The 502,219-nt window shown below is 47.1% G+C and overlaps 2 protein-coding genes and 4 long non-coding RNA genes across 10 annotated transcripts; 3 read left to right on the plus strand and 3 right to left on the minus strand.

The window, feature by feature from the left end:
- The first annotated feature begins 20,262 nt into the window (after positions 1-20,262).
- LOC139061367 (uncharacterized) lies at positions 20,263-430,250 on the plus strand. 5 transcript variants are annotated; one of them, XM_070541328.1, is made up of 13 exons: positions 20,327-20,356; positions 54,380-54,451; positions 66,164-66,377; positions 133,300-133,362; positions 163,375-163,668; positions 172,594-172,654; positions 219,779-219,863; positions 223,618-223,771; positions 292,543-292,599; positions 317,915-317,984; positions 346,860-347,069; positions 397,013-397,290; positions 429,298-430,250. In XM_070541328.1, exons 3-13 carry the CDS (start codon positions 66,168-66,170, stop codon positions 429,682-429,684), a joined length of 1,869 nt encoding a protein of 622 aa, XP_070397429.1. In that variant the 5' UTR covers positions 20,327-20,356; positions 54,380-54,451; positions 66,164-66,167; the 3' UTR covers positions 429,685-430,250. The 5 variants fall into 5 exon arrangements, with proteins under 5 accessions (XP_070397430.1, XP_070397431.1, XP_070397429.1 ...); XM_070541329.1 differs by lacking the exon at positions 54,380-54,451 and having other exon boundaries at positions 20,263-20,356; XM_070541330.1 differs by lacking the exon at positions 54,380-54,451 and having other exon boundaries at positions 20,300-20,356; positions 66,167-66,377.
- LOC139061369 (uncharacterized) lies at positions 37,173-44,926 on the minus strand. The gene is made up of 3 exons (XR_011515400.1): positions 44,799-44,926; positions 44,392-44,477; positions 37,173-37,455 (listed from the first exon to the last, which is right to left on the minus strand). It is a non-coding gene; the product is annotated as an uncharacterized lncRNA (long non-coding RNA).
- LOC139061442 (uncharacterized) lies at positions 73,152-74,306 on the minus strand. The gene is made up of 2 exons (XM_070541427.1): positions 74,011-74,306; positions 73,152-73,869 (listed from the first exon to the last, which is right to left on the minus strand). Exons 1-2 carry the CDS (start codon positions 74,304-74,306, stop codon positions 73,152-73,154), a joined length of 1,014 nt encoding a protein of 337 aa, XP_070397528.1.
- Positions 227,492-228,891, plus strand: LOC139047119 (uncharacterized). The gene is made up of 3 exons (XR_011507047.1): positions 227,492-227,701; positions 227,779-227,904; positions 228,773-228,891. It is a non-coding gene; the product is annotated as an uncharacterized lncRNA (long non-coding RNA).
- On the minus strand, positions 261,067-262,367 carry LOC139047120 (uncharacterized). Its single transcript, XR_011507048.1, has 3 exons — positions 262,252-262,367; positions 261,296-261,407; positions 261,067-261,113 (listed from the first exon to the last, which is right to left on the minus strand). It is a non-coding gene; the product is annotated as an uncharacterized lncRNA (long non-coding RNA).
- A 2,232-nt stretch (positions 430,251-432,482) lies between the features above and the next one.
- On the plus strand, positions 432,483-448,717 carry LOC139061370 (uncharacterized). Its single transcript, XR_011515401.1, has 3 exons — positions 432,483-432,604; positions 447,750-447,882; positions 448,213-448,717. It is a non-coding gene; the product is annotated as an uncharacterized lncRNA (long non-coding RNA).
- The last annotated feature ends 53,502 nt before the right edge of the window (positions 448,718-502,219 follow it).

Below are 502,219 nucleotides of genomic sequence, written 5' to 3' on the forward strand. Positions count from 1 at the left end.
CTGCTAGTACAAGTCTACTAGTATATTCTTTTTATTAGTGTAATAGTGTATTCATATTAGTTTGCCAGATCTATAGTCTATCAGTATCTATGTGTGTTGTATAGGGGTAATGTTCTTCCTTATTCATTACTATGCCTTCATGGATTTTTGCCGGATAATTATGTCAGACATTTCAGTTTGCTTGTGGAGCGTGTCTTTGTACAGATTGGGTGCAATGACATGCAGTGTACACCAAATTCTGCATCTTCCTAAAGTCATTGAGGCATTACGGAATCAGTGTCTAGACCAGCCGTATGTAAAAATACTGAAAGATATTTATAGCGGTTCCACAGCCACCATAGTCCTCCATAAAGAAAGCAACAAAATCCCAATAATGAAGGCGTCCAAGCAGGGAGATACGATCTCTCCAATGCTATTCACAGCATGTTTACAGGAGGTATTCAGAGACCTGGATTGTGAAGAATTGGGGATAAAAGTTAATGGAGAATACCTCAGTAACTTGCGATTCGCTGATGATATTGCCGTGCTTAGTAACTCAGGGGACAAATTGCAATGCATGCTCACTGACCTGGAGAAGCAAACCAGAAGAGTGGGTCTAAAAATTAATCTGCAGAAAACTAAAGTAATGTTTAACAGTCTCGGAAGAGAACAGCAAATTACAATAGGTAGCGAGGCACTGGAAGTGGTAAGGGAATACATCTACTTAGGGCAGGTAGTGACGGCGGATCCAGATCATGAGACGGAAATAATAAGAAGAATAAGAATGGGCTGGGGTGCGTTTGGCAGGCATTCTCAGATCATGAACAGCAGGTTGCCATTATCCCTCAAGAGAAAAGTGCATAACAGCTGTGTCTTACCAGTACTCACGTACGGGGCAGAAACCTGGAGGCTTACGAAAAGGGTTCTACTTAAATTGAGGACGACGCAACGAGCTATGGAAAGAAGAATGATAGGTGTAACGTTAAGTAATAAGAAAAGAGGAGATTGGGTGAGGGAACAAACGCGAGTTAATGACATCTTAGTTGAAAGCAAGAAAAAGAAATGGGCATGGGCAGGACATGTAATGGGGAGGGAAGATAACCAATGGTCATTAAGGGTTACGGACTGGATTCCAAGGGAAGGGAAGCGTAGCAGGGGGCGGCAGAAAGTTAGGTGGGTGGATGAGATTAAGAAGTTTGCAGGGACGACATGGCCACAATTAGTACATGCCCAGGGTTGTTGGAGAAGTATGGGAGAGGCCTTTGCCCTGCAGTGGGTGTAACCAGGCTGATGATGATGATGAAGAAGATGAATGTGCTTCAAGGAGAAGCAAGCTTACTCGAATGCCCAAAAATGAGTCAGAAATAATGTATTTGTATTATCACAAAAGACAATACATGTAAATCAAATATGAAGCCCAAGATTTGCAAGGGAAAGATTATTGGAACAAACCTAAACAACGAATATACACCTTACAACAGCTTAAAAAGAATAAAAATATCACATTTATAAGAGAAAATATGTTTACATTGGTTCACGACAAAGTTTAGCCTCTTTAAACAGGAGGTTATTGGCAATCAGGCTACTGAATTGGTTCACACGTACACCACAAAGATTATCATACTTCACAATCTGGAAAGCTAGGGAATGGAAGTGCTGGATTCTTCATTATTCATTACCATGCCTTCATGGATTTTTGCCGGATGAGTACGTCACACATTTCAGTTTGCATGTGGAGGGTGTCTATATACTTCTACTGGACACCGTCACTTCAGATGACATAATGAGATCATCCGATCTTCTCTCAGAGTTTGTCGTGAGAACACAGTCTTTGTACAGATTGGGTGCAATGACATACAATGTACACCAAACCCTGCATCTTCCTAAAAGTGTGGCTAAACTAGGACCTCTTAGTTGCATTCATCATTTGCATTCATCATTCATCAGAGGCGGAAATGGACTTCTTGTGAAACTTGTCAGCGGAGCTAATGGTTATTGGAACGTTATGAACTTGCTCGAAATTTACAGGCAGCTAAAGCTACTTTATATCTTTCACCAGAAGCAGTCAGTTTTCTTGGTGTACAGGAGAGGAGAGCTGGTCAGCAGTTTTGTTAGGCACTGGAAAGCTGTGCCTGAAAGTGAAAAACAGGCTGTAGTCCACAACCGTGACTGTTACTCAACAAGTGTCACTGAATATTACCGAATGGTCATCAACCAACGAACATTCCACTCTCTCCAGTACACTCGGACTACAAAGACTAACAAGAGTGCATTGGTCAGCTTCGCATGTGCGTTTTTTTCTCATTTGTAGAATTCTTACTGGAGCAAATTATTGTATTCTGCAATGCCAGAAACTATTTCCTGTTGAAATTCTCCATGCAAAGCACCTTTCAGTCTGCGTCAAAAGAGAGGAGCCGCTAGTTTAAGTAACACCCAGCGAAGTTATGCGCCTTTGTGTGTTTATGGAAATAGACCACAGCATTTTTGTATCGAAAATACCAAACCTTTATGAAAGAGGCTAATTACCGTGCTCAAGACATGGTAACGATGAACAGTACATCTTCAGCCATGGCACATGAATGTCTGGTAATAACACGTTATAGTTTTAAAAAACAGGAGTTGGTAACAGTGCACCACGCTTTACGGCATTCTGTAAGAATCAGCTGTTTGAAGTTTATATATATTAAAGAAGCAAGAGCCATCAAAATTCTAGAGCTTTTATTTTTTCTTGCGATAGCTTCTTGTTTTCCTAATGAACCAGTTAGCCAATTTGCCACTCTTCATTATTATACTCTTGTTCAGCAAGTGCTTGGGGAATTGCGTGGTCTGCGTGTTGGCAGTAGTGATGCAGCTGCTGATGAACAATCGCGGTAGCCAAAACATGACAATATTTTACAAGACTTATGCATGGTTTTAGGTTGGTGTCGTTACATGTAGCGAAGGACCCTACTTATCCAAATGACTGCCTTGAGTGGGTGATCACAGTGAACAAACAGTACTTCACTAGCAGATGTTGAAGAGGTAACGCTTCTCAGTCTATGCAGAGGCATGTAAAGCAGCTGAATGGTGCCTGAAGTGAGCAGTTGTGCTACTTGATACAACAGCATCACTTTCACACTATGTATCTGTCTTTCTCACTTTATTTTCTCCTTCGACTCAATGTAGCTGGTGCAAGTTTATCCGTTAACTGTGGTGGCATGACCAAGACACTGTCTTTATATCTGAATGAAACAAGCAAACTCGAAAATTTTATTTCAACAGTGTATTACGGTTTGAATCAAAGACTCCAAACGCTATATATGAAGCCTGTTGCTGACAGTCTTCTTTGCTGTCGCGTGCTGAAGGCTACACAGGTTAAACTGCTCTTACACATTTCGACGTGCGGTGGTTGAACTAGCACCCAGTGAATAATTGTGTCTTCTGATTTTGAAATATGTGTGCTTTATGTTTTGCTGTTTTTGTTCGTGAATATGTGGTTTTAAGAATGGTAAATCCATATTTTTACTTGAATAAGTTCTCAGATTTGTACTCACTTTTGCTTAAATAATATTGCTGTATTGTCATGTTCTGATGTGTTGCTCTAGATCTTGTACCAATAGCGATGCTTGTTCCGTTTCCTTGCTTCCTGTCGGTGGGCCATTCCAGTCTGTTCTATTTGCACAAGCTCACTTGTGTTCTGTCACATATCACAACACTTTTGAAATGAATGCAAAAGTGCATAGTCTGGAGAAAATATCTTCATATGAAGTTGGACTATTATAAAAACATGCGCCAATTAGACATGGCGTTCTATGCAGCATCTGTGAGCACAAATGGGCATGGTGATGTGGGTACTACAGTCTGTGTCCTTCCTCTTATTTGTGTTTAAATGTGGCTAAAGTTGCTTGCTTATTGTTTAGATAATGGAGTGCAAAATAAACCCTAGTCATGTTGGTAGTCATGATGCTTGTGGCTCGTCCTTGTTCCTTTGTGGATGCATGTGTTAGCGCTGTTATAATTTTCAAATCAAGTATGCACCAACTAGCCCAGAAAGAAGTTTTAATGAAATCACGTTGGTAGTGTCCAATTTATGGCATTCGCAAACTCAGCCTGACATGTTAGAGCTGCAGTTAGTATCCACAGTCTTGAAACTACATTGTTTTCCCTTTGTAAATGAACGTTATTGCAACAGTAATCCTGTTTTGGATATGCATTAAATGTTGCACATCCGTCTCGCAGAATTCGTAAATGCAATTTTGTATTAAAAGAACTGGAGCAGACCTGCTACAAAAATGGACTGATACTTTTTTCATGCGAGTTCCCCAATGTAGTTTCATGGACTAAGTAACACTGTTGTGCTTTGAAAATGTGTGCTTTAATTTAAGTTGAAACATGTTTAGGATAATAGATCTGCATACAAGCTGTAAGAAGTTTTGATAGTTGCACAGTTTACGCAGTTCATTTTCATTTGATACTCTAATATCCCAACTGTGTTTGTTAATCTGTTCACGTGGTAGGCAATGCGTTCGGGGTTGTATATTCAATTCATTTTAAAAACATCTCTTTCGGCGTGTGGGCACCGGTGTGTGTGCTATTCCAAACACGCTTTATCAGTGCCTCAATTAGATTCCTGTATGTTGTATGATGATCTCTATCTTGGTTTAAAAGACTGATACATCATCCTATTTGGCCTTGTAGGCAGCACAGCGAGATCTATGTGCTGCCTACCAGTCTGGTAAAAAGTTATTTGGATCAGGTAGGAATCTATATCAGTCTCAAAGAAGGACCCGTACAACATATACATATTCCTAACAGACTTGTAGAAATTTCTATCAGTATTTTGCCAGGGAGGGGGGGGGGGCTACTGCCTCTTGATCTAGTCACTTTTGGCACCGCACCAGTCGAACTTGACCAAGACATCTTGTTGCGCAGCATAGATAACGCCCTCAATCAAGCTCAGCGCAGCCGAGTCGTTCAACTACTTGAACGTGTTCGTGCGTCTTTGGCCTCGACCAACCTTACTTGGGGCGCACGTCTGCGGTTGTTCACGGTATTGACACTGGTTACCATGCTGCACTGCGCCAGCGTCCCTACCGGGTATCACCGACGGAACGCCACGTTACTAGGGACCACGTCGACGATATGCTGAAACGCGTGATTCAAGAATCCTGCAATCCCTGGACTTCTCCGGTAGTTTTGGTGCGTAAAAGGATGGTTCGATCAGGTTTTGCGTCGATTAGAACCGACTAAAGATTAAACACAAGGATGTCTATCCGCTACCGTGTATTGACGACGTCCTGGATTGCCTTCAAGGCGCCGAATATTTCTCATTGCTGGATCTTCCCTCTGGCTACTGGCAAATGCCCATGGCTGAATCAGACTGCCCAAAACGGTTGTTGTCACCTCTGACGGTTTATGTGAATTTCATGTGATGGTTTTCGGCCTTTGCAACTTGCCTGCAACTTTCCAGAGCAATATTGACTCTATTTTTTGAGGATTCAAATGGCAGACCAGTCTGTGCTACATGGACGATATAGTAGTATTTTCTGCAGATTTTCCCCCTCACAACACTCGCCTTGAACAGGTTGTTGAGTGTCTCACTGCCGCACGATTACAGCTAAACTTAAAGAAAACTGTCATTTTGGCGCTTAAGCCACGTAGTCTCGAAAGAAGGCCTCTTACCGAATCCTGCGAAGCTTCGTGCGGTTGCTGATTTCCCCGAGCCCTGCACTCTAAAGGAGCTCTGTAGCTTCATCGACTTGTACTTCCAGCGTTTAATCCGCAATATCACCTCTCTTATCGTCCCCTTGATGCAGCTTCTTGCTGGCAGCACTGCCCTCTCGACTGGTATGAGTCATATACAACGCTTCGCCGACTCCTCAAATCCCCTCCAATATTGCGTCACTTCCCACGAAACACGGAAGCAGCTATCTGATGTCTAAAAGATGTCTTGAATGGCTAATTCAAAAGTCTAGTAGCTTTCTTGATCAAGACATTTTGTAGCCATGGACGTCTAGAAGTACTTCAGTAAGACCTGCTAACGTTGCGCTAAAAGTTGGCTAATGGACAGCTTGACAAGAACAACTGAAGACTTCCATTAGATATTCCCTCAAATTTTTGCGGCAGCTGTTACAGTAACACGAGGTTTGCCCACAGTTACAATTTATTTTAAAAGAGGCACGAACATCAGAAATGAAGTTTATATTGTCGAATATAGGGATGCACAGGTAGTTCTTCCAGATGTGAACCACAGGAATAGTGTAGTACTGCCTCATTGGTCGATTAGTGCTTTTTACTTAGACCAATCAATTGAATGCCGCCTGTCAGAATCATTTTGTAAATAAAACAAAATATTTTTTTATTCCGTTTTTATGTCCATCTTTAGAAAAAAGGAATATCTTTAATTCCTTATACATTATCAACGGTTACGAACTTGCTCGAGTTAAACAACATAAATACCTAGGTCTTATACTTAAGCCCGACTTGCATTGGAATCTTCACGTAAATAAACTTTCTGCAAAAGCTAACAAAGTATTGTGGGGGCTGAGACGTAACCTGCACTGTGCCTCTCCTAAAATTAAAACTTTTGCTCACAAAACCTTGCTAAGACCCATAATTGAGTACGCAAAAATAGTATGGGATCCCTACACCCAAAGTAGCTGTCTGAAACCAGAGAAGGCACAGCGCCTTACTTCTAGGTTTATATTTAATAAATACCGCCGTTTTCACTACAACTGAATTGTGTAAACTTGCAGAGCTTCCACCTCTGCAAAAACGAGCGGAGTATGAAATGCTTAAATTCGTGTTCTTAGTAATTCATAACCATGTCAAAACAAGATACAAGTACTTCCAAATCAAGGCACAGGAAGCATTACGGCACAGACACAGTATGTATATACCTCCTTCCACAGTGCACAATGACTGCTTCAGGTATAGATTTTCCCAGGGAAATTCAGCAGTGGAACTCTTTACCTGATTCGATTGTCCAAATAAAATAAGTTAATGCATTTTTGGAAGCAACACATTGCCTTATGTGCCCTGATGTTCTGTACTAAATATTGTGATATAGTAAGTCGAAATGTACTTTGTAATAATATTGTTTGTGCGTTTCCTATCAGCAGTGCTACTTCATTTTCTTTTTTCATCTATTTAGTGCATTGTTCAATCGCCCTAATGCAGTTCTCTATTTATGTATGTTACATCCACTCCTGTAATTGCCCATCATGGGCTGACAGTATCAATAAATAAATAATGAATAGATCTGTATTGTATACTGATATGCCAATGTTCGCCCATTGACTTAAACAAGAACACCTCTGCATGAAAAACGTCATTATTGATAAAACTTCGCCCTGCTAGGTCTCCACGGAATTGAAATAGTTTCTAGCAGGAATACATTTGTCAGTGATGCTACAGTTCAGGCAAAAATTATGCTGGTTTCAGCTACAGGAGGCAGGATAGCCCGACACCAGTATACGAAACAGAACGCTGTGCTGCTATGAATTGTTTTGTTAAGAAATAAAGAATAGTTCACATCTGGAAAAACATTCCGCGGACCACTTACTGGCGATATAAATATATTTTTATGCGAAGCATATTACGAGAGCTCAACCCAGCTCCTCAGGCGCGGCGGTGTAGCCTTCAATGACCTTTGACTCCATGCCATACCACGTGACACCGTGACGTCACGACAGAGGAGAAACGGGGCTCCAACTCGCGCCGTCGCTCGCGGCGTCGCGGCGGTATATAAGCAGTTGCGCTTGTTTCTAGGTGGCTTTGGCTCAACTCTTGCAAGATGGGCTGGGTGGGAATCAACCAGGGTCTCCGGAGTGTGAGACGGAGACGCTACCACTGAGCCACGAGTACGATGCTTCAAAGCGGTACAAAAGCGCCTCTAGTGAACGCGGCGTTGCCTTAGAAACGGGCTGTTTGGCTCAGGCGTGCGTCGCTTGCTCAGGCGCACATTTCGTTGCCGCGCCGAACGCTGCGTTGCTCGACGCTCACCGCGTCCAATGCGGGGCGCGTAGTCGCTGCGCCGTAGCCCATTGTCTTACACCCCTTGGCGGGTCGACGGGAACGCTGTCGCGTTCCACTCTTGAAGGCGAAGCAGAGTAACCCATGAGTTGTTTCCTCGTCTAGCCGAACCAAATATAGCCAAGCAACAGCAGTTCACCAGGCTAAACAGTGGCTCAACAACTAAAATAAAGGCTAGTATGCTTCGCATCCTGGGCTTAACCTTGGCTAAGCCACAGCCATTTTTTTTCTGATGTCCATGTCTCATTTAAAATAAATTGTAACTTACTTTGTGGGAGTCCCTTGTAAGGTAACACCACATGCTTGCACAGCATAATGCAGAAATAATGGCCAGTTCTTCGGCATACCACCCATTAATGAATTCCTTGCACGTTACCGGAACTGAAGGATAAATAGTAATGTGCTGTTATCTTTTAATACACTGTACAATTATTTTTTCATGCATAAAAGATGATTGCAAGCGAAAATGCAGCAAGACATCTACTTCACATCCTGTCACACAGTCATACTTTATTACCCAATAAATTAGCGAAGATGCAGAAAGTGTAATTAACAAGAGTGACAAATAGCAGCAAAGGTTATCATTATCATCATCATCAGCCTGGTTACGCCCACTGCAGGGCAAAGGCCTGTCCCATACTTCTCCAACTACCCCGGTCATGTACTAATTGTGGCCATGTCGTCCCTGCAAACTTCTTAATCTCATCCGCCCACCTTACTTTCTGCCGCCCTCTGTAACGCTTCCCTTCCCTTGGAATCCATTCTGTGACTCTTAATGACCATCGGTTATCTTCGCTCCTCATTACGTGTCCTGCCCATGCCCATTTCTTTTTCTTGATTTCAACTAAGATATCATTAACTCGCGTTTGTTCCCTCACCCAATCTGCTCTTTTCTTATCCCTTAACGTTACGCCTATCATTCTTCTTTCCATGGCTCGTTGCGTCGTCCTCAATTTAAGTAGAACCCTTTTCGTAAGCCTCCAGGTTTCTGCCCTGTACGTGAGTACTGGTAAGACACAGCTGTTATAAACTTTTCTCTTGAGGGATAATGGCAGCCTGCTGTTCATGATCTGAGAATGCCTGCCAAACGCACCCCAGCCCATTCTTATTCTTCTGATTATTTCAGTCTTATGATCCGGATCCGCAGTCACTACCTGTTCTAAGCAGATGTATTCCCTTACCACTTCCAGTGCCACACTACCTATCGTAAACTGCTGTTCTCTTCCGAGACTGGTAAACATTACTTTAGTTTTCTGCAGATTCATTTTTAGACCCACCCTTCGGCTTTGCCTCTCCAAGTCAGTGAGCATGCATTGCAGTTGGTCCAGTGAGTTACTAAGCAAGGCAATATCATCAGCGAATCGCAAGTTACTAAGGTATTCTCCATTAACCCTTATCCCCAGTTCTTTCCAATCTAGGACTCTGAATACCTCCTGTAAACACACTGTGAATAGCATTGGAGAGATCGTATCTCCCTGCCTGACGCCTTTCTTTATTGGGATTTTGTTGCTTTCTTTATGGAGGACTACGGCGGCTCTGGAGCCGCTATATATTCCTTTCAGTATATTTACATATGGCTCATCTACACCCTGATTCCGCAATGCCTCCATGACTGCTGAGGATTCGACTGAATCAAACGCTTTCTCGTAATCAATGAAAGCTATATATAAAGGTTGGTTATATTCCGCACATTTTTCTTTCACCTGATTGATAGTTTGAATACGGTCTATTGTAGAGCAGCCTTTACGGAATCCTGCCTGGTCCTTCGGCTGACGGAAGTCTAAGGTGTTCCTGATTCTATTTGCAATTACCTTAGTAAATACTTTGTAGGCATCGGACAGTAAGCTCATCGGTCTATAATTTTTCAAGTCTTTGGAGTCCCCTTTCTTATGGACTAGGATTATGTTAGCGTTTTTCCAAGATTCCGGTACGCTCGAAGTCATCAGGCATTGCGTATACAGGGTGGCCAGTTTCTCTAGAACAATCTGCCCACCATCCTTCAACAAATCTGCTGTTACCTGATCCTCCCCAGCTGCCTTCGCCCTTTGCATATCTACCAAGGCTTTCTTTACTTCTTCCGGCGTTACCTGTGGGATTTCGAATTCCTCTAGACTACTCTCTCTTCCATTATCATCGTGGTTGCCACTGGTACTGTATAAATCTCTATAGAACTCCTCAGCCACTTGAACTATCTCATCCATAGTAGTAATGATATTGCCGCCTTTGTCTCTCAACGCATACATCTTGTGGGGATGTCGCGGCTAGCGAAGGACGAATCCCAACATAAAAACGTAACGCTTCTTTATTCGGTGAACGATGCCAGCGGACGGGCATACCAACGCTACGTTCGTCACCGTAGCTGGTGGTAGAAGGCGGCTTTTATCAGCCAGGCAGCCTGTTCTTATAGCCACCGTCGGTGACGCATACCTCGGGTGACATGGCGGTGGCGCTATGCTTTATCGACCATGCAATCCAGCGTGCAGCTGTGGTATGCTTGGCCAGATGATAAGATGGCAGGTGCGCAGAAATATGCGCAGTGTGTGTCGCCACAATCTGATTCTTGCCAATTCCTAGTTTCTTCTTCACTGCTTTTAGACTTTCTCCGTTCTTGAGAGCGTGTTCAATTCTATCCATATTATACTTCCTTATGTCAGCTGTCTTACGCTTGTTGGTTAACTTCGAAAGTTCTGCCAGTTCTATTCTAGCTGTAGGGTTAGAGGCTTTCATACATTGGCGTTTCTTGATCAGATCTTTCGTCTCCTGCGATAGCTTACTGGTATCCTGTCTAACGGAGTTACCACCGACTTCTATTGCACACTCTTTAATGATGCCCACAAGATTGTCGTTCATTGCTTCGACACTACAGTCCTCTTCCTGAGGTAAAGCCGAATACCTGTTCTGTAGCTTGATCTGGAATTCCTCTATTTTTCCTCTTACCGCTAACTCACTGATCGGCTTCTTATGTACCAGCTTCTTCCGTTCCCTCCTCAGGTCTAGGCTAATTCGAGTTCTTACCATCCTATGGTCACTGCAGCGCACCTTGCTGAGCACGTCCACGTCCTGTGTGATGCCAGGGTTAGCGCAGAGTATGAAGTCTATTTCATTTCTAGTCTCTCCGTTCGGGCTCCTCCACGCCCACTTTCGGCTATCCCGCTTGCGGAAGAAGGTATTCATTATCCGCATATTATTCTGTTCCGCAAACTCTACTAATAACTCTCCCCTGCTATTCCTAGTGCCTATGCCATATTCCCCCACTGCTTGTCTCCAGCCTGCTTCTTGCCTACCTTGGCATTGAAGTCGCTCATCAGTATAGTGTATTTTGTTTTGACTTTACCCATCGCCAATCAGTTTAAAACAGTAATCCACTCTTCAGGTAAATGATGTACTTACTTAATTAAAAAGTTTTTTTTGTATTGTTAAGCCAAAAGCAAATTTGGCATTTCGCACTGTCTAGCTGTTGCCTTTTTTTTCAAACCTACACATGACACAGTACAGTGTAAGCAGTCCGTTAGGAATGCGTATATGTTGTACGGGTCCTTCTATAAGTCTGATATATATTACCTACCTGACCCAAATAACTCTTTACCAGACTAGTAGGCAGCAGAGAGATCTCGCTGCGTTGCCTACAAGAAAAATGAAAAGGAAGTAGCACTGCTGATATGAAATACATTAACAATATAATTACAATTATGACGTATCATCCAAGATGTCGCTGACACCTTGGCTGATACGTCATAAAAATTGGAAGTATCTCATGATGGTGATCAAACGATAACATTGCCCACTGTCTTGGAAGTGTTAACCTGCTTGTTGCACAAGAAAGTGCAAAGTGCTTTGTATAGGTAGCAAGTTCATAAGTGCATCTACAGCCTCGGGTAATTCTGAGCATTTGTGTTGACTCGCAATTGAGAAGCCACTACAAACAAAAAGATGTATTCAAGTAATGGTTCATGTTGATTAATTGTCCACCTAATGAAAGGTCAAATCTGGCAGCCTAATGTGCCAGGGCCAATGAATTACTAAATTCTGATAACACCTCCAATGATAATATTGAAATAGATGACAAAAAAAACAGCACAGGGAAAGAGAGAGTTATGACAAAATTTTAAAAGCAGCTCTGCAAACTGCTGGAACCCTCAGCATTATGCCTGTTCTACATGCACATATGTTGCAGTGCAATCTCTATCTCTGACGCAGGCGCCTCCGCACATCAATGTGCGATCTCCTCACAATAAGGTTAAAAAACAGTCTGCACAAACTACCTGATGTGATTCATTTGGCAAGCGCCAGCCAAGTGCTGATGGTGGTAGAGCCAAATTGATGTTTGGTCTTGTATGGAAGCCTCGGACCATGTTTTATTTGCTGTAATGGCAAAGCACACCTTTTGCAGCATACACATAAATCTTAAATTAGCCTGCTTGCTGATGCTGTAGAGTAAATTCCTGTAAAGGAAATAAATCACACAGAAAACATTTAGAATACAGAACTAATCACATACTGGCTTGAATACATTTGTGCATTTAGGAAGCAAAGTGTAATCTGTAATGGTATTTGGGGCTGGTCAAGCCGCTACAAGGAGCTTTCTTTCCCACTTTACCCTTGCAAGGCTGTATATAGTTTTTGTAGAAATAAAGCATACATACATATATACATACACACACACATACATACATACATACACGCATGCATACATGCATGCATGCATGCATGCATACATACATACATAAAAACATACACGCATGCATGCATACATACATACATACACACACTCTGTAGCAAATTTTTATGCGAAGCATATTACGAGGGCTCAACCCAGCTCCTCAGGCGCGGCGGTGACCATGAAATCACGTGACACCGTGACGTCACGACAGAGGAGAAGTGGCTTTGGCTCAACTCTTGCAAGACGGGCTGGGTGGGAATCGAACCAGGGTCTCCGGAGTGTGGGACGGAGACGCTACCACTGAGCCACGAGTACAACGCTTCAAAGCGGTACAAAAGCGCCTCTAGTGAATGCGGTGTTGCCTTAGAAACGCGCTGTTTCTAAGGCGTGCGTCTCTTGCTCAGGCGCACATTTCGTTGCCGCGCCGAACGCTGCTTTGCTCGACGCTCACCGCGTCCAATGCGGGACGCGTAGTCGCTGCCCTGTAGCCCATTGTCTTACACCCCTTGGCGGGTCGACGGGAACGCTGTCGCGTTCCACTCTTGAAGGCGAAGAAGTAATGCATGAGTTGTTTCTTCGTCTAGCCGAACCAAATATAGCCAAGCAACAGCAGTTCACCAGGCTAAACAGTGGTTCAACAACTAAAATAAAGGCTAGTATGCTTCGCATCCTGGGCTTAACCTTACCTAAGCCACAGCCATTTTACTCATGCATGGAATACTGGTAAATGATGACACAACAGAGTTAATTGGTGAGTTCTTACATAGCACTGACTACCTACAGGTAAATTTTGTGAGGCTTAGCGAAACTAATTAATAGTAGAACTGTGTACGTACACTGGCACTGAGAAATTGGTTACAATAGTGGCAGCTTATAATGGACCAGTGCAAAAAAATGCCCATTTTTGAGAAACCATCTAGATATTTTACCACGAAGCGCTCCCTGACCTTAGCCCATACACAAAACACTGGGAGGACCAGATAGGGTACAGTACATTGGCTTACACCGATCATGATGAGGTCCTGCCATCCAGCTAGTGCCAAGGTTCAAGAAGGATGCCCAGCCGTCTATGGAGTGAAAGGAACAAAATAAGAGAGCACCAAGTCAGTTGAGAGACAGATTTGCAATTACAAATGAGGTGACCCACAGTCATTCATTAATAAATGCCAAGCAGTCATGATCGCAATCCCAGATGAAGCACCTGGTAGGCTAAAAGTTTGGCTGCTTATTTAGAACAAGGCACCAGTGAAATTCTTACATCAGCAGCCCATTGCATTTGGAATTGTATAGACGAAGTAAACATTGCAGTTATATTTTTATTTTGCTATAAAGTGGAAAAGATACGCGCTTCATAGTCACTGACGTGCGCGCGCACGCAACGCTGTAAACCATGCAAGAACAAAAAGACACAAAATAGGGCGAGTTCAGTCTGGTTCAGGATTACAGCTAGCGCGTCCTTATCGAATGCACTCCCTTCGGTTGATTCGTGTTACGTTAACCACAAAGACTAACAAGCAGAATCCTCGTATAAACGTAAAGAGGACGAAAGCCGCAAGGCAGAAGAGCCCATCCATAAAGCATTGTCGCAGGCAACATCTAAAAATATTGACAGTCTTGACGAAAACTGAAGTGCAAGGTATTTCACTTACCGTAAAAAGTGTTATCCGAACGTGCGACATACAAAGACGCACCGAGAACGAAGAAGGCGGCAAACGCAGGTCCCGCCATTGTGGTGGAAGCCGTCGGCGAGAACACGCAATACAGCCGACGTCACGAAGCGCTGATGCAAAACACGGCAAACAGCATAAGAACAGTTTAAATGACTGCAGTTAATATCCAGTGTAAATGTACAGAACGGCTTAGAATGACACACAACTGGCATAACGAACCCACGACCGAGACATGGCGGGCGTCACTGGCCATTTTTTCAAACTTCCTGCCTCCCAGTGTTTCCAGCAAGGAATGAGATGCCTGACAAATTTGGAGCGTGTCTACTTGATTGCCGCCAAAGTGATCGCAGCGCGGTGGCTCTGTGACACCGCTGTGGTCAGTGCGACACCGGCCTTTCACTCCTGCTGCTGTCAGTACCTGCTGCGCGAGCATAGAAAAATGGTTTCCAGGTGTCGTGTGCGTGCTCCGATAGGAAACAATAACACGTCCTTGATCGTTGAAGTTCTGGTGTGAAATTATTTAACATTAAAGCCAGCTTGTTATTTTGCTTCTTACGAGTTCGAATTGTCTCTGGCGTCTTTTATTCCTTAACGCCGACCGACGACGGTAACCGCACTTTTAACACGCCGTTTGGCATTTTATGCAGTTTTAATCAAAAAGATCTAAAAAATTTCTTGAGTTGACGTTCAGAATGTGTTTACCAAAATAGACTCGGGTAACACCAGTATTGGGCTTTACCGCCGATAGAATATGTACTAGCGTATTGGAGGTGCTGATGTTATGTTTAGAATACATTCTATTTTCAGTCTTATCACAGACCAAGATGTCTATAGCCGTTTGTAGCCATTTCAAGAGGTTTTTAAGAGGTTCTGGTTTTGTGGGTTTGATCCTACCGCACCTACTGAAATACACACGGACGCTAGTGGTATAGGACTTGGTGCCGTACTCGCCCAACGCAAGCGTGGCTTTGACGAGTATGCTGTGGCATATGCCAGCCGTACACTAACAAAGGCAGAGTCAAATTACTCCGTAACGGAAAATGAATGCTTGGCCATTGCTTGAGCCATCGGCAAATTTCGTACTTACCTTTACGGTCATCAGTTTGACGTCACCGACCATTATGCCTTGTGTTGGTTATCGTCGTTGAAAGATCCCACTGGACGCCTCGCTCGATGGGCTTTACGCCTTCAAGGTTATGATACTTCTGTCATTTATCGTTCCGGAAGAAAGCACTCTGAGGTTGATGCCCTCTCCCGTTCACCCCTGCCTTCTGAACCTGTCTGCTCAACAACTTCCACCTGCTATTCGTCATTCCTCACTATCACCGACATGCCGGCGCAACAGTGCAAACCCCTGGATCGCTTCGCCTGACTCTCCCTCACGCACCCTTCGTTGTCAAGCTCCACACTTTACCGTTCGCGAAGGCTTGTTGTACCGTCGCGATTACTTAAACGACGGCCGCAGGTGGTTCCTTGTTATTCCTCGTCATTTGCGCTTGAACATTTGCAGCGTTTTCTACGATGGCCCCAAATGTGGCCACGCTGGCACATTCAGGACGTACTCCCGTCTTCACCTACGGTACTACTGGCGCGGCATGTATCGCTACGTTCGCCAGTATGTTCGATCATGCCTTGCGTGTCAGCACCGCAAGGCACAGCACCGCCGGTCCTCTACAGCCACTGCCCTGCCCGACCGTTCGACCGCGTTGGAGTCGATCTTTTCGGTCCCCTCCTGAATCCTGACGGCAACCGGCGGGTCATTGTCACCGTCGACCACCTAACAATGCATGCTGAAACATCTGCGCTGCCAACCGTCAGCGCAAAAGAGGTTGCTTGCTTCCTTAAGTTCATCACGTCATTCTGGGACATGGTCCAGCCACGTGAATTACTAAGCGACCGTGGGCGCGTGTTTCTCTCAAACGTCACCGAAACAGTCTTAAAGGAATGCCAAATTGCACATCGCACCGCCTCAGCCTACCACCGTCAAACTGTTGGCATGACGGAACGTTTCAATTGTACCCTTGCGGTGACATGCTGGCGATGCACGTGTCCGACGATCACGCGAATATGGACCGCGTACTTCCATTCATAACCTATGCTGATAACTCTGTCGCTCAAGCTACCACTGGTTTCTCGCCTTTCTCTCTTCTCTATGGACGTGAACTATCATACTCCATAGACACAATTCTGCCATACCGACCTGATGTTTCTGAAGTGAAACCTATTTCTGAAGCGGCTGCTTATGCAGAAGATTGCCGTCAAGTGGCGCGTTTGTTTACCACGCAAAACCAGTGTCGTCAAAAATGTCGCCATGACGCCGCTGCATCTACTGGCCACTATTCCCCTGTAAAGCTGGTTTGACTATCGGTTCCACCCACCACTCTAGGCCTTTCTAAAAAGCTGTTGTCCAAGTACCACGGTCCTTACAGAGTCCTAGAGCGAACGTCGCCCGCGAACTATGTCATCGAGCCGGTCGAGCCACCTCCAGACAATGGTTTCCGAGGGCGCGAAACAGTTCGAGTCACACGGCTTAAACCGCGCCACGACCTGCCTGTGCTGTATTCTGCCTAGGCCTCCACGTTGGCTCCTTTCTATGCGGTGAGTGTTGTACTGGAGCACTTCGGCGCCAGTTCTGTGTCAGCACGGAGGAAGAAGTTGACGTTTGTGTGTGTCTCGTTCTGCCGGTTTTTCGGGCTGTGGTTACCTTGTGTTAGTGGCCCTTTTCCTGACGCCGTGCCGACGTTGCTGGGAAAAACACGCCTGTTACAAAATTCAGACGTTTTTTTCCACTGCGCAATTATTAAATGGGAGTGCACCTTAACCTTATAGGTCCTTAACCTTGTTTATGCCGGTGTGAAAACTGGCTTATGACGAACTCGAATAAGTGCAAAACAATTTCCTTACTTCACTTTCTTTCACTTTACTCACTTTCTAACTTCACGTATTCTGTAAACAACGTTTCACTGTGTGGTGTCATATAAGTACTTAGTCTTGCGTCTTACATCCGACCTTTCATGGAAATTGCATATCATCGACATATGTGCTAAAGCGTCACAAACGCTGGGTTACTTACGTCGAAATTTGCGTGATCGCACAGCTCATACATGAAAACTAGCATATTTAACCTTCGTCCGCCCACAGCTTGAATTTGCTTCATCCATCTGGTCGCCTCATCAAGAGTATTCAATTTTTATGCTGGAAGCCGTGCAATATAGAGCCGCTCGTTTCATTTCATGTAACTATAACCGCTATTTCAGTATAACAAAAATTGAGCTAGACATTCCACTCCAGACGTTCAGTAATCGTCGTTCTGTTGCACATTTATGCTTAATACACGAATATATTCACAGCGCAACGCCATCCCCACTGCCACTTGAAAAATCATTACGCTCATCCAGGCGCCTTCGCAATCACCGTCCAAACACGAAGCAGCATGTTCCAACGGAGTAAAATCGTTATCGTCCTGTCCTGTAGCCGAACGAAGCAGCAGCAGCACCTGTGCAAGCAGCGAGACATTCTTGTCTCTCCGGTGCTGCCAAGCGCCTACTTACTGTCAGGAGGAAGGAAAAACGACTTAGCCTTTTCTATTTAATCATTAATTAGCTGCTACTTGTTGATGAGTCTCGCTACATAAATTAATCTAAGACCCGCATAGTGCGAAACAAACATAGCAGACACGTTAAGGAAAATCGATTTCACAAGCGTTGCTACAAATACTCATTCTTCCTTTCGACAGCACGTGACTGGAATTGTCTCCCTGCATGCAAACAGTGTAAACGCAGGGACCCGTGAGCAATTTTCCGAACTTTTGTCTGAATATTTTCAAAAATAGCGCATATATTGCTGTATCACTGTATTCTATTGTTCCGTTCACTGCTTGCTGTATGTTGATATATTGTTACCACTCCTGTCTTGGTCCTGATGAGCACCGACAGTATCTCTAAATAAATGAAATAAAACATCAAACGCGTATTTGGTAAGACTGAAGCTTTCAACACTACCTTCATTTGGGCGAGTTGGTTCATCGTGACGGTTTTCATAAAACGCGCTAAAGGCGAAGGAACACAGGAGCGCCAGTCCTGTCGAATGTGTTCCTTCGACTTCGTCTTTAGCGCTTTTTATGAAAACCGTAAACTTTCAATTCTTCGGCTTTGCCACAAGCCATCCCACTTTGGAACGATCTTCCAGATGCCATTGTTTCAATCACTAACCGCGAACTTTCCCGCGAGCGCTTGTATGCACATTTTAGGAACTGAGACTGTATAATGATGTATTATTTTGTTCTGCTTACTGTTACTTTTGTTCTTGTTCATGCTCGTCACGCATTTTGTTCTATAATCACTCATCACTCAGTGCTCCGACCGGAGCCTGTGATGTAAATTTAGATAAATAAATAAATAAATAAATAAATAAATAAATAAATAAATAAATAAATAAATGGTGACATGCTGTTTTTTTTTTTTCAGCAACAAAATGCTGCAGACCACTCTGCCTCTAGGCACGTCTTGCGCTTTTGAAAAATGTAACCAGCTGTACCGAAAGTCCTTTCATCATTGATTCTTCTTGTGGTTGCTAATGAAGGATAGTTTCTTGGATACCTGATCACAGTCTAGTGAATTTTTTTTTGCAGCAAGTCTAGCACCAATCGAATAGTTCCCACTGTCTTTATCGCGATTGCAATGCAAATACCTTTCTAACTATCCGCCATTTTGATTCGACTCAGTGAGGTCTGGCGACTCTTGAAGTTTGCCTTTCTCCGCCATTCCCAACCACCCCATTGCGCTTCCCCTTGTGAAACTCCCAGCGTTACGTCCATTGACCTTCGGGTCGTCCTTCCCACGCCTGAGCATGAATACCTCTAGGAATTCCAAGCCTTAAAAAAAAAACAAAGAAAACGGAAGACTTTGTCGAGACTAAAGTGTGAAACGGCGGAAGCCTGACAAGATTGCCAATGGAGATTTCTTGCGTCGGAAACACCACGGAGGCGTAGAACTCGTACACTGTTATGTGAATGTTTGTTTATTAAATGCCTGCAACGTCGTTTACGCCTATGTTTATCGTTTCGATGTCTTCTGAGTGCATCATTTCAAAGCTGTCATCTAGGAGGATGTCGGCTTGCAACTCATGGCCGGTGAACTCCTTGCGCGTTAGTGGGTCCACATCCAGGATGGCTGCTTTGCAGCGCCGTTTTTGGATCAGGAAGAGACGCGTCTTCCATGGCGGTGTCGGGGTGTAGTTGGCAGTCCTCATCATCCACTTTGCTCGGCTTGCCGCGCAAAGTGGATGTAAAGTGCGAAATGTAACAAGTGCGCATGCACTCCCATGTTTGAAAATATTAGAGAACTGAAAAAGTAAGATAGAAAGGGAAATAATAGAGGCATGTCATATTCTAGAGGAAGGAGATAAATGGGTAAGCGCTCCCTCGTGAGCTTTGTCGGAAATGGAAATAGCTTTCTTGCATGAAATAATAGGATTTTGCTGACTTTGTTGATGTGTACGTGTGCGCATGCTTATAGTGGGAAAGGTATAAAATGGCTGGTGAACTTGAAATATACTTCGAGCTGGCAGTCAACGCTTGTCTGTAATATTTGTTTCTTCGTGCCCTTGTTTTATTCGTGCTGTTCAATGTCAGTGCTAGAAAGCAGTGCTTATTCGTAAAGATAAATTAAAAACAGATAATACTTTCCTTCCTCGCCGCAGTTATCTAAGGTGTATTGGGAATTGCGTTTCCGCTGAGTGAAGTCAAACTGTATGCTGCTTTAATTAACTAATGGTTTTTCTTTCTCAATTTTTGTTCCCTCGTCACAAAGTGGCGCCTCAATCACTGCTCCCATAACAACATGTCTGGATCGACGCACCATGAATGCAGATGCCGATTAGATAAACGTTATCAGTCAAGCTGCTGCGCAATATGGGCCGTGTTTGCATTTCGCGCACGTACTTGATAAGACAACGTCGCTTCAGGCCGACGTCTGCTGTGCCGAGTGCCGCAGCACATCGGCATGTTTTGAGGCAAGCCGGCTGTCCATGCTTGGTGAGTTCCGAACAGAGACTTATCCGTTCGTGCGCAATTTTACTGCATTCTTCGTACGGCGCTTTGTTCTCTGATCAACTTTACGAGATAATTTTTTGGATCTTCTGTTTACTGTCATTTAAATGCACAGCTTTCTCGCGATGCTTGCTACACAATCCTTTGCAAATAAATGCGCGTGCTGACATTCTTTGTAAAGAAGCTTGATAAGTGGCTTTTGGAAATTATTGTTCGTACTTAACGGTTTGTATGCTCCGATGGTTGCTCTTGTCCATATTTAGGAGCGTGTTTTTTTTTAGTTTTCTCTTGGGAAGTTACTTCAAGTTTCTGTTTGTTACTCGCAGAATGTGTTTAGTCGCTTTACGCACTCCACTTGTTCCAGCTCTAGTGGGAGACGGGAAATCTTCGTGCCAATATGCTCACATGTTTTTCTGGTTATCCCTGTGGAAACGCTTCCACACAATTGCCGTAATTCCATAGTCCTTCCTGTTGTGCTGGCCAGTTTTTGAAGTCACATTTGAGATAATATGTGAAAAGCTGCCATGTGGACACTGAGCTTGGTTACGAGTGTTCTTTAGAGTGATGCAGTACTGCGCCATTGATTAAAAAAAAACTCTGCTTATGGAGTCGTGTGACACACACAAGTTCTATGCCAAGCGTTCATGCTGTCAATTGGCAAAATAGTGCGCTGAAGGAAAGGGGGCCTTGCGTTTTCGGCCAGGCAGTGAAGACCGCAAGAATGGTGCAAAATTCACGTCGCGCGACCACGTCATGCGAAGACCAGAAAGTTGATAGTGTGCGTTCTCTCGTGCTCAATGACCGCGGAAGGAGTGTTGGAATGATAATACAAGCATTTGGTGCAGGAAAGCCATTCGTTGACTGGACTTTGGCAGAAAATTTGGAGCTAAAGATGGTTTGCGTCAAGATGTACTATGATGGATTATGACTCCTGAGCAAAATTTGCTACAAAACACTTTAATTCTGGGCTTTTAGGTGCGGAGACCATGATCTAATGATCAAGAATGCCGCAGCGCTCGGATTAATGTCCACCACGTGGGGCTCTTGAACGTGCGTACACGAGGTCGAATGGGGGAGGCTGAATTCTGCACTACGATAATGCATGGCAATGTGCGGGCCTTAGACGTCGCCATGCAAGGACTGGCCGGATTGACGACGTTTGTAGTGCGATTATGATTCTCAAGATACTTTGCGTCCTTTCCGATGTCTACCTGTGCTGGTATCTAACCGTTTTCGCAACTCATGCGTAGTTCATAGTCTAATGTGTCATCGGGATGCTGTGTGGAGGAAACCAGCTATTATATTGAGGGAACTAGCTTGTATCAGTACGTATGCTATGTGCCCCTCTTCAATCACAAAAAATAAAAGTGTACTTTGAAATTTCTGCGGTGCTGGGCAGAATCGAACAAGCGTCACGTGCACAATCCTCCGAAACACTTTCCAGCCTCAATAATTCAGATTACATGCATCTCTTCATGTAAAACAGTAATCTACCACGCTATTACGTAATTTTTTTCTTTATAATTATTTATTTACATGTACCTTACAGGCCTTCGAGAAGGCATTGTGTAAGGGGGAAAGAAACATCAGTACAATGAATGAAATATTCACGCAACATGGAAAATTAATACGACATTAGCAAATACAATATGAAGAGCAATAACAAAAAAAAAACAGTAAACATAATAGCATAATAACATTATAAACGTCTTTGCATGTATATAGTAATAAGTGTAGTAAAAAATTAGGATCACTGAAATTCTTTTATCACCTGTAGAAAAATACAGGAAAGGCGACAAAAATTAAAAGAAGGGAAGACGTGTTAAACGGTTAAAACGGGGTATTGACCGATTAGAATATTGCGAAGTGCACTGTGTTTCGCTTGGCGAGCGATGTTATCTGGTAAAGCGTTCCATAAAATTAAAAGCGTGTTTATTGCCATATATTCGGGTGTAGCTGAACTGATTGTACAGTCTTTGTGACGCCGACGATGTTTTTTTCAGGTTTGATAACGATAGGCCAACTGTGTGAATGAATCTTTGCAATAATGATAGAAGGGAACTATTAGGGTTAGTGGTTGCAACGAAAGATCGTCTTTTATTTGGGTTACACTTGACAGGTCACTATAATTTTTTGAAATGAAACGGCTCGCTCTATTCTGGATGTTCTCCAGGAGTTCGATGACGTATTTTTGATGAGGAGACCATATACAAAAGGCGTAATCAATTTGTTGCCGTGCAATAGTTATGTAAACTAGTTTTTTTAGTGGTTTAGGCGCAGTTCTTAAGTTGTGGCGCAGATATCCTAATGACCTGGAGGCGTTAGCTGAAATGAAGGTGCTGTGATTAGTCCATGAAATATTCTGCGCAAGGAGCACCCCTAAGTACTTAAATTCTGCGGTGTGGTCAACTATGTTAGAATCCAAATGATAAGAAAAGTGAGAGTTAATAGTTATTAAGGAAAAGGAAACTACTTTGTAATTCGACAGGTTTAGGGACGTAGCCACGTAGCACGCCAATCAATATGTGCAAGATCATTTTAGAGTGCCACGTGGTCGGCAGAACAGTTAATCGAACGGTATACAATGCAGTCGTCAGCAAATAATCGTACAGAAGAGGATATATTATTCGGTAAGTCGTTAGTGTAAATTAAAAAGAGAAGAGGTCCGAGTACACTGCCTTGAGGTACACTGGAAGTGACGTCAGACAGGGCAGAGGAAATGTTACCAACAACACTGAATGCGATTAGATAGACAAAAACGAATCCATGGTAGGGTTAGTGAGTCAAGTTTAATTGCAGAGAGCTTTGATATCAGGCGAATATGCGCTACACGATTGAATGCTTTAGAGAAGTCCAAAAAGGTGCAGTCAATTTGTTTATTACTGCTCATGTCAAAGTACAAGTCTGACGTGAATCTGCAGATCTTTTGCTTTCTTACCACTCCTTTCTGTTGTGCCTTCGGGCCTTGAAAGTATGCAGCCTAAATAAATAAACGGGGTGTTTTTAACGTTAATTTTTTTTAAGAACCTCCTCTTACAGATAGCGTAAATCTACTAATTGAGCTCATTTACTCGTAGAGGTAGGCATTACTTGCACAAAAAACGCCGTCGCGAAAATGACTTATCAAGAAAATCTCATTTATCAGCTGCTTAACTAATTACTTTAGTGCACGTATTGCAATTTTAGAATTGATGCCAGTTATATCATAAAGCACATGCACTTGGAAAAAATTTTGAAACTAGCGCCAATTTTGAGATAAGCGCTGTAAAACTTGCGGTAAAACTGGACAGTGACTTTTTATCGCGATACAACTATATGGGCCCTGCGGGAGAATTTTTGCCGTCGCCGTCGGCGTCCCAGTGTAAAGTTTAAGTTCGTGTAAAGCTTCAGGGCGATAACATCGCCGACGCGCTGCGTACGCTGTGTATGTGCGAGTGTAAAAGTGCGAAGGTGAGCCGACCATGGCGGCTCAATCTCGCGCGCGCAAGGGTGGAAAGCGGGGACGAAGCGCGCCGTCTTCCGTTGGGCAACAGAGTGGGGGGGGCGTTCTGCGGTTGCTGCTTATGACGGGGCCGCGAGCGATCACGCGCGTCTTATCTTGAAAGCGTTCTGCTTTGCCGGCAGAGTCTAGGTGCGCCGACGGCTCGTATCTGCATGGCCGCTGTGACGAGACGTTCATTTGAGGGATCACGTTCATTTGTGCCGAGTCGATCACCAGAGCAGGCTTTTGGTCCTTGAATATATGACTCCGCCTAGGCACTACGGAGGAGGTTTCTTAGCACGTGTTGTATGCGTTGGTCCTCTAGACATGCCAGCATTGCGGAGTGCAGTCGAGTTTGTTTACGCTCCGCCGCTGGCTGCCAGCGCGATGAGGCAGTGGGCACAGACGCCCTATTTGGTGATCGCTGTATCTGAACGGGCACGGTTCTGACTGGTGTCGCATAAGCCGCGGGTCGCTTTTTTCGTCGCGACGATAGATTGCATTTTTTTACAAGTACTGCTCCAGGAGGGCGCCTGTAACCGCCAAACGGAGGTCTCAGGAGAGCACCTGAGATTATAATAAAGCAGGCGGCGCAGCATCTCCAGGGCACCCAAGGACGAGCGGGGGGATCAAAGCTGGAAGCAGGGCGGTCTGTGGGTTGTGCACGCGCAGGCCTCGGCGAGCGCCAGCCCACGGACCAGTCCGGGTTCTAGCTTTGGTGTCCGCGTTGTCGCTTGGGTGTCCTGGAGGCGCCGCCAATGATGCGAAATGATGACACGTTGTTTCAGTTAGTAAAAAAAAAAGAGCACGATTGAATAAATATAGTTACGTCCAGCCGCCCACTTGTGACGCTAAGTTCAACACTACCGCGCCCTACGACTTCTGCAGCACCAGTCAGGACTTTGCCTGTAGAAGGTACGTCGAATAGACTCTCGCGCCTGCGGCGCTGGTGCTGGGTCAGTCATCGTCACTGGCGGTCTTTCAGCAGCGCCCGAGCGTAAACAAACTCGACCCCACTCCACAATACCGGCACGCCTAAGGGACCTTAAGTACGCTGAGGGACAAACGCCTACAACACCCGCTAAGAAATCTCCTCCGTATTGCCTAGGCAGAGTCATATTGGCGGCGAGGAGTTACGGAGTCGCCATCTTTCGGAAGCGCCGCCCTTGCGTAGTATGAGGGATTACGCGGCGCGCTCCTCATAAGTTTCGCTTACGGCGCTCAATAAAAACACCACGTGGCAGCCTCCTTGGACATCTATGTAGGTGCTCTCAAAACGAGGGCAGTTTTTGGCTGTCGATATAATAATCTTGGGCAAACTGAAAGCACACAATCGTTTACAGACGCTATCTCTTTATCGAATACGTACAGCGAATGTCACGCGCGGTCGCCGCGATGGAGTCCCCCGAACCGGCTTCTTACGTGGAAGGTAGTCAAACGCTGAGAGTAAAGTATGTGAAATATGCTCTTATAGTGGGCTGTCTGTATAACAAAATGGGGCATAACAGAATAGAGCCTAAATCCAGCGATAGCATGGGTTCGCAGCTACCGACTGCGCGTCTGCGTGCATGCCCGCGCAAAATGTTTTGCTTTCGCTGTGAGCGCGTTTTCGAGCCATGCCGCGAGCTTTAGGCCGTAGTATATAAGCATTTGACAGTCCACCAGCAACCATTGTTCCGTGGACGCTATCAGAACTGTTCAAAAATAATTCCGTTATAGAGACTTCGACGCCTAGCTACGGCGACTGTGATGAGCCGTAGCGACGATTCAATCTTTCTTTTTTTTGTCTTCTAAATTCTTGGACATGTCAATATTATTTCTCAAGTTGCGTCGCACTGTAGGTTTATCGGCTTTTTCAGCATGCGATTTCCCTCTGCTTGTTTTTCCTAATCCAGTGCATTAATTCATTTCACAGACATGATCATATGCCATGCCCTTCTTTAAGGTGCGTCTCACCGCTCCCTTTCCGTTCCAGTGAGCTTGCCAGTATCTAGCATCAGAAAGTTCATAGACCAAACCGTCATGACATTAGCCGGGCAGCGGGCGCGGGCGAGCGTCTCAGTGCGCGTTTTCTGCTACTCACCGAACATCGCGTAGCACCGGCGCCGTAGTAGAAATGCTCCTCGCGTCTGTGCTTGCTGCTTACCCGAGTTGTAGCCGATGGCTGTCTGCGTGTTCTAAGTTTCGCCAGCCAAGCTTCACGCAGCCCCTTGCCCTGCGGCTACGTGGGAATAAGGCTGACACCGGGCTCCGTTGCGTACGTACGCCACTGCGGCACCGAGCAATAGCCTACCATGGTGCACGCCTCTAAAGACAGCCACTTCCTTTTATAGTACTTTCAAATGTTCTCAAGCAGACACCCAAGGCGTTAAAGCCTCACCACTTAATCAGAATTGCGGCGCAGGCCGGATTTTAAACTTCCGTTTTCAGCTGGCTTCGGCACTTCCGAAGCAGCCGACGCGGCCGCTGTGTCCACGTGATCCCCATGTCACGTCACGTCGACGGTGGCGCCAGCTTTTCCAGTGGTGGAGCTCGCCCCGAATATTCCATGAGCAAAAGCCCCCAGATTTTCTCTCTCGCGCCCGCTCTTACTCGCGCCTGAGCACAGATGGCTCGCGATCCCTCAGTCTCGTGGCGCTGTCTTCTCGCCGCTCAGATTGCGTGAAGCGATAGGCAGCAGGACGGTCATTTCGCTCGACGCTGCTGCTGCGCTTCCTCACACCAGCGTTTTGGCAGCGTGCGTCCGCGGTCATCGAGTGAGATGTGTTCATGTTTGCTTGTGCGCGAGTGACACTGCTTGTTAATTCAGTTAGTTATCGAATGTTTACACATTTATACGGCCGATAACACTGCTATGCTTACTTCGTATAACTCGGTACTAATGGGCTATCGCAAAGCATGCTTCGCCTTTTGGGTGTACCTGAGACATTTTTAACACAACGTACTTTAATGCATTGATGCTCAAATATTACTGTAACAAAAATGAAGAAAAAGCTTTGAAGATGCATGTCTTGAAACTGGTGCCATCCTCAGAAGTCGTTCCAAGTGGATACGATTACGAAGTCACCTGCAACAATTGGTAAATTGCAATATGTGCCTAAAGGGCTTAGTTTAAAAGCTTATTTTCGAAACTTTGTTGGTTACTTTAATATTCATTTTGATTCTTCCTGCAAACGATATCCGCCTCTGAGAGTAATGCAGTTCTAGAAGCAGAAATGTGTTGCATGCCCCAGATGATTGTTAAAAATACTCTTAAAAGGGTCCTGAACAACCCTTCGGGCTTGGTGAAAAAAAATGGAGGGCGCTTAAGCTTAGCCTTTAAGAATAGAACGCGATAGCGTTCAATTACCTCTTACGGCTTTTCATGGTCCCCGGCAACTGCATCTTATGTAACCATAATGCTTACCGGCAAACGCTGGCTCCGAACGCTATGCACAAAGGCGAGCTTTGTGGTATAAACGCGGCCTCTTGAGTGGGTCGATCTCCTGTTATTATTTCACAGTTTTATTATTTCAGTCTGAGAAGAGCTAACATAAATGACTGTCGGTGTTTTTTCCATTGCATTTGTTTGCGGGCTGCCGTTCTCAAAATTCCGAGGAACGACTTTGCAAAGAATGAAAAACAGGGCATGAGCAACTTTGGTGTCAGAGAAGTGGTTGGGTATGCGTGGTTCGGAATTTGGTCCGAATTTCCTTTTTTCACGAAACAACGTCCGACGTGGGACGCCGACGCGGGAAGTTCTGCTACACCAGCTCCTTAGCGCTCTCGCGTTAAAATACAGTCTGCGGATAACATACGCTGCTGTGAACACTTGAGCCAAATTTTGCAGTCATGCGTGGCGCGTAGAGTTCAATTGCATGCGGAGCCCGAATCAGCTTTCCCTCGAACGTTCTATTTTCATCAGAAGCCAGCTCCTCACTCTTCTGGATGATTATTTCGTAATATTGCAGATCATACACGGGGCTGCTTATTGGCGAATAGCTGACACCAATCAAGAAGGTGGTTTGGATCAATGCGCTTCCTACTACTGTTACTGCGTGTATGTATTGATTCCGTTTAATGAACAGGCTGAAGTAAGCCAAAATCTGGTTTCGAATTTCGATAATAATTACGCACTTCCAGAACAAGCAGACTGTCGTCTGCTTACGCTCGGCCGCGGCCTCCCGCGTAGGAATGAAGCCATGGCCGCCCTGTGGCGTATGGCCATCGGGTCTCGCTGACCAGTTTTGAAAACGAACCACGCACGCTTGCCAGCGCGATCTCACTCCTCGTTTCCGCTCCTGGCCGACTTGATTTCGTTTTCGGTTATTGACAGCGCTTCAAAATTCGCATGTTGGATGTGGCTACTATCCGTCGGTCAAGGTGATGCAGGAGGCTGGACGGCACCAACGTAGCGTGGCCAGACTGCACTACATGAGCGCGCATTCAAGCCTCAAGCCCTGTATTGCACAAATCCAAAGCTGCGCATAGGCACTACAGTTGAATGTAGCTGCTGTATCCGCGTAGCGTAGATACGTAGATCTAATAGCGCAGAATGTATCTGTGGAGCGTAGATACCACGGCCACCGCGACGAGTCCGCTGGCTGAGCGCACTTTAGCTGCAGACAAGAATCTACGTGAATTGCACTGGTAGGCGGAGCGTTGTAAGCACACCCTGCTCTGCCGTAACCTTCGCCACTTTGATTGCCAATAACTGCGCTTCTTATGAATGCATTGATGTACTTCTTGCGGCAAAGTATTTCTGAAATGGTCTATTCTAACTTCAAGTGCCTTTCTAAACTTGGATAAAGAGTGTTTCAGGGCTCCTAACCATAAAAAGAAAACACTACCTACATTCAGGCATTGTTAGATGACAAAGGCTGATCGATTACGCTGCAGCGTGCGGGAGGGAAAACGAAACAATAAGATAGCCGTGGCTTGCGTTTTACCAGCCGAGAGCAAGAGCGCAGCTGTTATTAGCTTTGTGCAGCATGCAAACGATACGCCGTACAGTAAGTCACGTCACAATGGGGGTTTGACATTGTGTCGATATCCATGACCCCGAGCGGGAAATTGCCATGACTGAGTGTCAAATCTGCTCATTGCTATCTCAGGTAGCACAAACCCATCTAGAAGACATATATATTTGGGCTTGTTAAAGACAAAAGCTGCAACAATCCGGTTGACTACAATCCGGCTTGTACAGGCTGAGCAGTAGCCCTCAAACTCCACAAGCACTCCTGAAGTCAAGCTAATGCTCCCTCCGTATTCGTCTAGGGGAAGGATTTGCAAGCTGTGCGTTAGACTATGTGTAGAACTCGCGCATAATGGCTTATTTAGCTTGCCCGGGAAAATACCGGATGTTTCAGCGAACACTTGCAAACTTTATTTTAATTTACTAGGGCAGATAGAACAATCCTATTCCATGAGCCGGTCTACTCGAAGAGGCTGGCGTTACGTGAAGAAAATATTGAAATGCATATTCAAATAATTAAAAAAGTAACTAAATAAATTTTAAGCTATTTGTTTTATGGCCCATATTGTAATCTAGAAATACCAACGGGCGAGACTGCAAGGCATATCTATTTGAAAAGAACTCTGTGGATGAGACCATTTACGAAATATGCGCCGTCAAACTTGCAGTAAAAATGTACTGTCGTGCCACTTAAATGCATTGAAGCTGAAAAGTAATTGGAACACCGATGCGTTTCTCTGCAAAGTTTGGGAATTATTATCTCGAAAATGTCATCCTGAGAATTCGTTACAAGTGGATCCGCCTTGCGAACTCTCCGGCTAGAATTGGTAAATTGCAATATGTACCATAAGGTAATTAGTTAAGATTGAATTAGTGAATTTTCTAATGAGTCGATCATAAATGAAATTTTTTTGTGCTAGCAATGTCTGTCTCTTCAAGTAGGCCAGCTCAAAGACTATAATCGTGCTATTTGCCACTGGTAATAAAAAATTTGTGAAATTGTTAGCTGAAACACCCTTTATGCAATCTGCACTGTAACAAAGAAGGGTTAACTATGTTAATCATGCGATAATGCAGATCACTCGTACTGATATGCTTTTATTGGAACTAGTGTCATTATTCAAGATTTCTAGTAAGTGTACGTGCATTCAATACGACTGGTTCTAACCTCAAAATTAAAACAGTAAAAAATCTACTAATCTGAAAAACATTCTGTATTAGGGGCTAAATTCGGGCTTTTGAAAAGGCATAAATAATTGGAATCACCTGCATAGATTCCACAGTTTGGAATAAAATCTGTGAAGGTGTAATACCCCTGTCAAGCGGGAAAGTTAAGTGCACTTACGGGAAGTGCACTTCGGGAACTTGAGTGACTTTAGGCTACGCTGTGCTAAACGGGAAAACAGAGCGCACCCGCACTAAATTAGGTGGCGACAGACTAAAATAATGTTTTTTGAATATGTAGATTAAAATAAGAAAACCATATAAAAAACGTTTGCTTTAGTTGTTTTATAAATAAAAAACAATGTCAATCTATATTTACCCAGCAAAGAACAAAAATATTTTTATATAGGAGTGTTACAAGTCAAGGCCGGCCAAGACGAATGTCTAGCCAATCCAGAACAAGACGGTGCCGTGCGGCGAGGAGGCATTTGATCCTGCTAGAACAGAACATCAGCGAGTTGTGATTATTTTGTTAAAAGCTGTTCAACAGTTGCAATGAGCTTCTGTGTCATTTTTCTATACATTACATTTTGCATCGTGTAAACCGCTGGCGGCGAGGCTACGCACTTGACCAGCAAAGTGCGTTCCGTGTACGAACTACGACCAGAGCGCACTCTTCTGCCAGTACACTCTGCTTGCGACGTTTAGAATTGGGAAAGTGCTCTTAAAATTGAGTGCACTCTCCGTAAGTGCACTTAACTTGCCCGCTTGACAGGGTATATAACATATAGAGCCTGTGTATGATACACAAACATGCACATATGGCAGCCATGTCACTTCTGCACCAAAATGAAATTCTTCATGTATGAATAGTCTCGCAAACAGCATAACATTTCGTTGGGGAACAGCACTTTAGGAATTTGGGTATGCTGTTAACACACAAAAAAAATACATGCAGCACACAAAGGTGCTGAATGAGGCACACTGAAAAGCCACGTTGTAAAAATATTGTAAGACGCCTTTTCTATAACCAGCCTTTCATAACAATGTTTAGGAGGCAAGGAAACCAGCAAAATACAAATTCTTATTCTTGCAAATTACGTACATCTGCTTGCCTTGCACTGGTTGTGAATAAATTTATATAAAGGTAATGAATCGCATGCCATCCTTTGCATTAACTGTCTAGAATATATGTATTGTAAGGAAGATAACGAACGTGCGCACAGAGTCACTATTATTATTCATAATGACCTTACTCAAGTTTAGGTATATCCCTTTTTTTCTTACTTTTTTCTTTTTAACATTCCTATCAACGCTAGGCTTACTATAGTATTGACCAATACTTTATCTCATGTATTCACAGGTTATTTTGCATCTTGGATTATTTGTTTTCCTTGCTTTCTTCCGTGTGTTATTAATTTATTAACCAATTCATTTTATTTATTGAATCATATTGTTGCGTGTGGAAAGACACATACAGAAGGGGCTATTTACACTTCATCGTCGTTCTCGCGGCGGCTCGTTTCTTGAGCATCACTCGATGACATCGTAACACTACCCCCCCCCCCCCCCCCCCGGCTGCATAAGCAGCGTCACGGTGCTGTTAAATATCCAAGGCGGGTGGAGAGTTGTAGGGCTTGAGTCGGGCGACGTGGACAATGTCACTGGTTGTCACAGCGGAGGACGTAGTGGGCGTGGCTAGAACGATTTCATAGGTGACATCGGTCACTTTGCGGAGCATGCGATATGGACCCGTGTAACAAGAAAGGAGTTTTTCACATAGGCCAACTTTACGCGAAGGTGACCAAAGCAACACGAGGCTGCCGGGCACAATATTACCACCCGATTCGTGGCCTATCCCCCACAGTGGGTTTGTGCCATTAACTGAGGCTTCATCATCATCATCATCATCATTGTCATCATCATCATCATCAAGCGCGCAGCAGAGGCTCGAGCTCGGGAACTGTTCGGTGCATCCTAGAACTGGCGATCGCTACGAACCCCAATAAATCTCTTTTATAAGTGGTGGAGCCGTGCGGGGTAATGTTCCACTCTGCCATCCTGGAACTGCGTTCTCGGACGCTACCCTCTGCCATGCCGGACGCCGACCAGCAGACTGTTCCATCGCCACCCGTCCCTTGCGCTGGCACCGTTCGCCAGCGGGAGCCTCCTATCTCCAGCGAAACTGTCGACAACGACTTTGAAGAGTGGCTGTCGTCCTACGAACGGGTGAGCATTCACAACAAATGGAATGACTCGGACAAACTGGCTTACGTATCATTCTACCTCGCGGGCGTGGCCAGTCTCTGGTTCAGAGATCATGAGCGGTACATCCGAACGTGGTCGGCGTTCAAGACGTCAAGTAGAGAAGTACTTGACCGACCCGCCGCCAGGAAACTGCGAGCCGAGCAGCGTTTGCGTACACGCGCACAGGACACGGGTGAGACATTCACCAGCTATATAGAAGACGTTCTAGATTTCTGCAGGCGCGTGAACGCTGCCATGATGGAAGCGGAAAAGATCAAGCACGTCATGAAGCGAATCAATGATGACGCTTTCCAGATGCTTCTGGCCAAGGATTTGCGCACTGTTGGCGACGTCACCAGCTTGTGCCAGAGCTATGAAGAATTACGTAAACAGCCAGCTCTGACAAGGCGACATCCCACAGCAAATGTGGCGTCATTCTGCAGCCTGACCACTGGCCCCGAACAAGCCTCCTTGATAACACAAATCAAGGATTTCGTCCGCGAAGAAATCGCACGACAGCTATCTCTGGTGTCCGTCACTCAGGAGTCTGCCACCACTTTGCCGTCTCATCTGCGTAACGTGATCCATGAAGAGGTCGCAGAAGCGCTGACGGCTGTTCACCAGCAGGATGTCGTGACTACACCAGTCACTTATGCTACGGTTGCTGCAATGGCCCCTCGCACTGTGCCCGCGTGTCGCTTCCAGCAGCCTGTGCACCGCCCTCCCCCTCCCGTCCCCTGGACCACCACTGCCATCGTTAACCCGTGGCATACGCCAGACAATCACCCTATATGCTTCGCATGTAGGTATCCCGGTCATGTTGCAAGGTTCTGCCGCCGCCAATCGCAGGCGTTCGATGACGATCGCCGAACGCCCTATGTGCCGCCTGATCCAAATGCGCCTTACGGATCCTTCGACCCATCACCAGCTCGCTCCCAGACTGATCGCCGTCCTCGCTTCGAACGCCTCCGGTCACCCTCGCCACGTTGCCGATCGCTTTCCCCTATGCGTCGACGACCCGTCTCTAACAAAGAGGGAAACTAGACGATGCAGTTCCTGAGGCAAGAACTGCGCAAGTGTCGACATGCCGAAGTCCTCCTCATTTACCTGTCATTATAATAATAATAATAATAATAATAATAATAATAATAATAATAATAATAATAATAATAATAATAATAATAATAATAATAATAATAATAATAACAATAATAATAATAATAATAATAATAATAATAATATAATAATAACTTTATTTGCATCCGAAATACACGATGCCGGAGGCCTGCAGAAAAAGCTGTCGCATTACAGCTTGACAAGGCCGCAGGCACCCGCACTGGCGACTTCACGTAGCAGTCAGGAAATTATAAAAAATATATGTGAGTTACAATCAGCACTCACTGAAATCCATACATATAACACATCGATACATTACATATACACATGTTACATATACATTCACATATAACACATCGGTAAACACATCATTGATGTGTTTATCGAAGATGTCGCTACAGTCGCCCTCGTCGATACTGGTGCCGCTATTTCAGTTATGGATGCCAGTATTTGTCGTTCGCTTCGTAAAGTGACGACGTCTCTGTCTGGATTGTCGCTCCGAACAGCGATTGCTCAACCCATTCGCCCTACCGCTGCTTGTACGGCCCGTGTGACCATACAGGACGCTTTGTACACGATTGAATTCATAGTTCTTTTATCGTGCTCCCACGCCGTTATTATAGAATGGGATTTTCTCTCAAGCCACAATGCCATCATCAATTGCGCTCGGGATGAGATTGAACTTTTCCACCTTGGTGACTTGGCCTCAGTCGATGCTCATCCTGCCGCTAAAATTGTCGTGAAAGAAGACACCTGTAATCGCCCGTGCTCTTCAGCATTCGTACCAGTCTTCTGTAGTACCATAGCCGACGGAATGGTCTTCTTCATGCCCTCTCCTCACTTTGTTACCCGAAAAGCGCTTCCTTTGCCCTTTGCAGCTCTTGACCTTGCCGCCAGTGTCAGCACGATGCCCATTTACAATCATCTTTCATTGCCGGTATCACTGCACTGCCGCGAATGCCTTGGTTACGTCGAGTCGGTCGATTCTACACGAATTGTATCCGTCCTTGACGAAGTGCCTTCTACTGCCGTCCATGAACTGAGTGCCCTCTCCATACCCGACTCAATATGGACGTGTGTGTTCAGTCCATTATCGCCGAAGATCTGACGCAATCGCAGCGATCTCCACTTCTCGCAATCCTTCAGCACTTCCGCCGTTCTTTCGACGTTGCGCAAACATCTCTTGGCCGTGCATCGACATTGCCTCTCACTCACCGCTGCGACAAAGACCATATCGCGTTTCCGCCACGGAACGTCGCGTCATTGTAGACCAGATCGATGACATGCTCCGCCGAGGCGTCATTCAACCTTCCCAAAGCCCATAGGCCTCTCCTGTGGTCCTCATCACAAGAAAAGACGCTCCTGTCCGCTTCTGTGTTGATTTTCGACGGTTGAACGAGATCACCCTGAAGGACGTCTGTCTACCCAGTACCATGCATTGATGTTGCTCTGGGCTGTTTGCAGGGAGCCGAGCCCTTTTCTTCGCTGGATTTGCGGTCAGGCTACTGGCAGGTTCCGATGTCAGAGGCCGATCACCCGAAAACTGCCTTTGTTACACCAGATGGCTTGTATGAATTCACCGTCATGCCTTTCGGAATTTGCAACGCACCTGCTACGTTCGAAAGAATGATGGATAAGGTTTTGCGTGGCCTCAAATGGAAAGTTTGTCTTTGCTATCTTGACGACATTGTGGTGTTCGCCCCTCATTTCGCAACGCAGCTGCTCCGCACCTAGCACGTACTCACTTGCTTGACGAACGCCCGGTTGCAATTTAACCTGAAGAAGTGTCGATTTGCGGTTCGTCAGCTCACAATTTTAGGCCATGTCGTGTCAAAGGAGGGCATTCGCCTGGATCCCGAGAAGCTACGTGCTGTTACTGCGTTGCCAAAACGTACCACTATGAAAGAGCTACGCAGCTTTATCGACCTCTGCTCTTACTTCCGCGATTCGTTCGAAACTTTGCGTCAATTATATCGCCTCTCACGCAGCTCCTTGGTTGCGCTAGAGATCTCTCATCATGGTCTACAGAGTGTGACGACGCCTTCACAACCTTGCGCCGTATTCTCACGGCGCCACCCATTCTTCGCCATTTTGACCCTCAAGCGCCAATTAAAATCCATACCGATGCAAGCCGCGTAGGCCTTGGCGCTGTATTGGCACAGCGTCAACCTGGCCACAGAATACGTCGTCGCATACGCGAGTCGCACGTTAACCAAGGCGGAAACCAATTACAGCGTTACAGAAAAGAAGTGTTTGGCCATTGTATTGGCGTTTGGCAAGTTTCGCCCATATTTATACGGCCGCTCGTTTGACGTAGTGGCCGACCACCGCGTACTATGTTGGCTGTCGACACTCAAAGATCCATCGGGCCGCCTTGCGCGTTGGGCATTGGGAATCGAAGAATACGACATCCGCGTGGTTTGCTGTTCCGAGTGAAAGCACTCCGACGCTGATGTGCTATCCCGATCACCGCTTCCCCCGAAGGCCAGTCACGACTCCTCCTGCGAATGCACATTATCCTCTCTGGACTTTGACACTATCGCTGCTGCACATCGTAATGATCCCTGGACTGCATCTCTGCTCGACCTTCTCTCGGATACGTCGAAAGTTCCAGCCTCACGTGCGCTTCGGCGCCAAGTTCCTCATTTTGCGGTTCGAGACCAGCTACTATATCGACGCAACTATGCCCCAGAGGTACGTAGCTGGTTACTGGCCATTCCGAGAATCTTGCGATCAGAGCTCTGCTCCTCGTTCCATATCGACCCTCAGTGTGGCCACGCGGGAGTCTTCAAGACCTACGAAAGACTCCGACACCGCTATTACTGGCGGGGAATGTACAGTTTCGTTCGAAAGTTCGTCTGCTCTTGTCATGAGTGCCAACGCCGCAAAGCGCCACCACACCACTCCGCTGGTGAACTCCAGCCTTTACAGTACCCATCCCGACCCTTTGATCGCGTCTGCATAGATCTCTACGGGCCACTTCCGTTGACTCCTACCCACAACAGGTGGATAATCGTTGCGGTAGACCACTTAACCCATTATGCGAAGACTGCTGCTCTACCAAATGCTACAGCGCAGGAGGTCGCCAATTTCATTCTTCGCCGTTTTCTCCTTCGTCATGGAGGTCCGCGTGAACTTTTAAGTGTCAGAGGCCGCGCCGTCTTATCTGAAGTCGTCGAACAACTGCTTGCTGAATGCGCTATTGTTCATCGCTGCACTGCTTATCACCCACAGACTAACGGTACCATGGAACGCTTTAATCGAACTCTTGGTGACATGCTCGCCATGTATGTCTCATCTGATCACTCTAATTGGGACCTAGTTCTTCCGTTTGTCACCTACGCCTACAACACCGCGACTGAGGCCACTACCGGGTTCTCACCCTTTTACCTTCTCTACGGCCGTCATCCTTCGCACACAATCGACACCATTCTGCCCTACCGGCCGGACCCATCCGAATGCCTGCTGATCTCGGAAGCCGCTGGACACGCCGAGGAATGTCGTCAGCTGGCCCGTCGATTCACCTCGGACGACCAGAACCGTCAAAAAGCCGTTCAAGATGCCCAGAAATCGGCTCCCACTTTCCACCCGGGCGCTCTCGTCTGGTTTTTAGGGCCACACCGCACGCCTGGGCTCACTTCAAAACTCCTTCCGAAGTACGACGGGCCATACCGCGTTCTCGAGAGAACATCACCCGTTAGTTACCTGGTTAAACCGCTAACACCGCCGACCGACATGCGGCGTCGTAACCGCGACGTCGTTCACGTTCAGCGTCTCAAGCCGTATCATCATTCTACCGTTCTTCCAGAAAACTAAGTCGCCAGGATGGCTCCTTTATTTCCGCGGGGCCATTGTAAGGAAGATAACGAACGTGCGCACTGGGTCAGCAGCATCGGCAGCATCAAGCGCGCAGCAGAGGCTCGAGCTCAGGAACTGCTCGGTGCATCCTAGAACCGGTGGTCGCTACGAACTCCAATAAATCTCCTTTATAATATTATGAATGATATGTCTAGAAAAACTGACCTGCATTCGCATCATAACAAGACTAAGGTACAGAACTAAGAAGGACAAAGAAAGGCATGTCAGCTGGTGGCAGGCCCAGTGGCTTTTGAAGAACCTGCGCTAGTAACAAAAAGAAAGGCAAAACGAAAACCCTCATTTAGAGTAAAATCAGCAAATAAGGGTTATATGCTTAACATAAACAATATTAAGAAATCATGTCTACATATAAAAAATAGCGGTGACACTATCCAAAAAGATGCTGTTTCCCACTGAGAGCAGTCAAGTGTATATTGACACGTGTATTTATATTTATCGGGCGACCAGGTTTCACCGCCTAAGAAATCGTATCGCACAGCGCGGGACGCGCTTGAATGTATCCGAAGTTTCTGGAAAGTTATCGATGCTTCTATCCGCAGTCTGTTGTTGCCGAACCTTGTGTTATCTGATTTATTCGCCTGACGCGAATGATGTAGAACTTCATGGAAGGCACGCGGGTGCCAACGATTAGTCTGGAACATTCGATGACTGCTCTATAAAAAGCCGACGCGCTTGACCCGCTGATCAGATTTTCGACGATCGCCGACCGTGTTCGCCGCTATCGTTGTGCTATAAGTGTAGCCTGTTTTGTGGGCACAGGTTCGCCCAATAAAAGTTAGTTTTGTCTATCACAGTATTGCTACTGTGTTCTTAACGTCACCACCACGTGACATCTGGTGGAGGTGCTTTTGGTCCATGTACCGGACGCCCCCGACAAGCCGTGATCCAAGCCCGGAACGCAAAGACAACACCAACGCAGTCCCGGACCATTGAGCAAGCCGCCGTCTTCAACAACTGCCCCCGGAGCACGGACTTTTGCCTGAGACGACCAGAAAGATTGCCACCAAGTCCACCCCAATGGCAGCCCCGGCATCGCCCATCGTGCTACAGCAGCCCAGGGAGCCTCCGACGTTCCGTGGTCCAACTTTCGAGGACCCGGAAGGCTGGCTTGAGACGTACGAGAGAGTCGCTACGTTTAACAACTGGAACAGCGACGACAAACTGCGATATGTCTTCTTCGCATTGGAAGACGCGGCCAGGACGTGGTTCGAGAACCGAGAAGCCACCCTAACGACCTGGGAACTTTTCCGAAGCAGCTTCCTGAAGACATTCGCAAGCGTCGTACGCCGAGAACGAGCCCAAGCGCTATTGGAAACCCGGGTGCAGCTACCTAATGAGACGACCGCGATCTACACTGAAGAAATGAGCCGTCTCTTCCGCCACGCCGACCCTGAAATGCCCGAGGAGAAGAAAGTGCGCCTGCTGATGCGTGGTGTGAAGGAGGAACTTTTTGCCGGAATGATACGAAGCCCACCGAAGACCGTCGACGAGTTTCTTCACGAGGCCACCAGCATCGAGAAGACACTCGAGATGCGAAACCGGCAATTCGACCGCCGCACGACCTCGACAAACATCGCCGGAGTTCAGTCACTGGCCGCCGACGACCTACGCGAGACTATCCGAGCTGTCGTGCGGGAGGAGCTACAAAAGCTGTTCCCATCATCACAGCCTCAAGTGGCTTCGATTGCCGACGCCGTGCGTGAGGAACTCCAACAACAACTTGGAGTAGCCCCTGAATCGCCGCAGCGTGAGCCGCAAGCGATGACCTACGCCGCCGTCGCACGCCGTCAAGGACCCCCTCCGCGACCACGCCAGGGCCCTGTCACGCCACAGTTTCGTCGTCCGCCGCCGCCGCCGCCAGCACGACCACCCGTCGCCCAGCGCACCTACGCGAGGAAGACGGACATCTGGCGTGCTCCTGACCACCGCCCGCTCTGCTACCACTGCGGAGAAGCGGGTCACGTCTACCGACGATGTCCGTACCGGGAGATGGGACTGCGAGGTTTCGCCGTCAACGCGCCGCGTCCACAGCTTGGCGAGCGCCCACGTGACATCGCCGATTACCTCGCCGCTACTCAGTGGAGCCCTCGACGGCCGTCCCGTTCGCCATCACCAGGCCGCTACCTGTCGCCGCAGCGCCGACCATACACTGGTCCAGCCCGGGGCCGGTCAGCGAGCCCATATCCGGAAAACTAAAAGCAGCAACCGATGGAGGTGCGGTTGCTGTTCGTCAAACTGACGAAGATCCTCCGCCGCCGACGAAGACGACGACGAAACGATCTCGACGACATAACAACGACGCGCCGCCGTCCCGACGAAGTCAGGAAGGCAAGACTACACCGACGAACGACGACTTGACGACGCGACGTTCCAACTTCAGTTCAACACGACGCAGCCGTGATCCGACGCCACGACCTAACTGCAACGCCAGACAAAGAACCACCGACCTCGACGTGCTTCTCGACGGACACGCAGTCACTGCCTTAGTCGACACAGGGGCTGATTACTCCGTCATGAGTGGACACATCGCCGCCCAGTTGAAGAAAGTTAAGACTACGTGGGAAGGCCCTCAAATTCGAACCGCTGGAGGACACCTCATCACGCCGTCTGGAGTCTGCACGGCAAGAATTACCGTTCGTGACCGGACTTACCCTGCCACCTTCGTTATCCTCCAACAGTGTTCACGAGACGTCATTCTCGGCATGGACTTCCTGAACCAATACGGCGCAATCATCGACCTGAAGTCGACGTCAATAACGCTGTCGGAAGATCAAGCGATACCGCCGGAGAGCCCTCGTAGTCACCACGCCTTGAGGGTGCTCGAAGATCAAGTGAGCATCCCACCTCGCTCCAGCATTGTCATTTCGGTCGGCCCCGAAACACCCGTTGACGTAGAAGGCGTCATCGAAGGCGACCAACGTCTACTGCTCGACCGTGAAATTTGCGTCGCAAGAGGGATCGCTCGACTGCACGGAGGAAACACGAAGGTGTTGCTGACAAACTTCAGCCAGGAATTCAAGCACATCAACAAGGGCACGACGATCGCATACATCGAGGAATTTCAGGAAACCAGCGATGCGTTTGTCCTCTCGGATTCTGTTGCATCTACCCCGACGACCGTAGTTCCCGAGCCAGACTTCGACATAAATCCAAGTCTCCCCGTGATTAAGAAGCAACAGCTCAGAAGTCTGCTTCGACGATACAAAGACTGCTTTTCGACGTCATCGAGGATTCGACAAACCCCAGTCGCAAAGCATCGCATAATAACCGAAGAGTGCGCTCGACCACTCCGCCAGAGCCCTTACCGAGTTTCGACGCGAGAACGCGAAGCTATAAGACACCAAGTCGACGAAATGCTGCGCGACGACATCATCCAGCCGTCGAAAAGCCCGTGGGCGTCTCCAGTTGTTTTAGTGAAGAAAAAGGACGGAACCCTACGTTTCTGCGTCGATTATCGTCGATTGAACAAAATCACGAAGAAAGACGTATACCCCCTCCCACGGATAGACGACGCATTGGATCGGCTCTGCAATGCTAAATACTTCTCATCGATGGACCTCAAGTCTGGCTACTGGCAAATAGAGGTCGACGAAAGGGATCGCGAAAAGACCGCCTTCATCACGCCAGACGGCCTCTACGAGTTCAAGGTTATGCCATTCGGACTGTGTTCGGCACCGGCAACGTTCCAGCGCGTCATGGACACAGTATTAGCAGGACTGAAGTGGCAGACCTGTCTCGTTTACTTGGATGACGTCGTCGTCTTCGCCGGGAATTTCGACGATCACCTCAAGCGGCTTGCGACAGTACTAGAAGCCATCAAGTCGTCAGGGCTTACTCTGAAGCCGGAAAAATGCCGCTTCGCTTACGATGAGCTTCTGTTCCTAGGCCACGTAATCAGCAAATCTGGTGTCCGTCCAGACCCGCAAAAGACAGCTGCAATCGCACAGTTCCCGCAACCCATCAACAAGAAGGCAGTGCGTAGGTTCCTTGGCATGTGTGCCTACTATAGGCGCTTTGTCAAGGACTTTTCACGCATCGCGGAGCCGCTAACACATCTAACGAAATGTGATGTCGAGTTCAAGTGGGAAACACCGCAGGCCGACGCATTTGAAGAACTCAAACGACGCATGCAGTCGCCGCCGGTACTTGCGCACTTCGACGAGTACGCCGATACAGAAATCCATACTGACGCCAGTAGCCTAGGCCTCGGTGCCGTTCTAGTCCAGAGGAGAAACGGAGTCGAACAGGTGATAGCTTACGCTAGCCGGTCGCTGTCAAAAGCGGAAGGCAACTATTCTACGACCGAAAAGGAATGCCTCGCCATCGTTTCGGCTACAGCTAAATTTCGCCCTTATCTTTATGGCAGGCCATTCAAAGTCGTCAGTGACCATCACGCGTTGTGTTGGCTAGCGAATATAAAGGATCCTTCAGGACGACTCGCGCGGTGGAGCCTCAGACTACAAGAATACGACATCACTGTCACCTACAAGTCCGGACGAAAACACTCCGATGCCGATTGCCTATCACGCGCCCCCATTGACCCGCCGCCGCAAGACGACGAGAATGACGACGCCTTCCTCGGAATGATAAGCGCGGAAGACTTCGCTGCACAACAACGGGCAGACGCGGAGCTAAAAGGCCTCGTCGAATATTTGGAAGGGCACACCGACGTTGTCCCCAGGGCATTTAAGCGCGGATTATCTTCCTTCACGCTTCAAAACAATCTACTCGTGAAGAAGAACTTCTCCCCAGTCCGCGCCAACTACCTTCTTGTTGTCCCGTCAGGACTTCGTCCAGAAGTATTGCACGCCCTACATGACGATCCGACCGCTGGACACCTAAAATTTTCCCGGACACTATCGAGGATACAAGAAAAGTATTATTGGCCGCACCTGACCGCCGACGTCGCCCGTTATGTCAGAACATGCCGAGACTGTCAGCGACGCAAGACACCGCCGACAAGGCCAGCCGGATTACTACAGCCAATCGAGCCTCCTTGCCGACCATTCCAGCAGATCGGCATGGACTTGCTGGGACCGTTTCCGACGTCAACAACCGGAAATAAATGGATCGTCGTGGCGACGGACTACCTCACCCGCTTCGCTGAAACTAAAGCACTGCCGAAAGGTAGCGCAGCCGAAGTGGCGAAATTCTTTGTCGAAAACATCCTGCTGCGACATGGTGCCCCAGAAGTCCTCATCACCGACAGAGGAACGGCCTTTACAGCGGAGCTCACCCAAGCCATTCTGAACTACAGTCAGACAAGGCACAGGAGGACAACGGCCTACCACCCGCAGACGAATGGTCTTATGGAGCGGCTGAATAAGACCCTTGCGGACATGCTAGCGATGTACGTGGACGTCGAACACAAGACGTGGGATGCCGTCCTGCCGTACGTAACATTCGCTTACAACACGGCGGTGCAAGAAACAACACAGATCACGCCGTTTAAGCTGGTTTACGGCAGGAATCCGACGACGACGCTCGACGCCATGCTGCCCCACGTCACTGACGAGGAAAATCTCGACGTCGCTAGCCATCTCCAGCGCGCCGAAGAAGCCCGACAGCTCGCCCGCCTGCTGATCAAGAACCAGCAGAGGACCGACAGCCGACACTACAACCTCCGACGACGCTTTGTTGAGTACCAGGCCGGTGACCGTGTTTGTGTTTGGACCCCTATACGCCGACGAGGACTGAGCGAGAAGCTTTTGCGTCGCTATTTTGGACCGTACAAGATCATTCGACGTATTGGTGCACTGGACTACGAGGTCGTGCCAGATGGCATTTCGCTGTCACAGCGGCGCCGCTCACGACCTGAAATTGTCCACGTTGTGCGGCTCAAGCCGTACCACCAGCGTTGACGAACTTTGGCACTTCGCGTAACTGACCTTTGGAGTTTATTTCTTTTCGTTGTTTTGTTACTTATGTTTAATAAGTGTCCCTTTGTGTTTCGCTCTCTCTGTAGCATCGGGACGATGCTTTTTAAGAGGGGGGTATTGACACGTGTATTTATATTTATCGGGCGACCAGGTTTCACCGCCTAAGAAATCGTATCGCACAGCGCGGGACGCGCTTGAATGTATCCGAAGTTTCTGGAAAGTTATCGATGCTTCTATCCGCAGTCTGTTGTTGCCGAACCTTGTGTTATCTGATTTATTCGCCTGACGCGAATGATGTAGAACTTTATGGAAGGCACGCGGGTGCCAACGATTAGTCTGGAACATTCGATGACTGCTCTATAAAAAGCCGACGCGCTTGACCCGCTGATCAGATTTTCGACGATCGCCGACCGTGTTCGCCGCTATCGTTGTGCTATAAGCGTAGCCTGTTTTGTGGGCACAGGTTCGCCCAATAAAAGTTAGTTTTGTCTATCACAGTATTGCTACTGTGTTCTTAACGTCACCACCACGTGACAATATTTATAACCCCATAATTTCTGTAATGCTGACACTTTCAAGGACTGATTCTATGCTAGTTATGAAATTACAATACTTTAGAACCTGAACATTCACGATGCATAGTTGCTTGTTTTGAGCCTCGCTTTTCAGTGGCTGTCCTCAAGGCTGAACAATGGCATAAAAACAAATACAACAATAACAAGCGCGATAATTAAGCGACGAGAATATAAAAGTGAAGGCATAGCATAATGCCAGAAGACTGGTTTAATTGACTCTATAAATTGGAATGCCTAATCATGTTCACCCAAAGCATCTCCATGTTCTTTTGCTGCTTGGAAGTTATTATCGCTTTCTTCTATATTGCAGCTTGTTGGCAAGCTGCCCTGAACGCCAATTACCACTGCAATAGCTGATGTCTTACACTACTTGGTGTTCGCAAAATTATATCATATATCATATATCACAATGTACACTAGTTTCCGAAGGACCACAGTAAGACATGTCAGAACAGCATGCACAGATGATCCTTGGACGTTATCTGGCCATTGGCCATAGGTATTTGAAGACCACATGTGACAGTTGACGTAGGTAGAGTTTAGAACCCCAAGACAAAATATTAATCATGTACCATGCACTAAATTCATGTAGAACCAACAGTCAATTTTATGGAAGTGTAAACATGCTACACAATGCTGACTTAGTCAATAACATTAGTGTAGCTTAAATTTCTGAATAAAAACTAACTGAACAATAAGCATAACACAACATGCCAACTTCTTACCCGCTTGTAAAGGGCAATTCTCCAACCAGGCGACTGCTGCTTGACAAACGGCATAGTTCGTCACGTTTTTCCTTGTAGAATAACTTCTGGAAAACCAAATCACCTAGTTAAACAATGCAAGTAACATAGAGTATCAGCAGTTCTGGCTGATATCCAAAGCATTGTCACATACAAACAGTTCTGCAATTAATAAATTAGATGTGTGGAAACTCAGTTCTATGGAACTGCACGGAGGAGGAAGTTTTATATAAAAATTTCCATCCACCAAACTGTAGCCAACACTAGGTGCATTACAATTTTCTCTTTAAAACATCCCCATCAATTTCGTTTCATTCCGAACACCATGAATTTTGGAAGTAAGAATCAGTGCACTTATACCTAGTCAAACAACAGCCCTCTAATGTTACCTTTAATGGCACTGTAGACATGCAGGTCCGAGGCTCATTTTCTGCCACTGACCTTGATGCAGAAGTCTCCACCCAAGCTGTCTGAAAACACTGGGTACGATGCCCAAAGTAAAGCATCGTGAGTCCCAGCCCTCCATAAGTGAGAGCTGTCATGTCTGAAAAAAATAAGAATAAATGCAAGCAAAAGGAACTTAAAGCTAAAAACACTAACATACACAATGTGGCTAGTACAATGGTTGCATTAAGGCAGGAATGAAAGCCCTAGCAAAGGTAAGGCAGAACAGCAAATAACAATCGATGATTGTGCATTCCAAAGAAATTATTATTGTGGAAACATTTACGCACAGAAACTGCAAGATGCACATAGCATAAAAAAGTTGTAACTGTACCAACTGTGTATACAACAACTCAAAAAAATAAAGCCACGATATGTCAATGCTTTCAGGTAGAATGTGTTAACGCAAATTGACGCGTTTTCGACGAGCTGGCAAGCCGATTCTCCCGGTTACCGGTCACGCTCTCCTTCTCCGGGACACTGTTTTCCAGCTGAAAGACGCAGCTCCACCGACGTGGCCCGAGGCGATCTCCCAGCCCACGCCGGGGAAACAGAAGGCCGCGATCTAGGGGGGGGGGGGGTAGTTGCCACACGTCGGAGTGTCGGAAATCCCCCATTGGCGTCGAACGAACAGCCAATATAGCCGGATGATTTGAAGACAAACGAGATTGTTAGCGCCGATGTTACTGTCTCAACTGACCGCCACGACGTGATGGCGCTGGTAGACAGTGGCGCGGACTTTTCGATTGTAAGTGAAAAATGGACAGGGAAGAAGAAGAGGCTGCGCACGGTTGCACCGCACATGGGTGCCGCCTTTACATCGCTAAACCCTGGGTAATTGACGTCAGCGCCGCCACAACCAGCCTCAACCGACTCCTTACGTCGAGCGGAACACGTGGACACCCAAGGCTATACTGTGAGTCGCTTGCTCCACGAATTACCGGACTCTGAACTTCGCAAGAGGCGCCCGCCCAGCTAAGCCTAACGACGGGTATGGTCTAGCCGAAGACCTTGATCTAGTTCTGCGCACCGATGGCCACCAGTGATGGCACCGAGATGAATCTCGAGCACGCACAAATCCCAGTTCCTGATGAACCTGCCGGCGGAGACTGGCTCACTGTTAAGTACGGTCGGAAGAAAACATCGACTCCCACCAATCCACCCCTCCAACCCCGACACCCATCGGTTCCCCGACAACCCCGACTCCGACCGCTGCCTCGAAACGACCTCAAGGTAATCATCCGTCCCTGAGAGGGACTCAACCTTGCCACCTGGGCCACGCCACACATTGCTGAAGGCATCAAGCTGGCATGTCAGCACCCCACTACTGAGCACGTACGGACCATTACTGTAAGAATTGACCCAGTACAAAACATCGCTATTGCTAGCACACCAAACGAAGAGCTAGCTATGAGCATCCGTCACATCACTACAATTCACCTGGGCGGTCGAGAATTTGCAGTCACGGCATACGTGGCGGCACCCGACAGCTCCGTCAAAGGGGTCATTCACGGCATTCCCGCAGGAACACCCACAGAAGTCCTCCTTAACGGGCTCTATGCACCTGGCCGAGAAATCTTACATGCCCGTATGCTCGGACAAACCGCTGCGGCAGTGATCACATTCACTGGCAAGGCTGTACCCTTCTACGTGCGATACTACAGCGGTGAAGTACGATGCAAACCATACCGACCAACCACGCATTTCTGCCGCATCTGCCACCAAGTCGGCCACCGGACCGATGTACGACCAACTCCAGAAGCAAACGTATGCCCCCAGTGTGGTACACGGAACCCCACTCAGAACCACCCCTGTCACCCCCGGTGCGCCTTATGCCAGGGGCCTCATCCTACGGCTTCCAATGAGTGCCCTGATCGACTGAAGAAGGCATCCTCAGCGGGACTACTCACGGTCGAAGTCTCGGTCACGTACAGACCAGCAACGGAAGCATTCCCGCTGCAGGTCTCGCTCCTACTCGCGGAACCGACAAGGAGCGACCCGGAACCTCAGCGGACCTGTTGTACAGAGATCACAAGCGGTGAGCTGGTCAGCACGGCTTTTCCCCTCTCACGCAGTCCACCAAGACAACACCCTCTCATCACGTCTACACACGTCAGCACCCACCCCACATAATTCTTCACCCATACACAATACTGATGTTCAACTGCAAATCCTAGCTGAACTAAAGGCCATCAGAGAAGAAAACAAACGCCTTCATGAAGAAAACAACAAACTTCGTACGCAGATTGCAGAACTATACGCGACTCGTGCTGCCACTCAGCATTCCACACCAATAACCCCACCCTCAATGCCATCATCTTCGGAACATTCTGAACCCATGATTCTCGCAGAATCAGCAAAACCGACAGAAATCGCTCAAGTCGAGGAGAAAGTTGATGTACTGCCACGGCAGCTTCTAGCAATGCAACGAAGCATCCAGCAACTGGCAAGTGTTATTGAAGAGACACGGCTCGCAAAAGATCAGCGACGCAAGAAAGTCAGAACACTAGTACAACAGGAAGTAGAGCAGGGACACCCTGCCGATCCGCCCGTCAGCCAGGACGAATAGCAAAACCAACTACAGGAACGAAAGCCCACTCATAATCTGGCAATGGAATTGCCGCAGCTACAAACGCAAGCAAGGATCACTGAGACAGTACATAAGTAACTCCAAAACGACACCAAGCGTAATCGCACTACAGGAAACAGGCACACACCCAACTCAATCTGGCTACAACACACATACCACCACGCCTGAAAGCCGCGCGGCCACGCAGCTAAAACGCTCACAACCGTACAACACACAATAGACGGCAGTGACGTCGATCATAACCTAATTGAGATCCTGCCGCTCCAACGAGGCCGAAAGAGCCTTTTAATACTGAATATATACAGCCCACCCAAGCAGAAGCAGGCCAAGTTCGCTAACTTGATCACTAAAGCGATTGGCATAGCCAAAAATAATAGTCTGCTGATTATAGGCGACTTCAACGCTGCTCACCAGGCATGGGGCTACACGACAGCCACATCAAAAGGCACTGCACTCCAGTGCACGATACAGCAGCACCGTCTCACTATCCTCACAGACCCCGCCTACCCCACACGTCTAGGAAACAGCGTCTCCCGAGATAGATGCCCTGACCTCACCCTCACTAAAGGGATACAGCAAGCTGCCTGGCACAACACGGAGGAAACTCTGGGCAGTGACCACTGCATACTTGCCACCACATTGAACGCTACGCATGCACGCCACCCGATAAAAAGACAACACAGATTGGACAGCTTTTCGCAAAAAGCGAGCGGATGGCTCCTCAACGGGTATTACGGATCTCGAGCAGTGGGTACGAGAGCTCTAACAAGACGTAGCCAGACATTCAAAACAGATCACACTCACCACAGACATACCGGCCGTAGACCCGCACCTTCTTCACCTCTGGGAAGCACGTCGAGGCCTGTTAGGAGATGGAAGCGCCAAAAACATAATCGTAAATTGAAACTACGTGTAGCGAAATTCACGGCAACCGCAGAATCGTATGCTGGGGAGCTCACCCATCTCAACTGGCGACAACTATGCAACAAGTTGCAGGGTAATCTTAGCACGGCCAAAACATGGTCGCTGCTACGCCATCTTCTTGACCCCACACAAAGCAAAGCAATTAGCCAGCAAACAATCCAACGTATCCTCCACAACCATCCGGGTTCTGATGATGAAATCCTGGAGGAGTTGCGGGCGCGGTACATAGGTGATTTCGAACCCGCACAAGGACAGCCTCCAACCTACAGCGGGAGCGACAATTACGACCTCGACAAACCGATCACTATCCGTGAGGTGCAACAAGCACTCTATGCACTCACACGAAACACCACCCTAGGCAAGGACAAAATAAATAATAAGCTCCTGCGCAATCTGGATGATGGCACCATTCAATCTCTTACTGACCTCTATAATCATCACTGGGAAGCGGGTACACTACCAGCAGATTGGAAGCACGCGGACATCATACTCATTCCGAAGCCAGGCAAACTCTCCAGCTTAGAAAATATGAGTCTAATCTCACTGACTTCATGCCTAGGCAAGCTCCTGTCATTCTGAACCGGCTTCAACCTTACCTATAATCTATCGACCTCTTTTTCGAAACAATGTTCGGATTCCGGCCCCACCATTCTACCCACGACATCCTTCTTCAGTTGAACGAATAAGTCCTTGAACACATCTCACCGCACAACATCGGAACGATTTTAGCACTCGATCTCAAAGGCGCTTTCGACAATGTGGCTCACCATACCATCCTTACAAACCTAAGCCTCACGAAGTGTGGTCGTAATGCTTACAATTATATACGCGCCTTTCTAAGCAACCGCATGGTCACAATAGGCATTGGCTCACTCAGAACCACGACGTTACTTACCCGCAACACAGGAACCCCACAAGGTGCTTTTCTATCACCCACCCTTTTCAATATTGCTATGAAGAAATTACCGGACAAACTCAACGCAATACTAGAAATCAGGCATGCAATATACGCCGATGACATCACTATCTGGACCACCGCTGGTTCCGAAGGAGAGAAACAAGACGCCCTTCAACAAGCGACCGACGTCGTCCAGCAATATGCAAAAACATATGCAAGTGATATGCAATATGCAAATGATTACGCCTCCCTATATCAAACCACATGGGCGTGCCCCAACGTGAAGGCGGCCCCGCAAATACCCAACCCCACACCCGAGCAGTGGGAGGCCGTGCTGACTAGTTCGGACCCTCGCAACCAGCAGCAACTGGTGCGGCGGGCCCGGTAGACAGCAAGAGCCGCAGGAGCCCTGGACTAAGGGCGCTTCCCGCACAAGCAGAAAGACACGTGCTTGTCCTTTCTTTTTTTTAAATAAATGTTTCTCCTCCTCCTCCTCTAAGTGAAAAACGGGCGGACAGACTTTGCAAAGTGAAAATTGAGTGATCAGGGCCACACATTAGACGTGCTGGAGGGCAGCTACTGACGACTGGCAAGTTTACTGCAAGGGTCAACAGAGAGGATTCGTCATTCGTCGCTAATTTTGTTATTCTCCCCAACTGCTGCCAAGACTTAATCTTAGGTATAGACGTCTTACCCGAGTACGGCGCCGTCATCAACACACCAGAAAGTATACTAACTTTTTCTGGGAACGAAAGTGCAGTACTGTAACGCAAGTCCTTGCGCATCATGGACGACGTAAGCGTAACACTGTTATCTTGCCGCCTTGTTTCCGTCAGGTGCGACACAGTGTACGATGGGGAAGGTCATGACGAGCAGATAATTACGCTTTTGCTTACTCAAGGTATTGTCATACCCAGAAGTCTCATCCTAGTAGGGCATGGGCAAACAGAGCTACTGCTGACAAAATTCAGCAAGAAAGGACGACACATTGCATAAGGCCCAGCAGTTGCTTACCTCGACGAGATTGCGGAATTCGGCGAATGCGAATGAACAGGGAGAGCAAAACGCTTGGGCACTGGCACCTGTTCTTGACGTGAGCGCGAGCTTATCGCAAGCGGAAAGGCAGCGTCTTGTGGACCTGTTGCACCAGTTTCGCGATTGCTTCTCGTCGACATTCAGAGTCGGGCAGACGCCACTGACGAAACACGGATTATCACGGAGGAGAGAGCGAGACCAATCCGACAAAAACCGTACCACGTAGCACCAAAAGAACGCGAAGCGATCCGAGAGCGCGTGAAAACGATGCTTGACGACTACATTATCCAACCATCAAATAGCCCGTAGGCATCGCGGGTAGTGATGGTCAAAAAGACGGCAGTCTACGTTTTTGTGTCGACTACCGTAAGCTGAACCGGGCGACAAAAAAAGACGTATAACCCATTACCACGTATCGAGGATTCCCTCGACAGGCTGAAGTATGCCCGCTACTTCTCGTCGGTGGATCTAAAAAGCGGCTATTGGCTAATCGAGGTTGACGAGAAAGACAGAGAAAAGACTGCTTTAGTAACGCCTGATGGGCTTTACGAATTTAAGGTCCTGCCGTTTGGTTTATGTTCAGCTCCAGCAATTTTTCAACGACTCAAGGATACGGTTCTGTCAGGCCTGAAGTGGCAGACATGCCTCGTATAACTTGACGACGTCATAGTTGTTTCGGAAACGTTTGAGGAACATCTGAGACGGCTGCTGGAAGTTCTACAAACGATACGGCCCACCAGCCTAACACTGAAAGCAGAAAAGTGTCACTTTGGTTTCGAGGAACTCCAGTTCCTAGGTCATGTTGTGAGTAATCAAGGCGGCGGCCCTGACCCCGACAGGATCACTGCCGTTGCAATGTTTCCAGCGCCAACGGACAAGAAGGCAGTGAGGGGTTTCCTTGGTCTCTGCGCGTATTGCAGAAGATTCTTGCCAATTTTTCGCATATAGCTTCACCTTTAGCGTGCCTTATAAGAGGAGACCTTGCCTTCGTATGGGGCGAAGAAGAACAAGCAGCGTTTATTATCTCCGACAATGCCTGCAAGCACATCCTGTACCGACTCACTTTGACGAGGATGCTCCTACCACGATTCATACGGATGCTAGCAACGTAGGCGCTCGTGCAGTGGCAAGACTCAGCCGAGATAGTTATTACATACGCAATCAGGATGCTCTCACGTGCGCAGTTTAATTACTTAACCACAGAAAAAGAATGCCTTGTGGTGGTATGGGCAGTTATGAAGTTTCGCCCATATCTCTATGGTCGTTCCTTCAGTGTCGTCAGCGATCATCACTCACTTTGCTGGCTGACGAACTTGAAGGATCCGTTCGGTCGACTAGCGCGTTGGAGCCTAAGGCTTCAAAAATTCGATATTACAGTGGTGTACAAGTCCGACCGACTGCCTTTCAAGGTCGCCGATTGAGCAGGAAGTTACAGAAGTTGGCGAAGACATGGCTTTTATAGGAGTTCTAGACACGGCCACCATTGCTCGTCAGTAGCGGGAAGGAAGCAAACTGATTCCGCTAGTTAATTTTTTGGAAGGCCAGATTACAAGCGCGCCCAAACTAATACAAGAAGCTTGCCATCATTCTGCTTCCATAATGATGTTCTCTACACGAAGAACCTCTCTGTAAGCGCGAACAGCTGCCTCCTTGTCATCCCAACCTGCTGTTTATTAATGTGCACCTAAAGCTAACCTAACGTGCACGACCATTTTTGTATTTCGCTCCCGTCGAAATCCAGCTCCCGCGGCCGGGATAGAAACCATGACGTCGAGCAATGCCATAGATGCATAGCTACCGCGGTGGGCAAAGAAGGGTTGATTTGAAGTGCGACCTCTTCCGTAGTGTTGCATAGACCCTGCAGTGATTTAATATGGCTTTGCATCTGCACGCCCTGTGTCAGTTTTCGCTTGACAAAGTCGCGTAGTGTTTATTTTTCAGAAATAGCAGAAACGTTCAGTACCATACGTTTAGATTGCCCACAACTGTTGTCCTGTCTATGGTAGTAGCCTTTCTTTATCCTCGTTTCCCTAACGTGACCTTTTCCATGTCCCGACTTTCCTTCCGAACTGCGCGTGAAGAGTGGCAAGGCTGATATTTGCTCGTTTCGCGATTGCGCCAGTTTTATGCATTTGCTGCCTCATCTCCTTGCTCCACATCTACCATTCTGTTTACCTCTCTTCAGGACTTGCACGTTAGTAGAACGGTTTGTAGAACGAAAGTTTGTACAATGCTTAGGCGGGGGTCACAGATAATTACAGCTGTAAAGAGGCTAATGTAACGACACCCATTGAGCTCCAGAGAGCACTGTGCACACGTAACGCGATGGAAAGGCCCAAACGAGTTTCTCGCGTCACCTTTCCAATCTTCCCCGTTACTTCCATGTATATGCACGCCCTCTCCCGTCGCGGCGTGCAGGACAGCAGCAGAAGCAGCACTGGAAAAGTCGAAGGAAGAGGTGAAGAAAGCGTCGTTTAACAAAAAATGCTTTCATTATTTGACGTAAGGTCACGTGTCGTCGTGGCGTCATCACGTCCTTCGCGGGGTTTCACCACTGCGAGAGCCCCACCAACAAGCCCCTATAGCTATCCAACTGTCTGATCCGCCCACTAGACTTTTTGCCTTCTGGAGTAACTTTATCCTGCTGCCAAGACGCCAATTGTATATCAAGGTTACTGCACTTTCAGCCTGTTCATTATTTGCGTCCTCCACAGCTATATCGGGGGGGGGGGGCACTTCCTTTTTACGGCACTGTGTTAATAAGTGAATTGTTTTCGAATTATATTCTCTAATAATGCTGTATTTTTGCTATCTTATTCTTACGTAACGCACAGAGAGTACTCAGGCACCCTTTAGTGAAATGGTTTCACTTTTTGCCTGATTATGCCCGCCATTGTAATGCAAATAAGCGCAACTTTAACTCATTTTCTTAGAAATAAATGCTGACGTCATCCTAAACAATTGATTAACAAACTCTGTAGTGCTCGGGCTTCGGATGCCCCTTTTCGCAAGCTTTTTTTTTCGGGATGTGGGACGCTATAACGTAAAACTATTCCAAACATTTCTATTCCAATTCCGCAATCAGCCCTCCGCGATTGGTGAGAAATCTTTTTGGACCACTCCCACTTCAGCTGTCTGTCACGCGACGTCACCAAAACCGCGATACCTCCTCACCTAATATGACGCGCGCACACTGATTACGCCTGATTTGACCAAACAAAAGAAAAAATAGTTATTTCTGATTCGACGCCTTTTCGCCCTTAGACGTCGACTATTGGTCGAAAGTTTTCGGGCTGCACCATTTCACCTGCCTGTCGCACGACGTCACAAAACCGCAAAAACTCACCGCGTCAAAGTGACGTGTACGCGTTAAAGATGCATCAATATGCCGAACAAAACTGAATTTTCTTCTAAATAGCTGCAGGCTGCCCCGTTCCGAAAGGAATAAAAGATGGCTGCCGCCGATCGCTCAGGCAATGGCTGCTCGCACCTGCCGGAGAGCATGGGTTTATTTGTGTGTAATAAAACTTTTTGCGTGGCCGCGTGTAACGTTTTCGAGCGCTTTCGGCACGCTTACAACCTCGTTCTGCCAACTCTTCTTTGCTGAGGATCCGTTTTAGCGTCATTCTTAAGCTTCCGTTGCATGCCACCGCGATTGTCGACGAGCCACCGTAAGCTAAGTAAGGGAAAGCGGACCAATCACAGACTTTTGCTGACCCTCTTCATACAGTTACCGATTCTCAGTGCAGTGGCTCAGCCCCATCGAATGCCTCTCCATTTGAGCGTGCTCCTCGCCTCTTGTGAGCCAATTAGATAAGAGAAGCCGCTCAGTGTACGCAATGTTATTCGTTTTTCAAGCAAACAAAAGTGACCTCCTACGAACGAGAAGAGCGTTTGATTGGTTTTTTGAGATAACCCTACGGGTGACCGCCCGATGCTTGTGTCGACGGTTACGCAAATTTGACGTCAGGATATTGCAATAAATACATATTGGAATAGTTTTACGTTAGAGGGCCTGTGATTTCGTACCGTAGAAACGTCCCTCGGACGTAGCTGATGTGCGCTTTTTTATTTTCTAGCACCCGATGTAAACTGCCATCGCCGCAACTTCATGATGTCCTGGTGGCAGGCAACCGTGGCGTGTCGCGCAAGTACGACCAGGCTGCTTCATTTGGGTTGGCGTACACTATTTTGGGCGTTATACTTCGCCTCATTCATTTTTCAAACTATGCCAGAGCTTGAAAAGGCCGTCCATCTAACCTGATTACCTTCTTCAATCTCTTGATATACCACACGAGTTCTTTCATTAATCCAATTTTCCACTCACTCGGCCTTATTCCTCTTTTCGCTTTCGCAAACTGCGTGTCTATCGCTGTGTTCACAAAATACGCCCAACGGTACGCTACCACTCAAGACTTTCTGGCGACCTGAGCAACTGAAGTCGCAGGCTTTCTTCATCATGGTGTTCACCTTCAATATGGCTATCCTCAAGTACTTTTAGTGTACTTCGCCCACCGCTTTCTCTCCAGTGTCATTGCATACACTACTCACTCGTGTTAGACACAACGCAGACACGCAACCACCCTAATGAAGTATCAATTACACGCTAGTTGACATGCTGTCGATGTAAATTTTCTCTTATTACCGGGATAGGAACGTGGCCCTGCCTTTGGTGATATTATCGGTCTGCAACCTCGTTCAACAACACCGCTCGTTATTCATCACTTTTTTTTCGATAGGAGCATACTGTATTTGCTCTGAATATACTTTCAGATTTAGATGCGACATTGCACACCCGCTTATTCTGTTACTCTGACGGCGCCCGTTGTCAAGCCGCCGACTCATTCTGAGCTTCGCCATCCCCAGAGAGCACAGAGAGGTGTCTTCACAAACAAGCCACATAATTCGAACCCATATATCTGCAGCATTCTACATTTGGGAACTGGGCACGCTAACCACTGCACTACCGCCTCCCTCCGCTACCTTCGATTTATCTGCCTTCTCGTTTTTTTTCGCTGACGCAGGCAGAACGGACGAAAAGTAGAGATTGCTTGAGCCGCTAGCGGACACATGGCTAACTTTGGCAGGCTACTCTCATCAAAGTGCTCGTGGGCTGCGTGCAGATCGTCGCCTTAGCTTTATTGTAAATTTGCTTTCACTTACTCTTATCGGTTAAAACTGAAACGCTCGACAAAAATGAGACATGCCCTTGTATGTTTTTCTTGCTTTGTTGGTTTAAACCAAGAACGCTCATTCATAACTTCAAACCAGCAACAGTTTCATCATGACTTCAATACTCATATACAGAAATAGTGATTTTTTTAAAGAAATGACATAAGGATGCTATATTTCAGGTCATGTCGCTGCCGATAGGGGCAGACACCATGTATCGACAAAATGGCATCGCACTTCCGATGCACGTAGCAGGTTACTGAATGACGAAAACCGAAAATGGCGAGTTTTTCAGTTCTCGCAGCTTGTTATACACAGAACACAAGGCACTCGCCACCATGACTTTCTGCACCAGCGACGTACTGATACATACTTCTTCAAGGGGTTTATTTTAGTTTTCATCGCGGAACCGCAAGTACGCTCCTGCTCAGCACGAGGCCCAAGACTGATTGCCTTGAGAGTGTCCTGTCTACGAACGCGTTCGAATGTTTGCGTTCGCGTCTCTGTCTTGAAGAGACACGCACCGTAACATACTGCAAAGGTGCTTGCGTTCAGCGTATGTAAGACGAGAAACGCTGTTCTAAATTGTATGTTCTCTAACTTGTTCAGTAAACCCATGTTTACAGTGTTCCCGCAAAAGCAAGAGTCATGAGTATGACAACCGTAGCCGCTAGAGCCACGGTATGGTCGTAAGTTGTCGTGAAAGCGCAGATGTGATTCAGAGCCTGCCACTAAGGAATACGCGGCGAAGTATGGCCGATGAATAATTGCCCCCTGCCCCCTGCCCCCTCCCCCCCCCCCGCCCCTAAGATTTGCATTCAGTAAACGTTAAATACCAAGAACGGTGGGTGCTTATACTACCGCAAAGGACGGATGCTGGGTGGTGACTCGATTTGCTCGCTACATCACACATCTGCACTGAAATTAAACTGGTTTCACTGATTCCCGCTTACATTCTCTCGGCCCTTAACTGCGATTTCGCCAGACACAGACTATTTCCAACACCTTGTGGTGTATATTGTGCAACGACTAACGGAGAAGCCGTGAATATGTGCAACTATACTTTGCGTCTCTGCATGGAACGCATAATTAGCCGCACGGCGAACCAGCCCAAGTGTGGTTAGACTATTTTCCCTCTTTTTGTCCCTCGTTTCCTTTCCCAATGTGCTGAGACGTGCTTCCACCGACGTTTGGTTCTCATTTTTTAAATGAAGCTATTCATTCATTCAGTTCTAAATTGCTGCAGATAATCGCGTCTCTACATCTCCATAATCACCCTCTTTCTCACCTGGAATCTGCCATTGCAAAATAATGTTGCTATGTTGCTTATGGCTGGGCGTCGCATACGCAGCTTTCTAGGAATGGCCCGGAGCGAATTTTCGGTGTGTGACGACACAGTGTAGAGCACCATCTCTGCCACTTCCACACTCAACATTCTGCTCCGTGAGCTACATTAGGCGCTTCGACGGCAGACCATTCTGGAGAAAGAATATCCTGGGAACTTGGCCTAAGCATTATTCGATGCACAAGGCCACAAAATACCAACTGTAGTTCTTGAAAGAGTCTCCACTTTGTGTACTGCAGTGTTCTCTCTGGATACCTCTTCATTCTTTTTCTTATCTTCCTTATTCCTTATCTCTCTGTTTATCTTTGAATGCTTAGTGTTAGGATTGTCAAAGGGAAAAAAAGTGTAAGCGTGTGAAGTTGGCAAACTGGTCATGTGGGAGAATATATATGAATGGACGGCGGTCTGCTCTTGACTCTACTTTCGGTTACACTTCGCTCCTCGAAGAGACAGGACATGTGTCGAGTTAGCTCCTCAAGAGCACTTTGCGATTTGGTAAACGTGGCATAAATCATGGATACAGAGGTTCGACGTAATGCTTAAGTTACCGCATTTCTCTCCCATTTGTCAATAAATTATCATTAAAATTTTCTCTCCCCCTGTGTATGGTAGCCAGTCGGGCACGTCCTAGGTTAGGTCCTTGCCCTTCGCTCTTCCATTATCTGTCCTTTTCTTTAGTATGTCGCACTTATCGGTGGCCTGCCTCATTCCTCACAAAACGAAGTACAACATGAAAGAAACCTGGCTGTGCTAGTCGCGGGCAGCTCTTTTTGGATTCGTGATGCGTCAATTTAAAATCTACATTTGTATCCAAGCCTGAATGACAGCGATACAGGCGAGGCGAGTTACGGTAGCTCTTGGGTTTGCACTAACGACGCTGCTCAAGCAGAACTTGACTCTTTTGCGTGGTTTTAAACGAAAGTGAAAGGCAGGAGGGTAACTCGCCTTCCCGAAATGAAACTCTCGGATTGTTTGACGGTTGGTCAAATACAAACCACCTTCAAGTCGGCATCAGCACGCAAAGGGGCAACTCAGATGGAACAGTTTCAAATGGATAGGCTTATAATTACACTAAGAATATATTTAATCAAGTTTCCTTCCATGCCATCAGGCGAAAGCTGACTAATAAGCATTTAAATTTTCTTTATTCTAAAGACCTTCTGTGAGGGTCCGGGTTGCTGTCATCTACAACTTCTTAGGTTAAAAAATTGAGTTGCGAATAATAAATTATTTATATCATTTTTTCCCTTAATTCATCATACCTAATTCAAGCGGTCACAATCGATCCGCTTGCAACCGGAATTTTCCGACAACCCCCTGGCAAACAGCATTGAGCTCCGGTCTATCATACGAGCCATAGTTCGCGAGGAATTGCAAGCGCATGGCTCACCCCCTTGCAGCAGCGTTCACGTCCAACCTGCTTCTGCTGACCTGCGCGGCATTATTAAAGAGGAACCGGCCTCCCCGTAGAACGCCCAGAATACCACCGCTTCTCCTTGCCCACAACCGGCTTCTTACGCCCAGGTTGCTGCAATGGCAGCCGCGCCGTCTCCAATCACACCACCTGCGCCTGTTCACGATCACTTGGCACCTTTAGTCGCCCGAGCTCCGAACCCGCCTTACTACTCTGCCTGGCGTTCGTCGAGGCCTCTTTGCTATTACTGCGGCTTTCGAGGACATATCTCCCGGGTTTGCTGACGCCGTCAGTAAGACGAACGTCGTGGTTACGCTGCCTTTGAACGCGATGAGCCACCTCCTCGCGTCTGCCGCACTTATGACGATAATCCTCCCGTTCGCCGATCTCCATCTCCGGCCGACTTCTCCAACACCGCACAGAACACACGTGCCTCGAGACGCCGCTCCCCATCGCCGCTCCGACGTTCTGTTTCGCCACTTCGACCTGTCTCCCAACTCCATGTCCAGCAACCGGAAAACTAACCAGTGCAGTTTTTCGAGGGAAAACTGCATCGCCGCGAAGTGCTCCAAGTCCTCCTGAACATCCTTCAAACATGTTATTGGTGTCTTTTGAGGGTGTGCGTCTGTTAGCTCTGATTGACACGGGAGCTACTATATATCTGTTATGCGGGTGGACCTGTGCTCTCGTCTGCGGAAAGTGAAGACGCCTTATATTGGATCATCCCTGATTGTGGCTAATGGAGCAATCAGTCGACCATCAGCCCAATGTACAGCACGCGTCTTCATTGATGGTATTTGTCATCACATTAAGTTCACGATGTTATTCCCGTGCGCTCGTGAACTAATTTTAGGTTGGGACTTTCTCTCGTCAGCGTCCGCTTTAATCTCTTGCCGTCAACGCGTAGTCCATATGACCGAGACAGTTCATTGAGCGGTAGTGCCGATGAGCCACGACTCCGTTTTCTCACTGTTGCCGATTCTGTACTGCTTCAAGGCCACGAGAAAATCATAAGTCTCTCTTCTACGGATATCACCAATGGTGACGCGTTCATCACTCCTTGCGGCCGCTGTCTTGCCCGTGGGATTGTCTTCGCTTCCTGCCTGGTGCTGTTCAAAGAAAGCTCTACGTTAGTCATCGCTTTAAACGCAACCACTGAGACAATCCTCCTACCTCAAGGCTCCGCAGTGACCTGTTGTGGGTATACCCAACCAGTCTCACAGCTTCCTCTTGCCGCGTTGCAAGTTCTTCCTCAACAGGGCGAATCTGCTTCATCTGCCCGTGCTTCCGTGATAAGTACTGACCTTACAGCTGCTCAGAGTGAAGTGTTGCAAAAATTGCTCACGAATCATCAGGCCTTCTTTGATATGGATACTTCGTCACTCGGACAGACTTCCGTTGCCTTCCATCGTATCGACACTGATGGCCATACTATTGTACGCCGTCGTCCTTTGGCCGAACGCAAAATCACCGAGGAGAACGTAGCCGATATGCTGAATAGAAACATCATACGTCCCTTCACGAGTTCTTGGTCATCCCCCGTCGTTTTAGTGCAGAATAAGGATGAATTGGTACGATTTTGTGCTGACTACCGCGCGCTAAGCAAGATCACCTGTAAGGATGTATATCCGGTGCCCGTATCGATGACGCCCTTGATTCTTTGCAAGGCGCGCAATGCTTTTCCAGCCTTGATCTTCGCTCCGGATATTGGCAAATTCCGATGCACGAAGCGGACAAAGAAAAGGCCGCCTTTTCTACTCCGAATGGTCCTTACGAGTTTAACAGAATCCCTTTGGGTCTATGCAATGCCCCCGCCACATTTGAAAGAATGATTGTCCCTGTTCTTCGCGGCCTCAAGTGAAAAACTTTTCTATGTTACCTCGACGACATCGTTGTGTTTTCCTCGACTTTCACTGACAATCTGCAACGCTTAGATGAAGTTCTCAGATGCCTTTCTAATGCCGGACTTAAAATAAACACGAGGAAGTGCCGTTTAGCTAGTACAAGGATTAAAGTCCTGGGTCATCTCTTTAGCAAAGACGGCATCCAGCGCGATCCGGACAAAATTTCCGCAGTGCTCAACTCTCCACGCCCACTACGTGCAAAAGAACTGCGCAGCTTCATTGTACTCGTCTCATACTGTCGACGTTTTATCCGGAACATTGCCAGCATTGCCTCACCCCTCTACAAGCTCCTTGCTAGTTCCAGTTTCTTTGATTGGAACGATCAATGTCAAGCCGCGTTCCAAGAACTCAAGCGCGCACTAACATCCCCACCTGTCCTTTGCCATTTTGATGACAAGGCGTCCACATTATTGCATACTGACGCTAGTGGTGAAGGAACTGGTGCCGTACTGCTGCAGTGCGACCACGAATTTTGCGAAAAGGTTGTTGCACATGCAAGCCGCGTTCTCACTTCCGCGGAAAAGAAGTACTCGAGAAACGAACAAGAGTGTTTGGCTGTTTTCTGGTCCATTCAGAAATTTTGCCCACATTTCCGCGGTCGACATTTCACGGTTGTGACCGACTACCATGCCCTATGTTGGTAGTCGACAATCAAAAACTTGTCTGGACGCCTTGGCCGCTGGATACTCCGATTACAAGCATATAATTTTGATGTCATATGCAAATGCGAAAGGAAGCACTGAGATGCCGATGCTCTTTCACGATGCCCATTACCACCATCATCGGAGCACATCACATCCCCTTGTCAAATCGGCTGCATGGAGGACACATCGTCTATTACACTCATTTCTTCCTTGACTCCATCAAACCACCCTTCAGTGCTTTCCACGTACCAGCGCGCCGATTCCTATTGCCATAGTATCATCAATCGCCTTAGCGGTGTTTCATCGCCACCCAATGCCAGGCTACGGAAACAGCTCAAACTGTTCAAGTTCGAAGACGACGTGCTCTACCGGTACATTTTTTCACGCGGAAGACCATCGATGGGTTCCCCTTCTACTGCGTTCTCTTCGAGTTGCAGTTCTGCAGGCCTCACATGATTACCCTACGTCAGGCCATTTGGGCTACCACAAGACGCACTAGCTAATACGCAGCCGATTCTTTTGGCCAGGTCTTTCCACGAACACAGCTAGATATGTTGCCTCGTGCACGCTTTTCCAACATCGTGAGTGACCTACTACTGCTCCGGTCGGGACGCTACAACCACTTTGCCCAGCAGAACCCTTCTCTGTCGTCGGCAGTGACCTTTTCGGGCCACTCCCACCTACTCCAGATGGCAACAGATGGATCGTCACTGCAGTCGACCCCTTGACCCGGTACGCTGAAACAGCCTCAATACGTTCAGGAGCTGCATCAGAAGTAGCGGCCTTCTTCTTGGAAGCTATCTACTTACGTCACGGGGTGCCTCACGTTCTTTTGAGCGACCGAGGCAAGGCATTTCTTTCAAGCGCTCTTAATCAAGTTCTGCAACCGTCCAGCACCGTGCACAAGACAACGTCTAGCTACCACCCTCAAACCAACGGCCTAACAGAGTGATTTCATCGCACGCTATGCGACATGCTATCCATGTATATTCAGCCTGACCATCGTAACTGGCATGCGATTCTCACACTAATAACATTTGCATACAACAGGTCTGTTCAACGGACCACCGGATACTCTCCGTTTTCCTTAGTATACGGCTACCACCCAACCTCATCACTCGACATTTCTTTCTTCTCTGGCCCCGTCAACGCTTCACCATTCAATTGCGACCAGTTTGCGTCTCGTCTTGCCCAATGTCGTCGTCGCGCCCGTATGAACACTCACCGCGTCTCACACTCACCCTCTCACCGCGTCGCTTCCTTCCGCCCTGGTGACGATGTGCTCCTATGGACACCTGCACGAACACCCGCTTTATGTGAGAAGCTTGAGCCTCGATATAATGGCTCCTACAAAGTGATAGAGCAGACCTCGCCGGTGAACTATCGCGTTACGCCCGTTGATGCCCCAACTGACGGACGCTGCCGCAAAAAAGAGATCGTGCACGCTTCCCCCCTGAAGCCCTTTCATCTCTGTTCCACTGTCTAATGTGCAGCCAGGCTGGCCACTTCCATCCACGAGGGAAATTAGTGGAAGCATTTATGCGGACTTCATCTGCATCATCAATCATCAGCTCGTGTTCGTTTTTACATCGGCTCCATTTTTCCTTCTTGGAATAAAGCGTCGTCGCGACCGTGGTATTTCAATATATATATATATATATATATATATATATATATATATATATATATATATATATATATATATATAAGAATCAAATCATCAGAAGCCAACAAACAAACACACCAACGACCGCACAGGGGAAGTTACTTGTACTTACTTATTGAACTAAAGAAATTATAAATGAATGAAAATGAAAGTGGACGAAAAAGCTTGCCGCAGTTGGGGAATCATTCCTCGTCATCGCAATACGCGTGCGATGCTCTACCAGTTGAGCTACCACGACGTCATTTTCCCGTCCATTTCCTGGGGTATTTTATGTGTTACCACTAGATCTAAGCCCGGAAGTGTTAGCCTGCGCCACCACTCACAAACCACGTCGGTGGATGTGGAACATCCTTTCTGCCGCAGGCGTCACGAGTACGCGAAATTTTATGGGGGAAGGCGACTGGTCAATGAACCCACAGATGCTACCACTTTCATTTCCATTAATTTAAGATTTCTTTATTTCATTTAGTAAGTATACAAGTTATTTCCCCAATGCTTTCCTTGGTGTCATTGTTTGTTGGCTTCTTATGATATGAGTCACAATCATAAATCTCGGTAGCCATACGTAGTCACATGCCATTCTCATGTTGCCCTTTTAACGAAAAACTGCGTGAGAAAGACGTAGACGATAAAGAGGGAAACGACGGGCACCACATGGCCCCATCCGTACCTTATGGAGCGCATCGTGTCACGCGTTATAGACAGATTGACGGGCATATTCCCGAAGAAGGTCGACCTAGAATGCTTACGCGTCAAAAGTACCTGGTACGGTACATGCTCAATCAAGCTTTAGTGTTTATGATGCTCAGATGAAAACATTTAGATTACACTTTTTCACGCAGCGCAACCAGTATAAACAGGCTGAAATTATCCCGCGCCATCCACTTTCACCTGTGTACAAAACTGGCGGCAACTACGTCTTTCGCGTTCCCGCAAGTTATGTCAAAATCTGATCACTCCGACTGGCCTGTCACACACTCCACATTTTGGCATAGCAAGACGAGCTGTTATCACTGCTGTTTAACGCGCAGTTTAATGAAGCCGTAGGTTTCCTAACGGTGAATTCCAATTGCAGATTAGGAGCACTTGCTGTAGTAGATATACTGGTTTTCGTGCAGCAAGTCTGTTCAATTGGGAGATTGAGATTGCCTCCCGTATCTTTCATTGGCGGATCGGGAGCAGCTCGGCCACTAGATCCACTCCACGGAGTGCCGCTGTCCACTCCGCAAAAATGGCGGAGTCGACCGGAAGTCGCTTGATATCCGTCCACCCACAGCCAACATTGGGCGCGGGCGCCTGTGAACGCGAATCTCTGGGAAGAAATGAGCGGTACTTCGCATAGTCAACTGCGCTTTTACTGCTTGCGGAGAGCTATGATTCATCTGGCTCAAGTTCCGAATTGACGAGCGTGGTCTAAAGCGACGAAGAAGCTGCGGTAGCTAGTGTATTCAAGCAAGCTATCGACATCATGTTTTAGCAGGCGGCCAAGACACTGAAAGTTACGCTTTTTGTCCACGACGTCATTCGCTAGGTAACAAGGCTCGGAGGTTTACACTTTAGCAGCCTTTACTTTTGTTCATGAAATGCAGTTCCGAAGGCACTTCAGGCTGTTCCGACAGGTTGCCACCGAACTGATCGCGGGCTTCGCCTCGTCTCCGATGTTTCCGACGCACAGTCAGGGCGGACGAGAGAAGCAGACCTACATGTGGTGTGATTTCCATTAGAGCGCACGTGGCTTAAAAAGAAATGATAAACTTCTAAACACAACGTGCCTGCGAGTCCGTGCCGGAAAGGCCGAAAACGACGAAAAATGCGAGAAATGCTGGGCGCTTTCGGAAAGGAATGTCCGCTAGCGCCCCTTCGGGAGTTGCTGGGCTCCGTCGCAGAGTTCGTCGGTAAATTGAATTCATCATTGATTCTGCCATTGGAATTCACTGTAAGCAACACGAGGCGGTATTCTAGCTGTTTTTCCTGGCCCAATGGGCCAGGTCAAGGCAAGCGTGCTGCACCGCAAAACAACATACAAAAGCCGATGTTGGCGCCGTTGGTCTCACGGAGGGTCCACCACAGACAGCAGCGTGGTCCACGTCCGCAATTGCAGAAAAAAACTCGGACGAACACTTCTAGCCGCGCATATTTCTGCAACTATATGCATACTATTATTACGCTATCGTACTAATATGACTTGCCACACGCGTGCGCAGCCCATATTGATGTGCTCAGTAGACAAATATGTTCACACACACACACACACACACACACACACACACACACACACACACACACACACACACACACACACACACACACACACACACACACACACACACACACACACACGCACTCTCTCTCTCTCTCTCCCACACACACACGCCCACGCACTCTCTCTCTCTCTCCCCCCCCCACACACACACACACACAAACACACACACACACACACACACACACACACACACACACACACACACACACACACACACACACACACACACACACACACACACACACACACACACACACACACACACACACACACACACACACACACACACACACACACACACACACACACACACACACACACACACACACACACACACACACACACACACACACACAACCACACACACATGCACACGCACTCTCTCACGCACACACACGCACGCAAGCACAAGAGAGAGAGAGAGAGAGAGTAAAGGAAACAGAATTGAGCAGCCTTGTGGCATTGCAACCCGATTTCCTCAAATATTTTGTTTTCGAGGAGCTGCAATGATAACTTGTGCCTCTAATCAAACCAAACATTCTGAAGCGTTTAATATAGACACAGTAATGACGCATGACGTAAACCTTATTTTGTGCGAATTTGAACTAGGTGTACTACTTCATTCAGTCAACATACGGGGAGAACTTGCGTATAACGCTGATATAATGTTTAACATTATATACCAATTAACCAAACGTGAAATCGGCATTAGTATCATTGCTTCGAGGAGAACGGACAAACGGCTCTATGCGCTTCGTATAACACATGAAAATATAACACCGTGTTCAGTGCCTATTTGCAAAGCTCCTAATTATGCCAGCAGTGGTATGACTTCGCCGCATGTTAGCGCTAACTCTTCCTGTCCTTGCCAAACGTGAACTCTGTGTCGTGTGCCCTATAGGACACTGAGAAACATTGGGAGGTAACAGCCGTACAATGCCTCCGAGCACTTCAATGAAAGATTTCTCGCAGAGCGCGCTTGGCTGGTAATTTTCAAACTCACTTTCCCATAACCCTGGTTTCTATTCCTCCGAAATGTCAGCTTTGCGCGTTATCTCAGCGTATTGGACAAACTTCGTACATGGTTCGCGAAATGCGCTTTTAACGCTAGGGAACGCTCGTGTAAATAATTTTCTAAGAAGGCTGTAATTAATGTACGCTTTTAAGATATTGATCGCGCCAACTGACAGACTGAGAGACTAGTTGGCAATGTACTAAGTGATGCGTAGCGCAAAGGAGCACACAAAGCGACAGGGTAGCCGTACCTTCGTCTTCCCTGTCATAACAAGCTAAACGTGGCTTTGACGGCAATGCCAACGGAAATGAAAAGCGATTTCCTTGAAAGAAATGGATACTTCCGTCCCCGTTTCTTCCCGAAAAAAGCGTCTTTTGCTTTTCTTGACTGTGTGACAGCGCAGGGAATGTCCGACTTACCGAGATGTCCTTGTTTCGCAGCAGCATGCTCCGCGCCGCCATCGTCTTGATCCTGAGTGCCCGTGCTGCTGTGGCCACGGTGTCCACGATAGCGTACCTTAATGGAACCTTGATGGTGACGATCCAGGGCGCCGAAGTTGGTTCCAAACTGCAACTAATGCGGCTCCGTCCTGAGGCCACCGGCTGTGCAGACAGCGCAGGAGCCACCTTCGTCCTGGAGGAGCAGCCCATTACGGTGAACTCTCTTCTCGTTTTGCGAGTGCACAGTGGCACTGTGACTTTTAAATTAGATGATCATTCTTTAATGAAATCTCCACGACCACGTGCTATTACACAAACAGAGATGCACACGCGGAGAGTTGCACATACGATGCAATCGTGACAAGTCCGCCAGCTATGACACAATGTGGGCTTATTATTATTACCCTTAGGTTTTTGAGAGCTTGAGCTCTTATCACGTTTCTCAATTTCTTGGGGTCTGCTACCACCTCCTTTCGGCATGAAATGGTGTGTACGTGAGCGTGTAGTAACGTGTAGTAACGTGAGCGCTGCACTCCCATTGGGCCCTCATCAGCTGCTGCGGATATAAATCGAGGAACCGACTGACCACCCATCACTTGGCAGCAGCGGCAGCGGCCAGATTGCAGCGCGCTAACAGGACGTATTCTTCGCACACGCAGGTGTGTGCGTTTTTTTTCATTCTTGGTATTTCTTTTCATTGTTGCCCCTGCTGCTGCTGCTGCTACCACAGTGCGCTATCTTTGCTTTTCACTGAACTGCTTTGACCATGTCTAAGGAACTGATTGCTCTTTTTGAAGAATTTAAGCGGGAACTGAGGGCGGAACTGAAGGAGTTCTAGGACGGCTTTGATCGTGATTTCCGAAAAGAAATGCGAGCAATTAATGCTAGCCTGGCAAGTATCAATAAGGCGCATGAGGAGGGGATTGCCGAAAATCGGCTCTTGAAAGAGACTAACACCAGGCATGAAACACGCTGCAGTGACCTGTCTCAACAGGTCAAAGAGCAGGCCCTTATGAAAATGGTTATGTCCTTTATGTTTACTGTATGTTTCCCGCAGTTCACATGAGGAAATGTCCTTTATGTTTCCTCCATGTTGAAATTTGGCCACTGCTTTTATGTTTCCTTCGTGTGTCCTCCCTTTATGTAACCCTTATGTTACCGTACTTTGTTTCCTCCATGTTGAAATTTGGCCACTGCTTTTATGTTTCCTTCGTGTGTCCTCCCTTTACGTATCCCTTATGTTACCGTACTTTGTTTCCTCCATGTTGAAATTTGGCCACTGCTTTTATGTTTCCTTCATGTGTCCTACCTTTATGCATCCTTTATGTGGCCGCAGTGACTAAATCCTGTATTTTACGTAGACATGCATAGATGAAGAGTTCCGTGTACACGTCTTATATTTATAAATTTTTCCTGAGTTAAAAAGTTTTGCATTGGTTTTCATTGTAAGGTTACTGTTCCGTACATGATGCAGCGCACGGATTGAAACTCTGCTATGGCACAGAAATTTATGCCAATTTGTTCTAAAATTACAAACTAATTAGACTTCATAGATTATTTTAGTATAACACTTGGAGTACCAATGTACATTCCTCACTGCAGTGCTGCTGTTCTAGTTATGTCTTTGTGATTAATATACAATGTAATGTTTGGATGGAAAGATCAGGTTGGATCAGTGCTTGCACTTTTAAAAGAAAGTTTTGACTACACTTTGCAAAGGTTTGTCTGAAACTACGAACAGTTTATTGGACTATCTGGATGTTACTTCAATTTACCACGTCTGCTCACAGCAGACCTCTGGAATGTGGTGCTTGGGTGAGAGCTCACAAGGCACCTGAAAAACAAAACAAAAGCCAATCTTTTTCACTTATTCAAAAATATTCATATAAGCAAGAACAGCCTGGCCTGTACGCACACAGCCAAGAAATGTGGAGCAGTCAAAAACAGATCATAATAACATCAGGGCAACACAGAAGCTTTTAACTAATTGTTGTTTGAAAGAGACTGAGCTGCCAGTCCACTCAGGTATTAAATTGCTCACAAATTCTTTTAAACATTTTTGCAGCAGCTGCTAAGTAGTACATGACCTATAGGAGTAGGCAAATGGCCAACAAATCTTTGTGTGCCTGCTTGTACAGATGTCTCGTAGTTATATCTCAAGTGGTTACACTGTTATATGGTAAAATTCAGGCGGGAATAAAACCAGCCGCAAACATCAGACTACCTGGGAAATTATCACCAAAACTTAAATATCTAGTAAATCAAATGAACAATCGATTACGAAGGGTCTAAAACCTAGACCGCGATTTTGCAGCGATCCCTTTTTCGATGCTACTCCTTTTGCTCATTGATCTGACCGACATTCCGCTATCGTTATTAACTACAACAGCCAGCCGTGGAAGGTGGGTTATAAGAGTGGCAAACATCGAGCGCAAAGCATCGCAAGAAAATCGCATCCCTTATAAGGCAGTGCTACAAGCAACTGTCTTTAACAATCGCAGGAACTCACATACTGTTCTTCGGTTGAAAATATTAATGAAAACGAGCGTCTGATTGACATGCCTCGATTAAAAAAAATTTCGCTGTTGTAATGTCGGTCTATATTTGCCCTACAATATAAAAGACAAATACACGAGCACGTCGAAGAACACAAACAATGCAGACAAGTTCTCGCGAAGCTGGACTTCAATCTGAACACTATGAATAAAGTAATCTTCACACAAGCTAATATCTGTTCAAGTGTCAAACATCGCAGTCGCGTGCCAACTCGCGATGCCCGTGACACATCGACATGTATTACACACGTAACTTGCGGGAATTCATATCTACGGAAGAATTTCTTGCCGGGAAACTACCGAGAAAACAGTAACTTTCAGCGCTTACGTAAATATTTGCCCATTAAGTCCCAACAATCAGCGGTGGTAGCACATCACTCCATAAAGCAAGTAAGTGGTAAGAAATAATACATTTCACGGAAACTCCCCTCGTGAAACGCTTTGCTAAATGTGCACAGCAACATGGTCAACGTGCGCTCAGAAAGTGTTCTGTTGTCGTTCCACAAAGCTTACTACATGAACCAAAAGCTGCGAGAATGCGCGCAAGCGTCAGACCTGCTTACCTTCAATGTGGTCAGCAAACGGCTTCTTCGTCTCGCAGGCGCCACGCGACGACGCTCTTTCCGGCGCGAACACTGTCGAATTGGCGATGAACACCAGCGCGCGAAAGCACAACTTTCAACACATTCTTGCACGCACCACAATTCGAAGCCACAGTATCAGGTATTCCACGGGCGAACGCGGACAGACGAGAACAAAGGAAGCTCGGACGGGCGCTGTAGTACACAAGACACTGGCGTATCACAGGAAACATAAGGCGAACTAATGGCGTTACACAAATCCGGAGGTTTCCTGATGGTTAATGCACACGATACTGATCACAGTTCGTTTAGGCACTTCGAAAATATGATTCAATTACCGTGTAACTGCAACGAGCGCTCTCACCGCTCATACGTACGCAACGTGGCCCAGCTCACCGTCAACCGGATGGATGGATGGATGATTGTGTCTCAACCCTTTGAATCGGGCGGCGGCGACGCGCGCCACCTAGCCTTTAATCGTTCTATATGCATGCATACCTATGTATTTACTCCTTACTTTTGCGTTGATATTGTCCACCAATCAGATAGCCTCCGTTTAGTTATTTCTACCTGTTCAAAGTCTATTCTACTTTCACTGTCTTTAAAACCCAAGGCTTTGAATAGTTCCCCGTTAGATTCAACTGCAGGGTGAAGTTGTTTACAAGCAAGTATCAGGTGTTCCGCCGTTTCTCCCTCCTCTCTACACGCCTCGCATACCAAATCTATCTCCTGGTATATGGCTCGGTACGGTTTAGTCCTCAGTACACCTGTCCTGGCTTCGAACAACAATGAGCTTCCCTTAGAGTTATCGTAAATATTTTCTTTGGCTATTTCTTGCTTAAACGTCCTGTATGTCTCCAATGCCGATTTGGTTTGCATCTCTGTACTCCACATACCCCTCTCTGCCTCCTTAACCTTTTTCTTGACAGATGATTCCTTACTTGTTCCCCCGCTACTGCCCAAGTATTTGCTTGTCAATTTTCTAGTTCGCTTCCTCCACCTCGTGTCAACATTCCTCGTGTATAAGTAACTGAAAACCTTCCTAGCCCACCGAATTTCCCCCATTTTTCTCAATCGCTCCTCAAAGGCTATCTTGCTACTAGCCTCTCTGCCCTCGAAAGAAGACCATCCCAGATCCCCCTGCACTCCAAGATTTGGTGTCTTGCCATGTGCTCCCAGAGCGAGCCTACCCACCCCACGTTGCCTAATTTCCAACTGTTGCCGGGTCTCTGTTCTAATACATAGAACCGCATTGGCAAAAGTCAGGCCTGGTACCATTACCCCCTTCCATATCCCTCGTACTACCTCGTACCTATTGTAGTTCCACAGTGCCCTACTCTTCATAATCGCTGCACTTCTGTTTCCTTTAGTCATTAGATATTTTTCGTACTCTGTCAGATACTCAATGCCATTATTTATCCACACCCCAAGGTACTTGTATTTGTCGACTATCTCCAGCGTGGCCTCCTGTATCTTACGCTCGCCGCAACTGTTATCATTAAAAATCATGACTGCCGATTTTTCTTCGCTAAACTTCAAGCCTAATCTGTCTCCTTCTGTACCACATATGTCCATAAATTCCTGCAGATCTTCTGCATTGTCAGCCATTAATACAATATCATCCGCGTACATCAGTCCTGGTAATGACTGTTCAATCAATTTTCCTTGCTTGAGAAATGATAGGTTGAAGCCGAGTCCGCTTTGCTGTATTTTGGCCTCTAGACCTTGTAGGTACAGCATAAACATCAGAGGCGACAATGGGCACCCCTGCCTAAGCCCCCGCCGAATCATTACAGGCTCCGAAACCTGCTTTTCCCATTGTATAATCACCCTGTTACCTTTATAGATATCTTTTAAGAAATTGGTTACTCCATCTTGCACTCCTAAAGTTTCCAGAATGCCCCACAAGCCCTCTTGAAGTACACTGTCATAGGCTCCCTTGATGTCCAAAAAAGCCAGCCATAGGGGTCTGTGTTCCTTTTCAGCTATTTCAATGCACTGTGTTAGCGAGAACAGATCGTCTTCTAGCCTCCTATGCTTCCGGAACCCATTTTGTAGCTCTCCAAGTACCCCTCGTTCTCTACCCATGCCTGCAGTCTGTCCTTTATAATCTGCATAACCACCCTGTAAACCACTGACGTCACTGTTATAGGCCGGTAGTTATTTATGTCAGCTTTGTCCCCCTTTCCCTTATATATCATTCTCATCCTACTTAGCCTCCATTCGTCAGGTACTTTACCATCCACTAGCATTTTGCTCACCACCTCCCTCAATGCTTTCTTAGATTTCGGGCCCAATTTCTTTATTAACATAATTGGAATACCATCGGGGCCTGCCGATGTGCTACTTGGTACCCTCTTCTCCGCCCTTTCCCACTCTTTTTGTCCAAGCGAAAGCAGTGGGTTGACCGGGCTATCCCTCTCCGACGTACTGCATGTACCATTTGTCTGTTTTGTAAATTTTTCCCTCATCATGGTTCCTATATGCTCCATTGCCCCCTCTCCTTCTAAACGAGTACCTTGAGCTGTTACTATATACCTCTGCTCTAGGCTTGTCCTATTACCCAAGGAGTTCAGATGTTGCCCGAATTTCCTAGCTGCCTGTTTATCTTTTTTATTGCTTATTTTTGACATCCATTGGGACCCTTTTGTCTTGATTTTCTCGTTGATCAAATAAGATGCTTCCCTTTGGCATTTTATGTAGTTTACCCATTTCCTCTCTACTTCTGCTTCAGGTTCTCCCTTACTTTTGGAATACCTGTGTTCCCTGGAGGCTTCCTGACGTTTTTTTATGGCCTTCTTAACCTCTTCATCCCACCAGCTCTTGAGTTTTCGTATCCCTTGCCTTGTTTTCCTGACTCGCGCCTTACCTAGCTCACGCTCAAATAGTCTCATTAACTTTGGGTGAGTCCAATCAGTTTCAGTACCCTCTGATATTTCCTCTTCAATTTGTTTGGCCGCTATTTCCACTTCGTCTTCTGAGTAAAAAATCACATCTGGCGTTTCCTCGCGCGTAGTTCGTGTTTTAGTTTCCCTCTTAAAATTCAACTTGATACGTTTGTGGTCGCTACCTATACTTCTGGAGCCCTGTTCATCTATAATCATGGCTCCTAATCTATCGTACATCCTATGTGACATTAACGCATAATCTATTGTCGAGTGTCGACCCCCTACCTCCCATGTTATCGTCCCGTCACACTTTTCAGTAGAGTTACAGACAACTAAGTTAAGCCTCTCACACATATTCAGCAGCATGTTACCTGTGGAGTCTGTGTGCCCATCCATATCTTCAACATGCGCATTCATGTCTCCTAATACAATTACTTCACATCCTTTTCCCAGCTCATTGATGTCCGCTGCTATACAGTCCAACATTTTTTTGTTTTCCTCTTTAGCATTTGATCCTGTCCAAAGGTATACAAAGCCTAGAAGTGTTTTCGCCCCTGCTACTTTTCCTTCTAGCCATAAATGCTCCTTGCATTCCTGTTTGACCCTTTGCCAATTTGTATTTTTATGAATGAATGCTCCAATTCCCCCATCCTTTCTGCTACCCTGCACTCTGTTGCAGTATTCCCATGCATAATCAGGGTTACAGGGCGGTTGTTCCATGTCCCTAAGATGTGTCTCTACAAACCCATAAACCATTAAGTTCTCCTGCCTTAGTTGTTCTTCGATTTCCTCCCATTTTAGCCTATTTCTGCCACCTTGCATGGTAATGAACCCTATGTCTGACTTAATTTGGCTCTTGCGCTTATTCCTGTCACCTCTCCTACAGTGCCGATGTTCGCGTGTTTGCTGCTCCTGCCTCGAATCGTCCACGCCTACACTGCTTCTTTCAGGGCTCTGAGTCCCCCTAAAAAGCTGTTGCCTGGCGACCCATCCTGCCCCCTATCCTTTTGCCAGTGGCACCACTGTAGTGAATACCATCCTGCACAAAAGGCCGGAAGCCGGTTCCGTACACGTCCCTGTTGACCTCCATCACGCTGTACCCGAGTCGTCCGCTCAGACTCCTAAAGACCCGATTGGCTTCAACCACCCTCCTTTCTAACTGGTAAGCCTGGCCCTGGACCTCTGGGATAGTGCATATGGTCACATGCACCCTCCCGGAGGCCTCTCTAAGCTTACTCAGCCCAGTCTCAATGTGCCTCTCAAGGTCCTGGCTTCTCCCCTTAAGCACGTCATTGAGCCCAGAATGCATAATGACCAAGCTGTCGCTCTCCGTGCTGACCCCAACTACTTCCCGCGCCTTGGTCATTGCTTCCGCCATACCCTTGCCCGCTTGCACCTCCACCTGTACTCGCCCGTCCGCCTTCACTCTCGCCATCACGCCCTGTTCGGCTCTCCCCACATTGGAGTCCCCTATCACCAGGACCCTTCTACGTGCAAACCGTTCGACTGCAGCCTGTGCCTGCTGCCCCTCCCTTTGCGCCCGCTGGCGCCCCTGCGACTGCAGCGTCGCCTCACTCGGGGCGCGTTGTGCAGCTTCACTATAACTACGCCGTTTCACCGGCGGCGAGCTGACGACGGTTTGCTTTGGCTCCCTGCCTCCCACTTCGCCTGTAGGGACTACCCTACTTTCCGAGTTTTTGCCAACACTTTGTTGACCTGACTCGACCTTCTCCGCTGCCCGCGTCTCCAGCGCGTCGAGCCGCCTTTCCAGTTCGGCGCTCCTTTCTTTTTCTGCCTCAAGCTCGGCCACGGTCCTTACTAACTGCGCGGCCTGGGCCGCCTCCACCTTGACAAAATTGTCAACTTTCGCCTGCAGTGCTACCTGCTTCTCCTGTTCCTCCCTCAGTTCTGCCTTAAGCTCGTCGAACTTAGCCGCCCAATTCCCTTCCAGTTTTTGGACGGCTTCCCTGACGCCCTCGCACGACCTGCACGTGAAGCTAGACCCCTCCGCGTCTGCTACATTCTGGAACTTAGTTTCGTCGAGGAAGCACCATCGCAGGCACTCGTCGCACTGCACTTGCTCCCCGTCCCCCGCGGCCTTCGCGTTCTTCGATTTCATCGCTAGGCCTTGTTCCCGAGGCCCAACGAGGAAGTTTGCCAAATCACTCAAGCAAAGCCGACCTCGACCGCTATCCCAAACTAAAATAAAGAATTATCACTCCCTACCCCATGCAAGAATCTGAGGAGCTAGCTGAAAGAATTAACGAAGCCTATAAGTCCCTCCTACCAACTAGGCCCAACGGGGGAGCCGCCAGACCTAGACAAAGCCGGTGCGTTTGCTACTCTTACCAAGAATTCAAAATTTGCGCCCCTACTCCATGCAACAGAAAATACTTCAAAACACTAGCTAATAAAGATAAAAAGGTACTTAGCTACGAACGAAGTCGCTGAAGCCTCGACCACAGGAGCGTCCGTACCGCCGTCCGCACCGTCCAAAATTGGCAAAAAACCGCCACACTACGGCAGCGCCGCGCTGCGGTTAAAAAGTGAATTTGGCCTCCGAGATCTACATTTCCTTTTAGGGCGTGCATTATGGAAAAGCACGGCCTTTGAGATTTAAAAAAGTCGTTGCTGGAAGGAAGGCTGGTATTTAAACACAAATTACTGAGTTTAAAGTGTCTTGGTGCGCTGCCTTGTTTTTTTAAAGTATATGGAGAGATTTTAGACGAACTATGCGCGAACTTTTGCCGGCGGACACGAGCCAATCAGCGCGTATCATGTGCAACTCCATCGCTTGGGGTGGCGATGGCTGGCTTGCAGCGGCAGCGGAACTTCGGCCAAAGTGAAACAGGCGTACTGCTTGCATGCTCGCGTAATCAAATACGGCCATACTCCGCACACAACTTTCATACTCAGCCAACTCACAATTATAAATTGTTCAGTTGTACGCCCAAGCAAGCATTTACGGTATCCGCGCTGCCCTACTCCTACGCGTGCTAATATCGTCACAGCAGTTACTCGCACTTGTGGTCAGCGCGAAAGCGACACGGACAAAAGGAAGAAACACAACAACACGGCGCTGTTTCTTCGGAGTGTTCGTTCTTTGTTTCTGCGTTGCTTTGCGCTGTTGCTAAAGGCACGATGAATCGTAACCAACTCGCCCACTTTGCTATCTCGTTACAGCAATCACACGCAGTTTTGAAAAGAAAGGCACTTTTAGCATCAACCGCCGGTTCTGCATTGGTTAGTGACCAAACTTTTGTGTATAATCTGTGTGAGTAGTAGAGAAAAGGCATCATCACAAGGCCGAGGGCTGAAAAAAAGATAGCGTAGAAAAAGCAACATGTCAAAAAGTGCTTCGGAGACCACGGTTTTGAGGTGGAGCAGTGGCAGCGTCTCCCAATGTTCGAGCTTTTTTTTTTTTCAGCTTAGAGCATCGGAAACGTTATAGATATTCAATTTCACTACGTTCTTTCGAACTAGGCGTTCTGAAAGTTAGCGGCAGCTCCAGTAGAGCTTTGGAGGTGGCAGCGCTTGCATTTCCCGCTGATGGCTGCAAACAAATCTTACGAGCGTAATATAGAGACAATCGCAATGTACGTATTAGATATTTATGTGTAATGAGGCTATCATGAAACCAATATAACACCGCGAACAGCTACTTAAATGGTTGTACAATCATATACGCTCACAGCAAAGCGGCGGATTGGCCGCGGAAGCATCCGCCTCTTTTGCGGTTCATGTAGCGCAAGCCATCGAACACAGCGCGTCGTGCCACCGCGTCTCTTGGCGCCGCGCAATTGTTATTTCTCGTGAGGGATTATTCGCTGCATGAGGCTTTGATGTACGTATGTACTGTTGATGGCACGTGGTGATCAATACGGCCAAGATATATAGGGAGTGGGAGGCAGGCGCACCCCCCCCCCCCATGTTTTTTTTTACTTCGATACGCCAGTAGTTAAAGTTAATACATCTTTCAGGCAGACGACCTATCTGTAGCATGTGTAAAAAGATAATCACTGGGCGCACTCTATGTTACCTGGATGTGCACTCGAGGGAGTACACAGCCAGGTAACATAGAGTGCTCACACAGGTAACATAGTGCTCATATATATATATATATATGTATATATATATATATATATATATATATATATATATATATATATATATATATATATATATATATATATATATATATATATATATATATATATATATATATACCAGAAAAAAAGCAGTTCTGGGTCCGGGTAAATATTCACAGTGAAGTAGACGCGCGTATGAAGCGGTTTATTGACGTTTCGGCCGGGGTCCGGCCTTCATCAGATGATGAAGGCCGGACCCGGCCGATTCTGATGAAGGCCGGACCCCGGCCGAAACGTCAATAAACCGCTTCATACGCGCGTCTACTTCACTGTGTATATATATATATATATATATATATATATATATATATATATATATATATATATATATATATATATATATATATATATATGGTACCTACATGTGCACTTGAGTGCACATGTAGGTAACATATAAAGAGTGCATGCACCATATATAGATTGATGCTCTATGTTACCTACGTGTGCACTGAAGTGCACACCTAGGTAACATCCCGCCGTAAACACAAAGGGCACATCCTACAATAATTATAATAAGGGTTGTTTTCTTGGGGCAAAGGAAAGGATAAGTCAAGATTTAGTACTAACAATGACTCTGCAGAGTGTATCAATGGCTGTCACACAGTACAGATATATCTGCCTGTATTATATGTACAGACAGTTGTTATGTGCACTCTATGTCACCTACATGTGCACTCAAGTGTACACTCAGGTAACACATAGTACACACCCAGTTAACATCCTGCCGTAAACATAAAGGACACATCCTAGAGGCATAATAAAGGTCACTTCCTCGAGGTATATGTTAGGATTAGTAAACATGTGGTACACACAAAGTTGGCGTCCCGGAGGTCACACAAAGGACAAGGAATCGTAAAGGTCACATAGGGCACAAGAAGGAAACATAAAGGAAACATAAAGGCAATGACCATTTTCATAGGGGGGAGTAGCTATTTATGTTAGGTCTTCTTTGAAGTCTACCATCATTCCACAATTTACCATTATAACCAATAACTATGAAGCTCTCGTGCTACAACACAACACTTACACTCTTTCTGTAATTTACAGGCCCCCTGGTGGAAACCGTAACACCTTTTCAAATTTTTGAATGCTCTTCTTAATTACTGTTCACAAAATAATTACGCCCTATTGCTCGGTGACGACTTTAATATTAATCTCAACGAAGTGAACACTGATTCAGTAGAATTTCTTACGGCCATTGAATCCAATGGGATCAATCAATCAATCAATCAATCAATCAATCAATCAATCAATCAATCAATCAATCAATCAATCAATCAATAAATAAATAAACAAATAAATAAATCAAACAAACAAATTTATTTACCAGGAAAAAGGAACTGGAGGGACACCTGGGCAAAAAGCTGTAGCAGCAGCTTGACGGAGGCCCAGGGTCCCTTACATGGCAGTAGCATTCACATGATATATACACTGAAGTCTTTATACACAAGAAACATTACACATCTTACGTATGCATAAAAATGACATTTTACACTTGAATGCACTATAAAGAAAGGAAGTAGTCACGCAAACCATTTTTATTTAGCGTAGCTGTGTGCTTTTATTTGTTTAGCAGAGTCGGTATATTAAGTGTTAAGGACTGTAAGCTGTAATTGTTTCGAAACCATGGTACCTTCCACACCTCAGGGTTTCGTGTAGTATGCTTCGTGTGAGTGCAGAGTTCTAGCTGAGCAAGGGATGTAAAATAATTCTTAACATATTCGGATGAGAAGTAAATCGTTTCTAGTAATCTGTGTTCGTATAATTTATCAACGCGGTTTAGTCTGTATTTGAGAAATATATTATCTGTTGGTGAAAGCCGATTAACGTTCTCTATATATCGAACGATTTTCTTTTGAAGTATTACCAGCTTTTGCAAGTTAAATTTAGATGTTGTAGCCCAGACAAGGTAAGAGTAATTTATATACGATAAGAAGAGACCAGTCTATTTGAAGTTTTGCTCTCGTAGGTAGAAATGTGCGGCAACGTGCCATAGCACCGGTAACTGCAGAGAGTTTGCCGCAGAGATGTTTGATATGGGCATCCCAACGTAAATTAGAAGAAAAGTATACTACAAGAATTTTAATTTCTTCAACCAGTTCAATGCGTTGGCTCTGAAAATAAACAGCATGATTATTGTTAAGTGGTTTATTTTTTGCGCGATATATTAGAACTTTTGTTTTCTTTAAATTTATTCAAAGAAAACAAATTTATTCAAGAAAACAAATTTATTCAAAGCTTATTTGTCTGTGTCCAATCGGACAAACTTGCCATAATTTTATTACATTTTTTCACAAGTTCATTCGCATCAGGACCCGAGACACACAGTGTGCAATCATTCGCATACATGATGAATTGAAGCTCACTGTTTATGGTCACGATATCGTTTATAAAAACGTTAAACAAAAGTGGCCCAAGAATACTTCCTTGAGGCACACAACATACAATACTTAAGAGGGACGAGTTATGTTTATTAATGGAAACGTACTGACGTCAATGTTTCAGATATGATTTGAGTAATTCTAGCGGTTTCCCACGAATTCCATACAAACGAAGCTTCCGAATAAGAATCTCGTGATGGAGGCTGTCAAAAGCTTTACTAAAGTCTATAAAAATGCCGACTGCGTAGTGGTTATTTTCAAAGCTCTGCAAAACGTATTCTTTCAGCGCAAGAAGAGTCATTTCTGTGGATCTGTTTTTCCGAAATCCATATTGTGAATCAGTAAGCACACTCTTTTTATTGAAAAATTCCGTCATTCTAGCAAAAATAAGCTTTTCCACTCATTTTGAAAAAATTGGGAGCACCGATATCGGTCGACAGTTAGACGCACTATTTCGATCACCACCTTTATAATTAACCGAAACTTTCGCGTGTTTCATTGCATCTGGAAAAACTGCTGTCTCTGAAATTAAGTTGTAAATGTGCACAAGCGGAGGTACAATAAATTGCAAAACATGTTTTATAGGTTTAATCTGCAAATTATTTACATCTAAAGCTTTACTGTGTTTCAGCCCCATGTACACACTGTATACTTCACACTCATCAGTAGGCGCAAAGAATGCGCTTTCGCGAACAACATCGCTATGACAAGCCACCCCTGTGCTATCATTGCCTTCAACAATAGCGCTTTGTGCAGTTACGAAGTGGTGGTTAAAGTAATCGGAAAGCGCTGTGCCTGTTATCTCACGTGAGCCCAGCTTCATCGATGTCAGGTGCGTATCGTCCTTGCGGCGACCTAGAACAAGTTTAATCGTTTGCCACGCAATCTCTGGGCGTTGTCTTGAAACATTCGCAAATAAGTCCTCATAGTGCGCGGCCTTTGCTTTTCTTAGTTCAGCATTTAGCCTGTTTCTAAATTTTTTGAATGTTTGTAATGTTAATTCACACCGCGTGCGCAAGAAGGAATGAAAGAGATTATTTTTTGTTTTGATAATTTTTGCAAGCTCATGAGTAACCCAAGGCTTTCGAACTTTTTTGGAATATTTAGCTGTCCTCATTGGAAAATTGCTGGCGTACATATGGCTAACAGTTAGAATAAATTCGTTATACGCCTCATTTGCATCTGTTTTGTTCAAAACATGTACCCAATCGTGGTTCATAACGTCATTCCTGAACTGCTCTAAACCTGCTTGTGTTATACGCTGATAAGTTAATTGTTGACAGGCGTCAGCTGGTTTCTTAGAGTCATCGGTGTAGATTAAAAATATCGGGCAGTGGGCGCTTATGTCAGACACCAATGTGCCTGTGTTGCATACAGTAGTAAAAATATCAACAATGAGTAAGTCAAGCAAAGACGATGCATGACTTGTAATGCGTGTTGGTGTAGTGATTGTATTTACAAAACCTGCAGACTGGAGGCACGTGTTCAGTACGAAGGATGAGCTACTCTGTTTAAGTAGATCTATATTAACATCGCCGCCACACACAAGCTTCAAATTGTTCATGCTTACATATTCTAGGAAAGGTTAAAAAAAATCTAGAAAAGTGACAACATTGCCGCTCGGTGGGCGATACAGCATACATATTATCCTGTTTTTAGTCTTTGCAGTGAGTATTTCGTAGTCATCTGTTACTTTCGTATAGTCTGATACTAATTCATGTTTTGCATAGCTTTCAACAAAAAGTGCAACACCCCCACCTTTCTTTCTGGGCCGATTAATACAAAAGCGTTGATAACCTTGTAAAGTCAGCATAGCACAGTTACTGTAGTACCATGTTTCCGATATCATGATCACATTAAACTTAAAAGTAAATTAGTAAATTCTCGTTGGAGATGTGGTGGGTTCACCACCACATCTCCAACCAGAATCACGGTCTCTTCGTCAAGCATTATTGACTTGTTTATTGTTAATATAGATATCATAGTAAAATTTTCGGGTACACTGTTTTGTGATCTAAGCGATCGTTGTCCTATTTTTATAACAACAGAAAAGCATCAACCTGCACCTGTTAGAAGCAGAGCGGTAACCTTTCGGGAAATTACTGATAACGCACTACAACCATTCAGGTGACTGATAAATGAGACACCATGGACACAATGTGTCAACTATCGTTCTGTGGATAAGGCTTATAATGCGTTCATTGATAAATTTACAGTGCTTTATGACTTAAGTTTCCCATTAAAAACGAGACAATCACAAAAAAATTAAGAAACCATGGTTTTCACCTAGCCTTTTCAAAAGGATTAAAAAAAAGATCGCCTGTACCACAGCTTTTTGTTAACCAGAAATCCTAATGATTACGCTGTGTTTAAGCAGTTTAGGAATAAATTAAATAATGACATGCGCAAAGCCAAGCCTGACTGTTACTCGGTAATTTTCGCTGGAAGCAAGAATAATTCAAAGCTAATTTGGCGTGCAATAAATGAGGTAATTACCCAATGAAATGTATCGAATGACATTGGCGAATTGATTATCGACGGGTCACCAAAATCAGGCGTACTATTAGCCGATTGCTTTAACAAGTTCTTCACCGAGCAAGCAACAGCAAAATATAAAGCAGATGCGTGTTGTGTTATTTCAAATAAAACAACCAGCTCAGCATTTCTTAGGCCAACAGATCCATCAGAAGTATTTACCATTCACATGTCCTTAAGAAACAATTCCAGCTCTGATGTAGAAGGCCTCACAATTAAACCAGTAAAGGTCGTTGCTGACTTTCTTGCACTACCTCTGTGTCATATTATTAACCGTTCACTAGAATCGTGTGTTTTCCCTGCAAGAATGAAACTAGCCAAGGTTACAGTCATTTTCAAGTCAGGCTTGAGAAACGTCATGAGTAATTATCGCCCCATCTCTATTCTACCTCTTTTTTCGAAAGTGCTAGAAAAAATTTTGCTCATACGTTTGCAGAACTTTTTTGATGCTAATCAGTTAATATCACACTCTCAATTCGGCTTCCGTAAAGGTTTTTCTACAGAATCAGCTTTATTGGTGCAAAAAGAAATTATTTTACAGAATATTGAAAACAAACTCTTAAAACTAGGAATCTTTGTGGATTTCAGCAAGGCCTTCGATTGATTGTCTAGACGAAAATATTCTCTTCGATAAGTTAAACAAGAACGGCGTTAGGGGAAGGACACTTCAAATTTTTAGTTCATATCTTAAAGACCGTGAATAAAAAGTGAACATAGACGGTTTTTGTTCATCCAAACGTTATCTGAAATGTGGCGTCCCTCAGGGCAGCATATTAGGACCTTTTCTTTTCAATGTCTATATAAACGATGTGATAACAATTTCGACAGAAGCTGATTTTGTAAGTTATGCCGACGTCGCTTCCCTATTTATTTCTGGTCTTTCGGCTACAGAAATAATTTTAAAAGCAAACAATGCCCTCAACAGCCTTTTAAATTGGTCTACATTAAACAATCTCAAAATAAATACAACTAAGTGAAAAGCTGTTATTTTCCGCGCTATAAATCATCACATAGGGACTAACTTAACCATTAATGTAGGCAATAATATTATTGAGGTCGTTAGCCACCATAAAACACTGGGTGTTGTATTTGATGAGCACCTTCGATGGACTAAGCACACTAATTACGTATATCGAAGTTTATCTAAAGCTGTTGGAGCACTTTTCCGGTGTCGTGGCATTCTTCCAGTGTACATTAAAACAGATATATGTTTCATTATTTCAATCACACATTGCTTATTGTCATCTTGTTTGGGGCACGGCATCACCGACTAACATGAATTGAATTGTGAGCTTGCAAAAGAAAGCGATTCGTGTCATTGCAGACGAGGAGTACTGCGCACATTCCAAACAGCTTTTTATTCGGTTAAAAATTGTACCCATCAGTGTTACCACACATTATTGTTTCTTTATTCACCACTAAAACCACGTTTCGTACTAACTTCCTTATCAGAATAACAGCGCTCAAGGAACGTGTACCGGCAGCCAACACTCGACAATTAGCAAAGTGGTGTCTTCCCAAAACTCGAACAAATTACGGTCACCAAGTGTTGAAGTATATAATACCTTACACCCTGAACAATAATACAACCTCAGTTGGTGGCCCCGCAATAAATAAACGTGCTTTAATTGAAAACTTTTTACACAGTATAGCTTAATCGGCAACAGATATATATATATATTGCCACCTGGTGTTTTGAGCCAGTGTTCCGTGCCCAGCAAAAACGGTGATTGAAGACGACGAAGTCAAGGATCTTGCGCCAGCTGGTGAACCGTACTCCTTGTGTGTGACATTTTCGTGTCTGGCTGCTGATACTACTGCTTATTCTTGCCTTAGCGCGTGACAAACTGGTGGAGGTGCTGGGTAATCAAATCTATGCACCAAACCCCTCCGGGCAGCAGGAGCTCCAGCCCCGTACCGGTAGTTACGCCTGTACACCGCGCCAGCAGAAGGATCTGTGCACAAGCCCCTGAGTTTGGACTCCTCCCAGAGAAAATGGCAGCTCCGACCACCCCAACCGGTATGGAAGGCACAACGCCGATTCATTGTACGCTATTCAATATGCGAACGCCGAATCCCTTATACGGCGCCATACATGAGGACGTTGAAGATTGGCTGGTGCACTATGAACGTGTTGCCGCGTTCAACAAGTGGGATGATGCAGACAAACTGAAAAACGTCTATTTCAGCCTTAACGATGGCGCACGTGTTTCGTACGAGAACCGTGCAGATGCCTTAACTTCATGGGCAGAATTCAAACGGCGGATTCTTGAGACGTGTGCGAGCCCTGATCGCCGAGAGCGAGCTGAGTGTGATCTCCAGTCTCGTATACAAATGCCGAACGAGGGTGTCGCAATGTATGTCGAGGACATGACGCGTCTCTTTCGACGAGCCGACCCCAGCATGTCGGGAGAAAAGAAGGTGCGGTACCTGATGCGCGGATTGAAAGAGCAGCTGTTCGGCGGTCTCGTGCGCAGTCCTCCCAAGACTGTGGCAGAATTTCTTTCCGAGGCCATCACCATGGAGCAGACTCTTCGCCAGCGGACACCATCATACGACCGTCAAGTGAACACTGCCTCACCTACGGACTTCTTCGGAGCTCTCGGGGGTCACTTCGATTTCTTTCGAGAGCTCATTCGTTCCGTGATCCGCGAAGAACTCCAGAAACTGTCGGTACCTTCACAGCCGACGCTCAGCTCCTTGTCCAGCGTTCTCCGTGACGAAGTCCAGCATGCGCTAAAAGAACCACCCTTCAATACAGAAGCTCGACCGCTAAGAAATGACAGCCCACATATGTCATATTCGCGAGCCTTGAGGCAGCCTGCCCCACCTTCCTCCCCGCTTCGCGTCACGCGCCCGGCCATGCTAGAGCCCGTCCAAGCTACCTCGTATTACCAGGACCACCGGCAGGCCCCGAGGAAATCAGACGTGTCGAGGGCACCTGATCGCCGTCCCCTTTGCTTTCACTGTGGCGAAGCTGGGCATGTCTACCGACAGTGCTCCTATCGAGAGCTCGGACTACGCGGATTCTCAGCGAACTCGCCGCGACCTAGGTTCGGCCAGCGTCCTCCTGAAATTGTAGAATACGTTGCCCAGCAGCGCGTATCTCCATCAGCTCGACACCAGTCACGCTCCCCTTCGCCGCGGCGGTTTTCTCCGACTCGCCGTAGGTATTTAAGCGTGGTGCAGGGTTGGTCGCCCAGCCCACAACGGGAAAACTAACCACAGCGACCTTTGGGGGTGAGGCCGCGCAGTCTGGACATGCTCAAGGACCCCCACTGACGCGTACGCGGACCGACGATACATCGACGATGACAGTACCTGCTGATTACAGAAAAAGAATTTCCTTGGACATTCCTGTACTGCTTGACGGTCGTGAATTGACTGCTTTAGTGGACACTGGAGCGGATTATTCTATAATGAGCGAAAAACGGGCCACCCTTCTGAAGAAAGTGACCACGCCTTGGAATCAAACGCCAGTTCGTACAGCTGGCGGGCACATCGTCACACCACTCGGCATGTGCATGGCACGAATACAGATTCGCGGCTGTACGTTTGTTGCCAGTTTGAGCATTCTCCCTCAGTGTTCTCGAGACCTAATCATCGGCATGGACTTTCTCAGGGAGCACGGCGCTATCATCAACATTCGACAACGCCTCGTCACTTTCTCGACAAAAAGCGCCACAGCGACGACCAACACCATCCACTCTCGAGCATCTCTTAGTGTCATCGATGACGCTGTCACGTTACCACCGCGTGCAAGTGTCGTGGTTTAAGTGGCATGCGACCAGCTCATACACGGTGAAGCAGTCGTAGAAAGCAATCGTTTTCTCCTGCTTTCTCATGGTGTATGCGTAGCAAGAAGCCTTGTCGATCTCCACGATGGCCACTGTGAGGTTCTTGTCACCAGCTTCAGCTACGAACACCGGCGCCTTTTCCCCGGTACTGTCATCGTCTACGCCGACCCGATCGCCGATGTCACTGAATGTTTTGTTTCCGAGGCAATCGGCACTGCTGAAACACCTCTACGCAACGTCGACATTAGTCTAACGCTTCCTGAAGAGAACAAACAACCCCTGCGCGAACTGTTGCTTGAGTTCCACTCTTGCTTTGCATGGTCGTCGAAGGTACGTCAAACATCGATTACGAAACACCGTATCATCACGTATGACGACGTGCCCCCCATACGGCAACAGCCTTATCGTGTTTCCCCGACCGAACCACATGCTATTCAAACGCAGGTGAAGGAAATGCTTCAAGATGGCGTAATCCAGCCTTCATGCAGTCCCTGGTCATCGCCAGTCGTTCTTGTTAAAAAGAAAGATGGCACGCTTCGATTTAGTGTAGACTACCGGAAGCTAAACAACGTCACAAAGAAAGACGTGTACCCGTTGCCTCGTGTCGACGATTCTCTGGACAGGCTGAGGCACGCGAAGTATTTCTCCTCTATCGATCAGAAAAGTGGCTACTGGCAAATTGAAGTAGATGAGCGTGACCGCGAGAAAACTGCTTTCGTAACTCCGGACGGCCTTTACGAATTTAGAGTACTCCCTTTCGGCCTCTGTTCCGCTCCAGCCACATTCCAGCGAATGATGGATACCGTTCTCGCTGACCTCAAATGGAAAAGCTGCCTCGTCTATCTCGATGATGTCGTTGTCTTTTCGGAAACTTTTGACGAGCACCTTCGACGCCTTAGGAATGTACTCGAAGCCATTCGATCGGCTGACCTTACACTCAAGCCAGAGAAATGCCGTTTCGGTTACGAGGAACTGAAGTTCCTTGGTCACGTCGTAAGCGCGGCAGGTTTTCGGCCTGATCCCGAGAAGACTGCTGCCGTAGCAGCTTTTCCCGCTCCAACCGATAAGAAAAGTGTGAGACGAGTTTTGGGCTTGTGTCCATATTATCGACGCTTCATTGAAAATTTTTCGAAGATTGCAGATCCGCTATTTCGCCTTACTCGTGACGACACGCCATTCCTCTGGGCTGATGCACAACAGACCGCCTTTGCGGAGCTACAACGTCGCTTGTCTCCTCCTCCCGTGCTCGGTCATTTTGATGAGGATGCCGACACAGAAGTACGCACTGACGCCAGCAATATCGGACTCGGAGCTATCCTGGCGCAACGACAAGACGGGACTGAACGAGTTATCGCCTACGCGAGCCGCACTCTGTCACGCGCAGAGTCCAATTATTGCACCACAGAGAAGGAGTGCCTCGCGGTTATTTGGGCAACCACAAAGATTAGGCCGTATCTCTACGGGCGCCCATTTAAAGTTGTGACCGACCATCACGCTTTGTGCTGGTTGACCAACCTCCGAGACCCTTCTGGACGATTGGCACGTTGGAGTCTGTGACTCCAGGAATTTAACACCACCATCGTGTACAAGTCAGGAAGGAAACATGAAGATGCCGACACGTTATCACGGGCACCTGTTAAACCTCAGAATCCTGACGAGGAAGACGACAGCGCCTTTCTGGGAGCCCTCAGCGGGCCGGATCTGCTCGATAAACAGCGATCGGACGCTGAGTTAAGACCCGTCATCGATCCCTTAGAAGGCGGCATCGCGTCCATTCCTCGCCCACTTTCGCGATGGTTGTCGTCATTTTGCTTACGAGGGGGCATCTTATACAAAAGAAACACAGGTGCCGGCGACAAACCACATCTGCTAGTGGTACCTCAAGCCTTTCGCGACGACATCCTATTAGCCTGCCACGACGAGTCGACATCTGGTCACTTGGGCTACTCTGGACAGGGTACGGCAACTGTACTACTGGCCTAGACTGACTGCTTGCGTCAAACGCTACGTGAAAGGATGCCGTGAATGCCAGCACCACAAGTCACCACCCTTCAAGCCTGCAGGCCTTCTACAACCCATCGACCCTCCGCGTACGCCGTTTGATCAAGTTGGAATGGACCTTCTTGGACCATTTCCCTTGTCTTCCTCCGGCAATAAGTGGATCATTGTCGCAACTGATTACTTGACGCGTTACGCTGAGACGAAGGCACTACCACGCGCGACAGCATCTGAAGTTGCCCAGTTTTTTATGCATCACATTGTGCTTCGGCATGGCGCACTGTCATTCATCATCACTGACCGAGGGACGGCATTTACGGAAAAGCTGCTGGATGACATCTTCAAATTGAGCTACACGAGTCATCGAAAGGCCACTGCATACCACCCTCAGACTAACGGCTTGACAGAAAGACTAAACAAAACACTGGCAGACATGCTCGCTATGTACGTGGATGTGCAGCACAAAATGTAGGACGAAATCCTACCATAGGTAACCTTTGCGTACAACACTGCCACACAGGAAACTACACGCTTCCCGCCATTGCGCCTCGTTTATGGTCGAGATGTCTAAACTATGCTAGATGCCATGATGCCATATGAAGATACCGACCAGCTCGACCAGTTAGCTCCTGACGTCGAGGAGTACATTCAGCGTGCCGAGGAAGCGCGTCAACTGGCCCGCGTGCACATAAGACAGCAGCAGTGTACCGATGCAATAAGGTACACTCTCCACCATCGACAAGTGACCTATGAGCCTGGCGACCAAGTTTGGGTTTGGACACCCATTAGACGGCGAGGCTTCAGCGAGAAACTCCTCAGCAAGTACTTCGGACCATACACAGTACTAAGGCGTGTAAGCGACGTGAACTATGAAGTGATTCCAGATGGAGACCTGCCATCGCCCAAGCGCTGTTTACCACGCGCAAAGACGGTACATGTGGTCCGCGTCAAGCCGTATTTTACACGGTGAAGTGTACTAGTTAAACAACCTTTTTTTTTGCTGTCGTCGCGTCTTCCTCCAAAGAACTTTGAAGCATTTTTTTTTGTTCCCGACCACAGAACACATTTTTCCGTGTGCATTTCCGTATGTGTGCTAGCGCGTTCCCCCCTCCCCCACACTTTTTTTGTTTACCTAATTTGTCTAGTCTCTATGTACGTTTTGTGTTTGAGCATCGAGTCGATGCTCCATTGGGAGGGGGAATTGTGCTACCTGGTGTTTTGAGCCAGCGTTGCGTGCCCAGCAAAAACGGTGATTGAAGACGATGAAGTCAAGGATCTTGCGCCAGCTGGTGAACCGTCCTCCTTGTGTCTGACATTTTCGTGTCTGGCTGCTGATACTGCTGCTTATTCTTGCCTTAGCGCGTGACAATATCATGCAGTTTACATTCGGCGTTGTGCGTTCTTTTGTGTGGATTAGTGTGGAATGATTTTGCAGGCATTGTCTAGTTTCATATTTTTTTCTCGCTTTCCGTTTTTGTAAGAGTTCATTCTTCATAAAATATTTAACTTGAAGGTATACATGTGTGCACTTGAATGGTGTGTGTGTGTATACGCCACGTACGCGTGTGTAAGTAAATGTATATGCAGGTGTAGATATATGTATATATAGGGGCGTATGCGCGCCACTTCTATATATATGGATGTTTGCGTGTGTACGTGTGAATATAACATGTCAGTGTACAATATTGGTTTGTTATTGGTGTATGTATATGTAAATATTTTTTTATCGTTCTTCACAGCTTGGTGCGAACAGTTTCTTTCTTCCTATTCTTTAGTTTATTGTTTCTCGAGTTGCTTTTTTTTTTCTTCTAGTATCGGTGTACGACATACACTGCTGTTTTGCCGCTGTTGCCACTGCCTGAAGGGCTTCAGGCCTCGTCAAGCTGCTCAATGAGCAGCTTTTTGTCTGGGGTCCATTTTTCCTTTCCTCGAGGAAAATAAAACTGATTCTGATTCTGAGTGTCGATTTCCCAAATCCAAGATGACGGCTTTCGGCATGACGTCATAGCCGAGATGGCGGTCATTTATATTAGTTGTGCTTTTACACCTCCCTAACATAGATCCTATAATAGAACAGTAAAACCTTCCCGTTATGGGACCGCTATACATATATGTACATTCGTTCCTCTATACGCTTCGTGCACCGCCTTTAGAGACGCCACTGATAGCTAACTAGCGGGCGCTTCCAACAGTACGCGCGGGAGCAGTAGAAGACAACCCTTTGCAGCAAGGATGACTGAAGTACGTGGCTGCGATTTCTCCTTTGTTAGGGCGCCAGACTGCTGCTTCTGCGGTGATAGCTGTAGGGAAGACGCTGACCTCTGTAGGAGCGGCTATGAACACGATGTTACCGGTGTTTGGGACAACATGGTCCACATACGTACGTGCCAGGTGCGTGCCGCAGCCAAACGCCATGAACCTCATTTACATTAAGGTGGAGCTCACGTTAACTATATAGCCGATAAATTTGGTTAAGTAATGCGATATTCCGATCGTTTTTCTTCTTAATTCTACCCTTGCCAAAATGCTGCTTCTCTACCTCAATAACTGGCACCCGTCGTTGGTACAGACTTATATCGAACAAATCCGCATGGTGCGATGTCTGCATATGCCGTTGTAATTTTTCAGCCGATGAATACATGTGACATCGCCGAATAAGTGCATTCAAAGTCTCCTCAAGAAGAGTAATTGCGAATTTATTGATGTAAACGGGTACACTAGTAAACGAAGTCACCAAACGGACGGGTTCATAAAAGCACTTGTTAGTGCTGTACCACCGATGCAATTCTGCTGCATATGACGATGAACTGCCGTTCCCGCTGCAGTTCTTGCAATTTTACATTCCCCAAGTGAGCTACTTGGAAACGTACAAAGCTAAAGTCTGACTAACTTTCAATGCTTTTTTTATATTACTAGAGAGAGGCAGCAAGTTAGAACTCAGGTTCTCAAGGCCGGGCGCACGCTCCCACTACCAACAAATGAGATCAAGTTCATTGTCAGACCCAAAGGAGCACTCAATATTTCCAAGGTCGGCAGCCCTACAGTGACTGCACCTATTCTTCAAGCAACGCAATTTAGCTCAGAAGACAGTCAAAACGACACAATTTGCTCGAACAACCAGCAAAACATCATAGTGATCAGCACGCCCAGCTCGCAAAATGCGGACCGGTACATAAGAATCAAGTCCATCCAAGTCAACGGGGTAACCCATGAGGTCAGCGCGTACGAAGCCTCCCTAGATACTACTACGACAGGAGCCATCAGAGGCATCCCCCTCACAGATTACGCTAGACAAGTCGACGCTAACGTCATAAATGATCGTAATCCTCTAGCCCTGTCCGCAAAGCGAATCGGTTCCACTACGACCATCGTCATTGCCTTCGCCGGACCTGACGTACCATACATGGTTCGCTATAGCGCTACACTAATCCCATGCTCCCTGTACCGCAAGCAGATCGATATCTGTTACCTCTGCGGCCGTCTCGGGCACCCCTTGGACGTTTGCCCTTTCCCTAATAAAAAGATCTGCCGGGGCTGTGGAGCTCGCAACCCAGATCAAGATCATCAGTGTACACCCAAGTGCACGTTGTGTGGTGGACACCACCCCACATCGAACAAAGCTTGTACTGCCAGATACAAAGCGCCGTATCTTATACGAAGACGCCTCGGAGAACGTCGAGTAGCACAGAATTCAAATTTCCCGTCTATGGAGACCAAGCACCGGTCCCGGTATCACTCCCTCTCCAGAGCAAGGTCGGACGGAGGTCGTTCCAGATCAAGATCCACGTCGACTCCAGGAGCCAGATATACTTCAGAAAAGGTGAGCTTCGCAGAGGCTCTGACGGGCGTCTCGCGAGAGGGTCACGTAAAATCCCCCCACTGCGTAAACCCAACACAGACAACACAGATATCGAACCCCTTAAGAGAGAAAACGCAGTTATACGTGATTAAATCCAAAAGCTCACCCAGGAGGTTCACAGCCTCCGACAACCCAAAACCCAACCCACACCCAACACCCCAAAGCCCGCTACCAACAGCCAACCCAAGAACTCTCAAGACCAGCCCCAAAAAAGCGAGCCCTCCAAGAAGGAGCTCAGGGCCAAGTGTGATGTTATTGGGCCGGATCACTCCAGAAAAAGGGAGAAGCAGCACGCGAAAGCAAAAACACACATCAGACTGGTATTGAAGTACACGACACAGATAACGGCACACACACGTGACAATGTCCCAAAATGCCTCATAGGCGACATGCACTATCTGTATCGGTAAATTACGATTGGCCTACAGTTCCGGCGGAAGCGTGTGTCGCCGTGTCTGAGACCTCGTTGAACCGATGCCGGCCAGCGGGGTCGGACAACAGTGTCGGCCGGCGGGTCGGACAGCCGTGTAGGACGGCCGGGTCGGTCGGCCGGGTCGGACCGCCTTGCGGGGCTCAGGTAGCCGGCCGCAGTCACCGGGTCGCGTCCACAGCTGGCGGGGTAGCCCTGTGGCCGCTCACCTGAACGCTCGAGCGCCCCGGTTCCGGACCGCCAGCCCTCCTGGACCAGTGCCCAGCGGAAGAGCGGGGCGAGGTAACCTCCCAGCGGGCGACAGCGGGCGACGGCTTCAGGTGTGGCGTATTGGCGCGGTCGGCGATAGCTCCTATGGGCCAGACGCCCAGCGAGGAAGCTGTTTTTCGTCGACCGCCGAACCTCGCGCACTGCTCACGCCACGGGCCACGGGCCACACTCTCGCGCCACGCTTTTTGAGGCGCCACTGCCGGCGCTCCCAAGTCGGCGTCGATGATGATGATGACCATCTTGCAGGTATTTGCCAAGATTCACTGTCCTCTTCGCCCCCGCACGGCGCACTGCCTTCCTATGCTTATGCTTTCCACTCCCGCGACCATATATTATGACAATACCCCCCTTTTCGAGAAAGTTGTTTACAACTATTCTAACACATGGACGCGGGATGAAAAAAAAAAGAAAAAGGAAAATTGTCATGCACGTTTGCCCGATTGTTCATATGAGCACACAACACACTGTTCACAGGGCATTGCACCCAGTCAAAGAACGAACGCACAAGTCTGTTCGCTTTCAACTAAATACTAAACACTTGAGATGTCGCAATGTCTAATCACATTTTGATATATAAACAGGTGATTACGCGCGACTCGACTCAAGTAGTCAGCTCTGACATTGTCACAATCTTTTATGTGGGTAACAGTAAAATAATACTCCTGCAAAAGGAGACTCCAACGCAACACTCTGTTGACGTGCCTGGCGCTCTCCTCTGTGGGCTTGTTTCCGCTGGCCTGGTCCCCGGCGCTTTCTCGACTTCGGAGGGTCTTGTGTCGGCGCTTCTAAGACTTCAGGACCGAACGAACTTGTATTCTTGCACGCACACACAAGCACACACTGACGAGGAAGTGGAGCGGCCTGTACTTTCCCTTTAGCTGTTGTCTTTTGGCACTTGTCGCACGACTTCACGAAGCGTTTTACGTCTCTGTGCACATCTGGCCAATAAAATTTTTGTAGGACACGATCGGTTGTTCTCCTGATACCTTTATGTCCTGCCATGATGTTTTCATGAGCCACTTCTAATACGCCATGTCTAAATGCTTTTGGTATGACCACCTGCTTAAAGGTTCTGCCAGTGGCCCGGTGGTAAAGGCGATACAACAATCCTTTTTCTTCCACGAACTCGTAGCTGTGGCCCTTTCCCGAGTTAAACGACTTGCTTACTTTCGCAAAAATATGTTTCAGCGTCGGGTCTTTCCGCTGTTCCTCAATGAGTTGTCCTTTTGTCACGTCACGTAAGACGATTCTCGGAACGCACAAGGGACGGATCTGGCCTTGTTCTTCAGTTCTGTCTTCAGCCACGCTCGATACATGCTGAGGCTTCCTAGGCGCCTTATTACGCTTCATCCGTATCGACGACGACTCAGCGTTGGGAGCAGCGGGGTGCTTCCAGTCACAGTCCGGATCGTATGGTCCTCTGACGCCTGGAAGATTTCCCAGAACAAGGTCATAGAGGGGCTTGTCCATACATGCCACAGTTAACTTGCCTGTAAAATACGGCGTGTTCACTGGCACGACAGCCTCAGGCAGGTAGCTTGTTGAGCCATCCAGAAGAACAACGTTCCTCTTTCTTCCCGTCATATATACCTCTGGAACGAGTTCTCGTCTGACAATTGCGGTATTACAACCGGTGTCTCGTAATACACGAACACTTCTTCCTAACAGCCGGCCTTCAACCACTGGCATCCGGTCGATGAGGAAAGTTACAGCAGTCCCAGGGTTCTTGTCATCGCTGTCGCTTGATCGGCGAGTCTTCTCTCCTCGACGCTTTGATCCATTCACTGGACGAGTTGGGACTGGTTGAGATTTGGCGAGTGCACACGCTGAACTTGGTTTGTTGTCCCCGTACCCAGTTCGGCAATTTTCAGCTGTATGTCCCGTTCTGTCACACAACTCACACTTCAGCATACGATTAGGTGGGACACGGCAGTCAGGAGCCAAATGTCCAAACCGATGACAAAGGGTGCACATAAGTTGCGGTTTCCTGGGAGCTTCAATGTTTTTTCCACCAGAATCCTTTGTGTTATCGGGACCCTTTCCTAGGTCTGTCCAGTTCTGCGCTTCAAGGAAGCGATCCGTCAAGCTAGCAAGTTCGTCAAGGGATTTGCACTCTCGCTCCTTCAAGAAAATGACTAGCTTTGGCTCACAACAACGCAGAAACTGTTCAGAAATCATGTGATCTCGTAGACCTTCATATGTTTTAGGCACATTAGCCATCTCAATCCAATGGTCAAAATAGGCTGAAATTCTTGCTGCTAACTGTCTTCCAGTTTCGCCCTCTACTGCTCGTGCTTTACGAAATTTGCCTTGGTAGCCTTGAGCCGTGAATTGAAACCTTTGTAGCAAAGCTTTCTTTACCTTCGGGTAATCTAATGAATCGGTGGCAGTCATCCGACCGATCACAGTGAACGCTTCTCCAGTCAGACACATGCTCAAAGCAAGAGCCCATTTTTCTTGCGGCCAGTCCTGCCCTGTTGCAACGCGCTCAAATCGCTGTATATACGCGTGTAAGTCATCGCGTTTCTCGTCGAACAAAGGAAGTAACTTCTGTGGATTGAGGGATGACGAGGAGGTGCTGGGCGCAGTAAAAATTTCAGAAGCCGCTGCCGGCACATTACGAGCTCCTTCCTGAAGCTGCAGCTTTAGCTGGAGGATCTCGCGCTGCCTCTCGTCAGCTTCCTTGATTGCCTCTCGCTCCGCAGCTCTCTCGTCCCTTTGTTTTGCCTGTTCGGCCTCAATCCATCTGCGAAGTTCTGCGCCTGACAATCCTATTTGGAGTCCAATCGCCGTGATTTTCTCCAAATCCATGGTGCCGTCTACTAATGTGTGTCTGCGCTCAAGCGAAACTGCCCCCTTTCACTGTATTTACGAGTGAATCCTGGCAGGCTCGCCAGTTTGTGGTGTTATTGGGCCGGATCACTCCAGAAAAAGGGAGAAGCAGCACGCGAAAGCAAAAACACACATCAGACTGGTATTGACGTACACGACACAGATAACGGCACACACACGTGACAATGTCCCAAAATGCCTCATAGGCGACATGCACTATCTGTATCGGTAAATTACGATTGGCCTACAGTTCCGGCGGAAGCGTGTGTCGCCGTGTCTGAGACCTCGTTGAACCGATGCCGGCCAGCGGGGTCGGACAACAGTGTCGGCCGGCGGGTCGGACAGCCGTGTAGGACGGCCGGGTCGGTCGGCCGGGTCGGACCGCCTTGCGGGGCTCAGGTAGCCGGCCGCAGTCACCGGGTCGCGTCCACAGCTGGCGGGGTAGCCCTGTGGCCGCTCACCTGAACGCTCGAGCGCCCCGGTTCCGGACCGCCAGCCCTCCTGGACCAGTGCCCAGCGGAAGAGCGGGGCGAGGTAATCTCGCAGCGGGCGACAGCGGGCGACGGCTTCAGGTGTGGCGTATTGGCGCGGTCGGCGATAGCTCCTATGGGCCAGACGCCCAGCGAGGAAGCTGTTTTTCGTCGACCGCCGAACCTCGCGCACTGCTCACGCCACGGGCCACGGGCCACACTCTCGCGCCACGCTTTTTGAGGCGCCACTGCCGGCGCTCCCAAGTCGGCGTCGATGATGATGATGACCATCTTGCGGGTATTTGCCAAGATTCACTGTCCTCTTCGCCCCCGCACGGCGCACTGCCTTCCTATGCTTATGCTTTCCACTCCCGCGACCATATATTATGACACCAAGTACGCTCCGAAGTCAAGGATATGCTCGTAACACTCCAAAGCGTGGTGGAAACTTTACAGAATTCTCTAATCGCCCTTATGCACAGAGTCACCGTCATGGAAGCTAATATTCAAACCCTTTTCACACAAACCGCTTCCACCGCTCAAGCCGTAGCCATGGACACCACAGGAATCGTCGCCGCCACCCTGCCATATGTGGCATCGCCTATCCATCATGGCTCATACTAACACTGACACAACGTTGTGGCAGTGGAACTGCCGAGGCTACCTTCATAAACAACCCGTTCTCCGTCAACACCTCCGTACTACTTCATGTCAACCCGACGTAATCTTCCTCCAGGAAACGCACGATACTCCGGTCAACCTTCCAGGATATCAACCTTTCACCGCGAACAATGCTCCTCACGGAGTCTGCTCACTCGTTTGACAAAGAATTACCGTAATCGAACACGATCTCAACGATCGGCGCATCGAACACCTCTTCATTGAGCTCATCCCGCACAGAAAACAAAAGGAAGGAACGTTTATCTTCAATATCTACAATACTGCATCTCGACGCCATAGCCGATTTCTAACCCTCTTCAAGAAGGCCCTTAACATCGCAGGCAGCAGCCCCCTTATCATCGGAGGTGACTTCAATCTCCCGCACACAGGATGGGGTTACAGACACAGCTCTGCTGCAGGTCGTAACTTGTGGCAAGACTCCCATGATCTCGGGCTTACACTCATTACTGACCCTGCTTTCCCCACTCGCCTCGGCACTTCTACTGAACGAGACACGACACTAGACCTCACTTTCACCAAAAACGCAGACAACGCCCGTTGGCGCAACACCCAACCCGACCTCGGGAGTGATCACTCTATCATTGAAATTACCCTCCCACGCCTAACAGCCGCTATGAAAAGAACAAGGGACTTTACTCGGACGGACTGGGATGCGTTCCGTAAACGCCGTGTAACAGCAACGACGGACACTCCCATTACCGACATAGAAGCATGGTCATGCGATCTACTGTCTGATACTAAATCGGGCACCCGCATTATCACAACAGGTGCCCCGACTGAGCACATGGACAGCAGACTCGCCCACCTTATCGAGGCCAAATCATCCATCCTCTCTAGATGGAAGGGACAATGGCTCAATCGAGGACTCAGACGGAAGGTCGCACTTCTCAACAAGGAAATTGAAGCACACTACCGCGTTCTATGTCAACAGCAATAGACAAAGCTCTGGCACTCTCTAGACGGGCAACTCCACCACCCCCGCTCGAGAAAAATCCTCAGACATTTGAGTGATAGCACCACCACCCACTCTTATCAACAAGATCGCCTCACCAAGCTTTTATTCACAGAAAGCAAGACGCATGGCCAGGACCACGTTAAGAATAGCTTATGTCAAAATTACATCCCATCTGGGCCCACTCATCCTCACGGGCCACAGGGGCATCCAACCCTGCCCTTGATGAAGCCTGGCCCAGATGGTGTTACGAATAAAACACTAAGAAATCTAGATGACCCCTCGGTGCACCAACTCTCCGAATACATCAACAACTGCTGGTGCCAGGGATCAATTCCTCCGACATGGAAAACGGCCAAAATAATTCTCATCCCCAAACCCGGTTAACCATCTAGCTTCGCCAATCTCCGGCCCTTATCACTAACTTCATGTGTAGGCAAGGTCATGGAGCACGCACTCCTAACCCATGTGAACACTCACCTCGATCACTCATCTGCTTACCCCTACTCGATAATTGGCTTTAGACAGCATCTTTCCGCAGAAGACGCTATGCTCCAACTTCAGCATCGAATCCTAGATGGCAAACCCCGTCACACGTAGGCGATCTTGGGCCTTGACCTCGAGCGCACCTTCGATAGCATAAGGCACTCCACCATCCTCGAACGCATCTCCTTGCTCAACCTTGGAGAATGCACTTACAACTACGTAAGAGACTTTCTATCCAATCGGACGGCCTTCCTGTCGGTCGGAGACATTCGATCGGAGGAAGACTCCCTCGGCAGCGCGGGCACACCGCAAGGCTCTGTCATTTTCCCAATAGTGTTTAATCTGGTTATGCTCGGATTAGCAGAACTCCAAAAACTCGGTGGCATTGAACACACCATATACGCCGATGACATTACAATCTGGGCTGCAAAGGGCAGTGACGGCCAAATCGAAACTGCCCTACAAGACGCCATTGACGGCTTAGAAAATTATCTTGAAGGCACGGAACTCCGCTGTTCCCCTGCAAAGGCGGAGCTTCTCCTATACCGCTCCCCACTCCGTGGACGCCCCCACGGGGCTCCGCGAATACACGCCAATACGAGGAAATAGAGCTCAACCTGAGCGATGGCAGACCCAAACCCGTGGTCCCTAGCACCCGCGTTCTTGGTATGACCATAGAAGCCAACGGAGCTAACTCTACGGCTATTTCCAAGATCCTTCGACAGACCGCTAATACATCCAGACGGTTGAAACGAGTGACCAACTCACGAGGGGGTATGAAGGAAGAAAGCCTCATCCGCCTTGTCCAATCTTTTATCATCTGTCACATTACTTACGCTGCGCCCTTTCTCAACTGGTACAAAGCTGAAAAGAATAAACTGGACATCATCATCAGAGGAGCCTATAAGCAGGCCTTAGGACTACCCAACCCCACCAGCACGGAACTTCTACTACAATTAGGTATCCACAACACGCTAGACGAGTTCATCGAAGCCCAACCTTGATCTCAACTAGAGCGGCTTACCCTCACGGAAACGGGCCGCAGCATTCTAACAAAGCTTGATTTCACGTACCACCTTCAACATGGGGACAAACACCCAATACCACGCGACATTCAGCAATGGATACACGCTGACCCTGTTCCGAAAAACATGCACCCAGACCACAACAAAGAACGCAGGAAGGCACGAGCTACCTCCCTCATCAAAGCTTATGCCAACACCGCGGGCGTCACCTTCGTCGACGCAGCTGAGTACCAAGATAGACGGCGCTTTGCGGTGGTTACCACAACAGGTGGTTTGCTCCGACATGCTGCCAGCATCGTTACCCAAAATACCGAGACGGCTGAGGAAGTGGCCATCGCCCTGGCCACTCTTGATCCAGCCTGTCACACTATACTGAGGGATTCTCGCGCAGCAATCAACAACTACATCAAGGGTCGTATTTCTAAGCAATCACTACGTATCTTACAACAAGCCCCGCATTCGTCTGAAAATCAAATCACCCTCGTCTGGATCCCATCCAGGCATGCAAGGTCTGTAAAACTGAATCAGCAACACTCCCCCACATGCTATGGGAGCACAAACATCAATATCCAGATCCTAATCCCGTGACCCTCTCGTCGAGATGGCACGCCCCCCTGCGTAGCTCCCATCTCGACGACCAACTATGGGTGACCCAGCGGCCTACGAAGCGGCGAAGAGGCAAGACCTCGATGTCCCATCGTGGGAGGCCTAGGCCCAGCCGACTGAACTGCTGGTGCTCATTAAAGTTCACTCTCTCTCTCTCTCCCTAGAGAGAGGTGCCACATGATATATTTAAAGGCAGAGCAGCGCCAGTTAAAGTAGATAAGCGCTGGTGGCAAGGCCGGGTCTAGTCCTCTGCAGCGTAAGCATAATAAGAAAGAATTCAGTTGAGTACAAAATTCACATGCAAGAAGGGACTACGTTGTGAAACAAAGAAATCGCTCGGCGTGCTAAGTAGGCTCAGGCAGCATCGAGGTGTGATGACTTCCCAAATGTGACGCGACCTTGTCAGTGAAAAATGGAACAAAAATACCATATGCAGGAACTATCAGCAATTCTCGCCCTGAATTACCTATGTTCTAAACACATCCCCCCCCCCAAAAAAAATAAGAAGCACAATATTTAAGATGCCTTCGGGCGAAACGAAAAAAACTGTTAAGGATGCACTTCCTTGGTATCATTCCGATAAGACACAGAAGAGAGGGGGTTGACCGAGGGGCCCGACTTTTATTAGTCATATCATAAGAAGCCAACAATCACTGACACCAAGGACGACATAGGGGAAATTATTTGTGCTTAATAAATGAAATGAAGAAAGGATAAATTCTTGGAAATCAAAGTGGATGCAAAAATAACTTGCCGCAGGTGGGAACCGAACCCACAACCTTCGCATTTCGCGTGCGAGGCCCTACCAATTGAGCTACCACGGTGCTGTTTCCCCGCCCACTTTCTTGGATATTTATGTGTCCTAGGAGAACCATGGGAGTGTTAGCCAGCGCTACCACACATAGACCTTGGCGGCGGACGTGGAACGTCCTTTTTTGCCACAGGCGTCACGAGAATGTGATCTTTTTGGTTGAAGGCATCTGGTCAATAAACCCACACATGCTACCTGAAGGCATCAATGTTGCCGGATTCGAGACCCTCGTTATGTAATAAACGAGGAGAGGGGGTTGACCAAGGGGCCCGATTTTATTGCCTAAATATGGCTTTTCTACTTGCATCCGTTTATTAAAACAGTAGTACTTGAAATTAGTTGGGATGTATTTATTTATTCGCTTATTTCTTTACAGTACAGCGCCCGACGGTGGACAATAGAATATGGGGACTGCTAATACCGAAGGCACGGGATGAAATGCCGACCACAGTGGCCGCAGCGACGGCCGCGACACGAAAAACATCCGTGAGCCGTGTATTGGGGGCACGTAAAAAAAGAGAACATATAGATTTTGGTAGCGATCATTACATACTTATGATTACTTTGGTAGTGACTAATAAAAAGGAGCGCACATTCAGGATGGTTGACTGGGATGCATTTAGGAAACGAAGAGCGCAGAGAATCGAAGATGAGGGAAATGAGTTGACCTTGGAACAGTGGACTAGTCAGCTTAAAAGTGACGTTGAGGCGTCCACTAAAGAGGTTCAGACTGATATTGACATGGAACACATGGATAGTCGCCTGGCACATTTGTTGGAAGCAAAGCAGTCGGTGTTAGCGAGATGGAAGGGTCAAAGATTGAATAGAAGGCTTAGGAAGCGTATAGCAGTGGTTAATCAGGAAATTGAAGACCATTGTCGGGTATTGTGCAAGCAGCAATGGGATGAAGTGTGCAATTCTATTGATGGTCGCATTAAGAGGGGAGGCGCCTGGAGTTTGCTCAGACATTTACTAGATGAGACAAACACGAAGTCTAATCAGAGGACTGTGATAGGTAAGCTGGTCCATCAGGCGTGTCGGGACTCCATGGAGCAGGAGTTGCTGAAGGATTTGGCTGAGAGATACCTTCCATTGGAGACCTGGCACGATACACCTGACGTGGTTTTGGAACATAGTGGAGACGAAAATGCAGCTATGGACGCGGAATTTACTGAAAGTGATATAAGAATGGCGCTGCAGAATCTTAATGGTCGATCGGCATCAGGGCCGGATGGCATTACGAATAAAATACTACGGAATTTAGACGATGGGTCAATTGAGTTCCTTACGCGGAAGATCAATTGCCTATGGAAGGAAGGCTCTTTCCCGGATGAGTGGAAACTTGCAACTACTGTTCTGATACTCAAATCGGGGAAGGCCATAGGGCTTGAAAATCTCAGACCCATTTCCCTGATGTCGTGTTTGGGGAAAGTCGCTGAGCATGCCATCTTAAATAGGCTAAGGCGTTACGTTGAGGGCAATGGGGTCTTTACGCACTCGATGATAGGATTTCGGCCCGGCCTCTCGACTCAGGATGCTATGATCAGCATTAAGCATCAGATCCTTGACCGGTGGACAAGGGATACTAAGGCACTAATTGGACTTGACGTGGAAAAAGCTTTCGATAAAATCCGACATTCTTTCATACTACGGGTGCTATTAGACTTGAATATGGGGCAGTGGCTTTTCCATTTTGTCAAGGCTTTCCTTATGGAAAGAAGGACATGTCTCAGGTTTGGGGAGATAAAGTCGGAAGTCTTTAAATTGGGTTGCTGTGGTACTCCGCAGGGGTTCGTACTCTCGCCTATGTTATTCAATCTGGCAATGTCGAAGTTGGCTAATAGACTGGACACTGTCCAGGATATTGGCTATTCTATCTACGAGGATGACATTACTATATGGAGTGTCGGTGGTAGTGATGGAAAGCTTGAGGCTAGGCTGCAGCAGGTGGTAACGCTTACGGAGGAGTATCTGGGTCTCATGGGGCTCAAGTGCTCCACTAAAAAGTCGGAGTTGTTGATCTTCAAATCTAAGAAGCTAGGTCGTAGGCCGAGGGGTTGGGTACCGGTAGTTGAGCCTTGCATTAGAATTCATACTAGGGAAGGGTCGGTGATACCCAAAGTTGAAGCAATCAGGGTCCTGGGTTTTGTACTTGAAGCAAACGGATCGAACATTAGAACCATTCAGCGTATTACCAAGAAAACGGAGGAGGCCATAAGACTTATAAGAAGGATCTCTAATAGGCATAGGGGTTTAGGAGAAGAAGGTGCGATGCGCTTAGTTCACACATTCATTATGTGTCATTTCTTGTATGTGGCAGCTATGCTAAATTGGAATAGGGGGGAGAAAAATAAATTGGAAGCATTAATCAGAAAAGCCATCAAGGCTGTGCTTGGTCTGCCTATGACTACGTCAAACGATATGTTATTACGACTGGGTTTGCCTAATACCTTAGATGAAATTGCTGAGGCTCAACGTACCGCACAGAGGGAGCAATTGCTAGGTACCCCAGCGGGTAGGCATATTTTAGAGTCAATTGAAGAATCGGTGGCTGTGTCGCACGATAGGGCGCCCCTACACGAGTTGAACGTGAACCTTAGGGCAAATATCATGGTTCGTCCGTTTCCGCGGAATGTGCACCCCGTGCACAATGTAGGGAGGCGGGTCGCGAGAACTAGGGCTTTGTTGCGAGAGGCAAAGGATCAGGAGAGACAGTCTGCGTTTGTTGACGCCGCATGGATAAATGGTAAAAATGCTTATTCGATGGTGGTGGTAGATGGCAAAGGGAGCGTTAGAAATGCTGCTTCCATTTATACCAAAGATCCGGGGCTTGCTGAACAGGTGGCTATTGCTCTAGCACTAATTGATTCAAGAAGACTTTTGGTGTTTAGTGACTCGCGATCTGCGATTACAGCCTTCTCGAGAGGACTTGTTGCGAAACCGGCTAACAGACTGCTACAGGGTAGGGATATCACTTCGCATACAGTTACTTGGTTTCCGGCTCACATGGGGACAGTGGAGGGAGCCCCGCGTAACCTCAACAAGTGGCGCACAGGGAGGCACGAGAATTAGTGTGCCGTGTACTTCCTGAAGGGGCTGGATCTCCCGCTCCTGAGTATAGCGACCAACTGTTAACCTACAACGAAATCACCAAGCACGATTACTTAGGGCGCAGGGCATTCCCGCTGCCACATTCTAAATTAAATAGGCCGCAGGCGGTTACATTAAGGCTTCTGCAGACACGAACGTACCCTAACCCGGTCATCATGAATAAAATTAATCCGGACTGCGGGGTTTCAGTCTATGTAGTAAGCGTGGCGGTTTCGTCGATATACAACACATGTTGTGGCGCTGCTTGGCGTTGGCCGGTGATGGTTCTCGAGGTGAACAGTGGTGGCAGCGGATGCTGCACAGTGAAGTGCTGGCGGACCAACTCAGGGCTGTCCAGAGGGCCCGTGTGATGGCAGAGGGGCTCGGCCTCTCTGTACCGACGTGGGAGTGCCCCGCATCAGTCCCAGACTGATACCTCAGGACCTAAATAAAGTTCTTCATACCATACCATACCATACAGGTGGCTAAAACTAGTCTGCAGCTACCCGACTACGGCGTCTCATAATCATACCGTGGTTTTGGCACGTAAAACCTCAAAATGACGTTTTGTATTTACTTTTTAGAGTATGGGTGACAGTAAAACGTTATACATATACTGATCGGTGATAATACCAAATGAAAAGTCGACATCATATCCCGACAATTATGTTTACAAGATACTTAGTAATAAAAAGAAACATAACAGTGCAATTAAAATTTGTGCAATATTATACAAAGATTTCGAGGACGCTTAAACTTCGCCTTTAAGAGTGGGACGCGACAGCATTCAAAGAGTTCATAGTCAAATATTTAGTGCGCACAATCGACAAGGACACAGTGAAGGGGGACACACGAGCGCGTGTCCTGTGTCCTGTGTCCTTGTCGATTGTGCGCGCTAAATATTTCGCTATGAATTCGTACCAACTCGCCCAACTATCAGTTCCGCTGCAGCATTCAATGATTCCTGACTGCATCTCACGCTTCCCGGCAACTGCAGTTTATGGGACCCTAATGTTTACCAAGAGACTCTGGCGGCGAACGCTATGCAACGAAAGCGAGCTTTCTGGTAGAAACGCGGCGTCTTGCGTAGGCCGCGATGGATGGATGGATGGATGTTATGAGAGTATCCTTTGGAACGGGGCGGTAAGTTGCGCCACTAACCTCTTGCTATTATACTGCGTAATGTCCTACCTAGGTTAAACAAGAAAAAAAAATCACTACGAACTCCCACAACCAAATTTTCTCATCCCCGATTGCCAACTTTGCTTTTGTACGTCTCCGTTTTTTGTCGTTTCCCTACTTTTCTTCCACCAACCCTCCTATCGCCTCTTACATATCCCTATAGCGACATGTTTACCTTTCCACTGCTCTCGGCGAACCCAAGTGCTTCAAGGATGCCATTAGTGCCTATATCGACCGCTGGGCAGACGTCTTCACATTCTAATAAAACATGCTCCATAGTTTCCTTAGCTTTACCGCAGCAAGCACATGCTTCTTCTTCCTTCTTATTTCTCGCTTTATAGGTGCGTGTTCTAAGGCGTCCCGATCTGGCTTCGAAAACTAATGAGCTTCCCTTTGAGTTATCATAAATTGTTTCTTTTCTGATTTCATTTTTTCATCTTAAGTAGTTAATCATGGTAGGTTCTTTTCCGTTGCCGCCTCCCATGAGATTATTTCAGCCTCTTTGACTTTCCGCTTGACGTTCTTTGTTGCTGTGCTACCCACCTTACAGGCCGCACACTTACTGGTAAGCTTCCTAGCCCTTTTCCTCCACTGTGAATCAATGTTTTTCCTGTACAGATACCTCAACACTGTCCCAGCCCATTTACTTTCTTCCATATTCCTCTGTCGTCCTTCATACTCGATTCTACTGCGAGCTTCCCTCACTTCAAAACTAGGCCAGCCCATATTAGCCTGCATAGCTTCATCGCACGAGGTCGCGGGATTGAATCCCGGCCACGGCGGCCCGAAATTCGTATACTTAGATTTAGGGACACGTTAAAGAACCCCAGGTGGTCGAAATTTCCGGAGCCCTCCATTACGGCGTACCTCAAAATCAGAAAGTGGTTTTGGCACGTAAAGCCCCATAATTTTATTTAATAGCTTCATTTGCAGTCAACAAAGACCGCAGGAGGCCCGCCGTTTCGCGGCACACTGATAGACGGCTGCCGTCGCGGCGCGTACCGTCGTACGCTCGAGCAGTTCCGCACACATGGTGTCTGCTGATCGCTGCTATGAATTAATTTATAGCAAGTGTTTCCTCGCGTTTGTGCGCCTGAATCTAGCAGCGTGCAAACCTTACCTGAAGTTACACTTCGTACGCGACTCGCTTAATTTGCGATTGACACCGCGCTAAAACTTCGCCGCTTATTTCTTGAATGACGTACCCGTATTCGGCGTTGCATAATTTTTTGCCTTAGACAGCATGCCACCCCTGAAAAAATCTTCGGCGCCCGATATTCGCTGCAAGCCGTCGTACAACACAACCGAAAGTGGCGAGTCCATATCGTAAACGTGCTTTGCGAAGCAGATGACCAAGCTTGGTACTGCCTAGTTCAGGACAGAGGCCCAAGTTAAAAAACTTGAGCCACTGGGTTGGCGTCAGGGGCCAGGCAGCTAGCTTGCTAAATAAATATATAGATAAATAGATTGACTGACTGGCTCAAAACATCTGAAGCAGGCAATGAATTCTAATCGCACTAAAAAAACCAGCAGAAAACCAACACAGCATATAAACCATGACACATGCACTGTAAGAAACACGTGTGGGAAGCAACCCAGAAAGGTCATGTCACCCAGAGTCACCGTGAACACTCCCGTCTCTCGACCACACCAGATATGACAGTTCCTTACAGAAAAGGTGCAAAAAAAAGCATGCTCACGCATGTGTGACCCGACCACACAATCTCCTGCGGCTGTAATACGTTTCTCTGATCCGCGCTTCGTACAAGGACCATGCTATTTTCAAAAGTAGGCCTACAAAAGGGATCCCGCACATTATTGCCAAGATGGCCGGACACAGTTGCCTGGCCGTATGGCCCGCGTACCTCCTGCCACAGGCCAACGAGATTGCGTATACTACGCTTTTGATACAGGGTGCAACCGTCTTCTTGTAGTCTATTTTGCAGCCTTTTCCATTGCTGTGAAACTTTATAGATCTGCACAGGCTCGAAAGCTTGTCCGAGGCTGAGCACACAACGCGTGCTCTAGCATTTCCTCTATCCTCTAATGTCTGTGACATACTTCCGTGCATGCAAGGTAAAAGAACTACCTGAACGGGTTAAAGTCGCGCATTTCACCATGCTTCTCCGCCCGGTGCCTCTATATGGTTGCGCGCAAGCGATGCACTACTGCACAACAGGAGGCGGAGGCCTGCCGCCGCGGTAATATGTGACGACAAAGGCGAATCACAAGAAGCCGCCGCCACCACCAGCACCCAGTGACCGGGTGGGAAGTGTCGAGCGGCACCCTGTTGCGGAAGGCCATGGAAGTGACTACAAGGCCAGCGATTAGAAATCAGTTTGTTCCCACGATCGGGGATGCCTTTCCCTTGCACGGAAAGGGCCCTACCTCGTGCGCAAAACTGGTGGTAACAATAAGTCTTTGAAAACATTGAGTCATCGTTTAGTTTTTATTGCCCCTGCAAAGAGAAGTAGCCGCGGCGCCATTGAAGACGCTAATTTCTCCTTCCATTACATATTGTTTATTGTTAGGGGGTTTATTTACACTTTGTACAAGGAAGCTGAAAGTGAGGCAGGTACAGCAAAGATGGCCGACGACAGACATCAGAGATAGACGATAAAAGTCACGAGGATTTACCTTTTCACGTCCTGACCATCTGTATAAAATCAAATACATTATCTGCCGGTCATCGCATTATGCATATTCGTTCTTGCCTCACGCTGAATGGAATGTCTTACCTTCAGACATTGCCGCAGAGGTTCACTTAGTTAGGTTTCAAGGTCTAATTCGCTCACGACTTGCAAGGTGATCTTGCTATTATTATAGCTTTTTTGACTTTATAGAGTTTCACAGTGTGAGCTGTTATGGACCTACTGCAATAGCCGTTCCGGTTGCGGATGTTCTCCGCCGCCGGTGTCCGTCACAGCTATCGCCAGGAATGAAAAATACCCAAATCACGTCGGGATCGAACCCGGGCCCGCTGCGCAGGTGTCAGTTACTCCACCATTGAGCCACGGCAGAGTGTGCCGGCTTACAGCGGAAACATGCCCTAGAGACGCGTCCTAGCTCGCGAGGAGACACGCGGTGTGAGTTGCGCGCAGCGTAGCGCGCCTAGCAAGCGCGTTTTGCATTGTAGTTGCATATTATTACACCAGGTGGTACGCCATGTAGCAGTTGCATAGGTTGCCGTACGAGGTAGATAGAGAAGGTTTCAGGAATAAAAAGAAAGTGAACAAAGACTCGACCGGCCCGAATCAATTCTCTCTTTGAGGCATGTGAACAAAGCGTGAACAAAGGCTACATAAAAAAACTAGCACACATGGTATTAAGTGGCATGCGGTATACGATATTGGTTGAGGCGGACAACGTGTACAGTGTGCATGCGGGCATGAGCAGATGGTGGCGAAGGCAGCAGCGGAGTGGTTGAACAATGGAAAGATGGGGTAGGGGCGTGCAGACACGGACACAAGAGAAGTGGACAACACGAACGCCGACTATCAACTGAAGGAAGCACTGAGGCGAAAGAAGAAAGAAGACACAAAACTTATGCAATAACTAACGCATTAACTAACGCATTAAGGACACAAACTGACGTATTATGAATCCTTACCAATTAGCTCAGCTTTCTGTCGTTCTCAGCGGTTTAATACGAGACATGAGTAACCTGGCGACATACACGGTATGGACCATTGAATGGAAGAACACTTCTTCGGAGAGTCCGACACGTCGCGCTGGGGACCACAGAGGACGAGTGATCAAGGGACAAAGTGGATGCTCCTGTGGTGGCGAGTCTGTTGGTTATCGGGGACTTAGAAAATCGAGTGCGAGCCGCTTGACGTTCATGAGTGGCATAGTCTGTCGAGCATATTTAGCGGGTGGGCACCCACACGTTGGTCACGCTTGCTCGCTAGGGCCTTGACGGACATAAGCGGGCGAAAGGGCCGCCTTTGTGTTGTGGATAATGTAGCATTGCGAATGTATGGGATAAAAACGGCGAATAATCAGTGGTATGATGCCTGGAATTGTTGTTCGCCAATGTCACCAAGGGCAAAGCAGCCTCCCAAACCTGGCGCTCGTCAGACACATACATGCTAACATGTCGGTAAATGTTCGGTTGAGGCATTCCGTCAAGCTATTCTTCTGTGGATGGTCGGCCATAGTCAATTTATGTTGTGTCGCGCAGGATTTTAGAATATCATCGATCACACTCGACAGGAGCTGTCCGACCCGGCCAGTTAGCAGTTGCCGAGGTGCCCTGTGCTTTAGTATGACGCTATGCAGCAAGAAGTCTGCAACGCTGATGGCACAGCTAGTGGGAAGTGCATGCGTAATGCAAACTGCGTCGCATGATTTGTGGTAACGGCGACTTACCTGTTTCCACAGGCGGACAGGGGAACCGAGCTAAGAAATCAAGGCCGACGCGGTGAAATGGCTTGTACGGAATGTCCAGAGGCTGAAGCGGGCCTGCAGGCGGCCGTGTCGACTTTTTCCGGCTCTGGCAACGGTCGCAGGAGCCCAAGTAACGTACTCGGCGGGTTATGCCAGGGCAACAGAAACGGCAGTGTGCGCGGAAGTATGGGTTACATGCCGAGATGCCCCGCCATTCATGCGTTGTGAAACTGCGCTAGCACAGGGCAACGGAGATTAGCCGGGAAGCAGCAATATCAGGAACGTCAGGGAGTAAGCTGCGACGATATGACGAGTATGAAAAGGCGGAGGGAAAGATCAGGAGCGTGGGAAAACAAATTTTCGATGATTTTATGCGGAAAAGCCTCAAGGCATTGTTCGGCAGCGATGTTAAACAGTTTAGAGGTGGATAGAACACAAGGGCTGGAGTCGCGCTGGGCAGGGTTCGGTGAGTGTACGGTTTATCTGGAGATGTAATCGGCGTCCTATTGGAAGCGGCCAGCGGCCAGACTTGTGAATGACGGTAAATAACTTGAAGTCGCGGTGCCCAACGACCAAGGCGACGAGTGCACATTTTGAGAGATGACAGCCAGCAGAAAGCTGGTGGTCAGTAATGACGGTGAAGGGTTGGTCATAGAGATGAGGGCGAAACTTGCCGATGGGCCAAACAAGAGCAGGGCACTTTTTTCCTGCGATCGAATAGGTTCACTTAGCAGAGAAAAGAAGGCAGCTGACAAGGAATAGCGCAGTACCGAACAAGCTAGCTTTGAGCTAGAATTGCGCCAGTTCCGTGGCCATTGGCCTCGGTACGGATTGTTTTGGCAGCAGATTCGCCAAAGTGAGCCAACACTAGGTGGTGATGTCAGTAGCCGAATCAACTGTGAGAAGGCTGACGCTCGTTCAGGACCCAAGGAAAAAGTCACGTCTTAAGAAGGCAGGTTAGGGGCCGTGCTATTTCTGCAAAATATTTCACGAACCGCTGAAAATAAGAAGGAAGCCAAAAAGGGGAACGGACGTCCTGCGGAGAACGCGTTATAACCGAGCTATAACAAGGTATAAGGAACGGCGATAATTTTGGCAGCGTCAGGCCGTATACGTGAATCACTGACAAGAAGGCCAAAGACACTGATTTCTTGGTGGCCGAAGCGGCATTTTGGTGCAGTTGAGTGCCACATGCCGCGCAGGACGCGCAAAATAGCCGAGAGCCCTTCGCTGGCTTGAGAATGTAGGCGAGAAAATGACGACGTCGTCGACATAACATAGACAAGTAGGCCACCTGAAACCTCGAGGAAGGCAGTGGATGATTCGTTCGAATGTTGCTGGTGCATTGCAGCACAAGTTGAACTGGCAGAGCACATCGGATGCTATAAAGGCGCTCCCTCTCTTTTTCGTCAAAGGCGATTTGCCGGACCAAAGCTCTATAAAGAAATGCACTGCGCGTCGTGCAAACAGCCGAGGGTGTCGTCTACAGGCGGCAAAGGGCACACGTCCTTCTTAGTAATCTCGTTTCGATGCGAGTAGTCGACACAAAACTACCGGGCGTTCTCGTTTTGACGGGAATGCGTCAAATGGTCCATTGAGCGAACTGGCGGATTCAGCAGCAGCAAAACTGGCTGCGACGCCACGTCGCGAGCGTGCCTCGCGCGCGCCTTGCATGCTCGCGCTTGCTGGCCCGGGCCTTGGCGGACACTATCGGGCGAAAGGGCTGCCGTGGTATTGCGTGAGCGAAGCGAGCGTCGCCGCGACGCTACGCCACCCCTGCTCTCGGAAGCATGTGTTATCCGCGCCTTCCTTGACGGCACAAGCTCTCGCCGGCATTATAACGGCCAAGTCAAAACGCCCCAAGCATCTCCAGGGCCTGTTTGCCCACGAGGAGTTCGCACCTCTAGAGACCGCTCAGTGGTGTTCAAGACGACATTAATGTTTTCGCATTCACAACTCTTAAGAAATGCTTAGGTGTCTTCGGCTTTTTTTTTCTGACAAGCACCACACAACGCCCAAGGGCTCATATATGGTTCAATGATGCCCTTAAGCAACTTTTCACAGCGTAAGCTATCATGGGCTCATTGCAATGGCCGTTTCGGTTGGCGATGGTATCCGCCGTTGCCGCCACCATTGTCGCCGGCGTACGGTCTCCGTGGTAGATATCACTGTGATTATAGAAAAAAAAATGGCCCATTTCCATCCAGGGTCGAGCCCGGGCCCGCGTGGCGGGTGTCAGTTACTCTAGCGCTGAGTCACGCCAGCGCTTGCTATCAGGCAGCGGAAGAATGGCCTATAAACTCGTCCTACCGCACGATAAGTCCTTATCATCCCATAATTAGTATCGTATCGTGCCTCTTGTCTTGCCATCTGAGATGAGTGCCACGTAGCGTCGATACGTGCAGCTTAGCATTGCATTTTGCATACTATTACACCAGGTAGAACACCATGTTGGAGATGAACAGGTAGCGGTACAAGGTTGTTGAACAAGATTTGAGGTTTAAAAGGAAGTCTAAAGAGATGTATACAAGAGCTCTAGAATAAATATATATTTTCTACGTAATTAAATCAAGCTGGATAGGGGGCTATGTCACGGCTGCGTTTCAATGGGGATGCCAATACACCATCATAATCATTATTACCATCGTATCGTCTCACTTCTTGTGGTGCGAGACGCACGCCGCGTAGCGTCTTTATTGACAAGCGTACTTGTTTCGCTGGTGACGATGTTTCACCGTCTAATTGTTGTCGCTCAGCCTTGGATGCACATTCATGTATCAGATTTTCTCGAGTGTTATTCATGGTTCGGTCCGCTGTCTGTTGTCACCCTACGGTGTGTTATCTGATTTCACGCATTCGCGAAGCGAATTGTGTAGTAATTTCTGGAAGACACGCGGGCACTAGCGATTACTCTGGAACCTTCGATAAATCATGTTTAAAAGCCAGCGCGCTTGATCGGCTGATGCGATTTCCGATGATGGCTGGCTGTGTTTGCCGCTATCGTCGTTTTTTCAGTGCAGCCTGTTTTTGAGGCCACAGGTTCGCCCAATAAAACGCCAGTTTTGTCATTCATAGTTTTGCTGTCTTATTCACCGTCGCTACTACGTAAGATATAGTGAAAAAATTATGGGGTTTACGTGCCAAAACCACTTTCTGATTATGAGGCACGCCGTAGTGGAGGACTCCGGAAATTTCGATCACCTGGGGTTCTTTAACGTGTACTTAAATCTAAGTACACGGGTGTTTTCGCATTTCGCCCCCATTGAAATGCAGCCGCCCTGGCCGGGATTCGATCCCGAAGATATAGTGAAGGTGCTGGGTACGTTCATGCACCGAACTTCTCCGAAAAGCCGCGATTCGATCCCGAACCCTTAAGACAGCACCAACGTCGCCTATAAATTCGTCTTAGCGCACGATAAATCATCATAATCTCATCTTTAGCATCGTATCATGCCACTTGTCTTGCGATGTGGGATGCGTGCTGCGTAGCGTCGAAATGTGCAGACTTTGCATTGCATTTTGTATTATTACACCAGGTAGAACTCCCTGTGAGAGATGAACAGGTAGCGGTACAAGGTCGTTAAACAAGGTTTGAAGTATAAAAGGAAGTTTAAGGAGATGTGTACAACAATTCTAGAAAAGATATATATTGTGTACCTAATTAAATCAGCCCGATAGGTGACTATGTCACCGTCGCATTTCAATAGGGATGCCAACAAATCATCATAATCATTATTCCGATCGTATCGTGCCACTCGTCTTGCTGTGTGAGACGCACGCCGTGTAGCTGTACTGCCACGCGTACTTGTTTATCAGGTCATTACGTTTTACCGTCTTTATGTCATCGCTCAGCATAGGACGCACCAAACGCCTTCGAAAAGCCGCGATCCAATCCCGAACCCGGAAGAACGCACCAACGTGGCCTATAAACTCGCCGTAGCACACGATAAATCATCATCACCCAGATGACGATTTATGCATGATGGACTATCGAGCAAGCGGCAAACTACAAAATATACCCCGGGAGCACGATGTTCTAGCAAAAGGATGAACAAGAAGTCAGTAACAACCATTACAACAGCGTCGCCATCAACAGTAGTGCTTCAACAACCAGAGGAGCCACCTACCTTCTGCGGAGCTTCATCGGAATACCCGGAGACCTGGCTCGAGACATTCGAGAGGGTGTCTCGCTACAACAAGTAGAACCTTGAAGATAAGTTACGTCACGTCTATTCCTAATTGGATTCCGCCAGGACTTGGCCTGAAAATCGGGAGTTCTCAATAATGGCATGGCACCTGCTCTGCAGCGAGTTCCTGAAGACTTTCACGTCAGCAGGGAAAAGGCTGAGCTTCAACTACAAACCCAAGTGCAGGTCCCTAACGAGAACGTCGCGGTGTTCACGGAAGAGATGACTCGTCCTTTGCGTCACGCTGGCCTGCAAATTTCTGAAGAGAAAGTACGTCCCCTCATGCGTGGTGTAAAACAAGAACTTTTCGCCGGACTGATGCGCAACCCGCTCACGACCCTAGCATAATTTCTGTCAGGAGCAAGGGCGACTGAGAAGACGTTAGCATTGTGCACTAAGGAACGTAACCGCCAAGTGCTCACGCCGCAGCACGCCATCCAAGCACTAGACTCCGATGACCTTCAAGAGACCGTCAGGGCCATTGTGCGCAACCTCAGGTGGCGTCAGTTCCTTACATTGTCAAGGAGGAACTACACTCATCATTTCGAGTTCCTCAGGTGTAGCCAAGATCGCCCCAACCAAAGCCAGAAGTGATGACGTACGCCTCCGTCACCCGCCGCCACGGTCTCCCTCCGCGCCCGCGCCAGGGCCCTGCAGCGCCTCAATTTCGTCGTTCACCGCCGCCGCGTCCAGCATGCCCGAGCGTCATCCAGCGCTGCGTTCGAAGGAAGATAGAAATTTGGCGCAAACGCGACCACCGACCGCTCTGTTGTCACCGCAGAAAAGCGTGCTACGTCTGCTTCCGGTGCGCATACTGCGAAAAGGAACTACGAGGTTTCGCCGTCAACGCTGCGTGCCCGCAGCATGGTGAACGCCCTCGCGATAACGTTGACTACATCACCACCCCTCAGAGAAGCCCTCACCAGGCCGCCACTTGTCGTCGCAGCACCGACCATACAATGGCCGAGCCCGGCGCAGGTCCATCAGGTCATATGCGGAAAACTAAACGCAACAACCGATGGAGGGGCGGTTGGTGTTCGTCCGTTGCCGGCGACGAAGACACCGAAAGAAACTGTCTGGATGGCCTATCAACGAGACACCGCCATCCCGACGATGCCTAAAAGCAAAGAATACGCCGAGAAAAGGCCTGACGACGCAACTTTCTAGCCACACGCCAGCACGATGCAGCCGTGATCGGACGCCAAGACATTAGTGCAATGCTAGACAACGAACGACCAACTTCGATGTGCTTTTAGACAGCCACGCAGACACCGCCTTAGTGGACACAGAAGCCAACTACTCCGTGATGAGTGAACTCCTTGCCGCACAGTTGAAAAAAAGTTACGACGGCATGGAAAGGCCCTGAAATCTAGACCGCTGGAGGACACCCAATAACGCTAACTGGAATCTATACGGGAAGAACTTTCGTTCATGATCAGGCCTACACTGCCATCTTCGTTATCCTCCAACAGTGCTCGTGAGCCGTAATTCTCGGCATGGACTTCGAGAACAAACATGGCGCAATGATTGACCTGAGGTCGAAGTCAATAACGCGATCCACAGACCAAGCGATACTGACACAGAGGCCTTCCAGTCAGCGTTTCTTGAGTCTACTTGAGAGCCAAGTCAGCATCCCACCTTGCTACAGCATTGTCATTCCCGTCAGCAGAAAAAAACCTGCAGACGTAGAAGGCGTCATCGAGGGCGACCAACGTCTACTGGTCGACCGGGAAATTTCTGTACAAGAGGGATCGCTCGACTGTACGGAGCGAAAGCGAAAGTGATGCTGACAAAATTCAGCCCGGAGTTCAAGCACATCAACAACGGCCCAACGATCGCATACATCGACGAAATTGTGGAAACCGGCTATACGTTTGTCCTCTAAAATCCTGCGGCATCTACCCAAAGACCATAGTTCCCGAACCAGACTTCAAGAATTTAGGTCTCCCTATAAATAGGCAGCAACAGCTCAGAATCCTTCTCCGACGATACAAAGATTGCTTTTCGACGTCATCAAAGATTCAATAAACAACATTTGCAAAGCATCACATAATAACCAAAGAGTTCGCTCGACCACAGCGCCAAAGGCTTTGCGGAGTTTCGGCGTGGGAACGTTAAGCTATAAGGCAACAAGTCGACGAAATGCAGCGCAACGACATCATTCAGCCAACGAAAAGCTCATGGGCATCTCCTGTAGTGCTGTGGGCACAACGAGAAGGTAGTTTTCGCGGGCTGGTGAAAATATCTTTTCCCCAGGACGTCGTTTCGCAAGAAAAACCATGAAGACCCGTGCAGAAAAAGGACTGAACCCTACATTACTGCGTCGATTATCGTCTACTCAACAAGATAGCGAAGGACGTATACCCTCTCCCGGAAAGACAACGCACTGGATCGGCTGTGCAAGTTAAATACTTTTCGTCCACGGATCTCAAGACTGCCTACTGGCGAATAGAGCTCGCCGAGAGGGATCGCGAAAAGGGCGCGTTTTTCACGCTAGACAGCCTCTATGTGCTCAAGGTCATGTCATACGGACTGTGCTCGGCATCTACAATGTTCCAGCGTGTGATAGACACCATGTTAGCAGGTCTGAAGTGGCAGATCTGTCTTCTTTACTTGGACGACACTGTCGTCTTCGCCAGAAGCTTCGACGACACCTTAGGCGGCTTGCTTGCCATCAAGTCATCAGGGCTCACTTTGACGCCGGAGATGTGCCGATTCATTTAAGTTGGGCTTCTATTTCTGGGTCACGTCATCAGCAAATCTAGACTACGCCCCGACACGAAGGAGACAGCTGCCTTTGCAAAGTTCCAGCATCCCATCGATAAGAAGGCAGTGACAGTGCGTAGATTCCTTGGCATCTGTGCCTACTACAGATGCTTTGTCAAGGACATTTCAAGCTTCGCTGAGCAACTGACACATCTAACTAAATAGGATGTCGAGTTCAAGTTATAAACGCGGCAGGCTGACTTCAAACGAGAATTCAAATGACGCATGCAGACGCCGATACCGAAATCCACACTGACGGCAGTAGCCTAGGCCTCGGTGCCGTCCTAGTCCAGAGGAAAGACAGACTTGACAGCAGTCGGCTAGCGTAAGCTAGTCGGCCGCTTTCAAAAGCAGAAGGCAATTATTCTACTATCGAAAAGGAATACCTCGCCATCATTTGGGCTACAGCAAAATTCCGCTCTTACCTACATGCCAGGGCGTTCAAAGTAGTTCACGACCATCCCGCATCATGTTGGCGAACGAAATTAATGGACCCTGCAGGACGCCTGGCGGGGTGGAGTCCCCAGAGTGCAACAATGGGACATCATGATAGTATACAAGTCCGTTCAAAAACACTGTGAGGCCGACTGCGTGTTTCGCGCTCCTGTTGATCCGCCGCCCCAAGATGACCAAGATGGGTACAGACGGCTTTGCCGAGCAGCAACTAGCGGGCGCGGAGCTCAGAAGCCTTGATGAGTACTTGCAAGGCCAGACTGACTTTGTCCCCAGTGTACTTAGGTGTGGATTGCCTTCGTTTTTCGTACCAAATGACATCCTGGTCAAAAATAACTTTTCGCCAACCCACGCAAACAACCTATTCGTTGTGCCGGCAGACTCCGGTAAGAAGCCCTGCACGCCCTGCACGATGATAAGACAGCCAGGCTCCTCGGCTTTTCTCGTACGCTCGTAAGCATACGACGTGGGTGGTCGCCGCAGCTTAACATCGACGTCGCCCGTTTGTTCACGATATGTCGAGGCTGCCAGTGACGCAAGACACCGCCTACAAGGACGGCGGGATTACTACAGCCGATCGAGCCTCCTTGCAAACCGTTTCAGCAGATCAGGATGAATTTGTTGGGGATCTTTCCGACGTCAACATCCGGAAACAAGTGGATCGTCGTGGCTACCGACTACCTTACCCGCTACGCCAAAACGGAAGCTTTGCCTAAAGGTAGTGCTGCTTAAGTCGCTAAATTCTTCGTCGAGAACACCCTCCTGCGAAACGGTGCGTCAGATGGCCTCATCACAGACAGAAGAACGGCCTTCACTGCAGAGCTCACCCAAACCGTTTTGCAACAACGCCAGACAAGCCAGAGGAGGACAACTGCCTACCACTCGCAGACGAATGGTCTTATGGAGCGGCGGAACCTCGTCACTCCACGACCCTCGCCGACATGCTTGGAAAGTACGTGTGCTGATGTGCCATACGTAAACTTCGCTCACAACATGGCGGTCCAAGCAACAACGCAGCTCACGCCGTTCAAGCTGGTTTGCGGCAAGAACCCTACGACAACTCTCGACGCCATGCTGCTGCACGTCACTGACGAAGAAAATGTCGACGTCGCCGCCTATCTCCAGCGCGCCGAAAAGCCCAACAGCTTGCCCGCTGGCGGATCAAGAACCAGCACAGGACCGGCAGCCGGAACTACAATCTTGGACGGCTACGTCGTGTTTGGGTTTGGACTCTGATACGCCAACGAGGACTTAGCGAAAAACTTTTGCTCCGCTGTTTTGCACCGTACAAGATCATCGGAGGCCTTGGCGCACTGTACTGTGGGACGAAGTTTCGCAATCACAGCGGCGCCGCGCACGACCTGAAGTGGTTCACGTGTTACGTGTTAAGCCCTTTTGCTTTTGCTGACGAACTTAGGGACTATGATTTTGTTATTTTGCTGTTGTTGCTTTTTTATTATATGTGGTTTTAGTGTTCGCTTTTGTGTTTGTAGCGTCGCGACGATGCTTATTAGGAGGGGAATATTGGCACGTGCACTTGTTTATCCTTATCGGGCGACCGCTTTTCACCATCTAACATAGTTTATCGCTCAACGCAGGACGCGCCTGCATGTATCGGAAGTTTCTCGAATGTTATCGATGATTCTATTCGCTTTGTGTTGTCGCCGAAGCTTGTGTAATTTGATTGCACGTATACGCGGCGCGAATTATATATGTTGGATCTATAAATATATCTTCAATGACTCACTTTTGTCGAGATGGTGCGAGCATCACCACGTGACTCTGCTCCACCAATATATCGCGTGCCCTCGCTGGAAGGTTCAGGCGGAAAGATACAAGAATGTCGTTGTCTTTAGTTTAAATCAGGTGGATTAGTGGCAGCAGTAGCCGCTTGAGAATTGGAGTTCAGCCACCGTTTTTTTTCCCAAGGTGTTGTTGCTATAGCAATATCTTGTATCTGAAGAAAAATGATGCATTGTTTCATATATGGGAAATACAGATACTGACACATATCAGGGCAGCCGTATCATGATACAGATAAATACACCGAAAGAGTATCTATGATACTACCGAAGATACACGAATGGGAAGAAAGAGAGCTAATCGAGGGGCCCGATTTTTAATAATCGTATTGTCGCAGCACTGCGCGACTGAGGCAGAGAAAGAAGTAGGGTGTGCGCGCCTGATCTCGGGGTACCCTGCGCCGGCTGGGCTTAGCCTGTAGCTTCCATCTCGGACCTCGTTTCACCCTGTAAATAAACATCATTCGTAACATCTTTGGTGGAGGTGCGGGGTAAATCTTGGATGATCCTGGACGACCCAGCTCTACCAACTGCCCGACGGAGTAAGCGCTTGGCCGGTTTACGACCACAAGCAGCGGACATGGTCGATTCTGGAGAAGGCAGTGACGACCCCATCTGTGGCGGACCAGACAGCAATCACGCAGGTCAGGCTGGCTACTGGACACCCCTGCGAGAGCCACTTACCTTTTCGGGGAAGACGAACGAAGACGCCGACGACTGGCTTAAACACTACAACAGAGTGAGTCGCCACAACCACTGGAGCACTACGAAGCAGCTCGATAACGTGTTTTTTTTTCTCGCCGGAACCGCGCTCCTCTCGTTTGAAAACCACGAGAGCGTTCTGACAAGCTGGGACAATTTTGTAGAAGAATTCACCAAGTGCTTTGGGGACCCGATCTCTAAGAAAAAGAAGGCTGAGCACACGCTTTCCAAACGAGCACAATTACCTGGCGAAACGTGTACAACGTACACAGAGGCTGTTCTGAAATTATGCGGAATCGTCAACGCTACCCTGACAGACGAAGCCAAAGTAGGACATCTGCTTAAACGAATCGCTGAAGATGTTTATAATTTTCTTATAACGAAGGAAGACCTTAGTACTCTGTATGATCTGAGGAAACACTGCCTGGCGTTTGAAGCGCTGAAAATGAGAAGGATTGGGCCAAAGTTTGGACGCTTGGACAACGTTACTACTATTGCAAGTGTGTCCGTCCCAACCCACGATGACATATCCTCGGTCATTCGGCAAGTGGTTAAAGAAGAGCTTGAACGCCTTAAAGTTGTTGACGACGCTCATGTGTGCCATCAGTGTGCATTTGATCATCGCTCTCGTGTGCCACCGGCCACCTGGGCACCTCAGAGTTACCGAGAACCTCGCAGGACCTATGCTGATCGTACGGAGAACTTGCCACCGCAACCGACAAGTCTGGGACGCCGAGAAGATGCACAACAACGATTTGTTCCGCGGGCTCTTCCCTCCTACAACCAGCCTGAGAGTACGTTTCCACCCATAACACCCATGTCACCGGTGTCACCCGCGACAAGCCGCGACTCCCGCATTTGCTACAGCTGCGGTGTGCCTGGACACATTGCTAGGTATTGCCACCGCCGCCAGCAGCGTGCTCCACGGTTTAATTCCTACACACCCCGCGTGCCCGCTGACGAGCCCTGGCCGTATCCAAGTTCCTTCCAGCGGCTGCAGCAGGGACGCGCGAATCACAGTGATTCCCCCGTTTACGATCGCAGCCTGACACCACCACCGACACGACAACGACGCTCTCCATCACCACGTCGTCGCTCGTTATCACCGCCGCCGCTGGGAAACTAGCTGGTGCGACCGACGGGGTGAGGCCGCAATATGTTCATCTTCATCCAGACCCCCTTGTGTAACATTGTTTAAAAACAAAGTGTGCGTTTTAGTTGACAATGTGAGTGCTTTTGCTTTAGTTGACACCGGGGCGCCAGTTTCTGTTATGAGCCTGTCCTTCAAAAATCGTCTTGGACAAAAAGTTACGTTTTCTTGGGATCAGAGCGCTACCTTTCGTGGAGTTGGCGCGGAAATGTTACGCCCACTTGGGGTCTGTTCTGTTTCAGTTACGATAGGGGACCAGACATTTCGAAGTGAATTTACTGTGCTTGAACGTAAAACGCGTGACATTACTTTGGGAATTGATTTCTTGCGTGAGTGGGGGGCAACTTTGGATTGTGGAAGTGACGCGAGTTCTCTTCGCCGCGACGCACGGACTTCAATGACAGATAGCACCAGTGATGCCGCCGACGTTCTCTCTGTGTCACAAGATGTGTGTTTGCCCCCTCAGACTGCAATGTTTGTACCTGTGAATACTTCCCGCCCTCGTACAGGTTCTTGTTGCGGTTTAGCCGAGCCCGACTATAACAATGCATTCAAGAAAAATGCGATTGTCCCTCGCTCCCTCGTTGTCACCACTGATGGCTGTACTCGTTTGCGGACAGTGAACGTTTCAACCCCATCCATAACATTGCCGCTAGGACTTAAACTGGCAAGTTTTGATGAGCAAGCCATTGTCAGCGTCGGAACGGTTGAAATGTCAACTGCCGAAAAGAAATTCGACCCTAATTCCAACCATGATAATTCTGCTGACTTTAAGCGCATGATTAATAAGTCGCTGTCGTCTAGTGAGCAGTGTCTGCTGGAAGCTGTGCTCGCTCGCTACGCCACAGTGTTTGATTTTGCTCAAGGCCAACGAGCGTCCCAGACACCACCGGCGTCTCGTATGCAACACCGCATCCATACAGGGCAAGCAACGCCAATTCGTCAGAAGCCCTACCGCGTTTCACCTTCAGAAAGAAAAGTCATCGCCGAGCAGGTCGAAGAAATGTTACAGAAGGGAGTGATCCAGCAATCATGTAGCCCTTGGGCTGCTCCTGTGAAAAAAGACAACTCATGGAGATTGTGTGGACTATCGCTGCCTAAATACCGTCACAAAGAAAGACGTGTACCCCTACAACGAATAGATGACGCCATTGACTGCTTCCACTCCGCGTCGTATTTCTCTTCTGTTGATTTACGGTCAGGATATTGGCAAATCCCCATGCACCGCTCAGACAAGGAGAAGACTGCCTTCGTGACACCTGGCGGTCTCTTTGAGTTCAACGTTATGCCCTTTGGCTTATGCAACGCTCCAGCGGCATTCGAGCGATTTATGGATACCGTGCTCCGCGGACTCAAATGGGAAATTTGCATGTGCTATTTAGACGACGTCATTATCTACGGCCGGACATTTCACGAGCACAATCAGCGCCTGTCGATGGTTCTTGACTGTATCCAGCAAGCTGGCTTTATTTTAAACTCGAAGAAATGTCATTTCGGTGAGCGTCAAGCCCTCGTACTAGGCTTTCTGGTCGACAAAGACGGCATACGACCAGACCCTGAAAAGATAGCAGCTGTTCGCGACTTCCAACAGCCACAAACGGTGAAAGATCTGCGAAGCTTTTTGGGCCTCTGCTCATATTTCCGGCGCTTTATCAAGAATTTCGCACAGCTTGCCTCTCCCCTCACGTATCTCCTTCACAAAGACAGCCCATACTTGTGGACTGCTGACTGCGAGTCGGCGTTTCAACAGCTGAAATTTTGGTTGACTTCTGGACCGGTACTGCGGCATTTTGATCCGGAGGCGTCAACTGAGCTGTACACTGACGCCAGCTGTGCGGGTGTTGGCGCTGTGCTTGTTCAACTCTGCGATGGCCGTGACCATGTAATTGCCTACGCAAGTCGGACACTTACAAAAGCGGAGACAAACTACATCGTTACTGAACTCGAGTGCCTAGCAGTCGTATTCGCCATTCAGAAGTTCCGTCCGTATCTACATGGCCGCGCATTCATGATAGTGACTGACCATCATTCACTCTGTTGGCTGGTTGGGCTGCGTGACCCGTATGTCACTGCTGACAAGAAGAATTGGGACGCCTTCTTACCTTTTGTAACGTACGCGTACAATAGTGCCAAGCACGAAGTTACTGGATATGCGCCGTTCCTTTTGCTGTACGCACGCGCTCCCCAGAGCTTTCTGGACACTATTCTACCTTTATCGTGCCAAGAAGATCCTTCCATCGCCCTGTGTTGTGCTGAGGAAGCACGTCGACTGGCACACCTTAGGACGTTGTCGTCACAAGGCAACAGCAAGATTCGCTATGATTCGCATATCCCCGTCAGCTTTACTCCCGGTGATTATGTTTGGTTGTGGACACCTGCTCGCAAAAAGGGATTGTACCGCAAGTTTCTCGCCACTTACACGGGACAATTCGTTATACTCAGCCGCTTGAGTGATGTGAACTATGTCGTCGCCAAAGTGACGGCAAGTAATCGGCGTTCACGTGCGATGCAAGTTGTTCACGTGGCCAGACTCAAGCAGTACAATCGCAGGTCCCTTTGACTCGCTCAGCGAGCTTCGTCTGCCCCCGGGGAAAATGTCGCAGCACTGCGCGACTGAGGCAGAGAAAGAAGTAGAGTGTGCGTGCGTGATCTCGGGGTACTCTGCGCCGGCTGGGCCTAGCCTGTAGCTTCCATCTCGGACCTCGTTTCACCCTGTAAATAAACATCATTCGTAACAATATCATCAGAAGCCAACAAACAAAGACACCAAGGACAACACAGGGGAAATTACTTGTACCTACTAATTGAATTAAGGAAATGATAAATCATAGGAAATGAAAGTGGATGAAAAAAACAACTTGCCGCAGGTGGGGAGCGATCCCACGTTTTCGCATTACGCATGTGATGCTCTACCAGTTGAGCTACCCGTTGAGCGTAAATACTCCATTTCTGGGATATTTATGTGCTACTACTAGAACTAAGCCTGGGAGTGTTATCCTGCGCCACCACTCACAAACCTTGGCGGCAGTTGTGGCACATCTTTTCTGCCTCAGGCCTCACGAGTACGCGATCTATTTGGATGAATGCAACTGTTCAGCAAACCCACATGTGCTACCTGTTGCTAGATTTGAGACCCTCATTATCTAATGAACGAGAAGAAAGGGGCTTAGCTAAAGGGCCCGATTTTTATTAATCATATTATGAGAAGAGAGAAAAAAATGGCACTAACGACACTATAGCGGCAATGAAAGGTACTCGGGCAATACCTATAGAGCAAACTCAACTTCCTCGACCCATATGACCCGTTCGAAACTCGCAGCTCGACGGTCTTAGTTGCGGTTCTTCAAGAAGGACTGCCGGGGGCAACCAGTGCTGTGTGGAGTGACATTGAAGACCTATGCTATTCGGTGCCCCACCAAGAGTTGTTCATTGCCATGCGAGAATTGATTGATGAAACAATTGTGGTCAATTTCAGAAAGAGTGTGGCGTGAACGATGAACCGCTTCCTTCGTTGCGACTATTTGTCGTCGACTGTAGTTTGATTTCGATATCGCCACTTTATCCGGAAACAAGTCATCTGTATAGGTTCCTTTGTGGCGCCTGTTTTGTGCAAGATATATTGGTGTCCACGTTTGACAAAAGGCTAATAATGGAGGTCGCAGCTGACGACGATAGAGTGCTTCGCGCGTTGCGATACGTAGACAATTTTTTGATAATTTTAAGGTTGATGCCCTCTGACTGTTTGAAAGCTGTGGCGGATGACATTTTAACGTACTTCACAGGGTGTTCTGACACGTTGAATTTTATCTTTGAACTTCTTAAGAAAAAAAGAATTAGGTTTTAGACATAACACTAACTTTTTTCAAGATAACAGTCACGTGTGCTCGATTTACTCACCTAGAACTGTGAATGATTTGCCTCCATTTAAATAAAGCCATTCTAAGTTGGTAAAAAGAAGCATATACACTTCTTGTTTCCAGTGTGCGCTACAGAAAAGCTATTGTGACGTCTTCCAGGGAAGCCTTGACTGTCAAGTTCAGAGGCTAATGGCGGTGGGCTTTCCTGCACAAGAATTTAAGGCGGTAGCTGAGAGGTTACGTGTAAAGCTTAACAGACAAAACAACGGGAACGAAAAATATGACAGCAACAAAGAAAAAGAGAAGTTCATGAGATGCCTTATATTCATAATGTGTCGCACAATATAAAGAAAGTCGCTAGGGACATGGTGCACAAGTGTTTTTCGCTCTGTGTAAGCTGTCAGGACTGCGCACACGCATTGAAGATCTTGGAAAAAAGAAAGAGGCCTGCAATACCAAGCAGGTGAACAAAAACGTCAAGTGCGTGGCGCATGCTACCTATAAAATACCGTTGAAATGGGGTAAGGTCTATATTGGTCAAGACGGGCGATGCGTTAATGACCGGATGCGCGAGCATTGCCCGTTGACCAACTATCAAGGAGCTGGTCACCTGGCTTTTCACTGTCGTCACTGTCGTCAGCGTGACTGTTCACCACTCTTATAAAATGTGACCATTCTTGGGAGGGGCCGGACGAAAAGCGAAAGAGAAATTCTTGAGGCGTTTTATATTAGCATTCAAGCGGAAAGAAAATGCATCAGTTTTGCTTATCTCTCTCTGAGCGATATAGAGATAGCTTTATAAAATGCTGAATTTAAAGATGAGGAAGTAGAAAGTAGAAATAGTTAAGGAAAATGGTGCGTTGATCAATTAAAAAAAATTGTACCTTGCTAAGAGCATTGTGCATTCGTCGGCAGTTTGATGTTCGAGGGCTGATCCTTTTTTTTTCAAATATATGCCAGTTGCTAGTTCAGGGTTGTGGTGTCTCTTCATTCTGTCGCGTTTGCGTCTTAATTTTTTCGCTGGTTTTCTCAAGTGCGTTGATAATACGCCATGGAGCCTTTGAATCACCAGAATAAGGAACGAATAAATTTGTGCAATACTCGTTTTTACGAATACGCGTATAGCGCTAGTTACTATATTTTGAGCGGTACGAAGCTTTTGTTGACATTTCTTACCCCTATATGACTTTACCTCAGTGTGCCAAAAGGCTTTATCTTTAACTAATTTTAGCAGTCCTTTTGTCATCCAAGGGGAGATAGGAGTGCTATAATATCTTTTTTCTAAAGAGTTAACGATTCCGTTAATGCAGCACACAACGCTTTGCTGAAACAGCCAAATTTATTGACATTTTGCTGCGGGTATGTAGTTAAAGAACAGAGGAACTCACCTAATACTGGATAGTTAACTCGATGAGAAATATGAGAATTGCCCTGACAATGACTAGATCAAAGGAAAAAAATGGTGGTAGTTGAATGATCCGTCATGGCAGAATCATAAACAATACACCAGTTTGAATCGTTGTTCTAATCGCACAAGATATGATCGATCAGTGTGGATATCAATGAAGTTATACGTGTTGGTGATTTAGGGACGTTATGGAATCCATATGATCTAACAAGATTCAAATCTTCACTGCCATGTTCCTTTAAGGATGTTTGTGAGAAGAGGAACAAGTACGCTTCCATACTTCTTAACCAGCGTGGGAGGAATACCATCAGCACCACCAGAAAGGGAAACATTGAAGTGCTTCATACACTGCAAAACAAGGTCGCCATTAACTGATAGTGTACACACCGTGTCAGACTAAAAAGGGAGGTTACTTTTATCACCTTTCACACCACATATAGAGCAACAATGTTGTGCAAAAGGATCAGCAGCGTTCGAGACAACACCGTTTTCATCCAGAAGCTAAACATCTGCGTTCTCTTTAGAAGTGTGAGAGCGCACGAAGGTCCAGAAATATTTTGAATTGCGCGTCATGCTGCCTGCAACACGTTGAGTGTGGTCGTAGTGATCATTCTAATAATAATAATAATAATAATAATAATAATAATAATAATAATAATAATAATAATAATAATAATAATAATAATAATAATAATAATAATAATAATAATAATAATAATCTTAGCCGTAACATGGCACTCTAGGCGGCTCGTGATGCTGTAAAAAGGCTGAGGCCCGTACGCTAGAGCGTCGGATTACGAGCCATTTAGAGCAGGCATTTGCATGGTGCAGTCGACACGTGCTCAGACACACGCACAGACACACAAACACGCACACACGCACGCACACTTGCTCAATCGCAGAGCACGTCCCATACGCACTTGGTAGGCCAGAACTGGGCAGTCGACGGGTGCACGACGCACAAGAGCGCCGATTCAGTGTGGTCGCAAGGAAGGGCGGTCAGAGTGGAGAGAAACTTCTGTATTGGTGAGACGGACTGAAGAAGAAAGATGAGTGCTGCTCAGAGAGCCGTCAAACATTCTGCAGAATATACGGACTAGTGCGATGTTGCGCTCGTATTGCAGGGTGGGCCCCTTGAGTGCTTTGAGGCAATCCTCATAGGCTGGCACGAGTTTGCGATAACAGAAAGGACGGGAGTAGAGGGTGCCTGTTGCCCGGCGCTGAACAACCTCGAGTTTGTCAGCAAGGTGAGTTTGGGACGTGGACTATACTGATGAACAGTACTCATCATCATGATTGGAGCGCAGCGGTGGCGTAGAGGAAGAACACCCGCCTCACGTGCAAGAGGTCCGCGGTTCGAATCCCGGTGCCGGCAATTTTCCACCGGATTAAAAAAAACCCGCGTCTTGATAAAATTGCATAAAAAGGCCTGCAGTGTGGCCTGATCCCGGTGACCAGAACCGGTAACGCACTCCCTCACCAGAGCAGGATTGGCCACCCTGGTGCTGTACTTGGCCACAACCTCCTATATGAACACACCAATCAAACCCAGGCCCTCAGTCTCCAGCAGCAGAGGGTGCTAAGAATCCCTGGCTCCGGACAGGCCGCCATTGGAATATGAACCTGGCAACGTTTAACGCTAGAACGTTATCTAGTGAGGCGAGTCTAGCAGTGCTAATGGAGGAATTAGAGGGCAGCAAATAGGATATAATAGGGCTCAGTGAAGTTAGGAGGCCAAAAGAAGCATATACAGTGCTAAAAAGCGGGCGCGTCCTGTGCTACCAGGGCTTAGCGGAGAAACGAGAACTAGGAGTCGGATTCCTGATTAATAAGAATATAGCTGGTAACATACAGGAATTCTATAGCATTAACGAGAGGGTGGCAGGTCTTGTTGTGAAACTTAATAAGAGCTACAAAATGAAGGTTATACAGGTCTGCGCCCCTACATCCAGTCATGATGACCAGGAAGTCGAAAGCTTCTATGAAGACGTAGAATCAGCGATGGGTAGAGTGAAAACAAATTTCACTATACTAATCGGCGACTTTAATGCCAAGGTAGGCAAGAAGCAGGCTGGATGCAAGGCAGTGGGGGAATATGGCATAGGCACTAGGAATAGCAGGAGAGAGTTATTGGAGTTTGCGGAACAGAATAATATGCGAATAATGAATACCTTCATCCGCAAGCGGGATAGCCGAAAGTAGACGTGGAGGATCCCGAACGGCGAGACTAGAAATGAGATAGACTTCATACTCTGCGCTAACCCTGGCATCATACAAGATGCGGACGTGCTCGGCAAGGTGCGCTGCGGTGACCACAGGATGATAAGAACTCGAATTAGCCTAGACCTGAGGAGGGAACGGAAGAAACTGGTACATAAGAAGCCGATCAATGAGTTAGCGGTAAGAGGGAAAATAGAGGAATTCCAGATCAAGCTACAGAACAGGTATTTGGCTTTAACTCAGGAAGAGGACCATAGTGTTGAAGCAATGAACGACAATCTTGTGTACATCATTAAGGAGTGTGCAATGGAAGTCGGTGGTAACTCCGTTAGGCAGGATACCAGTAAACTATTGCAGGAGACGAAAGATCTCATCAAGAAACGCCAATGTATGAAAGCCTCTACCCCTAGAGCTAGAATAGAACTGGCAGAACTTTCCAAGTTAATCAACAAGCGTAAGACAGCTGACATAAGGAAGTATAGTATGGATAGAATTGAACATGCTCGCAGGAACGGAGGAAGCCTAAAAGCAGTGAAGAAGAAACTAGGAATTGGCAAGAATCAAATGTATACGTTAAGAGACAAAGCCGGCAATATCATTACTAATATGGATGAGTTAGTTCAAGTGGCTGAGGAGTTCTATAGAGATTTATACAGTACCAGTGGCACCCACGACGATAATGGAAGAGAAAATAGTCTAGAGGAATTCGAAATCCCACAGGTAACGCCGGAAGAAGTAAAGAAAGCCTTGGGAGATATGCAAAGGGGGAAGGCAGCTGGGGAGGATCAGGTATCAGCAGATTCGTTAAAGTATGGTGGACAGATTGTTCTAGAGAAACTGGCCAGCCTATATACGCAATGCCTCATAACCTCGAGCGTACCGGAATCTTGGAAGAACGCTAACATAATCCTACTCCCTAAAAAAGGGGACGCCAAGGACTTGAAAAATTATAGACCGATCAGCTTACTGTCAGTTGCCTACAAACTATTTACTAAAGTAATCGCAAATAGAATCAGGAACACCTTAGACTTCTGTCAAGCAAAGGACCAAGCAGGATTCCGTAAAGGCTACTCAACAATAGACCATATTCACACTATCAATCAGGTGATAGAGAAATGTGCGGAATATAACCAACCCTTATATATAGCTTTCATTCATTACGAGAAAGCGTTTGATTCTGTCGAAACCTCAGCAGTCATGGAGGCATTACGGCACCAGGGTGTAGACGAGGCGTATGTAAAAATACTGAAAGATATCTATAGTGGCTCCACAGCCACCGTAGTCCTCCATAAGGAAAGCAGCAAAATCCCGATAAAGAAAGGCGTCAGGCAGGGAGATACGATCTCCCCAATGCAATTCACAGCGTGTTTACAGGACGATTCAGAGACCTGGATTGGGAAGAAATGGGAATAAATGGTAATGGAGAATACCTTAGTAACTTGCGATTCGCTGATGATATTGCCCTGCTTAGTAACTCGGGGACCAATTGCAATGCATGCTCGCTGACCTGGAGAGGCAAAGCAGAAGAGTGGGTCTAAAAATTAATTTGCAGAAAACTAAAGTAATGTTTTACAGTCTCGGAAGGGAACAGCAATTTACAATAGGTAGCGAGCCACTGGAAGTGGTAAGGGAATACAGATCTACTTAGGGCAGGTAGTGACGGCGGATCCGGATCATGAGACGGAAATAATCAGAAGAATAAGAATGTGCTGGGGTGCGTTTGGCAGGCCTTCTCAGATCATGAACAGCAGGTTGCCATTATCCCTCAAGAGAAAAGTGTATAATAGCTGTGTCTTACCAGTACTCACCTACGGGGCAGAAACCTGGAGGCTTACGAAAACGGTTCTACTCAAATTGAGGACGCCGCAACGATCTATGGAAAGAGGAATGTTAGGTGTAACGTTTTTAATATATGGGGTTTTACGTGCCAAAACGGCTTTCTGATTATGAGGCACGGCGTAGTGGGGGGCTCCGGAAATTTCGACCACCTGGGGTTCTTGAACGTGCACCTAAATCTAAGTACACGGGTGTTTTCGCATTTCGCCCCCATCGAAATGCTGCCGCCGTTGCCGGGATTCGATCCCGCGACCTCGTTCTCAGCAGCCTAACACCATAGCCACTGAGCAACCACTAGGTGTAACGTTAAGGGATAAGAAAAGAGCAGATTGGGTGAAGGAACAAACGCGAGTTAATGACATCTTAGTGTAAATCAAGAAAAAGAAATGGGCATGCGTAGGACATGTAATGAGGAGGGAAGATAACCGATGGTCATTAAGGGTTACGGACTGGATTCCAAGGGAAAAGAAGTGTAGCAGGGGGCGGCAGAAACTTCCGTGGGCGGATGAGAGTAAGAAGTTTGCAGGGACGACATGGCCACAATTAGTACATGAGCTGGGTTGGAGAAGTATGGGAGAGGCCTTTGCCCTGCAGTGGGCGTAACTAGGCTGATGATGATGATGATGAGCACTCACGCCGTGGCAAAATGAAAGAAGTCTAGAGTGCTTGGAAAAGCTCAGGTCCACAGGGAAGAGATACAGGGTACACAAACCCCAGAATGAGATGAGCCTTAAATATAGTGCCGTTGACATATACGGAAAAGTCGAGAGAAAGGCTGAATGTTACAACCAGAATGGCCTGAACGGTGTCCATAGGGGAAGTAGGTTGGGCACAGCAGTAGTTGTGGTGGCCGATCCGCGTGGCAGCACATTTTTTCAGTTCTAGCACAATGTTTGTTATTGCGGGCCCAGTCGTTCAGCTTTGAGGAACGTATTTATTTCAAGTGCTTAAGCTGCGTATCACCAAAACTGTGCAATGGAAGTGCCAACTTGTTAATTAAACACATTCCTGGGATATGCATCAGGAACTTCTGTTTTATTTAATATTTTTTCCTGACTACTGTTTGTAGTATCACAGCGAGAAACATTTTAATGGAAGCCGAAGAGATTTGGCCGTTTCATCATACCGACTGCACAAAGCTCTGGCGACACCTTTTACTCTTCCCCGCAATACACGCAGATCTTTCCATGAAAAAATAAAGATGTCAAAAGCAAATTACAGTTTCATCGACTAATTATGTTCTGCTTCTCAAGCAGGTGTCGAAGCAATCCTGGTATTCGCGGCTGCACGTATAGGTCTTGTATGATGCAGGCCCTCCTATGCATTGCTGCACGCTGCACATATTGCGAGCATATTTTTTTACAGCATTCAATACAAGGACACAGAGACTCATGTGAAAGCACTGTGTCATGTTCCTTTCAGTGCTTCAGCGTTCTTGGGTGCTTCACGATATATTTATCCCCAACTAGCCCAAAGACGCTGCGTGCACATGAAGTAAGTGAGCGTGGGAGATTACTGTGAACTCGTACTGAACTGTATTTCACATGCAGAATCGAATGGCGCACTGCCATCTGAAACGGGCCGCATGGCTGAAGATTTACGTCCAATTGTTCGGCTACTAGTGTCTTTCGCTTTCGAATGTTACGTTTGCAGCTGGAAACTGCGCAGAACTCGTCCGTTGAACTTGAATCACCATAATTCACCCACGAAGCACGCCGTGGTTCACCACCTGAAGTTCCCGCACGGTTCGTTCACCACATCATACATCACGCGAAGTCAGGAGTGCCATATTTCAAGTCCCTCCAATGCGAAACGGAAGTGAAAATAAATTTTCCTCGACACAGTTTCTCAGCTGTGCTCGTTCGCTCGGCAGATACGGACTTGATGGACGCGCTAGGCCTACGCCTATTGTAAACAACATCGGCGGCAACCGAGTGCTGTATATCCAGACTTGGGACTTGGAGTGCATGTTTCCAATCGTTTCGAGCACAACAAAATAAGCATACAACATGGACAGGCGTTGCCGCAATCATGAACCGGTGTGATGTTTTAGCAGACGATCGCGCGTTGAGACCGGCGTAATGACATTGGCGGATTGGATTTGTGGGCGTCGTTCGAACTCGGCACGAATTCCCGTCGCACAGCCACCGTCCACAGTCGCCTGCCGTGCCATTGTCGGCTTACTATCACAACAGTGTCTTTCAGGAACACTGTCGCGCACGTCGTGCGTCCAAGGAACTCGGACGATCACTGGTGCCGACTTCTTCGCGTCGGTAGCCATCATAGCCATAGCATCCAGAGGCGTCGCGGCTTCTGATTGGTGGACGCCGGCATTGCAGACTCTGGTTGGCGGACACTTCTAGCACCGGTAGTCGGCAAAGTCTCCGCGCGTCGGGACGCGTTACCTTGTTCGCCACCGACGCTTTCGACACGTGCCGACACATGCCAGTGATTTTGGCGCCCGTCTCTGCGGCAAGCGTAGGCAGTCGCCGTCCCTCGTAACCGAGCGAACTAGCACAGCAGAGGGAGCGAACGCGCAGCGCACGGGCGGGCGATGAAGAACGCAGAAAGCGTTAGGATGAAAGTGCAGCAGGAGGGCACAGCGGAACCATAAAGCGGAGGAGGAGTGAATGGCGAAAGCGTCAGAAGAAAAGCGTATGGCCGCGCAAGATGGGCTCTTCGACAGCGGTGGCTACAAGATAGCGCTCCTCTTCTTTGTCCCTGTTTGTTTGCGCACAAAACGTTTTTTAGAGCGCAGCTCTTTGGCGTCCGTTCCTGGGTTTCGCGTCGTCGTCGTCGTCGGCGTTGGCCTCGTAACCAGCTCGCCGACGAATCTGCTGCTCCGCCGCCGCGCATGCGCGCTGTCGGCTCTCCGGGCGAGGGAGGATGATGGAAGGGAGGAGGAGAGACTGTGGAGGAGGGCTGGCTACACAAATGGCTCTTTGGCGTCCGTTCCTGGGTTTCGCGTCGTCGTCGGCGTCGTAACCAGCTCGCCGACGAATCTGCTCCGCCGCCGCGCATGCGCGCTGTCGGCTCTACGGGCGAGGGAGGATGATGGAAGGGAGGAGGAGAGACTGTGGAGGAGGGCTGGCTACACAAATGGCTCTTTGGCGTCCGTTCCTGGGTTTCGCGTCGTCGTCGGCGTTATCGTCGGCCTCGTAACCAGCTCCGCCCCCCTTTCATCCCCCCAGCGCTAGCAGCGACCGACTGATACCGCTTTCGTGAGTCCGCTACCGCACTCACGAAAGACGTCGTGCACTTCCTGCAACTCGCATTAACCGTCCATCGATCCACACCGATGTTAGTAGTGGGGGACTTTAATGTTGACATAAAGACAAACAGCAATTTCCTAACACTTATGCGGGAGAACATCCCGTTCCTCTCGCTCGTAACGCGTCCCACGGCTGTGACAACCTCGCGAGGCACTTGTATAGATCTCGTCTTTGAGAATCAAGCATTGGTGTACCAAGTCGAACATATATCAGTCTATTTCTCCGACCACAAAGCTTCCTTCATGACTGTCAAGAACTGTTAGTGGAGTCTTTGTTAAAGGAATACGTGTGAAAAATAAAAAAAAATTCTGTGATAGCGCATACATGTGTTGCTCGATTTCTTTGCCTCAATCTATCGAAAAGGTGAAACAGCTTATTTGCTGCGCTCAAATTTCGCATTAGGAAGTAACGTAATCGTCGGTAATTTTTTTTTTAAAAAAAAGATAGTGCCAGGGTAGTGCGCGTCGTCTGTTCAACGATGACGCCACCAATACCATATATGGAAACAGAGCACTGCATGCGCGGGGATGCGTCAGCGGCGGCTGTTGTGTATCGTGCTCACGCGCTGCCTCCCGCGGTCTCCCGAATAGCGATGCAGTAGCGCCGTACTTCGCTCCGTTTGCGACGTGCCTCACGAGACACATTGTCAGCGCCAGTCAATATGTCGCGGAACGTAAACACGCATAGAGCCGCACTCAAATTTCACATTAATTATGGAGTATCGTAATCGTCGGTGAATTTTATTTTGTCATGAAACGTGTAATTCTATGTGAGTGATGTACAATCATAAGAGTTGTTGAAAATCTGTAGGTATATATTGCTACGTGGCACTCGAAGGGAGCGGCCACTGGATGGACAGGACGACTTGCCTTGTGTTTACGTGAACTGGCTTCCATTTTGCTCAGTGTTTTTGACGCTTGTGTATATACCGTGTAAAAAGTTTCTGCCTAGTTTTTTTTCCGCGTAGCACTTTGGCGGAGGTTTTGGGTACGTTACTCCACGTAGCAATATATTCTGCAAAACATGTTCTCTAGGGTAACTAATAACTGCCTGGATATGCTGAAAAATGCACTGGTTTAAATTATTTTTGTACGTTACTGACCTAAGGATTGGCAAGGCTTGATAAGCAAGGCTGTGACACTGGTCTTCTCTTGCTACCCTCAGTTCTTCTAGAAAGTGGAAAAAAAACTTCGCTAACTGGTGTTTCTAAGTGGTGTACTGTAGCGCAAGCATGCGGGAAAGAAGAATATTCGACAGAGAACTCTGTAGAGCTGTGCGAACTGTTCTTCCTTCTTCCAGTTATGCCTGTGCCACCTCTTAAAACTCACACACCAAGGAGCCATTGTCATGAGCGCTCCTTTTTATTTCAGGGTTTTAGGTATGTATTAAGCTTGAGTAAGGTGTCGCTCATATCGGGGTTACTATGGAAAATCTGTGCTATGAATGAGGTGGCAGAGACTGATCTATGCAGAAGGTATCGTCTCTATCTTACGCGAAAATTCTTGTTCTTGTTGCAGGATAACTACCAGAGCATGATGTTTCCCGCAGAAAAGTTGCAGGCCGGGATGTATTGTGCAATGGCGAGTCATTTTTCTTTTTTTTTTGTTCACAGCGACAACTTTGTCTGTAATGAGAATGCTTTCGGTATCTTCACCATTAGGAGGAGGAGGAGGCTGGACGGGCTTCGCAGATGTATGCTCATCCGAGCTATTGATGCATCAAAGATAGTGAATCTGCATAGTGAATTTCTAACGCCTTCTGGAAGTCCTAGCGGTCTGTTGCCTTCCGCTGCTCAAGATCTACAGGAAACTTTAAAGACGCTTTGCCATATCTAGCGCAATTTCTTTTCTATACCCGAGCCTTCTCATTTGCTTCGCCACATGCGAGCTTTCTTCAGAGACCTGCATTTTTTCTTTAAATTCATCAAAAATCCATCTCAGATGTATGTCCACCCGAGCCACACATACATCAAAAAGAGTGAAAGTGCAGAATGGAGTAAACACGTCCTTACGAAGTCCTAGGGATCGGTTTTGCAACTCTTCGGAATCTACCCAAGACTTTGCAAACGCCTTCACAATATATGGCACAATTCCTTCACTACACCCAATATCTCTCATATGCTTCGGTATATCTGAGCTTCACACGGACAGTTGCATATTTTACATGAAATCGGCGGGCGCTCCAGATAAGAGGCGTGTCTCACGCCGTTCCGCGCTCTTAGACGCTCGCAAGTGTTATAGCGATTGTTTCATTCCAAGCAACTGAGGAACATGCTTTGTTAGTGATCAAGAACATCAGTGTACCAAAATTGTGAGTTCTTGCAAGCCTGCTTTCGTGTTACGAGTACAAGCCGTCTTCCGACGGTCCGACCTGTTCAACTGAAGTAACTCGGCAGAGATACCTGGCGCTCCTTTCGGGAAGACATCGTAGTCGACACAAATACTGCCCGCATCTTCAGTGTCCCGCATACCGTCTAACCATCGCCTCCTCCTTTTTTTCAGTGCCAGTGCAATCGCCCGCTCCCCAATGGGAGCCATCGGTGCGATGGTACGACTGCTTACGTCTTGCTTGAGTCTGAGCTCGCGCCGCTGCCGTCCCGCTGGAGAAGAGCGCCTCTTTTGCTTTTTCACTGCCAGCCAGATGCGACCAATTCGACCGTTTACCACTGTCTCCCAACCCCCTTTCCTACTCTCCCCCGTCAGCTAGTGTTTGCGCCTGCTTTACGATCTTGGAGGAGAGTACCATCTGAGTGGCGCGTAACGACAGAAGTCGGAGGAAGACTGACAGACGTGTGATAACTTGAAAGACGCAGGGACATAGCGTCTATTGCTTCTCCAGCGGAACGGTAGAAGCGTGAGCTCAGATGCAGTCGTGACGCAAGCAGTCGTACATCTGGGTAGTATCGCATCGCGGTAACTCCCTGAACTAAGGCACACCAACGGCTCCCATTGGGATGCGAGCAATAGCACTGGAATTGAGCTGGAGAAACGGTAGATGCTCTATCCCAGCGTCTGTCAGGTTATCACGTGCCTGTCAGTCTTCCTCTGACTTGCAACGTGAGGCGTAAGTCGGAGGAAGTCACCCAGATGGTACTCTCCCGCACGACCGTAAAACAGGCGCTCACGCTAGGTGACGGGGGAGAGTAGCAAAGGACGATAGGAGAGGGTGGTGAAAGGTTCGAGCAGCTGCATCTGGCTGGCATTGAAAAAAAAGTGACTAATCCTTCCGCTACCGGAAAATGGGCAAAAACGAAGCTTGTCCTGCGTGTACTTGGCTTTCGTAACGGTTAAAGGTGTATCCGGAAAACGGACCACGGACCACCACGGACCGGGCCGCGGGCCGGTCACGTGGCGTCGACCACGCTTTGCCCTGCCCGTTACAGCATCCACACTGCGGGCCCGAGGAGCAGACGACAGCTGGGCCCGGGAGGGTCACCCTCGACCCCGCAGCTCTGCAAACTCGTTGCAGCGCACCGCTTCCGAGATTAACGTGACGCAGGCACGTACCCAGGGGGGGGGGGGGGGGTGGTATCCGGGCCCTTCGCAAAATTAAGTGGCATACCCCCCCCCCTTCCCCGCCCACGCCACCACTCCTCACACACATTGCTAGGCAGCCGCCAAACCAATGTTGGGACTTCACAGCTACTTGGCGGTCAACGTTTTGCTGCCTTTTTCAATTCTTTCAGTTGGCGGCAGTTATCGGCATCTCCTTGGGTGTGAAGGCAAATTTTCTCATAGATTCGGTGCCCGCGCGATTAACCCGAGATACGTTCCGTTGTCACCACCTATTCAACGGTCACTCGCATTGCTGTTGCTTCGTTAGTTCAACCTTCTTTGTTTAGACTGATCCAGGGACCACGAAAGGGATTCGGTTCGTAGTCAGCTAGTGTGCATGCACGAGAAACGAGTTGCAACCGCACAGAATGCCAATTGCGTTTAACTAGTCATTTTGCTTCATTATTTCCTCGAGCGACGGCTCGCCGCGACGGTGGCAGATCCTCGGAACCATATACCGGCGATATGAGTTAGATAAGGTGCAAAATAAAATAATGCGAAACAGTGTACATCATCGAACCCTGCAATAACCATTAAGAGGAAGCTTTAGCTCGGGCCCAACACCGACGCGGCCTTTTCAAATATATGTAAAACACAAAAACGCTTTTTTGTGATAACCCCTGGACTGAATTCAACGAAATTTGTTGCGTTTGAGAGAGAAAGTTTAATTGTATTGACTGTTGGAAGCGGAATAACGATTTCTGGCCTGAATTTCATGAAGATGACTTTCAAAAATTCGACAGTTCGAAAAAAAAAGACGCACGAAGATTATAAATGAATAGTTCTGCATGAAAAACGGATACCTCAGTTCCGTAAACGGCATCCATTAGATCATTCATAGAAGACAAATTCGATACGTCAATGTATATCTTACGGTAATTTGTTGCGTTGTGAACAAGGGTTCAGCAAAAGCTCTATTCCCATATTATTGATCTTTCTTTAGATTCATGTGTAACATAGAAATGTTGTCCCCTTTAGATGTAACATCAGATGCAATTCCCAGAATTGTGATATTAATTTTCCTTGCTGAGTTGGAGAGTTGTAAGCTTGATAGTTCCGTTTTCTGAAATTTTAGATTTTTTGCCAATTTTTTAATAAAAAATTGACGATCTAAATCAAAGTTAGTAACCAACAATCACTATACTTTACGTTTCTCTTTTCAGTGTAACAAACCTGGTCAAATTTCGGGCCATGGTTGCCGAGAAAAATGAATTCTCCTTCTGCATGTGTTTAGATAGAAGCATAAGCAATATGACTGTGACCCGTTACCTTGTCTGGTTTTTCGTTAACTGTACAGCTCTTTTCGTGCAAAATTGGCAACTGGAAGCGAGAGTCGCAAGGAGTTGAGAAATTAAGCGATCTACTAAGGGAGAGAGCCAAGGCAACAGCCAAACAGGAAGAAAAAGCTAATATTAACAAATTTAACCGTTGTTTATGAAAATCTTTATGCATCAACATCTTTTTATTTAAAAAAGAAGCAGCGAAAACACCGCCGGAAATGGATAACAATTCCGTGTGTTTAATGACGCTTCTACAGTTACCTGTTGATCCGCCTGACGTAGCCACTTCTCTGCTGTGCTTATGTATAGATGTTTTTCTAACCTTCCGCGGTGGGCTCACTACGTCTTGAACCGCAGCGTCCTGCGCTCTACATGGTTATAACGGACTGGCGGCCACCGCATCGTTGCAACTTCCCGAGTAACAATACGAGCCGATTGTGGCACTTGGTAGAGCAGTAAACGAGGGATTCAAAAGAACTGTGATTGTTCCGCAAATGTATATTCCTCTATGATTCTTCCAGAGCTAATTAAAAAAGTGCTGTTATAATTGGATACAACTCAAGTCTACAGTGAAGCCCCGCACACGCCCTCATAACCGCCAGCCACTGTTCCTCCGCGAGGCTGCAAATAATTCGTACTTCACAACTTCTCCTGGTACCTAATTCAGGTGGTAACCACAAATATAAAATTATTAGCGCGTAAATTTATACGTTTTCTCTCGCCTATTATGCGGAATGACGAATGCCCAATTCTTTATTGAACTAAAATAAAATGCTTGGTTCGCTGCAACTATGCAGTATATTGTCAAGTTGCACTTCAGTTGGCAGCGAAGTTTCATGGGGAAAACGGGCCCAGCAGTGAAATGAACCGCAGACTTTTGAAGATTTCATTAATTAATTATGGCGTTTTACGTGCCGAAACCATGAGGCATGCCTTAGTGAGACTGCGGAAATTCGGACCACCTGGGGTTCTTTAACGTGAACATGAATCTAAGTACATGGGTGTTTTCGCATTTCGCCCCAATCGAAAATGCGGCCGCCGTGGCCGGGATCGGGATTCAATCTCCCGACCTCGTGCGTGGCAGCCCAACATCATGGCCACTAATCAACCATGGCAGGTAGACTTTTGTAGAGTGTAATGCTCAGACTCCATACACTTTGTCCATGTCTGTTGCACACCTCATTCTTTCCGTCGATGAAAAGACTCTTCAAGAACAGCACACGCTCCGGAGGTATCAAGTACGACGCCATTTTGGAAAAAACCGCATGACGACGATTTTGTTTGCTTCTGTGATTTACTGGCGGAGTAACACAAGACCACGTGGGCCGTGTGCCTTGGTTGTCAACTGCTGTTCTTTTTAAGCTGTATGCTACCATAGAAATCTTTATTTTACACTTTCGCTTTTTTAAAGGTTCTCGGCAGCGTTCTTCCTGCGCTCCCTGCCTGCGCGAGTCCATTTGCTGTGGTTCCTTGTTTGCGTAGTAAAGGAGAGGTGTATCTCACAGGCATACCTGGGACATACACATTATTTCATCTCTCTTTTGCGGGTTTATACGTCTTTATGGCGAATGGCGGGACATTTGTATTAGTAAAGGTACCCCCCCCCCCCAATTTCCATAGGAAAGTTACCTTAGGTTGGGCAGCCCTCGCCTCCCCCCCAAAAAAATCCTGGGTACGTGCCTGACGTGACGGACGCTGTGATGACATCTCCTTGCAAATATTCATCCATAGGTATTTTTTTCGGGCACCTCAAGAAGTCATCCCGGCGGCTGTCCCACGAAGTAGGGAATTATTGCATTAAGGCCAAAAAGTAAAATGTAGCGTCATCTGACCACGATGCCATAGTCGCAGCAACATGTGAAAACCCAACTTCTCACCCCCGCTGCGGCTCATGCGCATGGTGGCGCTGCGGATTCAGCTGCCGAAAATGACCAGCGTTGCGCTGTTGGCACACCTGGTGAATACAAATCCTGGTCCTGGTCCTGGACCGGTTTCTGGTCTCGACGATCCAGGAACCGGTCCTGTCTGGTGCCCTCTTGGTCTGGAACTGGACCTGGTGCGGCTGTCGGGCCTAATGCGGCTTCCGGAATTGATGCGTATTCTCATCCCTCTAGACGCTGTCCGTCCTCTGGATCTGGAGCGCCCCCGGGATCTGGATCACCCTCTGGATTGGGAACGGCCTCGGGTGCCGGATGGGGCCGATGAGTCCGATTCTTGAGAGCGTGGGTGCCTTTCACCAGAGATAGCTGGAAAGTGTTGCTCATCCTTGAAGGGTGGTAATGGCTTGCTTCTTTCCTCCCGCTCAGCGTTGCGAGCGCGTTCTCCTCTTCTGCGTCGAACTACGTACGGGGTCTGGAAGCGTTTCTTGCATTCCTTAGCTGCGGTCAGGTGGGCCTCACCGCATAACTTGCATTTTGGATCGCAGCTGCGTTGTTCATCGGGATTGGTTGCTCCAGAAGCCCTGCATACCACTTCCTCTGGTGACGGGCAGACATCGGAGCGGTATCCAAGGCGTCCGCAGGTGTAACAAACATCCATCTGTTTGTGGAAAAGCGTGCACCTGATCAGAGTGCCCCCATACGCAACGTAATTTGGGACCTTATATCCCTCGAATAACACCACCACAGTTCCAGTATTCTTGATTCTTTTGGCACCGAGCGCGAGTGGATTTCTCCGGTTGACGATCTTCCTGTCAATGACCTCAGGTCCGTCCTCGATTGCGATGCGCCGAATTACCCCTTTGCAAGTGGCGTGCGGCGAAGCAACATACGCGCTCACCTCATGCTGCTTCCCGTCGACTGTAATGTTCTCCACAGCGGCGTAACGAACCGCGTGTTCGTGACTAGATGTGCTGATCACCATCACATTTTGCATCGGATTGGGGCACATAGTGTCCCACTCTCTTTCCGTCGTACTGATACCCGTTGCAGCCCATATGGCTTCTGCGACCACTGTTGGGCCTGCCTTGGTAATACTCAGTCCGCCTCTGGGTCTGGCCACAATCTTCATTTCGTCCTTTGGTAGTGGTGGCATCTTGCTGCCCCGGATAATCTTGCGTTTAGCTTCTCTATATCTATTTCGGTCCGGCAGCGTATCTTGGCCGTCAGGGTGGGCCGCGGACGAGTTTGCGCCAAGACGCCCGGAAGCGTTCTTGCAAACGCGCCGTTTGGCGACCGTTATCCAGCCAGAATCTTTCCCAAAACCTTCGGAGGCTAAATCGTCCCCGTCGTCTTCACTCTCCATCGCACAAAAAGCGGTGAACTAGCGCCTACAGGCTAACGCAGGCCAGTGGCAGCAGCCCAGCGTCTCGTCGAGACCGGCGCCGTTGCGTTTAGCGTTAGGGCTAGCACTCAGTCCGGCGTGGTCGGCACAAGATCGGCGATAAATGTTCAGAAACTCCACCCACCTCCAAAAAACTGCTATCCACGTGTTCGGTAGAACTTCACTGAAAAAATTCATGCAAAGTTTACGGGCCACCACTTCATAAACCTCGAAGAGATCGAGAAAAAGCAGGAGCCGATCGGAGCGCGTCCGACCTACTCGGCGTCATCTTCTTCTTCCTCATGCTTTATATGGCTAGCAGAAAAAAATCCCTCTGTCCGCGCCTGGGTACATAAAGCTATCATCATCAGCAATGACTCGAGCGTCGGCGTCGTCTTCCACAGCTCGCTCGTTGCCACGGGCAACCTCGCGAAGGCGCTCGTGCTCCCGCGTTCGCCGTCTTCAGAGCTGGCTCCGTTGCAGCTCACCATTCGAACGTAGAATTTCACTTTGGTCGTTGTAATGGGGAAGCCGCGTTTACAGGGGTATGAATCATTGCTTAAGAGGGTATGAGCCATTCATTGCCTTACGTGACGGACAGATTTGATTTTGAACCAATTTAATTTTTAAGAATCACGAGCTTCAATGGCGGGCGGATACAGCTAACCACGCCGCCGAGCAAACACAGTGCATTGAACACAGGCGACAACGGCGAACTGCGGGCATACCGTCACTGACGTCGTTCTCTCCGTCGCAGCCGAACGTGTGTGTAACCTCACCAAGAAACCCAAAGATGTGAGTAATGTTTGAGAAAGCCATTAATGAAACATCGGGATTAACCCTGTGATAAACACCGGGGCCGCGCTTTCAGCTTTGCTGGTTAACCAACTGTACGGAGTGCTTCGGGGCGATTTTTTTTTACAGTAATCGGGGTAGCTCGTTCCAGGGGAGATTTGATCAGGTGCAGGGTCGTATCGACAGCGTACTCTGGTGTTACATACTGCGCCACACGAACGCATACTTTCATTCAGCACGTCTCCTCTAGTTATTTGCACACTTTGTTGGCGGTACATGCCAGTTGCGGGCCTTAAAACACTTTGCATGGCAGTATTATACTCAAATGAATTTTGTGGAGCTGGGTGCGGTTTGGCGGTTTCAGAATACTCGGCCCGTTACATGTTTGCGTGTCAGTTTAGCGCTGCTCATGAAACCATGTCGAACGTGTTCTCGACAGCCCACACGCAGCGAGAAAGAAAGGTGTTCGAAGAAAAGCTTGAGCAACCGTTAGGCGCTGCTCACTGAAAACTTGGACTTCAAGTTTCTAGCTCCGCGTTTGGAGCCTTTGCAAAATTTTGTTCTCGCCATCTCTGAGGGTGGATCAAACACCTTATTTTGCCCATTTGACCCACCGCCATCATCAGACTGAAGAGGCAGATAGCACGAGAGACCCGGGGAGGGATGAATTGATGAAGAACTTTTAGTTTATTTGCCATACCTGTAACAAGCAATAGATGGAGCCAAAACAGGCAAGGGCAAGTGAGGAACAAAAAAGTGGTAGCTTGGAGGGCTGAATTCCCTAAAAGAAGACTCAGGGTTGTGGGGGGGGGGGGTTCCACCCCACCCCGTTCAGTAGTCCCTGCGTGACTGGTCATATCCCACGAGGCTACGCCGGCTACTTCGAACCTTCGATTACACACAAAGTCAAAGGACGACCACGGCTCCATTCAACCGTAACGCCGCTTCCTAATGCACAAGGGGGAAACTGCATGCTTATTAGTGGTGACGTGCCTCGCAGCTACGTTGACAAACAAAGCCACTGTACGGAAGGTCAAAAGGGGATCACCATGCGATGCTAACCGGAAGCTAACCATCACCACAGCAGCAAGGACAGCAGAGCCTACTATACCTTAGTATACGAGGCTACGCCGGCTACTTCGAACCTTCGATTGCACACAAAGCCAAAGGACGACCACGGCTCCATTCAACCGTAACGCCGCTTCCTAATGCACAAGGGGGAAACTGCATGCTTATTAGTGGTGACGTGCCTCGCAGCTACGTTGACAAACAAAGCCACTGTACGGAGGGTCAAAAGGGGATCACCATGCGATGCTAACCGGAAGCTAACCATCACCACAGCAGCAAGGACAGCAGAGCCTACTATACCTTAGTATACGAGGCTACGCCGGCTACTTCGAACCTTCGATTGCACACAAAGCCAAAGGACGACCACGGCTCCATTCAACCGTAACGCCGCTTCCTAATGCACAAGGGGGAAACTGCATGCTTATTAGTGGTGACGTGCCTCGCAGCTACGTTGACAAACAAAGCCACTGTACGGAAGGTCAAAAGGGGATCACCATGCGATGCTAACCGGAAGCTAACCATCACCACAGCAGCAAGGACAGCAGAGCCTACTATACCTTAGTATACGAGGCTACGCCGGCTACTTCGAACCTTCGATTGCACACAAAGCCAAAGGACGACCACGGCTCCATTCAACCGTAACGCCGCTTCCTAATGCACAAGGGGGAAACTGCATGCTTATTAGTGGTGACGTGCCTCGCAGCTACGTTGACAAACAAAGCCACTGTACGGAGGGTCAAAAGGGGATCACCATGCGATGCTAACCGGAAGCTAACCATCACCACAGCAGCAAGGACAGCAGAGCCTACTATACCTTAGTATACGAGGCTACGCCGGCTACTTCGAACCTTCGATTGCACACAAAGCCAAAGGACGACCACGGCTCCATTCAACCGTAACGCCGCTTCCTAATGCACAAGGGGGAAACTGCATGCTTATTAGTGGTGACGTGCCTCACAGCTACGTTGACAAACAAAGCCACTGTACGGAGGGTCAAAAGGGGATCACCATGCGATGCTAACCGGAAGCTAACCATCACCACAGCAGCAAGGACAGCAGAGCCTACTATACCTTAGTATACGAGGCTACGCCGGCTACTTCGAACCTTCGATTGCACACAAAGCCAAAGGACGACCACGGCTCCATTCAACCGTAACGCCGCTTCCTAATGCACAAGGGGGAAACTGCATGCTTATTAGTGGTGACGTGCCTCACAGCTACGTTGACAAACAAAGCCACTGTACGGAGGGTCAAAAGGGGATCACCATGCGATGCTAACCGGAAGCTAACCATCACCACAGCAGCAAGCACAGCAGAGCCTACTCTACCTTAGTATACGAGGCTACGCCGGCTACTTCGAACCTTCGATTGCACACAAAGCCAAAGAACGACCACGGCTCCATTCAACCGTAACGCCGCTTCCTAATGCACAAGGGGGAAACTGCATGCTTATTAGTAGTGACGTGCCTCGCAGCTACGTTGACAAACAAAGCCACTGTACGGAGGGTCAAAAGGGGATCAGCATGCGATGCTAACCGGAAGCTAACCATCACCACAGCAGCAAGGACAGCAGAGCCTACTATACCTTAGTGGTTTCAGTATACTATACATTCGAAGTTGGAAAAAACCACTCGGGGCTCATTCACATGGCCCGTGGAGCTGTGTCAGAAATAGGCAGACAAGATACTGGTGTGTCGGAATTTCAATGCAAGGCGCCCTACTTCGTTGCATGTGACCCGTTCGCCACAACAGTTGGCCTAAATGACAGGACAGGCTCATCTGTTCCTGGCCAACTACCTTGACTATCCCACGCGACATGTGCTCCATGCAGGCCAATGAAACATTATGCCTGCTCTTTCATGGTGCGCAGAAGACCCCGCACAGGACTGACGATGCTATTTAAACACATGAGGAAGCGATTACTACACCATTCGGTTGTCCTTAGACTTCAAAGCCTGTAGTAGAATACATAAGTGACGTGTTAATGTTGCAGATTGGGCCAAGTATCGAGTATTCATGACAATTGCGCACCCATCATCAGCACCTACGCTTCTCAGTGAGCAAGTCAGGGAAGACATGAAATGAGCGACAGGAGAAATGCATGTGGTAGCAAACCAATCAGCCGCTGTGTCACGTTTATTGTGGTTATGAGGTCGTCGCAAAAGAACGCTGGAAAACTACAGAAGTAACGAATGACGACACTACGACCTAATAACCGTTCAGCAACACACTGCAGAAGCTTGTCGACATACTAAGCAACCGACCAGCGATAGGTGGATAGCATACAGCACTACGTCCAATAGACGTGCGGGCCTCCGCAACCTTTGATTCAGGTCAAAAGCCATGACGGGGCAGACCAATGCGCTTACGCATGATACAATGGCTACCATTCCGTCCTTTAGTACAAGTCTACCTCCAGTACCAGGTCCCATCATTCCTCGGGAATGATTTATTGTTAAATCCTGATACAAAAAAAAATCTTTATGATCACATGACGCCATTCCGTGCATTGCTTCATCCACTTCAGATGCATTTATTCAAACGTGCCCATGCAAGTGTATGAGGGAGGTCAGTCCACGAAAGGCTCCACCGACGAATTTATTTTAAATCTCCAATTAGTGAATGGCAATGCTGCCTTTCCGGCCTTCAATGACCATTTCAGCAGTGTTTACACACGAGACAACGGCTACCATCCGTCCTTTAATGTAGGTCTACGTCCGGTACCAGGTCCCATCATTTATCAGGAAGGCACTTTTAATTTATTGTTAAATTCCCAACACAAAAACAAATCAGTATGACCAGACGACTCCATTGCATTTATTGTTTCATCGACTTCATTGCTTCAGATGTATTCATTTAAACATGCCCAAACAACTCTGAGAGGCAGGTCAGTCCACGAACGTGCTCCACCGAGGTATTTATTTTAGATGTAAAATTAGTGAGTGACAATGCTGCCTGTATGCGCTTTGATAACCGTTACAGCAGTGTTTACACAAGAGATAACGGCTACCATCCAGCCTTTATTGCCAGTCTGTCTCCAGTACTAGATGCCATAATTTCTCAGGTGGTGGTAACAACTCTATTGAAAATACGGCAAATTCGTGGCCTTGGCCCAGGCCGCCCCCGAAGAGGTCTGGAGATGTCGTCTGCTCACCGCCTCACGGGCTTGCTGGATGGCCCACAGTTGATGTTGGAAGATTGAGCTACGCAGCGGAGCCGTCTACAGCACCGCAGCTTCATCTGGGGACACTGCATTTTCTTTGCCTGTAACCTCAGATTCCCAGAGTATGTGTCCAAGAGATGCGTGAGCACTGCCGCATATTTTGCAGCTATTGGCCGAATAGATGTCTGGATATGTCCTCCTGAAACGTGGTCGCCCGTGGTGAAACGTGGTCACCCGATAATTATAAACAAGCAGACGTGCCAATATGTTCTACGTTGGCGTTGGAGCAGGAACGATTTGGGCAAGAAGGGTCCGACCGAATTGCCACGCAGGCGCTGTGCGGCAGGCAGAAAATTCGGCAAATTTCGGTTAGGTTCAGCTCGGTGTTCATCCTCCGCTGTAGCGCCGAGATCACCCGCGGCACACCGTCAACGGGAGCTACAAACATCGCATGCCTAAAACGTAGGATGCCAAAAGCTCACATGTGCAGACAGCAAAAGTCTATGTTCGCTGGCGCGCGCGTGGGTAGCGTTAGTTCGTGGATGGAGACGTGTTTCCTGAGGCCAGCTTTCTCAATGAAAGTTATCAAAAGGCCGCGATCCTTGACCTTTTGTCATGCATGTGTGTTCTCTCACATAGAACTTGCAAATTTTGATTTTGTGGCAGACGCGCTCAGTTTCTTTAACCTGCTGTCTGCATTTTGATTCCAGCGTGCTTTTCATTTATGCTTAACTATTTTTACATTTTTTTTACACAGGAAAAAGATGTAGCCCAAAAATAGCCACATAGCCAGAAGGAAAATTCTGACGCCAACTAGGACAAAAAGTAGTCCAATTTGGCTAATAATAGTCCTATCTGGCAACCCTGGGTTTGGGCCGCGTGTACTACACGAACTGACCAATTGTGTGTCGGTATTGAGGACTGCCACTGCGAAGGCACGTCGATCCTTGTATTCTGCCGCGCCCAAAAACAGCGCTTCCTTGTCCCTACCGAAGGCTTCTAGTAAAGCCTTGGCTCTACTCTCTCTTCCACCCTGATTGAGTTCGGGGTTTATGTTCTTGGGTAGATTAGAGACCTGGAGCTTTTCCCTGATCGCTCTTTGGAGGGATGTCTTGTCGCCGTCCGTGCTGCTTGTGATAGGCTATCCCGAGTTTGCCCAGGATATTCGTGCCCGTTGGTGTCCTCATTAGTCTCTCGAGTTGCGAGATTTGCTGTCCCTTTATTAACTCTTCGAGCGTATTGTGGACGCCCAGCAGTCGCAGAAGTTTTGTGGTAGTGGTATTTCAAAGGCACAGTGCCATCGTGTGTGTTCACTTATGAGGGTATTCCATTTGACCTTTTCGGCCGTGTACCACTTTGTGGTAGGTGGCCACGTAGGCGGTGTGACTAATGACGAAGGAGTGTATGAGTCTGACGACGCTGACCTCCCTCGTACCCGCCCAGCCACGGCGGCCGCGTTTCGATGGAGGCGAAATGCGAAAACACCCATGTACTTAGATTTAGGTGCACGTTAAAGAACTCCAGGTGGTCGAAATTTCCGGAGTCCTCCACTACGGTGTGGCTCATAATCAGAAAGTGGTTTTGGCACGTAAAAACCCCATAATTTTTTTTCCCTCGTACCCTGATGCTTGTTGGTGATTCGTGTGATGTGCCTCATCGTATTCGTGATCTTCTCCGTTGGTGTCGTCGGATTCTATGATGAGTTGGAGCACCTTAATCCGCTTGATCCTAAGTATTTCTTGTCCATCTTTCGTGCGTACGCAAATGTCTTCGTGCGCAGCATGCTGAATGTAATAATTGGGGGGGGGGGTCTTTCCCTAAGCGTCGAGTGGTAGAGGAGAAGTTGGCATTTTTCTTGCGAGCAGACGAGACCGGTTCCGACGAGGTGCTCTTCCACCACCTCGACCGCGGTCTGAAGCCGCTACTCCGTCACTTCGCTCGCGCATCTAAATGCCAATGTCGTCCGCGTATATGGTGTGATACACTCCCTCGAAGGCGTTGAGGCGCTCGGGGAGGCTCCTCTTTATGAGAATAAAGAACATCGGTGAGATGACGGAGCCTTGTCGAGTGCCGACGCTGCCCATATGCCTGTCTTCGGGTGCGAGTTTGCCCAGCGTTAAGGAGACTTTCCTGTTTGTGAGAAAATCCTCAACGTAGCTCTACGCTCGATTTCCTAGATTGAGTGCGGCACTCTTGCGTAGTTTGGTTGCATGAGCTGCGTTGTCTAAGGCTTTCTTGAGGTTTAATCCTACAATGGCCTTGGTGCATCTCGCCTTGTTGTCGAGTATCTGGTGTTTCATTTGCAACATTGCATTCTGCATGGAGAGATGTGCTCGAGTCCCATGCATGTTGTCCGGATAGGCTTCGACGTCATCCAAACGTACGTTAACCCGGCTGAGTAAGGCGTGCTCCATCACTTGCCGATGCACGACGTAAGAGATATTGGTCGATGGTTGGCGAGACGTGTTAGTTTTCCTGGCTTGGGGATGAGCACCGCTTTTCTTCTTTTCCACTGGGATTGATCATCGGGTCCAGCAGTCGTTATTGTACTTGGTAAGTTCGGGAATGGTCTCGTTGTCCAAGTTACAAAGGGTCTTATTAGTTACTGTTGAGATTTCGCAGACTTGCCCAGACTTCGGCCTCGTCAAAGTCTCGGTCCAGAGAGAAGTTTGGTTTTCCGGTGTATTCTCCCTGTGGAATAGCCGGGTCTTGTGCAGCGTATCTGTCGCAGTGTTAGAACGGCTTTATTCCTCGTCCTTCGCGTGTTTGTATTATGTTTAGCATGGTTTCCCTATTGATTGCCTTGGTCTTGCTTGGGTCTAGCATGTGTCGGAGCAGGCACCACGTTTGACCGGTGTCGATACGTCCGCCCATCGCGTTATAGATCTCATCCCATTGCTGGTAATAATAGTTCTGCAATATTCTTCTAATAGTTTGTTGAGTAACGCAATGCGTTTCCTCAACTTCCTATTGTGTGTTTGTTTCTACCACCTGGCCTGTAGCGATTCTTTGGCCTTCCACATGTGCACCAGGTGGCTGTCGATCTTCTCGACAAGGAGTTCTGGTGTCACGGTCGTTGTTACTTCACTGACGTCAGCCATTACTTTTTCGGCCGATTGTTGAATGTGCGCGGGCGCAATGGTCGCGTGCGGCATTCCGGCTTGATTCTTACGGAAGTGGTTCCAGATGTGCATTTGAACGTTTTGTCTGGCTAGATCTTTAACTTCTCCGACAATTTCACTTCGAGAATTCTGTGGTCACTAGCAAAGTCTGCGAACGTGTGTTTTCAACTGGCTCCTCTCGTGCTCTTGACTAAAGCTAGGTCGGACATGTTGTCTCTTGTCAGTCCGGTGGCCATTCTGGTGATGGAGCTGGGGCAGGTGATGAGTGTTGGGCTTGTCACCTGTATGTCCAGCCATAATGCCCTGCCATTGGCTGTCGTGTAGGCGCAGCCCCACGCTCGCTGCGGTGCGTTAAAATCTTCCCCGATTAGTAGAGGGTGGGAGCCCGCAATGTCGGTGGCCCTCCTAAAATGTGTTAGGAAGCACTGTCGTATGTGCGTGGGGTTGCTGTATTGATTGAGGATAAGCGTGCTCGATTGGCTGGCGTTTTTGAATATGATTTCTACTAATAGTTCGATCTGTGCTACCCTAATGTTGTGAGACTGATCACTAAGCCTTTCCTGGCCAAACTGGTTACCGCGCAGTTCTCCACGGATGGGTGACCGATGGCTTGGTAACTGGTTAGTTTTGCTAGTTCGTGTGACTTTTGTAAAATTATTACGTGAAGTTTCGATTTGCTTTTGAGGTGTTGTTGCAGGACCGCTTTTATTGCGGCGTAACTCTTGCGATTTCACTGCCATATCGTCAGCGCGCCTCTTTTACTGTGTTTTCCTATTTTGGTCTTGTCGTGGGGTGGCAGTGTCAACGACGCCAGATACTGCTACGGTGTTTGTAGCGGCGTTGTGGAATTGATTAGATGCGACCCGAGTTGTGGGGCCCCTGCGGTGGTGACTGCTCTAGTTAGGCTACCCTAAGACTTAGGTTGGCCTCGTTGTTTTCGAATTCGTGAATTGACGAAATTACGGTCGAGACCGCCAGCGTGAGGTTACCGACGGTGTGATATTAACGCTCCCAACTATCCCGTCTCATTTTTGATATTTCCCTCGAAGCTGCAGTCTTTTCAGATCCGCCGCGGCGCGACTATCCGGGTCTTGTCGGTCGCCTCTCCTTCTCCCCCCTCCCCACTTACCCGCCGTCGTCTCTTGACTATTGTGATGTTGTTAGGACCGCCACGTTGCAAAGCGTGTGACGCGAGGAAGATGGAGGAGACGGTGCATGATCAGCAAACACACGACAATTATATTAGACGGCACGTAAACACGAAAAAATATCTTAGCCTAGACCCACACATACAAGGTTGTTCGTAAGTAGAAAACAATATAGTCTCACGAGGTTGCGGTTAAGTCCGGAGTGAGGTGACACGTAGAGTCCTTGACGTGGACCGCTTATTCGTCGAGTGATGACCGGCGTGGAATAGCAGACGCAGCAGCACGGGGCAGGAACAGGTGGACGGCCCACAGCTCCGTAGACGAGCACAGGCCACTCGGTCGCCCGGTCACCCGAACCTCGCGCATAGAAGCGGGTTCCAAGATGCCGGCAGGCTGACCTGAGGCCTCGTGCAAGGCAACGACCCGAGGCGCTCCGCGTCTCGACGACGGACGCTCGCTCTCCCGAACCTCGCGCTTAGATGCGGGTTCGAGGCCGCAGCAGGCCGTTCCGGGGTCTCGTGCTGTGCAACGACCCGAGGCGTTCGCTGTCCCGAAGACGGAAGCTCGGTCAGGTGAACCTCACCAGGAGATGTGGGTTCAGAAGGCCCGGTGGCCCTAGTCGCGCCGGCGTTCCAACCAGCTCCGTTGCGCGAGACCCTTTTCGCGCGCTGCACGAGCCTCTCTCGTCTTTCTTTTCCTCTTGTTGAGGACGGCCGCAATGTCGTCTGCTCTCGCGCTCGGTAGTTTGTGCGCACTTCTTCACAATCACCCCCTACTTAAGAAAGTTCTTTCGTCCAAAGAACTTGAGGGAACTCGATATCTGCTAGTTCACTGTAGCACACACGTACCACAAGGCATTACTACTGCACCACAGATCCGAGCACCGCACACTCGGTACGTTTGAGTACACATAAAAAAATACCACAGTGCTACAGTTTCGAGCACCGCACACTCGGCATAATGACAACATTAAGAAGTCACAACACCACGATATAAGGTGAAAACAAAAATACACTAAACTAACATGCCAGCAAATGTTGTTCGACATTAAAGTTACACCCGTTTGAGGTTCGTGCTTTTGAAATACCATGTTTCCGCAGACAGACTCTTTATGTGCTTTGCAACCGGCTCATATAGTCTGCGCCCACATTCTCGCTGCCTTTAATATACACAACCGAGGAGTCATACTTCATAAGTATGAGGCTCCAACGTAACACACGGCTGTTGATGCGCTTGGCCGACTTGATGTAAACAAGGGGCTTATGGTCGCTCTGTAATATGAACGTCCGTCCAAACAAGTAGATGTGGAACTTTTGGACGGCCCACGTACGAGCTAGGGCTTCTCGCTCAACTGTTGAATATGCAATTTCTCGTGGTTGTAGTCGGCGGCTCGCATATGATACTGGGTGCAGAATTCCTTCATGGCGCTGCATAAGTATGGCACCTATACTTGTTGATGATGCGTCGGTGCGGAGTACGAAAGGTTTAGAAAAATCTGGTGCTCTCAATATAGGTGGTGTAGACAGGAGGATCTTGAGTTCATCAAAGGCTCTCTGTTCACGTTCTCCCCAAATTACTTTGTTAGGGCCTCTTTTCTTGGTCAGTTCAGTGAGTGGGTAAGTTACTTCGGAATAATTGGGGACGAAGTCTTTGTAATACCCCGTAAGTCCGAGAAACGAGCCTACTTCTTTTTTCGTCTGTGGACGCTTCGCAGCCTGTATTTTGTCTACTGTTTCGACCTGCGGTTGCATGACACCGTTTCCAACAAGGTGACCGAGGAATTTCACTGATCTTTGACCAATTTCACTTTTTGTTGGACGAATTGTCAACCCAGATTCTCTCACTCGTTGTAGAAATGACTCAAGTGTACCCACGTGTTCGTCCTTCGTTTCAGTGGCAATGAGCACGTCATCGAAGTTGTAGTAAATATGTGGTATGTCTGCTACTACTTTTCTCATGAGGCGGTTGAAAACAGCTGGTGCGGTTTTAATGCCAAACGGCATGAAGCGGAACTGATATAGGCCTGATGCCGTAGCAAAAGCTGTCATTGGTTTAGACTCTTCGTCCATGGGCACTTGCCAGTAACCCTTAGAAAAGTCAAACTTTGAAAAGTACTGCGCGTTTGCCAGTCTCCTAAAGATAATATCCACCCGAGGTATAGGCTCGTTGTCATTGACCAGTATCTTGTTGAGTTGCCTGAAATCAATGCATAAACGCATTGTCCCGTCTCTTTTTTTCACGATAACTATAGGTGATTGGTAGGCGGACTCAGATGGTTCTATGATGCCTTGTCGTAACATTTCTCCAATTTCTTTTTGTACCGCTTCTTGGGTAGCAAATGGTATTGGATAGGGCCGCATGTTTACGGGTGTATTCGTGGTAAGTTTCAGCTTACACTGGACGAGGTGTGTCTTGCCGGGAACCTCGGTGAATACATTCTCGTACATGCTCAGTAGTCTCGTGACTTGAGCGCGCTGGTCAGGAGAGAGCGATTCCTATAGACTCACGTCGGCCACCGATTCTTTTCCTTGAAACGGTACACATGGTAGATCGTCATTTTCGGTATTATCAGTCTGACAAGCAGCTGACGCTTCCGGTAGTGGCGGTGAGATGGGTGGCCGTTCCTCATACTTTTTCAGTAGATTTACATGGAACAGTGTCGTCCTGGTCGCGAGGTCAATAACGTAATCGACGTCATTTCTCCTCTCAAGTACAGTGAATGGCCCTTTCCACGTAAGAATCAATTTGTTGTTGTCCGAAGGCAGCAGTAGCAAAACCTTGTCTCCAGCAGCTAAATGACGTGGTCTGGCCTTCCGGTCGTAGTGTTTCTTCTGTAAATGTTTTGCTTTTTGAAGCTCCTCCTTGGCCAAACGACAAGTGTCTTCAAGACGCTTCCAAAGCTCAACTACATACCCGTATGAGGTTTTTGCGTCATCATCTATATGATGACCTGTCCATAATTCTTTCAATATCGCCATGGGTCCTCTGACATAACGGCCATACAACAAGTCGAAGGGTGAAAAACCCAGGCTTGACTGAGGGACTTCGCGATAAGCAAAAAGCAAGGGTGCCAAGTAACGGTCCCATTTTTTCGGGCTCTCTTGACACATTCGTCTTATCATTTGTTTAAGGGTGCCGTTGAACCTCTCCACAAGGCCATTTGCCATCGGATGATACGGAGTTGTTGGCAACTGCGTAAAAGAGAGAAGACGGCTCAGTTCCTTCATCAGGCGTGACGAGAATGATGTGCCTCTGTCACTGATTATCTCCTGTGGGACTCCCACACGAGAAAACATCTCTAGAAGTGCCTCAGCTATTTTTTCTGTTTCAATGCCTGGCAGGGTCACAGCGTCAGGATACCGCGTTGCCATATCGACCATTGTCAGAACGTACTTGTTCCCTTTCTCTGACATGGGAGGTAATGGTCCCACAATGTCAATGGCAACTCTCTTAAACGGGGTATCAATGACGGGAGTATTTCCCAATGGTACTCGACCTATTAGATGTTTGGGAAAAGTCCTCTGGCACGTATCGCACGATTTAACAAATCGCGCGATGTCTGATTGGAATCCAGGCCAGTAGAACTCTTCGCTTACACGGTCTGTGGTTCGCTTTATTCCTTGATGTCCGGCAAGGATCCCTTCGTGAGCCATTTTCATCACAAAATGACGAAGGCTTCTGGGTATGACAAGCTGTTCCATTTGTTTCTTTGACCGCAGGGTGTATCTTCGGTAAAGAATTCCCTCCTTTGTAAAGAATAAGACGTCGGCGAACCTAGTCTTCATCTCTTTGTCCACTGCTTCAAAGCATTTATGTAGACTGCTGTCCTCCCTTTGCCTGCTCTTCAAGTCGATTGGGCTGATGTCTAGGGGGTTTATAGCTGGTACTGGTAATGAAGGTGGACTTGATCTTGGCTGTCTGGTTGTCGCCGCCACTTCCGACTTGTCCCTGGTTTCACTAGCAGCCGATGATAAAATGTCAGCAGAGATGGATTCATTAGTAGAACCGTTCCCACCTTCTGCTCTAAAGCAATCATCCGCAGCGCTCGGTGTATAAAGATGTCTTTTCCATTCATTGTCAGGATTGGAGGCATTCCGAACGCCTTTCACATTTCCCAGGACAACATCATATAAGGGATTGTCCATGCATAAAACCCTAGTCTTGCCTGTGAAGAACGGTGACGCGATCTCCACGGTTGCTTCAGGTAGCTTCAACAATCTTCTATCCAGGAGACACACTGAGGAAATTTTTCCTGTCAGCTTACTGTCTGGTACAAGGGACCTCTTGACAATAAAAGAGTCATCCCGTATCTCGCAAGACAGTAGCGGGATGTCCTTCGAGCACACCTTCGGCAGTAGGCATAGACTTTTCGTCTTGTTTACGCGTCTGCGTTAACCCACATTCCAAACTTCCGGGAACTCGACGCAAGGTCTGTGTCTCTTCGGTTACTGCCTTGGACATGTCTACTTGTTGCATCGAGCACGAAGCCTTCTCAGTACTGTTGGGTTTTTTGGGGCAGTCACCTGTCTTATGCCCAGTACGGTGCCACTTTCCACAGAAAGATGTATTTGTATTTGGACCCTTCGTATTGGTCCAGCAATCAGCAGCTCTGTGACCGCGCTTACCACAAAGAAAGCAGCTTGGTCTTTCCTTCTCTTCTTGTCGCTCAGGAGTTCGAGCTTGACCTGGTGGCTTGCTAGGTTCTCTCTCGTTTTTACCTTTGCCAAGGTTGACTAACCCTTGCGCCTCCAGGTAATGATCAGTAACTTCCGCGAGCTTGTCAAGTCCCTGACAGTTCCTCTCTCTCAAAAAGACTGCCCGTTTCTCATGGCAAGTCATCAGAAACTGTTCTGAGACAATCTTGTGCCGCAGAGCATCGTATGTCCGGTCCGTATTGGCCATTTCTTGCCAGTGATCAAAGTATCCCAATAGACGACCGGCAAACTATCTACCAGTTTCGGAATTATCGGGTTTCGCCGACCGAAACTTCCTTCGGTAGCCTTCCTCCGTGAACCTGAAGCGTTGCAAAAGCGTCTGTTTTAGTGTCGCATAGTCCATGGCATGATCCGGTGCCATTCTGCCGACAACACTTAGAGCTACGCCTGTCAAACAGAGGCTCAGCGATAGGGCCCATTTGTCTTGTGGCCAGCCCTGGCTCGTTGCGACGCGCTCAAATCGTTGAATGTATGCATCCAACTCATCGCGTTCTTCGTTAAATGGTGGGATCAGCTTGTGCGGACTTTGGTAGCTCTCGGTAGCACCTGCGTGCACACTCTCTGTAAGCTGCCCAGTACTCGTGCTACCCGCTGTCGCGTCTAACTCCCTCAACTTTAACTTGAGCTCGAGCACTTCCCTTTCAGCCTTTAATCTAGCTAGCGCTTCGGCATCAACTTCTTTTGCTGCATTGCGTTCAGCCAGACGTGCTTCACGCGCTTCCCTTTCGCGTGCGCGCTCTTCGTCTACCCATTGTTTCAGTGCCGGGCCAGTCAACCCCAGTTCTTTTCCAATTGCCGTAAGCTTGTCTGTCTCCATCCTCACCCGTCAAACACGCATAAGCAATGTGCTGCTCTTCTCGATAGCGTAAGAGCGGTCCTGTCGCGGACGCCAGATATCTGATGTTGTTAGGACCGTCACGTTGCAAAGCGTGTGACGCGAGGAAGATGGAGGAGACGGTGCATGATGAGCAAACACACGACAATTCTATTAGACGGCACGTAAACACGAAAAAATATCTTAACCTAGACCCACACATACAAGGTTGTTCGTAAGTAGGAAACAATATAGTCTCACGAGGTTGCGGTTAAGTCCGGAGTGAGGTGACACGTAGAGTCCTTGACGTGGACCGCTTATTCGTCGAGTGATGACCGGCGTGGAATAGCAGACGCAGCAGCACGGGGCAGGAACAGGTGGACGGCCCACAGCTCCGTAGACGAGCACAGGCCACTCGGTCGCCCGGTCACCCGAACCTCACGCATAGAAGCGGGTTCCAAGATGCCGGCAGGCCGACCTGAGGCCTCGTGCAAGGCAACGACCCGAGGCGCTCCGCGTCTCGACGACGGACGCTCGCTCTCGCGAACCTCGCGCGTAGATGCGGGTTCGAGGCCGCAGCAGGCCGTTCTGGGGTCTCGTGCCTTGCAACGACCCGAGGCGTTACCTGTCCCAAAGACGGACGCTCGGTCAGGTGAACCTCACCAGGAGATGTGGGTTCTGAAGGCCCGGTGGCCCTAGTCGCGCCGGCGTTCCAACCAGCTTCGTTGCGCGAGACCCTTTCGCGCGCTGCACGAGCCTCTCTCGTCTTTCTTTTCCTCTTGTTGAGGACGGCCGCAATGTCGTCTGCTCTTGCATTCGGTAGTTTGTGCGCACTTCTTCACAACTATACATGACGTCTTGAAGCGAGCCTTGCAATTCTCGGCCGGTAAATGCCCACCCCCGCAAAATTGCCAACGGGCGCTGCACTGGTGGTTGGGACCTGGGTTGGCCGTACCTCTGAAGATGCGGTCCAGCGGGCTGGGGCACACGTTCATGCGGTGGTCCAGTCTGCCGCATTGGTGGCACAGGTCGACTAATTTTCTGTATAACGCGCACCTGATGAGTGCGCCTCCGTAGCGGCTGAAGCTGGGAACTTTCAGTCCAGAAAACAGCACGATGACCGTCGTGGCATTGCTTAGTTGTTTCGCTGCGATTGCCGTAGTATTCTTGCGGATAACGACCTGGGCGGTGATGTCCTGGGTTGAATCTTGGGGAGGTATACCACTGAGGACTCCTTCGAAAGTTAAACCGGGTGCCGATTCGTGAGCGTTGGTCTGAAATGACTGGCCGTTGACCACGAGGCGCTCGACTCTATGGCATCTGTCTGATATTCGTTTCACTGGGGGTACTCACTAGGATAATGTTCTGAAGTACGTTGAGGCACACGCTGTCATCTTCAGTGTGCTCCCCGGGTTTGCCAGCAGCCCGGTAGACGCACGAGGCTAACCGGGCCACTCCTAGTTCTCCAATATTGGGTGGATGATCTTGAAATCACCCTTTGGTAGATACACTCTTAGCACGGTAACATTTAAGTTTACCTTTAGTTGCAAGTAACCTACAACACAAAAACAATAGTTTAGTAAAACAACTCGATATTTGTGTTTTTGTGAATGTCCGAGACTGCTAGAGGTTACATGTGAAAAATCAGCTACTTGAAAGGTTACTGCAACGTCAAATATCTCTTAACATTTAGATTGAACGAGAGGAAAGGGGGTTAACCGAGGGGCCCGATTTTTATTAATCATATCGTGAGAAACCTACAAACAAAGACACCAAGGAAAATATAGGGGAAATTAGTTGTACTTACTAATTGAATTAAGGAAACGATAAATTAATGGCAATGAAAGTGTATGAAAAACAACTTGCCACAGTTGGGGAACAATCCCACGTCTTCGCATTACGCGAATACGTAAATTGTTACTTATAAAAAAGTACTTGGTGGCTCAGGGTTCCTATTGAATGGATTGGAAGTTTGCTGATTATTGTGTGGTTTTGCGATCCTAATACGTTTTCAGCCAGGGCAAACACGTAAAATACGGTGTGCAGCCGTGGGATGGAGGTAGGATAGACTAAATTCAAGTGTTATTGGTGCCAGTCGGAATGTTTGCTTCCACAGTGTAAAACAAAGTGTAAATCGTTGACGTGCGCATGCTTAACCCAACCAGCAGCAATTCAGCTAGTGGTCAATGATCAATATTGCATACTTCTTATTAAAATCTAAAAGCAAGCCACAGAAACCATGAACATATATCGGAGAATATTGTGGCGAGCGATATTGTAGCAGAAATTATAACTTCTGTTCAGTGTGGTGGAAAGCACCCCGCTACCATTGCAGGCATTTTAGGCTGTGGGACAAAACCTGCCTGCACAAAAACCGAACACGGATGCATTATGGTTATTGAATATACATTTGTACTCAATAAATTTATATTTGCTTGTGTATCAATGCTTCCTTTAGTGGCGTTTGTTATATCCTGTCTTGAAACACGACACCCTTTGACAGCAGGCCGCACACTGGAGTGCGCACGCGGGCGCACACTGGAATACTGTTAAAGATCGACAACCGATTGAATAAAAGCGTCGAGCAGTCCCAATAAATATTCTGCAGGGGAGGAATTTGTTCTGTAAGAGGACTTACTGTACACTGCTACGGATTGTAATATGCCACCATGTTTTCTTTTGTCGTCATATCCAACGCATCAGAGGCGGTGTTTCCTAAATTGCAGCAACTGTCTGGTTCCTTGGAGAATGCCAGACACGCACCTTGTTTTGCCCGCTCACTAGCATGCGAGATAGACGCCGCTATATTCAGATGACAGCAGGCGACAGCCGCTCCAGTAAGGTCTCGTAGAGAGCTGCACGGGCGCTCACGGTATGAGGCCACAATGGCGGCTGGCCAAATGAGCAAGGGGAGAATATACAAATAAAAACGAACAGCATTCACTTCAAACTATAGAATATTAGAATCTTGGTATATGCTTATGTGACACGCTGACAGAACTGCAGCTTGATTATTATTTTTAGTTGCGCTCTATAGATGGGTGCTATAATCAAGCGCGCTTCAGCTTCATCCAAACATGAGGGCAGTCATATCTCTTCTGCGTTGTGCAGCTCTCTAGAAGCATGCCGGGAAGGGAATCGCCGATGCAGCCTTTTTGTAACGGTCGTGCCGCACTTTGTTTCATCGCTTTAACCGAGTTTTAACGCTCTTAGATTTGGTGGCGTGCGCTTGCCAAGCGTGTTGTGTGTCTGAGTTGCTCGTGACGCATGGCACAGTTAGCAAAAACACACCTAAATGTTCGCGAGCCGCTGAAAAGAAGCCATTCCGCCGTGGAGCAGCGACATGTTTGCCGCGATGCGTGGCCGCTGCAAGGAGCCGCATTGCCGTTGGACAGTAGTAAATGTTCATAGCTTACGTGACAGTGGTGAGCATCGCTTATCTTGCGACTGCTGTAACGAATCCCGAAGAAAGCAACAAATGTGACCTAGGTAAGCAATGATTCCTGCTCAAGTGCACGAGAAGCCGACCAGATGAGTAGGCGGTGTTCCATGATTGGGCAAAATCGACTTAAAGCGACATTCTATACCTCAGCACTATCTTCCAGTAATTTGGCGAATTCGCTGGGTCTTGGAATCACGGAGTCGACGTTTATTTGTGCCAGAAGGACCTTCTTATTTCTCAGAAACCAAAAAAGTGCTTTTTTTGGTGGCCTTTTAATGAAACTCGAAGTGCTCACAAAGTTGTCTTTCACAATTGCAACTGCTCATTTAAATGTTGCTGCCATGAACTTATAGTCTCTTCAATATCTAGGACAGTAGTTGTGTAGTAGTTTTTTACACGCTGCTTTTCTTAACCTGTAATGGCACGAGCATTCTGCATTCTAGCAAGGGCTACAAGGCCCGCTTTTAGTGCAGTGCGCAGCGAATTTAGATTTTTTACAGACGCTTTTAAAACAAACAATAAATGTATGGCTTTTTCTTCTTCAATAACGAATTGCTGATTTGATAAAGTCATGTGTAAGGTCTTTTGAATGTGCTGAAAATAACAAAAGTATTTAAACGCGTAGTAATTTGAGTCCATGGGCATACGCGTCAAAAAGAATAGGAAGGTGTTCACTACTTGTGCCCGAGTTTATTGCAGACGAAGTGGAGATAGACAACTTAGTATTACCGAAGGTGAGATCCATTGCGGAAAGTGACATACTATACTAATGGATGTCAGTGTTCGTGCGTTAACGCATGATAACGCATTGTTAGCAGCCGAATCTCACAAACTTTTACGACTTGAATGGGTCTTGTACCCCCACGAAATATGGTGGGGGTTGAAGTCTCCGGCAAAAATGATTTCTTTTCTGCACGACATAATTGCTGTATCTAGGATTCAGAATTCAGAATATTTCCGGGAAAATAAACATTAACTAGAGTGAGTGCGATGAGACCCGGAAAAGAAATGTCTACAGCTAAAATTTCGCTTTCTCCAGTCATAAGCTGGTAAGCCATGTTAGCCCGGTGCGCAATTTTTGAAAAGATAAATTTTGCTAAGCCACTACCGCGAGAGGAACGGTCCAAGTGAGATCAGAATCAGAAGCGGTTTTTACTGAGATTATTAGAAAGATTACAAGATGTTAACATACAGAAGGAGGTCCCGAAGTCAAAGACTGCAATTTGACTTCCTTTACAAAGTAAAGGTAATAAAACTCAAATCACAGCAGTTTCAACAAATCGTTAACATGGAAGAATTACAGATTTTAGTATGAATAGCATGACTGAAGAAACACATGTGCATAAATGTCATGAGAAAACAAAAAGCATTGTAACACAATCTCGTCGACAACTAATAAAGTAACAGCGTAAGTGACGTGATGAACACAGTATAATTTGCTAACTCGAATGTATATGTAAGGCAATCAATCAATCTTTATGTCGGATTCAAGTAAAATGTTGTAGGTATACCCACGAGGCGTGGCAAAAGGGAACACGTATGCTCCTTGACGAGGCCTTCACCTCGGGAGTACACATCAGACAGCATTTTCACGAAATTAAATACCAGCGTACAATGATGATATATCATATCAAATAAGTAGAACAAAACAGAGGTATTATGGTACAAGCAAATGTACATTTGACGTATATATATATATATATATATATATATATATATATATATATATATATATATATATCAAAACGTTTATTTAAAAGAAAAAAATTCAGACAGCGAGTGGGTGGAGCCCCTAGTCCAGGGCCCCACTGGCTTGAGCGGTCCGCCGTGCTTGGTTGAGGAGTGCTAGTTGCATCTCCCGATCCTCGCTGGCGAGCCAAGTCTCCCACTGCTCCCTTCCGGAAAGTTTGCCGGCTATTTTTGGTGTAATAATTTTGGGTGGCCTGTTCTGGCAGTCCCACGTAATGTGGGCGTGAGTTGGCCGGCCTCCGCACCAAGGACAGCGAACGCTGTACAGCGTTGGGTGAATGGCATTTTTCAAATAAAGGTTTGGAAATTTGTGCGTCTGTATTCGGCGCCAGTCATAAGAGTCCTGCCTGGATAGGTCAGGGTGTGGTGGACTGTACATTCTTCGCTCGCGCCGCTGGTGCTCAAGGATGTCTCCTGGTAAAAAGGGGTTTTCGTCAGAGTGGCCGGCCGCTCGGTTGACAAAAGCACGAGCTGCGCCGTCCGCTCTCTCATTGCCCTCGAGTCCTGCGCGACCCGGGCACCAGACGATCATGTGTTTCTGCGTTAGGTTGGATTCTAATAGGTGAGTGGTGCTGTGTGGTAGCCTCCCGGTGAGGAATAGTCTACATGCGACTTGGGAATCTGTAAGAGTTATCGACGATTGTCCTAGAGCGTCCTTAGTTTTAATAGATAGCGCGATGGCTGAAGCTTCTGCGGTATTCGCAGATGCAACTCTAGCCGTGGCGCAAGTCACAAGCCCTTGATTTGTGGCCCCTCCTACCACTGCGAGGGCGTATTTGTAAGCACCACATCAAGCGACATCTGTGTAGGCTGTATCCGGGTTTCCACCGAATTGCTGCATTAACTTTCGAGCTCGAGCACTTCTACGTCCCCGGTGGTATTTCGGACTCATGTTCTTAGGGATTGGGGCTACTATGATCCTTTCACGATGGACTCTGGGCATGGATGGGCAAGGACATTTGACATGGATTATAATGAACTGAATAATACACATAGAGTAACAAGTCATACAAAATAGTGCAATACTTTGTGTCACAATACAGATATGAATATATGGGATGAGATTATAATAACAAGTGAAGATGTGCACTACATACAACAATGCATGTCAATACCTATTGCACAACAGTTCAAGCACCAAATAAAATGAGGTACGATAGGGTATTTTTAACAATAATAGCTTTATTTTCCTTCAAACAGAAACATTAAACAGAAACCTAATGGTATGACAAGGAAAATGAAATTAAGACACCCTGAAAGTATGGTTGTGAGTATGACCTAGCCATCAGTGTTCAAGAGAATGTAATATGTTAGTTGTTTCTTGAATTCTTGAATTTTAAATGTTTTTATATCTAATGGTAGTGTGTTCCAGAAAGCGATAGATGAAAAATCGACGCTCTCTTTGCCGTGATTAGTACGTATTTTGGGTAAAATGAAGTTTCTATTTATTGCAAATCTCGTAATATTAGTATTTATTAGAGACGATTGTGGTATCAAGCTATCGCATCGTTTGTAATTGATTTCACGGAACAAAAAAGCACCTAGGTTATATTTAACGAGTTGTGTGACGGAAAGAATGTGATTAGTTCGTAAAATATACGAGGTGTTGTGGTTATATGGGCTAAATGTAATTATCCTAATAGCCTGATTTCGTAGGATTTGCAATGAGTTTAAATGGGTTACGCAAGTGTTTCCTCAGCAAGTAACACAGTAGTTAATTTGGGAAGGAATAAATGAAAAGTATAATGTTAGTAATATTTGATGGTTGAAATGTTTCGTGCTTTTAGAAGTACCGTGATCCCGTAGGTAATCTTCTGTTTTGATTGATTGATTGATTGATTCTTTATTGGTTTATCACATATACATGACGTATATCATGACGTGTATCATGTATGACGTGTATGACGTGTATGACATGTATGACATGTATGACGTGTGTGACATGTATGACGTGTATCATGTATGACGTGATGGTCGAAATAAAACTTACTTACTAAACTTACTTACTTACTTACATGTGATGGCAGGCGAAAGGAAAAGCCATTCAAGGATGGCTTGAGGGAGTCCTTCGCCCCCATACTGGCAAAGACAACAGCAGAGGCACGCACGTTTTGTTCACATGGTCGTACACTTTAACAAAACCATCATATTAAACTTTTGAGTCAACTTTCACGAAACCATAAAATTAAACACATTAGTTGCTGTCCTGCGTAGGGTATCATGCGTTAACATACGTAACTTCACCTCAGCATCGAATGACAGCACATTTCATAACAACGTATGCTTAGTAATAGTGGCCTTGAAACAATATCATTAAATAAGAATTATAAACAGCTCTAGAGGTCAATGTTAGGCGAAAAAGAACGTGTACAAGTGAGATAATTTTATTTCGCGAATATTGATTTGTTTTTGATTAAACTCATTCAGTAGACCTGGAAGTTTGTTTTGGAGCATTCGCCGACCATAACCAGGGCGACAATACGGAACATTCCATATTTCTGTGTTTCTTGTGGCATACGATGCTTCCTTCGAATGGAGATTTACTAAACGCATGAAGAGAGAATTATGGCAGTCACAGTTAAGGCGATATTCACGCAACAATTTATACTCATATGTGTCTTGCACTCTAATTATTTTAATTTTTTTAAAGATCTCCACAGTAGAATGCTGGATTGGCACATTCTCAATTATTCTCAAAACTCTTTTTGCATTACTAATAGCCGGGAGAAATTCGATTGTGTAGTAGTCCCCCAGACCAAATGACAATAGTTTACTTCGGTTATTTGTTCAATAAATTTAAGATTGCTGTCTACTGCTATACCGAGATAATTACATGAAAAACTTGCAGGGATAGGACTGGCGCCAAGAAAAATAGGAGGAATGAAGTGAAGTGTTCGTTGGTAAGAGGCGAATATAACAAATTTTGTTTTCCACGGGTTTAGCTGTAGCTGGTTGGTATGGCACCACTCCAGCAGGCTGTGTAAATCGCCATAAAGGTTAAATGCTAAAGTTGTGAGACATTTGTCGGAGTTAATGATAGTATCATCATCTACATAAAGTATACGTTTCGAAGAAGAGAGCTGGTTTGGCAGGTCATTGACATATAATAAAAATAAAAGTGGACCCAATATGGAACCCTGGGGCACCCCAGTATTAGTGAACATAGTTTTAGAATGAAGCCCTGAAATAGTTACTACCTGCGTTCTCTCAAGTAACCTTGTAGTAACAAAAGTGCTGAGCCGGTAATTCCTAATGATTCAAGCTTGCGAAATAAACTGTGATGATTTATTTTCTCAAACGCTTTGGCTTAAGTCTACAAATACTGAAGCTGCACAATTGCCTTGATCGATAGTGAGTTTTAGTTGATCGGTTAGCGCAACAAGAGCAAGTTTGGTCAAGTATCCCGAGCGAAAGCCGTATTGGGCACGTGAGCAGTGTCGCAGCGACAATGACTAACAGACCACCTTTGTTTGCCATCCAGGTGCTGCTTCCACTTGTCGCGCACAGCATCTACAGTATCTGCCATCCTGCCAGTGACAGTTCTTTTTTGCGCCAAGTGACGCAGTTTGCCTCCTGTCAATTGCCTCCGTTCGTTCGTCAGGCGGCACCCTCAAGATTTGTGAACAGTCCTTTCCACTCCAGAGCTGCGGCATGGTCATCGACAGCAAGTTCAACGCCAGTATTTAAGCGCTGGTATCCGCGGGACCGTTTCAGTGGGCACGTGAGCAGCGTCGCAGTGACAATGACTAACATAGCGCCTTTGTTTGCGATCCAGGTGCGTAACCACATTCCTTTGTATGCTAAGAAAAGTGACAATCGATGCTTACTGCTGCTCCCGTGCCCACGGGGGTTTTTGAGGGTGTTGACTGAGTGCTTCAACAGCTGTCTTCTTTTGCTATTGTTGAGAGATGTGGAAGTAAATCCAAGTTCTTCTCACACGCGTACCAAAATAATCGGTGGTGCTTCGAGCACAGACACCGCCAGCGAGGAAAGCAGCAGTGCCGCTAATGTCATATTAACACAATAGGAGAAAAGCATGGAAATACTTCGTATCTTGAAGGAATTGCAGGCACAGTCACTCGCGCTTTCAGCAAGTAACGGAGATATAAATAAAACCATGGAGGAACTACGGAGCGGACAGCAGAGTATTAAATCAGCCCTCGCAAATATAAATTCCAGGCTTACGACAGTTGAACACTGACTTGAAGCAATTGACGGAGTAAAGCAGGACTTCGAATGCACTGCTCTTGATATTCGCAAACAAAATAAAGTGCTGCAGGCACGAATTCATGAATTAGAAGGCCAGAGTCGTAGAAATAATTTAGTTTTTCATGGTATCGCCGATAAGAATGACCATGAAACATGGGATGAAACGGAACAAAAACTTCTGAATGTCCTGTCAAAATACGTTGACCCCGAACTCTCACCGAATGACATAGATAGGGCTCATCGATTAGGCCGGTATTCTGATTCTGGATGCCGTCCGGTGATTGTGAAGTTCAACAACTTCAAAACCAGAGAAAAATTTCTGAAGTGTAAAAAATACATAAAAGAAGAAGACATTCAATTGACAGATGATTACTCGTTTGCCACACACCAAGCACGCAAAAAACGCATTGGCTTCGCCAAATCACTGCCCGGCTCCCCAAATTTTAAGCTACAATTCAATAAGTTGGTCGTAAACGACAGATCTTACATGTATGACCCTGTAAACGATAAAACATTTGAGATTACCGCAGAAAACGCACCAAGCCGGTAACCCAGCTCACGCCTTCGTCTCTCCCCGCTGCATCTAGCTCTTGTAAATCTGCCTAGCGGTTACCGAGGGGCAGTGACCGTTGTTCAAGTGCAGCTCAAACATCAGTTTTATTTACTAATATCCGAAGTGTCACCAAAAGACGTACTGAACTCTCCTCTGCCATAAGTGCGTGTTCCGCTGACATCGTCGTCCTAACTGAAACTTGGCTGCACGAATACATGCGTGATTCTGACATATTCGATTCATCAAATCAGTTCCTCTTCTATCGTTGTGACAGGAAAGATCGGCAAGGTGGTGGTGTACTAATAGCAGTCAGTAAAAAAATAGAGTGATCTTCTCTTCACATAACGTCAAGCATCGGAATTGTATGGGTATCTCTTCAACTAGGCTACCGCAGAATAATCCTAGGCGCATGCTACCGACCGCCTAATGCCTCTCCTGCATTTAAAAAAAATTATGGGGTTTTACGTGCCAAAACCACTTTCTGATTATGAGGCACGCCGTAGTGGAGGACTCCGGAAATTTTGACTACCTGGGGTTCTGTAACGTGCACCTAAATCTAAGTACACGGGTGTTTTCGCATTTCGCCCCCATCGAAATGCGGCCGCCGTGGCCGGGATTCGATCCCGCGACCTCTTGCTCAGCAGCCCAACACCATAGCCACTGAGCAACCACGGCGGGTCTCTCCTGCATTTGTTGCAGAGCTTCACGATACCATTAATGTCATAGTAACGCGTTACCCCTCGTCATCTATCTTTCTATTGGGTGATTTTAACTTTCCGGGCTTCAATTGGCCATCGGTGCAACCATCCTCCTCTTCGGCGCTATGCAAGGAATTCACTAATTTATGTTCACTGTTCAATCTTACCCAAATTGTTACTCAGCTTACAAGAATTACTGAAGTTACAACAAGTACATTAGGCCTCGTACTAACAACATGCCCGGAACTGGGTTCAGCAGTTGTTGTTCAGCAGTTGTTCAGCAGCGGAACATGCCCTAGTTAAGCGACCATTCTTTGCTGAATTTTTCTGTAAACATTCCCATACAAAATAATACGAATGTATCATTGCGCTGATTTCAACAAAGTTAATAATGAACTAGGCTCTTTCCTGGCCACCTTTTTCGACAAATTCGACTCGCGCTCGGTGAACGCAAACTGGCTCTTATTCAAGAACAGAATCTTAGATCTCACCAGCCGTTTCATAACCACTCGCGTAATATCTTATCACCTGCATGCGCCATGGTATAATGAGCATCTTAAGCGCTTGTCTAACCGTAAGAAACGCTTCTTCCGTTCAGCTAAAGAATGACGCACTGAACATCATTGGTCCCGTTATCGGTCTGCAGCTTACACTTACAATTTTGCAGTCATGAACGCTAAAGCAAATTACCAGAATAACACTCTACCGGGTATGTTGCTCAATAACCCAAGAAAATTTTGGAGCGTCATTAACCCCTCTGAAACGTCTAGAATAATACTAACGAATTCAAGTGACGAACCAATATCCGATACTGCCTGTGCAAATGTACTGAACGATGTTTTTTCGAGCTTTTTTTCACATGGTGAAACTACGGATTTGCCTCAACTGGATCATAGCAACTTCCTCCCAATGTACCCTGTAGTCATCCATCCTGATGGTATAGCTAAAATAATTGACAATCTTAAGATATCTTCCAGTGCTGGTGTCGATTGCATTACTACAAAGTTCCTGAAAAGTACTAAAATGTATTCATCACTTGCCTTAACTAAAATATTTCAGCAATCATTGGAAAACGGTGAACTACCGGCCGATTGGAAGATAGGTAAGGTGGTTCCTGTACATAAATCTGGTAATAAACACTCGCCTTTTAACTACCGGCCCATATCTATTACCAGCATCCCATGCAAAATCTTAGAGCACATACTCTTTTCACATATTGTCACTTTCCTTGGATCAAACTCGTTTTTTCATCCTTCTCAGCACGGTTTTAGGAAGTCCTATTCATGCGAAACACAGCTACTCTTAATCACGCACGAACTTCACGCAAGTTTAGGCTGCCGCTCGATCGCCGACTGCATCTTTCTAGATTTCGCGAAGGCATTTGATAAGGTTTCCCATCATCTTTTGTTACTAAAGCTGTGCATGGTAGGATTAGACACTAACATTCTAAAATGGCTTGAAGTGTTCCTTACCCATCGTCAGCAACTTGTTTCCGTGAACAATGTTAATTTCACCGTTCACCCTGTTCTTTCCGGTGTGCCTTAAGGCACCGTCTTGGGGCCCCTGCTTGTTCTCATAGTCATCAATGACTTACCCAGTAACCTTTCTTCTCCTGTACATCTTTTTGCGATGACTGCGTCTTTTTTCGGCAAATAACAAATGATAGTGATAAGCACATGATTCAGTCTGACCTTAACGCTATCTCAACATGGTTCAAAACTTGGAATATGACTTTAAATGCTGAAAAGTGCAAACTTATGTGCAACTGTCGTGTTAATAGTGAATTGCCAGTATATACTCCTAAAGGGAAGCTGAAGAGTCTGTCGAATTCAATAAGACGCTCATATACGGATGCGAGAACCTTATAAACCATGTAGGTGAAATTTGGTTTTTTTTTTCAATTAGGAGCGACGTAATCGTCGGTTGAAATTGCGCTGTAGCTCCACCCCCCGTTGAGTGAGCGAGCGGAGCGGAGACCGGCAACCGCGGTGTTCTGACGTCAACTCTGTTTCGTTCCTTCGCAGCGTCCGCAACCGTGCCTGACCGCGCTTGTTTCTGCGTGCGTGCCATCGTAATCTGCTTCGATCGACCCTGCATTCCTTTGTTGGTGCGTCTGCGTGTACGTAGAGTGGTAGTCAACGTGCGTGGCAGTCAACGTGAGTGGTAATCACCGTGAGTGGTAGTCAACGTGAGTGGTAGTCAACAGATGAAGGTCACTACACGTACTGCATGAACCGGGAAGCTTTTCACGCGTTTAAACCGTCTTTGTAGATTGCCGACAGCTTTGGACAGCGCACAAATGCCGACGATCGCATCCCCGCTTACGTTCCACGAGGAGGCATGCAGGAACACAACACTACAGTTGTTTGACCGGAAGTGAGCTCACTAGATCGGCGAAAGATCGGCGAGATCACTAGATCACTTTGCAAAAAACATACTCACCAAAGAGCATTTCCAACACGAGGAGATCCCAAGACTTTGCTTTCGTTCGCGTCGAAAGCACTGCTCGCACCAGCATCGTTTGCTTCTTCGAGAGGCCGGCTCTTCGCAATCAGCTCGTACATGTAGGGAGTAACGCCGAACTCCCCAGAAAAACGCAGTCTCTATAAATTTTCCATTACCGTCTCAGAAAAACAGCACCAAACTACCTGCCACCGCGCTTCATGTGTAGCGGCAGCGGTCGGTCACTAGAGTTGATGTCACGAGGAGCACCGGCCAGTCACAGGCGGAAACGGGACCCGCGAGCTGGGCGTGTCCGCTGCTGCAGTGTTCGTCGAAATAAAATATATTTGCGCTTTCTTTCGCTCAATTTCGATACGATATTCGAATTCGGAGGGTTGAAAACCATTATGTACAGATGTTCACTCATTTTTTCTGGAAAACCTTTCAGCTTCCCTTTAATGGTGTGTTACTTGATCCTGGTACAAGATACAAGTACCTCGGAATTCATATTACGTCTAACCTTAGCTGGCATGCGCACATTGAGCACATCACTAACAAAGCTAATCGCATGCTCGGATATCTAAAACGCAACTTTCACGCATCCCCAACTAGCATCAAACTTCTACTCTATACCACACTGGTACGTTCACAACTAGAATATGCTTCATCAATCTGGGACCCTGGTATTAAGAGTTTGATCGACCTACTGGAAATGGCATAACACAAATAAGCGCAGTTTATTCTCTCTGACTTTCGGCGTACATCAAGCGTAACCACTATGAAGACTATCCTGGGCCTAACTTCACTTGCATCACGACGCAAAATTGCACGCCTGTGCCTTTTTCACAAAATATTTCATCATTACTTCTTCGCCCTTCATATGTTTCACGCCGCACAGATCACATACATAAGGTAGGGATTTCTACATGCAAAACTAAAACATTCTCGGACTCTTTTATTCCTCGCACGTCATATGACTGGAACCACCTTCCTTCCTCAATTGCCACAATTCCTGACACTGTATTGTTTCGGACTGCTGTTACCGCTTCTATTGAATGATATATTGTGTTGATCACTTATTCTAACTTATCTATGTCTTGGTATTTGTTCTCTGCTGTTGCATGTATTTTCAGTGTTATTATGTATTACTCACTCCCCTCTGTAATGCTTTGTCCTGAGGGTAAAATAAATAAATAAACAAATAAATAAATAAATTGGAATAGTGAGAGAACTGAATTTGGAAGGTAATTAGTTAAGCGTTTTTCTATGAGTTTTTCAATTACCTTGCTAAGTGAAGCTAGTACACATATGGGGCGATAATTGAAAATTAAAGAGCGGTCACTTTCCTAAAAATTGGGGTGACCTTACCTTGTTGAAATTCCTGTGGGAAACTGCCTGATTTAAACTTGGTGTTGTCTATGTCTGCAAGGAGATCAGTTGTTAAGAGTGCAATTAATGTTATATGGGAAGGTTGTAATTTAGCGATACCGGCGCTTGTTATTTGCACGTTGTTTATAATGTTTAGAACTTCAAACGTACGGTAATTTTTTGGATGAAATGACTTTTCTGTTGATAACCAGGTTTCTTGCAATGTAATAATATCAGACGAGTGTTGGCTACCGAGGTAATATAAGTCAATTGCAGCGGAATAAATGGAACGGCAATTCCACTGTAATACTTTCAGTGCTTGTGTTGAGCTAAGACCGGCAGCAGAAACTGCCTTGTCGAGGATGCTATTCTTCGAGAACTCTGTTTAAGAAGCAATATCTTTCTGGTACTTTTTAATCTTCATGTTATGTGTAATTGCAGATCCTTGCGCAACAGGAGAGGCGCGGCGTTTAAGAGCATGGGAGTCAGTGTTCATGCACGTTTCTTGCGAGCCACAATTTGAACTCCAATCTGATTTCTGTTCTGCATGATACACCGAAGAGGTCTCGTTAGGTCGAAGTTTAGAGGGGCCTGTGTTGGATGTTTCTGCAACATTCGCATTTGAAGGAACTGAAAGTTTAGAGGCGATGGTTGGGCGGGCAATCACCTGAAGGAGTTGAGTCATTTGGGTGGTAACCATCCGTGCTAATGACTCCGATAGGCTCACAAATAGGTTTTCTACTGCCTTCTGCATTGCCCTCTCTACTGCCGAAGCCCACCAGGAAGCGATGACTTAACTGCATGAGATAGTTGATTTGTTGCACCATCATACCCGCAATATCGCTCCGCAATGTTAGAACGGGCTTCTCGTCTTGAGCATCTCTTTTGTTCAATTATTTCTTAAATTTATATTTCCTGTGCTCTCGCAGAGCCGTTAGTATGGTCAGCTGAGTAAGAACCACTGCAGAGACAACACCATTCTTCCTCTGATGAACAATCTTTTAATTGGTGAGTTTCTCCATATTTACGACACTGAAGAACTGATCGGCATGCCCTAATTCTATACCCGTAGCGCCAACACCTAATACACCAAGGGGCGAGGAGATAGCGATTCAACCCAGTATATGAATGGCCGCGCCTTGAACTCTGTCGGACGAGTTGCTCCGTTGAAGGTAACAATGGCTGTTTCTGCGGATATATTCTTGTTCTCAAATAAGCGAGAGCAACGAAATACGGCCACGGCTCCGACGACAGTACATGTCTAAAATTTCTGAAGGGGAAAGGCTCGAGTCGACCCCGCGAACTAATCCTCTAACACAGGCTAAGTGAGTAGGAATGAAGGAGTTTACCGGATGTAAAACAAACACTGTACATTTGAGAAGGTCAGTGATACATGTCTGGTCTGGCGAACAGCAGAGAATGCCACCGCGACCAAACTTCCGTACTTCGGTGATCAGTTGGTAGTGAGGTATCGCCTTCTGGAGTTCTTCCTGAATTAATTTGGGGTTAGTCATTCGAATTGATTCCCCATTGGACGGTACCAAGGCCACAGGAACGTTGGTCAGTCCGCTGCGCAAGAGATGTTCAATCATACAATGATGAGGTGCAAGAGAAGCCGACCAGGCAGTTCTTGGCTGGCCGGGAGAAGAAACAGACATAAGTCTGGTTTGCCCAAGTCAATGACTGCCCGATATCCGGCCGCTCGCTGAGTGGGTACACCAAGACACCGGGAAGGGGCCTCTCCAGTGAAATGGTTCACAGAGTCGCACGGCAAGGATCTGTCAAAGAACAAGGTAGGCCAAGAACGTTCACACCGGGTCCTGTGGAACGGACTCTCAGCACTACCAACAAATACAGTGTTACTTGCGATTGAGCTGCGATAGTTGTAGGAAGCAAACGATTTCTCGAGGTTTCTTTTAGGGGACTGCACTCGGGCGCTAGACCTAGCAGTCGACGATTGAACCGTTGGACGGGTGTTTCGATGCGCGACAGCGATTCCGAGCTCGATCGTTGGCACCACGAAGGGGTGCCAAGCGTGAAGAATACCCAGCACCTTCACCAGTGTATTGAAGTGGGAAAGACGAGGATGTGGGGCCGCACCACCAGTGCATACACCTTATCAGCCGTCAAAGAGAAAACCAACAACGCCTTCATCGTCTTCATGCTTAACCTAAAAACCCACGCGACTTCTTTATCGTCCCCACTGGCACATGCCCGCGGCAATATAGTTGTGCCAGATATAGTTCTGCCAGTATGCCGTCGAGGTAGTCTTTTCGGCGTCTTCGTCGGAGGAGGGTCTTCGTCAGTTTTATGAACTGCAACCGCGCCTCCATCGGTTGCTGCTTTTAGTTTTGCGATTGTGTAGCCTACCACCACGAAACGTAATCTTCGTGCACTTCTTCAAGTTACGAAACGAGAACTTCAACATTTAGCGACTTTACCTAATTTCCATTCTACTGCGCAACTTTTTGATAAACATAACCGAATACAAGTAATAAATCTTTATGGGTACCGGCTACTGTATTTTGTTTCCTTCGGCCCTAAAACTATATCACCTTTTTAAAACACATGCCATGACTTCAACGCGAAAAAAGTGACGCGCATACCCGCTGCCTGGACAGGTGAATAGTACCGTACAGGTGAACAAATTATGTCATGCAGTCGCTAAGACACCCTACCTTCACTGTTGAATAAATCTGAGAAGGAAAATGTTATCGTAAGTACTTTGACTCCAAAGCAAATTGGCGCGTATTTTTATAAACTGGACTGAATACACAATAAATGAAGGGAAACGTATTTTCTGTGTTGAATTCTTTATTGTATGTGATGTCCGTTCGCACTCACTGTTTCATAATACAATGTATCCTGATATTGTGTATTCTAGACATGTTGATTGCAGTGCTCACTTTTGAAATGTGATAGATATGTTTGAGGTTGTGTAATACAATACGCATCGTAGCTTTGTTGCTCACTAAGGGTAATTGATTTTTGATAAATACTATATAATTATCTGAAAACACGAATGCTTCTGTACATGTTTCCCAGCTTTTGCTACATTTTAATTCTATATACTAACAGAAAAGTGTTTAATAGGTTGCACCTAGGCCGATAAGAGGCACTGCTGCCATGTAAGTGCCTTCAGGCGCATTCAAGCTGTGTGATGCAGTTTCTCACATGGAGGATCCCCCAAAAGTTTTTTTGTTGGAAATAAATACTTTGTTAATTTCCTATTTTGAAATTTATTGAGACTGTATTTGGTTGGATTGCAGAGAAATGTCAGGGGCTGATGGAGTTTGCTGCGTGACCCTTAAGGTTTTGAATAGAGAACGCTATCTATGATTTAACAACATGACAACAGCCATTTTGCAACTGAAAACGATTCCAAGGAGTGAAAAAGGTGCATAGTTTGAGGAAGTCTTTCGCTTTGCAGGTCCTGTCGCCGAGCGCAAATTACACGACACTGTGGCCGCAAGAACTCAGGAGTGAACATGGTATGCGCAGCCTGAAGCGGGGACAATTATGTTGGCTTGTCTTAGATATAGTGGTAAGCTGAGCAGTTGGCAAGTGCGCAGCACGCAACCAGCGCATGGAAAACACAGACAAGGCGAAGACGGACACGAATGTTTACTCGATCTGCGTCGACCGTGCGCCGGTTCCCTGCGACACACTGTGCCTAAGCACGAATGCGGAAGCTATTCTTGGCCCATGCAGCTTAGCATTCACCAAGGGCGCTTCCTAGCGTACGTGGTGTACTGTCTTGTGTTGTTTATCTTTGCGTTATTTGCGCTACGATCAGTTTACCTTCTTTGTCGCCCAACTTGTCCAAGTATAATAAGCGAGAAGAAAGGTGGTCCACCGAGGGGTCTGATTTTATTAATCATGTCATCAGAAGCCAACAGACAAAGGAATGAGCCTTGTCTTTGGTGTCTTTGTTGGCTTCTTATGATTTGTCCAACAAAAAGGTATTTTGAAGCTATTAATATATCCGCATACAAAGAGGAACCTCTACTTGACATGTACCTAAAGGGCGACGGTAGAAATGTATAATCTCAGGATTTATCGATTGGTTACGGAGCCCAGAAATGCTCGTGGTTAGATGGTGGTTCACTAGTTGGTTTATTGGAGCTACACGACTCTGACGAGCGGTGACCTTCGCTGTCTTTCATGGGCAGCTGCAGACATAGCGAAATAGGTCGTGGTCATGCTGCAACCGGCCGCCCGATTTAATAGGGCTTGGACGTTTGCACTCTGCTCATACCACTGTACCATCGTACGTTTCACACCGCTGCTCAGTAACAGCGCTCGCGGGCACAACGCAAGCCACAACAGAAGGGCGCTGCTTTGTTTCCGCATTGGCTGCCCGTGCACTGTGGCGCGAAAGGTCCGTCGTAGTCTCGATCGTCACATCGGGCTTGTGCTGCTGCCAGTGCGCGCAAACGGAGACGCTTGAACATTGACTGCAGCGATCGCGTTGCACCGTGATCGCTCCAGTCCGTCGAACACTGTTTTGATGAGTATGCAGTCTTTCCGTCGACAGCGTGGAATGCCTCTTGTGGCCGTGTGGGTGAGCCAGCGTACGAGATAAGCCTTATTGTAGCCTGGCCAAGTTCATTGACAGCTTAGGATTGACGGTTTGCCTAATGCACGCGAAGTAACGGGATTGCAAGGTAGAGCGAGAGAATGATTGTGATGAGGACAACGCAGGTGCAGCGGGACTTGTCGCATTGGAGTGCTTCTAGCGATCGCTGAGCATGTAAGCGCGAGACACATGGTGGGATTTTCCGTGCAATCTGCCGTACGGCGCCTTGTGTGCGACTTAACGCATGCGGCGATTCGGGACACATGGTACGTATGAGCGACCGGCGGGTAGCTCCGCCCAGAACCGGCGCCGCTGCGTGGAAGTTCGGAATGCTGCGTAACTTCGAACAGAAAGTGAAAGCAAGCGTCTTTGCACAGCTATCTTGTTTGAAACAAACGATGACAATATAAACACGTCTATGTGAGCACTGTAGACGTGTTTCCGCAAGGCCGCGTTAGCAATATCGGATCCGTTGACAGCCACCGATGACCCGGAGCCGGCAGACACAGCTCGCTGGGCCATCGAATCCGACACCGGTGGCGCTTGTAACACGATCGCTTGCAGCTCGTATAACGAAGTGCCTATGTTAGTCGGCACAACGTGTACACAGTTATGTCACGCTTAAATTGCAGGATATTTGACTTCATTAGCGCCGACAGAAGCGAACGAGTATGCCAGGCGAGCTTGCGATCCCTGGTACACGATGTAGGCCTAGTTCGCCGGCCGTCTATTCGGGGCCGAGGGTCCTTGCGATGCGTCCGCAGCTCGTAATAAAGCGCCTAAATTCGCCAGCGCAATCAATGCCTGAACATTTATGTTTCTCTTAAGTTAAAAAACCGTTAGTTTTCCCGGTGCCGTTAGTAGCGATAAGTAAACACGCCAGTCAGGCGAGCCGCTTCATATACAGACGATTGCTGGCGCGTATGCGCTGAACGCGTCCGAGTAGAAATCACGCCAACGATTTACTATTTCGCACAACGTTTTATAACACTCACTCTTCCGAGGTCACTTTATTCTAGAAGTTATTTCTTGTCAGAAACAAACTGTAGCCGATTTATGTCAGCGGCGAAAGGGGCCCGCGTTTCGACCAGGGAGAGAAAAAATTGGAGGACGCTTAAGCTTCGCCTTCAAGAGTGGAACGCGATAGCGTTCCCGTCGACCCGCCAATGGGTGTAAGACAATGGGCTACAGGGCAGCCATCACTTACGAGGCGCCCCGCATCAGACGCGGTGAGCGTCGAGCCATATGGTCGAGCAACGCGGCGTTCGGCGCAGCAACGAAACGTGCGCCTGAGCAAGCGGAGCGAACCAAAGAACTCGGTATCCCGGAGGGGGAAATGATGCACGCCAGCCAAACGCCGTGATCGGCACGGGCAGAGAGATGGAGAGATAGTGATCTAAAGAAAGGAAGGACGCTTGATTCTACAGAGGGAGCAAGGCGAAGCGTTGTCAGGGGAGAGCTCCAATGCGCGCGTGGCGCGCCATCTGTCGGGGCAGCGCCGTACATGGAGAGGAGGGGGTCTTCTGTGTTTGCCGCAAGATAGCTCTCCGTGTGCGGAAAGCGCAGAAGAAATGCAGCGAAACGCACTTCGCTACTCGTGTAATTGCGACTTCTGTAAGTTACATGTTCATAATTACCGATATACACCACAGTATAACTTTCCACGGCTCGTTTCGAAGGCAACACCGCATTCACTAGAGGCGCGTTTGTACCTTTTGGAAGCATCGAAATCGTGGCTGAGTGGTAGCGTCTCCGTCTCACACTCCGGAGACCCTGGTTCGATTCCCACCCAGCCCATCGTGGAAGTTGCTTTTTATTTATGGAGTGCCTGCCGTGATTTATCGCTCACGGTCAACGCCGCAAAAGGCCGACACCGACGCTGACACCCGACGCCGACACCGACGCCGACGACACCGGCTTTTCTGCGACACGAGCTCCTTAACGCTATCGCGTTAAAAAAAAGAACAGACATGCCATCGGAGCGGCGAGGCGCCCGCTCGCCGGCCCCGCGCCGCCGGGTCTACCACGTGGCCATGACGTTCACGCTACCGGCGCTGTCATTGGCTCTGGTCGTCCGACCGATGCGGCAGTCGCGCGACAATATTGAGCAAGTTTGTCGCATGCGCGGCCTGCGATTCGGCGCCGTGTGCGGCGGATTTGGTTGAAAACCTGTTGAGTACGGCTGCCGATGAGAATGGTCGTACGACCGATCGCACCCAAAATCGCACCATGTGTCTCCCGCGGGAGACACACGGTCCGATTCCGTGTCCAATCCGGCGTTCGACGCGCCGGAACGGCAGCCGGAATCGAGGTGTTTTGCCGTGCAGAAGCGCCGGAGCGGACGTCCGGCGTGCGACAAACCGGGCAGGCTTTCATCGTCCGACGCGTCCGACAACCGCACCGTCGTCTCGCCACAGCCAATGGCAGCGCGGCTAGCATGTGACGTTCTCTGACGTTCCCTCCACGGAGGCGGTGCTGGCTGGCCGGTTTCTCGCAGTCTTTTTTTTTTCTTGCCTGCTGCAGTTTGTTTCCGACACGAAATAGTTACCAGTTCAGTAAAATTATCTCGAACGTGTGCCTGTTATGGAAAACAGCGCACACTACACTAGCACTAAGCTACTTGCGAGATCAGGAGCCGCGACGCGAGGGCATTTTGCGGACAGACAGCACACACCGACCGTCAGATCGACGCTGCTGGCTTCGCTTGCATGTTGGCCCTTCGCAACGATTGCGTCGACTAAACCAATTGTACTTAAGTAAGGGCGACCCAAGTGTGCAGTGTTAATTGTTTTGGCAAAAATAAGCGCTCTTCGACGTGCTCGGGTTTGATCGTAAGTGCCGTCGCGTCCGTCCAGCTAGGCCTACCGGCCCTACCGCTGGCTGTTAGCGGAGTCGTCAGTGGACAACGCGCCGTCGTGAAGTGTTCTGTCACACGCAGCGGCATAATTTCATTCGCAGTGTTCGCGTAAAGGGAAGCAGTGTTGTGCAGAGTTGTTTATATAGCGTTTCTCGACGTGGATGTGAAGTCAAGCTGGGGGACTTGATCTGGGCGGAGCTTACGCGCCACTCGATCGTTCGGATGCACGCACCCCCGAATCGTCCTATGCCGCATGCCGGGGCATGCTGCGCCGCACGTCTGATCGGACGCCGAATCGTACCGTGTGTCGCCTGCTTAATGCCAGCAGAGCTATCAGCTCTGAGATCCCTCTTCCTTCCCATCTCCGCTCGTCTTTCAGTCCATTCTCGCTTTTTTCCCACACTGTTGACCAATGCTTAGCCATATTTCGATGGGAGGGAAATGCAGAAACGCTCGTGCGTTGTGGGCACGGTACATATCCAGAGGTGGTGAAAGTTAATCCAGAGTCCTCCACTATGGCGTGACTCATAACGAGATCGTACTTTAGGCCCGTAGAACCGCAGAATTTAATTTTAGTTTACGTGTCAGCCGTGGGCTAGAATGTTAGTGTGTGGTCGGCAGGCTTACGTTTTCCCTGTCAACCAGTCTTTCTTTCGATGAGCGGTCCTAGCTCTGCTGCCGAACCCGTTGAGCCAAGCGTGATGTTACGTCCGCTTAGTTTCATCGTTTCCAAGCAAGCTCGCGCTTATGCGAGACGCAGTCATCAAAAATCTGAGATCAGTGCACCTCTCTTTACAGTACGTGAGCACCTGAAATGGGAGTGAACGTTGAGGTATAGCCATCCGTTAGCAAAACACTACCAAAAGTAATTTTGAACGTGCTTCCTTGAACTCCGACTCGCACGCTTTTTCCCCTAAGAGAACGTACTTTGTGAAAGAAAAAAATATTTCTAACATAAATCATTTTGAAGTGACTATCGACGTTGATTAGCATTGAAGCCATGCAGCTACATGCCATATTGCCACCACCGTTCGCATCCCAGCAGTAGTCGTTTACTTGCAGCCGGGGTCCTTTTTCGCACTTTCCTATGGATAAGCGTCGCCACCTAGCGGGGCCACATAAGAACACACGCGTAGCTGGTGTCTAAATACGTATTTTGACAAGATTGTGCAAGTCAGTATGACGCTGGTTCAATTGCGGCCAGTGCCGGTGGAATGTGAAAAACTTTGTTCGCCCGGCACGAACACAGTGGCGCATACCCAGTGACCGAAGTTGACGTGAAAGTGGCCAGAAAAATCGTGCATCAAGTTGTGTGTAGTTGCCAAATAATGCCAATCGCAATAGTGTAACGCTCCTTATTTATTAGCCTTGTTCCACGCAACTTACAGATGCGGCACATACAAGGCAGATGCGTGTCTGCGCAGTCAAGAGTGCTGTATTTATGCGAGGAAGAAATGTTTGTCAAATGAAAGCGTGCGCAAAGAGTGAAGAAGTAGGTATAACCGTGAAAACTGACGTAAAACCCGTCCACTAAATTTATATTACATTTAGGTCATCCATTCAGGAACCTAAACCTACATGTGCCGTTCTGGCAGCACTGCTCAATTGCGGCACCCCTATCAGGCTGGAAATACGATAAGAGTGCACAAGACAATGATATCGAGGCAAAACAATATTACTGTTGCATCACAACTCGGTAAGTGGATTGATTAGCCGTTTACCAAAAGGAAGCCCTACCCCATTCATCAGCGCCTATCCAGAAGTAAACGCAGCTCTTTGACACTGACTGCTGATGGCTCAACCTAAGTCCCCGCTACCGGAACCTGACAACCTGAACTAATGATGAAGAGGGCCAACGTCGAATTGTACTGTGGGAACGGCTTCGAACTCGGATTTGCAGGTTGCAAAATATCATGGGGCAAAGGTGCAACATAGGAGGCGGAGTTCTGTGGAACGGTGCTATATCATGCGCAGTATATCGTGCCCGATTCAACGTCTGTGTTTGGTCGCGATAGAACCATCAGATTCCCTTGTCTAGTCAACTAGGGAAGATGGCGATATTAAAAGCGGAGAGCTTTCGTGCAGTGAGATTGAAGTTCCGATTTTTCCTGATGTGAACTGAGACGGTTCCTCACTGCTCCTCCATGCAGTGGGCTTCCGTATCTGGAGCAAGTGTTAATAATGTAAAATAAACCCTTTTCCCTTTATTCCCACTGACGACGTACTCGTCGATGGGCTTGATAAATTCCCGACCCAAACGCTACCTCGAGCTGCAACACTGCGTCGTGTCGGCTGGTGACCTTCATGGTCTTGGTGGAGCGTTCTACGGCATGACAATCTTGGTGTTAGCGAACGGCCCACATGGTCTATGTGTACTTGAATATACAAGGGAACCAATATGGTGAATGGTGTGAATGGCCGTCGCAGCACTGCGACGTAGCCGCGTTATCGGGGTCGAACGAAACGCGAACGACGGAGTGCGTGGTCGAAGCATAACTGAAGGTACAGTTGCCTCCAGTCGTCACATAAGTCCGACGAGCTCGTTGCATGCGAGCAGGCCACTCGTAGCAGGGTGTGGCTTTCTTTCACCGAAGGTGAGGTTGGGTTATATTATGTTATCGCCAATGACAAGCGCACACATCCGGTTTAACTGCACTGCGCGATGATACTGCCCCTATAATGCGATATTCTCTTTTCTCTTCTGGTTTATTCTTATTTGAAAGCGAGAAAAGGTAAAGCTGTTGTAATGCTGATGGCGCAAACTGTACCACACGCGCTCCTGTTCGCTTTTCATTTGACGACGATAGCACACAAGGTTTCGTCACACTGCGCGATAATAGTCGCTTTATACGGTGACACTTCAGCTTCCGTTTTCTTTGATTATTGTTTTCTTGCTGGCAATTGAGAGACGACCAGAACTTAAGCGAAAATATCGCACTATAGAGGGAGCATCACTGCACAGTGCGGTCAAACCAGATGTGCGCGCCTGTCAATGGTGATGACTGGACGGCGCGCGCTATGCTTTCATTTATGCTTTGGCCGTACGCTCCACTCTTCGCGTTTCATTTTCCGCCGATTGTACGTGTCCGTCGGTGCATCGACACGTTCTCGAGGAGCCCAACAACTTAAGTGCAGCGGTCTGTCCTTAGCGCTGAGCGCACATTGAGCGGGACATGTAAAAGTTCGTAAGCCTGCGCTGGCCCAGACTATAAATAATGAGAGCTGGCTTAACCTTCCTGTGGAGGTGACCAACCACGCCACTCACTAATAGGTGGTTAGCAAAAGCATTAGTAAATAACGTGCCAAGTGAATATACTATAGCAGGAAAGAGGGTGCATTGCGACGGCAGCGGAACAATCTAAGCAGGAGATCCAGCTCTAGATGTCGATAAAAGTCACGGTGATGGCATGCATTGTTATGCATGAAAGTGTAGGTGGCTCCTGCTGTCGTGTGTGGTGGTCTACACTTTCTAACAGGTGCCGTAGAGAGAACAGAAGCTGGCTAACCAAGGACGCGATGGATGTTCAAGAACTAGGTGTCTGATGGACTGAACAGAGTGGTGTGTTAGCTTAGTGGTGATCCTAGCTACACACTTGTCCTAGCGACGGGCTTCCATGATCATTGCAGTTAGAATAACTGAGACCTAACCGGCTTCAAGAAGGCTCGTGTGCCAACGTAGGCTGTGGTTGCAGCTGCTTGCTCAGACAGCGGTAGTGAAACGAGGTCTGAGTTTACCACCGAAATCACATGTTCAATAAACGTCGAAAGCAATGGTCGGTACAGAGAGGAAAGGCTGGTTGCGCGATTGATCACTATGTGTTGCATCAACCAACTCAAAATCCGCAATCAGTTGATGCACAAAAAAAGCTACTGCACGAGAAAGCACGTCAACGGCAGCGTTGGTGGGTCAGTTGACATGGAGAAGGCCAGCACGAAAGGGTACCAGTGGTATCTGTGCACACCCGCAGTAAAGATTGTATGCTTGGGACCATAGGGAAACGTCTTGGGTTACGGTCGATGAAAGCATGAAATTCACTTACCTGGAGGAAACATCGCAAAGGATAAAGGTGAGGAACAGGGTGAGAATTTTGTGTCCCAACTTGCGTTCAGGCTGGCTTCTCCTCAAAGATGTCGAGGGGATTTTCGCCGACTTGGTCACCCCACATATAACTCCTGCGGTGCGTGTTCGTTTGTGCACGCCTGCCGTACTTACGTGCTGGGCTGTTCGGCAAGCAACCTGCACAGGAAGAGCACTAACCGCAAGCGCAGAAGCAGAGCTGCCTTCATGTTGCCCATTTTCTTGAATGGGCAACATATCCGTTGTACATGTTCAGGAGCAATGTTTCTTTTATCATAGAAGCAGGTTTGGCTAACTGTCCTGCAGGTTATCAAAATAACGATGACACGGAAGCCATGTCATGGCGCGTCATGACGGCATCCAGCCTCCTGCCCTCGTCAGGCCATACGAGAAGACACTTCGGGACTGCCTATGCTCTCCACAGGAAGTGAACGGTAGTCAAGGGTAAAATGGGCGCCGACGAAAAACATTAAAGGAAACCAAGATGTTTCGACTGCCACAGGGGGGCCTTGTTCAGAATGAAAGTAAACAAAAGTGGGAAATGATTATGCACGTGTGGATAGATGACACAAACAGCGGGCATAAACGGAAGGCAGGCTGCCCTCACTGCGGTTGAGCATGGATTAGTAATGACTCGAGATGCAAATGCGAGGTTAAATTATTTTCAGTGGCTAGTACATACACCCTACCCCAGTCAATATCATGTTCTTCTGTTACAGAATGCTCGGCAAGTGCTTTAGAAGAAACTGTTTCTTTTTTGACATAATTACAGTGCACCTCTATGCGCCTTTGAACGTCTACTTCAACTTTATTAATTCTTCCAGTACTCACTGAAAACGTAATCCTGGGCTTAAAGCTGGCATACCTAAGCAGCTTGACCGGACCCAAGAGACGTTGTACATGGCAGGGCGATAACAGAGAGTACTTTATAACATCAAACATATAACATCAGACATCAAAGAAAAACAATTGTAACGTTTTCAAATATAAGCCTATTGATAACGATAATTGTGTTTTGATACAGAAAGAAGTTTAAGACACAGAAACAAACGATTAAGAAGTTTGCAGGGACGACATGGCCACAATTAGTACATGACCGGGGTTGTTGGAGAAGTATGGGAAAGGACTTTGCCCTGCAGTGGGCGTAACCAGGCTGATGATGATGATGACAGAAACAAACAAATTCAAAGATATTTGGTGAGATTAAAAAAAACAATCATCAAAGGGCACTACACAATTAGAATCATTATACATGAACTATATATGTTTACATGTGAAGATAGACAGATAGAATAAACTTTAATGTCCAACTGAAAAGGTGATCTACCCACCCCCCGACACGCAGGTCAGGGGGCGAGTGCCACCACCTCAGATGCAGGCTGGGAGGTCTTGGGTCCCAGCAGCCTCTTCAGCCAGCTGGACGAGGCGGAGCTGGAGCTCAGAGTCAGCTGCGCAGCAGGGTCTCCCAGGTGTCTCTACTATTTATTTTGTGCGTTCCCCCGGGAGAGTACGGGCATTCCCATATTATGTGGTCGAGGGTCCCTCTCGCCCCACAAAGATTACATTTATCGCTACTGGCCTCGGGGAACATGTGGTTCGCCATAACCGGGTGCGGATATGTATAAGTTTGTAGTCGTCTCCACGTGAATGCTTGTTTGTTGTTTAATTTTGGGTCTGGCGGGGATACCAGTCTACGAGCCAATCTATAATGCTGCGTGATCTCCCCATATTGTAGCATGCGCTCTCCGCTCCCTCGGTCATCGAGGGGCCCCGTAGCGGCTCGGCGGTAGAAGTCTCGAGCCAGCTCGTGGGCCGCCTCGTTGCCGGGGATGGCTTCGTGCGCCGGAGTCCAAATTATTTGAATTTTTCTATCTAGCTTTCTCTGGCCTACGATTCTGGCCGCTAAGGGCGAGATCCTTCCCTTGCTAAAATTTTGTATGGCAGTTTTGCTGTCACTGATTACAAATTTCGCGTCCGTTCCAGCGCAAGCTAATGCGATCGCAATTTCCTCGGCAACTTCTATATTGCGCCCGCGCAGAGTGACAGTGGTCACAGGAATACCCCGGCCGCTGACGGCCGTTGCCACCGTAAAACTGCCGGGACCTCCCGCAGCGTCTACATAGGCCACCTCATGTTCCGAAATATTACCGAATCTAAATTTTAATGCTTCGGCTCGTGTATGCCTCCTGTCTTTGCTATGTTCCGGGTGCATGTTTTTTGCAGGGGGGGGGGGGGATAATCAGAGTTTTTCTAACTTCCCTATCTACTTCCACCTTTTGGGTGGAGCCTCTGTCCGGATTTATTCCAACTTTGGCCAATATGGCTCTTCCTGTCCTCGTGATGCTAAGTCTCTCAATTTGAGAGGTTCACACCGCTTCCGCCAGTTCCGCCCATGTGTTGTGCACTCCTAAAGCCATCAATCTCTCTGTTGATGTACACATGGGCACTCCCAGCGCTCGTTTTACGCATTTTCTCATTAGAGACTCAATCTTTTCTCTCTCCACCACTTTCAAATCGAGATATGGCGTTGCAAAGCTCACCCGGCTGAATATGTACGCCTGTATTAGTTTGAATTGAAGGTGTGCTTTGTTCACATGTAGCCCTATGAGGGCTACATGCGAACAAAGCACACCTTCAATTCCTTGCGAGAAAAATTAGCAGTGCAGCGGAATTATTAAGGATATTTGGTAAATTGCGTTTAATAGATTGTAATTTGTATTCAACGCGGAAACGTGGCACATACGAAACATAAGGGTTTCTTAGATGTACTGGTATTTTATGGCGCTGCGAGGCCGCTATGGATGTAAGCCTAATCCTTAACTCTTCTTTTACAAAATAAAACATAAGTGAAACGCAATATTCGTAATAGTGGTCTACCCATATAACCTGGTATTTCTCTGACAATGTTTTTGTCGTCGATAGGGGATTGATGCTGGCAATGTGCCGGAGGAGCGCCTCTTGTGATGCAATTATTTTTTCATGTTTGTTTGTGTTGCGGTCCCCCATACTAAACTACAATAAATAAATTGGGAGCTAAACAATGCATGATAAATATGCAACTTGGTTTTTACCGACATGAGAGCTCTACAGCGAGCCAGCACCCCGGGTAATGCGAAAAATTTAGTGCGAAGTTGATTAAAATGATTATCCCAACTTAGACGACAGGAAATGTTATACCAAGTATTTTATGTTTGTTAACTAGCTCAATATTGCTATCTCAATAAATTATTGAATGTTCCAGTTCAAAAAATTTATTTCTTGCTCTAAAAAGAACAGCTATCGCCTTAGCAGGATTATTTATTATTCCATTTAACTGTGACCACACAGACGGATTACGTAGCAGTGCATTCCACCTAATAATTAGTTCGTTCACATCCTTTCCAGTAAAGACTAAAGTGCTATCCTCTGCATATATAAAGAAAGGAACTGTAGCATCAATATTTACTAAGTGATTAACGTATAGGTTAACTAATAGTGGGCCCAAAACACTTCCTTGTGGCACCCCGTGTTTAATTGACAAGAAAGAAGATTGGACATTATGGATACATACACACTGAGTCCGATTTTTCAAGTATGGCTTCATCAAGGCGAGGGGACCGCCGCGAACTCCATACATAGGAAGTTTAGATATAAGAATTATATGATTGAGGCAATCAAACGCCTTGCTGAAGTCAATGAAAATCCCGAGGGCGAAATTCCCTTCGTCTATAGCTAACACAATATTTTTCTTTAAAGGATAAAAGAGCTGTCTCCGCAGATCTTCCTTTTCTATAGCCAAATTTTGAATTTGTTGTAACGTCATGTTTGTCTAGAAATTTTGTTAGGCGTGCAGAAATATTTTTTCTAGTGTTTTGGAAAAAATTGGTAGTACAGATATTGGCCGGTAATTGGAGACTATATTTACATCACCGTTTTTGAATAACACCGATGTTTTAGCTCGTTTCATACAATCTGGGAAAGTAGCCGACTCAATTGCTAAATTGAATATGTGAACCAACGCACGAGTGAAGCGCAAGTGTTTCATAACGTATTTTATTGGCTTGATTTGTAAATTATCGATATGTAATGCTTTGCCATTATTTAAATTCATTATTTTGTAAACACCTCATGTTCATTTGTTGGTTCCATAAGTATAATATTAGGAGTACTATTATTTATTGAATAAGCAACTGGAGGGTCATGGCTGTACGCTACGCCTGCGTTCACAAAATGAGCATTAAAGTGGTCAGCCGGCGCTTTACCGCTAAATTCGCCATTATTATGAGATATCGATTTGGGTATTTTGCTTTTAGTTTCACGACCTAAGACGCTATTTATTACTTTCCAAACCGCATCCGGACGCTTCTTGTTAACTTCAGAAAAAAATAAACACGTTGATAGTAATGTATTTTCGCTTGCCTCAGTATCTATTTCTTTCTCTCTTAAATTCCTTAAGTTTAGTTTCTGATCTCGAGTGCAGAAAGGTATGATAAAGGTGGTTTTTGCTTTTTATCAGCTTGACGTGCTCGTTGGTGATCCACGGTTTTCGTATCTTTTTTGAAAGTCTGACCTGTCTGAATGGAAAATGCGCAATGTAAATGCGTATAAAAGCTTCAGGAAACTCGTTCTATGCACCGTTTACGTTCTTTTTTCTTAACACGAAATTCCGATCGTGCGTGATTATAGGCTGAATAAATAAATCCAGTGCGTCATTGGAAATGTGTTGATAAGTAATTCGCCGTGTTGTTTGTTACTCATAGAATACTCTACAAAAACTGGAGAATGATCACTAATATCATAGGAAATGGCACCCGTAGCACAAACAGGTTTATCTATATTTGTAATGAGAAGGTTGAGGGCAGATGAAGTGCAATGAGTAACTCTTGTTGGTGTAGTAATCAGATTATCAGAGCCAGATGAAAGTAGTAAGCTGTTTATATCGTGTACATACTTAATATCCTCCAAAATGTTTATGTTGAAATCACCTCCACAGAAAAAATGAACACTTTCGACTAAGCAGAATTCCAATGTTTATTAAAACAACCTAAAAAATTCTTGATACTGTCGTTCGGGGAGCGGTATATTACTGACAACACCTTCTTGGTGTTTTTGACACTTAGCATGTCGTATTCATGACTTACGAATAAAATTTGCGGCACCACTTCATAATCACAATTATTTTTACATAAAGTGTGACACCGCCTCCTCGCTTATTCTGATGGTTCATCTAAAATTAGATATGGCCTTCCAGTCGAACAAAATCGTAGCTGCTTTGAAACCAAGTTTCAGATATGATTATGACGTCAAACTGAAACGAAAATTCATTGAGCAAAGAAGTAATGCAGTCGCCCTTGCCAACAGCTGAACGGGAATTGGAATGCAAAACATACGTATGTGTAGATGATCATGCGGTAATACAAAATCAAGGTATTTGCGGTAATACAAAATCAAGGTATTTCATTTCAACAGAAGGTGCAGGCATGTAACGCGACATTTAGCATATTTTAGAAAGATCTTCGAATTCCGCTATCAGTTTTTATATATATGTATATATATATATATATATATGTATATATATATATATATATATATATATATATATATATATATATATATATATATATATATATATATATATATATATATATATATATATATATATATATATATTTATATATATATATATATATATATATATATATATATATATATATATATATATATATATATATATATATATATATATATGGGTCATTCCATCTCAAGTGTACTCGGTGTTTTATCGACCATCTGCGATTCTGCTGAAAAAAATCATACTGTATTACCTCAAAGTGCGAAGTAATTGTTCAAGCGATTTTTTTTGAAAAAAAAATTTCTAATGCCCTGAGGACGCTTTGAAGATTGCGCACACAAGTGAAACTGTGCCAGGTAGAAAAATTTCTACAAACTTATTGCTTTGACCTGTTACTGCGAATATTTTTTGAAATAGTCGCCAGACGGTGCTCTTTCGTGACTATTGTCGTTTATTACTTTTTGTTTTAATTTACATAATTTTTAGCCGTAAGGAAAAGTCGACAATTGCCCCTTTTTAAATATTTTTTATAAAAGAAAGTAACGTTTTTACGAGGAATATATTGACAATAGGGGCTTGGTATGTGTGTATACTAGATGATAAAAATATTCGTATAAGAAATAAAGCCTAAGCTTTTGCTTAATGTCATGGTAAATATGAAAAAAAAATACGTTATGACTCAATTTGTGGCTTCATTTTCGCAATGTAGCGTTCCAAGTAAAAATATGGCATAGTCGGCATCGGATAGTATGCTTTGCTGTCTATCTATGTACAAAGATTCAAAATATGAAATTTTGTTTTAAGCGAGAAAAAAAAATTTTGAACTGCACAATCACAAGGTTGCGCGGAACATCTGTTTGCTTCGCCTTCACTGCATAGCACGTCGGCCGGTGTTTCAGTCTCGCTCATTTCACGCGCTTCTTCCTTTTCTTTTTGAAGACGAGGTCTTTTTTGGCGACTTCAGGTTGATTTGCGGTTCGTGGGGACTGAGTTTCTGGCCATTGTCATCTTGTAAGATTATATAATTGCAGGCCTTCTAGTGCACGTAGGACAACAAATAGGCGTCTGAGTTAAGCATGGAACGCAAAAGATGCAGAAAGTTAGTGTGCTAATATATACGGAGAAGTTATAACGCGTAATTCTTAAAAAATACGGTGAAATAAGTTCGATCAACAAGCCACCAGTCACTAAAAACGCGCCAGAACAGGAACCAGAACTGTGGCTTTATTCAACGAACAGGCGATTTGTGGCGTTCTGCTAAACCTAAAACAACGAAAAAGGCCACTGGCCGGCTTGATACCTAGAATGTCTGCGAAGCGGCCTTAAATGTCTGGTTGGAACACGTATTCGTATCGTAAACGCATCCCGCGATGCCACCCACCGAGGCTGGGAAAGCGACGTCAAGACGACGGGAGGAGCGTGCATTACGAGCAGACGATAGGTGTGTCGTCTGTTACTGCTCCGCTTTATCCCAGGCAAAGCTACAGCTGTCACAGAAGCAAACCGGCGTTCATGTTTACAGTTTCTTTCCGATGATCGACGTGTGAAGAAAATGTATCAAGTCGACAGACTGGACGACAGTTTTGGTGCGTCTTCAGCTTCTGGGAATTCAGGTACATGGATTTGCGTAATAATTCATGGCACGTTTAAGCTACACGATGTCTCTAGTTCATGTATTTCCTCTCCAGGACAAGGGGTGATTTTAACGCCATTGTGTTGCCGGATGCACATAAAAATTCTAGCCTTACATTCGTAGGAGGACGAAAAAACGGGGCCGTAAAGTTGAATTACGTTTCTTGCTCTTTTTGCGTGGCACAGGCGGCTTATAAAGCCACAGTTCTGGTTCCTGTTCTGGCGCGTTTTTAGTGACTGGTGGCATGTTGATCGAACTTACTTCACCGTATTTTTTTAGAATTACGCGTTATAACTTCTTCGTATATATTAGCACACTAACTTTCTGCATCTTTTGCGTTCCAAGCTTAACTCAGACGCCTATTTGTTGTCCTACGTGCACTAGAAGGCCTGCAATTATATAATCTTACAAGATGACAATGGCCAGAAACTCAGTCCCCACGAACCGCAAATCAACCTGAAGTCGCCAAAAAAGACCTCGTCTTCAAAAAGAAAAGGAAGAAGCGCGTAAAATGAGCGAGACTGAAACACCGGCCGACGTGCTATGCAGTGAAGGCGAAGCAAACAGATGCTCCGCGCAACCTTGTGATTGTGCAGTTCAAAAATTTTTTTCTCGCTTAACACAAAATTTAATCTTTTGAATCTTTGTACATAGATAGACAGCAAAGCATACTATCCGATGCCGACTATGCCATATTTTTACTTGGAACGCTACATTGCGAAAATGAAGCCACAAATTGAGTCAGAACGTAATTTTTTTCATATTTACCATGACATTAAGCAAAAGCTTAGGCTTTATTTCTTATACGAATATTTTTATCATCTACTATACACACATACCAAGCCCCTATTGTCAATATATTCCTCGTGGAAACGTTACTTTCTTTTATAAAAAATATTTAAAAAGGGGCAATTGTCGACTTTTCCTTACGGCTAAAAATTATGTAAATTAAAACAAAAAGTAATAAACGACAATAGTCACGAAAGAGCACCGTCTGGCGACTATTTAAAAAAATATTCGCAGTAACAGGTCAAAGCAATAACTTTGTAGAAATTTTTCTACCTGGCACAGTTTCACTTGTGTGCGCAATCTTCAAAGCGTCCTCAGGGCATTAGAAAATTTTTTTTTTCAAGAAAAATCGCTTGAATAATTACTTCGCACTTTGAGGTAATACAGTATGATTTTTTTCAGCAGAATCGCAGATGGTCGATAAAACACCGAGTACACTTGAGATGGAATGACCCATATATATATATATATATATATATATATATATATATATATATATATATATATATATATATATATATATATATATATATATATATATATATATATATATATATTAGTCATATCATAAGAAGCCAACAACTTCGCGAAATGCGAAGGTTGTGGGTTCGGTTCCCACCTGCGGCAAGTTGTTTTTTCATCCACTTTAATTTCCATTAGTTTCTCGTTTCTTTATTTCATTTATTAAGCACAAGTAATTTCCTCTATGTTGTCCTTGGTGTCTGTGTTTGTTGGCTTCTTATGACATGACTAATAAAAATCGGGCCCCTCGGTTAACCCCCTTTCTTCTCGTTATATATATATATATATATATATATATATATATATGATGGTGAGCTTGAAATTCAGCTCCTCCCGTGCACAACTTCTGCAGGCTTGGAGTGACACCTGTCACCGCCAAAGGTGTCGAGAGCGAGTGGGGCTATGCTAATCCAGGTACAACCAAATTAGGAAGGCCCACAAAGCTTCAACAAGACACTCCCTCACCACATCAGGTGATGGCCTCCCTGGTGCAGTATTCGGCCAACCCCTCCCAAATGGCTAACTCAATTACCTTATGGTCCTCAGACCCCAGCCGCTGCGGAGCACCTGACCAAGGCGGTGGTCAGACACGTAACGCAGCAGAGGACGCTAAGAATCTCTGGATTCGGACAAGCCACCAATGGAAACTGACCCTTGCAACGTTTAACACCTGAACACTCTCGAGTGAGGCTAGCTTAGCAGGACTCTTTGAGGAATTATGAGACATTGTTTGGCATATCATTGGCCTTAGTGAGATTAGAACTGGTGAGGCTTATACATGGCTGAATAACGGACATGTCGTCTGCTATAGAGGTCTCCTTGATAAGAAGCAATACGGGTGGGATTCCTAATCCATAAGGACATAGCGGGCAACGTTGACGAATTCTACAGCATCAATGAGAGGGTAGCTGTAGTCGTAATCAAAGTTAATACGAGGTATCGATTAAAGGTAGTACAAGCCTATGCTCCAACATGTAGTCACGACGACGATGAAGTAGATCAGTTTTATGAAGGTGTTGAATTAGTGATGAGAAAAGTGCAAACTCGGTATACAGTAGTAATAGGTGGCTTCAGTGCAAAAGTGGGGAAAAAGTTGGCTACTGAAGAAGTATTTGGCAACTACGGCGTCGATTCTACGAACGCTAGAGTAGAGATGCTGGTAAAACTCGCAGAAAGGAGTAAGCTTCGAATAATGAACAACTTGTTCAGGAAGCGCAGCAACAGAAAGTGGACCTGGAAAAGCCCTAATGGTGAAACAAGAAATGAAATTGACTTCATACTTTCTGCTGATCGCAGCATAGTGCAGAATGTAGAAGTGATACGTAGGGTAAAGTGCAGTGATCATAGGTAAGTGAAGGCCAGGATTCTCCTCAATTTTAAGAGAGAAAGGGTAAAATTGGTCAAGAAGAAATGGGTCAACCTAGAGGCAGAAGGGTAAAAGCAGACAAATTGAGGCTGGTACTTGCAAACAAGTATGCTGCCTTAGAACAGAGAGATGATGATGACATAGAGCTAATGAATGAAACCGTAATTAGGTTGGCTTCAGAGGCAGCAATTGAGGCGGAAGGCAAAACACCGAGGCAACCAATAGGCAAGCTCTCCCAAGTAACGATGGACTTAATAAATAAACGACAGAAAATGAAAGTATCCAACTCAAGAGATAAGGTAGAACTCGCGGAACATTCAAAACTGATCAATAAGGCGAAAATAACGGATATTCGAAACTATAAATGAGAAAGAATGAAGAAGCCGTAAAATATGGACGCAGCCTGAAATCGGTGAGAAAGAAACTTGGCATAGGACACACCAAGAAGTATGCACTGAAAGATAATCATGGTAATATATCATCAGCAATTTTGAAGATATAGTACAGGCAGCCGAAGAATTCTATACTGACCTGTACAGTACCGAGAGGAGTCAGGCTACCTTAATTAGAAAGAGTAATGAACAGGATACAGGAAATCCTCCTATAGCTAGCGACAAGGTCAGAAGGCCCTGGCAGACATGAAACGAGGAAGAGCGGCAGGAGGAGATGGAATAAGAGTCGATTTAATCAAAGAAGGAGGAGATATATTGCTAGAAAACTGGCGGCTCTTTACACGAAGTGTCTATCGACTTCAAGGGTCCCAGAAAACTGGAAGAATGCAAGCGTTATACTAATCCACAAATAGGGAGACATTAAAGAATTGAAAAATTATAGCCCCATTAGCTTACTCCCAGAACTATATAAGATATTTACGAAAATAATCTCCAATATGTAAAGGGTGCACTGAACAGTTCCGATGGTAACGTCTCTTCGTAACCGAGGAGGCAGGTGACGCAGAGCAGGAACAGCTGGTAGCTCGAACGCCTCACACTCGTGCCAAGCACTGGCGATCCAGATGGCCCACTGGTTGCACAGCCGACATGGAAGAGACGATCTGGCTGGCCTGGTTCCTCTGCTCTTCTTCTTCATTACAATTACCCCGGTGCAAAAGCGGAGCCATCCTGGCGACTAACGACGTGGAGACGAGCGGGTCATAGAATTGTTTCAGGCGGCGCACGTGAGCAACATCCCGTCCACGGCGGCGCTTGTCGGATGTCGATGTAAGCGGCTCTATGACATAGTTGATGGGAGAGGTCCGTTCGGCAAATGCGGTATTGTCCATCATACTGCAAGAGAAGTTTGGTAGAAAGTCCAGGCGTGGTAGAAGGCACGGACAACAAGACAAGGGTGCCGGGAGCGAAGTTTGGATTCGTAGCGTCGCCATCACGATTGGCTTTTTGTCGTTGTTGGTCAGCGGAGGTGAACGTTCGGGCTAATTGACGGCGTTCCTCGGCGTATCGGGTGACGGCTGAAACGGGAGCACATTCTGACGCGTCTGGTGTATAAGGCGAAACCGTATCGATGGTATGGGAAGGATCGCGACCGTAGAGAAGACAGTATGGAGAAAATCCTGTGGTACTTTGTGTAGCCGTATTATATGCGTGCATGACAAATGGGAGAACGATGTCCCAGTTTGTATGCTCCGATGAAACGTACATGGCGAGCATATCACCAAGGGTGCGATTGAAACGCTCTGTAAGTCCGTTAGTTTGATGATGGTACGCCGTGGTGGTCCGGTGAACTATGCGGCATTGAACAAGCAGAACTTCAACCACCTGCTACAGAAACACACGGCCTCTATCACTCAGCAGCTCCCGAGGTGGGCCATGACGAAGAATGAAACGATGGAGCAAAAATGATGCAATGTCACTGGCGGTCGCTGCAGGTAGAGCAGCGGTTTCGGCATGGCGTGTAAGGTGATCAACTGCGACAATAATCCATCGTTTTCCAGCGGGCGTTAGTGGTAGCGGCCCGTACAGGTCAATTCCCACATGGTGGAAGGCACGAGCAGGGCACGGAAGCGGCTGCAATAATCCGTGGGCTGGATGAGGCGGAGATTTGCGGCGTTGGCATTGCGGGCACAAGCGGACAAACTTTTGGACAAAAGTAAAAATTCCGCGCCAGTAGTAACGTTGCCGGAGGCGCTCAACCGTCTTCTAAACGCCTGCGTGTGCACATTGTGGGTCAGTATGGAAAGACGCGCACATGTCGGAACGCAAAGTCTTAGGGATAACCAGGAGCCACTTGCGACCATCGGGCTGGTAGTTCCGTCGATACAAGAGTTTATCCCGGACAGCAAAATGGACAGCCTGGCGACGCAGGGAGCGGGAGATGGGAGATGCAGGCGAGACAGAAAGGAGATCCAAAAGAGAGGCCACCCAAGGATCCTTGCGCTGTTCTGATGCGAACGTGTCGATGTCGACCGAGGATACCGCCTTAATGGTGGAGAGGGAGGCCGCGTCGGCTGGCAGCGGAGAGCGGAACAGAGCGTCAGCGTCAGTGTGCTTGCGACCTGAGCGGTATATGACGTGTATGTCGTATTCTTGAATGCGCAGAGCCCAGCGGGAAAGGCGTACAGACGGGTCTTTTAAAGAGGATAACCAACAAAGGGCGTGATGGTCAGTAACGACATGGAAAGGCCTGCCGTATAAATAAGGGCGAAACTTCCCGAGTGCCCAAACGATGGCCAGGCATTCTTTTTCTGTGACGCTGTAATTGCGTTCCGCTTTGGTCAGCGCACGACTGGCGTAAGCAACCACGTACTCGGAGTAGCCAAACTTGCACTGCGCAAGGACAGCGTCAAGGCTAATACCACTGGCATCGGTATGCACTTCAGTTGGGGCGGTGGGGTCGTAGTGTCTCAGTATAGGCGGAGACGTCAGGAGACGGCGTAAGGTCACGAACGCGGTGTCGCATGCAGGACACCAGGAGGATAGGTCGTTGGCGCCACTTAAAGGGACACTAAAGGTTACCAGAAAGTCAAGTTAAAGTGGTAGAGCAATGTTCTAGAACGTCTAAGGTGTCAATATAATCGCGAACAGAGCTTTAGTAACCGAGAAATTGAGGTAAATGCATGACACGATTTGAGACCCCCCAGCGACATTCCGGTACTAAACCGATGACGAAAGGACTCCCCGTAATTTATGTTACTAATACTCAACTACTCGTATTAAAAATATCATTTCATTCGATTATAAGACGGAAGAAAATGCTACTTGTCTACGTCTACTCGATTCTAACAAAAAATAAGATTTTGACGTTACCCTTCAGTAGTATGGGTGGTCGAAAGGTTTCGTTTTCGCTCGACTCTGCGCGCACGACTCTGCGCCGCGCACGCTTTGGAGTTTCAGTACTTTCGTTATCGCGTCGTGCTGTGAGGGTTCTGCTGGCTCGCGAAACTTTCATTTGGAACAAGCAGCGAGAATGCCACGTCCATGTGATGTCGTGGGAAGCCCTCGTTGCTTTCCCGCTCCGGAGAGCCGGTGTCGAGGCCGCCGTCGTAGTACGCAACGACGCCGGCAGTGCGAGCCCTCAGCAGCAGGTCGCGCTCGTCGGTGCTCAAATCGCTGAAGTTGAGCCCACCATCGCGAGCCAATCTGTCGGTGTCAGGGTCCATTGCGACGAGCGTCGAAGTTTGCGTCATAGAATGAAGTACCAGATTATGGGCGTCTTGCGCTGGAGCTTGAGGTATAGTAGCGGCGCCTGGTGGCGGTGCGGGAAACGACATCTGGGTCGGCTGTGGCGAAGCACGTTTCTAGGCCGAGTTTTGCGTCGATTCGCACTGTTTTATGCCCTGTTGCGAGTGCGGAAAGGCTCGTCACTTCTCACAGACCACGCCGACCACGCTGCGAGCTCGCCGCAGCCTATAGTTTAACGAAAACGGACATTCCGTGTGCCGTGGGACGTAATGTGGGACGTAATTAGTTTCTCCTTCCGCTAGCCACCATACTCCCGCTTTCGCTCTGCTGTCGGCTCTGTCTTGGCTCTGTTTCTGGCCGCGCGTTTGCGTTTTGCGCAGAAAAGCCGTAGCGCCGTCTGCGGACGCCGTTCTACTCACCGATGGCGCAACGTCACTATGAGACCATGATGTCAGTTCTCCTCGATCGGAGGGCGGGCGATTTGAACTGCGCTAGAGCTACGCGGACGCTTCAGGACGCATTTTCTCTTAAAATAAGTCTCTCCTTGCCACGAAACAAGCGTTTCGAGGTTTCTGTGATGGTATTTCAACAGTCCACGTTGACCTAATAGTAACCTTTAGTGTCCCTTTAAGAGTTGTGTCAGAGGTGATATGATCAACGCAAAATTGCGAACAAAGCGTCGGAAGTAAGAACAGAGGCCGATGAAGGCGCGGAGTTCTTTGAGTGTCTTAGGTTTCGGAAATTCTGCCACGGCGCGAAATTTGGATGGTTCGGGGCAAATGCCATCTTGTGATATGACGTGACCCAGAATCATGAGCTTGCGCGCGGCGAACTGGCACTTTTTCAGGTTCAGCTGCAGGCCTACGTTGGTAAAGGACGTCAACACCTGCCTAATGCGAAGAAAATGCGTGCTGAAATCAGGGGCGTACACAACGATGTCGTCGAGAGAGCACAAACACGTGCTCTAATTTAGGCCGTGCAAGATATTGTCCATCATTCGTTCAAAGGTAGCAGGCGCATTGCATAGACCAAATGGCATCACATTAAATTCGTATAAACCATCTGGCGTAACGAATGCAGTTTTAGGGCGATCAACTGCTGACATCGGGACCTGCCAGTAGCCCGAGCGTAAGTCCAACGAAGAGAAGAATTTAGCGCCTTGCAAGCTGTACAGAGCGTCGTCAATGCGCGGTAGCGGGTAGACGTCCTTGCGCGTTATCTTGTTGAGACGGCGATAATCGACGCAGAACCGAATGGAACCATCTTTTTTTGTGACGAGAACCACCGGTGACGCCCACCGGTGATGCCCACGGTGATGACCAAGGTCGAATGACGCCACGCTGAAGCATGTCGTCCACGTGCTCACTGATCACCTGACGCTCCTTGGCGGATACGCGGTACGGGCGCTGCCGCAATGGCGCGTTGGAGCCAGTGTCGATGCGGTGGCTGACGGTTGACGAGCGACCCAGAGTAGGCTGAGCGACATCAAAAGAAGAGCGGAACTGGGCAAGTAGGTGAAGAAGCTGGGAGCGCTGCTCGGAAGTAAGGTCATCGGCAATGAAAGGTGTGAATAAGTCAGGCGATGGCGGAGCAGAAGTGGAAAGTGCACAGAAGTCGGTGAGCTCTGCATACGAAGCATCCGGCACGTCGGTTATAAGCATGTCATCAATAGGCTGAACATGGCCAAGTGCTTCGCCGCGAAAAGCCATCAGGGCTGTAGGAAGCGGATTGCAGACAATGATGGCGCTGAAACCGGCTGAAATGTCAAGCGCGGCGAAAGGCAGGGGAACGTCTTTGCGGGTCATGAAGAGTTCTGAAGGAGTGAAGAGGACAGCGCCTTCATAGACAGCGCCGCAGAAGACGGGAACAACGGCAGACGAGTACGGCGGCATGGCGATGTCTTCCCGAAGGACTAGCTTAGCGGAAAGAGAAGTGGCGCCGACGAGGGGCACGTCACACAGAGGCGATAATTCGACTTCAGCAAGTGCACAATTGATGACGGCGTTATTTCGCGAAAGAAAGTCCCACCCAAGTATCACGTCGTGAGAACAGGACTGGAGAACCACAAACTCCACAATATAGAGAACGCCCTGAATAACAACTCTAGCTGTGCATGCTGCTGAAGGCTGAACTGGCTGCGCGTTTGCTGTGCGAAGACAAAACCCAGAAAGTGGCGTCGTAACGTTTCGTAAAGCGCGAGAGAGGCGTTCGTTCAGGACAGACACGGCTGCTCCAGTATCAATTCGCGCAACGGTAGGGACGCCGTCAACAGTAAGATCGACAACGTTCGAAGGCGACAATGGAGGAATTGTACAGATCGATGGTGACGCAGTTCTTGCCTCCTGAACTGCGGCGCTTAGGTTTCCTCTTGCGTGGGCGAAGGGCGCCGACGCATGGGGGACAACGAGCGGCGACGCGGGGAAGGCGAACGACGTGTAAAGACCGGGCGCTCGGCTGGTGGCCTGTTCAACTGCCGGCTAAAATAAGTGTCGTGGAAAGGCTGCACGTTGCCGTAGGCAGGCGACTGCACAAACTCATCAGAGTGCAGCATGCGGCGGCGGCAGAGTCGTGCAACGTGGCCGGGAATACCGCAGGCATAACATATGGGCCTGTTGTCTTGCGTGCGCCAAGGACTAGTAAAGGCGGGAGCAGGTCGATGAACGGGACTAGGAACGGGTGGTGGCGGCCGAGGATGTAGCGCAACGAGTGGTTGACGAGGGGCTGCGCGGCGACGGATGCGTAAGTAATTGGCGCGGCGGCAGGGTACTGCTGGTGCTGCATTGGTAGAGCCTCAGCAAATTGGTCTTCAGTAACCCGCCGGAGCGTAGGAGCGAGCCAGTGTAGGAGGCTGTTGCGGCAGCGGCTGCTGTAGCTCAGCGAAGGGTAGCAAAGAAAGCTGACGTGCAGCTTCCTCCCGCACGAAAGCTTGGATTTGTGTGAGCAAGGAGGAACGATCAGAGAAGGCTGTCATGGAAGAGAGGGCCTCATCAGCCACTGAGGGGCGCCTAGTCAACTCGCGCTGCCTCCTCAACTCGTCGTAGCTTTGGCACAAGTTTATGAGCTCTGCTACGGTGCGCGGGCTCTTGGCGATCAACATTTGGAAAATGTCATCGGCGATGCCCTTCAAAATGTGCTTTAATTTGTCATTTTCCGGCATAGACGCATCCACAGGTTTGCATAGGTCGAGAACATCTTCAATATAACAGGTGAATGTTTCACCGGGTTGTTGCGCTCGCTTTCGTAACCGCTGCTCGGCGCCCAACTTGCGGACGGCAGGGTGAACGAAAAGTGAAGCGAAACTGGCCTTGAACGTGGACCAGGACTGAACGTCGGCTTCGTGATTCTTAAACCACAGGTGAGCCACTCCCGCTAGGTAGAAGATGACGGCATTTAACTTGGCGGTATCATCCCATCGATTGTGCAAGCTCACCCGTTCGTACGTAGCCAACCAGTCATTGACGTCCTGTTCGTCCGTACGGCTGAAAACCGCTGGATGGCGTTGCGGGACAGCGCCAGAGCAGGCAACGTGGGGTGGCGGCGGCGTCGGCTGGGGAGAGTTAGGCATGACGGGAGGCAGAGTCCGAGACCGGAGTTCCAGGGTGTAGATGTTCTTGAGTACCCCGCACCTTCCACCAATTGCAATGGGTGCACTGAACAGTTCCGATGGTAACGTCTCTTCGTAACCGAGGAGGCAGGTGACACAGAGCAGGAACAGCTGATAGCTCGAATGGCTCACACTCGTGCCAAGCACTGGCGATCCGGCTGGCCCACTGGTTGCACAGCAGACATGGAAGAGACGATCTGGCTGGCCTTGTTCCTGTGCTCTTCTTCTTCATTACAAATAGAATAAGGGCAACGCTGGACTTTAGTCAACCAAGTTGACAGGCTGGTTCTAAGAAGGGTTACTAAACAATTGATCGCAGCCGCGTCATCAATCAGGTTATCGAGAAATGCGCAGAGTACAATAAGCGTTTCTATATGACTTTCATAGATTACGAAAAGGCAGTTGACTCAGTAGAGATACCAGCAGACATAGAGGCATTACGTAAGCAAGGAGTAGGGAACGCTTACGTAAATACCTTGGAAAATATCTGCAGCCGGTTCCACAGCTACCTTAATCTATACAACAAAAGCAGGAAGATACCTATAAAGAAAGGGGTGATACCGGGAGATACAATCTCTCCAATGCTATTCTGTGCGTGCTTAGGAGAAGTATTCAAGCTATTAAACTTGGAAGGCTTAAAGGTAATGATCGACGGCGAATATGTCAGCAACCTCCGGTTCGCGGATGACATTGTTCTATTCAGCAGCAATGCAGACGAGTTACAACAAGTGATTCAGGACTTTAACAAATAGAGTGTAAGAGTGGGGTTGAAGATTAATGTGCAGAAGACAAAAGTAATGATAAATAGCCGGGCAAAGGAACAAGAGTTCAGGATCGCCAGTCGGCCTCTAGAGTCTGTGAAGGAGTACGTTTACGTAGGTAAATTAATCACAGGAAACACTGACCATGAGAAGAAAATTCACAGAAGAATTAAAATGGGTTGGATCGCATACGGCAGACATTGTTCCTAACTGAAAGCTTACCATTATCATTGAAAAGGAAGGAGTGCAAAGGGTGCATCTTACCGGTACTGACATATGGGGCAGAGACTTAGAGACTGACAAAGAAGCTTGAGAACAAGTTAAGGACCGTGCAAAGAGCGATGGAACGAAGAATGTTAGGCATAACTTTAAGAGACAGAAAGAGAGCAGTTTGGATCAGAGAGCAAATTGGTGTAGGCGACATTCTGGTTGCCATCAAGAGGAAAAAATGGAGCTTGGCCGGTCATGTAATGTGCCGGTTAGCTAACAGTTGGACCATTAGGGTTAGAGATTGGGTACCAAGAGAAGGAAAACGCAATCGAGGACGACAAAAGACTGGGTGTAGCGATGAAATTAGGAAATTCGTGGGCGCTAGTTGGAATCGGTTGGCGCAGGACAAGGGTAATTGTAGATCGCAGGGAGAGGCCTTCGTCCTGCAGTGGACATGAAACAGGCTGATGATGGTGATGATGATGAGAAAGACCTTCGTCATGCTCTATCCTTATGATTCTTTATAAAACACTTCATCGCATTCACTTGTGGGCTACACATAATGAATTAGAGCTAAACATTAGTAAAACCAAAGCAGTTTTGTTTCATCCACGAAACAAATTCTGCGAAATCCCACGACTACTGCTAAACGATTTCGAAATAGAAGTTGTAGAAAGTTTTAAAACCCATGGCGTAATTTTCTCCAATAATTTGACCCGGGATGCTCACATCAATTACCCAACGAAAAAACTGTCCGAAGTGATCGGCCTCACGAATCGGCGTTGCTTTACGTTCCCTCTTTTTATTAACATTGCTTTGTACAATGCTCTATTTTCTTCTACGCTAAACTATGGTGCGCTAGTTTGGGGAAAAAGACTAAAGAAAATATAAAGAAACCTCTTTCACTTCAGAAGCGTACAATACACCTTGTTTTTAAAGCGCCTTACCTAAGTCACACACAAGACATGCTTAAAGAGCTTAAGCTTGTAAACGTACAATCTCTGTACAGTTTCAGACTACTTCGACAACATAAACTGGAAACAAACAAGAAAAGTAACCTTCTGAAATCAATGGCGAGGCTGCAAAAAATTTCCCTGCATACAACAGACGCTATGCCGAAACGTGTAAAGTTGATAGATGCCGCACGACCTACGGTAAGCAAATGTTAAAGTACACATTACCGAGTTTGTTTAATGAGTTTGCCAAAAATGGCACGGATATAGAACTGATCTCTTTCAATCAGCTACGCAACATATATGTATAACTCTCCATTGTTCTATTTTTTGCTCAAGCACTACTTGTATTTTCTGTACTTTGTTTTCCTCGTTTCTGATCCAGTGAATTTCCCATGACATTTCTGTATATTCATGGATTTTCTTTATGTACATATTTGCCTGTTGTTTCCATTGTTTTTGCATTTCCGGCAAGTTGATTTTTTCCTCTGCTTTTTGTATGGAATTGATGCCAACGTATGCCATGCTATGGGGCACGAACACAGTCAAGCCTTTTCAGGCTTTTTGTCCCTGCTCCAAACCTCTAACAGATGTGGAATAAAGCTGAAGTGAATTGAATTGAATTATGTAGTTACGTCGCCGATGTAGACGTAACTACAGTCTGCACGAGCAACGCTATATAGAACACCTGGGCCGGTATTTCGTAGCGATGCCTTTTCCGATTCTATGCTTTTTCGCGCTTTTCGCGCTTGGCCAGTGGTCAGAGCGATGGTCTGCCCACATTATCAACGGGATCGGACGGCCGTGTGTGGTGGATGATAAGAATAGCATAGAATAAGGCATAAGGCATCGCTACAAAATAGCGGCCCTGGGGCGCTATAACGTAAAACTATTCCAAACTTTTCTATTCCAATTCTGCTATCAGCCCTCCACGATTGGTCAAAAACTTTTTTTCGACCACGCCAACTTCGCCTGTCTGTCACGCGACGTCACCAAAACCGCGATACCTCCCCATCTGATATGATGTGTACCCACTGATTACGCATGATTTGACAGAAGAAAGAAAAACAGTTATTTCTGATTCGACCTCTTTTCGCCATTAGCCCTCGGCTATTGGTAAAAAGTTTTCGGACTACACCCACTTCACCTGCCTGTCAAGCGACGTCACAAAACCGCACAAGCTCACCGCGTCAAAGTGACGTGTACGCGATAAAGATGCATTAATATGCCGAACAAAACTGAATTTTCTTCGGAATAGCCGCAGGCTGCCCCGTTCTGAAAGGAATAAAAGATAGCTGTCGCCCATCGCTGAGACGCTGGCTACTCGCACCTGCCGGAGAGCATGGGTGTAATTGCGTATAATAAAGCTTCTTGCGTGGCCGTGTGACGTTTTCGAGCCCTTTAGGCACGTTTACCATCTCATTCTGCCAACTCTTCTTTGCTGAGGGTCAGTTTTAGCGTGATTCTTAAGCTTCCGTTGCATGCCGCCGTGATTTTCGACCAGCCACCACAAGCTAAGTAAGGGAAAGCTGACCACTCGCAGACGCCGGCACCACCCTCTTCATCCGGCTATCGATTTTCAGTGCACTGGCTCTGCCCCAGCGGATCCCTCTCCACTTGAGCGTTCTCCTCGCCTCTTGTCAGCCAATTAGATACGACAAGCCGCTCAGTGTAGGCAATGTTATTTGTTTTTCAAGCAAACAAAAGTGACCTCCTATGAACGAGGAGAGCGTTTCATTGGTCTGTTCAGACAACCCTGCGGGTGACCGCCCGGTGCTTGCGTCGGTGGTTACGCAAATTTGACGTCAGGAAATTGGAATAGAAATATATTGGAATAGTTTTACGTTATAGGGCCCCTGGGCACCTTTATTTCGGAAGACTGTGTTTGACATTTACAAGCGCGTTTTTCAGCTTTTTCGGTGGCAAATGTGCAACGTACACATAAAAAAAAAATATGCAGATACCACGCGCTGTGGGAATCGATGAAAGGGAAGCTTTCCGTGCTGGACACTTTGATTAACGATAATTAGCGGTGATGTTGACGACTAAAGCTTAATTTTTTCAACGTTTAGGCTAACGCGAGAGTTTTGAATATGATATACGTTACCTTGCGTGCACCACTGCTGTTTGTCTGCGTAGTACCCAGAACATGCGGGGAGAGGTGATTGCTTGAGGCGCCGTTGTGCGCCGTATTTTATAGCCTCTGAGAGGGATGAGTGTTGTCATTGCCTCACATGGTACAGCGCATTGTGGCACAAGTAATAGGCGAATTCGATTATGGGGCTGCACGTTCCAAAAGCACAATCGGATTATCAGGCATGCTGTAGTGGCGGACTCCAGATTAATTTTGACACCGTGATGCTCTTCAGCGAGTTCCAGATTCTAAGGGCCCGTGCGTTTTCTGTTTCGCCCCTGTCGAAGTGCGGCTGTCGCAATTTGGATCAAATTCACGATCTCTATCAATGCTATGGCCGCAAAGCTGATACGGCAGGCACAGAAGTGTTGACTCTCAACCACTTCCGTAGTGTTTATACCTGTCTTCCTATTGCGTAAGTTGTCCGCTTGACATTTTTGCATGGCGGTTATTTTTCATAAATAGTGGCAACGTACTGTGGCGTACCTTGAACTTAAGGTTATCCTGTTTCCCTGTGTCGAATTTATCTCAACACAGTCTCGGATCAAAGAAGAAGCGCCTCCTTCCTGGAGGGAGCCCGTGCTCACGAGCACGTGCAGCCGGGGGCTACCTGAACGGAAAAGAATAAAAAAATACATGAATTTTTGAACCTCGCTTCTAGTCAGTAAACCGTACGCCATCTTAAACATTAGGTGCCGACGGCCCGGGATTTACTACCGGAGACCACGGAAGGCTACGAGTGAACTGACCATCATGAAGAGGCTGCGATCGAAGCGGACGTCGAGACGATCTCTGAACACCAGGCTTATCAACGAGGCAAGAGCTCTTCCCAGCGATGAAACAGCCACCATATATCAGCTCAACACTATTTACGGAAGGTGAATAACGGTGAGCTGAACAAGATCAATGAGGAGCTAGAGAGCCACATAGTTGAAGAGTTTGGGCAAGAAAACAACACCCTTGTGGAATACGAGGACAACGCTACCAGCGTCATGAGTGAGCTGCTTAGCAAGTGAGACCGTGTTGTCACGTCATCAACACCGAAGCTTCGGACTTCATCGAAAGTCAGTACAGCGGGAGTCTCTAGAACCAAGCTACCAAGGTTTACCATCACCCCATTTGCTGATGACCTGTGTCGATGGAACGACTTCTGGGAACAATTTGACCATATGATTCACCGCAACGGAAGCCTCACAGCGACGGACAAGTTTAACTACCTGAGGGTCTTTTTAAGAGGCGACGCAACCTCAGTTATTGTGGGACCGCCTACAATAGAAGCTTGCTACAAGGACGCCGTCGATATACCACTATACTGAAGAAACGCTTCGGCGATAGAACAAGACACGAAGAGGAGTACTTCTCCAGGCTTCGTACTTTGCCTTCGGTCCGTTCAACTGACCCGACAGCTCTTCACAAGCTGTACGACCAGATCGTCATGAACATCCGTGGACTGGAGACCCTGGGGTTGAGCAAGGTGTCCTTGTCCACAATTTTTGCGACCTGTTGCTGCGGGCTTTACCAAACGACATAGTGGTACAGTGCCACAGGTCTTGTGCGTGAGCAGTAATGTAGTGTCTATTACGGAGCTGGAATGCCTATTAAATTTCATGTCCATCATGTTGGAGAGCTTAGAAAAAATCCAGTTTGCGAATCTAGGAAGAGAGAATGCGCCAAACAAGTCTCGCCATTTTCGTGACACAAAACCCACGTCTTTAGTTCTCCACAACAACACTATCAAAGTATCTGAGAACTGTGTGTTTTGTAAGTCGAGTCAACATTTCACGGAAGACTGCGCATTTGATCTCCCACTATCGCAACACAAGCAAATTTTATCAGGAGACATAAGGTGCTTTCGATGCACGCCTAAAGGTCACAGAGCGTGTGATTATAGACGCAAGGTTACCTGCTATACCTGCCAAGGACGTCCTGCGACGAGTGTGTGTGATCCGCAAAAAGTAAGCCAAAAGACACGGGAAAACGGCAGAACAACTGACAGAATATCAACAAGGAATCCAAGCACAAACAAGACTGTGCGCATCTTTAGGGCAAGATTGGGACACCCCTGCATTCGACAAAGGTTTATTACCTGTCGCACAGGGAGGTGATCCGAGAGCACGCACTAACCCCAAAGTCAGAATAGTTTTGGACGCTTCTTCGCACGCCATAGGGGACTCCTCATTAAATGAATGCCTCGAAAAGGCTGAAAACCTGTACCAAGACCTGGTGAAGGTACTATTACGCTTCAGAACGCACCGTATAGCTCAGCTACCCGACACTGAGAAAGCAATCCTTCAAATCGCAATCACAGAGAAGAATAGAGATGCCTTTCGATTTCTCTGGTTTGGAGAAAAAAAAAAGCACTGCGTTTCTCCGAAGCGGAGATTCAAGAGTGGAGGTTGACGCGAGTGCCATTCGGAGCAACATGTAGCCCCTTCCTACTGATGGCAAGTACACTCCCCCACCTAAAGAGTATGCCTTCAAGCATAGCCAGTACCACGAAACTTCTCAGCGAGTCATTCTACGTATGCTGGAGCAGAGCCAGATGGAGGAGCACTTCAAATCTGCCGCGAAGCCAAAGAGATTATGCAGAAGGCAGGAATGACGCAAAGAAATGGACGACCAACTCAGATGGCCTTATTAACGCATTGGAGCCTGAGGAACTTTTGGCAGGCAAAGAATTCGCTTTGCTCCACGAGACGAGCGTGAAAGTACTTGGAGTCACATAGAATCCGTACATGGAGACTTTCACTTTTTCTTTGAGGGGCCTTCTGGAATTTATGAAAGAAAAAGATGATACCAAGCGGTTCGTTCTTCAAGCTGCTTCACGGGTATTTGACCCCATAGGATTTATTGCGCCGTTCACAATTGCCATCAAGATCTTCTAGAAATTGAGACACGTGGAATAGGCTGGGATGAGCAGCTACCTCCGGATCTGCAAGATGAATGGCATGAATGGGTGAGCCAAGTACAAGTCTTGCAGAATATTTCCATACCACGTTATTTTGGCAGTGGAACCAAACGCCCCGAGTGCTACAGGCTCACGTATTTTGCGACGCAAGCCCTTCGGCGTACGACGCAGCGTTCTACATAGTACCGAGCTGCTCAGAGGCCCGAGTTGTTGATCGCAAAAACACGTGCGGCACCTATCAAGACGACGACACTGCTGCCACTGGAGCTTCTAGGAGCCTTGATCGCAGCAAGGCTACTTAATTACGTCTCAAGTGCACTCACTGACTTTGAGATTCACTGTACAATGTGGTCGGATTCCGCAATTACGTTGTTATGGATAAAAGATGACGCAACGAAGTGGAAGAAATTTGTGTGGGACAGAGTGGGCGACATCAGGAAAAAAAACGGGTCCTTCTATGTGGAAGTATTGTCCAGGAAAGGGGAATCCTGCTGATCTACTGACACGTGGAGTTTCAATGGATAAGTTATTGTGTGACCGTACGTGGCTGCATGGACCAGACTGGCTGGGCGAGGCAGAAGATAGATGGCCACTACAATCTCCAGAGCCTATCAGCACCGAACGATAGGATAAACTCTGAAATGACTGCTATTCACCTTGCGATCTGCAGTGCAATAAAGCCGACATCGACTCTGGACATTGACAGCTATAGCAGAATCGAAAAGCTGCTCAGGGTCACGGCATGAATATTCAAATTTAGCAAACACTAAAGATTCAAAAACAGAGCACACACTGGTTTTCTAGCAGCCGAAGAGATCACTGAAGCAGAAAAATATTGGATCAGACATGTACAGAAGCAAGCTTTCAGCGAAGGTATAAGTTCGATTTCAACAGGCACATCAGCAAAGACAACCTCTCGCATTAAAGGCCTCAACGCGTTCTTGGATGCCGACAGCATCCTCCGAGTGGCCAGGCGCCTGTTGCACATTGACGCATCTGAGGAGGTAAAACACCCTGTCATCATCCCGCACGACCATCACTGACAATGCGAGCACACTGTGAAATACTACAGGTAAGCGTGAGAGACACCCTGTCACAGTTGCGAGAGCACTATTGGATCTGCCTGGCAAGAACAATACTGAAGAATGTTATACATGGCTGCTATACGTGCAGACGTTTCAGAATTGGCCCTGGCGACGCTCCAACTGCTCCTATAGCACGACATTATGTAAGGCCGACGAACCCATTCAATGTTACTGGAGTTCACTTCGCACGACCACTATTTGTTGTGACTTCAAGCCGGAGAAACAAAATGTTACACAGCGCTCGTCGCATGTGCCACATCATGAGCAGCGCACCTGGAACTGATTTCCAGCATGACCTCAGAAGCATTCCTCATGTCTTTAGGACGCTTTGTAGCGCGAATGGGTATACCTCGCTTGATTTATTCAGACATCGCAAGAACATTTAATAAGACGTCAAAAGACAAAGAAGCTTTTAAAGTTGCTTTCCGCAGAGGACGTAACGGCATACTTGATCCAGAAGAGCATCATTTGGAAGTTTATTCTTCCCAGCGGACCATGGTGGGCGGCTGGTGGGAGCGTCTAGTCAGGACGATCAAGCTTCCAATGAGACAGGTTCTCGGCAAAGCTCGACTTAACTTTGAAGAGCTGATGACTGTGCTTACGGAATTCGAAGCGGTCGTGAACTCGAGGCCTCTCACCTACGTTGAGTCGGACAGCGAAGAAACTGGCGCATTAACACCAGCAAACCTCATCATAGGACGGAGACTAATGACGCTACCACAGGGCAGCAACGACGTGTCAGTGGACTTTACGCGCACCAGAGCTGTCCAACGACACGTCTAAAGCCTCTCCACCCCGTTTTCGCCGACCAGATTAAGTACCGCCAACCTACCTTCTCCTTTCGCGCTCTTCTCGCACTCACCCTCAGTTTCCGGCGTCATGCGGCACTTACGTAGCTTCCGTTTCCTGTTCCCAGCGGAAGTGACGCACCGGCCCATGGGTCTCTGTGCTTTCTCAGCAAAAAGCGACGACAGGCAAAGCGTGCGGGCGCAGCGGGCACTCAACAAACGCGCAGACGAAAACGGATGATGCCTGCACATAGGTGAAGGGGCTACAGCGAGCTACTTAGGTTAGCGCCCGCTGCTCCAGCTGATAAGCACCTGTGAGCGTCTAACAGCAGCCATAATTCTAGCAGCGCCACTGCAGAAAGCGGAAATGCCAGAACCGGAAATACCGGAGCGGAAATACCGAAAACGAAACTTGTGACACGGGAAAAGGTGGCGCACATCAATAGTTGGCGCTAGTTAACAAAAGCGGCGGCGGCGCGTGGATGGAGGAGCTTTAGACGCCCCTACAGAAAACGTCTTACTGATAACTTCTGGAAGAGGTGGACGAAAGAATATCTGGTGCCACTTCAGTCAGCGCACTTTTTCCATGGGAGACCCACCAATGAAACAAAGACAGGAGATGACATAGTCCATGCCGAGAAATTACCTCGACAAATGTGGAAACTCGCAAGGGTTCTTGAAGTCTACAAGGGTGTTGATGCCCACGTCCACTCTTGCAAGATTCAACAAAAGCGACGAGTTATTACCACCAGACCGATACAAAAACTTTATTCGCTCGAGCTGAACGAGTCATTTGGCGGCCGGGAGTGTGTTGAATTAATCTCAGCACAGTCTCGGATCAAAGAAGAAGCGCCTCCTTCCTGGAGGGAGCCCGTAATCACGAGCACGTGCAGCCGGGGGCTACCTGAACGGGAAAGAACAAAAAGAATGCCTGATGTTTTGAACCTCGCTTCTTGTCAGTAAACCGTACGCCATCTTAAACACCCGCAACCGCTGTCGCATAGTGGGGCAGTTTCCATGCCTCCTCATGTCATTTCCTTCGTCTCTTGTATGGGAACTGCCTCTTCTCCTCCCTCTCCTTCTTCTACTCTTCTCTCTACAGATCTGTCTGCGTCCCCTCTCGCCTCGCACGTTAGTAGAAAGAGAAGCGCTGCCGTTTCTACAATGCATGTGCTTGCTGCGGTAAAGCTAGGGAAGCAATGTAGCATGTTTTATTAGAATGTGAACACATGTGCCCAGTGGTCGATTTAGGCACCACTGGCCTCCTTGAAGCCCTTGGGTTCAGCGAGAGCAGGGGAAAAGTAAACATGTCCGCACAGAGATTAGTAAGGGACGATAGGAAGATTGGTGGAAGAAAAGTAGGGAAACGACAAAAAACGGAGACGTACAAAAGCAAAGTTCGCAATAGCGGGTCAGAAAATTTGGTTGCGGGAGTTCATAGTGTTTTTTTTTTCTTCTTTTCTTCTTTTACCTAGGTAGGACATTAGGCAGTATAATAGCAAAAGCTTGGTGGCGCAACCCATCGCCCTGTTCAAAAGTGAATGCTCATAACATCAATCCAACTATCCATCCATGCTTCTGAGGGGAGTCACGGATAATTACATCTGTCAAGCGGCTAAAGTGGCGACGGCCCGGGAGCTGCAGAGGGCATTGTGTACATTCGACACGGTGGGGAGAAAACCAGTTTCTGCCATCACCTTTCATCTCTTACTCGCACCTCTCATCTATAAAGTGGTTTTTCATGGGCGCCACCATGAATGGATGGATGGATGGAAGGCAGGAGCGTTCCCTTTGAAACGGGGTGATGGCAATAGCTACCATGTTCATCTTTTTATTTTTGTTTGACTGTGTTGTAAGTTATTAAAATTCGCCATTTTCTTTAAATACGTCTTCCTACACTTTTAACCTTATGTCACCTCGCCGTTTTTGAGCCACCAATCCTCCAATTGCTTTTTGCTAATTTCCATGGCATATATATTTACATGACTATTGTTATCTCTGAACCTTAGGGTCACAGTAAGCTTGACTGTGCCCGCATCGACATCGGGATGGATACCATCAAATTTTAGTATGCGGTGTTCTATTGTTTCTACATATTTACCACACACAGTACCCGTGTCTTCTTCTTCGTTAAATTTCTTTTTATATCTCCGCGTTCTAAGGCATCCTGACCTAGCTTCAAAGAGTAGGGCACTGCCTCTTGAGTTATCATAATACGCTTCCTTCCTGATCTGCTGTTTCCAGTATCGATAAAGTTCAACACTATGCTTCTTTTCCACTGAATTTATCAAATATTTACCTTCCACGTTTTTAACCTGTCGTTTAATGCTCGGTCTTTCTCCGTCCTCGTGCCTGGCATACTTAATGGTTAGCTTCCTAGTTCTTTCCCGCCATTGTGCGTTCACGCTCTTTCTGTATAGGTATTTAAATACCGTAGCTGCGAACCTGTTATCGTCGAATTTCCTCAAACGTTTTTCGTATAGGATTTTACTCTAAGCTTCCCGTGCTTCGAACAATGCCCAGCCCATATCCCCCTGTACTGCTTCGTTTGTGGTTTTCCCGTGGGCACCCAGTGTAATCTTCCAACAGCTCTCTGATTTACTTCTAGTCTCGACAGAACTTCTGCACTTAAGCACAGGACCGCCTTCCCGAAAGTAAGCCCCGGCACTATTACTCCCTTCCAAATACCTCACAGTACCTCATACCTGTTGTACCCCCACAATGCCCGATGTTTCATTGTCCCGGCATCTCTTCGCCCTTTTGCTATGATAGACTGTTGGTGCTTTTCCGTGTACCTCTGCCCTTTGTTTATCCATGCCCCGAGATATTTGAATTCGACAACTTGGGGTATTTCATGGCATTGTATTGTAAGCTACTGATCAGTTGTATCGTTGGAAAACATCCCACAGGACTTAGTTGCACTAAAACTGAAACCTAGACTGTCTTCTTCGTCTCCACAGTAATTAGCCAGAGTTTGCAAATCTTCCTCGCTATCTGCTAACAGTACAATATCGTCCGCATACATTAAACCCGGCAGTCGTTGCTCGACAACCTTTCCGCCTAATCTGTATAACAGATTATACCCTAGATAGCCTCCTTGTAGCCTTCTTTCCATACTTATCATATAAAGCATGAACAGCAGCGGTGATAGAGGACAACCTTGGCTTAATCCTTTGCGTACCTCGACAGTTGTCGTACTCTTAATGCCTCCCCATGTTATTTCAACATTACTTTCTCGATATATTTCCTATTGAAAATCAATTTACTCATGACCGATACCTTCATTTTTTAGTGTGTTTCACAGGAGTTCCCTATTCACGTTGTCGTATGTACCGCTTACGTTCAGGAAGGCTAAATACAGAGGTCGATTTTACGCCTTAGCTATTTCTATGCACTGGGTAAGCACGAACTGGCTATCATCTAAGCGCCGGCCACTTCTGAACCCGTTGAAGTTCTCCGAGTATTCTATTACTTTTTACCCATCACTGCATTTTTAATTTCACCGCCTGCATCGCCAGCCTATAGACCGTTTCATCGGGCGAGGAGGATAGGGCGCGTGGCGAGCCTTTCCTCTGATCTTGTTCAGTCAACAATAATCGACGCAGAAACGTAGGGTTTCATCCTTTTTCTTCATTGAAGCTGCAAGATGTGCCCAGGGGCTTTTCAATGACTTGATGACGTCATTGCGCTACATTTAGTCGACTTGTCCCCTTATAGCTTCCCGTTATCGCGCCGAAACTCAGTGAGGGCTCTGGCAGAGTGGTCGAGCGCAATCTTCGGCTATTATACCGTTGTTTGGAAACTGGTGTTTGTAGAATCCTCGATGACATCAAAAAGCCGTCTTTATATCGTCAGAGAATACTTCTGAGCTGTTGCTGCGTACTCATTCGGAGACTTCGATTTATATCGAATTGTGGTTCGGGAACTATGGTCGCCGGGGTAGATGCGGCAGAATAGGAGAGGGCAAGCGCATTGCTGGTTTCCAAAATTTGCTCGATGTACACCCGGCCAGAAAATATTACGGACCATGAAATTCCAGAAAAAGCGGAATATCTCCACAACCTCACAGCGCAACGTGGTATTTGCATTTCGGGCATCGGCTAGAATATGTTAAGAACATTTTCGGAGACAGTTCTACGGACTACGGCTACAGGATGCTTGGAAATTGAACGTTTTCTGCGATCCCGTGGTCCGTAAATTATTGTGGACGGGTGTACGTGATCGTCGTGCTCTTGTTGATGTGCTTGAACTGCTGGCTGAAGTTTTTTAGCATCACTTTCGCTTTCCCTCCATGCAGTCGAGCGATCCTTCTTGCGACGTAAATTTGATGGTTGAACAATAGACGTTGGTCGCCCTCGATTACACCTTGTACGTCTGCGGGTGCTTCTGTGTCGACATAAATGACAATGCCGGATTGAGGCGAGATGCTGACTTGGGCCTGAGGTAAACTCAAGGCACCCTGACTAGAAGTCCTCTCCGTCGGTATCGCTTGGCCTGAGGACATCGCTTTTGACTTTGACCTCAGGTCGGTGAATGCGCCGTGTTGGTTTGGGAAGTCCATGCCGAGAATCACGTGTCGCGAACATTGTTGGAGAGTAAAGAACGTCGCAGGGTAAATCCGATCATGGAGTGTAATTCTTGTTGTGCAGGTTCCAGTTATAATATGATACCTATCCCGTGCATTCTTGACATTTATCTTGGCAGCGAATAATTCACTGATGACGCAGTGATCGGCTGGAGTGTCTATAAGCGCGGTGACTTCCTGGCCGTCGAGATACATGTCGAGTTTTGTGGTTCGTTGTCTTACGTTACAGTTAGGTAATGGCGTCGTATCACGGCTGCGTCACTTTGACCAATGACTGGTACGTGGTGTCGTCAAGCCGTCTTTCGTCGGCGTGTTCTTGGCTGCCAGGCTTCTTCGGGATGGCGACGTGGCGTTGATGCGTCGTCGAAATTGATCTTGAAGCGTCATCATCAGTGGCGGAGGATCTTCGTCATTATGACGTAAACAGCAACCGCACCTCTATCAGTTACTGCCTTTAGTTTTCCGGGTAGGGACATACGGAGGGGCGTCGGGCTGGGCCAATGTTTGGTCGGGGTCTGCACCACGCTGTGGCAATGTAGTAGGCAATGTCACGTGGCCACCGATCAAGCTCCCGACGTGGCGCGTTGACGGCGAACCCTCATAGGCCCATCTCGTGATATGGACATTGGTGGTAGACGTGACCCGCTTTTCCGCAGTGACAGCATAGTGGGCGGTCGTCGGGGGCGCTCCAAACGTTAGTCAAACAAGCACACGTGTCAATGTGCTACTAAAAGACATGTTTTTTGCCGCAATTGAAGACTCACAAAAAAAAAATACGGGTGGCCCTTCCAACGGATTTATTTTGGGCTGTGACCCAAGAATATATATATACATACACGCATGCGCTGGCTGTTCACAAATATACGTAACCCAGCGGTTAAACAATCTAGTTTCCGATTTATAGAGCATGATAGATGTATCACTAATGCAATTTGTACCTTTCTTTTTTATATAGTAGGCTTCCATCAGCTCACGTGCTGTTTGAAATCTACTCCTGCCAAGAATTATAATCTTAGAAAACCGTGGTTCGCACAAGCAGGCGTTGCAGTGCGCAGGCAAATGTGCCACGCCATCTTTCATTAGATTTAGTTCGTGTTCCCTGGCTCGTTCATTTATGCAGCGTCCAGTCTGTCCTATATAGGACTTGCCGCACTCAAGGGAAATTTCATACACCACGCCTGTAGCGCATCTCCCGTAGGACGTGCTATGCAGTGGGGTAGCAACAGGGGGGGGGTGCGGGGTGCAAGGGGCCAGTTGTGGGGGGGGGGGGGTGTCATATACGCCTGAAGACACCCCTCTTTCCGTCAGCTTGTGTGGGCGCAAATTGCAAAGAATGCTCCGGTATCCAGTAGCCCGAGCTCATGCACCGGATGCATTGCGCCGCAGAATTGTCGGCTGCAGCTCTGTCAACACCCTACGAAATAATTGCATGAATGTGCGGGCTAAAAAAATTTAATTCGGGAAATGGTCGCTAAACTACTCGCCTTAGCGGAACGTTTCATGCGGGGTGCGCTCGTGCTGTGCGTTCATGCTGGGAGCAGGAGTCGCTAAACATACAGTGAGGCGTTGTAAGGCGTTGGGGCTCTTGGGTCCCTCTTCCGTTCAGAACGCGCAGCGAAGACGAACAAAGACAGCAGCAAGAGGGCTTTCAACCAACGCGCTCGGCGCTCGCGTTTACGGCGAAACGTTCGTTGAGAGCGACGTTGCGTAAGTGCGGCCATCAGAAGTCGCGAATGGGATTCTCTGGGTCGTCTTCAGACTCGGTTCGGCCAAAGAGTTTGGCGGCGTATGACTCGACAGGCTGTAGTCGCGGGCACGCCGCGATGTTCGGCTCGCTTTTATTTCCCCTCGCCCGCTCGCTCCGAGAAGGCGCTGCGAAACCTGCCGTTATGTATCACGCTTTCCTTCTTACCCACGAAAGGTTCAGAAAACTGTTGTTGTTGCGTGACTTCATGTCACAAGTACAGTGTCTGTATCAGCTGCACAGAACATTATAAAAAAAGGTGAATTTTGTAAGGATATTTCCCGATCGAGATTCTATGATGATTCTATGATCGAGATTCTATCGAGATTCTATTCTGCCTTCACGTGACCGTCCGCGACCCGTGATTATGGAACTTCTGGACTATCGGGAGAAAGTTTCGGTATTAAAAAGTGGTCACAAGCTAAAGGAAACCGATTACCGTATTTCGGAAGGTTTTTCACTACGTGTCCGGAATACCCGCAAGAAACTTTGGGAAGCGTCTGAGAGTTTTAGGAACAACGGGTGCACGGTCCGCATATGGTTTGACCATATATTTATTGATAAAGTTCGCTATAACTGGAACAGCGCTTCTAATACATTAGAGAAAGTACATCGTAACACAGCACTAAATAGCGTTGCACCTGCCTCTCCGCCTTGACTCCTTCGTCGCAAAACCAATGACCTCCGTGTATTAAATATTAACGCAAGAAGCCTTATCAATAAATTTTCCGACTTCATCTGTCTAGTAACTGCTCATTCCCCCCATATTATAGGCATTACGGAAACATGGCTACATGACGGCATATTCGACTCCGAAGTTGCGTTAAGTGAATACACATTGGTAAGAGTTGACAGACCAAATGGTAGAGGTGGCGGTGTCGCCCTCTATATACAGTCCCACCTGAAGTTTTCAGTCCTTGAAACCCCATGTGAAATTGAATTGCTTTTGTGCAAGATTCATTTGGAAAGGTCATCCGCGCTAATTGGAGTATTTTACCGACCTCCGGGCTCTTGTGGTGATCAGTTCACTTTTCTTAGCAACATTCTGCATAATTTGAAATCATCAAATATAATACTTATGGGAGATTTTAATGCACCAGGCATTCACTGGCCCTCTCTCACCATTACCAGCGGCGACGTGTCACTCTCAAGAAAATTACTGCGCCTTTCCCTATCACTCGGTCTTAGACAGATTGTCCACGAGAACACCAGGGAAACGGCTGTCCTAGATTTAGTTTTTCTTAGCTCAAGTCTTTTCGAGGGTGTCTTCCAGTGCTGCGTTACTGACGGGATTTCTGAGCACAAAGCCGTACTGTTCTCGGTTTGCTGTATTGTTCCCAAACCGCGGATTGAGTACTGCACTTTTCGTGACTTTAGCCGCGCCGATAATGCTGCAATTACCGACACACTTAGCGAATCGTTTGAAAACTTTCATGAATTATCTTTGAACAATGATATCAATGTTGCCGTACGGTTTTTTGAGAATATTGTTGAAACCTGTATTAACCAATTTGTTCCCCTGAAAACAAAAAAGAAAAATATTAATTCACCGTGGATGACAAGAGGACTACTGCATTTATCACGTCGTGTTTCGCGATTGCGCAAATTTAAAAGAAATGGTAATCCTGACAAAATTACTGAGTTCAATGATGCCAAGAAGGAACTGCGCCAGAAACTAACATCTGCCAAGGATTTCTACTATGCTGTTACTTTGCCAAAATTTATGAAAACAAACCCTCGTATGTTCTGGAAATCGATAATGCCAAGTAACAGCACAACTAACAGTTTAGTTGTCCAGGACGTGGCAGTTTCAGATTCACTCGCGATTGCTTCCGCTTTTAACACGTATTTTCATTCCGTGTTCACACAGGATAACTCTTCACTTCCACCTTTTAGCTGTGACTCATACCCTCCTATTGAAGACATCGTCGTCTCTAGCTCAGGTGTTCTGAACATGATCCTCCATTTAGATACTAAAAAGAGCTGCGGCCCAGATGACATACCCAATTCTTTCCTCGTTCGCTACTCCCTTTGGACAAGCAGATACCTCTCCGTTATCTTCCGTAAATCATTATCAACCTCCACTGTTCCCCAATCCTGGAAGCTTGCTACGGTCATTCCGATATACAAATCCGGTAACGCTCAACTTCTGCAGAACTACAGACCCATTTCATTAACTGCCCACTCATGCAAGTTACTCGAACATATAATTTTTAAACACATCACGGAATTTCTTGAAAGCCACAATATCCTATCCAATTACCAACATGGTTTCCGTCGCGGATATAGCACCACTACCCAACTGATCGAATTCACGCACGATATTTGTCAGTCATTAGATTTAGGCGGACAGATTGACGGCATTTTTGTTGACTTATCCAAGGCTTTCGACACCGTCACACACCCAAAACTCCTCTACAAGCTTAACTCCATTCTAAATAACCCTTCTCTGGTTGGTTGGATACATAGCTTCCTAACCCAGCGTTCTCAGTCTGTGCAATTTAACGGCTCTATTTCCTCTCCTGTTAGTGTTTCATCCGGCGTCCCACAAGGTTCCGTTTTAGGCCCGCTTCTTTTTTTATTATATATTAATGACTTGCCGCATTGCGTGTCCGTTAGTATTCGTCTTTACGCTGATGATTGCGTCCTCTATCATAGTATTAACACACCAATGGATCATGATTTACTTAATGACTCCTTTGCGAAATTTTGTAGGTGGTGCAAGGAATGGCAAATGAACATTAATTTCTCTAAAACTGTTTCCATGTGCTTCTCCAGACGCCCATCTCCATCACTTTTCACGTACACTTTCCATGGTCAAGATTTAAAAAGAGTCACCGAATTTAAATACCTTGGTCTTCATTTCTCCCATGACATGTCATGGTCGAAACACATTGACATCATATGTAACAAAGCTTTTAGACGTCTCGGTTACCTCCATCGTTCACTGCGTAAGGCTCCAAAGGACACCAAACTGATGACGTATAAAACACTTATCCGACCTATTCTTGATTATGGCTGCATCATATGGAATCCTCATAAGAAATCCGATATCAAAAAGTTAGAATCAGTCCAAAAGAAATCAGTGCGCTTCATTTTTCGCAACTATAGCCGAGATTTTTCCCCTTCTTCCCATTATACAGCTACAGGTCTTACAGTTTTTTCATCTCGCCGCCGCTTAAAATGCATGAAATGTTTACACACGATTATTCATTCAGAGTGCGTTGATACACTAAATAATTATTTGAACTTTAGTCCACCTTCTATCACTAGAAGTTCTCATAATCTCAACCTTATCCCTTTCTTTTGCCGAACGGAGATGTTCAAGCACAGCTTCTTTCCACTGGCCATTGAACTCTGGAATGCACTGCCTGGAAGCATCCGCTCTTTATCTATGCAAGAATTTTTGAAGGCAATTACATATACTTGATATTCATATTTATTTTTGGGCTTGTATCTCGTTTTCTTGCTTTCCTTTTTTTTCACTACCCACTCCTGCAATAGCCTCACCGAGGCTGCAGTATGTATAGATAAAATAAATATGTATTTTTGTGATTACTAGGAACTCGATTGCGTGAAAAAAATGGCAGATAAGTAATAACCGCCCATCTCCTTAATAATCCCTTAATTAGTACTTATAGAGGAAGCACTTCAATTCGAGAATTGAGGACTCAAAGTCATATTATTAACTCAACAAAAACTTCTTAAACAAAATTGTTTTGGGTGCTACAACCTACTGTACTTTGGCACTGCGGGTGGCGCCCAGTATATGGCAACAGCGAAAGTAATATGAAATAGTGGACCAGTGACGTTGATCCCTCAATCCTCTCCATTGCGATTGCAGACCAACAGTAGTGCGAGCTTTCGCTGGCAGGGGCTTCATCGCGGCCTTTTCTTTCTTTTTTCATGGTGACGACAATAATCGATGCGAAGCGTGCTCTATTCTGTTCTCAATCTTTTGGTGGTACCACAGCTCGGATAATCACGTTTGTCCGTATAGCAACAAATAAAAACAAGGCTTCATTGATCGCAATGAAGAGAACTCGTAATTGTCATAGCATTGGCGCCCGCCCAGTAGGAAGGCAGGTGGCGTTTTCCGTTTTTCTCTTATGGTGGGGAGACCAGTGTCGCTGACACACAATTGAATTTTCGTTTTCGTTCAGGGCTGCCCACAGCCAAAAAAATGCACGCCATAGAGTGCCTACGAGGATTTTTGTGAAGTTGCTGTTGGGCAAGATATGAAGGTCGGCCTTCAGTTTTACAAATGCTATGCTGCCGCTAAAATTGGTAATTAAAGCGTTATAAAGATATTTTTGTTACTTTTGACGTGAGCCTTATGTGCCACGATGCCGCATTTGTATTGTCTGCCAAGCCTTACAGTCTGACAGAAGATGCACACATGCGCTTATCACAAGTTATCAATGCAGCACCCTGTGTTATTTGGCGAAGCAAAAAAAAAACAGCGTGTATACCTGCTGCATTCGCTATCTATGGGAAAGAAAGCGAAGGAGAGGGGGACCCGGGGGACGTGCGCGGTATCGAAAGCGGCTGTATTGGTGCTGAAACCCGGAAATTGTCGATATCCTCGCCTTCCTCGACTACACCCGGCGGGGAGGAGGGGGGGTGACAGAAGATCTATGGCCCCCGGGTGCCAGATGACCTAGCTACGCCACTGGTGCTATGCATCTTGCCACAGCCTTGCGAACCGGTCTCCTCGCATGTGGTTTTCGAACAGAGTCGACCCAGTTTGACAGGAGGTTGAACGCGGCATTTGCATTGGCTCGTGTATTGCGCCACTGCTGTGCAACATATTCTTATCTAGTGTTGACCGCCTGCTCGAAGAGGCTTTTAAACGGGACAGCACTTTAAACATTTTGAAGGTTTTTAGATACATGGACGACTTTTTAATCCTTTTTAACAGACAAAACTCATTGAAGCGCTGCGATGATATTTGAAACATTTTTAGGGACAATGGTAAAGGGCTTACGTTTACGCATGATGTACCACAACGTAACACCCTGCAGTTTTTAGATTTAAGATTGACCTTCCATGATGGACAAGCCTGTTGGCAATATTTCCCACGTGCCAAGAAAGGGTTGCTGTCGTATAATTCATGCCGATCTAAAATTGTCAAGCGTGGAATTGCTATGCGCTGCCTGGAGTCTGCCCTCGAAAAATCGTGTACACACACGATGCAGGCCTCGTTCAACAATCAGATTAAGCGACTGAAAGAAGCACGGTTCCCTGACTCGTTGGTGACCTCAGTCACCGAAAGCCTTTTACGGAAGGTTAAACGTACCACCACCACGAGGGAGGAAGATAGAGCCAGAACCGTAAGACCTGCAGTGATTCCTTATGTTCGTAAGGTTTCCCATAACCTCAAGAAGGTGGCAGGCCGGTAGGGTGTACCCATTGCCTTTTCAATATGCCCCTGTCAAACTGGGTCGACTCTGTTCGAAAAGCACATGCGAGGAGACCGGTTCGCGAGGCTGTGGCAAGAAGCATAGCACGTCCTACGAGAGATGCGCTACAGGCCTGGTGTATGAAATTCCCCTTGAGTGTGGCAAGTCCTATATAGGACAGACTGGACGCCGCATAAATGAACGAGCCAGGGAACACGAACTAAATCTAATGAAAGATGGCGTGGCACATTTGCCTGCGCGCTGCAAGGCCTGCTTGTGCAAACTACCGTTTTCTGAGATTAGGATTCTTGGCAGGAGTAGATTTCAAACAGCACGTGAGCTGATGGAAGCCTACTATATAAAAAAGAAAGGTACAAATTGCATTAGTGATACATCTATCGTGCTCTATAAATCGGAAACTAGATTGTTTGACCGCTTGGTTACGTATATTTGTGAACAGCCAGCGCATGCCTGTATGTATATACATATTCTTGGGTCACAGCCCAAAATAAATCAGTTCGAACTGCCACCCGTGTTGTCTTTATGTGTCTTTCTTTTGTGAGTGTTCATTTGCGATAAAAAGCATGTCTTTTAGCAAGCACAAACTAGGCCAACAAGCAGTTCTGTTTCAATATGCTGCATCAGGAGTACCAAGGTTTCACAGCCAGGCCACGACAGTTACCGTTTTGCGAGAATATCTTTGACAACCTAAATTTATCATTCCTATTGAAATCGCGAACAGCGTGCTGGAGTCTGTCAATGTGAATGATGACCATTTCATTTCTATAAGCGTATCGCAATACTTTCTAGCCATTTGTCGGTCCCTTTAACGTGGACCTACCATATTAACCTCATGCTTGCCACAGCCAACGGTGGTACTGGGTCTTATAAGATGAAACGTGAAATGAGCTTCAGTAAACGTTCGAAATCTCGTCTATACAACACCAATTCGACCAAAAATTGAGTATACAGCCGCCCCCACCATCTGGGACCCAAAACAAGCATGCCTTATTAGCGATATAAAATATTTGCTGTCCGCTTCAGTGTTTCACAGTATGCGCGCAACACTAGCACCTCATCCTGAATGAATGTACCGCCATCGAAGATATGTGATTGCGTCACACTATTTCGCGCTTGGCACTCCCTCGCAAACTTATCTGATGAACGGATCATAAACGCGCCATGCAGGACATCGTCCTTTGTGGCTGTTTCGGCTATTGCCTTCGACGGGGCATTTACTTCTAGTTGCTAGAAGCTTGATCTCGTTTTTGGCGGCTGCTAGCACGTCGTTAGTACTTTTTAGTTCACCATGCATTAGCGAATTTCCTTGTTCAAGTCTCTCTCTCTCCACCCCCCCTTTCCCCCTTTTTTCAGCGCTTTTGAGTTCACCGACAACGTGCTTTCGATCATTCTCGTGTTCGCTTTCAGATTTGAGTGGCTTACGCGCATCTGAAGCTCCAGTGCCATGCAAGAGTTGGAAAGCCACTGTGACTCTGCAGGTTTCATATGCTCGGTAAGTGGACAGCTTCTAGCGTCTTTATTTCTGACACTGATCACGTGTTTTGTGCATTTGTGCAAGCATTGCTTCTAGTAATTAGTCTTCAGCGGCAGTGCGCAAAAAAAACAGTTTATGTTCGTATGGCATGCCGAGCTTACCTACTATTCTGTTGCAGGGGTATGCTTAGCAGTATGTATTGTGCAGTTGCTTCTGCCTAAACAGAACTTGAAGGGAAACAAAATTGTGCTTCGTTTATCCGAAGATTTGCTTAAGCGAAAAAGGCAAAAATTACCAGCAATAACTTTATTAAAAATGCGTCTGTGTGTTTTGATATTACGTTGTTAAAAAGAAGCGACTTTACTGCGCTCTGGGTCTAACATTATATCAACTTTTTCGTAAGGTCAGCGTTGATGTGCGAAATCACTCTCAAAGATTCAGCGAAATGCTCGCGTTCGAAATAGCACTGCAGTGTTTCGACTGCTTCCCTTGCAGTCTGGGCCCTCAAAAGTAACGCGAACTATTACAGTAGTATCTACGTCTTCGTCACTGGAATCGTGCTCTTCGCCCGAACTTCACGAATAATTTCTTCAAGTGTATCGCCAGTGCAGCAGTGGCACAGCCAGGAATTTCGTGCTGTGGTGGCATGCACTTCACTGTGGACGGGTAGGCGGAGGCAGGGGGGAGGGTGGCTGGGAAGGCCGCATGCTAACACAGACATTTCTGGGGGGAGGCGGCACGTGTGGCACCCACTGGCAACGCCACTGCAGAGAAGGTAACTAGAGGATCACCTGAGGTATGCTAATCCCGGCGCTGTGGTGGGGGTGATAAACTTTATTGAAAGGGCGAAGGGTAAAGAGGGACGTGGCTGAGGGTTAAGGCTCAAGTAAGGCCCTGGGCCTGCTTGGCCTTTTCCGCCCAGTCCGCCAGTTCAAGTTGTCGGTCGACGTCCCCGGAACTGAGCCAGGCTGTCCAGTCAGTCTCGCTGCTGACGGGGGGATGAGAGAACGGGAGCGAGGTGCATTCCCACATTATGTGTGTGGTTGTTCCTGTTTCTGAGCAGAGCCTACAGTTGTCGCTTTCCCTGCCCCCTGTGATTTTGTTAATGTATTTTGGGTGTGGGTATGTATTTGTCTGAAGGCGCCGAAACGCGACCGCTTGCGTTTTGTCGAGTTGCTTGGCCGGTGGTGGGAGCGCGCGACGCCTCAAGTGATACCGATGGGCTATTTCATAATAAGTCTCGCAGGGTTCATCGTGTCTCTCCTCCTCATTCACGCCGTCCGCATCCGCGGGCGAGGCCCGGCGCGCGAGATCTCAAGCCAAACTGTGAGCCGACGCATTGCCGGGCACAGCCGCGTGAGCGGGGGTCCACGCGAGGGTTTTCAAGCCGCTTAGGGGGCGTCGTTCGAGGACATGGTACGCCTGTTTGCAAATTCTACCACGGTCGAAATTGCCGATGGCCTGCTTGCTGTCGCTGATGACGGTATTCGCTTCCACATGCATGGCCATGGCAATCGCGGTTTCCTCCGCTTCCACCACTCGGCCAGCCGTGATTGTTGTATGTTCTATCAGTCCTCCGTTGTGATCCGCTACCACTGCGGTCATGAGGTCGCCGCGAGGGTGTCTGGCTGCGTCTGTGTAGACCACTCCATCTTGCGAGCCGTAGCGTCGCCAAATGGCTTCACTACGGGCCTGCCGGCGGTCCTGATGGAACTCGGGGTCCATGCTGCGGGGTAGAGGTGGGGCATAAATATGCCCCCTGACCTTTCGCGGAATCGTAATGTACTCTGTAACCTCGGGGATAGCCTCGACACTGAGCTTCCGGAGGACTGTGCGGCCAACCGGGGTTAGCGAGAGACGATGGACTTGGGCTGTGGTGTGAGCGTCTAAGAGCTCCTCAATCGTGTTTTGCATGCCTAAGGCCTCTAGCCTTGCGGTGGCCGCGTGTTCCGGAAGGCCCAAGGCTCCCTTTGTGCTTCGTCGGATCATGGTGTTTAATTTGGCTAAGTCCGTGGCTGCGAGTTTGACATATGGTGTCGAATACATGGTTCTGCTGGTTATGTATGCCTGCACAAGTCGAAGCAGATCGCCCTCGCCCATGCCGTGGTGCCGATTAGCCACCCGGCGAATGAGCTGTAGTGTGTAGTTGGTCGCCCTCTGGAGTTTCTGTCAAACACGGTGATGGGAACGGGAAGGAACTGCATGGTTAAAAGAGGGGCCCAATTTCTTTTAATCACATCTTAAGAAGCCAACATTGCTCGCTGGCTTTTTATGCGGTGATGGGAAAGAAGTACTAGTGGCTTTGTGACTGCAGGTTGAACCTGTATTCCTTAGTTCTCTCTTTTTACACAGAGTTTTAAGCTTATCCAGCGAATTCTTCACGATAGACGTAGCTGCAACAGTGACATCTTTAATTTTGCGTCACCTTTCTCTCAGTTGCTTAATAGATTCAATTTTCTTTAGATTTATGAGCATCGCCATGTCACATGCATACGGACTTTTCCTGTAGCGTACGCCGATGACGTAGATGGCAGATTCGGTCAAAGTTCCGTTTAATGCAACTCCAGAAAGAGATGTGTTCCTTTTAACCGAAGTTTACTAAGATGGTGCATATAGGCGGCCAACAAAAGCTGATTCCACTGTTCCATTTATCCTGCATTTCCGATTGTTATCTGTGGTTCACTGTATTTAATACGCAGGCGCACAGTAGGCGCTTCTCGGAATCACGAATGTGTTGTGAGGGTTGCAAGGCAGCTGAGCATTCATGCAATCATTTCTTGCAGTGAGCAGTGTTAAGATTACATTTCAGATGGACGTGTATTTGAACTATTTCCTGCAGACTGTTAACGTGACAGCAAAGGAAATGCCAACTATTATAGCAGCTGGTTTGATTGTTTATTAGGGCAAGAGGCATTCCTGCGAGATGTTGCGATACATTGCGAGAGTCATTCACTCCGCTTAAATGGAAGAGGTAATTTGGTATGGAGGAATGATATATGGTGATATGATTTGTGCGCTCCAGAAAACGCGCATCAATTCCTTGCCTAATAGAACTCATACAGAATAGAGGGTCTGCTGCTTTTGGTCGTCAAATTTCATTTACAATTGCCATGATAGTGCCGCAATGTGCGAGTGGCAGTTTGTCGGATCCTTTCTCTATGTCATAATTAAGGCAAATTATGAAAACCTTTGTGGCAGATGCTGCTAAAGAAGAGGTCATCGAACTCAGTTCTTGAGCGATGGAAAAGAGGCTGGAAAAATATTTATTGTGAATTGCATAGTATCCAAAATTCCTTTCAGCTCCCTCAGAAAATTATATTTTCGTTGAGTGCACTTGGAATTTCGTGATATTTGTCCATGCTTCATCACTTCTGATCAACTTGAAGCGGTTCACACAAGAAGAACGTGACATTGCTCTTGGCTTTGATTTTTAAAACATTTTTGCCACGCTAAGCAGGGTTGCTTTCGTAACCTGAGATAGTTTAACAAACTTGTCTTGGCTATAACATTGCAATTGTCTTGAACTCGTGGGCCTTGATAAATGCGCTTCTTCGTTTGACTTAAGTAATAACAACATCTCTCTTGGCTTCACTATTATGCCACTCTCTAATGCTCAGACTAGGTCATCGTGTTCTTGTGTTATTTAACGGATGTGCCATTGAAGTGATGTTCACTGTTTGTCTGTCAATTATGGAGCTTTGCTGCCGTGACGGGTAAGCTGTCTAGCTTTGAGAGGGACCATTTTGACGACAGAGCCTTATTCTATTTACAGGAGCTCCGCTAAGGCATCGGTGAACGTGCTTGAGAACAAGACGCCACTCTGTGAGCATTTGCGCATCAGTCTCTGGAAAACGACCAGGCTTTCACTGTTCCCACCTTGTGCCACCCACGTCAACTACACGAGCGAACAGACAAAAGCGATTGCTGTACGTTGTAATTGACAAGCGAATAGTCATGCGGTGCGGTTGTTTATCACGCACGGAAAGATAACCTGGAAAATTCACTGTCGCGCAAGCTCAAGATAACAGGCATAAGAGTATTCCTTGGCATAAAGTTTCTGCGGGACCCATATCACGATGATTGTCTGCAGTAATGCGTTTAGCATTGACTTAACATAGCTATACAACTTATTGCCACCGTCGAAACTAGTTATGTATGAGGCGTGTACTGCAGCGACATTCCTTTGTAGTGCTGCCTTAAGAACCGTCGGTTCTATGTAGTACCGCCGCTGCAAAGCCTGCGCGACGGGACGGGCAGACTAAAAAAAATAACATCACCAGAGATTACGATATTTCCCAGTGCGAAATTTTAGCGCAGCTGTCAACCTGTTTTCATTTCGTGGTATACGGGCTGACGCAGACAATGTGTGTCGTAGTGCACGTTGCGAACGAAGCGATGTGTGGCGCGACTGCCTCGCGCATCTGAAGTTGGCGAGAGGCAGCGCGTAGGTGACGCGTGAGCGCGATTCACAGCAACCGCCTCAGACTTCCGACACGACGCGCACCACTCTTGCGCTATTAAGTAGCCATCGTCACCCCACTACGCTTTTCTTCTCACGCTTTCGCCAAACACCCCTCTTCCCCTTTCCGTCTCATGCTTCTGCAACACCTTCCTCGTCTGCTTTGCTCCTCGCCTTTCTCGCCCCCCACTGCACTCCGCGGTCACTTTTTCATCCTTCGCTGCGTTCGTTCGCTTGGTTACGCCGACGCCAACGACGACGGTCGCCGCAGGAACGGATGCGTAAGGGCTGCGTTATGAAACCCGTCACGCGGCCGCCGGGCTCCTCTCTCGCGCTTTTTTCTGGACACGCTGCGCCGCCTAGTGACAGCTCCGAGAAGTGCGCGCGTCACTTTCGAGACGCGAAGTGTAGCACACCGGTGTCTCAGAACGCTGAGACTTGTTGTGTCACTTGCCGTACACTTAGTGGCACATAGTACTCAGTGACCCAAGTAGGCGAGAGCTTCACTGAAGAGTGGCACGCACCCATTGCCTTACTGACGCAGCCTGCTAAATCGTCTGGCTACTGTCCTCGGAGAACACTTGTGACATCGGTTCGATTCCGCTCAGCATGAGAAATTTAGCCTACATTCCCAGTGGCACATACCTAGTTACCCGTCTTCACCAGCATATAGTTATGTACATGGCAGGACGAACGCCTCTTCCAGAGATCTTCAACTGCCCCTGTCTTGCGCTAGCGCATTCCAACTGGCGCCTGGAAAATTACAGAGTTTGCTATCCCGCTTAATTTCCTGCCATCCTCCATTGTGCTTCCCATTCCTTGGTATCCACAATGCAAATAATGTTACACCGGTTATTTACCTTACGCATTAAATGGTCTGTTCAGCTACATTTTTTTTCTGTCTGCCAACTAGAATATTGGCTAGTTAGCCAAGTTGGCGTAAAAGACCTTCACTGATGCAAGGCAGACGCCTATTCGCACATACCTAATTACCAAAGTTGGCATCAAAGAGGTCCATTGAAGACTAGCACAGACCAAGTGGCACATACGTTATGAATATCATCATCAGCCTGGCTACGCCCACTGCAGGGCAAAGGCCTCTTCTAGGCTTCATCAACTACCCCGATCATGCGCAAATTGTGGCCATGTTGTCCCTGCAAACTTCTTAATCTAATCCATCCACCTAACTTTCTGCGGCCCCCTGCTACGCTCCCCATTTCTAGGAATCCAGTTATGAACCCTTAATGACCAACAGTTCTTTTCCCTCCTCATTACAGGCCCTGCCCACGCCCATTTCTTTTTCTTGATTTGAACTAAGAAGTCATTAACTCCCATTTGTTTCCTCACCCATTCTGCTCTCTTCTTATCCCCCTTAACGTTAAACCCATCATTCTTCCCATAGCTCGTTGCGTCGTCCTCAATTAATGTAGAAACCTTTTCGTAAGCGTCCCGTTTTCTGCCCCGTAGGTGAGTACTGGGAAGACACAGCTGTTATACACTTTCTCTTGAGGGATAATGGCAACCTGTTGTTCATGATCTGAGAATGCTTGTCAAAAACTGGTTAGTGGCATATACACTGCGCTCCAACTCGACGTCAAAGAGTTTCTGCGAACAGCAGTACATACACAGTCGCCCATCTACAGTCACCCATGTCAGCGTGAAAGAGGTTCGTGGAAGAGCGGCACGTATGTACAGGTTGCCACAGTCGGTGACCTAAGCTGGTCCAAAGGTTGGTTTCGAATCCTATTCCCCTCAGCACAGCAGCCCGATTTGCTAGCCACGGTCTAATCAGTGACCCAAGTAGGCTGGAAAAGGGGAAGAAGCAATCATAATTTGGCGACGGGCGAAGTGCGAACCAGAAGTTCTCTTCAGGTGTCCGATGAGAGCAGACAGAAAACGTCAGCAATGTCTCAAACTAGGTTTTAATCTGCGGAATGCTATGGCCGGTGCTGGCGGGTGCGGAGTGCAGCACCCGCGCTCGTGAGAATGCGAACGTTTGCTATGATATTCATGCGAGGCCAATGCAGCTGCGCTACAATAGATAGATAGATAGATAGATAGATAGATAGATAGATAGATAGATAGATAGATAGATAGATAGATAGATAGATAGATAGATAGATAGATAGATAGATAGATAGATAGATAGATAGATAGATAGATAGATAGATAGATAGACTCCCAAAAGTGTGCGAAGTACCTTAGCAATGCTAACACAATAAATATCCAAGGCATCAGAACGGCTGGAGCGCCCGAAACAAATACTAATGCGTTTGCATTTTTAGGGTAGTGCACGCTCTTTTCGGGAGTTATCTATAATAATGCGCTGGAATTGTTATGGTGCTTCACGCATTTTCCGGGGGCCAGATGTCTGTCTATAGGTAAATGTTTAAATATTTGAATCTATGTAAGTTTGCATCTAATCATTTTCCTGCCTAAATGGGTCATTCGGTAGCCCGTGGTCGAATGGGTAGAACATTGGGTTGCAGTAGTGAGGGAACAGAGCTCGAAACCAGCCATCGGACCAACTTTGGTCATGTGGCAGTGTGTATATACGTGCCACTCTTCAGCGAACCTATTTCATGCCGACGCCGGTCACTGTAGATACTGAACTGGGTAGGCACCGCTCTTCGACGAAACTCTTTGACGCCGACTTGGAGCACTGGGCGTGTGCCACTCTCGTATCAATGGACCTTTCTTATGCCAGCTTGGGTCACTGCCTATGTGGCAGTAAAGTGTTTGGTATTCTTCAGTGAAAGTGTTTGACGCTAACATGGGTAACTAGGTAAGTGTTACTTGAGTGTGCCGCCCTACAGTGACGAAAAGGAAGCACTCTCCGATGTAGGGCCAAATCGAACCCAGGCCACAAGGATTCCGCAAAGACCGCAACCTGACGCATTAGCAGACTGCACTGTAAATGCACTGGCTATGCGACCCTTTTCAATGAGCGCCTTTTACGCTAATGCTTCAGTGAGCTGCACCACGAGTGTAAACGCTCAATCACACCGCCGACTTGAAGAAGCCGCGCGACCACTTGCGCCTTGCCACGAAAAATGACTGATGAAAGATGCTCACACCGGCAACGTGGCTGAGCACGACCTGTCAGTCACAATCCTGGACGTTCTCGTTCTCAGCGAGATCTCTAAGGATCTATGCAGTTCACGCGCACTTCGCTCTGGTTTCCGTCAACAGCCATAGATTGTGATTCCAGCAAAGAGGAAAACGTCGTCTCTGCGCTGATGTGCTCTGCCGTGATGTCAGCTATAGACGCGCGGAAGTCTAAAAAAAAAAAGTGACGCTGGAGGGTGCGACCGTGCCTTCATTCACGGGAAGCGGCTGGCCACGCAAGCTGTCTCCGGCTCGAACTCTGTGCGCTTGACGAGGAATATTATCGAGAGTAAGTTGTACATCTATAGTTCGCGTTGCCTGGGAATTGAAGCGTAAAGTTTTGTGCCTTCTTCTTCTGCGGTATAGCTTCCTGCAAATGTCACCGCGCACATTGGACCCGTTGCTGGAACTGCAACGCCCCAGCATTACAAGGAAATGCATAAACTACAGGTCTGCACTCTCGGCTCATGATCGCCAGGACATCACCATCAGGTAAAAGGCATATGTCATCCCAAGAATAGTGTAAGCCACCTGTGTGCACGCTTAGCATGTAAAGAAGCGACACGAGCCGTGATTATGAATGTGAGTCTAAAGCAAGTTCAACGTCTCGTTTTTTACATGCCATCGCTCACCCTATACACAAACAGATTGAAGTGCACTTTATACGTAGGATTTTCTAAAATTAGGTTCATTGAAATACATATGACCATCAAGGTTGTTGCTTGCATCAGGGGGAATGCACTGATTTCACGATAAATGACACAGTTCCGTGAGTACTAGTGAGGTGCATAATTATTAACCTCCAAATTTCCCCTTGCACATTTGAATTGAGGTAGTAACGCAACTATTATTTTGTAAGAGACATTAATTTGACCCACTATAAATCTATGTCTTAACCAATACTGCTACAAAACGCTTTCGCAGTGTAGTTATTTGATGTTCCTAAACGTTTTCTTAGAACAATGCTGAAAGAAAGCCACTGCTTATTTCTACGTCTTAATAAAAAGGTACATTTCATTACCTTGACAGGCTTTTGGCCATAAGGGGAATGCAGCGGGAAATTTCCTTCAACTTTCTGGTGGGCAGGTCAACCGCATGCTGCCTAGTGGCAGCAGTGTCCGAAGCTCTGTGAACCATTTCAAGCCACAGCATTTGCAACATCCGTAAGCAGCAGATGGATGACTCAAGATATATACTCAGTGACTGAAAACGGTATACTTATTTCACCAGATGTCTCCTAACAATGACTCGTAATGTATTGTTTGTTGGTACTACTTGTTTAGCCTATTTCATAAAAGAAAACACAATAAACATTATTTACCATTTATGAAACGGCCATGAATTGGTCCCTATGGTACAGGTATCCGCAGAGCCTGAGGAGAGGTGGGACAGGCGATACTACGTCGGCGCAACTGATGGGAAGGATGTGAACATCGAGCGCCCTGGAAAGTTTGAAGCCATTGACTTCAACTGAAAGGGTTCTTTAAGCAAATCGCTCCTAGCTGCCTGCGACGCGCAATACAGGTGAGACTGGGTCCTCTTATCACAGTCTTTACTCAACGTTAGTGGAAGAGGCATTTTGAAAGCGTGAACATTCAGTTCCTGAAAGTCTACGTAAGGCTTTGTGTGTTCAGAATGGTAGTAATAAAGAATATCGAACATGAATGGTGATACCTAAAAATACATGTGCATGAGCAGACAGTGAGTACTTTTGCATGTTGCACATTTCTGGTGGCTATGTGATGTATTCCAGAAAGACTGTTTATCACAATTACCTCTGCCTATGGGGTCGCTTTCTGTTGGCACCTATCGCCTTTTACAGTTTGCGTGATCACGCCGCTCCTGAGTGGGTTCCTGTGCATGAAAATTGGTCTCAGCGGCAGCGAGAGCGATGACGGCATTTTTTCGCAGTTCATTCTGTAGCAAGAGATTTCCAGAGGAACGTTTGGGCTGCTACCGCCCCGAACTGTCGGATGTAAGGGCCCTCTCCCTCATTTATTTGTCGGCGATTTCTTTTGGCGGCCCGCTCAAAGAAGACATGATGCAGCCATACCTTGGATGGAGTAGGTGCACAACGTATTACTGAATATTGTCGCGGTTTTTACTCAGGCTCGGAACTTCAATTGCGAGAGGTCATCCTGTCGCACTCTATCGGCACACCCAAAAATAGGGAACGCCGTATTATTCCATTGGTTCTGCGCGCATTTTAGAGCAGTTGTCTTGTCACCATCGTGGCTCGATGCAGACAGAGGCACGGCATTGGCCGCGCTCTAGGGCGAGCATCATCCCGATGCGCGGCGAATAACAGTCGGTGCACATATACAGGCTATACATGCCACTCGGAAGGCTTCATCCGCTCCTCGTAGACCATTTCAGGCACGTGCTGGCAGTGCTTCGAGCAAGATGGGGTGTCATCAACGACTTGGTAGGTCCCGTCGCTAAGGCGGCGCAGAATTTTATACGCTCCGAAGTACCACCGTAGAAGTTCCTCAGAGAGGCCAAGGTGTATAATAGGTGTCCGTTCCCTAACAGGGTCGTCGTGCTGATGAACGTCATAACTGTGGTTGAGCTTATACCGACCGGTGTCTTGCTGGCTGCTTATTCGCACACACGCGAGCTGTCCGGCTTCGCGCTCTGTAACGTGGGCAGCGTGTGCATCGCTACGATCACGGGGAAGCGTCATGCATCGTTGTTACTTCTCGACTATGGAGAAGATCAAACAGTGCCATTCTTGTAGTTTCCTGACATGTGGGATCATACGCAAAGGCGACACGCGGCAGAATTTTGTCCAAATTCTTGTGCTCCACGTCGGCGTACAGTGTCGTCCACTCCTAGGGCGAACACGCGAGCGCCTAGCTGCAGCTGCGCCACCGCAGCCAGCGCGGCAGCTCATGGAAGCAAACCTGCGCAGTTGCGGCAATGCCTGCAGGCGTGGCTTCGTGTCGTCTGCTACAGCGCTCTTGGGCGCGTCGAGCTTGTATTGCTGCGAAACAAACTTTGCTTGCAGTGTCATGTGTACTTGTTGCAACGAAGATAACTTTTCCTTTTAATGTCGCAACTTGGAGACCGGCAGATGCCAAATTAAGTTAACTTTATCGACTCAAATACACACCCGCCGTGGTTGCTCAGTGGCTATGGTGTTGGGCTGCTGAGCACCAGGTAGTGGCATTGAATGAATACCCGCCACGGCAGCCGCATTTCGAAGAGGGTGAAGTGCGACAACACCCGTGTACTTAAAATTTGGTGCACCTTAAAGTACCCCAGGCGGTCGAAATTTCCGGCGTCCTCCACTACGGCGTGCCTCGTAATCAGAAAGTGGTTTTGGAAAGTGAAACGCCATTATTTAATTTTGACTGCAGTACAATTTTTCCTTCAAAATATGTCGTCTTTTGAACTGCTTACGATTATGAACGCTTATGGTTCGTTCTCATATTTTCAGGCTACCAGGCACTGTGCACAAAAATTACGTGAGTTTGATGTTTTTCTTGGGAACGGGGAGGGGGGCAGTTGCGCCCGAAAAATGGATGACGCCGAGTTTGCTGCAAAATGAAAGAAAGGCTAGCAAGCGGATGTATTTCCGCGTTCGGTGTAGTAGCAAAGGAGGAATTCCTTTGCTTTCCCGCTGGCTACGTGAGCGTATTGGATGCTCATAATAGCATTTTGGCATCGGCTATGAAATTTCATATTCCGGTAATACGCTGCCTTGACGCTCGCACTTGACCAGCTGAAGATAAAAAAAATTGCGCGCCTTCGCTCATGTCACTAAAGTGCGAAGCAGACCGTGCTACCATGCTCTAGCGGTGATATAAACGCGATTACAGTTGAAGAATATTTCTTCCCCCAGCGAGCATTCGGGGGTATGTGTCCGTGTGATCAGGTGATGTCACGCTTTCCGGAAAAAGATGGGACACGTATTGTTGAATTAAGCCTCAGAGGGCAATTTCAAGTGTAGACCACTGAGAACAGTGAACACAACTATTCAAGCGTGCAGAAGCGAGCGTAGAATGAAAGATGCTCCCCGGAAGGCCCGTCGGAAGGTGACTACCGAACATTAGGACATGTCGATAGTATCGGCGGCGAATGACTTTCCTGCATCAAGCGTAAGATAAAGCCAAACACATTTCGGGGTTGTCGGCGGTATCGGACACAACAGCGAAGCGTCGTCTGCATTCAGCGGGCCTGAAAAGCAGGAGAGCCGCTGAGAAGCCAATTGGCAGCGCGGAAAACAAAGAGGCGCCTCGTGTTTGCGCAGGGATGAAGAGTGGAAAAATGTCGTCTTCAATGACGAGTCGACATTCACCAGAAGATGGGCCAACTTTGGCGTGTATGGCGCCCAGACAACTTTCGGTAAGCAAACGCTCATGTTATCCGAGGAATCGTTCGTGTAGAATAAAACTTTCTATTGTATTACGGACATGTGCCCTCCCTTAACCAAAGCAGCAATATACAATCCTTATTTTATTCAGGAGATATTGATAATAATTAAAACTGAATTTTAAAATATAAACTTTTCAGAGGCAGAGCAATGATCATTTTTGGATGTAAGAGTGAAATACGAAATCGCAGTCCTAATATTTTCCTACGCCCTTAACTCAATTCTGGACTTAGGCGAAACTCCTCCCATCGTACAATGGAGGTTCAAAGTCCAAAATGAAAACACGACATTTTGTTGGAATAAAGGCTCAAAAATTTGTTCGTGAATTTTTGAAAATATTTACCGAGTGTGTTCAGGCATATAAGGAAGCCCGAACACGCCTACATTTTTTGTAATGTGTTTTGGTGTATGGTGCATATTATACATATGAAAGTTGGGCTCTGAAAAAACATTTTTCTTTCTTCAGGTATTTGCCTCAATTCATCAAGGGTAGCAGCCAGTGGCCGTTCTTCTGTGATTGTCTGGGGCGCCATCACATTGACTGGCCTGGGACTCTTAGGATTGAAAACAGACTCGACGCTGACTTGTACTGCCTAATATTGGACTATATCACGTTCCCATATCTTCTGGGCACTCCGCCCACTGACGGCAACGCTATTTTGCAGCAGGAAAACCGTATTCACTAGTCCGGAAAAGTTTGGGCATTTATGGAATGTTAGCAAGTGGAAGCTCTGGAGTGGCGTGCCTAATCTCCGGGCCTCAATATTGCTACGGAATAGTACTACCGATGACGAAGAGGCGAGCAGTAAGAAGACGATGACGATTGGAGGCTAGCGCGGGCTGTTGCGCCTTGGCCAAGTGCGGCGCATTACGTTGTAAATATACTTGTATATAGCTTTTCATCTGCGTCTTCCTACGTAACATATCTGGGGGAGGTGGACGTTCCCTGTACCTCGTCATGGAGCTTCGCAGTGGACGGTACGTCGCGCCTAGCTTCATGGCTCCCGGCGATGACAACTCGACTCAGCCGCCTCCGACACCTGCTGCCACTTCGACGACCTACATCACTCTCCCTGCTCCTCGTGATCCTGGCGTATTCTCGGGCAAAGATGGGGAAGACGTCGACGACTGGATCAGCCTGTACGAACACGTCAGCCTCAATAACCGGTGGGACCCTACTATCATGCTCGCCAACGCAGTCTTTTACCTCGGTGGCACACCTCGAGTTTGGTTTCGGACGCACGAAGAGGAGCTCACCAGTTGGGATTCGCTCAAGCAAAAGCTCCGAGACTTGTTCGGCAACCCCTACGGTCACAAACTTGCCGCGCAGAAGGCGCTTTCCGGCCGTGTGCAGACGTCAACAGCGCCCTATGTCACGTACATTCAGGATGTCTTGGCTCTGTGCCGCAAAGTTGATGCACACATGACTGAGTCAGACAAGGTATCCCACATCCTCAAAGGCATTGCCGATGACGCCTCCAACTTGCTCGTATTCAACAACGTCGCGACGGTGGATGCTGTTATAGAAGAGTGCCGCCGCCTGGAACACGCTAAAAGCCGACGTATCGATCAGCAGTTTGCCCGTTTGCCCAACACCCCAGCGACATCTTCCTTTGCCGACGCTCCTCGTCCCAACAACACTGGCGATATTACCAAGATCGTCCGGCGTGAGACTGAGGCCGCCTATCCGGCTGCCTTCCACTCCAGCCCCACCAAAGCACCTGCAGTCACGGTTTCCCTGATCCAGGCAGTTGTCCGCCAGGAGTTCGAAAACATCGGCCTTCACTCCATCTGCTCGGCCCATCGCCCTGATACCCAACCGGCTTCTTCGATTCCGCCCCGTCCCGCATCTCATTACCCACCACGTTTTCGCAACCCAGCTGAATGGCGCACTGCTGACGACAAGCCCATTTGTTTTCACTGCCGTCACATCGGGCACATTTCTCGGCACTGTCGAAGTCGTGGGACTTCCCCGACCCGGTTTGCTTATAGTGCCTACTCTCGCCCCTCAGGTGGCCCTTCTCGTCCATATGCCGCACGCTCCGATAACGCCGCCACTGACTCTCCTGCGCCGAACCGCCCCTATTCTCGTTCACCTTCGTCCCAACGACGACAATCTCGCTCTCCCCAGCCCCGTCGCTCCTTTTCGCCGACTCCCTTCGGACGCCGCTCCCAGCCGGAAAACTAGATGATGCAGCGCCTCGAGGTGACGCTGCATTGCTCCCTACGCCGCCGACTCCTCCACTGACGTTGCCCACTCATCTGAACCTTCTTGACCTGCAAGTCGACGGTGTTCCTGTATCTGCTCTTATAGACACTGTGGCGCATTTGTCGGTAATGAGCGCTGACTTTGTACCCGCCTGAAAAAAATAATCATGCCCGCCACGACGCATGTTGTCCGTGTCGCCGATGGCGGAACAGCCCCCGTAATTGGTATGTGTGCCGCCCGTGTCTCCTTCGCCGATCGCTTCACTACCGTGCTATTCACAGTCATCGCTCACTGTCCCCACGACATCATCCTCGGTTTAGACTTCCTCTCCGCACATTCTGATCTCATTGATTGTTCCTCCAGTACTCTCCGCCTTGACCTGCCTGTTCCGGATCTCGCTGAACCACACCCCAGTCGCCTCAGTTCCGTCGACTTCGTTCGCTTGTCACCTACGGCACTGACTTACGTTGACCTAGTGTCATCCCCACCAGTGCTCGACGGTCACTATATCGCGGCTCCTTTGTACGACGTTCTCCTTACACACGGGATCACGGTACCTCATACCGTTTTATCTATTACGGCTAATTGCGTCTGCCTGCCAGTGGTCAATTTTGGCTTGACACAAATGCTGCCACGCGGGATGTCTCTGGCCCAGCTTTGCTCATTCGAGCATCACTCAATAGCATCTATTGAGGTAGACGGCAATTCAGCCAATCCTCCTCTACCATCTCAGTCGACAACTTGTACCATCGCCGACTTACAGAAAATGATTGCGCCCGACATGCCGTCCGAGCACGCTCGTGAGCTCTACCGCGTTCTGTTTTCCTACAACGATATTTTTGACTTTACCGATCGTCCTTTGGCTCAAACTAAACTGTTAAACATCGCATTAATACCGGCGATGCCCCTTCTATTCATCGCCGCCCGTATCGAGTGTCACCGGCTGATCGTCAAGTTATTCACGCTGAAGTTCGCAAAATGCTTGCCAAGAACATCATAGAACCGTCATGTAGTCCATGGGCGTCACCTGTTGTACTGGTAAAAAAGGATTATCGTGGATTATCGTGGATTATCGGCACCTTAACAGGGTTACCAAGAAGGACGTGTATCCCCTACCTCGGATCCATGACGCCCTTGACGGCCTCCATGGTGCTCGCTACTTCTTTTCTATTGAACTCCGCTCCGGCTACTGGCAGATTGCCGTGGACAATCTCGACCACGAGAAGGCTGCTTTTGTAACACCCGACGGTCTTTATCAATTCAAAATGATGCCGTTCGGTCTATGTAATGCTCCTGCCACTTTTGAATGCATGATGAACTCCCTTCTTCACGGTTTCAAATGGTCCACATGCCTGTGCTACTTGGACGACGTCATAGCATTCTCCCCAACGTTCGCTACGCACCTCGAGCGCCTCTCGGTAGTCCTGGACGCTTTTCGCCGCGCCGGTCTGCAACTGAACGCATCGAAATGCCAGTTTCGCCGTCGCCAGATTACCGTCCTTGGGCATCTCGTTGACGCGAACGGAGTGCAACCGGACCCAGGCAAGATCCATGCTGTTACACACTTCCCTGTTCCGAAGTGTGTCAAGGATGCGCGCAGCTTCATCGGCCTTTGTTCCTACTTCCACCGTTTCGTGAAATATATAGCACGACCACTAACCGAGCTTTTGAAAAAAGACGCCCCTTTCTAGTGGGGTGATAACGAGGCCTCTGCATTCTCGCACCTAATCGACCTTCTCACAACGCCTCCCGTTCTGGCCCATTTCGATCTTTCTGCGCCTACCGAAGTCCGTACTGATGCCAGCGGTCACGGAATTGGCGCAGTACTGGCACAACGCCAGCGCGGCAACGACCGTGTTATGGCTTACGCCAGCAGGATCCTCTCACCCGCGGAGCGCAACTATTCCATCACTGAGCGTCTGAGTGTCTGGCCCTAGTTTGGGCGGTTGCGATGTTGCGCCCATACTTATATGGCCGACCCTTTTCCGTTGTCACAGACCATCACGCGCTTTGCTGGTTATGCTCACTGAAAGATCCTACAGGAAGACTTGGTCGCTGGGCACTACGCCTCCAAGAATATTCATATACTGTCACCTACAAATCTGGCCGACTACACAAGGCCGCTGACTGCCTGTCTCGTTACCCGGTAGACGAGCCTGACGACGCCGACAGTAGTACCGCCAATGGCATTTTCTCTGTGTCTGCCTTCGCTAACATCGCCGATGAGCAGTACCGAGACCTACCGCTGCGAGCACTCATCGAGCGTCTGCACTCTACACCTACCGACGCGTCCGTTCGCCGCTATGTTCTCCAGGGTGGCATTCTGCACCGACGGAACTTCCTCCCTGACGGATCTGATCTTCTTGTCGTGCCAAAACATCTACGACAGAGTGTGCTCTTTGAGATGCATGACGCACCTACTGCAGGACATCTTGGCGTAACCCAAACGTACGACCGCGTCCGGCGCCGCTTCTATTGGCCTGGTCTCGCTCGCTCCGTCCGACGCTATGTTGCTGCCTGTGACACCTGCAAGCGTCGGAAAGCACCTCAGGTGCTACCTGTTGTATACGTGGTTTCGGTTCCGGTTGTTCTTCGGTTTCTGCGGATGTTCGATGCATCTCTTTTAGTTGTTGTTTCCACTGACGCTTCAGACTGTGGGCATGGAGCGCTTCTCCAACAGGTGGAGGGAGAGAAACTACACACTGTCGCCTTTGCTTCTCGAGCGCTTTCATCTGCAGAGAGGAGATATTCAGTAGGAGAACGCGAAGCGCTTGCGCGTGTTTGGGCGTGCGAGAAGTGGCATGTTTACTTGCGCGGACGCCATTTCGCGTTGCTTACTGACCATCAAGCGTTGGTCGCATTGCTGTCTACTTAAGGGCCAGGAAGGCGTCCTTTGCGGATAGCACGGTGGGCGGAGTGCCTACTGCAGTACAACTATACAGTAAAGTACCGGAAGGGTTCGCAAAATCCAGTAGCAGATGCGCTCTCTCGTCTCCCTGCGTCACCTCCGCAGGAAGAAGAAACTTTACCAGATGAAACTGTATCAGTTGCCCTTATATCTTCTTGCATTACCAGGGAAGAGTTTGAACAGGCCCAGTCGGAAGACAGCACACTGCAACGAACCAAGGCCTACATTGAATCGTCCTGGCCTGCGCAAAAATCTCTGCCGGGTGAGCTTCAACCTTTCCTCAAACTTCGCGATGAACTGTCAGTGGTGGACAATTTGATTTTGCGTGGCGAACGCCTTGTGGTTCCCGCATCACTTACAGCGCGGATAATTACCGCTGCTTATGGGGCTCACCCTGGAATTGTACGAACGAAAGCACGTCTGCGAGAAAAATTTTGGTGGCCAGCCATGGACAGGCAAGTCGAGCTAGCTATTCAAACGTGTAGTATATGCCAGGCAGCGGACAAGAGCACGAAGGTTATGGCTGCACCATTGAACCCGGTCCCCTTACCAAAGGAACCGTGGCTAAAGCTTGGCATGGGCATTGTTGGCCCATTTGAGAGAGCACCACACGATTGTCGATATGCGATCACGCTGGTCGACTACTTTTCTAAGTGGCCCGAAGTATACTTTTGCAACCAAGCCACAACACGCACAGTAACAGGCTTCTTGGTTTCAGTGTTCGCACGTGAAGGTTACCCAGAGGAAATTGTTTGCGATAACGGGCCACAGTTTGCATCTCGAGAGTTCCAAGCTTTTCTGCAGGATCGCGGCATCCGCTTGCGGCATTCGTCCGTATACTACCCGCAAGCAAACGGCCAGGTAGAACGGTTCAACAGAGTTTTTAAAAGCTTTGTTCAAGTGGCTACACTCGAGCAGCGTCCCTTACGCCAAACGGTAACAGAATACTTGGGCATTTACCGTTGTACGCCGCATGCCACAACTGCAGTTGCTCCAGCACTGCTCCTGCATGGACGTCTGCCAAGGACTCGGCTCGATGTCGTTGGGTATCCGTCAGCAATATTTGCAACCGACCCTACTTCAGAGCTCCACCGCCTACGCGAGTGGGTGAAGCAAAAGCAGCAATCCAGTAAACTATACACAGACGCTCGCAGGGCCGCAAGCGAAACCGAAGTGAATGTTGGTGACCTTGTACGAGCACGCAGACAAACAACTGCTTTTTAAGGTGACCTGGCGTTTAGCCGCCCAAGAAAAGTGATAAGAAAGCAGGGGCAATCGCCTTTCCAACTTGATGATGGAAAAACGTGGAACGCTTCAAAGTTGTCAAGGACGCCACGAGCTTCTGCATCTATCTGTGGGTGGCGGGAAAGGAGTGATACAAATGACACCGCTAGGGAAAGCAGCTCACCGCCTACCTTGGAGAGACCCGTTTCAGAAGCGCCAACCGGAACTTCAGCTATGGCTGCTGCGAAGCAGCCGCCTATGCCACCAGTGACCGGCTGTGAGCCGGAAGAGACTTCGCCTGCCGCCAGTGGTTTCTCAAAAGCATCGGGACCTCAGCGTAGGGTACAGCCATCAAGGAATAGACGACCTCCAGACCGCAATGGAAACTAAGTACAGAAAGACACGTTTTGCAGTGAACATGAACCTCTCACAATCTGCACGAGTGTTGAGTTTGCTGACGTTGTGAAATATGGACATAAATGGAGTTGTATCTTGTTTTCCTCTTTTTGTTTTATATTTTTGTATTAAGTGCATAAGACAAGGCCATTGTTGTTACTGTAAATATAATTCTGTAAAATAGCACTAACGTACTACCACTACTAAATCGCTAACCCATGTAGCTGTCTTTTTTTTTTATAAGAAAGGGAATATGTTGTATATGTGGTTTCGGTTCCGGTTTGGGGATCACCTGCCGCCAGAGGCACCAGTGTCGCTATGTGTATATATATGAGTGTATTAGGCAATAAACCGGGGATTGTTTGGTTGCTAGCAGTTCGTGTACTTGGGCGGCACCCGCCGCTACAGCACTACCTGCCGGTCATCTCCAGCCGATCACTGTCCCTGTGGAGCCGTTCTTTCGTGTTGGATTAGACCTCCTCGGTCCCTTTCCCACGTCATCCTCTGGGAACAAATGGGTAGCCGTCACAACTGATTACGCTCCCCGATGCGCTATCACGCGGGCTCTCCCTTCCACTTGCGCCACTGACATCGCGGACTTTCTCTTGCGTGACATTATCTTACTTCATGGAGCCCCGCGACAGCCGCTCACTGACCGTGGTCGTAACTTCCTCTCAAAAGTTATCGCCGGCATTGTATGTTCCTGCTCCACTCAACACAAGCTGACTACCTCATACCATCCTCAAACCAATGGCCTGACAGAGCGGTTAAACCGTACGCTTACCGATATGCTGTCCAAGTACGTTTCCAAGGACCGCCACGACTGGGACATTGCCCTTCCTTACGTCACATTTGCTTATAATTCTTCCCGGCACGACACCGCCGGATTTTCTCCCTTTTATCTACTCTACGGTCGCGAACCGACCTTGCCCCTTGACACGGCACTTCCTCCTGCTTCGATCTCAACAAGCGAGTATGCGCGCGACGCCATCGCCCTCGCCGACCATGCACGCCAGCTTGCCCGTGCTCGACTGACGGACTCGCAAACCACTCAGCAGCGTCCGTACAACGCCCGCCACCGTGACGTACAGTTTTCGCCTGGTGCGCTCGTGCTCTTGTGGTCGCCCTCTCGTCACGTCGGACTTTCACAAAAGCTCCTTTCGCGATACACAGGGCCCTACCACGTGATGCACCAGGTGACGCCTGTGACGTACGAGATTGCTCCTGTGAGCTCAACCTCGTCATCTACTGTGGCATCTAGTGATGTCGTGCACGTCAGTAGGCTCAAGGCCTACTACAGTGCTTCCGAGTCCGGCCTTTAGTCGCTCCGGGACGGCGCTTTTGCCGCCGGGGGTAGTGCTACGGAATAGTATTACTGATGACGAAGAGGCGAGCAGTAAGAAGACGACGACGACGATTGGAGGCTAGCGCGGGCAGTTGCTTCTTGGCCAAGTGCGGCGTATTACGTTGTAAATATACTTGTATATAGCTTTTCATCTGCGTCTTCTTACGTAGCAATATTATTGATAATGTGTGGGCCAACATGAAAGTGTCAATGGCCTGCAGGCAGCTCCATGGACTCTCTACGGATGCGCTATGGGCCGCTGTCGAAAAAAATGGCAACGAGTAAGAGCCAAACGCGGCTTTTGTGAGTCCCTGTACAGCTCTCTGCCCGGCAGGATGCAGGACGCTGCCGTCGAAGCCACGCGTTACTGAAATTGAATTAGCACTCAAGAGCGTATTTGCCGCAAAGCCGCGATTCGTCTCACGTCTACTTTGCCGTGAGAAAAAAGCACGCCCGGCACTTTGCCTAACTTCACTCAGCGCCTAGGTGGAGCCGACAGGGGATACTTCTGACTGAAGCAAAAGTAACGACGTTCACACGAAGTATCTGTGGCGTCAGCATATCTTAATTTAATTTTAGCCAGAACAAGTCTTCGCCATTTTCGTTTTTTAATAAGCTTCCATATATTTCCATATATTTCGCTACACCTCTGTCTATCTATCCTGCCCTGTTTTATCTCGCTCCAGTGTGTCATTTTATTTTTCACTTGAGAAACAGCTGCAAATTACTGGCTATAAAATACGTAAAGAAAGTTTAAAATCAAGAAGGGGGCTGACAGACGCAATAGCACACTGTGGTCTAAAGTTTGTGTATAAAGTTGTGCCTCAGAAATGCTGGGCAATGTTTCGACAGGAGGACCTATTTTCGTCAAAGGCAGGCTCGTCATCCTCGGCATGTTAGTTTTAAAGGGTTCGTGCAATGACGTCACGTGCAGAGTATGTCGGTGGCGGTTGGTTATAAAGGGAGATACTTCAGAGGTAATGAGCGCTGTCACCTGACGTCTGTGAGAGTCGTTCCCAATACGAGGGGACAAGAGCGGGAGAGTGGGAAGGCAGGGAGAAAAGAAAAGAAAGAAAGCGGTGAAAAAGCGGGGGGGGGGGGGACACCAAGAGGAAAAAAGGGAGAAGAACAAGAAAAAAAGAGAAAAATAGAGGAAGGACAAGGCTAGAATTTGCCTGGACCCTACAGTGCTTAATAAAGTGCTTCTGCGTGAACATTACCCAATGCCAACCCTAGAAGACGCAGCCTCTCAACTCTCCGGTGCTAAGTACTTCTCAACACTTGACGCAGCTTCAGGATTTTGGCAAATTAAACTTTCTGAATCAAGCTCTAAACTATGTACAATGAGCTCGCCGTATGGGCGATATCGGTTTCTTCGAATGCCCTTCGGCATTGCGTCAGCTCCAGAAATCTTCCAATCAGCTATGCATCGCTTGCTGGAAGGCTTACCGTGCGTAGCCGTGGTAATGGATAACATACTACTTTGGGGCCGCACGAAGGAGGAGCATGACCACCACCTGTCGCTTTTGTTGGCACGCTGTCTCGAAAACAACCTCAAGCTAAACCTCAAGAAATGCACCTTTTTGCAGCCCGAAGTCCGCTACCTAGGGCACATCCTTAGCACAGAAGGCCTCCGCGTGGACCCTGGTCGAGTGAACGACATACTGGAAATGAAAGAGCCAAAGAGCAGTAAGCAACTCCAAGTCTTTCTAGGCATGATGAATTATGTACAACGTTTCATTCCTAACATGTCCGTCGTGACTGCACCACTGAGAACATTGCTGCGCAAGGACATTGCCTGGGTTTTGACCGAGGCTCAGCAACGAAGTTACGAAATGTTGCGTGAGAGCCTAGTTAACGCCCCAATCCTTTCCTTCGATGCAACTAAGCCGGTCACCCTTTCGGTCGACGCGAGCTGAATGGGAGCTGGTGCAGTGCTTATTCAAGACGGCCACCCCGTCGTATTCTCGTCGCGTTCACTAACAGAGGCGCAGCAACGCTACGCACAAATTGAAAAAGAAACATTGGCAATTGTGCATGGCTGGATCAAGTTTCATGATTGCATCTTCGGCCAGGAAAGCGTAACTGTCGCAACTGATCACCGCCCCTTGGTGCCGATATTCAGCAAACCACTACATCAGTGTCCACTTCGCCTACAGCGCATGCGTTTTACTTTGCAGCGACATCCTATTAGGCTGCTCTACAAGCCAGGGAAAGAGCTGTTTTTGGCTGACGCCTTATGTAGATTCCCTAGCAAGCAACTCTTGCAAGAAGAAACTGAGCAATTTGAAGTAAATGTGCTTGAGTACATTTCAGCTTCGCAACAGCGCCGGAGGGATGTTCTTGCGGCCACCAATGACGATCCTGCTCTCGTCAAGCTTCGAGGTTACGCCGAAACAATCTGGCCAGAAAGAAGCGAGGTACCCGAAAATGTGCTTCCGTACTGGTCCTATAAAGAAATGGCTTGCCCAATGCCCACCCATGGGTGGGCGTTGGGGAAGCGAGAGGTTAGGGAGCATTCAGGGGTGTCGTTGGCGGCATGTTTTTCGTGGCATCAGAGGACCCGGTCAGGCGGTCAGTGCGCGACTAATACAAAAGACCCCCCTCCCCCCAAAAAAAGAAAAAAAAACACACACACACCATGAGTTTAAAGAGTGACTTGAGCAGCATAGCAGCAATGCGTCGAGTAATTTTGAAGTAGTTGAAATGGTGACAAGGAGTCTGGGGTACAATGTATCTGGAAGCCAGCGCCATGGTCTTTCAAGGGACGTTAGCCCAAGTAGCTCAACATAGGTGTCGTTACCTCGGTATACAGAAATAGCGATACCCTGTGTAGCTGAGATGCCGAAAAAGCTATACTGACGTCTAGGACTTCGGAATGAGTTGGTGAGGGTGTTTCAAAAACATATAATAAAAGAGACAAAAAAGGAGAAATGATAGGGGGGAACCGAAACCGAAATAACAAATAGGAACGTGATGTGCGCAGAAGCGTGTGGGGGCAGGTGTATATGGGAAAAGGGGGACGTACAGTAGATATAAACGTCAAAACATAAAAGTGTATGTTAAATTGAGTAGTAGGCAGGAAAAAAATACCGAAATGGAGGAAAGGGTGAGGTGAAGAATTAAGTAGCTGGTGGCATAATGTGTTTTGTGTCTTGGATGACGATATGAGAATTTGAGATTTAAGTTATAGCTTTTAAAGATTCGAGGTTGCCTTGGGCCAAATTAATTCCCATCGGGTGCAGGGAATTAAACTTGTGTATGAGGTATTATTCCGTATATTTGCTTTCGCGAGGTGACCGGAAATTTGTTTGTAGTATATAGAGCCTTGCTTTGTCAAATATATGACCATGTTCATTAGAGTGGCTGGCTGCTGCTATAGGTAAATTGTGTTTTGTGTCCGCGCGGTGACTGTTGAGTCGTGTATGAATTTGTTGTCCAGTGTCACCTATGTATTCTTTGCTACAAGCGGCACATTCTAGACAATAGACTACGTTGCTTGATGTGCAGGTGAAAGCCGAAGTTACCTTGTGTGTGTAATTCGACGCTGTACTTTTTACTGTAGTAGTAGATTGAATATGTTAGCATGTAGAGCACCTGGGGCGGCCACAGAGACCGGTTCCCAACTCCGTATTTGTCCTTAGTTTGGCATGAACAAGAATATCTTTAAAATTGTTGTTGCGTTTGTAGGCTACTCTGGACGGGTCGGTAAAAATGTTATTAAGTTGCTGGTTGCTGGTGAGGATTGGGTAGTATTTACTGAGGATGTTATTCACGTTTGGGAGTGCGTTTTATGATTTAGTAGTAGCAGGAGGCGTTGTTGTTCTTGTGATCCTCGGGTGGGGCTTGAAGACTTCGGCTCGATCAAGTTTGGTTGCAGCGGTGTAGGCTCTTTGAAGGTCACTGTTTGGGTGATTCCTGTTTGATAGAGTTTCTTTAAGGTGATCGAGTCTATGTAAGTAGTCTTGGTTTTAAACGCAAATGCGACGTAGTCGTGTGGCTTGGCCTTTAAAGATGCCGTGTTTGCAATGTCTGGCTCGTATATTCTTGGTACTGTTGTTTGTCAAAAGGTTTCCTATACAGCGTTGTCTTTAGCACCCCATTCTTATTGTATGTTGTTGTGTCCAGAAAGTTTATGGGCTCAGTTGAGGATTCTAATGTGAATTTTATTGTTGGATCAAAAGAGTTTAGAAATGCTACATATTTATCTAGACTGTCTTGACCATGTCCCCATACTACTAATATGTCGTCTCTGTATCGTAGGTGGGTGATTCCACGAGAGATCTACATGGGTCAAAAATTTCATATTTTATATTTCATTGAATATTTTATATTTTATGCGCATTTCACTAGGTAGCACTAAATTGAACGTGACTTCTTTGCCAAATGAATATATTAGGAGGAAAAAATAACGAGATTCTTCAGTGTGGAGGTGCCTATTTAATGCACAAGGCATTTTCACAAATTCACAACGATGTGAAATACAGTATGTTACAGCTACAAAGAATACATTCTTGTGTGTAAAACCTAGACGTAAAGGGTCAGCTAGCACTGTTTAAGGCTTCCGTGCAAAACGGAAGTGTTTTTTTTAAATGCTTAATCTGCTACAATCTTCAAAAGTTGCTATATTTACGGTTTTTTATCAACTCAACCAATACATGTAGCCTTTTGAAATTTGCTGGACTGTGAGACCTTAACCTATTTAACAATTGTGCGGAATATTCTAGCTGTATCACAAATTACTATTTCTACAATTCGCCTCAAATTTGAAGTTTTTACAAAAATGAACGCTATTTAAATATGAAAATAAAAAACCTCCCATCGTAAATTTTTCTCAAAATTTCTTAAACAGCTGTTCACAGGCACGTGAAAAAGAATATTAAAAAAACATGCTGCAATATTTTGTTTGTAATCACAATACAGGTGGTAGGAATGAGAGCTTTGCCAGAATGTTGCAAGCTGCCGAGGAAAAGGAACATCGGGGTAAAAAGAGCGTACATAAGGCTCTGACTTGCCTAAACTTGACTGTAGAGGCAGTTTTGGTAAACTATATTTATTTCAAGCACGCCGTTCTAAAATGTCTGAATTTCCGACATAAATTCGTGGAGTCATGCCTCTCCTCTGCCATCATTGACGCCCGTATTTAGTTCACGCTTTCAGATGCGGCTGCTGTAAAAATCGTCTATTTTGATCGAGTTGATAGTTTAGAAGAATGGGAAGTGAATCCACGGGAGGCGATGAATTCTTACCGGAAGAAGGCGAAATGGGAGGTAGAAAGAAGTGCCACTTGAAACTTTGCTTCACGTTCATCAGCAGAAGTCGGATTCGCGACGAAGGAACTTTCGCCCAGTGCTAAAGCAAATTCAACTCGGTGGCACTGCAAGGTCCAAATATTACTTCGTATACTGCAAGCGCCATTTGGACCCCTCATGTACCAAATGCGGCATGTGCACCGAATTGTTCGCAAAATTTATAGAAACCTATGACACGTGCTCTTCGTACCAAAAGCGAATGCGCTTGTTTACTCTACTGGGAAGCCAGCTAGAGTGCCGAAAAGTTCAAGCTCTCATTCCAAATTTGTCAGCCTACATGACATACAAATCCCGAAGTTGGCGCGAGAAGCGTAGGACATGGTCAGCACCAGACGCACCTGAAAGAACACGGTTGAACCCAAGAGACGTTTAGACCGCTGTGGAATATTATCCCAAAGACGAGCATGGATGTGCTCGGCACAGTCCCAAAAAAAAGGACGTAGTATCTGTTTCGATTGATGGAAACAAACAGTATGCTGCCAAGAGATTCATGACCCGCTCGGTACGGGAGACATATGGTCTCTTTAAGGAATCCAATCCGGATACATCTATTGGGCTCTCAAATCTTTATTCTCTCCGGCCGAAATGGGTTCTTCTTGCTCCACAACAAGAAGTGTACCTTTGCATGTATTGCGCCAATGCCACACAGTGTGTTTCCGCGCTAGAAGAGCTCACTGAAGGTTCCTACACAATTCACCAGCTAAGAGAACTATGTCTGCACCTCGCCTACGACCGATTCTTTCCTGGGCGATTGTGATTATTGTGCAAATGAGGATGCTTTTACTACTACAACTTTGGGAATCCCTGGAGAGACAGAGGTAAACAATGTGGTATGGGAAAATGGCGACCTCGTCAAAAATACAGCAGAGGCTACTACCTTTTTCTAGGAGCTTGTTGCATGGCTTGTCAAGTGGATCACCCATGATTATATAAGGGTATTCAAGCATCAGCAATACGCGACGCCAAACGGAATCAACAGCACGGATCCCGCGTCTTTGACTTTGCAGAGAATTGGACAGCTGTTGTACCGAACGGCGTACAATCATACCATTGGCACAAAAAATCAGGTCTCGCTATTCACGTGTGTCGTCACGAGTAGCGGATCCACTCAATGTATTGCGGTTCTCAGTGACGACGTATGTCATGATGTTGCACACGCTTGCTTTGCGCTGGAAAAAATCTATGAGTGCATGAAGAAAGAACTTCAGCTTGGCAAACATGCTACATACGTGTCTCACGGCGCCAGTAGCCATTTCAAAAACAACTATCAGCTTTAGCAGCTGTCACAGAAGGAGCACGCGTCAACAAAGTGGCTTTTTTTCGACCACAGGACATGGCAAAAACGCTTGCGTTGGTGTTGGTGGCTTAGTAAAGCACCAAGCCTCGCTGTACAATCTCGAAGAAGACAGAACTACAGTCATTAGGTGAGCCTCTGAAATGGTGGCGCCGATGGCCGCAACGCTGAAAAACGTAAAAGTGCTCTATGCAGATGTGGATGAAGTACAGAATTTTTGCCGCCTCAAAAGGAACCAGCGAAAATCTTTGCCACATGTTCCGGACATATGGTTATGGTACATTTGGTTAAGCGAGCCTGACGCCACCAATTTAGATCGCGTTGTATTACTGCCTCGCACTGCGTCAGGTAATTGGAAAAGGATCAAGCCTTTCTGAGCATATACAGCGGGTATGCTCGAAGTTCCTTGTGCCCTCTTCCTGCCTCCATGCGGCATGTGCGGACCATCAACAAGTGTGCACTGACAGGTCAGTAAGTCAACAGGCAAGCAACTGTACCACTGCGTATTGGATTCGCTCAATCAGAACTGCGCGATCTGGCCCTCTGGATCAGTTCGTCCTATAGAAAAATGCGGAAAGAGCTGCCAGTACTGCAGCGCTTCGTTAACTGAGGACGTGTTCTCAGCACGCTATCATCGTTTAGCATTCGTCAGAGGTGCTTCCACAACTGTTCCATACATTGTATACCAGCAAGTTTGGCCGAGAGTTCATCTGGTCCTGCGAATACTTTAATGAAGAAATAAATACTCTACTTGAGGCTTTGCAGGCAAGGCAATTTCCTCAAGAGTGCGCGGACCAGGTAATGTTTCGCAAAAGACCCAAGTATCTGAAAGAGGAAGCCCCGTGCTCCTTTCCAGCTTTTCTAAGAAACGGTGAACTTTCCGACAAGTGGTGATCAATATGGACTGTGAACTTTTGATTATATAGTATTCTAGCAGTTCCTTTCTTTTTCTTCAGAGACGGTAAAATAACAAATCGCTGGAACTGTCTGCCAGCTAACCCTGCCTTAACCAGCACCATCGCCACTCCCACCACTGCCTCTTAGGTTGTATAATGGCGTTCATGTAATGACCAGTACGACATTTTTAAAGGCATTTACCTGCCGTACATTCTGTTAGCTGTGTACATTTATACAGAGTTAACTGTTAATTCTGTAGCACACAAATAAATGCAAACGTAAATTAACAGAAGGCACAAATTATCTACGCTGCAAGGCGCACGCACTTGCTGTTAAATAAAATGAGCCACGTAATGGTTATGCTGACGCTTCGTTATTCCCATTCAAGCGAATAAGTAGTGTACTAAACGCACCTTTACGCAGAAGTATTAATTATAAGGACAAAACTGCCTTTATGTCGCAATTGCGGTCAAGTTTAGGCAAGTCAGAGCCTTATGCACGCTCTTTTTACCCCGATGTTCCTTTTCCTCGGCACCTTGCTGCATTCTGGCAAGGCTCTAATTTCTACCACCTGTATTTTGATTACAAACAAAATGATGCAACATGTTTTTAAATATTCTTTTTCACGTGCCTGTGAACAGCTGTTTACGAGATTTTTAGAAAATATTACGATGAGGTTTTTTATATACATTTTTAAATAGCGTTCATTTTTGTCAAAACTTCGAATTTGAGGCGAATTGTAGAAATGGTAATTTGTGATACAGCTAGAATATTCAGCACAATTGTTGAATAGGTTAAGGTCTCGCCGTCCAGCAAATTTCAAAAGGCTACATGTATTGGTTTAATTGATAAAAAATCGTAAATATAGCAACTTTTGAAGACTGTAGAAAATTAAGCAATTCTTTAAAAACACTTCCGTTTCGCAAGGAAGCCTGAGACAGTGCTAGCTGACCCTTCTTTACGTCTAGGTTTTACACACAAGAATGTTTTCTTTGTAGCTGCAAGATACTGTATTTCACATCGTTTTGAATTTTTAAAATGCCTTGTGCATTAAATAGGCACCTCCACACTGAAGAATCTCATTATTTTTTCCTCCTAAAATATTCATTTAGCAAAGAAGGCACGTTCACTTTAGTGCTACCTAGTGATATGCGCATAAAATATAAAATATTCAATGAAATCTAAAACATGAAATTTTTGACCCGTGTTGATCTCTCGTAGAATCACCCAGGTATGTGTGGGGATTCTCAGTGCAGCGACATTGGAAATCTGTTTCTAGAATCCCCATTTATGTTCGCATAGTTTGGTGCAAAAGGGGTACCCATGCTTCTACCATGTAGAAGACTTTGTGAGTTTCTAAACACGTATAACATAATAGCTCAGGAGCAATATGGTTTCTGTAAGGCTAAATCTTCAGAAACCGCTTTACTTGAAATAAAGGAACAAATCTTTGACAACATAGAAAACCGAATGTTAACTCTAGGTATCTTTCTAGATTTTAGGAAGGCCTTCGATTGCGTGCAACACGATGCCCTTTTGAAAAAGCTACCTCTTTATGGAATTCGTGGTGTCGCATTATCCTTAATAAAAAGCTATCTGACCTCTAGAACACAGTACACAACAATAAATGGAGTTAGTTCCGAAATTCAGCACATTTAGTACGGCGTGCCGCAAGTATCCGTCTTGGGGCCTGTTTTATTTTTACTCTATATTAATGATATTGTCAATATTCAAGGCTGTTCCAATATTATATTATACGCGGATGATACTAACGTGTTCTTCTCAGGAAGGGAAATAGGAAATCTTTTTGAGCAAGCTAACATCTGGTTACAGCAACTAAGCTTGTGGCTAAATGCGAATAAACTCCAATTAAACATAACTAAAACTAAGGGCCAAACAATGAAACCCTCCTTTCCTCAGTAAGGAAGCCTTCATTGCGGTGAGGCCACCTTATGTCACTTTGAAAGCTTCCTAACTGAGGCACCTTCGGTGAAGGCTTCCTTGGTACTTCCTCAGCATAAGCAGCCAAACAATGAAATCTTCCTTTACCTCACTAAGGAAGCCTTCATTGCGGTGAGGCCACCTTATGTCACTTTGAAAGCTTCCTAACTGAGGCACCCTCGGTGAAGGCTTCCTTGGTACTTCCTCAGCATAAGCAGCCAAACAATGAAATCTTCCTTTACCTCACTAAGGAAGCCTTCATTGCGGTGAGGCTACCTTATGTCACTCTGAAAGCTTCCTTACTGAGGGGCCCTCGGCGAAGCCTTCCTTGGTGCTTCCTCAGCGTAAGGTAGCTCCAAAGCTACCTTCATGCGTCCTTACGCCGCTCCTGGCCCTGAACGAGCGTTTCACCTCACTGCTTAACCACGTGGCATTCGCTTGCGCATGCGCACTGTCGCCCACCTGCGGAGAAGCGCGAGCACGGTACGTCTTGCCAGGCATGTTCGTTTCAGTCACGCGTGCGGCATGAAAGCATTGCTAGGCGTTGCTAGGCGTTGCAAGACGCCGGCGTGCCAGCGTTGCTGGAGCACATCAAGTTTTGCACTGTAATGCTCAACTTTTTTTTAACTTTAGTAAACAAAACTAGAAGAAAGCGTCCACGTTTCTCTATATTAGCTATTGAATTTAAAGATTGTGCGACGATACAACATTTTTAATAGAATAATGGCGTTCGCGGAAAGATTTGAAGAAATAATCTCGAACCCAGGCACGCTGCAACCGCTCCTTAGGTGAGGACGGGTGAAGGGAGCTTTCAGAGTACGCTTGCTTCCTCCATCGGTCCTTCGCTGTAAGGAGGCCTGACGTAAGGTTAGGAAGTACTCGAAGGAAAGGAACGTTTTATTGTTTGGGCCAAGTTACCTTCATGGGTCCTTACGCCGCTCCTGACCCTGAACGAGCGCTTCGCCTCACTGCTTAACCACGTGACGGTTGCTTGCGCATGCGCGCTGTCGCCCACCTTCGGAGAAGTGCGAGCACGGTACGTTTCGCCAGGCACGTTCGTTTCAGTCACGCGTGCGGCATGGAAGCGTTGCTAGGCGTTGCTAGGCGTTGCACGATGCCGGCGTGCCAGCGTTGCTGGAGCACATCAAGTTTTGCACTGTAATGCGCTACTTCTTTAGGTTTAGTAAACAAAATTAGAAAAAAGTGTCCACGCTTCTCTATATTAGCTCATGAACTTAAAGATTGTGCGACGATACAACCTTTTTTATGGAATAGTGGTGTTCGGGTGTTCGCCTAAAGCTTTTAAGAGATAATCTCGAACCCAGGCGTGGCGGCAACCGCTCCTTACGTGAGGACGGGTGAAGGGAGCTTTCAGAGTATGCTTGCTTCCTCCATCGGTCCTTCGCTGTAAGGAGGCCTCACGTAAGGTTAGGAAGCGCTCAAAGGAAAGGAACGTTTCATTGTTTGGGCCTAAGTATCTAGTGTTTAAATCAAAAGGAACAGTAATCCACCCTCAGATAACACTCCAGTTTCAGAAGGTCAACCTTGAACTGGCAACAACAGCCAGATTTTTAGGAGTTATATTCCATGAAAATATGTCCTGGTCACCGCACGTTGACGTTCTTAGAAAAAAATATCGCTCGTGCTGTCGGTGTGCTAAATAGGTTGCCATATATGCTACCGATAAATGTGAAGCGCAATATTTACAACGCGCTTATACATTCTCGATTAACGTAATGTTTGCTAGTTTGGTCAACCACTACACAAACTAACTTAAAATCAATTCAAACACTCCAAAACCGCGCACTGCGCGCGATAGGTAACTTAGAACGTACTGATACCACTAAACTATACTATAACAAATATAAAATATTAACAGCATCAAAACTTCACACTTACAAATTATTCCTCGAAATTTCACGGCAATTCTGGGAAGACGAATGTTCCTTCCAAAGTAAATACCATGGCAGAACGACAAACTATAACCTCAGAAAAACTCTGATAGGAAAACCACGTTGCAGAACGAAATACGGAGATCAAAAACTAGCAGTTCAACTTCCTAACCTTCTAAATGACTACACCTTGTTATTGGACCTGCTAAATCCTGGAATTTCAAAGCAAAGCTTTAAGAAAACGGTAAAAGAATTGTTCCTATCCGGAGACTAATAGAAATGTTGAACTACAGGTATAGAAAATTTTGTTCATGTTTCTTGTTGTTGTTTTTAGAAAACTGTGTAAACTTTAACCTTTCAGCTACAGGTATGGAAAATTTAGTACACACTTTTTTTTTCCTGTCGTTGTTGTGCTTCAATTGATTAAAAAACTGTATAAACATTAACCTTTTTTTTTCTTTCTTCTTACGCGAATTGTGTACTCAAGTGTTGAAAATGTGTACTACGTTAATTTCATGTGTGACCTCCTGAAAGCCTGCCACTGCCATGTTGCTGCCAATGTACGGGTGGCACGGCCTAGTCAGGAAAATGTTTTGCCTTTAGCCGTGTCCCTTAAGACAATCTGTTCATTGTCTTAAATAAATCAATAAAGAGAAAGAATCTGCAGTAAGTAACTCTCCTCAAATTCGAAGCAGTTATGTGTTAGAACTAATTCAAGGAGAGACAAGTAGACTTCAGTAAAGTGTTGTGCATTGTGTTTAGACAGCGTTCGTTTTGTCGTAGATAAACCATCAGGGATGGGAATGTTGGAAAATTGTTGTTGGATTGTCGGAAAATTTTTTCCTGCCTACTACTCAATTTATTATACTCTTTCATATTTTTACGTTTATATCAACTATACGTCCCCCGTTCCCCATGCACACCTGCCTCCGCCCGCTTCTGTGCACGCCACATTCTTATTTGTTATTCCGGTTTCGGTTCCACCCCTCTCTTTTCAACTTTTTTGGTCTGTTCTTTATTATATGTTTTTTGAAACACCCTCATCAACACATTCCAACACTCATGCATCAACACACCCCAGACTCCTTGTCGCCATTTTAACTACTTCAATATTACTCGACGCATTGCTGCTATGCTGCTCAAGTCACTCTTTCAACTCATGGTTGTTTTTGGGTGTTTTGTGTTACTCGTGCACTGAACGCCTGACCGGCCCTTTTAATGCCGCAAAAAAAAAAACATGCCAACGACACCCCTGAATGCTCCCTAACCTCTCACTTCCCCAACGCCCTCCTCTGCCCCCCCTTCTTTTTTCTTTATTTTCTTGTTCTTCCCTTTTTTCCTCTTGCTTCCCCCATTTTTTTCACTCCTTTTTTTCTTTTCTGCCCGCCTCCCTACTTTCCCGCTATTGTCCCCTTGTCTTGGGAACGACGCTCACAGACGTCAGGCGAAAGCGCTCATTACCTCTGAAGTCTCTCCCTTTATAAGCAACCGCCACCGACAACTGCACGTGACGTCACTGCACTAGCACTTTAGAGCTAACATGCCGCGGATGACGAGGCCGCCTTTGACGAAGATAGGTCCACCTATCGAAACGTTGGCGAGCTCCTTATCCCTGTTTACAAACTTTATACCACAGTAAAGAAAGTTTGTAATTCAGTGAGCTATAGGCAAGACAGCTTCTTTATAGTTGTTGATCCCTGCATTTCAATGTAAACATTTAGAACTCCGTTAGTCTTTAGATCAGCGGATGACACCGGTCACGTCGTCGCGCGCCTGCCTTCAAAGCTGCAAGTGAACTGAAGCTTAGAACGACAGAAAGCTGAGCTAGTTGGTGAGGATTCATTATGCAGAAAAGACGTGAGGCGTGCAGACAGGACAAAAGAGTTGAGAAGTGGACAACACGAACGCCGGCGTGTGTGTTGTCCACTTCTCTACTCTTTTGTCCTTTCTGCACGCCTCAGCTCTTTTTTTGCATAACTGAACTGCCCAGGTACTCCCCTTAACATGATCCCTCTAAAAATACACACGCATCTCCTATATTCACTATGATCACTAGAGCCGACGAGAAAATTTTCATGCTCACGTTGCCTTGTGGATTTCGCTAAATTTAGTTTTTGTAGTACTGTCAATTTATAGCTAGGAAATTGTGCTTTTCTTAGGAATTCACTTTGCGTTATGCAGTTCACTGCGCTTAGCATGCTGAATCTGCCGGTCTCCAAGGAGCGACACTAAAACGAAAAGTTCTCTTCGCTGCGGCAACTACACATGGCACTGCAAGCAAAGTTTGTTTCACGGCAACACATACTCATATTGGCAAAGGCTTTAGAGCAATTCAAAAAGACAGGAACGTGACAGAGACACAGGACAGCGTTATACAAGCTATACATGCTTGAGGCGCCCAAGAGCGCGAGCACTGTAGCAGACGACACGAAGCCACACCTGGAGGCATTGCCGCGCCTGCGCAGGTTTGCTTCGATGCGCGGCCGCACTGGCTGCGGTGGCGCCGAGGCGGGCATGCACTCGCGTGTTTACCCTAAGACTGGACGACCCTGTATATACAGATCATGTCAGCGAGGGTCTTGTTGAGTCGTTCCGTAAGCCCAATAGTCTGAGAATGGTAAACTGTCGTCCTGGTATGGGTCGGGCCGCTGAGCGTGAGCACACTTCTTAAAAGCTCCGCTGTGAAAGCAGTTCCTCTATCTTTTATGACGACAGCTGGAGCACTATGGCTTAGGACGATGTTCTCAATAAGAAATTGCGCCGTCTCAGCTGCCGTGCCACTCGGCAGTGCCTTCGTTTCCGTGTACTTGGTGAGATAGTCTGCCTCTACTGTGACCCATTTATTTCCGCTGGCAGATGCCGAAAGTAGGCCGAGAAGGTCCATTCCAATTTGGGCAAACGGCGACTCTGGCTCTTCAACAGCGCGTAAGAGTCCGGCGGGTTTAGTGGGTGGAGCTAAGCGTCGCTGACAGTCAATCAAAGTTCTGGTGTAACGCTTCACCTCTGCTGCAAGCTTTGGCCGGTAGTATTTCTTCTTATTCGTGCCAATGTCCTTGTGTAGCCGACTTGCCTGATATGGCTTCGTTGTGGCATGCCTGCGGGATTTCTTTGCGGAGAGTATATGGGACGACTAACAGGTAGCTGTGCCCTGCCGAAGAATATTTCTTATAAAGGACGCCATTGCGCAATCAGAAGGATGATAGTCCATTTAAATACACTTTAGGCACTATTTGTAGGTCGGCCTTCCAAAAAATATCGATGAGTGAATGGAGGCCTTTATTCTCTTGTTGTCGTGATATGGTGGCAGCATCATCCACTGCTAAAAGGCCTGCGTATTCATCATCATCAGAGCCTGGTGACTCAAGTGACTATCTTGAGAAGCAGTCTGCATCCATGTACTGCTTCCCCGATTTATGGCCCACTGTTATGTCGTACTCTTAGACTAGTAGGCTCCAGCGTGCCAAACGTCCAGAGGGGTCTTTCATGTTGGTGAGCCTACAAACCGAATGAGGGTTGCTCACTACTTGCAAGGAGCGGTCTTATAAGCATGGACGGAACCTACTGTCTGCCCATACTACAGCCAGGCATTCCTTTTCTGTAGCGGAATAGTTGGACTCTGCACGTGACAGGGTTCTGCTTGCGTAAGCAATGACTTGCTAGGCGCCATCTAGCCACTAAACGAGCACGGCGCTTAGACCCCCGTTGCTAGCATCTGTGTGGATTGATGTAGGGATACCTCCATCGAAGTGATCGAGTACAGGTGAGGTTCGTAGGTGCTGCGGTAACTCGTTGTATGCCGCTTTCTGCATCTCTCCCCATATGAATGCGACGCCTCCTCTTGTAAGACTGGTGAGCGGAGATGCAATGTGCGAAGCACGTTTGGTAAAACACCAGTGGTAAAACACCAGTGGTAAAACACCGCAGTGGTAAAACACCGCAGAGGCCAAGGAAGCGTCGCATGGCCTTATTGTCCTTGGGTCTTGCAAACTTCGCGACGGCAGCAATGACAGAGGGATCAAGGGTAACACCGTCATGACAGACCACATGACACAAGAACTGAAGTGCTTCTAATCCAAATTGGCATTTTTCTGCTTTCAAAATGAGTCCAGCGGACCGTGAAGGACGGATAGGAAGCGCCTAAGATGTTCCTCGAATGTGGCCGTAAAAAGAATTAGATAGTCCAAATATACCAAAAAAGTCTTCCATTGTAAACCCGAACGGTTGCATCCATTAGTCGCTGAAACCTGGCTGGGGCTGAGCACAAACAGAAGGGGAGAACCTTGAATTCATACAGCCCATCTGGCGCCACGAAAGCAATCTTCTCTTGATCACGCTCATAGCCTTCTATTTGCCACTACCAATTTTAGATCCATTGATGAGAAAAAACGCGCACGCCGTAGCCTGTCGAGAGAAGCACTATGCGTGGAAGCGGTTAAGCGTCTTCCTTTGTAACACGGTTTAGCTTGCGGTAATCAATAAAAAAACCGCAAGCTTCCGTCCTTCTTTTCCCGAGCACCACTGGCGCCGAAGGCTTTTTGACGGCTAGATGACATCATCCTCTATCATTTTCTGGACCTACTGTTGTATTGCATCACGTTCTTTCTGAGCGACACGGTACGGATTCAGTCGAACGGGTGTTGCAATCTCCTCCGTGATCATGCGGTGCTTAGTCAGCGGCGTTTAGGGCCAACTAGACACATGGAGGAGAAAGAATCCTTAAATTGGTCAAGCAGTTCGCGAAGCTTTCGTCTACTTTTCGGCGGTAAACTTGAAGCAACATCGACGAAAGGTACAGGTCGAACCATATCAGCCGTTGCTTCCACTTGAGCAGCAAAGCAATGTTGAACGTTGTCGATTTCGTCAACGTATGCGCCGTGGTGTCTGCTTTTGTGGCGGTGTTCGTTAGTGAAATTTGTCAGCAGCATGTTTGCACGTCCCTCTATTAAGCTTAGAATTCCACGAGCGTTAACAATACCTTGACACAGCAGAGGTGCCGTTATTTGTTTGGCTACTTCGTTGTATTGTGCGTCCAAATAACCGGAGCAAGAATGCATTATAGGGGCGGTATAAAGGCGTCGTCGTCGACGACACGTAGGGATCTGCGTTGCGGTTCTGCACCATGGTTCTTCATGTCTGTACCAGTGGAAAAAGTGGCCATACCATCACGTATGTTAACCACAACGCCATATTCCCGCAAGAAGTCCTTGCCTAGCATGAGATGTTTGCAGCACTGTTGTAAAATGACGGAGGTAGCGGCAAAAGCTGTATTCCCGATCGCGAGTCTTGCCGTCCATTTGCTTGTAGGCGTCATCAGCTGACCTCCAGCTTTTCGAATGTAAGGACCCATCTATTGCGTTTTAACCTTAAGTTTGTCTCCAAAGGGCTTACTCATTATAGAAACGTCGGCGCCAGTGTCAACTAAGGCCATTACGTTGTGCCCATCAACGATTACATGGAGGTCGGCATTGGCGTTGTTGTCGGCGTTCTGCGCTGATAGGCCATCGATATGCTGCGTTCTTGGCAATAATGGGGATTTTCAGCAATTCGATTACGTGCAGCCTTCCCTGAGGAGGTCGCTGCTTTCAGTTTCCCTGCTGTGGGCTGGGAAACCTCTTTCCCACCCCGTCAGCAAAACTGCGGCGGTTCGGCGATGAAAAACTTGTTGGAGACGGCGACCGTGACCGGATATCTGAGCAGCTTACTTGTCATCCTGTAAGTTGTCGTGAAAGGGCCCCGGCTTTCATCAACCTGAGAGCGCGTTGTGGCAGGTAAATTTCTCGGGTAGCCATCCTGACGATGAGGGCAGAAGCGGAAAATGTGGCCTGGTTCTTCACAATTGTTGCGCAATGGTTGGCGATCGACGGTGCGCCATATATCCATCCTGCGAACTCGTTGGGCTCGCCGAAAAGGCTGTCGTTGGATCCCAGGCTGTGACAGGTGGGCGCTCGCGGTACTGGTGCGTCGTTACTGCACACAGTGGACGACGGACAGCGTCGGCAGGGCTGTAAGCAATTGCCTCGAAGCATGGTTCGGGGGACTGGTTCGGGAGGCGCAAATCCTTGTCGGAGCTCTTGGCGCACAACTTCAGCAATGGAGCCGACTGTGAACTCCTTTGGCGTCACTGCGTGCTTTGCAATCGCAATCTTCTCGCGCAAAATCTCCCTGATTAATTGGCGCATAGGATTTACGTCGGTGGCCGCCAATACTATGCCTCCTGCAGGTGCTCCCCCAGCGTGCAGGTCATAATACTGGTGACGTTGCTTTAGCGCCTGCTGAATAGCTGTGGGCTCTCGCATAAATTTGTCACTGTCGTCTGTGGCCTGCGTACAAGGCCAGCAAAGAGCCCTTCCTTGACGTTACGCATGAGATGATTTAACTTCTTTGGCTCTGTTATATTGGCATCTGCGTGGCGAAACAAACGTGTCATGTCTTCGGCAAACATCGCGATACCCTCATTTGGCCTTTGGATACGCGACTCAAAAAGGCGTTGGGCTTTTTGGGATCAATTGCATTTCCTAAGGTGCCAAGTAAAAGACGGCGAAACTCATCCCAGTTTGGCAAGTTTTCTTCGCGGTTCACGAACCATGTTCTTGCGCTCCCTTCGAGGACGAAGTACGCGTTCGAGAGCTTCTGGTCGGGTGCCAGCGATTGGAGTTGACCACGTGTTCATACTAGTCCGGCCAGTCTTCAGCATCTTCATGCACACTGCCATGAAAGCTCGCGGGGATTCAAAGGTTTTCAACCGTCACGTGTCGGGTTTGCCAACGCCCTTGCTTGAGCAGAGGTGGCCGTTCACAGGGCTGGTCCTTGCAGGATACCGAATTCTGGGCTCAGACCCTTGCAGGCGGCGGCTTTCCCAGTGTACGGGTGTTTCGGTGCGGCGATGTCTCACTGGGCTGAATGTAGGGCTGCTCAAAGGAGTCCTGATCATTGGGCGATGAGAGCAGTACCCCACACATCCACCGGTGTCGGTGTTTACTGAGACTCTGAACATTCATTGTGAGAGGTCGTTCTATCGCACTCTATCGGTACACCCTAGAATACGGAACGCAGTCTTCTTACATTGAGTGTGCACATGCTCTCGAGCAGGTCGTTTTTGCCGTTACCGTCGTGGCTCGAAGCAGACAATATATTTCCGCGGCAATACGTTTGTTTCTACCTCTTGTGCTACTAGTGTACATCACAGTTATGTTTTTTGACAAGGAAATTTATCCATGTGATAAGCTAAAAGGGTGAAGCTAAATTGCGCGAAAAAGCCGTGAAACCCACCGCACTTTTATTCTCCCATGGCACATCTTGTTTAAGGATGAAACGCAAATCACCATTAACAGAGGCTACTTATGTTAATTTCGGTGCTACTGCTTATCATATGTGCACAGAAAAGGATGCGAAAAAGGGAGATAAGGTTGCTATTGGAAGGCTGAGCGTCAGAAAAGAAAGAAACTGTGCTGCGTAATGCAGTTGGAACGTTTTGCTGTACATGCCATTTTTGCCATAGGGCACGCTATACTTCATTACAGCAGTTGTACTGTATTGCGGTGATGCATTTTTTGAAAGACTAAAAGGAGATTTTTTTTTCGTGATTGCATTGACGAGCGCTTTTTTTGCAGCATCGCATGAAAACGCAAATCAGACATACAAGCGGCGAGTTTTCAACTGCCGTTTATGCAGGGCCCTGCTAGTCATCGAAAACGCCCTTGGCATCCTGACAAAAGGTTGGAGAATTATGCGGCGACCGATCAAAGCCAAGAACGACAACATCATCAGATATTTGGGAAACTGCATATCGTTTTGCAGCATTTTGATCAAGGAGTAATCAGCATCTTTTGCTGCGTGCACCAGCAGCAGAAACAGATTGGACAGAGTGTCCCACCTGTTTGCGGTGACAGTCGCTGTTAAAGATGAGCAACTTGCAGTGCGAAGCAGTCGGGTGACGCAGGCATCTGCTGCCGCAGCCTACACAGCGACATGGACTACCCATCATTTTAGCATTGACTCCTTTCCAGCCTGCATGTTTCTTTTCTTTTGGAGGCCGCTAATGTGTGGCTCACACTTGGTGTCCCACATTGTCTCAATATGGACAAGTCGCTTTCGTGGGCATCACCTTCATCAGCCACTTTTGCGGGCCTTTCCACCCAACTTCATACACGTCCGACCATGTAAGCACTTATGCTGGTCTCCGTTCATGCATAATCGCGGCCGAGAAAGGCCAGAGGCACAATTTGCTCTTGGCTGCAGCAGGAAAGGGTGAACGGGGAGCACGAATCACGGTGTGCGTAAATTGGGAGTCTATGTCGCTGTGCAGACTGCAGTATCAAATGCTTACTACGAGAGGCTGCTTCCCAGTGAAACCGACCGGGCCGCAATATTCGAAAAACATAAAACTGCGACCGTAACCAAGTGACATAACAGCAAAATTAAACGGCAATCAGTCACCGCATGAGATTCAGACAATACATTATACATTGGCTACGAACCATCTTACAGGCCTAATGCTTGCCTTTGTCACATGTGGTGGTCTGGTAACGAGCGAACACCTGCGGTACAAACAGATTGGACAGAGCCTTGCACCTGTTTGAACCAACAGTTGCCGTTGAAGATGAGCAACTTCCATTGCAAAGCAATCAGGTGACGCAGGCATCTGCTGCCGCAACCAACACAGCGACATGGACTACCCGGCATTTTAGCGTTAACTCCTTTCCAACCTGCACATTTATTTTCTTTCGGGGGCCGCTATGTGTGGCTCACACTTTTTGTCCCACTTTGTCGCAATGTGGACAAGTCGCTTTTGTGGGCATCACCTTCGGCAGCCATTCTTGCGGGCCTTTCCACCCATACGGCTATCAACTTCATACACTTCGAACCATGTAAGCACATATGCTGGTCTCCGTTTTGAGCAAATCATGGCCGAGAAAGGCCACAAGCACAATTTGCCCATGGCTGCAGCAGGCCAGAACGAACGGAGCGCACCAGTTACGGTGTGTGTATACTGGGAGTCTATGTCGCTTTGCGGACTGCAGGAGCAAATGCTTACCTCGAGGGACTGCTTACCAATGCAACTGACCAGGCCCCCACATCTGAGAAACGTAACACAGTTACCACAACCAAGTGTGGCAGCAAAACCAGATTCTGCAATCAATCACTTCACTGTAGCTTGCACAAAGACCCAGGCTATCAAGGAAGAGGAGCAATCATCAACGAGACTAGAAATATGGAAAATGAGAAAGCTTGCATTCAAGAGAGAAGCCACTCTGCTCTGCAAGCATTGAAGGCCAAAAACATCAAGAAAAGTAAAATGGTGCATAGCACATGTGCATAGGTTAATGCAAGACGCATGCCGATGCTGCATCAGCTATTTCAGGAGAGTAATTGCGCATGACAACATACACTAGAAGATACTGCTACAGATATGTTAGGCTGCTAGACAGTGACTGGTACTAAGTATCAGCGAAGAATCGGTTGACCTTTATATTTGGATGAGGATGAATGACCTCTAACAAAAATGGGCAATGAGAAAGCTTGCATTTACAGAAGAAAAATTACACTTGGCACAAACGGAATTAACATGGCTAGGAAGCTGATTAAGGGCAAACTGATGGAACTCAATCTTTTGGCCAGCGTCGTCCGTGTTTGGTCAGATGTTGCAGGTGCATCTGAAGACGAAGAATTTCTAGAAAGTCCTTTTTGAGTTACCTGGATGACTCAGTCAAATGTCCGTGCTGGTGGAATGGTGGCTGAAGCTCTTTGCAGTCTTAACACAGTCCTTTGCAGACTTGATATCTCATCCATATTCTTGTGCATGTGCTTCTTTGTTCTTGGTGTAAAAGCCTTGCAAATTCGGCTCCAGCCCCTTCCTGTTAATGCAGATAGGAGCTCCTGTGACGACCAAGATGTGCTTGGCATAGACTCTGTTGGGGCAAAACGGTGACACATGAAATACAGCACAGACTAGCCAAATTTATGGGTGTTTTATATGTTCGAACCAATTACACTGAACCATAAATATGAACAAACATTCATATCTGCTGCAAACAGCAAGCCAATACAGCATAGATCAAACATATTTATTTCTGAACCGTGTGTTGTTTACCTTGTAGTAGTAGCCAATGTCCACACAATGACCTTGTTGTAGCAGGCAGCAGCTTCTGTTTAGTGCGTGGAGTGTGTTGCTTTATACTGGCGCCGTCCTCATTACTGCATGTCTGGAACAGAAATTTTTGACTGAATCAGAAATTGAAAAAGCAAAGTTTTGCAATATGAAATGCAAAAAGGTGTGACATATATGTTGTAATGATTTGCGACTACAGAACACATGGAAATGTTCACTGTCTGTTCTAGGGTGCTTAAGCAGCATGTTAAATAAATATTGCTATTGTCCATAAAATTGAGGTCTGCCTAACTACAATGCATGTCAACAGCGCAAGTACTACTAAGATCACAAATGAGAACATTTGTGGGTTCATTTATACACTAGAAGTGATCACACTGCTAGTTCTACAAGCAAATGCATGAAAGTCATGAAGCTATTAGAACTGATGCATTATTTTTCTGCAGGAACGTGATGCACCGCTTCACTACTGCAAAAATAAATGCCCTACGGTAAACCAATCTGAACAGCAAGAACATTTGGAACCAACAAGTACGAAATATGGGTGAATTATCATGCTTGCAACTGTTTAATACATTAAATTCTGTACTTTCACTTCATTTTACCAAAGGATTATTCAGTTTTGTGGACGAAAGACGTTGCCGGCCGACTCGAAAAAAAAGTTTAATATGTATATTGATAAGGCTACTCAGTCACCTACAACCACGGCTACAATAACATGAAAAATGAGACGCGCGTTCCGATATCGCTCTTTCTTTCCTGGTTGTGTGTGTAAACCAAACGACAGCCTCGCAAGTAAAGGTTTATTTAAGAAACAGCAACTGAGATCCTCACTGCCCATATGTAATGCAGGATCTAGTTCGTTAACTTGTGCCCGCCTGGAAGGTAATGAGACGGATATTATATAACGATTGAAGCAGCGGTGTTAAACGACTCACCGTTATTGCCGTTGTCAGCCGCAGCAAAATCCAGCTCCCGTTTCGATGCAGACCTGTTCCGAATGGCTCACGACCGAAACCCAACTGCCGGGCTTACATGTCCGCTTGCAAACACGTAACTTCACCCCAAGTTACATTGAAGCGCAAGAAACTAGTTTTGGAAACAAAGAAGCAACCAGTCTTGAGTGTACGAACGAATGAATCCGTGCCGCCGTGCACTCGGAAATACCGGTAAAAATTTTAAATCCAGGCCAGAGGTCGCGTGAAAGATCGATGATGCTGAACGCTATTTGCGTTTATAATGGCGAAGAAACAATAAACTTACTAACAAAGAATACAATATCTAATTAGCAATGATAATTTTGCTCTGTTTTTATGTAAAAGAAAATGCTTCAGTAATTGTAAGAGAAAGTTTGTAAAATAAAATTGCGCTTATTACGACGCCTCTACCGGGAAATGTTGGAACTAACGAACGCATCCCGAGGTTACGCTACTAGGTCGGCTTTGTTAGCAGCGGCGCGTGGTCGATTTTTTCGCCCTCTGTGGCCATTTGTTGAACTTGAGAGTGTACGGGGCCTGGTGTCACTGCGCAGTTATCGAAAGTGGCAGGCGCCATCACGCGCGGCGTCATCGCGAGAAAAGCGTCCTGCTCGAAGCTGTGCTGCACCTGTAGTTGAATTTAGTGATGAGGACTCTAGTTATGATTCTGAAGAAGACAGTAAAGGAGATTCAAGCTGTGACGGCGACGAAGTTTTGAGTCAGCATGAGACATCTGCAGCTGTTCACCGGCGAGTTTTCTTTACGGCTTTGAGAGGTCTCCTTCCTTGTGCGCGCTTATCAGCCGATCTTTTTTCACGACCTGAGAGCTCTAATAATTATGTTCAGGCTGCATACTTCGCTTGCTTATGGTGTGCTGCCATAGGCAGCAACGAAACTTCCGTTTACGCCAAGAAGGCCACCTGTAGGACACCTCGGCCCAGCACCACGGATCTGCGCAAGACAGTTTACAATGGCGGGGGATTTCTTTATATTGTTCTTCTCTGCAGATGTGACAGAGGCAATGTAGAAAAACGCAATGAGATATGCTTGGATGCATGATATTGTAGCTGCCCAGCTACGCTGAAAGCGATCGGTTCTGGCATAGGTGCATGACTCTAGACGAACTGGTTAAGTATGTTTCTTGGTGAAGTACTTTCTCATCGGACCATCCACAGAAGATGCCAAAAAGGCGGAACTGCAAAATGTGTTACGAGGACCGTAAAGTTGATCAAAAACCATATGTATCGTGCAAAAATTGTGGAGTGAACCCATGCTTCACAAAATCCAGGAACTGTTTCAGCGTATGTCATGAGCGATGAACTGGTCTTAGTTTCTTTTTTGCATCCTAAGAACGGTGGTGTACTGAGCATTTATTTTTTTCAGAAGCTATACCTGGGTTACTTATTTTCGAAATGTATATTCTGAACCTTTCTATAATAATATTTTTCAGGATATGAAGTTTTCTATTGTTCTTTTTATCAACTGGCAGCAAAAATGGCGCTTTCTATAATTTTTACGTTCTGCCTAATAATTTTGTTTGTTTGGAAATGCACGTTTTTGGAAAGAGCATCTCATTATGCACAATATGCTATGCTGATGTGTGCTGAAATATTATTTGTAGTGGTAAATAATTCTTTTCGAGACCTATGAAAACGACAGTTTTGTTGTAGTAACTAAAGAGTTAACTAATACCGCCTTTGTGAAGATATCGTAGACGTGGCAAGAAACCGCATAATTCGTCGCGGACTCCCAAATTTATCAGTGAAATGTTTTCTAATTCAAGTTTGCTTTTTTTTCGATTGCCTGATATTTCGAAAAATCTTTCACCTTTTCGCGCAAGAAAAATCGACTGTAATTATTTGCATAAAAGGGTGACTTTCAAGGCAAGAAAATTTCAATATAACGAAGCAAAGTGCCGATTTTACCTGCTTCGTCATAGCGAGGTTCAACTGTACAACTACAGAGCTCACCATAGATGAATAAAAAAGGCACGTTTTTAGAAAAGGAAGTTTTCAGAATGCTGAAGAAAGTATGACAAAAAATATAAAAAAGTAGGTTTTACCGCGCGACCAACTTCACTTTTGCTAATCATGTAGATGTAAACACCTAGTGCGATCACTGCAAAGCTATTAAATGGATTTGAATGCAGTATGTAACATTACAGACAGAAACCTGTTCTAGCTTCCCTTGAAATCAAACGTTTCATTTACAGTCGCAAACTGAGTACAAGTTTCGGATATTTGAAAACAATAAAAAATACAATTACAAAGTTCATAACTGCGTAGCACAGCATTAAAGGAAAAAGAAAGAAAGGTAACACTACCACAATTGTAGAAAGTGCATCTGTTGCAGCATCCTATGTGGCCAAATATAGGACATCATGAGAAGCCAACAAACATAGACTCCCAGAAAAACATAGGGGAAGTTAGTTGTACTTACTGATGGATTTAAAAAAATTAGAACGCGTGCGATGCTCTAAGAGCATAGATTTATAGCATAGATAACAGCAGCATAGATAACAGCAGCTAACAGCATAAATAAAAGCAGTTTTATCTGCATTAAATGCTCCAACAGATGTACTTTACAGAACTGTGAGATTGTACTGCTGAGCTACAAGGTTGTAAACGTGATACCCTGTTTCTTTTTTTTAGTTTTGCTCTTTGTAGCTCTTTGTGTAAAACATTTAACTGATAAATAACATTTGGTACCAGCAGATCGTCGGTTTAACATTTTTGTTCTTTTGAGTGCAAAACAAGCTGTAGGATGAATGCTGAGTTTGCATGTAGTATTGAAACATGTGGCCACATCCGAGGTAATGCATGCTCCTAACCGCTGGCGTTCATGTTTTTAAGCTCCGCCTGACCGACTCCATCGGGTGTTGAGTGATGTTGAGGTTTGCTCACGGGGGCATCAGTTCGCAGTGTAAATATGCAATGCCGTCCTTTTCGCTTGTGGCATTCTGCTCCCTGAATTGCGCAATGTGTTCCATACATGCTTGTGCAACAGCCTCGTGGCTTGCATTCTCACTTGCATGGCTGTTGAAGAAGTATTTCATCTTCGATGTCGGAATACCGATGCTTCATTCACACTCTTACTTGCTATTCATTTACACTGTGTGGCATGCGCAGCTTTTTGCCTAGATGGTAACTAAAAGTTTTGTAGATTAATGTTCAGTAAACATCACAGGCCTCTCACCTCAAACCTTGTCTGCTCGTGCTGCCGTGACGCCCGCGCTCTGCAAGCTGTAAAGCATAGTGTGTTACGTTGTACAAAAGGAAAGCTACCTTACAAACATTTTAAAAGGTTTCTGGCGGCTAGAAAATTTAAATCCTTGCTCACATACCGTTTAGCTGGTGCCATTTCTACTGTTTCGATTTTTTTTTATCTGGCATCTCTTAAAAAGCAACCAATATTACAGCACATCAGGCAGTAAAATGTAGCGTTTTATGTTGTGCGAAAAGAAAGGTCTCTTGAACAAATTTTCACGTGTAGTGTTTCTAATTGCTAGTAAATTAAAATATGTTATCACATACCGTTTTGCTGGTGGCGTCTATGCTGTTTCATCTTGTATTTCTTCTCTGACATCTGTGCAAAAAAAACCTCTATTACAGCACACCTGATGCAGCATCAGTGCATCGTCAAGCATAACCTCCAAAAAACCAGGTGCATTTCTCAATACGTCTGGCAATTCAAACCGCTAATAAACATGTAAATTACAGTTCATGCAGTAATTCTTAGAAACATGACTGTGTTAAGAGTAACGTGCATTTCAAGTTTTCTTTACGCACAAGTGCAGGTTTCCACGCCTGGTGCCATGGCATCGGAGGATACGCCTGTTTGTTTGCCATCAGCTACCCCTACTGCTGCATGGCTACAATGACAGTGAAAGAATAACTTTTCATGTATGACATTTGACAGGGACATTTCTGCATGCAAATGTTACCATTGGTGAACTGGCCGCCAGTCATTCATGCCTACTCACCTCTGCTTACGCTCATCCATTGTGGTGCAAATGCTGTAACGAAATGAGCAATGTGTATTTCCATTCACCTCTTAGGATAGCACATGTGCCAGCATACATGTTGTGTTGTGAAATGTTGTGCATTAGTACTTTTTGACCTCCCAAGTACTAGTTTGTACAGTTTTCAAGGTTCCACTTACAGAAAGTTAGAGGTTTCTGTAATGGTCAACCATCGTATGACAAACTACATCGTTTAACGCTATCTTATATGCAGGCTGAAATGTGTACGTTATCTTGATTGAATGACATCCATGCGGTAAAGCACTCTAAAGATGCCTTTCAAATGGAAGTTCGCCGTCGCTAACCTGATTATTGTGACATGATCCAGCCTAATAAATTTATAGGTCGTGTACAGCTTAATGTCCTGACATGCAGGTGTTTAAGGGCTACCGTACTTCCGGAAAATAAGTAGTCTTTTTTTCTTTTAAGGTTTCGTCCGTGCCTGTTATACAGCGATGTGACTTATATATCATGCACGATAACGCGACCAATGTAGGCGCTTTCTTTTGCTGAGCACTCTATGCCGCAAAAGCAGTGCCAGGAAGATACCGCAAAACGCCTTCTAAATGTGACCCACGACGTGACCCACGGCGGTGACCCACGACGGTGACCCACGACGGTGACCCATGACGCTGACTCAGCTATGATGCCGGCTGAAGTAGCTCTGCCTAGTATAGCTGTGTCAGAGCGAGATGCGTTTTTGGCTTCAGCGAAGGTGCAATTAGTGTTAGTTTTAGGCACTATGAGGAGTGTTGGTAGGTCACTCTTTTCTGCTAGAATGAGCTGCTCCTAAAAAAGATTTTGAGAAATTAGTGAAGCTTAGTATTTTGATATTACCATACAAGGGTACATAATCGTGCTTCATCATGCCGACCAAATTAACACGGAGTCTTACACCAGTGTGACTCGTCGGTCACTTTTTTCTTTGGAAACCATTAGGAGTGGAAATTCCCGGCAATACAGAGGTGCAACCTATGATTCGGAATGTGCGGAAATTATGCTTCATGCATGCGGTAACTGAAGATGAAACTTTAAGGCTACATAAATTTTGTGATTGTCCATTGCTTGCCAGCGCAAACACCATTTGAAGATGGAGCTGCACACTGTAAAAAAAATTTTCCTTACTTTACAGAAAATTTGCTGGTAATTTGTGACCGAACACTCTTCCGTAAATTAAGAACGGTCATTTCCGTAGAACGGACAACTGTAAAAGAGAGACCGTAATACAAGATACGAGAGCTTCTGTATCTAGAAAACGGAAGACTCTGTATTCTGAATCTGTACTATGACCGTTAAAGTACGGTGCTTCTCGTATTCAGAAACGGAACGTAAATTAAGAACGGTCATTTCCGTAGAACGGACAACTGTAAAAGAGAGACCGTAATACAAGATACGAGTGCTTCTGTATCTAGAAAACGGAAGACTCTGTATTCTGAATCTGTACTATGACCGTTAAAGTACGGTGCTTCTCGTATTCAGAAAACGGAACACACTGTATGCTGAATCTGTACTATAACCGTTAAAATACAGGTGCTTGCCGTATTCAGAAAATGAAAGACTCCGTATGCTAAATCTGTACTATATCCGTTAAAGTACAGGTGCTTCCCGTATTTCATCTTGCAGAGCATATCCATTATTCGAAGAATGTGCCATCGGGGACAAAATTGCCCAGGACGTCCGAGAGTCGACCGAATTTTATTGGAGTGCTATTTGCTGGGATCAGCCGTGCCACCATCTGCGTTCAGAATGTGCATTCGTGACCCACTGTTTTCAGCGGTCTTGAGCAAAAATGCAATTTGGTCAACGCTCGCACTTCCAGGGTACTTTTGTCCACGATAGTACATCTCCTTTAATGCAAATGTCATGAACGCAGCTCATAGTCAAAGCAGCAGGTCTCCATTGAGAAAATTGTCTTGCCAACACACTGACATGGCTGCAGAGATAAAACACTTTGCACTTGGTGATATGAATGCACTGCATAGCATATATACAAAAAGGTGCAACATTTCAGTCCTCAAGTTCTTAGATCACAGAAGCAACTTTATTTTCTTCAATCACTCGTCTCGCACTTCTTCCTGGTGAAAGTTGTTCTTGACTCCAAACGCTTGCAAGGATAAACTTGCTGCTGTTAGGAGAAACAAATAGTATTCGTGAATATCCATCCTAAAGAAAGCGGCAAAAAAGTATAATCACAGAACACGACAAAGCAGTAACTTCGGTGTTAGAAAAACATGTAAGTAGATCAACATTGTTGGAACAAGGGATGTTGCTGTAGCCAACATTTCGACATAGGTGCTTGTCATTAGGGTAGCAAATGTTTTCCTTGGTTGTGTTGTTTTGGATTTTGCATATCTCACTGGCCCCTAGCCTCATTGGGGGAGAAGTAACTGGTGCATATAATAGGTCAAGAGAAGCCAAAGTGTTAAAATAAAGGAAGGAAGGGTGTGCTTAGCAGTGGTGATTGTGATGGAGCGGGTATGAGCGATGCTGTCAGTACTTGCCAAGAGTAGGGGTGACCAAAACAGAGAACGATGTACCCATGTAAGCAGTCATTAATCCAGTAGCCCTAATATTCCCAGAAGACAAAATAGGTATCAAGAAAAACAGTTTGCACTTTTGGAAAAGGAAAACGAAGAATTAAGGAAAATAAATTTTGTATCAAGATGCATCTGGTTAAGATCACTGCAAGTGGTAAATGAAGGCGCATTATGAATATATATTTGGTTGAAAGCCGATGAAGAAAAGATATATTAACCAAATATTAAAAAATAGGGACATTAAAATTAAACTGGGTATGACCATAAAACAGTAAAGAACAGCCTGTGGAAAAAAAAAATGGGATGGATAATATAACCAGGTGCAAGATTGCAAAACGTCGAACGCTGTTTATATTCATGCTGCTGTTGACAGCTTCAAGTTTCTGTCTTCCTGTGGAACCTTTGTCTTGCTTGAACAAGGAAATGGGTCATTTTTTAAACAAGCCAGTTCAAATGCAGTTCAAAGTTTCAGCAGTGTTATATAGAAGAAAATATTATGGCCAGTTCTGGGTGTGCTTTCATTCACCAGTTATTTCCACCGGTGTAAGTTCAAAATTTAATGGTCTAAATGGACCTTAGCTCTTGGCAAACCATTAGCTGGTCTTTTTTTCAACACAGATGCCTGCACATTATATGTGTTGGCAGGAATGCTAGCGAACTACATTATACTTGTTGCCACAACCAAAGTGAAACTTGGTAACAGTGATTGAAAAAAAAACCAGCATTCCACAATACTGATTCAAGTCGTCTGGAAAAGTTGCTTAAGTTAACGTACACCCCCTACCCCACCAGACACAATTATTCACCACATTGACTCTCATGGTGTCAACCATGCTATTAGAAGACTAGGCATCAAGTGAGGAGAATTAGGGGATAAGAGGGCACAATGCTTTTTGTTAGAACATCAAATGTGCTTTACATAAATGCTACATTCCAACTTACAAAGGAGCAACCGGTTTGTGAGATAGTGACCAATGCATACGAAAGCTAATGACATTCTGTGCAGCAGAATCTTTACGATGAGGTGTTATGCGCACAAGTGCACTCTTTCACACAAAATGACATCCTGCAGTCAAACCTTGTGCCAACATTAGAGGTTGAAAAACACCGTAGTGGAAAGCAAAGAGTGCTAAATTTGTTGAAAATTACTAAAAATTATTCGATTATTCATTATCCTTACTGTTCGTTAAAGATTCACAGATTGTTCCCTACGGGTGCTGTAAACAGGCACCCTGCTTTTACAGTGGTAGCAACAATGATCTGTGGCACAGACAAGAATAAATGCTCATGAAGTTTGTGCAAGAGTATACCCTACAAATTGCACCCCATTACACATTCCAATATGGTAGAAGAGGAAGACGAAAAAAACTACTTTCTGGTGGGGGATGCATACCCTAGAATAGAAGAAACAAGTGTACCCTAACCATTGCTGCTGCCGATGCCTGAGGACTAGGAGTTACATATAATATGGCAGTTACAATTGTTTTTCCACAAGCACTGCAAGCTGCGGCCAGTTTACCAGTACACAGCTGTAATAAATTTAGGGCAAGCTAAAGCTCTCTAATGGATTTATCTCATATGACACAATTGGAATGCAATATTCTGCAAATAAGTGAAGCGCGATGTGCCATCCCATACAATGAAACACCTTTGAAGAATCTGAATCACCACCTGCACTCTTAGGCAAAGTTACACCCTTTGGAGTGTCCCTTCTGCCACACAACAATAATCGTTATATGCCTTGATGCGTTTCCTTTCTTGAAAACGCCACGCCCGCTACTTTGCTGTCGGGAATGCTATCATGCTGATAACGCGCATGCCGTTCGTTACTGGAAAGCACAGGGCTCGCAGTGTTAAAGAAAGGAAATGCATAAAGGCAGATGACAATTATCGTTGTGCGGAAGAAGGGGCACTTCAAAGGGTGTAACTCTGCCTAAGAGTGTGAGCCGTGACGAGGAAAAAGAGTGTGTTCTGTGTAAAGTAGTGCACCTGTATAACCTAAAGCTTTAGAGAATGCATTTAGTATGAGCTGGGAAGGTTCCTAATTTTAATTGCACACAGTAAAAACCTCCATGCAGTTTTGCAAAATGCAAACCCCCTAACTTTTTGTTGTTCAAACGTAATGACACGTAGGGCCATAACATGTACATTATGGGTTTCGTTCCCAAACAATCAAAGTGAACAGCACCAACCTAAGTGTTATGTGCCTTCTTGTTAGTGTCGAATGCTGCGATCGGCAGAGAAACGGATTTCTGGAGCAATATAAAGTATTAGGTACTGTGATCTCAGTTCTTTCACTGCTGTTTAAGCATTATCGGGTCTTAAAGTAAAAAAATGAGGAATAAATACATGCATATTTTACCTCCCAACCCTCATAAGTATTTAGTAGTCTGGATTATAAAGGATTCCAGATTTACAACGCAGGACAGATTTTATTGCACTGAAAGAATGGCATCATGCCAATGATTCTGCATTTGGTGCTATATTTATTTGTATTTAGTTCAGTTGGAATGTGTGTGTATCGTCAGCGATATCGCTTGACATGTTTTAGATTGACTGTTTTCTAAATTTAGGCAAATTCGTATTTGCAAATAACCTTGTATGACACCAAGAACTTGCTTAGCAGGAGTATTTCTAACATTTGCAAGATATGAGGCTCTTGAATGCATATCTAAGCCTGGAGTACACGCCGCCCCCTAATCTCATCAGCAAGTTTCTGGAACTCATGTACGAGGTTTCTTATGATGAATGTAAAGTTGCTTGAACGGGAGAAATAGGGAACTTATAACAGGTGAATTATGCAGCATAAGAATGATGTCAGCAAGAAGCAAGCATCAAGAAGCACTGTCACTCAATGTGCATAGACTATCAAACACAAGAATTATTTGGGATGATTTAAAATTCTGGCATTGGAACGAAATGTCTTTTAATGTATATATAAACTATGATTATTCACTCTACTACCACTACCTTCATTAGAAACATTCATAATCATTATCCTATCTATGCCACATCATCCTAGCTAATATTCAAGCCTTCATAAGCTGCTTTTTTTTACTGCTACTTCTCTGTGGGAAAGAGGTGTCCGTACGAAGACCATTACCCGTTTTTGATAAATGATAAGGGAAAAACTTCACACCAAAAATGCATTGAGCTTGAGCAAGTTCTGTGTTTGATGCTGTTGATTCTTTTTTCCCTTTGCCATCATTGACCCACCTGGTTAGCTAAGTAGACAGAAAAGCTGCAGGAGAAAGGTGGGGGTGCGAAACCAGACTTGTGCCCCAGGGGACCTTTTCACGGTCACTGGAGGAACTGCCTGTGGCCTCGGCATCTTCCTTGAGGGCCATGGCCATGTCTAAGAAACCTTGTCTCCACAGGCTGCACAAAGAAAAATAATTTGCTGAGCTAAGTCTTTTTCTTAAAAGAACTCATTTAAGTTGTATTCGTGGCTTTGCACCACAAAACTGACACATGACTGGCCACTCAAGACACTTTATGTGTATTCGCAGGCTTATTCCTTGGAAAAACACTTTTATGTAGCACACAATGAGTAACAGTAACAAAAAAGTGTATCAGGAGGCTTTCATATTGCTCTACAACTTTTGATTGACACATTTCATTTAATTATTTGAGATATTTAATAACTAATTAAGAATTATGTAATTAGGCAGAATGCACAAAATAATCAGAGTATATTCAAGCGATGACAAACATTACCTTCATTTTGTCTAGTTACATCGCATTTACATATTTCTAAATCTTGGTGCATGATAGTTAAGCCACCCTGTAGATCAAAAAACAATATTAAAATTTTCATAATCATCTCTTGCGTGTTATTGGTGGCTATGGCTGCTTCAAGTTATTCTTTCAGTATGGTACAAGCAGTTTTGAAGTGAAATTGTTTTGCATCGAGGGTATGCAATCTAGACAATCAAGCAAAAGGTCAAGTTGAGTTCACTATTCAGATGCTTAACTAAGAAGCTGCAGGAAAAGGAAACAGGACACAACACCGAATAAACAATGCAAAATTTGAAAATTCAAATTGAACAAGAAACCAGTTTTTGAAAACACAGAAAAAAGCCAGCAGCTTACATTGAATACACCCTTGCTATGTACTCCAAGTGAAGTTGTTACCGCAATGCTTGGGCACCATATGAACTTAACAATCAACAACTTCGAGCAGAATATTAACACCACTAAATGAACTGGCCTTTGAAGATTCTTGATCTGAAATCCTCAACGACTTGTTCTGGCGTTTAATCTGTCAAGCTCAATCTGTATTCTCAAAAGATGGCTCTCGGCCATAATTTCTCTAAATGCAACATCAGCTTAAATCTCAAGATAGGGTTGACCTGTAAATAAAGTGGATAATGCATGGCAAACATCATGAACTCTCTTACATGTTAACCAGAGGGGTCACTCATACAGCCATGAAATTGTGATGCAGACACGATATATTGAAGCTGGTTTTGTGAAATGATTCATGCTTCCAAGGCTTCTTCAGTTGTGAAAGCTGTATCCGCTAGCTAAATAGGCGATGAGAATAAAAAAAGAACTTAACATGCTCGCAATACGTTGGCCATTTGCAAGTAAACAGCAGCCTTTTTGGGCGCCCAGGTTGCCTGGTGCAAATCTATTATGCCACAGTACTTGCGTTACCCAGTACCAGCCACTTTAAAATGCAATGTGTTCAGAGCCCTTTCCCTCTCTTTTTCTGCTTTGGAAACAGTTTAACATGTGTTCAGTAGGCGTCGAGAAAGGGGACAGAAAACACTGTGCACCACTGATTTCTAACATGTTTCGCTGGATGCAGCATACCGCACCGGATGCAGGTGTAGCCAGTGGAAATGCGATGTCATGCAGTCGCTTGTCCTGGAAGCAGGGCATATGGTGGACTAACTAGTGCGTGCGATCAGATAATATTGCTGCCGAAAAACTTTTCTTCGTGGTTTTTCACATTTTAGGAGGTCTCTACATGTCTGGCAAGCGCTTTTATGACAATCTGAACCCGTATACGATAGTGTTCTCTTACATCAAGTTTTTTCTGATTTACCAGTGTTTCCATTGCACGCCTCTTATGTTAGCGACACTGTATACACTACAATGGAGAAATTCTGGACACCTCGAAACACTGCTTGTGTAGTTTATGGCACATCAGGCAGGAATGTTAGGGGAAGAAATGCCACACACCCGTGCAACAAAGTGGTGCCGCAAAGTTGTGAAGCACCAACTTCCGGGACAAGGCCGGCTTTAGTCGAGGGCGCTCGATGTGCTGTTCATCCCCTGTAGTAGAGATCAGTGGCGTGGACCCTTTTATACTGGCTGTCTTTTCTGGCCGGAACCTTGGCAACAGCTTCCACCATAGTTTTTTTTAACCTGCAACATGTGCAGAGAAAGTCACATCACTGTGCGTTGATTGTATGCCTTTATTGTTCTACACATTCTATCAAATGATTAAAAAATACAGTTAACACATTTTTACTACTGTATATAGACAGTCTAGTTGCTATACATGCGAAAAATTACCATTCCTCTGACAGAATGCAACAATAGAAGCGTACACTGTAAAGCTACCCTAAAATTGAAATTGATGTGACACTGTATGAGCATACAGTATGCTTACTGTATGCTCTAGCCCTGTGTCAAGTAAAAGTTAATTGTCAATCATTTATGGTGTATTTCTGCTTATTCTGGGTCATCAAACTGTACGATGTTCCAAGTTTACACATTGTTGGCTTTTGATTGCCTATGTGATCCGTTTCCTACTTACGCATGCAGTAATCCCACTGTAATAAGGAAAAAGAGAATAGGAAATGCCGTGATAATCTTCCACATTTGATGAGGGCAGGAGCAATGGCCAATAGCATGTGGTTGAAGCTACATAAATACTCAGTTTTCACACAGCTTAATTATTCAGCAAGTAATAAAGAGCTATCCTGTGCACCTCTGCATGACCAATAAAATCTGACTACTTGACACTGCACTAAGGTTGCCGCTTGGTACTGCGCGGCAGTTCAGCTTTGGTTTTCTGATATACAGAACTGTTTACGTACCAGTAGTTTACTTTGCGATAAAATCGAGCTTGGAGCACTGGTCATTTGCACATAAATAATGCGACAGCAAATATAACAAAAGGATAGGAATATGGGTCTCTTGGAAAAAGTACATACACATTATGATTATAATGTGATGTGATGCCACAATGAAACAGAAAGCAACGCATAGAAGTGGACGGCGCTTCCATGCCACCAAGGTTATTGGACAGACAGTACTTCAGAAGTGCCCGCAACACAATGTGTTGGCAGGCTAGTTGGTGTGAATCCATAAATACTTTGTTAAGCGCAAAACAATGGACACAAGAAAGACGACCGGCACAAGGCGCTACACTCAACTGACATCACTTTATTGCGTCGCTCCTTTATAAATAGTAGAATCTAGAAGAACATGCGCAGTGAGCACCATGTGCAGAGACCACCAACAACCAATCACAAGAGCGTACTCATGCGACGGGATCCAAAAAACCATATTGAGCACTGCACAAGGTTAAAGAAGGCACACTAATGCACTGTGACCCCAATGACTGTATGAAGAAACCTTCCGATCACTCTCGGGCGGTGGTATCACAGCACTTTTTCAAAATCGTAGTATCACAAAACATGGCTTTGCACTTCCATATTTTACAATGCTGAGCCAAATGGGAACCTGTGCCTGTTGGTATGGATCGCTTATGTTCGCAATGTTTCGTGATACAATGATTTTGAAAAAGAGCCGTGATACCACCGCCAGAGAGTTATCGGAAGTTTTCTTCATACAGTCATTGGGGTCACAGTGCATTAGTGTGCTTTCTTTAACCTGGTACAGTGCTCAATATGTTTTTTTTTATTCATTCGCATGAATGTGCTTTTTTGATCAGATGTTGGTGGTTCCTGCACATGGTGTTCACAGCGCATGTAATTCTAGATTCTGCTGTCTACAAAGGAGGGACGCAATAAAGTGATGTCAGTTGAGAGTAGCGCCTTGTTCTGTCGTCTTTCTTGTGTACGTTGTTTTGTGCCAAAAAAGCAATGATGTATTCCTTGTGTGTGTTTGAAGACAGCTCCACACGCAGTAGCGATTCCAGTATTGCTGCCCAGTGGTTTAGCTCGCCGCAGTTTGAAGTGCCACAAAACCTAAGGAGAGAAACCTGCATTATAGTCTTGTTGCAAACAAGAATATAACGTGAAGTGCATTCTGAGGCCAGAAACTATAAAAAAAAATTTCATGATGCACCGCTGTGCAGGGTTTTATAGCAAAGTCAAATACATTTAGTGTAAATATCACACTATGATGGTGCACAATGGTGGTAATCTGTAATAATATAAAAGGTGCCCTAATGTTACAACAAAAGCTGACATTACTTAATAATAGCCCTGTAAAATTTAGCATGCAGGGGCACCGCTTGGTTAAACAATAGTGATGTATTGTCCATGTACACAAGTATTACCAACGCATTTCTGCCATTGTCTAAATGGCATAAATGAATGGGTGATACTTGTATACATAGATATTACATCTCTATTGTTTAACCAAGTGGGTAAACTATGTCTGCCTGACACAAGATTAGAATTAAACCATAAATTATATATAGTCACCCTAACAGTAACACCTCACTTGAACTTCACAGTAAGTAGACGCCTGTTGATGCCAGCCTCCCCCAATGCTAAACTGTGCTGCATGCTCTACAGAGAAATTATAGTGGTATCACTCAACTCTGAAGCAATTCAGGACTGCAGCACTGTAGAAGACATCTACAAATGTCCCATTTCATGTATAACAGCCTGAATTGCTTGCACATCTTACCAAGTGCAAATTAAAATTTCTTTTTGTTTAGCATTTTTGCCTGCTAGACCACAATCCAATGTCATCAATATATTAACATATTACCTCAAAGAACCTAATTTGGCTTATAGATTAACACCTTTGCATACTGCCAGAGCTGCACTCTGTCATATGCGTTGCAATCATAAAGGAGTGCTGGTCCACCAGCACTCCAATGTCACTAACAGTGATCACCTACACAGCTAAGTAAATGGTCATGATTCAGGTGGCAAACAGCTATGAGAAAAAAAAATCCACTCACCTTGTGAGCTACAATACTGCAATAACTTGAGAGAGATGGACCCATTGCAGGCGGCAGACCTCTTCTCAGCTCCAGCACAACAGCAACTTGCCTTTCAGTAAAAGAAAAGGATTGATTAGTAATGATAAGTTACCTTGTTTTTGCTGAGTATCAATACAATCTGGCTTTCATGCATATCCACTCTCCGCTTTAGTAATACAACTGAATTATTCGTCAAATAAAAGAGTCTATGATGATACCATTCGCTTCTCTTGTATGTCCAAATTTTTTCGCACTGATACCCCGTTTACTGCTTGCTTACTGACACGAATGCCTTGACTGCCCAGACATCATTCGAAGCAACACGTCTTGCTGCACCGCAAAAAGTTGCACCGAGGAAACACAGCAGGGCAGCCAGAGCAAAGAACTTTTTTTTCTGGTCACAATTAAAACGTGCACCCAAGCAAGAAAGTAACGATCACAGGTAGTGAGCGACTGCTATTGCCTCGAACGTTTATTTCCGTATTTTAACAGAAGTTCGTGTATCGGATACAGTATGCTCTCAAGCCAATACAAGCGTCAATACAAGAGCTCAACTGAACGCAGTTTTATTCTACGCTTTTAACGCGAGTGAACAAAAGGTTAGAAGTACCTCACGGAAATTTCGATCGAGCCAATCGCGCTACGACTGGAATCGATCTGAAAAGATAGGGTGATCCCTTTCCCCATTCATGCGTCATTTTTGCCCTAAGACGTTGCATAGTGGTCTTTTGAAACAATATTTCTGTTCGCGACACCGGCTTACCACACATCATCTTAACACCTACGTTATGGAAACCGAATAAGATTAAAATGGGCTTACCTCATGAGCAAGTTACGAGCGCGCGTAGACTGTTGAACACCCGTTGAGAGCAAGCAGGCCATCCGTGTACAAGCGCATACGTGCACCCAAACACAGGACAACTTCTTCGATGCCGCAGCGTGCAGAGTTTTGTACACGAAGTGAAAGACATCCAGCGCAAATATCTCCGCGCGATGACGGCAAATGACGAGCGCAGAAGCGTACACAACACAGCGACAAATTCGGAACTTTGCCAATTCGAACGTGCCGAGACCCAAGCAGCGTTACCATCCATCGTTTCTGTTCTTCGCTCCCGATGAGTCAATCTCTCTTCCTTGGGGTCTTGCTCCACTCTCGAGCACAAATCAAGAGATATTTACGGCGAATTAACAACATTTACAACACAACTCGAAAAATGCCGGCTGACTACACATATGCACCTCCGTCAGCAACTCCTAACGGCCGCGCAGCGCGCGCTGCCCCCTGGTGCCGCACTCTGTGAGCGCGGAGAACAGAACAGATTCGGTTTCGTTTTCGCATTTCTGCTTTAGTTACTGGAACTGCAAAACAATTGCTTGACAATTAATTGAATTCTAAAGTAGGAAAACGCTTTCTCTCCCACAAGTTAGTGCGTTTTATACAAAGGGAGAGAGAATTCAAAAAGCAGAAAGGCAGAGAGGTCAACCAAAGCATTCGCTACTGGCGATAGCAAACCCCTGTGCTACAATGAAATGCAAAGCAGTGCACTGCGATGCGTCCATAAGCTCTAGTACAGGGATAATTTGGGCTGGTTGGTGCATGTAATGAACGGGTAAATAATGAGTTGTGTCATAACATTACCCATGCATAAAGCACATCGAACTAATGGTGTTGCATCCTAGGTCAAAAAGAAATAAAGCTTGAATCGTTACATCTCGGCACTGGGCATTCTTTCTTTCCGTATTATTTTTTTCTTCTTTTTGACAGTATACACAGTACTAGCACGGTAATAGGTCCTTCATCTTCAGTCACCTTCCAGTAGTTTACACACATGCCAGTGCATGTTCGCGTTCTTTATTCTACCGTACAAGAACGAGCGCGCTTACCGGTCTTGTTTCAAGATGAAGCGCCAAATGTTTGCGCTTACATCTTATCGCAAGAATTAGCACATGAACAGTGAAGATTATGCGTAAAAGATTTGCCTCAATGAATGGGCAGCTATTGTCAGAGACGAGATACTTTGTAAATATCATGGGAATGAGTTCAACCAACTACATTGCAGTTCAGCAGTGCCCTTTGACACTTGGGTTAATTGCTTGCCGCATTCGAAAATTTCCTCCGACCGTTGTACTTGGATCTATTGGCCGCCAGTCCCCTTCGAGACCATTTGTTGCAAAATGTAAACGCAGTTAGGGTCATTATAGCACTCCCTGCGTTTCGGTACTGATTTAGAGTGCGCACAATTTTTGGCGTATAGAGCACCAATGTAATTCCCAGTGCACCAGCACCTGAGTGCCGCAAGCTTGTTTACGTATGCACGTATGTCCCTGGCTCTTCATTCACTTAAACATATATGCTGTGTTATTAACTACGAAGCGCTTAATTTGAGAACATTGCGAGAACACGCATATATTTGCGAATATGATCAGCGTTACTAAGCCCATATGCGCGGCAAACTGCGACCGGAATAGAAGATGCGTATATATATTTATACGATCTGTTATTGCAGCTTTTGGTAGAAGGCTAGCTCTCACATTTTGTCCGCATCTTCATAATGCGTACAGTTTGCGTGTTCAATAAAGTATTGTTAGCTGAAACTTTATGAGTACGAGCGCTCATTCAGACAGCTTAAATTTTCTCACAATATACGGATGTTCACATAACAAAAATACGGAATTCTCTCTGTTTCGTCCAAAACAGTGTATAGCCGTTATATGATTACAGTGAAAATGTCCGTAAAGCTGAATACGGAGAGCACTTTCCGTATATTAACGGCAGATTTTGCCGTATTTTTGAAATATGACATACTTTCCGTATTTTTATCTGCAGTTCTCCGTATAATGACAGAAATCCTCCGTAAAATTACGGAAATTTTTTACAGTGTACTAAATGCTGAGCATGTACATTTCCTGTGAAACTTTCCTGCCTGTTTGCAGGCACGAAAATGATGTGTTTCACTGGGAAAGCAAAGTAAACGTCACCTCCAGCATGGCTTCGAAGTGCGGACTCCATTTGATGGTGCGGACATCAAGCGCCCCTGCACCGCAGCGCTGCTTGTCGCGCACCTCTTGCTGCTTTCGCTTAAAGATGTATTTTAGCTTTTTAAGTTCGTTTTTTTTTTCTCTGCAAGGGTTCCTGCAACATAAGTAAGGTATTGTACATGGAAAGCAGCATGAGATCGCATGACATAAAATCTGCTATAAAGGAGCCTCCTCTGTCTGTTTCTGTGACTGTAGTGCAGTAGCTGAAATGCTTTATATTTTACACAATGGTTACGTAAATCCGGAAAACGTAGACAATATACCTAGCTGTGCCACCTCTGGAACTTTTTTGAAAAAAGCGTGCGATACGCCAGTGTAAACAGCGCTTTACCATGCTGTTTCTTTCACTAATAAACGCGCCTTGCTTGTGCTATCCACGAGGCTCCATCGTTCAAGCTAAGTTCCGGACAACTCATGCGCACTGATAAACTTTCTATGTAATTTTTGCGCCGCTAAATTCCATTAATACGGGAAAAAGACGTTGGAGGGGGGGGGGTGCTGCGTCACATACGACACGCTAGACGTGCACGTAACTGCGAATGTTTGTAAAGATGTTGCTAACAGATAGAGGCACGGCTTGCAGGAAGGTCGTGTGTACTCTCAAAATAAACAACCGTGGATCATGCAGTCAAGCATTGGGCCGTGGTTTTGTTGCGTTGCTTTTTCGGACGAGACTCTCCGCCCGGAGAACAACGTCGATCTCACCACACACGGATGCTTCAAAAGCGGCAAGACATTAGCATTGGAAAAGCTACCGCTACGAAATCGTGACCTAAGTATAGCGTCATTTTTTTTCATTGACAACGCGCGAACTAAATGACTGCTCCACATGTAGCACCAAATACGAAAGTACAGTGCTTTCGGTTGAGGTACTTGCGGGAGGTGCTGAACAAGTTTTTTCCGGATATATTTCAGGATACCTACTCCCGGGAAACACATACGTATAACCTTAGGAAAACCACCTATTTCAGTGAAGGGATTCGAACCAACTACGGCAAGCAAATATTTACGCACCTTATTCCGTCATTTCTAAACTCTTACATGACGGCCATGAGCATAGTGAATGAAAGCCGATCAGTAGCAATATTTAAAAAAAAAAGACACATGCTTATCTAATGGCGCTTCAAACATGACATTTTTTTCTCTTTCTCTTCCGTGTAAGACTTGCTTCTATTGTATACTTTCTTCCAGAACTGTATTGTGCCTCAAAATTCACCCATGAAAATTTCTTGTCGATAAGCTGTTTATGTGAATTGTGTTCTAGTTCACTTATTAAAACCACAGCTTAGTTCTTTTTTTTCTCCTCTGCATTTATGTATTACATGATGTATTACATAAAGATAATATTTTTATGTATTATGTATTAGAGGCTGAGTGTACTGCAATAATTTAGTTGTTCTTTTCTTCTTCCTTTTTTACTACATTGATGCATTACAGAGTGACACGCTGAGTGTTGTGCAATATCGTGGTCTGGGCGGGGATTGGCGCATTGTCAGGCATTCAGATGCCTTTTCGCCACCCCTTCCCAATGTACCACTGGATATGTATGCTGAACTGATGATGAAATAAACCATTCATTCATTCATTGTTCCCAATCTCCGTTCATGCGAGGTGCTTCTTGTTAAGGTCTTTGAACAGAGGGTGCAAGTAGTTGTATACGCTGCGTCAAATAGTAGCTAATTATCGCGGTGGCTAGGACGTTGCATTTGGCGCGACGCTCGAGGATGGCGGATGAAAGCACATGATGAGATCACTTCCGTTGTGCCGCTTATTGGTTTAGCAGTTTTGCGACCAGGGTCGCGCGACTGCAAAATCGAGCAGTTAGCTGCTGGCCCAATGTAGTCGCTTTGCCAGCAGAGCGATTGTTTGCGACTATTTGCGACTATTTGCGACTGATCGTCTTGCGACCAAACTGGTCGCGCTACCGCTGTCAGTGGCCGGTGAGAATGAACCTTAATAGGAATGTGCCAGCCTTCAATGGGCCTCTCGCCAACTTGCGTCACTGAGTGTGCGGCAAGCGATAGAACAATTCGCACTGTTCGCAGGCACCGGCGCTCATCTCGGAGGCCACTAGCGGACTTGTCGGCAGCGCCATTGGATAACGGGAAGAAAGAAGCGCGAGACCCGGTTTCTCAGCGTTCGGACGCGCGCCACGCATTTGAAGGCCACGCGCAGGCTTTGCGATGGCTCTGCCAGATGGCAGTTCTTAGGGGAGTGCGAAAGAGGAGCCCAGCTGCAGCGCACGCCTCATACGTGACTCGTTTCAGTGATGGCAATATGTTGTGCCGCCGTGCTGATTCAATGCTTAACGCATTATGTCGAGTCATCGAGAGATTGGTTCGCAAGTGGTACTGTTAATTATGCGGCCGATGTCTACGTTCCATGACGGCCTATTGGTGATAGCCCTATGTACTTGTGCGAGTGAACACAGTGCAGTCTGGTACTATTGATGAAGAAATGAAGTAATTAGTATTAGGTTTAGAAGACAAAATACTTGCATATATTTGCATTTGTTGCTATCGGAATTCATGCTCCAGTTAGAAATTTGAGCAAGGTCACTTTGTAGTTTACAAAATTCATCTAGACTAGCAATATTGAGGTACATTACGCAACCGACTGCAAATAGCTTACTAAAGGAAAAGTGAAAACGGATGGGTGAGTTAAAAAAGTAATAAAAAACAGGAGCCCATGGACAGACCCTGGATGTTTCAGGTGAACAAGATGAAAATGAATTGCTAGCTACTACGTACTGCAAACCATCTTGTTGAAAGATTTATCTTCAAGAACATTTTGGTGAAGGCGCTGCTCATTAAAATTCAGAGAAAATCGTGAGAAATAGTGTCAAAGCTTCATCATCATCATCATCATTATCATCCTGGTTACGCCCACTGCAGGGCAATGGCCTCTCCCTTACTTCTCCAACCCCGGTCATGTACTAATGGTGGCCATGTCGTCCCTGCAAACTTCTTAATCTCATCCGCCCATCTAACTTTCTGCCGCCCCCTGCTACGCGTCCCTTCCTTTGGAATCCAGTCCGTAACCCTTAATGACCATCGGTGATCTTCCCTCCGCATTACATGTCCTGCCCATGCCCATTTATTTTTCTTGATTTCAACTAAGATGTCATTAACTCACGTTTGTCCCGTTACCCAATCTGCTCTTTTCTTATCCCTCAACGTTACAGCCATCATTCTTCTTTTCATAGCTCGTTGTGTCGTCCTCAATTTAAGCAGAACCCTTTTCGCAAGCCTCCAGCTTTCTGCCCCGTAGGTGAGTACTGGTAAGAGCCAGCTATTATAGTTTTCTCTTGAGGGATAATGGCAACCTGCTGTTCATGATGTGAGAATGCCTGCCAAACGCACCCCAGCACATTCTTATTCTTCTGATTATTTCCGCCTCATGATTCGGATCCGCCGTCACTACCTGCCCTAAGTAGATGTATTCCCTTACCACTTCCAGTGCCTCGCTACCTATTGTAAATTGCTGTTGTCTTCCGAGACTGGTAAATATTACTTTAGTTTTCTGCAGGTTAATTTTTAGACCCACTCTTCTGCTTTGCTTCTCCAGGTAAGTGAGCATACATTGCAATTGGTCCCCTGAGTTACTAAGCAAGGCAATATCACCAGCGCATCGCAAGTACCGAAGGTATTCTCCATTAACTTTTATCCCCAATTCTTCTGGTCTCTGAATACCTCCTGTAAACACGCTGTGAATAGCATTGGAGAGATCGTATCTCCCTGCCTGAGGCCTTCTTTATTGGGATTTTGTTGCTTTCTTTATGGAGGACTGTGGTGGCTGTGGAACCTCTATAGATATATTTCAGCATTTTTACATACGGTTCGCCTACACCCAGATTCCGTAAAGTCCCCATGACTGCTGAGGTTTCGACAGAATCAAACGTTTTCTCGTAATCAATGAAAGCTATATATAAGGGTTGGTTATATACCGCACATTTCTCTATCACCTGATTGATAGTGTGATTATGGTCTATGGTTGAGTAGCCTTTACGGAATCCTGACTGGTCCTTTGCTTGACAGAAGTCTAAGGTGTTCCTGATTCTATTTGCGATTATCTTAGTAAATATTTTGTACGCAACGGACAGTACGATCAGCTTACTGTCCGTACTGATCCGAGCTGATCGATCTTTAATTCTTCAAGTCTTTGGCGTCCCCTTTCTTGTGGATTAGGATTATTTTAGCGTTCTTGCAAGATTCCGGTACGCTCGAGGTCATGATGCATTGCGTGTACAGGGTGGCCAGTTTCTCTAGAACAATCTGCCCACCATCCTTTAACAAATCTGCGGTTACCTGATCCTCCCCTGTGGCCTTCCCCCTTTACATAGCTCCCAAGGCTTTCTTTACTTCCTCCGGCGTTACCTGGGGGATTTCGAATTCCTCTAGTCTATTCTCTCTTCCATTATCGTCGAGGTTGCCCAGGTACTGTATAAATCTCTATAGAACTCCTCAGCCACTTGAAATATCTCATCCATATTAGTAATGATATTGCCGGCTTTGTCTCTTAACGCATACATTTGATTCTTGCCATTTCCTAGTCTCTTCTTTACTGGTTTTAGGCTTCCTACGTTCCCGAGAGCATGTTCAGTTCTATCCATACTATACTTACTTATGTCAGCTGTCTTACGCTTGTTGATTAACTTCGAAAGTTACGCCAGTTCTATTCTAGCTGTAGAGTTAGAGGCTTTCATACATTTATCAAAGTGGGTTAAAATGTTGTCACCTGTTGTGGCGGTGTAGGAGCTTCGCCAGTGCCTGGCTAAGCCCTAAGGCGATTGTCAAATCCCTGCCTTGTACGCCTTATTTCCTTGCGAGCGCAGCGCAAGAAGGTCCGTGTACCATGCACTGGGTGTACCTTGAGGAAACCCAGGAGACCAAATTATTCCGCAGTTCCTAATTACTGCGTGCTTTATAATCATATTGTGGTTTTGGCATGGAAAGCCGCAAAAGGTGAATTTTTTATAAAAATGAAATTAGCATCGAAATCAGAATCGACATGTACATAAGTCGTTAATAAAAGAATGGAGCTTCGCAAGAAATCGATTTTTTTAAAGAACCGTGGCAGACGAGTTTGATTCTATAAGGTTAAAAGCCTGCGGAAAAATGATGTGTTCAGAGATCTTACTTGGAGTGTTAGTAAGAGAGTTTGGAAGAATGGTTTAGGGAAATTGGAGATTACCTGACTTCTGGATTGAAATCAGTTGCCCTAAGTACCTCTTACTGGGCAGGATTGAGCACTGTAAAGATTCACACAATATCATGGACGAAGAGACGCTTGTGCACTTCAGGATTTCTGAATTCATCAAACCTGGACCTGCAGAAGAAGAATAAATCTTCCAATTTGTTTTTTTAACACCAATCCAGTCCGTAAACATTGAATCCATTATTTCGAGATCATAACAAGGTACAGGTGGGTGTGTGCTATAATGTGTATTTTTTCTGAAATTAATGGATCGCTACTACCGCTGTTCATCGTGTTCGAGAAATTACGAGGATGTGAGCGCTACAGCTCTCGTAAGGAAACAATAAAGAAATTTTCTTATGTGTTGTACACAACTCATTTGTATTCGGTGTTAGCATGGTAGCTAATGGGACCAGTTATCGTGTCTGTTAGTACGTTTTGCGCGACGGTATAGAAGCTACTTTTAAGGCAAAAGCCTTATATACCCCACGAAGTGGAAAATTCGGCGAACGTGTGGCGTTACCATCCGATGGCAAGAAAACCCTCGTGACCATGTGATGACGTCCCGTGCCCGGCGCTGGACCTGTTGCGGCTCGCGCTGTAAGGGTGAATAGCGACGCCGTCGGACGGACGCCGTGGCCCATACCCAAAGCAAAATGACTTTGCGCAATTCCAAAATTGAGTTGACCCACGTTTAAGACCGGCGTGGCCCGTAATTGATTTGTCCCGACCACAAGATTTGCATGGCCTACCCTCAAGATTGTCTTCGCCGAATTCGAAAATTTTAGTCACTCACGTTCAAAACTGACCTGGCGCGCGGAAGCGCAAAATTGGCCTTACACATCCCTAAAATTTGGTTTACCCACCCCGAAAATTGATTTAGCTCAATTCGATTATTGAGTAGGCCTACGTTCAAAACCGACCTGGCCCACTCCCAAAATTCACTTGGCCCACCACAGAAATTTTCGTGGTCCTTCCTCAAAATTGACTTTGTCCAATACGAGCACCAAGAGAAAAAAAAGTATTGCGCGGAAGAATTAAGAATGCTTTCGCATTCAAGGCGCATAGGGAGACTTAAGGGTCCCTGCAACTTTTGCTTTTTGTAGGTGTTGCAGCAAGTTGAGCCGCGGTGAATGCTAATAAAACACTATATATATATATTTGTTGTAATATTTTCTATAATGCGCATGATTTATTTTTGTGTGTTAATCAGTTTTTATCAATGGTCATCTTCAGGAATTTGGCGTTTATTCAACAATGATACGTTTGATTTCAGCCGCAGTGGCAGTTACGTAGGCTTTAGAGTTGAGGATAGGGCGAGTTGATATTGCGTTCTAAAACTGGTGCAGCGCAACAAGGAAGCCGGCCAGAAGAAGGCGATACGCGCCGAGCGCCACGAGCGGCCAGTCGCGCGGCAATTGTGCGCGTGCATTTGCGGGCTGCTTTCACGCTCGGAAAATACACTTTTACGCAGCACTAACGGAAAGCTGTATCGGGAGTTTTTCATGTCGCTCTACTATCTTCTCATTTACACTTTTTATCTAAATATATTATTTGCTAGGTTGATTATTTATTGATACTAATAATCTAATTAGGCGGAATGAAACTGTGGCGACGAGCGATCACGTAGATCGGTAAATTCTCGGGCTCTCGCAGGAGAGGAAAAACCGACGCTCCTTCTTTTAGCGTAGCATTCATTTAATGCCCCTTTCGGAACGCAATTCATCGCGGATTGCACGCCGGAGCGTGCAATCCGCTCGTGTTCGTGTAGACGCGAGCGTCTACGTAATTCTCATGCGACGCCGATGCTGCAGCCGCTACTGAGGGCTTCCCCCCTAGAGAGGAGTAAAGTTCGGCGAACGATAGAAAGTCCACGTGAGGCGGCGTGTCTTGGCGTTTGGTCTTTGGTGTCACGTGCGGAAGCAGCGGCGAAGGATGCAGTAGGGTTGCGTCGCATATTGGTGGAGCCGATGGCGCGGGTGGTTCAATGAAGGCAGGTTTGAGACGTTCCAGAGTAATCGTGCTGATCGGCCGATGACATTCACGACAAAAGACGTCGGACGACGCTCGAGAACACAATATGGCACGGAGTAGTGTGGCTGCAAAGGCTTCCGCACGGCACAGTTACGCACGAAAACGTGGGTAGTAGAGGTGAGTGCGGTGAAACGTACGGAGACTTTGCTTCTTGCGAACTTGTAGGCACGGGGTGTACCTGGCTGAAGAAAGCTTGCAGTTCGGCAACCTAGCCGGCAGGCGATGGTATAGGTGTTTTGGTGGCGGCGGCAAAGAAATCGCAAGGAAGGCGCAGGTGAGTGCCTTAGACTAGCTCAGCACAGGATCAGCCTAGGTCGCTCTTGAGTGCGGCGCTGATGCCAAGTGAGACTAGAGGCAAATGTAGAGCCCACTTCTCCGGCGATTCATGCGCCATGAGGGAGGCCTTGAGATGCGGGTGAAAAGATTCAACTAGTCCATTGGACTGCGGGTGGTAAGCAGTCGTGCGAAAACGTGTCGTTCCGAGTAGTTTAAGTAGCCCGTTGAAGAGTGCTGAGTCAAACTGCCGACTGCGATCGCTGATTATTGTGGATGGGCAGCCGAACCTTGCGATCCATGTAGACACGAAAGCTGCTGCAACAGTAGGCGCTGAGATGTCAGATATAGGTGTAGCTTCTGGCCACCGTGTATAGCGGTCGATGCATGTCAGCATGTAGCAGTAACCTTTCGAAGGAGGGAGAGGGCCGATGAGGTCCAGGTGTGCGGTGTCAAAACGAACATCCAGTGGAAGAACAGACTTGGCAGGCGGAATGGGGTGACGCTTGATCTTAGAGCGTTGACACGACAAACAGCAGCGAACCCAATCGCGAACTTGCGCGTTTAGCCGTGGCCAAACGAAACTACTGGAAAGAAGCTTCTGTGTCGCGCGTATGCCAGGATGCGACAGGTTGCGCACGGCTTCGAATAGACGTCTGCGAAGGGAGGCTGGAATGTATGGTCGAGGTATGGCCTAGAAATGTCACAGGTGACGGATGTACCATCTGGATCATAATGACGTCCTTCAATTTCAGGGATGTTGACGAATTTCGTAGTGTACGATGTTCGGTGTCGTCGTGCTGTTGACTGGCGAGTAAATGGACATCGCTGATGACAGGTTCCGACGTCAACGTGGAAATCGCATTGACGCTACTCAGAACGTCGGCTGGAACGTCGTCGGTGCCTTTGATGTGGCGGTATGTTGTTGTAAACTCGGAGATGTGGGAAAGGTGTCCAATCTCACGGGGCGAGTAACAGGACACCGAACGTTTCGTTGCGTTCACAAGGGGCTTATGGTCAGTCAAGACAGTGAATGCACGGCCTTCTAGGAAATGGCGAAAGTGTCTGATAGCCAGGTAAACGGCGAGAAATTGACGGCCAAACGCACTGTAGCGAGACTGCGCAGGCTTCAGTTTCTTGGAGAAAAAGGCGAGTGAATGCCACGCATTGTCGATGAATTGCTGCAGAACGGCACCAACGGCGGTGTTTGGAGCGGCCGTCATGATGGCAGTGGGCGCGTCTGGCTTTGGGTGTCTAAGCAGCGTGGCGTCGGTGAGGACAGAATTGACTCTTGTGAAAGCGTCGGTGGCCTCTTCAATCCACTGAAGCAATTGTTTACATGTGTTTACCAGCAGAGCGTCTAGCGGAGCCAGAAGTCATGCGCAATTGGGAATTAATGGGCGGTAGAAATTGACAAAACCGAGATATTGGCGAAGCTTGGTGAGTGTGGTAGGTCAGGGAACGTTTTCGATGACGCAAATCTCGGACGGCAGTGGTCGAATGCCGTTAGCGTCAACGATATGACCGAGGAACTCGAGTTTGGTTTGACTGAAGTCCGTCTTGGCGGCGGCGATGACAATTTCTTTACTGGCAAGGCGTGAAAACAACAACCGCAAGTGGGGAAGATGTTCTTCTGCGGAAGAGCTTGCCACGAGAAGGTCGTCAATGCATGCGTTAACGAAAGGCAAGCCTCGGGTGACAGAATCGACGAAATGTTGAAAGGATTGGCCCGCGTTCCGTAAACCGAAAGGCATGCGGAGAAATTCGAAAAGACCGAAGGGTGTGGTGATGGCGGTCTTGGGAAGGTCTTCTTCAGCGACCGGTAGTTGATGATAGGCGCGAACGAGATCGATCTTAGAAAAGATCGTCGCACCGTGCAACGCTACCGTGCAGTCCTGAATGTTTGGTAAAGGGTAACGATCAGGAACTGTGAAGTTACTTAGTGCCCGGTAACCGCCGCATGGGCGCCAGTCTCCCGTCTTCTTAGGAACCATGTGAAGTGGTGATGCCCACTTACTGGAGGAAGGGCGGATGATGCCAAATTGCAGCATGTGTTCGAACTCCGCGCGAGCGATCTTGAGCTTCTCCGGGGACAAACGCCGGGGCCGGAAATAGACCGGTGGGCCGGATGTGAAGATGTGATGGCACACGTTATGTTGCACCGGTTGCGTCCAGTTGGGTAGGCTCGTCAAAGTGGGAAACTCGCGTAGAATCGCGGCGAAAGGTTCGTCCAACACGGCAGAAATAGGTGCGATTGGCTATGTACCTGATGATGGGACGCCGGGAACGGATAGCTGGGTCACGGAGTCGATGAGACGGCGTTGCTGGACGTCGACAAAAAGTCAGTAGTTGTGCAAGAAGTCTGCTCCAATGACTGCACGACGGACGTCGGTAATCAGGAAAATCCAGCGGAACGCTCGTCGAAGGCCAAGGTTTAGCATGACGGAGCGTGACGAGGAAACTGGAATCCTGGTGCCGTTGACGGCTTGCAAAAACGACACGGGTGTCGCTTTCCAGTCCGAGTAGTGGGCGGGGAGAATGCTGACGTCAACTCCTGTCTCGACTAAGAACCGTTGTCCCGTAACTCTTTCCGTCATGTAGGAAAGGCGACTTGTGTGTTGGGCCGGACCACTCGTCGCCGTTAGAGGTCGGCCGGCCTGTTTCCCTGCCAAGCACAGGGACGCCGACACTGACGAGCGTCGTTTCCAGAACGTCGGTGGTAGTAGCAAAGGCCAGACGTTGTAGTTAATGTTCCATTGAGGATGCCCATGCGTCTTGATTTGCTGGAACCACGGCTGCGTGGGCGACGAGATGTGCGGCGATGTTCCGCTCCACAGATGATGCGTTCAAGGCGCTCACACAAGGAGTCGAGCGAAGATTGCGCTGCTGAAGAGCAGGGAAGATTTTGCAGGGTGGTTGTATTGTCACCCGGAGACGTTGCCGTGGCTGCGATAGTTGGGCTGGCTACTTCCATGACTTTGTCGGCCAAAGCGGCAAGTCCGGTAAGGTCCATGGTAGAGGCGGTCGCGAGGACATCGGCATGTTAGCCGGGAGTCACTGCAAAAACAATTTGCACAACAGCGCGTCGTCGATGGATCTCAAGCTATTTCCGAGCAGCTGCCTCATACGGCGAAGAAGTTGACTAGGGCGTTGGTCGCCGAGTTTTTCAGCGGACAGAAATTGCTGGATGCGAGAACGCTGTGAAGCTGCTCTGCGCTGTAGCAGGGCTACCTTGAGATCGTCATAGGCGGCGGCAGACCATTGGGAGTTCAACAAATCTGCTACTTTGTCAATGGCTGCGGGCGAGAGCGCTACAACGGCGTAATGAAACTTTAAGGCTTGAGAGCGGATAACAGCGACTGAAAATTGCGATTCGGCCTGAAGAAACTGCGCCGAATGATGCTGGTCCCCGTACTTTGGGAGGCGGACAGCGATGGCCGAGCAGGAGGGCTCACCGCGTTCCTCGGAAGGGTTCTGGCCTTGAGCTCTCGTAGCGTAAGTCTGGTACATGGTCGTATCTACCACAGGGGCGTATGGCAGTATCACGTCCGCGGTCATCAAACTGTGGCGACGAGTGACCACGTAGACCGGTAAAGTATCGGGCTCTCGCAGGAGAGGAAAAACCGACGCTCCTTCTCTTAGCGTAGCATTCTTTTAACGCCCCTTTTGGAACGCTAGCCTGTGCCGGAGCGTGCGAGCCGCTCGTGCCTCGTGTAGACGCGAGCGTCTACGTAATTCTCATGCGACGCCGATGCTGCTGCCGCTACAAAACAAATAATTTGAGTATCTCCAAGCGACGGCAAACAACATTACTTTGGTTATGTCCAGTCACGTGGCAGTGGCATATTTTTAAACTCTGGCTAAAGTTAGCTAGGGTACACTGTATAGGTGTTGCTTCTTTCAATAAAGTACCAGTTGTAGTTTAGCGCCGCGATCCTGTTGTTCTTCTCTCTGTCACCATCTGTATGCGTTGTTAACCGCATTAAGATGCTTTACCAGGTAGCCCAGCGAACGATCCCTGTGAATATCACTCTTGTTTGAAGAAAAAGATAGCTGTGATGATCATTCTTTTCTTTCCTTTATTTATATGCATGAGCCTATATGTGCTTCCAAAAAATCGGCACCTAGGTGCGAGAACTTTGTACTGATGGTTAATTAATTTCCCACGAGTTTCTTTCTATTACGAAAGAGATGTTCTCCTGGTGCAGTGAATTTCTTACAAACAGGTGGGTGGGCCGAAGTGCATTTGCAGACCAATCCCGCTGATAGTGCAGTCGACACTTATATGGCAAGGGGGCGGCTTGGCATGTACGCTGAGTATGTGCACTGGGGACAATTGGTGTGTTCCACTGAGTGTTAGTTTCCTTCAAATCTGATATCTTGGCACCAGAAACATTCTGATTCACTTATTATAAATATAAACAGTACAGCGCATATTCCCCACATAACTGTTTCCTACATAACATTAGCATTAGTCACACAACCATTCCTCGCAAATTTTGAATTTTTGGAATTACGTAAGCGTCAAACTATGGCTAAATGTGCATTTTTTTTTGCTTTTTGTGTGCAAGAGGGTAAACCCGCATATATAAGGTATGCCGCTTTGTTAATCTTATGATCCACGACTGTATCACCAGAGGCTAGGAAACTGCACCAAAATAGCAATCTTTCATGCGAATCAATGAAATCTTACCAAAACAGGTCGAGAGAACGGTAATGAACATAAATATCTATACAAGGAACAACAGTTACAAAGCAGACAGCGTTTTTCCATAGCTGCCCTAGTGGACTGGCAGGAACATTGAAAAAAAAAACGCTGATTAGCTACGTTGATTAACAATCTACGTTCTGTCACGCTACACCAGTGTGCGAAGAATCAGTTTACAGAATAAAATACATTTACTTTATTTAGGTTTCGACTACATTTTAGCATGGATGTTACCCGAGGAGCTAGAATTTTGAATACAATTTCGCTGTCAGACCTTGACCTGCTTTTCTAAACTGTTTCACAGAACCTCTCCGTGGTGGCCTTGTTTGAAAACTTGACGGCGGGGAACTATTGCGTTCGGGTAAGCATCGTCCCTGTCCTGCTGCATGAGGCTTTTTGTAGCATGCTCCTACCTGGAAAAGGGAAAACGATGCGATAGAAAGGTCAAGCACCCTGAGTAGTCCTTCTTATTACAATAGATACCTTACAAAACATTATCTCCAGGGTGCAACTTTTTCTACTTCTATTATGTGCTTGCTATGGAGATATCTAAATAAAGGAATGCATTTGTTTGAAACACTCGTGTTCTGAACATCTGACTGTGCATTCCGGCACGGGGCCACCAAGAAATGGAATACAGCACACATTTTCAGAGTCGCATGAGAGCAGAATCCAGAGTTTGTATGCTATGAGCACCGGTTCGCATTAGGTGATTTGTAACCTTGCGAATCAATTAATGTTAGCTCCCGCTGTGACATCCAAAGTTTTTTGCTATATTCATTGATTCTGCTAGCCCTTGTGAACAAATGTGGTGAACATTTACGTGGCGTAGCTTTCTTAGTGCGCGGAGAACAGAGTTTTGAAGTTAGGTTCAAATATTCACCGCATTGTTCCTGTTGTCTACGCACAGCAGTATGATGCCTACATCGTGGTGCATTATACACTGTAAATACCACACAGAACAAATTTCACCAAGAGTCGAGAGTAGTGACAATCAGAGAAGTTTGACGCGTTGTGAAATGTACAAAATTCTTCGTAGTTGACGGGGGATTCGTGCCAGCCGGTATTTCTTGTACGATGCGGCCTTCTTCGAGATCCGTCCCGGAACGTGCGAGAGCTGGGCGCATGCTACTGAGGTTGGGCCCGTACATACTTCTGAAAGAAAGAACAGTGGCCTGGAACAGTTCTCGGGGTTATACGGAACAGAACTGACCTGCCGCAAATGCTTTCTTTATACTTAAAAAGAAAAGTATTGCGGAAGCTGCTTTCTCCTTCACATAATGTCTTTTATTACGTAATATTAGAAATTGAGTTCTTTCTTTTTCCGTGTGCTCATTCAGGACGTTAGACCTCATGATACTAACTTCCATTTGGCATAGGAGGCTCGTAGCGCGGTTTCGCACAGGTAAAGTGCCACTCGTAGTACGCGCCTGTCATCCTCCGGTGTTAAGCTGCGCCCAAGCTCCGTACGCATCAGCTGAGTGCAGCCGTGTTTAGGGAGCAGATTCGCAGATTCATGCAAAAGATAGTGCTTAGCAGCGCGAACAGTGCGTTATTAACCTGCAGGGGTGGCTGAAATATGACTATTTCACGGTAATTGGTGCTGCGTACGCTGCTGTTATCCTGCGAGCTTAGATATTGATTCGCTGAGGAGAATTACACTTTAGTAGCCATCAAGTGGCGCTCTCACGATTTCGGATAAGCGTAGCACGCACGTATTTTGTCTGGCGCAGAAGCGACAGTACTCGTGTGACCACAATGCGCTGTGATCATGCGCATATTCGTCATCGGAGACACTGCTGGGTTTCTGTCATTTCCTGAACTAGGTTCGCTTCCAATGTTCTTGCGAAGTGTAATGTGAAACAAAGAGGGCCTGCCAGACTGCAAAAAAGAAACTGTCAGAAAAACTTGCGCACGCTATTGTGATAGAAAGAGAGAGAGAGAGAGAGAAACGTCTTTATTGAAATGCCGTGGGGTAGGTGATTGGGGACAGAAAGGCCATAGGATGAGAAAGGCGTGAAAAAGGAAAATAAAGTGAGCAAATATATGATGCCGCAGCTCGTGTAAGAAGCCCGCCGTGGTTGGTCAGTGGCTATGGTGTTGGGCTGCTGAGCACGAAGTCGCGGGATCGAATACCGGCCACGGCGGCTGCATTTAGACGGGGGCGAACTGCGAGAACACCTATGTACTTAGATTTAAGTGCACGCTGACGCCACCATGTTGACGCTGCAGGCATGCAGCCTGACGCGTGACAAAGTCTGCGCGGTTAGTATATTCGCCTACTCGGCGCTCACCAAAGGAAGTATACCTCTTTGAGGCGTACTTCTGCCATTTTGTCAAGAACTTGTCAGACGTAGCGCTTCCTCGCACTGGCCTACTGAAGAAGGGCGTCGTTTTCAGTTGGAGCCGTGAACAGCAGGCCTTTTCAACCTAACGTAACCTCACCTAATGAACCCACCAGTTCTAGCAAATTTCGACCCGTCAACCAGCACTTATGTTGGTACCGATGTCAGTGGCCACACCATAGGCGCCGTTCTCGCACAACAGCAACATGGCCTAGACTACGTTGTCGCCTACGCAATCCGCCTTCAGTCGCCGTCGGAGCGAAATTCCTCTACGATAGAATGCGAGTGCTTTGCTGGTCTGGGACATCGTAAAATTTTGAACGTGCCAGTATGGTATTCACTTCTTAGTTATTACAGATCACCATGCACTTCGCTGGCTTTCCTCACTCAAGAACCCCACTGGTCGCATTGGTCATTGGGCACTACACCCACAAGAATACACATTTTCTGTGTTCTAGAAATCTCGACATCTTCGCTACGAAGCTGACAGTTTGTGTGTATATCGCACCGATGTCAGTGCCATAGAAATTGCAATCAGCAGACCGTCGAGCGTGCGTTGCAGCAATCGGCTCGGGGTTGCTGGTACTGTACTCGACGATATTAGGTTGATGAGTTTAGTGGAATGATACGAAACACATCATTTTGACATTTGTATTCCGCGGGGCGCCCCGCACCAAACTGCACAAACCGCACGGGAAGTGGCAAAGCTTTTTACGCGGTGCAATGCGGACGGACGAGACCGGCCGGCTGCGAAAAAAACCAGGACATGCGAGGTGCGTTCGCCTTGTTTACAGAGGTGAGGTCGGCTCGTTTACACTAAAGCAGCATTTGCTCGAGTAAAACAGCTGTACGCACTGAAATGCGTGCTCCTGGTATGAGAGGTGGTTCTATTGTGCAATTATTGGCGCATACACGAAGCGCAACACACACGCGTGACAAAGAATGAACGACACGTGTGCATCGCGCTGCAAATATACGCCAAGAATGTTAACTTACCAAATCACCAAAATTCGCTGTGTTGCTTGTGCGATTGCTCTGACTATGCGGGTCTAGAACAATGTGTTGAAAACAGTAAATAGTAGCATATTCAATTTGCCCGCTGCAGCCTGGTATTTCCCTACTCCGTCCGTTTTCTTTTTAAAATGTTTTGACGGCTTTCTGATTGTTTGCGCAAGGTCGATTGATGTGCTAGTGTTCATTGTTATGTAGTAAGCGAGAACATCGTGCGCTCCCGCTGATGTGACAGCTGTGATAGCTTCAGCATTTACCGCCCACAATATGCTGCTTGTTCTATCAGCCTTAGTCAGCGTGAAGAGTGTAAATTTCTTTTTGTACGTTTAATAAGCGCTATGTGATAGTAAGTTAACCTGAGTAGTATGAAGATATAAAGAAAAATGTGTTGTTGTAATACAAAGTGCAATATGTGAATAATTACTTTGCAAGTTTGCCATTATGCGATTACGATTTTGCCTTATACGATGAGTGCAGTAAAAATAACATGTTGTTACTCTTAACAACTTGTTGCCTTTCCAGTGGCCTTGAATTATGTCCCCCAAGCCTCCAAGAACCAGTACTAATCCCCTGCAGCCACCATCCACTGCTCATCCATTCCCCTGTAGGAAATAAACTTGATCTAGAAGCTCGTGCATCTTGAATCCTTCTCCACTTGCAGATTTGCAGCTACGAAGCAGCTGTTATGTTTGCGGTATAAATGGTACAAATAAGCTTTACATAAAATGTGCGCATGTGAACATTTGAAATGCATTTAAATCGACGTTTCTTCACCGCATATATCGAAAACGTGCAGCTGCTGCGAACGATGGTTAGTCATGAATGACGGCCACAGTTAACGGTCACTGACCTAACTGCAGGCACGATAGTTCTCTTGGCGGCAATCACTATTCTTCTGGTTTCGGCCGCCAAAATGTGCTCACCTAATTATTCACCACACGTGTGTGAAGTTTTCTTTAAACGCCCTTTAAAGCATTTCTTGCCTTCCGGCCTACGCGAGGAAAGTTCATGGATATGCTGAAAAATATTGCACCGGTATTTGTTGCAAGGTAATGCGCGCTTGCACGTGAACTCTTGAGCTGTTCGAGCAACGGACGTAGTCAGGATTTACTTGGAGGGATCGATGAGGGGTTCTACTCTTTTTTTTACGATGCTCGCAGCAGCTAATGCACGGCATTGACACTAGCGTGGCGTATTCACTGTTGCAGGTTTTCGCCGAGTGTCCCCTCTTGTTGAATATCTTTTTAACTGTAGTATGAGGTCGGACCAGACGGCATTTTGCTATCACAGCGGCGCCGCTCACGACTACAAATACTCCTTGTTGTGCGGCTTAAGCCGCTATACCAGCGCTGACCAACTTTTGCACTGTTTCCTTGTTGCGTTTTCTTTGCTAAGCGTGCTTTTCCTTTGCGCTCTTCTGTTATGATTGTAGCATCGGTATGCTGTTTTTAAGAAGGGGGATATGACACGTGCGCTGGTTTAGCTTTCTTGTGTGACCTCTTTTGCTCCGGCTAACAAAGTATAAGCGTTACCGCTAAGCGCAGGACGCGCCTACATGTATCGGAAGGTTCGCGAATGTTATTGATGGTTCTATCCTTTGTTTGTTGCCATCGAACTTTGCGTAATCTTAGCGTTTGTGCTACGCAAATTGTGTAGTGCTTTCAGGAACACACGCGGGTACCAGAGATTTTCGTGGAACTTTCCACGACTCATGTACAAAAGCCTACGCGCTTCCCCACAGATGAGGTTTCGACGATCGCCGACTGTGTTCGCAGATATCGTTGTGCTTTCAGTGTAGCTTGTTTTCATGGGCACAGGTTCGTCCAATAAATAGTGTCGTCGTTCGCAGTTTTGCGACTGTTTTCTTCATCATCACAAAAACGTGACGAAATCGCGAAAGGAAAACAGTTATAAAGCTGCGCTCTAATTTCGCATTAGGGAGTATAGTAATCGTCGGTGAATTTTTTTTTCTGGCAGGAAATGATGAAATCTCTGAAAAAGTGTAAGGCGGGAAATTTCACATCATGGGGCGAGAAGCGGTACGTCAAGCCATAACTTTAAGTGCGAATGAATACTCTGAAGCGAGCAGCTCTGTTATGGGTCAATTATTTTATTGTATTTCCTGTCGGTGAGTGGTCCATTCCTGCTTGTCACGGCCCGACACAAGCAAAAAAAGAAAAGCAAGAGAAATAAGGAGGAATCTTCCTTTTGGGGATGTTTATCGTCGGCTGTTCTATTCATATTCAATCGGTGGTGCAAATATGACTTCGTGGTGGGAGGTTGCTTTTTACGAGCATTGGGAAGGCGACGTTTATTGTTTATTTTGTCAAGAGGCGTTATAGTTCAATTGACAAAACCCTCAGATAGCAGAGCACCGCAGCTAGAGGACACAGAGCTTCGGCTACACGGGCACAAGGCTTCCAACCACTCGTTGTCGTCGTATTTCTCAAAGCAGTGCCTGCTGCTCCTTCTTCTCCAGTACAATTGCCTCCCCGGAGGAGAGGAGCTGTCTAGGCGACCTACAGGCAAGATAGCACAGGTGGATCAAAGTATGGCTTCAGCCGCTGAACACGCACGATTTCGTGCCCTCGGCGGCGCTTATCGGAAGGCGGCTGAAGGGGTTCTACCAAATAGTTCACAAGAGACGTTTGACTGACGACACGGTAGGGACCCTGGTACTTGGACACAAGCTTGGGTGAAAGTCAAGGGCTGGCAGCGGGAATCCAAAGCCAGACTAGTGAGTGGTGCCGGAGAAGAGGGAATATCCCGAAGGTTCTTCTGTCACTGCTGATCTTCAGAAGTAAATCTGCGGGTGAGCTTTCGGCACTCTTCCGCGTGTGCAGCAGCGTCGGACAGGGTAGTAGCCTCCGTTGTGTCAGGGCGATACGGAAGGATGGTGTGCATTGTGAAGGAAGGCTCACGTCCGTAGAGAAGAAAGAACGGGGAAAATTCTGTAGTGGTCTGTGTGGTGGTATTATAGCGTACCTAACGAAGGGCAGAATATGGTCCCTATTGGTTTGGTCAGATGCGACGTACATGGCTAACATATCACCAAGAGTGCCGTTAAAGCGCTCAGTCATGCCATTCGTTTGCGAGTGGTATGCAGTAGTGGTACGGTGAATTACGTTGCATTCCTTGAGCAGGGCTTCTATAACATCAGAGAGAAAGAGGCGGCCTGTGTCGCTCAGCCATCCTCTGGGGGAAAATGGAGAAGTATGATGTTACGCAGAAGGAACCAGGCAACATCCCGCGCAGATGCGTTGCGCAGAGGCGAAGTTTCGGCGTATCATGTGAGATGGTCTATCGCTACTATCACCCAGCGGTTACCATCTGAAGTACTCGGAGGGGCCCATAAAGATCAGCTCTGACCCGTTCAAAGGCCCGTCCTGGACAAGGCAATGGTTGCAGTGAAATAGCTAAGGCATGAGGTGTATTCTTGCAGCGTTGGCAAGCGAGGCCGGAGCCGACATATTGGAGGACGAATCGGCACATCCCGCGCCAGTAATAACGAATTCGCAGGCACGCGTATGTTTTTGGTACTTCTGCATGTGCGCATTGCGGGCCACCGTGAAACGCTGCACATATGTCCGACCGTAGATGCCGAGGAACCACGAGTAACCATGTGCGCCCATCCGAGAGTTAGTTACCGAGGTATAGGAGCCCGTCACGAACAGCAAAGTGGTGTGCTTGGCGACGCAATGTATGGCCACTAGAAGGCCCTGATGGGTCTGACAGAAAATCCAGCATAGCAAAACCCATGGATCCTTCTGCTGCTCCGAAAGCATATCCGTGGTGGTGAGGGAGGACTCGCATATTTGTACTTTCTGATGATTGTGCTGGCCTGACACTGGGGAGCGAGACAAGGCATGGGCATGCGAAGTTTTACTGCCAGAGCGATACAGCACTCAAATATCATACTCTTGGAGGCGAAGCGCCCATCGAGCAAGGTGACCTGAAGAATCTTTCAAGGACGCAACCAGCGGAGTGCATGGTGGTCCGTGATGACGTCGAATGGGCAGCCGTAGAGGTAAGGACGAAACTTAGTTATTAACCCCAATGATAGTGAGGCATTCTTTTTCGGTAATGGAATATAGTTTGCTTCCGCTTGCGTGAGTGCGCGGCTAACGAAGGCAACGACATATTCATCGAAGCCAGTCTTTCATTGTGCATGATCAGCGCCAATGGCGACGCCACTTGCATCCGTGTGTATTTCTGTCGGTGTGCTTGGGTCAAAATGTCGGAGTATGAGGGGTGAGGTCAGAAGACGACGCAGCGTCGTGAATGCGGCATCGCAAACTGGCGGCCAGGCCAAGAGGTCGTGGTTACCCGACAGAAGCTGTGTCAAAGGCGCTATTATAGTGGCGAAGTTGCGGATGAAACGACGAAAATAGGAGCATAATTCGATGAAGCTGCGGAGTTCTTTTGTGGTCTTTGGTCGTGGGAATTCGGCAACGGCTTGGAGTTTGGTTGGATCTGGGAGCACACCATCTTTCGAAACAACGTGGCCAAGGATGATTTGCTGCAGGGCGGCGAAGCAACACTTCTTTAAGTTGAGCTTGCGTTCAGCATCGGCAAGGCAAGTGAGCACGCGTTTGAGTCGGAACAGGTGAGAAGAAAAGTCCGGGTAAAGATGACAATGTCATCGAGATAACAAAGGCATGTCTGCCATATGAGGCCCTCGAGGATGTTATCCATCATTCTTTCAAACGCTGCAGGCGCATCACAGGGGCCAAAGTGCATTACGGTAAATTAATATTGACACGTGAACTCGTTGACCTTTTTTTTCCCGGACCATCGAGCAAGCATTCGTCTTCAACAGCTGCCCCCGGAGCACGGAGACGACCAAGACCTGAGAAGACCAAGAAGATTGTGGCCAAGGCAACCACAATGGCAGCCCCAGTGTCACCCACCGTATTTCAACAGCCCCCTGCTTTCCGTGGAGCTACGTCGGAGGATCCGGAATCCTGGCTCGAAACCTTAGAAAGGATCCCAACCTTGAACAACTGGACCTCTGAGGATAAGCTACGGCATGTGTACTTCTCCTTGGAAGATGCCGTGAGGACTTGCTTCGAGAACCGGGAGTCCACCCTTACAACATCGGACCTGTTCCGCACTAACTTCCTGAAGACGTTCACGAGCGTTGTCCGTGAAGAAAGGGCCGAAGTTCTGCTGGAAACCCGAGGCAAACTACCCAATGAGACAATTGCCATCTTCAAGGAAGAGATGACCCGTCTTTTCCGGCACGCTGACCCGGTAATGTGCGAAGAGAAAAAAGTGCGTTTTTTGATGCGAAGCGTAAAGCAAGAACTTTTCGCCGGTCTGATCCGAAACCCACCGAAGACCGCAGCCGAGTTCTTGGCAGAGGTAACGACGATTAAGAAAACTTTAGAGATGCACACTAGGCAATATAACCGTCAAGTGCTCACGCCTCAGTGCGCCATCCAAGCACTGTGCTCCGATGATTTCGAAGAGAGCATCACGGCCATTGTGCGCGAAGAACTGCGCAAGGTCTTGCCTTCGTTGCAGCCTCAACTGGCCTCGATCGCCGACATCGGGAAAGATGAGGTTCAGCGATCGCTTGGAGTTCCTGAGGTGCAACCTCAAGTACCGCATCCCCAGCCAGAAGAGACGACCTACGCCGCCGTCGCACGCCGTTAAGGTGCCCCTCCGCGACCAGGCGAGGGCCCTGTAACGCCGCAATTCCGTCGTCCGCCGCCGCCAGCACGCCCACCCGTCGCCCAGTGCACCTACGCGAGGAAGACGGACATTTGGCGCGCCCCGACCACCGCCCGCTCTGCTACCACTGCGGCCAAGCTGGCCATGTGTATTGCCGATGCCCATACCACGACCTGCGATTGCGAGACTTCGCCGTCAACGCAGCGCGCACGAGGGAAGGTGAACGCCCTTGTGACATCGACGACTACCTCACCGCTAATCAATGGAGCCCTCGACGGCCGTCACGTTCGCCGTCACCAGGCCGCTACCTGTCGCTGCAGCGCGGTCCATACACTGGCCCATGCCGGGGACAGTCCGTGAGCCCATATCCGGAAAACTAAAAGCAGGGGTGCTATGCAGGATGCGTCGAGTTTGGCGAAACTCGGGATCTTCACGAGCTCTGGCGACACCGCAAGATGAAAGCACGAATGGTACCGAGACACAGTTTATCTTTCGACAAGCCTCCAGTTTCATTGGTTTATCAAGATTCACTCTGGCTGGCTATCATTCCTTGGGCGTTGCCTTCTGGGCGGTCGACAAACTGGGGCTCACGTGATCATACCGTCGGTGCATGGCCGTGCCTTCTTTCACTTGTTTGTCGTTCCACCGAGTGCATTACATGCAGAAGCAAGTTGTAAAACAAATGCATTTAGTACAGTATTATTAGTTACTTTAACGTGGTTTAGAAGCATTTTGAAGCTTACGAGATGTGCACTGAATGCGTCTTAGACTAATTTGTAATTTAGTACGCTTCGCATTATACCACGAGGGAACGCTGTAGTAGCGTCATCACATCCATTCAACGGGCAAGCATGGCGGCTAAGCATCAGAGAGGCCCAGCGTAAACAAACCCGTACAACGAGCTTGCAGTGCGCGACGTAGTGATCAGGCTCGACGATGGCCACTATTTCTTGGATAGTTCTGTTCCTCCGTGGGCAATCTTCCCGTGCACCCGGTAAGACTGCCAATAGCTTCGGCGATTTTACAGATCGCAACGCGCACCTACTGTTCACGGCGAAGTGCTGAAGAAACAACTTGTCCGGTGCTGCTTCTGCGAGTGCGCTGAGTTCCTCCACTCTGCGTGACTGCGAGCGTCACGAACATTACATAGTGTGGGCAAAAGGCAGACATCCTATATAGCGACGATGCGACAAGGAGGTGGTACCGATGATGGATCTCGCTACCAACACAGTGAAGGAGACGTCGACAAACTACAGGTAAGTATATTTCTACTGTTTCATATTTAGCATAATAAGAGTGCACGGATTAAGCCACTTTCGTAGTAACGAACTGAATGTCTAGCAGTTTAAAGAAGGCAGTGAGAACCAATGAGTGTTCGTGCTTTTACATGCAAGTGGGCCCGCGAAAATATGGAAAAGATGAAGGTAACCTTCACCAACTTGGTGAGATAACAGAAATTCATGAGTGACATTAAGCCAGCAAAATTTATGGAAGAGTATCTTTATCCAAGTGAAATATCAATAGCAAGTACTGATATAAAGCAGGAAACTTATACAAAAATTTCATGGGTTGAACAGCACATGGAAGGCATTACCGAATCGTGATCGCCACGTTACCGATATCCTTGAAAAAAGTCTAGAATCATTGCATTCCACCGGTTATGCAATATGGGACATAAACCTGGAGGTTAACAAAGAAACTTGAGATGTCAAGGACTGTGCAGAAAGCGAAGTAACAAAAATTGTTGGAGATAGCATTAAGGCAGGAAGACAGTGGCGTAGTAAGCCATGGCAACTGATATGTTAGTTGAGATTAAGACAATAGAAAGGAATGGGCAGGCAGGCCATGCACGTATTCGATCACTTGTTGCCAATTCATATCAGGTGATTACATAAGCATGACAGAATGGATGTCAAGGAGAGAGATCTACAGCCGAGGATGGTAGAAAATTGCGTAATGGGACAAAAATATGATGTTTGTAGGCATAGGATGCAATCAGCTCGTATAAGACGGGATTGTAGGGCGAGGCATTTGTTTTGCAGCGAACAAAAATAGGTTTGTGGTGCTGACAGTAGAGACTCGTGAAGGTGCGGTGCCACCTCAGCTGCTGGCACACTAATCAACATGACAATTGGCTCTGAAAAAGAAAACCCCAGTTATGAAAAAGAAAGCAACGTTGCCCCAACGCATTGTTTTATTATGCATACTACACTAGAGGCTTCCACAGTTAAGGGCACTTAGTACTAATAGTGCAACGAGCATTTTTCTTTGTATATAATGGTTTGTATGCGGCTGATTCATTCCAATACACTTTTTTGCAGCAAAACATTCTGGTGCTGGAGGCACTCAACTGCCTGGTGGCAGTAGGCGAGCGCCAGGCACGTGCTCTTGAGAGTGTGGCAGAGGTCCAGAGGGCTGCTCTGCAACAGTAGTATCGGTGCCCTCACTGCTCTCCTGTTGAGCCCACAGAAGGCACCTTATAAAGGAGCTTTCAGTTTAATATTTTGTTTATTATTCAAGAACATGAATAAAATTATTGCAGTAAACATTCTGCTGTGCATATTAGGAGACTTGTAACATGCACTTGGTGTCCCTTTAAAATAGGCAGAAACGTAAGACAACCTGTGCAACTCTTGGACCATGTAAATAAAAAATACACCAATGCGGCATACACTTCATCATGCTGTTTGTTCTTTCTATGTGCAAGAATACAGTGCGTGTTGATTAGCCACAAGATGAACGGTGTGTGTAATTCACAATGAAGACAGGAAAGAGCAGGAGCTTAATAATGCTATCACCTATAGACTGCGCATATGACTGCAACACTCCCCGATTCAAATGTGCCATTACATGCATGTTCGATACCACATATTCTTTAACATTGTCTTATAATTGCATGTACCATATTTCACACATCTTAAGCCCTTGCATAGCACACTTCTGATGTATCCATTTCATAGGCCAAGTAATTGTACACTTTGTCCTTTTGTGTTGTATGAAAAGCAGCAGCTTTTACAGTCCTATAAAACTTCAGAAGACAGGAGAGGCCCCACCCAGATGACCAAAGCGCAGCAGCCGATTGCTTACATGTCTAAAGAAATAGTCCCTCTCCAACGAGCAGGTATTAGTCTGTCCGGCGGCACGATGTCAGTCTAGAGTGCGAGCCAATTGGTGCAGGCTTGTGTTCACCTGCCTTAAAGTGCAGATTCCGCAGCCTCCTAAAGTTGTATCCGACTATAGAAACACGTAATGCCTTGCACCAGTTGCATAGACTTCTGGAACTTGATAGCACACAATGATCAGGAGCAGAAATCTATAAAGGCATCCAAGCAAAGCTGGCTGGCCACACTTCCATTATGAGGGGCTGGAAGAGGTCTCGCCAAATATTCCCATGACATCCTTGAAAAAGAGGTGGCGTTTGGTACTTCTTTAGAATCAAAAACAGATTACACTGAATGTTGTGTAGCACGTCAAAACAAACCGAGCTTGGTTATTTGCATAGCATGTAATGGGAGGTTGTGCTTCACATAGGAAACAAACTGCTCTGTCGAGTACAATTTTAAGGCCGGTATGGCACCTATTATGTCAACAGTGCCTATATACGAATTACACTTTTCACAGGCCATTGATTTCACCACTATTTTTGTATGATGGTTCTTTCAATCAGTGCTTGTATTACATGAGCAGGTGGATTTGAAAGCAAAGCTTTGTTTGCAAACCTTCCGACTTCCATAATTGTGTGGCAAGGCACTGGCATGTTGTCGAATAGCTCACACTTCCTCGGTCCTGCACCAAAGAAGCCCAATGCTCTATTTGAAGTTGGATCGCACAACAATTCAATGGCACACAAAGAAGTGTAACACACACAGCAAAGCATTCTGCTGTGTGTATTTCTCTTTGTGTCCCGTCAAATTGTTGTGCAATTAAACTTCAAGCTTCTATACCAATACACCGTCTTCAACCTCACCAATGCTCTAGTTATTAGGCCACAATGGTGCACATCTTTGAAATTTCGCAACACAAATTAGCTCTCCAAAAAATCACAAATGTTAAATTTTGCAGCACAGCTGTATGTATGCACGTGCCGTATTCTTTACCACTAAACTCACAGGAATCAAAGAGGCAAGCATTAACCAGCCTTGCTGCTGCCGTTACCATTATCATCATGACACCAATGGAAAGACAGTGCCACGTTTCAGTAAAGGGAGTGCTGGAGGGAAAGGTGTGACAGCGAGGGCTTACAATAAAAATAACGGTTACGAGACATGTTCAATGCCAATATATGCTGCATGTCGCTCAGCCTACTTTGGCATTGCGGCAAGCGTTTACTCGTTTGGGCATAGACACGTTTTGTGTAATCATTGCTCTAAAGCTGTACAAATGGTCTATTTGCTCTGCAATTTTTATTTTTATCATGGTGGGTTAAAGACCCACTTTTCATTGGCATCTGCACCACATTTCTCCCGATATGTAATTTTGCCTTGGTGGTTTATGACATCTTCACGTAGAGAGAGTTCTGCAGAGTATCAGATGTGCATTGTTCTACTGCTTAAGAATTAGAGCCCCATTATGAGACGAAAATATACAATTTATCCATCCAGAATAACGCCCCCCCCCCGAAAAAAAGAAGATGCACTGAACCTCTGGCACATGCATCGACAGTGAACAGAGCAAACAATCTGAAGTATTTGCTTCATGCAAGCCAACACACTAAGATTCTCAATGCATTTTCATTTCACCACAAATGCATAGGCACAACCGGCTTGGCGCAACATCCACATCTCACGCTGCAACAAATTGTGCAATGCCTCGCTGTTTCATAGTGCGGCTGATAGATTACGCATGACCAAAATTCAGCATTGTGCATACTTAAAAACTTCACCAATGAAGAACCCCAAGTTCTTTATGAGATTAGGATTCATAGGTTACTTCACACAATTTGTGATATCCATTTATCTATTTATACTTAAATAACCTCTTTCCCAAGAAAGTGAGCCATTTGGAAGGCACCCTGACAGACAATTAGAACAATCGGCAAAAAAGTGATCAACCAGCGAAAAAGTCTGTTAATCACAGTAACGCTGATATTGAAGGCGCCTTAATTCCTACGTACGTTCCGTCGACACACCCAACTACGTTCGTAATGTTCCCACGAAGTAGGAAGCATTCTTTTATATATGCCCGCTCCGCCGAGGTATTCTGGAAAGCTAGCCACAGCTTACGCACTGCCGCATCGATAAGCGCGTCAGACACATCTCTGACACAGTTGCTAACAGTAGTTTGATGGCGTCCAATGTAACGCTCGGCGCCGACGCTTCCCTGAAAACTCCCAGTCCCGTAGAAACGGAGGGCACAGATGACTTGCTCTACGACGGTGAGCGGATGAAGCCCGCCACGTTGTCTCCGCAGACGAGAGTCTTCGCCTAGCTCGTCACACAGACAGCACACTGATGTCTTCGACAGGCGAAAATGACGCTGAAACTCCCCGTCGGTCATGCAGGTGAACGGGTCCGGACGGTCATACTGACGCTTGCTGCCGCTGGATGCAATGAAACAGGCTGCTGCTGCCGCCGCCATGTTCCCGAGTTAAACTCGGAGGGGGTATCGCGATGTACGAGTTTAGCATGAGTTCGCCTGTCAATCAAAACCAGAGGTCACGCCCCGCGCGAGGCATGTAACTATTGCGCGCGCACCCACTACAGTTGGGCCACGCCCAACTTATATTCCGGCAACAGCGACGCGGTGTCGAGCTGAGAGGCATGAACAATCTTGACCGCCGACACAAAACACGCACAAAGCACTGTCATCGGTGATGTACTGAGCACCACTATCAAAAACAAAGCGTTGACTGTCGCTGGCTTATGCATACATCTTCTCGGGCTGAGATGGCCGCACAACACGGTTTCATTGCCTGCATTGTGGCGCGCAGCGCACAGTAAATAATTATCGGCACGTCACTGTAGCTGCTTGCAAGGCGTCGATGCGTCGAGGGGGACGACGATGCTGATTAGTGCGTATTGCAGCAGTCGTTTGAGATGGCTGCTCTGTCATCGGTGATGAAACGGAGCCACAGCGTCGTAAACACGATCAGCGTCCGAGAATCGCTCGCTCTTCTCTTCTAGACCCAGTGCCATGGCATTTCTTCATCGCAAGCACTGCGCACTCAACAGTTCCAACACCTCTCTCCGTTCGAAATCTGATTTCATAACTGCACACAAGAGCCCTCACCAGCCAAAATGCGAGTGCTGCGGTGTCGTTACGATATCCATCTGCGATCGCTGCTGGCTCCAGCAGAGGTAATCCGCAAGCACCTTCGACTGCACAACACACTCATATACTGCGCACATGCGCTCAGAGGCGCCTTCACTGGGCAAGCGATGGCAAGCGATGAATTGTGTCGCTGGGGCAGCACGCACTTTTCGCAATGTATCGCAGAGGCTTGGCGCACAAAGATAAACAGGTACATTTTCACTGAACTGCGTCACTACGCACTCTAAAATAACATACCGCCATTTGGCAGCGACAGCTGTTGTGTCGTTTTTAGTTGGTAAAGCGGGGGCCTTAATTGCCTAGTGAAGCGCCTGCGATGAACAGCCGTACCGCGGCGCTGCGTTTCTATTCCCCTAATAGAGAAAGAGTGGCCATGACCCTTCATGGATGGAGACCGACTTTATTGCGAATAGCACTGCAGCGCCCCTAGGCGACTTATCACCGTATGAACGCCCTCGTGCGTGCGACCCGCTTCAATGTACCGCTTCTAAGCTTTCGCCTCCCTGTCGCCACTCGCGGCAAGAAGTGCAAAATTTATTAATTTGCTCGATCCCCGTTTGTCATCACAAATTTCTAGCGTTGAAAACGAAAAACAGATACCTAAAGAAATAAAAATGTTTGTTATTTTATTTGTTGTATTTTAACGTATTCGTTTGAGTGAAAGTGTAGGTGCAAGAATGCGCCGCATGTAGCCTGTCCGCATTCGATGCAGAATAGAAAGACAGTGCGCGAAAGATGAGGCACGCCCTTGACGCGCCCCGGAAAGGCGTGACAAGCGGCTCACGGCAAGGGTGCAGACAGACAGCGGGACAGTCACGGTATCGCTAAGTTGCGATAATCCGTTGATAACAATACGCGGCGCAGGCGCGTTTCGTTTTGCAGCCTTCTGCGCTTGAAACGTGGAAGCAGCGTGCCGCGCAGGGTGCGCTCATGTTGTCATACGCGGCTTTTTGTCTACATAATTTTTTGCCTGCACCTTCGGCGCGTTCCGCGCTATCTCCGTTCACTGACTGCCGTTGAGCAAACTCGGGTAAAACTCGGGTGAACGAGAAACTCGGCGCATCCTGCATAGCACCCCAGCAACCGATTCGTCGAACTGACGAAGATCCTCCGCTGCCACCGAAGACTACGAAGAGACTACCTCGACGACATAGGGACACGACGCCGTGCCGACGAAGTCTTGAAGCAAAGAATACGCAGACGAAAGACCACCTGGTGATGCGACGTACCAGCCACAGGTTAACGCGACGCAGCCGTGATCCTACGCCAAGGCCTAACTGTAACGCAAGGCAAAGAACCACCGACCTCGACGTGCTTCTCGACATCCACGCAGTCCCGCCTTAGTAGACACAGGAGCCGATTACTCCGTCATGAGTGGACCCATCGCCGCCCAGTTGAAGAAAGTTGAGGCTGCATTGGAAGACCCGTCAATTCGGACCGCTGCAGGACACCTCATAACGCCGACTGGAATCGGCCCGGCAAGAACTACTATTTATGACAGGACTTATACTGGCCCCTTCATTATCCTCCAACAGTGTTCACGAGACGTCATTCTCGGCGTGGACTTCCTGAGCCAACACGGCGCAATCATCGATCTGAAGTGGAAGTCAATAACGCTGTCGGAAGATCAAGCTATATCGCCGGCGAGCTCTCGTAGTCACCACGCCTTGAGTGTGCTCGAAGATTAAGTGAGCATCCTGCCTCGCTCCAGCATTGTTATTTCGGTCGGCACCAAAACACCCGCTGACGTAGAAGGCGTCATCGAAGGCGACCAACGTCTACTGCTCAACCGTGAAATTTGCATAGCAAGAGGAATCGCTCGACTGCGCAGAAGAAACACGAAAGTATTGCTGACAAACTTCAGCCAGGAGTTCAAGCAGAACAACAAGGGCACGACGATCGCATATGCATCGAGAAAATTTTGGAGACCAGCAATGCCTTTGTCTTCTCGCATTCTGCCGCATCTACTCCGACGACCGTAGTTTCCGAGCCAGGCTTCGACATAAATCCAAGTCTCCCCGTGATTAAGCAGCAACAGCTCAGAAGTCTGCTTCGACGATACAAAGCCTGCTTTTCGATGTCATCAAGAATTCGATAAACACCAGTCGCACAACATCGCATAATAACCGAAGAGTGCGCTCAACCACTCCGCCAGAGCCCATACTGAGTTTCAACGCGAGAACGCGAAGCTATAAGACAAGTCGACGAAATGCTGCGCGATGACATCACCCAGCCGTCGAAAAGCCCGTGGGCCTCTCCTGTAGCCCTGGTGAAGAACAAGGACGGAACCCTACGCTTCTGCGTCGACTATCGTCGACTGAACAAGATCACGAAGAAGGATGTGTACCCCCTTCCACGGATAGAAGATGCATTGTATCGTCTCTGCAACGCTAAATACTTCTCATCAATGGACCTCAAGTCTGGCTACTGGCAAATAGAAGTCGACGAGAGAGATCGCGAAAAGACCACCTTCATCACGCCACACGGCGTCTACAAGTTCAAGGTCATGCCATTCGGACTATGCTCGGCGCCTGGAACGTTTCAGCGCGTCATGGACACAATGTTAGCAGGATTGAAGTGGCAGACGTGTCTTGTTTACTTGGATGACGTCGTTGTCTTCGCCGGGAATTTCAACGATCTCCTTAGGAGGCTTGCAACAGTACTCGAGGCCATCAAGTCATCAGGGCTCACTCTGAAGCCAGAAAAGTGCTGCTTCACCTACGATGAGCTTCTGTTCCTAGGCCACGTCATCAGCAAGTCTGGAGTCCACCCCAACCCACAGAAGACAGCTGCCATCGCAAAGTTGCCGCAGCCCACCGACAAGACGGCCGTGCGTAGATTTCTTGGCATGTGTGCCTACTACAGGCGATTTGTCAAGGACTTTTCACGCATCGCTGAGCCGCTGACACAGCTAACTAAATGTGACGTCGAGTTCAAGTGGGAAACGCCGCAGGCCGACGCATTTCAAGAGCTCAAACGACGCATGCAGTCGCCGCCCGTACTTGCGCACTTCGACGAGCACGCCGATACCGAAATCCACACTGACGCCAGCAGCCTAGGCCTCCGTGCCATCCTATTCCAGAGAAAAGATGTGCATGAACACGTGATAGCTTACGCTAGCCGGTCATTGTCAAAAGCGGAAGGCAATTATTCTACAACGGAAATGGAATGCCTCGCCATCGTTTGGGCTGCAGCGAAATTTCGCCCTTACCTATATGGCAGGCCATTCAAAGTGGTCAGCGACATTAACGCGTTGTGCTGGCTAGCTAACTTAAAGGACCCTTCAGGAAGGCTGGCATGGTGGAGCCTCAGACTACAAGAATACGACATCACTGTAACATACAAGTCCGGACGAAAACACTCAGATGCCGATTGCCTATCACGTGCCCCCATTGACCCGCCGCCGCAAGATGACGAGGATGACGACGCCTTCCTTGGAATAATAAGCGCGGAAGATTTCGCCGATAAACAACGAGGGGACCTAAAAGCCCTAGTCGAGTATTTGGAAGGGCACACCGACGTTGTCCCTAGGGAATTTAAGCGTGGATTATCTTCGTTCACGCTTCAAAATAACATACTCGTGAAGAAAAACTTCTCACCAGTCCGTGCCAAATACCTTCTTGTTGTTCCGTCCGTGCTGCGCCCAGAAGTACTGCACGCCTTACACGACGATCCAACCGCTGGGCACCTCGGATTCTCCCGGACGCTGTCGAGAATACAGCAAAAGGTATTACTGGCCGCGTCTGACCGCCGACGTCACGCGTTACGTCAAGACATGCCGAGACTGTTAACGACGCAAGACACCACCGCCAAGGCCAGCAGGGTTACTACAGCCGATCGAACCTCCTCGTCGACCATTCGAGCAGATTGGGATGGATTTGTTGCGGCCGTTTCCGACATCAACATCCGGGAATAAGTGGATGGTCGTGGCGACGGACTATCTCACCCGTTTCGCTGAAACTAAAGCTCTACCAAAAGGCAGCGCAGCCGAAGTGGTGAAATTTTTCGTGGAGAACATCCTGCTGCAGCGTGGCGCCCCAGAAGTCCTCATCACCGGCAGAGGAACGGCTTTTACAGCTGAGCTCACCCAAGCCATTCTGCAATATAGCCAGACAAGCCACAGGAGGACAACTGCCTACCATTCGCAGACGAATGGTCTCACGGAGTGCCTGAACAAAACCCTCGCCGACGTGCTGGCAATGTACGTCGACGTCGAGCACAAGACGTGGGACGTGGTCCTGCCGTACGTAACCTTTGCTTGCAACGCGGCGGTGCAAGAAACAACACAGATCACGCCGTTCGAGCTGGTTTACGGCAGGAATCCGATGACTACTCTCGTCATCATGCAGCTGCACGTCGAAGACAATCTCGACGTCGCCACCTATCTCCAGCGCGCCGAAGAAGCCTGACAGCTCGCCCGCCTGCATATCAAGAACCAGCAGAGGACCGACAGCCGACACTACAACCTTCGATGACGCTACGTGGAGTACGAGCCCGTCGACCGTGTTTGGGTTTGGATCCCCCTACGCTGACGAGGACTGAGCGAGAACCTCTTACGCCGCTATTTCGTGCCATACAAGATCATCTGACGCAATGGCGCACTCGACTATGAGGTCGTGCCAGACGGCATTTCGCTGTCACAGCAGCGCCGCTCACGACCTGAAGTAGTTCATGTTGTGCGACTTAAGCCGTTCCACAAGCGGTAATGAAGTTTGGGTACGTTGCATAGCTGAACTTTCGACTTTATTTTGGATTGTGTCACCTTGGGGTTTGTTTTATGTTTGTTTGGTTACTTTGTTTAACAAATGACCTTTTGTGTTTCACTTTCCTGTTATGTTTGTAGCATCTGGACGATGCCCTTTGAGGGGCAGGATTGACACGTGAACTCCTTATCTTTTACGGGTGAGCGCTGTTAACGTCTAATGCTATCTTCGGCTGGTCGTTTCTGAGCGCTCTGGAGCGCTCTCGCGAGCGGCGTTGTCTTCGGCTGGTTGAAAGAGGGTGCGCGCACTGCGTTCAGCTGGTTCTTCTCGATTGCTCTCCTCTATCTTGGAGCGCACTGAGGCGCTCCGAGCCCTGTCGTCGGAGCAGTCATTGAGATTACAACGTCATCGCAGCGCCGGGTCGCTGCTGTTTGCGACGGCCCACGTAACCTTGGCAGCCAGGCCACTGCATGCTGGCGTTTCGACGAACGTTCGTCCCGCCGGCACGTCCGCCGGTTTTTCCGGCAGCGCCGGAAGCTTTGAATAGGCGAAACATCGGACATTGGCAGTAGTGACATGGTTTCGCATCAGCACTTTCTTCCTCCGAGAGCGAGTCGCACGTTCGGCTTGCGCGCTTTTCCCCTACCTTTGAGCTCGGGAAACGACCGATCTACCCGACACTGCTTCGGGGCATACAGGCGACCAGTCGAAGATACCAAAAGAAATGTTATCGCTCAGCGCAGGAGGCGTCTACATGTATCGGAAGTTTCTAGAATGTTATCGATGCTTCTATCCGCTGTTTGCTGTCGCCGAACCTTGCGTAATCTGATTCCATGTATGCGCGACGCGAATTGTGTAGAACTTTGCGGAAGGCACACGGGTCCCAGCGGTTACCGTGGAACATTCGGCGACTGACCTCTAAAAGCCGACGTGCTTGACCAGCTGATCAGATTTTGACGGTCACCGACTGTGTTCGCTGTTGTCACTGTTCTTTAAGTGTAGCCTGTTTTTGTGGGCACAGGTTCGCCCAGTAAAAGTCAGTTTCGTCTTTCGCAGAATTGCTACTGTGTTCATACGTCACTCCACATAGCAATATAAGCCGTCAGGCGTAATAAATGCTGTTTTCGGGTGGTCTGCGTTAGCCACCAGGACCTTCCAATAACCGGATCGCAAGTCTAAGGACGCAAAGAATTCAGCGCCTCGGAGGCAGTCCAGTGCGTCGTCGATACGGGGAAGAGGATAGACATCTTTCCGGGTTATCTTGTTTAGTCGTCAATAGCCCACAAAAAAACGAATAGTCCAATCTTTCTTTTTGACCAGCACTACCGGAGAAGCCCAGGGGCTTTGTGACATCTGTATCAAGCCGCGTCGAAGCATGTCTCCTTCGTGCTCATCGATGACACGGCGCTCCGTCGCGGACGCACGGTATGGACGTTGGCGTAGAGGCGCGTGGCTGCCGGTGTTGATGTGGTGAACTGTGGAGGTACGTCCTAAACATTGTTTTTGGAGGTCAAAAGATGTTCGAAATGGGTAAGGAGGTCGACAATCTGAGTGCGCTGACTCGGAGTGAGGTTAGGATCAATAAATGGAGCAAACGTTCTGTCACATGCCGGCGAAGGCGCAGAGAAAGGGAGAGCCATGGCGTCAACGTGAAGAGGAGACGAGTCATCAGGCACATCGTACACAGAGCTCGTGTCAAATTCATCAGGAAAACCGAGGCACTCGTCATGATGTAAGCTTGATGGACACGAGAACGGATTCGAAACGTAAAGTATGGCAAAGGGAAGGAGGGCAAAGGGAAGCAAGAAGGAATGACGGCGTGTAGCAAGTTGAGATGGCGTGAAAAGAACTGTGGAATCATAGAAAGCCGCACAGGAAACGGGTACAAGGGCGGAAGAGAAAGGACGGATAGGAGCGTCGGTGGCGACGAACACTCGAGCAGTAGGTGGAGGCAAATCTTCAGGAGTGCCACAAAATGGAGTCCGTGCAAGTTCTGCACGGGCACAATCAATAACAGCTTGATAGATGAGAGGAAATCCCATCCAAGAATGATGGCATGATAGCAACGGGGAATAACAAACTCAATGTGGTGTAAACTGTCTTGTATGGCTACACGGACGGTATACGTTCCTAAGGACTCAATTGGCTCTGCGCTTGCTGTGCGTAGCGAAATGACAGAAAACGGCGTCGCGGCTTTTCGGAGCGTATGGCGAAGCTGGTCGGGAATCACGGACACTGCGGCACCCGTGTCGACAAGCGCGTGAACGGCGACACCTTCCGCAAAAACTTCAATGATGTTCGTAGGGAATAAACGAGGGCTTGAGCAGTTCGAAGAGATCGCAGTTCTTGCCTCCGGAACTGCACCTTTTAGTTTTCCTCCACAGCTGGAGGACGGCGGATGATGGGGGAGAGGAAACGTCGACGGGAAGATGGAGGCCGACGAGTTTTGAAGCATCAGGGAACAGGACATGCGGAAATGGAGGCGAATAGCGGGACTGGGAATCAGGAGCATTCCCTTGACATGTCGCAGTATCGGGAAGATACCAACCCCGCCGGTGGCAGAACCGTGCCACGTAGCCAGCAAAGCCACACGCGAAGCAGATCGGCCAGTTGTCATGGGCACTCCACAGATTATCAACAGGGGGCCTAGGTAGTGGTGCACAGTTCTGAGCTAGGCGTAGGGGCTGCGGAGGCACGCAGAAGCCACTTCTCGGCAAAGTTCGCAGCTGGAGAAGGCGAGGCGTAGAAGCCGCTTGTGGGGGTGTAGTGCGTGACTTCAGGCCGTGGTCTTGGCCTGGTGACGACGGCAGCGTACGTAAGTGGAACCGGCGCTGAAGGTGGCTGATTAGCGAGAGGTAGTGCGTCGCCGACTTTTTCATTTATGCCGCGTCGGAGTTCCGGGGACAAAGAGGACTCGGACGACTGGGTAGCAGGCAGCCGGGACAGCTGGCGCGCGACATCTTCGCGAACGAATTCCTTGATTCGGTCGAGGAACGAAGAGTGGGCGGGAGCAGTGCTGGAACTGTCGGTTAAAGCCAAAATCGTGTCGTCGGGCACGGCAGCTCGGCGCGTAGTAAGGCGTTGTTTGCGGAGCTCATCGTAGCTCTGGCACAGTGTAATGAACTCGTCAATCATTTGAGGATTTTTCGCCAAGAGCATTTGGAAGGCGTCACCCTCAATGCCCTCCATGACATTCTTGATCTTTTCAGAGTCGGACATGACGGGATTAATGTGCCAGCAAAGGTCAACTGCGTCCTCAATGTAGCTGGTGAAGTTTTCACCCTTTTGCTGAGGGCGGCCACGCAAGCGTTGTTCTACGCGAAGCTTGTGCACAGCAGGGCGACCGAAGACGTCTTTGATACAATGGGTAAATGCTGTCCAGGTGGAAAGTTGGATTCATGATTCCGGAACCAGAGATTAGGGACTCAGAAAGAGAAAAGGTGACGTTAGTCCGTTTAGCTTTGTCATCCCATTTGTTATGCGCACTCACGCGATCGTATGACGAGAGCCAATTATCCACGTGCTCCACGTCATGGTCGTCGTTGCCGCTGAAGACTGGATGATCTCGTTCATGTAGACACCGGAGCAGACGACAGGCGATGCCAGGGGCGGATTAGCTTGCGCGGTGTCCGGAGGCATGGCAGAAACGGTAGGCAGCATCCGGTTGCATAGTTCCAGGTTTAGGAAGGGCCCAGCACGTCCACCAAATGTCAAGAGCTGTTATAGTTCAATTGATAAAACGCTCAGGTAGCAGAGCACCGCAGCGAGAGGACACGGAGCTTCGGCAACACGGGCACAAGGCTTCCAACCACTCATTGTCATCATCATTGTCATCATCATCATCTTGCTGTTCTCGAAGCAGTGCCTGCTGGTCGTTCTTCTCCAGTACAATGTGTTGATTTACAATGCGCTCGGGGTCATAAGGAATTAACGAGGGGAGTGCAGAACAAGCAAACAAATAAACAAGTGTAGTGAATTCTGGTAACGTATTGAGTCTCCGGGTTATACATTGTTAGCTAATGTTTCGCGAAAAATTTGTTATCCGTGATGGAAACGACACGAAGGTGGTTCCGTTTCTGAGGCGTGCGGGGGATGAAAGACTGAAAGAAAGAGTTGGTGCTACGTGAATCAATTCCTACCCCACTACGGTGATCGTCGCGGTTTGAAATGTACTGACGCCGCAGTATGAAGTCGTCATGAAGTGTGCTGTGATGCAAAATTTTATGAAATACCGAAAGACCGGCTACTTCCCGGCGGCAAATAATGAATTGATGAAAGAACGTGCAGGCGCCTGTTCAGAAATAGTACTTTATGGTCAATAGAGAGGTCTGAAAGAGCCAGCACCGAAAGGCGTGAAATTTGACCTATGTACATACTCTCTCGCGTTTCCCTGTGGACACGCTGAGCCATCTCGTGGCTTGCGCAAAGCCTTCCTGCTTTTGCGTGGCCATGGAAATCGCATTGTTGACGTGTCGGCGTCTGCTAACACTGAGAATTACTCCCTTGTTGCCAAGCCCGCGAGTGAGCAGATACAGCATCATGCTGCTGTGGTCGGATCCCAGGTTCGATATCGACAAGTACCGAAGTATTTCAAGTCTTTCTCTTTGTTTTTTTAGTAAGAGCGCCGAGTAAAGAAGCTCAAACATAGTACAAAGCCTAAATAGGGGAAAATAGTGAAAGAATGCTAATCGGCTTCATAATCATTAGAAAAGACGGGCTCGGAGATTGGCACATGGTGTACTTTCTCGGCCTCCGGTTCCCGCAATCCGCTTGACGGTCTTGGATGTTGCTGTACATGTAGGGCACAGCCACTACTTGCCAACGAGTGTCATGCTTCGTGATGTCTTGTAGGAAAGTTGCGGTTGAGGCAACAACCAACGCGATCAAGTCTCGCCTTACTGGTCCATTTCGTGTTCCACGGCTCGGCTCGGGTGACAGTTGCACATCACTTCATGTAGCAAGTGATCAACTGCGGCAAGTGTAATAATGCGACAGTGTTAAGGGCCCCGTGTTGCAGAAAAACCGGTGTCAGAATCGGTGGAGTTGTCCGTAAATGGAAGAAATTTCCCTCTATATATTTAGGTATATGTATACGTAACGCCTTGGCATATGACATGCGGTATATGCGGGCTATAGTGCCGCACCATTCTGTCACTAAAGTTTTTTAAACCTCGTCTTACATTCTTGAAAAAGTTGTTCCTCGGGGTTTTGTGAATTACAGCCCACAAACAAATGTCAAGAAACAAACCACTGACAGCGCATGCCTTTTACTCTAAATCAGCTGAACTCTATACCATTTTCCGCAATGAAGATCCTTGAACCGGGGCCGTACGCTTCGATGGCACAGAAAGCCACGAAAGTACTCTTGAAATACCCCAAGTCGACAGGTCTCGGGAACCATGTGTAGACTCGGCGCGAACTTTCTACTGTGCGCGGAACTGTGCTCTCTCTTCATCCCCGTACCCCCTTTCCCCAGTGCGGGGTAGCAAACAGGATGCTCGTCTGGTTAACCTCCCTAGCTTTCCTGACTTCAATTTCTCTCTCTCGTTCTCTTCTCGAACATTTAAAGTTCCTAATATAGGTATTGCGGAACATTCAAAAGTGAGGAACATATGCACGCCGGCAGTTTGTGTCGCTTGTTTGAGTAACTGGCTTTTGCTGCCTTATTTAGGTGACCCCTGTCTGCAGTCAATCCGAGGACTGCCTCACCCTAACTTCGAAGATTGTCGAGATGCCTTCAGGTAAGTTGCCTACTGTCGCTAGCTCTTGTGCTTCTCTAGTTCTCGCTAATGTTCTCTTTTTTCACTTCGCTTGCTCCGCCTCATAACGTCAGAATGAAATTAAATGTAAACATGCAGGCCTGTTGCAAACGTCTGTAGTGGAAGTTCTCCGAAAAACTGAAAGTATTTGACAGAACTGTAGCACGAACCACGTACACATTTTTCTTCCAGCCTTTTTACTTAAACGGACAAAACAATTTTCTATCTTGGCGAGAGGTGGCAGGAAGTGTTATATTTACTGGACTCACACTGAACTGTGCTTGTCCTTGTTTCCAAAAATTAGGCCAGGCGCTTTAACTTTCCCAAAAGAACGCTACAGGCTAAGAGAAAGGAGGGAAAGACTTTTTAGTAATTTTGGCAACTGGGAGCTCTTTGAAGTACCATAACGCAAAGTAGTGGAGAGCCTGTATCGGAGCACGGCCACTACAGAGAGGGTTTGAACGGGTGACCTTTTTTTTTCACTAGGAGAATGCTACAGCAACTGACACGTCGCGGCTGATTTTCCATGTCCCAATTCAGGCTGGTTTTTGGAGGATCAACCTACAAATAAGTCAAGCTTCACGTTTATAGCACTATTTCTAGCACTGAGAATTGGCGGCGTCAGCTTACTAGGGTAGCATCGATTTAAATGTAATATTACAGTTGTAGTGTCATCGATCGCTACCTCTGCACAGTTACAGCGCTAGCATGGTAATATTGAAAATGAGGTGCATGTCATAAACGCCAAGAACCATCTAAATGCCGTAACCCTTCTAGACATTGCAGGAACATAATTTTGCAGTGATGGCGCGAAGATCTCGATCCTAGCTCCAAAAGTCATAGATAGGACAAACCGGCCATTGCATGAACAATGGGTTGCGCGAAAGCTCTTCGAATATGTAGCAACCATCCGTTGCTCCGTTGTCCCCGCCGTGGGGATCATTGCTCGCTGCTCTTTTTTGGAACGAACGCGCCTGCCTGACTGAGGCGCCACCACAGCCACTCGGCAAACCTGCCTTTATATTTGAATAAAGCGAGTCGAGTATCCGTTCTCAAGCTGTCAAAAGCTGTATTCCTTGCTCGCGTTAAACCGAGCTGCCAAACAGCTTGGACGGTGGTTTTCTTATGGTGCATTGTAAGACATGAGGCTGTTCGTTGTGTGATACCTACAAAACTGTTGGCCAAAGAAAGAATCAGCGTACAAGAGCGATTATCGAAGCTGAAGCGATCAATAACCTGGGGCTTCATTAGCGACACGCATGGCGGCTGCACGGCTGCCTTGATCCGTCATGTTGACTAATTCACTATCCAAAGCTCTCGTGTTTTAAAATGTGTGCTAGAAAACTGAAGTTTCGTTTTTGCGTTGTCATCAAGGTGATGAAACATGATGTGGAGATGCAAATTTTCGCGTCTAATACATTTTTCTGGCAGTTGGCAGCTACATTCTGATGTTAGCGCTTGAAAAGTAAAGTGAACTGCAGTGCGCAGAAGCTCGTCCAAGGCATCTGCATCTGCAACTGGGCACAGATCGAAATAGAGGTGCTCGTTGTTGTGGTAGACTTAGCAAGTTCCATGACTACGGGTTTGGCCAGCATTTTCAATTTCACACGGATCACAAGCCGCTGCTCTGGTTGTTCGTCTCAGACCACGAGACACCAGAGATGCTTTCATCACGTGCTCTAGCAGCTCGGCCATGGAGATGGATGACCACGATGAGCCGGAGCCGCAGAAATAATCGTGTATTGTGTGTGATTCCCAAACTTTCGCTCCATGCTGCGCACACAGGCCCATGTTTCGCAAGATATCGCACCCTTTCCCCTATACTGAACTCACTGTGGAAGGGCTGGCCAACGGTCGATGTGAGTTCTGATTTTGAAATATTCATATTGATACATGCAATAGCGTGTTTCTTGTGGACATGCACGCGGGCACTCCACAGTCCTCCTTTCCGCCATAGTTGCCGGTGACGACACCTAGTCTGCTTCTACTCCTGTGACCCCGATAAAAAGGGAAGTTACAGTTACCAATCCCCGCGATCCTGGCATGTTCTCCGGCCAAGATAATGTCGACGTTGCGGACTGGCTCATCCTGTATCAGCGTGTCAGCCGAAACAACCACTGGGACCTTACCATTATGCTAGGAAATGTCCCATTCTACTTGGGCGGAACTCCTCGTGTGTGGCTCCAAACACACAAGGACGAGATCTCTAGCTGGGATGCTTTCAAGGAGAGGCCCAGCGACCTTTTTAGAAATACCACGGGTCGGCAGCTGGCTGCTGAAAAAGTGTTTGCTACCCGAGTTCAGTCTTCTACTGAATTGTATGTCTCGTACATACAAGATGGGCTCGTTTTTGGGGAAAGTTGACTAGAAAATGGCCGAGGTTGAAAAAGTCAGCCACGTACTCAAAGGGATCGCGGGTGACGCGTTCAACTTGTTGGTCTTCAACAATGTGTCCACCATCGACGTCATTGTCAAGGAAAGCCACCACGTCATTCCACAGTTCTTCCAGCTCCCTAACACGGCTCCCTAACCTTACCGCTTCACCACCCTTAAATGGTCCCCTCAATGGTTATTGTTCGAGGCAAGCTCGAGGCTACAAGTCCTGCGCTCTTGCATTCACGCCCACTTGACACCGCCGTTGGCCAACCCGCCCCGGCGATCTCTCATTCAAGTAGTTGTGCGGCAAGAATTTGCGAACCTAGGTTTTCCTGCTTCCTGCTCCGTCTCCCGCTCTAACGCTCGGCCGGTGCCGACAGCTACGCGTCACAGCGATCTGTATTCACCAGGGCAGCCCAAGCACGCGAAATTGCCCGTGCTCTCCTCCTGACCTCGCAAGAGAAGCACCGGCGTTTGTACGATCGCCAACAAAGAGACATGCATTTTTCGCCTGGGTGTCTGGTACTCTTGTGGTCGCCGACTCGTCACGTTGGCTTGTCAGAAAAGCTCCTGTCTTGGTACACAGGCCCATGCAACATGAACTGTCTGCCCACAAGAGTATGTTGTTTTGGGGTAAGAGGATGGTAATTCCGGAAAATATACGCGTCGAAGTTCGTCGTACCCTGCATAACGAGCGTCCAGACATCGTCCGGACGAAAACATTCACTCGCAGTGATGTACGGTGGCCAGGAATGAATGCTGCTGTCAAGCAAAAGGCGCGCCGGTAATCGAACTGCCAGGAGACGCGGCCAGAGGTGCTCTGGGCAGCAGTCCTCTCCTGGAAAGTGATCCAGGTGCCATGATTCCATGATTCCGTTCACACGTTGATTTTGCCAGCCTGCTTTAAGGACAGATAGAGTTTATAGCCGTTCACTTATATTCAAAAGGTTAGAGGTCGTTCTAGCGTCGCCGATGGCATCGAATCACCGTAACTGTTCACCGACATCACCGTAATATCACCGATATTGTTCTAATAGAGTGATTTTTGTCGGCCATGTGCCAGAAAGCCTATTTCTTTTACCTGCTGATAACTTTTGCACATTCGTCATGCGAACAAGTCGGCGAACAGCAATGTGGAGAATTTCACCGTGGGACCGGATAAAGTTTACTGTGCTGAACCATTTCGCGAACGGTTAGAAATTTTTATTTCTCCGGACCGGAATAGGAATGAAATGAGGGCGCTCTGAACCCGAACTGAATTAGTTGTTTTTTTTTTTTCGTTTCGACATCGTTTATTGAAGTGCGAAGCTTTATATCGGGACCCTTCCGGAGTATCATGACGTGGTCGATGCTGCTGCTATGTCATTTGAAGGAAATCTAAATTACATGCTGAATGAAGGGAACCAGCCTCAGTCCCCAAGCACAGCAGCACGATGTTGTAAACGTGAGGCCACAATCGCATATATAGTTATATCGTGTCAATGCTCACTTGCTTTTGAGAGTATGGCCGCATTTGTCCCTTTGCGTACCACAGGTATCCGAGAGCACATGCACGAGCCACTCTCCTTTATGCCGAAGGCGCAGTAATAAAATTTGCAAGAAATTGCATTTGATTAGCCGCTTAACTAAAACTCTGCTTCACATATATACAAATGTGTTCGTCGCATCCGCACGCATTTAAAGCGATGCTTTTATTGCGACAGCAATATACGGACACTCAAGTCACATTTTACCGCCGGCGTCGGTGTCGCCATGATGTTCCCTACACAGTTCAAGGGCGATAACACCTTCGCCACCCGCCATATGTTGTATGCGCGAATGAAAGATTGCGAGGGTAAGCCGACGTTCGCGACTTAATCTCGCGCCCGCAGAAGAATAAAGCCGGGAGGAAGCGCACCGTCTTGCGTCACGCGCGAGGCACCGGGGGAAATTCAGGGACGGGGGGGGGGGGGGGGGGGTGTCGTCCTGCACTGATGCTGCTGCTTACGGTGCGGCGCGCAGGCACCCATATTTTGAGGGCGGTCGATGATGTGGACAAAGTGCGTGGTCGCGCAGGCCTCATTTTCGAAGCGATCTGCTATGTGCGCAAAGTGTGTCGAGTGCTTATAGTTTCGTACGCGCTGTGCTTTCGACGTTTAGTTGGCGTTGAAGCGAGACGCAGCACGGAGCTAAATTCGCTTGCTGCTGCGGCCACACTTTATTACTCGATCATTCTGACAGCGAGTTTCCGCGCTCATCGAGTTACATGTGTTCATGTCTGCTTGTTCGCGTTTGTCACTGTGCTTGTTAATTTAGTTAGTATGCGAACGTTTACAACTTCATACAGCTGAAGATTTACTATGCTTCGTATAGCTTGTACTAATCGGTCGTTTGGTCGGTTGGGTCGGGTCGGGCTGGTCCGTCGATCGCACTATTGTGTTGTGAATGCGAAGGCGTTAATGCCTAGTTGAGCGCCGTTGAGCTGTCCTTCACGCGGGCAAGTGAGTGCGTTGAGAGGGTTGGCCAACGCCTCCTGGATAGCACTAGGCTTGTGCACTTTGATCCCTGGCGTTGTCCTACCTTGCCCAATTCACATAAAATCTAATAAAAACGCTCTTAAATAAGTGGCGGTGATTTTGACGTTACCGACCGCCTTCGTCACGTTGGGCTTGACAATGGAAAGTTTGGTCCAAGTAGCATGATATCATAAAGCAGAGTGCACAGTCCTGCTATCTAGGAGCCGCTGGATTAGCCCAGCGGGTAAGTAACTCAATCTCTTAGCGTAAGTTTGCAGGTTCGAAACTGACTACTGCAACGCCTTTGCTTTGGAAATTATTGCGTTTCCTATTAATTAATTTCTTTGTAGCGATTACTGAGGCGAAGGATGCTGGCGAGAGCTTGCGCGGACAAGGAACACGTGGATAACACAGGTTTCCGATAGCGAAGGTGACATGGCGTTGCAGTGATGTTCTCCCCACTCGCGCAACACCTGGAGCACCAGTGAGCTAGCTGGTGTTTCCTTTAGCCCGCTCTGCCCCGTGAACGCGCGCATGGTAGTGGCATCGCAGGAAAAGGGAATTCAGGTGCCGTTTCGCTAACACAGACCCAGGCTTTTGCGCTGAATGCGTCATTTGATGTTTTCGCATCAAACGTGAAGTGCGCCAACATTTGAACCTTGACTCCCCATACAACACAGCGGATGGCCACAATTCTTAATTCGGAAGCATTACTTGACTCATTGTGCGAGCCCGCCTTCATGAGAAAGCCGTGGCAGAAAAACGGCGCACAGTTTACGTCATCGTTAAATAAAAGAACGCTGCCTGGGTGAGGTTCGATCCTGTGCCCCACCGTCGCTACTGCCGCTCCCAAGCCAAGTGCGCTAACCACTGCTTCATCCGCGCGTTGCGCCATCGTTGCAACAGGTCTGTGGTGAATATGTTTGAGGTTGTGCACGTGGTCGGGCTCTGCCTAGCGGGCAGTTCGCTAGATGGCGCATGATAGGAGTGGCGCCATTGTCGGCGCTATGGAGTCTTCATCGTCCGAAGTTGAATCGCAGCGCGCGTCTACATGATCAGGCGAGATAGAAAAGCGTGGCTTGATGCGCCAGTTTACTGCCTACGAAGTACGAGAGCATCGCAACGCAGCGAAACGTGAGAAGCGAGCTGCTGTAGTGAAACAGCGTTCCGGAGCCCGCGACAACGCGTAAGGCAGAGCGAGCACGGCAAGCTGCGGCGGCTGCAGCGAAATAATTAAGTAGCAGCAATAAACACAGTAACATTTTACCTGAACACTAAACTCAGCAACACAACGACTCAGCGGCAAACTTAGCGGCTAGTAATGCTCTCGCATTTACACATCATAAGAATTGCTTAGGTGTCCACATTGTTATTACAACGAATCCTCATATGGCTTGGGTGCCGGAATTTCTTTACGTCCGTCGACTGAATGCTATCATAATGAATGACTCGCACCCCTATAAGCGATAAGCATTCATACCCCCGTAAGCAAGCAAAAAATGCAATGGCTCATAGCCCCTTAAGGCAGCCACCTCACGCACTCAGGAAAGTGAAGCGAACAGTGCATACATTCTTTGGCGAGAGAGAGAGAGGTAGAGAGAAGAAGCATGTTTATTACATAAATGAAACTTTAGAGAGGCGTCCTTATTCGAGAATGCCTTGAGCTCGGGCCGCGTGCTGGGCTCTCGCAATCAGCGGTTGCTTATCCTTGGTTTAATAAAGGTTCGGAAAATGCAATGGTGCCTGTCTGTTGACCCTTACTATGTGGCTGAGGGACCAGAGTTCTGAATAGAAGCGCCATTGCGGTAGCTTTGAGATGATTTCTCGTTAGGCGGGGAAATGTATTAACTTGTACAGCTCGGAGGAATCGCTCCTGTTCTTTAGGTAGTGACATGTAGTGGCGAGTATGTTCTGCGGGTTAGCTTGTAATGTTGTGTGGTGTCTTGTTACGAAACTAGAGGGTGCACGCGCTCGGGTTCGGATTCCTCGGCGTCCGCTCGGGTGGTGTAATCTCGGGCCACGTGGTTAGTGACCTCTGCCAGGAATGCCGTGATGAGCTGGCGCCCAGATGATCATGACCGATCTCGTTGGCGTCTTTTGATTGGTAATTTCGAGTGTACTGGCATGAATTCTGCCGCTAGCTAAGATGCTACACGGCTGTTGAGAGTCGGTCACTATGAGTTCAGCTTCTGTTTGGGAGTGCGCGAAGGCTATTGCTGCTTCCTCGACTTGGCGGGATCGTTTCGGGAGAGTGAAATGTTTCTCCCGTGTTCTTTGTTTAAAATTACGCTGGCTGTTGTGGTTGCACGTCTGGGGTAAGACTCCGCCTCCGTGTAAGCTGTAGGGGGTTGACTGCCGTATTGCTTGTGTATGGTCCGGGCGTGGGCCTCCCTTTTGCTGGGTGTGGTGAACTGGGTGCATGTTGCGAGGTGGGGGAGGCACGGTGGTGTTGCTCTGGATGGCATGGGGTAAGCTCACAGGTTGAGGTGGCGGATGGCTGAGCGGAGCAGGGAGCCCCGGGCGTAATAGGATGACCTTCCCGCTTCCGTAAACTAGGTCAGCTCGGCACTCCTAGTTGTAGTAGCCGTTCTGTGGAGGTACTGATCGGCAGGCCCATCGCCTTCTTATGTGCCTTTCTGATCATTGTGTTGATTTTCTTGCATTCCGTCACGTTGAGTAGTGCGTATGAAATGGCGTAAGTTATTCGGGACACGGCAAAGGCTTCGGCAAGCCGAAGCGTGTCCGCTTCCTCCATGCCTCTTGTCTTGGTTGTTATTCGCCGGATCATGTCTGTAACTTTGACTGTTGAACTTTTAGGGTTCTTGAATGATATTCATTTTGGTATGATCCGACTGGGAAAGCATTCCCAGTATCTTTACACTCTGAGATAGAACGATGGTGTGTCCCTTCATTTGGATGTTGATAGTAGACGAGTAGAATTCGTCCTTCTTTTGAGGTGAGACCAGGAGTAGCTCCTATGGTTGGAGAGCGAAGTTGAAGTCGAATGACTTAGCAGTCTCTCAACACGTCTGCCACTTCTTGCAAACGGCTCTCCATTGCCTCGACTAACCCTGTGGACGACCAGATTGTAACGTTGGTCCGCGTATAGGCCATGTCGGGTCCTCGGGATGTTATCGAGGAGTGGTGGAAGGCCTATTAAGGCGATATTGGAGAGGACCGGGGATAACACTGCGCCCCGTGGTGTGCCACACCCACCAAGTAGGAAGGGGTTTGTCGCTTCGTTCCTGAGCTTCAGGATAGGTTCTCTACCTGAGAGGAAATCTGTGATGTAGTAATACGTCCTGGCCCCACAGGCGAGCCTGTTTAGCCTCTGTAAGATTGCTGTATGGTTGACATTATCTAGGGCCCCTTTACGATCTAACGCGAGCATAGCGGTGGCGGAGTTGCGTGTCGCTGTTACAATCATATCCTCTTTTAGTGGAAGTAGGATGTCTTTGGTTGGGAGGTGGGGACGGAATGCTGTCATCGTTCCTGGAAGTTTCCGCGAGTCCTCCAGGAATGGTGGTAGCCGGTTGAGAACGATATCCTTAAGGAGCTTTCCTATGCACGAAGTGAGGGAGACCGGTCGTAGGTTCTTATTGGCTGGCGGTTTGCCTGGCCTCGGTATGAGACGAACCTCTGCCATTTTCCAGGCCTCCGGAAGGCTTCCGTCCCTTCATACTTCGTTCGGTATAGCGGTAAGCTCTAGTAGTGAGAGGTTGCCAGACAAGCACCTTATTGGTGATCTGGTCCATTTCCTGGGCTGTGTGGCGTCTCATGTCCATTATTGCCGCTGTTACCTTAAGTACATGAATGCTAACATCTAAGAGCTCGTTTGGGCGCAGAGGGATAGTAAATTTTCCTCGGCATAGCGTGGTGGCGCATTCCACTACCTCTTGTGTGAGTAGGGCGATGCGACTCTTGAGCTTGCGATTTAATCTGCCTTTCCCGACGCTTAATCAGGCTACACCGGGTTTCCGGCATATGCAGCAAGTGAGCGTCAATGCGCGGAGAGGTGGCGGATGTTTCGAGCATCTTGGCGTGTGCCTTCACATCCCGGGGAAGCTGAGTTATTTATTCCTTAATTGACTGATGCTGTTGACTCTGTTCTTTGGAATCACACATGCAACAAACACAACATCATATTGACACGCGTACTTATTTATCTTCATTGGGTGACCGCATTTCACCACCTAACAAATTTTATCGCACAGTGGAGGACGCGCTTGCATGTGTCAGAATTTTCCCGAACATTATCGATGTTTCTATCTGTGTCTGTTGTCACCGCACCTTGCGTAATCTGATTTCATTGCGTGACGCGGGTGGTGTAGGACTTTCTGGAAGACACGCGGGTCCCCGCGATAACTCTAGAACCTTCGACGACTGATGTATAAAAGCCGACAGGCTTGACCCTCTGATCTGATTTTCGACGGTCACCGACTGTGTTCGCCACTGCCGTTCTATGTGTGTAGCCTACTTTTTAGAGCACAACTTCACTCAAGAAAACGTTAGTTTCGTCAATCACAGTTTTGCTGCCTTCTTCACTTTCACTACTGCGTGACAATATGTTTCAATAAAAAAAGAAGCTGAAAGCAAGCATCTGAACCACCTAATTGATAATAAGGCACTCGTGATAGCAGTGCGAAGCACGTAGTGCTGTACGCATACGCGTCCCGGTGAACATTACTGTTGGGCCACCTGCCGCAGTAACGCCAGCTTGTGAAGTGGGTGCGACGTCCCTAGCCTTTCTTATATGAAATTACCAGCCTAGCACCTGATTTTAATGCTATTGCAGCACTGCTATGGAGGGTGGTGTCCTGTCAAAGTTACTATTGTAGTGGTGGTCTTCAGCAGCTTCGCTAGACATGCACATTCGCAGGGCTGGAATGGCGAAGAAGGAAATAAGAGGAGTGCGTATTCGGGCTAGGTTGGTTGATGATTACGAGCAGTAAAGCAGCGCTACACAACAGGACGAGAGACACAGACAGCAGCGCTGAATAACAACCAAGTGTCTTTACTCTTTCAGTCAGCATATATATACTCCGCCGCTATACCAAAGCACAGAATCAACAGAATTGAGCATGCGCAGGGGCGAAAATTACAAATAATGTTATGCGAAAGAATTCTCCTTCGGAACGCGAGAAATAGAGGGAAGACTTACACACGCTTAGCCGCTATTATGAATGTGGAAAGTTACGGAAATGAGACGTGCGCGGTCATCACAGTCTTTGGATAGATGGGTCACATCTTTAAAGCACGGCTTACAGCCACAGTAATTGCATTGCAAGGATAACTGAATAATTTACTGGCTCGTTTTTGAACTTTGTTGAGTGTATGCGCATGCGGCCTTTGATGCACCACCCCGCTTGACCGATATAAAAACGCTTGCACGAAAGAGGAATCTTATAAAGCACACAGTCACAAGAGGCAACAACAAACCTTTGTCTGTGTTGCTTTTTACAACTTTTTTGTTGTTCTCGGTCACCCGATTGACTTGATGGCACAGGCTACCTGACTTATTTCCCGCAGCGAACAACATCCTAACGTCTGCCCTGCTGACAGCCTTTTGCGATAGGAAGGAGATTGCCTTCCTAACGTATTAATTGCAATTTTTGCCCCTGCGCATTCTGAATTTTGTTGATTCGGCGCTTTGAGATAGCGGCGGAGTATATATATATATATATATATATATATATATATATATATATATATATATATATATATATATATACATATATATATATATATATATATATATATATATATATATATATGTCGTACCACAATCTTGGAAGAACGACAACATAATCTTATTCTATAAGAAACGAGACTCCAAAGACTTGAAAAATTATAGACCGATCAGCTTACTGTCCGTTGCCTACATAGTATTTACTAAGGTAATCGCACATAAAATCAGGAACACCTTAGACTTCTGTCAACCAAAGGACCAGGCAGGATTTCGTAAAGGCTACTCAACAAAAGCACATATTCACACTATCACTCAGGTGATAGAAAAATGTGCGGAATATAGCCAACCCTTATATATAGCTTGCATTGATTACGGGAAAACGGTTGATTCAGTCGACATCTCAGCAGTCATGCAGGCATTACGGAATCATGGTGTAGACGAGCCGTATGTTAACATATTGGAAGATATCTATAGCGGCTCCGCAGTCAGCGTAGTCCTCCATAAAGGAAGCAACAAAATCCCAATAAAGAAGGTCGTCAGGCAGGGAGACACGATCTCTCCAGTGCTATTCACAGCGTGTTTACAGGAGGTATTCGGAGGCCTGGATTGTGAAGAAGTGGGGATTACAGTTAAGGGATTATACCTTAGTAACTTACGATTCGCTGATGATATTGCCTTGCTTAGTAACTCAGGGGACCAATTGCAATGCATGTTCACTGACCTGGACAGGCGAAGCAGAAGGGTGTGTCTAAAAATTTATCTGCAGAAAACAAAAGTAATGTTTACCACTCTCGGAAGGCAACAGCAGTTTACGATAAGCAGCGAGGCACTGGAAGTGGTAAGGGAATACAGCTACTTAGGGCAGGTAGTGACCCTGGATCCGGAGCATAAGACTGAAATAATCAGAAGATTAAGAATGGGCTGGGGTGCGTTTGGCAGGCATCCTCAGATCATGAACATTACGTTGCCCTTATCCCTCAAGAGAAAAGTGCATAACAGCTGTGTCTTACCAGTACTCACCTACGGGCCAGAAACCTAGAAGCTTACGAAAAGGGTTCTACTTATATTGAGGATGACGCAACGAGCTATGGAAAGAAGAATAATAGCTGTAACGTTAAGAGATAAGAAAAGAGCAAATTGGGTGAGGGACAAACACGAGTTAGTGACATATTAGTTGAAATAAAGAAAAAGAAATGGGCATGGGCAGGGCATGTTTTGAGAAGGGAAGGTAAGCGATGGTCATTACGAGTTATGGACTGGATTGCAAGAGAAGGGAAGCGTAGCAGGGGGTGACAGAAGGTAAGGGGGACGGATGTGATCGCCACAATTAGCACATGACTGGGGTAGTTGGAGAAGTATGGGAGAGGCCTTTGTCCTGCAGTGGGCGTATCCCGGCTGCTGCTGCTGTTTCTGCTGCTGCTGATATATATATTTACTGAAAGAATAAAGACACTTGGTTATTAGCCAGCGCTGTTGTCTGTGTCCCTCTCCTTGTCCTGTTGTTTAGCGCTGTTTACTGCTCGTAAGAAAATAATCTTTATTAATAAGAATGGTCCGGCAGTTTTGGTTCTTGTACTCTCAGGTGAGGGCTCGAAATCCTTGGACTCGGGTGGCACCTCCGGCTTGCCGGACGTCCCAAAGCTGGTCTCCCAGCTCTGAACTTTTGAGGACCGCCTACTAGCGGCGCTGACGCCGACGGAAAAGGTCCGCGGCCGCCCCCGCAGCCGGGGTGGCGGCGTCGGGAAGGAGCGAGCTCGAGGTTGTCTGTATTCTGGTAACGCCTGCCGTTATGAACGTGTCGAGAACGGCCGCGGTTTCGGTACCGCTCTTACCGGCACATTCGCACAGGATGTGTCCCAGCGTTGTTCTGTGTCCGCACGCATTACATGCATCAATGCGATAAATGCCTGGGCAAAAGTGGGGCAATACGGCCGTGCTAGTGTATATTGGCGTTTGCAGTAATCGCAAGCTTACGACCTCGTTCCTGCTTAATTTATCGTGTGGTGGTGGGAATTTGCGTCTTTCGAATCTGTAGAATTGGGTGATTCTTGTTGCTGCGGCGTTTCTGTCGTAGGGTCCCGATCCGGCAGATCCGACGCCGCGGAATGGCGAGTTTCCTGTCTTCTTTGATAGATTGTATTTAGCGCAGCGAGCTGATATTCTGTGGAAGTGGCACAGAAAAAGTAAGAACCTCATTTGTATGAGGATAGTAGCCGATAAAAAAATGACCGTAGTTGCTCATAAAACGCAGCCAACGACACACACCCATTCAATAAAGGGTACGAGACCCGTTGAAGTTCCGCTTCTTCGTAGATTTCTGTCAGGGGAACGACAATTCTGATAAATCACGCTGATAAAGGAACAGCTAGCTCAGCATTGTGGTCCATTATTCTCGTCTTCCATAATCTGCGTTGTCCAATTAGTGCGATGAAATCAAAGCGCGCCCCTATTTAATCTGGCATAAACAAACATTGAATGGTAGGCCGATGCAAATAGATGTTTTCCTTCAAAGTCCTTCGCCGCACGTCTCGAAGCAATATTGCATCTTTACAACTGATAAAACGGTGCTCCATTGTTTCCGGTACATCGCAAAGACGGCAATATACAGAACACGCGAAAATATATTTTTGACGTAGGTAGGTATTAACACGTAAGGTTTAATGAGAGCAGCATTCCGGGCTAGTTGGTAATCCATTGCTTAAGTGATATTGCGCGACATAAAAACGACACGGACGTGAAAGAAGACGACACACCAAGCGCTTGGTGTGTCGTCTTCTTTCACGTCCGTGTCGTTTTTATGTCGCGCAATATCACTTAAGCAACGTAATGTTTCTGTGCGTAATTTACGAAAAAAAAAAGACTGTCGTTCGTGGGAACGGAGACATCTGGTACAATCGCTTAACTATGCCATGACTGAAACGTGGTATCATGAAGGAAGCGACATGTGAAATTTGATTGAATACAATCACTATTTTATCAATCGAAGTGGCCGCCGTGGTGGCGGAGTGGCAATGCACGTAAGAAAGCACATGCTCTGCGCCATAATGCCGGAATTTACGTGCCTTACAGCTCACTATGAAGTGCTTTGCATAAAGAGCAATATCAATATGTACGTGGCATTTTACCGCCCACCGTCTGGTGATATGAGTGTATTTCTGGAATTTATTTAAGAAATTTTAGAACACTCAACATTTCATCAGTATAGTAATCTAATAGGTGGCGACTTTAACATAAACCTTCTCGAGGATAATTTGACTTTCCGGGAATTCTTTAACAAACTTTACGCTTGTGGCTACAATAACGTCATTACCACGTCAGCACGCGTAACGACAACTTGCCAGTCCATACTAGATTTGTTTATCGTCACCATGGACACTGATGTAAGTGCAGCTGGCACGGTATGCGCCGGCGTAAGTGACCACTGCCCTGTCTTTATTGCTTTTCCTAAATGCACTGAAAATGAAATAACTTGCCAGGATATCGTTAAACATAGATTTATGTCTAGCAAAAATATGACCTCATTCCACATGCGTATGCTAAGGGAAGATTGGTCTTCTGTTTACGATAAGCTAGACCCAAATGAGAGCTATTGTGAATTTTTATCTAAATTCACTAATCATTACAACACATCTTTTCCTTACGAAAGCACCAAAGCTAAAAGAAAAAGAAGAAAACCTCGGGTAGGGCGCGTGCAAATCAAAATGATCAAGAAAAAAAGTCGCCTTTTTAAGAAGTTTTTGCGCACACGTGATGTTAAAAAATTTCAGGCCTTTAAAACTTGCAGAAACAAACTAACTGCCGCGCTGAAAAAGGCAAAACCTACTAGTATAACCACATATTTTCTGACATCTGTTGATGGCGCCAAAACCACGTTTGGAAAGCCATCAATCAGGCACTGAACAACAATGCGATCAGAGTACTTTAACGGAAATAGCCATTAGCGGGAACAAACTTCCCGGTTTTCATTTAGCCGAGCACTTTATATAGTGAGCACTTAGCTAATGCGGTGCAACCACTGGGAAGCATTGCTCATACTCACATTACATACAATAATACTGATAAAAGTTTTCTCGCACCTACAGATGACGCAGAAATAGTATGCATATTTCTTTCTCTAAAAAAACAGTAAAGCTGTCGATGCCGATGAATTTCAGATAGAGGCGATTAAGCACGTAATTGACCTCCTTGCTCCTTGTCTAGCCTACGTGTTTAATCTAGTCTTTCGGTCTGGCCGCTTCCCAAATCTCATGAAAATCTGAAAAGTTTCTGTTATATTTAAAAGTGGAGATATTAATAATGCTAATAATTACCGGCCGATTTCCAGAATTCCTATATTCTCCAAGGGATTAGAACAGATAATACTCTGCCGCGTAAATAGCTTCTGTAACAAACACAATCCACTTTCAGATTATCAGCACGGTTTTCAACGTGGTAAATCTACATAGACTGCACTGTTAGCACAAAAAGAACTGATAATTAATAACACCGAAGAAAAAAAGCTTACGCTAGGCGTTTTCATTGACTATAGCGAAGCCTTTGATACCCTAAACCATTACATTTTACTCGGGAAATTAAGTGCTTATGGGTTAGGTGGTGCAGCTAATTCATTGTTTATTTCGTATCTGTCTGAGTAAACACAGTGCGTCTCAATTGCTAACTGTTTTTCGTCTTCTAAAACCATTTCTTGTGGCGTGCCTCAAGGAAGCATTAGGACTAATGCTCTTCGATATCTACATAAATGATGTTGTTAAGATAAACAATGACGCCTCATTCCTGCCGTACGCGGATGACACTAGTATTTTTGTTTCTGGACAAGATCCAACTGAAATTGTTGCCAGAATCCAAATTGTACTTTCATATGTGCTGCAATGGTCCACTGCTTATGGCCTACGTATAAATGTGAAAAACAAAAAACAAAAGCTGTCTTTTTCAAATCCCGATGTACGGAAGTCAACGTGAAACAGTAATTAACGCTTGATGGAGTACCCGTCGAAATAGTGGAGAAACATAAACTTCTGGGCGTGACTTTTTCTGCTCATATGACATGGACGTGTCATATTGAATCATTGACTAAATTGTTATCGTGTGCTGCTGGTGTTCTGTCACGATCTAGGCACTTTCTTCCAGAAAAAGCGAAACTTCAGAATTATAACGCTCTGTTTTCTTCCCAAATAAATTACTGCCTGTTAGTCGGGGGCACGACAACCTTTAGTAACATAAATGCAATTCGCCTATTGCAGAAAAGAGCACTTCAATATATTGCAAACGTCCCGCGCAATAGTTCTACAGTTACATAGTTTACCAGCTATAAGATATTCAGTGTTAAACGCATGTTCGATTTTTGTTTAAGGTGTGCTTATTTCTTCCCAAACAAACAATTCAAAGTGTTTATTAAGGATTTAACTAATATAAGCATGCATTACACTGATTCACGCACCCGCAGCGCCGACAAGTGGATTGTTCCTTGTTACCGCACGACCTATTTTTTGCAGTCTCTTAGATTCACACTGCCGTCCCTACTTAATAAATATGAAGACAAAGATGCCAACTTTTCTACGTTTACAAAAAAAAAGGAAATGCGTGAATTTTTCCTAACTCTTCTCTAATGTCTTTTATGCTGCCCAAACATAATCAAGCATGTTTCTTTGCTCTTTGTAGCACGTTTAATTATTTTCGTCATTTTATGATATGTGTTTACGTGAACATTGAATATTTCAACTATAATGTACAACTGTTCTGTAGTGTACTTATATATTGACTTTATTTGTTCTATTGTTCCATCGTTGTAGTTGCACAACCTCTTCTTAATTTCTTTTTATTTTGAAGAACTGCATTTTTACTTTATTACTGTAAATTTGATTTTGAACGCATGAATCGTAAAACCGCTGTCGTGTACGTGAGCCTTTAGGTATTTTCAAGTGGTGTTACTGCCGCTTTTCGCCTAAGGGACCCCTAACCGTCGTTGGAAATAAAGATTTGATTGAGTGATTGATGGATTGATTGATTGATTGATTGAATAATTAAAATAAAATAGTCTGGCAGACCCCAGAATACAGTGGGGTAGGTGGGGGGGATGAGGGGCGCATGGAAACAACACAAATAATAAATCACCATACAGGCGTTTCCTCGATGCTATGTAAATAGATTCATTAGAAAACAAACCAAAGAAAATGCATCACAAATTAAATTTCTTTCATCAAACACTAGATAAACAAGGACGTTCAGAACATCGAGATGACACCATTAGGGTTGGTAGAGCACTGACTACGTATTTTTGCACTTTTGATCGGATTATTCCTTGTGAAATGCCACGGAAAACAAAGCGGCATACTATCTCTCTTACCCCCCCCCCCCCCCCCCGAAGAAAAGCGGTACTAAACCAAGCCCGCGTACACATACAGGCTTAAAAGGTTATCTCGCCTCCGGGGTTAAACTTTACAAGACCCCCAAAAAGTTCCAGTGGGAACATAGAGCATCAGTCCTGGCCCACTGAAGAGTCGGCAGTACATTGTGTATTGTTGTAGCCAGGGAAATATTACATGTAATTGCCCATCCATATATCTAAAGGAGACGCGGAACAAAATTAAAAGCATCATAAAAACACTGGAGTGCCTGTACTTGTTCTCCAGTATGGGGCGCTAAACTTATATGAATCTAAAGAAACACCAAGATATTTCGGTTGCATGCATGTTCATGCAATGTGGGCACCAGAAGTCATTCTGAATTTTTCGGTCAATGATCTAAAATCAACAAAGGGGCTGACAGGTGGAATAGGATGCTGTGGTATAAAGGTTATAAACAGGGATAAGGGGCTTCACAAAGGCTGGCCAACGTTTCGATAGAGGACCTATCTTCGTCAAAGGCGACCTCGTCATCCTCGGCATGTTAGCTTTAAATGGTGAGTAGAGCGAAGACACGTGCAGTTGTTGTCGGTGGCGGCTGGCTGTAAAGGGAGAGACTTCAAAAAGAATGAGCGCTGTTGCCTGACGTCTGTATGTGTGGTTCCTAAGACGAGACGACCAGAACGGGAGAATGGGAAGGCGAGGTGAAAAGAAAAAGGAAAGGAGAAAAATGGACACCAAGAGGGAAAACAGAGAAAGAGAAAAGAAAAAGAAGAGTATGGGAGGGTGCTGGGGAAGCGAGAGGTTATGTAGCATTCAGGGGTGTCGCTGGCGGCATGTTTTTGTGGCTTTATAAGGGCCAGTCAGGCCGTCAGTGCGCGACTAACAAAATAGACCCCAAAAGACATCAGTTGGCACCTTATCCCTGTTCATAACATTTATACCCCAGTCAATGATATTAGAGGAAGAGGGCCAACCGAGCGGACCTACTCTACATGTGCTCCCGATTCCGCTTGCAATCTCTCGCGGATCGCCTCCTCGCAACATCTGACTGTTCGCAGCATTCGACTCATCTGAGGAAACGCCATTCAGACAGACTACGCGCACCGATGTGAGTTTATTCTTCACGCAAGTACTAATCTTAAAACTTGCAAGCCGACGGCCGTGCCCAGCTAGGCGTACTCATGATTGCCGAGCTCCGCTGCTCGAGGCCAGTGCCTCGCGCCTCGAGATCCAGATGCACGCCGGGCAGCCCAAAACGACGTTGTTATGATTTTTCTCTCTTCAAACGTAGCCGCAACCTAGCTTTATGGAAGTTGACCGAATAAACTTCATAGCCGGAATAACAAATAATGAAGCAGTGAGAAACGATACGGGGCCGACGTTCGATAGCAACAGCGGTAAAACACTTTGCAAGACCGGACCGTGGGTCATGCTATTACCGCGACAAGGAAGAATTCATCGCACCGTCGAAGACACAGAAGGAGTTCTCATACGAACACAGCAAGGGGCAGAACGTGAAAGATGGACAACGGCAACAAGCTCCTCAAAAGCCATTGGATCACAACAACGCAAGCAAGTCACGTCCTCACTGGCTAACGACCCCACCGCTACCAGAAAGAAACATTACAAGATTGTTTACAGACCTAAAGTGGATGTGAAAGTATTAAACTGGAAAGACGGAGTGATAGCAGGAGGATTAGCTCAAGCATGCGGAGTCACGCCCCATGGAGCTCCACTCCAAAGTGATCATACTGACACAGTGGCATCGAAACTTAATTCTGGCAAGTATTGAAGAAGAGGACTGCTCACTTAAACTAGCAGAAATAACAAGCATCGAAATAGGACACGCAAACTACGAAGTCACACAGTACTTCAAGCCAATGCCGGGCACTGTACGTCGTGTTGTTCATGTAATAGAGGAAGGCACACCGACGAGCAGCTAGTAGATCTACTAGAAACGACCAACGAGTGCGAAATCCTGTACACTAGAATGCTGCGAATACCGACGTTGGCAGTGATCACCTTCGAGTGCCCGCACGTGCCGTTCTACGTTAAAGTTGGCTGTATGCTGAACCGCTGCAGACCCTACAGAGAATCAGCCCAGTACTGCAGATTTCGCGGGCAGAAAGGACACAGACAAGACGTCTGCCATAATCCAAACGACGAACTATGTGACTACTGCGGAGAACACAACGCTGATCTAAACAACCACCAATGCGAGCCGAAATGTAAGCTCTGCGCAATGCCCCATGAAACGGCGAGTAGAGACTGTGGAAGTAAGCTGCAACCGGCCCCGCCACCGTTGAGAGTCAGGAGCGGTCAAGATCGAGACAGAGAAGCTTCTGGTACCAGGCGAGCGTAGTAACCACCAACGCAACGAGGACACGATGACCATGTCACCATTTCCACAGCCACTAAATTAGACCCAACAGACAAAAAGATCCAGATTCAAGTCGGGATCGGGATCGAGGGAAAGAGAACAGAGCGGCCGCCGGATAACGGCAACGGGCGTGGAACGCAACACCGAGCGCAAGGTAAGCTGGGCCAACGTTATCATAGGGCACAATCATGCGTCGAGGGAAAATAATGGCGTTCAAACCACAACACACTGGAGGTACGAAGACGCGACAATAATTCTCCGAAGACAGAAGGATGAATTGAAGCGAGAGCTAGAACAGCGAAAGATAAAGACGCAAAAGAAGGAATCGAGCACACAAAAACAGCTCGAATACCTCATGCGAGAATTAGAAGAATTACGGACAGAACAGACTCAACAACCGCAAACACCACTGCTGCGTCCTCCATCCCCAGCACCACCATCATCACCAACACGACCAGAGGCCGCAACACTGTCGAACCAAGCGATGATAACCCAGAACGACCTCAAGACACTTGAAGACCGCATCAATGCCAACGCGACCGTCAGATGGAAACCACAATGTCCATGGTAACGTAGGTTATGTGAACCACAGTAAGAGAGATGACACACACACTGGGTTCCAATCTCTCAAGAGCGAACGGAGAACCAGATTCAGGCACTACATACCAAAATGACACAATCGGGAGGAAGTTTCGGTGAACGCATTCACATGGTAGAAGAAAGAGATAAGGGTCGCAAGTACCCTGCGAGAGAAGTCAAGATCATGCAGACCCTAGGCGAATAAGAGGGCGAGGCTGACTAAAGAGAAAGATGACTACAAGCAACACACAGGGCTCAAAATTTGGCAATGGAACTAGCATTTTATTCAAAGTAAGAGAAGCAACCTTGTACAATTCTGCACGCAGTTTGAGCCAGATATTATAGCCCTACAAAAACCGAAGCTGAAGACTTCAAGGCCAGTGGTTAACTCGCGTCACCGACGGTAAGGCGAGGCCAGCAATCCTGACCAAGAAGGTCATAAACACTCAATGACACGACATCCAACACCGCATCGAACACACCCTCGTAGAAATCGTAGCCGAGAAGAAACAGTAGCAAAGCCTCTTTTTGTTAAACGTGCACAGCCCGCTAAAGGACCACCTAAAGGATATAGTCAAGCTAATGCGAGAAGTGAAGAACATGAGCAAGGGTAATGGGCTGATAGTCGTTGGAGATTTTAATGCTCCACATGGTGGCCTGGGGTTATGCGTCCTCAAAGAAAAAAAAAAAGATGTGCACGACGTAGCCCAACAACACATCCTCACGCTACTGAACGACTCGCAGACAGCCACGCGCACCGGCAACAGTGTATCTAGAAACACCAGCCCGACCTCACATTCGTAAAGGACTCAAACAGTATGAGTAGAGCTGCATGGACGAGAATCTGGGTAGCGACCATTATATAGTGCAAACGATCATCCCGCACTACAAAGCGACGATGAAGACCGGAAAAGCCAATATCATGGACTGGCTGGCATTTCGCAAAGACGACAGCGCCATTAATGCGACGATAGACGACATAGAATAACGGATCGGAGGAGTCGTGGACAGAGCCGAGAAGCGTACGAGGACAATGCACGACACCCCCGCAAGACACCCCCGTGGTCGACCCCCACATACTGCACCTGTGGGAGGCGCGGAGGGGACTCGCGAAACGCTGGCAGCGTAACAAGTGCAACCGGAAACTCAAAATTCGAATCTCCAAGCTGATCAAGGAAACGCAAGAGTACTCTGAACAACTTGAAAAAAAAAAGAACTGGAGCGAAAGATGTAACAAGCTTCAAGGGACCTTAAGCAGCAAGCGCACTTGGGCGGTACTCAAAATCTAAGAAGGAGAACAGGAACGTCGCAAAACAGAAAGTGCAGAGACTCATGCATAACCACCCGGGGAAAGAGGAAGACATAATCAAAGATGTGAAGGAGAAGTTCCTCTGTAGGAAGCGGAATATAACTGTAGTTTCGCACTTTGACAAGTGTCGAGGCAACCCATGCATAGAACTGGATCGGCCCTTCACTGAAGCAGACATCGAGAGGGCCTTGAGCAAGCTCACCCGCAGTATGGCGCCGGGGTACGACAGAATAAACAACATGACACTCCGGAACCTTGACGAACCCTCTGTAGACGCAATCTTAAACTACGTCAACGAGTGCAGGGAACACGGTAAAGTACCACCAGAATGGAAACATGCCGAGGTAACCATGATACCTAAGCCTAACAAGCCCATCAGCGTGCAGAACCTTCGATCTATATCTCTCACCTCGTGTGCTGGGAAACTCTATGTGCGTATGGTGCACAACCGCGTGATCGAACATCTAGAACACAACGGACACGTACCAAACACCATGTTCGGATTTAGAGTTCACCTGTTCGCGCAAGACGTGTTACTGCAGATGAAGGAAAAAGTCATCGACAAACTGGACACACATAGAACAAGAGAAATCCTCGCACTTGACGTGAAAGGGGCTCTCGACGACGTGTCACACGAAGCCATACTGCAACACCTCAACGTATATAACTACGGGGAAAATATATAATTGCGTCAAAGCTTCTTTGAAAGAACGGACAGCCACAATGGGGATAGACAACTTACGCTCTGAGCAATTTGACATACCATGAAAGGGAACGCCACAAGGCTCCGTCATTTTGCCGATGCTATTCAATCTGTGATGAGCTCGCTACCCAAACAACTGAAGCAAATAGAAGAGATTCGTCACGGAATATATGCTGACGACCTCCCCGTGTGGACTACGGGAGGGTCGATTAGTAAACAGCAAGACTCTCTGCAAGAAGCGGTTGACACAACGGAACAGTAGCTGGAAGCATGTGGAATGACGTGCGCACCTGAAAAGTCGGAGCTCTTGGTGCTAAGAAAGCGCACAAGAGGCCGACAACCGCAGTAGATACTAGACCCCGAAGTAAAGGCGGAAGGCATCATGATTCCGCAGGTTACGACGTTCCGCATCCTCGGACTGCTGATTCAAAAGGACTGGATTGCGGGAGCAGTGTTGGAAAAAAAATTTAGAGGACAGTTCCACAAATAACCCACCTTATCAAAAGAGTGACGAGCAAAAGCCATGGACTTTAGGAAGAAGACTGCGTGAAAATGATACAAGTGCTGCTCACGAGCATCCTCACGTACGGCACCCATACGTTGACATGACGAACACTCAACAAGACAAAGTACACGCCCTCATCAGAAAATCCTACAAAATTTCCTTGTGCCTGTCCTCCTCCACGTACACAGCAAAACTACTCAAAATGGGAGTCCATAATACGTGGGAAGAGCTCGTGGAAGCGCACAATATCAACCAACCGGCGAGACTGAAGCTGACAAAGACGGGAAGAGCCCTGCTTCAAGATGCGGGCTACCAAGACGAGGATACGAGGCACCTGCCTCAGTGTATTCCACACGAGGTCAGAGACAAGCTACACATAGGTACTAATTCCCAGAAACATGCATCCCGAGAACTACAAGGAAAGGAGACAGGCGAGAATACAAGCGCCCAAGTACATACCCTCAGGTACCAACAGCAAAAAAGAAAATGTGAGATACACGTACGCAGCTCTATACAGAACAAACGACCAATTTGCAATCAGCGTGGTCGACGAGAAGGGCGAACAACAAACAGCCACATCCATACGTGCCAAGGACGCGAGCACAACGGAAGAGCTGGGCCTAGGCCTGGCCATCACAACGTGCAAGACCCTGGTTACCGTGGTGACAGACTCGCAAGAAGCATGCAGAAGGTATGTGAACGGAAGGATCGTAAATGTAGCACTTCGGGTCTTGAACAACAGCGAGACAGAAGCAGCACAAATCCTCTGGATGCCGGGACCCGCGTCTCTCGCGGGGAACCAGGTGGTGCACGGCGCGGCTCGAAATCATGCACGCCCAGCTATCACCGACACGCAGAGAACACGGACCAACGACTGTGACGAGGATGATAAATGGATATTCAAGAAGTACTCGGATATCTTGGCGCACTACAGGAAGCCGAGGCGTCGGTACCCGCCTGCACATAAGATGATGAGTAGGGAAAAAGCGGTGACCTGGAAAAGACTAGCGGATGGAACCTACCCGAATGGAACACTGCTACACGCCATGCATCCGGGGCACCTACGGGTGAGACTCCAAGTTCTGCCCACCGGACACGCCCAACATCATGCGCCATATAGTGCTGGAGTGCAGGAATAACCGATAAGTACTACCATCATCATCACCACCAGGCGATAAGATGCAGGAAGAAGTGGATTCAGAGGGAGAATCGGAAGAACAGTGGGAAGCTGTGCTGGTGACGCAAGGCCCTGACAACCAGCTACCATTGGGGAACAGGGCTCGGGTGATGGCAGCAAGCCATGGCTACCTGCACTGAGGTAACCACCTACCCTTGGGCTCAAGAACCCGGTCTAGCAATAAGCTTGATTTATCTCTCTCTTAGTCAATGATGGTACTTCGTGGAAGGTCAGTTTTTGATGAAAGATAAAGGCAAGATCATCTGCGTAAACGAATATATTTAGTTTTGCCAAATAGTTTAATCCCCTGAACAATCTGTACATTGAAGAATGGTAATACACAATGGTTCGAGATAAAGGGCAAGTAAATGTGGCCGAGCATGTCGTACTCAAAAGAGTCTGCCGGTATCTCGAAGACCAAGACTGTTTCACAAACCACATGATCGGCTTCTGACCCGAGCTCTCGACGCACGAGACAATGCTTCTCCTAAAACACCAGATCATAGATGCCGGGGCCACTTGGGACACGCGCGCCATTCTCAGCCTCGACCTGGAGAAGTCGTTCGATAACATCGAGCCATCGGCAATACTTAAGGCGATCAGGGACCTAGGGCTCGGGCGCCGCTTCTACGAGATCGTGCACTCCTTCCTAACTCGTCGCAACGCCGTGCACCATGTCGAAGCTAGAGCTCACGATGTAAAAAGTTGAGCTCGGACAGCGTGGCGCCCCCAGGGCTTCGTCTTCTCGCCGACGCTGTTAAACCTAGTGATGATCGGGGTCTCCGAACGACTCTCGAAAATAGAAGACTTCAACCATACGGTATCGGTGATCACGGGGTCGAACAGCTTTATCGAATCCGCTCTGCAGAAGGCAGTCGAAGCCACGGAATGTTACCTCAACCACATGGGTCCAAGTGCTCCTCCGCCAAATCGAAGCTGCTACTGCTGCCACAACGACAAGGAATAAGGCCCAAGAGGAGGAAACCCCCGACTGAGTGCAACATCACCGTCCCCACCAGAGACGGTCCACCCATCCCCAGGGTCGACTCCATCCGAGTTCTGGGATGATAATCGAGGCGTGCGGATCAAACATTCAAACAGTCCACAAGCTGACGACAAGGACGGACAACGTGAACGACTCGTGCGCAGAGTGGCCAACCATCACCACTGCCTCAAAAAGACAATCTGCTACGTCTCGTTCACGCGTTCGTCCTATGTCTCTTTACCTACGTCACAGCAGTGCACAAGTGGAAGCAATCGGAGCGTGACAAGCTCAATACTGTTGTGATCGGCCGTTCGCCCCGAGACACCCTTCGGCCACGGCTCACACAATTATGGTGAACGGGCCGACGGCCTCGTCCAAATGGTTCTCAACACGGATGATATATGACCAACGTGGGAGAAACTCGTTCAGGAGAGGTTTGATCAATTAGCATGATACGGCCATCACTTGTCAGCCGCACAAATTGGCATGTCCCTGCCGGAGACGCAATCAGTGGAATGACACGGCCGTCACCTGTAGGCCGCACAAATTGGCATGCCCAAGCCGGAGACGCGGTCATCACTTGTCATGTCATCATCATGACACGGCCATCACTTGTCAGAATACGATCGGAGTAAGCGTACGTTCCCCTCGTTTCCCTGTTTGTGCCCACGATGTGCGTGCGTTTCCGACAAAGTTTCCTTTTTAGGGAAAGGGCAACCTACCTCCTGATGCCTGGGACCTGATGTTATCGGCCTCCTGACACCGGATTGGGGGAAGTGACTGGGCAATGTTCACGCAAGGCATTAAAGGAACATCTGGCGGCGGCAGTGATCAGCTGCTATCACTTCATCAACTTTTTGTTTTACGTTGCATTTTCTTATACATTTGTAAATATATACGTGTTTGTCTAACGTCCTGAATGTCGGACCCAGCCTCACGTTGATTTACCTCGCTACGAGGAAAGAGTCTGCGCAGCGCTTCGACTTCGGCATGGTTAATGCACTACCTTTTCTTCTTGAGAGTTGCCAGGCTCAACGTGGTTCTTCCTGGTAACAAGGGTGTTAGAAGCGTCGTTGAAAGTTAGCTTGATTCAACGCTTATTTCCTTGAGAAACTTGTGGGCAAAAGAGAGGTAGTCATGGATTGGAGAAAGTTGCGCCGAACAGACCTAAACGCGATATGCGGAGAATACGGGAGTGATTGCGGGAAGCAGCTACAGAAAGCGGAGGTCATCGATGCGATAGAGGCAAGTGGCAGAGATGACGAGGATATACTGGAGGCTTGGGAAGATATTCAGGACCAGAGAAAGCGAGAGCGGGATAAATGCGAGCACCAGAGGAAACGAGAACAGGATGAACGAGAGTATCAGAAAGGGCGACAGCAGGATGAAGGTGAACGCGAACGCGAGAAAGAAGCCAAAATAAGGCGGGGCAAAGAGTACCAGAAAAGAGAGCAGGATGAGCGCGAACGTGAAAGGGAAGATGGTTAGCGAAGGCTACAGTACAGAATACAAATGGAGGAAATGGACAGGGAAATCCAGTATTTCCGGGCACTGCAGGGATGGTCTAGGCTGCATGTATTCGAGGACGGCGAAGGCATAGACAGTTTCCTTGAACTTTTCGTGAATGTTTGTGCAGTGGTGCAACTGGACTGTGACTGTTGGTAGTGTTGTTGGGAGTACTTCCCTGTGGCCTGTCCTGTTGCTTAGCTCACCTTTCTGAAACCGACTTGAACAAGTACGATCTGACTAAACAGGCATTGTTGCGCCATTTCAGCATTTATGTTGAGAGCGAGAGAAAAAATCAAAGTGACCAGTAGAAAATTTGTCCTGTCGAAGACACTAAGGTTGCACCAGTAAATGAAGAGCACGAAAAATACGAAGTATCGAAATCCTCATAGACAGCGCGTTGCGAGCGAGGCCGTTGCCGATCTACAGAAAGGGGTCATTCCGGAGGGAGTCCCTTGCGAGGACGAGGCTTGTTCCGGTAGCCATGTGAACGTTAAGGAAGCGATGGGGGCCTTCCTCGTATCCGAGCACTTCGGCGACTTTTCGGAATCGTCTAGGATAAGCCCAGATGCGGTGGCGGCCGAGCCAATAGAAGACCCGACGCGGCAGAGTGGAGAGGAAATTGCTCAAGGGTCCAGCATCGGTGACTGCGCAATGCAGTCGTACACTGAAACCGAGTTAGCGGGCATTCCGGAGAGCCCTCCTTGCGGGGACGAGGCTTGTTCCAGTAACCCCATGAGTGTCAATTTAGGCCTTAATACCTTGCTCGTGGTTCAGCACTTGAGTGAGTATCTGGCATTGCCGAAAATAGAGAGCGAAGTACATGCAGTGGCGATCCAGAAAGGCGTTCCTTGCGGGTACGAGGCTTGTTTCAGCAGCGCTAACAGTGCAAAGGAGGCGATGAAAGCCTTTCTCATAGCACCGCACTTGAGCGACGTTCCGGAATCGACTAATGGAGAAAATGCCATGGCGGTCAGGCAGGACAGGAATCCGATACTCGAGGGTTCTAGTGACACATTCTGGGACCACCTGGCAGAGAAAATTGGTTCAAGCGGCGGAGGATCAAAACAGCGAAGTGTTCTGCACATCCGAAACTGACGAAAGACGCCACATCGCCGCACGTGAGACAGAGACAGGCCGTCGCGCATAGCCGAAGAAGGGTTTGTTGTGGCGATTCAGGAAACGGAGGCGTCGCGAAAGATTGATAACGACAGGAGAAAGCTTGTCTCTTCAAGTAAGGGTGCGGCGGAAAAGTTCATCTGGGCTGATTGGGGGAAGTGACTGAGCAGTGATCACGCAAGGCATAAAAGGAGCATCTCACAGCGGGAGTGATCGGGGACTACCAGTTAATCATCAACTTTTCTGTTTTACTTTGCATTTTCTTGTACATATGTAAATATGTGCGTATTTGTCTAATGTCCTGAAAATAGAACCCAGCCTCACGTTCACTTACCCCTCCATGAGGAAAGAGGATCCGACGTCTTCGAACCCCTAGTCGCAACAATGCTCATCCGAAAGATAGTGAAGAACGCCTTCAGGCACCCGATCACCACGCCTATGCATCGACTTCTTGAGCTCCGGGTGCACAATAAGCTCGAACAGATCGTTGAGACTTGGGAGAGAGCGCAGGTGATTGGATAAATAATAGATTTATTTCCAGTTCTCGTCATTATATATACACCTTCGAAGCGTCATACAACACATGTAAAATTTCGGTAAAAATGAACAAAAACAATGTAAACACGAAACCACTTTTTTTACTCACATATTGTGAACGTGTATATGAGGCAACATGTACATGTTGAGCGCGAACAGCGATATTCGAGCTCTTTCGAGGATAATGAAATGGAAGGTTTACTGACGCATGCGTCGCCGAGTGTTCATATGTGTCTAGCTTCTATTATCAAGTAAGTCATCTGACATCTGCTGCTATTCATGATGACTGCTTTTTTAAACCGAGGTTCGCATTTGCGTCTGTGGCATCGGATGGCAAGAAAGCCGTCAGCGGCCATGTTGTTTACTTTCATATTGTGTGCTGGTGGCCGGTCAATTATGCGTATCCCTGTTTGCCCAATGTGCGACGAGAGCTGGAAGTAAATCTATTGTTGAAAGTTAGCGCTGTGTGTGTCAGATGCGCCTTTCTGTTTTCCTTGTTCAGCTTGAGCTGCAAGATAAGACAGTGGTTAGTCGCGCTTTGTCCTGTCAACTTGTGTTTCCGTCTTATTCCTACGTGTAGTGCTTTTAGATGAGCGAGTCGAGAAAAAGTCTAGAAGAGTGCTTTTTATGGCGCTTTCTCTGTTTTTTGCTCTAATGTTCTGTTTTACTTTGCGCACAGTAAGCCGATTTAGCTACGAGCGAACGTACCCAACATCGCACTCTGCTGAGCTCAATAATTTATCGAGTAACTCGTGGAGTCCTGCGTTTTTCTCTTTTGAGCTTTGTTGTATTCAAAGCTTTCTTGCAGTGCGTAATCCCAGCGTTGATTATGGTGCATAGGTTGTTGATGTTAACTGAAGTAAGTGGGAAGAAATTATCTGAAAAGGCTTCAAGCTAATCAATGACGCTTTCATCAACGGCACTGTTGAAGCAATGAACGTAACAGATTCTAGCATGTCCACAAACTTAGTGAGGTGTTATCTTCTAATCAGATAAATCGTCTTCGGCACTATAGGTTGTAAGTATGAGGCAACACGCAAGACCTAGCACCCATAAAGCCGCCCCCTGAATGCGTGGTGGTTGCTTAGTGCGATTGATGAACGAGGAGCTGTTTCTAAACGTGCTTTACAGTGGTGTTCTGCTTGTTTGGCAGGAAAGGTATCCTACAGTGCCGAGAGAGATGGAGTGCGCTATCTGCTGTGGCTGCTGCAGCTGTTGTCGCCTCTGGTTCTAGGTGCACTCGTAGCAGCCGTATTGGTCGCTTTCTGGGCTCAACGTCAGTGCAAGGCTCAACAAAGGAAGCCATGTAAATTAGAGATGCCCCTACTCGCGAACAACTTCTCAAAGGACGCCGGAGTCCTCGGTAAGTCAATGAGGAAGCTGCTGGTATTTGTGATATGTGTATTTGTTTGAATTTTGAATTTTAACACTAAGGTGTTTTCATGCCAGCCTTCTCTGAAAATGTGTTCCGTGTGCATACGTCAGGCAATCATCATCACGCAAATCTGGGAGAAGACGATACTTTGCTTATTTGAAACTTGTTAGGAAAGCACGCATTGAAAGGTTAAAACGTTTGCTTTATGAAAGGAAGTGTGCTCTTGACGCGTTTGTTGCAATGCGAACATTAGGGCATCATTTGATTCCAGCACGATTATCCACAACAGCCTATATTTATGTATAATATTGGACTGAGGCATCTCCCAGCGATCCCAAATGATCCCTGTTTTACCGTAGGCTATACCAAGTTATGCCTGTGATATGTCGCCAGACGACGACAACGATGAAATGTGCGTGCGAAGGGACTGGTGGTTTTGACACGAGCACGCCTCACGGAACGAACGCCTCGCCAGTGCTGGCTTTTACGTCTGAACTACCCTGTACCTCTTTGTTTGAGTTAGTAAATCGTCGGCAGCCGACCACGGCTATAGAGACGTAACAATTCGCGACGAGGAAGACTCTGGACTCACCGGCACTTTACCGACGTCAAAGATGAACATAGCGACGCCTGACTTTGGTCGGCTACCCGAGTTCAGTGGCAGCTCCGGCTCCTGGAGAACCTAGCATCATCATCAGCATCGTCATCATCATCATCCTAGTTAAGCCCACTGCAGGGCAAAGGCCTCTCCCATACTTCTCCCACTACCCCCCTCATGTGCAAATTGTGGCCATGTCGTCCCTGCAAACTCCTTAATATCATCCGCCCACCTAACTTTCTGCGGCCCTCTGCTACAATTCCCTTCCCTTGGAATCCAGTCCGTAACCCTTAATGACTATCAGTTATCTTCCCTCCTCATTACATCTTTTGCCCATGCCCATTTCGTTTCTTGATTTCAACTAAGGTGTCATTAACTCGCGTTTGTTCCCTCACCCAATCTGCTCTTTTCTTACGCCTTAATGTTACACCCATCATTGTTCTTTTCATAGCTCGCTGCTTCTTCCTCAATTTAAGCAGAACCCTTTTCGTAAGTCTCCAGGTTTCTGCCCTGTACGTGAGTACTGGTAAGACACAGCTGTTATACACTTTTCTCTTGAGCGATAATGGCAACCTGCTGTTCATGGTCTGAGAATGCCTGCCAAACGCACCCCAGCCCATTCTTATTTTTCTGAATATTTCAGTCCGATGATCTGGATCCGCGGTCACTACCGGCCCTAAGTAGAAGCATTCCCTTACCATTTCCAGTGCCTCGCTACCTATCATAAACTGCTGTTCTCTTCCGAGTCTGTTAAACACTACTTTAGTTTTCTGCAGATTAATTTTTAGACCCACCCTTCTGCTTTGCCTCTCCATGTCAGTGAGCATGCCTTGCAATGGTCGCCCAAGTTGGTAAGCAAGGCTATATATCATCAGCGAATCTCAAGTTAATAAGGTATTATCCATTAACTCTTGTCCCCCATTCTTCCGAATCCAGGTCTCTGAATATCTCCTGTAAACACGCTGTGAATAGCATTGGAGATATCGTATCTCCCTGCCTGACGCCTTTCTTTATTGGGATTTTGCTGCTTTCTTTATGGAGGGCTACGGTGGCTGTGGAGCCATTATAGATATGTTTCAGTATTTTTACATACGGCTCGTCTACACCCTGATTCCGCAATAGCTCCTCGACTGCTGAGGTTTCGACTGAATCAAACGCTTCCTCGTAATCAATGAAGGCTACATTTAAGGGTTGGTTATATTTCGCACATTTCTCTACCTGATTGCTAGTGTGAATATGGTCTATTGTTGAGTAGCTTTTATGGAATCCTGCCTGGTTTTTGTTTTTAACGAATATGACGTCACATTGTTTTTTTATTCTGCCGGAACTGCTCCCTCCACATACAGATGGCGCTAAGCCCCATGAATCACCGACGAACCGCCATGTTTTGAACGTATGGGCTTCTATGGAAGCTTCGCTACTCGGTATATTTAGTTTACCTTGTCTGATAGACTACCCCAACACTGCAATCTACGTAGGAATTGCTGTGCTTTATTCCGCACCCTTGGGACCTAGTAATGCTTCTTCCTATGGGCGAGCCTAATACAGCAAGCTTGCCAGGAGCCGAAAACGCCACCTCTACTGCATATCGTTTAACAACCTTTTCTGAATTGCTGGAAGTCTTGCGAACATAAGGCACAAGTTTACGTTTTTTATCTTTGCATTCCCTTGCAGCTTCACTAATATCGTTTTCCATTTTAATCTTCTGAAGCACTGCTTCTGCTACTGCTAAATTTACTGATTGCGGGAATCGCGCTTCTTCAAACCTTACAATCTGTTTGGTAAAGGTTTCCTGAATTTTATGTGTGCATGACTTTTTAAGGCTGACTTAATGCACGGGGTGGCTATAGCCCGCTTCACCGTTTTTGAATGAACAGATTTGTCGGGCAACAATTTCTTTCGGGACCTTGGCTTATATTCCTAGAACATGTGGGATTCACAAAAGGTTATAGCGTTCTTTAAAAACTGAATATTATGATCCTTTGTTAGGAGCCGAAAGATGTGTAGCACACCTGCGATGGCCTCATCATACCTGGAGCTGCCTCAGGTTTTTTTAAAGTACGAGAAAATCGTCAACATAACGAATCACAGTAACAACCTGCTCACGCTCGATCCCTTCGTTCTCCGCTCTCACAAATTCCAATAAAAATATTGCGCAAGATAGGAGCAACACAGGAACCTGTGCATATGCCCTGTTTCTGCACGTAAAAGTCGTCTTCAAACTGGATAATGGTAGAGTTGAGGTAAAAATCAAGCAACACTAAAAACCTGTCAACACACAGCCCAGCACAATTCTGAAAAGACACTTCGCCGTTAACTTCGATGCGTTTTGCAACAGCCTGAAGCAATAAAACATTGAGTGACCAAATAAAACAAATCTTTTATGTCGATGGAAAAAGCATGACCAATGTCGTCGTTCGAATCTATAAACTTAGCAACAGCTTCCGAGTTTTTTTAATTTCAAATGGGTCGCTCACTTCTAGGTGCGACAAACACTTCTGCTAAAACTTGCTTACGTCGTTCTGCCAAGTTTCTCTTTTACTCACTATAGACCGGAATATCTCCTTGTGCGGCGATGCCGTAAAAAAACACGATCAAGCCATCACCTTTGCTTTTGTTGACTGAGGTAGCCAGTTTGTGCAGTTGCACCTCCCTGCACATGGAAACAGCCTTCGCCTTTATATTTGTGGCTTTTACTGACAAAAGCTTGAAGTTCTTTTTGACAGCAGCCATCGCCTTCTCGTAAAAAGCAGCCACAGCATTACGACGAACCCTCCTTCTTTATTCTTCTGTAGCAGTCTGAGGTCGTTCTGCCTGAAAAATCTAACGATGCCTGACGTTGGGTCATTTCGCTTTGTCGGTCTTTTAGGCTTGTTGTCTGTGTTGGTCAGGCTGTCCACGCCATCCAACAAGCACCTTTCTTTGTCTTCTGGCTCCGCTTGTTTGGCCAGGCTCCGGATCAGGGTCAGCCATTCATGCGCTTCTAGTAGAGTTTGCGTGCTGCATTTGGGCCATTTCCTGAGGTTGAACAATATTCTCTCGGGAACCGCAGCTCCTCCGAGCAGCGTGACATTCCCCAAATCCTCGGGTTTCTTGTTGTCCATCTTTGCTAAGGCACCACGGAGGTAACAATGCCACCAACGTTCCGTTGTCTACGCTTCTTGCCGTTTGGCATCACGAATTTTTATGGCAGCCAGCCATGCAGGATAATCTGCTAAAAAGGGTTGTCGTAGTATGTCTTCCAACCTAAGCGCCTGCTCCTTTAGTTCGTCGCGTATATTCCTACATACTTATTTTCCATGTTTCCAGGAAGGTCTTGCATGCCCGTACAACCGGAGTACTCCTTCAGGAACCACATTCTTATGTAGAAGGCATACAGGCGTGCGGGCACATCGCAGTGACGATTTCGACGAGGATCTCCGGAATACGGCTTACCGGAGGGGGAGCGCAGAAACCATATCCCGCAGTAGAACATATGTAGCTTAGAAGAACTCCTTGTTGGGCGAGTTGGTGCATATTAGAAAACAGTTTTGTAACTGCGCAAACAAACGACCACAAAGAGAGAGCGCACGAGGACAAGCGCAGTCCTGGCCGTTTGTTTGCGCAGCTATAAAACTTTTTCACCAACTCGCCCAACAAGATATTCTTTTAAGCTATATATTCCGCACAATTGCAAGTTTCAGTCAACTTCATGCAACTACTGCAAGAAACGCAGACACAATGAAAAAGGAGTGCATAAGGAAGCGAAAGGAGGCTAGACCAAAGAGGAATGAGAATATCGAAAATACACGACAAGGAATTTCGACAACAGCTTCAGCACCAGACGTGGTGCTTAAGGGAACTCAATTCCTTAGGGAACGCGGCCAGCAAACAGAACGTCATGATTCGGTGACGCATACATGGCAAGTCCTTGGATTATGAGGTCGACTCAGGTGCAGCCTGCACTTTCACCGGTGAGGCCACATTCAAAGCCTCATGGGCACATGACTTACCACGGCTTCAGACGAAGATTCTTCGACTCACGTGGTTAGATCAGCCCCTTCGAGTTCTTGGTTGTGCAACGGTGGAAGTAAAGTACAGGGAAAAAAACGCTTACATTACCGCCGGTCGTTATGAAGGAAGCAGGGGTAACCTCCTTGAACGGAATTGCTTTCCTCATTTGGGTATACAGATAACAGGCCTCAATGAGGTATCAGAGGATGAACTTGTTTCCAAGCTTCTGGACAAGTACGTCGGTCTTGTGGTACAAATCGAACTTGAGGAAGGATCAACACCAAAAGTTCTAAAAGCACGTCCGGTTGCCATCACGCTGCGGTCGGCTGTAGAAGCTGAACTCTATCAACTGCAAGATCAAGGCATAATCCAGCCTTCGTAGCATTCGGATTTGCAAAAACGTGTCGTACTCGTTGGCAAGAAGAACGGTTCTTCACGAATATGCGGTGAGTACCATTGTAGAGTGAGTCTGGTATCGAAGACGGCAGATTACCCACTTCCACATTACCCACAGCAGATGTGGTATTGAACCGCTTGAGGGCGCCAAGGTCTTCAGCACCCTGGATTGAGTACAAACTTACCAGAAACATCACGTGAAACCACAGATAGCAGATATATTACATCTCAACACGGTGAAAGGGCTTTACAAAGTCAAACGGATGCTTTTTGGAATATGTGCAGCACCAGCCATTTTTAAACGGATCAGGGAGAATATGACGTCTGGCATCAAAGGCGTTTGTGCATACTTAGATGACGTGATAATCAGTGGAAAAGACGCTGCGGAACATGCCGCCAGAGTGGAAGAAGTCCTCAAGACTTGAGGTCGCACAAGTACAATCTGCGCTTCGGAAAAGACAAGTGTCGTTTTGTAGTGAGGCAAGTTTCTTTTCTAGAACACCGAATTTACAAAACAGGAGTTCACACCAGCGAAGAGAAAGGTTGAGCTAGCACTGAGGCTCCAGCGCCACACTGCAAGCGAGTGCTGCAGTCATTTCTCGGAATGCTGACTTTCTGCAGCAGATTCCTGAAGAACATGGAAACAATTGCCAGCAGTCTTTGCCAGGTCCTTCAGCAGGACGCCACGTAGAGATGGGAAACTCAGAATCAAGAAGCGTTTGCGAACTGAAGAGATTGCTTCTCAGACAGACCGTACTGGCACCATACTGATGAACGGAAGGAGCTTCCTGTCTGGTGTGACACATCACAATACGGCATAAAAGCTGTTCTGTCTCAGCGTGATGACCAGATTAGAGAAGCGCCGATCGCATCTGTATCTCGGACTCTTGGGATGGCGGAACGAAACTTATGCACAGTTGAACAGAGAAGGCCTTGCTGTAGTGTTTGCAGCTCATAAGTTTCACAAATATATTTGTGACTATATTCACAATATATATTTGTGAATATATATGTGTGTTTTGGACTTCTATGCCAGCTGACGATGACGGAACAGGGTGAGTGCCCCTTGTTATCCTTTGCCCATGTAGCAGTCCTTGGAGACAGTCAGTACAGATACCTGAAGGAACATTTTCCACCAGGCCCACACGCGCCACACATAAGACACCTTAGTGGGGCACAAACATCAGATATTCTACCGCTAGTTTGTGGTACGCCAGTTGACACAACACACTTTATTATCAATGTAGGCACAAACAACCTAAGAACACAAAGCCCCGCGGACACGATAGAGTCCATGAGCGACGTAATAAGAACCATTTAAGCCGCTCGCCCTAACGCACATATAACCATAACGACTGTCGCTCCCCGCCTACAAAACAAACACCGCCCACTAATCTACCAAACTAATGCACTCATGAAACACAATGAGGAGATTAACACGCTCAACTCATTAATTTTCAACTTAGAACACGTCCATAAGAACGCTGACACCATGCACCACGCAGAAATACACGATGCACCACACGAACACCTAGCTTGGGACGGCTTCCACTTGAACCGCAGTGGAATAAAGCTAGTTTCCCAACACATCAAGTCCTTTATTAAGGACAAGTCCAGAAAAACTCTTTTAATTTCCACCTCAAATGCCACCCCCACCAACTCTGCGGAGTGTGCCACCGCGAACAACACAACTGCGACAGTCACTTCGAGAACACAGGAAATACAGACAGTGGAATGTGAAGCAAGCCACTGCACAAGTGAAACAGTCAACAAAAGAACAGTTGGAACACAGACAGCGGAATGTGAAAAGAACCACAAGGCACACACAACACCAAAAATGACATCAACCACAGTGCAAACAGACACAATGGCAACAGACAACAGAAACCCCACCACCGAAGTCTACACACAGACCCCCACACGCCTGCCTACACACACACAAACTCAAACAGAGACGGCGATCGAGTTAAGCCAGGCATACGATAATAAACCAGCCGAACAGAAAAACACCCCATGCAAATCTGCCCGCAAAAAGACAAGTAAATGACAGACATCGCAAATTAATAACTCTTCAATGCCACGAAGCACTGAATTCCTACAGGCTAGAAAACTTACCAAGAAACATGTGAGCTACACCTCCCATCTGAAAACCTACACAATCTGCACAGAGAAAAATATAATTCCTAAAGTTCTAACACTCAAGGCTGTACCAGCTCTAGGAACACTCCCACCACACCATCGTGCAAACTGGCAAACAACATTACATAATGCCTCACTTTCACTTTTGCATATCCTCAAAGAACACTGCGAAGAGCAAATCGAAACTTTTAGCCACAAACTTCGGAACATAATCCTGACACCAGATGAGAAGAGAGATTTAGAACATTACGACGAAAAACAGTCTAGAAAATTAGTTCAAAAACAAAGGAAAAAAGCTAATTTTAATCAAAAGACAACCTTCCAGCCAAACAGCCACCACACGCAGACAAGAGGGACCTCGAGTTTAGAAGTACCAGACAGGAAGGAAACTTCCACAGAACTAAACCGCTCCAATGTTGTAGACATTTAAAAAACATTAGGTCAAAAAGAAATAGATGTACTCAGCAAGGGCCTAAACTTTTGCCCCACGAACAACACAATAAATGAATTCGAGCTTCACAAGGACCTCTCAGAATTCTCCCGACGAATGCGTATCCGACACTTTTTTGCAGACACACCAGACACCGGGACGACACCACCTAGAGCCCAATCCACTTGGACTCCCGAACCAGAACAAGCCATAGAACTTGACATATACCTTAAAACTGTCACGTCACTAAAGAAATTATGAGCCAATCCAAGACATCTAAGCGACCTAAAAACATAACTGCGTCGGAGAGTCATATCATTTCAAATTTGAGTTGCCGGAATGACATTGTTATTAAGGAAGCAGATAAGGGTGGAAGTATAGTTATTTGGCCAATAGAAAAATACAAGCACGAGGCTTACAGACAACCAAACAACCCAGAACATTACCGCAAACTAGATAACGATCCGACATTGTCCTACACAGTGACCATTACCAACAGGCTGAAATCACTTTTGGCTGATGAATTGATAACACCGTCAGAATACAAATTTCTTAAACCAAGCAACAAAACTGCCGGGCGTTTTTACCTCCTTCCGAAAATTCATAAAATTCCATCCGCTGAACTATACACTGCTATCCCCTCCAAGCCGAGGAAGCGGCCATAGCCCTCGCTCTCTCCCAAACAGAGGTTGCAGTCATAGTGACCGACTCCCAACAGGCGTGCCGCAACTTTGCTAGCGGCAGAATTCATGCCACTACACTCCGGATCATCAATCAAAAGCCGCCAACGAGATCAGTCATGATCATCTGGGCGCCAGCTCATCAAGGCATTCCTGGCAACGAGGTCGCCAACCACGTGGCTCGAGATCTGACCCACCGAGCCGACGCCGAGGAATCTGAACCCGAGCGCTTGCACCCTCTAGTCTCTTACCAAGACATCACACAACACTACAAGCTAACCCGCAGAACATATGCACCCCCACACAAGTCACTACCTAGAGAGCAGGAGCGATTCCTCCGGGCTCTACAGGTCAATACATTCCCCCACCCAACCAGGAATCACCTCATAGACCCTACAAAATTCTCTCCGCAATGCCGCTTCTGCGCAGAGCCCGGGTCCCTCAGGCACATAGTAGGAGGTTGCAGAGCGGCACCATTAAATCATCCGAACCCTTACCCCACTAACGAGCTTTGGGAGAGAGCCTTGGCCAGCTCCGACCTCGAGGATCAGCAACGGCTGATTGCAAGGGCCCAGGACGCGGCCCGAGCTCAAGGCATTCTGGACTGAGGACGCCTCTCCCTAGCTGCTTCACCTAATAAAAATGTTTATTCTCTCTCTCTCCCAGGCCGTCTGATAGTATCAAACAACACCCCGACAGAGAGCATCTCCACATTCCTTAACCACTACCTTGGTGACTTGCCAAAAGCACTTCCGTCATTTGTACAAGATACGCCCCACGTGCTGAGAATTATAGAGGACATTAATACTAAAGGCACACTACCCTACAACACAATTCTCGCAACACTAGACGTCACGGCGGTGTACACCAACATTTCAATCCCTGATGGTTTATCTTCGATAAAACAAACGCTGTCTAAACAGAATGCACAACACTCCACTGAAGTCTACTTGTCTCTCCTTGAATTAGTTTTAACACATAACTACTTCGAATTTGAAGAGAGTTACTACCTACAGATACAAGGTACAAGCATGGGTACGCCTTTTGCACCAACCTACGCGAACATATTTATGGGGCTTCTAGAAACAGATTTCCTGTCGCGCTGCACTACCAAGCCCCACACATACCTACGATACATAAACGACATACTAATAATCTGAGGACATGGTGAAGACAGTCTAGATAAATATGTAGCCTTTCTAAATTCTGTTCACCCAACAATAAAATTCACATCAGAATCCTCAACTGAGCGCATAAACTTTGTGGACACAACAATATACATTGACAATGGTGAGCTAAAGACAACGCTGTATAGGAAACCTTTCGACAAACAACAGTACCTAGAATATACCAGCCACCATCCCAGACATTGCAAACAAGGCATCTTTAAAGGCCAAGCCACACGACTACGTCGCATTGGCGTTGAAAACCAAGAGTGCATAGATAGACTCGATCACCTTAAAGAAACGCTGTCAAACAGGAACCACCTAAACAGTGACCTTCAAACAGCGTATATCGCTGCAACCAAACTTGATCGAGCTGAGGTCGTCAAGCCCCGCCCGAGGATCACAAGAACAACAACGCCTCTTCTTACTACTAAATTCTCAAACGCACTCCCAAACGTGAATATCATCCTAAGTAAATACTACCCAATTCGCACCAGCAACCAGAAACTTAAGATATTTCGCGACCCTCCCAGAGTAGCTTACAGACGCAACACTAATTTTAAAGATGTTCTTGTGCACGCCAAACTACAAAAAAAGTGGAAGTTGGGAACCAATCCCTGTGGCCGCCCCAGGTGCCCTACATGCAAACACATTCAATCTACTACTACAGTAAAAAGTACAGCGTCGAATTAAACACACACAAGGTAAGTTCGGCTTTCACCTGCACATCAAGCAACGTAGTCTACTGTCTAGAATGCGCCGCTTGTAGCAAACAATACATAGGTGAGAGTGGACAACAAATTAATACAAAACTCAATGGTCACCGCGCGGACACAAAACACAATTTACCAAAAGCAGTAGCCAGCCACTCTAATGAGCATGGTCATATATTCGACAAGGCAAGGCTCTACATAGTACAAACGAATTTCCGTTCCCCTCGCGAAAGGAAGTATACGAAATCATACCTCATACACAAGTTTAACTGCCTACACCCGACAGGAATTAATTTGGCACGCGGCAACTTAGAATCTTTAAAAGTGGTAACTTAAATCTGAAACTCTCATATCATCAACCAAGACACAAAACACATTACGCCACCAGATAACTTTAATTCTTAACCTCACCTACTCTTCCATTTCTAAAAAAAATTTTTTCCGGCCTACTACAGAATTTAATTTGCTCTTTCAGGTTTTATGTCTATACCAACTGTACGTCCCCTTCTTCCATGTACACTTGCCCCCGACCGCTTCTGCGTGCGTCACCCTCCTGTTTGTTATTCCGGTTTCGGTCCCCCCCTCTCCCTTCCGTTCCCCCCTTTTTTAAATCTATTCTTTTTAAACCCCCTCATCAACACATTCCGAAGTCAATATGCCTTTTTCGGCGCCTCAACCCAGAGGATCGCCATTTCTGGATGCCGCCGTAACGACACCTACGATGAGCGACTGGGGCAGTGCCCCTTGAAAGACCATGCCGCTGCCTTTCAGTCACCCCACACATTGCACCGCAGACTCCTCGTCGCCATCTTAACGATTTCAGAATTAGTCGACGTACTGCTGCTATGCTACTCATGCACTTTCAGCTCATGTTTTTTTTTTGTGTGTGTCTTTTTCTCTTTTTTTCGTCTTGTGTTACTCGCGCACTAACCGCTTGACCGGCCGTTCTAATGCCTCAAAAACATGCCGCCAACGACTCCCCCTGAATACCTCCTAACCTTTCGCATCCCCTACACGCTCCCAAGCCCCTGTATATCTTCAAAATTTCATTTTTCTCTTTGTTTTTCTGTCACGCTACCCTCTTTTTTTCGTCTGTCTTGGTGCCGCCCTGGCTTCCCCCACCCCCCTTTTTTCTCTTTTTTTTCTTTTCTGCTTCTATTTCTTTTCTTTTCTCCCCGCGTGCCCACTCTCACGCTCTTGTCCCCTCGTCTTGGGAATGAAGCTCACAGACGTCGGACGACAGCGCTTGTTTCCTCTGGTAATCTCTCTCTTTAAAACTAGCCGCCAGCGACAACACCCGCACGTGACGTCACTGCACTAACCCTTTATTACTAACACGCCGAGGATGACGAGGCCGCCTTTGACGAAGATACGTCCTCCTATCGAAACGTTGGCCAGCCTTTCTGAGGCATCTTATCCCTGTTTACAAATTTATACCACAGTGTGCTATTCCATCCGTCAGCCCCTTTCTTGTTTTGGATTGCCAAAGAAAGGTAACTTTCGTCGCTGACAATCAACCGCAGTTCGGCATATTGGACCCAGAGAAACCAACAGTTCAAGTCCTTTCACCACAAATGAGAGATGGTGCATCAAGTTATGTGCGTATGACTGCAACATTGTCTGCAGGCACGGCAAGTGCCATCAAAACGCAGACGCGTTGGGCCGATTGCCATTACCATAACACACCGACGAGCCACGGCCACCAGGCGACATGCTATTGTTTGAAGCGTTGTCGAGACCGCCGCTTACAGCCACAGACATAGCTCGTCTGACACGAGACGCTGTCCTGCAAAGGCTGTACAAGTCAGTGCAGGATAGTACAGTGGAGAAACTCACTGAAGATGACTTCACTCCTTACCGACAGAGAGCAACTGCACAGGCAGTTCATCGTGACTGCCTCATGATTAGGTCGCAGGTGATTATACCAACCTCAGCGCGGTCTTCTTATACCCCTGTAGGCTTTCCAATCTACTACGCTGTCTTCCTGTTTCTAAACCTTACACCTAACATTTTTCGTTACATCGCACCTGGCATGGTCCATGACTTCTTCTCAAGCTTCTTTGTACATCTTGATGCTTTTCCCGATATGCTAGCACCTATCTAATGCAATGACTTTACGCTTTCCTTTTCAGAAATAGCGATATGCTGCGAGTAATAATATGGTAATGCCTGCCGCTTGCGCTCCTATCAATTCTTACCTTTTTGTAAATTTTCTCCTCGTATTCTGGGTGGCCTGTGAGAAATAGACCTAGACAAAACGTACTTTTAGACACAATCTTGACGCACACTGGCGATTAAGAACTCGTGCTCTCTTGTCAAGCTTACATTGCATTTGTATCTGCATGTTAAGCTTCAACACTACGCTTACGTTTTCTCGGCTGAAGTCCTCATTCATGTAAGTCATCCCCAGTACATCTTAGTGAACAGGTTAATGTATTCCTCAAACCATAAGTTTCTCAGATATTCGCAGTAGCGACAGAACAGACAACGCGCAGCGCCTTCCCGAATCCCGTATTCAAAAACCAATTGAGAGAGTGGCCTTGTTTGCAGAAGATATGGCCCGCCTTTTCCGAAGAGCAGACCTTGAGATGGCCGAAGAAAATAAGTTGAGCTATCTCTTGCGCGGAATGAAGGAGGAACTGTTTGCCGCACTAGCGAGGAATCCACCGACAACAGTGGCTGAATATACCATGGAGGCTACCGCTATCGAACGGGCACTACAGCAGTGGTACCGCCGATACGATCGCAAGAACTCACGAGTGAATGCTTCAATTCTACCTGAAAGCTGTGGCACGTCTCAGCGTGAAGTTATCCGAGAGATTGTGCGAGAGGAAATCCGGCAGCTCGAGATTGCTCCCATGGCGCCAGTGTTGGCTTCTGCCGCTGATATCGTCCTGGGGGATGTAAGACAGGCGTTTTCTTCGCCCGACTGGCATGCGGTGCCGTGTCTATTAACCTACGCGGTAGGTGTTCGTTGTCCACCTCCCGCCACTTCGATGCTGCTCACACCATCACCACTACGACGCAGCCATCACCGTTACCGCCACCCTCGTAGCCCTATTACCGACAGTCACCGCCACCGCCAGCTATGCCGTATCGCCGACAGCCGATCGCTGCGCCTCAGTTATACGGCGAATTCCCTGCTGGTTACCTGCTTCTAAAGACCCATTTGTGGTGCACCGCTGACCATCGGCCGCTATGCTTTTAATGCGGCAAACCAAGACATGTTTACTGCGCGTGCCACTACCACGCAGCTGGGTATGCAACTTATCCCAACTGCAATTATCCTTTGTCTGATGCTGCACATACATGCAACGGCAATTTAACAAATTTCCGGCCGAAATATTCAACGACACCGCGATCGTGTTCTCGCTCTCCGGATCATTACACCCCACCGACCCCGGTATTCCTGACGCCTCTAGGGGCAGGTCGCCAGGCCCACGGCGGTAAAACTAAAGGCACCGACGTCCGAGGCGAGGTTGCAGACTATCTAGCTTTTGAATAGCCCCCATCACAGATGTTCGGCGACTGTAAGACTCCGACGACTCCAACCACACCCCCTGTAACTGACGCCATCGGCGACCATCTTGTCGGTCGCACTGACGGCCGCGCTCGTCGATACTAGTTCGTATTCTTGGGTAATGAGTCCAAAGCTGGCGTAGTGACTCAGAATAGCGAAGACGCCGTGGACGGGGACCAACATCAGAAATGTCGGCGGCCAGTTGATGACACGGATTGGGAAAATGCATAGCCAGAATAATAATCGCCGGTTCAGCCTTCGTCGCCGCCCTCGTAATTCTATTTGAGTGCTGTAGGGAATTTATATCGGGGATGGATTTCTTGAGTGAGTCATCATCATCATCATCAGCCTGGTTACGCCCACTGCAGGGCAAAAGCCTCTCCCATATTTCTCCAACAACCCCGGTCATGTACTAATTGTGGCCACGTCGTCCCTGCAAACTTCTTAATCTCATCCGCCCACCTAACTTTCTGCCGCCCCCTGCTACGCTTCCCTTCCCTTGGAATCCAGTCCGTAACCCTTAATGACCATCGGTTATCTTCCCTCCTCATTACATGTCCTGCCCATGCCCATTTCTTTTTCTTGATTTCAACTAAGATGTCATTAACTCGCGTTTGTTCCCTCACCCAATCTGCTCTTTTCTTATCCCTTAACGTTACACCTATCATTCTTCTTTCCATAGCTCGTTGCGTCGTCCTCAATTTGAGTAGAACCCTTATCGTAAGCCTCCAGGTTTCTGCCCCGTAGGTAAGTACTGGTAAGACACAGCTATTATACACTTTTCTCTTGAGCGATAATGGCAACCTGCTGTTCATGATCTGAGAATGCCTGCCAAACGCACCCCAGCCCATTCTTATTCTTCTGATTATTTCTGTCTCATGATCCGAATCCGCAGTCACTACCTGCCCTAAGTAGATGTATTCCTTAACGACTTCCAGTGCCTCGCTGCCCATTGTAAACTGCTGTTCTCTTCCGAGACTGTTAAACATTACTTTAGTTTTCTGCAGATTAATTTTTAGACCCACTCTTCTGCTTTGCCTCTCCAGGTCAGTGAGCATGCATTGCAGTTGGTCCCCTGAGTTACTAAGCAAGGCAATATCATCAGCGAATCGCAAGTTATTAAGGTATTCTCCATTAACTTTTATCCCCATTTCTTCCCAATCCAGGTCTCTGAATATCTCCTGTAAACACGCTGTGAATAGCATTGGAGAGATCGGATCTCCCTGCCTGACGCCTTTCTTTATGGAGGACTACAGTGGCTGTGGAGCCGCTATAGATATCTTCAAGTACTTTTACATATGGCTCGTCTACACCCTGATTCCGTAATGCCTCCATGACTGCTGAGGTTTCGACAGAATCAAATGCTTTCTCGTAATCAATGAAAGCTATATATAGGGGTTGGTTATATTCCGCACATTTCTTTATCACCTGATTGATAGTGTGAATATGATCTATTGTTGAGTAGCCTTTACGGAATCCTGCCTGGTCCTTTGCTTGACAGAAGTCTAAGGTGTTCCTGATTCTATTTGCGATTACCTTACTAAATGGTTTGTAGGCAACGGACAGTAAGCTGATTGGTCTATAATTTTTGAAGTCTCTGGCGTCCCCTTTCTTATGGATTAGGATTATGTTAGCGTTTTTCCAAGATTCCGGTACGCTCGACGTTATGAGGCATTGCGTATACAGGGTGGCCAGTTTTTCTAGAACAATCTGCCCACCATCCTTCAACAAATCTGCTGTTACCTGATCCTCCCCAGCTGCCTTCCCCCTTTGCATATCTCCCAAGGCTTTCTTTACTTCTTCCGGCGTTACCTGTGGGATATCGAATTCCTCTAGACTATTTTCTCTTCCATTATCGACGTGGGTGGCACTGGTACTGTACAAATCTCTATAGAACTCCTCAGCCACTTGTACTATCACATCCATATTAGTAATGACATTGCCGGCTTTGTCTCTTAACGCATACATCTGATTCTTGCCAATTCCTAGTTTCTTCTTCACTGTTTTTTTTAGGCTTCCTCCGTTCCTGAGAGCATGTTCAATTCTATCCATATTATACTTCCTTATGTCAGCTGTCTTACGCTTGTTGATTAACTTCGAAAGTTCTGCCAGTTCTATTCTAGCTGTAGGGTTAGAGGCTTTCATACATTGGCGTTTCTTGATCAGATCTTTCGTCTCCTGCGATAGTTTACTGGTATCCTGCCTAACGGAGTTACCACCGACTTCCATTGCACACTCCTTAATGATGTCCACAAGATTGTCGTTCATTGCTTCAACACTAAGGTCCTCTTCCTGAGTTAAAGCCGAATACCTGTTCTGTAGCTTGATCTGGAATTGCTCTATTTCCCCTCTTACCGCTAACTCATTGATCGGCTTCTTATGTACCAGTTTCTTTCGTTCCCTTCTCAGGTCTAGGCTAACTCGAGTTCTTACCATCCCGTGGTCACTGCAGCGCACCTTGCCGAGCACGTCCACATCTTTTATGATGCCAGGGTTAGCGCGGAGTATGAAGTCTATTTCATTTCTAGTCTCGCCGTTCGGGCCCCTCCACGTCCACTTTCGGCTATCCCGTTTGCGGAAGAACGTATTCATTATCCTCATATTATTCTCTTCCGCAAACTCTACCAATAACTCCCCCCTGATATTCCTAGTGCCTATGCCATATTCCCCCACTGCCTTGTCTCCAGCCTGCTTTTTGCCTACCTTGGCATTAAAGTCGCCCATTAGTATAGTGTATTTAGTTTTCACTCTACCCATCGCCGATTCCACGTCTTCATAGAAGCTTTCGACTTCTTGGTGATCATGACTGGATGTAGGGGCGTAGACCTGCACAATCTTCATTTTGTACCTCTTATTAAGTTTCACAACAAGACCTGCCACCCTCTCGTTAATGCTATACAATTCCTGTATGTTACCAGCTATATTCTTATTAATCAGGAATCCGACGCCTAGTTCCCTTCTCTCTGCTAAGCCCCGGTAGCACAGGACGTGCCCGCTTTTTAGCACTGTATATGCTTCTTTTGGCCTCCTAACTTCGCTGAGCCCTATTATATCCCATTTACTGCCCTCTAATTGCTCCAATAGCACTGATAGACTCGCCTCACTAGATAACGTTCTAGCGTTAAACGTTGCCAGGTTCATATTCCAATGGCGGCCTGTCCGGAGCCAGTGATTCTTAGCACCCTCTGCAGCGTCGCAGGTCTTATCGCCGCCGTAGTCAGTTGCTTCGCAGCTGCTGGGGACTGAGGGCCGGGGTTTGATTGTGTTGTTCATATAGGAGGTTGTGGCCAAGTACTGCACCAGGGTGGCCAATCGTGCTCTGGTGAGGGAGTGCGTTGCCGGTTCTGGTCACCGGGATCAGGCCACACTCCTGTCCTGTTTAGGCAATTTTATCAACAGGCGGATTTTTTTTGTTTTTAATCCGGTGGAAAATTGCCGGCACCGGGATTCGAACCACGGACCTCTTGCACGCGAGGCGGGTGTTCTACCTCTACGCCACCGCTGCCCCTTGAGTGAGTATGGTGCACTGATTAATGTCCGTGACCTCGTCGTTACATTTTCAACGAGCTCAGACGACGTCGACCCCGCGGAACACCAGCGACCCCGCTTACGTATCACCGACGACTTCATGCTTCCGCCGCGAAGCTGTTCCCTCGTGCCTGTAATCTGCGAGAACTTACACAACGGGACCTGAGTCGCTGAACACATCGATGCACTGGTACTGAATCAAGGCGTTTCCATCGCCAGTGCCGTCATTAATGTACTCGACGGACATGCTGAATTCCTACTGACGAATTTTAGCAGGGAACGTCGACGCATCAATAAAAGCACGGCTGTTGCTTACTTCGACGAATTTACCCCAATACACGACTGCCTCTTAGTGCAGCCCGCGGCGTCTACCGTGCCTATACCTGCCCCGGTGTTTGATGTCATTCTCACCTTATCGCTCATCGAATGCAACAACCTTCTTGAGCTCATCGATGAGTTTAAGAGCTGCTTCTCGTATACATCACGAATTGACCAGACTCCGCTCATCAAGCATTGCATTGTCAACGAAGCCGACGCAAGACCAATTCGGCAGAATCCTTATCGTGTAGCGCCGAAAGAGCGCGAGGCGATACAAACACAAATGAAGACGATGCTTGAGGACAGGGTTATTCGGCCATCCAAGAGTCGTTGGACATCGCTTGTCGTATTGGTGAAAAAGAAGGGCGGTAATCTGCGTTTCTGCGTCGACTATCGAAAACTCAACCAAATCACAAATAAAGACGTTCTTCCGCTACCGCATATTGATGATTCACTGGACAGGCCATGAAACGCATGTTACTTTTCGTCGATGGACTTGAAAAGCGGCTACCGGCAAATCGAAGCTGATGAGAGAGACCGTGAGAAGACCGCTTTTGTGACGCTCGAGGGACTTTATGAATTTCAGGTGCTTCCCTTTGGTTTGTTCTCTGTGCCCGCAACGTTTTCTTGGCCTTTGCGCCTACTACCGTCAGTTTATTGCCGAGTTTTCGCGCATCGTATGGCCCTCTACACTGCTCACCAGAGAAAATGTCCTCTTGGTGTAAGGCGAAGGCCAGAAACAGGCATTTCACGACCTCCGAGAACGGCTGCAGACGCCTCCTGCGCTCGTACACTTTGATGAAGACGCCCCGAAGATTCTTCAGGCCAACGCGAGTAATATTGGCGTTGGCGCAGTGCTTGTACAGCGGCAGGATGGCACCAAAATGGTGATTGCTTATGCCAGCAGCACGCTATAAGGAACGAGGGCTACTTACTCCACTACAGGAAAAGAATTTCTCGCACTGGTATGTGTGGGCCATCCTGAACTTTCGCGCATATTTGTACGGTCGCTGTTTCACCGTTGTCAGTGATCACCATGCACTTTGCTGGCTTGCAAATTTAAAAGATCCAGCTTGTCGGTTTGTGCACTGGAGTCTTTGGGTCCAGGAGTCGGCTACACAAACCGGGGAAACGGCAAACCGAAGCCGACTGCCTTTCTCGGTTTCCTGTTGAGACTGCAGTGCACGACCGATGACGACGCGGCTTTCCTAGGCAGGATAGATATCCTCGACGCTTCACGCCAGCAACACGAGGGCGCAGAACTGGTTCCTCTTATCGATTATTTAGAGGGAAGAACAAGCAGCCTGCCGAGGTTATTCGCCAGAGGGCAGCCTTCATTTTGCTTGGGCCACGACGTTCTTTATAAAAAGAAACTTTCACCTAGTGGCAGCGGCTACCTACTCGCCATTCCCGCATCTCCTCGCGATGAAGTCCTAAATGCCTGTCACAACAAGCCGATCGCTGGTCACTTGGGCTACACCCGCATATTGGCAAGAATTAGACTAAAGAACTACTGGCCGAGACTTCAGGCGGTCGTCAAAAGCTGCAACCAGACGTGCCTGAATTTCCAGCGCCGCAAAGCCCTACCTGGCAAGCCAACTCGGCTGCTGCATCCTGTTCAGATGCCGCAAGTGCCATTCGAACAAATTGGCATGGACCTTTTGGTCCATTTCCACGGTCTACTACCGACAATAGATGGACAATCGTCGTCACAATTTATCTTACTCGATACCCCATACCCCAAACCGGTGCTACCAACGCGGAACAGCAGCCGAAGCAGCACGATTTTTCATCGAAGCCGTCGTCCTATAGCATGGAGCTCTCTCAGTGGTCATAAAATATAAATGCGCTGCGTTCACGGCTGCACTTCTGAATACCGTTATGTGACTAAGTGGTACCACTCACCGAAACACCATGGCTTATCATCCTCATACCAATGGCATTACAGAAAGTTTCAATAAGGCTCTGGCAGACATGATGAGTATGTACATCGACGTCGAACACAAGAACTAGGAGGAGATATCACCTTACGTTACGTTTGCTCATAATACGGCTCGCCAAGAGACAACACACGTGACACCTTTTGACATCGTTTACATCCGGGAAGGGACAACAATGTTGGCGCAATGCTGCCACATGAGTGCGCTGATGTCGAGACTGGTGCCGAGGAGTTTGGGCAACGCGCAGAGGAAGTCAGGCAGCTTGCGCATTAGCGAATCGAAGAACAGGACTACGATGCCCGAGGTTATAATAGTTGGCACAGACCTCGTCACGCACAACATCGGTGACTAGGTGCGGGTCTGGATTCTTATTCGTTGGTGGGTGCCATCTGACAAGCTCCTGCGAAGATACTTCGGGCCGTACACAGTTCTGCACCCCATCAGCGACGTGAATTATGTTGTTCCCGACACTCATAACTGCTCCAAACACCGGCGGCATCTACCCGAGGTTGTGCACGTGCTTCGTAAGAAGCCATACTCTTCCTAATGACCTCAATTTTGCATCGTCTGTGCACTGCCTTCGGAGGTTGTTGCATTGACACGATGCTTGCTTTTTATAAAAGGGGGGGGGGGGCAAATGCCACACCCTATGTGGTCGCCGCGGGTGTGTGCCAGGCCATGGAAACAATGCGGAAGTAGCGCACAGGTAGCGAAAACACAGACGACATCGACGTCACGCTGACTGCTCTTTTAAAGTGCTTTTATGCGTCCTCTACAGCAGCTTTCCCGTCTCCTACTAGGTCGCGACAATACTGTCACGTAGTAGTGTTGGTGAATAATACAGCGGCAAAACTGTGAATGACGAAACTAACTTTTTATTCGGTGAACTTGGGCCCACAAGAGCAAGCTACACTGAAAGCACAGCGATAGCGGCGAACACGGTCGGCGATCATCGAAATCACTTCTGCCGGTCAAGCGCGTCGGCTTTTCTACATGAGCCTTCGAAGGTTTCAGAATATTCGCTGGTGCCCGCATGTCTTAGAGAAAGTTCAACACAATTCGCCTCGCACATATAGTCAGATTACGTAAGCTTCGGTGGCAACAGACAGCAGAAAGATCCATCGATAACATTCGAGAAACTTCCGATTCATGCGGACGCATCCCGCGCTGAACGATAACATTTGTTAGACGGTAAAAAGCACTCACCCGAAAAAGATAAACAAGTACACGCGTCAATATGAAGAGGTTCTTCTGTTGTGAAGATTTTTCATTTACCTGCCCGATGACACAAGAAGTATAACTGACGTAATAGTTCTGCGGAAGCGCGCAAGGTGGAGAGTAGTAGTCTATTACAGGAAAATCAGACGTACACTCAACGGTAGCAATTGCTACAAAAGAAACGACTGTAGCAATTGCTAGATTCAGTGGATGTAGCATTTTCCCGTAAGTAATAAGAATAATTTTAGAATACCCCTTTCTAAAGCGAACCTGTTCCGCTGGTTGATTGAAGTGTTGCTCCGATTTTGCTGTAATTTATTAAGGTGATAGTCTTATACAACACTGAAAGCAAGCTACTGGGCATATAATTTATCCATTATTTAGCATGTCCCTTCTGATGAACTACTATACGGTTGGCATTTTTGTAACTGTATGGAACACTTGAAGTTGTGAGGCATTGCGCATAAAGGGTCACAAACATTTCGGCTAATACAGCCCTTCTGTCTTTGATTAAACTAGCCATTTTTTCAAGTTCCCCTGTAGCTTTTTTCCGGCACATAAGTTGCAAACTCCATCTAGGCTAATCACTATTAACGCATGGCGCTTCTGGTTTCACATCACCTGGTCACGCAGCGCACCATAATTATGCAGCACTATCGCACAGAAATCACGTATGCATCAAAGGCTACATCACTATAAGTCATCTTTTGAGTGAAAAAATGAGTTATAGGGTTAACTTCGACAAAAGCTTTCTTATTTTTCATAAAATATGCTTCAGAGCAAATCTTGAAAAAGTGTTACTGCTCCTGCCTAGCATGCTTGCTTCTGAAAGACTAGGCGCGCAAGCAAACGGGGCCTACAAAATATGTGCCCCCTTTTCCTTTTTCTTTTTCCTTAGTTCTTGCGCATGCTCCCTAAAGTGGTCGTTCACACAACATTCGGTCTGACCAATATACATTCTAGCGCAAGAAGCGGGGATGGTATAAACCACATCTTTGGGGCCCTTAGCGAAGGCTGTCTCAATGCCGTGTGTGATAGCGTCGTCTACTTTCACAACAAAGTTGAGAACGCTGCTTATAAAGGCTATTGGGGTAAGAAAAAGACAACAGAAGCTCCATGAAGCTTAGCAAGCGTTCTGAGGTTGTGCGACACCTTGTACATATAGGGTATAATCTCTGACCGGAACTTAGCATGTTGGGTCTCTGCCTTTGTGTTCCATGCCTTGTATTTTCCAGTTGTGGATCGGCTACAGCATAAACGACAGACAAAGGCAAACTAGCTGCGAAAAGGCAGCCCACTTGGGTACTGAAAGGAGACCGCATTTACTGTTTACACAATTTGTGCAGAGTCAATTCTAAGCACAGCGTAGCTAATGTTCTTGTCACCACCACAGTATATGTGGAATCATGTGTTAATTCGCATGGGTAACACGGTCACCATACAAAACATTCACAAAACGAAATATATAAATCCAAGAAGTGCAGACCTTTGGTGTCAGATAACTAATGTGTAAAAAGAATGACTTCACTTTGATTATTGAAAGCGTCTAAAATCAACGCAAGGGATGTAAGCACACCTGTTTTCTTTTTTTGAATATCCTAAAAAATCATCAATGTACCTAAAACCAATAAACATTTTTTGTGCATTAAAATCATGCTACATATATCTATCAATAAAGACAACAGAAGAAGTCACATTAAATAGGAGCAGCAAATGACACATTGCAAGCCTCTCGAGGCTGCAGAAAAGGCTGCTTAGTAGAAAGAATAAAAGTGGTGCCTAAATACAATTGACATAAAGGTAAAGAGCTGTCCAATGACATGTCAACAGAATTCTTGAAGTCAGTGACATTAATTCTTCGAATACGCTCCCTTACAGAACCGAAAAACTGATACTGAGTTATTCAATAACAAAGATCTACGTCAACAGAGAAACTACAATTCATTCCCGTTTGCACCTCACAAATTACGCATCCTCAAACGAATTCTTGACGCCGACACGATCAATCCTCTTCAACCTATAAATAAGGACACGCTCACACTGTGCTGCCATGCCCCACCGTCTTGCACAATAATTCAAGAAAGAATCTGAGGTTTATAAGTTGTAGCGGAAAAGACGATCAAAGTGCTTTCTTGTGTGTTCCGGATTTCATTCGCTTTCGTTATGGATTTCATCCCGAACTTCTAAATTCGATTTCGATAGAAACAAATGAATTTGTACTTCACACTGACAGCGCTCTTCTTGGGAGGAAAAACTTCTTTATCTATGTACGCCTGGGTCTTTTTGTTAAGGAAGTGTCTAAAGCTACGCTGGACGTGCGTGCGAACAATGTAGTTCTTCACCCTCGAGTTGCAGCGGATCCGTCAGGAGAACGCTCTCCCGGAACCGCGCTCCGCAATGCATCTTCAGAACGCGGTGATTAAGGTACGTACAGGGCTCTTTCTCATATACGGCCTGTCCTCACACGTGGTGGCTTGGAACTTGCACAAATGAGAAGGAAGTCGTAGTGCATTTTGACAGCAATTCTAACGAAAAGGCGCATTTCGAAGTGGATGCGAACGATGTTGTGGGATAATAGGTTGAAGTAAAATGCGTGTAAAGCACACACAAATATGCCGTCTAAACTTTCAAAAGAACAAAAATAATGCGGCAAAGCAATTTTGAGGTGCTGGTTAATATGACAACCGGAAAACTTACTAGGCAAGTTTAAGAAGTGGCGATTAGGTCAGGTGCGTGCAGGCCACACTGCGGCCTCCGTCGCGACGTGCTTCTTTCTTTGTTTGCACTTGTATCACTATTTCTTTAATCATCAGTACCTCTGATGTGGCGGAAACGCTTTCGCCAATTAGATCTGGAAATGACAAATGACTGCAAGCAACGCGTCCTTACAGCCGCTCGACAGTGAAATCTATTGCGCAGTTTATTCCGCTCTTCCCGCTATTCCGGCGCAAGAAAATTTTTTAAACAACAACTTCAGCGATTTTTCGACATAAACCGATCTGAATAAAATTTGCTGAGTGCGCTCTTCTGCACGCTAGTTTCATAGCCCGAAGTGGGCCGCTCCCACATCAGGACCGAGAGACCTAGCCTCTCGGCCACATCGCGGGCCCAATGGACTGCCAATGTCTGTTGTTCTCGTTCGGGGCTACGGAGAGCCGCGGTCCAATGCTCTTTGGTGTTGACCGTGTCGCTGTTTAAGCTGAAACCGCATGGCAAAAAACGCGACCTGTGGCCAGCGCCGCGTTGCCGTGGCGGTGGCCACGCGTCGTGAACGTGAGTTGTCTTTTTTGCTGCATATATTATATGCCCTTAAAAGTACAGAACATTACAATAAAAACAGCCCTCGTGTAATTACACAGCGAAATGTTTTTCCCGCAGGACGCGACGCTTCTCCACTTTGGTTATGAGGGCCTCGTTGAAGGTTGCCTTGTCAATTACAAACACGATGCGCGAACGAAATCATGGTAGCACATGTTTTGTTTGACGCACGCGCCAGTTCTGCCGAGAAAAAGAAATTGCGCAAAAGAGGTTCCGTTGAGGATGGATGGACGGATGTTATGAGCATCCCCTTTAGAACGGGATGGTGAGTTGCGCCACCAAGCTCTTGCTATTATCTTGCCTAATGTCCTACCGAAGTTAAGCAATAAAAAAATAAAAATAAATTAACACTATGAACTCCCACACCCAAATTTTCTGATCCCCTATTGCTAACTGTGCTTCTGCGCTTTTTGCCGTTTCCATACTTTTCGTCCACCAATCCTCCAATCGCCTCTTACTAATGCCTATTGCGGACATGTTTACTTTTCCACTGCTCCCGCTGAACCCAAGGGCTTCAAGGAGGCCAGTGGTGCCTAAATCGACCCCTGGGTAGACGTCTTCACATTCTAATAAAACATGCTCCATAGTTTCCCTAGCTTGACCGCAGCAAGCACATGCTTCTTTTTCCTTCTTATATGTCGCTTTATAGGTGTTTGTTCTAAGGCATCCAGATCTCGCTCCGGAATGTAATAAACTTCTCTTTGAGTTATCATAAATTGTTTCTTCTCTGATTTCGTTTTTCTCCTCTTAAGTAGTTACTCATGGCGGGTTTCCTTTCCATTGCCGCCACCTATGAGGTTATTTCAGCCTCTCTGACTTTCCCCTTGACCGTCTTTGTTGGTGTGTTGCCCACCTCACCCTACAGGCTACATACGTACTGGTAAGCTTCCTAGTTCTTTTCCTCCAGTGTGAATCAATGTTTTTCCTGTGCAGATACGTGAACACTCTCCCAGCCCATTTACTTTCTTCCATATTCCTCAGGCGTTCTTCATACCCTATTTTACTGCGAGCTTTGCTCACTTGAAAACTAGTCCAGCCCATATCACCCTGCACAGCTTCATTTGTATTCTTCCCGTGAGCGCCCAATGCGAGGCGACCTACTGACTTTTGGTTGCCATCGAGTCCTGATTGTACCCCTGATTTTAAGCAAGCAACGGCATTTCCAAAAGTAAGTCCCGGAACCATTACACCTTTCCACATAGCTCGAAGGACCTCGTACCTGTTGTATCTCCATAACGCTGTGTGCTTCATATGGCTGCATTTCTCTTCCCCTTCACTGTTATCATTTTTCCTGTGTTTTCATATTACTATTGCCCTAGTTTATCCAAGGTATTGATATTGTCACGCGGTAGTGACGGTTAAGAAGGCAGCAAAACTGATTAATGAAACGAGCGTTTTATTGGGCGAACGTGTGCCCTCGAAAACAGGCTACACTGATCAGCGGGTAAAGCGCGTTGGCTTTTATACAGCAGTCGTCGAATGTTCCAGACTAATCGTTGGGATCCGCTTGCCTTCCACAAAGTTCTGCACGATTCGCGTAAGGCGATAAAATCACATAACACAAGGTTCGGCGACAACAGACAGCGGATAGAAGCATCGATAACTTTCCAGAAATTTCGGATACCTGCAGGTGCATCCCGCGCAGTGCGATAACATTTCTTAAGGCCCGTTTATAGTCCGACGTTATAGGCGAGCGGGCGAGCGTCGTTCGCGGTCAGTCGCGCTACGTCGGTTGCGCTGCGCCAGCCGAGATGCCATCCACTCTATACTTCAACGCGCGCGCCGTAGGCTGCTATCTTCGGAGCATGCGCAGAAGGTTCGCCAAGTCGCGCGCCGTCCGCCAAAGCCGTCTGCGGAGTTGTGTTGGCGCCTTTTTCTTCGCGCGCAATGCATTGTGGTGCGAGAGTTCCGCCGACTTCGACGCGCGAATGGCTCCAGAGCACGGAGGAAGGAAACTAAGGAGAGGCCCTGACGTCACTCTTTGTGAAGCAAAAGTGAAGCCGGAAATTGGCGTTGCTCATGGCGATGCTCCGCCTTTTGTGCCACCCTCCTTTCTTGTTTACATCGTTCGCGAAACCACGCCGCGCTGCGCGTGGTTTCGCGCGCGGAGCGCGCGCGCACGCGCTACATCCGGCAGAGCACGGTGCAGGTAACACAGCGCAACAAGACATGGTGACTAACGCAAACCCGCCCACACAGCGCCTTTGCCATGGCACGAAACCTACCAGAGCAACACGTGTGAGCGCTCATAAAATCAGAACGCCGCCATTGTGGCCCAAAAGGCGTGGCCATGCAGCAAAAAAAAATAAAAAAGCAGCAAAAGAAGTGAGAACCTATACGTCATTTCCGCCACACTTTTCTCCTAGCGCGCGGAGGGGGTAGGGCCTCTCCTTAGTTTCCTTCCTCCGTGCTCCAGAGCCAAGTCGGCGCCGGGCCCGTCGGGGCGCGTTGGAAGCCGCCGGTTACGTTAGCTGCGCCGGTGCGCCCGACTATTGGCCTCGAGCTCCACCACTGGAAAAGCTGGCGCCACCGTCGGCGTGACGTGCTAGGAGGGATCACGTGGACATAGCGGCCGCGTAGGCTGCTTCGGGCGCGCCGAAGGGAGCTGAAAACGAGTTTAAATTCCCTCGAACGCTGCGGTCCCCATTTAGTGGCGAAATTTTCCCGCTTCGAGTGTCTCCTTTACAACGCTTGTGAGCACTACAATAGGTAGTGGGTGCCTTTGAAGGCGCGCAATATGGTAGGCTACTGCTCGGTGCCGCAGGGCCGGACGCACGTAACGGAGGCCGGTGTCAGCCTTATTCACACGTAGCCGCAGGACAAGAAGCTGCGTGAAGCTTGGCTCGCGAAACATAAAACCGGCAAACAGTCATCGGCTGCAACTCGGGTATGCAGCAAGCACAGACGCGAGGAAGTTTCTGCTACGGCTCCCGGTCTGCGATGTTCTGAAAACGCGCACCGAGACGCTCGCCCGAATCCGCTGCCCGACTAATGTCATGACGGTTTGGTGTATGAACTTGTCGATGCTATAGATACTGGCAAGTTCAGTGGAGTGGAAAGGCAGCGGTAAGAAGCACATTAAAAAAAAAGCATGGCATATGGTCATGTTTGTGCTATGAATTAATGCACTGGATTACAAAAAAGGAGCAGAGGGAAATTGCACGCTAAGTGCACCGATAAACATGCAGTTTGAGGCAACTCGAGAAACAGTAGTGAAAGTTCAAAGAATTTAGAAGAAAAAAAAAGATTGAATCGTCGCGACGGCACATCACAGTCCCCGTAGGCGTCGAAGTCGCTACAATGAAATTATTTTTGAACAGCTCTGATAGCGCCCACGCAACAATGGTTGCTTGTATACTGTCAAATGCTCATATTCTGCGGCCTAAAGCTCATGGCACGGTGCGAAAACGTGCGCGGACAAGCAAGCAGACGCGCAGTCGGTCGCTGCGAATCTGCGCGATCGCTGCATTGAGGCTTCGTTCTATTACGCTCCATTTAGTGATACAAACACTATAAGAACATATTTCACATAGTTTGCTCTCAGTGTTTACCTACCTTACACGCAAGGAGCCGGTTCGAGAGACTCCATCGCGGCGACCGCGCGCAGGGGCGTTGACTGTACGTATTCGCTAAAGAGATAGCGTCTGTAAACGATTGTGTGCTTTCAGTTTGTCCAAGATTATTATTTAGACAGTAAGAAACTTCTCTCCTTTCGCAAGTACTTAAGGGCCGTTTATAGTCCGACGTAACGCCCGCGCGCGCGCGCGCGCCCGCACGCTACGTCACGTCGGCGAAAACGACACCTCTATAGTCGGGCGCACCGGCGCAGCTAACGTAAAGGGCCGTTTATAGTCCGACGTAACGCACGCGCGCACGCTACGTAACGTCGGCGAAAACGACACCTCTATAGTCGGGCGCACCGGCGCAGCTAACGTAACCGGCGGCTTCCAACGCGCCCCGACGGGCCCGGCGCCGATTTCGCTCCGGAGCCATTCGCGCGTCGAAGTCGGCGGAACTCTCGCACCACAATGCATTGCGCGCGAAGAAAAAGGCGCCAACACAACTCCGCAGACGGCTTTTGCGGACGGCGCGCGACTTGGCGAACCTTCTGCGCATGCTCCGAAGATAGCAGCCTACGGCGCGCGCGTTGAAGTGTAGAGTGGATGGCATCTCGGCTGGCGCAGCGCAACCGACGTAGCGTGACTGACCGCGAACGATGCTCGCCCGCGCGCCGATAACGTCGGACTATAAACGGGCCTTATTACAGAAATGTCCGGGAGAGCTCGCGCGTGGTGTTTTCAGTGAGCGCTGACAGCAAAACCTATGAGGAGCGCGCCACGGGATCCCTCATACTACGCCAGCGAGGCGCTTCCGATAGATGGCGACTCCGTAACTCCTCGCCGCCAATAGAGGTGTCGTTTTCGCCGACGTGACGTAGCGTGCGCGCGCGCGTGCGTTACGTCGGACTATAAACGGCCCTTTAGGCGGCGAGACGTGGTCGCCCGATAAAGATAAGTACGCGTGTCAATACTGTAGGAGTTGAGGAGGACTTCGGGATGAAAAACTTGGGAGGTTTATTTACATTATTTACAGTGAGCGTGTATTATCAGTCCTAAATGTCATTGTGGGCCGGCAGCAACTCGGACGCTGTGGCCCGTGGCAAGAAGCTCGAAAGAGATGAATCAAGGAATGCTCTAGGAATGCTCTCTTGCTGCTCGCGGTCTGGAGCTTTTAAGCCCTTCGGTGTCTCGAAGACAGGTCACGTTCGGACGATGGGCGAGCCCACTCAGATGACGCCATTTTCAGCCAATCGGCGAGCCCGTTCAAGTGTCGTCATTTTCAGCCAATGGTAGGCGCCCGTGCGATGGTGTCATACCCGGCGAAGAGAGTCGCCGCTGGGTCCCCAATTGTCCGAGGGCTTACTTCTCCCTGCGGTCTTGCCTTGCTGACTTGCAATGCGCCGTCACAATAGCCAGGTGGGGGCGATGCTGCCAGGCCTTCGCGGTGCATTACAGCCGTCTTGCTTCGGGACTCACGTTATCTGGAACAGCGCCACGCTCTCGCTTCACTTTCGGGAAGAGTCAAGCAGTGAATAGCTCCACCTCCGGCACACGAAGTGGGGGCCGCCAACTTGTTTGCACGTGCGCGCCCCAGGAATGTGGTATCCGTGCTTCTGCGTTGCTTAATTAGCTGTGGTGTGATTCGATGTGGTCTTGGTGAAATCGAAGTAGGCTGAGGAAACGGCCCCGTATCTAACAATACCCCCCTCTTAAAAAACATCGACCCGATGGTGCAAACAAACCAAATTAATAAAGAAAAGCACTCGTAGCAAAGAAAACAACAAAATAAGGAAGTTCGTCAGCTTCCGTTAAAGGGTTTAATGTGCACCAGGTGGACCACTTCAGATCGTGCGCGGCGCCGCTGTGAATGCGAAATGCCGTGTGGCACGACCTCATAGTCCAGTGCGCCAATACGTCGGATGACCTTGTAGGGTCCGAAATAGCGTCGCAGTAGTTTCTCACTGAGTCCTCGTCGGCGTATCGGGGTCCATACCCAAACACGGTCGCGGGGCTGGTACTCGACGAAGCGTCGTCGGAGGTTGTACAGTCGGCTGTCGGTCCTCTGCTGGTTCTTGATCCGCAGGCGGGCGAGCTGTCGGGCTTCATCGGCGCGCTGGAGATAGGTAGCGACGTCAAGACTCTCCTCGTCAGTGACGTGCGGCAGCATGACGTAGAGCGTGGTCATCGGGTTCCTGCCGCAAACCAGCTTAAACGGGGTGATCTGTGTTGTTTCTTGCCCCACCGTGTTGTAAGCGAATGTTACGTAGGGCAGGACGCAGAGGCGTAGCTAGGTCATCTGGCACCCGGGGCCCATAGATCTTCTGTCACCCCCCCTGCCTGCCAGGTGTAGTCGAGGAAGGCGAGGATATCGACAATTTCCGGGTTTCAGCACCAATACAGCCGCTTTGGATACCGCGCACGTCCCGCGGGTCCCCCGCTCCTTCCCTTTCTTTCCCAGGTATGGCGAATGGAGCAGGTATGCATGCTGTTTTTTTTTCTGCGCCAAATAACACAGGGTGCTGCATTGATAACTTGTGATAAGCGCAAGTGTGCATCTTTTGTCAGACTGTAAGGCTTGGCAGACAATACGCATGCGGCATCGTGGCAAATATAGCTCACGTCACAAGTAACAAAAAATATCTTTATAACGCTTTAATTACCAATTTTAGCGGCAGCATAGCATTTTCAAAACTGAAGGCCGACCTTCATATCTTGCCCAACAGCAACTTCACAATAATCCTCGTAGGCACTCTATGGGGTGCAGTATTTTGGCTGTGGGCAGCCCTGAACGAAAACGAAAATTAAATTGTGTGTCAGTGACGCTGATCTCCCCACCATATTAGAAAAACGGAAAACGCCACCTGCCTTCCTACTGCGCGGGCGCCAATTCTATGACAATTACGAGTTCTCTTCATTGGGATCAATGAAAACTTTTTATTTGTTGCTATACGGACAAACGTGACTATCCGAGCTGTGGTACCACCAAAAGATTGAGAACAGAATAGAGCACGCTTCGCGTTGATTCTTGTAGTCACCATAAAAAAAGAAAGAAAAGGCCGCGATGAAGCCCCTGCCAGCGAAAGAATGCACTACTGTTGGTCTGCAATCGCAATGGAGAGGATTGAGGGATCAATGTCACTGGTGCACTATACTGGGCGTCGCCCGCAGTGCCAAAGTACGGTAGGTTGTAGCACCCAAAACGATTTTGTTTAAGAATTTTTTGTTGAGGTAATAATATGACTTCGAGTCCTAAATTCTCGAATTGAAGTGCTTCCTCTATAAGTACTGATTAAGGGTAATATTAAGGAGATGGGCGGTTCTAACTTATCTGCCATATTTTTCGCGCAATCGAGTTCATAGTAATCACAAAAACACATATCTTCATAGAATCTCGATCGGGAAATATCCTTACAAAATTCCCTTTTTTTTTTGTAAATTTCTGTGCAGCTGATACAGACACTGTACTTCTGACATGAAGTCACGCAACAACAACAGTTTGCTTAACCTTTCGTGGGTAAGAAGGAAAGCGTGATACATAACGGCAGGTTTCGCAGCGGCTTCTAGGAGCGAGCGGGCGAGGGGAAGTAAAAGCGAGCCGAACATCGCGGCGTGCCCGCGACTACAGCCTGTCGAGTCATACGCCGCCAAACTCTTTGGCCGAACCGAGTCTGAAGACGACCCAGAGAATCCCATTGATGACTTCTGATGGCCGCACTTATGCAACGTCGCTCTCAACGAACTCTTCATCGTAAACACGAGCTCAGGGCGCATTGGTTGAACGCCCTCTTGCTGCTGTCATTGTTCGTCTTCGCTGCGCGTTCTGAACGGAAGAGGGACTCAAGAGCCCCAACGCCTTACAGCGCCTCACTGTATGTTTAGCGACTCCTGCTCCCAGCATGAACGCACAGCACGAGCGCTCCCCACGTGAAACGTTCCGCTAAGGCGAGTAGTTTAGCGACCATCTCGCGAATGAAATTTTTTTAGCCCGTACATTCGTGCATATATTTCGTGGGGTGTTGACGGAGCTGCAGCCGACAATTCTGCGGCGCAACGAATCGGGTACATGAGCTCGGGCTACTGGATACCGGAGCATTCTTTGCAATTTGCGCCCACTCAAACCGGCGGAAAGAGGGGTGTCTTCAGGCATATATGAAACCCCCCCCCCCCACCACTGGCCCCTTGCACCCGGCCCCCCCCCCCTTTCGCTACGCCACTAGCAGGAGGGCTTCCCAGGTCTTGTGTTCGACGTCGACGTACGTTGCAAGCATGTCGGCGAGGGTCTTATTCAGGCGCTCCGTAAGACCATTCGTCTGTGGGTGGCCGGCCGTTGTCCTCCTGGGCCTTGTCTGAATGTATTTCAGAATGGCTTGGGTGAGCTCCGCTGTAAAGGCCGTTCGTCTGTCGGTAATGAGGACTGCTGGGGCGCCATGTCGCAGCAGGATGTTTTCGACAAAGAATTTCGCCACTTCAGCTGCGCTACCTTTCGGCAGTGCTTTAGTTTCAGCGAAGCGGCTGAGGTGGTCCGTTGCCACGACGATCCACTTATTTCCGGTTGTTGACGTCGGAAAAGGTCCCAACAAGTCCATCCCAATCTGCTGGAATGGTCGGTAAGAAGGTTTGATCGGCTGTAGTAATCCCGCTGGCCTTGTCGGTGGTGTCTTGCGTCGCTGACAGTCTCGGCATGTTCTGATATAACGGGCGACATCGGCGGTCAGGCGCTGCCAATAATACTTTTCCTGTATCCTCGATAGTGTCCGGGAAAATCCGAGGTGTCCAGTGGTAGAATCGTCATGTAGGCCGTGCAATACTACTGGACGCAGTCCTGACGGGCCAACTAGAAGGTAGTTGGCACGCACTGCTTATAAGTTCTTCTTTATGAGTTGGTTGTTTTGAAGCGAGAACGAAGACAATCCTCGCTTAAATGCCTTAGCAACAAGGTCGGTGTGCCATTCCAAATACTCGACGACGTTTTTTAACTCCGCGCTTAAAATGCCAAGGAAGGCGTGATCATCTTTGTCATTTTGAGGCGGCGAGTCAATGGGGGCGCGTGATAGGCAATCCGTATCAGAGTGTTTTCGTCCGGACTTCTAGGTTACAGTGATATCATATTCCTGCAGTCTTAGGCTCCACCGCGGCAGTCGTCCTGAAGGATCCTTTAAATTCGCTAGCCAACACAAGGCGTGATGGTCGCTGATGACTTCGAATGGCCTGCCATATAGGTAAGGGCGAAATTTTGTTGTAGCCCAAACGATGGCGAGGCATTCCTTTTCGTTTGGAGAATAATTGCCTTCTGCTTTTGACAACGACCGGCTTGCGTATGCTATCACGTGTTCATGTCCATCTTTTCTCTGGACTAGGACAGCACCGAGGCCTAGGCTACTGGGGTCAATGTGGATTTCGGTATCGGCAACCTCGTCGTAGTGCGCAAGTACGGGCGGCGACTGCATGCGCTGTTTGAGTTCTTGAAACGCGTCGGCCTGCGGCCTTTCCCACTTGAACTCGACGTAACATTTAGTTAGCTGTGTCAGCGGCTCAGCGATGCGTGAAAAGTCTTTGACAAAGCGCCTATAGTAGGCACACATGCCAAGGAATCTACGCACTGCCTTCTTGTCGATTGGCTGCGGGAACTTTGCGATGGCAGCTGTATTCTGCTGGTCTGGGTGGGCACCAGACTTGCTGATGACGTGGCCTAGGAACAGAAGTTCATCGTAAGCGAAGCGGCACTTTCCTGGCTTCAGAGTGAACCCTGATGACTTGATGACCTCTAGTACTGTTGCTAGCCGCCTAAGGTCATCGTTCATCGTCGAAATTTCCGGCGAAGGCGACGACGTCATCCAAGTAAACAAGACAGGTCTGCCACTTCAATCCTGCTAACACCGTGTCTATGACGCGCTGGAACGTTGCAGGTGCCGAGCATAGTCCGAATGCCATGAGCTTGAACTCGTAGAGGCCGTCTGGCGTGATGAAGGCGGTCGTTTCGCGATCTCTGTCGTCGCCGTCTATTTGCCAGTAGCCAGACTTGAGGTCCATCGACGAGAAGTGTTTTGCGTTGCAGAGCCGACCTAAAGCGTCGTCCATCCGTGGTAGGGAGTATACGTCCTTCTTTGTGATCTTGTTCAGCCGACGACAATGGACGCAGAAACGTAAGGTTCCGTCCTTCTCTTCACCAAGACAACAGGGGATGCCCACGGGCTTTTCGACGGCTGGATGATGTCGTCGCGCAGCATTTCGTCGACTTGTTCTCTTATAGCTTCACGTTCTCGTGGCGCAACTCGGTAAGGGCTCTGGCGGAGTGGTCGAGCGCACTCCTCGGTGATTATGCGATGCTTGCGACTGGTGTCTGTCGAATCCTTGATGCCGTCAAGAAGCAGCCTTTGTATCGTCGGAGAAGACTTCTGAGCTGTTCTTGCTTAATCATGGGGAGACTTTGATTAAAGTTGCAGTCTGGTTCGGGAACCATGGTCGTCGGGGTAGATACGGCGGTATCCGAGAGGACAAACGCAATAATTGTTTCTACAATTTCCTCGATGTACGCGATCGTCATGGCCTTGTTGATGTGCTTGAACTCCTGACTGAAGTTTGTCAGCAACACTTCAGTTCTCCTTCCGTGCAGTCGAGCGATCCCTCCTGCGACGCAAATTTCACAGTCGAGCAGTAGACGTTGGTCACCCTCGATGACGCCTTCTACGTCGGCACGTATTTTGGTGCCGACGGAAATGACGATGCTGGAGCCAGGCGGGTTGCTGACTTGACTTTCGAGCACGCTTAAGGTATAGTGACTACGAGACCTCTCCGGCGGTATCGCTCCATCTCCTGACAGCGTTATCGACTTCGATTTCATGTCGATAATTGCGCCGTATTGGTTCAGGAAGTCCATGCCGAGAAGGACGTCTCGTGAACGCTGTTGGAGGATAACGAATGTGGCAGGGTAAACAAGGTCGATCCAAATAGGTCGCGAAGCTTCGGGCGAAAAGCGGTTTAGTACAGATTGTCACCGACATCAGCATGGGGGGTTATGGGAGCAGCGATTGAAGCGCGACTATGTTTGGAGGGAACAAACATTGGGAAAGAAAAACGCGTTTTTTAATTCAAATGAGACACAGTTAGATTCATTCAACGAAAATAAAATTCCTAGACAATTTTATACATTCTTGACGAGTTAAGAAAATACAAGTTTAATTTTATTATTAATAATAAATTCATTTCTCTTAAGCGCCCATCGCTACAGGGGGCGTTGACGCCACTATCACTCGCAATGCAACGCACGTCTTGAAATGGGCAGAAAGGCGCACTCGTATCACCTGTTGAAATACGCCCCCCTCACAGTTTGTGCTTTCTTGCTTGTCAAAGTTTGTCTGAATTTGGTGACGTGGGTAGCTTCATTGCTTCTTAATCTGTTCAGTCAAATGTAGTGAGTTACGACTGCCAGATAATTGTGTAGTTGTTTTCGTGCGACCGCGCTGGCCGACGGGCTTGGCATCCAACAATAGGATCAGCATTCTACACCTAAAGCTCTCGTCCGCCTCCAAAGAAAGTATGTTCTATGCAGGGATGCGAATTCGACAACCGTACGGCTGGCCTTTTCCTGCATCGCTTTCCACGCTGAAAGCTCGAAACGCCCATCCAGTCGAATGGCAGGGCATTTGAATATATAGCTCCAAAGGAAGAACAACAAAACAAATTTCGCGCCTTCGAAAACAAAATGACGTCACTTCTGCTTTTAACGGACATGGCGTCACATTATTTTTTCTTCCGCCGGAAGTGTTCCCACCACATACAGATGGCGCTAAGCCCCATGGACCGCCGATGGACCGCCATGTTTTGAACGTATGGGCTCCTATGGAAGCTTCGCTACCAGGTACATTTACCTTGGGGTAAATCCGGTCATGAACGGAAATTCTTGACATGCAGATTCCATTCGGCGTGATGAGGTGTCCTCCAGTGGTCCGAATTTGAGGGCCTTCCCATGCAGTTTTTACTTTCTTCAACTGGGCGGCGATGTGTCCACTCATGACGGAGTAATCAACCCCTGCGTCGACTAAGGCGGTGACTGCGTGGCCGTCGAGAAGCACGTCGAGGTCGGTGGTTCTTTGTCTTGCGTTACAGTTTGGTCTTGGCGTGGGATCACGGTTGCGTCGCGTTGACTTGTGGCTGGTATGTGACGTCGTCAGGTCGTCTTTCATCGTCGTATTCTTTGCTTCCGTACTTCGTCGGGACGGTGCGTGTCGTTATGTTGTCGAGGTAGTTTCTTCGGTGTTTTCGTCGGTGGTGGAGGATCTTCATCAGTTCGACGAACAGCAACCGCACCTCCATCGGCTGCTGCTTTTAGTTTTCCGGATGCGGGATCGCTGACCGGCCGCGGGCTGGGCCATTGTATGGTCGGCGCTGCGGCGACAGGTATCGGCCGGGTGACGGCGACAGTGACGGTCGTCGAGGCCTCCACTGAGTGGTGGCGCGGTAGTCGGCGATATCGCGAAATCGTTCGCCAATCTGCGGTCGTGGCGCGTGCGTTAACGGCGAACCCTCGCAGTCCCATCTCCCTGTATGGGCATCGGCGGTTGACGTGATCCACTTCTCCGCAGTGACAGCAGAGCGGGCGGTGGTCAGGAGCGCGCCAAATGGCCGTCTTCCTCGCGTAGCGGCGCTGGGCGACGGGCGGGCGTGCTGACGGCGGCGGCGGTGGATGACGTAATTGTGGCGTTAAAGGGCCCTGGCGCGGTCGTGCAGGGGGGTCTTGACGGCGGGCGACGGCGGCGTAGGTCATCGCTTCCGGCTGGGGCTGCGGTGATTCTGGTTGCACCTCAGCAACTCCAAGCGATCGGTGCACCTCTTCTTTCACGATGTCGGTGATCGAGGCCACTTGAGGCTGCGACGAAGGCAAGACCTTGTGCAGCTCTTCGCGCACAATGGCCTTGATGGTCTCGCACAGATCGTCCGTGGCCAGTGATTGAATTCCTGCGTAGTGGGTAGTGTTTGTACGGCGGTTGAATTGCCGGTTCCGCATTTCGAGTGTCTTCTCGATGCTGGTAGCCTCGCGAAGGAACTCATCTACGGTCTTCGGTGGGCTTCGTATCATTGCGCCAAAAAGTTCTTCCTTCGCACCCCGCATGAGAAGGCAGTCTTTCTTCTCCTCGGGCATATCTGGGTCGGCGTGGCGGAACAAACGGTTCGTTTCTTCCGTGAGGATGGCAACGTTCTCGTTAGGTAGCGGTACTCGGGCGTCCAGCCTGGCTTCGGCCCTTTCTTTGCGCCCGACGCTTGTGAAGGTGCGCAGGAAGCCGCAGTACATGAACGCACTAGCACCTCCACCAGATGTCACGTGGTAGTGACGGTTAAGAAGGCAGCAAAACTGTGGTAAACGAAACGAGCCTTTTATTGGGCGAACGTGCCACCTCGAAAATAGGCTACACTGAAAGAACAACTGTAGCGGCGAACACACTCGGCGATCGTCGAAAATCTGAGCGGGTCAAGCGCATCGGCTTTTATACAGCAGTCGTCGAATGTTCCAGACTAATCGTTGGGACCCGCGTGCCCCCCACAAAGTTCTACACAATTCGCGTAAGGCGATGAAATCAGATAACACAAGGTTCGGCGACAACAGACAGCGGATAGAAGCATCGATAACTTTCCAGAAACTTCGGATACAAGGAAGCGCGTCCCGTGCAGTGCGATAACATTTCTTAAGCGGCGAAACGTGGTCGCCCGATAAAGATAAGTACACGTGTCAATATTCTGTTACCCGAGGTATTTCCTGGCCATGTGTCTCCATTGTCTGTTCGCTGTTATCATTGAGATGCGCCGAGAGCAGGGCCATCTGGTGGCAAAACCAAAAAGCCAAATGCCACTTGACCAAATACCAGGTGACTTACCTGAACTCTGGTTGGCGGACGCGCCGCGCGGCGCGTTTTTTTTTTCTACTCCGAGCAACAGCACGTGGCGGCGTGATTTCGTGACGGGTCATGCAGGGCACACGTCAAAATCACGCGCGCATTCCACCATCCGCGCATCAGTCGCGCCTGAAATCGCGCCATGCGGCTCCGACTTAACGAGGAGCACTGCCAGAGCACATGGTATAAGTCGGCTACGTTACCGCATCACGGGCAAGTGTATGAAGCCAAGGCTCCGGGAAATATTTTGCTTAATAGTAAGGGATTGGGATAGGTTCCCGTCCGCAAGAGCCTCGGGGTGAGAGCTTGGGGTCTGTTTGGCGTTATCTGAGGTGGGGGATATGACCGGCACGCCAAGTAAAGGTGCTTCGGGAGTTCGTTGTATGAGAGAAGATGGTCCCTGCAGTGCGTAACCTCCAAGCCTGGCTGCCCTGGCGCCACGCGGTCTGCAAGCTATCACGCAGCGTCATGAGCTTACTCGTTGAGTTGGGCTCGGTCAAATTCTCCCATGTGTGCGGGATACCATATGATTGCGTACGGCTTAACTTCCTTGCCACGCAGGATCGCCAGGGCCTTTCTGGAAACGATGCCCTTGGCAAAGGCTCTCACTGCGGCCCTTGAGTCATTGTGTAATCGGGTTCTCTTGCCCTTAAGGATTACCAGGGCTATGGCTGCCTGTTCGGCTGTCTCTGGATCTGTTGTATATAGAGACGCAGAATTCGTGACGTTTCCTCTACCATCCAGAAAGACCACGGGGAACGCTCGCCTGCTGGGTCAGAACGCGGTGTCGACGAAAGTGCTTTCTTCTGCTCGTTCCCTGGCTTTCTCGAGCAGGAATTTAGCTCTAGCTCGCCTTGTGCCCATGGCGTGGGCTGGGTGTGCGTTCCTCGGGACTTGGATGAACATGATGCAGTCCCTCAACTTCCTCTGCATCTCACAGTGCTTACCTTGAGCTGTGGCGCCTGAGATGCCTACCCTGTTCAGAATTTGTCTTTCGAACTACGTGATGGAGAGTATGATGTATTGAGTTCTCTCCAGCGCCTCGACAATCTCTTCTAGACTGTTGCCCATGCCCAACTGCATGAGACTCGGTTTCCACATATATGGGTAACTCCTTGGCTCTCTTAACCCCTTTCTCAGGAGCGGATTGAGTTTGTCCCTCTCCGCCTTATTCTGCCATTCGTGCATTGCAACGACGTAGGCACAGCGACAGAGAACGAAGGCGTGCACCAACCGGACGATATTGTCTTAGCGTAGGCCTCTCTGTCGGTTGGTGACTCTCTTGATGAGTGTATTGTCATTGTAGCGCGTATTGTATGCGCTGTGCTTGCCAGCTCAAAATGGCCAGAGGGGTCCTTTGAAGGCGAAATTAAGTGTCGTAGAATTTTTTTTCATTGGCTAACAATTGTTCAAGGTTATGACTTGATGTAACTGAAGTTTTCCAATTGTTATCGTCGTTCCATCCATTGTACTTTGTTATTGAAGGTCGCGAAATCATATTGTCTACTCGACACAAATTGTGTATTATTTTCTGGCATCAACAATCAGCCGCGAACCTGGGACAAGTCCTGTATAAAAGCCGAGACGTTTCGCCCACAGGTAAGAGTTTCGGCTATCAACGAGCGTGCTCGCCGCTACTATTGCGCCGGGTTTACTTTTGCTGACTACAGGTTCACAATAGACAGTTAGGTTCGTGACTTACGTTGGACCAATGTGGTATTTCACTATAAACGCAACGTGACAATATTTTAACATTCTGGGCTCCTGTTTCTACGCTCAAAGTTGGTGGCAAAATATATACCCACGTCGATGTGAACAGATGAATTAACAATCGCGTGAGGCATGATCAGGCGTTCAGACGTGTGTCTTTGAGCCAGTGACTGAAGTGATAATAGCTGGGATACCGAGGGTGGTTAGAAATGGCAATCATGCCTGCCATATATGGATCATATTGCATTTTACAGCGCAGCTCTTACGTGCCCATTCCTGCGACCAGCGCCAGCGTTGATGTCGTACCTCGTAACCGAGCGAACGAGTACAGGGAAGGAATAAAGCGTACGCGGAGCGCAGCGCGAGATGAAAGATGGTGATAGCGAAGAGAGCGTGAGGCGGAAAGCGGAGGAGGAGGGTGTGGAGAAAGAGTGAGAAGCGTAGGGCCACGCGAGCACGGACTCTGCGGGGACGATGACTACAAAATTGCGCAAGAGTAGCGCGCATCGTCAGTATGGAAACAAAGCACTGTATGAGGGGGGGTCTGTATGCGGCGGCTGCCGCGAATCGCACCTAAACTTCAACCATGCGCTGGTTCTCGCGATATTGCGATTAGCGAGGCAGTTGCACCACACATTGCTCCATTAGGAACGTGCCGCTGCTGACTGATAGTCCGCGGCAGCCAATATATCACGAAATGAAAACATGTTTAGGGATGCGCTCAAATTTCGCATTAGGAAGCATTGTTATTGTCAGTGATTTTATTTTTGCGAAGAAATTTGTGTGGAAGCTTATAGATGTCCTAATAATGGTTGGGAGACCAAATTGTAGAACCATATTCAAAGATAGGTGAAAGTAGTTTTATTTAGGCCGTGAGTTTACACTTTTTAGCGAAATTTTCTAGCGTGCGTTGTAGGTAGCCGACCTTTCGAAGTGCTTTTTAACAGATAAGAGCGGCATCTTTCAACTCCGTTGCAATAAACGTAGGCGTGTCTGCAAAGAAGCCGCTAGTGAAAAAGAGGTTAGAAGGCTATTTTTTTGTTAGTGATAGTTATCGACACTGTTTTTTATATAAAATGACGCTTGCCAGACATCACTCCAGTTGGGAAGCGAAGCAAAAACGTTGTTAAGCACGATCTACTCTTCAACCTTATTAATGGTGGCCTAAAACACACAGTCGTCAGAATGCAAGCGAAGTTCGACATTGCTTTACTGATTGGTTTTGTCGCGTCGTTATTATTGTGAGCACAAAATTCGCATCTCATCTTCCTCACCTGTACATATATCATCATCGAATCATCACCATATCTGTACATATCATAATCTGAGCCGCGACTTCTTTTTCGTCGTGGTGCGGAATCTTCGAGCCTAAAGAAGTTCCCCAGGAGTGTTGGAGACTGATGCTCGTTCCCCAAGTCGTCTCACGGTTCCTCCCTGGGTGGTCGCATCACCGCAGCTGCACTGTCCAGCCAAGACACATTGTGTACAACTAACGCCGCCGTCTCTGCCCAGTCTTCTTCCATCTGGACTATCAGCAGCCGTCAGAGTGACCCCCAAGTATTCAGGCTTACGCGGTGAAGCCGTCCAAGACTGGCTCGTGAACTACGACGGAGTCGGCGACTAAATAGCTGGAATAAATCCAATAAATGTCGCAACGTACCCGTCTACCGCTCTGGCTTCGCTGAACGTTGGTTCCTGTACAAGGGGGCCTACTTACCTGTCTAGACCGCATTCGCTCAGAAGTTTCGTGCTATTTTGGTGTTCCTGCTATTCGCAATTAAATCGTGAAAAAGAAGCTTGTCCACCGTGTCCAATTTTCTGGAGAATCGTATAAATTTGCATTCAAGATGTCCTGGCCCTATACAGGCGTGTCAACTCCACCATGTCCGAAAGTGACCGCCTCCGTCACATCATCAAGGGAAGAAAAATCTTTGGCTTCAACACCCTGGCTACATACAACCCGACAGATCCTCCGTCACATCACCAAGGGAATCAAAACTATTGGCTTCAACGCCCTGGCTACGCAGAACCCTACTACCCTGCCGATCCTCCGTCAGATCATCAAGGAAATCAAAACTATTGGCTTCAACGTCCTGGCTACACAGAACCCTACCATGCTGCCAGATGTCATCACCATGTGCAAGGGCATTGAGAAACAGCAATTCCTTCGCGTTCACGCAGATGCGTATGATGGTGGTCTCCCTGAGACTACGGGCCTGCCCACTTTGATCCGTACCATCATACCTGAAGAACTACACGCGCAATGTTCTTCCTGTGCTTCTGGAACCGCCACCTCCCTTTCGGCGACCGGCTTGCGTGCACTTATTAAAGAGCTCGCATCTACTCCCCGTGACATGTGTTCTGACGCTACCGGCGCTCCAACTGTAACAACATATTTTCACGTAGGGGTGACAGTGAAGAAAGCAGCAAAACTGGGAATGACGAAACTAGCGTTTTATTGGACGAACTTGTGCCCTCAAAAACACGTTACACCCAAAGAATGGCGACAGCGGCCAACAAAGTCGGCGATCGTCGAAATTGTGATCATCGGGTTAAGCGTATCGGCTTTTATACATCAGTCATCCAACGTTCCAGAGTAATCGCTGGTGCCCGCGTGTATTCCAGAAAGTTCTACATCATTCGCGTCGCGCATACATGAAATCACGTGACGCAGGGTTCGGTGACCATAGACAGCAAAATGAACCATCGATTACGTTCAAGAAACTTCCGATACGTGCAGGCGCTGACCCGCGCTGAGCGATAACATTTTTAGATGGGGAAAAGCGGTCACCCGAAAAAGCCAAACGAGTACAAGTTTCAATAAGCAGACATCGCTGTGATGTCTCCACTTACGACCACGCCTGGGGCAACATTACCCGTAAGCACACCCGTGGCTTCAGTGTCATGCAGGTTTGTGCTCAACCTTCCTACCCTGCAGTATACCGAGGGCAAATCGGCCCTTTCTGCCGATGGCGCGAACAGGACGAGGAGCGCGGTTTCGCTCCTGGAGAACGTTCCGATAGCCGTCCCGCTATGCTTAATTGCCAGCGGATGATATACCCACCTTCTACCCCGTCCTCCTCCCCCTACACAGCAGATATGCCTCCCACCTCATCTCGGCGCCGCTCACCACGCCACCGCTCAGTGTCCCCACTTAGGCCCGCCTTACAGGCCCCTAACTTGCGCTCAGTAAAACTCCACGCTGCAGTTTTAGCAATGAAAACTGCATCGATTGGACTGCCTGTAATTGCTGCAGCGCGCCGGTCAAATCTATTATAAGTGTTTGTGGAAGTTACTCGTGTCGAAGCTCTCTTGACACTGGTGCCGCCATTTCTATAATTGCGTGCTGGTTTATGATCTTGTCAACGAAAAATGACCACGCCGTATTGCGGCGCTTCTGTGCGTGCAGCAAACACAGACATAATTCGCGCGATCGCGCAATGTACAGTGGGTGTCTCTATGGATGACATCCGTCATCACATGGTATGTGCGGTGCTACGTGAGCACACTCACAAACTTATACGGGTTGGGATGTCTTGTAGTCTGCCTCGGCGCCTATTAGTTGTCACCAGCGTCTCCTTTCCCTAACCGACATAAGTCAGCAGTGCCGTTCTACAGGCAATGCGCATAGCCGTTTCGTAACAGGCCGAGACTGTGTGCCGTCTGGAGAACAAATCATCGCCGTTCGTTTCGCCGAGATGGTACACGTGGACGTTATCATTCACCCTTATGGCTGTATTTCACGTAGAGGAATTGGCCCCCAGCCTTTGATAACTGATGGGTGCGCTACGAATACTGCATTGAATGCTACTCCCGATCCCCAATTGTTGCCCCATGAAATAATTATCACATGCGGTGTTGCTGCTCGTTGTATTTGTTCCCCTTACTGTTGCACCGAGGGAGTCAACTTTACCTCCTCTAGACTCTCCTTGCCTTATTCTGACAAGTTCCATCAGCCCCAGCGCAGTTTAAAGAGAAGCTGGTTATGAAGAAAGTGTCAGATGCTTTCTCATAATCTATAAATATCACATCGGTCTGGGCACGAAGATTAAGTACTGTTGCGATGCCGTGGGTGAATTCAATGAACGGTAAATGTTTTGAGAAGTCAGCACGGAACCAATGTCGACAACGAGATAGCATGGTATTACATAAAAATCTGCTGATATGTTTATGAAACACCCGTTATTTAAAAAAATCGGTGTATATTTTGAAAAAATTTGCCTAAATGCCCGGAGAACGTTCGTAATTTTCCAGGTGTGAGGCACAATGCATTATTGAATTGACTTTTTAAATATAGAAGTGGACAGTCACTTTAGCATGTGCTAAAGAGGATAAAGGCGAAAGCCTCCACACTCATGGGGCATTCCTTAAACTACTTTGACACTTTCATTCGAATGCATTATTTCACATTACTTGTTTTCTGCCAGCAAATGTCGTTGGTTCAAGTGCCCTAACTAGATCCTAATTAACTGTGACCTTATTAACTTCGCCCTCAAAAACAACAAAGGTCCTTGGTGTGACCCCTCAAACGCCGAGGGTTCGAATCCCACCATTAGTCGTTGGTTTGAGCACCTTAACTATATATCATTAAGTGGGCCTTAATTAACTTCGCCTTAAGTCCCACCAAGGTCGTGGGTTCGACTCTCACCAAAGGATGTGAGTTTGACACCCTCCAAATGTCTATGGTTCGACTCCCACCAAAGGTCGTGACTTTGAATGCCTTAATTATTTCTATCTTGATGGACTATGTTATTTAACTCTGTTTTAATTAACACCAATGGTATCGGGTTTGAGTGGCTTAATTAACGCTATCCTAACTAAAATAATGTTAATGAAGGCACTGAAGGCAATGAAGTAATGAAGGCACTTGAACCCACGACCTTCATTGGTGGCACCATGATAACACCAACACATTGTGCGCCATGTGGTATGGTGGCATCATGAATTTTCATGCCGTAACGCCAGATGTCGGATTTTTGAACCGATTAGCCATCGAAGGATTTTGCTTTAATATTCCGATAACGAGCCGCCCATACAGAATAACTCTTTAAAAATTCGGTTTGGACACAATCTGGTATTTGAGGAAAGATTTCAAAAACGAGATTGTGTCTTTACCAAAATTTGAAAGATTTATTCCGTGTGGTGGTATGTGCGAGAGGGAGTGCTCTTCGGAGACACCGCCCGGTACACCTAAAAGCGAGACGACAATGTTGGTTTCGGCGGTGACGAGGGTACCTCTCTCTCCGCAATGGCAGTTGTAGACACGAAAGGAATGACCGTGACTGCGGGCTCCGTAAGGACCAGATCGTTGGACGCAGCGGAAGAAACGGCAATTGCATTGGCTGTAATCAAGGTTTGGTAACAAGACAGGACAATAATCAGCGACTCCAAGACGTCCATTAGAAACTTCACAAAGAGATGGCTCTCCACCGAAGCGGCCAAAATCTTGAACCGCAGAGCAGAAGGCTTTAAGATTGTTAGAATCACACCCAAATACCTCAAACGGATCCCGGCACGTATGGGAGAAGTAACCACAGAATGCCCAAGTGCCCCTCCCAACCTCAACGAGAAAGCCCACCGAGCGGCGCGACAACTAATCCACCGCGGCTCGGACAATGACGGCCCAACACCCCGCAACCCCAGGGGAGGGGAGAGGACTGCGGTGGAGGCGATGGGGAACACGGAAGAAGCGACGAGGGCGAAGTAGCCATACAAGATAAGAGATACTGACACACTATACGAAACAAAAGAAGCCTACACACAACCCCGCAATTAACTCGACATATCTCAAGAGACAGACTGGAGGAGGTCGCAAACCAGAACGTTCCGAAACGCAGCACACTTAAACAGAGTAAATTCCAGACAATACCCAGACGTGAGTTGCAAGCTCTGCAAGCACGAAAACGCAGACATGGCACAAATCTTATGGAAATGCGCAAAGATCTGAGCAGTATACGTAGAGGCTAACATAGAACCGGACCTTCTCGATGAGCGATGGCTAAGCGCTGTCACTAGCTCGGAACTACACGCCCAACTACGGGAAATCCAGTGAGCCCGGGCAGCGGTGGAAACGCTATGCATCACCGCACGTAATGCCCGGGTGGCGTGAGATTGGGCTGGCAACCTCACAGGTCCTTTTCTCATCAAATATTTCTTTTCCATCTGTCCACCATTACTCCTGGTTGTGTCTATACTCAGTACGATATTTATAAGCCTGCAGTGTTTATTTTGACACCAAGAATGGGTCGAAACGTTTGAGGTGCACTGATGCTTGTACTGCTACTGTTGCCAGTACCAAAAGCAAATGACATTATTATGCAAGGCTTATGATCTGGAGATATACCGGAACACGGTTCGTGATTAATAAGAAATGTTGATGAAGCTGGAGATACAGGGTCAATGGTTTTATAAAAATTTGCTGAGTTAGGTTCGTGAGTGTAGATAGTATGAAGTTTTTAAATAAACGTCCCTGGAGTCCCGGCAACGTTGACTTGGTTTAAATTAGGGAGGATAACGCTGGCAGGTTGGCGCGGAGCGTTGGCGCTTGCGAAACCGCTTGACTCGTCACATGAGTTGCATGATACACTATTTTTCCAGGGATGCTTCGGTTCATGTTTTATACATACTTTCGGAAGAAATCCAGAAATGCACTCATGGGGAATGTTGCAGAAGTATTCAACTAAAGCATTTCACATCTCAATAGTTATTAGGAAATAAGAAGCTATCAAACGACGATGCTAAAAGATTGAGAACAGCATTGTCGACTGCACATTTAATTTCGACACAGTTTTGAACACAGGTCTTACAACGCCACGAGACAAGTTGAACGAAACAAAGCCTGGTTTGTGACCTGACAAATCAATAATCTTGCATTCAGAATTGATAGGCAAATGTGGTTCGTTCATGAAGACAAAATATAAGACTGAGTTTGCACGTGAACGACTTGTGACAGCCTGTGGGAAGTTGTATGAAGTAGCCTTAGTAATGAGCGAGGCGTACAAGCTGGTCGATACAGAGTTGCATTTTATACAAGGAAACTACAAATATCTATACATTACCATCTTACAACAATTCAGCGTGTGTTCAGGTATGTATTCACAAACGCTTCGTAAGGCATCAGCAGTGTTGGGCGGACAGTATACGGCGCCAAAACTTACGGCAACGTCGCTAATTTTAACGTTTACCCAGACTGATTTCATATTGGAAATGTGTGCTAGTAGAAAAAACTCAAAACCCTATTTGAAGCAGGGGCTAGCCGGAATTGTTGGTACGAACGCATATTCCAGCAAACAGGACAAAAACAGGACACGGAAGAGAGGCACCCGACGCAGCGCCTCTATCGTGTGCCCCTTTTCTGTGTCCAGTTCTTGCACTATTTGCTCAACTATGCATTTCTTAAAAGACATGCGACGCCACCACCATGCCCACATGGTGTATCCTCCGTAATACCGTGAAAGCAGCAGATGAAGCTTGAACATAAGATATAAGATGTGGGGTCTTCGTATCTCACAGGAGTACCGACCACCGCTGGTTCGAGCTTAGCGAGCCTCAGGGCGTGGCGTCAGCCGTCAGCCTCTAACGCCGCTGCGTGCGAGCTCAGACCACAAGCGGCTACCGAGCGACGCACGCAAGAACACAGTATTGCCCCGAGTTAGCGGAAACCGTTTATTGTATCCGACGGCGCCCGACACTGCACAAATGCCCAGTCTTGGGGTGGCGGGGAACCAAAGGGGTGCCGCACCAAGGGCGGAAATATAGTCAGGGGCACCTACAGCACGTCGCTTCGAGAGCACAGGCTCAAACTGGGACATGCCGCTAGGAAAAGTCCCGGTGGCCATGCTACTTTCCACTTTCCCTTGCGATAACCAATGGGCCAACTCGCGAGAGCTCGGGCAGTCTACTTCGGCTTGGGCCCCCGATGTGTGCGGCTTGGCGTGGTGCGACCTCGCGCGAGCACTATGCACTCGTTCTTTGGCTTAGCTTCGGGACAGGATCAACACGAGATACGCGGTTCCCGTACGGGCAAATGCACGGTGCGTGATCTCAGTCCTAGTCACAAAGGTGGCGGCGGATGAGAGGAAGCACGTACATACGCGGCGCAGTCCCAAGGAAGAAGAGCCATGCTACCGTCACGACAGTAGCCACCAGGGGCCGCTTCGTGATGTCATAGCTGCGCACTTACCGCAAACCATCGCGAGTGGAGCGCCACCGCTGACAACTGCTTTGGAGCGAGGAGACAATGTGGCTTAAGGATTGCAGAAACAGGTGAAATGCGCCGCGCAATGGCGCGTTGAATTCCCCAAATGCCAACAAAGAACACTTAGCCAGTTTTGGTTACGAACCCAAAGGACGGATTTCTATCTATCTAATAATTTCGATCTTGACAATGTTATAGAAAATAATAGAGCAAGTTATCAATGTGCGCTTTCTAAGTTACTTTCAACAAAATAACGTTATAGTAGAGCAGCAGTATGGGTTTCAGAAATATAAGCCAACAGAAACGGCTCTGTTAAATAATAAAGATAACATAATTGATAATTTCGAGCATAAATTATACACGGTAGGATTGTTTCTTGATTTTAAAAGAACCATTCAACTCCGTTAAACATGGTATCTTATTGCCAAAATTAACCAATTACGGAATTAGAGGGGTCGCCCTAGATGTGGTTACCAGTTACCTGACGAACAGAACCCAGTGTACTGCGGTGAACCAAACTGTCTAATATTGGTGTTGTTGGTGTTGGAATACCACAAGGCTCTATACTTAGGCTATTACTCTGTATAAATGACATCGTAACTATTTTGCTAATCCCAAAAATTATCCTTTATGCTGACGACACTAACGAATTTTTTTTCAGGGGCTAATGTAGGGGACATGGAGAGACAAGTAAATACCTGGCTTGAAAACTTATGGGTGTAGCTTGGCGTTAATAAACTAGCTCTAAACACGAACAAAACAAAATATTTTGTTTTTAGACCAAAGAATAAATGTGTGAAGGACATTGCTCTTCCCTTCGGTGATCAGCAAATCGAGCGCATTATATCCCATAAATTTCTTGGTGTAGTTATTCAGGAACACTTAAGCTGGTCAGCACATGTCGCAAAAATGCAAACAAACAGATATCTCACGAACAATAGGAGTCAGTTATAGATTAAAGGATCTGTTACTACATTGGATGAAAAAACAATTGTATTATACCATAGTACACTCTCGTCGGCATTACTGTCTTCTTGTATAGGGTACGACCACGAAAACAAATTTAGAAAGCCTACTTGTACTACAGAAAGAAGTGTTGAGCCATATAGAGAATGTTTTGTTCTCAGCACGTTCTGCCCCTATATTTTAAGAGCATCGAATCTTGACTATCACAAACATTCGATGTAAAAAATTAGCGTTCGTTATATGCAGTCAAATGAAAGAGAATTCATCATTGCTCTTTGAAATATACGTCCATAAAAAACACCCGTACAACCTCCGTGATAGATTTTATAACAAATAAAAGATTCGAACTAACTAGGGTGAACAAAAATTACCATACTAAATTCCTGCCTTCTTGAATAGACACAAAATAGCTATAACCGCTGTTAAGGACAGTGTCTCAGGGTAAGCATTTAAAAAGAGCACAAGCAGATACTTTCTTGGCACACAATTTAGAAATGTCTTTCATTTTGTCTTTCGGGGTGATAACTGAGCACGAAATGTTGTTTTCAGTTGTGAGTTGTTTTTTATTGTTCCTGTTTCATTGTTTTGGTCCGTTTTTATGTACTTCATGACACAAATATCATTCGTTCATAGTTGCGCGTTTCTCGCGATACTGAATAGTCTTGGTTCAAATGTTTTCGTTTTTATGCATTGTTCCCAGTGCTTTTCACTGATTTATGTTGAAAGTTTTGTCGACAGGCAATGTAGCAATTATTACAGTGATGTTGGATGATATGTTTGGGGAGGGGGGAAGGGGGCTGACACTTTGACAGGCAATAATTGCCTTTATGTCTGCCCCCTAGGCAACCGTTTCTGGTACCAAATAAAATACTTTGACTTTGATTTTGAATTTAAAGACAAATAAATATGTCCACTAGTAGGCCATGTGCATTTACTTTTAAAACTGGCGGTTGAAGTAACTTCAATTGGTACTTGGGGGACTGCTATTACTACTTGCGTATGCAAAGAATTTTTTAGGGTGATCCCAAAAAATGCGAAAGTTATCCCCGATAGGCGACTGACAGTGCAGTCGTGTGTTGTTGCTGGGTTTTCCTGAGTTCAGCAGAGTGCTACCTTGGTTCTTTGGGCATCTGTTGCCATCGTCCAGAGACATATTTATTGAAGAAAATGTCTGATCCATTTAGCTTATGGGGGTTTCTTTTTTTTTATTTCCACCTCGGTCCTTATCAAGCTAAAGATAACCGGCTTTTCCTCGACGGGTTTTCCTGCTCCAAGTCTACGGAAGTGCTTGGTGTTGTCACATTTACCTTCAAGCTGAGTTACGAAAACATATGTTACTGAATTGGGCAGCTAATCAATGATATCGATGGGTGGTTCGGGTAGACCGTATTCGGAAGGCCGAATGCAGTGCAAGCACCGTAATGCCTAAATCAATGTCTTTTGCTTTCGTTCACTGTTGGTCTCTACGGGAAGTTTTCGAAATTAGATAATGCTTACTAGAGCCCCACATTGACATGAGAAAGAGCACTACGCTATGCGTCTCAAGTGACATCAACTCGATGACTTATAGATTCGAAATCAAAAACCTGTATTTTTGTAGAAGGGACTGTGTGAAGGGTGAAACTTGACCGTGCTTTGCCTGCCAACCACGCAGTGGTGAAGGTGGTGTACTCGCGGGACAGCGAGCCCCACGTGACGGCGGTGTCCCAGCTGTGTGAACTGCTCCGGAGGGAGCTGGGCGTGCGGGTCGAGTGGGACGAGGCGGCCATGGCTGACGCGCACATCACTCATGACTGGGCCATGGCCATGGCACAGCTGCCGTGTCCTCACTTCAATTCCGCTGCCATGACGACCGCTATTGCCCCTGTGAAGATGCTGGTGCTCGAATCAGACGGCGCCCTGCTCAAGCACCAGGCCTACCAACAGCACAAGGTCAGTGTTAGCACTAGTGTCCATGTATAAAGGTGCGATCTTTATAGTTAACCAATGGGGCGAAATTGTAACAGCAGAATAGTAGCAATGTGCAACCCTTTTATCAGCGTCGTAAGGGGAAACCTTACCATAAAGCTTACCGAGACAAAAAAGAAAAGAAAGAAAAATGCCGCTCGGTCAGCGGGATTTACACCTCGGACAGCAGCCCCATTCTGAAATCATTAGGCCACTATCGCACATGATGTTGGCTCCTGCACATTATCGTCGCTTGTTGATTATATAGCTGGTTTCGTTACTATAACACATACCCACAACAGCAGAGTATACAAGAAACGGGTGGCACGTATCGTGCCAATGCCTGCTAACTCTTTGAGATGATTTTCGCGTGCTTATGATTATTATGTTTTTCATGCCATTGCACACACATACAAAACTGTAATCGGCCAAGAAGCGTGGCTCAGAGTTAATTATGATGACTTCCATAATATGGCACATACAACGCGAAATGGCCATGAAGCGGGCGGTACATATCGCGCCAAAGCCTACTAGGCCTTTGAAATGATCGCCGCGTGTTGATGATATCTCTGCATTGTGGTGCATACCCACATCGAGGAAACAAATAAGTGGGTGATACAGTCGCATGTGATATAAGCTGGAACATGGCTCACGTCTTTAAAGAGGCCCATAAGACGGCAAGGCGCCACCGACATAAGAATCTATGGTGAATAAACACCAGCAATCGTGACGCTCTTTAGTTCTCCAAATATTCGTACGGCAGCGACTCCATGCAGTCTGGGGACGTTTTAAGTACAGACTAGGTTTTGCAGATCATATTGCACGTGACTGTATATATTGTTACGTTGCAGAAGCCACATATAAATATGCATTTACAATATTTACGGAGGAGACAATGATGCATTAACAAGATGGCGGCCGAGGCTCATTCTAGCTCTATACAACAAAGCGTGTTCTTCTGACTGGCGCCACTCTTGGTTGCGCGGTAACATAACCCCCGCCTGTCAAATGCCTGTAAAAGCGCCGTCTCGGCGCTAACTATAAGGGAGATGAAATCACGGTGAAGTCGGGCTTCAGCCAGGACACATGCACAACGTCCGTGGGGACACGCGAGTCCAGTGGAGCGATCTCGTAGAAAGCTGGCGGAATATTGTGTAGGGCCCTGTCTAGCGCGGCAGCTGTTTTTCAGACAACCTGACGCGGCGACATGATGTCCATAAGAGGAGAACGGGTCCAGAAGAAAATCGAGTGTCCGAATCTCGGCTGTCGTACCGGATATTCTGCATGGCCTGAGACTCAGTCAGCCGGAAGCCGGCATTCTGGCATATCGTGCGAGCCTGGGCGAAGGCGTCCTAAGCGTCTTCAGTGGGAGTGTTCCTCGTGGAAGGAAGCAGTGTGTCAGAGGACAAAGAAGGGTGGGGGCCGAACAGAAGGTAGAAGGGCGAAACGCCAGCAGTTTGTGACAGGACCAATTATAGGCGAAGATCACGAAAGGTAACGTGCTGTCCGAATCACTGTGGTCGTCAGAGACGTACATAACATTTTTGTCAACGTGCGATTGAGCCCCTCCGCCAGTCCGTTTGTCTGCGGGTGGTAGGTGGGGGAAAGCTTGTGCACGGCATACAGAAGAGAAGCGGAGTAGGTCTTCAACTTTCCCGAGATGAGGCCGCAATCGGTGAGGAGCTGTCGGGGTGCGCCGTGATGGCGGATGACGTCATGTCAAAGGAAATCTGGTACCTGAATTGTACAGTTTCTGCGCAAAGCTCGTGTGATCGCGTACCGTGTTCCGTAATCAGTCGCTACAACAACTCACTTATTGCCAGATTTTAACTAGGGAAAAGGGCGGCAAAGATCGATAACGACGCTAAAGGATGGTCCTGAGGGCACAACGATGGTGCGAAGGTGTCCAGCGGGCAACAGAACAAGGTTTTCGCGGCGCTGACAGAGCGCACAGGCTTCAACGTAGCGGTGCACAGAGCGGTACATGTGTAGTCAGTAGTAGCGGCGCCGTACGCCGTCGTAAGAACGTGAAACGCGGTGGTGGCCTGCAGTATTATGCAGCTGCTCAAGAATGGATGTTTGGAGATGGCGTGGTACAAGGAATAAAGATTCTTGTCCTTCTGGGCGCAAGCCGCCGCGGTAGAGAATGTCGTCGCTGAGCACGAATATACGCAGCGTGGGCTCCGAATGCCCAGAAGTGAAGCTATCGATGAGAACACGTAAGCAGTCATCACACCGTTGTTCAGTGCGGATGTCGTGCAGGTCACAAATGGCCAGGACAAAAGAGTCAATGTCATGCGCATCAAATTCAGGGTGGTCGATAGGATGACTGGAGCGGCAGTCTGTGGCCTTCTGCAAGGGGCCTGACTTGTACAAAAGAGCAAATGAATATTCTTGGAGCCGTAGCCACAATCTACCCAATCGTCCAGTGGGGTCCTTAGGCGGGGAAAGCCAGAACAAGGCGTAGTGATCGGTAACCACGCAAATGTGCAGCCGTACAAGTAGCTGCGGAATTTGGCAACTGCCCAAGGTAATGCCATGCACTCCCGTTGGGTAATGGCAAACTTCCTCACGGCGAATGACAGGAGGCGGCTGGCGTATGCAATTACGCGCTCTTCTTTACGATGCCACGGAACAAGTACAGCCCCAATTCCGTGGCCGGGCGAGAGTTTCCGGCGAAATTCTTGATAAAGCGCGGAAATACGAGCATAGCCCAGCAAAGCTTCTTACGTCTGAGGCGGGATACGGAACAGGAAACTTCTGGACGGCGTGCATCTTGTCAGGGTTGGGTTGAACGCCCGTGGCACTGAGGAGATGACCAAGAGCACTAATTTGACGACGTCTAAAGTGGCACTAGGATGAGTTCAATTACAGGGCGACGCGTTGAAAAGCAGCGAGAATAGCCGATAGGCGCGTTAGATGACTCTTGAAAGTTGGCGAAAAGACTATGACGTCGGTTAGATAACACAGGCATGTGCACCATTTATAGCCACGAAGTAAGGAGTCCATCATTCTTTCCAAAATTGCCGAGGCATTAAAAGGGCCGAACGGCATAACCTTGAATTGGTAAAGGCCTTCAAATCTTACAAATGAAATTTTCTCACGGTACATGTCATCTTCCGAGATTTGCCAATAGCCTGATCGGATGTCTATCGATGAAAAGTACTTGGTTCCATGCAAGCAGTGCACGGTGTCATTAATACGCGGCAAACGGTAGACATACTTGCGTGTGATTTTGTTGAGGTGTCTGTAATAAACACAAAAGAGCTAACTGGCGTCCTTCTTCTTGACAAAGACAGTAGGGGACACCCACGAACTCGAGCAAGATGGTTCGATAGCGCTTTTAGTCAATATCTCGTCGACTTCTCGTTGTTTCATTTGTCGTTCAGCATTTGATACATGGTACGGCCGGCAGCGTATCGGATTGGCGTCTCCGGGGTAAATAAGATGGATGACCACTGATGTCTGGGCTAAAGGGCGGCAGCGCAGGTGAAAACGTCGCGGTAAGTTTCCTAGAGACGGTGAATGCCAGCAGCTTGTGCCGGAAGATCAGGTGGAATCATCTTGGTAAGTTCATCTGTGAGAGTTGCTGAATCCGAGCTTCCTGTAGAGGGCGACGGAATTTTGGCATCAATAGCCAATATCTCGCAATCGTACGCAGGAGAGATGTCGCCCTAAAGCATGCCTATGGGAAAAGTTTGATTCGAGCAGTTAAAATTAAAGAGATAGAGCGACGTCTGACTGCGTGTAACAGTGAGCACGGTATGGGCAATGGCCAAACTTATTTCAAGCAGTATGTCAACGGTGGGACGTAGTAAATAGGCGCCGTCAGGAACAGATTGGAACGACAGTCGAGTGTCGTATGTAGAGGCTTGAGGCGAAAGGCCGATGTCTTCAGGAGAGCATCACCCAGCTTGTGTGACTTAGGGCAGTTAAAGCTGAAAAATGACACCAGACGCGCAATGAAAGAGGGCTGAATGGGACCATAAAATGCCTAAACCCCGTATTCCTAAATACGCCTTCACTCGACAGAGCTCAATGAGCTCAGAAAGTTTTTATTCATAATTTCGAGAAAAGAAAGGCCCGTCTCCTCGACTTGGCTGAGTCGAGGAGACGGGCCTTTCTTCCCTCAAAGCGCCGGTGCATTTCATAAACACTACTCCACGTTTCCACCTCCGAGGAACGCCTTGAAAATGCGCCTTCTACTCGAGTGAAGCGCCCCGACCGTGAAAAGCGTCAGGTATCGTGGCTATGTTTAAATGTGCTTAGCAAGAGCCCAAATATTTGGGACAGATATGTGTTTCCGTTAGTTTGTCTTCCTAATCAAACGACTACATGGCACAATGCACAACTATAGCTTGGCAAAGCTGTCACTGTGGGCGTTCGGCTGATAGATCAAGCGGGAGCTGTGTTTGAGGCCTGACAACAATAGGAGCTCAACGGCTCAGAGCATGACACATGGCTGAGAAACAAGGAAATTTTCGCCGTCATTTGCCTGCTCCTCTTTGTTTCCATATGGGGTTCACGTTGCGGTTCCTAATAATGGTTATTATTGGTAATTTGCTTCATGTGTGTGTTGGGACTCAGCTGGATTGACTTCGTCGAAGGCCACAGGTGGAACGACCGTTTGATACCATTGTTTATCTGCAAGACCGAGTTCGGGTGAAAGACTGCTGAAGGCAAGAAATGAACAGATTATATTGGTGAGTGAGCCACTTTTGCATGAAAGCAGATTATGTTGATGCGGTTTTTGTGAAGTTGCCGTGGCAAGTACCTGCAACCCGATTGTCTTTTGGTAGAGGCCCTACCGTGTCTATCACAAGTCGTCTGAAAGGTTCTGTTATTAAGGGCACTACCTTTAGTTGAGCTTTCCATGTCTCTCCTGGTTTACCCGAGCGCTAGCAGGCGTCGCATGATCTTACAAAATTTTCTATGTCAACAGCCAGGCCAGTAGTATTCCACAAGCAATCTTTCTTTGGTTCGTTTATGCCTTGGCGGCCAGAACATCTATTTCCACGAGAGAGACTCAAAAGGTCCTCCGTGTAGTTATTAGGTACAACTAACTGATCTAAAATCCTACCCTTTCGATCTCTGTAGTGCCGATACAACAATCCTTCTCTCTCATGTATCGGCACGTTGCGCATAGCAATGCCTTCTTTAGCTGTGTGGTGTAATTTAGCTAAGCTGTCGTCATTTTTTTGCTCGGCTGCCAGTGACTCTCTGTCCACACGTAAGAGCTTATAAAAGTTCTTTGAGGCCGGTGATAATAACGACACCGTCTCGTTTGCGATTTTGACAGCTTGCTCTTCCTGCAGGCTTGAACTTTGACACTCTAGTGCTGCGCTCTCGTTGAGCTGGTCAGCTGGCAGGCTCTCCTCAACTGTTTTTTTGTCCCTCGGGCCTAGCTCGGATTCGTGTATTGAAGTTATCCTCTTTTCTGCTTCCGCTGGAGTAGCTTGTGGATTTTCAGCTGTAAGCGACGCGATCTTACGAGCTTGGCCGCGGGTCAATGCCTGTACTATGCCCTCTCCCAGTTTAAGGCCTTTGTCACGCAGCAACTGATTCGAACGATTCGAAAAGATGTAAGGGTACAGCAGTGACAAAAATTTGGAAACTGCAGCTTTGGTCACTAGCTCTCCGAATGGTCCACTGATTTTGACTTTGGCCATGGGCAGACACACGCTGTGTTCTTCTACAACCTGTTTGATTCATGCTACTTCTCCGGTGAAGTCATCTACTGTCACGTAAGACGGATGGACAATGTCCATCGGGGCGGCACTGTCTCTCAGCACTCCGCATGGTTCGCCATTCCCTTGCAGGTCGTGAAGATATGGGCTCAAAAGTTCCATATTCTCGTCTTGTTCCTCTACGTAGGAAAAAACTACGCTAGGCTTCCCGCAGTTTACAGCTATATGTCCCAGTTTGTGGCATTTGTAACAGCGAATTGGTCTAAATGATTCGAATTTTCTTTTCTGTTCTTTTTGTGCAGTTTTCTCGTTAAGTTTCTCCTCGCTCTTTTGTGCGGGCTTTTCCTCCACGTCTGCAGGCTCCGATCGTCTAGTCTGCGACCCTTTTTGACCAGAAATGGTTTCCGCGGTCCATTTGGACCGTCCCAATTTCTGTCCTCGGGGTTCCACTTTCTACGCGTTGCGCACTCGTCGGCTAATTCAGCCACCCTTTCCACAGTGTTTACATTCCCTCTGTCTTACACCCACAGTTTCACAGCTTGGGGGATGGTTTTGTAAACCTGCTCTAGAAACATGCATTCAATGATCATGTCGCTGCTGTCGTACGCTTCCGCGCTTTTCAGCCACTCGATTAGGTTGGCCTTTAAGCCGTATGCATGCTCCGGATTACCCTCGCTATCTTTCTTGCCTGTGCTTCTAAACCTTTGCCGAAAAGCTTCGGCTGAAAGGGGGTATTTCTTCAGAAGACTGGCCTTGACCTTCGCATAATCATATGCATCTTTCGCACTGAATCTGGCGATTACCGCTGTAGCCTCACACCGCAACATAGACAGCAACCGCTGTCCAGCTGTGGACATGTACTCGGACCGAAGTTCATCTTCTCGGAAGTCCTTTCAAAATTGCTTAGGAACAAGCCTATGTCGGTCCCGACCTCAAATGGCTTTAATAGCCTGTCCATGCGGTATGATTCTGCCTCACTTGATCGTCCCAGAGCTCCTTCACTTCCGTGAGACAACTCCAAACGTTTGCTTTCAAGTTCCTGTTGCATTTTTCTTAACTCGCCATCTTTATCGCGTTCCTCTCTCTCTCTGTGTCCCGTTATTTTTTCTCTCTCTCTGTCCCGTTCTTCTCTCTCTCTCTCTCTGTCCCGTTTCTCTCTTTTCTTCAGAATTTCCAACCCCATTTCAATTTTTCTTCACTGGCCTGTTCGGAAATTATCTCCAATAATTCCGCTTTTAGCATTTCTTTGCGTACATCTAGGCCCACTTCCTCACCAACAATCAACAATTCCTCTCTCAGTAGTCTCATTAACTCCATGAATGCCACTTTACTGCCTTGGTCCTGCTCGCTCAATGTACCTAGGAAAACAGAACCTAGCTCACACTTAACAATCTAGCTTCCCTACTGTTATAAAGAAAACAATCACAAAATGAAGCCTAGAGAGTCAAAGCAAGAACCAAGCACTCACCACAGACACAGCACCACGTCGCAAAGTCCATCTCACCGCTGTCAGCCATTTGTTAGGATTGGGGGCTGAATCCCATCGCTCGTAACCCGTTGTCAATATTGGAGTCCGGCATGAATTATAAGGTAGCTGGCCAATGCCTTCGTCCAAGTTATCCACGCTGAGGACGTTGGTGAAGGGAACGACTGCTTCTCATCGAGAACGAAGAATATGGGTTTATTTACAGTATCTACGTCAGTCTAGCATGACTGCGAGAGAAAGTACCTTAGTCTAACATGACTGCTTGAGTCAGTACCTCAGTCTAACATGACTGCTTGAGAAAGTACACTGAGCAGCCGCACAACAGTGGTTAAAAACACTCGGTCCCCCCCCCCCCCCCCTCGATCCCAAGGTGACGGGAACGTTCGTCCAGTCATCGTAAACAAGCCGCCTCTCTGCGGGATGGCTTACACACACACACTTCCACACATGTTCACGGTCCGGAGTCGACGTCAGACGGACTGCGTAGAACTCGGGGCTTGTGTCAGGAGAGGTGCCTTTTATTCCCCGAGCTGAACCCCGCACCGCGGCCGGGTGCCCATTGTCTTGCGTCTTGGACGCAAGACAATGGTTCGACAATGTAGTTCGAGGCTCCTTCCAACTCACCGTTGGAAGGAGCCTCGAACTTAATTCCCGCGAGCACTCCCCCGCTCGCGGCAGACCAGGGCGGCGGTTGCGGGCTCAGTAATAATAGTTGGCCCGCCGAACGCATTCAGTCCCTACGGTTACGAGGCTAGAACGTAACGGTGGCGTTCCAAGAACGTTGACGCCACTGTCGCAACAGGCTGGGAAAACTTGCCCCTCAGCTGGGCCGTTCTTAACAATACCAAGCACAGTTGGCGTTGTTCCGCCGGCGACGCGGAGTATGCGTGATACAGCGGTTGTGAGAATATTCTTCTGGCGTCGGCGCAATTGGGCACTCATCACGGATACGTGCGCGCCAGTGTCAATGCATGCGGGGACACTGACGCCATCGTGTAAAACTCCCAAGAAGTCCTGCTTGGTCAGCATGAATTAGAGTGATCACAGGGTTTTGCGGTCAATGCAGCGTCACCTCCGGGACCTGCATCGCTTAGTTTCCCGGAGACGGGCCTAGGGGCTTCATCGGGGACGGTGCGGCGATAGGGAGGATTGTCGACTAGCTGGTAGCGAACGGGACTGGTGGCGTCGAAATCCTACCTCGGCAACTCGGCCGCTCTGGTGGCAGAGGCAACGGGCGCCATCCATCAGGAGGGCGGGAAAGCAACACCGCCTTTCTTGCAGAGCCTCCTAGATCGGCGCGTGCACGCTCGCGCCGATCGAGGAGGCCGTGCCCTTTCGCGCCTTTTCTGAAATTCTCCACCCTTGCCCTCTCTCCCAGCTTTCTGACCTTCGACTGTCGCGGCGCGTGCCCGCCGGCCTGGCGCTGGCTTAGCCCGCTACACGACCTTTTCTGTTTCGTTATCCGCTGTTATCGGGAAGTGTGCGGTGGTGTGCGCTGACCGGCGTGGGCAGTTTCGTGAGTTTCGTGGTCCCCGATAGCAGTGTGCTTGGGATCCGCGATGTTTCACCCATTTCACGGCTCGCAGCGCTTGTGCATCGTGCACTGGGGCACGAATACCTCAAAAACAAGCCCTGCCAGGTTGTTTCGGGAGCGCGCAGACCTAAGGACATCAGAAGGCGCATGTACACGAACACGGCCCTGTCCATGTGGGTGCTCCATGAATCTCTGGACGTCGTTGCGCCTTGGTTGTGCTACACTTCTCGCATACCGGTACAGAAATCTGACAAATAGATGTTTCTCCTCATAGTCACCTGTTCTGTGATTGTGTTTATCTGTGCAAAGGCTCATTTAGCAACTTCAGTAATTTGCCCAGCTTTTCATGCCGCCCTCAGTGATTTCAGTGTGTCACGTTATAAAACTTACTAACAGCTCAAAAATCACTTTTCCTGATCTCAGTAATCGCCGACGGGAAAACCACTCGAATTTTCATGTGTAGGCATGGTACGCTTTTCTTCTGGAAAGCATCAGCATTGCGAGTGTCCTAAATGGAGTTTTTTTTAGTTCTTGTTTATTACGTAAAGGAGTGCCCAGTAGGTGCGACTTAGTGCATTATGTGAGGAAATTTTACTGCTACGCATTGCATTCGGGGGGAAACAAAAGTCGTGTTGCTCGTGACTGAGGAATAGGCCTTTCTGCGAATGTTTTCTATGTGCTGCTGCATAAGCGGACTACAATCTTTTCGCCCTTGCCACTGTTACTCAAGTTGCGGCCAAGCTCAAAATAATGTAATAGCGTGTATTTCCGTTTTAAGTACAATGTTTTTTTGTTCTGACATTGCCTTTTCATTTCAGTAGTAATGAACATGCAACGCATTTCATATACTATTGTGAAGGTTTATCAGTGCGCTCTTGTTTTTTTTCTGTTTTTTTCAAATCGTTTGATGGAGGGATGGCTGTCCATCAAACGATCCTAGCATTTTGTCCTATTTTTCAGGCATATTGCGGATTACTGATTTTGCCATTACCAGTGAATTTCCCTTTCTTTGATTGTCATGACTATGTCATACACGTCGTCCAGTTTTGTGCAAGAGCTCAGTGAGTACATCAAAAGCTCTCAGTGCACATATAAGAAGCGCTTCTACACTTTGGTCTTTAGGGCATTATAAAAATAACTTTTATATGGATGTACATGAAAATGTCTTAGCGTTTTCTCTGGTTTTACTTACTTACTTTTGTTATTTCACAGTCTATGAACTTTTGTGTTGTTTAGTAGTCACGTGTCATGCCTTTTTCACTGTTGTTTATTTTCTGCGCGTGTATCATACCAAGGTATGCAAAAATATTTGCTTTCGGAAATGGAAGTCAATAAAGCGAGGCCAATGATCTGTGGTGTCGGAAGTGGAATTTATATACGTTGTGGCATATGCTGGCATATTCAAAGGATGGACAAGACTGCATGCGTGCTAGCGCATGAAGGGCCCATGGCGCACCATTCGCCAGTTCACAAACAATGCCTGGGGTAGCGCAAAATTGCAATAAAAAATATTCGCGCCTCGGACAGGCAAATAGCAAGCAAAAGTAAAGGGGCGCGGGGCATGAAGAAGCGTAGAGAGGGAGCGGAGCAGGTCGGCCTAATAAAAGAAAAAATAAAGAAAAAAAAAACACTGGAGAGAGCAGGCGCCGCGCTGTTGCCGTTCCTGTTGCCACGTCAACGTAAACAATCGTGTGCTTCTTCATTTTGCTAAAGCATCGCCCTCTTGTTAGAGCCGTAACTGAAGGAGACTTTGGACCTAGCGTCGAAAAAGCGTCTCCTTCAAAACAGCCAATGGCAGCCATGCGGACATTCACCCCTGAGTCATAATGACGGCGAGGGACTGTTCTAAGGAGCACGAGAGTCATTGTTCGGCTGTTACGGTGCCAGTGGAGGCTGATAACGATGCTTGCTCTGCTCTAGGTGACAAAACTGGTGAATGGCGGTCGCAGAATGGTTGTTACAATGGCGTGCAAGGTGACGAATACGCTGGCAAGCAAAACATATTGGTCGATCGTCTGCGGTTTGCCACTAGGCTGAATTACGGTTGCGTGCAGGATATATCGATGGAACTGGTGCATGAGACAGCTGAGAAGCCGCAACGATATATATAGAGAATGAACTCCAACATTAGCGAGTTCTTTGCGGACAATTGCCTGCATAAGTGGAGCTGTGGGCAAGTTGCTCGGCTCACTGGGTGGGAAAAAAGGGCTGCGGGAGGCATGGCTTCAAGTTTTCGCTGACTATCCGTGTCAGATTATCTGATGGTGACGGTTGCTGCACTCCTAGCCTGTCGTCTCAAGAGGATGGATGTCGCAGCTGTGTTCGCCAGACGTGCGAACAGCTTTTCAATGCGGCGACTCTTGGCCTGCTCAAAGTGTTGGCACTCTTTTATGACGTCCTATGACTACCGACATACCTTGCACATACCTTTTAATGACAACACGAGTAAATATAACGCAAACAAATTCCGAACATTTGCACCAGCCGCGATTCACTCTTTATAGGCGCACAATGCATAGAAGCTTGCTGATACAGATCTTGAAGACGTATTCAGGGAACCTAATACGCGAATAGACGTTGGCACATCACACCTCATAGCACTACAAATGTTGAAGAACTTATCCGTAGCAACTTACGAGGCGCGATGCCAAAACGAATTTTCTTTGAGGATGCGAAATTTCCGCACAAGAGGAACAGAGAAAAAGGACGGGAAGGTTTCTGTTAACAGTATTCACGCAAAGAATATGGAAAAACAAGTAGCAGCAACCCCTAGCAGTAAAGTTAACACAAAAATTTTCAGCACGCCAGAACGACCATATTTGGGCCCATCCCTTTCGTCTACATCTGTAGTTATTTTTTCTTACTTATTTTCGTTTGTATTCTCGAGAATTGTATTGCGACCACAGCGGTACCAGAGGCATCAATTGCTTACAAGCGCGAAATCTTCCAACCATGTCCGACTGATCGAAGAAGGCACCACTGTAGGTTAAATGAGGCATACAATTCCAAAACCTTACTGTTTAGACCCCCAGCGTTCCTAGAAAAACTAAGGGGTCAGTTACCGCCTTCTCATGTATTTATTTATTTATTTATTCATTTATGTGTTTGACAATACTGCCAGCTGCTTTTTGGCAGCCAAAGCAGGAGTGGTACATAGAAAATAAAGAGGAATACTGTAGAAGCAAGGAAAATGTCGAAATAAAATTCGAACACAGCAAGCTCACACACAGTGCAACGCAGATCATACTTGTACGATACAGCGCAGAACAATATCTCTAAAACTCAAGACACGAGTTGAATAAAAATTCGGTACGAAAGGAATTGAGTGCTTCGCTCACAACTGAGAAATAGCCGTTAAGAAAGAGCCGACAGAACGCTTGTTCGTTACCTCTTGTGGAAGCCTGTTCCATTCTTTTCTCGTTCTAGGAAAAAAATGAAAATAAAAATTGATAAGCGACAGTTCTAGCTTAGAGTACAATAAGGGTAAGTTCGTGTCATGCGCGGATAGTTCTACACGTGTTAACCTAAGTATTTGCCAAAATACATTTTAGTTTGGCCGTTGACTATCGTGTAAAATATCTTCAGACAGTGTAGCTTACGGCGTTCCTCCAGTGTTGGAAGATAAGACCTTGAACGGAGATCAGATAGTGACACTTGTCTTCCGTAGGCATTAAAAATGGAGCTGAGTGCTCTTTTTTGTACTTTTTCCAGCTTATCTGTATCAGTCTTAGTGTGCGGGTCCCAAACAACATCGCCATATTCAAGTAGAGGTTGCACCAGTTAGGTATAACCAACTAGTTTTGTGTTGCTCGTACAGTGCTTCAGACGTTGCCGAAGTAACCATAGTCTTTTTGAGGCTAACGAAACTGTTTTTAGTGTGCGCGCCATCTTGAATCGCGAGATATTTCAATCCCCAGATATTTAAACGTATCGACAAGAGTAATGCCAATGTCGTCAATTTTGTATGTATGCGATAGTGGACTCTACTTCTTTGTTACGGTCATTTGGGAGCACTTAGGGATATTTAGGCTCATTTTCCAGGTCTGGCACCAGTTAGAAATTGACGTTAGAGAATTGCTTAAGAGTTATTGGCCATTTTTAGTTTGAATGCCATGATAAACAATGCAGTCATCCGCGAAAAATCGGCATTGTACAGCAGTGTCAAGTGAGAGATCATTAAGATAAACAAGAAAAAGTATTGGTCCCAGGACGGACCCTTGAGGCACGACAGAAAGGACTGGAAGCATTGATGATTTAGAGTCACCTATATGAACATATTGTTGGCGTTACGTTAGGTAAGAGTCAAGCCACCTCAAAATGCGCTCATTTCTAAAGAAATGATTTGGTTTTAATATCATTTTGGAATGCGACACGCGGTCAAAGGCTTTTTCAGTCTAGAAAGATTATGTCGACCTGGTCACTATTATCAAGAACTGCCAATGAATCAGTAGTAATGTGGAGTAGCTGTGTCACTGTTGAAAGGCTATGCCTGAATCCGTGCTGACTGTTCCAGAAAAAATTGTTGCATTCCAGGAAGCTGCTTAAATGTTTGAAAATATGATGTTGTAACACGTTGCTAGCTGTGCACAACAACGACACCGGCCGATAATTAGTTGCTGTGAGCTTATCGCCAGTCTTGTGTATCGGTACAATTTTACCGATTTTCCAGTCAGAAGGAACTTCTCCTTTCTGCAAACTTTTTGTTAAAAATATTGTCACGTGGTCGTGACGTCAAAGAACACAGTAGCAATACTGTGGAAGGCAAAAACTAGCTTTTATTGGGCGAACCTGTGCCCACAAAACAGGCTACACTTAAAGCACAACGAGAGCAGCGAACACAGTCGGCGATTGTCGTAAATCCGATCAGCGGGTCAAGCGCGTCGGCTTTTATAGAGCAGTCGTCGAATGTTCCAGACTAATCGTTCGGACCCGCGTGCCTTCCACAAAGTTCTACACCATTCGCGTCAGGTGATGAAATCAGATAACATAACGTTCGGCGACAACAGACACCGGATAGAAGCATCGATAACGTTCCAGAAACTTCGGATACATATGGGCGCGCCCCACGCTGTGCGATTACATTTGTTAGGCTGCGAAACGTGGTTGCCCGATAAAGATATAAGTATACGTGTCAATACCCCCCTCTTAAAAAGCATCGTCCCGATGCTACAAATATAAGAGAGCGAAACACAAAAGGACACGTATTAAACATAAGTAACAAAAACAACGAAAAGAAACAAAGTCCAAAGGTCAGTTACGCGAAGCCCCAAAGTTCATTAACGCTGGTAGTACGGCTTGAGTCACACAACGTGGACTATTTCAGGTCGTGAGCGGCGCCGCTGTGATAGCGAAATGCCGTCTGGCACGACCGCATAGTCGAGCGCGCCAATACGTCGGATGATCTTCTACGGTCCGAAATAACGACGCAAAAGCTTCTCGCTCAGTCCTCGTCGGCGTATAGGGGTCCATACCCAAACACGGTCGCCGGGCTGGTGCTCGACGAAGCGTCGTCGGAGGTTGTAGTGTCGGCTGTCGGTCCTCTGCTAGTTTTTGATCCGCAGGCGGGCGAGCTGTCTGGCTTCTTCGGCGCGCTGGAGATAGGCAGCGACGTCAAGATTCTAATAATATTTGGGGTTTTACGTGCGAAAACCACTTTCTGATTATGAGGCACGCCGTAGTGGAGGACTATGGAAATTTTGACAACCTGGGGTTCTTTAACGTGCACCTAAATCTAAGCACACGGGTGTTTTCGCATTTCGCCTCCATCGAAATGCGGCCGCCGTGGCCGGGATTCGATCCCGCGACCTCGTGCTCAGCAGCCCAACACCATAGCCACTGAGCAACCACGGCGGGTGTCAAGATTCTCCTCGTCAGAGACGTGCGGCAGCATGGCGTCGAGCGTGGTCGTCGCGTTCCTGCCGTAGACCAGCTTGAATGGCGTGATCTGTGTTGTTTCTTGCACCGCCGTGTTGTAAGCGAATGTTACGTATGGCAGGACTGCAGCCCAGGTCTTGTGCTCGACGTCGACGTACATTACATTGCTAGCATGTCAGCGAGGGTTTTATTCAGGCGCTCCGTAAGACCATTCGTCTGCGGATGGTAGGCAGTTGTCCTCCTGTGACTTGTCTGGCTGTATTGCAGAAAGGCTTGCATGAGCTCTGCTGTAAAAACCGTCCCTCTGTCGGTGATGAGGACTTCTGGAGCACCATGTCGCAGCAGGATGTTCTCGACGAAAAATTTCGCCACTTCGGCTGCGCTACCTTTCGGCAGTGCTTTAGTTTCAGCGAAGCGGGTGAGGTAGTCCGTCGCTACGACGATCCACTTATTTCCGGTTGTTGACGTCGGAAAGGGTCCCAGCAAGTCCATCCCGATCAGCTGGAATGGTCGGCAAGGAGGCTCGATTGGCTGTAGTAATCCTACTGGCCTTGTCGGCGGTGTCTTGCGTCGCTGACAGTCTCGGCATGTTCTGACATAACGGGCGCCGTCGGTGGTCAGGCGCGGCCAATAATACTTTTCTTGTATCCTCGATAGCGTCCGGGAAAATCCGAGGTGTCCAGCGGTCGGATCGTCATGTAGGGCGCGCAGTACTTCTGGACGCAGCGCCGACGGAACGACAAGAAGGTAGTTGGCGCGGCCTGGTGAGAAGTTCTTCTTCACAAGTAGATTGTTTTCAAGTGTGAAGGAAGATAATCCGCGCTTAAATGCCCTGGGGACAACGTCGGTGTGCCCTCCCAAATATTCGACCAGGCCTTTTAGCTCAGAGTCTGCCCGTTGCTGTTCAGCGAAGTCTTCCGCGCTTATCATTCCAAGGAATGCGTCGTCATTCTCGTCATCGTGCGGTGGCGGGTCAATGGGGGCGCGTGATAGGCAATCGGCATCGGAGTGTTTTCATCCGGACTTTTAGATTACAGTGATGTCGTATTCTTGTAGTCTGAGGCTCCACCGCGCCAGTCGTCCTGAAGGATCCTTTATATTCGCTAGCCAACACAACGCGTGATGGTAGCTGACGACTTTGAATGGCCTGCCATATAGATAAGGGCGAAATTTAGCTGTAGACAAAACGATGGCGAGGCATTCCTTTTCGGTCGTAGAATAGTTGCCTTCCGCTTTTGACAGCGACCGGCTAGCATAAGCTATCACCTGTACGACTCCGTTTTTCTTCTGGACAAGAACGGCACCGAGGCCTAGGCTACTGGCGTCAGTATGGATTTCTGTATCGGCGTACTCGTCGAAGTGCGCAAGTACCGGCGGCGACTGTATGCGTCGTTTGAGTTCTTCAAGTGCGTCGTACTGCGGCGTTTCCCACTTGAACTCAACATCACATTTATTTAGTCGAATCAACGGCTCAGCGATGCGTGAAAAGTCCTTGACAAAGCGCCTGTACTAAGCACACATGCCAAGGAATCTACGCACTGCCTTCTTGTCGATGGGTTGCGGGAACTGTGCGATTGCAGCTGTCTTTTGCGGGTCTGTGCGGACACCATATTTGCTGATAACGTGGCCTAGGAACAGAAGCTCATCGCAAGCAAAGCGGCACTTTTCCGGCTTCAGAGTGAGCCCTGATGACTTGATGGCTTCTAGTACTGTCGCAAGCCGCTCGTGGGGATCGTCGAAATTTCCGGCGAAGACTACGACGTCATCCAAGTAAACGAGACAGGTCTGCCACTTAAGTCCTGCTAATACTGTGTCCATGACGCGCTGGAACGTTGCAGGCGCCAAGCACAGTCCGAATGGCATAACCTTGAACTCGTAGAGGCCGTCTGGCGTGATGAAGGCGGTCTTCTCGCGATCCCTTTTGTCGACTTCTATTTGCCAGTAGCCAGACTTGAGGTCCATCGATGAGAAGTATTTAGCATTGCAGAGCCGATCCAATGCGTCTTCTATCCGTGGGAGGGGGTATACGTCTTTCTTCGTGATTTTGTTCAATCGACGATAATCGACGCAGAAACGCAGGGTTGCGTCCTTCTTCTTCACTAAAACAACTGGAGACGCCCACGGGCTTTCCGACGGCTGGATGATGTCGTCGCGCAGCATTTCGTCGACTTGGTGTCATAGCTTCGCGTTCTCACGCCGAAACTCGGTAAGGGCTCTGGCGGAGTGGTCGAGCGCAGTCTTTGGTTATTATGCGATGCTTTGCGACTGGGGTTTGTCGAATCCTCGATGACGTCGAAAAGCAGTCTTTGTATCGTCGAAGTAGACTTCTGAGCTGTTGCTTCTTAATCACGGGGAGACTTGGATTTATGTCGAAGTCTGGCTCGGGAACTACGCTCGTTGGGGTAGATGCGACAGAATCCGCGAGGACAAACGCATCACTGGTTTCCTGAATTTCCTCGATGTATGCGATCGTCGTGCCCTTGTTGATGTGCTTGAACTCCTGGCTAAAGTGTGTCAGCAACACCTTCGTGTTTCCTCCGTGCAGTCGAGCGATCCCTCTTGCGACACAAATTTCACGGTCGAGCAGTAGACTTTGGTCGCCTTCTATGACGCCTTCTACGTCAGCAGGTGTATCAGTTCCGACCGAAATAACAATGCTGGAGCGAGGCGGGATGCTCACTTGATCTTCGAGCACAATCAAGGCGTGGTGACTACGAGGGCTCTCCGACGGTATCGCATGGTCTTCCGACAGAGTTATTGACTTCGACTTCAGGTCGATGACTGCGCCGTGTTGGTTGAGGAAGTCCATGCCGAGAATGACGTCTCGTGAACACTGTTGGAGGATAACGAAGGTGACAGGGTAAGTCCGGTCGTGAATGGTAATTCTTGCCGTGCACATTCCAGTCGGCGTTATGAGGTGTCCTCCAGCGGTCCGAATTTGAGGACCTTCCCACAAAGTCTTAACTTTCTTCAACTGAGCGGCGATGGGTCCACTCATGACGGAGTAATCGGCTCCTGTGTCCACTAAAGCGGTGACTGCCTGGCCGTCGAGAAGCACATCGAGGTCGGTGGTTCTTTGTCTGGCATTGCAATTAGGTCTTGGCGTCGGATCACGGCTGCGTCGTGTTGAACTGAAGCTAGAACGTTGCGTCGTCAAGTTGCCTTTCGTCGTCATAGTCTTTGCTTCCACATTTCGTCGGAACGGCGGCGTGTCGTTGTGTCGTCGAAGTAGTCTATTCGGCGTCTTCGTCGGCGGTGGAGGATCTTCGTCACTTCGACGAACAACAACCGCACCTCCATCGGTTACTGCTTTTAGTTTTCCTGATATGGGCTGACGGACCGGCCCCGGGCTCGGCCAGTGTATGGTCGGCGCTGCGGTGACAGGTAGCGGCCTGGTGACGGCCAACGGGAAGGTCGTCGAGGGCTCCATTGAGTGGCGGCGAGGTAGTCGGCGATATCGCGGGGGCGTTCACCTTGCTGCGGGCACGGAGCGTTCACGGCGCAACCTCGCAGTCCCATCTCCCGGTATGGACATCGTCGGTAAACGTGACCCGCTTCTCCGCAGTGGTAGCAGAGCGGGCGGTGGTCAGGAGTGCGCCAAAAGTCCTTCTTCCTCGCGTAGGTGCGCTGGGCGACGGGTGGTCGTGCTGGCGGTGGCGGCGGCGGACGACGGAACTGCGGCGTGACAGGGCCCTGGCGCGGTCGCAGAGGGGGACCTTGACAGCGTGCGACGGCGGCGTAGGTCATCGCTTGCGGCTCAGGCTGGGGCGATTCAGGGGCTACTCCAAGTTGTTGTTGGAGCTCCTCACGCACGGCGTCGGCAATCGAAGCCACTTGAGGCTGTAATGGTGGGAACAGCTTTTCTAGCTCCTCCCGCACGACCGCTCGGATAGTCTCGCGCAGGTTGTGTGTGGCCAGTGATTGAACCCCGGCGTAGTTTGTCGAGTTCGTGCGGCGGTCGAATTGCCGGTTTCGCATCTCGAGTGTCTTCTCGATGCTGGTGGCCTCGCGAAGAAACTCGTCGACAGTCTTTGGTGGGCTTCGTACCATTCCTGAAAAAAGTTCTTCCTTCACACCACGCATCAGCAGGCGGACTTTCCTCTCCTCGGGCATTTCAGGGTCGGCGGGGCGGAAGAGACGGCTCATTTCTTCCGTGTAGATCGCGGTCGTCTCATTAGGTAGCTGCACCCGGGTTTCTAATAGCGCTTGGGCTCGTTCTCGGCATACGACGCTTGCGAATGTCTGCAAAAAGCCGCTTCGGAAAAGTTCCCAGGTCGTTAAGTTGGCTTCTCGGTTTTCGAACCACGTCCTGGCCGCGTCTTCCAAAGCGAAGAAGACATATCGCAGTTTGTCGTCGCTGTTCCACTTGTTAAAGGTAGCGACTCTCTCGTACGTGTCAAGCCAGCTTTCCGGGTCCTCGAAAGTTGAACCGCGGAACGTCGGAGGCTCCCTAGGCTGCTGCAGCACGACGGGTGACGTTAGGGCTGCCATTGGGGTAGACTTGGTGGCCATCTTCCTGGTCGTCTCAGGCAAAAGTCCGTGCTCCGGGGGCAGTTGTTGAAGACGGCGGCTTGCTCGATGGTCCTGGACTACGTTGGTATTGTCGTTGCGTTCCGTGCTTGGATCACGGCTTGTCGGGGGCGTCCGGTACATGAACCAAAAGCACCTCCACCAGATGTCACGTGGTCGTGACGTCAAAGAACACAGTAGCAATACTGTGGAAGGCAAAAACTAGCTTTTATTGGGCGAGCCTGTGCCCACAAAACAGGCTACACTTAAAGCACAACGAGAGCAGCGAACACAGTCGGCGATCGTCGTAAATCTGATCAGCGGGTCAAGTGCGTCGGCTTTTATAGAGCAGTCATCGGATGTTCCAGACTAATCATTCGGACCCGCGTGCCTTCCACAAAGTTCTACACCATTCGCGTCAGGTGATGAAATCAGATAACATAACGTTCGGCGACAACAGACAGTGGATAGAAGCATCGATAACGTTCCAGAAACATCGGATACATATGGGCGCGTCCCACGCTGTGCGATTACATTTGTTAGGCTGCGAAACGTGGTTGCCCGATAAAGATATTAGACAGTTTTAGTTACACGTACGTAGAGGCTTTGCGTACGTAGAGCTTCTACGTGTCAGCAGTGCGCATGCGTAAAACTTAGCGGCCGCGCGCTGGTCTCACGGACGTACGTGAGATTCATTTCTTTGCGTGCGTTTCTTACGGACGTAGACAGCTTCGCGCGGGAGTTCCGCAAGATCACGAACAAGCGATAGCGGGCCGCGCGTGCGCAGACGGCTCGCATCGAAACACGGCGACAGGATTGAATTGGCTACCGCCGTGTTCACATTTCTCGATTGGAGCTATACGGGGTCCCTTTTGGCATGCGTCGCGTGCGTGTAGCCAAAAGCGTTTCAGATGGCGTGCACGTAAGGTACAAAGGCTTTTCACGTTTGCGTACGTGAAGCCTCTACGTGCGTGTAACTAAAACTGTCTATTATAAGTATACGTGTCAATAATATAAAGATACTTGGCACACCACTTCACGTATCTAAAAAAAATGCATTTGGAATTTCGTCGGGTGCCGAAGATTTCCTAATGTCTAAGATAAGCAATGCTGAAAAAATACCTTCTTCTCTGATTAGTAGCTCTGGAATTCATACATAGTTGCGTGGCTGACATCTATATTGTTATCGGCGCTGCACCGAAAAACGGACGAAAAATAGTCGTTGTATGCCGTTGCTATACAGGTTGGGTCAGCGACGCCCTTATCGCGTATTTTCAATGTATTAACTGGTTCCTTCTTTTGCGTCAAGTGAAGCCAAAACTTTCTCGGATCACTGGAAAGGAAGTTGTGCATTTTGACGCTAAAGAAGGGAATCTGGACGATTTCATTTTGGAACGCAAATCCGATCGCAGCATAGCCATGGTGCCGCTATCTCTCTGGTTTTTGGACGATAGTCGTTTTACGCGCCACTTTATATGAATGATTTCGCGTGTTATCCAGGAGCTTCGATGTTTGCTCTTATGTTTTTTCGGGATATATTTATTCATGCAATGACGCACCGCACATTTGAAGTGCAGCCACAAACTATTCACAGTTGTAAAGTTTCTGTGACACTGTAAAAATAAATCATAGTATTATTCTAAGAAATTTAAAAGTCTGACATCGTCGGAATTATTAAAATCATAGTAGGGCCTTGGTTTGCTGCGCTCAGCTTTACGCCGCAGTTGGGATTTCAAAAGAACAGAGAAATGGCCCGATATACCGGGCACGATATCGACAGTATAACCTAGTTGACTGACGCTTTCGGATATGAAGACGAGGTCGAGAGTCGAACTTGATACGGCAGTCTGGCGCATTGGTGTATGCACTACCTGTGTAGATCGAAGGCATATGCGATGTCTAGCAACAGATCCGCGTGTTGGCATGTTGAAGTAGCACACATCAAGTGTCAGTCTATATTAGGCATGTTGAAGTCGCCACTCATTATAACGCATCTGTAGCGCTTTTTGTTGTCGTACAGAAAGTCGTGTAGTGCCTCCAGCATAGAAATGTTAGACAGCTCTTATAAGTGCGTTTTGGCCGGAAAGTTTGGCAGCTACCCACACCATTTCAATCTGCTTATTGTGTGGGACCAGCGTATACTGAATGCCCTTTTTCATCAGAAGTGCCACACCTCCCCCTCTTGAACAGCAATCATGTCGGATAATTTCATGCGTTACAGGTGCAACACCTGCATCATCTATGCTGTCGTGAAGCCAAGTCTCTGTTGCCACGGTGATGTCAGGATCGTAAGCAATGAGTAAACCTTCCAGATTGTCACTTTATTTACAATGCTTCTAGCGTTGACATTCATTAAGGATAAAGCTCTTCGGTCGTGAGAAACTATCGGCTGCGGTGGGGGGTTGTTTGGATTGCACTGTTGGGCGCACTCATCCCAAGAGCGTGGTCATTGCCAAGTGGAGTGAACAAGTTCGTTCCGCGCCTCATTCCAAAAGTAAAGGGTTCCATTGATTCTAACCTTGTCGAAAACAAGGATGACCTTAACGCCGTTAGACCTGTTTACTTTGTTACTTGCCCAAAGCTTCTTGCTAATAGACTGTACCATAGGCGAATAGTCCTCCGAAATACTGAATTCCGTATCTCGCAATTTACCACAGTTTTTCAATATTCTAAATTTGTCTCTCGCATCAACAAGTTAATTATTAATATTGTTCATTTCATATAACTCACAGGCTCCAGGAGGTGTATTGCGTGAGGGGGGCGGTACAGATAACAGTTGTGCAGCAAGTACATGTTTTCGGTTACATAAATATGAACACAACGAGGACCAAATAATAAACAAAGAACGCGAATAGTATAACCGCTGTCAAAAGCTGTAGAATGTCTGAGGACACCATTGGGAGCTGTGAAGGTCGCCTGCTTTGCGCGGGGCTCAGATCTGTATTGATACGACGGCAATACTCACCATTCTGAATAGTTACCCGGAAACGACAGTTTTCGGACGTGAAGGGACAAGCAGACGGGTCGAGCGGATGATACGCGACTCGGGGCCCCTCGGTAAGCGCTGAAAACTTTTCCCTTTTTATTTTTACACGCAAGTGTTAGGTGCTGTTCAAATTCGCCGAAATTATGTTGCTTACCTTGGCTAGTTGAAGATCGCGTGCATGCGTGAGATTCGGGAAACAACAGGTTACGACCACGGAGAATCGATACTATATCGGGCAACCCGTAGTGGCCGGACAATCGAACGGATCTGTTAGGCATGTAGGGCCCTGTGAGCCATACGTTTTGCGACAAGATTGCCTAGCCGCCTGCGATATTATCTTACTGAGCTACGTCGAATACTCATTTGCGGTAGTCGGACGTTAAAATCTCCCCCGCCCCCGATTTAGTCTTTACCATGGTGTTTCTGAATTTAACATTCTGCACTGCATTACTTCTGTAGGCTTAGAGTGACGCCTGACACCGTTGAAAGATGCTGAGAGCGAGTGGGACTATACTAATCCAGGTTCAGCCAAATTAGGAGGTCCCACTAAGCGGAATATGACCAATACTTATATAGAGCATTCATTGATTACGAGAAAGCATTTGATTCAGTGGAAACCTAAGCAGTCATGCAGGCATTACTGAATCAGGGTGTAGACGAGCCGTATGTAACAATACTGAAAGATGTCTATAACGGCTCCACAGCCACCATAGTCCTCCATAAAGAAAGCAACAAAATCCCAATAAAGGGCGTCAGGCAAAGAGGTACGATCTCTCCAATGGACTAGGGGCTCCACCCACTCGCTTTCTGCATTTTTTTCTTTTAAATAAAAGTTTTGATATATATATATCTATATATCTCCAATGCTATTCACAGCGTGTTTACAGCAGGTATTCAGAGATCTAGATGGGGAAGAATCGGGATAAGAGTTAATGCAGAATACTTTAGCAACTTTCGATTCGTTGATGATATGGCCTTGCTTAGTAACTCAGGAGACCAATTGCAATGCATGCTCGGTGACCTGGACAGGCAAAGCATCAGGGTGGACCTAAACATTAATGTGCAGAAAACAAAAGTAATGTTTAACAGTTTCGAAAGAGAACAGCAGTTTACGATAGGTAGCGAGGCACTGTAAGTGGCAAGGGAATACGTCTACTTAGGGCAGGTAGTGACTTCGGATCAGGATCATAATACTGAAATGATCAGAAGTAGAATGGGCTAGGGTGCGTTTGGCAGGCATTCTCAGATCATGAACAGCAGGCTGCCATTTTCCCTCAAACTAAACGTGTATAACGGCTATGTCTTACCAGTACTCAGCTACGGGGCAGAAACCTGGAGACTTACGAAAAGGGTTCTACTTAAATTGAGGAAGACGCAGCGAGCTATGAAAAGAAGAATGATGGGTGTAACGTTAAGGCGTAAGAAAAGAGCAGATTGGGTAAGGGAATACATCTACTAATAACTGGTAAGGGAATACATCTACTTAGGACAAGTAGTGACTGCGGATCCGGATCATGAGACTGAAATAATCAGAAGAATAAGAATGGGCTGGGGTGCGTTTGGCAGGCATTCTCAGATCATGAACAGCAGGCTGCCATTTTCCCTCAAACTAAACGTGTATAACGGCTGTGTCTTACCAGTACTCAGCTACGGGGCAGAAACCTGGAGGCTTACGAAAGGGTCCTACTTAAATTAAGGACGACGCAACGAGCTATGGAAAGAAGAATGATGGATGTACCGTTAAGGGATAAGAAAAGAGCAGATTGGGTTAGGGAACAAACGGGAGGTAATGACATCTTAGTTCAAATCAAGAAAAAGAAATGGGCATGGGCCGGACACGTAATGAGGAGGAAAGATAACCGATGGTCATTAAGGGTTAGGGACTGGACTCCAAGAGAAGGGAAGCACAGCAGGGGGCGTCAGAAAGTTGGGTGGGCGGATGAGATTAAGAAGTTTGCAGGGACAACATGGCCACAAGTAGCACATGACCGGGATATTTGGAGAAGTATGGGAGAGGCCTTTGCCCTGTAGTGGGCGTAGCCTGGCTGATGCTGATGCTGATTAAGCTTGAAAAAAGGCACTCCCTCACCAGAACAGGATTTGGTCTCCCTGATGGAGATTAGGCCACAAGTTCCCTGATGATATCTACAATTAACCCATGACCGTCAGTCCCCAGCAGCTGCGGAGCACCTGACCAAGGTGGCGGTCAAACATGTAACGCCGCAGAGGGTGCTAGAACGTATGGGTCCGGACAGGCCGCCAATGGAAACTGACCCTGTCAACCTTTAACAGCGGAACTCTGTCGAGTGAGAATAGCTTAGCAGGACTGTTTGAGGAATTATCAGACATTGCTTGGGATATAATCGTCCTTAGTGAGACTAGAACTCGTGAGGCTTATACATTGCTAAATACCGGCGTAGTCATCTGCTATAGATATCTCCCTGATAAGAAACAATACGAGGTAGGATTCCTAATGTACAACGGCATAGCGGACAACACTGACGAATTCTGCAGCATTAATGAGAGGGTAGCAGTAGTCGTATTCACACTTAATAAGAGGTATAGATTGAAGGTAGTACAAACCTACGCTCCGACTTCCTGTGGTTTAAGGAAGTAGATCAGTTTTATGAAGATGTTGACTTAGGAATGAGAAAAGTGCAAACTCGGTACACGGTAGTAATGGGTGACTTCAATGCAAAAGAGAGGAAAACGCAGGTGGGTGAACAGGCAATTGGCAACTACGGCGTCGATTCTAGAAACGCTAGAGGAGAGATGCTTGCAGAATTCGCCGAAAGGAATATGCTGTGAATATTCAACACCTTTTTCAGGAAAGAACAAAAGAAAATGTGCCTGGGTAAGTCCTAACAGGGAAAAAAGAATTGAAATTGATTTCATACTTTCTGCCCATCCCAGCATAGGATGATCATCCCAGCATAGGCAGACATCGTGAGATCCTGACTGGAAGCTTACCTTTATCATTGAAACGGAAGGTATACAATCAGTGAATTTCACCGGTGCTGACATATGGGGCAGAGACTTGGAGACTGACGAAGAAGCTTTAGAACAAGTTAAGGACCACTCAAGACGTGCAGGACGTAGAAGTGATAGATCGGGTAAAGTTCAAGGATCATAGGTTAGTGAGGGCTAGGATTCACCTCAATTTGAACAGAGGAAGAGTAAAATTGGTCTAAAAGAAACAGGTCAACGTATAAATAGTAAGGGTAACAGGAGGCAAGTTTAGGCTGGTACTTGCAAACAAATATGCAGCCTTAGAACAGAGAGATGATGATGATGACATAAAGGTATTGACTGAAACAGTAACGAGGCTGGCTTCGGAAAAAGCAATTGAAGTGAGAGGCAAGGCACCAAGGCATCCAGTAGGCAAGATCTCCCAAGTAACAAAGGACCTCATAAAGAAACGACAAAGAATGGGTGTCCAACTCAAGAGATAAGATAGAATTCGCGGAACTGTGAAAACTCATCAACAAGGCAAAAATAAGTGATATTCGAAATTATAACGTCAGAATGACTGAAGAAGCCGTAAAGAATGGACGCGGCACGAAATCAGGAAGGAGTAAACTTGGCATAGGACGAACCAAGATGTACGCAGTGAAGAATAAGCTGGGTAATATCATCAGCAATCTCGAAGGAATAATAAAAGCAGAGAAAGAATTCTATGCTGACCAGTACTCTGAGGACTCAGGAGTAGTCCATTCGAAACAAAGGAACAGGATACAGAAACTCCTCCTATTACTATAGATGAGGTCAGAAGGGCCGTGCAAAGACATGAAATGGGGAAAAGCGGTAGGAGAAAATGGAATAATAGTCGATTTATTGAGAGATGGTGGAGACCTAATGGTAGAAAAACTGGTGGGGGTCTATACGAAGTGTCTAAAGACTACGAAGGTCCCAGAAAACTGGAAGATTGCAAACATTGCACTAATCCGCAAAAAAGGAGACGTTAAAGAACAGAAAATTATAGGCCCATTAGCTTACTCCCGGTACTATACAAAATATTTATCAACGTAATCTCCTTTAGAATAAGGGCAACACAGGAACTTAGTCAACCAAGGCAACAGGCTCGCTTCAGGAAGGGATATTCTACAATTATTGACACCCATCCTATTAATAAGGTTATCGAGAAATCTGCAGAGTACAATACGCCTCTCTATTTGGCTTGCGTAGATTCATAGAGGCATTGCGTAATCAACTGTACAGACCGCTTACGTAAATAGCCTGGAAAATATTTACAAAGATTTCACAGCCACTTTAATTCTACACAAAAAAGTAGGAAGATACCTATAAAGAAAGGGGTCAGACTAGGAGACACAATCTCTCCAATGCTATTCACTGCTTACTTGGAAGAAGTGTTCAAGCTATTATTAATCTGGGAAGGTTTAGGAGTAAGGACTGACGGTGAATACCTCAGCAAACTTCGGTATGACCATGACATTGTTCTATTCAGCAACAATGCAGACGAATTACAAGAAATGATTGAGGACCTTAACAGGGATAGTGTAAGAGTGAGGTTGAAGACTAATATGCAGAAGACAAAAATAATGATGAATAACCGGGCAAAAGAACAAGAGTTCACGATCGCAAGTGAGCCTGTAGAGTCTGTGAAGGAGTATGTTTACCGAGGCGAACTAATCACGGTGAACCCGGGTCATGAGAAGAAAATTAACAGAAGAATAAAGATGGGTTGAATTGCATATGGCAGACATCGTGAGATCCTGACTGGAAGCTTACCTTTATCATTGAAACGGAAGGTATACAATCAGTGAATTTCACCGGTGCTGACATATGGGGCAGAGACTTGGAGACTGACAAAGAAGCTTTAGAACAAGTTAAGGACCACTCAAAGAGGGATTGAACGAAGAATGCTAGGCATAACTTTAAGAGACACAAAGAGAGAGCGGTTTGTATCAGAGGAAAACGCGTATAGGCGATATTCTAATTGAAATTGGGAGAAAAATATGGCGCTGGGCAGGTCATGTTATGCGCAGATTAGATAATCGTTGGACCATTAGGGTGACAGAATGGGTACCGAGAGAAAGGAAACGCAGTAGAGGACGGCCGAAGACTAGGTGGTGCGACGAAATTAGGAAATTTGAGGTTGTTAGTTGGAATCGGTTGGCGCAGGAGAGGGGTAATTGGAGATCGCAGGGAGAGGCCTTCGTTCTGCAGTTGGCATAAAATAGGCGGCTGATGACGATGATGTCCACTGTTCCACAATTTTCGCACATGAGCAGGTTGAATGTATCGTCAACGATCGGCTTCAGTACATGCCCAACCTTGTCCCACTCAGCTATACCGCTCTCAGTCTTACGGGACATAGCCAGTACATCCTGGATGCAAGAGACGTACGAGTCTGTGGACGTCTGGGCGCACGTCACTAGTTCTTTCTTAGCGGTGCTCTTCCGCCCTGTGGGACGGCAGCATAAGTCCCTCAGCTTCTATTTGCACGTGTACCATTCGTTAAGCTCTTGCTCGTGGTTGTGTTACCGCACCTTCGCCGTGCCGCGTAAGTAGAAGACCAAGTTGCCAACATAATCGTCGGACACCATATGTTGTGGGCACCTACAAGCTCTTACATACGCAGTGATCTAGTCTCTCACGTCGAGGTGGTCGCTGCGGCAGAACATTTCTAGATCCAGCGGCTGATCCAGCACAACCGTCGGCGTTGTAGGCTTTGATGTGGGCCGCGCCATCTCGGGTCCTATTTCGTCCGTCATGTTGTGCAGTCCAAGGTGACGAGCACTGAGGAGCTCCATTGTTGTTTTTCGTGGGTATCCCGCACCTGCCACCAATTTGGTACGTTGTAGAAATCATATATAACGATGTATTTGCAATATTTGAAAGAGACACAACGATGCAAAAGCAAGATGGCTGTCAAAAGTGATTCCACCTCTACACGTGAAGTCGTCTTCTGACTGGCGCTACTCTTGGTTGCGCAGTAACATTATCTTTCTATTTCTAGCTATATCATTGAGTTCATCGCCACGTGTTGATCATGATTACGATTTCCATACTATGACACATACCTACAAAGAGAGCTCAGCCAAGGGGTGATGGCTATATTTATTGTAACCAAAAATAAATGAAGAAATAGAAGCAAAAACACCGCCAATCCACTCTTATGAAAGCGGTTGGTCAACGAAGCCACAGATACGAAGGCGAATCAGGACGTCTTTGCCCCTATTTTTTGCCAAATTACTGCTGTAAATGCGAAGTCAACATATCCATTCCCAGTGGTGGACCTTTCTTGGAGCAGACCGGCCTTATCTTCCGGTAGCTCCACGGCACTGCGCTGCTGTCAGTTGTTGAAGATAGTGGATGTGCTTCACATGGCCTACGATCAACGAAGTGTGATTCCATTTCTATAGGTCGAACGCCCATCGAAATCCACAGGGAAATGCAACTTACGTATGGGGACATGTGTCTCATTTTGAGAAGGGTGAGGGGGTGGTGCGAATTCGCAAAAGGCCAATACGACTTGCATGACAATGTTTGTTCGGGGAGGGCGCGTGCATCACTGATAGACATTACACGCTTGTTTACAATGCTGAAAGTGAATCTGCGCGCTACCTCCACAAGCAGTGCGGACTTCGCCCGCGGTGACTTCCACGTTCCCGGTCCGCTGAAGAAGCAGCTGGTAGTACAGCGATTCACGTGCAACGATGAAGACATCACAGCAGTCCGACGGTGGTTCCACATGTAGCAGGATGAATTCTACCTCTGGGGCATCTATTATTTAGTTCTGCCATGGGACAAATGTCTGTACCGGTGTGGAGACTAAGTAGAAAATAGTGTAAGGTATGTATGTATGTACCTTACTTTAGCTTAAAAAAAATAAGGGCTAAGACTTTCTGGTTCGTATTATATGTTGCGCCTAACGGAGAGCGACTTCTCAAACATCGATCCCATGATATGCGCCAATTGCGCACATTGCTCTTCAGAGTGATGTACGACACAAACACGTTTCAGTGCAGTTAACACCCTTATTTTATTTATTACTTTGAACTGAGCGCTAAATTGCTTTGTGCTTGCTATGATACAAACACATGTTTTCCGTTCTTGTTTGAGAAATGTTTATGGCCAAAACTAAAGCGATGCATGAGCCGTATACAATAGGTGGTTGATAACCGAGGCCAAATTCTTCCGCAAAATGGGCGAACCAGTGCTTCGTTTCCGGTTTCGAGATGTCTACGTCAAACTTTCCGACAACGACCACCTGCGGGGTTTTGGCGGCAGCGCATGTGGAAGAGCGCCTGCGCCTCTTGTTCAGTCATGTGGTTCGACGGCTTTTTTATTTTTGGGTTTCCTATTGAAACGAAAGCTGTGTTGTACAGTCGCTTCAGGCCTCTGCTTTACAGCCTTATTAGCCATAGCTGCAGGCGCTGCATTGCCGCCGGGATTGGCCCACTTGGGATTTCTGTCGACGCTACGGACACGAAAAAATCCCTGGATCCTAGCCATAGACGGCATCGCTGTCTGCGCTGTACCATTAGAGGTAAACGTAAGCAGTCTGCAGCTATCTGCTTGGTTGGCGACAACTGAAATGAAGCCAAGGGAAACTACAACCAAAATTTGTTTTAAAAACCAGATGTCTCGGACCACGACGGGCTCCTTCTTCAGGAGTGAAATGCCTCGAGGCGTGGTAGTGCTTATATGCGTTTTCCGTTGTTCGATAGGTGCGCAGATACGTTTCGTAGAAGTCGATAATAAACGGCGGGAGCTGTTCCTCACGGGCGGTTGATACTAGCCGGCGTCTTCTGGATGAGCGAGGATTCCAAAAGGAGCCGCCGTCGGTGGTTTCTCTCTCTTTCCAGTGCGACAGTGTCTGGTGATCTGGTGATTAAAAAGCTCGCAGTGTTCGCAGTGCCCTATGCCCATTTCTTTTTCTTGATTTCAGCTAAGATGTCATTAACTCGTGTTTGTTCCCTCATTCAATCTGCTCTCTTTTTATCCCTTAACGTTACAACCATCATTCTTCTTTCCATAGCTCGTTGCGTCGCCCTCAATTAAAGTAGAACCCTCTTCTCTAAGCCTCCATGTTTCTGCCCCGTACATCAGTACTGGGGTACGTGAGTACGTGAGTAACCTCTCATTATTTTAAATATTGTTTAATTTGACTGCAATACAAATGCAGCAGTGAAAAGTGTAACAAGTCGCACAAAATTTGTAATGTTAAACCAATAATGCTTCAAATAAAGGTGTCGTAATGGTGCTCCGAAGCACAAATGCCAACACCACTCGTGGAGAGATGCATACGTTATCAGCACGAACTTTCAGTAACAGCTTTTCATGACCAAGCCCACGGGGAAAATGCTCCGATACACACGTCTCTGGGCCCTCATTGGTTATGTTTAGTCTTTACCACATCTCCCGCGGCTAGTCGCACGACAAATGATGGCGGAAAATCTCTACATTCTTGGCCCACCACAACGTCACGCACGGGCCAAATTATTGTTTAAAAACGGCTCTTTCTGTGGTGCTATGCCCCTGTCATATTCCTCTAGCCAATCAACAAGTGCAGACATGGGCCTGTCTTAGAACGCTATGATGTAGTCGCGAAATTGCCGATGCATTGCACGGGGTTTGCATGCAATCATTAATTCTATTTTTTAAACACTAACATATATACCTAGCCTGCATGGACCAGAATGAAGTCATATTCGAAAAAGTCTGTAGCTCCATGTCACGCTTCGCCATCTTGACTAAAACGCGAACGCACGCTTTGCAAACTGCTTCCCGACAAGTATGTTAAAACAAGTCACCTTTCGAGAGCAAATAAGAGCGCTAACTTGGCAGATAACAGCGGCAGTTCAGCCACCATCTGTGTCGAAAATAGAGCCTCTATACGGATCGCTTCCACTGGCAATATATTCGTTTCGTTGAATGTACAGCGATGTGTGTACGTTTTCCTTCTGTATCGATCACATCGTTCTTGTGGGGTTTCTGAGCCGCTCTCCTGTACGACGAACTACCAACATATTGAACTGGCAATGCTGCTGAAGGCTTCGCTTGCAATTAATTCGATGAGTCATCATCACAATCGCTATTTGCAGAGTTGCCATGTCAATGGGTTTGATAGTGCCGCTTCTATACGAGCAAATAACTGCGCTAGTTGGCTCAAAGTTGGTCTCCTTCAGATCTTCGATATTTAGAGTAAGTCAACGAATTAGCTTAGGAACCTGTCTTAATTTTCAGAACTGCAGTTTCGCAGCAGTTTCTTTTTTCACTGCTCAGTACGATTCACTAGAAATACTGCATGAGTGTACGTCCAGAAGACAGAAGTCTCTTCGGTCTTCGTGCAGCTCGTCGACTTGAGGTTCTTGCCGCACAAAGTGAAGCATTGCACACGTCTGCCCTAAGGCGAGAAACCATGCCCCTACGCGAGACCGACTAATTTTGGATGACACTGAATGGGAGCAAGCCGCCATGCAGAACGGAATGCACGTTATAAACCTGCAAAGTGCATCGGAATAGCGGTACACACATTACTTTACGGGTATTAGAAGTGGATATAGACAAAGTAGAAGTGGTTATAGGCAAAGAAATTTGTTATTACAACCGAATACTAGTAACAAAAACTCAGTCGTATGTTTTCACATGAGAACAATGATTGCTTCAGGTTAGGACGAAAGCACAGAAATTGAATACACACCTATACGTATGGCGGAGCAATCGATTCCAAACTAAGTTTGCCACAAATAGGGCTCTAACTTTAACCTAGGAGGTTTTATCGTTTGGGAGTAAAAGGTTAGCTTGTTCTTATGACCTTGTCACATTTGTATTTATAAGCTGTGAGTACTTCATTGTTTCAGTAAAAAGTATAAATGAATATATATCTTATGAGAACTGGAATTGTGTGAGAGTTGTGATAGAAACTGTGTTTCTGTTTCTTTTTTAGGACTTGGGTGAAGTGAGCGAGAGCGCTATGGACGAGCTGCACCATACAACGTATGCGGCGCTGCTGTCCAACCGTGCACAAGCGCTGGGTGACTACTGCCACATTGCGGTAGCCCGGCTGCCCTACACGACACTGCCTCATCGCCTGCACCTGGTGCCCGGCAAGCGATACGTGCTGCCGCAGCACCTGCGGCAACTGCTCGCGGCGCTGCTGCGAGGAACGGCGCTGCCGGATATCGACGCGGCGCTGTGTTCGGAGGCACACGACCGCTTCTGCAAGGCCCTTACGAACGCTGGTGACGCCCACAAGGAGAATGGCTTCACAGCGAACAGCGTCTGCGGGAAACTTCAAGTCCTTCTCGACCAATCGGAAACCATGCAGTTCTAAAGTTGCCCTACCTACGCTCCTAAATCCCACGGCACTGAAGGCAGGCACGCAGAAGTACGCAAGGGCAGGAAAGAAAAAAAAAATTGCAAACGCTTTATCCTTCGTACTAGTTGCGACGTTCACACGCCTGCTTTCGGCAACATGAATTCCTAAGAACATTCACCGGATGAACAAAGACAAGACCATTGTCGTGCACTTTATATCGTTCCTTATGCGTTTCAGTAAGCAACTCAGTGACCGCTGACAGGAAGCTACAGTCGGAAAGATGACTGTGTCTGAAGCCCGAAGCCACTGACATGGACGACAAGAAATACAAAAAAATAGCGAAACAAAACAAACGCTCAAGTGAAATAGCGTACTACAAGTAGTTTGATACAGAAAAGACCTAAAGAATGAAGGAATTGTGAGCACAAAGTTCCAATATTGAAAATAAAAACACAACAAAATATACAGGCACAAAAGCCTAAAAAGCAGTGCAGAGAGGGAAAATTGCCTAATACTAGAACGCACGTAACTACGCATAAAAGCAACCAATGCTTTCAATGAGTGAATTGGCGAAATCGCCGAATAAAGTATCAAATACAAATCGCGTAGGAAAACAATATTGTGTTAAAAACAAATCCCAATTTCGTGCGGAAGGCGAAGCCTATATTGTGATATGTAGTTAGTATACAGCTATAACGAGTAAGGATACTTTATCGGCTGTGTAAATTTGGAAAGGTTCGCTTACTAACCGAATTAACATGCATGGTTTCCGCCCGCACAAGCAAACATCAACACGTCTCACTCGATGAGCGCGGACATTCGGTCTCAAAACGCTGGTGTGAGCAAGCGCGGCAGCAGCGAGGAGCGAAGTTATTTTCGTGTTCTCTGTAGCTTCAACGCAAGAGCGGCGAGAACGCAGCGCGCACAAAGGTATGAGCCGTCTGCAGATCCCTTTCAAGACGCGGCGGCAGCGACCGCGCGCGGCCGTGAAAAGCAGGCACTTGATGGCGGAGTCCAGTGTGTTCTCTCGTAACATCCCCCCTTTCCTCACCATAGAGCGCGAAATTGAGCCGCGATCGGTGGTTCCCCATGCGCCCGATCGCGAAATACGCAGTTGCTGCCGGAGCACTTAGCCGCCCTCTCTCTTATCACCCCATGGCGTTTCGCGCGGCGGAAGACGGCGCGTTTGCTATCCGCTTTCCAGTTCACGCGCGCCAGATTGAGCCGCGTTCGTCTGATTCAACAGATATTTTTCACTCGCACAAACAGCGTGCGACGCGCGGCGACAGTGTTATCGCCCTTGGACTTTATGCAGGACATCATGATGACGGCGGCGGTGATCACAAAAATGAGCCTGGAGTGTCTGCATAATTGAAAGCCTGAAACATAAAGAGGCTTAGAATTTGTGGCAGTAGCGCGTTATTCAACCAAAATAAATGTACAACAAAATGTTTAGCAAACACCACCTCTATGCAGAACAAGTTCTAATATATTCGCTAAATGTCGCTGTGAAAAAGAAAATAATATTGGAATTTTTGCCTGAAGGGCGAAACACTGACACAGATTGCAAGGTTTGGCTCTGCGCTCAAACTCTTCGGACGGTGTTCCAGCTACACGCGGGTGCGATATGCTGGCACGAAGCAGCACATGTATTTTGTGACCTGGCGGCTACCGGCTGTCTCACAACGCTGGCGTGATGATTGCCACGAGTGGCGCCGCAGGATCCCGATGAGTGGCGACCAATGTTCGCTCGTCGCTCAGTCAAAATCTCTCGCCACGTCTTCTCGCCCCACGTAACTGAGCAAAGCTAGCGTTCGCGTGCACACATGTCCTGCTTCTGCGCCGATTGTCTCAGTGGGACTGCGACTGCCGTAGCGCGACCAAGAATGGTGCAATAACTCGCATACCTGAAACGGTGGCTTTTTGACCAAGAGCGACCATTTTTGAATATTTCGTTACCGGTCGCTTTGAGACGTGAGCATACAAGGACATTTATTTGGGACCAAGTTGGTCGAGCTGCCTCTGCGAGTTGCCGCTGTGAATCAGCTTTTAGTCAGCAGCCAGTAGGATGCTTTTAGATAGCTGGACGTTTACGACTCATGCCAGAGCGTACACATAGACGCTCATCAGGAACACTGCATGGTGCGCGTACGCAGAACGCTCATGTCCGCATCAGAAGGCAAAACACCGCCTGTTCTGCAATAAAGAGGCGTAGTAGCCTTGACGTAGCATCCACTCCGCTTCTTCGTTTCCGCAGCCAAAGCATGGCCAAAGGGTTAACGTGGTTTTACCACGTTAACCACGCTAACGTGGTTAGACTAGTTACCAGTGGGCGCGCCAGCTGCGCATCCGCCATAATCGGAAGTGCACAACGGCGCTGACGGCGTGAGTGGGCCGCGAGCGTCGTCATAATTGAAACTGCGAAAAAAAAAATGGAACAGATCTAACGAGTTGGAATCTATGCACAGAGAAGCTTTGTGTGAGTGCATGAACAGTCGAAAAAGAGAAGATCATGGGGTTTAATTATGTGCCGAAACCACGATCTATGGCCAGACCGTAGTGGGGAGGAGGAGGAGGAATGAACGTTTACTGTAAGAAACAGCGAGAATGTGTCCTTTCTTCGCCCTAGGTGGGCGGCTCTCTTAGTCCAGAAAGCCGTTGGCTAATGCTGCAGCCCGGGCGCGCATTTACATTCGCTCTCCTGTGCAGCCGGTCGACTGCAGCGCCGCCCCGGCGGCGCCAACGGGAACTATATATCTAGGTAACTTTTCGCCCTAGGGGAGTCTAGTCCCTGCGCCATCCAAAGCGCCTAGCGCCATCCTTCCCCTAGCGCCGCCGCCTCCCCAGCTTTTGCAGCCTCCACGGAGCGACGGGAGCGCTGGCGCGCTAATGGCGCAAAGGGTCGCTGTCCATCAAAATGCTGCGCAAAAAACAGGTAAGTTTCTACTTTGTCTGCTATATTGGTTCAGCGGCAGTTAACATAGTGCGGTTGCCGCAAATGTTAGTTTTGTATTCACTTTTTTTCTTGCATGAAACTATGTGCGCGTCCGTGGCAGATGCAAAAAAGAAAACGGGTACCTGCGCTCTACTCGCGCGTCTGATCTCTGTTCATTCAGTCACACAGTTTGTTGCACGGGTTTCTTCTGATCGCGATCGAGGCCAATCAGGATGAAAATTTGCGCTGTGTTGCACGGCCGTGCGATCCTTGTCAAGTTTGTTCAGCTGTGGCGCAGAAAACGAATGCGCGCTCGAATGTTGGATCGACGCGCTATAGACTGGATCTCTACCGAGCAATATCGCTATCTCATTCAGTCACAGCAGTTGTTGCGCGGGGGTTTCTTTTGATCGTGATCGAGGCCAATCTGGATAAAAATTTGCACTCTTGCACGGCCCTGCTAGCCGTGTCAAGTTTGTTGAGCTGTAGCGCAGCAAACGAATGCGCGCTCGAATGCTGGATCCATGCTCGATCGACTGGATCCTTACCGAGCAGTATCGCTACCTTAAGTGCGCGGGTGTCACAGGTGTAAAATGTGCTATGTGCTCACACCGCACACATTAATCTATATATTTAGAAAACGTGCATTCCAGGATCGTATCATTACTGATCAAATGGTACACTGATAAAATGTTCCATACCCACACCAATATCTCTGATGTTCAGGAGCGCCTTGAAGCACAACAAGGATCCTAAGCTTAACAAAAGCCAAGGTGAACAAGCTTTTTATTCAGCAACAACTTTTGCACAGAATTGCGAATTATATCGTTTCCACAATAACAGTGCAAAACTCAACCATACCAATAGCAAAAAAAAAAGACTATTTTCAGCGTCGTACTCCTGTGAGCATCCGTAGAAGCACTGCAGCTGAATGCAGCGAATGCTTTCACAATGTTTACAGAATAACAAATAAAATTGCACGTGACTCAAACTTTAGAACAAGTTTGATAGTGGAAGAATGAGTGCTGGCACGAGAATAATAAACCACAGAATTACAAAGTGTACCACTTTCACTGCAACAGCACAGAACTCAACCGTGCCAAAACTTAAGAAAAGAAAAGTATTTTCGTCACCATACCCCTGTCAGCATCTGCACAAGCACTGTAATTGAATGCAGGAAATGCTTTCACAATGTCTACATTTTGTAAAATGTTAGGAATGAACACTGCATGAGAATAACAACAAACAAAATTGCACGTGACTCCAACTTCAGAACAAGTTTGATAGTGCTCCAGCTTCCTCTACACCAACAGCTTTCTGCAGTAGTAACAGTGGGCAGAACTCTTCATCCTGAACAATGTGCAGTTTGGTTTGCCAACACTGATTACAATAACATTAACAAAAACAGATGTTACTCATGGCAGTGGGTTTAGAATGATCACACTCACTAGTTGGCAAAGATACCTTTTGACATCAGTGGCGCAATGGCTCTGCACAGCTGGAACCCACAGACCTTTTATTGCACTTATGGTCTGGATAGAAAACATAAAATGGCGCTCCTAGGATGCGCACTCAGCGAGTTTCCATTTCAGGAACAACACCACACAACTATCTCCATGTCGTCCGAGGCGAAGGAGGTAGTTGGACAAGGTTATTATCAGGCTCTTCGAATTGGGATTGCCAGAATAAACACTGTGACTCTTGTAAACCTGGCCTAACTGTTGGCTCACCATGGCATGCTCAATAAGCACACGTTCGGCACATTGGTGAACCAATGCATGTTTATTTGCGACTAGGAGTTACATTGATATTCCTGATATGCCATGAAGGGCCACTAGCTTTGCATTTGGCAGTACACGAGGAACTACACATATGGAGGCTTGAGGAAACCATGCAGCTTGTTTCATGGGCCACACCCCTGCATGATTCACTAGAAAAATGGAACGGTGTGCCTTTGTGGCAAGTACTGTTTCACGATGAGCCCTCCTTTTAGGCCAAATCCTTAACCTCTCAACAATGAATGAGTTGAACGCCAAGGTGAATGGTTCTTCCAAAAGGTGCATTCCAGCAGGTATACCTGCAATCACAAGTAGATGAAAGCCCCACTGACGATCTCACTGTGACCACAGCAAAGTCACTCTACAGAGTCAGTCATGTCGCTTTCACTATTGCCGTAGCGCCTTTGTTATTCCCGCAGTGCATGGCCTCTGCTTATTGGACTTGATGGCACAAGTGTGTACATTGATGATATTGTCGCAGCTAGTGATATCATTGCCCCGCGACAATGTCCTTAAAAGCAGTCCGGGGACCACAAAAAAGTGCAGGAGTCAGTGTTTTGAAAGAAAGGTTTGTGTTTGGTACACTGTAGGGTTCTTCGGCTACTGTGGTGATGCTGGAGGCACCAGACCAACAGGTGGAAAATAGAAAACCATTAGGGAGAACTTCAGAGCTGAATAGCAATACATAGATACCAAGTATCCTTGGAATGCTCAGCTTCTATAGCTATTTCCTGCAGTATCGAGCATAACTAGCAGAAAACTTACATACACTGCTCGATTAAGAAGTTTCATGGAACTGGGGAGGATGTGAAAGCACTGCCTTTCAATGACTGAAAGCCATTCTAAGCTTGGTGCGAAAACCAAGCCATTTTGATGAGCTCCGTGACCTTGTACTGCCATGCAATGCTTCACCCTACGGCTTGAAAGCTGTCCTCTCACGAACCAGAGGCAATGGTCTCGAAGCACCAGTATCTTTTGCATCCTGAACATTGGAAAAAAAAGCAAGCAAAACTACACGCAGGTTCAAGGAAGTGGCAGCAATTGTCTTTGTACTGAAACATTTTGAACTGTATCTTGCTGGTCGTCACAAAACTATGTACACTGCCCATTTGCCACTACTGAGAATAATGAGCCAGGTGGATCAAATCCCACTAATGGTGTCAACCAGAATAATATGGCGGGGTTTGATACTTGGCTGCTACGACTATGTGCTGCTTTACCACATTGGAAAAATGCTTCAGAACGACTCTCAGTCGAATCCTGCTCCCAAGGGAACTTGATGAGCGGGCGACGCCGGGAGACATTTTAGTTCTCAAAGCAATACAGCAACCACTGCTCATAGGCCACCGTGTAACACAGCTCATAGGGGCAGACAGGGTTGACAGGGTTCTTTCTGCAATTCCTAATGTATTTCAGGAAAGCGATACGAAGTAGTGGACTGGAAGAGAATTCACCCCATTCAAGTAATGTGGAAAAGAGCTATCAATCCATAAAGGTTGCATAATGCAGGGTTCGCAAGCAATTGTGCCAAGATATGCACAAAAGCAACCCCTAATGACGCTTCATGTCAACCACCTTGGAGTTGTGGCAATGAACACTGCAGCACGTGGGCACTTTTGGTGGTCATGTATCTGTTATAGTACCAGTACTGCTTTTAGACATCAAATGACACAGATCACAAACATTATTTAGGTGTATGTGACATTTTACCCTTTATTAGTCAAGAGGGGCAACATGAACTACACAATGACATCTGTTTTTATCTATGAGGCACTTGACACATGAGTGTATAGATTGAGCTGCAACTAAATTGCTTCTCTCAACATAAAAGGAACAAAAAATGCATGCCATCAGAATAATTTCTTCAGCCATAACTGTATGCTTATTCTGACCCACCGTGATGACTCATTAGCTACTTTTTGCTGCCGATTACAAAGTTGCAGGTTCAGCCCCTGTGGCCCCATTTTCAATGGAGGCAGTAATCTGCAAACACCCATATAGTATTTACAAATATACTCTATCAGAGTAGTTTCTTGCAGCACTGTGGAAGCTGCACAACTAGTTAGGCAATAGGAAGACCGAATGCCTCTCAAGATGTGTTCACCCGTGCTGCATCTGCTCATAGTGTGCTGACTGTTCTGTCAAAAATGGGTACACTTACGGAACAAATGTTTTGTTGCTTTAACCATAAGCCATATTCTAAACTCGGAACACCGTTTCTACAAGCCACGTAGATATAGTGTGTGTACACCTCGTACCTTTGACTATGCTGCATACTGGCAGCATGAAAGCAATCATTTACAAGATTACAGTACATGAACAAGTATATATACGCACGAAGACACACTCGCAAATGCCCAACATGGTGACATTGCTATCACTGCATCATCTAACAGTGGTTAACGCACGTGCCGCATTCCAGACACCGACACAACAATTCCTTCCCTATTAGATCAAAAGCGGTCATAGCCCCAACACTCGGGAGGCTGCCTTTCTCAGCTGCTCCGTCTTAGGTGTAGCAGTTCATTATCGGTTGACAACTGGTCTGACAGCTGTGGTTCAACCCGAGACTGTGGCTGAACAACGGGCAGCGGAGGAGAGGCGACCTCAGATGTGTTTGGCAGGCAAATTTCCCTGTTATCTTGGTTTTCGCCATCAAGTGCACAATGTTGTAAATGATCTGCACTTACAAAACGCACTTTGTTTGCAGTAACAATGAAACACATAGTTGGACACTTAAGTCATGTAACATATCCAGGAAACCACTTACACTGCCCTGCCTTGCATTGAACAAACCAGCACACGGTCACCAGCTACAAAATATTGTGGGTTCACTCGGTGCTTATCTGCCGACTGTTTCACCCTTTTTGCTTTATCGGTCGTGACATTTGTCAGCTTCGGTCTCAACAGAGACAATCTTGGTCTGCAATTTCCTTCTCAAGAACAATTCAGCCGTTGTCTCTCCGGTGAATGTGTGCGGCGTTGTTTGATAGCAAAATAGAAAGTTGTCTATTCTGTGTTACACAGTTCTTGTACTGCCATTTTCTCTGTCCTCCAGCAACTGCTTAGACAGTGCAGTCTTTGTAGCTTGTACAGCATGCCCTGCTGCCTCATTGGACTGCAGGAGGTACAGAGGTGTAAATGTGTGCTTCACACCATTAGTTTTCAGAAAACTTTGGAACTCATTGGCACGGAATTGCGGCCCGTTGCCTGTTAACACTTCTAAAAGCAGACTGTGCACAGCAAACAAGAGATCTAACCACTGTAACTGTCATAGCAGGCATCGTCGTGCTACACACTTTAACTTATAATCACTTGCTATAAGCATCAATGGCTAAAAGAAACATTTTTCCTTCTTTCTAGGCAAAATCAAAATTCACCCTTTCCCATGGGTGCTCGCACATTTTCCACGAGGTCAGAGGTTTTAGTTGTGCTGTGGTTTTACGCTTTGACAAATGCTGCATTTTTGCACCGTTTCCTCCAGTGCATCGTCAATTCCCGGCCACCAGACCATCGACGTTGCGACCATTTTCATCTTTGGGATTCCCAGGTGCTGTCCGTGCGTCTAATTCAGCACAGCATTCTGCGAACATTTTGGAATGATCACTCTGTTTGTCCAAACAATGCAACCAGCTTCAACTGAAAGTTCAAAACATCGAACCCAGAAAGGTTGCAATCTCCCAAAAACAGCCTTTAGCCAACCATGCCATATGTTGCAAATTAGAGTTAGTAAATTGTCGTGCATTGTTTCACACTCTATATCCTTTGCTGTCAAAGGGAGCTCGTCAAGAGTGGAACAATAAAAAAATTCTTCAGTTTACTCTGCCATTTATGGCAGTGGCAGTCTAGATAAGGATGGCCAATTGCTATACCGAGCTTCTGTGCTATCATACAGCTGTAGTTAGCTAAGAAAGCAAACCATCAGTGTACCCTAGCAGTGGCCATATCACTGCTTTTCCTTTTATAGTTGAAGAGCATGGTTAGGGGTTGATTGTCTGTTAATATATTAAAAGCTTGACCATACAGGTTGTTGTGACATCTTTTGACACCGAACACATTGCTCAAAGCTTCTTTTTCGATCTGCCCATAATTGCATTCAGCTGGTGACAGTGACTGGGACGTAGATACACTTGGTTTGTCATTTCCGTTCACGACGTGCAACAAAACAGCACCAAGACCATATATGGAGGCATCACATGTTAGCTGTATTTTTTTTTTTGACGTCATACAGCTTGAGAACGTGCTCGTTGGTAAGCATTTCTTTACAAGCCCTAAATGCCTCACCGCATTGGCACGACCAATGCCATGCTGTTTATCTGCTCAACCAGTCATGCAGGGGTTTTAGCACTGTAGCTAGGTAAGGCAAAAATTCTGAGTAGAAATTAATCAAGCCCGAAAGGCTTTCAGCTGAGTCACATTTTCTGGTTTTGGCACATGCTCGATGACTGCTACCTTATCCACAGTGGAATGCAAGCCATTCTTATCACCCTTATGGCCCAGGTATCTTATTCGTTGTTGGAACAACTTGCACTTGTCAATGTTGATCCTTATGCCATGTTCTTGTAGACATATGAGCATCTCCTCTAACCTGTCATAGCACTGCTTTCAATCTTCGCCTGCGATGACGACGTCATCTAAGTAACAGGCGGTGTAACAGGCGGTGCCAGACAACCCGTTTAGGATTTGGTCCATCACTACTTGAAACACTGCCAGCACGCAGACTATGCCACATGGCAAGCATTGGAACCTGAAAGCAGTTCTTGCGCTCGCTCGTCCAATTAAAGCTGCAAGTATGCCTTGGATAAATCCAGAATTGAAAAGGTGGCTCTGCTATGTAACATCGCAAAAATGTCCTCTAGCAGAGGGAGCCAGTACTGGTCAACCTCAATTGCAGGGTTTACTGTGACACATTAATCACTGTATAGCCGAAGCTCCTTGCCATTTTTCTTTGGCACGATAGCGAGAGAGTTGCCCAGCACTATGGTGCACACAGTATATGACTCCAACTTTTTCAAAGTTAGCCAGTTCCTAATTGACCTGTCTGCACAATGCGTGCGGCACTGGTCGCACCTTGTAGAATGCAACAACTGCTTGCCTTGAAACCTTTTATCACTCCATAACCAGGCTTGAACAGTTCGCAATATTTGTCAGTCAAGGGCATTTCCTTTGTCAGTGTGTTCACTTGCATTACTTCATTCCAATGGATTTCGACTTTACTGAGCCAGTTGCAGCCAAACAACACAGGCATTTATGCAGAAAGTTGGGCTAGTTGGTGTTGATGCGTTTGCTGTTACATAGTAGCGCCAGAGACCTTCCATGTTTTTTCTGGTCACGAAACTGCCGCCTCAGTTTCATATAGCGCCAGCGCCTGCCGCTAGAGGCGCAACCGTGCATGAGAGGGCATGCGAACGCCGCTACCGCTGTGGTTGTGTGTGGGGCAGCCTCGGTATTCTAGCTTTCTCAACTTCCTCAACGATCGCTTTAATCTCGCGTAACTATTTTTAACATTGAATATAATTAAATTACTGCCTGAGCGTGTCTTCTGCGATGATATGAGCGCACGGGACGAAAAAAAAAAAAGCCGCTCATAACATGGAGCTTGCGGCGGTCTCAGGCCGAAAAAAATAAAGATCTGGAATTTTAAGAGCCAGAACCGCGATACGATTATGAGGCACGCCGTAGTGGGGGACTCGGGATTAGTTTTGATCACCTGGGATCCTTTAAAATGCACCTAAATTTAAATAAACGGGTGTTTTGCATTTCGCCCCCGTCGAAATGCGTCCGCTGTACACGGCCGGGCGGTCTCGGTCCGGATTGCTTCGTCATCACCGTTCGCCTCAACGCTTCGGTGGGCTCCGCTTTTTAATATTGGCCTTAAATTAAACACCGCGCATTCGCAACAAAACGCCAGTGGTCCCACTTATCACCAGATGAGTAAGCGCCAATTCTCCATTGCGCATAGCGCCAGATTGTTCGCCGAGCACAGCTGTTCAGTTTCTGTTAAACTGTGGCAGAGAAGGACTCTGTGGGCAGAATCTTATAACGAGATCAAAAGAATGAAATTGCTATTGCAAAGGGCTGCTACCGTAGAATACTTAATGACAAAGAAAAGGGAACTGAGCTGCTCCATGCGCTTAAGATTTCTTGCGAAGCGATGCCATTTCTGAATAAGATTTAGGTAGAATTAATGCAAGACGAACTTCGCTACTAAATGTCTTCGGTGCGGCTTTTAACAACGGATTAAGGCGAACCTGAAGTGTTAGGACCTGCACAGTTGAAACTAGCTGTAATTAGGCAATTGCCTTAGCAAGCACTAGTCGTTTAGAAGCGTCAGTAAGCCCAGCACTTATTCACGCTGCTCAACGAACACAAGTAGCCACATCACAAATACAGCAATTTTTTTTTTAAATGGCTTGTTAGAGATACCACCTTTCTACTTCTTCAGCTGTTACTTAAACATGCAAACAAAACTTGCTCAGCAAATCACAATACAAATGTAGCTAACAGTGTGCTAATAACCTTCTTACTCATAGCAGCTTATAGACTTAAAAGTACATGCAATTGAAGAATTGTAGCCCAGCAATAGCCAAGACTAAAGGACAATGGAAAATAAAACAATGCATATTATTCTGTTTTAACACTTGCATTTAAAGGAATTCTAATGCTATACCTTTCATAGATGGTCGGGGTAAGGGCGCTATTGCTGTGAACTACTCTATCCTGGTATAACACAAATTGAGGTTGCAACAAAGCATAAAGCAAATGTGTTTTGTCATCAATGCCCTGATCAGATCTCACAACACCCTTATTCTCCTTCATCATCAGCATCGCAATTTTTTGTAAGTGGTCACCTTTACACGATAATCGTGATACCTACTGCGTCCCTTTAACTGGTACCGCTTCAACTGGTTGGTTTCCTACCACCCCCTGCTGGACATGAAGTTCGCCCCTTTGCTGTGGCGATGTCCGAAGCGTCAAAGTGTTTCGCGCACACACGTGTATACTTCGATTCGAAATTAAAACCGCCACTTCCCTGCCGCGGTATGGCCCGCTTCCATTTCTCGCGCTGATCCTTGTTATTTGGTAAACAGAACAACGACAAGTTTTCAGTCGTGCCCTTGTTGCCGGAACGGCACCCAGGCACGCAACACGTGTTCGGCATCGTTGTCCCACCCCACCACTTCAACCAAACAGCCCAACACTCGAAAAATAGCACAGCACACGCACAGAACGCACCCGATCAGTCAGCTCGCCTCGCACTGCGCACGCATTTCGGTACGCGAACGATGCCCTCTGTGGCACAGTGGCGCCGCGTCGCGGCACCTTTGGGCAGTATATGAACCTCTCCCATAGAGTGACGGCGGAGTTTCGTGACCAGAAAAACATGGAAGGACTCTGGTAGCGCTAACAAGACTAATGGAAGAAAAGTTAAGACAGGACAGAGTGCTAGACTTCAAGTCTAACACTTGAATTCCAGCGCTCTGTCCTGTCCCAACCTTTTTTTTTTTGTTAGTCTTGTTAGCGCTAGTAAGTATGTCACAGCAGACGTAGGCATTCTCACACTTTCAGTCTCTTTAGCAATTACTAGAGGCAAATGAAAACACTGCTCACAGTAACTCACTTCAACATCAATGATTCCTTCGGTATCAATCGGCGTGCCATGTTTGATACCAGCTTGTCTGAGATTAGCACTCGGTAAATGCTTCGCACACTCTGCCTCTGACATTACAGAAACTGCTGCTCCTGTGTCTAGTTCCATGGGTACCTCTCCCGTTTAACTATACATTTATTACAATGCCAGGACTGCCCGAACGGTTATCGATGTGACAAAGTGTAAGCAACTCTCTATCCAATGTTTCCGGCTCCAATTGGTGTACCACTCTCGTTTTGCACATTTTTGCAAGATGGCCTTTCTTATGTGATTTATAACAAGTGCTGCTGTAAGAATGGACAACTTACAGGTGCGTGCCGCCCCCCACATTGATGACAAATTGACTTAGCCCTTTGCGTCAAAGTCCTTGGGTGTCGGCTTTTGAGGGCCATGGTTGCTGCATGCCCCTGCTTCTGAGCCCCGTCTCAACGTCGACGAGTTGCTTTGCCAGTGGAATTCGCTGCTGCTGTATGACTGTTCAGTGCTATTTTTCGCAACCATTTGCAATGCATCTCTCGCTGCCATCTCCATGGCAGTGGCAACGTTGCAAACACAGTTCCAGGTGAGCTCGGTGTCGGTCATGGCTGGCAACCAACAACGTACAGCCGCGGGTAAAGACCAGCTATCAAGCAGTCCCAAAGTTCTTTTTCCAGGAAGCCGCCGAAATTGCATGAGGCTGTTAGTTTCTTGAGCTGGACCACAAAGTTTGTGATGCTTTCTCGAGGTGCTTGCTTCCTTTGATTAAAGTGGCATCTTGCGCTCACTATTGAACGCCTTGGCAAGTAGTGCTTCCGCAGCATTGACACGATTTCCTTGTACGTCAATGTGCGAAGCTTCCGATGAAGACCTCCAAGCTTACGCTGTCGGGATCAAATTCCGGTAGCTTGCCGACCGCCGTTGCCATCTTCAGTTCTTGTTGCTGTCGGGATCGAATTCCGGTAGCTTGCCGACCGCCGTCGCCATCTTCAGTTCTTGTTCAATCGCACCCTCATTGCCTGTTTGTTGTGCCCGTAGAGGGAGGCACAGGCCTCAAGAAACAGCTGTATTGTCCGTGCTGCATACTGGCAGCATGAAAGCAACCATCTACAAGATTACAGTACATGAACAAGAATATATACACGCGAAGATACACTTGTGCGTGGACAACATGGTCACATCGCTATCACTTCATCATCTAACAGCAGTAAATGCACATGCTGCATTCCAGATACCGACACAACAATGGGCACAAATTGCCAACCACATGACCCTCTGTGGTTGCTCAGTGGCTATGGTGTTAGGCTGCTGAGCACGAAGTCGCAGGATCGAATCCCAGCCACGGTGGCCGCATTTCGATGGGGGCGAAATGCGAAAACACCCATGTACTTAGATTTAGGTGCACGTTAAAGAACCCCAGGTGTTCAAAATTTCCGAAGTCCTCCACTACGGCGTGCCTCATAATCAGAAAGTGGTTTTGGCACGTAAAACCCTATAATTAAATTTTTTTTTGCCAACCACATTTTGCTTTTGCTCTAATGGCATTTTGCTCCCGGCACATTGTCCTTTACGCTTCTGCTTAGGGCATGGACTCGCTTGGTTTTTTTTGTTGGTCGTCCGGCTGGGATTCGTCCTGCACCCCTTGGTAAGCCAGGTCGACGTCTTGCAAGGCTTGTTGGCTGCACTTTAATTTTTTTGCCGTGCCTCTTTGTTGCCACAGCAGAAGCCTTCAACCTTATCAGGAATTCATGAATGGCACTTGTGGTGGTGATCCCTTCCAGATGTGCACTCACAGACTGCAGGGGTGCAGCACTAGCAGGGTCTCTTGCAGCTGCTGTGTAAATGCGCTGCATGCTCTTGCTGAATGATGAACACTCATACTGTTCTGCCAGGTCCTGCAAAGGATGTTTTTGTCAGCTATTGTCCATTCATTCTAGCACAAACCTGCTAGCTGTGAATTTGCCGTGTGCTTAAATATGTGGACACTCATAAGCAAAAATGCATCTTGCCTTTTTATGATATAGTGTGCCCAGGAATCGGTCGTGATGGCAAATTTTTTTTTTGTATGTGCCTTAAGTTGTTGCGCATCTTAAGAGCAGATGTTTGCAATTTGACCAGTAATTTATACTTGAGTATTCATCACAAACAGCCTAGAACAAGGCCCTCCTTGCATGCTTGCATGCACTCGTAAATGTGTGTGTGTGAAAGACACTACAGGCAAAGCTACTAATGTAATCAGTTCTGTCCAGTCAACTAGCTTTCATCTGTAAATGCATAAAAGTAATCTTGCAACAACAGCTATGCAATGGTGGGCACCATGAAAAAACTGACATTGAAAAGACTAAAAATGAAAGAAAACATGGCATCTGTATCAGGTTATCAGCGTGCTGAAACATGGAATGTAACACACCTCAGGCTGCAGGCTGGAGCCAGCATGTGGCTCTTGTGGAATGCACAGTGGCTCAGTGCAGTTGGCACTTTCTTGTGCAGCTGGCTCACTGGTCCCAGGAGAAAGAGAAAGTGCCACGTCGTCTTTCTGAACAGTAAATGGCACGAAAAATTGCTCTGGGGGGCATCGATCCCCAAGTGCCAGATGAGCCAGCTCTCTGCAGTCCCCTGGAGTAAGCTCTGGGCTGTTTGGGAACAGCCCACCAAGGGCCCGCTGTACAACTGCTTGATGCTTGCAGAAGGCACCCTGGCTCCCCTTCCAGCAACTGCAGACTCCTACATCAGCCCTTACCTCATACGTCCCATTACCCAAAGAGTTGGGCACATTGTAAACATTCTCTTCAACTTGAACTATGGATTCTGGTGGGATTTCGGGCATTTTTTGGAGAAGGTGCTGGAAATCAATTTTGTGTGATTGTTCACGATAATTTGCATGACGCAGCAGCCGCGTTTCAAAATATTTTTCCCAATTAGTCATTACAAATTCAATTAGGGCTACTGCGTTGTAAGCTTTGGTCCGGCTGAGAATGACATCCTTGAGGATTCGGACAGATGCCTCAGAATAGTTGTTAGTATTCTGTCCTCTTGTGACAATCCCAGCACGGTACAAAAGCACCCACTCATGTTCACGTTGAAGGAATGCCTCAACTCTTTGGACGTAGGATGTATAAGGCAGGGCATGTAGGCATGCTTTGGCTGCCTGAAGGTCACCTTCATCTTTTGCGTAAAGGATCTGAAATATAATATGAAACATCGATGTGTATCAGTTCGTTTTCAACATCCTCATTGTCTTCTAGTGGTGTTTTCTATATAGTTCATAGGGAATTTTAAAGAGCCCATTCTTGCCAGAAATTTCAGTATGCAAGAAATAAGTTAGGCCAAATTATTGCTGTATCTTGTGCACAAACTCTGTGAATGTTATTTCTTTCATTTTGGTTGAATAACTCCATTATCCAGTGGTTGTCAATTTGTGGCATATGTCATGCATTATAATAATTGCATTTTTATTTGTTAGAATTGTTTCAAAGAAGTGTTGTGAAAACATTTCTCTCACTATGTGTATTATGCAACATTAACATAGCTGGCTAGCATGATATTAACACTAATGAATGAAAAAAATTGCCATGAGAAATGGCACTCACTCGCACAGTGAATTAATCACTGTGCTAGCATTAAAGACCTGTGTTTCGCCCTGCTTGTTTGCATCCAAAATGGCCATAAATTACTCATAACTGACATTACAGAGAATAAATCCGTGCATTTTAGAATAATACCCTGATAAAAAATTCCAGACTTAGCAGTCGCAGCACTGAAGCTTTAGCGCAGCCCTAGAAAGCCCAAATGAGTAAAAGGAAAATCAAATTGAAGCTTTTCTCTACCTATTTTGGGACCGAATTGCACTACAGATACAGAAGAATTTTATGCCTCCAGACTAATCAATGAATCAGTCTTTTACCTGTCACATTTTTTGATGACTTCAAAACAATGTGTTTCACATGTGGCCAGTGATTGCCAAGCTTTGATGCTGCAACATGACAGTGTCCCATATCATGTGGCACTTTCTGTGGTGCAGCTTCTGACATCAAAAATAATCAGATCAGTGACTGTGGAACCTAGTCGTCGCTGATCTGATTATCTGATCTGATCATTTATAACTTTTGGAGAAAAAAGTACACATATGAAATATGTATACTTTTTCTCCACAAGTTGCAAATCGATTCAGTGAAATGACATTTTAGGACTGTGGACAGCATCCTCTAGCTCATGATAGACCAAATGACTGTGACTCCACCAGAAGCTCTCCAGTGCTACCGTATATCGAGTAGATGGAGCAGCTGTGAAAGCATGTGCTTTTGGAAAGAAGATTGTTTTTAAAGCAAATATTTATACAATGCATATTGCATGTTTCTTGTGGCTGATGCACGTGGGTGCCCACAAGTGTGATAAGTCTTCAACTTAATCAGTTACAGACTAAGTTGCATCATGTTTTAGCGCACCTTGTGTATACGTATTGTCCAAAGGTAAACATTGATACTAGTCTGTGCCATTTTTTTCTTCATTTCGTGTTTCTCTTGGCGTGAAGAACCTAGCATGGTAGCTTAACACGAACATATGCTAACTAGCCCTATTCCTCGCCTTATGTAACCTCTTTGCTCTTTACACCATCTCGCTTTGTTGTGGGCTTGCGTATGTTCTCTGTCGCTTGTATTCAATCAACATCCATCTGTAAATTACTCTTTTGTGTGGTGTAATGTCGCCAACATGCTGTTGAGTAGTGAGGCAAGTGAAAAAGACAACCAAGGTCATTCTGACCTGATACGCCGCACCCATTCTTTTTTTTTTCTCAATCCAGGTTACGAGATGTTGTTCTCTACCTTTGTTCTGACTATAAAGTTCCAATCTTGCTTCATCGGTGGCTCAGAATAAGCTTCGCCAAAGATCTATCGCGCAGCGCCTCTTTCTGCAGCTTCCAGCTGCTGCCTCCATGGGACAGAAACTGTCCATATCTTGCGCCATTCACCTACACTCCCACGTTGGCTTAAGCTACAGCCAGGGTGACAATTCGCAGCTGAGAGGGGCGATAGCAGCGTCAGCATTGCTTCATATTTCATCACTTTTACCTGTGTATATTGTTCGCTTTTATCATGTAGCAAGTGCTTTTTTCATAATACACCTCTGCCTTAATCCGGGCCTTACAGTAATAGTTTGTTGCATCACGTTTCAGTTGCTTCTCTTATCATGCATCTCTGATTTACACAGGCACTAAGAAGTTCTGAAATAAGACAAACTGCACAAGTTTGTACACTTTCCGTTTACTAGAACCTGGGTTGCAGTGCATTTTTTACTGTGCTAAATGCATTATCCTTACTTGAAACCCTTTAGCCCACTGCTTGAAGTGTTGAAGCAGTGTTGACAAGCACATACAACAGTAGCAGCAAACTGTGAAGCTTGTTGCAAGCTGTATTTGCTGACCATTATCACTGGTGCTTTTTAGTGGATGTCTAAGGCACTTGTCCTAACAAGCAATACTCGGACAGAACTCTACATAACACCGCAGAAAAATTGAAGCCTAATAGTAAAAACATTCGCAAGCTAGTTCTACTGTTCTAAGTAGTGACACCATCTCATCAACTTTACTTAACTGTTTCAAGTAATATTTACTTTAATTTCTGTTATGTTCTTTTTTCTGTCATTTTGAAGCTTAGTGTAAGCACTTTAAGCCTTTTTGTTACCTTCTGAAAGCTTGCCATGAGGTGGCGCCGGTCATCTTTCGGTATCTTGTTGTGTGCAGCCAAAAGCCAGCGCCACTCAGCTTGGAGGACATGAAAGATGCACAGCAATTGTGTTGCTGAGGGCCAGACGTCACAAAGGGCATCCTTCTCCGCCCTGGAGTTGTCAGTCATGAATGCTGTCGGAGCCTGCAGGTAAAAAGGAACTTAATGAATCAGCACTTTAATAGATGAACCCTGCATTTCCTTAATATATTATTATCCCATATAAAATCATGCAAGAACTTGGTCTCATAAGCAAGGTACAAATGCATTACTTCATGCTGTCTTTGGAAAAGAAATATATAATGTTACTGACATAAAAGGCCTGTTCCAAATGTTTACATATATTTATGGTATCTACTCGCATAATGATAGTACTTTTGTGTCAGAAAAATTGCCGCAAATTCAGGGGTGCGGTCATTACGCGAGTTGAATTTCCCGCGTAAAGAAAACATTTTTTTTTTCATCCCACATTTGCTGCAGGATGACAACAGGTCAACAAACAGGCGGCTGCCGCTGTAACAGTGCGGGATCCCAAAACAAAAATGGTGGCCGGCAGAGCAAGCCGAACGCGCTGAACGTGATTTTTTTTCTTTTCATGAGTATATTACGCGCATTGAAATAGTTTCTTTCATATCAGTAGTGAAGAATATTGTTCACATCGGCAAGTCTGCGGCAATAACGTAGCCATGTCCACTTTGAGGGGACAGAAACAGAGATGGGCATGCTTAGCTGCCAGTGACATAGAAACACATGGCAGGTATGCTGCGGAAACTGCGGCATTTGTCTTCACTACTATCCTAATACAGCACGTTTCCGCGAAGGGTGGGTGAATATCTTAGCTGTGTTACAAGCATCAGCCTATGAATAGGGTACGCTTATAATGTATCGTAAACGTGTAAACATGGCTACTATCATTGTGGCTCGCGATTTGTCGCGTGCCCACGAGCGCAGACGAGAAGAATCAAAAGGTGCCTTTTTTGTTGTTCCTTTTTTGTTGTTGTTGTTGACCACAACCATTATAAAGCCTACAAATAATAAAGCCAAGGCAAATTTGGTCGTACCTTTTTTTTTTTTTTTCACGGAAGTGTGCAAAGTGATGAAAAGAATAAAATGGGGCATCCGCTTAAAAATGTTTGGTGCATGCAGACCACGTGGTATGTCTTGAACAGTCCTTCGCGTAGCATTCGACAGCATTCGACAGACGGTAAGCGCGATCATCATTAGCTAGGCTTGGCACACGACGTATCGCTGCGGCAAGTTCAAGGTGTGATTATTACACTGGGAAGAAAAAAATTTAATTTTGACGTCAAAATTCAGGGGTGTGATCATTACATGAGTGCCATCATTATGCAAGTAAATTTGGTGTATATATATATTTTTTACCCAAATGTTATGAAGGTTTATGTGCGTTTTTGTTAACTGTCATTCAGAGCACTGTTTCTGGCACGAGACTTGGTTCTCCCTATGTTAATGTGCTTGCTTGCAGTGCTTGGATTATTCATTCACCTATTTTTCTATACCTACATATATCATAATATTTGTTGAAGTTCTTATCATTTTATACTCTCCGTGGCATTTGATTTTTGAAATGCCTGCCTATGTTATTGAGGAGGAAAAACAGTAGCGTGAAGGAAACAAGGACAAGACAAGTACACGGGACTGGCGCTTAATTCCAACTGAGGTTTACTGAAGCATTGTGATATCTGTAAGTACAGCACGAGACAAGCATAGGGTATCACATTCATGACAAAACATCCACATATCAAGGAGTCACCAAGAACACCCTCACTCCCCAAAACAACCACATTGCAGCCATGCACCATGACAGAACCGGGCGGCCCAATATACCAGAGGTGTTTACAGACAATAGATTATTGAACAGCTTCACTCTAAAGAATATGTGAAGATAGGTTGAAGCACATTCTCTGACCCACCAACTGATAAAGACCTGTAAAAACAAGACTGAAAAGTAAATGCTGTGCTGGTAGGCAAGACCTGTAAGGAATACATAACAAAACAAAAATGAAAGAAAAAAATAACCTAGGATACTTGACTAAGAAACTTCTATAAAGCTTGAACTGCAACAAAAAATAACAATGTTTAAAGAATGAGGTATTGTGTCACTAAACAGGAACAGGGACACTATACATATGCTCCCAGGAGGGTGACCTCTTTGTCAATTAGTGCTAAAGAAAGCATGCTAATGCACTTGTCACCTGACTTCAGGACATGAAATGCCTCAACAATTTCCCTCCCTGTTCTGTCTCGTGAGGGCTTTCCAAATGTGTGAGTGAAAATTTTTGTATGCGCTGGAAATTGTTGAGGCATTTTATATTTTGAAGTCGGGTGATAAGTGCATTAACATGCCTTCTTTAGCACCTAATGACAAAGAAATCGCCTTTCTGGAAGGATATGTGTAGTGTCCCTGTTTCCCGATGCAGCGCCTCGTTACGCATGATTAGTGTTTTTATAGTTTAAGCTTTATAAAGTTTCTTAGTCAAGTATCTTAGGTTCTTTTTTTTCGTTTTTGTTTTCTTTTATGTATTCCTTACAAGTCTTACTTACCAATGTAGCATTTGCTTTTCAGTCTTGTCTTCTAGGTTTTTATTAATTGGTGGGTCAGAGCATGTGCTTCAACCTCGCTTACCATATTTTTTTTAGTCTAGAGTCATATTGTGCAATAATCTCTACTGTCTGTTATCCCCTATGTTATATTGGGCCCCACGGTTCTGTTATGATGTATGGCTACGATGTGGTTGTTTTGTGGGCTAGGGTGACTCTTTGACATGTGGCTCTTTATCATGAATGTGATACTCCCATGCTGGTCGCGTGCTGTACTTACAGTTATAATATTTCTTCGGTAAACCTTAATTGGAATTAGGCATCAGTCCTGTGTACTCGTCTCATCCTTGCTTCTTTCGTGCTATTGTTTTTCCTTCTCAGTTATGAAAGAATTCATCCAAGAAAATGTTTTACCTCCCCTTATGCACTCATTGTTTATATGATTGTTACCAGTGACGATTTTGCTAACAGCCCCAGTTCTAGCTACTAGCTATGGAGCTGTTGATGGGGGGTATATTTCCATATTGTGCAGTAGTCAGTAAATGTAACTGAAAAATCAAAGTGCTTGTGGCTGTTTTGGGAAAAGCATGGATATGTGTTTCCTGGCAACCATAATATACTAGTAACTTCCTGTTTTATAAAACTGGCAAGCCATCTTATAAAAATACTGGTATTATTAAAATTATTGTTATTAAATTCCAGGATTATAAAAATTCCATTCGGTCCTTCGGCAGCACTGGTGCAGACTCTTTTACAACATGTTTTAATTGCAATATACAATTTGTACCTCTTTGTTGCCGAAGCATGATGGGTGCCTGTCCTTCAGCAGCTGAAAAGCAGCACGGTACCCCTCCCTTGTTTGGGAACTGTGCACAAGCACAGCTACAGGCACTGCTCCTGCTTTCGTGGCCGTGAGCAGCACGGTGGCCGTGCTACCATCTGCATCACATGATGATGTTGAGTCCACGAACACAATGTTTTGTGATGACTCCAGGCTCTGGGCGCGCTGCATAATGGGCGTCACAACGAGCACTGCCCAACAGTCATTGGACGTGCTCACTGAGCAGACATCAGTGCCTGCATATCCACAGTGAGAAGTGTCAGCTTTTCTACAGGAATTGTTGTGTTGCTATTAGTTAAAATTTCAGTATGTATGGTACATGTGAAACAACTCTTGCTATCAAGCTATGCAGTATGTGTCGCTATTCTAATGATGAGGACCGCCTTATTCTGGCTCGAGAAACAAAGTTTTCTTTTTATATGAAACTACCAAAATGTGCATGGCGCCTTCCTTAACAGCAACAGCCTCAGCCACTAAACATTTTTCATTGATGATAATACATGGGTCATGCCAGCCACTACAGAAGAGGAAAATTGTACCTGGATTGCTAGATAGACAGCTTGGAAGGATGCACGCATGCTCGCTCAAGGACTCAGTTAACATCACCAGAGCTGGGATAATGTAAAACTATACTAATCTGTTTTAATTTGAACTCCACCATTGGCCCTCCATAATAGGTGAAATTGGCTCAAGCCCCGTCTATGTGGGCGCGGCGGCTGCCCATATAGGCAGTGACCGAGCACTTTTGACCTATCAAGCAGGGCTAATGGTGCAGTTGGATTATGTGCATTATCCCTGCCTTGGTTTGCCCTATGTGAAAGCATTAGCATTAATTTTATACACAGTGCTTCCTAACTTTGGACTTTTGGTGCTGTTCTGCAGTTCTTTTCAAAAAGATTCTGTTGTTCGAGCATTGCTTCTGATGTTTAAGCCATTCTAAAATGCCTTGGTAATCTTAGAGCAAATACGACCTGCATGCCTGCCCCATCTGCCACCGTCTTGTGATGTCAAGGGAATGCTATAATACAACTTCCTTGTTAACAAGTTAGCAAGTAATGTCAGAACTTTCACCACATAGCTTTTGCCAAGTTATGCATAGAAAAACCACAAGTGTGTCTCACCAAATTTTTGTCGTTTTGAAGAAAACTGCTTTGTATTTGACGCTAGTAGGCTCTGGAAAGAGTATCGTTTACACTAGTCTCTGCTAGAATGAAGCTCCATCTTTTTTCTCACAAATGACTTCGTTCCTCTCTGAAGGTGGCATCAAAATGTGGCAAATGCCTCAAGCTCCAATACGTGAATGTCTATTTTTACAAAGGGCATGTACAGGGTTGTCAAACCACGAATTGTCCCTTCAACTTGCAGTTCACAGCACTTAGGCAAATTCCATAACATTTAGAGCACTTGATCCTGAAAGCATCTGGTAAGAACACTTTTAAGCTTAACACAGTTTATCCGAACAGGCCAGAACCCCACAGACACCTGACCTGACAAAAGGTTGCTTGGTGAAACAAGTCACTGAGATGTCTTAAATGGGTCCTGAAACACTTTTTTAACTAATCATAGAATGGCCTCAATATGAAAGGGTGTTGCCTCACAAGTCTCATGCCGCAAAAGTTTTTAAAATCCTTCAACTATAAGTGAAGTTAATGCACCGATGCCCAGCTTTCAGTGTCTTCTCCACTAGTGCACTGGAAGCTACACAGTGCAGAACGCAAGAGGGCAAAGGCCGAGCCAAAAGTTTAGTGTCGTGGCAGCAAAAGGGCTCTTTGTGGCACCTCGTGGTGGCCGCGGTAGACTACGCTACGCAGCATACCACTGCCATCTCGGAGGCCATGTGCAGCAGACGCAACTACGCACAATACAAAGATGAAATAATTTTTTCTTGTCTTTTTGAGCTTGCAGTATTTATCATTTATTTAACTCAAAATTAGCAATTATGTATTACTGAGAGTGCTCTCACGATCACAAAACCAGCCAGTGTTGGTGGGCCAACACTGGCTAATTTTCACATCCAGAAATGTAGGCGTTGGGCGACTGTGGAGGAGCGGCTAATGTGCTACATAAGCTGTTGCCTAAGAAAAAAACCTGTGCATGGAAAACGTTGTGCCTACAATGTGATGTTTTGGGTATTTCAATGTGCCATTATATGAAAAGTATGAACTCAATCGCATTTTGTTCATATGTTTTACTTTTGTCTGCTGTTCCTTTGCAGTAATAAAAATTATAGTTCATATTGACCTCCTGTGCAGTGCTTTTTCTCTTGGATTTTACTGTTATCTCTGCTGCTTCTCAGCCTCATTGTGAACCATGTTGTCTCACATCTAATATTACTGTAACACAGAAATTACCTGTAAAAGACAGTTTGTTATGCGTTGCTTTCTTTTTTTCTTCTACTCGTCAAAAGTAATTGCATTGCCTCGGTAAACTTTGTGTGTGTGACAAAAAAAAAGCTACATTTGTGGGTATGTCTTACTGTGGATATCATGTCAGCTGCAGTTTCCCATGGAAACCAGTACGCATGGCCAGTAATAACCATGTCAGCATCTTCTAAGGCTCCACTTTGGTAACTAGAACTTCTACTGCTTCAGTACTGCCTCATCAGTGAAGCCTGACATATCGGCTGCCTCTGTATGACTACGCACTCTGTCTGTACTTAAAGAAATTGGGCTTTATCCATAAGATGTGTATACATCCCAAACATATGTATACCAGATCCCAAAGCTTATTTGTGCTAACACTTAGTTCCCTTTCATTTTTTATTTACATCATACTGCATACCATGTGGTCCAAGCAGGAGAGGCAACATAACACAAAAAATATGCGTACAAGAGGCACAATTGCAAAATATAAAACATATCAAAGAAAACAAAAATAGCACAAAACAGCAATGTTACTTAGGAACTTATTTGGAGGCGGGATTTAAGTTGTGCAAACGGTTACCACCGATTCCCTGGACAAGCACAAGTATTTTGACAAAGTTATTGGCACTTTGTTGAGGTGCCACCTTTCCTCTATGAGTTCTTAGTACATTTGTTAACATCAGTTAACCTTTTTCACTAGTTCAATGTGCAATTACCACTGGTCATTGCTGTTACTGCAGGTAGTGTACTTTGTCAAAAAAGGACGACATTCAGAAAGTGTAGGAGCTCATTTAAAGTTGATGTGTGTGGTTTACCAAGCAAACAAAACACAGCAATCTAAGAACAGGCTATGCTCAATACCAATGGCACACATATTCAACAAGTTTGACATGACAAAGCTCACCTGAAGCTGCGTACTTGGCTATCTTCTCCTGCAGCTTTGCCATTGGGTTTCCTGGTGGACCAAATCTTGAAGTCCTCCCTTCATTGTGCCACCAGTATACACTCCTCCTAAGGGGGTTTACGCTGCCATTGGCAAGCAGGAGGGGGCCATCAGGCTTAGCAGCGAGCAAGGCTTCGTGGTGCCGTATTGCTTCAGCAGGCCCCAGGCCTGTTTCGAAATATCCGCTGAAGGACGCTTTTGCTTCTTCACTGGGCCGAAGCATTCGTAATGCATCAGCAGAGTCTGTGCTGTGATTATGCTGACCTGATATCTTGATGACTGTTGGTAGGGGGACAGGCCTGCGTAGGAATGGGTCATTTTTTTTCGTGTCCCTGTTCAATTTTTTAATTTTGATATCCAATCTAGCCTCGCACTTTGTGCTTCGCTGGGTAGAAGTCTTCGTCTTGTTTCGTTGGTTGTGTTGGCAGCGCCAAACTTTGTGGAAGACCATCCTAAAATAAGAAAAATTCAGCATTTTCTTTAGCAGGCCACATTTTTACCGAGTCTTTCTTAGAATGTATAATACATCTTCCATCACTGTATTTCTTTACTCCTTGAATGCCTGTTTTATTCCTTGTGAGTTTCTATTCTTTCTTTGTTTTCAACAAGATACATGCACTTTTATTTACGAACTAACTAATTATTTTTTTCATAAACACAGGGCATATTACAGTGAAAGCTCGTTAATTCGAACTTCAATAATTCGAATTTATGGATAATTCGAACTGTACGATTTGGTCCGGCCAAGCTCCACAGAAGTCTATGTATAAAAAAGTCCGTTAATTCGAACGCGAGAAGGTTCCCTCACGGATAATTCGAACTACGCTCAGCTGGCACACTGCCAGAGAAAAGCGCCTACTGCCTACACACAAGGCTGCATTGCCTCCGAAACGGAGAGAACGGCGAGAGAAGGCAAAATCGGAAAAAAATCTAACCGACACGGGGTCAGCCAGAAGGCAGTGGCGGCTGCCGCCTCTCCGTTCTACGTAACCTCCAAGACTTCTTGCCCGATGCTAATCTCGGAGGCTTTGAAAATCTTGTACAGCTGCTAATGTTGTGCGGAGATGGCACGGCAAGCGTCAAAACACAGCGAATCAAGTATGTCGCAGCTGCGCTTGCAATCAAGAACCAACGAATCAGGGCCTTCACCACCTTCACATGTTCAGCGTCTTTGTCTCGGCAGTCTTCATCGGTTGTGCACCTCTGTTTTCAGCTTAGGAGGTATCGGCCGTCGCGAATCATTGTGATAGTGTTAAGCCTCGGCTAACGTTCGTTTCGGTGGACATCGGTGGTGTGGCACAGTCGGACCCAGAGCTTCGACTTGAAGATGGCGTGTGCCCGCGGCACACGCCATCACTTTTTGACACGCCAAATTTCTGACATGCCCTACTGTTCCCAAATCGCAGTGTACTGTTGCTCTCCTTCACTTTCGTTAGTTCGAACTTTCGTTAATTCGAACTGAAGCGGCTTCCCCTTGCGGTTCGAATTAATGAGCTTTTACTGTATAAAGGCTAGAACCCATGGCTCTCACAAGGGGTTATAAAAGGGGTTTGTAGATTGAAAATTTAGGCAAACGTAATCAACATTCAAAGGAAAGAGATAATTTGTGGCTATAGAAATATACTGTTGAGTCTGCATTGATTCCTTTCTTTTCATATTCACACTTTCTGCTTTCTTGTCAACTTGTAAGTCTTGTAACCAGTGTGTGCAACTTTGTTTTATTTTCTTGCATCATATTTTACCTTTGCACAAAGCCTGTTCCAACTAATTTCTTGTCTTATAATTGAACTAAGCACACCAGATTTACAGCCCTTGCTTCCACTTTAAATTTTACAGTCTGTATGCTTTCTTCCCATGCCATTGCTTTCCTTATCACTTAAAGTAAGCATAATTTTTAAGATCCTTCCACCACCCCACTAATGAAGCATCAGCAGCCTACATTTAACAATGAGAAATCTGTCCGACACTGTCATTTCCTTTCTATAGCCCCCACTGCTATTACCCCTACCTGCCTAATTATGGTTCTCCAAGCTCCAGAGGAGACAAAGCTGTGTGCTGTGTAAAAAAAAGAATATCTGTGTTGACGAAAACAAGTCATTATGCTGGAATGTCGGCCCCAGGCTGTTTTCTTGTTGCCCATTTGCACTTCGTTGATTTATAACAATACCAGCTCCGCAATATTTATATATATACACTGATATACAGCCTTAGCATTAACACTTCAAGAAAATATCCTGCACTTGCTCCTGCTTCGTTACTGCTCTTAGTTCATCCTAAGATTGCATTTTGTTATCTAATTATGTGGAATTTAGATTGTGACCAATTGGCCACAATCTAAATTTCACATCGGTGAATGTGTGCTCCATCCGGCAAATAGACATCTGCACATAAAGGCCATACATAAAAAGAGTTGCAGGAGCTGAACAGAGCTTCTGCTGTCTGCTGGATGATCTGCAAATTAATGCACTGCAGGCCATCTGCTCCTGAAACTTGCCATTAATGACTAGATGTGCAGACATCCTTTGTTCCTTCATGTCAGACGAACCAGGCAAATGCAGGTGTGCAGTTTCAATTCTAACAGATTGAGCAACATAATATGCCATCTTTGTCTGAAATAAACATGCTAACAAAGAAGCAGGGGACACGAAAGGATTTAAAATTTTGAAATATGGTAGACAGCTGTACATGTAACTGCATATACTGCCAACACCTTTTACCTCACATTCCTCTCTCTCTCTCTCTTTCATTCCATTGTCGTGGCAATGTTACGATGTACTTTGTTTTATATCTGTTATTTACTCAATTTAGCAAACGATAAGAGTGCTCTAGATAGGTCAACCAAGTGCATTGTAACACCACATGCAGCCTTAATTTTCAGAAAATGAAGTGTAAAGTTTACAGAACATAATTTTGCAGCATAATATCCTTGCATAATTTAGTTGTAGCTTAGAAGAGTTAACTGCTGGGCTAGTTGGTGATCTTGCATACTGAAAATATTTTGCGCCAAAAAAACACAACAACACACAAGAGCACGTGCTACGAGTTGTAGCACGTGCGTAAATCTCGTCACTTACTTAATGCAGTTTGTTTTGGAGTTCTGAATTATCCAGGACGTGTTGGTCGCAGAGCTGTACATCTTCACCCAGTCTTCCGCAGCTACTCCATCCGTGATGTTTAGCCGGATGACTTTTACGCTTGGCGAAGATGCCGCGGTGTCGTGCACACAGTCGGTCGCGTTAAACATCAAAGAAGTCGCATCGGTAGAAGCTGCCGCAGACGCGTCGGTTTCTGTGCAATCCATGATATATTCCGCGTCCTGTGAGTGCCCTATACTGCTGACATCGAATGCTTCCGCTGAAGCAGCAGATTCAAAGGCTTGCGCGTTATCCTCGTGCTGCATGGTGCGTATGCTGTCGGAAACCGCAGTGATCGACGACCGCTCTAACCAAGAAGAGCGTATGTAATTGCCGCCAGTTGTGTAAAGTTTCAGTTTCGTTTTCATTTGTGATTTTATTGAGCGATTCAATTTTGGTTCTCGCAATTTTACGTTGAATTGGGGAAGAGAAGTGTTTTTCTTGCGTTTTTACTGCCCTCAATAATTTTTTGTGGATGTTAATTGCCATGTTGGAGCTTGGAACGTTTTAATACCAGAAATATTAGAGGGCGCTATTCTCAATGGCTGCTGTCGATGAGATGGAGACATGAGAGCTCCGGTGTTAACTGTGTGTACGTACTGTTCCGCCAGAGCAGTGGCGCAAGTATCATGTTGTGCGACGAGTCTGGATATTCGAGCCCCTTGTACGTGAGGTGTGGTGCAGTTCCGTGCATTTCGTGGCGGCCAAAAAAATAACTTTGTTTTTCGGCAATATGAACGCTCATTAAGCGCTTTGTACTTTGATTTTATAAGAGAACTGTAAATGCGACAAGGAGTGCACGAAGGCGTTTTATGTAAGCGTGGTACGCACGATTTCCCGTTGTCCTGAAAGAACTAAATGTCGTACAGAGTCTAAATTCAGAGGGAACCAGCAACATATAATTGTTTATATGCGAGGGCGAAATTCCTTGCCGTTTTAATTAAAGCTTTGAGAGTAAATCAGAAAGCTGGCTTTAATTCTCTCTCTTTAAATGTGCTATACGAAGCGTGTACGTATCACCTACGTCTTGTTGGGAAAAGTAAATATAGCACCGACGTTTAATGCGGGGTGATTAAGGGACACACCACGAGTGAGTTGTATGCGAAGGTTAACACATACATGTTTTAATTAGCGGCAGTGTAGAAAAAGAAAGGAGAGGGGCGGGGGGGCTATTGTTGAGATAGGTGCTGGAAAGCTTTACAAGTGATTCCACGCATGTTTTGTCGGTGTACTCGATGAACTAAATAATACCGCATTAAAGAAATTGTGACGAAATGTGGGCATGTGCATAGTGGCATAGTTTAAAATTTAATATGCGCGAGGAAGTAAATCCGATAAGAACCGAAGTGTACCATGTGTAAAAAATGTGTGAAAACTACAGCTGCATTCTTATGTTATGCAGCTTTGTCCGATGTCGAGATAATGGTCTTATGAATGTAGCACCCATCGCCCTTCTACACATTTGTTCTGGCTTCGACGCACTACCCATCGAGGTTAATAAAACTACGCGCGACGAGCGCGTCGCCCTGGTTCCGGTTTCGGTTTTTCGCTGCCGTTTGTGGTGATAAGTCGTTTGTAAATCGTGCTTTTTGTTGCTGATTCTCTTGACAAGGGACAAAACAGAAAACTGGAAATTAAAATAAGCAATAGATAAAGTACTTTAAACGAAAAACTGTTTAAACATTCTTTTTAACATCCTAGAGCTCTAAGCGCCACCTGTTTCCGGTAGTCAAAATGTGTCATGGCGGCTTCCTGTCAATTGGATGTGAGCTAATGTGTGCGTAGCATGGGAGCTTCAATGGTACATTTAAGCTTTCATGGTTATCCCAAGCTGTTCCTTATCCTTCCGCGTAATAACTCTTTCTCGTACCCAATAGAATACCGAATAGGAATCGTACAGAAGCTCAGAGGCTGCACACGTCATTCTCTTAGACAGGTAAGGTAGCTAGCTGTTCGCGACCACTTTCAGCTCATCTGGGGCGTACATAATATTTTTGTGCGTTATTTATGCATGATTACGCATCATTTCTCACGCCGCCTGAAGTCCTCGCTGAAAGTACGGTTTAAATGCACTACACGCCTTAAATTGACACCCATCTGTAACGTATTTGAGCCGTTATTTATAGCCCATATTTTGCGAACTGCGATTTGAATCTCATGCGCGCTACGGCCTTTGTACTGTTGCGCCCGCGATATCAATGTTTTTAGATCCAGAATGCTGCTTCCACATGAAAAAAGAGACTCGCCGTGTTAGACTGTACACATGGAAGGCGAACGCTGTGACACGTTCTTTCAATTGGCCGACTGTTGCAAGCGCTGGCATCATTGCCGTCGCCGAAGTGTATGTACAGGCACACTATAATAGAGACGTACTTATTTACTGTGCTAAATCAACAATTTGGTGTTTCGTCCCGTGGCGCTCTTCTGCTCGGCCTGACAGGCAGGTGTCACGTAGTGCGTTGCAGTGAAATCGCATGAGCATACAGCGAAATCTACGCGAGCGTTTTTGTAGACATATGCTCCAAGATTTCTGTCACTAGATGCCACTTGAAAGTGCGTTTAGCTAGCAAGCCAGCAGTAGTGTCTGCGCTTTCAAGCATAACTTGATAATACGAAGATAATGAGACAAAGTGTAAACATATGAATGACAGATTCAATATTTCTTGACACTCGTAAATCCTCAAACCTGCCAGTTCTTCATTAGTGCATGAAAAAGTGGAATTTTGTGTTGTTTAAAAGCAGACATTGGTTCATCCAAACATGGCTTTGTCTAGGCCGTTGCATTGTATGAATTAATTATTAAATGCGTAGGCGTTTTAGCAATGAGGCGATGTAGCTGAAGAATGCACCTTCTTTGTTCTCTTTTCACTTTGCCTCGTGCTATTCTGTCTCAAGTTTTGCCATTGTCAGAGCAGCAATTTCCGATTGGCACAGCAACGCTCATCTGGCTGGCATCTGTCAATGTCGTAAGTTGTCATTGCTCCTTTCAGCACGTACTTTACATGGCTTTTGACATATTCAGTACGACCTAAATGTGTGTCGCAGCTGTGATTGCTTCAGTGCGTATAGAAGCAACGAAGTGGTGCCAAATACTTTTGCAGAATAACTGAAATGTGGCCAAGTTCATTTGGATTCATGATTATGGCAAACCCAACACTGTGTAACACTACTACACAGACTGACGTTTCAGGTAGTCGAGACAAGATTGTTATTAAAACTTCTTTGAGATTTGGCAAACTGTTAACTGGGTAGGGTAAAGTAATTGTGAGTCAGAATGGTAGCCTCAACGTTGAGCACAAGGCAAAAGGTGTGTTCTTTATTGTGATAGTTTTCTACAAGCATGCACATTAGCATTACAGTAGTACGAGCATCATTGTAGCACATCCTTCCCTGTATAAAAAGGGTCATGATGCATACTGCTTAGCTGGCGTTATGCATTGTCCACTTCTATGGTGTTGATGCCCAGAATCTCTACAAAATGGAACTTCATTGGTACGGTCTTGTGGCTGCTTGTGTTGTTCTCCCCTAGCCAGAAGCATGCAGGGAGGCTCACGGTCACTCACCAAGTCTGAAGTATAATCCAACATTTCGGAACCGCGTTCGGGTCCTTTGTTCACTGAGTTGGACAGGAAATCATCGTCACTTATGTAGCCAGCGCGTGATGTAACGAACATGGGTAAATGGCAGGCATAGTTCCTGGTATCTGGTTCATCGTAGCTGGAGTCGATTGAATGATCAGCGATTCTAGCAGCCACTGGGAGGACATGTTCTTCTTTTTGGGGGCAACAACAGTGGCATTGTCCCAGTCAATCTTGTGACTATGTTCCTGCTCATGCTCAGCAATGGCATTCGTCATGTGACTACTATTTCTTACATCACATTTTTTTCAATTCCATGCCTGACAAGACGAACTTTCATAGAACCCTTGATTATGTAGCCAGAGGCAGTGGCACTGGTTATGTCATGTTTGCGATGAATGGTCCTTGTCTATCCACTATGACTTGAGGTTATGTCCTGGCTGCTGAAGTGCAGCTGCATTTTCCAGGTCAACTAACCGGACATTAATGTCTGCATACAAACTGGGCAGATCTTGCATGCCATGCCCAACATCAGAGTAAGTTTTCTGTTTCTTCCAGCACTTTTGCTCATGAACTTTCATTTTCCTCAGGTCCGAGATTTGTGGAAAGAAGCTGTCTGCTCATAAGCATTTACACTAGCGAGGAGATATTTTTCAGCGGGCTCAATCTATAATCGTGTCTCTTGTAGGCATCACCTGACCTCTCAAGGGAGTTCTTGATAATTTTACAGTGGCTTCTGTGAGATCATTGTGCTGTTGGTAGCGTGGACTTCACGCCATTTGTTGGAATTCTTATAAATTCTGCGAACAGCGAGCTGCGCCCTTTTGCAAACTACTGTTTTTTGTGGTTCACGACCACTACATTATTTCACACTTTGTGAAAACAAAGAGGCAGTGAGCCACAACCACAGGCCCTGTCAAACTAGCCAGTCCTAGCTCAGGATACCCCAACTAGCATTTTGTGACGATGAGCCGCCACACCCCTCCAATACAAGATATGTCCATGGTGAACTTCAGTAACAGCTTTTCTCAGAATCCCAGTTGCAGTGGTGTCACCCTTCTCATAGCCCTGTGGTGCTAGCATGTATGACATGACTTGAAGACATTTGCTGTGTGCATGTACTTATGACGCAGTACTTTGTCGTCTTGCTAGGCATTTGTTGATTCCAAAGTGGCCTTCAAGGGAGAAGTGCTGGGTAAGCTCCTGTAGCTTCTTGGGTGCGATAGCTTATTGCCACGATATCAACATGTTTTAGACTACATTATCCTTGTGAAGCTAGAATTCTTTCAGACTTGCAACACCTTGTCCAGCGAGTGAAGATGCGAAGTTGGCAGCAGCATTAATCTAGCACTTGTTTTTTCTTCAGTTCTTGTAAAGAAGGTGGGGAGAGGCAGCAGGCATGGCCTTCAATCTTGGTAGCCCCTTCTGGTGCCTGTTATTCTCATTCACACAAGACCTCGACAGTGTATCAGCTGCGGGAAAGCCTTTGCCTAAGATGTACACTATGCCTCGTAATGTATCAATCGTGCACATTTTAGGAACTTGGAAATAGATTGTTGTCCCATTTATAGACTTTATCTCGAGCTTGCAAGAAAGCAAGCCCATCTTTCTGTATCTGGGAATACCTAGGCGTTCTGTCTCTGCAAAATATCTTGAGGCGTATCTAGTAACATCTTGCCCATTGTCTTGCTTTTGGCTGAGCGCTGCAACTAGACCACATCACAAAGCATCAGCTGTGATTAACGGCTGGTCTCTCATTTTGAGGAGCACCAGTTAAGCACTTGATCTGAAGAAAGTACTGCTTTCCATTTTGAGAATTCTTGATCCTGTGTGGGTTCCAGATAAACCACGCTTTGAAAGCAGCCTGCTGGGCAATGGGTGTAGTGTTTGTCAGGTTAGGAGCGAATAAACCTAGATAGATGGTCATGCCCATTAGCACATGTAGTTCTGATTTGGAGGATGGCCATAGCATGTCTGTGGCAGCTTTGAGCTCGTTTTCGTTCATGATGTGCCATAAGTAGGATATTATTGTGATGCCAAACATCCATTTCTCTTTGTTGATGGCAGCTCTTGCACAGCAGGTGCCCTCAAATGTACTGAAGAGTTCGTTGTGTTGCTGTTTAGTTGAGCACCAACTGATAACCTTGACCATATGACAAGCAACACATATAAATTCTTGATGAATATAATTCATACACCATTGTATGTGATCTGGGGCACTCCAGATACCAAATGGCATGAGCAATTAAAGCGAAAGCAATGGAACGGTGCTGTAAAGGTGGTCAAGAATTTGCCGTCATTTCTCGGGGATTTGCCAAAACCCTGAAATTGGGCATCCATTTTTCAGACACCAAGCTGCGACTCCTAGCATCTGAAGGGTAGGCTCTACTGCAAGAATTGGATGTGATGCTCATAGGGCTTGCTTGTTCAGTTTTACTGTAATCCACAAAAGTGTGGAGTGCTCCTGATGACTTTGTCACCACTACGATAAGCGTGTACCAAGGAGTTGTCTCTGTCATAGCTGTGGTAAAACCAATCTTAAACCTAGAGAAGTTTGGCTCTCATCTTCTATGAAAGTAGCCATACAAAACAGTGAAATGTTAGTGCAAAGGACACAGGCTCCGGTTTCAACATTGTCATAAAAGCTGCGCAAAGTATTTGAGTATGCGGCTTTAAGTCTCCACAACCATTAACATTCTTAATCTGTCTAAGCGCTCGACTTCACTTTCACAATCACCTCTGTGACCTATTTAGCAAATTTATTTGGAAATACCAGTGTTCTGCCTGATGCATGAGGTGGAACTTTATGTTGTGCTGGTTGCCTTACACACTGACCACAATAACTTGGAGATCACCACCTTCTTGAAATGTCACAAACCACATTGTTTTCAAGGTGAGACAAGAATTTGTGTCTAATTATCACCTGTGACAAAGAGAAATAAGTGATGCCCGTGGCAAGATGTTATTCAGGTGGTTGAGTTCCTGCAGGAGGTAGGGGGTGATACGAGTGAGAACCCTCAAAAGCCGATTATGGCCTTAGCCAAGCAGCCTCAGGTGACATAATAAAGCATTTTGGGCACGATGTCATTAGGCACCACCCTATGTAATTCATTTGCTTCCACAACACCTGCATGGCTCACGAGTGTCCGGTGGCAAATTTCTGAAGCCATGTCAACCTTGATGTCGCATCCCTAGTTTTGAATACTTAAATCTGCATGCCACAGTGTATGGCGGGTGTTACTGGGAAGGAGACTAACGAACAGCTACACATAGAGAAAAACTCTCTAAAGGCTGTTATTGCAGAAGCACTGCCCAACATCAACACACGCTATGTGATAAAAGAATGTTGCTGCTATCAAAAATGAATCCAGTCAGTAATTGAGCATGAAGATGGTTTTACTTAATAGTTTTATAAAAAATGGTAAAAGAAAGCTAATAAATTTGGAACTCATATTTCGAATCTTGTCTGAAATACTGTTGATATTCCAGAAGTCATTATGTCTTCAAATATCTCATGCAGCCGGTACTCCTGTTCTACTTCTCCATGACCTTCAGGTTTGCTAGAGAAGTCTTTCTCGTCATTGGGCTCCAAAATGTAGTTGAGCAAAAGGAGTAGACCTATGTGGCTGACAGGATGGCTCTTCTTTAAGTGCTGTGCATAGAAGAAAAAAAGCATGCAAACATCTTCATCACTGTAATGGGCAGTAACTGTTAGGGATGAAACATGAAAATCCCTAAGAAAGACATTTAGGTTTGGTGGAAATGTAGAAAATACACAGAATAAAGACAGTGAAGGAAAATGAAAAATGTTTTGTGTAAGCTTTTTCAGCAATGCGCTTGTTGCCTGTAGGCAACATCAGGCACAACCTGGAAGCGCGACCTTAACCCCAAGTTGACGTCAATTTTGCATGCAATTTGTGCATATAGTCCTTGTCGGGTGTACAACTAAGATTTATATTGCATGTTTTACCCATTACTCATCTGGTGCTTTAACAGCAAAGGTTTTTCATATGCCTTTCTTGTAAAAAAAAAATTTTCGAATTGCCCAAGTGCATCTAATTTGATTTTTTTTTTGTACATGGCACATGTGCTGATGGCCTGGAACTGATTCGCATTATTAACACCCATAGCGTTCAGAGGCCCTTGTCGCTGAAAATCCAGCAGTGGTGTTGGCGACCTTTTCCATATGAGAAAAATTAATCCCGATCCATGCAGGCCCTCCACGTGGCGCATAGGTGTTACTGAAATAATTGAAATTCTCATAGTAGAATGTGTCAAAAAATTGGTAAAGTATGACTTGCACACAACCTCGAGACGTGATAGCGTTGGTTTGTAATTTGAATATACGAGAAAACATAATTCTGTTGCGCGGAAACTCAAACCCCTTTTCCAGCTGCCATTTCAGGTCCGTCTTAGGAGTGGCACACCCCAGAAAGCTCACCTTCATGCATAGCGTTTGCCACCAGCATTTCCAGGGAAGCATTACAGACGCATAAGCTGCAGCTACCGGGAAGCGTGAGAAGCAACCAGGGATCTTTTAATGCTATCGCATTCCACTCTTAAAGGCGCAGCTTAAGTGTCCTCCAATCTTTTTTTTTATTGTTTTGGGGACTGCCTTCTTGAAGGTGTTGCTTCGTTTCCTTTCTGCCATAGGGTGAATATAGTATCTGCTTTGAACAACAGCAAAGCCACATTTTGATTGCACTTGATGCTGGCTGCACTAGCACGACATCTCTCCTGAACACTGTCCAACAGTTCACTATGATGTTATCGCTGAAATAGAAGAATACACAGGACACCCTTGTGTACCACTTCATCTACCTCGAAGTCATATGCCATAGCTCTATGACCATATCCTTAACGTCCACTACTTTCCTAGATTCGTTTCAGATAACTGGAATGCACAGACTAAAAAAGCTCGGAAGCACTTGCACTGTTTGGAGAATTTTGTATGAGCATTTTCAGGCTGTTCTGGTGACACTGTAAAAAATACTGGTTCTCCCGTAATCGAGTAAATGTAAACATGAAATGACTGCCGGCAAAGCAGATTGGTTGTAGATGATACTAGCCACAATCTTAAAATGGGTGTAGCACACATTCGCAATGGCACACCACACCGCACCACGCATACTGTACACTGGTCCATACTTGCGCAAGTTTCCTGTCAAAGACAGAACCGCATTGCAAGTCTTGTGTAGGTCCACCAGACGTGCCGAGGACCTCACGGACTGCTGGCATTGAAAAGAGCACAAGCGCACAAGCACCTGTGTCTCAGGCCCAAAAGATGACAATAGAGTGTATAGTGCCTTGTATGTGCCTCTAAATGTCGCTATTAGAAGTGACAGTTAAAACTTGAGCGTACTAGAAGTTACAGCTTGAGTGATATTGTGAGCAAATATTTAGAACTCAGCAGCAATATTTTTGGTAACATGTTTGGGAAGTAACTAGCGTATGTAATGCGATCTTGACTGTTTGCCCGGATGATCTGGTTTGAGTGCCAGGATAATGGCTGTGGCTTTTGGTTCATTGAAGGTGGCCGACAACAGGAGCTAAAAGCATTTCATACTTAAAAGGTCTGCAGTAGTGGCACTGTTCGGATAGTCGAGGACTTCATTTCATGGCCCTCATCCTGACACCTTTGAACACTGTTTCTGCCTTTGTAACGCTTCCTAGAATTTATCCTTCAAATTCTTATGTGAAAGAACCGCGTATTCATTTTGGCATATTTCTCAAACTGTACGAGCAGAATTGCTGCCGATTTCATAAATACAACCTGTAAATCAGTATAGCAGAACTGTTAGTTGAAGTATGTAATCCAGATCAAGGAGCCAATCTCACGACAATGTTCCCGCTGGCACTGATGCATGGAATTCCTGGCTTTGGTGAAATCTTTATTCTACATTATAAAGCATGACACGTTCACACCTGCTCTTCTTTCCTTTTGGGGGATTTGCTGTTTCAAGGAGCTTTGCTCTTTGAGTAGCAGCAGCCTGATTGACGCAACTTCTGACCCAAGTATTTAAAATTTTTGCACAGTTTGGTCAAGGAGTAGCCAGATTTTGAGAAGTACATCTTTAGCAGAGTCTATAGGTGGTGTTTTTTGGTGGGGAGAGACAAGCAGCTTCATAGCTTCCCTTCTGTCTGTTGTCATTGTGTCAGCAAACTGAACTGAAAACTCTTGAAACAGTATATTTCTTAATGAGGAATCTTTGCAAGGCACATTGTGAAGCACATGCCAATGAATTGCTTCAACCTTTTACATTAAACAAATTATGCCATGTGCTGACGAGAGGCAAAGAAAGCTGTTCGCTTGTCTGCTGTGCTGTGAAGTGATTGAGATATTGTTACCCAGTACCCTTCACCAAAGATGTTATGGGAAACAGTGCAAGGAACTAGCATAGGTACACAATTGCAGGTATTTGCCGGAGTTGTGTGGGAGACAAGATGGCAGACCGATTTTCCTCCAATGCATGTGAGCTTGTCATCTTCACGGTGTAATGTAATCTTTTCAGGTAGCGGTTAAAGAATGTGTGGCAACATGAAATGGCCTTGACGACACAGGCGAGTAGTGGATGCCGTGCTTCAGTTCTAATTAAAGTTACATCAGCACTGAGCATGCATGGCATGCTCAAGTTGGGTCCATACTTTGGATTACCGTGTACAGTGTCACTCTCTTCTACATTGCAGAAGATGGGTGCCACTGTTTCTTTACTGTTGCCATTTCAATTTAGTATTTTTCTCATGTTTTCATGCTCTGCAAAATACAGCCAGAGGTTGCACGGTTTTGCAATGAAGACTACTTTGTTTATTCACTATAAAATTTTAGCTATAATAAACGAAATTTCCAAAAAAGAAATTTGATGTTTGCCCTGCCTTCTTTTGGGTGATCAGACACGGGAGTCATTGAGGCATAATGGCTCATACGTGCTCCCTTTATGCTTGACAGGCGTGTGCACAAAGCTCCTTGCATGTTGAAAAAAAAAAATGGAGACCACCGATAATTGTTCTTGGTTTGCTCCCTTAGCCACAAGTGCTCTCTGAAAGTATAGCTGCTTTTTGTTACTCTTTCTGACGGTGTGTTTTAGTTACATAAAAATTGTGATGAACGTGCATGTTCAGTGTGGTTGCAGAAATGAGAAACTTTACTGGAAGATCCTTTGCAAGAGATGCAAGTGCTTGCCCATTTCATGAAAGAAAAAGGCTTTGTTTTCCTTGTACACAGTAAGCTAAGGGTCAGGCAGACTTGATCACAAAAACAAAGAGAGAGAAATGGGTTGACAGAGAAATGGAAAGCCCGCTGACTACATCTTAACTGTCTAACGCATAGACGACAGCTGTACATTAGCCAACAGCGTGGGAAAGGAGAAGGGATGGAAAGATGAAAGAGATGGCCATAAAGGCACATGTGGTGACAAGGAGAGTGAAGCAAAAAGTGGTGGCATCCAGAAAATGCTAGATATTCTTGATGAGAAAACTGAAACGTTGGACGACTAATTAATAGCAACCTTTATCGTCTTACCGCCGTATTCAGTAATGCATTTTGGAAGCCCATGCTTGACTTGATGTAAATGACGTCTGGTGTGAACGTGCCCAAGATGTTCATTGCGTTTCTTTTGGTGTGTTCACGACAGGCGTCATTTAAATCGAGTCAAGCATGGGCTTCAAGTTAAGATGCATTTCTGAATATGGGGGTTAGTGTTATGGCATGGTGAAACTCTCTGGAATGAAGACTTCATGAACTAGAGAATGGATGTGCCCGTGAGAACCTACCTTTACGTATTATCACAGACATCTGAATCACAAGAGCAGTCTGAAGCATGTGGTAGGTTTGTGAAGACTTTCCAAGAAACCCGCATGGATGTTCTTTGTAACAGTTTGCTACAATCGGCTGTATGATTCATTTTATATTTTATGGTCACGTTGCAGGTTTCTGCACAATGCTTTCATCATTACTGTTCAGATGAAGAAGTGGTTCTTGTTTAACAGAATGGAGTCATGAGAAAAGAAGGAAAAAGGGAATTTTTATGCACTGGAAAGCCAATACAGGCATGAACGTCAAAAGTGACACTTGCAGGCAGGATAAATGCAAGATTATCTTGTTTACATGTCCATAGTTTGTGCTTACAAAGAAGGCAGAAGAAGGATGCCAGGAAAAAAATATTTCGTCTGAGGTTCCTCTGGTTATGAAGCTGTTTACAAACATGAGAGCTAAATACAAAAGGTACGGTCCTAATGAACGAACACTTTCTCCCAGCTGCAATTCATAATTTAAGATTTTGAGGGACTTGCACCTCAAAAAGAAAGAAGTCCGTGATCAATAAACAGTGCAGGCAGCCAGTATAACAGTTTTCATTGACAGTGAGTTGGTCCTAGGATATGATCCAGTTTGCATCTTCAATAAAATGGCTATTGATTGGCTACTGTTGATCTGTACAATAAGCACAGCACACATACGGAACAGCATGCAGTCCCGTTTATGCCTTGGGCATCAATTATACCGTGTTAAAAGTGTGGAAATACAACAGATTCATAAAACCAGCTCTCTTTATCACCTTATTTTAGGGAGGGACTTGTCGATGTTACACTGCAGAGCATGAATATTTTTTTAGGAGAAGGCTTCCAGTTATTTATGAATTATATATGGTAGAGGTTCATTACCTCTTGAAAACTGTTCTGCATAACACTCGTGCTTCTTCACACATCTATATGATTCTGTCATGGAATAAGTTGGGTGCTGCAGATAAATGGCTCCTTAAGAGCCTAAAGGTACAGCATCATTAGGTAGCTAAATTTTCATTCTTTCTTTTTTGATGTTTGGTCCAGTTCTCTGAAACACACTCACAGAACTACAACGGTTCAATCTGAGTACCAATAATAAATGTGTTATTTGGGGGCTTCAATGATTTGCTGAAGTTGATGGAAAGTGAAGGACTGTATAGAAAAAAATGTCTGTAAGGTCAACTGTCACCTTCTGAGCATAATGTTTCAGGTACTGCACTAAATATAATCTAAAACACATGAAAAGTTTTCATAGAATAAAGTACAGCTACACTGGATCTCGCTGGCATCATTATCATATGTCGCTGGTGAGGAACACAATGTGGGAACTACCATGGCTCGTACAATGCTCCAAAGGATACATTGTCATAGCGCATCTATGCTCAATGGCATTTGAACTGTTTCTTACAACTTCTAGCCATGCACTTATTCATTTATGACTTGGATGGTCGTGAAGCCTAAGTGCTTTTCTACCTAGCAATACTGCAAGCTTGTCTGCTGACACTAGCTGCACAAAAGAGCAACAGTAGCTTGTGCTCCAGCAGAATTTGAGGGCAGATTATAAGTTCTTGCCACACAATAGATGAGAAATATGAACATACTCCCAAGCTGCAATATCTTAGCTGGTGTACAGCTGCAATACCAGGTTCTGCACTCCCTTAATTGCACTGCTTACAGCTGTCAAACTATACCTCCGGTGCTATGCAAATTTTAGGGCTGGCAAGAAGTTCCACTAGACAAGGTATCAACCACACAGGCATTTAAAACGTTAAGAGTGTAGACTTACTAAACACAATTTGCCACTTGGCTTGCAACTCGATTCCCCTCCCCTCTAGTGTCATTGGCTGAAGAGCCACAACAGGAACAGAGTAGCAATGTTTTGTTGTCTTGCCTGCTTACTAATAGCAAGAAACTACGCTCCTAGCACTGTAGCATAATCAAAGAACAAAAGGTCAAGTTTATTGAGCAAGCTTGATCAACCAGCTCTCCAGTAGTCTGGGCTCCACGTCAAAGGGTACCGTCGTATCGTGTCACGACTACAAAAGTGCATGAAGACTACCAGAGGCTGCAGTTTCAGTAGAAGGTAGGGGATAACCCCTTATTAAGGGTAAGCCTTTCCTTTTGACAATGATCGGCCAAATTTAATCGCGATTTCCCACTTCTCCGCCGCTGCAGAAATGCCATCGTCCTTTAAAGATTGACATTACAAAAACGTACGTACGTACGTACAGTCCTATACACCGCGGCTGGTCGCGTCGCAATCCCGTGTTTCTCTACTTTTAACGCCCGTTCAATACGTATGTAGAACCCATCAATCGGTTTGCTCTGGCGCAGTTAGAAGACGATCGTCGTCGTGCTCTTTGCGCACCACAAACGCGTCACACACACACACAACTAGATTGCGCAACACGCGCTGTTCCACCTTGCATCGCTTCGTTCGTGGTCGTGCTGTTTGCGCGAACAAACGCGTCACACACGCAACTCGATAGCTCTTTGCGCGCACCAAAGGCCAAAACTCGATTGCTCTTTCCACGCACCAAACGCCAAAACGCGATGTTCCACCTTCGTTCGTGGTCGTGCTATTTACGCATGCACATTCGTCACACGCGCAACTTCAATTGCTCTTTGCACACACCAAGCGCATCACACACACACAGCTTCGATTGCCGTAACACGCGGTGTTCCACCTTGTATCCACCTTCGTTCGCGGTCGTGCTATTTACGCATGCACATTCGGCGCACACGCAACTTCAATTGCTGGCCCATCCTTTGGCTTCAGCGAGTTGGCATATATCTATGGGCCCCGGGCGCGCGCGCATGGGGACTAGGGCGTTTCAGGAGCTAGGTGCGTTTTTCACACGACAACTAGGGACCTAGGCTCCCCTAGGGCGAAAAGTTACCTAGATATATAGTTCTCGTTGGCGCCGCGGGGGCGGCGCTGCAGTCGACCGGCTGCACAGGAGAGCGAATGTAAATGCGCAGCCCGGGCCCGGTCCACCAGACTTCGCTGATCTTCCAGGCTCTGTGCCTTTAACATTGCCTCCCACGTTTCTTCGATCGCTTGTAGCGGTTCTGAGGCATCATCTTCACTGTTTTTCTCGCGGTGCGGGCACACCAACACCATGTGTGGGAGCGTGTCTGGTACGTCACAATACCGGCATAGGTATGAGAATTTGGTGGGGTGCATTCGGTGCATGATAATTCCATATACATACGTATTTGTTTGTAGTCTGCGGAGGGCGGTGGCTTCTTCCTTGCTTAATTTTGGATGAGGTGCAGGATATTGTCTTCTTTCCAGTCGGTAATGTTGCAATATTACGGCGTAGTTGATACTCCGGAAATTTGGACCACCTTGGTTTCAATAACGTACACATAAATCTACGTAGACGGGTGTTTTTGCATTTCGCCCCTATGGAAATGTAGCCGTCATGGCCTGGATTCAATCCCGTGACCTCCATGAAGATTCGAAACGCGAGTACACTAATGCACGCACGCATACACACACGCAAACACAAGCGCGGGCGCACACAACTTATATCGAGCCTGTTGTTAAGCGGAGTTTCTGAATACTATATTGTGTGACGGACGTCTTGAAAGTATCAACATACAACTCCCTGTATACGTTGTTGTAGGCTGTCTTAATATTGCTACGCAAACGATAGACTGAAGACTAAAGACTTTAGTCATGGGGATTCACTAGTACACGGCAAGGAGACGAAACCGTATGTGACAATATTTCCAGACTACTGCTACCGCTAATGGCTGACAGCACCTCACGCGGCATGTCCCGTCTTCTTTCTCTTCGCGGAGCGAAGAGGTCTTTGCACGGCACGCTCTTACACGATGTGTCGTAACCATATTTACAAAAACAACTGCAGCGCTGACCAGTTGAGCCGGCATCTCGACACCCAGGAGCATTTCGCCTTCTTCGGGGAGGGGCGGTCAAGTGCATCCCCTAAAAGAAACACGCTATATGCATATAATAAGAAGCCAGCAAACAAAGACACTAAGGACAACACAGGAGAAATTACTTTTCATCGCTAACTGAAATAATGAAATTACAAATTAATGGAATTGAAAGCGGGTTGAAAAAATAAGCTGCCGCAGGTGGGGAATGATTCCACTTCTTCGCATTACGCGTGAAATGTTCTAACCAATTGAGCTACCACGGCACCGTTTCCTCATGCACTATCGGGGGAATTTATGTGTTGCTACTATAACTAGCCCTGGGAGTGTTAGCCAGCGCCACCACTCACGAACCTTGGCGGCGGATGTGGAATATAATTTCTGCCGCAGGGGTCCCGAGTACGTGATAAAGCAAGTGGTCAATAAGCCCACACGTGCTACCTGAAGGCATCAAGGTTGCCAGATTTGAGACCCTCGTTATGTAATGAACGAGAAGAAAGGGGGTTACCTGAGGTGCCCGATTTTTAATAACCATATCATACGAAGCCAACAAACAAATACACCAAGTACAGGACAGGATAAATTACTTGTACTGACTAATCGAAATAAAGAAATTATGAATTAATGGCATAGGACCTGCACGTGGCAAGTAGTTTCTTAATCCACTTTCAATTCCATAAATTAGTGATTTCTCTTTTTCAATTGAAGGTACAAATTATTTCGCCTGTGTTTTCCTTATGTCTTTGTTGCCTTCTTATCATATGATTACCAAGAATGGGGCCCCTCAGTTAACCGCCTTTCTTCTCGTTCACCCAATATGCATGTTACATTATCCCCAGTGGCAGAAGCACCATGCTGGTGCGTCGAAATATTGGTGTTCCTCGGAGAGTAATGCGGTTTCAGGCGTGTGACATGCACAACGTCAGTGGTATGTGGAGCACTGGCATTGACTGGGGCAATTTGGTGCGTGACTGGAATCACGGCACGCAGCACTCTGTATGGGCCTGTGTACTGAGACAATATCTAGTAAGGTTAACTATACACGGCCACTATAAGCCACTAAAATTACTATGCACAGAGTTAAAGCAAAAATGTCTTCTAGGAGTCTGCCTTGTCTGAGCCCATTCTTTACTTTCCCAGTACAACATTTGTTTCCGCCTGTGGATAGATGGATGGACGGATGTTATGAGCGTCCCCTTTCGAAAGGGGCAGTGGGTTGGGCCACCGAGCTCTTGTTATTTTTGTCTAATATCCTACCTGCATCCAAAAAGAAACGAAAAAAAAACGCATGATCAATTCTCATAACATGGCCTTGAATTGTAGCGCGAAGTGACACAGCCAGAGACTAGAAGACGACAGAACAAGGGCTAACTTTCAACAAAATTTGTATTGGATATATATATATATATATATATATATATATACTTGTCTTTATCGGGCGATAAGTTTTGCCGCCTAACAATGTTATCGCATTGCGCGATACGCGCCTGCATGCATCCGAAGTTTCTGGAAAGTTATCGATGCTTCTGTTGTCGCTGAACCTTGTGTTAACTGATTTCATCGCTTGACACGAATGGTGTAGAACGTTATAGAAGGCATGCGGGTCCCAACGTTTAGTCTGGAACATTCGACGATTGCTGTATAAAAGCCGACGCGCTTGACCCACTGATCAGATTTCCGACGATTGCCGAGCGTGTTCGCCGCTATCGTTGTGCTTTAAGTGTAGCCTGTTTTGTGGCCACAGGTCCGCCCAATAAAAGTTAGTTTTCTTGTTCACCGACGTTTGGCGCGCTCCTGACCGACGTTTGGCCGACGTTTGGCGCGCTCCTGACCACCGCCCGCTCTGCTACCACTGCGGGGAAGCGGGTCACGTCTACCGACGATGTCCATACCGGGAAATGGGACTGCGAGGTTTCGCCGTCAACGCTCCGCGCCAGCAGCAAGGTGAACGCGCTCGCGATATCGCTGACTACCTCGCGGCTACTCAGTGGAGCTCTCGACGACCGTCGCGTTCACCATCACCAGGCCGCTACCTGTCGCCGCAGCGCCGACCATACACTGGCCCAGCTCGGGGCCGGTCAGCGAGCCCATATCGGGAAAACTAAAAGCAGCAACCGATGGAGGTGCGGTTGCTGTCCGTCAAACTGTCGAAGATGCGGCGCATTGGATCGACTCTGCAACGCTAAATACTTCTCCTCGATGGACCTCAAGTCTGGCTATTGGCAAATAGAAGTCGACGAAAGAGATCGTGAAAAGACCGCCTTCATCACCCCAGACGGCCTCTACGAGTTCAAGGTTATGCCATTTGGACTGTGCTCGGCGCCTGCAACGTTCCAGCGCGTGATGGACACGGTTTTAGCAGGATTGAATTGGCAGACCTGTCTCGTTTACTTGGATGACGTCGTTGTGTTCGCCGGAAGTTTTGACGATCACCTTAGGCGGCTTGCCACAGTACCAGAGGCCATTAAGTCATCAGGGCTCACTCTGAAGCCAGAAAAGTGCCGCTTCGCTTACGATGAGCTTCTATTCCTAGGCCACGTCATCAGCAAATCCGGAGTACGCCCCGACCCGCAGAAAACAGCTGCCATCGCAAAGTTCCCGCAGCCCACCGACAAGAAGGCAGTGCGTAGGTTTCCTGGCATGTGTGCCTACTACAGGCGATTTGTCAAGGACTTTTCACGCATCGCTGAGCCGCTGACACAGCTAACTAAATGTGACGTCGAGTTCAAGTGGGAAACGCCACAGGCCAACGCATTTCAAGAACTCAAACGACGCATGCAGTCGCCGCCCGTACTTGCGCACTTCGACGAGCACGCCGATACCTAAATACACACTGACGCCAGTAGCCTAGGCCTCGGTGCCGTCCTAGTGCAGAGAAAAGATGGACATGAACACGTGGTAGCTTACGCTAGCCGATCATTGTCAAAAGCAGAAGGCAATTATTCTACAACCGAAAAGGAATGCCTCGCCATCGTTTGGGCCACAGCGAAATTTCATCCTTACCTATATGGCAGGCCATTCAAGGTGGTCAGCGATCATCACGCGTTGTGTTGGCAAGCTAACTTAAAAGACCCTTCAGGACGGCTGGCACGGTGGAGCCTCAGGCTACAAGAATACGACATCACTGTAACCTACAAGTCCGGATGAAAACACTCAGATGCCGATTGCCTATCCCGCGCCCCCATTGACCCGCCGCCGTAAGATGGCGAGGATGACGACGCCTTCCTTGGAATAATAAGCGCGGAAGACTTCGCCGAACAGCAACGAGGAGACTCGGAGCTAAAAGCCCTAGTCGAGTATTTGGAAGGGCACACCGACGTTGTCCCAAGGGCATTTAAGCGTGGATTCACGCTTCAAAACAACCTACTCGTGAAGAAGAACTTCTCACCAGTCTTCGCCAACTACCTTCTTGTTGTTCCGTCGGCGCTACGTCCAGAAGTACTGCACGCCCTGCCTGACGCTCCGACCGCTGGGCACCTCGGTTTCTCCCGGACGCTATCGAGGATAAAAGAAAGGTATTACTGGCCGCGCCTAACCGCCGATGTCACCCGTTACGTCAAGACATGCCGCGACTGTCAGCGACGCAAGACACGACCGACAAGACCAGCGGGATTACTACAGCCGATCCACCCTCCTTACCGACCTTTTCAGCAGATCGGGATGGACTTGTTGGGACCGTTTCCGACATCAGCTTCCGGAAATAAGTGGATTGTCGTGGCGACGGACTATCTCACCCGCTTCGCTGAAACTAAAGCTCTACCGAAAGGCAGCGCAGCCGAAGTGGCAAAATTTTTCGTCGAGAACATCCTGTTGCGACATGGTGCTCCAGAAGTCCTCATCACCGACAGAGGAACGGCTTTTACAGCAGAGCTCACCCAAGCCATTCTGCAATACAGCCAGACAAGCCACAGGAGGACAACTGCCTACCACCCGCAGACAAATGGTCTCACAGAGCGCCTCAACAAGACCCTCGCCGACATGCTAGCAATGTACGTCGACGTCGAGCACAAGACGTGGGACGCCGTCCTGCCGTATGTCACCGTCGCCTACAAAACGGTGGTGCAAGAAACAACACAGATCACGCCGTTCAAGTTGGTTTACGGCAGGAACCCGACGACGACTCTCGACGCCACACACTAAACATTTTAACACCCTTAAGGGTGTAAATCAGTTTGTCGCCAGACGAACACCCTAAGGGTGCTGTTGTCTACACCCTACAGTTGGGGTGCCACTATAGCACCCTAAAGGAAGGGTGTCCAGCAAAATAAATTTAGGGTGTAAGGGTGCTCGTGCAAATTAACACCCATCTGTGTGGGTGTTGGAAGGGTGTACGCCCTTTTATTTCTAGCGTGTATGGAAGGCAGATTCGGCAGTACACGCCTTCAATTACTACTATGTACAGCGATCCACGCGCAACTATTGCGTGTGCCAGAAGGTTCAAGTTCGGCTACCAAACGCAATGTCGAACAGCCGGCCTTGAAGCTTCGATGGGCATACACAACACCTATATGTGTGGATCACATTACATATTAGTAATTCATGGTGTATATTGGAAAATCTGTCTTCGTTGCACAAATACAACCTAGCAAACTTGACACTTTTGAGCATGTATATCAACACCAAGGTTATCACGATTTCCATATCCAAATAACATGCAACACAGACTGGTAAGATATATGCTGCATTTTCAAAAAAACGCAAATATATTTATTGCATGCTGCAATACAGAGTACAACATATACATAAATCACATGAAATATAAACATGCACAATCACCAAACACATCGGTATGTACAAGAACATGTACATTCCCCACAAAGGTAGTACCTAAAATATATGATCAAATCTGTTATTAGAGAAGAAACTATGTATAGCGGCACTGAAAGAGCCTGGGTTGATTCGCAGTGTTTTGGGTAACATAAAGGAATAAATTTTTAGTATTAGGCTCCAGTGAACGAAAATTCAAGTTTTGATGCCTTAAAAAAAGGCATATTGCAAAGGTGAATTAGGGAAGCAATTGAAATGCAGAGCAAACGCACAAGAAAGACACCTGTTATTTTGTACACTAATGTAATCGCAAAGCATTATGAAAAGTTTGGAAAGTCAATGTAAAGCATAACTGGCCAACATTTTTCAGACTGAAACAATACTTTCCAAGCATAGACATGCTTTAAGTGAGGTTTCTGCCAGGAGCCTTACTGCTAATTTTCTATTTCCAACAAGATTACTTGAGCACAAAAAATACGTAGAATTTTTTAGTGCCTGCATAGTTTGTCCTCTTTTGTGAAACGAGAGTTCTCTGGGCTAAAGGTGCTGTGTAGCGGTTTTTCTAACTACAATACCAGTTTCTATAAATTTTTGTTTTGTAACACTGAGGCACTGGTACATATACAATATGCAGTTTGAAAATAGGTTCTTTTCTTACTATAAATCAAAAGAGTGCATATTCCACATCTACTAGTGCCTGGGTGCAAAGTGCAGTAGGAGGCCTGATAAAAACAAACCACTGTTGATTAAACGATTTTGCTGAGCACAAAATGTGGACAGTGTTTTAAAATACATAGTAAATTTCTAAATTATTTGCACTTAGATGCAGTAATTCAAGATTAAGGCATGCTATAGCGTATGAGCACGCAAATTAGCAAATATGGTTTAAGAAATTAGCTATACTCTGGTTACTAAAAGAACACAGGCATAGGCAGTCATGCAAAAGTTTAAGTTAAATATCGCACTGTTAACATTTGCCAGCAAATGGTCGTATCAAACATTATAATTATACTGAACAAGGGTAGTTTCTTGGGATAGTTTGCAATTACTGAGATAACATTACGTACAGCTTGAATGACAAGAACTGCGAGAGATGACAGACTGCGCTGACTTCCAACAATATTTAATTACGTTGCCACATCATGTGTATTTGTACAAAAGCGGGCATGCGCAGAATATGAGTCACAAGGGGTGTCTAACAGCAAGTGACTGTACTAAGAAATCTTCCTTTGAAAAAAATAAACATTAGAATTTCTATCTGTTGAGATACAAGACTTCACTAGGGGTCAGCACAATAGAGGGGTCACTAATGCACACACTAACCAGTTTTCTAGTGAAATCTGCTTCTATAGTTTCCCGGATGACCTGTGTCTCGCTAAAGCTTCCGCACCTTCAAAGAGGGGCACGCAGCCGCAGTCCCAGCAATGGATGCCGAAGCGGCCTTGAACAGTGTTATGGACGTTGTTATCGTGCTCTCCTAAATTATTGTTTAGGCGCCTGCCTGTCTGTCCAACAAAGTCAAATGAGATATTGTGAAGCTTTGCCTCCTTAACAGCCTCAATAAATCTTGCTCACACGAGATGCAACATAGCGTTGCTGCACAGGCTGATTGCCTTTCTTGGGTTGGCTACCCTTTGGCCTTAATTTCAGCCATAGCGGAACAGCTTCTGAAGTGTACAAAACATGATGAGCGCGCTAGGTCAAGGAACCAGCCGGTTGAAAGACACAGGTTTGCAGTGCTACCGTATGTTCATGATGTCTCCCATAGGCTAAAAAAGATTAGGGAACCTGCAGAAATCACAGTCCTTTTCTCAGCCCCGGAAAAGCTGGCAAGGCTCTGTAAGTGTGTAAACGCGCCTAAATCACGTCAGAGTTGTTGCTCTGCCGGGCACAGAAAACGATTTGCGATGTGTGCAACGAATGTGGTTTCCCAAATTCCCATTTTGAGGCAGTAAATATATTGGACAGATAGGCAGGCGCCTAAATGATCGTTTAAGAGAGCACTATAACGTCAATAACACTGTTCAAGGCCACTTGGGCATTCATTGCCGGGACTGCGGCTGCATGCCCCTCTTTAAGATACGGAAGTTTTAGCGAGACACAGCTCACCCGGTAAATTATTGAAGCTTATTTCACGAGAAAACTGGGTAGTGTGTGCGTTAGTGCCCCCTCTATCACGCTGACCCCTAGTGAAATTTTGTATCTAAACAGATAGAAATTGTGATGTTTTTTTTTTCAAGTGACCATGTTCTTTTTACAATGACGCTGTTAGAACACTGCTTGCGACTGGCTTTCATTTTCTGCGCATGACCCCTCTGTGTATACACACACGATGCGGCAACGCAATAAAATATTGTTGAAAGTCAGTGGAGTGTGTCTCTCGCAGTCCTTGTCCTTCACGCTGTACGTCATTTTTTATACTGAACAGCCAATATTGATTCAAAATTAGAAAAATATAATACACATCTGAGCTGCAAAAATGCAAGTGATGCAGCAAAAGGCCTTTAGCTTTCCAAAAGAAAAAGAAATGTTCACGGTTAACCACGAGGTGCAGGGACTCCATTCTCTGAGCATCTTGACCAATAAATGCAGCGCATGGCATTGCTGGAATCTTGCATCCTGCATTAGCAAAATAAGAAGAGAATCATGAGAATTCAGTCCATGCAATTACACATGTACTTTGCGGAAAATTTGATAAAGCAACAAGCTCCTCAAAGTAACAAACTTAATTAATGTGACTGGGCAGAATGCACCGCTCAGGCAACTGGGCAAGACAAGTGAAAGGTAGGAGAAGTTTCTATTTTGCAAATTAAGGAATTCCATGTTACTGTGAATGCTAAACCACTATGTCATTGTGAACACAAGGCACATACAGCAGCAAAAGCATAAATTTACAGTAGCCTTTTCACCATAGAAAAAAAGAGTGAATAAAGTTTAAAGACTACCAATGACATCTCTCAACAACAGACATTTGTCCAAGAGTGTGTATGTGACCTTAATACAAAACTTACATTATGAAATCTGCAATATATCTGCATTACACTTTATAAGTACTGCAGGTGAGAAGCTTACGGGATATGGTACATTAAGAGTGAAATGCACAAGGCATTAAAAAATGACTGTTATTACACAACATTATTACACTAGGAGACAAAGAGAACTGTTTTACAGAGAGTGCACACAAAATGAAAATGAGGGAATCCCCACTGGGATTCTCATTTGCCCTGCAATACATGCATCCAGCCCAACAATATCCAACTCTCCAATGCAGTTTATTAGACACTTTCTGCATCCTAAAATTTATCGTGTATTTCTTATTTACTAATTTAGTAAGAATGGGCATTTTGGCATACTTTCCTCAAAAATTTAGCATGTGTTGTCAACTATTTTTCTTAGAGCACGCCCCCTTCTTTCAATGGGTTAGCTTGGCAATGCACTGACAAGTAGTATTCCCTTATTTAAACTTATGATCCTTCCTCATGCTCCCACTTCAAGCTCTAAACTGTGATGCCACTCCGATGCAGTTTATGTTAATCTGTGACCATTTACACGGTCCTTCTTTCTGTAGCCTCTCAACTAGCGCCTGAAATTTCTTGTCTCCTAGAACAATCGTCTTTCTTGCCCAAAACATATTGCACGGTTACCCCTCATGGGGGGGGGGGTACTGTATATGAGTTTTCACATATTCAATGAACCTCAGAGACACAACCATTTCTCATCCTGTGTTGCTACTACTCGCATGAGTCACAATGGTTGTAAATTGGCTACCTGCCCTCTCTCGCTTAAAAGTACATTTTGCATGTGGAAAATAACCACAAGCATCACATTTCATTGAATGAGTGCTCCTGTGCATGTTTTTTTCCCGTCCTGTAATGGCTAAGTTCAACATGGTCAAGTCGTTTGAAAACTGTCTAGCCTCAACCAATACTTTGTGTAGTTTCAAAATTGTGATACATTAATTTTTCAAAACTTGTCCCAAATTAAGCATGAGACATTTTCATGATGCAAATGAGGTAAGGTTGTGCTCAGAGACTATGATAGGCCTGCTATATCCTGCAAAACTATGTGAAATGAAATATGCTTGCAATTTTCGTGAGCAGCTAGCTCAGTACAATTAGGCGCATTACCTGCGGAAACGTTTTTTAACGCTCCCGAGAGGTCCTGGTTTCTTGTAATTTCTTCAAATCCCTTGCAGTCTAGATTGCAATCCGGTGCATTTTGATTTTGATATTGTATTCAAAATAAAAACAGCTGAAATCTTAAGGTTTTGATAATTATATGGGAATAAATTAAAGGTAGAAGAGTGTAATGCAATGAGCAAATAACAAGCTCATTGCAGAGAGTAAACAAATATTCCTTTCCTGCAAATAAATTGGTAGCAGGAAGGTCATACGAAATTAGCAGTGAATGCACAATAAAGAATATGATGCTACAATGCCCCGACATTCTGTGAATATTCTTGCACAAAGAAAATCCTCATTATGAAAGACCATCAAGAAAATGCAAATGTATACTTTGGATCAGCAGTCATACCTGCAGTATGCACTGTACCATCGGCAATATTTACAACCACAGACAACTGCACATCATATCAAGCTTAGGCGGCCAAGGAGCCTGAGTTTTATATTATGACTTGACTTATTATATTACACTACACAGCTATATCTACTTACAATGTTGTCTTCTCAACCGCTTTCAAGAAGACATTAACCATCTGTCTGAAGGCGAACGCAAGTGGCTTGCTCTTCATGGGGGGCGCCAAGGCTGGGCATTGTGAAATTGCTGCTACCATCTGCATGACCTGCGAGAAACGACGCTCTAAGTACAAGATAAACAAATGCTATAAGAGCAAAAGACAAGATCATTGGCAATGAGCCTCGTTTTTGTTTGCACGAGAAAAGCCAAGAATATGGACTTTGTGCTGCTTACTGAAGAAGAAGCAAGCCTCGTTCCAGATGTTGCAGTCATGCATTAAGATTGTCACACAGCTGCATGCTTGTATGCTGCTGCCGCCAGTACGCCAGTATGCTTTGAAGTTTATTATTTCAAGTTAAATTGATTATTGTGTTTTCTTGCCAATTCTTGGCAAACACACCATCAATGAAATAGCTCACTTACACACATACTCCCTTTTGAGAATTCACACACGCACGCATGCATGGGCGCACACATACAGACGCACACACATGCTTCTACCACATGAGCAGCTTCCTGTGCTTGACACACATACATTTTTTTATCCTGTGTCACTCCTACTGCTAAGGCATAAAAAATCCTTTGTGTTACCAACCCCAAACTCCTCAACCTATACCTCCAGCTTAAACACTTTCTCGAGAGCCAGGACAAGCCTTCTAGCTTCCCCAGTGCTCCAAACTGTAGTTACGAATTTCAATAGGGCTATAGGCGACAGCTCTCGAAGGGCATGCAAATTACCCGGAGACCTTAAGCTTGTATATGATACCTCTAAAGCACAACACTTCAAATTTTCAAAATTCTATAAAGCTCCTGAAGACAATTGCTATATACGTAGAACGTCTCGAATAACCTGCCGCTAACAATTTCAGCGGTTGTCTGCATCAAAAGAAAAGTGGGCTAATGGGAAATCCACGTCTTTAAGATCGGAATTATTGTAATGGCGAAACACACTACCAGGTTTCTTAATCATTTATTTATGCTCTGGATGTAACGTTCCTTTCACAATAAAAAACAAGGATATCGATTCATCAGGGCATGGGAGGAAAAAGGACGAAGCGTATACTTGGCCCTTCCCACTGGTCCTCCCGAGAAACGGCGCCTCATACAGCAGTTGTCCAGGGTGGCTTGAAACCAAACTCGGCTTTCAGGCGGGAACACTCGCTGCACCAAATCGGAAGAGTTTTATTGCGAGTAAAACTCTATGGCCTCATGCAATACATACGCACGCACACAAAACGAACCCACACGCACACACAGGTATACGAACTCTCAAAGCGCAGGCACAAATGCGCGCACGCGCACATTGATGAACACAAACAAGCACACATACATGCATGCAGGCAGACACGCTAACACTTGCACGCACACACAGCGACCCACAGACAACACACTCACAAAACACGTACGCACTAGACACGCGCAAACACGCCGGCCCATACAAACCGGCATGTACTGAACGCACGCACGCACGCGCGCGCACACACACACACACACACACACACACACACACACACACACACACACACACACACACACACACACACACACAGCGAACCGAGCGCACGCACGCACACACACACAAAGCGAGCTGAGCTGAGCGCACACACGCACACACAAATCAAGCCGAGCGCGAGCACGCGCAGACGCACAGACAAAGCGAGCCGAAAAAATGCTGAAGGCGTCCGGCAAGCAGCAACAGCAGCACGCGACCGCATCAGGGAGAACCAATACCACGCCGGTTCCTTCGAAAGGTGGCTAAGCCAATCCTTTTTCTACGCGACGCAAAAGTGGTCGACCATATTTCTCCGAAGCGCGAACGACCGTATTACAAGCAGCCGCGCTGAACGCACAAGAAAATCACATCAATGAACGTTCAAGCGCTGAGAAACAAAGCCTAACTATGCAGGCGCACCACGCCCGATGTAGATTGACAAACATTAGTCACACGGGACGCGATCTAGGTAGTTAACTTGCCCTAGTAGGAGTGCAGCTGCTCTTCCTCTTACATTAGCGAATTATGAATTATGCTACGAGATCACAGTGAGATATTTCTAAAGCGAACAAAAGAAATACCAAGTAAAGGGGCACTTGCCTGAAAGTTTCCATCTTGCCAGTACTACCGACCGGGCACGTTGCAACTTCTCGTTTCAGCCTTCGTGGATCCATCTTCCAGTGCGTACGAACGCTTTGCTTTGAAGTGGGGCACGAGTAATACACAAAGCATGGGCCACATCTTTTTCTACCCCGCGCGCAAAACTAATCACACGTTTAAAATTACTTCGCACAGCGCGCGACGCGAACGCACGCAAAAACGAGCATGATGGCGCAGCTTCCGCCTTCCCGTCCTGCCGCGCGCCGAAGTGATGGTACAGCCGTTGGGTACAGCGTCGTCCCGTCACTTCCGGTCGCTTTTCATTGGCCATGGGGCGGCCGCGCAAATTGAACGTTTATTCTGACAGGTTTGCTTGCTCGCATGGCCCCCTGTTTGCTGCTGCTTCGTTGTGGTCTCTAACTAGAGCGGTGAGGCGGGTAGTTGCTACTACGTTTCGTGCCGGGCATTTTATTTTGGGGTGGGGGGCGCAGTCTGTGCTGCATCACTGAGGGTACAGTACACAAATCGGGACCGTGAGCGAGACGATCGGCGCTCTTCTGCTGGTTCGATTAGATTATTCGCTGCGTCCGAACGAAGCAACTTTGCGAGGTCACAGCGTAGTTTCAGCGATATCATGGCTCGATAAAGACGCTCACATCTTGGTCGTGCGACAGCGACGCGTAAACATTCATGAGGAGACTGAAGACTGCGTTTGCAAGTGCATATGCTCTGGATAAGAAATTACAGCTTTGACGACACCAGCCCTTAATATATAGGCTCAGCCTTACAAGCTGTATTTGAGGATGCACTTAGAAAGCAGATCAGTAGCTTGGTAAACCTCTGAATGAATTAGGCAAGGTACGTGGAAATTCGGGTTTGAGAATTACCAACGTGATCTCGCCTCTATAAGTCTTCTTTATGGATTCACCATGCAAATTGTACGTTGATGCCATTGTACAGCAGAGGCTCGTCCAACAGCACGTCCCTGTTTGTTCAGCAATGTATCCAAACAGCTTCTTCCATTTCACCACTTTTTGTTGGGCTATTAAGGGCGCCGAAATATTAGTGCAGAATTGCGCAAGTTGCTCTCGTGTTTTCGCTCTGCTACTGCAGTTTTTCTAGAAGTGTTTAATTGCATGTTAATATTCCTGTGAGCACGAAAAATAATGATAATGGAATTGTAAGTGAAAGGGCGTTCTTTTTCTGGATGATACATTTTTGGAGTGGCTGTCATGCCAGTAACATCAGAATCCTTGAAGAAATATCGACAGTCACTTAGGAATGGGAAAACTTAATCGCTTCACGCATCTACACTTGCAATTGTCACGTGACCATGATACGTTAGTTCATACATTGTCACGTGTTCTTCACAATTCTACCTTAATCTCCCGAAATCCAACGTGCTATAGTTTGTACGAACCTTAATGCAATTTATTCCACCCTTATTCACATTATTTCACATTATTTATCCATAATTGCTCATACTTAACGTTGTTGTATTTACTACCTTCTGTATCACTACTGACGTCATACAAGACGGTAATGACTTCACATTTTATTTATTTATTATATACATTCAAGGCCTAGTAGGCACAACAGAAAGAAGTGGTGAAAATATGCAATAATTGTAATGCAGCGCAAAAATAGAAATCAAACCATAAGATAATTTGAACGGCGACCTTGAATTAGTGGTGTCGCAAATTGAGACTGTGGAGGCGGGAAGGGGGTTGCATTCAGTGGCTGTTCTTGGCAAAAAGGAAGAATGGCACATCAATTTTGTATTGATGGTCGATGCGAGACGAGAACTTGGTGTGGTGAAAAGATTTTCTTTACGAGAAGGGTTAAATTAGCATATTCTATGAAAAAGACAGAGACGAAAGTATTTGCGACGTAACCAAAGGTCAGGTTCACGTAGTGTTCTTTTCATCGACGTGACGCTAGAATGAAGTGAATAATTTGAAATAATAAAACGGGCGGCGCGGTTCTGAATGCTTTCTGAATGCTTTCAAGGGAAATGACAAGATTGGCGTGAGCAGGGTCCCGTGTGGATTGTTGTTGCGGAGAACGCCACCTTTCCTACCTGAAAGGCCATGAAACGCTTTCGCATTAAAAATGCAATACATACACACATTGCTCAATGCGTGGACGTGTACACGTTACTCAGATTTATGCATCAATACGTTCAACACCCTTCAGGCGTCGATTTAACACCCTTCTGTGAGCACAGTCACACCTTGCATATGTGGTATCCACCCTTGTGATAGGGTGATTTGGCCGAAAAGGGTACTAGAAGGGTATGGACATGGGTGTAAATGCCGAAAGCACCCCTATTAACACCCATAAGGGTGTAAATATGTTTAGTGTGCATGCTGCCGCACGTAACTGACGAAGAGAATGTTGACGTCGCTAGCTATCTCCAGCGCGCCGAAGAAGCCCGACAGCTCGCCCGCCTGCGGATCAAGAGCCAGCAGCGTACCGACAGCCGACACTACAACCTCCGACGACGCTTTGTCGAGTACCAGCCCGGCGACCGTGTTTGGGTATGGACCCCGATACCCCGACGAGGACTGAGTGAGAAACTACTGCGACGCTATTTCGGACCCTACAAGGTCATCCGACGTATTGGCGCACTGGACTATCATGTCGTGCCAGACGGCATTTCGCATTCACAGCGGCGCCGCGCACGACCTAAAGTGGTCCACGTGGTGCGTCTTAAACCGTTTTACGGACGCTAACGAACTTCCCTTATTTTGTTGTTTTCTTTGCTACAAGTGCTTATTTATTACTTTCGTTTGTTTGCAGCATCGGGTCGATGCTTTTTAAGAGGGGGGTAATGACACGTATACTTATCTTTACCGGGCGATAAGTTTTGCCACCTAACAAATGTTATCGCACTGCGCGGTACGCGCCTGCATGCATCCGAAGTTTCTGGAAAGTTATCGATGCTTCTGTTGTCGCTGAACCTTGTGTTATCTGATTTCATCGCTTGACACGAATGGTGTAGAACATTATAGAAGGCACGCGGGTCCCAACGTTTAGTCTGAAACATTCGACGATTGCTGTATAAAAGCCGACGCGCTTGACCCGCTGATCAGATTTCCGACGACTTCATCATACAGCCATGCATTGGTTGTCACACCGCCATCGTGATGCCACCGTAGTCACACCGTCGGCCTCATCCACTCGTCGTACATTTGTTGCCACACCCCCGTCGTTATGCCGTCGTTATCATGCCCATCGTCGTCATAGAGTCGGCAACCATTTGTACTCATACTGCCGTGATGATGCAGTCATAGTCACAGCATCGTCATCATATATTCATGCATTTTTTGTCACACCGTCATCGTGATGCCGTCGTGATCACGTTCATTGTCGTCAAAAAGTCGTCCTGCTTCTGTTGTCATAACGCCGTGATGATGACGTCGTCGTCACAGCATCGTAATCATACAGTCATGCCTTTTTTCACACCGCCGTCGTGATGACGCCGTGCTCACACCACCGTCGTTACACCATTGTAGTCATACCTTCGTCATGCATTTGTTTTTTCTCCGCCGTAGTGAACACGTCCATCTTGGTCGTACAGTCGTCATGCATTTGTACTCATACTGCCGTGATGATGCTGCCGTGGTCACACCATCGTCATGATATAGTCATGGATTTGATGTCAATCCGCAGTCGTGTTGCCGTCGTGATCGCGCCCATCGTCGCCATACAGTCTACATGCTTTTGTTGTCATGCAACCGTGATCATGCCGTCGTGGTCACGCCATCGCAATCATGCAGTCATGCATTTGTTGTCACACTGCCGTCGTGATGCCGTCGTGGTGACGTCCGTCGTCGTCAAACAGTCATCATGCATTTGTTGTCATAGTGCTGTGATGATGCCGTAATGGTCACACCAGCGTCATTAATACAATCATGCGTTGGTTGTTACGCCGCCGTCATGGTGCCGTCGTATTCACACCATCATATTTATTCACTTATGCATTTGTTGCCTCACCGCCGTTGTTATCCCGTCCATCATCGTCATACAGACATTGTGCATTTGTTCTCATACTGCCGTGATGATGCCGTCGTGGTCACACCATCTTCATCATACAGTCATGCATTTGTTGTCACATCGCCATCGTGATGCCGTCATAGTCATAGTGTGGTCTTTATCAGTCGTCATGCATTTTTTGCCATACCACCGTCATGATCACGTCTATCATCGTCAAACAGACGTCATGCATTTGTTCTCATACTGAGGTGATGATGCCGTCGTGGTCACACCATAGTCATCATAGAGTCATGCATGTGTTATCACACCACCATCGTGATACCGTCGTAGTCACACCATAGTCTTTATCAGTCATGCATTTGTTGCCACCCTGCCGTCATGATCCCGTCCCTCATCGTCAAGCAGTAGTCATGCGTTTGACTGCACTGATGATGCCGTCATGGTCACAGCATCCTCTTCATACAGTCATGCATTTCCTGTCACACCGCCATGGTGATGCTGTCGTAGTCACACGATCGTCTTGGTTCGCTCGTCATGCTTGTGTTGTCACACCGCCGTCGTTATGCCGTCGTGATCATGTCCATCTTCGTCATACAGTCGACAAGCATTTGTTATAATACTGCCGTGATGATGCCGTCGCGGTGAAACCACCGTCATCATACAGTCATGCATTTGTTGCCCCACCACCGTCGTGATGCTGTCGTGAACATGTACATCGTCGTCATACAGTCGACAAGCACTTTTTGTCATACCGCCACGACGATGTCGCTGGGGACACAACATCGTCATCATACAATCATACACTTGTCACACCGCCTTCTCAATGCCATCGTGATCGTGTCTATCATAGTCATACAGTCGTCATGCATTTGTGTTCATACCGTCATGATGATGCCATCGTGGTGACAGTATTGTAATCATACAGTCATGCTTTCTTCACACCGCCGTCATGATGCCGTCGTGGTCACACCATCGTAGTTGCACCATCGTAGTCATACCGTCGTCATGCATTTGTTACACCGCAATCGTAATGCCGTCGTAGTAATACCATCGTCTTCATTCAGTCGTCATGCATTTGTTCTCATACCAGTGTGATCCTGCTATCGCGTTAATACCATCGTCTTACTACCATCAATGCCGTCGTGGTCGCACCATCGCCATCATACAGTCATGCATTTCGTGTCATGCCACCGTCGTGATGCCGTCTTAGTCACGACTTCGCCTTTATTCGCTCTTCACGCATTTGTTGGCACACCGCCGACTTTATGCCGTCGTGATCATGTCCATTGCCGTCAAACAGTCGACAAGCATTCGAACTCATACTGCTGTGATGAAGCCGTCGTCGTCACACCGTCGTCATCCTACAGTCATGCATTTGTTGTCACACCGCCGGCGTGATGTCGTCGTGATCACATCTATTGTCGGCAAACAGTCATCATGTATTTGTTGTCACACTGCCGTGATGATGCGGTCGTGTTCGCACCATCACCATCATACAGTCATGCAATTGTTGATACACCGCCATCGTGATGCCGTCGTAGTCACACCATCGTCTTTATTCAGTTATGATGCAGTTGTTGCCACACCGCCATCATGATCACGTCCATCGTCGTCAAACAGTCGTCATGCATTTGTTCTAAAACTGCCATGATTATGCCATCGTGTTGGAGCCATCGTCTTCATACATTCATGCATTCGTTGTCATACCGCCATCGTGATGCCGTCGTAGTCACACCATCCTTTTTGGGGAGTCGTCATGCATTTGGTTTCACACCGCAGTCGTTATGCCGTCGTAATCGCGTTCATCTTCGTCACACATTCTCCATGCATTTGTTGGCCTATCGCCGTGATCATGCCGTCGTGGTCACACCATCGTCATCATACAGTCATGCATTTGTTGTCACACTGACATCGTCATGCCATCGTAGTCACGCCATCGTCTTTACTCACTCGTCATGTATTTGCTGTCCACCGCCGTGGTGATCACGTCCATCGTCGTCAAATTATATTCATGCATTTGTTCTTATACTACCGCGATGATGCTGTCGTTGTCGCAACATCGTCATCATAGAGTCACACATTTGTTGTCAGAGCGCCATCGTGATGCCATCGTAGTCACACCATCTTCTTTATCCAGTCGTCATGCGTTTGTTGTCTTGTCCATCGTCGTCATTCATCCGGCAGCACATTTGTACTCATACTGTAGTGATGATTCATGGTACATCTACATCATGGTAAAGCTACATCATTAACGTGCTTTTTAAGCGACCGCTTTCAGGTGGATTTCTTCAGTGGGCATGGAAGTGCTAGGACAATGCAGATCATGCAAAGACCTTTCCGTCTTTTAATGCAGATGGTGATTGTTGGATAAGTTTTCGATCTATCGTCCGGCTTGGTCAATGCGCAGCTGTGCCAGCCGCAATGCGCAATCCAGGGTGCTGAGAACCGCCACCGCCTACCGACGGTGAACTTGCCTCCCTCTCAAGTGCCAGCGCCGTTTTTGTATGTGGTACATCAGCCGGAACTCGACGCCTTGCTGTCCGCCGAATCGAAAGCTACATCAGCAACGCGCTTTTTAAGCGACCGCTTTCCCGTGGATTCCTTCAGGAGGCGTAGAAATGCAAGGACAATGCAGACCATGCCAACACCTTTCCGTTTTTTGATGCAGGTTGGTCGCCCCCTTTCACTTTACGGTAGAAAGTCAAACGCGTTTGCTCACATGTACGTCCATGCCCAAATGTTTTGTTCACCTAATTCTGCGAGTGCATTCACGTTGCTAAGCTGTTGTTTATGTCTGGTGATATTGAGTTAAATCTAGGGCCACCTCGGGAAGATCCCTCTGGTCAACAATACAGCCAGCTTGTTGCTCTCACGAAATTGCTGCATGAAAAAAAGGGATAAAAAAAGATGATGAAGTCATGAGTGCCCTTAACAAGCTGAAAGAGGCTCAGCAATCACTTGAGGGGCGTTTCCAACATAGACAGTAGGCTTCTCGTGGTTTAAACTAGGTTATCGTCGGTCCAAATCGCCGTCGGACAACGCTCAGCAGCCGATGTAGTCGCTGTTAACCAACGACTTGATGATTTTGAGGACCGTTCCCGCAGGGTTAACCTTATATTTCCCGGCATTAGTGACACCGGCGCGGAGACATGGGCTCAGTCTGAAGGCAAGATTGTTTCCCTTCTGAATTCCACTATGAATCTAAACCTAAATTGCCATGACGACCGCCTGTATTGTGTGAACCAACTCGGCAAATACGTCCCTGGGAAACGCGGACCTATTATTGTTAAATTGATTTCACTGAAACGTCGGCATGGAATCCTGGCGGCAAGGCGTAATGCGAAGAAATCTGGAGTGGATGTGACCGAAGACTTTTGCAGAGCGACAAGAGCTAAGAGGAAAAAAAAATTATTTGATTATGGCAAATCGTCTGGAAAGCAATTTTCAATACGGTATAATAAGCTCTACATCGGGAAAAGGTGCTACGTTTACTGTTCAGCTACCGACCGTGTTTGCTTCCTTGAATTTGGTAATGGTGCTTCCGTTTTGACAGATGCATCTCCTGCATCGAAGTCGGCTTCTGACAACCAGTTGTTATCCTAACTAAAAGCCCCACTACTCACCGTGATGTATCTTTTTTTATTTACCAATATTAGAAGCATTGTCAATAAACGTGAGGCACTGTCATCAGTCTTGGGCGCATGCTCCGCCGATGTACTTCTACTAACTGAAACTTGGTTATCGTCAAGAATTGACAGCTCTGCGCTATTTGAGTGTGAAAAAAAGTACGCGATTTATCGCTGTGATCACTCTGACAAACACGGCGGTGGCGTGCTTATTGCTGTGGCTGGTAATCTTGTATCGCATATGGTTGTAACTAACTCAGACTTGGAGTTCATTTGTGTTTGCATTTCCTCAAACCAAAAAAAGTTTCTTTTTTACGCATGCTACCGCCCGACAAATGCTGCTTCAGATTTCTGTGAAAAATTACCGGATGTGCTTAATTACCTGGTTCTACAGTCCCCGCGCTCTTCATTATTTCTCTTGCATGACTTCAATATGCCTAGAATTAACTGGTCTAAACTTGTCCCGGTTGTATCTAAAACATTACCTGGTGTTTCATCTTTTGCTGCCTTGTGCTTACTTTACTGAGATTGTTTCCTTGCCCACTAGAATTGGTCCTACATCGGCTAACATTCTTGATCTCATTTTAACAACAGCAACTGGACATGCACACTCGATTTAATACATGCCTGGCATAAGCGACCACAGCCTTATTCATTTCGTTGTAACAACGTGCAACATGCGCCAGCCTTCGCCAACAAAAACGTTTAGAAATTACAGAAAGGGAGAATGTGTCTGAATTATTATGGAGCTTCAAGTATTCTTGGATGGCTGCATTCCATCATTTTTCGATCGTACAGTGGAAGAAAACTGGATTTCCTTCAAAAATAAAGTTACAAGTCTCATTAACGAACGCATACCGTTACAAAAAATGTCAGGTAAACAACGGGCACCTTGGTTTAACGCAACGTTAAAGAGGCCACTGCACAAAAAAGGGTCTTTTTCGTTTAGCGAAGTCTACAGTCTTGCTCGCTGACGTGTATATCGTGACAGTCTGTATTCCTATCGCATTGCTATCAAACAGGCAAACGATTTTTTTCTGGAGAGCACGCTCCCTTCTCTTCTTTCCATCAACCCTTCCTTAAACCTGCACAAAGCCGTGCCGTTTCCGTTGTTGACTCTGTTGGGCACGTTCTGCGCAATGAGGAATGTTGTACTGTCCTGAATGACGTCTTCGCGGGTATGTTTACAGAGACAACTGCTTTTGTCACGCCGCAGCTGCATAATCGCGATTTCTTTCCCATGGATGCAATTGTAGTCAACTTTGAGGGAATTGCTAAATGAATTGAGAAACTAAAGCATTCGTCTTCATGTGGTAATGATGAAATTAATGCGAAGTTTCTGAAGAACACGAAAGTTTACTCTTCGGTTTTCCCGTCATACCTCTTCACACAGTCCGCTGGATCTAGCACGCTGTCATCAGATTGGAAGGTCGGGTAAGTGGTGCCACTTTTTAAATCCGGGAGCACTCATTCGCCTCTCAATCATCGACCAATTTGTTTAACTAGTATCTCATGCAAACTTTTAGAACATGTATTTAGTCTAATCTAATCTCATACTTTCAATCAAATGACTTCTTTACCTCCTTCCAAGATGGATTCTGGAAAAACTATTCCTGTGAAACACAGGTTCTGTTATTTACTAATCACATCGCAGCAGCTCTAAACCGAGGCTCCTTTCTTCATAGAGTTTTTCTTGACTTTTCTAAGGCTTTCGACAGAGTACCTCATCAACTATTTCTACTAAAAGTAAGCACTTCGAAAATTGACCCAAACATCCTGAAATGGATCGAATGCTTTTTATCTAACCGAACCCAATATGTTATCGCTAACAATCACGCTTCCTCTCCTTGTCCTGTTGAATCTGGCGTCTGTCAAGGTTCCGTTTTAGGTCCACTACTATTGCTGATCTACATAAATGATCTTCCAGATAACATTAACTCAAGTATAAAGCTATTTGCAGACGAGTGCGTTATCTATTGCGAAATAAATAAACCTAATGATACACTTGTCCTTCAGTCTGACCTAAATAAAGTATCTGAATGGTGCAATAAATGCTTAGTGACCCTTAACATCAGTAAATGCAAGCACATAATATTTTCACGACGCACTAATGCCTCAATGTCTTCAGAACACAGGATTAATGGTATCGGACTGGAGCACGTGTCTGCATACAAGTACTCGGTGGTTACATAACTGATGACTTGTCATGGCATACTCACATTGACTACATCACAGGTAGTGCAAATCGCACTCTCGGTTATTTCCGACGCATATTTTTCCAAGCTCCGCAGCGCCTAAAATTAATGCTTTATCAAACTTTCGTTCGTCCGAAACTCGAATACGCGTCTGCAGTTTGGGATCCGGCACACCGCACTCTCATTCTCACCACTGGGCATGGTAGCTCTGCTGGCACGATGAGCTCAAACCCGTTTGTTTTTGCCATACAAATCACCGCCCTACTGGTCACACCAGCCGGGTACGGAGGAAAAGGCCAGGATGGGAAAACAAACTCGACCTATCTTTCAAGGTATCTTGGAGCCCAAGTGCCTGCCGCGCCATTCTATCTGGATAAACACGATCTGCAGCACCTATACAGTGCAACAAAAACACTGGATGACGTCACGGACTGCAGCGCCGCTACAGCGAGGCTATGGGCACCACCGACCATAAAAGGAGGAGACAGATTGCGATGGACCACTGGGCATGGTAGCTTTGCTGGCACGATAAGCTCAGACCCGTTTGTTTTTGCCATACAGGTGAGGAAATGTTTTGGGAAATGCCTACAATCCAATGAATTGTGCCTAATTGTGCTGCCATGCCCATATCTACTTTCAAATTTGTTATGTGACTTTTGCGTGCATGGTTCTAAATTGTTGCTTATAGCAGGGGATGTGGAAAGTAACCCTAGGCCTGATTATGATCAGTTTTCCAAGCAGCTAAAAGTAATTGCAGATGACGTTCATGTTATTAAGGAAGAACGTCTAATATCCATTAACTTAAAACTTGACAGCCGAAGCGATTTCGATACCAAGGTTTCTACATGCATGGAACAAATTAATAGCCTCCAGAAAGCACTAATATCGCTTGAACTAACAGTGGACGACCCTGTAAATCGCTCAAGAACATCAAATTTAATTGTTTACGGCCTTCCCGAAGAAGCTAAGGAAAACGAAGGCTCACTTGAACACAAAGTGCACGAAAACATTCTCAAAGTCGAAGATGTAACGATTGAAAGGATTCAGACTGGGCCGGCCAGCAGCTAAAAAAAACCAGATCGGTTATTTTGAAGCTCCTGGACTAATGACAAAACACAAATCCTAAGCAACTGTTATAAGCTGAAGGGGAGCAGTTTTTCAATGGGCGAAGATTTTTCATGGCGTGTAAGAAACATCATGAAAAAACTGTGGACCTACGCGAAAGCTAGAAGAGAATCTGGGGACAAGGTATCGCTGTCCTACGACAAACTGCGTATCAATGATGACCTCTACAGATGGAATGACGAAACAAATGATGTGGCCCTAATGCGACCACATTCAGCTACCTCGAGCGAAAAAAAAAACAGGAAGCAGAAAGGCAAACACGCACTCCGCGCAACGCGCTACGTCCGAAATAACTTTCAGCAATATTATTGCGCGCAGCATACTAAAGAAAACTGACTTCCTTGAGGCATTACTTCTTGATATGGAACAAGATTTTGTTGCTTTAATTGAGATTTGGCTAACAATCGATATCAGGGATGCTGAAATCACACCACCAAACTACGTAATCGTACGGAAAGACCGATTAACAGGTGGTGGTGGCGTCGCCTTATTGATTAAAAAGGAAATCCCTTATATCGTATAACCTGATGTCACAGGAGTGGAAGGAATTTTTTGTAAACTAACATTTTCTACATGCAATATTGTCGCCGGCTGTATCTATCGTGGTCCCTCATGTGAGGTTGAAGTGATGGAAAGACTGTGTTTGTATGCGCAAAATAATGTTTTGGGGGCCAGACTAATACTTCTAGGGGATTTTAACTTGCCTGATGTGAACTAGCAAACATTGGAACACCACTCAGCAAGTGCTGATATGCTTTTGGAACTCATGCTTTCACTGAATCTCAGCCAAATCGTAACAGAGCGCAGATGTGTTCAAGGAACTACTTCTAACACACTTGATTTAGTTTTTTTGAGCCATCGTTTCCCGTTAGAGCAAACGCATCTTGAATTCATTGATGGCATGTCTGATCATAAGATTACTTTATGCGTTGTTCCTGCTCAGAATACATTTTCTTCCCAATCACGCATCTCTTACCCAGACTTCAGTAGAGCAGACGACAGGAGTAGCATTGACTACTTATCTGACGAACTTACCGCCTTTGAAAAACTTTCAATACATGCACGACAAACATCGAAACATTGTGGCACGATTTAAAAATGATATGTTTCACTGAATTTGTATTACGTATTTGTACTTATATTTGTATTTGTATATATATATATGCATATATATATATATATATATATATATATATATATATATATATATATATATATATATATATATATATATATATATATATATATATATATATATCGATGCTTCTACCCGGCTGTCTGTTGTCGCCGAACCTTGTGTTATGTGATTTCATCGCGTAACGCGAATGGTGTAGAACTTTGTGGAAGTCACGCGGGTCCGCACGATTAGCCTGGAACATTCGACGACTGCTCTATAAAAGCCGACGCGCGTGGCCCGCTGATCAGATTTTCGACGATCGCTGACTGTGTTCGCCGCTATCGTTGTGCAATAAGTGTAGCCTGTTTTGTGGGCACAGGTTCGCCCAATAAAATTTAGTTTTGTCGTTCACAGTGGTGCTACTGTGTTCTTCAACGTCACCACTACGCGTCATTTGGTGGAGGTGCTTGTGCCTTCATGTACCGAACACCCCCGCAAAGCCGCGATCCAAGCCCGAAGCCCGAGGACCAAAGCAACATCACCCAAGACCAGCGTGCAAGCCGCAGACTGCAAGGACTGCCCCCAGAGCATGGACTTCTACCTGAGTCGACAAAGAAGATCGTCGTCAAAACAACCGCAATGACTGCCCCAGCGTCCCCCGTTATCCTACAACTAACCTCGGGACCCACCGACCTTCCATGGAGCAGCGACTGAAGACCCAGAATCCTGGCTGGAGACCTACGAGCGAATCGCGAGTTTTAACAACTGGGACTCCGACGACAAGCTGCGGCATGTATACTTTGCCTTAGAAGATGCTGCCAGAACGTGGTTTAAGAACCGGGAGTCGACCTTGACGACATGGGACCTCTTCCGAAGCGGCTTCCTGCGCACCTTTACGAGCATCGTGCGCAAGGAAGGGGCCGAAGCCATGCTGGATGCCCGAGTGCAGCTACCTAACGAGGACGTTGCCATCTTCACGGAAGAAATGAACCGTCCCTTCCGCCACGCCGACCCGGATATGCCCGAGGAGAAGAAAGTCCGCCTTCTCATACCTGGTGTGAAGGAAGAACTTTTTGCAAGAATGGTACGAAGCCCACCGAAGACCGTCGACGAGTTTCTTCGCGAGGCCACCAGCATCGAGAAGACACTCGAGATGCGAAACCGGCAATTCGACCGCCGCACGAACTCGACGAACTACGCCGGAGTTCAATCACTGGCCACCGACGACCTGCGCGAGACTATCCGAGCGGTCGTGCGGGAGGAGCTACAAAAGCAGTTCCCACCATCCCCGGCCTCAAGTAGCTTCTATTGCCGACGCCGTGCGTGAGGAGCTCCAACAACAACTTGGAGCAGCCCCTGAATCGCCCCAGCCTGAGCCGCAAGCGATGACCTACGCCGCCTTCGCACGCCGTCAAAGTCCCCCTCCGCGACCGCGCCAGGGCCCTGTCACGCCGCAGTTCCGTCGTCCGCCGCCGCCACCGCCAGAACGACCACCCGTCGCCCAGCGCACCTACGCGAGGAAGACGGACATTTGGCGCGCTCCTGACCACCGCCCGCTCTGCTGCCACTGCGGAGAAGCGGGTCACGTTTACCGAAGATGACCATACCAGGAGATGGGACTGCGAGGTTTCGCCGTGAACGCTCCGCGCCCGCAGCAAGGTGAACGCCCCCACGATATCGCCGACTACCTCGCCGCTACTCAGTGGAGCTCTGGACGACCGTCGCGTTCACCATCACCAGGCCGCTACCTGTCGCCGCAGCGCCAACCATACACTGGCCCAGACCGGGGCTGGTCAGCAAGCCCATATCCGGAAAACTAAAACCGATGGAGGTGCGGTTGCTGTTCGTCGAACTGACGAAGATCCTCCGCCACCGACGAAGACAACGAAGAAACTACCGCGGCGACATAACGACACGCCGCCGTCCCGACGAAATCAGCAAGTCAAGACTACACCGATGAAAGACAACTTGACGACGCGACGTTCCAGCTTCAGCTCAACGCGGCGCAGCCTTGATTCGACGCCAACACCCAACTGCAACGCCAGACAAAGAACCACTGACCTCGACATACTTCTCGACGGCCACGCAGTCACTGCCTTAGTCGACACAGGGGCCGATTACTCCGTAATGAGTGGACACATCGCCGCCCAGTTGAAGAAGGTTAAGACTGCATGGGAGGGCCCCCAAATTCGGACCGCTGGAGGACACCTTATTACGCCGACTGGAATCTGCACGGCAAGAATTACCGTTCATGAGCGGACTTACCCTGCCACCTTCGTTGTCCTCCAACAGTGTTCACGAGACGTCATTCTCGGCATGGACTTCCTGAATCAACATGGCGCAGCCATCGACCTGACGTCGAAATCGATAACGCTGTCACACGATCAAGTGATACCGCCGGAGAGCTGTCGTAGTCACCACGCCTTGAGTGTGCTTGAAGATCAAGTGAGCATCCCGCCGCGCTGCAGCATTATTATTTGCGTCGGCACTGAAACACCCGCTGACGTAGAAGGCGTCATCGAGAGCGACCAGCATCTACTGCTCGACCGCGAAATTTGCATCGCAAGAGGGATCGCTCGACTCCACGGAGGGCAAGTGGAAGTTATGCTAACCAACTTCAGCCAAGAGTTCAAGCACATCAACAAGGGCACGACAATGGCATACATCGAGGAAATTGGGAAAACCAGCAATGCCTTTGTCCTCTCGGATTAAGCCGCATCTACCCCGATGAGAATTGTCCCCGAACCAGACTTCGACGTGAATCGAAGTCTTCCTATGAGTAAGCAGCAACAGATCAGAAGTCTTCTCCGACGATACAAAGTCTGCTTTTCGACGTCATCGAGGATTCGACAAACACCAGTTGCAAAGCATCGCATAATAACCGGAGAGAGCGCTCGACCACTCCGCCAGAGCCCTTACCGAGTTTCGACGCGAGAACGTGAAGCTATTAGGCAACAAGTCGACGAAATGCTGCACGACGACATCATCCAGCCGTCGAAAAGCCCGTGGGCCTCTCCTGTAGTCTTGGTAAAGAAAAAGGACGGAACCCTACGCTTCTGCGTCGATTATCGTCGACTGAACAAGATCACGAAGAAGGATGTGTACCCCCTTCCATGGATAGACGACGCATTGGATCGGCTCTGCAACGCTAAATACTTCTCGTCGATGGACCTCGAGTCTGGCTACTGGCAAATAGAAGTCGACGAGAGAGATCGCGAAAAGACTGCCTTCATCACGCCAGACGGCCTGTACGAGTTCAAGGTCATGCCATTCGGACTGTGCTCGGCGCCTGCAACGTTTCAGCGCGTCATGGACACGGTGTTAGCCGGACTGAAGTGGCAGACGTGCCTTGTTTACCTGGATGACGTCGTTGTCTTCGCCGGAAATTTCGATGATCACCTTAGGCGGCTTGCGACAGTGTTAGAAGCCATCAAGTCATCAGGGCTCACTCTGAAGCCGGAAAAGTGCCGTTTCGCTTACGATGAGCTTTTGTTCCTAGGCCACGTGATCAGCAAATCAGACCCACAGAAGACAGCCGCCATCGCAACGTTCCCGCAGCCAACCGACAAGAAGGGAGTGCGAAGATTCCTTGGCATGTGTGCCTACTATAGGCGCTTTGTCAAGGACTTTTCACGCATCGCGGAGCCGCTAACACATCTAACCAAATGTGATGTCGCGTTCAAGTGGGAAACGCCGCAGGCCAAGGCATTTCAAGAACTCAAACGATGCATGCAGTCGCCGCCGGTACTTGCACACTTCGACGAGGACGCCGATACCGAAATCCACACTGACGCCAGTAGCCTAGGCTTCGGTGCCGTCCTAGTCCAGAGGAAAGAAGGACTTGAAAGGGTGATATCGTATGCGAGCCGGTTGCTGTCAAAAGCGGAAAGCAACTATTCTACGACTGAAAAGGAATGCCTCGACATCATTTGGGCTACAGCTAAATTCCGCCCTTACCTCTATGGCAGGCCATTCAAAGTCGTCAGTGACCATTCAGGCTAGCTAACTTAAAGGACCATTCTGGACGGCTGGCGCGGTGGAGCCTCAGACTACAAGAATATGACGTCACGGTAATATACAAGTCCGGAAGAAAACACTTCCACGCCGACTGCTTATCGCGCGCCCCCATCGATCCCCCGCCGCACGACGACGACGACGACGACGCCTTCCTTGGGATAATAAGCGCGGAAGACTTCACTAAACAGCAACGAGCCGACCCGGAGCTAAAAGGCCTCATCGGGTATTTGGAAGGGAACGCCGACGTTGTCCCTAGGGCATATAAGCGCGCGTTGTCTTCGTTCAAGCTAAAAAACAACCTGCTCGTGAAGAAGAAGTTCTTACCAGCCAGCGCCGGCTACCTTCTTGTTGTACCGTCAGCGCTGCGTCTAGAAATACTGCACGCCCTACACGACGATCCAACAGCTGGGCACCTCGGATTCTCCCGGACGCTGTCGAGAATACAGGAAAGGTATTACTGGCCGCGTGTGACCGCCGACGTCGCCCGTTACGTCAAGACATGCCGAAACTGTCAACGACGCAAGAGACCACCGACAAGGCCAGCAGGATTACTACAACCAATCGAACCTCCTCGCCAACCATTCCAGCAGATTGGTATTGATTTGTTGGGGCCGTTTCCGATATCAACATCCGGGAATAAGTGGATCGTCGTGGCGACGGACTATCTCACCCGTTTTGCTGAAACTAAAGCTCTACGAAAAAGCAGCGCAGCCGAAGTGGCGATATTTTTCGTGGAGAACATCCTGCTGTGACATGGTGCCCCAGAAGTCCTCAACACCGACAGAGGAACGGCTTTTACAGCAGAGCTCACCCAAGCCATTCTGCAGTAGAGCCAGACAAGCCACAGGAGGACAACTGCCTACCATCCGCAGCCGAATGGTCACACGGAGCGCCTGAACAAGACCCTCGCCGACATGCTAGGAATGTACGTCGACGTCGAACACAAGACGTGGGACGCGGTCTTGCCGTACGTAACGTTTGCGTACAACACGGCGGTGCAAGAAACAACACAGATCACGCCGTTTAAGCTCGTTTACGGCAGGAACCCGACGACGACGCTTGACGCCATGCTGCCGCACGTAACTGAAGAAGAAAATGTTGACGTCGCTAGCTGTCTCCAGCGCGCCGAAGAAGCCCGACAGCTCGCCCGTCTGCGAATCAAGAGCCAGCAGAGGACCGACAGCCGACACTACAACATCCGACGACGCTTCGTCGAGTACCAACCTGGCGACCGTGTTTGGGTCTGGAGCCCGATACGCCGACGAGGACTCAGTGAGAAACTACTCCGACGCTACTACGGACCCTACAAGATCATCCGACGTATTGGCGCTCTGGACTATGAGGTCGTGCCAGACGGCATTTCGCATTCACAGCGGCGCCACGCACGATCTGAAGTGGTCCACGTGGTGCGCCTTAAACCCTTTTACGGACGCTGACGAACTCCGCCATTTTTGTTCTTTTCTTTGCTACGAGTGCTTTTGTTTATTACCTTCGTTTGTTTGCAGCATCGGGTCGATGCTTTTTAAGAGGGTGGTATTGACACGTGTACTTATCTTCATCGGGCGACCACGTTTCGCCACTTAACAACTGTAATCGCACAGCGAGGGATGCGCCTGCATGTATCCGACGTTTCTGGAAAGTTATCGATGCTTCTACCCGGCTGTCTGTTGTCGCCGAACCTTGTGTTATCTGATTTCATCGCGTAACGTGAATGGTGTAGAACTTTGTGGAAGGCACGCGGGTCCGAG

Source organism: Dermacentor albipictus, chromosome 6 (genome assembly GCF_038994185.2).
Source record: "Dermacentor albipictus isolate Rhodes 1998 colony chromosome 6, USDA_Dalb.pri_finalv2, whole genome shotgun sequence".
NCBI classification, from domain to species: domain Eukaryota; kingdom Metazoa; phylum Arthropoda; class Arachnida; order Ixodida; family Ixodidae; genus Dermacentor; species Dermacentor albipictus.

Coding starts and splice junctions, on each gene's coding strand:
- LOC139061442 (XM_070541427.1), bottom strand. CDS start 74,306: ATGAAATCGAAGAACGCGAAGGCCGCGGGGGACGGGGAGCAAGTGCAG. Junction 73,870..74,010: donor GAGGCGGCCCAGGCCGCGCA/GTTAGTAAGGAC, acceptor CTCGGAAAGTAG/GGTAGTCCCTACAGGCGAAG.
- LOC139061367 (XM_070541329.1), top strand. CDS start 66,168: ATGCTCCGCGCCGCCATCGTCTTGATCCTGAGTGCCCGTGCTGCTGTG. Junction 133,363..163,374: donor CCGGGATGTATTGTGCAATG/GCGAGTCATTTT, acceptor TTTGCCATCCAG/GTGCTGCTTCCACTTGTCGC. Junction 172,655..219,778: donor AGAACTCAGGAGTGAACATG/GTATGCGCAGCC, acceptor GTTCGCTTTCAG/ATTTGAGTGGCTTACGCGCA.